Raw genomic sequence first — 576,716 nt, forward strand, 5'->3', positions numbered from 1 at the left:
TCGGCGCGGCCCGGCCCGGCCCGTGTTGATGTTGTGAAGCAGGCTCAGGGGGAAGGGATTTGCCTCGGCCGCTCACTCCCCGGCTCTACATGTTCGCTGCACTGAGGAGGAGACGGAAGAGGAGCCAGCCCCCCTCCCGGCCCGGATTATTGTTGTTATATTATCTCCCCTCCTCCTCCTGCTCCGCGGCGGCGGCGGCGGCCCAGCGGCGGCGGCTCCTCTGAGGAGGGAGGGGGGCGGATTTCTCTCCCCCTCTCTCGGATTCTCGTTGGATTCAGACGCCGATTTGCTCAGGTAATCCCCCCTCCTTGTCTCCCCTTCCCCTCCCTGCCCTCTCCAGCAGCGGGCCGGGCCTCCCGGCCCCGGCGGCCCAGCGCTGCCGGGAGCGGAGGGGATTAGCTGTTATCCGCGGTAGAGGGGAGTGAGTGGCGACCGGAGGTGTTTATTTCGCAGCCCCCCTTCCTGCTCGCTCGGGTTTGGCGGAGGAGGTTGGTTCCTCCCGGGCTGCCGGGAGGCCCAGGCCCGGTGGAGAGCGCAGGCCCGCCGGCCAGCGCCTTTACTCGAGCTCGAGGATTAGAAAGGCGAAGCGGCTTCTCAGTGACAGGCCTCAGCCCGGAGAGGAGCAGGAGGTGGAGGAAACAATACAATTAGCCGCAAATGTGCGCCGATCCTTTGCCGTATTTACAACTTCGCCGGGGTAAGGAAGGAAGGTCCCAGCGCGGACAGCCCTCTGGGAAGGAGTAAGTGGAGGAATAGGGGAAAAGAGACAATGTAAATACCCGGGAACAAAAATACCACCTCTCTTCGCTGTTGCCTGCTGCTTCTGGTGGACTGCGTTCTGAACGTTCGAAAGTTGGAATGCGTGTGGATTTCTGCTGTTGCAGAGGTTTAATCTCTAAATAATACAGCGATTGATTGGTGTGTTAATCACTTAGTGTATTTATAGCATAAAACTAGCGCTTGTGGGATGATTGACACAGCATGGACACCTGCAGACCCAGGAAATACAGATAGGCAAGCGTGTTGTATCACATACTCCACACGATCTCAGCGTCCGTGTGCTGTATGCCTTACGGGAATACGTCCTAAATTGAGAAGAAATACTATTTTGTGGTTTGAACAAACAGAAAACAGGAGAGGGATCGTCTGTAAAGTGCTGCCTTTATGACATTTAAGGGACCCAGGTGAAGATGATATCTTGCCCAAAGTACTTGGGAATCAAACGTAAATTTAATTACGTGAAGAGTGAGGAATGCTTAAAAAGTGTCATCCTTTCTTGTCAGGCCATATCACTTGGAGATCCCGAGGTTGTTATTGGCTGTTTGTGTCCATGGTGTTTGAATATGTAATTAGGTGTCATTTTAACAGGTCAAATGTGTTTTGTAAATGGCTGTTGATTAAGTGTCAGCTCTTTATAAACAAATGGTAGCTGATTTACAGTAAAGCACATCTCGGACTTCCATGTGGTGGAGTTAAGAGTATTACTAGGAACCGAGGTAGTTTGAAAAGAGACACCCAGTGAACTAATAAAAAATACTCTTACAGAAGTTACGTAATTGAGGGAGATTTTAAGATACAAAGTTTCATCTTCGGTATAGAAAGGAGGTTCGTTTGTGGCAAACGAGTGTCAACATTACGTAATTTGTCTATTTTTCAGCAGGTTTTCTAGTCGTTCAGGCAGATGTGTTGTAATAATGAGTGGTTGATGTATCCAACAGAGTAACTTTCTGGCGAATTGTGTTGGGAGTCGTACAATAAAACTGTGCTGTCGTGCCTCCGAGTGCCCGGATAGATGTTTAAAAGGGTGAAGTTAATATAGCTGTCACGTAGAAGGCGTGTTTTTAATGCTGTAAATCCGTGTAGTAGTCAGTAGCGTGTCCGTGATTTGTATTGGTCAGGGAGCAGTTTGAATTTTAAAAAGCTTGAAGATCCTGCTGAGCCCCAATCCCGGCCTCCCTCCCTCCCACTAATCTCCCATTCCTGTCTTTGTGCTGCCTGGTCCTGTTAGGCACTGTTTGCAACAGGGCCTCAGGCCTGCCTGCGCGGAGAGGAACCCTCTGCGCCTCGGAAAAGCAGCCTTTTCTTTTTAAACTCGGAGAACTGCGGAGAGAGCCAGCCAGCCGCCCCTTGTCTCCTGCGGTCCCTGCCTCGGCGTGCCGCGGGAGAGCCGCTGTTTTCCTTCGGTCGGTGGCACGCGCAGAGGCCGAGCGCAGCTCTGCCTGGCAGGAAAGAAAAGGGCTGAGCAGGAGGAGTTGTAGTTCTCGGGTAGTTTTCATCATCAGGAAGCGACGTTACCTCTAGCGTTCCTCTTGTCGGCTGTTTAAAACAGCTCTTGTTTTAACAAAAAATGGGTTTGCTAAGCCATTAGCAAATGTGGTGAACTCCTCCTCTGCCTTGTTTTTACTTAAGGAGGTTTGTGTTAAAAATACCAGATACGAGCAGGAAATGAGCTACTGTAGTTATGTAGTTCCTGTCAAGTTTATCTTGCCAGGGTTGTGTTTACAGCGCTTTTTTTGTGTGTGTGTTAATGAAAAAGTATGCACTTTTCTGGTATGAAAAAATAAACGTATTTATAGAGAGAAATTTAAGACGCTGTCTATTTTTGATTTGTAATGATTTTTTGTTGTTGTTGTTCTTCTGAGCTATATGTGATTAATCCTGAATTAGTAGCTTTACCACAGTTGATGTAGTTGGGAACTTCTTTATCTCAGGAAAATATATTTAGCATACAGAAATACTTAATGTGGAAAAGTTTATAAAATGACTTATTTTTGTTCTAGATTGTATTTTTTAGCATATTTGAGTGCGTGTGTGTGTGTATGTATGTGAAACCAGACTATGTTACTTTCATACTACTTTTTCCCTAATGTTAGGAGTTTATACTGGTCTACTGTTTATCACAAGAGCTAGCTGCCCAAGGAGGATGTAGTTATTTTATTCATGTTATTGAAATATAAAATTAGTTATTCTCAAGATGTTAATTGTAACAATTATTTTAACTGAAAGAGGAAAATACTTCTTTTATTTTGTGTTTTTCATTACCTTGTACATTTTGAATTTGTTTTCTGTGCACAAGTTTTATTTCTTTTTTTTTCCTCTCAAGTTCTTTAATGTTTTACCTGAAATTATTTCAACAAAAAAATCTTACCCTGAAGCCTTTTACTGTATTTTAAAGCTGGTTTTATACTTTTTAAAAATAAAGACAGAGGACCAGACATTCCAGTAGAGTAATTTATTTTTTTTACATTTTAAGTGTTTAAATTTTCATTTAGGAGAAACAGAACAGGATCAGGGAAGCAAAATTGTATCATTAAAACCCTTTGCAGATCTCTGTTCTACATAAGGATACAGGTATTCCTGTGCAACCCTACTGCATGTTTGAGACTCTGTGTGCACTGGTGTTTGTATGAGTGTTCTTGCAGAATCCAGGCAATAGATAGTAATTTTGTTGGGATAGAACCATGGGTTTTTTTGTTGTGTTTGTGTGATGATTGAGGTAATGCAGCCTTAATCCTAAGTGTTTCATGTGTATATTCCTCTACAATATAAATAAACTGTATTTTGAAGGATACTAAATGAAAAATAGTCAAAGTGTGCATTGATTTGAGCCAGGGATTGGTATAACAGGTTTCCTATTGCAAATTTCTGCGTGTTCAGCAGCAAGTGTGGTACTTTTGGTACATACTACTTATGGTAGTACAAAGTGTTAAAAGTCATGATACTGAATTTATATTAATATTTCATAAATACTGTACAAGAAATGTAAAGTTAGTGGGTAATTGCTGTAACTAGGAAAAAAAGATAGACTTCTATTCTGAATATCTAGACCCAGGAAAGAAATTAAATCTTCAAATTCAGAAATTTATGCTTTCTAGAAATTATTCTAGAGGAGTGTGTAATATTAGTGAATGTGTGGTCACCTTGACAATGATTATGGGCGTGTTTAGTTGGAAAAATATGAGTAACAAGTTAGTGTCACAAAATACATCACTAGAAGTATTTAACATTTGAAAAAAAAAATGGCCATTTCATTATGATACTGCTTATTTTCAATCTTGCTTTTCATATGCCTTTATTAGGAGTACAGGTTAGATTAACTTCCGATTTTGAATCATCAGCAGTAGCAAACACCGAGTTGCACAGAGGTACCTACAAGGAAATGCGTGGAATTGGTGATACCTGTGTGTTATTGCTCATAATCCTGTACAATGATGATCCTTTTTAATAATCAAGAAAAGAAGTCTTTTTGAAATGACAACTGTTAAAGGCTTGTGTTCTAAAAACCTTTAATACAATTTGTCTGTATTCGCATTTTTATTTTCTTAGTGTCACAAGCGCACTTCTTAGTAGCTGATCCTGATCCCCAAAGTTCGTGTGAGAGAAATGCTTTGTATTGACATCTGCTGCACCCTAGGAGCGAGGAAATTGTATTTGGGGAGATCGTGCAGGACCTGTGATCTGTGTCTCACTTCCTGTCCCTACTATTCGCTATGCAAAATCTCTCTAGCCAAAGGGGAGGAGAGAAAGGATTTTGGTCCAGCTGTATGTAGAAACTAAAAGGAATTCCAGTCAAATTAAATGTGATTGTCGATACTGTACTTGAGGGTGACTACTTTATTTGTGTAAAAAAAACTCACAAAAATCCACAAAAACTTTAGAAAAATGTAAACATTGAAGACCATTTTTCATGTTAAAGACTTCTAGAAAAGTTCATCTTTATGATCTTTAATATTTGTATCAGTTTTAAGTGGTTTTCCAATCAGATATCTTAGAATTCTTTAGATCAATAGATATTTCAATCTTTCAGATTACTGCTGTGGTTTTTGTAGTAGTGTGTATGTGTAGAGATGCAATGCATTTTAGAGGAACAGTGTCAAAAAATACTAGGCTGCAAAATTAGGAATTTGGATAAGGAAACAGCAGACTAAGATTACAGAAAAAAACCATAATCCAGCCCCGTTCTCCATACACTGGGACTTTAACTACACTATTGTACTCCCCCTCACTCTCACAGCTGCAATGCATGGCCTCATACCGTGCCTGGGAAATGCCAGCTGACTGGTGTACTGTTATAACCCAGTTTATACATTTGTTTTTCTTTGTTGTTCAGCCTGCAGCCCGCTGCCTTATTACCTGCTTTATACATCCCAGTCTTTCATGGATACCGAAGTGTTTTCACCTGTTAATTTGTAGGAATTATCTCAAAATAAATATATGCGCTTTGCAAACCTTAAAGAACTTTTTTTTTTTTTTTTTGCACATCTGTAGAATATTATTTCCATTTTACGGATGGAAGACTGAAACAGTCAAAAATAGTGAGTTTTAAAAGTGCTTACGAATCTTGTGTAACTTGACGTGCTTTATTCTTCAGATTTTCAGAGTTACTTTAGAGTACTTAGGAAGTTCATAACATTGTTTTCTTTGACTTCATTTGTGGTTGTGTGTGCAATGATTTCAACATATCAGGCTCTTTTTTTTTTTCACGTGCTGGATCTCAAACAAGTGTAGAATGGGTTTTTACTGATGGTCTTAAACATTTATTAAGTTTCAGCTGTCTTGACCATGCCAACAGCTGGAAAAGAATAGGTTTTCCTGTCTTGAAAAATTAAAAAGAATTACACTTCATATTGTGAAGAAACCAAAATCTCTTAGTTTATCAGGAAGAGCAGAGACAACAACTAGGTAATAACCCAAATCCCTCAAGTACTTAAATGGCTTGCCTGCAATATTAGAGATGGAGATTCAAAACGTTACTGTGTTGACTTCCAGCAGGAGCTGGCAACCCTGGAGGGTATCTTAAGCATTTGTTGTTGGCTGTTAGGGATAAAACTCCGCCTTGTAAACTGGTAATTGTCGCAGTTGATGTTAACTGTTTGAACAGATGCCTCTGCAACCTAGTGGTCAGATCATTTCATGGTGATGTCAGCCGGTTGTCCAGCTGCTGCACAGCTCTGTCAGGAAAGCAAGACCATTCAGAGGTGTCCTAAGTACATTCCTAGCCAGAACATTGCTTTTGGGATGTAGGAAGTCCAGGTCCAAATGCCTTATCTGTATCGGGCAGAGAAGTTCTTGAGCTTTTTTCTCTCCTTGTAGCTTTTTATGTCACATGCTCTAGACATGGCCCAGACGCTGGGTATATTATGGAACAGGTAGACTAAGTAGTGATCAGTCTTTTTTCCTTCTTTTTCTTTCTATCTTTACCTGTGATGGAAGTTTTCTGTGAAAATAAGTTTGTTTGGTAGTGGTTTTTTTTTGTTTTTTTTTTTTTTTTTGTTTTTTTTTAAAGAAGAGTTGATATTTATAAATGGCAGTTTCCAGCAAAAGGTCTCTTGGATGGGAAACTTTTTAATCAAGTGGATTTAGTAACTATGTTTGATTCAGGTTCCTTAGTAAAAAAGCCTAATGTCCCACAGAAAGTGTATCCTTTTACTCTGTAACTCTTGATTTGTTTCATGGCATATATTGCATGTGCCATATATGAGGCAGAGATCCTATGAATAACAAAAAGCAGTATATGATCATATAATGAATGACTATCATAATGCACCGGGCTAAGTTGTAGGTGTAAGCAGCCATAATTCTGACATTTCTTAATACTTTAATGCTTGGTTTTATAGTACTAACATTCTTTCCTTTTTTTTTTTTTTTTCTGTAACATAATTTGTCAAGCTCCTTGAATGTAAACATCTATTTGTGATAGTGCAACCCCTCTCTCTCATGTTTGAGCTAACAGTTTCTCCTCTGTGGTGACCAGGCACTCAGAAAGGCCGAGGTTACAAATATTCGGTCTCTGAAATTTTGTTTTCAATCTCAGGTTTTAATAGACACTGTGCCCCTTTCTTGCATGTTGTTTTCCATTCAGATATGTTACTTTCTCTTTTTCTTCAGGTATACTTGCTGGATATTAAGGATGGGGAAAAAAACTTGGGGAGCCCTCATCAGGTGCTATGTACAGCAGCCACCTTAATGCCTGTAGAAAAAATAATCTGGAACCCCCTTTTTGTAGTCTAAAAGCTGGGAAAATTTTGATAAGACTCTAATTGTGGTGACAACTCATGGAGAGTGCTTTGTGGAGATCTAAAATCTGTTTAACTTCTCCCTGCCCCATCTTCCCCCTGAAGAGAACATTAAAAATCTACCTGATTATTTGTTTGTTAAATTTCTAGTTCAAACCAAGGAGATACGGTTGCTTTTTACTGTGTGGATGCTAGGTTTTCCTTTTTTTTTTTTAAATTTAATAAATAATGGGAAATGGATTTTCTTCTGCTAGCATGCTCAGGATGATTGGGTCTTTTAGAATCATAGAATGGTTAAGAGTTGAAAGGGACCTTAAAGATCATCTAGTTCCAACCCCCCTGCCATGGGCAGGGACACCCTTCACTACACCAGGTTGCCCAAAGCCTCATCCAACCTGGCTTTGAACACTTCCAGGGTTGGGGCATCTACAACTTCTCTGGGCAACCTGTTCCACTGCCTCACCACCCTCTGAGTGAAAAATTTCTTCCTTATATCCAATCTAAATCTGTCCTCTTTCAGTTCAAATCCATTGCCCCTCGCCTTATCACTATATTCTCTTGTAAATATATATATCTATCACTATATACCCTTGTATATAACCTTCCTGACAGTTTCCTTAAAGTGTCATGTTGAGGCATAACGTGTATCACGGAAAAACTTCAGTGTGTTTTACTAAACTTTGACAGTTGCAAGGAATTGAAACATTGCTTAACTGTTACTAGTTGACTTGAAGGATGCATGTTGCTCCTTGCTTTTTTTTTTTTTTTTTTTTTTTTTTTTGTAGATAGGGCTGGTAGGGTCTTCTGACAGTTTTCCTGGTGCTTTCCATTTAAAGGCACTGATTTTACTTCTGACTTTGCTAAACTTCAGTCATTTGGGCTGAAGTCGTCCATGCTGGGTGACTGGCCTTTATTGGCTGATTCTTTTAGTAAAACTTAAAGCTAAAATAATTCACTGTCTCCTAAGGGTCATGCTAGAGTAAAAAAGGTTTAAAAATTATTTCTGAGCTTTTCTTCAAGTAATTGGAACACTCTCATTCTTTGGGAAAGGAATTTAAAATTTGAGTGAGGTGACTTTTTGCGTTAAGGATGTGCACTTGGTTGCCATTTCAAAACCTGTCAAAAAATTTGGCAAGTTATTAGTATCTGAAACATTAGCTGACTTCTCTGATTGTAGTCATTAATGTTGAAAAATTTTGTACGCACAACAGGACTTTCCTGATAAGTGCGGTTCTAAGCAGTGAGATGTGGTACAGGCTCTTAGTTTTCTGGTGTCTGTTCCCTGCTTACCCACAGTGCTGATTCGTTTGGATGTGGACAAGACAAGAAGAGGTTGCAGGTGGATGGAAGGGTGAACACATGGAGAAGAGCGATGGAGGGGAACCAGGCTTACACAGGATGGGAGGTGAATGGGAGTTTGAAGCACAGGAATTGTGAGGAGGGTAGGAGCTTGGACTTCCTAAGGAAGTAATGACTGAACTGTGAGAACTGGACAAAGGAGATGGTGGGACAGATACAAGTGTCTTTAGTAATGGAACAGGAAGAGCTGTGAAACAGCCTTAGCAAGAAGGCCAGGCAGAATGGTACTTTGCAATTGGGTGTACAGTCAGGAAAGCAGTTCAGGGATGGGAATGAGTGGGAAGTATGTACTGAGAGAGGCCAGAGAGGGGAAGAAGAACAAATTGTCTGAGAAGCCAGAAGTACAAAACAAGGATTGGCTGCGCAAAGAAGCATTATTTCACACACAGGAATTCATTGTTTGAATTATCGTTTTCTTTCTTTCTTTTTTTTTTTTTTTTAAACTGAAGAAATCACATAGTGGGAAAAAAGCTCAGAAATGTGGAGTACTTCTTGTAAGAGCAAACAGTAGGGAATTCTGTAGTTACCTGTGTAGTCTGCATTTGGGATCTTTGTGAATGTATTATGGTAGTCTTTAAGTCTATCATCACTTCCATTTTCTTGGAACAGGATGCCTGTTTCACTGACTGTATGGAATGAATATAGCCTCCTTAATGGATTTTTTAAAAAAAAAACAACCCAAAAAAACCCCCAACAAACCCAAACAGGTTATATTAGTGTCTCCTAGGATTAGCCTTAGATATTGTTAGTTCTGCCTTGGGGAAAGGGATAGCCTCTTGAAATTGCTTCCAATCTTGTCTTTTATGATTAAGTATTTTGATTTCGCTTTGGTGTTCAATATGCAGTCCTTTGCCTTAATCACTTAACATCATTAAGCCCTGATGCAGAGATAGAGTTCTTAATTTCCTCATGGGATTTTCTGTGACTAGTTTTGTGATATTGAAATGCTTCACAAATACTTACTTTTAAAATGTTTTTGAGGCGAGTACGTAATCATGCAAGTTGAGAACTGAGATGCAAAACCTGGTCTTTATAACTTCGGAAGTCTAACTGGAGCAACTGTAGGAAGTGACTTTTAAATTAACTTGATTTTTTTTTTGCATCATAACGTGTGTGATAATATTAGAACAGATTTGTTAATTTTGGTTACAAATATGACTAATCAGTGCTTCTTCAAATTAGGCTTCAGAGCATGCAGGAAAGAAGGAACACAGAAATATTTACCATTAATAATAGAAATAGAATGAGATTCCCAAGACTGGCATTTTTCTGTTTCCTGCTATCTGATCTGCACCTCTTTCCCTTCATACTTCTCTTTCATTTTTAGTTGAAGTTGGCAAGTCATGTATACAACAAACCTTAGAGCCTTACGAATAGCCTCTGATTCATTTCCAGAGCAGATTCCTCCTGTAAGCTGAATGAAGATTGGGCCTGGGGTGGGAGGGCAATGTTGCACAATTACATAATCCAAGGACTGTGTCAGAATTCTTGAGTGCAAGGGGCATTTATTAACTTTTGATTGACTTCGCAAATATGATCTTTCAGCCTGGGGGTGTGGGATTTCCTGGTAGAAGTCTAGAAAGCTTTGAGTTGATACACAGAAAAAAGTAATGTGTGAGTTATTTGTTGATGTCAATGTTTCTATGTTGAGTGTTCTGTTTTAAAGGGTTTTTTAAAGTCAGATCTTCAAAATTTTTAATAATATGAATTTTAACATGCGAAAATGCATTTAGTATAATATCTTTTTAAACATTGCCTTGTACACCAGCTGTTGCAGTGCAGTAAGTAAAAATTTTTAATCTCGATTTGTACGTCATAAAAAGGAATTGGAGTGAGATCAAAAGGAAGGCTTTTGTGATACTGCTGTTCAACAGGTCAGCCCTTGAGTGTCAATCAAAAACTTGAGACGTACGAGCATGCAAAATGGAACTTGAAGCTCCTGTGGTGCTGAGTAAGGGATCCATGTTGGTTAGTCAATAGAAAACATTGGAGAGACTTTTACCTCCTGAAAGAGAGTTTAAATCAATTTATTTGATAATTATATTCTCTCTTTTAGGCTTTTCCCCTGTTCCAATAAATTTTCTTTTGCACTGTGATATGGTTCTCCATTGACTAGAGGAGAAGGGTGTGCTTGCTACCCCATAAAATCTGTGACTCAGTTGAAGACTGTGATGGATAATGGCAAATGCGTATTCGAACCTCCTGCTACTGAGGAGAATTTTAGAATCTGTGCGTCTGATGCCCTTACCAAATTTGCCCTGATCAAATGCTCTTCCTCTGTCCTGCTGAGATTTTGAGTGAAGGGTTGGAGGTGGTGTCTGGTGCACAGTGTGAAGTAATCCGTTTTGAGTGTTAGGCATGTTCAAAGCGTGTATTTGACTGGACTTTCCTACTCTAAAGATGTGGCCCAGGCTTCCGTGTAAAACAAATGTTGGGCTGCTTAGTTCTGCAAAAATAGTGGCGGTTCTGACATACACTGAAGTGAAACTGCAGGTGAACTTTCATGGTGATAACTCAGGTGACTAATGGCTTAGAGACTTGTAGGAGCACACTGTGCACTCTGGGGTCACGATTATAACACATTGTTTAGAGTTATAGCTCTGCATATTTACTCACTGGAGTAATTCCCTCTGGTTCTATCTAGCATGATGTAAAGTTTAGTCATGTTATTTGCAGAAATAGATCATATATTTTTACTGTGGAAAATTTAATTAAAATATTTGAGGAATTGCAATAACAAAATTGTATGGTTTAAAAACTGTTTTGTCTGTAATTCTCTAAATATAATTACATGAACAAGCCAGCATGATACCGGAAGGTAAACATTCTCAGTTTTTTCATCACATTGTAGTCTTAGCCTGCAACCTGCAGAAAGAATATTGAAAGCTACTTATTTAATTTAATACCATGTTAAATGATTGTATTGAATTAGTAGACCTCAGAGTAGGAATTCTCTCTTTTTCTGTAAATGTTTGTGTTTTTTCCTCACAAATCCTTTTTCTAGGCTCAAAGTAGACATAATGCTGTGAGATCAAGCAAATTCTTAATCACGTCACAATAAATAATTAGCCAATGGAGTCTTATAAAAAGCTCTGTAGCTGGACTTCTGAGGATTCAACATAACTTGTGAAGTCCTGATAATTTGAAGTTACCGCATGCTCAGCTGCAGTGAATGTTCAGTTCTGTATATGTAGCCTGTGGCAACTGCACATAACTTGATTTAATTTAACCCTGTTCCATTGCTGGCCAAGGAACGTTGAATTGGTTTGCATTTTTCACGGGCTAAGTGTCTATGCACAATTATTGAAAGTCAACTGATGCACAGTAACTTGAGAGTCTGGGCTAACCAGCTTGCCCAAATGTGGCTGATACTCCGTGTAACCCTTGTTACATTCCCTTGCGAATTTTGGGAGAGAACAGTATTTGCCTGAGACAAAACTGTTCAAGGTCTCCTGCCTGCACCTCATTACTGACACAGGTGTAAATTTGAACAAGTGTTTTGGAAAGGACAGTAAAAATATCTCGTTGTAAAATACACTAATTTTGAAATCCTGTCAGAAGATGTTATAGATATGAGCAGATAACCATTTTAAGCAAGAACAGAAAAACCTCATCAATTTTATGGTGATGAAGCTTACATGTTTATGCTATTTTGTAATGAAAACCAAACAAAAATTAGAATATAAATGTACTTTAGTTTTAAAGGTGACCCTATAGAAATAGCATGTCACTGAAGATGTTAAATTTGCTGTACAGAACTTTGAGGGTTTTTTTAGTGAAATAACATCCACCTTGACAGAAAAAGTTCAGTTTAGTTTCACGTGCATGATTATGATGAATAAAAATTCTGTAAATCAAGTTCCATACAGGTTGATTGTGTTGAGTTGTGTGTCAAATAATGCTTTAAAATTATACTTCTGTGAATGATTTCCTTTCAGTGAATTTACGCAGGTGTAATTACTTGAAATTGATAGATATCAACATCTTTGCTGCCTGAAATAAGTTAGATTTTCAGTTGGGCTTTAAATAGCTTAGTTCCCACATGTTAGGGTATTCAAATACAGTAAAATATTTATTTGTTGAACTACACAATTATAGTAGTAAATAGTATTGCTGCATATAAGACTATTTAAGAAGCGTTTTTGTTTTTCTTTAAATAATGTGTAATCATTTTGTAGATTAGGTTTACCCCATTAAGACCAACAGTAACTTTAATGATTCTGTCATAGCTACTTAGTATTGTTCTGTGGTTAATTTGGATTTTGTCATAATGATTGTTAAGCATTTTATGAATCTTTGTAAGTTAAAGATGTTTGTATTTTAGGAGGATGGGGTGGGTGTGGGTTGTGGCCTGGCATGCTAATTGCTAAGATACAGTGATAGGCCCCCACTTGTTGTGATTTCTTGGCAGTAACTTTCTGAACTCTGAACATAGTTTAATAAATTCAACACTCATGTAGCTTACTAACGTACTCATCAGTGGTATCTTAATGTAGCTGTTACTTAGCTTCAGATACCTCGAAAGATTTTTGTAAAATCACCTGTGTGAAAGGGTTATATATATGATTGGGTAATAACTCAGATACTTGTGCACTGAAAAGCACAGAATCATGTTTGAAAATTTATCTTAACATCTTTCAGAAATAAGAAATACCTACTTGACAGTGAGTGTCTTAAAAGATCTAGAAGAGGATGTTTGATATGAGTAAAACAGTAGAAATAATTAGTAGTGGGGGAGCTCCTGTTCCTTGTAATATGAACGTGGAACATACAAATTTAAATTAATATTGGATTGTGTGAGATAGCAGTTTAGAACTATATAGAATACTACTGTCAGTATAAACTTGTGTCTCAGACATAAATATTGTGATGTGTGCCAAAGCATGCAGACAATGTCAAACATGTGACCTGGAAAGGCCACTTGTGGTTCTGCAAGCTCTGATTTATGGTCTCCCTTAAAGAGAAGAAAGGGTTATGAACTGAGGTGTGTCTCTGGACCATGAGTTTAATATGAACAGTTTAAGTTACTTTTCTGCGGAGGTAAGCAACTGTTTGCCACAGGAACAGATCTTTTCCTTGTTGCTGCTACTTAGCTGCCCTCTTCTCAGTTGTATGTTTTATCATAGAACTTGGTGTAAGTCAGCGATTGCACTGCTGGAAAACAGGACAGGAGCTCAGTAGTTTGACAGCTTGGATGAGAAGCTAGCAAAGCACAGTGTCCATTCCTCTATAGGTGCCTTGGCATCCAATGTAAAAAGGAGAGACTGAGAACTAGCTACTCCTGATTGCTGCTCTAGTGCGTATGTTCGTCTTGGTGCAGACTTAAGGTAGTTGAGGCCTGATCCATTTCAGCTGCTTCTGATTTCTGTTCAAATAGGGTGTGAATGAAACTAGAAGGGTATCATGATTCATTTGTAATGCTTCTGTATTGCCAGAACATTCCCATAAAGATGTGTAGCCTCTGGGTCTCCTTTGTGCTAAAGTAATTTCCAGTTTGGGAAAAAAAGCAAATTGATTCTATTCCTTCTACAATAGCAAAGCTGCAGAGAACTGAAAATCTTCTCCAAAATGAGTCTATGACTTGTGAAATAAAGTTAATGTTTCACACGAGAAAGACTGAGCTACCTCTCTAAAAGGTGAGTGTTATCACCTGCATCTCAGAGAAGACTACAAAGAACAGCTTTAGTTTTCCCTCAAAGATATTCGCCTACAAGTATATATTTATAGCAGTGCTGTGGTTTACATCTTACTTTGTACCTGCTTATTTTCATTCATCACTGAATTATAGTAGGCAAACAGCCATAACTCTCTTTTTTCTCATAACAGAATGACCTGAAATACACAGCACAATTATTTCAGGATATTTTTAAATGCTTTGTTTTGAAGTAATTAAAAGATACAGTGGTGACAATCCAATTTTATTGGTTTTTTTTTTTATTTTTTCAACATAGGTAAAATTCTTCATGACACTTGAGATGTAACTTGTGTCCGTGGCCCAAGACATGCTTCTCTTTTATCTTAGCATATCAGTTTAGAATTTAGAGATCTATTTATAGGATGCACATGAATTTTTATTTAATCAATAAAATTATATCTGCAACTCATAGAAATAAAGTTCACAAATGGGAAAATGCAATTTTTGCTGTTCCAGTCATTAATCGATGACCAACTTTCTCATATTGAAAAGTATTACTTACTTATATAAATAATGAAAAAATACTTGTCATATATTAATGAATAGAGAAGTAGTAGCAGTGTGTTTATCCTCTCTGAGATTTTGCCAGTCACTTTGAAAAAATAATTTCAAGAGCACTTTTTGCTTTTACTAGGTAGGTTTTTTTGCCATCTTTTTGTCAACCTTTCTGTCTCCTTGCTTTTTATAAGTGAGCTTGTATGTTATTACAGGTGAAAGCTTCAGTAATGGAAGTTAGAAACAGGCTTAACTAAACCAAAACAAGACACTCTTACACTGAGACTTAGATTCCTGCATTTCTTCGGAGTTAGTTTAAATACCTCACTTTTAAGAAAACTGTAATCCCTTTTCCTTCATGAAGGCTTGCTCATCTCTCCCCCTTCCCACCCTCCCCATGGTTTTGAAATTGGCTGTTTAATCACCAACTCTCCTAAAACAGTGAAGCCACATAATGAATGACCACTCTGGAGGTGGGGGGGAAATGAAAATCTTTCTTGTCTTGTTTTACTCTGGAGCATTGACAGAACAGGTTGGGTGGGTGGGGAATGAATGAGGCTGGTTTGTGTGTTTGAACAGATTAGCAAATGAGAGCTTTGCAACTGTGTGATGTGAACAGGATGGAAAGGCTTTAGTCCCTTTCTCACCTTGAAAATGTGAACAGATGTGTTTTGGCTTGGGAGTGCTGAGTAGGTTTGTGGGAGAAAACTTATTTCTGAGGGAGCGTGTTTGTTGATTTGCAATAATTTCATCATTTCTTTCACAGTATTGCAATATTTGATTAAAAATGTTTATAGATGATTTAGGAATATTGGCTTTCAAAGTATGTTACTAAAATAGATACTGAGAAATGTTTTGGCTGATTGGAAGATGTTAACAACTTACAAATTTCAGTATAATAGAACAGATAACTCTGTGGATCTGTTTTTTTCCATACACTTCTTATTTCCTTGGCTTTTGGGAAATTTGAATCAACACACATATGTTGTCTTGTTTACTTACTTGTATTTAGTTTTAGCAATAATGTGAACTAGCGTGAGCTAGTGTGAACTTTTTCTTTGTATGGTATGTTGTGTAGTTTTCGATGACACTCTACTCCAAAGCAAAATAAAAATGTTTGACATCTCTGATCAAGTTTCTGGAAAAGTTACGTCAGTAAAAATACTTAAATTGACATTTGAAAACAACATAGTGATATTTGTGGGAAAAGATCAAATCAAAGTATACTAGACTTGCAATTAGAATGTAACTGAAGTGGTTTATTTTATAAATATTGTAATAGTATAAAACTGAACCATCTTAGTTGTTCTTTTAAAATAAGGTTTGTTTAAACAGAAGCATTTGTTAAGCTTTGTCCACTTTGACAAATGACACGTTTTCAGTGAAACATTCTAATTAAAGAAATTCTCGTTCAGTTTAATTGACAGCTGTCTGGGAGAGAGGATCTGCATAAATCCTTTCTCTCTAGCCATTAACAGTGAGGAAAGTGCGATTTTCACCAGTGTCTCTGCCCTGTGCTGTATTTATAGGGGTTTTGTGTGCTGTAACGTAACCTGAATAGTGTTCTTAAACTTCTGGCTATCAAATGATTTCTTGTTTTGTACGTATATAAGACAGTAACTGTAAGATCTTTTCTGGATCTTGTGTGTGCTTCTTGCTTTTCCTGTTATTCTCTAGATCATATCACATCACAGTCCACTTCAGAGAGCCTTAGACAGCTTTGATCTCATGGATTATTTTAAATTTTGCTAAATAGACAGGTTTACTGAGAGGTTGCAGGAGATAGGTAGGACTCTTGGAGGAGGTTCAGTTGTCTTGGCGCTAATGTGGATGTTTTTGGTATTCCTTAAGCAAGCAAAAGCTCTGTGCTTACCAGATGTGAATTTACGAAATACGAGACACAGAGGGTTAAGGTGCCTATAGTTCAGTTTGTCAGCTCTCATCCATAACTCTATCTACTCTATTTTTTCTCTCAGGTTTATATGACGAGACAGTGGTCACGTGGTTGTACAGCTTCCCGTCTTCAAGACTGCTGTATCTAAATTTCCTTAACCTTAAAAACATACTGTATGTGCAGTGATTATTTCAAGGCCAGCTAGGGAAATTATGGTAGCCAATGAAGTGTAACTTTATAGCTGAATTTTCTAATTTCTTGTACTATAAAATTGGCAGTTTAGTTATACAAGTTTGACAGTATAGTCCTTGGGGAGCATAAAGACTGTTAATACGTGCTTTTGTGGATAATACAAAAATTATTATCTCTTTTCCAAGTATGGGAGCTTATTTGGAGTGACCATGCTTAGTCAATGCACACCCTATCTTAAATTATTGAATAGTCACTTTGTTTAGTCAGTTTGTTTACTTGAACAGTAATACTTTCTCCACAATAAGTGGAGCAGGAGTTTTGAAAGTTATTAAAATTAAACTAGTTTTTAAAACTAGTTTATTCAGAACTGTTGAGTTGTAGTGAGAAATAGTTGGTGTACAGGGCCATGATCTTCTGGTGCTGTAGAACTGGAAAAGTGAGGAAAAGTGCTCTTATTCAAAATTGATGAATAAAACCTCTCTATCAAGTTTTATTTACTTTAATGTGGTAAGAACTCTCCCTAACACTGCAGTTTAATTTGCATCTGTGAAAAGGACAGTCTCGGAAAAGTAAATTAAAGATCTATGATAGTGCTGTTGCATGTAGTCATTACATATTGACTGGAAAGTCCATTCTGGATTATGCATTTCCCCTTTCCCTTGTTTTGTGTTTGAGGTGGAAAATGTAGGGTTTCATGTTTGTTTTAAATTGTATTACCAAATAGATTGTTATGTACGAGAGTTTAACTGAGAAAAACACTAATAAAATCTGAAATCCTATAATAATTTTCTAGTTTTACAATGTTTCTTCTCTTAGACCTCACTTTGATATTGCTTGTCCAGCCACGCCTGTAACTACAGCTTTAATTTGCCTAAACTAAAATAGCTGTTAATGTAGGTACTGTTACTGGGGAAGTGTTACTGGCCAGAAATTTTTATGATGGACCTGATAGCATTAATCCTGCTTGTGTTATCTGTCTGAATGTGTGTCTATATATAATTCAGAGAGAACTGACGACTGTATAATTTGAAAAACAATTTGAGTACCAGGCAGGAAAAAAAAAAAACGAACTGGCAGGCAATCAAGCTGTGACTCTTACCAAAAAATGTCCCTTCCCATTCCTGAAAAATAGCCTTCCGGAATGTTTGGTTGTTTCAGTATCATGTCAGTTGCCTTTTAGTCTGTTTTCTGAAACTACAGAGGACATGTCTCATTGTGTTGGAAATGACTTTTTTTTTTTTCTCATACACATTTGTCTGTCCAACTAGATGTATTAAACCAGAGATAGATGCTAAGAAGCCAGACCTTAATATTAACATTAATTGCCTTACTCTTCTCTGTACTTCAAGTTACCTGTGTAGTATAATTTCTTGGCTTTTCAAGTTCCTAGCTTGAAGAGCAAATGAGTAAAACATGATAAGATGAAGTAGAAGGTGCTATTATTATAAAAGGGAAAAAACCCAAAGTTTTGCAACTTTTAAAGTTTCCAGCACCTTATCAGCAGAGAGCATTTCTGCACCCTTTGTCTAGTCAGGTTTCATACACAGCTTACCCGGCTTCTGCCTTATGACTCTTGGAATTGGATGAGTGATACTAAGAAATGCCTTCTTCCACCTACTGCTTGAGAGGTCTTGGTAACATCGTGGCGGAAATCCTGACAATTAAATAGGAAGTTTTTTTTAAAGTTTACCACTAGGATTGCAATACACTATTTTTGTGAAATGACATACAAACTGATATTTTTAAAGAATATGTTCTTTTAGTCGATTGGTTAAGCTTTGCCTTTACCATGTGTTTTGAATTTAACCTTGGATTTGCTGTTGCTTAGTAGATCTTACTAAATTCCCACATAAGGTTATACCTTAGACAAATTATATCTTGATCTCCAAAACAGTTAGTGGTACTTGATTGAGGCAGTCTCAAAGATTTTCTCAGTTTCTACAGCCAAAGACTGACTTACAATGCTTGCTCATAGTCTCTCAGAAGTGCTAGGTGCTGGAACGGGCAGGCTGAAACTGGTAAAAGTGAAGGAAATCTTTCTTAGCTGACCTAGGCATTGAAATTGCTTTTCGGAGGGATTAAAACCACAAAGAAGTGTTGTAAGTTTAAGAATTAACTGGAAAAAAAAATTAATGAAAAGCTTTTGGATAAGAAGGGTGTTTTCCTTTGTGTTGGGCATAAACTAACATGGAATCTATTCTTAATTGCACTCTGTTGCTAGTAGAGCTGTATTTGATCGTGAGTAGTACAAGAATTGTACTCATTTCTTGTGAGTAGTACAAGAACTGACATGGCCTATGATTCTTACTGTTCAGGAAAAAAAAAAAGAGAAAAATAATGCATCTGTGAAAATGTCATAGTGTTAAAAATTGGAAGAGCATTTGGTTACAGCAAAATACTGGAAGCAATTCTTAAAGCAACGTCTTCCTGATCCAATTTTTTTGCTTCTCCTATTTCTGCTATCCTTGTTTTTTAAATCTTTTTTTCAAGTTTACTCCTGGAAAGATCTCCATGTGACGAAGGAATTGCAGAAACCATTCTCTTGCACAGGTATTGCAAAACTTCCAGTGACCTAAATGAATTTCTACAGATCGGTTAATACCTCAGCAGCTTCCATCCCATACAGAAGGCTGAAGTATGCTTCCCCCCATCATCAAAGAGTGATGAAATACCAGTGGTACACTGGTGGGCATCTTTTTTTAAACGATCTCTCTTTTTCACAGAATCATAGAATGGTTAGGGTTGGAAAGGACCTCAAAGATCATCTAGTTCCAACCCCCCTGCCATGGGCAGGGAAACCCTGCACTACACCAGGTTGCCCAAAGCCTCATCCAGCCTGGCCTTGAACACTTCCAGGGATGGGGCATCCACAACTTCTCTGGGCAACCTCTTCCACTGCCTCACCACCCTCACAGTGAAAAATTTCTTCCTTATATCTAATCTAAATCTGCCCTCTTTCAGTTTAAATCCATTGCCCCTTGTCCTATCACTACACACCCTTGTAAAAAGTCCCTCTCCTGCTTTCCAGCATTAGATTTTTTTGCTGAAGGCTGGAAATAAATACCTCGGTTTAATGGACAACTGCCTCTTCCTGTTCACCACATCTTATATTGATCATGCATCTTTGCCTACCACCTTCTAAAACTCAAGCCAACTGCTCCTTGACAGGCCAGTGAACAAGTCTGCAGGACCCGTAAGTATTTCTGAGAAGCATTGCTACTCAAGCCCAGGCGTTACTCGCCTCTTCATAAAAATGCTACTTATTTTCTAGTATTTACTAGTGCTGTTATTTGTGAATCATAAATCATCTTGCGTCATTAAGCTTTTTGAAGAGGATTACCTGACAGTGTTGAAGGCGTTGCCGCAATATTCCTGAAGTTTCACCCAGAAGCTGTTACTGCTTTGAAAGCATGTATGCATAATTTAGAGTTGGAGATCATCCACCCATCCACCGAATAGAATTCAAGTTAGAGAAGAGCTTGCCCTTAACATCTGAAATAGGAACTTGTACGAAATTAGCCGTTTTCAGTTGACAGTGAGGATTAGATTTGAAGTATTGCATATATTCATGAGTGCGGTGTCCACAATGTTATGTAGTTACTATCGACATGTATACAAACGTTTCAGACTGCAGCTGTAAGTTGTTTTCAGTCAGTCTGTTCAGTAGACCAAAACTTCCTTCCAGTGAACTGCTTGGGATTTGTTGGCAAGTTGAACATAGAATCGTAGAATCATAGAATGGTTAGGGTTGGAAGGGATCTCAAAGATCATCTAGTTCCAACCCCCCTGCCATGGGCAGGGAAACCCTGCACTACACCAGGTTGCCCAAAGCCTTATCCAACCTGGCCTTGAACACTTCCAGGGTTGGGGCATCTACAACTTCTCTGGGCAACCTCTTCCACTACCTCACCACCCTCTTGAGTGAAAAATTTCTTCCTTGTATCTGATCTCATCAGGTGGAGTTTGAATTTGTGTGGTTCTCTGGAGACCACCATGGGTGATTCTTGTACAGTATTATAATAGAAATTGTGGTAATTTTGCTGACTTCCCAGGCTGCAGTAGTTGTAACTTGGTTAAGTCTTAGCTGTTTTTCTCTGTGGTAGTACCAGTGAAACTGGCCAGAGCTTGCCAGTGTTGTTATGCTGGTGTGCTGCAGAACAGCGTGAGGTAGAGTTTTGTGGATTCCGCAGAACAGCGTGATAGAAATTCTTTGTGACCTAAGTCCATGCGAATAGTGGATGTTGTAGTGATTGTATGTCTTTATTTTGATGTGGATATAGTATATGGTGTTATCTTAAATCCAACTTATTTTGCACTGTTCTTGCACTTGATTTTTGTTATACTGATGCTTATCATTATACAATTATCCTGCCAGAGGTACAGATAATGCTAGGTTTGTACTAGAGTAGCTGAAGGCTTTTGTCAGGTGTGTGGGACCAGGTAGGGTGGTTTGACAGTGTCCTAAACACTGGGACATGAGTGTTCGAAGTGACCAATTTCCCCATATAGACCAACGCTTGATAAGGTGGTAGCAACAGGTGAAACAAAAAATTATCTGCTTTAGATCACCAGGTAGCCTCTGTAGTACTTGGAGACGACAGCTTTTTAATTAAAGTAATTTTCAACATTGATAATCAAGTTCCCATGACCTTTCTCTGGTCCCTTTTGTTTTTCGTTTTGTTGGTTTGTATATTTCGTTGTAGCTTTTTGCCCATATATATCTGGGGTCAGGTACATAGGTTTAAATTATTACCATGTAATATTTAAAAATTTGGAAATACTGGTAGACTGAACAAGAATTCAGCACATCTGTGCTCTCAAAGATTACATCACTTTCTCACCACTGTTTCTACTAACATGTTGATACGCTGCAGTGTTGGTCTCCTGTTCTGAGGGAGCAAAAGGAGCAGGATTAATCCTGTTTTTTCTTAGCATTTCTGTAGTAACAGTTTCTCTTGATCTTTGCATGAAGCAACGGGGACAGCGTGGAGGGAAGCCTGACTGATGAGTAGAACTGAGAGAAAAGGAAAGCAGTAAGGCAGCGTAGAATAATTAAATTTGAGGAAAGATTTTTGCAAAATAGTATTTTTAAAAAGTTGCTGGTAGCAACAATAGTGGGAAAGGAGGCATATTTGGTGTTGCTTTGGTGGTTGAAAATATGCAGAAGGAGGCAAGGGGAGATGAAGAAATGATTAGTGCCTTTCTCCAGTTTCTCAATCCAGCTCTTAATTGCATTAGAAATTTAAAATATAGATTTCTTCTTGAGTACCCCTTTCAGGATAAGATTAAGTCACCTCATACTTACCTTCCTGTTTATGCACTATATTGTCCTTTCTTGTCGAAATGAATAATGAATCAGAGACAGTGCTGTGAGAGCAGTAGCTTTCAGTGTCAGTAAGCCACTGAAACAGTTCAGCTGTTACCTGGAACTTTATCCTGTGCTTTATGTCAGCACCTTTAGTGCTACTGCTTTCACTCAGCATCTCTGATTCTCAGGTTGTCCTGCATTTATTGTTTTGTATATCAATTTCTATTTACTATTCCTGTTTCCTGATGCGTTACTTTAGAGAAAGTCATGGGACTAACTTTTGTCAACTGGTCATGCTACTTCTTGCTCCAGTTTTTCTGTTTATGTGCACAGTACAGTAAGCTGTTTAATTTATATGGCGAGTGGTCTAAATTAAAAATAGATGAATGAAGGTGATTCAAACTACTGCTTCTATGCCTTTAATCCAAACTTAAAATATGAAACAAATATTTTGATAAAATTACCACGCTAATGGAAAGGTGAATGAAATGGGAACCTTCCTGATGTAGAAAGCGTATGTTTTGTAGGGCCAAACTACCATTGTTGAAGTATGATAGCATAATGTTTTTGTATATTGAGAGAGACATATTTTCACTTTACTATATATCAGTTGCAAAGCTGCAGGAAGTCACATACAGTTGCCGTAGCTCATCTGGTGCACAGTAGCCTGAAGAAGAGCCCTAAGCCAAAATATTGACAATATTTGGATAGAGGAAATCTTGAAGACCACAGTTCTGGTACCGAACTAAATTAAAACTCGTTCAGTGATTCATCAGGAAAATAATAAAATCCTTTCCTGAAATAGACAGTTTTCAAAAGTAGTGATAGAGTAGCTCAGCTATGTGACTACCTTCTAAACCAAAAGTTGTAGTAACCTTTCAGTCTCAGGAAAGGTGGGTTAGTTTGTGGGTGTTAAAAGTAGTTAAATACAGTTATGTTTACAAGTTTATGTAAATAGAGTATACAAGTTGTACCTTGTGTATGGCAATCAGCAAGCGTTCCATGCTTTTCAAGGAGAATATTGTTCAAAAGAGATTTCAGAGTGGAGAACGTGATGGACTTGCCATGAATCTAGAAAAGGTACTTTGTATACAGAAGAGAGAATAAAGCATTTGACTTAGTGTGAAATGGGCAAATAGTAGAGGGAGCTGGCCTTATTGACAGTGTGGAGGAGGTGGAAATAAGCGTGATATGAGACACAGTGTGTGATATGTAACATCAAGTGGGAAAAACTATACAAAGTCTTGCAGCTGTAACATTGTGGGATAGAGATGGAAGCTGGTTGAAGATACAAGATGAAAAAGTGAACTCAAAATGCCCTGAAGACAGTTGTAACAGTGAATTATGCTGTGGGCCATGAAGACAAAATCAGTCTAAAACCAGAATGTAAATGACACTATCAATTAAAAAAAAAAGACATTGACAAACTGGAATGTGACAGAGGGCCACTGAGATGTTTAGGGGGCTGAAGCACGAAAGGTAGGAGACTCTTGAGTAGCTGGGTTTGTTTACCCTGGTGAGGAGAAAACTAAGAGGAATTGAAATACTGCCTTTAACTAGCTCATGAGCATTTATGTAGCAGACAAGACAAGCTCCTCTGAGGTGCACAATAAAAGAAGCAACAGCTGCTATTGCAATAAAGGATATACTGATTGGATTTAAGAGGGAAAAAATTCACAGTGAATCTCAATCTTTGGAAGTGTTCAGAACTTGTCTGAGAAGGCTCTTAGTAGCCTGACGTAACTTGGAAGTTGCTCCTGCTTTAAGCAGAGAGTTGGTCCAGAAGTCCCTCTAAGCCTAAATAGATTTATGATTTTGTGGCAACTTCTGTTTAGAATCATTATCTATACTTGTAGCAAGAGGAGTTATTGAGGGAAAGCATTGTTAAAAGTACTGGGCCAGTTAAATCTTACTTGGATGATATATTTAATATAGTCCAAGCGTGAAGGTAAAGTTTCATTTAAGCACATTACTTGTAAATTATTCTTCTGTCTAAGATGAGGTAGCTCTCATGGATTTGATTAAATTAAATATTTCATAGAATTGTTTAGGTTGGAAAAGACCTATAAGATCAAGTCCAACTGTTAACCTAACAATGCCAAGTCCATTGTTAAACCATGTCCCAAAGCACCACATCTACACGTCTTTTAAAAATGTAAGGGGATGGTGACTCAAGCACTTCCCCAGACAGCCTGTTCCAATGCTTGATAACCCTTCAGTGAAGAGATTTTTTTGTAGTATCCAATCTAAACGTCCCCTGGTGCAACTTGAGGCCATTTCCTCTCATCCTATTGCTTGTTACTTGGGAAAAGAGATTGACACCCATCTGGCTGCAGCCTCCTTTCAGGTATTTGTAAAGAGCGATAAGGTCTTCTCTCAGCCTCCTTTTCTCCAGCCTAAACAACCCTAGTTCCCTCAGCTGCTGCTTCTAAGACTTGTGCTCTAGACCCTTCATCAGCTTCATTGTTCTTCTTTCAACATGCTCTAGCACCTTGTACTGGGTTTATGTGATGGGCATGGGAGGTGTGGTGGAAATGGCCCCTGTAACTAGCTGTGAAAAGCTTCCCCCCTCCGCCCCCTTCCCCCACTCAAAAAACCGATTGGACACAGATCTCTGCTCAGGTCAGACCCCCCATCCCCTCAGGCCGGGGCTGAGCTGATCAGTGCCTCTGTTAATGCCATATTTAAGGTGGAGACAAAGGAGCCCAAACCGGGGCTGGACCTGCACTGGAGAGAGGGGAGGTGGGGGCTGGCTCACCTGTGCTGGGCCACCGCTCCTCGACTGGAGATGGCTGCAGCAGCGTGGCTTGGAGAGCTCCAAAGTGCCCCACTCCCAGATTGCTTACTAGGCAGAGTTTGTCCTGCTGGGACTGCCAAGGTTCATCAGGCTGGCATGGCTGCCGTGGAGAGAGGACTGAGACCTGAGGAAAGCAGCTACACAGACACTGAGATCAGTGAAGATGGAGCCGGTGGAGGTGTGTCGGAGCTGGGATTCTCCTGCAGCCTGTGGCGAATCAGCAGTGGCCCCTCTGCTGCTCGTGAGAGACACGGTGGAGCAGAGACCCACCCACAGCCTGTGGAGAATCCCACACTGGAGCAGAGATGCCTGTGTCTGAAGTAGGTTGTAGAGAGCTGCTGGAGGCTGACGCCGAGGCTGAGAGGCATCTGAAGCCCATGGAGAACCCCACGTCAGAGTGGGTGGCAGCTCCCTAGGAGGCCATGACTCTGTGGGGAAGCAGCCTGCGCCAGAGCAATCTGATGGGGAAGGATTGCATCCTGCAGGAAGGACTCACAATGGAGAAATTCATGGACTGTCCTGTGAAGGAGAGGATCCGTTGGAGCAGGGAAAAGAGTGTAAGGAGTCCTCCTCCTTTAACAAAGGAGCAGCAGAAACAACGTGTGATGAACTGACCTGCAACTCTTCTGTTCCCTGTCCCCCTGTGCCACTGGGGGAGGAAGTGGAGCTGAAAAGAAGGGAGAGGTGGGGGAAGGTGTTTTTAAGATCTGGCTTTGGTTCTTGTTATCCTCTCTGAATGAACCATTACAGAATTAAATTGATTTGTCCCCAAGCTGGCTCTGTCTTTCCTGGGGCCATGGTCGGTGGGTGATCCCTCTCTGTTCTTATCTCAACCCTCAGGCCTTTTGTCATGTTTTTTCCCCTCTCCTCCTCACCGAGGGCAGGAGTGAGCGAGGGGCTGAGTGGTGGCTGAGCTGCCACTGGACTGAACCACGACACACCTCAATGTGTTTCTTGTCATGAGGGGCCCAAAACTGAACACGGTATTTGAGGTGCAGCCTCACCAGTGGCGAGTACAGGTTTAAATGATGAAAGAAAGAGTGGGAATAATTGTATTAAATTATCTTGCATAGAGGTGCTTCCTACAGGGTGTTACTCAAAGCAATCATAATTACAAGTTCAGTTTCTTCCTGATACTTTTATTCTTTGTCTCCTGTTCCTACGGATGGACATTTTTTGTACACGGAGACTGTTGTATAGCTTTAACTCAGTGTTCTTGCACAGTAGTGATTTTTAAAGAATATAATTTGATCTTCTCTGAGGAACGTATTTTATCCTTTTAGCTACTGAAAAGTTTTATGGTAGTACACGCTCTCATTTTGTAGGTGTGTGTGAGAAGGAACGCACTTTTATTGTAAAGCAGTGTTAAACATTAAAAGGTTGTTAATAGTAAATACAAGTTCTGAAGATGGGTCTACAAGCTGTTTAAAATAGCAGATTTGTTAAAAATCCATGAATAAAAAAGTAAGTTAATTGTATCACTTGTGGATTTAAAGTTGCTAACTGTCGTCAGTACAAGGAAGGATGGGAATACCTGTCAGGAAAAATTTCATTACCTTGCGAGCTGCAGAAATAGAAGTAGCATAAAATTTACGTAGCAAGTGTTGGTGCATTTAGAGATTCATTACTACAATTTCTGCTATAAGCAGACAGCTTTTCAGCTGAGTATGACAGAGGAAGCGTAAGATCAGTCTATATTAATATTATTACAAAATACCTAGTCAGTCATCAGTAAAATGAATCTATTAAAAAGCACATGCAGTTGTTTAATCTATCAGGAGAGGCATGTCTGTGTAGAGACATTAAAGTATCAGAGTATGTGCACTGAGATTGCATTCGTGCGTAGTTCCTTTATGTTCAGGAAAAAAATAATCAGATGGTATCAAATGTAGAGGTTAGTAAGAAGATTAGAAAAAGTTATTTCATGTGAAAACTAATTTTGTAAGGGGAGACTCTCAGCATAATTTACAGTGCAGTCTGAACTAGTTTGTTTACATAGTTTCTGGGCTACAGCTGGCTCATGCCCGACTAGCTCAGAGTGTTGACTGAGCGGTGCTCTTAGTATTTCACCTATTCATGCAACAATTCCCAAGTTTTTCTTCTCTGTTGCATTTCTGAGCTTCTGACTGTGCTTTTTTTGGAAGTGATGCTCCTGATGTTATATTTGTCAAATCTGTATACTGCTTGTGTTCTGCAGCTCCATCTTTAGGGGGTTGCTGAGGGGTAGTGCATGTGAGCTCTCTAAATATTCTGGAAGGGTTCAGATCTGGAAAGGAGAGGAGCTACAAGCAAAGATGATGCAAGAAGAGGGAATAGAAGTTGACTCTGAAGAATTCCAGTCTACAAATTTATAGAAAGCTCTAAAATGCAAAAAAATGAGATACTAGAATTATCTTTCAATAAGAATGATGAAGGAAAAATGTTTAACTAGTTAAGGAAGAAAAGTTGATTAAATTGCTAAATGCTTGAAATATATTATGATATAAATGATAAGGGTTTGAACTTCATGGTCAGGGAAATCCTTATTTCTTAACCAAGCAGTGTGATAAATTCTTTAATCATTTTTGATGTATTTAATGTGAAAAGATAAAATCTGTAAATAAGAAAAGTTACAAGAACCCCAAAATTACATTACAGGACTACTGTATTTAGCATTATTCAGTGTCATGTAATTACTGTTACACCTTCAGCTCCTGGCAGTTTTAGACTCTACCTCTCTTTGAATGCAACTGTATATCTAATTTATTCAGATGACTTTCTAAGTGTGTTCTGAACATTATATTTTTTACATTGATAGCTAAGGTTTCTGTTTGTTGTTGTTGTTGTTTTTCTATTGAGAATGTAGAGTTATTCCATACACCTACTACTAGGTGAGATGAATTTGTCCCCTCAGGTTGCTTAGCTGGAAGTTACTATTCACATGTAAATCTATCGGTGCTAATAGGATTAAGATTTCTGGGTATCTTAAGGTGGAAATGAAACAAACATTCGTCATGTTAACCTGTTTTCCTTGAAGGACTTGGACAAGTATAATGCAGAACCTAAGGAAGTGGTGTGTTTGAAAGGAATAACATGATTTGATGCTGCAGTTGTAGGTCAACACTTGAAAAAACAAACCTACTTGCTTTGCGTGGTGCTTTTTGTTTAAAATTAATGCAATAAATAGTGTTGGTGTGTAGTTATATTGCTAGAGGAGCTGCTTGTTCGAGATACGAGAATGGCATTGTGCTACATGATTCACGAAAACGTAGTTAAGACCCTGTTTTGGAAAGCTTGCTTTCTAAATGCATATTGTATTACTTACACTCTTTACCAAAACTATTTCTGTTGCTGAGGTGTGTTGCTTTGTTTCAAAGGAATAGGCTTGACTGTTTCATTTCTACTCCAAAACAGTTTCAGTCTGTCTTCATGACTTTTCAGAGGGAACATCTGTTTGTGAATACTTTTATAAATTACAAGCTTGATAGGTTTTGGAAATGTATGTGGAAGGGATGAGGGAGCCTGAGGAGTTTTGTGTTCTGTCTCTTGTATAGTAGAAGTTCCTAGAGCCTTGAGCAGGTTTACCATTCCATTTCTGTTCAAATTTGAAGAAAAATCGAGGCACCAGGAGGTGAATTTGACTAAATCAAAATCATATAGCAAATGAGTTGATAGCCAAAAAAAAGGAACCGTCTTTCTAACCCGATTTGGAACCTCATTCTTTTGTTATGATTTCAGTCCAAGTGCTGAGAGCTCAGGAATGGGTTGGTTTATGACAGAAAAACATGTATTTTATGAAAATTAGAGAGCACAAGAGTTTTATCACCACCTTAGACTGCAGCCCTAAAACAAAGGCGAAGGATTTGGTGATGAATCTTCCCTTCTTCCTCCCCCAAGGTCAGAGCTCCTCAGCTGAGGAGTGGAAGACAATTCTCCAATTCCTCTATCCCAACTTAGTTAATAGAGTGAAAGGCATCATGATACTTGGCTGTATCATTGTTCTTGCTTCGGTGTTAATATAATGAAAGTTTCAGATAGTATTACTCATGTTGTCTAAACCACTTAGTAGTAATAATAGTCAGTAGTACACAATTTCTGTCCCTGGCAGGAGAAAAATTTTGAAAACTTTCATAGTACTAACTGATTCTGTTGTACTTTTTTCCCATAATTTTTTTATTAGTTGGAAATTATTTGAAACTGCTGTGGAAGACTAACTTTAAAGTTTGGCAGTTACAGAAAGATAAATATTTAAGTTCTTGAAGTTCATAAAATTCATGTGAAACTGGACAAAATGTCTAGGTTTGCAAAATTTACAAGTTCTTATAAGCAGATTCAATTGTATCAGGGAAATAAAGCTACAAATGAATACAGATTGAATAAGACTTGGATTATATCTCTTTAATATTCTAGGTTGGTGTTGGTTATATCACCGTCATTTCATGACTTGCTAAATTGCAACAGCATTTCATCATGAGCCCTCTTCTTTTGAATCAGGGATTTCATAAGTCACCTCTAACTTGCTCACTGTTGTATGTCACTTTCTATATTCCCTATCTACTGATAGATGTTTCTTAATACTGTGAGTGCTGTACAATGCTTTAGCTTGATTTTTTATGGAAAGAAACACAATTTTACCAAATTCTGAACCTTCTTTGCCACAATCAGCTGTATCTGGAAGAGGACTGCAAGTTTTAAATTTTAAGACAATTGTTATTGCAGACTTCATGAAGACTGCCATGTCATCTCAGAATAAAATCAGTCATAACATCACTTTATAGCATTGACCAGCATCCGTGTACCACTAAATTAGGAGTAGGATGTTTTTTATCTGGATATATAGTATGTCTGTAACCTGATAGATAAGGGTTAAACGGCAAGGTTCAAGTTAGCATGAATGTAGCTAGCTTGAAACAAGTTCTCCTTAGTTTTGCTGCACGTGGAACAGCTTGTTTTGCTCTTTCCATCTCCCTGCACGGAGATAGGGAGAGAAACAGAGGAAGTGTTTATGGGTCATATCTAGAGCTTCTGATGATAATGCTTTGCTTCTTTCCATCCCTGGGCAAAATATTTGGACTCTGTCACAATTCTCAGATTATGGGTTTAAACGTTAGTTGTTCTAAACTGTTCTGGCAATGCTGAGACACCACTTTGAGAGGGCGAAAGTTGCAATTTTAGGCTGCTTACTTTGTTACCAAGAGGTACGCTTAAAAATCAAAAGAATTAAAGAATTCTCTGTCCCCTTAATCTGAAACAGTTTTGCAGAGCTGAAATACGGTTTTTAGATTCTCACTTGCTTTGTTCCTAAAACATCCTTTCTAGTCTGTGATAAAATTGAGTTTATAATGGAGAAACATTTCTGACTCAAATTAAGAAGACATTAATTTCCATTATTCTGGTTACTTTTTTACATACAGAGTTCTGCTCAACTTGATAAGTTGAGGTTTTTGTTTTGGTTTGGTTTGGTTTTGTGTTGTTTCTTTGCTTGGTTTTGATTAAATTCTTCAATGGGTGTTAGAATGATTAAAAATTCCATTCTCTTTTACATCTGTGGAAGTAACTACTATGTTTTCATTGGTAGCCAAGGGTAGTTTATAAAGTCAACTGCCTTGACTTGCCTGTATTTCTCTCCTACTCTGTGTGTAGTGTGTGTTGCAAAACTCAAGTGCTTCAGGTTTTCATAATGTTGAAAACACTTCCCAGCATGCAGTTTGAGAAAGAATGAATTTTGTGGCATTTGTAAGGTGCAGACTGAGAGATGTGTTGGCTGTGCAATGGAGAAGTACAATAGCTGACTTTGAGGAGGAGCAGATGACTTAAAAAACTGTGGATTCTCCAACAGTAGTTCTCCTCACATCCAAAATCTTCAAGACTGATTGGTAGATACACATCATTGTCATTATCATCTATGCCATCCATGGTTTAAATGTGATTTAGCTGTCATGTAAGGTGGAACTGGAAATGCGGTATTGTGTTTCCATTGCAGCATGATAATGCTGCACTAAATTCTTGAAATTCCTTTAGTTTTCTTTTTTTTTTTTGAATATTTAAATTGAAACAGTGTTACTATTTTATTGAAGAAAAAATATATTTCTGGATGACATTAATTCGTGTAGGTTGTATGTTTTACTGATATTCTAAATGGTTTTAGTCATATGTATACCTTCCATTAGTTCTTAATCTGTCTGGGATACCCACTGAGGATTTTTAATGCCAATGGCTTTCAATTTTATGGTCAAAGTTTACAAGTTTAGCCTTTACTTTTTTCCACCATAAATTCCTTCCAGCTTCTAAAATCTTGAGCTGCATTAGTTTCCTTGGTTTTGACTTGGAATCAGGCAGCTAGAACTGTGTGAGATAGCATTAGTGTAAACTTCATGATGTGTAAAATACATAGCCTATACATGGTTGTCTTAAAATAGTATGCAAGCAAATGGAAAGTTTTATTTTTAAAATGATGCAAATGAAAAATATAGACTATCATCATCCATGATGGTATATCTTTCGCATCTAGTATGTGTAAGTTTAGATGGTGAGAAGATTACATCTAGTTTACTTTAATTATTGTTTTTAAATGTTACATTAGTTACTATTTTTAAATATTATGTTACTGGTTTACTCAAAGTTCCTATAAAGTTACTAGAATGTTTTTAAAAGAAAGAAGCATGTGCAAACTAAACTGAACATTCTCAAGGTAATGACTGAGTCATTTCATGAAGGAGATTCTACATGGAAACAAAAGTCAGTCCACGCAGATGGAGACGAAAGACAGACCTTTAGAAGGTGCTGCAACAACTGTGGGAACTAAGAGGGATAAACGATGACCTGGTATTATAGGGTCTAAAAGTTCAGCTGTTTTTTGTTTAGTCCTCAGTAATCTGAAAAAAGAGGAAAAACCTAAAATTATCAGTCTGTGCTGATTACTGGTCAGTTCTGTAGTGTCTTATGAATTGTGCAGAGTATTGCTGAACAATGTCAAAAATACAGAATAATTTGTAAAACATTATAGCTGCCTTCCAATACCTGAAGGGAACTTACAGGAAGGCTGGGGAGGGACCTTTTACAAGAGTGTCCGCTGATAGGACAAGGGGAAATTTAAGTTTAAGTTGAAGGAGAACAGATTTAGATTTAATCTTAGGAAGAAATTCTTCAGTACGAGGGTGGTAAGACTTTGCAATAAATTGCCCAGAGACGTTGTGGATGCCCCCTCCCTGGAGGTGTTCAAGGCCAGGTTGGACAGAGCCTTGAGTAGCCTGGTCTAGTTGAGAGGCGTCCCTGTCCATGACAGGGAGGTTGGATTAGATGATCTCTAAGGTCCCTTCCAGCCTGTGCCATTCTATGATTCTGTGATTCAGTTGTGTCCACAGCTAAAAGGAAATGGTAATGTGTCTCAGTGTCTGTACAGGTAGTACAACGCAGCAGTTCAGTAGTTGACAGTGTAATTCTTTGCATCCAGAAACTCTGTGGCTAACATTTAAAACTGAATCTTGGATCACTTAGTAGTTAGATTAAAAAAAAAAAACAAAGCCAAAACAAAACTACACAACCACAGAACTATCATATGCTTCGGTTTTGCAAGGGCCAGTATTTGTTTAGCTTTCTGAGGTAGAACCCCAACTGAAACCAATGGGAAGTGTGTACAATAAGTGTCAGAGGATCATGCATAGCTTTTATCTTGACTGCTTAATACATTTAACTTTTTCCTATTTTTTTAGTGCTGTCATAAGTGATTATCTGAATTAACCCTTTTAAACTATATCTGATGGCTTTACGCATACACAGAGAAAGAGACAATGCTCTGATTTTTAGGATAGGCATTTAAGACAAGATTCCTGAGGATTCTCTTCAGAAGGTGGAAGAATTTAACATTTTCTTAATCTGTAGATAATTGATACCTGAAAGATGTAGAATGAAGCTTACTATTAAATCCATGAGCGTCAAACCTGAGGAGACACTTAACTTCCCTCTTACAAGACATTAGTTATCAAGTGAGATACTGAATCAATTGGTGCTTTGGTGGGAAACTGAACTCAAGTAGATGACAAAAAATTAAAAGATCTATCATCCATTTCATAGAGGTTTTCAAAGGCAAGATTTTAGTTACACAGAAAACCTATGGTAAAAGGTTCAGCATCCAGAAGAAATCTTACATGGAGATCCTGATTGTTCATGGTTGGTACTGGGACCAGTGCTATTTAACATCTTTTTTGGAGACATGGACAGTGGGATTGAGTGCACCCTCAGGAAGTCTGCAGATGACAGCAAGTTGTGTGGTGTTGTGGACATGCTGGAGGGAAGGGATGCCATCCAGACGGACCTTGACAGGCTGGAGAGGTGGGCCTGTGAGAACCTCATGAAGTTCAACAAGGCCAAGTGCAAGGTCCTGCACATGGGTCGGGGCAATCCCATGCACAAGTACAGGCTGGGTGGAGAATGGATTGAGAGCAGCCCTGAGGAAAAGGACTTTTTTTTGTGGTGGATGAGAAGCTCAACATGAGCCGGCAATATGCGCTGGCAGCCCAGAAGGCCAATCGTATCCTGGGCTGTATCAAAAGAAGTGTGGCCAGCAGGTCAAGGGAGGTGATTCTGCCCCTCTACTCAGCTCTTTTGAGACCCCACCTAGAAGACTGTATTCAGCTCTGGAGTCCCCAACATCAGAAGGACATGGAGCTACTGGAACGAGTCCAGAGGAGGGCCACGAAGATGAAGAGAGGGCTGGAGCACCTCTCCTATGAAGACAGGCTGAGAGAGTTGGGGCTGTTCAGCCTGGAGAAGAGAAGGCTCCAGGGTCATCTTGTAGCAGCCTTCCAGTACCTAAAGGGGGCCTACAGGAAAGCTGGAGAGGGACATTTTACAAGGGCGTGTAGTGATAGGACAAGGGGCAATGGATTTAAACTGAAAGAGGGCAGATTCAGATTAGATATAAGGAAGAAATTTTTCACTCAGAGGGTGGTGAGGCACTGGAACAGGTTGCCCAGAGAAGTTGTAGATGCTCCATCCCTGGAAGTGTTCAAGGCCAGGTTGGATGAGGCTTTGGGCAACCTGGTGTAGTGGAAGGTCTCCCTGCCCATGGTAGGGGGGTTGGAACTAGATGATCTTTAAGGTCCCTTCCAACCCAAACCGTTCTATGATTTACCTGCAATTAGAAATTATGTATGTATTACATAACTGCTGACATGAAGCATGAGACAAAATAATTTTGTATTGTGATTTGTAGAAGTAAGTTCTGAGAGATCCTTCATTTTGAAAGGCATGTTATTATATCTGAGTCAATAGCATGATTTTGTTTATCTTTGGTGTATCAAAGCCTGAGATCTTATGCATGTTGCAGAGGTCTTTGCCTTTTTCTACAATGTTTTTGATCTTTGATTTTGTTATTTGCCTATATAACCATATATAGGTTAAAGTGAGCAATTTTATTTTCTAAACTATTGGTGATCAGTGTTTTCATCAAATTGCCGCTTATTGTGGAAAAATATTCCAGTGAATTTCTGTGTTGAGTTTCCCCACCCCCAGAATGATCTTTAAAAAGTTACTGTTACCTCTTTACTTTCAAATTACTGATTAGTTTTTGTTAAATGTGAAGTAGTTTACCAACCAAATATCTGCTCTATCCAAAGAAGCCCACTTTACATGGAGTAAGTAGGGACATTAAAATTGAAAACGGTAGATTTTTTGTTTGTTTGTTTACATATTCCTCCCCCTCTCCTCTTTAAGGCAAGCTTTTGTTGAGAGTTTTTTCAGCTTACTGTATGTTCTTTTTGTATGTGGCTTCACTGTCTTGGTGAAGTTTGTGTTTTTGCTTCCCTGGGTAGGGCAAAGGAAGCATACTGAGCCTGATTATGGCCAGTAATTTTGATGTTGTTCTTCAACAAAAAAATAAATTGTGAGAACTTGCCATGTGCATTTATAGACACCTTAGACTCTATTTAGGAGAGTAATTTCTTTCCTGCGTAATACATACTGCAAATTTTTTGCTTCTCTCTATGCAAGGCAAAGTCTTTCTTTAAAAAATGGTTTGCAGTCAGCAAGCTTTCTGAATAAGTACTGCAGAAGGTATATGTGAATATTTTCATTCAGTCTTGTGCTGGTGTTTTGAATTGCTGTGATGTGCGGTACAGGCATAAGGAGGGAAGGAAGGACATGTACTGGAGGGTGTTACACTGTATGCATGTAGGGACATTTTTGGTAGGCTTACATGTGTGTGTGGGGGGACACGGTAGGGGCTTCTGGAAGGGAGCTCCTTGTTTTTCCGCTGTACTTCTTGGCCAGAAAAAACTTCAGTTGAATATAGTTTAGGTAATGTGTGTTTTGTGTTGTGACCTGCACTTAAGTTTATTCTCATGCGGTTCTGTCAACCAAAGGGTTTCAACACCTTTGAGAGAGCACTGAAATCATGCTACTTCCTTCCTATTAACTTCCAAAGCTAAATAAACAATAATTAAAAGGAAAATATACATCCATAGTGGATGCATGTCTTCCATCTCTATCTCGTTATACTCTTTTCCATTTCTGGGATCAGTGCCTGAAGCCTCCAAACCCATCTTCTTTGGCAGTAAAGATGGGGCAGTTTGAGGCTCTTCATTAGGTGCTGATTTAGAAGGCATAAACTCACCTCATAACAGTATTTGAAACTGTATCTTGCAAGCATTTCCTAAGAAACATTTAGCTGCAAAGAGGTTCTTTATTGCAGATCCTGTTCACACTTTTTTCCTGCTATAGGTTTGTTTTGAATATTTAAAATATTGCCTAACAGTTTAGATTTTTAGTTTTAGTTTACTTTTTTTTTTTCCTCTTGAATCCACAGAAGAAACAAAACTTTTGCAATTTAAGTGAGATACCAAACCCTTTAGTTGGAGGTTAGGCGTGTAAACCTCCGATCAGGTGATACTGGCTGAATTGCTTAGTGTGAAGAGTCATAGCGCTTCCACATCACTAGGAAGGAACTGAGTCTTTTTTTTTTTTAATTTTATTTTTAATTTCTCTTCCTGCAAAGTTTAACCCTTTCGATTGTAGAAAGTATGTGTAAATGAAGCCTCAAGGTGGTGGTATACGCTTGTGTTCTCCTATGTACATTAAGTACAATGAGCCAGATGTTGCAGTTTAAATGCTGCTCTAGATTGTTACTGTAAGGGTAACTTACAGTATTAACTGTAAGTAACTTATTGTTACTTTCACCTCTCCATAAAAAAAATCATCGTGTGCTGGAAGAGAATGTCTAAAACTCTCAACACCTAAGCCTGCAAATACCTTTTAATGATTTAATTTATTCCAGCTGTATTTACTTAGTTTTGTAATTCAGTCCATTTAAATGCATGGTTGAAAAGCTTTTAATTTGAGGGGGAACTGTGCATTTTTCGCATGAAACATAGAAATGCTGAATTTATTACTGCTGTCCTGTAGTGTGCACCACAGCCCCACAGACAGCATCGTGTGCTTTTCTAAACATACCCCAATGCCTGGTACAGCAGTGTTGCCCACAGCCTTTTGTGTTACGTAGTCCTGCCAGACTGCTGTCATTGTTCCAAATCCTTTCCCTATCCCTTATAGATGTTTGGAAAATCTTTATTATACAGTACACAAGTACATTTTGTGCTTGAAGTTTACGGTGCCTCAACAGAGGTGGAAGACAGACATTCCTAAAGTCACCTTTAAGATGTTCAGTTGTATAATGACGGTGTATTTTGGTTTGATAGTCAAGGAAAAGTATCTTTCACTTCCCGAGATTTGCCCAAGAAATCAGGGTGATGTGGGATTGATGAGAGCCACGCAGGTCAGCAAGTTTAGCTCCTGCAGTAGCTGTAGTGATACAGCAGATGTCTACCTCAGAACAAGCGACATAAAACTCATTCCGTATACCATTTAAATTTGTCTCGTAATTTCATTCTGACAGCATTGCCATACAGTATTCCCTGTGCTCTCTCCCCTCCCCTCGCTTTTTTTCTCCTCTTCTCTTCAGGGTTGAGGGGGTATTGGGAAGAATTCTGACACTTCTAAGAGAGGAGTAGACTGGAGAATAGAGTAGTAGTTTCTGCTACTGAAGGAGTCTTGAGACTTGTAGGATTTGATGCCTCTTTACCCTCTTCTAATCAGTCTGTGCTTCCTGTCCTTTTCTTTTTTCTTCTTGCTTTCCTGTGTGAAATAACACCTTGTGCAATACATGTACTGTATGATAATTTCAGTGGGGCTGGGTACACAGAATTTCTGGTTGCAGGAACTGGTGATGACATTTTTCTTGGGAAGTGAGAAGTAAATTTTTCAAACAAGTGATAATTCATTGTGAAGTTTTAAACAAAAAATTCGTAGCACACCACATGAAACACTGGCTTGGAAAGAAAACACTAGAGAGAGCTTATTTAAAAAATAAATCAAACAACCAAAACCAATCAACCCAAAAAAACACCACCCCAAACCTCAACAAAAACCTAACTTATTTTGGTGGAGAAGAGGGAAAGCTTCTATTAATTAATGCTTTTAAAGCAAGGTAGTTTGTTTAAAAGTTAAAGAAATTGTTTTAATTGTTTGGAAGTGTACAGTGTATGTTCCTGCTTTTATGTCTCTTGGAGACAACTTCTACAACATGTATGATGAATTAGCAAGAACTGCTTCTTTTAAAACATGGTTTAAATGTATCTTGATGCTTTCTAGAAAGCGCAGCCATACACGGTTTAGTCCAGGCTGCAACTAAGCACCACACAGCTGCTCGCTCACTCTTTCCCCTCCGGTGGGATGGAGAGAAGAAAATATAATGAAAGACTCAAGAGTTGAGACAGGGACAAGGGAGGGTTTACTCACCAGTTATGGTCACAGGTAAAACAGACTCGACTTGGGGAAAAATCAATTTAATTTGTTACCAATCAAATCAGAGTGGATAATAAGAAACAAAGCCAGATCTTAAAAACACCTTCCCCCACCCCTCCCTTCTTTCCGGGCACAGCTTTGCTCCTGATTTCTCTAGCTCCTTCCCTCAGCAGCGCAGGGGGATGGGGAAGCGGGGTTGTGGTCAGTTCATCACGTATTGTTTCAGCAGCTCCTTCCTCCTCAGGAGAAGGACTCCTCACACTCTTTCCCTGCTCCAGCATGGCATCCCTTCCCATGGGAGACAGTCCTCCTCTGATGTGAGTCCTTCCCACGGGATGCAGTTCTTTTTTGCCTCAGTCTTCAATGGTAAAGCCTCTTGTCTTACCACCCAAGCTGTGGAAAGAACTAGCAGGGACTGTGAGGATGAACCACCGCCCACTGTACTTGAAGACCAGGTTCGAGAACATCTGAGGAACTTGAGGGTGCACAAGTCCATGGGACCTGATGAGATCCATCCGCGGGTCCTGAAGGAACTGGCGGATGAAGTTGCCAAGCCACTGGCTATTGTATTCGAGAAGTCGTGGCGGTCTGGCGAGGTCCCCGATGACTGGAAGAGAGGGAACATAACCCCCATTTTTAAAAAGGGGAACAAGGAGGACCCGGGCAACTACAGACCGGTCAGCCTCACCTCTGTGCCTGGCAAGGTCATGGAGCAGATTCTCCTGGGAACCATGCTAAGGCACATGGAGAGCAAGGAGGTGGTGGGTGACAGCCAACATGGCTTCACCAAAGGCAGATCGTGCCTGACCAACTTGGTGGCCTTTTACGATGGGGTGACAGCATCGGTGGACAAGGGTCGACCAATGGATGTCATCTACCTGGACTTGTGCAAAGCTTTTGACACTGTCCCGCACGACATTCTTCTCTCTAAATTAGAGAGTCATGGGTTTGATGGATGGACCACTCGGTGGATAAGGAATTGGCTCAATGGCCGCACTCAGAGAGTAGTGGTCAACGGCTCAATGTCCAAGTGGAGACCGGTCACAAGTGGCGTCCCTCAGGGGTCCGTGTTGGGCCCGGCCCTCTTCAACATCTTTGTCGGTGACGTGGACAGTGGCATGGAGTGCACCCTCAGCAAGTTCGCCGATGACACCAAGCTGTGTGGTGCCGTCGACACGCTGGAAGGGAGGGATGCCATCCAGAGGGACCTTGACAGGCTGGAGAGGTGGGCCCGTACCAACCTCATGAAGTTTAACCAGGCCAAATGCAAGGTCCTACATCTGGGTCGTGGCAATCCCAGGCATAAATACAGACTGGGTGGTGATTGGATCGAGAGCAGCCCTGGGGAGAAGGACTTGGGAGTACTGGTGGACGAGAAGCTCGATATGAGCCGGCAATGTGCTCTTGCGGCCCAGAAGGCCAACCGCGTCCTGGGCTGCATCAAGAGGAGCGTGGCCAGCAGGTCGAGGGAAGTGATTCTCCCCCTCTACTCTGCCCTCGTGAGACCTCACTTGGAGTACTGCGTCCAGTTCTGGAGTCCCCAACATAAGAAGGACATGGACCAGTTGGAGAGGGTCCAGAGGAGGGCCACGAAGATGATAAGAGGGCTGGAGCACCTTTCCTATGAGGACAGGCTGAAAGAGTTGGGGCTGTTCAGCCTGGAGAAGAGGAGGCTCCGGGGTGACCTTATAGCGGTCTTCCAGTACCTCAAGGGGGCCTACAGGAAAGATGGGGAGAGGCTGTTCAGGAGGGCCAGTTATGATAGGACAAGGGGTAATGGTTTTAAAATAGAGGGAGGTAGGTTCAGGTTGGATATTAGGAAAAAATTTTTTACTATGAGAGTGGTAGAACACTGGAACAGGTTGCCCAGAGAGGTGGTGGATGCTCCATCCCTGGAGACGTTCAAGGCCAGGTTGGACAAGGCCCTGAGCAACCTGATCTAGTTGGAGATATCCCTGTTCCTTGCAGGGGGGTTGGACTAGATGACCTTTGAAGGTCCCTTCCAGCCCTAAACATTCTATGATTCTATGATTCTATGAACTGCTGCAGCATGGGTCCCTCCCAAGGGATGCTGTCCATCAGGAACAGACTGCTCTATCGTAGGCTTCTCACAGAGTCATGGCCTTCTTTGGGTGCAGCCACTTGCTCCGGCATGAGGTCCTCCATGGATGCAGTTCTTCACAGGCTGCTCCACTGTTAATCTCCATGGGCTGCAGGGGGCCAGCCTTCTGTCTCACTGTAGGCTGCAGAGGAATCTCAGCTCCAGCACACCTCCTCCTCTTCCTTCTTCACAGACCTTGGTGTCTGCATAGTTCTTCCATTTGCATCCCACTCCTCTCTCCCCATTGCCATGCCAGGCCCGACCGGCCCGATTAACCTGACAGGACAATCTCCACTCAGCGGGTGCGCTGGGAGCAGGGCGATTCGAAGCGCTCCAAGCAGTGACTGCCGCCCCGCCGCTACCAAAACCGTCACACACGCCCAACACTCAAAGTTCGCCTTTTAAAAACATTGTGTACTTCAGTGAAGCTGCGGTATTGTTTGTATGTTGTAGTGTTAAGCAAGAAAAATCATAATGCCATTCTGTCATTTCAACAAAAATTTAAGAGGAAACTAATTGACTTTTTTGTGTTCTTTCTCTTGCTAAGCTCTTGACTGTAAGGCTAGCAACAGGCATTATGAATTGAACTAAGGACTGTTTTTTATGTGGTGGCTATGCTGTATTTTCTTCACTGGAGACATATCCTGCTATCTATTGAGGATGTTTTGGAAAAGTGGAAAAGTTATGCATGTAACAGAGATGGAAATATTTTTTTCCAGTAAGAATTAGTGTAAGAGAGAGGAGATACGTAGACTTGTGAATTGCAGAATGACTGACCATTACCCATTTTTTCTGTCTTCACCTCTTAGTGATGTGATTTATCTTATTTATCTATCAGATCATGTCATATATATCATATATGTCATGCCGTTAATGATGGCAATGTTTACATACCTGTTCAGAAGGAGGCAAGAAGAGTGCTAAATGTAAAGATATATACCAAGTGTTCAGTTTCAAAGATGAAGACGCGGAGATCTTCTGGATCAATGGTACATTCTCAAAAGCAAACCACTGAGAAATCTGATGGTCCTGCTGGTGCTGCTTCTGCATCTCCATGTCATACATGTCTCCCTCTCTATTTAAACTGTGTGTGTTTCTGAAGTTCCTGCACATTTCTCTCTACCTCTTCCTCCTCTTACTATATGAACTTCTACAGGAAAAATTCCTCACTCTAGTCAAGCTAGCCATTAGAACGATTAGTAGAGCAAGATATTAAAAATTGGTGATACAAGTATAAAACAGTAGATAGAGAGGTGATTGATGGCAGAGTGTTCTTGTGGTTGTTTTTTTTTGTTTGTTTGGGGTTTTTTTTGGCATTTTTTTAAACCATTTTTCCAGCTTCTCTTTGTAAGTGCACTGTCCTTGCCACTTCTTTGCTGCTGAATTGTGTTAGACAGCTATGAAAGATCCTGTGTTTGATGGGTAGTAGTTCCAGTAGCTATACCAAAACTGTTCTGTGGACCAGTAAGTCTGTATTGGCATTGTATAATTCATCTGTGTACCATTGCTCAGCTGAAAGTGAAAACTGCTCATATTGCAGCTGATAGTTCAAGAGAGACTTTCATTACTAGTTTTCAGGGTGTAGGTTTCTGTTTTGGGAGTGGAATATTTCAGTATGTATCTATCCTTTGGGTTTTAAAAATCTGTTGTAGTACATTGCTGTACTGTAACAGTCATTTAATCATGAATTTATAATCTGACAATTCTTACAGTATGTGAAAGAACACTAAAAAATTGCAGATCTAAATGCAACTGTATGACCTTTTCATTTTTAGCTCCTTTACTTCAGCAATGTGTAACATTCGCTTTTCTAACTTAATAATGAATTAAAGTAGCACTATTAGTTTTTAACCCTTTTAATTGATCATTTTACTTGTTATGGAATAAGCATATTGCCATTCCCAGCTGCATTTCACTTTTTTACCTAAATGGTTACCTCTGCAAAGGCTTATCTGCAGATGCCCTCTCTGTAGATACTAAATTTCTCTTCATAGTTATAACTGATTTTATTTTGCCTTTTTATTTCTTTTCTTTGTAAAATTAGATTTGCTGATGGAAAGCAGTATTTCGGATAAGGAGACAATATTAAATCGTCATATAGTTTACTAAGATGGACTACGCACTAGAAACTTCTCTTGACATGTGTGTTATGAATTTATGGGTTTGTGATGTTTTCTTAGTGATCCTAGTAAAGGTGCAGCTTTTGCTGATGGGTAATTTCTGTCAGTGAATTAATACAGAGCATATACAAAATGTGCTCTTAGCAGAAGATGATGAGCTAGAGAATTGTGCTTTTTAATAGTGAAAAGCTTAAATGGAGGCTGGAGCAGTAACCAGAGGAAAACTGGTTGCTTTCTGACTGCCTACCCTTTTTCTTTTTTTGAACGATTTGTAATGATGTATTTCTGTTGTGGTTTAACCCCAGCTGGCAACTAAGCACCGCAGCCACTTGCTCACTCCTCACTGTGGGATGAGGGAGAGAATTGGAAAGGTAAAAGTGAGAAAACTCGTGGGTTGAGATAAAGGCAGTTTAATAGGTAAAGCAAAAGCCACGTGTGCAAACAAAGTGAAACAAGAGGTTCCTTCACTACCATTGACAGGCAGGTGTTTAGCCACCTCCAGGAAAGCAGGGCTCCATCATATGTAACAGTTCCTTGGGAACACGTAACGCCATAGCTCCAAAAGTCCCCCCGCTTCCTCCTTCTTCCCCAGCTGTGTATGCTGAGCATGGTGTCATAGGGTATGGGACACCCCTTTGGTCAGCTGGGATCCGCTGTCCCAGCTGTGTCCCCTCCCAACTCCTTGTGCACCCCTGGCCTACTTGCTGGTGGGGTGGGGTGAGGAGCAGAAAAGGCCTTGACTCTGTGCAAGTGCTGCTCAGCAAGAGCTGAAACATCTCTGCATTATCAACAGTGTTTTCAGCACAAGTCCAAAACATAGCCTCATACTAGCCACTCCGAAAAACAATTACTGTATCCCAGCCAAAACCACCACAATCTTCTGTAGTTTGGATTTATTTGCACTAGTTAAAGACAGACTGGGAAGTTCTGTGCTCTTCAGCAGTGGACTGTGAAAGAGGGCAACTTTGTCAGATTTTAGAAATGAAAGATAGGCCATTTCACCCTCACTTTAACCCTTTAACTATTAGTTTATAGAAATCATAGAATCATAGAATGGTTCCAAGTGCCGATTGATGAGAAGTAAAAATAATTTGTAGTCCTTCTGATTTTTATTCTTTTGTATTGTTCTCCAATGGTTGTTCTGCCGGTTTTCTAGTTTTGGAAAGACATGTAATATTGAATGTTGTGGTTAAAGTGAGATGAAGAAACGATTTGCGGCAGATTTTGATCATGCTTTTGAAAGTATTGCTGAGTTCCTGATAAGTGTTTGTGCTAAGGTCTGATAACTTACTCCTCTTTCTTCAGGTTTTTTGTGCCTTAATCAGCTTTTAATTTATTTAGCTCCCTTTGCTTCGTGACCAGTTTCTGTTACAAAGTGTCTTACAAGTTGTTCTAGAAACCATTTGAAATCAATTGTATGTAATTTACGTGTTCACAAAACCCAAGTGTAGTAATACTTCTCATGCTTACAAAATTCTTGCAGTCAAAATGCCATGACTTGGAATCTTCATGAGATGTAGGGTGTAGTTTCTGAGCATTGTAGTTGCATGTTTGTTAGTTTTATGCTTTAATGAGCATTTAAAGTACTTTTTCTGGTACTGAAAGTAGGACTTGGTGTAAAAATCACAAGGTCATTCAGTGCCTTTTGAAAGGCTATGCAGTTTTGACCACTATGCATCCCTTGAGAGGCTGTTCTTGATCATTTGCATTTTTAAGTTTGTTCTTTGATCTTCAGTCCTTTGAACACTGTCAGATGAATGCCACCAAATCCCTGTTATTAACAGGACTGCTTGAAGCAGCTCCTATATTTTGAATAGACTCCTGTATTTGACAATAAATGTGCTAAGAAGTGGGAAACTGTCTTACAGTTCTTCTCAAGACTCTAACAGTATGAAATTCAGATAGTCATCTGTCATCTGATAGTCACTTCTTCTGTACCTGGACATAATAATTTGTAGTCCTTCTGATTTTTATTCTTTTGTATTGTTCTCCAATGGTTGTTCTGCCGGTTTTCTAGTTTTGGTGGACATGCTTTTGATTTCCTGATATTTCTATATAGGACTTAGCAGTGCTGCTGTTATCTAAAGGCTAAATGTATTTAAATATTTTGTAATATTTACAGAATTGAGAATTTAATGTAACTGCCTACCTCTCCTTGATCACACTTTCTATTACAAAGTCTCTTAAAGGTCGTTCTAGATAAAATTTGAAATCTGTTAGAAGTTATACACTCAAAAGCACCGTCTGTAGTAGTACTTCTCATGTTTACAAAGTTCTTGGATTTAAAAAGTCTGGAAGAAGTCTTTGCAGGCCCTGGTCCACACAGAGGACTTTAATTACTATGATATCTGCTGGTGGAACACCATAGCAGGACACAAAGTATTTCAGGAGGTTTCTAGAGTTTATTGACAATGACTTCCTGACACCAGTGACTGGCTGACAAGGGAGATGCTGTGCTGGACCTCATCCCTGCAAACAAGGAAGAACAGGTTGGGGATACAGGCTAGAGCAGCCTTGGCTGCAGCGGTATGAGAACATGGAGTTCAGAATCCTGAGAGGAGGGAGCAAGGGAGATAGCAGGAGTGTAACCATGGGCTTAAGAAGAGCAGGCTTTGGTGTGTTAAGGGATCTGCTTGGAAGAATCTCTTGATACAGCTCTGGAGACAAAGATCCCAGAAAGCTGACTGATTTTTCAAGGATCACCTCCTCCCAGCTCAAAAATATCCAACGTGACGTACAGGAAATCCAGCAAAGGCAGCAGGAGGACTGCATGGAGGACCAAGGAGGTCCTGACAAAACTTGAATGTAAAAGGAAATGCAGAAGTAATGTAAGCTGGACCAAGTGACACAGGAGCATGCAGGGATGGGGTTGGATAAGGCCCACCCCATCTGGAGCTGAGTGCTGTGAAAATGTGATGGGCAGCAAGAAGGGTTTCTACAGGTGCATCAGCAGCAAAAAGACAACTAGGGAAAATGAGGACCCAGTGCTGAATGGTAATAGGGACCTGGTGACAAAGTACATGAAAAAGGGTGAAGTACTCAATGTTTTCATTGACTTGGTCTTAATTGGTAAGACTGGCCTGCAGGAATCCCAGGCACAGAGGCCAGTGGGAAAGTCTGAAGCAATGAAGACTTACCCTTGGTAGAGGAAGGTCATGCTAGGGAACATTTAAACAAATTGAGTATGCATAATTCTTTGGGGCCTGGTGAGGTGCATCCATGAGTGCTGAGGGAGCTGGCCGGTGTCATTGTGAGACTACTCTCAGTAATCTTTAGATTGAAAGATCATGGTGATCAGGGGAAGCACCAGAGGACTGAAAGAAAGCAAATATCACCCATATCTTCAAGAAAGGCAAGAGTGAGGAATCTGGAAAGTTAAAGGCCAATCAACCTTACCTTGATTCCTGGGGAGGTGATGCAGCAGCTAATCCTGCAAACTACTTCCAAACACGTGAAGGACAGGAGAGTGATCAGGAGTAGTCAGCATAGATTTATGGAGGGGAGATGATGCTTAATAAGCCCAATTACCTTCTGTGATGACATGACTAGCAGCGTGAATGAGAGTGCGTTCATTTTTCACTTCAGTAGGGCTTTCGTCACTGTGTCCCATAATGTCTTTGGTAGACAAATGAAGTACAAACTAGGTAAGTGGACAGTGAGGTAGATTAAAAAACTGGCCAAACTGCTGGGCTCAAAGCATTGTGAACAGCAGCATAAAGTGCAGCTGGAAGCTAGTCATCAATGACATGCTCCAGGGCATGACACTGGGGCTAGTACTGTTTAGCATCTTGGTTAATGACCTGGTTGATGAGACACAGTGCGCACTCAGCTGTTTTGCAGACAAAATGGGGAGGAGTGTTTGATACACCAACTCAGTGTGCTGCAATTCTCCGAACCTCAAGAACTTCAACATACCAGAGAACTGGGCAGACAAAAACATCAATCAGTTCAACAAAGGGAGGTGCCAACTTCTGCACCTGGGTGTGAATAAGCCTGTGCACCAGTACAGGCTGAGGGCCAGCCAGCTGAGAAGCAGGTTGGAAGAAAAGGGCTTGGAGATCCTGGTGGATAGAGTTGAACATGAGACAGTGATGTTCCATGTGGCAAATGAGGGCAAACAGCATCCTGCGCCTCATTAAGAAGGGCATTACCAGAAGGTCCAGAGAAGTGATTCTTCTGCTCTACTCATCAACGGAGACACACGTCTGGAGTGCTGGGTTTGTTTCTGGGCTCCCCAGCAGAAGACAGACAAGTGAGTCTAGTGAAGGCCTATGAAGATAGTTGAGGGCTTGGAGTGTTTGGTATTTGAGGAGAATCTGAGAGAGCTGGGACTGTTCAGCCTGAGGCAAAGAAGGTTCAGGGGAGTGTTATCAATATGCGATGGAGCCAGGCTCATCTCCATAGTGTCCAGTGGCAGGACAGGAGACAATGGGCATAAACTGAAATACAAGAAAGTCCAGTTAGAGGAGATCCTGTTTGACTTAAGGGTGATCAAACATTGGAATATGGGGGTTTGTGGAGTCTCTATCCTTGGAGTAACTCAAAACCTGTCAAAACACAGCCCTGAGCAACCTGCTGTAGCTGAGTGCTCTGAGCCAGGGCATTGGACTAGATGGCTCCTGAGGTCCCTTCCAACCTTAAACATTATAGGATTCTGTGGGTTTTAGAATCATAGAATCGTTAGGGCTGGAAGGGACCTTCAAAGGTCATCTAGTCCAACCCCCCTGCAAGGAACAGGGACATCTCCAACTAGATCAGGTTGCTCAGGGCCTCATCCAACCTGGCCTTGAACGTCTCCAGGGATGGAGCATCCACCACCTCTCTGGGCAACCTGTTCCAGTGTTCTACAACTCTCGTGGTAAAAAATTTTTTCCTAATATCCAACCTGAATCTACCTCCCTCTATTTTAAAACCATTACCCCTTGTCCTATCACAACAGGCCCTCCTGAACAGCCTCTCCCCATCTTTCTTGTAGGCCGCCTTGAGGTACTGGAAGACCGCTATAAGGTCACCCCGGAGCCTCCTCTTCTCCAGGCTGAAGAGCCCCAACTCTTTCAGCCTGTCCTCATAGGAAAGGTGCTCCAGCCCTCTTATCATCTTCGTGGCCCTCCTCTGGACCCTCTCCATCTGGTCCATGTCCTTCTTATGTTGGGGACTCCAGAACTGGATGCAATACTCCAAGTGAGGTCTCACGAGGGCAGAGTAGAGGGGGAGAATCACCTCTCTCGACCTGCTGGCCACGCTCCTCTTGATGCAGCCCAGGACGCGGTTGGCCTTCTGGGCCGCAAGAGCACATTGCCGGCTCATATTGAGCTTCTCGTCCACCAGTACTCCCAAGTCCTTCTCCTCAGGGCTGCTCTCGATCCATTCTCCGCCCAGTCTGTATTTGTGCCTGTGTTTTTTTTCATACATAATTTCCTTGAGACAGAAAAAATGTACTTACGTTGTGCAAATCATCACAGCTGCTAAGTGCCAGCTATCTATCACAAAATTATTTTATACCATTACTTCCTGACTTCAGTAACTTATCTTTCATGTGTATTTTACTGCCAGGAAATGCAAAATCTGCTTCTTGTCCAACATATATTTCAGAAGTGGCAATTTATTGCCTATATACTTTATAACCTTTTTACTTCTTAAGCTTTTGCATAAGCATATATAGGAAGCTTTATGGGATGTGGTGATTTAAAAAAAATATGTCCTTTTGTGTGTGCTAATTTTACTAATTAAAAATATATTTTTCACTCCTCTTATTTTTCTTTGAAAAGCTATGAAGTATTTAGTTACTAGGGAGAGCTTTAAAGTTCTTAGGCATGTTAATGGAAATTGTGATGACGGCTTTCTGCCACAGAGGAAAACCAGTGCTTTGAACTTAAAGGCCACGTCCTGTGGTCCTTACATATGCAGTGTGCGTTGATACTTCATTCTAAGGAAAAAATACGATAACAAGAAACTAGATTTGGATTTGTGCCCAATTTCACTGTAACAGAAGGTGTATTAATTCTAAAAGGAAAACACATGTTTGTAAAAGATAGTACTTATGAAGACTGAGGAAAGATGCTAAGTGTTTCTCATGAAGAATGCTGAAAAAATCATTGCTATTGAGCTGTTGAGACTTATCTTGCATTTTGTTGTATTTGAGCTTAATAACTGATAAAAATTCTGCTTTATAAGTAGCTGTACTCTCTAATTTTTGTGTTTACTGCTGTAGTACGCATAATCATTCTTGATTTGGGAAAGAAAGATCATGGAATCATAGAATAGTTTTGGTTGGAAGGAACATTAAAGATCATTTAGTTCCAGCCCCCCTGCTATGGTCAGGGACACCTTCCACTACACCAGGTTGTTCAAAGCCTCATCCAACCTGGCCTTGAACACCTCCAGGAATGGGGCATCCACAACTTCTCTGGGCAACCTGTTCCAATGTTTCACCACTCTTATTGTAAAAAAAAATCCTTCCTTATATCTAATCTAAATCTACCCTCTTTCAGTTTAAAGACATTTCCCCTTGTCCTATCACTATATGCCCTTGTAAAAAGTCCCTCTCCATCTTTCCTGTAGGTCCCCTTTAAGTACTAGAAGGCTGCTATAAGATCACCCTGGAGCCTTCTCTTCTCCAGGCTGAACAGCCCCAACTCTCTTAGACTGTCTTCATAGGAGAGGTGCTCCAGCCCTTGGATCATCTTTGTGACCCTCCTGTGGACCCGCTTCAACAGCTCCATGTCCTTCTTGTGTTGGAGACTCCAGAGCTGAATGCAGTATTCCAGGTGAGGTCTCATGAGAGCAGAGTAGAGGGGCAGAATCACCTCCCTCGACCTGCACCCCAAGTCCTTCTCCTCAGGGCTATTCTCAACCTATTCTCCACCCAGCCTGTACTTGTGCATGGGATTGCCCTAACCCATGTGCAGGACCTTGCAGTTGGCCTTGTAGAGCTTCATGAGGTTCTCACAGGCCCACCTCTCCAGCCTGTCAAGGTCCCTCTGGATGGCATCCCTTCCCTCCAGCGTGTCAACCACACCACACAGCTTGGTGTCGTCAGCAAACTTGCTGAGGGTGCACTCCATCCCACTGTCCATGTTGCTGACAAAGATGTTCAACAGCACTGGTCCCGATACTGACCCCTGAGGAACACCACTCGTCACTGGCCCCCACTTGGACATTGAACCGTTGACCGCAGCTCTGTAAGTGCGACCATCCAGCCAGTTCCTTATCCTCTGATGAGTGGTCCATCTGTTGAATCCATGTCTCTCCAATTTGGAGACAAGGATGTCATGTGGGACTGTGTGAAATGATTTGGACAAGTCCAGGTAGATGAAGTCAGTTGCTCTTCCCTTATCCATCAATGCTGTAACCCCATCATAGTAGGCCACCAAATTAGTCAGGCAGGATTTGCCCTTAGTGAAGCTCTGTTGGCTTTCACCAATCACCTCCTTATTTTCCTTGTGCCTTGGCATAGTCACCAGGAGGATCTGCTCCATGATCTTGCCGGGCACAGAGGTGACACTGACTGGCCTGTAGTTCCCTGGGTCTTCTTTTTTTCCCTTTTTATAGATGGGAGCTATGTTTCCCCTTTTCCAGTCATTGGGAACTTCACCTGACTGCCACAACTTCTCTAATATGATGGATAATGGTTTAGCAACTTCATCTGCCAGTTCCCTCAGGACCTACAGATGCATCTCATCATGTCCCAGGGACTTGTCCACCTTCAGGTTTTTCAGATGGTCTCGAACCTGATCTTCTCCTACAGTGGACAGTTCTCCATTCTCCCAGTCCCTGCCTTTGCCTTCTGTGGCTTGGGCTGTGCAGCTAGAGTTCATACTGGTGAAGACTGAGGCAAAAAAGTCACTTGAGTACCTGCGCCGTCTCCATATCCTCAATAACCAAGTCTCTCGTTTCCTTCTGGAGAGGGCCCACATTTTCCCTAGTCCTCCTTTTATCACTGATATACCTATAGAAGTTTTTTTTGTTTCCTGTTGATGTCCCTGGCCAGATTCAGTTCTTTAGCTTTCCTAATCTGATCCCTGGTTGCTCAGAAAATTTCTTTTTATTCTTCCCAGGCTACCTGTACTTGCTTTCACTTTCTGTAGGCTTCGTTTTTTGTGTTCGAGTTGGTCCAGGAGCTCCTTGTTCGTCCATGCAGGCCTCCTGATGTTGCAGCCTGACTTCCTCTTTGTTGGGATGCACCACTCCTGAGCTTGGAGGAGGTGATCCTTGCATATTAACCATCTTTCTTTTGCCCCCCTTCCTTCCAGGGCTTTCTGCCATGGTACTCTAGCAAGCAGATCCCTGAAGAGGCCGAAGTCTACTCTCCTGAAGTCCAGGGTAGTGAGCTTGCTGAGCATCCTCTTCAATGCCCTAAGGATCTTGAACTCCACCAGCTGCCCTTGAACACCACTTTCCCCACGAGCCCCTCCTTGTTGGTGAGAATAAGGTCCAGCATAGCACCTGTCCTCATTGGTTCCTCTATCACTTGGAGAAGGAAGTTACCATCAGTGCATTCCAGGTACCTCCTGGATTGCTTCTGCCCTGCTGCGTTGTCCCTCCAAGAGATACCGGAGTGGTTGAATTCCCTCCATGAGGACCATGACTCGTGCACATGAGGCCGTTGCTGTCTATAGAGGGCCTCGTCCCCTTGGTCTTGCTGGTCACATGGCCTGTAGCAGACCCCCACTATAATATCAACTGTTCCTGCCCTCCTTTAATCCTGACTCATAAGCTCTCAGTCAGGCCCTCATCCATTCCCAGGTACAGCTCCACGCACTCCAGCTGATCTTTGACATAGAGAGCAACACCTCCCCCTTGCTTCCCCTGCCTGTCCTTCCTAAAGATCCTGTATCCTTCCATTCCAGCAGCCCAGTTATCATAGGATTCATCCCACCATGTCTCTGTGATGCCTGTAGGCATGCACTCATCTCCAGCTCCTTTTCTTTATTCCCTGTGCTACATGTGTTTGTGCAGAGGCGTTTAAGTTGGGCCCCTTATCAAGCTGACTTCCTGGCTGGAGTGTCTGGAATTCCTTTCTGCTGCTCTTCAGGTGCTCTCAGTTTGTCTTGGTCAAGCCTGACATTATCCCCCTCCCCCTTCAAAGCCCTGTCAGTGAGCCCTGCTAACTGTTGTGTTAGCACCCTTATTTCCCTTTGTGAAAGGTGAATCTCATCTGATTCGAGTAAGCCTGGTGCTGTGTGGGCCTTCCCATTGCTAGAAAACCCCAAAATTGTGGCGATGACTCCAGCCACGAAGCCACGTATTAATAAACTGGACACATCTGCTTTTTTTCAGTGTCACTGCTCGCAACTGGAGGAGGAGAAGAAAAGATAATGTCTGTAGACCTAAGAAAAGATAACCTGTGCTCCAGATCCCCTTACCAACCATCGCAGGGCCCTGAAGTCTCTCTTGATCTCCCTTGGACTTGGTATTGCAGCTTCATCACCACCCACATGGAAAAGCATGGAAGTTTTCTAGCAATGTCCTTAACCCAGGCTTCAGGGAGGCGGGAGACTTCCCTAAGAGGAGGGTCTCCCTGGCATATTGGACACGCTGATCCTCTCAAATGAGAGTTGCTTACAGCTATTACCCATGTTTTCTTCCTTGTGGAGGTGGTCGTGATACGGGGTGGGTAGACCTTTCTGATCCTGGCAACACCTCTGGTCTAGATGGACCTTCATTTAAGCTGGGTCTCCGAAATGTTTTTCAGAGTAGAACTGTACCTTAAATCAGTATGTAGGGAATTGTCACTTTTAGAGACTGGTAGCGTGAGCCTTTCCAGTTCCCTGAAATTATCTCAAATTCATTTCCAGCTAGAATTTGTTCTCCTATGATGTACGGTGGAATTTAGCGTTCCTTTCATATTAGCAACCTTTTTGACCATTATGTATTAATAAGCAATGAGGTCTTTCTTACTAAATTCAAAAAAGGTAGACAAACATAATGGAAATTTTATTGGAGTGATTGACTGCTTACAGCTTTCCAAGATTGCCTGTCTCATGTAATATCCTGGACATTGAAATAGCACTTGTATTAGAGGTTTTGCGTGGTTTGTGAAGGCTAGATACCAAAATTGCCTTCTGAACTGAGAACTTGGAATCGGCACAAGAACTATGGCAATTCCAGTCCTTTTTCCATCTTTTTAAAAATTGTGGTGAGGAGTGATTCTGCAGGATTTTCATTTTTCCAAGAGGAACTGAGATCTAGTAAAGACGTTTGTAAGAACTACTATCTTGAGACGTTGTGTGTTGTTTTTGTTTTTGTTTTTGAGGGGAGGATATTTCTGTGATTTTTTTGTTTGGTTTTTTTTTTTTGGCTTTTGTTTTTAGCCTAGAATGCAATTTTCAGCATCATTCAAGCTTTGCATGATGTACTGTCAAGTTTTGTGTGACAGATAACAATAATTTACCTTGAGAGAAAGTACTCACTTGCAAAGTCCTGCTGGAAGACTGAATTGAATTGAGGGAAGTCGGATAGTCATTACAAGCACCCTTACACATTTCTACAACAGTTGCAAAGGCTGTGATCGTTGCTTTGAAACCAGCAAAAAAGTTTCAGGCATATCACATGTAGTAAAATTTACTTTGCTTGGGAATCCATATGCTGAATGTTAACACTTCAGCAGATCAAAGGCATTCTGTGTAGTGATCTAAGAGAAGGGTTACTGGAAAAGGGGAAATCTTAAGAACAGGTAGATTTTCATCTTTATCCAGTAGTGCATAGAAATAGTTTGAACTTACTGGAGCTCTTCATTTCTCTTACTGATCACAGCAAAATTGCAGGTATTGTAGTTAAGACTTTACCCTTTTTATTATAATTTCATATTTGCAAACTGTATTGCATATTCTTTAAAAGAAGAGAAATGAGAGGCAAGTACAACAGAAGTAGCAGATTAATTAGCTTTAGTTAGATGGTGATGATAACATTGTAATGGTAATGTCATGTCATGTTGAGGCTCAGCTTTGTAGTTTATCATGTACTATTCATAGTTTGTAATCAATAAAACTGTTGGCGTATTAAATGAAAGTTCAACAAAGTAGAATAGATTTAAGTCTAAACTATTGTCATGCAGACCGGCAATTTAGGATAGTACACAACTATTACACGACTTTTTTTTTTTTTTTCGCTAGTTAGAAAGGGCATGACTTTGCTGGTTGGAGGTATCTTCTTTGGAGATGAACATACCTGGTTTTTGTCCTGGTTGAATAACTGTAATCGTTGTACTGAGCTATAGCTACAGTCTGATTGGGAAAGTAGAAAAGGTAGGTCCTTGGATTCCAGTTCATCCACTTCATCTGGTTGCAGAGAGCTTATTTAACCAAAGGTCTTTGTATTTGTCAAAGTGAGAATAGGAAGCCTGTGGCTCATATCAAGTACTAGCACTTAAAGCTGGAGCTGAATCTTTTCCAGTTCTGTGAATCTGTGAATAGAACAGTGAAGACTTCATTACATCCACTGATCACATAGGAAAAAATACCTCTGTCATTATGGATATTTCTAATTTGGTTTTAAAAGACCATTCCAGTTGGAGATGTTGAAATACCCATTTTTTTTTTTTTTTTTTTGCAAGATGCATTCTAAAAGCCTCTGGTGGTTTGTGTTGGGTTTGTTTTTTTTTGTTTATTATTGTTCTTGCAGTAAAAGACATTTTTTTAAATATGACTATTCAGCGTACAAGTCAGCTCTCTTTAAGGAAGTAACTTATTTGGATGGTAGGCAGAGACGTACACACGAATAGGATTAAACACCAAAAGTAAAAACTACAACATGGAATAGCTTTGGGAAACAATCAAACTCAATTGCAGACTTTATTCTTTGCACCATTTAGTGCAGTTTCTGGATTACCGATGCTCTTTTACCTTGTGATGACTTTTTTAGCAGTTTGTACTCTTGGTGTGTGGTTATGTGTTAATTGTAACTTACTTGGTCTAAAGAGGTTAATGTGGTGAACTACAGGGAAAGTTTTTTCTTTGTTACCGTCACCGTCAAGATTAGAAATGTTAGATGCACCTTTTTCTTGGGGCCTTTTTAATCTGAAAGCCTCATAGAATTATAGAATCATAGAATTTCTAGGTTGGAAAAGACCTTAGAGATCATCCAGTCCAGCCGTCCCTAATCCCCCATTAAACCATGTCCCTAAACAGTACATCCACCCTTTTCTTAAACACATCCAGGTATGGGGACTCAACCACCTCCCTGGGCAGCCTCGTTACTTTCCTTCAAAATGAAAATAGAGAAAATGCTTACTTTCAGAGGAGGAATTGAAAAAATAGACTATTCTGCAATTGTCGAAAATATTAATTTTGCTAATATAATGTTCCTCAATGGACTGTTTACACTTTGGTTTTTGAAGTAGGGAGCCTCAGATTTTGAGAAACACTTTTTTGTTCAGTTTAATAAGACATGTAGGCTAACTAGTTGAATTGTCTTTGGATTTGTTTTGATGTAGAGCAAGTCAAGTAGTTACATGTTAAATATAATAAAGATTACTGTTAAAGAAAATAAAACAAATAATCAGTTTGAGTACATCGATTTAAAAAAGAAAAAAAAAATTCTCCCCCTGCCCCCAGTTTCTCGGTAACCTATATCTTGGTGTCCCTGCTTGAGCAGGAGGTTGGACAAGATAGTGACTGTTCTGTGATTTGTGGGAGAAAAGTAGTGAGATACACAAAATCATGAATTCATGAATACGGTTAGTAGTCCTCTGTTCCTTCCTTCTCCCTCAAAAGGTGGGGGGATAGGGGGAGAAGAGAGAAGGGAAAACAAGTATATGCAATATCTTCTGTATTTGTTGTTGTAGCCTATCTACCTCATTGGTGCTAAAAGCCATTGTTTAATGCAGTGTGGGGTAGTGGCAGTGTTAGCTTGATGGTAATTTTTAGTCCTGCCAAATTTGAAGTGGCTTGTTTTCTGCTGTTCTTTGTGTTACATGCTGGAAAGGAAAGCTATACAGAAACGTCTGCATGGGCAACCGTGTTTTATGGAGGAATGGGATTAATACATAACTCATGGATAGAAGGAAAATGATAAGCAGTCGGGGCAGGAGAAAGGCAGTTAGGAAATATTAAGTTTGTGTTGTGCCTTCAGTCAGCCAAAACCTGTGTTAAAAGCTTTGGGAAGTGTAACTGTCTTCCTTTTTACTCGTTTGTCTTTGTGCTGTGCTGAGTCAGCAGAAGCCCTATTCCATAAGAGGATGGGAGTCCCAGCTGTAGTTACTGGTTGCATGTATCTAAACTCATTCTTCCATCTTCTTCCCAGTCCATATACGTGCACATGCATGAATGTATGCCTGCCTGTCTGAGGAATTGAGCTGCAGCTTTCTAACACTGTGACTCAGCTTCATCCTTGGGAATTGTGAAAGACAGCTGTGACCTGAAGGAGCATAGCAAAACCAGACTAGAATACAAAGGCATGAAATTTAAAAAAATAAATCTTGGGTGTGGGAAGAAGGGCAGCAAAGGATAGCTTGTTTGGTTGGTAATCATATATAGTTTCATAAACTGTTCTGTAATGTCTTTGGCTTTCTTTGTCTCCTCTAGCCTTGTGCCTTCTGGAGTTACTGTTGAAGGAGGAGGTAACCGTTGTAGAAGGGCCATGTTCTGTGTTCTTCAAAATAGTCTGCAAATGAAGTGAAGTTTTTAGACCAGTTCCTCAGTGGGAAAGTTTCTCAGCTTTTTATGTCATGGATTATGATCCTGCTTTGCTCTTTAATGTGAAAATGAAATCTACTATTGATTGCCCACAGTCTGATTTGCAGTGTTTTCCCTTGGTCTCCAGTGGTATGCCTTGGCTTTGACACTGTTCTCCCTCTAGATTGACAGTGGTTCAATCTCGAAATGTCATAGCGAATCTTCTATTTCTTCTACCCACTTTGATTCCGATTGGCAAGTTTATACTAGAAGTTATGATAGAAATTTACATTGTGAATCTTGGAATTTTCCCTGTTTATTGGAAAAACAAAATTGAAGCTAGATCACAGATGTGTTATTTGTGTTCAGCTGAACAAGATATGTGACTGACTTTGTCCAAATAATTAGAAATAAAGGGATTACTCAAACCTTGTCTATGTGATGACACTTAAGGCTTTTAATGTACATTAACAGGAGGAGTTAACTTGAAGTGGTTTATTTGAGCTACATTAAACATTTGAGTTTATATTCTCTTTCAGAAATAGTAGCTTAATTTCAGTTGTTTTTAGTTTACTGTAAAATTAAGTTGCATTGAGTGAACTCTACTTAAGTATGAAGAAAATTTCCAAACTGATTTGAGGTAATTAAGTCTGTTAAAAAAAAAAATCAGATGTGTATTTTAGGGGATTTCTATGTGTAAGATTTTCTTCAACGTAGAGTTCTTCATTGTACTTGTTCTATACTAACTGGGTCGTGGTAGTCCTATCCATTCAAATACTTACCTTTTGGTTTGCTCCAAATTATTACTTCTACAAGTACGCTTTCACTGTTGCCAGCTATTCTGTGTTTCTTTGTACTGCTGCAGTACCCAGTGGAGATGAGCTGAGAATGTTTAATGTGGACAGGTCAAACATTTAAAGTCCCCAAGCTTTTTTGTGCATGGCCATCATAATTTTGTGATTCCACCTGATTGTTATTGATGGAATGTTTGTTTATGCTATGACATTGGTAATTTCGGAAAATATGGGAGTTGGGAAGTTTAAGCTTGATTGAAGCTGTAAGCTTGACAAAGCCCGTGAGCAGATTTGCAAATCAGTTGCTGCAATTCCTAGGTAGCTTTGGTTTAGATTTGTAACATCTGCAGGCTATGAAGGGTAGGATATGGAAGATGATCAGTAAGGTGAAAGAGACACTGCTTTAGAAAAATGTTTTTCTTGGAACTGCATCCCTCCTTTCAGCACAGTTTGTGAGCTTAAGAAACTTCTGTTGTGTTTGTTCTGCCAACATAGGAGAGCCAGAAGTTCAGGATGACACAGGACACTTTCCTAGGCAACAGTATGAATCCATTGCCAGACCTACAAAGACCATAGCCCAATATAATGTTTTTCCTATCTGAGAGATACCTGATTGTTACTGTCTAGCCTCAGTTGCTCATGGTGAGCTGGTCATCATTTGAGCTTAGTTGATTAACAGTAATTCCAGCACAATACCTCTAGATGTTGTGTGCTGTATGCTTCAGGGCTTATTAATTACTTTGAATATCTGTGATTTTTCCAGCTGTAGTCTCCATTTGTTTCCTTTGCTATGTCTTTGAGTTCGTTGTGCTCCAAAAGTTTAGCTGACTCTAGTGGTCGTATGACAAAAAGTCTTTAGTGACCAGACTATGTGCGCAACTGGGAAAAAGGAATATCTTGGCTGACTAGTCATACTGTTTTACATACTTTTTGATAATATCTTTATTTATAATTTTAATAAGAATGGTAATTAAATGGGATAGGAAGATAATTTAAAAAAAAAAGTTGTAAGGGAAAGATTCAGAGACTCCTGACACTAATCGTACTTCTGTAGACACAAAGTTTTTAGGATTGCAAGGTTGGATGTTGTATGCCAAAAAGTTTCTGTAATCTTCAATTTTATAATATAAACACTAACCAAAATCAGTTATCAAGAGATAAATTTTCGTATGTTTAAAGTCTCTTACACAGTCATTTTATTTATTGGACACTAACACTACATATATTTATTTATTTATTAGAAGCTACTTTTACTCTCACGTTTAATCTTTCCAAGCAATGTGTTTTTGCAAGATGTTAGTAATCTTAATTAAAATGTTACATTGCATTGATTATTTTGAGGTTTTTAATTTTTAAATGTTAGCATACTTTCCTTAGAGTGTATCTTATCTGTATGTTGCATGAGCAGTATAAACTACCTCTTGTAAAATGAATCAAATGGAACAAATTTTGGCTAGTGAATGCTATGAAGTTAAAAAATAATTGTATTACCAGTAATTGTGCAAATGTGTACAGTAGGACAGTGCAACCAAAGCTGTTTATGTGTTTCTATAGTTGGTCAAAACACTGGTTTATTCAATCATTTTCTGCCTACTGGTCATGGCACTTGATCATCTGTAAGTCCCTCAGTCTAATAATTCAGGAAAGGATTGGCTAATTTCAGTTATATTTTGCAGAAGGTGGAAGTCTCAAGACAGTTTAGCTTGTGAAAATTGGTTGTTGGATAGAGAATTAAGGAAGAGGTTTCAGCATATGCTCTATTCCATCTAGCAGCTGAGAGATGTGGGTGTGGATTTGATGTGAGGGGAGGAAAGTGGTAGAGCCTTTGGATAGAGGAACCACGTTGTTGTGGTGAGAGGATATAGGGAAGTTGTACACCAATCCAGAAGAAAAGCATCTTAACCACCTGTAGCGCTATACAGCGTCTCTCTTAAATGTGCATGGAGCTTAAGTTGAAAAACAGGCAACAAGATGGGTATTAGGACAAAGGGAATAACATATCACAGGTCAATATTAATTCCAGTATAAAAAGACCGTGATGTGTGTTTGAAATGCAACGCCCTAGATCTGTTTGTATAGAATTTTACTTCGGCGTTTACTATGGATCTCTAAACAAATGTTATACTTGTGCATCTGTTTTATTAGTGTGTATTAAAGAAGCTTTGAGGGAGTTTAATTGTTTTTCAGTCAAAAAGGGGTAAAAATTGTGCAACTGGAAGACTGCTGCCTCAACAAGTTTATTTCTTCCCAGATTTTTTTTATAAAGGTTATGAATCATCTGAGAGAGTTCAAGGACAGAAATGCAAGATTAAAATTTAGAAGAGACTTCTGAATTAAATGGATTTTGGTTCAGTTTTTAGTCACTAGGTTTTTAGCCTGGTTAAGATCGAACCTAATTAAAGAATTAAAAGTCCTTAAAATACAAATACATATCAGTACACAACTGTTTTTAGAAAAGGACAGCACTACTACCAGCTAACATAAATGAGATATTCAAGAAAAAGTTAAAAAAACCAAGCTGTTACTTCCTCTTTCGTACTTGTCACAACTCTTTTGTTAACAAAGATGTGTGCTGCAACCTAGCTGACTTAACAAACTCTTGCCCTTCTGCACATCTCTTAGCTATTTTCTTTCAATGAAATGAGCTGTATCTAGTATCAGCCACTGCCTGTGTGCCTGAGCAAGCAAAAGGGCTGTGCTCACCAAAGAGAGCACAATTACCTTGTTGGAATAAAAGTTGCATGTGAAATATGTAATGCAGGTGGGAAATAAATGTATGAAGTACTGAGGTGGCTTGGGGTCTTCCGTTTAGGTTTGAATTTCTCAACTGTGCTTAATATCATCACTGCTGCCAAAGAAAATTAGGTTTTTACAGTTTAATTCTGCATTTGCTTCTGCAGGACAAAATAATTCAGTAGCTCTCAGTAGTGTCAGGATCTTTGACATGAAAGGAGAATCTCATAAAGAGGATATTATCGCTTAAAAAGATGAAAAAGGAACAGTAATAAACTCCCTGAGTAACTGGATTCTCCCTGACAGAAGTTTTAGCTGCTTTATTTTGCAGAACTGGTGAACATAACTACCCTACTAAAGTATTCCATATCTAATAGCTATCAATGTAATGATGCCTGCAAAAACAATGTGTGTTTTGTACAGGTTAACTTTTTAAAGCATATCAGTTCTTTGTTTTAAATTTTGCTACTTTACCAAGTAGGGCTTTATCTTGTGTCACTTTTCTAATGAGAAGGAGCCAGTGGTATCTTATTTTGGAACCAGGTGCAAGATTTGTGTTCTGTTCACTTAAATTTAGTCTCCATGTTTTAAGAAGACAACTGAGCTGCCTAACAGTAAGGCTCTTTAAATACATTTGGTTTTACTTTACTTCTCTAAAGAAATAGCAGGAAATACACTTTCCTGTAGAACAACATTCTTAGTTATTTACATAGCCCCATTGATTCATTGCGTGTTTTCAATGAAAATCAATTCTGAGATTTCATTTTTCTCTTTTGCTGGAATAAGCTATACTTGTTGATTATCACAAGACTTTGTAAATATAATTTGATTTTCTGCTAATTTTTGGGTCATGTTATGTTGCCTGCAAGAGCAGGCTTCTACTTGGTGCATAAAAGTCTGATTTGTGTATGAAGGACTTTATATGGGCTTATTTTAAAGAGTTCTTCATGCTAACGCATCCAAATTAAATATTTGAGATGTTATTTTTAAGTGCAGAACAGTTTTTAAGTGCTTTTTAATCTTTATATGAAATTGCATGAAAAAGGAGAAGTTTCCTGTGCTTGAAAGAAGGAAATGGCTCAGACAGAAAAAGGTCCTAATGCTGCTGGAGACCTAGTCCTTCTTTTCAGGAAACTGTGTTCTGATGAATTTTCATCCTTTATAATTGCAAGGTAGGAAAAAAAGTCAACTTTTCCTGCTAGATGTTAATGTAGTGCAGATCAGGGAAGCTGCTTACTACCTGTAGGTATCTGCTCTCTGCACATGGCTTAGACCGATGGTTTGGTTTGGTTTGGTTTTTTGTTTGTTTGTTTGTGGTGGTCCAGCTGTGTCAATTCCCCTCTTCTCCTCCCCCAGGAAGAGTTTTTGCAGGGTCAAAACACAATTTATGCTCTATGTTAGTTAACTCTGGTTAGAAGTGTGTGCGCTCCTGCATTAGGGGCCATCTTCCCTTGGATCTGCAGACCGCTGTACTGTGTTTGCTTCCACCACCATTACTGGGGTTTGTTGCCCAGAGAAGTTGTAGATGCCCCATCCCTGGAAGTGTTCAATGCCAAGTTGGATGAGGCTTTGGGCAACCTGGTGTAGCGGAGGGTGTCCCTGCCTATGGCAGGGGGGTTGGAACTAGATGGTCTTTGAGGTCCTTTCCAACCCTAACCATTCTATGATTCTCTTGCCATTTACTGTGGTGTCACTGTCACTACTAGCACACAGGCAGCAGAGGCATCAGTGCCATTGTTATCAAACAGAACAGCAGAGGCCAAAGGAAGGTGGCGCTGGCCACAGAGGAAGAAACTGGTTGCTCTAAACTTTTTGTCTTAAACTTGCTTTATATTCAGAAGCAAGTGACAATTGACCCAGTATGGTACTTTTCACTAAGGTTTCTTTTCTTACAGTAGTTTTTGCTTACAGTGGTTTGGGCACTTACTGTTGGAATAGTTTTAGAGAAACCCATTATGCTAATATTGGTCTAGAATTGTACTAGGTAATTTTTATCTAAAACTTTCTAGCTTTTCACTTGCTTTGTCAGCACTACTAAGTCTGCTGGCCGATCACTTTATGAAAACATACAGATTTCACTAGTGCACTGAATTTCATCTGGTGTTTTGCTTCTGAGATTTCTGTATCTGTATTTTCAAACTTAGTATTTTGTTGCTGGTACTGTAGAATGTGAAACTATTCTGTATATGCTGTGAACTTCCTGGTTTTATAAATGCTGATATGTTTTCATGGGCTTTTATTGGTAATAACGAGTCTTCTGGATTTCTGACACCAACAGCACTGACACCCATCTTTCTTTTCACCCCCACCCCCATGCTGCAACCACCACCCCGGTTTGGTTGTTCAAGTTAGATTCATACCAGGTGACTTCATAGTTTCTTGGTTTACTATTTTAACCTTAGTCAACTACATCGGTGACTAATTACTGTTCGTTCCAATACTGTCTTTTTCTGAGATTGAGTTAGTGTTAAGATGTTGTATATTGTGAATCTGTATGCTTTCCTCCTGCCCTGTCCCACGTACTTAAGTGTTAGACTATGTTTTGGCAACCATGTCTCTTTCTTTAGTATTTTTTGAATAATTTTTGAAAACATGTAGATCTGGAAACATACTGTCCTTGTGTCAAACTGTAGCTCTGGTATGGAAACCAGAAATCTGCCCTCTTGTGGGTGAATCTGTGTGATGTACCTCAGTCACGGAATCTTATTTGAATAACTAGAGGATATTCATTCCTTCTCTTTCTGCCTCTCTCCCTCATTCTGTAAGTGATTTCTATTTATTTATTTGTTTATTTATTTTAAAGGACAGCTTATGGACTGATAACTAGCAGAGATTCATGTAGTAACTAACAAGGAAAGTAATTTATTGCAAAATGTGGAATTTTAAAACTGGCTATGAGGAAAGCTTCTTAAATTTCTAGTAGTATGTTTGCTGTTTAAAAAAAAAATGAAAAAGTCCATTGCTCACCTAAATTACGAAATAGCCAATACGTGAGTTGTACTGGTTTACTTTGAGTGTACAGCTGCAGAAATCAACTTTGATCATGGTGCTGCAATTACATCAATATGTAAGGAATGAAAACTGCTTTTTAAAGTATTTTCATTCTAAATAAAGATTTCATAATCTAAACTAAATAAAACATAACTGTATTTAAAGTGTTCTATTTAATAGAACGCTTTTAAAAAAGAAAAATAGAGACCTAATACCTAATGCCTTTCTTTAAAATTTAACTTTATCCCACCCAATTTTGTCTCTAATATTCTTCTCAGAAATATGTCAGTCATATGTAAGTTATTTTTTTAAATCGAGAGAATACCCTGGAGTATGGCAAACAAAACAATTAAACCAACCTGAGGCTGATTACTTATCTTGGTGTTACTACTGATCGTGTGTATTATTGCACATAAATAGATTTTTCGCTTTATTTTGTTTTGACCGTTCTTGTGCATGCACATAGCTAGGCTGTGGAAGAACTGGTGTTTTTGTTAAGGAGACAAGAGCATTTTTCAAACAAGAGGAACGTTTCATAAATCCTTGTTTCATTGATAGTCAGATGCTGCAATAACTGAAAATATACAATTACAGTTTGTTTCTTTTTACTTAAATTTTTGGTAGGGTAATTTTTGTTTGTTTTTGTTTGGTTGGTTGGTTGTTTGCTTGGGGTTGTTTGTTTTTTTTTTTTTTCCCCCTTTCCTGGTTCTAATCTCTATTCTTCTCATCAGATGATAGCTGTCTCTTTACCTAAATTGTTCACAACTTACTTTCATCCTCTCTTCGTCCCTTAATTTTACTCAATCCTGTCCGTTCTCTCTAAAGAGATTTTTTTTTTCCTGTTGGTTTTGCACACTGCCATTAATCTAGTACTATGGTGAGAAATGCAGACTATATAGAGAGATGGGTTGTCGAGAGGAACTATGTGACACAGCCCAAACCTTGTGCTACTGAAGGCAGTCAGTATTTTCCATGTCCGTGTTATGGACTGTTTTACCAACCATATATTTAGTTTCTACTTGAAAAAAACCCAACACAACAAAAGCACCAAAACCCAACAACCCACAACATTTTAAATTTAACATTCTTTGGAATATTAATGTGCATTAAAGGAGAGTATACACAATTGACAAAAAAAAAAAAAAAAGAGATAAGATACAGAAGTAGCACTTTAAATGTGTGCGTGTTATCCGTAGCATAAACTTTTTAAATATTTCTTCTCTTACTGGCTTGGCTTGGCTTCACTTTATTACTGTTCATAATGATAATAGCTTTTTCGTTTATTATTCTCAATAAATGCTGCATTTCGCCGTTTGCCTTTCACTAAGGGGTTCTTTGTATCACTTCCTTTGTACACTGTATTTGTTTCCTCCCTGAAATGTCTTTTACGATATCCATTGTTTCTTATAAAGAAGCCTAAATACATAGATACTGACTATGCAAGACCTTATTTGCATATATGTAAATGTGATCTCTACTTCTCTGTTTGAACTGCTACACTGCACTCTGATACATTGTTTAAACGCTTTCCAGTGCAGCAGTTCTTTGATTTCCTTAATGCAGCTAACACAACTCTTTCATTTTTTCAGTCTAGAGGTAGAAAAGCTGTACTACTGGTAACAGTTACTGTGCAAAGCTGATAATGTAAAATTTTCTAAATATTGAAAAATGTTTCTTCTTCTTGACTAATTATGAGCTGCTACAGTGCAGTATTTTAACTCTTGTAACAGTTGGGGAATGGAAAAAAAAAACCACAAAACTTGTCTGTCAGTCAAGCCATTAATTGTTGTATGCTGTTCTGAGGTTTTGTATGAAATAACCTATCTCATGTTGAGCTGTCAATTTTTTCCCCCTAAGTACTTGATATTTTAAATTCCTTAAGTGAGTGAATTTACTCCTATTCTCAGTGACATTGAATTTGAGTTCTAGTTTCACTGGATCTCGGTCTCTAGTTCTGAATCCCACCTTGTTTGCCAGTTGTGTAACAGATGCAATTTTGCTCTCAACACAGATGTAATATTTGGACTCACATATTCCTGTATGGTTCCTTCATATTGTGTTTGTTATATAAACTAATCCCATCACTTAATCTCATCAGTCTGTCTTTGTCTTTTGCTTACTCTCATCTGTTTACTCATGTCATTGTATTTACGAAAACTTGGTAGTGTAAGAGACAGACTTCTTGAATTTCAGTGCTTAGTTCCCAGCTGGTGCAGGCAACCACATCCTGTCCCTTCTGTAAGATCTGTATGATCCATCTTCAAAGTAACGGTGTTGCTTACCTCTACTACTCCTAAAGGAAGCTGTTCCAGAAAGTGGCAGCTCTGATGGTGAGGAGCTCTGTTCTGATTTTCTTCTTGTTTGCATGCATGCCCCCATTTGTTGTTGTTTTAGCATTGCCCTGTAGCATTATTCATTTGTAACCTTCTTTGACTGCCTTAGGGAGAGCAACTACATCCCCTCTTGACCTTTGTTTGGTTAGCTAAACAAACCAACCCCTTCTACTCTCCTCTTACAAAGAAAGTTTACTCTTCCCTTGACTGTCCTAGCTAGTCCTGCACTTGCTCCACTCTCAGGTCTCAATCTTGCGGGTTCAGGTTTCTTATCAGTTTATCTGTGGAGAAGGTTTCTAATTTAAGTGTCTGGTTTTGAAGGAATTTTTCCCATTGAATGTGTGTATAGTTTAATTATTGTGGCAGTAAAACCAGAAAAGAACTTGAATTAGTAGTGACAGATTCTGATGTTTACAGCTTTCCCAGGTGGTCAGGAAGGGAAAGTGAAAAGATTTTTTTCCTTGTTTTTTCATTGTTTCTGTGTTTCGTACAGTATTTCCAATAATGCTGACTAGTGACGTGGCCATAGATTTGATGCAGCTTCAGTCAGGAGAGAAGAGATTGTCAGACATGACATTTTTATGTGTGAAGAGTGTTGAATTTCTTTAATTACAAACCTTTCAATAAAAACTTAAAATCTGGAAGTGTTAGAGCCCTGTGGGTTTGATGTTGCAGACTCATTGTGGGAAGTTTAAGAAATTTGAGAATTGCTTATTTATGGAACTAAGAAGTGAAGCTGCTAAGTATTGGTATTCTTTTCAGGTAAAAAACCTGGAGTATTGACTAGTATTTGAAACTGCTCTGGGTGTTTGAAGGCTATTTTCTCCTAGATTAAAAAAACCCAAACACAACCGCCCACACAGAATATCTGTCTGTAACACTTTCCTTAGCTAGATTTCTGTACCTATAATTTACTATATTTTTAATAAACAAATGTAATTTAATGGTGAGAATGAGACTGGCAGGTGCAGCAAAGGAAGTCGACTTATTGTCAGTTCTGTTTAACCTCAGTGTTGATATTTTTTTTTTTTCCAAAGAATTCAGTTATGTGTAGATAGGAAGACTTTAAAAAGTTAACTTCAGTGGTTCATGAAAACTTTGAGCAGGAGAAGACTTACGACATTCTGTTTCCTTGTCTTGCTTGGAATCTGTATGTATTTATTAGCAGTGGTGTCCTGTATATTGCTATGAGTGTGGCTTAAGAAAGAATAACTTACTAAGGAAATGACAGTGATCTTTTGGGTTGTATATGGTATATACAATTTTCAAAAATGTTGGCTTGTAAAGTAGGCATGAGCAAATCATTATTTCATTGTCTTCAGTAGATAACACAAATGCTTACAGAAGTCTTTTTACTATTTCCCAAACTGTTAACGCAAGTGCCTGTCTATAATAGGTAATCATATATCTCAAATTCCTTTCCTTTAATTTATTTTGATTTCAGAAAATATCATGTTGAATTTTTGTCATTTCATTAATAGAATAGTGGACTGTAACGTGTGATCTTTGTAAATTTTTGTTGTTTTGGAACTGCAGTTGAAATGATTGTGATGACTTTTGTGGGTTTATTTGTTTTGGTTTTTTTTTTGTGTGTGTGTGGGGGTTTGTTTTTTTTTTAGCGGTGTGGAGTTCGTTACAGTTAGGATCTTTATAGTTAGTGAAAACTGAGTGAACAAATTCCTTTTTTAGTAGTTGAATATAAACTGTGCTGTTTTACAGGAAATGAACGAGCTAGTTCAGTGTTGGCTAAACCTTTTCTTTTTGTGGAGGTGGTGATACAGTTTCTGGTAGTAGATTGACCAGGTAGTGTTTAATATTAAAGAGATATTTACAGATCGATTTTGAAATAGCTACTACTTTTAAAATATACTACAATTTTCTATTTGTCACGTTGTTTACTCTGCGTTTTTTCTATCTTTAAATTTCTCCTTTTGTTTTTGCTGACCTCTACTTATATGGAAAATATCCCCTCCTGCAAAACTGGAAGTGAATATAGCAGCTAATTACTGTAACTGGTTATGTATTAAGTGCTATCCACTGCAGTATAAACTAACAAAAGTTTTGTTACCAATTTATGAGTTGATACTGTATAACCTGAGCAAATTTTCTTTTGATTGCCTTATCTTGCATCTTTTTCGTGAAGGGCACTGCTTGTGAGACCAGAAGCTTGCCTTTTCTTTTAATACCATTTCATATTTAAAATCTGCATTGTTCTACCCACTCTTGATAAAACTTACTTAGTATACAGCAGTGGGTATGATCTATGTTTCATTTATGTTACTGAATTTAAAAATCATTAAAAAGTAAACGGCAAATATTTATTTATTTGTTTGTTTGATTATTTATTTATTTATTTTTTAGTGCTTGGGAGATGGGAAGTAATGATAGCTGGCACCTGAACTGAAATATCTGTGTAGGCACTACTATCCCAGAACTTCAGGATGAATGGGGATATGCCTCATGTTCCCATCACTACTCTTGCAGGGATTGCTAGTCTTACAGACCGTAAGTATTCTTCTTTTTCTTGTCTTGGCTATGCTGCTTTCTACCTTTTCGATAAATACATGCATTTTCAAATTACTAAAAATAGGGGGGTTTTAAAAGTTCTTAAAGGTAAATCTGTTGAAAATCAGATTTGGCGTTAAAAATGTTGATTTTGTTGTTGCTTGATTTTTAAAAATCTATTCAAATAAAACATGCTAATTTAAACATGAAATTAAATGAAATGTAGATTAAAAAACCCTTAAGGAAAACTGAAACAAAATATAGGAACTAATTGGAATATCATTCAGTAGCATATCTGGGTACCCCACAAATAAAATGATAAGGGATAAAATGACATAATACTTCTCTAAAACATACATCTCATCATCTTCACTGAAAAGAGAGAGAGAGGATTATACTGATGCTCAACCAGCTAAAGAGAGTTGTGGAATATGCTCAATATACTTGAAACCTAGTTCATAGAATGATAAAATGGTTTGGGTTGGAAGGGACCTCAAAGGTACAAAAAGTTGCTCTAATTAATAGGTGCAAAGAATGGAAATAAGCAGCTGAACATAGAATTCTTCTTTCTTAGCTGTTCAGCCTACAGAAGGAGCAGATGAGGTGTGTGTACTGTCTTTAAATACGTCAGGCAGACAAAATGCGAGGAAGGGAAAAGAACTATTTACATTAAAAGCTGATACTGGCACAAAGCCAAATGGCCATTATGTGGCAAAAAATACATTTCTAGTGAAAGCTAAGAGGAGATTTACTATTACTATAATGAGGCCCTAGGACAGCCATTGCAATAAGAGCAGTTGGGACAAAGATGCATCGTGTTTATAAAGTGTAAGAAAGTTTATGTCTCAGTTTTCTGTCTGAGAATAGTTGGACTTGGTGACCTAGGTGCTTCTTGTGAGCTCTTAAAAAAGAAGAGCTTTATTGTTATCTTGTTGAAATTTGGAGACTTTCCAAAAGACACTGAAAGTATATACCCAGCAATTAAATTTAAATGCCTACAGTCAAAAAAGGAGATGTATTGGAGGGAAAAAACCCTATTTCTTTATGTTCTTTTGTTATTATGAAGTATTAGTTAGAAGCTGCTGCTTGTGTATTTATATATGTATCGCTATGTATGTCTAATAATGAACCATAAGGATGCAAATAATAAGTTTATGGGCTATGGGCAGTTTTCCAGCATTAAGTATTTGCAGGTAAGCTTCTAAAGAAAGTCAAAATGCCTAACTGGTAGAAGTCACTGGCCAGACTCCCGGTGCAAGAGTTTCTTGAAACACTGAACTGCCTTTGGTGAGATTAGCCCTTGTGTTAAGTTTGTTTGCTCCTTTATCTGTTGTATTTGTCTGATATTTAGAAACTCGGGAGCAGCTCAAAGAGAAGGCTTGTAAATGCTTTGCCTTATTTGTCTCTGTGTGAAAAGATGGAACTGAATGGGCAAGACGTGTTGCCCTAAATACATGGAGGACATGGTGATGAGAGACAATAGAGTAGGGTAGTTAACTAGCTGAATTTGTAATATTTTAATAAATGTGTTTTGCTGATCTTACGAACTTTTGCAAGCACATGAAGATAATCTGATGGAAGTATATGAAAGCTAGCTATTATATTATAAGAAGTGTGGCCAGCAGGTCGAGGGAGGTGATTCTGCCTCTCTGCTCTGCTCTTGTGAGACCCTACCTGGAATACTGCATTCAGCTTTGGAGTCCCCAGCATAAGAAGGACATGGGGCTGCTGGAGCAGGTCCAGAGGAGAGCCACGAGGATCTGAGGGCTGGAGCACCTCTGCTATGAAGACAGGCTGAGAGAGTTGGGGCTGTTCAGCCTGGAGAAGAGAAGGCTCCGGGGTGATCTTATAGCAGCTTTCCAGTACCTAAAGGGGGCCTACAGGAAAGCTGGAGAGGGACTTTTTACAAGGGTGTGTAGTGATAGGACAAGGGGAAATGGCTTTAAATTGAAAGAGGGGAGATTCGGATTAGATATAAAGAAGAAATTTTTCACTGTGAGGATGGTGAGCCACTGGAACAGGTTGCCCAGAGAAGTTGTGGATGCCCCATCCCTGGAAGTGTTCAAAGCCAGTTTGGATGAGTCTTTGGGCAACCTGGTGTAGTGAAGGGTGTCCCTGCCCATGGCAGGGGGGGTTGGAACTAGATGATCTTTGAGGTCCCTTCCAACCCTAACCATACACTTCTATTTGAATTGCGATTTATTTATACAAACAGTAATGATATACATTATCTAGGGGTGAAGATACTGGAATTCCGCCCCATCCTTTTTTAATTAAAGAATTTCAAAATATAAAAGAGCTGAAAGAGTATAAGTTGATTTTTCTGAAGCTATTTCTAATGGTTCAGTTAAAATCTTTATCTCACAGCTGTAATCAACCTGGGGACTTGAAGTTAGTGTCAACTTGTTTTCGTGGACCCATGAAAGTGACTGTTGTGGTTTAGTGCAGCCGGCAACTAAACACCATGCAGCCACTCATTCAGTCACTCCCACCCCTGTGGGGTGGGTAAGAGAATCAAAGGGGAAAAGGGAAGGAGACTTGTGGGTTGAGATAAGAACAATTCAATAATGGAACTAAAATAAAATTAATAATAATAATGGATAATACATAAAATGAGAATAATATGTACAAATGAGTAATGCACAGTGTAATTGCTCACCACCCACTGACCAATGCCCATCCCGTTCCGAGTAGCAATCCTGAAACCATGAACTCCTGAAACCACAATCCCAGAAGAGCGAGAGCCCCGAAAAGAGATCCGAAGAGAAAGAGTGAGAGTGAGACCCAAACTTCCTGGCCAACCCTCATCTATATAATGATGTTGCATGATACGGAATATTGCATGGGCCAATTTAGGCTTCAGTCCTAGGTCTAAACTCAGTCATAAACTAGGAGTTCTGGTTCCATTGTTCTGGTCGTGCGACCCCCAGCCTGCCATGCACTTGCACACTGGCAAAACACGGGAAGCTGAAGAGTCTTTGATGTCTTGGCTAAAACTAAAACCACCAGTATGCTAGCAACATTCCTCTCATAACAAATCCCATACTAAATCCAAAACACAATGCTGTTCTAGCTACTAAAAAGGGACTAACTCTGTCCTAGCTGAAATCAGGACAGTGACTTTTGTTTGTAACTAGTTTTTTGACTTCTGGCATACGGTCTCCTCTTATCTGCGTAGCTCTGCCAGTCATCTGGACAAACCTTCTTATATGGGACGCTTCCTCGTAATGTCAGTAGACCTAAGAAAAGATAACCTGTGCCCCAGATCCCCTTACCAGCTGTCCCAGGGCTCTGAAGTCTCTCTTGATCACTCTTAGACTTAGTGTTGCAACTTCATCACCACCCACATGGAAGAGCAGTAATGGGTCACAGTCTGAGGGCTATACCAGGCTAGCAAGTTTCCTAGCAATGTCCTTAGCCTGGGCCCTAGGGAGGCAGGAGACTTCCCTAAGAGGAGGGTCTCCCTGGCATATTGGACCCTCTGTTCCACTCAGATGGGAGTTGCCTACAACTGTAATCCATCTTTTCTTCTTCATGGAGGTGGTCATGATATGGGGGGTAGGCCTTTCTGACCCTGGCGATATCTCTGATGTAGATGGACCATCAGCCACATCATCCTTTGATGGGCTTTCCACCTCCAGAGCCTCATACCTGTTGTGCAGAGGCACCTGGGGAGGCGAGGTGGGCAAGGAGGGGTTCACTTGCTGCCCCAAGCATGGACTTGCTTCCATTTATCACTGTCCTTTAGGCTACTGCCTTCTGCCTAGTGGGAGGAGGATACAGAATCTCCTTCATCTTGGGTTTTTTTTTTTGTGTCTCCTCCTGTTGCTGTCTCAGGTTGGGCAGAGCATGACACCACCAGTGTCTCTCTCTCTCACAGTCCCTGATTCTCTCTAATCTTTCCACTTCCTCTCTCAGCTCTGTGACCATGATTGTCCACCCCTGCTGTCCCGTACCAGGGAAAGGCTCAGGCACTCCGTGCAGCCCGAGACCCGGACAGCTGTGTGTTTCCGTGGGAGCTCTGTCTGCACTGCCACATCCCTCCAGCTGAGTGCAGGGGACTTGGCCTTCCGCGGGTGGACACCACAGCTGAGCACCCCGAGAGGGTGACAGCCACCAGCTGAGCTCCCCTCTGGAGCAAGGAGGATGACTGCGCCCTTCTCGCGCACCCTTCCTCACAAACCACTATGCTGTGCCCTGGCTGATGCGCCACGCGCTGTTTGCCTGCTCTGCTTGCCGCGCTCCTGGTCGCTAGTGCTCCCTGGGCTGATTTTTGTAGGGGTGGGGGTGACCGCCATTGCTGTGGTGGTTGTCCTGGTTTTGCTGAGATAGAATCATGGAGTTAATTTTCTGTTCAGAAAAGCTACATTTCTAAAGAACGCTGCATTTTTAAGAAGGCTACAGCACCTGGTTCATGGAGAAGAAAGTTGATAAGACACTTAGATTTAGTTTGTAGACAGCCATGGTACGTAGTAATTTTCAACTTGTTTCTAATGACCCAGATGTCCAAGAACCTAGGGGCGGCATGGCTGGTGTGACTGACACCTAAATTGGCAAATGGATATTCCATACCATATAGCATCATACTTAGTATAAATTGTAAAGTTTGTTGGAGACGGTCTCTCTTTCTCAATGGTCACTGTCCCTAGAGAGTCTTGCCTGTTGTTCTGCTCCCAAAGACCACATTCTCTCTCTTCCGGGACTGCGGTTTTGGAACTTCATTCCCCTCCTCAAGAGGGGAGGGCTCAGTGGGTAATAGAACAGCTGGCTATTGTTTAGCCTCAGATATAGCCTAAAGGTAGACACAAGTTCTCTTTCCTAATCACATGAAGGAGCAAGAAAGTGTCCATGTTTGTATGCTTGTGTTTCATGAAATGATTCTGAACTCCTTTCTGTTTTCTGGTAACAGTTTTGAACCAGCTGCCTCTTCCATCACCTTTACCTGCTACAACAACAAAAAGCCTGCTTTTCAATGGACGGATAGCTGAAGAGGTGAACTGCCTTCTGGCTTGCAGGGATGAAAACCTAGTTTCACAGCTTGTCCACAGTCTCAATCAGGTGTCAACAGATCACATGTATGTATTTTGAACTTCAACTATATCAGATCACCATCCTCATTCCTTGAAATAAAAATTAACTGGATTGAGAAGGATGTTTGTGAGAATCTGAAAATTAGAACATGCAAGATTTTGTTAGGCTTGCTTAGCAGAGGACTGCTGTATGAAGTCAAATGTTTCATTCAGAACGTTAATAGTTGTCCAGCATCCCTTATGCATAACTGTGGGGATTATTTTATCAATCTACTGCTTATTACCTTCATGCTATTTAGGAGTGCAGACTTCGTGGTGTTGATTGTGCAATACTCTTTTGTGTTTCACTTTGGTTAGTAAAGTACATAGACGTATTATATACCCAATATTACACTGAAAAATTTTTGAGATACCCATGTAAGACCCATGTCGATTCTGATTAGGTGTGGAACTTAAATATTTTAGTAATTGAACCAGCAACTATGCTAATGTATCCTTTTTTTGTTATTTTTTTCTTTTTTTTTTTTTAATTTTTCTCTGATGTTCTTTGAATTGTCTTATGTTGAGAACTCTGTCTTTTTCTTACATGTCGTAAGTAATTTTGCTCAAATGGAAGAAGCTTTTGAAAGTCCTCAAAGCAAACAATAAGTGAAAGCACAGATGTATTTATAAAAAATCCATTACATTTTTTTATGCTTCAGAGGGAATCCTGTGATGTCAAAGATATGCCAATTTCCCTTTTTAAAATGAAAGATTCTCAAAGCATTGGGTTGCAACCTGAATGTTACATATTCGCGCATATGTTATTTTCACTCCTACAGTAATACTTTCTTGGTGTTATCCCAAACTGTTCTTTTATGTAGAAGGTCACGCTATAAAAGTGGACATAAGAAACTTTTTGTAATAGTCTGAAGCTGACAGCCGCATATATGTAAGTGCTTAGTAACAGAAAATAATTTTGAAGACGGGTAGGAACATCTCTTCTGCCATTCCTTAAAGAAGAGAGGAAAAAAAATAGAGACAGGGAACAGTGCTTTGCAGACTTGGTTTTTTTCCTGTGTATTTTAACAGTAAATTGTCTTTTTTTATTTTGTTGGGTTTTTTTGTTTGTTTGTTTTTTGTTTGGTTTTTACTTGACTCATCATTTTTTATATTTTGAAAATGCATTTGCCTCTTTATTTGCTTACTTCCACAATTCCAGAGAGTTGAAAGATAACCTTGGCAGTGATGATCCAGAGGGAGATATACCAGTCTTGCTGCAGGCTATCCTGGCAAGGAATCCTAATGTTTTCAGGGAGAAAAGCATGCAAAACAGATACGGGGTACAAAGCGGTAAGGATTTTTGATTATTTATTGATTGCATTTTATGTTGTTCTGTAAGTTTAGAGGACTGATACTAACCACAAATATACATGGAGCACAATTGTCATATTTATGCCTTACCTTGTATTTGATAGTGATATAAAGCTATGTACCTTGACATCTTCTAAGAGCAATTTTGTTAGCATAAGCATGGAAGTAAAATATCTACCAGATATTTTTGTAGAAAATTTTTAATTTCACTACAAAGTTTAATCTCTAGGATGAGTGGATTGGATTTTATTTTAAAATAATTTGATTTTAATTTCTTTATGGCTAGCTTCATATATTTGTCTTGGTAAATAATTGAAGTTGGAAAAATATACCTTGATCTTACCAAAAATCTGTATAATTATAGTGTATCATTGTAGTGGTAGTCCTTAATAGTTCTGGAGTAAGGAATAAGGTTGAATGAACCACACGTAACAGCTCCTCCCTGCCATTCATTTCTTGTCTCAGTGATTTGTGATGCCCTACAGATTTTACTGTTTTCACAGCCAATTCTCTTCTGAGGTGTAGTGACATACACTTCTGGATAGCAAAGATGAAGAAGAAGAGAGACCAAGCAAAGGATTAATTGGATAGATACTAGTTGTAGATCTGGAGGCTTGCACCTGCAGTATGTTCTTTAAGTACCAAACTATGAAATGGGTAGGAGAATTTCCAGAGTTTCCACAATATAAGGATGAAGCTTTGCTAGCACTGTAAAGATACAGGTACAAGTGTTACTGGAGTCCACAGGGGACAGGAAGTGTAGGGTGGTTTTGGAGGGAAAAAATAATAAAATCAGGTGATTAGGTTCATTCACCTAGACTAGTGAGTAAAAACCCATACAGTGTTTGAAAAGAACTTGCTAAGTTTCTTGACAGAAGGCAGAGATTTTCTGGAATAAAAATGTGAAAGGCAGTACTAAATATTTGTAAGTTCATTGATGCGTATATCCTGAAATTTAATCTCTGAAAACAGTCTCCAGATCCTGTGTTTAGTGGTAGCTGTGGCAGAATATGACTTCACCAGCTGTGGGAAGAGTTGTGATTGGCAGGGCTGAGTGGTCTCACAAAAGACATACACTGGAATTAGTTTTCCACTATTTTGTAGAGTAAAATAATTTATGGAGGCATCGTTTTTGAAATTATCTGTTCCAGCAGAGGCTTTTGAAAGAAAGAAGGCAAAGCTAGTTAATGTCTTTTTAATTTTCGCTAATTCTGTACTTCACAGGGAGAAACACTTTTGCAGCTTGATCAAATAGGTGAAGAATAATCCTTAATGAAATAAAAGCACCTGTATCTTTAGTGAATGTGCTTTGGCCTATGCTTGAATGAAGGTATTAAAACAGAATGAAAAATAATTCAACATGGAACTTAAAAGAATAGTTGATGTTATTTTAATAAAGTTAACAAAGTAGTTTCAGAGAGCCAGAAGAGATCAGACTTTAAGACTCCCTTGAATATTTAATTATATTTTACATAGTTCTGAATACTTGTACAAGTGCAGGCATTGTGAAAGTAATGTGTGTGTAAGTGTGAAATCTGAAAACTGGAAAGAAGGGGGAAAGAGGAGAAAAGCATAGCGGTAGACAAAGTATTTTGAAAGGATGAAGGAATGAATGATGGGAAAAGCTAGGTGAAGCATGACTTTATTTTCAATGGAAAAAGGCCACATTCTTGCCTGGAAATAGGTGGATCTCTAAGCTAGGCGCTTGCAAATTGTGATAGCCTTATTGGCTGTTACTATGTCCCATTCAGATCTCCCAACACCGAGGGAGGCTATGCTGATGTGTTGGGGCAGAAGCAAAGGTTGGTTTTTTTCTGCTTTCTGAACAGATGCTCTGATCTCTGTAGGGTCATGATTTGTAGAACAATTGGTGGTTTGGTAGAGATCTTACGTAATGCATTTTGCTCTCTAGAAGAATGAAATTTAGGCTATTTTCTAATATTTCAAATTAATCTCTTCTGCTTTCATTACTGTCTTGCTTCTGAATATTGTCCTTCCGTCTTCGTTTGAGTCCAGCATTCAGTGAAGTCAGCGCTGGGTACTGTAACGCAGTATTTATAATACTCACAATTGAGAAGCAACAAAGGCAGCCCGACACTCTATTTACTAAGCCTGGGGTGGGTCTGTGCTCCTTGATCCTTTCAGTGTCAGTTCCAGCATTAGTATGGACAAAGTCCTAGTCTTCATTTCTGATGCAAGAACAGGAGGATCACCTGGCTAAAGAGTTACATTAAACATGGCATAAAATTCTTTGTTGAGCTCAGTTTGTCAGGAAATAAAGGCATCTTCAAAAAGCTAAATACTGTGTTTTGAATTCTTGTGAACATAAGGTAAAGCACAAGCAGAGTTTTGTGCTGGTGTTTTTTCCCAAGTTCACAGTGATCTGTAGTTCAGCACTAAGTTTAGAGCAGGAACTGTTTTTAGTTACTGTGAACAAATAGTGCAAGAAGGACATGTGGACGCTGTGGATACATGGAAGTGTCATGTGGACACTGCTTCGTTTTTGTGTCCTGAGCAGGCATGCCCCACCTTCCCCCCGCCCCCATTGCTGGCATATTTTGTTTCAGGTAACCTAGCAGCAGTGTTTGAACTCTTATTCCCTGTCTTTTGGTAACAGTCCCATTATCGAAACAGTCTTCAAACAGCTTAGATTTTTAGATTAGATTTTTAGTTAGATTTTTCAGACTGTTTTCTGTTACCAGGTTGTCTGAACAGATTTGAGTTACATCACCATGCAGTGTCAGGCCTAGCTTTGTACAGGGGCAAAATGGCAATTTTATTTTAGACCTTTTGCATCTCATGACATAGAAGGTTCTAGGTGCGTTCTTGTGACTACTTCTGTCTTGCATCTTGTAGTGTATGAGTGAAGTGGATTTCTTTATAATTATTTACATGAGATTAAGATATTATTTAGTATCAATTTTTTCCTCTTTTCCCTCTTAACATGTTGTCCTTGTGTTTAAGCAGTTATGTGTTGGAAGATCAGCTAAAATAGTATGTTGCAATATGTTAGTATTCATAGCATCGCTTAAGATTCAGAAAGAACTTAATATTCAATTTAAGCTATTTATCAGAACCTGTACGTTTTAAGGTCTTACTAAGATCTTAAGCATCTTTCCAAAAACATCAATTATTTGGATAATTTTTTAAATTTATACAAGAAGTCAAGTGCACATTTGCCTGTGAAAGGGAAAAAATTTGCAGACGTACACTTTCAATGAGTATGTGTATTTAACTGAGAAATCACCTCTCAGTGAGCAGTCCTAGCTTATGCATGTATGATGCTGTAATATAGTTTAATCATAAAAGACTGGTTCTGTGACCTTGAGCTGCGTTTTTATGTAGTGCATTCTTTGGCATTTAGTAGTTTATGCGTATCTATTTTTTCTAAACAAAAAAAATATAGACAAAACTGAGAGTAAGGAAACTCGTTCTGGTAATGTTACTACTAGGATGATGTTTTCTGAAACCTCAACTTTACTAACATCCAAAATTAAAGTGGCATTTAAAAGAAATTCTTAAATATTTAAGGTGTGGAAGTGCACAGTGGAGCCATAAATCTGCTGCTTAGTGATATCACAACAAAGTAAAAAATGTACAAGGAGGTATTTTAGTGCTAATACCCACGGACTAAGTTCAACTCCATTTTAGACTAAATGTTTGGAGCTTATTTTTACTTCTTTCTCATTACATCATTATCAGGCATACTTGTTATCTGTCTGGAAACTTTGGAGACACTTTTTTTTTTCTGTTGTTGTTTTGTTGTTGTTGTTTTTTGTTTGTTTGGGTTTTATTTGGTCGGTTTGTTTATTTCTTTTGTTATTCTTTTTCCTTTCTATTTTCTTTTAAGTTACCTAGATTGTGCCTCCTATGTCCTGCTCTCCCTTCAATAGAGATAGAGAAGTAAGAGCTATCCATCACAGAATAAGGTTTACGGTTTTTTTAAATGGAGTTAGAAATGGGTTAATTTATGTATTTTCTACCATTCTTTTAAACCAAAAGCTACCACATCTGTGGTTCAAAACGTATTTTAAATTTAGGGAGGAGAAAATAAACAGGTGTATTTTAAAAGTGCAATCTGTGCTTTAAGCATAAAATGAAACTTTGTCTGTATAGTTCGTGCTCGTACGGGCACGTTCTGTCAGCTTTCTATACGTGAATGTTAAGGGTGAGTAGTTTGATAAATTACTGTGCCTCGCTGCATTGAGAGTGGCAGGGAGAGGAGAGCAGGCAGTGGGCGCACTGGGTGCTGCCAGCAGCACAAACCCCCTGTAGTTTCCTCCTCGCTTGCCTCTGTGCAAGGAACCAGTGTCCATTTAAACAAATTTTGCAGGAGTTGAGGAGTCTCCTTCTGTTACTCGAGTCAGTGAAATGTTCTCTGCGTTGAAGTATGGAAGTCTCTGATGCTTTTTCAGCGCAAGGAGACTTTCGATGGGGGACTTTCACTCCTGCTCTGGGCTAGTTTTTGTGTGCTAATGTACGCGGAATGCAGCACTTGACACCTACCCGGAGGTAGTAACGGCTGCATTCCTGGGGGATTATCACATCTCTCCTCTCTGAGGAGAGGGAAGGAGAAAAAACGGTGACAGGAAAGATTTCTGAAACTAGTTTTGTTTGTGCGAACGTTGCAGTAATTGAAATTGGTGATAGCAATTAAAGCTCCCAGACACTCTGGATTGGGGACTTGTGTCCTGTCAGCCTTCTCTCTAACCTTTGGTGTAAAATGTTTGTACTACTGATGTGCTTGTAGCCACGGCTGTGGATCACTTGCTGTGGCTTCCCAAGCTGCAGCATGTATGTGAATTCTGACACTGTTTTCCGGTTACATACTGTTGTTAGGGAATTCTTTATACCCCTATCGAAGAGAGGGGAAAAAAGATTCCTTTAAATTCTCCCCAATAATGATGCGAGTTAGACTAGAATAGAGTATTTCTTTTGGAAATGACCAACAATGATTATTTAGTCCGACTGCCTGACCAATTCAGGGCTAACTGAAAGTTCAAGCAAATTACTAAGAGCATTGTCCAAATGCCTCTTAAATGAATTAGTTTCAAGTACATCGGCACTTGTGGCTTGCCAGCTAGTACAGCTTCTGAATTTCCAGAGCGTGACTGTGAGGATCTACAGGCTGTGGGAGCCTGCAGTTGGATTATTGGTTCTGCTTTGCAATTGAAAGATTTCAGCACCTTCTTTGATAACGTTCCTTATAAGCGTAGTGGAGGTGCAATACAAAGCTTTTGTCCCTGGGTAGAAAGGAACCACTAAGGTATGATGGGAGCAGTGAGAATATGTTGCAGCACTCAGCTTGAGATGATTGTTTGCTGTACTTGCTTTAAAAATGGGAGATAAGTTTTGTGTTCTTCTGACTTGTGAAGTTTCCAAATCTTTTACTTATTGGCTCAGTGAGCACTGTACATACCAGCCTGGACTGTAGAATATATGTCCTGTTATAAAATATTTCTATTTACTGGTAGGTTTTGGCTTGAGATGCTCTAAGGAATAGACGAAGGAACTACCGCAAATATTAATAACTCAAGTACACTGCTTTAGGGAACACTTTTTTATGTCGTGATGTAAAAAGGAAATCTTACATGGAATCGATAATTTCTAATGTTTTCTAACAGTTGTGGATAGATGATGTTAATGTCTTTAGTAAAGTTTATAATCTCTTTTAATGTAGTAATTTCTGAAATGAGAGACTTCATTGAATAAAAGGAAGTATGTGTAAAGTAATGCTGCTATCTTATTTTAATAGGGATGATGATGTCGCAGTTTAATATTTCTCAGAATTCCATGCGTGGTAGTCCTGCATCTTCCAATTATCAACAAACCACTATCTCACATAGCCCTTCCAGGTAACGCTTTCTTAAAAACGGGGTGGGAGGGGCAGCAAACTACAAATTCTTCCTAGAGTGACAGTCAATTCTTGTTGTAAGTATGCGAGTGGAAGGTGATCAGTGTCAAGACAAATTTTGCATTTGTTTGACAGCAAGATGAGTTTCTTCAGCTGGCAAAGAAACATCTTTTGTCAGTGAATTAATCGTTGTACTCTAAGGATTATTTATGATTCTCTGCTCTCTTTCCCTCCCATAATTTTGGCAAACTTTCTTTGCTGCATAAGGAGTCTCCCTGCCTCCTGCCACCCCTATAGCTGTTTGCTGCCTGTGGCAGAGGCTGAGACTGGTGGCAGAAGGATAGGAGAGAAGAGGCTAATGTGTTCCAGTATGTATAACAGTACCAGTGTGACAGAAAACTGGGAAAGAAGGCTTGTAAAAGCATGGAGTACTTCTGTTAACAGTTACACAAAAGGCCACTCAGAGGACGATAGGCCCAGTAGTTTGGCCAGTCTTCCAGCAGCATCCTTGTCAACTTTCTGGTTCTTTGAAATTTGAGTGTTGGCAAGTAGCGTGTACCTATAATCCATGTCTTTTATTGATATAGTAAAGTACCCTGGACTAGAGGAAAGAGTTCTGCATGTAGTTTCTACCCAGTTACTGGGCTTTGACATATTTAATCTTCAGATATTAGATATCATTATTAAAATAAACTTAACTCCCATTTCACTTCAAGTTATTGTAATTGCTTAGGCAAATGAAATGCTCTGTATCTGCACAAAATCCAGTACACTTTGTTACTTTTATATCTAAAAAGTTTTTTGAATTGTGAATATTACAATTAGTATTACAGAGTCTTCTCAAAATCCTTGCAAAGTCTTTCTGTTAAATACTTTGCTATTTCTTCCTATGGAAGCTTACCTTTGTAGAGCTGCTATCTAGAACCGAAGGTTGTGGAAGTATGTAATATACTTTCTGAAGTATTTATTTGGTTTATTTTTATTTTGAAAAGCTCGTATAAGAATGTACATTGTAATGTGCTTGTATTATTGTTGCAAGCCTATTATTTTTGTGGCTTCATATCAGTAGGATTAGTCTAAGATATAGCCAGTGGAAGACTAAGTTCTTCTATTCAGTGGACTTTGGGTCAGATCCTACCTAACTGCCTGTCACATTCATATATCTTTGCAGTATGGTTCTGTTAGATGAAGTTCTTTGAAATCTTACTGGAAAATCATATTTAGAGTAGATGGCTCCTTTTTAATCCTGGTAAGCTAGTTGTTAGTTGAAACTTAGTTGTCACTTTCATTCAGACTTGTAGGACTAACTTTGGGAAATTGCAGATCTTATTTTAGTGTGTATTTGTGTCATTGTTTCGTTTCCCTAGGTGGAGGTTTTACAAATTATTTTTATTCTCTCCTTTACTTTTACTAATGCAGTAGCTCAGCTGTGACTCTTAAGTAATAATTGAAGTTGGGAAGGTATCAATAGCTTAAAATACTGCTTTTGAGGGAGATTCTTGATTGCATTGGAATGTTGTATCTTAAACAAGTTGTAGTGTTCTGAATTTATGATAGTCCAAAAGAAATAATAAATTTGTCTGATTTGCTCTTCCAACTTTTAAAAACTTTTTTTAAATTTTATTTTTAGCCGGTTTGTGCCACCACAGACAAGCTCTGGTAACAGATTTTTGGCACAACAGAACAGTCCAGTGCCTAGTCCATATGCTCCTCAAAGCCCTGCAGGATACATGCCATATTCACATCCTCCAAGTTATACACCACATCCTCAGATGCAGCAAGGTAAGTCTGTGAAGTTTAGTTTACTCTTGTATCTCCTCTTAGCCTTACCTTCATATGCATGGTTCACGGCTTCCTGAATTCTTTAATGCAAATCTTTGAGTTGGCAGGTATGTTTAAGCTTTACCTTCCTGACTTAACAGAGTGATAGTATATACTTTATTTTAAAAAATAAAAGGGAAGAAGAAAGGTAGAACACATGTTTATGTTGCATTTGTCCCCTGCGTGCACGCATTTTGCATAGTTGTCATGTATACATGACAATAGAAACAATCAAAACAAACCAACAACTTTTGTTTGTTAGCTGTGGCCATCATTTATCTGTACTAGCAAAACCCTCTTTTTTTGCAAATGTGACTTAAGTTTTGCTGCCAGCTTATTTTAGCCTTATCAAACCTTTGTAGACTCGGCTAGATTAACTAGGTTGACTAGGATTATGCTCAAGGTAGGCATGTAACTGGCACAGATGACTTGCAGAACAAATGAATATCTTTGTTCTTCCCTTTTCTAAAAACAATCTTGAACAACATGAATACTGTTAAAGATCTGTTTTTTTATTGGTAAGTAGAATTCTTATGGGATTCTTTTAAATCATTTGTGCATAAAGTTTAGCATTACACTTAGAATATATATAGCTGTTCTGTCTGTAACGTTGTGTATCTCAGGAATACATTGGAAGCTACTAAAGGTAGTGAAAGCAAACTATATAGAGGAAAATAAAGTTTTTATAACCAGTAAGAATGTGATACTGACTGTAATTACAATAGATGTGAAGAGAAACTTGGCTAATCTGTACATAGAATCCCGGTTTTAAATCCTCTTGAGAATTAAAGTCTTAGGTATCTAATTTTATTCAAGGTATTTGTGGCAAAAGGACTCAGTCAAAAAGTTGGGTTCTTGTTTAGATTCCAGACCTTTTGAATCCAACTCATTAATATTTTCACCACTATTACAGTGTTTTCTTTGAAACTTTTTGAGAGTTTATGAATGTGTGAATATATGCATATGACCGTTTATATTTTTGTATTTCAGCTTCAGTATCCAGTCCCATTGTCACAGCTGGGATGAGGAATCTCCATGAAAATAAAGTTTCGAGTCAGTTGTCTGGAAATTCTGCTAATCATCATGCTGATAATTCTAGACATGGCTCAAATGAAGACTACCTACAGATGGTGCACAGACTGAGTAGTGATGTATGTTACCTAAATCAGTTTATTATGTTAAAGTATATATTTACTATGATAAAGCAAGTATGTGTTTAGCTGCCGTAGAAGTCAGATATTTTACTATCTTGGTCTTGATATGTAAAACCACTGAAAATATATTTTGATTTCAGATGTGTACGCTCAACCGTGCAACTTTAATGTGTGAGATTAAATTTTTTCCAGATATCTCCTTTGGAACAGTTTGTAACATTCATTCTTGTGAAATTAGGAAAAGTAAAAAGTCTTGACGTGTGAGTTAGTTTTAGAGAAATGATAGAGTGTCTCTACAGTTACTGTAGCAACATGTTTATGCAAACAATACTAGGTTCTAAATAGGTGTGTAGTTAATTTGTCTCTCTGAAGATTCCTGCAACTGTCAATTAGACTTGGTGGCATATTTGAATAACCTACTGGATAATATAGTAGTGTTGTCAAAGGCAGGAATTGCTATGCAGATTTTTTCTTACTGGTCTATTTTGTGCTTTTATGGCCTGATTTATAACAAGTTTTCCCTTACTGACTGTATTTCATGTCGGAGAAATTCCTTCTGAAATGATGAATCTAAAGGAAAAAAAAAAGAAGTTTCTTCCACGTTTTTTTGAACTATTGTTTGATTTTCTTCTTAATGAGCATCTCATCCTCTGCATGAAGCTTGTTGGGATGGTTCTTTAAAAGTTTGGCACACAGTCTCTTCACAGCTCTTGAAAGGAGAGCACTTAAATTTTGATTTTATTTTTTTATCAAAACCTAGTGGCAAGCAGGCTGCTGCTTTTTTGTTTGTTTCTCCCCTTTTTTTGGGGGGGGTGTGTGTGTGATGATCGTGTATGTTTTATTTAGCTTACAAAAACCATGGACTACTCTTGTCTTCCTAAACTAGCTCGTGGAAGCAAAGTGTTGTATTGAACAAGTGTTCTATTAGCACCAGGCACCCTAAATCACTTGTCAGGATTAATACAGTAGAAGTCCGAGAGAGTCATTATTAGTTTTATTAGTTGAAAACAAGTGAGTGTTGTAATGAAGCAATCTGTCATGATACACAATCGTCAGATGTTTTTCTCAGGTTCTAGTTCAGCAATGCAAATTCTTCAAAATAGGAAGCTCTTGGCATTAAATGTGTGCATATCCCCCAACTATGTTAAAGGTACACTATCAAGAGAACTTTGTTTTTTTGTAAGCAGGATTTTTTTTTTTTAAACTTTAATACTAGTATAAGTTACTTCATGATTTTAAAAGAGGAAGTGTTTAAAAATATTCATCTCTAATTTTGTGATCCAAGCAATGCATCCACATCCTAGTTCGTGAAAACTTAGAAATGAAACTCTTTCAAAACAGACAGATTATGAAAATATGAGGTGTACCTCTTTGGTTGGTTTAATAGGAGAAACACTAAACGTAAAAAGTAGTAAACGTTGCAAACTTGCACTTTTATCCATTTGTGCGTTTGCTTAATGGACCATATGTGTTACATTTATTTTATTTGTAATTATACCTTTAAAAGCTGCATTTAGTAACTTTCATGCAGAAAACAGTTTGAAGAATTTGGATTAATTAAAGTTTTGCATCTATGTATGAATAATAAGCTTAATCATAATGTCGCAGCCTTTGTGGAAGCAGTGTGACCTTGGCAAATATTGTTATGATTGAGGATTATTACATAGTAAAACTTAAAAACTACAATAATTTTAAATTCTTTTTCTTAGGTTAGGATTTTATTACTTTAAAAAATGTGAATAGTTATGAGATATTGTTTATTTGCAATATATAAGTCTACAAAATCAGCAAGTACACCGCTGAAGGCTCACTAAACGTACACTCAATTTAAGGATGATTTTTTGGTAAACTTGAGAGCATTCCTATAATACAAGTTTGTGCTTACATATCACCATTTGATGAAGATCTGAACTAGGAAACTCTAAATAAGCACTTCTTAAAATTTGGCTGTTATGGATAGGAATGGCATGTGTCATCTATAGTCATCTACCTAGTTAGTCTGTTTAGTTAATTTTAAAAAAGTCGCTTTTGCCTTTGTTCCTGGCAGTTATGGGTAGAGGACATCTCCTGTACTAAGTGTGTACCAGGACTTGGGAGTACTGGTGGACGAGAAGCTCAATATGAGCCGGCAATGTGCTCTTGCGGCCCAGAAGGCCAACCGCGTCCTGGGCTGCATCAAGAGGAGCGTGGCCAGCAGGTCGAGAGAGGTGATTCTCCCCCTCTACTCTGCCCTCGTGAGACCTCACCTGGAGTATCGCGTCCAGTTCTGGAGTTCCCAACATAAGAAGGACATGGACCAGTTGGAGAGGGTCCAGAGGAGGGCCACGAAGATGATAAGAGGGCTGGAGCACCTTTCCTATGAGGACAGGCTGAAAGAGTTGGGGCTGTTCAGCCTGGAGAAGAGGAGGCTCCGGGGTGACCTTATAGCGGTCTTCCAGTACCTCAAGAGGGCCTACAAGAAAGATGGGGAGAGGCTGTTCAGGAGGGCCAGTTGTGATAGGACAAGGGGTAATGGTTTTAAAATAGAGGGAGGTAGATTCAGGTTGGATATTAGGAAAAAATTTTTTACCACGAGAGTTGTAGAACACTGGAACAGGTTGCCCAGAGAGGTGGTGGATGCTCCATCCCTGGAGACGTTCAAGGCCAGGTTGGATGAGGCCCTGAGCAACCTGATCTAGTTGGAGATATCCCTGTTCCTTGCAGGGGGGTTGGACTAGATGACCTTTGAAGGTCCCTTCCAGCCCTAACGATTCTATGATTCTATGGTAATATAACATATATGCTAAAAAATTACTAAGCTTTTTTTTCCACTATTTTGTTGTTTTTTTTTTTTTTTTTTAAATGTACTACAGGTCAAAAGTAAGTCAGGTTTGAAAAAAGTCAGCTCCATAATTTCAGTGTAGTAGATAAATGAGTAACTCATTAGGAAATTAATTCAGTTTGACTTAAAAAATGTATGATTTTAAGATACAGTTCTTTTTGTTGCATTGGATCTGAATGATAGATTTCTTTGCACATGAGGCAACAACTCTTTCTGCAAGCGCTGTTGCAAAAATAAATGTAATTAATAGCACAGTGTGAGTTCTAAATTCATTGTGCTGTGGGAGGAAAAAAAAGGTCTAGCAGAATTGTTTTCTAAGTGCCCATGGATGGTGAAACTGATGAAATCTGTTTTCTTACAGAGTTATATACTTGACTTGTAAACAGCTTCAGTCCATAAATTTCAAACTCTTTCCTTTTCCCTAAGCAGTGTCAACTACACCTTCACAAGGCGTAACATGTACACTGTCTAGTCGAAAGCTATGGATGTGGAAACTGGCTGTTTGGCTGTTGTCAGAGGCAGTGCGTACTTGCCCATCTGTGCAAGCTTCCATCTGCTTGAAATGCTGATTTAGCTTTCTAACTTACTACTGGCTGCTGATTTTTTTTCATACAGACATGTAAAAATGTAGTTACAGTTGAGCCTTCTAATATTCTATTAATTGCATTGAAATTGGTCAAAAGGATAAGAGGTATTTATCAGACGTAATTCAGGTTTGGGGGAAAAAAAATTGTGTGAAAGAACTGCGTGTATTCCGATACCTTAATAGGAGCCACGTTAGAATATTAGCTACGGAAATGACCGTTTTAAGTAGGAAACGTATTAAAATTTAGCCTTAGAACTTTTTTTGAAGACCTACTTTGTATGACTTCACTCTTTAAAAGAACGGACTTTTTGCAGTTTATTGATAGTTATAGAAACTGCCTCTTCATACATATAAAGGGTTTCAATTTGTTCTTTCCCAAAACATTTCCATAGATGTTGTATAAAAAACGGTGCTAAAATCGGGAAATGCTGTTCTGTAGTAAATCTAGCTAGGGCACTGAGCGAATGAGTGTTCTGATGACCAGCAGAGGGCTCCATGAAAGCAATAAAAAACCCCTGTAGAACATTAAATGGGAATTTGAATAGTGGGTTTCATACTTACTTTTAAGATAGTGTGGGAGTCAAAAGGATAGGATAGAGTGTGGACATCATTACATTGTAATTAATATTCTATTATAAAGTTTGTCAGAAATTATGAATTCCATTGAAGCAGGTTGTTCTGTGGAAAACTGAGAAGAGAGTAGAGCTTGTTTGCCATGTTGGGGAAGTGCTTCATATTGCCATTGAGCAATTTCCTATCTAGCTGCTGAGACAGGCAAATGGCAAGCTGAAATCACTCCAGGTGTGTTTTACACGGACTGTCTCAGCTGCTGCAATGGGAGCACTAGGGATTTTGTTCAGTGTGTATGATGATGTGTGTATGCTGGAGGATATAAATACAAAGTGTTAATTTGTTTAACTGTAAAATTAAGACGTTATTCAGAAGCTTTGAAGGTAGGTTAAGTGAAAAAATGGTGAGTTTGTTTTAAAAATCCACATTTTATGCTCAATTTCTTTCAGCTGGTGTTGTATAGAGGTCATGTATCTGCTTGTCAGCTCTTTACTATAAGTGCTTGTAACAAAAAAGTTCTAAATGGAATCTTAGTGTAAACCAAAAGTGCTTATTTAGCTAGAAGACGTGTACATAGATTTATTTTTATGTGCCTGTTTTGGTTTTAAATTCTTCTTATGGTTGGTTGTGCTTTGGAATATTGTCTATATATAGTAGTCTAATAGTCTAAATTACAAAGACTTCTATGTAAATAGGTGTTTTACTAGTATTTCTCGTATGCTTTTTTGTTCAATCCATTTTATCAGTATATTTCAGTCTTTATTTTATGAAGTGTTCGTGTTCATGATGTTAATTTTTATCATTGTCACTTTAGGATGGCGATCCTTCAATAAGGAATGCTGCATCTTTTTCCTTGAGGTCACCACAGTCAGTCTGCTCTCCAGCTGGAAGTGATGGAACTCTTAAAGGTAGTCTAGCAGTCATATGTATCAATGTATTTTTTTGCCAATTTTAAAAAACAGAGAATTTAAGGAGGTATTTAGTTATTCCTGTATTCGAATAGTACTAGAGAGTACATTGTTACGTTTTGGATACAAAATTATTTTGAGCCCTGATCCAGAAGAAATATCTGATGGTCCGAAAATTGACTAATCATCCTTCAAAACAAAGCTTAAATTCATGGAGGACAGAAGGATTTAAAATCCTTTCCAATATGAGGATTAAATTCTTTCTAAGAATGGTTTCAGTTGCTCTACATAAGAAATGGTTTAAAGGCAGCATTACGAGTATTGAACTCTTAACCAGCTCAGAAGTGTTTTAACATTCAACACTTGTCTTAATTGCAATCATGAAATTTTAAGAACATGAGATTAAAAGTAGTTCAGTGAACTCAATACATGTAGCTTAAATGAAGCCTGAAAACCTTAGCTATGGAGAAGGAATGGAGTATACTGACAGTCAATTGAGAGGGAATAGAAAAAAATCTGCTCAACATAATCCTTTATGCCAAAATCTGGAATGCATTCTGCTGTTTTTAGTATTATCCCTAAGAAGCAATGACTGAGATACATGAGAATTAGCAAGGTGAGAGTTTGGTCATATTCTTGCTAATATACTTTTTCAGTGCTTATATATTTACGTGGTGATAGTAGAAAGATGTAACAGTGCTTTCTTCCCTTTAGAGACGAAACAAAATTAAGTCTTTCTGGATGGTCAGGTTAGGTAGAGAGAGAGAAACAGGAGATGAGGGAGATTCCAGAAAAGGTGAAAATATTCACCTTGTGCAGCCTGGATAAGAGATGTTTTCAGCAGGGGTGGATCTGAGAGCAGCCTTCCCATACCTATGAGGAGATTGTCAGGAAGACTTGAGTCAGGCTTTTCAGTGTTCTGGAGGAAGGATGAGATACAGTGGACTTAAATTGAAATGGGAAGTTCTAAATAGGTCTAATAGACTGTCAGGACAGTCTAGCATTGGAAAAGGTTTGGGAAAGGTTACCTAAACAATCTGTGCATTTTCTATCCTTGGAGATTATTAAGGTCAGGCTGGGTAAAGTCCTGCATAATGTGACCTTACGCACCCTGTTTTGAGCATGAGGATCAACTACAGACCTCCTGAAGTCCCTTCTTAACTGAATTGTTCTATGATCCTGTGACTGCTAGATGATCTCTGTGGTTAGTTTTCTGTAGGTATATACTGTGTTAAAAAGTTACAGAAGTGTGGCTCAAGTGGCAAGTGAGAAGTACATGTATAGCATGCCAGCAGCATCAGTGTTTCAGGAGGTCTTGTGCTAAAGGACTTGTTGCAAGACTTGTGTAAATCGTGAAGACTAAATGTGGTTGTATTTCTCTCTTTGTCGACCTTATCACTTTAACAGTATTGTGAATCTAAGCTGTTTCCACTTAGATTCATGATTACCACTCAGCCAGAAGAATATTTGAATTACTTTTTGGTTAAAGTTGCTGCTGTTTCAATTGACTGTCTCAGAGCCCTGTTTTGAAGGGGTATCTCTTCAGATTATTTCCAAAAACAATCCGATTGTACAGCTCAGATTGTAATGTTTCAGCGTTAGAGGATCTGAAACGTGCAAGAGGAGCTTTTTGATGTATTTACTTTTCCCATTGATAAAGCACATAACTGAAATACTTTTACTCGTGGTGCTACCCTTTTGCCTTCTTAAAGAGATTAAGAAGATTAAGAAACCTGATTGAGAGAACTAGTTCTTGATGCTGCAAGAACCTTACCAGAGATTTACTTCCTCCAATCTCGTATTTTAGTAATGTGTGGAAGAGGTGTGGATAATTACAGTGTTATTTAGAACATGGGATCCCTAACAGGAAGCTTTTGGTCTATGATTTGGAGTGAAAGTTGTGCTAATAAATTTTCCAATGATGAGCAAACAGCAAGTATCTGTGCTGAACTTTTTGTTGCTAGTCTCATTAGCCCTTGAAAGTTTGATTGACAGGTCACAAACTTTGATTAAGAAAATTAGCAAAATAGTGAATTGTTTATTTGGGAGAACAAAAAGAATGGCACTGGACATCGTCAGCACATAGATCTCGGGAAGGATGATGATATCTAAGCTTTCTTATATAACATAGAAACTTGAGGCAACTACTGAAGGTACGGGTACAGATTACATTTCTGTACTTCTGACGTGGAAGTAGCAAGGACTTCTGGAGACTTGGAGAATGTGATTGCACAGTCTTGAATTGCTGTAAGACTGAACATAGCTGTCTGACAGAATCTGAATGAGGAACGAATTTTGTTTGCAACTCAGGCAGATATTTGAGAGATGGCAGAAGTTATATTTGGTATTTTGGTTGGTTATCACTTACTCAGTGGAGTAAAATTTCTCTGTTACAGAAGACTGCTCTGGAACCTCAGAAAAGATTGATTGTTTTCGTTTTTTTTTTTTTTTTTAAGACAACTCCTAAAGCCTTCCCCAACATTTTTAATCCATTGCTTCCAAAGAGAAGAGTTCGTATAGTTTACAGTCCTTTTTCCATATAGTTTCCTAAACTTCTGGGAAAACATCTGTAATGACTAGCAACAACCCTTAAGAAACTACATAATCTTGCACTCTTTTGCAGAAATAAGTTGTATTCCCTCCAGAAGTTGTTAATGGATGTTTGATTATTTTCTGAATAATTTGGAAAGGTTACTTTTATTCTCTCAGGGATTTATAGGACTTCTCCAGAGAGATTCCTCTACATGTGGCTCTGAATTGTGGGTGGCAAGAAGAATTAGGAATTTTCTCAATCCGTAGTACAGACTTCGGTGCTCTCAAAGGTCTTTTGTTAAGTTTATCATCTCACGCTCTCTTCTTCAAAAGAAAGATGGCAGAAATTTATTCAGATTTTTTCTGACAGGGCCAAAATAATAATTCATTCTTCTTTCTTTCTTCAAGTCTTAATTTTTTTTTATGCAAGGATGCTTCTGAGTTCTAAGCTAGAACAGCCAAAGCTGAGTTTTTTGTCGGGCATTAGAAGCTCTGAAGAAAGTGTTGGGACTCTTCCCTGAAAACTATTGAAAGAGTATTTGGAAAGTGAATACAATTGATCCTTAAAAACACCCAAAAGTATGTTCTTCTTTGTCTCATATGTTATCCCTTTAAATTTGAATTTTAAGTTAAGTTATACTCTTTGAAAATGAATGTCAACATCGTCTGTTGATCAAAATAAATAGTAATTTCTTTCTATCTAGTTCAAAACTTGGAAAATTTTCCAGAGGAAGATTCTGCGATTTTAGAAAATACAGCAGGAAAGGACTTGAGGGCTTCTTCTTACCTTCATGTTGGATGAGCTGTACCAGTATCATTCCCAATAACTTCCATGTATTTTTTTTTAAATGTCAATAGTGGAGTTTCCTTACTCTTGCCATGCAACCTGTTCAGATTCTTAGTGCTGGAAAGCTTTTCTCCTAATGCTTAGCCTTAGTCATTTTTGTTGCAGTTAGCATGACACTTCTTGACTTCTTTCCAGTGGGCAAGGAAAAACAATTCATGTTCTTTTTTTATAGCAGTCATTAACATATCAAAGAACGTTATCATGTCTTGCGCTAATCTAATCTTCTGCAGACTGAACAGCGTGATTTCTTTCTATCATCTTTACATAAGTCATAATTTCTGAGCTTCTAATTGTCTTTGGTTTTATCTGAATTCTAATTAGTCTGCATTTGTCTTCACGTTGTACTGTCCTAAGTCATAGATACAACTGTATTTGAAGACTTAGAAGGATGAGTAGTCAGAAAAGTACCGTGGACAACTTTTAGTGATACTTTTGTTGTATATGAGAGTATAGCTGCTCTTTGCTGATAAGTTAGGTTCATATTGCAAGTTATTTTAAACATAGTGTTGTCTTTCTGTAGAGCTTATCCATTTTCCTCTGATATTGTTACAGTTGCTCTTAGATTAATAAAAAGTTTGTGCTTCTCACGGAATTTCTTTTGTTTCAAAAGCTTCCAATTAGTCAGGAAAATTGCGATTTTTGGTTCTGTTTTTAAAAGCGGTTTTGGGCCTCTCAAAGACTCAACACCAAAAACTGTAATGATCTTTAGATTAATAGTTCCGTTACATAAGAAGTTATTAATGACAAATATTTTAAAGTGCTATTCTTAAGACAGTGCTCTAGAAAGCTGCACTTGTTCACCTGTACTCCCTTCATCCATTTTTACCAAGAACAATCTATAGCATATGAACACAGTTTTGCAATAGAATATGCTACAATCTTACAGTATTTTTGTCTAGGTCATGCTTCCTCAACTTGTTAGTGATATTGTTGTGAGAAGCTATGTAGAAAGCCATTCTAAAGTCCAGATACTGCACTCAGTTCTCTTCGATCCACAAGACCTACTGCTTTAGAAAACAAAGTTTTTTGATTTGGTGATTCTTGTTTTTAACAAATTCACTTTGGAAGACTGCGTCTTTGTTATTATCTCAATCCTCATAGAGAAATTGTTCTTCTAGTATATACTTAAATCATACAGACTATGTATAATACTCTGGGAAGTCCTTTACCATCCTTTTGAAGGGACTGTTTTTCTCTTTTTGAGTCTGCTGGAGGCACACATTGCCAAGGTGATTGTTACCCGTTCTGAGATTGGTTTAGCCAGAGTTCCAGGGTGAATTGGTCTGATATCATTTTCTTGAAAACATTCCATTTATGTAGAAGTTGTACATAGAATAAGATTAAATTAAAAAACCTAGACGTTTCCTTTTACACGTTGTAACTGCAGTTCATAAATCTTTTGGCAGTGATGTGTTCCTCAGGCTCTGTCATCACCAGATTCTTTGCTTTTCCAACAAATAAACATCAGTATGAATGCAGTATGGGTACTATGGTTCTTTTCTCCTTCACCAGTTTCTGCCTTTTGGAACTTATTTACAGTATAATTACTCAGATATGAAGTCTAATAATCTATATGTAGCACATATGCATTCTGTAAAGCCTCCCTTTCCAAAGACTTTTCCAGTAAGAAGTCTGGAATGCTGTGTCCAGGTTTGTACAACAATTCAGTACCCACTTAAATAACATTCCTGGAATCTTGAGGATCATTTTGCTATGGATTTAGAAAGGTTGAATTTAGAAAGGCACTTCAATGTCCCTGAAGTTTCTCTCCAATGTGCTATGAAACAAGTATTAGACAGTAGTCTTCCTTTGATCACTAGCAGTTTTTTCCAACTTTCATGCATAGGGAACGATACTTTGGCAAAAGAGTATGTAGGATGGGTGAAAGGCTCTGTCGATATCTGGGAACCTTTATCTGCAAGAGAGTTAAAGGAACATGAACATTCTGTTTTGAGTGACCCTTTGGAAGTTGTTGTTGTGCAAGTGGAAAGATAATAATTCTTTACCATTCTGTAAAATACGTGAATCCTAAGTTCCTGGTAACCTTAATAGTTATTTTTTAACCGTGTGGATCACAACAAAGAATGTGATCGGTGGTGTGACTTTGATGCATAAAGTTTGAAAGGCAAGTTATCTTTTCTCTGAAGATGCGCAGAGGTGATCAGAGAAGGTAACATGAATACTTAAATAAGATGCCAGTACTGTGGTTTGATTAGAAAGTGTGTAGACAAAAACCGTAAGACAGAGATGTCAGCGATGTGTGCAGTCTCCTGGAAAGAAGCTTATTTGTTTGCTACTCAAGTCACTGATGCACAATGAGCAGGTGAAGCCATTCCAGGGGTAAACAAAGGAGAAGTGTTTTTGGGACTTTACATTTTTAAGAAGGCTAAGACACTGTCAATGCAATGCATTTTATAGTTGCTTGCATTATAAAGGATTTGATAAGAAATCAGTCAAAAGTAACAGAAGAAAGATTTACAAACTGCTACAACAGTTCATAAAACTTCTTCCAAACTCAGTGCCATCTACCATTAGGAATCAGTAGGAAAACTAATTAATTTAGAGTACCAGGATTACCATGGGTGATCAGGATGACTGTTACTGGAAGACTATGGAGGTATCATTGATGGGTGTATTTGTTGTCTGTAGAGGCCTTATTTCCTAGTGGTATTTCCTGCTTCTCGGCTACATCTGATGTTATCTGGTTGACCATTAGTATTCGCTGTTCAGTAATGACTTTCCTAAATCAATGGGGAATCTTTTTATCTCACAAGTTTTGTGTATTCCTGCCATGTAAAAAAAAGATTACACAAAGTTCTTTCACTGATACTACGGAAAAGTAACTATAGAAAGTCAGATTTTCTTCTGAGATACCGCACAGCCCTAGATTTAGACACAAAAGCTGCATACGTATTTCTCTGTTCTAAAAGAATATTCTGGAATTTGCTTCATTCCCAAAGATCGTTTCGGAAGATCATCGTATGATTTACTACATTGACAGCATTTTGTAGAACAAACCTTCTCAACCTTGGAATCTCGACTGGTTCAGCAAACAGATCATACCTGTCTGTCTGTGTATTCTTTCCACAAAAACATTTCTTCTGTTATCAACAAGTCTTGCAAGAGCTTTGTTCTCAGACATATAATGGCTCAAGCCTTCTCCCATGGGAAATATTCCAGATTGACTTCAACAGTTGTAGGCACAACTCTCTCTGTATAGCGGATGGCGTTTGCCTGAAGTCTAAGCATCCAACAGAATGTGGTACATGTTCAATGTGTGATACCTGTTCAAAACTGCTAATGTCTGTGGTAGAGTGAAACTGTTCCAGAATGCTTCATCTTTTTCAATTTCTTTTCATCTCAATATGTAGGCATGGTAGCTTCTAAGCTTCCTTGTTGCCAGGGGCTTAACCGTCATTAGACATCTCAGAAATGCATGAAATTATTGCCAGAACACGTACCCTTAACATGCAGCGCATAGGCCTTGCTATCAACACCTTTCAGGAGGAAGACACTTTCAAATATCTATTCGTAGTGCTGCCTAGGAGAGGGAAAACTTAACTTTTGTTTGTTCATTTACTGGATTCTAAGTATGTTCAATGGAATGCACTGAAATCCTTCTGACCTCCTCAAGTCTACCCAAAGATAAAAAGAACTACCTTATCTGTTGCTGCAGTGTTATTTTTCAGCATGACAAATACCAAATTAATACCGAATCAGAACAATCTGTCATATTTACTTAAAAGTTTAGGACAAGAAAGAATCAAATCTCTGTCCTCTGTTTGAAGCATAACCGAAAAGCAGTAGATGTTCCATTGTTGCAACTTCAGAAATATTCATTTAAGAGATAATTCAAGAGTAAGATGTCAATAAGATGTCTTTGAAAAGTTTTGAGCTGCCTCTAATGTTTGTAGAAATAAAAATGCAGCTTGTATTTCCTGAGTGGTAGTGATTACCATAAAAGAAAGCAGTAGCTAATGATTTCTGCTATACATTACACTAAGACAATCTTGTAACTTACCAAAAGAGTCAGTAACTGAGGTCAGGAGCATCACAAGAATAGGAATCTGTGTCAAAAGGCAAGTGAGAGATCTTCACAGTGTGGTAGCTGTGTGTGGTATCCGATTTGATGAGGGGAAGCAGAGTAGTGGAAAGGTCTTGAGAATCAGGATGAGTAGAAAACAGAGCTTTCCAACCCTGTGGATGTTATTGGAAGAATGTGGAGCTGTTGCTGATGGTCAAGAAGGGGTAAGATAAACCCATTTCATACCCTGCTCTCTACATACAAAAGTTGTAGGACTTTTCACACAGTGTAGTAGGGAGAGAAGATAAGCATAGCAGTCTGTGCAAAGAAGTCATCAGTAAAGGCACACCTTTCATGTGAACTGAAGCTTTGCTAAGGGTATCTGTTCTTTTTTTTGTCTACAGGTCAGTACCTTACTTAATGATTCTTAGTATCTCTTAAAATATCTGGTAGAAATTTAAGCTGCAGAATAAAGCTGCTCTCTTGTTTGGTGGTGTTTCTTGGATGAAGCACATGGCAACCTGTATTCCAATTAGTTTTTGGTTATCATTGGAAGTACTGACCTATGATGACCTGAACCAGACTGACTAATAATAATCTCAGTCACTGCTTTCTGAAGATCGGTATTCCCCAGTGAATGAATGGAATCCGATAAATGTTTGCTTTAACAAGAGGAGGCTGACTCTGTTGGTCTGGCCAATATGCTTTTTTTCCGCCTCCCCTCCAGCCTCTCATTCCGTTTTAAGCCAAAAATTATAACTCAGAATTATAATTGAGACAGGTTGAAAGGCTTCTGTGTTTTGCAAAGCCTTTTTCTGTGCTAACAGTTATGGAGAGCTGGTTTAATTTGAGGAACAAAAAATTTAAATGTGATTAATTGGAGAATGTTTTTAATTTAAAACGTCCTCTTTTAAAAATTTCTCTAAATACATGTAAAAATTCATACTTTAGGAAAGAAAAAAAAAGGCAAGATAAGGCAGGGAATGGTAGAAAAAGAACTTAAGACAATTAGTGTTTTCTAGATAGTAATGAATGGGGTACGTTGGAATGAGTTTACTTAAAATTTTAGAAAAGTTGAAAATGAACTGTCTGAATCTAAATTAAGGAAGTTGTGGATGTTTTCATTTTTTAAAATTTTTTTAGTTAAAAATGCGTGGCTGAAATGGCTAATGCCTATTCACTGCTCGTTAAGTCTTCATCGCTGGACCTTATTAAGAATCTTTTTGGTCTTTCCTTTTTCTGTAATCAACTTGCTTTCAGTGACCGTTTCCTAATAGTTTATGTTCTGAACCTGCAGATACTATTTTTATTTATTCTTTTTTGGTGGTGGGTTTTTTTGTTCCATCTTCTCTGAAATGATCCCTTCTCTACCTGCAGTGGACTGCTAAAATTCCTAGGAAATAACACTGCAGCTATCCAGATTACATCTTGATCTAGGAATTATGTACTTCCTACCAATCTTATTTGGACCTTTTGTGAACAGAGATATATGTAGAAATACACATTAAAATTATGTAGGTTATATTTAGTGTGTTTTTATATAAACATGAAACAACATAACTGTTCAGTTTTTCTGAATTATTATTCTAGGATCAAGACAACCTTTAATCCAACAATCTCAGCCTCCACCTTATTCATCACCTAGAGATGTTCCCCCAGACATATTGTTAGATTCTCCAGAAAGAAAGCAAAAGAAACAAAAGAAAATGAAGTTAGGCAAGGATGAAAAAGACCAGACTGAAAAAGCTGCAATGTATGATATCATTAGTTCTCCTTCCAAGGACTCCACTAAGCTTACATTAAGACTCTCTCGTATAAGATCTTCGGATATGGACCAGCAGGATGATATGCTTTCTGGTTTGGAAAACAGCAGTGTGTCAGAGGGTGATATTCCTTTTAATGTGCAGTACCCAGGACAGTCTTCTAAAACACCCGTTACTCCACAGGATGTTAACCGCCCACTAAATGCTGCTCAGTGTTTGCCGCAGCACGAACAGACAGCTTTCCTTCAGGCACAACAAGTGCCTGTTTTACAACAGAACGCTTCAGTTGCTGCAAAACAACCTCACACTCCTGTGGTACAGACACAGCAACAGGTTTCGCAACAAGGAACTATAACGTCATATGATGAAGTAGAATTGGATGCATTGGCTGAAATTGAGCGGATAGAACGTGAATCAGCTATTGAAAGGGAGCGATTTTCAAAAGAAGTGCAAGATAAAGGTAAAAGGATTGTGTGTGTGTATATACACTATATATATATGATAAGTGTATATATATATATATGCATATAAACCCCATATATATATATATATATATAAACTTCCTGTCATTGTCACATAGTTCAATTCTGTTTACTTAGTGTAGGTTCTTCTGCAACATTCATCTCCATTCCCTTCCAACAATTAACTGTAATCTTTCATAAATGCATATTTTTAATATCTGGTATTCTTTATTTGGGGTCTCAATGGGTGGAAAGTGAAGCTCTTATGTTTCAAAATTCTTTTTAAGTTACTCTCATTTTGAACCATGAGACTGAATGAAGTACATTTGATGCTGTTTATAGTTTCTTAAATCCCAGCAGTACCACAAGTCAATATTTGTAATGAGTTTTAGTAGTTGAATTATTAATTAGCTACCTATGCTGCCTAATTTAAGAAAATAAAAGAAAACTCTTTTATCTCATTTCTGTTCATACCCCCATTCAAACCTAATGTGAAGGGAGTATTAGATTAAAATCACATCTATTCTTTTAAAGGCAGTGTAATGATTGGGTAATATATACTACTATGTTGTCTCCAATTTTTGTTCAACTGGGTATTCATTATCATGTAGGCATTACAAGCTTTAGAGAATTACCATATATGTATGTGGTCTCTAGCACAGAACCAGATACACCTCTGAAATGTTCTCTTCACTTCAGTATCTGTACTGGTTGTCTTAACTGGTTTCATTGAATCTATCCTTTTTGGATTTTTTTGGTTTGTTTTGGTTTTTTTTCTGTTGTGAACTGGTTCAAAGGCCTTAGGCTTCAGAAATCTCAAAAGTAGATGCAAAGCCCACATGTAAATCTTGAAGATAAGATGTATTTTATAAATTAGATAGTGATAGGTTAGCGTAAGTATTTTTCAGAAGCTTCCTCTGCACAGTGTTTAACCTCTAAAAAAATCTTTTATGGTATTATGCTAATATATTATTGTATTATATTATTGTAGATTCAGGTTGGATATGTAGATTCAGGTTGGATATGTAGATTCAGGTTAGATATTAGGAAAAAATTTTTTACCATGAGAGTTGTAGAACACTGGAACAGGTTGCCCAGAGAGGTGGTGGATGCTCCATCCCTGGAGATGTTCAAGGCCCGGTTGGATGAGGCCCTGAGCAACCTGATCTAGTTGGAGATATCCCTGTTCCTTGCAGGGGGGTTGGACTAGATGACCTTTGAAGGTCCCTTCCAGCCCTAACGATTCTATGATTCTATGATTCTATGATTAGATACTCCCCAAAAAATTCTTGGAGTGGAAAGCAGCACAAATTCTGATTTTGGAAGTTCATGGGTGAAAACAGTCAATTTTGGACATGCTTGCGTGGACAAAACTGAATTTACATACAGTTTGGGCACAATTTTTCTCCCTATTCGAAGATTTTTTTCTGTTTTAAAGATGCTGGGGCAGGGGCGAAGGGGAGAGAGAGAGTTTATGTGTGTGTGTGTCTTTGTAAATATGGTTGTTGCAATTACTAAAAGGTTTAATTTCATAGATATTTCTTATTTGGTAACTTAATCAAGTCTTTTTAGGAAACATTGTTTATATGGAGAAAATATGTGCTCATCTCAGAAGAGATCTCTACTGTCTTTAATTTTAATTTAATGAAATGGGGAATTTGTTACTTTGTTTAAATCTCTTCTACTAATTTTAGATTTATTGATGGAGAGCTTGCAGTTTGTTTCCTAATACTACCTTTATGTCCACACACTTCAAGTAGAATCTCCAGCATGTTTTAGCTGAGAAACATCTGGAAAAATGCACTGTATTTTTGATGGTGCATGGCAGCCTTCAGTTAAAGCAGGACTAAAACACACTTTCTCTTTTGTTCTGGCTTTCAGGAAATGTTGAGCATTAGTTGTAAAGTTTGTTTACCATAATTACATAGCCATGGGCAGACTCTGATTTGTTTCTTTTGGGGAAAGGAGTGATTTTTTTATAGAATGTGATCTCTCCACTTCACCACTGCTCAATAACCATCTTCCCAAATAAGGATTCCAACCTTTTGCCTCCCCTCTACCTGCATCCTCTGGCAGGTCTTGCTTCTTCCTGAGTTTCTGCAATTGCTATGAATCAGGTGCAAGAGTTGCTGCCTTATATTGGGTCAAATGACCACCATTTATTCACTGGTGGTAAGTTGCCCCAATGCTTGACAGCAGCTCTTTCCGCTTTGGCTGCTAAGGTTTCAGCCATGAATGGATAGTATTGAGTAGAAGGATTTTTAGTAATCCTGGGACAGATTTCCTGAAAAGCTGTTTTCTTGGAGAAATATGGTTCTTATTTTTTGGTAATGCTTTTGCTGTTGCTTCTAAGTTTGTACTATGTCTACAAGTTGATACACTCTGGGATTGTTATAGTTACAGCTGCTTGGTTTGGTGTGACTGCAGAAGGAAGCTTCCTCTGTTGTTCCTACGGGAATATCTCTGTTAGAAATATATCAAATAACTCCTAATATGTCATTCATTTTTGCAAAGCTGCTTACTGTACTTATGTAAAAGTCTAGCATGTGTACATTTTAGTACATATTCTGTAACTTCAGATCACATTATGTCAAGAAACTAGTGTGATTGTATCAAGTACTCGATCCGATTAGAACAGGAATGTGGAGTCCGATCTGATGCTCTACAATAGCAACCGTCCCTCTAGAGAGCTTACTCAAGATGCTAGCACATTCTGAAATCTGCATGAAAACGTCTTTGCTGCTTTTGTAATTGAGACATGGGAATTCATATTACGGTCATACTACACTTTCTGTGTTGGCACGAATCGTTCTGTTCCATAAATTGAGTAGAATTGTACTCACAAGTTTTGATAGAAGATTAATGGTCTCTTCTGTCCTTTTTTTAAGACATGAAATCCCATACTATGCTTCATCAAAGGTTTTCATATGCTTTCTTTTTAACAGTAAGGCATTGGTTGCATATGGCATGTTCTTTCTGAGGCTTGAAACCAGTAGTGTGGTGGAAATGTCTATTCCAGAGGAAAGGCAGAGATTTTGGGGGATGGGAGTTCTTGCTAAAAATATACAACTGTTACACTTGCCTAAGGCAATGCTAAGGTCTTTTTTATTTTTTTTTTTTTTTTTAATGCTGAAGTCCTTTTGTAATGTTTGTACAGGTGGGAAATGGGGATTGTAGCCCATTGGTAATTATAGTACTTTCTGTAATGAATTGTTAATGCTAAGAAAATTGTTAAAATACTTAGCTTCCACCAAATAAAGTCTCTCAAAGTAAGAGGCAGTCTCTGTTTCAGAGGTGGAACTAACACAGAGTTTTGCAGAAGTGCCTTCTTTGAAAAGTGACGTATCTTTCTGGAACCTGATCGTCATGCTTTTGCTTTCTGGAAAAGAAATTCATAGTGCAAAAATCACTAATGCAAAATCTGGCAGATTTGACCTAATATATGTCAGATATACATAAGGAGTGATTTTATAATATAGACCTTTTGCCTCATATGTGAGTGCTTTTCAGAGCTCTGTTTTTGTAATTCTATCCTCTTGGTCTATTTGGATCTTGGATTAAGTGGATTATATGGTCTTTTCATCATGACAGAGGTGCAAAATTTGAAAAATCGGTTTCATCCTTGTCCTCTGTGTGGAAGGACAGGAGTCCATCTCTTCTTCCTACTTTTTCCATCAGGAAAGGCTCTCTGTATTGTTTAATTTTACAAGTAATTTGTCTGTATCTGTTAATGATGGGAATAGTTGGAGATTTTGGCGATCAAAGCAGTTGGCACCAAAAGTTTCATTCTAATACATCTATTAGTCTCAGAACAAGTCAGTCAGTCCATGGAACATGACATACCTCAGGTCTTCTTTTCCTATTGCTCTCCTCACAATGGCCTCTATACCCTCATCAGATACAAGTTGTCCATCAATACTAGGTCATATCTTCTCTTTTGAAAGGATGTGCAGTATTACAGATAGATCCAGCTATTATTTATCAAGACTCAGACTGTCTAAGTTGGAAAAAAAGTGATTCGGAAAGACTAATACAGGAAGGGATTATCTTTTTTCACAACAATCGACAAGTGAACCATCCTCTGCTTAGGTGCATTGTGATATTTTGATGATACAATTTCTTTAGAAAGGTAATGAAACTTCACAAACACTTTCTTCTCTTCTAAACAGCATTAGTAGTCACATTTCCTGTACTACTCGGTGCTGTTGGATACTTTTGAAACAAGTAGAGGTCCATTTTCTGAATGTATTTTGTTCCCTTAACTGGAGTTGTGCTTTGTTCACATTCTGAAGTTGAGTACTCCCAAGAAAATACAGGAAATCCTGTTGAGTTTTATAAAATTATGTCCCAGGAATTTCTGTTCTTCTCAGGAATCTTATTTTCATTGATTGGGGTGGGATGAATGGGAGAATTTTCATTTTTGTAACCTCAGTTCTTTGCATTAAGTCGTGCTTTGCCACTGTTCAGATACAAGTGAACTATTTTTGTATATAGTCAAGTAGTTCAAAGCTAGTCAGTCACGTTCAGTCTAAACCTTTCCCAGAATATTAAGTTCTTCTTGTTTTTCAAGATTTAGACCTGCTACTGAATTAATTTTCAGGTTCAAGGTTTATACCTCAAGATCTTTTATGCTTTTCTAAAAACTCTAAATATTGTGAATCAAAAATATTTAAGATATCAATGTTAAAAGGAGCTCTGAGTCTTCTAGGAAGGGCAAAAAGGAAGTTAAGCTTGAAAATTACTTGAAAAAAACAGAAAGTAGCCCATCTTTTTTCAGAGACTCTTCTTCAAATTGCTTTAGTTTTTTATTTTATTCAGTTTTGCTAGATTTTAATTTGAGCTCTTCCATACATAGTACTGTGTGTTCACTGTTAGATTTTAGGCTACTTCAAAGACGCTTTTGTATAATTCAGCTGTCTTAACAGATTAAGGAGTTCTGCTTTCACTTGTAAAAGACACTGTTCTCTGGAGTTTGTGAGAAGAGTAATGAAATCATTAATCACTAACCATTTAATTGGGACGCTAATATTTTTTTAAAAACTTTAAAGCGTTAGTAGCATTTTTTAAATGAGACAAACCTACTCTTATCTGTGTTTTTTTTGCCTATATATTTTACCTTTGAGGATCCATTTTACCCACTTCTTTGGAATCTTGCTGTGGATTCTTTGAATTAGGAAGAAGTGAAGCTGTAATAACTTTATTTCCAATAATTGGATCAGTTAGGGGGCATTTGGATGCCTGCTGTGGGCCCTTCCTTTTTTAGTTCGTTCCAAGCCCATAGCAGCAGAGACACACATCCCAAGAGTGTGAATCTGCCGGAGCAAAACTCTCAAAACTACAGTTATAGGTAAGTAACCTTTTTCTCTTACCTTTTAAGTTCTTATCCATCTCCTCTCCCTTGCTCCCCATTACCCATCTCCCCCTAAAAGTTCCCCAAAGAGGAAACTAATAGAAGAACACTATTAAGAATCAATAGTTTGTTAAGTCTAATTTTATGTAGCCAATTAATGATATGACAGAATGTGTAATTATAACCACTATATTAGCATTCGTTTCCAAAAATACATGATGGGGATTTTATTTCCTTAAAAATGAAGCTACAAGTGTAGTAATTTGTATAGTAATCCTGCAGAAGATTACAGTTGCTAATACCAGAAGATTAAATGAGACAGTATAAAATAGAAATGATTGTGCATCTATGTAGTAGCACGATGTGAGAATTAGGTGTGGTGTATTTTGTGTGTACCAGCTTTCATTAGGTCCGCATTTCGTAGTGTGACTTAATGGATGAAACCGGCATCTTGTATAGATTTCCCAAGAAAAAGCAGCTTTATAAACTCCAGTACCTATAGATGAGAGATTTTTTTGTGTGTGTTCAGATGTGTTTTAAGGGAAGTAAGGGGAAGAAATTCCTCTTCTACCTAAAAAACTGATAACGGAGTGTCGCAGTGTTTCTGCTATCTATGAAATTTACTTTCTTTTATATTTTTTGTAAAGAGTGAAATACTGATTGAATGAAAAACATTTTTTTTTTAAAAAAAGTAGACCCATATTTTCTAATGACGTTTACTTTATTCTGGTGCTCTCATGTAGCATGAAATCATATTGCCCCATTTATCCCAGGTTGTGCTTTACATAGAGTAGCACAGAAACCTGTTCTTGTAGGCAGGTGTAGAAAATACCTAAAGCCTAGCAGTTTGGTAGGAAGTCTGTTGTTTTTTATCTACAGCTTAAATGAAGACTAGAAAATTAAATATAACTTGCATGTAGCATGTGCCCTTACTTGTACCTGTCAGCTGTATGGAAGAATTTATAATATTACTTACCCAGTAATGACTTTATTTTGTTCTGGGACAGTCACTTCTTCATAATGGATTTAAATCTGGATAAAGAAATTACATGTGTAATTATTAAACCTTAGTAAGTGTTTAAGCTCAGCATTTCTATAGTTCATAGTCACTAAATTTACTCTGGCATTAACCTAAGATGACATAGACTTTTTTTCATTATTGTGCAGATATTTTTGAGTGCAAGGTATGATGTCAGAATAAAATCAACATCTGGAAGGGAGATTTCAAAGTCATTGTTTATTTCTAAAGTTTGCTGTTTATACAAATGAATTAAAAACTAATTGGATGTGTTAATCTGTAAACGATCATAAAATAAGTAGTTTTCATTAAGTCTGCTGTTAGTGTATTGCATTTTTCTTGTGAAATTACATACTGCATTGTGCATTTCAAAGTAATTGCACTTCAGGTTTTGCTCAGATATTTTAACAATTGAGTTTACAAAACTACAATACTTCACAAAGTAATCATGTGGATAAAAGCTAGTATTTGTGTCAGAAAAATCTATCTCATAAATAAATTAAAATCATATTATTTGTGAAAGCAATATTAAATTCGAGGAGGTAAAGTTACAGTTTCCGATCTCTAAACAAGCGTAGATGCTTGAGTATGCTTTTCTATAGTTCAATTCTTGTTATTTTCTAGTGTAACTTTACTTATGCGTTACTATAGTTGACAAGGGAATAATGAGTTACCAGGCATCCTTAAGTAGAAAAATTCATGAGGTTATATTTCATTTTCCAGCTAGCCGATTATGTTATTATTATATTTAAGAAAACAAGCAAAACTTTACCAAAATGAAGATTCTGAAGTCTGCCACACCTTAAGGCGTGTCAGAGACTTCTGTAGCCATTTTGTGTTTTGACCTGGATGAGTTTGGACATCCCTCCTGATGGGCTTTCCTTTTTGCACCTTTTGACCAGAAGTTTGATAAAATCTTTTAATGGATTACTAAAAATGAGCTGTTTCTGTTCAGATTCTCAGAAATCCCTTCCTCTGAACTGCAGGAGCTGGAAGCCCTCTGGTCTCTACTTCACAGACTTTGGAATTTCTGTTAGATAAAGTTTCCTATACCAGGCTCATAAGTGTACTTTCGTAGTTTCTTCTGTAAGGGAGCAAGCAGTGAGAATAAATTTTTTGCCTTGTGTTTGCTGAGTCTCTCCTTCAAGGGGAGGAGCTATTACTGTGCGAATCTCTTCTACTGATGAGAAGAGTTCTCTTTGATTGTTCAATGCTTTGTTTATTGGGATATGGCTCTGGGGGCAGGTCAGGTGATAGCAAACTCTCATGGTCAGCAATGCTGAATGTTCATGAAGGAGCAGAAACATAAGAATGGACATTTGCCCTCACTCCATTAATAGGTCATCCATCAGTATCATTGAAGTAATTTTAAACCTTCCTTGTACTCAGATTAGATTGATTGGTTTCAATTCTTGTCATCTACAGAACACTGTTGGTTGAGGGACAGGGCTCTTGGACAACTTTAAAGAGATCTGTGAAAAATAACTTAGAAAAGAACGGTTGTCAGTAAACATAGATTTTTTTATTTAGACGTATAGATACGTATTAGCTGTTGAAAATTTGATTGTGCTTAATCTTGATTGTGCTTAAATAAAATAAGCTTGTAATAGGCCTCTGGCAGACTTACCTCTGATGTTGTTTAAAAATGGAAGGTTTGACGATAAGTAATAACTGCTTAGGACTGGTATATTTGGTTTAAGTTTATTCATTGTTGATTTAAATAATTCGAATTAGTATTTAAAAGGAGTGGAGGCGTATCCCAGTAATCTCTGAAGAGTGTTAGAGCTTTAAAATATAAAACTCGTAATCGTTGTGCTTTTGAAAAAGAAAGTTTATACTGGAGTCATCAAAATAGTTTGTCCAGAATTCAGCATTAGAGGGACAATCTTCTTTGTGGTTCTGAAGAAGACTACCTTCACATTTAACCATCTTGGATATGAAGTCTCCAACTGAATCCCTTACAAGGTGTAAATGCATAAGTGATAATTTATTCTGTTATGTCTTCAAGATCATTCAAGATAATTCGGAAATCTCTGGATTTTAGAGTCTACCAAACTATTGATATTCAAGTGTTACCGTTCTGCTAAAATGAAGCTTAGCAACCATGCACATCATTGTAATTTAGACTTGTTACCTTTTCACGGATATTTACACAAGTCCCATTTCAGTTTGCTGGGACAATCAGTCCTAGGAGTTTTTAGGCTGTCATCCTAGTATACTGATTTGTTGGTAGAGTTTAACTGGCACTTAAGGCAATCATCAGATTTGCAAGAATGCAGTAACATCAGAGACTTCAGCACTAATGGTGTTGTGGCTGCTGCTTTGGAAAGATTTCAGGTTAAATGAAAGAATGAAGATACTTCTTTAATACAGCTCCCCTCATCCAGCTGCTATCGTTAATGCTTGTGCAGCCTCCAAGCATATCCATTTTCAGGATGCTTCAAGTCATAATTGACTCACGGTTTCAGCAGGAATGTATTTGAAGGTATCTGTGGTTATTCCAGTGCAATATTTTTTTGCACAAAGGTTCCACAGTAATTAATTAGTTTCTAAATCTGAAAGTACTCATTGTTTTGACACACAGATATTTCCAAAGATGAAGGCCACAACCTGTCTCCAGGAAGACTATTCATAAGAGGACAGATGAGAGATAACCATTTGGAATTGCAGCTTATCTTTTTTTTCTGTTTCAGACTTGTGGTTCCTGTAATGTTTTGTTTCTTGCACCGCAATGACCCATTTAATTTGACAATCTAATAGTAGAACATCTCTACTATTTTTTAAAATAAGGTGGATTGTGATCATGCTTTGAGTACCAAAAGTGAGCATGTTGCAATGTAAAGAGAACGTTCATGTGGATTTACCAAGCCAAAACGATGTATGCATGAAACAATAACTGGGGTCAGACTGTTCTCTGAGGTGTCATAAATTTGTTCAAGGAATTAAACAAAATGTAGATATATTTTAGATATATCTACATTCCTTGTTGAGGGGAGAGTGGTGAATAACCTTTCTAAAAAGGAAAGAATCTGAAAACAAAAACTTGGATACCTGATCTCTAATACAGTCAGAAAGCTCTTCTGTGACTCACTACATACTCCTTTTATTATGAAGAACGTTACAAAGGGTGAAGCAAAAAGACCCTGATCACACTTACTGGTCTCAAGATCTTGTGAGCCCCCACATGTTCAGAACTGTGGCAAGCTTTGAATCTAGGTCTGCAGGATATGAAAGAAAAATGTTAGTCTGATATTTTGGCAAAATCCTGGGTGTTGATAATAAAACCAAATTCTACTATCTATGGAATGAAGTGGATGAAGTTTGTATACTGATGCCTTGAAGCATACAAAGTATATTTGAATGCGTATTATAAAAGTTCCTAAGTTCATTTGTTTGTCAAAACCCTAAGGGGTCTGGACTCAGCCTCAAAAAAGTAGATGTATGCAAACTTGCATATATCTGATTGTGAAAGAGAAGGTATGAAGACATCTGTTTTCAGAGGGCAATTGCTCTCTTCTCACCTCTCTGATTTTCTAGTGATTATTGCTATATAGTTCAAAGTGATTTCAAGATTTTGTAAAGCCCTTGAAGCGCAATGGTGTATTTCAGCTTTCGGATTTCTGCAGCTATCATGGCAACTTAAAAAGTTTTTGTGCTCATTCAGTGGAGTTTTTTCATTATGCTCAGTGAAGATAGTGATACTATGTAGTCCTCCTACCTTTTATGCCCTAGTTCAAGCTGATATTTTCATATACTTGGGCCAGCTTTTTTGTCCTAGATCCAGAAGTCTCATAGAGGAAAAACAGTAATGATCAAGTCTAGTTCTGAGGATCTCAATCAAGATGCACTGGAAATATGAAGAAGTCTGTGAGTAATCTGTAACTCCGTCTGCAATCATCTTGCCATTTAGGAAGAGAAAACTTTGAAGGTGTCCCCTTCTTCTCAGATAAGATGCCAACAGCTTGTGGTTATAGTAACTTACTGAAGCATCAATATGCAATTGTCAAGAGAAATCAAGAAGGTGCATCAGAAGAGCTCTGTGTTTAGAGGGAATATTTACCCCAAGTTGTGATGCAATCGTCTACTTACATGTTCCCAACTTACAATTTGACATTTTGGATGATGAAGAGCAGAGAAGTATTTTGAGCCTGGTCAGTTACACAAGTGCAAGCGAGAAAATTTGTCCTACTTGAATTGTTTTGGTTGTTTAATCTTGGAGCCTTCAGCATGAGGGCTCGAAAAGGTGAGTTTTGGTTGATCCAGCTACAGCTGTTTAAGGCATCACAGCTCCTGGCGATCTGCCTTGCTCCTATAGTAGGGGGAGCAGAGGGAAGCATTTCCTTGGCTCTTAATTGGCTTGTTTAGCCTAGTATGTTAATGGAAACCATCTTCACTAGTGCCTTAAGGTGATGCATTGTACAATGAAATGCCCTTGTGGAAATATGAATGCGTGTTCCCTTCTGCTCCAGGTGATAACCTCAGTTAAAGGAATGAGGCAGATAACTGGTAACAGCAATGTCTTAAAGGCCATTGTTAGATCTGCCATCAGAGCTTTACAGGACCTGTTCAGTGTGGCTGACGTTTCTGGGTAAAATGAAAAAGCTGGCTGACTTTTTCTCAAGAACACAAGTTTCTCAATTTATATTTCAAAATCTAAAGAGTTTTAATTGAGAAATAAAATAATGATGTGTGTGGATGTATGTGTATTAACGTATATGAGATTTTTTTTTTTTTTTAATCAAGTTTGAAACCTATTAGTCTGGAGCCTTCTACTTCGTGACCATTCCTAAGACTTTCCATGAAGCTCAGTGAGGTCAAAGCCCTCTTAGTCACAAGGAGAAAAAGACTTTTTCGTCACTGCATGTTGGTTTAAAAAAAAATACTCATTTTAATGAGTAGTGTAGGGAAATTAATCTGTATAAAATTCTCAAATGAATCCATCAGTTGCTGTAGTACAGAAAAAGTAAAAATCTCCATGCTACCAAATTTGATTTGGCAAATTTATTTTGCTTCGCATGTCTATCATAAAGTTGACAGGTGTTCCTACAGGTTTTTGTTGAACTTTGAAAAGTTCCTTATTTACAGTTGACGAGTTTCTGCATGGAGTTTATTGCATCTGTCTTTACTGTCTTCCAGCCATTAAATGTTATACATAATTTTGGAGTGTTAGGAAGTTAGAGATGTACAAATAGATTTGAGAATGAATACGATGGGGAAAAAAGCCTGTTCACATCATTGGAATTGACCATGTTACTACTTGTTATTGTGTTCTAATGTTAATTTTAGAGATGATCCTTGAAAGTTTTAATTATTCTAAAATCTTCTACAAATATAAAAGAAATTAAAGTCATATGTTATAATTCTTGTTTACAATTTGAGAGAGTGGTGGGGTATTTTTTTTCCTTGCAGTTTATTTCCCTATTCCTTGATTGCATTCTCTTTACCATTCACTCTCCTGCTCCCCAAAAGAGAGCTGGCTCATTGCACCTGGTGATAAGGCACCTCAAATCTAGGCACAAAATAAGTTCTTTTTCTTATGTTGCTTTTGTGGTCCAGATGTTTTGACAGTAGATCTACAACAGACTTTCTGACCTATGTTTAGTCATTCCTTAAAGACATATTCCTTGATTACAGAGAAAGTAATTTTTTTTTTGTACGAATTGCACAATAGTTGAGAAATGAGAATGTAAGCTTTAGTGCAGGTAGGGCTTTTGGTTTTCATAGCAGAAATTAATTTTAACTTTTCAGTACCATGTTGGCAATATAAATAGGTTGTAGTTTAAATGAACAGAACATACTCTTTTTGGATACCTCCATGTGCTTCTTATTTCAATGAATTCTACCAAATTACAGGATGTGTGGTTGGCTCACTTTATTTTTCTGTATTCTACTTTTAATGATTTTTTAATATAAACTGAAAGGCTTATTGCAGAGTCAAGCTCTTGACACTACATGAAATTGTCACTGAACTTTTTATTTCATCCATGAAAAGCATTATGGTTACAAAGGGAAAATACTCAAGCTTTTAAGTGTGTAGTGGCCACTCGCCTAATACATGTGTTACGGTATAGGCTCCAACTCTTGGTATACTGCTTTGCTTAAAAGAGAAGCATGGAGTGTTGGAGTTATTTTAATCATTTTTGTTCATTGTTCATGTGTTCCCTGGCTAAAATACATGTGAAGTCCAACTGATGCACTGAACCAAGTAGGGAAAGCCTCTGTCCTAATCATTGCAAATCCTTCCTTAATCTATGTGTAGTGAAGCAGGCTGAATCTGCAGAAGAGAATCTTTTCTAGCAATATTCCTCAAAAAGTAGTTGTGGAGGTGCACCTTAACTTTGTCTTTGCAGCCGTTTGCTTCAGGGGTGATTGATTAGTTTGGGGTTTTTTCACTTTTTTTTTTTTTGTCTTTATGTATTGCAGCTGCTTTATTAGTCAGTTCTCTTGGGCATTATACAGGGTCTTTGAGTTCATGTTTTGAGGGTGGGGTTTTTTAATGATTAATTGGCACCTGACAATGATAGTCTGAATACAGTAAAAAGTATTAGCTAGAGAAGTTGTATTCTAGCTTTTAAATTCAGTCGATTTTGTTGTGTTTGCACATACATCCTGAGGAGGATTAACTGGTGGGAGTGGAGGGGAGTGGACATTCTTGCTTGGACGTTTACAAGTCTACGTATATAATTTGTGATTTTTCTCTTTTGACTTGCAGATAAACCTCTGAAGAAGCGAAAACAAGAAAACAAACCACAGGAGGCTGGAGGTGCTACTGGAGGAAATAGAGCAGCTTCTCAGGAGACAGGTTCTGCAGGAAATGGGGCAAGGCCAGCGTTGATGGTTAGCATTGATCTGCAGCAAGCAGGAAGAGCGGACTCTCAGGCAACAGTAACTCAGGATTTGGACACCATCAGAAAACCTGAAGAAATTAAGCAGTATAATGACGGGTTTGTGTGTGTTCCCCAAGAAGACACTGTTGGAGTTCTTAAATTTAAACCTGAAAACCTTCCTGAGATTTTTAGGAAAAAGTCAGACTTTGAGAGTCAAAAGACTGATATCCAGCAAAATGAAAACAGACAAATGGAATTTCTGCAAAATGAGAGCAGACGATTGGAAAGTAAACACGAGAACAAGCAGTTTGAAGCTAAGCATGAAAGCAGACAAATGGAAGTGAAACAAAATGATAGCAGACAGACAGAATCAAAACAAAATGAGAGCAGGCAAATAGAGATGAGACAAAATGAGGGAAAACACAATAATGGCAAACAGGAAATAAGGCAGAGACCCGAGACGCCGAAACAGAAGAGTGAAGGCAGGCCCGAAACACCAAAACAGAAAAGTGAAGGCAGACCTGAAACTCCAAAACAGAAGAGTGAAGGCAGACCAGAAACACCGAAACAGAAGAGTGAAGGCAGGCCTGAAACACCAAAACATAGACATGATAATAGGAGGGACTCCAGTAAACCGTTATCAGATAAGAAAATTGAAATATCTAGGCATAAACTAGATGTGAAATCTGATCCTTCAAGGGTAAAACCTGACAGTAGATCTGATCCAACAAAGCAAAGGCCTGATGGGCGTTCAGTTTCTGATACACCAAGGCGTGACCATGACAGCCTTAAACAAAGATCTGAGGACAGGGGGGAGTCAGAGAGATACAGGGGAGATCCATCCAAGATTAGAAGGCCTGAATATTTGAGATCCTCAAACAAAAATGAACATGATTCTAAGCATGGTATTAAGTCTGATGGTTCGAAACCTGAGAAATTTGAAAGGAAACATAGGCATGAGTCTGGTGAATCAAGGGAAAGGTTTTCTTCTGGGGATCAGAAACCAAGACCTGACAGCCCTCGTATTAAACAGGAGGGTAGAGGAGATTCTAGTAAATCAAGACTTGATAAACCTGGTTTTAAATCACCCAACAGCAAGGATGAACGAAGGACAGATGGTAATAAGAGTAAAGTAGATAGTAATAAAGCACATGCTGACAATAAAGCAGAGTTTCCCAGTTATTTGTTGGGGGCAAGATCTGGCTCTTTGAAACATTTTGTCATTCCAAAAATCAAGCGTGATAAAGATGGCAATGTTACTCAGGAGTCAAGGAAAATTGAATTTAGAGGTGAACAGAAGGACAAAGTAGAGAAGATTGGGCTAGTTGAAGATCTAAATAAAGGAGCTAAGCCTGTAGTTGTCCTTCAAAAGCTTTCTTTGGATGATGTGCAGAAATTTATTAAAGACAGAGAAGATAAATCAAGGGGCTCTTATTTTAAACCTAACAAGAACAAGTCATCCAAATCTAACAAAGGTAAGATTTTTTTTAGTATTAATTGCATTGTATCTTTTACATTCCTGTTCATTTAGATTTGCTACTTCCGTGGTTAGAAATTAAACGCAAACATTTGATAGTTTATATGCTTGCTTAAATGGTGATTTTGGGGAACAAAGTGAAACTCATCTATGGGTTTGTCGTCACTGGAAGTCTTGCTGTGATGTACCTGAATTATTTATTTAGTCAGTGCAAGTACTTAATATGGAAACACTTAAACAGTCTTAAGCTGTATGTCAGCTACGTTAGTTTAACCTGGTAACTTCTCCAGTGAAACGTAACTGCTGTATGTATGATTTAAACTGGTTTAAGTGTCTATAAGGGATTGGTACTACTGTAACTAAATCATTGTAGCTTGAGTGGTGGGAAATACTATGTATGCAAGCCCTAAGATTCTTTTATACTTATTTGGATCTGAAATGTGGTTTCCAAGGCATGTTTTGACATGATGCAGTAAGAACACAATTACAAAGTCCCATCTACCTCTTTTACACTATAAATACAACTCTGTTGGGGAGCCTTCACACTTGAGGCCGTGTAACAATAAGCTTATGAAAAGGTTCTGTCTTTAGGAGACTTCAGACATTATTGTCTCTAGGGTCCATTGTATACAGATGGAGGAAAGGAAATGGTAAACAATTGACTGACATTTTCAGATTAGTAATATGGACAGGTAATAATTCAGAATAGTTTATAGGTTTGATATCTGGTTGATTGTCTCTTCTGCAGATTTAACACTTTTTTTTGAATAAGATTGCTTTTCTTCTTGGTGCTCTGATTTTGGCTTCTTTGGTTTCAGACTGAAGTAGATTGTTTCACATCATGAAGTCGATATTACTAACTGGTCAGGGTTCCTTTCATTTTTAAGGTTTAGCATTTAAAACATTTAAATTTCTCAGTTACGTTTATAGAGTTGTCATGTCTCAAAATAGTCCAATCAAGTGGCAGGGGAGAGGCTTTCATCTGTATGCAGGACGGTTTATGAATGCAGTTCCAAATGTATCATGAACTTGAGATTAAAATGTTCTCTTACGCACTTGATCTGAGGAGATACTGTGTCGAAGTCATCTTTGTGAATATGCAACTGTTTATGCGCACGTGTACAGAGGTGATATCTGTAAAATGAACTTATTGTGCTATGTCTGTTCTTTATCTACTAACCTGTTTGTATTAACTCTCAAAGACTTAAGAATTCAGGATGTGTGTTGCTTACTTGTAAAATATTAGCCTCCTTGTTAAATATTTTCTCTTTATCCTGGAAGTATGTACATTTCCCCTGTCCCTTTTTGAGGTTCCAAACAGGAAAAATTTCCATTTCTAATAATAGGTATCAAGAGTTAGACATAAAATTATGACATCTTTGTTGTCAGTTTAGATTAAAGATTTCAGATGAAACTTTTATGTACTTGATAGGGAATGCTGGAAACTCTCTGATGGCACTTCGCTCTAATCTCAATAGATTTTGAATTCACACAATTCTATGTGCAAAAAATCAATAATTTTTAGAGCTCTCAGAACCATACACAGTGCATGCATGCTTTCTAAAATGTTTCTGAAGTACTTTTGTGTAGTCCGTTGTATGTGGTTATTTACAGAGAACGGTTTAGTAATGTGTAAAGGTTTTAATGACTCTTGTCTGATTGGCATGACTCTAGTAGCTGTGTCACACATGAGCAGTGCATTAATTTTAAAGTCAGGTTTATAACTCTTTTGCGGTGTTTTTGTGTATTTTTTGTTTTCTGCAGTCATATATTTCTTACATACTCTCAAATAACTTGGGACATATTTTCCAGGTAAAGAAAATGTTTAATCTGATTGAGTCTTTCTGCTGTTGTATTCAGAATAAGGTGCTTACAATGATACTAGAAATAGATTTCATGGAAAGAATAATGTTGTAGCTGTGTTTCTCTTGCAAATCAGATTTTGACTGTTCAGACAGGTAGATTTTGGAGAAAGTGTCTTTGAACTTCAGATTTTTCTTGTATATTTTTAGTTTCACGTTTTTTGCCTGACTTCCTGGTAACTTCTTTCCTAGGATATGTAATGCTAAATAACTAGGTGAACTTCCAATGTTTGAAAAAGTTTGTAATTTAGAAAAATACCTCTTTATAAGCCAAAGTATAAGCCAAAGCCTATTTGTTAACACCTGACTGATACAGAAAATATTCATGCCATTGCCACAATGTCCTCACTCCAGTTGAAAGAAATAGTGTTCACTGTTTTACTTTGTGCCATTTTTAGTTATAAACATCTTAATACTCTAAGAAAGAAATTTTCATAAACATTCTTTATTTCTTGTATCATATATTTCTTAATAGATTGTAGCAAATCTTTTCTAGTGTTGCCTGCTAGCATCATTTTTCCACTTCTCACATCCCTCTTGTTCCATGTAGCTTAGTATATTTTGCTTTATCTTTTCTTATTTTACTTCCTTGTATTTCTTGTCCTTTTTTTTGCTCTCATCCATCCCTTCCCCAAGAAAATGTCTTCTCCTGGCTTTGTCACATTCAATATCATTACTTTGATTTATCTGAAATACAGGTTAAAATAGGATTAGTTCAGCTAGTTCAAAACACCATTTTGATAGTCATTCTATCTTAAGAGACTGATGGCCATTTGTTATAAAACTCAGTAAAATTTACTTGTTTAAAGCTAAAATTAATGCCTTGCAAACTGAAAGTCTATACAACTTTTACATTGTTTCAGTAAATTTCAGATTTGAAAATTGTACATTTATTGTGGATGAATAAACCTTGCATTGTACTGCAAAAAGACAAAGTAACATTTAAATCAAATTTTATAGATATGTTTGAAATTTTGTTATTATATGAATAGGAGGGATAGCTGTAGTAGGCAACATTGAGTCATCCCAACAGTCACTTCTGGCATTTACAATGAAGCAGCAACTTTTCTCTCTCTCCTGACCTTTGAGTATTTTTGTGAAAGATTCAGTCTAACTCAGAAGAAAGTTATGGAAATTTTTATCATAGTGTTTTTGTTAAGGGGTCTTTGGTGAAATTTTGTGGCCTGTTTTGTCCAGGTCAGAATGAATGGTAACACTTTTTTATTCAGGTTTTAACATCTGTGAATGCCTTTTATCCTGGTTTTAATGCAAACATATGTTGTTGAGCAATCCATGAAACTTTTTCCCTTCCAGTTTGTGCCTGCAATGAGGAGGTCATGTTTGCTATCCTTTCTTTTCAGAGCTTCAGCATATACCTTCTCTGCTGCTTCTTAGAGCTATGCTTATCAGCTGTGTTGGGATGGAAGCTGTTAACAGTTTCATGATTACTGCGTTCTGAACAAGACAAATTTTCCTTTGTTAAAGTATGAAACAGATATGAATAAATAAGAAAAACTGTAGCTGTCTCTGTAAGGACATGTCTGAGTTGGTTTCTAATATGTTTGAAGGATTGCCTTTCCAAAACAAGCACTATATATGTAATGCAAGTTTTAGTTCTAGGACAAATGAACGTGTGTTTTTTAAGACTTGTGCAGAAATACCTTTTGGGTCTTCGAATATCACCTAAAAAAGAATTTGTTGTTTAAAAAAACCCACAAACTGTTCTGAATGCTACTCCTTCGTTACACAGATTGTATAGGATTTCTTCATCTATACAACACAGAACTTTAAACACAGGTTTCTGTTGCACACTACAAGCCTTCATAAATATACTGTGTCCTCTTCTGGTATAATCTGAAATTTGAGTGAAGATTTGCCATTTCTTCAAAGGTGCTCTTCATAAATGTTCTTACAGGATCAACTAAAAAATTTATTGCTCAGTCATCTTCCTGTCATAAAGTTAAAACAATGCTTCTAGATTTTTCTGTTGTGTGCTTGTGTGGTTTGTTGGGGATTTTTTTTTTTTTTTTTTAAATTCCAGGTGACTTTTTCAGAGCCTATACTAACTATCATTTGACATTTGTGTAACATGATGGTTCATCTTTGAGTTCTAGCCCTGCTGGAAATAATCTCACTTGTGAAGCAGAGTAATCAGTTAGGTACTTATCTTCTAGGTAGTAGTGACAAGAAAGGAAGCGTTCCGGGATGAAATGCTGTATCCAGATTGTGTTGGCTCAATGAGCCAACTTGTGATGCCTCTCACAGACTTCTAGTTAGCACAGCAGAGCTACTCACGAATACTTTCTGGTACAGCTGAAAACTGGACAAAAAAGGAGTATCAATTTTAAACATTTGTTTAAATCCTTCACGTATAGGACTTCTATAAGGACAAAATTGAAAAACTTGGAGAAATATATCTTATGGATATTAACATATCCCATTTAAGAATGTTAGACTTCACTCAAATTTATTTCCAAAATGACAATCTCTTGATGCTGAAACAGACGCACTGTTGTACTCACTGAAGTCAGTGGGGCAAGCAGCTGTGCTAAAGGAAATAACTGGAGTTAAAACATATTTCCTTTGGAAAGAAAAAGGCTGCAATTCAGCTTGCTTACTACAGATTGTGCTTTTGTAAAGCTTAGCATTGTCAAAGTCTGTAATTCCACAAATCTGAAATTTGAAATCACTGGCTTGGAGTTTCTGGTAGCAACTGCATTTGCATATGGGAAGGCCAGAGTCATAATCCACTGGGCATGTGTGTACACCACCAGGTGAATCAAGCATGTCATAACTTACCTGAAGTTCTACAGAAAATTACACCATGTTTCAGAGAAAAAAAGGATATACTTCATGGTTTAATGCAAGGAGTTTATAACGATTCTTCTCAGCTGAAGTTTTTAAAGCTTCTCTTAAACTCTAAATTTAACTGTAATTTTAGGAAAAAAACCATCACTTTCATAAGAATTCTACAGTCTTCTGGTTTTTCCTTTTTTCTGAGATATTCGTGACTACTACTTTCCAACTTGACTAGACTAGAAGAGGAGCTGGCTGTCACTTGTGGCATTAGAAGGGTTTAAAGATATGTTGGGTTTGCAGATGATTCATTTTAATGTATGCTTTGTCCATTTAGCCCTGATTAATTTTTTTTCTCCTTTCTGGATTGAACAGATTCACAGTTTGAAAAATATTCCAGGCATTCTTTAGTCAAAAGCCGAAACCAAACTATGTATAACCTGTTAAATCCAATAGTCTAGGAGGATCTCTAGCATGCTTTGCACTGGAATGGATCATTGCTACTTGCAGGGACTTTTTTAGGCATGGTATGTCCATCCTATCCCAGAAAGTATATTGGGATTTCTATGAGCGTTGTACATACTCTCAGGGGCCTTCATTTTTGGTGCTGTTTTTTCAGAAGTAGTTGTTGGATAAACTGGTATCAGTAGGCAGCAGGAATTCAGCTGTTGCACACTGGAGTCCTTTCTTGTGTTGGTCTGTTACAAAAGCAATAGGAGTCATTGTCAGCACAGCGCTTTGCCTGGTGACTCCTTTAGTTATTTCTTACTTTAGTCTTTGCCACTAATGTAGCTATTCCAATTCTTGCTCTCATAGTTGTTCTTAAGTTTTCCATGGGTAGTACGAATTGCACATCTAGTTCTTAGCAGCAATAATGAACTTGACCAAACCCATTACTTTCATTGTACTTTGGTTCATCTGAAATATGATGCTTTGTCTGTTTGCAGATCTAGGAGTGCATTGTTTAATCAGTTCATGTTTGATATATTACTTTGGCACATCTAGGTGATAGAAATTTGTTAACCTAACTTGCCAGAACAATTTGTTGAAAGTCTGAAACTGCCTTTGGTTCATGGACATGGATGCTTGATCAGGTTCCTCTTACTTCTGGGAATAGCCAAGGCTATTTTGCGTAAATAATTTTTGGCAAAAATGCATTACAGTATGTGAAAATGTGGGTCAGCCACAATTACGGTATGCAATGCAGACCTGTTCATGTGTCTGATTATCTAAATATGGATATTATTTCTTGGCTTAAATGCAGAGTATGTGCTTAAAATTTTTTGTTTCAATTTTCTTCTAAAAAAAGGGTAAATTTAGCAAAATACAAATGGGGAAAGTCTCACATTTGCTTCTGGTAGATTAATTTCTTTGTTGCTCAACATTTTCAGCTGTTTAAGGTGACTGATTTTATGTAAGAAAATTTAAACTGTTTACTTGAAATTTGGAATTTATTTTTGCTCCATGGAAACATTTCTTTTAAGAGAAGAAAAATTAGGATGTGTGATTTGATTTTATTTAATTAAGGTTTTTTTTCTTAGGTGAGGCCCCATTGCTCAGTTTTTAAATTGATGCATTTTCCCAATCATGTATTTTTATTAATGATAGATTTCAGATTCTAAACATTAATAGTAACAGAAGATTACATTCTGTGTTTTGCAACTGTACAAAACACCTTAAACTTTTTAATACAATAAATTGAGCTGGCTTAAATTTCAGTGCATATGTTCAAAAGCAATGACAGTGAAATCCAAAAACAATCCCCTGACATTGCTTCATTAAAGTGAGGGATTTTCTGCAGCACTGCATTTATTTCAGTTGCCAATCTTGCAGTGTTTTACTCTTAAGTACTGCTCTAATTTTTGTGAAGTATGTTGCAAAACTAGACTGATCTCTAGTTTATCAATTTCAATCAAAAATATCACTAGCCTTTTATCAATTTTTATAAAGACAAAAAGTCCATGATAGCAATACGAAATAAAATAACTTGTGGCTATAGTTGCCACAGCAATCAGATAACTTGAGGAAATCATTGATACTGATGTAAATGTGAGTTCTTTTGGCATCTTCAGAGAGTGCATGTGGGATATATTCCTTGCTCTCTGCCTTGATCTTTCGGAGTGCTCTTTGGAAATCTCTTGCCTCCATCAAAAATATGTTTGTTGCTTCTGAGAGTATTTTGTGCTGTTGTAAAATCCTTTTTGAATCCATGCTACTTAGCTGTGAGCAACGATGACCTCTGCTGTATCATGGATTTATTCCATTGCTGTGTTCAGATTCTTCTCTGACCCACCAGCCTGGCCAGGTCTCATTTTTCAAGGCCAGAGCTAAGGACTGAAGAGTAAGCAGGGAGTCTGAACCTCTTCTTTTGTTTAGCCCAGGGCTGGGAGCCTTCCTTTTGCGCCAGTATTGGGGCAGATGAGGAAAAATTATTTTTAAAGATGTGTTCAAGCAGGTTCTATGGAATGATATAGGACATATCTTCCTAACACTACTTCTCTCCCTCCTGCCAAATCTGTTGCAGCAGAGAATCCTGTGAGCTCAGTCACTTGGGTGGTGGTGAGGGCATCTCAGTCTCCTGCTCTCTTTTGGGTGGGAGGAGAGGGGTTTTTGTGTGTGAGCTGAGCTCAGGAGTTATCCCTTTATGGATGTGGTTGAAAGGTGAGTGTAAGGGGCTCAACAGAGGATTATATCCTGCTGATAGGATGTAGCTGTATATCCTTCCATAAACTTTAGGGCAGAGAATGGGAGAGGAAAGAAGAAAGCCACTGGAGTAAATGCACCATTTCTCAGAGTATTCGTTTAATGGTGTTTTTTTCAGCTGATGAAATGTGCTGAGATAAAAGTGGAACTTCTGTTTTATGAGCAGATGTAGCTTCCTCATATCTTAAATTCCTCTTTGAGAAAAGGATTGCAATTCCCCTGTGTTTCCCATTCTGCACTTGAAACTTTCCAGGGCACAGAATCATTTGGAGGTGTGTAAAGCTGGTGGACAACTGACTCTGATCACCAAGGCCTCAGTGCACCATATAAAGAACATACTGGAGCATTTATTTAATGGATAGCCTGGTGGAAAGGCTATCATTAAATTTGCACACTGAGAGATAGAAAAAATTTTCAGCTTTAACCAACAAGCTGTTCATCAATCACAGATAGTCATGTGGCCCTTTGCACTGTAGTACCCGAGTGCTATACTGTAACAGTCCTTAACAATTTTAAAAGGGTGTTTGTTTTCCAAACATCTTTATAAAGTAGGGAAGTACTTTTATCTCGTCTTTTTTCTTTTAGTTATTTAGATAAGTAGAACCTTATCTGTACGAGTGGTTGTAGCAGAATTACACTCTGAGTCTGTGCCATTGTAGTTACAATGATGTGGCTATCCAACAAGAAGGTGGCACTCTTGTTATGGAGTATGAGTGTATTTTATTTGATTTAGCACAGAGTTTGAAGGTTGTTTGAGCTAACTCAGAAAGAAACTGCTTTCCTTCCTCCTTATATGTCTAACATAGGAGGTTTTATCAATGTGAATATAGCGGTGACCCAAAAATTACTTGAGAAAGTTAGTAAGCTGTTGATACGTAAGGGAAGAACATCGTATATCAAATGCTCAGAGGGGACATGTAAGGAAGGAGAGCTTGGCCGCTATGGAGTAACAGCAAGACTGGATATACTAGTCATCAGCAAAACAAGAAGAGTCCAGTAGCAGGTAATGTCTTCTGTGGCAAAAAAGGGACCAAGAAGAGGGCAAAATTGAGCTGCATCTGTAGGTTTTTATTTTCAGTGCAAAGTTAAGATTCACATCCTCACTCCACACAATTGGCACTGTTCCCTCTTAAACCCTTGTGTGTTCTTTTGTATAACGTCTTGATAGTTGGAAAAAGTTGCATTTTAAAATACAAGATAGAGAGATTACAAATATGAAATTGGATTAACTGCAGTTTTGCTTATTGCAAACTATTGGTACACATAATTGGAAAAGACAAAATTTATGGGAGGTCAATTTATGCAGAAGACTTCATTGACATAAACCTCAGTTTTGAAATGAACTTTGGAGGCAGTTTTTCCTCAAGCACTTGTTCATTTGTCGCAATAGATGTGTGAATAAACAGGCCATTTTGATGTCACAAGTGTTTTAAAACTAACCATATAATAAGCAAACTGGTACAGATTGTTTCCACTGTATTAACTGTCTCTTATAGTTATGGAAGTAGCAATTCAGAGTTTAGGTTTCTGAATGTATTTGAATCTTAATGGCTTGTTAGTTCATAGAAAATTTCACCAAAAAAACTATACATCTGTTTTCCATAGTTTGGAAAGTAAAGATAAAACATTACTGAGAAGACAGCAGTTTATTAGTGTTGATTTTGATTTTGTGACAGGAGTGGCCTCTGTGATCCTGGAAAGCTGACCTAAGCATCAGCAAGTATCATCCCCTTTTCCACAGCTACTAGTTTAAAGTTTTTATGTCAAACCAGGTGAAACTAATACAAGCACACTGATTGTTGTGTCAAAAAATAATTGTGCTGTCCCTATCAAAGGAATCCAGTAAAAGTCCTTAATGATATTGTCTTTTTTTAATGTTCAACCTCTCTTGAAGGCATTCATCTGCCTGAATCAAGGAGATCTACTTGACTTGTGAATTCAAGGCAAAGTGATTTTGGATCTTTCTAAAAATGGGATATGCATAAATATTAGCTAAAGCGAAAGACTGTCACAAACTTGAAGGTACCCAACAAGTTTTGAACAAAAAGTGATGCTGAACTTTGAATCAGATTTGTGCCTTTCCGTTATTTTTTTAAGCCATATGTAAAGAAGGGCAATAGTACATCCACTAGACGTTTATAGAAATCTTTCTACTATACATGGCAAAACCTTTTGAAAAGCTTCCCAAATTAAAATAGAACATGGGAGGAAGCTTACAGACTAATGCACTTTTAGCCAAGATTCTCTGGGTGATCTTTAACTGTATTATATTTTATTAAGAATTGCTTGGTGAGAAAACGAGTATCTTGATGGTCAGTGGATATTCAGTAACAACTGAAGATTCTTGAATACCTTGTCTAAGAAACCTTTTGATAATGACAGTCAAACAAAAACAAGAATGAGTTCTTCCTCCAGTGAGCAACTAGTATGTAAATCATGGACAGCATTGCATACATGTGGAGAAGCACTGAAGAAGTGGCTGTTCGTGTGTGCAGTTCTTTGAGATGCATTGTTCTTAACAGCTGTTCTGTGACTTGCCCTTCAGTTTCATTAATGTGGAGTTTGTTAGCGTGCCATTCGTTACAGTGAGACAAAGATTTTGTTTTGATGGTGCTTTTCTTCTGTTTTTTTTTTTCGTTTTTTTTAACAGTTGCAGCAGCTTTGAGAATATGTGTGAGTGATGTATATTGTGTACACTGATCACACACATTGCTAAAAATGGAGATATTCCATTGATGAGGACAGTTCTTCAGAAAGCTAATTTATTGGGGCATTCTTTATAACTGGTGGAGTAACTTTTTAATAAAGTTACTTTCTCCTTAGGTATTTCTATGCAAACTAGAGGAGAATGTAACTGATTAAAGTGGAAACATGAAAGATACTGAATCTTGGCAAACTTACCAAGAAATTGAAAAACTGAAGGTGATCATATCTGTTTTTGTAGATACTTTCAAAGAGGTTTGTGTTGTATATTCTTTTAATTGTTTTTGAAAACTATCCCATAAACTGAAAGGACGTTGGCATGGATTTTATAACGTAGTGTTTGTTGCCACGGGACTGAATTCTTGTGGTGAACTGGATTCTCTGAAGTATTTCTTTACTACCCTAAACAAATAAAGAGTATCTTCCTTACAAAATATGGAGGTATAAAAGAAGGAATTTACTAAGATGTTTCTAGTGAAGATTGCCCTTAACACAGCAGAAGTAATAAAGTAAAATAAATATTAACAAGCTCTTGCCTGCAGTCCCACACTAGATAATATCCCTGAATTTCTTCAGAAAGAAGGAGGAGTCCTTTTCCATGTATATTAGAGTTGTAGATACATGTGTAGTCATGCCTAACTCCTTTGTACTGCATGACAAAACCTCTTTTTAGATTTGATTCTTACCATTGTCAGCAGCTAAGGAAACTGGGCATGCACCAGACATGGTGAAGGGAGCATTGTGACAGAAACAAAAACTTTAAGTATACCTTGTAGAGAACTTTACAATAATTCTATTTGTTCTCTTTTCTGCTGTTCCTTGCTTGAATAAAGAAAGCTTTACTTATTGTCTAATAAAAGAAAAAGGGGTAAGCTTGTACTGTCATCTGCAATATCTGTTGTAGGAGAGTGTGCAATTAGTTGAATTTAGCACTGGAGAACACAGAAAACGTCAAATATTGAGAAGGTTAGAAAGTTATTTTTCCAAATATTAAAGTAGTTGCATTTTTATTTTTTTCATTGATGTCTAGTTAATACTGTGGTAACTGATTTATTTTAAAAGATTGAGTAGTGTTCTACCCCGGGAACAAAATCAATAAGGAAAGCAAGAGTAGGTATTCCTAAAAGGTAGGAGAGTACTAGCCTGTTATTTTTGTTTGTGGTTTGGAGATTTAATGCAATTTTGTTCCTCTGCTTGTAGCTCACTTTTGCAGTGTCTGTCTTTGGCCCGATTTACTGCAGGCTTTATGCTACATGTGTAGGACTGCTGATTTCAGTGAAATTAAAAGCAGCGCATAAAACTGAGAATATGTGTTAGAGAACCAGGATCTGAGGCCCTCTAGTGATTTCACTTGTGGAAATTGTCTTGAAGCTTGTGTATGTGAATTTTCCTGTAGTCTGGGGCCGAATGTAAGCTAAGTCTCTTCAGGCACTCTATAGGCATACAAAAAGACATGAAGTATTAGTGTGGGGACGCCACAGCTCAAGCACATGGCTATGCAGCATGCAGATTAGACCTCACTCTCATCCAGTCAGCTGGTGGTGCACACAGAGGAACTGACCTGTCCATGCTGGCGTACTTCTGCCTGTCTGCAATCAGGTGCCCAGCCTGCAGAGAATAATCATGTCATGGCAATATGGCCAACCACACTGTGAAATATTTTCTGCCGATTTGGAAAGCAATATTGAGAATTTAGGTAACTTTGGCAGATGGTGATTATCTCAGGGTGGCAACTTAACGCAAATAAATAAGAATGACACGAGTGTGAGGGAAGCAGGGCGAACTTTCGCTGTCAGTTTTACTTCACATATGTTTCCCTACCGCAGTTTGAAACCTGCAATATTTTAAGTTAAATCTTTTCTAGAAAATGCACTGAAATGAGGTAACTTACTGAACATGCTTGAAAGTGATAGAAAATAATTTTCTGATAATTGGTTTAATTGCTTGTAGACAACTTTTGTGGTTGTAGATATAGGTGAAACTGGTAATAAATGAAACTTTTAAAAAGTTTTACTGCTGGAAAATATTTCCTCATATTAAGGCTCTTCTAATCCCAGTTAAAGATCGTTAAAGAAGGAAAGAAAAAAAAAATCTTGGATTCAAAGCTAGGATATTAGCATAAAAATGGAAAAACATTTTAGAAAGATATGTTAGAGATAATAGTGAACGCAATTTTCCAAGGCCAGAGCTAAGGACTGAAGAGTAAGCAGGGAGTCTGAACCTCTTCTTTTGTTTAGCCCAGGGCTGGGAGCCTTCCTTTTGCGCCAGTATTGGGGCAGATGAGGAAAAATTATTTTTAAAGATGTGTTCAAGCAGGTTCTATGGAATGATATAGGACATATCTTCCTAACACTACTTCTCTCCCTCCTGCCAAATCTGTTGCAGCAGAGAATCCTGTGAGCTCAGTCACTTGGGTGGTGGTGAGGGCATCTCAGTCTCCTGCTCTCTTTCGGGTGGGCGGAGGGGGGTTTGTGTGTGAGCTGAGCTCAGGAGTTATCCCTTTATGGATGTGGTTGAAAGGTGAGTGTAAGGGGCTCAACAGAGGATTATATCCTGCTGATAGGATGTAGCTGTATATCCTTCCATAAACTTTAGGGCAGAGAATGGGAGAGGAAAGAAGAAAGCCACTGGAGTAAATGCACCATTTCTCAGAGTATTCATTTAATGGTGGTGTTTTCAGCTGATGAAATGTGCTGAGATAAAAGTGGAACTTCTGTTTTATGAGCAGATGTAGCTTCCTCATATCTTACATTCTCTTAAAAGTGAATTATCATCCAGAAAATGATTTTTTTGGAGGAGTGAGAGTGTGTGTGTGTGCATCTATGTAGCAACTGACAGGTGATTTCATCTCTAAATAATATTGTATGCCTTGGGAAGGAGAGAGACATGCTTATGACAAAGATGTTTGTTTTGTTGTTTTTGCAAATAGGTTAACAGTTTAGTCTGATAATCTTCCAATCTGTGCAATAGGTTCTTTGATAAATAAATATAAGACATAAAATAAACAAAACCCCAAGAAGTACTTTTGAATTAAATTGGTTTCCTTGTGTCAGTTGTAAACATTTTGAGTGCAAATCTCCTTCATTCTGACTGCCTATGGGTCTAATTGTAGTTTCGAAATGTGACGAGAATGGTGTGATGTTGTCTACCTACTTAAACCTGATGTGATCCAGCTAGGTGTTTGTTTATATTAAATAAAAATCTTTCAGCTTTGCTTTGTAAAAAAAAAGTCAGTCAAAAATTTGGGTTGCATTATATAACTACTGGTAGGAGGTAAGAAAAAATCTGAAGCAGAGGTTTGGTTGTCAATGGTTTGTCCTGTGTTTAGGGATAAGACCCCAGAGGTTCTGCCACAGATTGTCCGTGCTTACTGGAAAAGGGAAGATTAGTGTCATGTACACTAAATAATATGAATGAAACTAAACAGAATTGTTAATGAAGCACAAAGAATCCTGAATTTACCTACACTGTTAGAAAACCTGTTCAATTCAGAGGATGAACTGAAATAAGACTAAATTTTGTGGAAGCAGAGCAACAATATGTTTTTACAAAGGATATTCACCTTTTTGAATTTGTTTATATGTCTGACAAAATATTTTATTGAAGGAGATATGTATACAATTTATTATGTTGATTTGTAATTGTAGTGTGAACAATAAATGCAACTTTAAAAAGGGCTGTCAAATACATCGAGGTATATCTAACTGTGGTGTTATTAGTGGGTATGCTGGAAGCAGTTCCTGAGAAAAGCGCTGTAGTGTTGGGCCCTTATTGCTATCTTCAGGTTTACATTTGCTCTTCTTACTCTCCATTAATAGGTAGCATAGATCAGTCAGTGTTAAAGGAGTTGCCTCCTGAGCTCCTGGCAGAAATTGAATCCACCATGCCACTTTGTGAACGTGTGAAAATGAACAAGCGCAAACGTAGCACAGTTAATGAGAAACCAAAATATGCTGAAATCAGTTCTGATGAAGACAATGACAGTGAAGAAGCTTTTGAATGTAAGTAGTACGTCGTTCTGTTCCTACTGCTAAAGAAAGATACTATTTTGCTTTTACAAAAAGATAGACATTTAATTTTTTCAAGTTGGCTGCCCTGAAACACGTGAAAACAAATTTGCTGTCCTGACAACTACTTAGCCAAGAGCTCTTTTTTTTCCTTTTAAAATAAGAATTACTTGATATCAATTTGTCACTCAAAATGAAAAGCTGCCAGTTGTTAAATTTATTTTCCTAATTAACTTATGGGAAGCTACTGCCTAGGGTTTTTTTGTTTTTTATTTTTATTACGAAACATTTTTAGCCCGTCAGATTAACGAAAATATCCTCTATAGGAGCACAGAAAACTTGCATACAAAGGTATACAAAGAAAAGTTTCAGTAAATGAATTTTAAGTTATTCTTAGATTTATTGATAAGAAGAATGATGAATCCTATCATGAATTTTTCTGATATGACAAATTCAGAATCTTACTGCCCAGAACTTTCTAAGAATATTTCTTCTTCTATTATTTCTCTGGCATATTGCCTGAAAAACTGGAGTTGCTTTTGGTGGGTTCTCAAAATACCATTTGCTGATTATACTATTCTTGAATTAATTGTTTTCAAAGGAAGAGAGGAAGCTTGTAGTTAGAATTTTGCTGTGCAATCAGATGAAGTTCCTAAGTGTCAAAAAAATTGTTACATGTCTCTAAGTTAGGAAGGGATTTCCTGTTTGCTGATGAGAATTATGGTTAGTTTATGTCTATGGTAGTTCAGTTAGCCGACACTGAAAAGAACTCTGTTCACATGGAGGTGACCAGTTCAGTCTGAGTTAACATCTTAGCTGTGTTACCCGTTCAGGGCTACAGAAGTGCCTATTACTGTTAACCTGAGAAGGCATCTTGCTTATGAAGATTTTTTCCCAAGTTTAGACTCTTTCCACCTTTGCTTGTATAAACATCTTACTGAACTTTTGTGAAACAGAATGTTTTGATTTTTAGTTTTTCTTAGGATCCAAAAGAAAAAGATTTGCTTACTCCTCTTTTTAATGTTTCGTGTTCTTGTCCAGCAGATACACAGTGCTTATGCACACATACGTGTAAAAAATAAAATAGTGATACCGCTGATCTTTTTCAAAGAAGCAGAAAAGAATGTCCGTTTATTTGTTTGTTTTTCCTTTTAATTATAACTGAATTATGCTGCTTTGAGTGTCAGTATGAGGTCTTGAGGTAATTTGTAGTCAGTCTTGATTATGGCAAAGGATTAATCTTTATTTGCTTCATTCAGGATTCTGTGTTCTCTCTTTACTGTATCATACCACCTGTTCGTGATGTTAATAATCTGGAACAGTTAATTAAAAAAATAAATAAGTAAAGCAAAATTACTTGAGTTGGTTGGGAATGGAGAGAATTGTCAAGAATTTCAGATACCTTAATCTAATTATTAGCCACAGTGGCTGTTGAAATTCTGAAATACGAAGTAAAGCAAATTAGGGAAAACTTTCACAGTAATTATATGCCTTAAGGGATTCTAGGCTCATTATATGCACTCAAGAGATGTGGCCATCATTCTAAACAATTCAGTGAGGACATCTGGTTTAAAAAGAAATTCTGTTTCTCTAAGGATACTGTAGAACTGAATTGAATTAAAATGAGACAAAATGATCAAGAGAATGAAAGATTTGTGATGAGTACACTGAATAGATTTGTGTTGTTACAAATATGTATTTCAGAATTCTTTTGGTTCTCTAAAATTGAACTTTAAAAAATATGAAATAGTGATTGTTATAAAAGAATATAATTCTCTTTGAGTTTCAGTTATTAAAGGCACGTTCCATTAAATTAAATGATGGGAAATTAAAAATTGATTAAATCATTCACATACAATAGGTGCTAAATATGTTATTGCAAAAATATTTGGCAGAATTCAGAAGGAAATCGGATATTTATATTCTGAATAGTCTTTAAGTATAAAATCAATAATAACTGTTGAAATGTTATTAATATTTAAATTTTTAGTCAATTTTATCTACTTCAAAATAAATTTTTTAGAGCAGTGATAGCAAATAGCTGTTCCCATGTTCATCTTCTTTGTCATGCAGAGCCAGCACAACTGTCATTCGGTTTTGTCGTGCAGCATTGATAAACTGGTCAATTTAAAATTCTACTGGAAAGACATATTGGAAGTTACTTTTCTCATGGAGATGTGGCTGGGGTCAGAATTCGTGCTACAGAGTTTAAATGGATAGTGATGATTTGTAAACTGTGGAGACAGATGTCATCTGCCTCCACAAAACACTGTCTCGTGGGAGAAGAATCAGTCAAGATTTTTGAAGTATTTTCCCATAAAACACTTAATTTTTTCTCCAGTACACTTACTCCAGGTATCCAAGATGGCCCTCCGTTTCTTCAGTCACAGTTAACTCTGAACCATTTCAGACAGCATTAGTAGCTCAGGTGTCATAAACGTGACGGTACTGTCTCTAGAAGCAAGTCTGATTTAGAAGCAGTACAGCTCAGAGCCTGAACTGAGTTACTGCCTTAAACACTTGGACCACCTCTGTGCAGAAGTTTTGTACTACATTTTCAGAAGTGGGAGCCCTCTAGGATGCAGTGCAGAGCATTAGTATTGCCTCAGGTTTAATGGTTATTTTTAATTAATTCTGAGCCTGGGCTGACTATTGACTATATCCTGGTACATATAGCAGTTGTGACTATATCCTGATACGTTTCCTGTGCTTCTTAATGAACTGGGATTGTGGGAAGAACTTGTCAGTTCAGTTTCAGTTCTGTATAAATACTTGGAGCCATTTTGCTCAGAAACAACCCTATATACAGTGATACGTCTTTAAACTTCACGAGACTTTGGTAGAGACACATAGGTGTCAGGGCTGTTATATGCAGGTTCAGAAGCATAAACACTGCTAGTACAGTGTGTGACATTTTGGAGCTGGTTTGATCTTCACAGCACAGTCTGTGTTAGACATGTCTTTGCTAGCTCAGTTATCCTGTTACATTAGATAACGGAGAGTTGACTGATTTCATGGATGAAGCTACCTCCTTCTCCATATGCTTTGCCTATTACACTTCAGCATCTTCTCCCCTTCAAGACACAAAAGATTTTCTTTGAAAATAACAGAGAACTCTCCATTCTGCGCCCCCACCTTATTTTCTCCAAATTTCTGTTTCTGTATAGAACATTGATCCCAGTTTCTTCAACATTTGTTTCTGCTGGGCTTTTGGGTCCGGGCTGAAAACTGTTTGTAATAACCTTACACGGTACTGACTTGCTGTCTGGCCCAGAATTGTGACTCCAGCTTTCTCCTTTACACTGAATTTCCTGCAATATATATCAAGACAAAATTTTAGTTGTCTTGGTGAAATAGAGTATCTTTAAGCAACTAGATTGCCAAGTCTCATTGAAATTTACTATATCATATGGGCAAAACAATCACTGAATTGGAACACAGACACCCAGTAATAGTCACAATTTAGATAACTAAAGAAATTATCTCAGCGTTCTCTTATGAAAGTTTGAAACTTAACTCAATTTGTTCTACTTTCCTTACTTTGCTTTAAAAGGACAAATGCCCTGTAAATTTGTATTTCTAAATACTTGCTATTGTCTTTGACAGTTTCAGGCATAGTTTTCCTGCAATTCAAAAGAAATAATTTAGAAGAGTGCCGTAACAGAATTTCGTATAATAGGTTTAGAACGTTCACTTGTTTTATAGAACAGCTGTACAGTAGCATTTGACTTGCAAATCATAGAATCATTTAGGTTGGAAAAGGCCTTTAAGATCATCAAGTCACATTGTAAACCTTACACTGCCAAGTCGACCAATGAACCACGTCCCTAAGTACCACATCTACACGTCTTTTAAATGTTTAAAAATGTTTAATTTTGAGGTATTAAAAGTGGTATTTTTGTACTTATAATGAAAATACATTTCATTTCTAGCTTCTCGTAAAAGACATAAAAAGGATAGAGATGAAGCTTGGGAGTATGAGGAACATGACAGAAGAGGTTCTGGTGACCATAGGAGAAGTGGTCATTATCACGAAGGAAGGAGGACTTCTGGTAGTGGCCGTTACCGTAATCGCAGTCCTGATGACTCTGATATGGATGATTATTCTCCTCCCCCTAGCCTCAGTGAGGGTAACTGACCATTTCAAAAATATAATTTTACCCTACAATACTTGTGCCTTTTTAATGTAAATGTTAAACATTTAAAAATAAACATATTTACGTGCAGTATTGAATACAAGTGTAAGAAATATACTAATAATCCTTTCTTTCATTTTTGAGAAAGTATTTGTTTCACTCTTTATTCTCTTAATTAGTGGCTAGAAAAATGAAGAAAAAAGAAAAACAAAAGAAGAGGAAAGCTTATGAACCTAAACTAACACCTGAAGGTAGTTTTAGAATATTTATTTACTGCAGTTTGTATTTTCTGTTTTGTATATAAAATAATTATATATGAATTTCTTTTTTCACTAGAAATGATGGATTCTTCAACATTCAAAAGGTTTACTGCTTCAATAGAGAATATTTTGGAAAATTTGGAAGACATGGACTTTACAGCTTTTGGTAATGTGTCAGAAATAATGCTTTCCCCAATTAGAAACACAAGAAACACCAAAAAAATTGTACCTCAGTATTTTCAAACTCTCTCCTTGGTGATTTCATTGCCTGTGATACATGCTAGGGCATACTGCATTTATATGGTTTCCACCTTGAACAGTGGCCTTTACCTTTCTAATTTCACTTGCCACTGCAGGAAGTTGATCCTCCTTCCTGCTCCCTGCAGACTCCAAAAGGGGCATAAATCATAAAGAGACAAATGGTAGTCCTCCAGAGTGGAAAGGATACCTCTTTGGGATGTCATTAGGGTGTTACCTTCTGCCAAACATGCGTTTGTAAACAACACTAATATAAGTTGGTTCTCTTGCCAGTAATGTCTGAGAAACATAATTTTACATCTGTTGTGGCCTTTGACCCAACAGAACATGATTATTCAATTCAGTTGGCAGAGTCCTTATGCATTTATGGCTAAGGCACTGAATCCTGCATGCTTCTTATTCATTTCAGTGGAAAACCAGCTGGCTTAGTGTGTCTGAGGAAGTAGTTCAGGTTGACCAAGGTGACTTTCTGTTGAAATAGATAATAGACTATTCTTTAATTTTTTTTTCCTACCATCTTTGTCACAGGATTAGAACAAGGAGGGGAATGTAGTAAACAAATTACTACAGTTTTTAAAGCAATAGTGTATACAACCTTGGACTTAAAAGTGAGGTCATTGTTTCTTTCTGTGTCTAGTAACGTTATGGGGTTTTGTAAGGGTGAATACGATTAAGACACAGTGTATCCCAAGGTACTTAATTTCATACATGTTTTTCATCTATTGCTTTTTCCCCGGTTTGAACTTTAGAATTGGGACTACAATAATTTAAGATTGTTTTACTGAAATGAGGATGGTGGAACAATAGCTGCAATAAATGAGTTTTGCTAGATTACAGATTTTTACTTTGTGAATTTTAGAAATGGATGCCTAATGTTAGGCTGTTTAATGATATTTCAGAACCAGACATATTTAGTTGTGTTTTAACATAAACAAAAGTTGTCATCATCAGTCTTCATTATATGGAACGATAAGATGCTAGCTGTTTGGAAAATCTTAGATGCTAGCTGTTTGGAAAATCAGTTCTTTTTCTTCAGTTAGGTTCTTTATATTGGCTGTAAATACTGATTTCCTTGAGTCAAATTAGAAATATAATTGTTAATTTTTTAATTTTTTTTAAAGGCGATGATGATGAGATTCCACAGGAATTGCTACTGGGAAAACATCAGCTTAGTGAGTTGGGTAGTGAATCTGCAAAAATCAAAGCAATGGGCATTATGGACAAGGTACATCTTCATAGTCTAACTGTTTTTGAACATATAATTTTGATAAATGTACAAAACCTTATGTCCCCTGTAAAAACATTCTACCTCTTCAGATGTGTATGTAACAGATACTGGGAACAGTTCTGCTTCTGCTGACTTAGCTGAAGTGCTTGAAAAGTTACCATATCTTCACTCTCATGTCTCTGAAGCGGACACTTTTTTGTTGAATGGTCCGTCTTTGTGTCAATGCTGACTGTATGCCAATATGTAATACCCATACCTGAGCAGTAAAATCTGAAATAATAATCTACTTTCACAAAAGCACGTCAACCTATAGGCTTTGCTCCTTGCAGCTGGTGTTGAGCAACCACAGTAAATCAAAACCTGCTGGCAAAATAAAAAAATCCGCCCTTTCTGATACATACCGTCAGTGCAATGTAAATGTATGATGTCCAGCAAGCATCACACTGAATTGCCTGCTTCCTCTGTCTCTCCAAAAAGGCCTTTCAAACTTAGAAAATTTAACACCCCAGGTGATAGTAAGATTCATTTTCTGTAGACTGCATATTGTGATTTCTTTGCCATACCCTTCCTGACTTCAGTTCAAGGGAACTTTTTGCTGGTGCGGACTGTTGGTATCGCACCTCTAGAAGCAATGTTCTTGCTTTCCTTATCTTCCTGGAACTCTTGTCTTTGGGCAGTCTTATATTACACTCTTGCTCTGCCTGCTTATGACGACTTATGTTTATGAAGTGTCTGTGAAGCCACTTATTATAAAAGTCACTCTGAAGGGTTTTCTTTAATCTAAAATTTAGATACTCTTCCTAGACTTTCTTCAATCTCCCTGCCTTCCTCTGTAGTGTGTTGTCAACCTGAGTGTTCCTCTTAGCTGATAGTTCTCACCCTTAACCTCTGTTCCCTATTTTTCACACATACGTACATACATACATGTATGCATAAAATCAGAATTTTGTTGCTTCTAAAGGCAGTGCCAATAGTACCTAGATGGGTGAAACTGTCTCTCCTCGAGTTTAGCATATTCTACAAATTATATAATCATAATTCTGTAGAAGGATCAGTGAGTTTGAGTTACTTTTTTCAACATGCTAGTTCTTCGAAGTTAACACTAATATTAAGAGTATGTTTCCTTTTTATTACCACTCAAGTATCAGGGAATTTTATTTCTGCTAGTTCATGGAATTTGGATTTTCTCCTCATAAAGCTGTATATGGTCAGTTAGAATTTGTGATTGATACTTGGATTTGGTAAATTTCTGGTTCTGAAAGGAAAAGTGTGTAACTATACAACATTAATGACAGATACGCAATTCTAAATCTATTTCTATGGATTTTATGGGTTGAAAATGCAGTTTGATTGCAGTCTTAGAATATGTTTCACCTGGTTCAGTTATATATTATCAGCATTCTCAATTGTGCTGTGTCAGAAACCACAGAAGTCAAGATCCAATCCTTATCTCAAATTGCTTACAATTAATTGTTTCAGATTATATAACAAGTTCTATCCTTCATCCAGGGACATTCTTTTCTGCAATTTGGAAGCCTTTATGTTCCTGCAGTTGTTTGATGTGTTTCTTTTCTTGTTTTAGCTCTCAACAGAGAAGACAGTAAAAGTCCTTAATATTTTGGAGAAGAATATTCAAGATGGATCAAAGCTTTCTACATTACTTAACCATGTGAGTTTCAAATTACATGATTTCACAACATTGTGTAGCATAGTTTTCTTCTCTTGAGTCCTATTTAGTGATAGGTTCAAATATGCTGTATGTGTGTGAAAGGAATTTCTGAGAAAATATGTGTGATTGAGATTGCCAAATTTTAAGATGTAAAATTCAATTGATTATATTTTTTCAAGACTAAACATGTTTTACTATACTATACTATAAACTTTACTATACTATACTATATACACCCTAGTAACTAATGGGTGTATTGGGAGCAACTGAGTTTTCTTTTGTTTCAATTTTAAATATTTGTGGAAGGAACAAATGGCTTAAAGCCATTCTATGCAAGAAATTTCAGGGATCTCCTGATTTGCAGATTTCTGTTGATTTTACAGATATCTGTATATCACATATATAATGCACTGTGGTAGTATTTTAGATTCTCTTACTCCAAAGAGAAAAAAATGATGTGGTTTCACCAGCACCTTATTTTTACAAGGAAAGCCAACAATCTTGAACTATGGTGTCAGACAGGCAGGAAAGATTCATTCTCTCTATAGGCTATATCTATACCAGAGAAGCTGTGAAAAATTCTGCCTGGTTTTGCTATAAATAATGTTATTACAATATTTAAGTAGTGCTGGGTGGTCATAATTAACCTCAGGTGTGTTTGTTTTTATAACTTGTGCAAATACAGCAATACAGAGATTCTGTACCCTGTGCTAAATCTAAACAGACATTATTTTTGTTAAGAATTCCCTCTAGTACCAAAAATTAGACTGCTCAAAGTAGCTACTGGTGTGCACAGGCCACTGAAGAAAACACTGGATGAGTGAGGTTAGATTTTGCTTAAGGTACCTCAGTCTCAAGTAGAGTATGTGGCAATCTTCCCTGATAGCACTTCCCAATTAAGTGCAGAAAGCTTCTTTGTGTTCTACCAGAAGAGTACAGTGAGACTTGGAAGACTTGTAACTTATGGAGACGTATTACAAATGTGTTACTAGTAAAACAAACATTAGTTGATTTCTAAAACAAACTATTTTTGTTTTAAAAAGGAAACACAACATTATGTACATGTGTGCATATATTAAGGTAACGTTATTATGTTTTGCTTGGTAAGGATGAAAATTTTACTTCTTGTTCACACTATCCTGTTGTTGTTTTTTTTTTTTTGCCTGTTACAGAACAATGACACTGAAGATGAGGAGAGATTATGGAGAGATCTTATTATGGAAAGAGTGACAAAATCTGCTGATGCTTGTCTTACTGCTATCAATATTATGACATCACCAAATATGCCTAAAGCTGTATATATTGAAGATGTAATAGAAAGAGTTATTCAATACACAAAATTTCATTTGCAGAACACTCTCTATCCTCAGTATGATCCTGTGTATAGAGTGGATCCTCATGGTGGTTAGTATGCTAAGGATTTTTAAACAAATCTTTCTATATTAAAAAATGTCAAAACATAATCTACTGTCTGAAGATGCAAGTGATAACAACTTTCTGGAATAGAATTTTTATATGCTGTTCTTATACTGAAAGTTCTTCCATATCGCATGCAGCATCCTGTTTTGATGCTTTGTGTTAGTCTGAGGATGATGAAATGTAGAGTAAAAAAAAACAATGAATGAAATGTGTCCTCTGAATACCGTAGTTGTACAAATCTTGATTTAGTGCAATAATGTCAATGTAGCCAAAGTATTTCGGCTAAAGGATTTAGAAGTTTGTCCGAAGTTCAGCTTCTGTGTCTAGTTGTTACGTATAAGAGTAAGTTGGTTTATAGTCATAATCTCTGTGTATATAAGGATTTATTTAGTGAAATATGCTAATAGTGAAAACTATTTAGCATTGAGCATTTGTTGTCACGTGCATACCATTAGATGTGTGCGTCCAACTTCGAAGAACCTTTTTAAAAATCTTGGATCCAGAATTTGGAGCAGTTATGAAAAATGAGTGTCGTGTGAAATTTTTGCTTTCCAGCTGATGCTACTAAATAGTTTTTCTTCTGTAAGCAGTTGCTTTTACAAAGCTGTAGTCATGGAGTTGTTCTGGGGACACTTTTTGAGAAAAATCATCTTTCTAATATTTGATGTGAAACACTGAAAAAATTAATGAGATAATTTTTATTTTCTAGGTGGTGTTTTAAGTTCAAAAGCAAAACGTGCCAAGTGTTCCACCCACAAGCAAAGAGTTATAGTGATGTTGTATAACAAAGTTTGTGACATTGTCAGCAGCTTGTCAGAGTTGCTAGAGATACAGCTTCTTACTGATACAACTATCCTTCAGGTAAGTTTTATCAGAAGAATTTCTGTCCAAGAATGTTGGTTTTTCTTTTCCCAGAGAGAATATAAAGTATCATCATCGCAGTGACATGAAGCATGAAGTCAGTACAAACTTACGAATTATTAACATCGAAGTAACTAGTTTGTTGTGTAGTAGGTAATCTGCAGGAGAAGAGCATTTGATGTTCAAATCTTTAATGGCTCTTCTTGTATACTTAAGAAAGGTTTAACCTGATTGCATTCAAATGTAGTCAGAGAATCATTTAGATTGGAAAAGACCCTTAAAGTCGTCAAGTCCAACCATAAACCTAACGCTGCCAAGTCCACCACTAAACCATTTCTGCAAGTGCCTACACATCTTTTAAGTACTTCCAGGGATGGTAACTCAAGCACTTCCCTGGGCAGCCTGTTCCAGTGCTTGACAACCCTTTTGGTGAAGAAATTTTTCACAATATCCGATCTAAACCTTCCATGTCACAAGTTGAGGCCGTTTCTTCTTGTCCTATCGCTTGTTATCTGGGAAATGAGATTGACACCCACCTCACTACAGCCTCCTTTCAGGTAGCTGCAGAGAGCAGTAAGGTCTCCCCTCAGCCTCCTTTTCTCTAGCCTAAACAATGCCCGTTTCCTCAGCCACTCCTCACAGGACTTGTTCTCTAATATCCTTCAATAACTTTATTTGCGCATAATATAAAAGTAATGCATCTTGTTGAATACCTTACCTGCTGAATGAATAACTTATGAAATCGCATAAATATAAGTTCATTAGTCAAATATACTTAGAATAATTTATTTCCATTGATAGGTATCGTCTATGGGAATAACACCTTTCTTTGTAGAAAATGTCAGTGAACTACAGTTATGTGCCATCAAGTTAGTGACTGCAGTAAGTACTTCTTCGTTTGCTGTTTCATGGTCCTGTACTTCTTAGAGTTATTAGGACATGTACATAGGCCATATTTTGTCTCTGGTAGACAATTGGTGTTTAGAACTAATTTTATTCTTGCATGTTTTTACAGTTTGATGTCATAATCTAGCAACAGTATTAGATCTACCTGAGCTGCCCCTATTTGCAGTGCTCTATGGGAAGAATTATCCTACTTAAGCAAGGAACTTCTTAATTTTGGTTATGTCATTTAAAGTGTAAACACAAACCCCTTCCTCTTACTTGTCCTTCCTTTTCTTAAGAAATCTTAGCAGTATGGTTTTCCTTATTTCCTATGGTAAGACTTGAATTTTTTGCAATGAGATGAGGTATAGAACTAGTAGGATATTTCTATGTAATAGAATAAATTCTTTTCCTCAGAAGAGGTGACAATGTGAAAAATTCATGGGGCAGATAAAATACCATTTCAAGAAAAATGCCACGCAACACAGATGTGCTTGTTCAAGTAGGAGTTTTCCATCTTCATAAGGATGATATACTCCAGTATTCTGCCTAAACAAAAGGAGAAGCAAACTGTACAGTCCTGACACTGTAAACTGAATATGTCATGTCAGGCAAACATTAAAGCTTAAGATATGAAGTAAAACTTGTTTTTCAAATGTGCTGCACAACTATACATGTGTTCACGTAATTTATGTTACCACAAAGTTTTGCTCTACTGGAGTCTGAAAGCTTAGTGTTACACTGTTTGACCATACTGTATACAATGTATTCTATCATTGACAAAAATTTGTAAAACATAAGATATTTTTAAGAGCTATTACACATTTTAGAAATCTGTATTTGAAAAAGTTTTAATGTATTTTATAAAGAAATGCTTCCTTTGAAAAAAACAAAGTAATACATTAAAACCAATGTATGTATAGTTTGTGTCATGTAAACTGTATGTTTCTCTATAACTTTTAGCAATATACGTAGCAATAAATAATTTTCTAACAATCATGTAACTGCTAAATAGGTGTTCTCCAGGTATGAAAAGCATAGACAGTTAATACTAGAAGAAATTTTCACTTCCCTTGCGAGACTGCCAACTAGCAAGAGGAGTTTGAGAAACTTCAGGTAACTTCTGACATAGATTAATAACTTGTAGACAGTAGCATTTACAGTTTTGTAGATGTAGGATTTTAGGATTCAGTGAAAAAATCTGCAACTCCACAGCCGTGCTTTATTAGAGGTTGATATTTCAAAACAGAGAGCAGAATTGCCTGACAAACGTCACTGAAATAATCACTGTTTCTTCTGCCATCATATTTGTGCCTGCTTACTAAAATAATTGAAATATCTTATTATTTGTCTCACTAAAGACGTAAATGAGTGCAATATTAGTGTGTATTCAGAGTTTTTTATTGGAAAATTACTTGGTTCTGTTTGTATGGAGTTACATAATTTCAACATTGTTAAAGCTTAATAGGAAAATTCTGGCTGAATTTCTTTGAGGGCACACTCAGAGCACTCTTTCCAGGAATGAGATCAATCTAATATACCTTTGAATGAGTTTCATTTAGGAGCTGCTCTGTTTACTTTAACTGTCTCTTAAGCATCTGCAACTTTCAGTGCATCTTCAGAATAATAGTATAGGTCCAGGTTCAGTCTGAGAAAGAATCTGACTTGAACTAGATTTCAGTTAAAATTGAAGTTAGGACACTTTAAATGATTTGTTCTTGGTGTTGATTTTGTTCCTTGCTTGCAAACATCTTGCCTCCACAGACAGACAAATTGTCAATTAAATGTTAAGGGGCATTCTCTAACTGTGGCTACAGTCATGAAAAGGGTACAGCTTACACAAAATTTGTTATGGAAAGTTTTTCCTTCTAAAAGTAGTCAAAGATAACTTCATAAAGATAATAATTACAATCTGGTTTGTAGCCAATTAGTATTCTGATAATTTGGGGGCAATGATGTCAGGGATTATTTCTCAGGTTGTATCATGGGAGAAATGTGGAGTGTATTCATACCGGTCTTACCTACTTAAAGACACACTTAAGACAAACTTAAAAACACTAGCATGCTGAAGTTCAGTGTCTGTCATGCTATCTCAGGTTACCGTAGGTGTAACTCTTGTAGAAGTCAGCTCAGGTCATGGTCACTGTTTTCTCTTGTAAGTCCTGCACATTTCACATTCATTAAATAATATATAAGTAGTAAATTACTAGGGCAACAGTGCGGTGTACCTTTTTTTTGGTACGGTGTTAGAAATGAATATGGTATTATACATAATAAGTCTATTAGTAAGTGCCTTAGCATGTAGGTGTTTGATTTATTAAATATTCCTGTAGATTTTTCGACTGCCGGACTTCACAGATACTCCGATAGCCCGTCTGTGGGCTGTTTCAGTTCGTCTCTTGTACCTGAAAATAATATTTGATGGTTTTGTTAGAAAATCTTATACTGCGTAAGAGAGAAGGAAATAACTAGATAAGAGTTTAGAACACAGATTTCTAGCTGTGGTAACAAATTTTGAAAGGTGTTATTTAGGACCAAAAATTTTTGATTTGTTTTGTCTTTTTTGTTTAGTTTTAGTGTTAATGCTGTCTTTTCTTCCTAACAGGTTAAACAGCAGTGACACTGATGGAGAGCCTATGTATATTCAGATGGTAACGGCCCTAGTTCTGCAGCTTATTCAGTGCGTGGTACACTTACCATCAGCAGAAAAAGATTCTAATTCAGAAGAGGAATCAAACAAGAAAGTAAGATTTTCAAAAAGCCATAGGTCTGGGTTTTTTTTTTGAGCAGGAATGACTTTGTCTGTTTGTAGGTATAATATTTTATTGTGGAACTCTAGGAATCAGACACTGTAATTTTATGTCTGCAGTAATTATTTGATACATGAGAAATGATCTGGAAATCATATTTCTGTATATGCTAAAATAATAGGCAAATATATCTTGTTATTTTTAGGTGGACCAAGATGTGCTTATTACTAACTCCTATGAAACAGCCATGAGAACAGCACAAAACTTCCTTTCTATTTTCCTTAAGAAGTAAGTACTATAGCGTTCTTTGTGTATTGAAGAAAGCAACTCCAAACAAAGTCTGTCATACCTTAAGACAAACCTAACCACTTCACAATGCTAAATACCTACTTATAAAGTTATTCATAGCAATATACTTTATAGATGCCTAAGACAGCTGCCTGTCTGGACAAAAATTTTTATGGAACAGAAATTCTGCAGAGAGTTTTTTATACCTTTAAGAATCTGATAGTTCATGTAGGATCTTTTTATTAGGGGTCTGTTACTCATCTGAAGCCTGGAAGAGAAGGCCGAATAAATATTTAAGCAGTGAAACCATATTCAGTCATCAGAATGACAAAGATGTAAAAACCCTAAAAATTACTTTCATTTAGCTAACATTAAGAATGTCAATAACTCAACAGGGAAAATAAAAAAAGTATACCTGAATAACTGAAGGATTTCTAAGAGTAACTCCTGAGGTTTTTATTGTGTTAATTTCCACTCATAAGCTGAAAGGCTATTTAATAGACTTCTAGCAGCCTCTCTGCATACTTCTGGTATCATTAAAGTTAGGGATGCCACATATAAGTGAAACACTGTCAGGTATGTTATCTTTTGAGTTTTTTGCATTCTGATTTTAACCTTTGTGGAGCATAATACTGTGAGATAAATCAAATCAAGCTTAAGGAATATAGACAGACCACCTCCTGAATACCCCACTCCAGCTTGAGCTTCACAATTTTACCCACTTTGTCCATCCAAATTAATGCAGACTTTAACTCAGAGCAAAAGAAAATTTAGGAAAAAGATTCTACTATCGTGGATTAGCTGCTTTACTTGCAGTGAAACTGCAGTGGAACTTGGAGTGATAACTGTTTAAACTATTTCTCCATAAATGAATAAAACAAATTTCCTGCTAGTATTTCAGATATTTATTTTAGAATTGCATAAAACTGTTTTTCTAATTAAACACAAGATTACTTCTGTTTACATCAGAAGACAGGTTTAAATAGCTCTTAAATCTGCTTACAAAATGCATTTTCTTTTAAACAGGTGTGGCAGTAAACAAGGGGAAGAAGATTACAGGCCACTGTTTGAGAACTTCATTCAAGATCTTCTTTCCACAGTCAATAAACCAGAATGGCCAGCTGCAGAGTTGCTACTTAGCTTATTAGGAAGGCTATTGGTAAGGGATTCTTGTTTTTAACCATTATATTAATTTATTTCTTATTGCAATGAAGACTTGTTTATTTCAGCTGAAACTACTACAGAAGTGCTTTCTGATTGTTGACACACATGCAGCATTTAAGGATTTTCTTAAGTGTATCATTACTGTGTAATACATACGTGATAAAATCTGAGTTGGAGGATCATTGATATGGAACTTATTAAAGATCATATGTATACAGTTTCTCACAGACGTCCTCTTCCACTATTCATTTTTAACATGAAAAAATGCCATTGCATAGCATCTAATAAATGTAGATATTAATTTGGAGTAAAGTCAGACTAATAGTTGTCATTATTAGTGTGAAATATCTTCTCTTAACTGTTCTTGTAGCACAGGACCTGAAAACTATTAAGTGGTTTGGTTTTTTTACCAAAAATAGCATTTACTTATGATATTTTACAGAATGTGAATATTTTTGTTGTTGTGTTTTTTGAGAGTTGTTCTTCAGTATTACCATGTAGTTAATACAGTAATTTGATCTGTTTCTTGGAAAAATATGTTATGGGCCAGTTCCTGATAAAAAGTAGCTTTCTTGTGTGAATAATGATGAAGTTGCATTATGGTGCTTAAGATCTATGCTATTGCAAAGGATATCTATCTAGTAGTACAGTTTATTTTATGAAGATACGTATTGTAAAAAACTCTTAGCAGGCATATTTGGGGGGAGCAGGGGGGAGAGAAAGAGACAGACCGAGACCCAATAAAGGAAAAAACATTAGTGTAAAGTAGTGTATCTGTGATGTAATAGTAAATTATGTGATTTCATGCAAATGGAAGTTAAGTGGAATTTCCAAAAAGGACAAGCAATCTCTTGTGAGAAGAATCTCAGTTACGTAAATAAATGTGTTGTTAACAGTTTGTTCTGTTTTTCTTAGGTTCACCAGTTCAGTAACAAATCTACAGAAATGGCGTTAAGAGTTGCATCACTTGACTATCTTGGAACTGTAGCTGCAAGACTGAGGAAGGATGCAGTCACTAGCAAAATGGATCAAGGATCTATAGCCAGAATCCTCAAACAGGTGTGTGAGAGACCCCGTGCCAGTTGGATTGAGATTCAAATACTTCAGAATTTTAAAAATGTTTGAAAAGCTGGCACTGGGGAGAATCAGTCTTCATTGTTCAGAGTTCTGAATCAAATCTATTCAGTTTTTAAGTACCACATTTGTTAGCTCATGTCTTCCTTGCACCATCTCTGTAGAGATAATATGAAGTGGTTAATTACGGTGGTTAAGCCAGTTTTCTTGTGACAATACAGAGGAAATAATGGAGCAACAGTTGGATTCTATCTTGAGGGGCCTTAAAAATACATTTGTGTGTGCATTCGCTGTCGCAAAGTGGTAACAGGTTCTAGCACTCGTATACAGGCTTTAGAGAGTTCAACTGTTAGACTTGTAAGGTTAGTTTTGATGTGATGTAGCTGGTATTGGTCACACTTTTTTTTTTTTAAACTGGACTTGCATATATCTTTCATTAGAGAGTGCATATTTGCATTTCTGCTAATGCTGCTCCAAATCTGCAAGGATGGCTACAATTATCAAAGCATTGTATGCATTTAGGCTCTATACAGTACATAGTATGATGAAAAAAAACTCAGATCTTTTGTATTCTTTTAAAAATGTGGACTTGCACGTTTCTTACGGATGCTACCTGTTTCGTCTGGAACTACTAGCTGTTCTTAGCATGATCCGAAGTTGAGTGTCATATGAAGTTCATTTCCCTTTCAGTTACCTGAAAACACTACAGATCTATTACATGTACTTTATAATGACTGTTACAGTTTTATGTGGAAAGAAAAACTTCTGCACTTTACAGACATTCAAATAAAGAATCAAAATTCGTCTACTCATTTATGAGGCTGATACTTCCCATAACTTTTGTCAGTTAGAATATTCTGCGACATATAGTGTCCAATCTACAGGGCTTTAAACTAGATGTGAAGGGGGTGGGGGGTATTGTCAGACTTAGAGGATTAACAATCGAGGACGGCCCTCCATTGTCTGATGAAGGGAGTGTAGGCAGGTGCCTTCGGCCTGCTGCCTCAGTGATAGTAGGGGGTGATATGTGTAGTCAGGAGCAACACACAAGTTGCCCAGAGGTGAAAGAGAATCCCAAAAATAACAGCTCAGGTAATAAAACTTCCCCCCCTAGGGGTGCAGTGGGGTCGAAAGCCCAACTTACGTGCTTCTATACGAACGCACGCAGTATGGGCAATAAACAAGAGGAACTGGAAGCTCTTGTTATCCGGGGAAACTATGACATAGTTGCCATCACTGAAACATGGTGGGATGACTCGTATAACTGGAGTGCTACCATGGATGGCTACAAACTCTTCAGGAGGGATAGGAGAGGTAGAAGGGGTGGTGGGGTTGCCCTGTATGTAAGGGAAGGTCTAAACTGTTTAGAGTTAAATGTTGGGGATGACCTAGTAGAATGTCTGTGGGTGAAAATCAAAGGGGGGCCTATGAAGGCGGATATTGTAGTGGGAATCTGCTACAGGCCACCCTGTCAGGACAGTGAAACTGATGAGCTATTCTTTAAACAACTGGGGGAAGTCTCGCGCTCACTAGCCCTTGTCCTTATGGGTGACTTTAACCTGCCTGATGTCTGTTGGAAGTATAACATGGCAGTCAGGAAACAGTCTAGGTGGTTTCTGCAGAGTGTGGAGGACAACTTCCTATCGCAACTGGTCAGTGAACCGACTGGAGAAGGTGCTCCCCTAGACCTGCTGTTTGTGAACAGAGAAGGTCTTGTGGGAGATGTGAAGGTTGGAGGACGCCTGGGGCATAGTGACCACGAGATAATAGAATTCTCAATTCTAGGGGAAGTTAGAAGGGGGAACACTAAAACGGCCAAGCTGGACTTTGGGAGAGCTGACTTTGGGCTGTTTAGAAGTCTGATTAACAAAGTCCAATGGGAGGCCGCACCTGGAATATTGTGTCCAGTTTTGGGCCCCTCGCTTTAAGAGAGATATTGAGCTCCTGGAGCGAGTCCAAAGAAGGGCGACTAAACTGGTCAAGGGGCTGGAAAATAAAACTTATGAGGAGAGGCTGAGGGAGTTGGGGCTGTTTAGCCTGGAGAAGAGGAGGCTGAGGGGAGCCCTGATTACGGCCTATAAATACTTGAGAAAAGATGGTGGGGAGGTAGGGGAAGGACTCTTTACATTAGTGATGGGTGATAGAACAAGAGAAAATGGACATAAGCTTAGTCAGGGGAGATTCAGGTTGGATGTTAGGAAGTATTTCTTCTCTGAAAGGGTTGTCAGCCACTGGAATAGGCTGCCCAGGGAGGTGGTTGAGTCCCCATCCCTGGATGTGTTTAAGAATAGGGTGGATGATCTACTTGAGAATATGGTTTAATGGGGATTAGGGATGGTTGGACTCGATGATCTCTAAGGTCTTTTCCAACCTAGAAATCTACGAATCTATGAATCTTTATGTCCTTGGCTTAATATAATTTATACTTCTATGTGCTAAGGGTTATAATTCTCCTCTGTTGGCAGTGATTCTGACAATTCTACATAGGATTTAATCAAGAAATACTTTAGAAGAATCCAGTTTTGTTTTCTTATCTCAAGAAGTTATAATAATATTGAAAGATATTCTAAAAAGACAAATACCTGAGCAGCGACCCGAGTTTTTCTGTTTGTTTTGGAGTTTTTACAGGATCAAGCAGTAACTAGGCATTGACGTCTGCAGAAAATAAAATTGCTGTGGGCAATTGAGTGCTGAAATAATTTTTTCAGTTACTCAGGAAGCTTACCATCAGTGATAGTAGACAGTACTATCCATGCAGTGTGGAAGGTGTGTACTAAACAGTACCATCAGTCAGGGTAGACAGTGTGTTGTGATAAATTTTTTGTAACAGAAGAACAAATACTTGGAAATGTGCATATGACAGGTAAGCTTCACTTTTTTGTTTAAATGGCAAGAAAAAACAAAGATCTATTGATGGACATACTCAGCTGCTGTCATCAGAAACTTAAATTATTATTTCCATTCAGAAATGAACTTATACTTCTACAGATTTTTGTTTCCTGCCGTAATGAATACTTAGACTCTGTTGGATATTTCCTTCCACGCTCTGATAACATGACCAGGATATTCCCCAATGATTGATGAATGCTAATAACTGTCTTTACTGTGGTTTGGACTCATGACATGTACAATTAGATTTAAGAGAAAATCTGTTCTGACATTTTTGAACAGTAGATTATTTTGTACAAATCTGGCATAGGTTATCTAGTTGATTTGAACACTTGTGCATGCTTTTAATGAGTTTATCTCTTGATACACTGATGTTCTGGACTGGTAGTTCTACCTTTCTCCACTTGCTGATGTTTGCAAGCTATATTATGTGCTGTATTTGTTACAAAATTCTCAATCTGTGCTGTTACTACAGAAGTTAACGATGGCTTTAAGTTATGAGTTGTATTGCTGGAGGTGAAAAATATTTTCTAGCTGAAGAATTTAAAGCCAAAAATTATTCTTTTATTACTTTTATTATCAATATTGAATAAGATTTGTTGTGGGCTTCACAGTTTTGGGTTTTTTACTTGTTTGTAAATAGTTGGGCAGTTAAGGTCCATCAAGAAACCCTTCTATTCAGCCAGTTACCCACAGAATTTAACACTTTCTTCGAATCACAATCTGCACATTTATTAGGGTACCAAATGTATATATAAACCCATATCAGTATTATGTACATTATAGACATGTTTTGAACTCATGAACTCATTCATTTTGAAAAAAATAATCCTTTTGTCTGCTGTAACATCAGCAACTGCAAGGACCTGCGCATTTCAGTATAATACTAATGAAAAAAGGGTGGTTTATAGGTTTGGTTTTTATACTGTTTTGTAAAAGTTAAGAAAGTTTGTTTCTGACTAACTGAGAAGTTACTCAGTCAGAAATTCGGACTGAGAAGGAAATTGTCTTATGGTCATATACAAGATTGTTGTTTGATTTGCATAGGCTAGAAATATTTAAGACAGCAGGATATACATAGACTCATAGAATGGTTTGGGTTGGAAGGGACCTTTTAAAGGTCATCTAATCTAACCCCCTTGCAATAAGAAGGGACATCTTCAACTAGATGAGGTTGTTCATAGCCCTGTACAAACTGACTTGGAACGTTCTCCAGGAATGGGGCATCTACCACCTCTCTGGGCAACCTGTTCCAGTGTTTCACCACCCTCATCCCAAAAAAATGTCTTCCGTATATCTAGTCTGAATCTACCCTCTTTTAGTTTAAAACCATTACCCCTTGTCCTGTCACTAAAGGCCCTATTAAAAGTCTGTCCCCATCTTTCTTCTATACCCCCCTGAGGTACTGAAAGGCTGCAGGAAGGTCTCCCCAGAGCCTTCTCTTCTGCAGGCTGAACAACCCCAACTCTCTCACCTTTCCTTCGTAGGAGAGGTGTTCCATCCTTCTGATCAGTGCTCCTTCCAGAGCACTCCTCTGGACCCGCTCCAACAGGCCCATATCTTTCCTGTGCTGAGGACTCCATAGCTGGATGCAGTACCCCAGGTGGGGTCTTATGAGAGCAGAGTAGAGGGGCAGAATCACCTCCCTCGACCTACTGGCCACGCTTCTTTTGATGCAGCCCAGGATACAGTTGGCTTTCTGGGCTGCCAGTGCACATTGCTGGCTCATGTTGAGCTTCTCATCCCCTCTCCTGCCACCAGAACCCCTTTACACAAACCCAGCACAGGCCCCAAGTCCTTCTCGTCAGAGCTGCCCTCAATCCCTTCATCCCCTAGCCTGTATTGATACTGAAGGCATTGCCCCAGCCCATGTGCAGGAAATTGCACTTGTCCTTGATCTTCATGTGGTTCACATGGGCCCACTTCTTAAGCTTGCTCAGGTCCGTCTCGATGGAATCCCATCGCTTAGGTGTGTCAAATGCACCACGAAGCTTGGCATTTTCTGTAAATTTGCTGAGAGTGCACTTTATCCCGCTGTGTCACTGATGAAGATATTAAACAGTACTGGTCCCAGTACAGACCCCTGAGGATCACCACTCATCACTGATCTCCATCCGGACATTGAGCCATTGACCACTACCCTCTGGATGTGACCATCCAGCCAATTCCTTATATACCAAACAGTCCATACATCACATTCATATCTTTGCAGTGTAGAGAGAGGGATGTTGTGGGGGACCGTGTCAGAGGCCTTACAGAAGTCCAGATAGATGACATCTGTAGCTCTTGTCCACTGATGTAGTCACTCCATCATAGAAGGCCACCAGGTCAGTCAGGCAGGACTTACCCTTGGTGAACCCATGCTGGCTGTCTGCTATCACCTCTCTGTCCTACATGTGCCTTAGTGCCTTACATACATATAGGAAATATAAATATGTCTTATTAAATATCCTCTTGGGAAAAATACATTCTGTTTTTAACTTTCATACAGTTTAGATATTGCAGATCTGATACATAGTCTCCAGCACTAGTTTTCAGATGATTATTTTGTATGTAATGATTTTTTGTGCATCTTAAAAGTGCTTCACAGGAAAACTAATATTACCGTATTCTGTAGATGGGCTTTATGCAGTAGGTGACGTGTTTGTTCTCAAGCTTGTTGGCTGATAGAAACTTAGTTGAGTCTCAGAGAACATGATTCTTCAGCGCTGGGGCTCAGAGGTGTTTGGGAACAACCTCTGTAAGTTCTTTCCTAGTTTGAGCATACTTGCTGCGCTTTCTCTATGTGAACGCTTTATCCCTGAAAACAGTTACACCAAATACTTTTACAAAGAGATAAGTTATTTTTATTTCTTTGATGATTCCCATACCTTTTTACTGTTATCTGCTTCATATTTCTATTTTTAATTTTTTGCCTTTTGTCCCTTGTTCACCTCAGAAGTCACTATTTTGGTATTTAGTGCTGGTGAGATCACTAACAGTGACTTTTATAGGTTTAACCTATAAAAAATCAATCAGCCTGTTTTCAAACCAATATTATTATTCTCTTAATCTTTTTTAGACTTTAGAGCCACAGTCTAATTTGTCTCAGTTTATAATTAGTTAAAAAATTGTTAATGTTCTGCAGTCATCAAAACTGGCTTCAGCATGTTTTATATGTGGATGTGCAGATTTTCAGGTGATAATTACCACTGTGCCATATTCTGTTTTATAATTATCTTTTTACTTCTGTCAGGTTTCAGGAGGAGAAGATGAAATTCAGCAGCTGCAAAAGGCTTTGCTAGATTATCTGGATGAGAACACAGAAACGGATGCATCATTAGTGGTAAATTTCAGCTTTTTGGTGTCAAGTGTATATAAAATTAATTTCAGTATCATGTACTGACCAAAATGATTTTTGGTTATACATATTAGTGCTTCAGTTAAATTGTGACCCTAACATATACTGTTGATTGTGTTTTCCAAAATATTGTTGATGCCTTAGATTCACTTAATCTCATTATAAATATGTTAATTTTCCTTTTCTGTATCTTTTTTCTATCTGTTTCCTGCTCTATTTGTCCAGTTTTCTCGGAAGTTTTATATAGCTCAGTGGTTCCGTGATACAACTATGGAGACAGAGAAAGCAATTAAATCTCAGAAGGATGAGGATTCATCTGAAGGATCTCATCATGCAAAAGATGTTGAGACCACAGGACAAATCATGCATAGAGCAGAAAGTCGCAAAAAGTTTCTTCGCAGCATCATTAAAACTGCTCCATCTCAGTTCAGTACATTAAAGTATGTTTCAGTACCACTGATTTCCTTATCAGCCATGCATTTGATGTTTTAAATTGTTTTTCGTAAACATGTCCTAATTGACACATGGAATGTGTTGCAGGATGAATTCTGATACTGTGGACTACGAAGATGCATGTTTGATTGTTCGCTACTTGGCCTCTATGAGGCCGTTTGCCCAGAGCTTCGATATTTATTTGACACAGGTAAACTGTGCTGGAAGTCTTAGAACAGTGAGACACACTTGGTTTCTGATTCCAGACACTTTTGTGGCAGTGAGACACATCTGTTCATTGTTGAGCACAGGTGTCTGACAGGCCATGGTAGCGCTATGGGCTTTCATATTCTGTATTGATGACATAAGTGATTACGTTTCTTTTTCTTGCATGTGTTTCGTGTGTCGTGTTGTACATACATTGCTTTGTTTGTCCCTGTGTGTATATGGCAAAGTCATTACAAGTAGATGTACACAATAAGAGCATAATTACAAAATGTCGAAATCATTTTCAGAGTTTCTGTTAAGATGTGTGCTCATTTGGTAATATTAACTCATGAAATTGAGCTTTATTTGGTTCGAAAATACAAGCCAGCTTGCTCAGTTGCCTGCAGTGCATCTGACTGTCCCTTTGGAAGCTGTTGTTTGACCAGGAGTGTCATTTCTTTGCTTTTTGTGGGAGCAGAGCACTAACATGGTGACACGTTTGAACTGCAGTGCTGGTGTAGATGGCCTTACTTACATGGATCTGCATGCAGAGTCCTTCTTGAAATTATAGTGCCCAAATGCAGCAACATTGCAGTGTTTACAAATGTTTCAAGCATGTAACCAATGTTACAATGTTTCAATCACGGTGAAGCCACAACCTAATCACCTAAGTGGAATTTAAAATGAAGGGACTTAAAGTGAACATACAGAGCCTCTGGAAATCTTGTTTGAACCAGTCTTAGAGATGTAGCAAATCTAGTAAATATCCATACGCGAGTTATCAGTACCATGGAAAGGTGTGCTTTCGTGCACCTTTTTACTGTCTGAGAAGGTATATTCAATTTTCAGTGGGCAGATACTCTTATTTTAATTGTTTGCATGTTATTCTGCTGCATTTTTGCCTGTTAAACATTGTTTGCTACCTTCCCAAAGCAATTAAATCTTTTTTTTGTTGTTGTTCTCTTACTAGATTCTGCGTGTACTTGGTGAAAATGCAATTGCTGTTCGAACAAAAGCCATGAAGTGTTTGTCTGAGGTTGTTGCCGTAGACCCCAGTATTCTAGCCAGGGTAAAAAAGGAAATATCCATCATGCACATATGTTCTTCTGTCATGCTTAAAATAAATCTTCATTTCTTATTCTGAATCTGTGATTCATTTGGCTTTTCAGCTGGATATGCAACGTGGTGTTCATGGACGGCTAATGGATAACTCCACTAGTGTGCGAGAAGCAGCCGTGGAGCTGCTTGGCCGATTTGTGCTCTGTCGTCCTCAGCTTGCTGAGCAGTATTATGACATGCTGATTGAAAGAATATTGGTATGGTGAATTGCGATATTTTTGATAAAAAAAACGTAGCATTGGGAAATTTATTTTTAACTGAGTTCGTATGTTTAATAATATGTAATGATGATCCCAAGAGTAAATTATATTTTATTGTTTTAATGGAAGGCATCATTCTTTTAAGACCAACCTTGTAGAATGCATCACTTTTCTCTGGCAAGGCTTTGTTAGATCAAAAGGTAAACATATATAGAAAATAATATTGCATCAGAACCAGGATTATGTTCCTTTTGATGCCATTATTAAGACACAAATTTGGTGGAATGAGGAATTTTGCCCAATGTCTGAAGTCTGAGATATGGTTCATTGAGTGCAGTTGTAGGTGATGCAGAAAGACCCACAATACAGTGATCTAAAGATGCCATTTGTAATCCAAAAGAAAAAAAAAAAGATAAATTTTCTTTTCTTTTCCAGGCTGTTTTTAGTGTTTTAAAAGGCTTCTTACTATAGTTTTTATACAAAAAGTGTTTTTTGTCTGGGAGTTCAGATAAGATACAATGTTAGTTTAGCGGTAAGATATCACTAGGTGTTAGCACCCATGTCAAATACTACTCATTTCATGTAGTTACATGATAAAACATGTTTGTGAAGGGTTTCGGAGGTAAGTAGCTTGATGTCTATACAAGCATGCATGAAGCAGTTCATCCTGACATTTAGATTCAACAAGTTTTGAATAAGTGAAGTGAAGCTCCTCATCCATCTCCTTAGTAGGAAAATGGAAAAGATTGCTGCATGTATCTTGTCCATAACCTTTATCCAAAGGCTTGAAGTGTTACAGTCCAGATCTACAAAGAATCTTGTGCGTTCCAACAAAGTAGCTAAAACATCATCGAGTCTAGCTTGTGAACTCTTGAATTAAGAAGTGGAATTACACATTTACAACATCATGAACTCTTAGACGGGAGGGTATAAATGGAGGAAGCATTTCAGCATTCTGGAGACTCAGACAGAACCTGTAGAACTGTTGCGAATAAAGTGGTACAAGTTATGCTGAACTTTTGTATAAATGCACTCCAGAATATTTTAGCTATGTTTTCTAAATAAATTTTGCAAGTCAGATTGCAAATAATAATCTTCAAATATTAATTCATGTAACACATAAAGTAATTCATGTTTCTGATTTACTTTCAAAAGTGTAATGCTTTTCTCTTCACAGGATACTGGTATCAGTGTCAGAAAAAGAGTCATAAAGATACTTAGGGATATCTGCATTGAACAACCGACATTTCCCAAAATCACAGAGATGTGTGTGAAAATGATTCGGAGAGTCAATGATGAAGAAGGCATTAAGGTGACAAGAAACCTACCCTTCAGGGTTTTAATTATCTTTATTTTAGTGTTTCTATATTTTCACAAAAAAAAAAAACCACCCAAAAAGTACTGCATGGCTCCTTTGTAATATTTATGACTTTTATTCACTTTCGATTTTTGAGATCAAATATCTTAGCTTTATAAAATGCTAACTTGTTTTTTCTCTTTTCTCTTTCCTTGAAGTTCTTGCTGACAATCAAAAAGATTTTAAAAAGTTTTTTCTACATTTTTTTTCTTTTTTCTTCTTTTTTCTAACAAGTAAAATTGGCATACAAAACTTCTTTCTGCAAATAAAATAAACTTTAAGTCAAAATTAAGTAGCTGACATTGATATATGCCAGAATTTTAAGTTCTGCATATAAAAATTATAAATATTCATCTGTGCTAATCTTGCATTAATTCTGAATATTCAATAAATACGTTATTCCCCCTAAAATATTACTTCTGTGATCATATATTTCCCTTTGTGCAATGTGTGTGCAGAAAGGCACTAAACTAAGATGATATACTAAATCATAAACCTGGCAATGATGGTTTTGTTTGATTTGACAAAATAATTTTTAAATTGTTGGGTAATTAAGAAGACACCTGTAATAATTTTGTATCCCAGTTTCAGTAGGATTTGAAATCTGCAACTTTAAAGCTGCAGTCTATATTAATGCCCAGTAGCTTTCTGAGAAGACTGTTAATCAAGAAGTAGATGAACAGCTGGATCCAAGGTGCTGCTTGGAAAGGAGGATGACCTTAATCTCTCTCCTCCATCCCCTTCACTTTCTAACAACATCAGAAAAAATGAGGCATTATTTTCAATGTACTTTTTTCCATGAATGATGAGAGCTTCTTACAACCACATGCCTTATAAGTAATTTGGGAATAATTTTGTTTGCTTTCATGCGATTCTGTTTTTCCCTTCATCCAAAAACTTTAGAAGGGAACATACTTCCTCTATTTGGGTAGAGAGACTTGGCTTCTCTCTCTTTCCCAAACTCCTAAAGTAACCTACCATTGCTGCTAGTTCTGTAGAAATCATAATGTTGTGTTGAGTTGTCAGCTTCCCAGAGTAATTCTCCCGAGGAATGTAAATTAACGCAGGAAGGTGGTAGCTCCATTTTCTATAGCATCAGTTCCCACTGATCATTTTGCTGAAGCTTGCTTAGAGGGCAGTGTAAGTCCTGTAACAGTAGATCTGGGTCTGTCTCAGATAACATTTCCTACAACAGTCTCACTTAGGTCGAATAATTCCTTATGTAATGGCACGCATCATCAATAGATCTATTGTATGGATGTGTTAGAAATAATACCTGTGTGCCAAGATAAGTTTATTTATTTATTCTAATATTTTTTTGCCATCAGAAATTAGTAAATGAGACATTCCAGAAGCTCTGGTTTACTCCAACTCCACACCATGACAAAGAAGCAATGACAAGGAAAATACTAAACATCACTGATGTGGTATGTTAAACAAATTTGAGTTAAGTTGCGTGCAAAATTTGATTTTGTTTTTAGTATCTTTGAAATATTGTCTGTAATTTTTTTGAATACAGTAATTTAATTGGCAGCTAGTTTTTCTTTTATATCTCCTGGCATTGAATATATGCCAAAATTATTCATCTGATGGAACAGGCTGTAGGAAACTTGAAATGCTCACTAATCTGCTGGCAATGATAACTGGGACCACACTATATTCAGGTTGTGTAAAATACTTGTACAGTTAAAAGACAACAAATTTATATTGTATTTAACATTTTCAAGGAATTGCTGGTAGCAGCATATAGTTGAGCCTAACTAAGAAGTTGTCTCTTCAAAGAAAATTTTTCTCAAACAATTGATAACATTTATTTTAAAAGGTTAATAAGCTGTTTGAACAAACACAAGGTCACATTCTCACTCAGGGTGAACTAATATCTGCATAATTGCATCTGCTTTTTAGGAGCAGCAAATTAAATAATGTATCTCCAAAATACAAAATCTCTTTCAAGGAAATGCTTTAATTTATAGTGAAAATGTGTTGTGTAAAACCACTGTGCTGTGAAGGTGTTTTAATACCAGTTATGCCAAGATGTAAATATCAAAAATACTTGTTTCATTACTTACAATTAGGGGTTTAAACTTCATCCTGCTTTTCAGTACTTTTGCAAAATGTGTTTTTCCAGACTGAGAACTCAGTCAGTTTGACTTCAGCTTAACTCTCAGTTCTTCTGCCTATTCTACTTTGGAGAATGTGAGCTGTTCCTAACATACGATACCAGTGAAGGCTTGGTTTGTTTATGTAAAAGTGTGTATGTATATAGATATAGACATGCATGTTGATTTTTTAATAGAATCATAGAATCATAGAATGGTTAGGGTTGGAAGGGACCTCAAAGATCATCTAGTTCCAACCCCTCTGCCATGGCCAGGGACACCCTCCACTACACCAGGTTGCTCAAAGCCTCATCCAACCTGGCCTTGAACACCTCCAGGGATGGGGCATCCACAACTTCTCTGGGCAACCTGTTCCAGTACCTCACCACCCTCAATGTAAAGAATTTCTTTCTTATATCTAACCTAAATCTGCCCTCTTTCAGCTTAAATCCATTGCCCCTTGTCCTATCACTACATGCCCTTGTAAAAAGTCCCTCTCCAACTTTCCTGTAGGCCCCCTTTAGGTACTGGAAAGCTGCTATAAGGTCACCCCAGAGCCTTCTCTTCTCCAGGCTGAACAGCCCCAACACTCTCAGCCTGTCTTCATAGCAGAGGTGCTCCAGCCCTCGGATCATCTTTGTGGCCCTCCTCTGGACTCGTTCCAGTAGCTCCATGTCCTTCTTGTGTTGGGGACTCCAGAGCTGAACACAGTATTCCAGGTGGGGTCTCACGAGAGCTGAGCAGAGGGGCAGAATCACTTCCCTCGATCTGCTGGCCACGTTCGTTTTGATACAGCCCAGGATACGGTTGGGTTTCTGGGCTGCCAGTGCACATTGCCAGCTCATGTTGAGCTTCTCATGCACCAGCACTCCCAGGTCCTTTTCCTCAGGGCTGCTCTCAATCCATTCTCCGTCCAGCCTGTATTTGTGCATGGGATTGCCCCGACCCATGTGCAGGACCTTGCACTTGGCCTTGTTGAACTTCATGAGGTTCTCACAGGCCCACCTCTCCAACATGTCAAGGTCCCTCTGGATGGCATCCCTTCCCTCCAGCGTGTCCACAACACCACACAACTTGGTGTCATCTGCAAACTTGCTGAGGGTGCACTCAATCCCACTGTCCATGTCTCCAACAAAGATTCATTCATAGATTTCTAGGTTGGAAAAGACCTTAGAGATCATCGAGTCCAACCATCCCTAATCCCCATTAAACCATATCGCTAAGTAGATCATCCACCCTATTCTTAAACACGTCCAGGGATGGGGACTCAACCACCTCCCTGGGCAGCCTATTCCAGTGGCTGACAATCCTTTCAGAGAAGAAATACTTCCTAACATCCAACCTGAATCTCCCCTGACTAAGCTTATACCCATTTCCTCTTGTTCTGTCACCCAACACTAATGTAAAGAGCCCTTCCCCTACCTCCCCACCATCCCTTCTCAAGTATTTGTAGGCCGTAATCAGGTCTCCCCTCAGCCTCCTCTTCTCCAGGCTAAACAGCCCCAACTCCCTCAGCCTCTCCTCATAAGTTTTATTTTCCAGCCCCTTGACCAGTTTAGTCGCCCTTCTTTGGACTCACTCCAGGAGCTCAATATCTCTCTTAAAGCGAAGGGCCCAAAACTGGACACAATATTCCAGGTGCGGCCTCACCAGTGCCGAGTACAGGGGCAGGATCACTTCCCTGCTCCTGCTGGTCACACTATTCTTGATACACGCCAGTATCCCATTGGCCTTTTTGGCCACCTGGGCACACTGCTGGCTCATATCAAGCCGGTAGTCAACCAACACCCCCAGGTCCTTCTCCGCCAGGCAGCTCTCCAGCCTCTCTTCCCCGAGCCTATAGCGATGCTTGGGGTTTTTGTACCTCAAGTGAAGGACTCTGCACTTGGCCTTATTAAAGCTCATGCCATTGGCCTCAGCCCAACGATCCAGTCTGTTCAAATCCCTCTGAAGAGCCTCCCTTCCCTCTAGCAGATCAACACAGCCTCCCAGCTTGGTGTCGTCCACAAACTTACTGAGGGTACATTCAATCCCCTCATCCAGGTCATTGATAAAGATGTTAAACAGAACCGGACCCAGCACTGAGCCCTGGGGAACCCCACTGGTGACCGGCCTCCAGCCGGATTTGGCCCCATTTACCACCACTCTTTGGGCCCGGCCATCCAGCCAGTTTTTAACCCAAAGGAGGGTGTGCCTATCCAGGCCAGCAGTTACCAGTTTCTCAACCAGAACACTATGAGAAACTGTATCAAAGGCTTTACTGAGGTCTAGGAAAACTACATCCACAGCCCTTCCCTCGTCAACCAGGCGGGTCACCCTGTCATAGAAGGTGATCAGGTTTGATTGGCAAGACCTGCCTTTCATAAACCCATGTTGACTGGGCCTGATCACCCGGTATCAGAGAGATATGTCAGGCTTGTATTTCTACTTTGATCTGTTCAAAATGTTCTACAAAACCAAAGCTTGGTTTACATCAGAGCCAGCAATCCCCAGTAAAATGTGTAGGCTTTGTGTTGAATGGAATATGAAATCTGGAGTCACTTAAATGGTGAGAACTATTTTTCAAACGCAGAAAACAGTTTCTGATCTGCAAAGATATCAAATCATTGTACTGAATACATATGAAAGCGTCTCTATGCATGTTTACTGGTCTTTTAAGATTACATCTGTATTGAAGTAATTTTGCCTCAGATACATTTTTTTTTATTAACCAGTTTATTCTCAAAAATACTTCTAGGTTGCGGCTTGTAGAGATACAGGGTATGATTGGTTTGAACAGCTTCTTCAAAATGTAAGTAATGAATTTTGAATGTATGGTACAGTCATTGTTAGAAATTTAACATTTCCTTTGGTGCTAAAACACAGAGAAGGGGGACTGTAAGACCAGTCCTTTACAGTAGACAAATTCAATTCATGCCCTTAAATATCTGACCTTACCTTTAAATATCCTTTAAATATCTTGGTTTTTTTTATCTTCATTGGTGCGATTTTCTCTGTCTCTGGCATTAGTTTCTGTCTTTCCATATCTTCTGTTTTAAAAGTACAATCACTTCTTGGTTTTGGGAGGGGTTTTCTTTGTTTGTTTGTTTTTAATTTCATAGTCTCTTCAGTAATGAGTGGCATAACGTGAAGTCCACAGCTAAGCTACCTAATTCTGAAATGAAGCAACTAGTGTAATGTGGGGGTTTTTTTTAAATGGTAGATAAGTGAATTTTCACATACAGTGTATTTGTTACACAGTGTATAGAAGCAGTGAATCTTTTGAATTCAGGTTGTTTCTACATTATATTTTACTCGTATTTTTCTAAGAATTGAGCTTGCTTTGTTTATATCTCTTAAGCTCTGTTACCATTCTCCTCTACATCTTTTATGCATTGGTTCATTTTCAAGCGAAAAAACACTTTTGATTTTACTTTATCCTGGAGTGCCATGAAAATAGTTAGCCGAGTAAACCAGAGCCTCTTAATGCCTGCACTGAGGAAAAGGCTATAGTGTGATCTCAGTCCTTCTTAGACAGTGAAGGATCTTCATGGACACAATCTCAGTACCTGAAATCATATGGGAGGAGGCTAACTGATTAAAATGTTCATAAAACTATGTTTCGTCTTCGTTTGGTATTTTTGCTTAGTGTCAAAACCAACATTCCTTTTGAATTTGCTCTTTTGTTTTTCCCTGTTTTAAAAGCCTTCTAACTCCTAGTAGTTACTGCTGGCAATTATGACTACATTATTGTTCTCTGCATTAATTCATTAAGCACAAAGTTAGCTTTCATCCCAATGCAGAAATGAGTAGATCTTTCCTCTTCTGTTTTCTTTATTCCAGTTAATTTTTCTTTGCTTCTCTTGCATTTTGATTTTTTATTTCCCTTAATTTTTTCTTCACTACGTAACTTTTATGTAGAAGTTAAATAAATACTTTTGTAGTGTAAAATCCTTGTGTATCTGTTGTAATTGTTATTAAACCAGCATGTATCCAATGTAAATGAACGCACGCTTAATACTAAATCATTATCTGTTTCATCTGCTACAGCTGTTGAAGTCAGAAGAGGATGCCTCATATAAACCTGTGAAGAAAGCCTGTACTCAACTTGTTGACAATTTGGTTGAGCACATTCTTAAATATGAGGAATCTTTATCAGGTAATATTATTTACCACCCGGTAGCTAAAGTCCTCTGAATTTCAGATGATACTGTAACGGTTGTTCAAATTACTATTGCAAAAAGTTGCCATTACAGAATTCCTGTTACAAAACTGATGGTAGCGAATTATTGCTTTGAAGTTCAATATGAATTTTTGAGCATTGTATAATAATATAGTCTCCCTAATTTTCGCTAGCTAATCATAATAACAGAACTGCTTTTAAAATGGCTTGTTCAAACTTTTAGATCACCAAAACCGAAAGAAACGTGTCAAGTTTTATTAGCATTAGTGTGTTCTACAGTTGTGATAAGAATCATTGGCTAGTCCAGTGTTCTGTGTACAGTCAGTAGGTTAAAACCCAGCCATGTCTTTGAACCATCTTTGCTTCGTTTTTTTTGTGATCACATCCAAACGTTAACACATAATGTTCTCGTCTCTAATCTAATGAGAATATTCTGTATTGATCTTGAAAGAAATTTAATGAAATAGATATTCAAGATGTTTAAGCTATATCTTTTTCATTGTTCAAACATTACTTGGACTTAATATGTTTTTTGTATTTTCTAACCTTTTGCAGATTCTGACAACAAAGGTGTGAATTCTGGTCGCTTGGTTGCTTGCATAACCACTTTGTTCTTATTCAGCAAAATCAGGCCCCAGCTAATGGTCAAACATGCCATGACCATGCAGCCATACCTGACCACTAAATGTAGTGTAAGTAGAGAAAATCAGTCTTTATTTTCCCCAGATAATTAAGCATTGAAATGAATGAGTGTCTTATATACTTGATAAAATTTAAGATAGGAAAAGAAAAATTGAAATTGCGGTTTTATTTCATGAGCATCATAGCTTCTGAACAGACTAGATCCTTTTGGTGATCTGGGTAGCTTCTAAGATGCTGTTCTTCACCCTCCACCACCATGTTTTACAGTCAAATGAAACTGAAACCTGTGCTGCCTCTTTCCTTTGAAATCTAAGTCCTAGTTTTTCACATGCTATGAAATAATTTCTTGAAATTGTTTTGGTTTATAGTCACAGTCTTAAAAGTAGTTACTATTTAAATTGAGAATCTTAAGGCTAAAGATATATTTCTATAAGATAGAGTGATCTAATGAATAGCAGATGTATCAGAAGGAAAATCATAGAATCATTTAGGTTGGAAAAAGACCTTTAAGATCGTCAAGTCCAACCCTTAACCTAGCACTGCCATGTCCACCACTAAATCATGTCCCAAAGTGCCACATCTACATGTCTTTTAAATACCTCCAGTCTTTGTGACTCAATCTCCTGCACAGCCTGTTCCAATGCTTGGTCAACCCTTTTGGTGAAGAAGTTTTTGCAATATCCGATCTAAAACTCCCCTGGCGCAATTTAAGGCCATTTCCTCTTGTGCTGTCACTTGTTACGTGGGAGAAGAGACCTACCCCCACCTCGCTACAGCCTCCTTTCAGGCAGTTGTAGTGAGCAATAAGGTCTCCCCTCAGCCTCTTTTTCTCCAGGCTAAACAATCCCAGTTCCCTCAGCCATTCCTCAGAAGACTTGTGCTGTAGACCCTTCACCAGCTTTATTGCGCTTCTTTGGACACGCTCCAGCACCCCAATGTCTTTCTTATTGTGAGGGGCCCAAAACTGAACACAGTATTTGAGGTGCAGCCTCACCATTGCTAAGTACAGGGAGACAATCACTTCCCTAATCCTGCTGGCCACACTAATTCTGATACAAGCCAGGATGCTCTTGGCTTTCTTGGCCACCTGGGCACACTGCTGCCTCATATTCAACTGGCTATCAGCCAACACCTCCAGGTCATTTTCTGCTGGGCAGCTTTCCAGCCACATCTCCCCATGCCGGTAGTATTGCCTGGGCTTGTGGTGACCCAAGTGCAGGACTTGACACTTGGACTTGTTGAACCTCATACAATTGTCCTCAGCCCATCAATGCAGCCTGTCCAGATCCCTCTGTAGGGCCTTTCTACCCTCAAGCAGATCAACACTCCCACCCAGCTTGGAGTTGTCTGCAAACTTACTGAGGGTGCACTTGATACCCTCATCTAGATCATTGGGAAAGGTATTAAACAGAACTGGCCCCAGTGCTGAGCCCTACCGAGCATCATGTGTGACCAGCCGCCAACTGGATTGAACTCCATTCACCACCACTCTTGGGGCCCGGCCATCCAGCCAGCAGTTTTTTACCCAGCAAAGTGTACGCCCGTCCAAGCTGTGAGCTGCCAGTTTCTCCAGGAGAAATCTGTGGGAAACAGTGTTAAAGGCTTTACTAGAATCCAGGTAGACAACACCCACAGCCTTTCCCTCATCCACTAAGTGGATCATCTTGTCATAGAAAGAGATTGGGTTAGTCAGGCAGGACCTGCCTTTCATAAACCCATGCTACTGGGCCTGATCACCTGGTTATCCTGTACATACCGCGTGACGACACTCAAGATGATCTGCTCCATAATTTTCCCAAGCACCAAGGTCAGACTGACAGGCCTATAGTTCCCCAGATCCTCCTTCCAGCTGTTCTTGTAGATGGGCATCACATTTTCTAAGTTCCCCTCAACCGAGACCACCCGCGTTAGCCAGGACTGCTGATAAATGCTGGAAAGTGGATTGATGAGCACTTCCACCAGCTCCCTCAGTACCCTCAGGTGGATCCCATCCAGCCCCATAGACCTGTGTGTGTCTAAGTGGTGTAGCAGGTTGCTAACCATTTCCCCTTGGATTAAGGGGGCAATGTCCCGCTCCTCTTCCATACATCGCCTCTCACTTCCATAGCTCTACTGTTTTTGTATTCCCCTGGAAGACAATTTAGTTCACAATAGTGGTAGAGCGCTATAATGGTGAAATCCCCCAATCTGGTAAAATGACCCCCCGGTCTGAAACATTATGGCACATTCCTGCCGTTTTGATTAGCACAGTTGCCTCAGGGCATGTTGTGATGAACCCTTGATCTGGCAGAAGCAGGGCTGCATCATGCAGCCATTGCTCAAGGAGGAGCATGGGTGGGTGGCAGCAATCCATTGCATTAGGTCAGCTGCCCAGGGCAGTCTTGAGAATAATTGTTGTCAGCTTAGATTGTAGGTATAACATAGCATTTTCCAGGTTCAGCCCTGGAGCATTCTCTAGGCACATGTACAACAGACTTTTAGAGCTGCTCCTGATGAAACAGTATAGGAAGGGGTTGTCTGATGATTCAGTTGCTGCAACCCATTCAGTGGGTTACATTGGGTTTGTACTTAGGTAGGTTGAGATTAATTGTATAATCACTGCTGTCAGCTTGAGTATGTTAAATAGCTTGATAATAGCATTCGGGAATTATCCTATCCTGGTTAGTGAGCTTGACTTGTCAAAAAAAGTCAGTTCCTAGAAAGAATGTATCTTTAATAGATAAATGTTTTCTATGGATTCCTCACAATACATATACAGTCATGATAATGCAAACCAGTAATAATTTGAATTGTAATTTCTACATTTGTACACGTATTACCCATTTTGTTTAAGGCACATTGAGTTACAGCACAACTTAGCAGATGTGAACTATATAAATATTCTTTTAGATCTGTACCAAATACCTTGCTTGAGCTGGGATTTTTGACTATCAGTGCATCCTAATAATACTTAGCTTATAGGTAACATGGCCAGAACTGTTAAACGTTATAAATACTGTTGTTTCAGACCCAGAATGATTTCATGGTGATCTGTAATGTCGCGAAAATCTTAGAGCTTGTAGTGCCTCTCATGGAGCACCCAAGTGAGACCTTTCTTGCCACTATTGAGGAAGACCTCATGAAACTCATCATCAAATATGGCATGACGGTAAGCTTTTAATTGCTTATCAAAATTAGATAATTATAATTGCTTATTGAAATTTTAATTTTCAATAGCAGTTGATTCCATTGAAGTACATGGTTTTGATTTAAAGAAAGTCTGTTTTCATTATAAAGATAACTTTTGAGCTGTGAAAAATCAGTGTGCTTGGTTTACTAGAGTTTGTATGTGGTGTTGCTTTATTTAGCAAGTTAGAGCAGGTTTTCAGAGCGGTCTAGGAGATGGACATTACGTCCATTAGATTGTTAGTTTTAGTTCCTCATGGTTTTTTCCTACATAAGTTCACAAAAACCTCAATTTTAACTTCTAAACGTGTAATTTATTTGTTCTTCCTTGCTCTTAGGTTGTTCAGCATTGTGTGAGCTGTCTCGGGGCTGTTGTGAACAAGGTCACCCAGAATTATAAATTTGTGTGGGCCTGTTTTAATAGATACTATGGTAAGTAAAACCACAACATGCAATTGTCACTTTTCAGTTTTGGTTACGAGTCTTATCTTTGGGATACATCATGATTCGATGTATCAAACACTTTGATCAAAACTTTTATCTTACTGTAGGTGCACTTTCAAAATTAAAAAGTCAACACCAAGAAGACCCCAACAGTACAATACTTACTGCCAATAAACCAGCACTCCTTAGATCGCTTTTCACTGTTGGAGCACTGTGTCGGCATTTTGATTTTGATCAGGAAGATTTTAAGGGCAACAGTAAGGTAAAATAACTTGTATTTACTCTCCATGTCTGACATACATTGAATGCTCCACTTTTAATTTGAAAGCACATTATTCCTAGTCCCTCAAAGCTATGTATTTTTTCATAATGCATATGGTATAGCTTTTTGGTTTTTAAATGCGTGGTTTTGCAAAGACCATGCAATAAGGTTGTGTTTTTCATTTTCTTTTTTATATTTATGGTTTCTATAAGAGATTAAAAACATCTGTTTCATCTTCAAATAGCTATTATTTTTGTTTCAATTTGCTCAGGTTAACATTAAGGATAAAGTACTTGAACTGCTGATGTATTTTACAAAGCATTCAGATGAAGAAGTACAGACAAAAGCCATTATTGGCCTTGGTAAGAAATACTAATAGTTTTTATTGTTCTGCTATAGTAAAAATCCATGTGTATCAGTAGGAATTAATGTATTTGTGTAGTGGCAAGGGAGTTTGTTTAGAATAAAAAGTTACTGCTTGTTTTATTTGAGAACTGGCAATAGAAAAGTTGTCAAAGGGTTGCTAGTTGCATACTTCTGCAGCAGAGTGGATGCATTTGACAGTGAATACCTTTTGATGTGTGACCAAGTCTTAAAATACAGCAGATTTCCAAAGTAATGGAGATGTTATTTTTTTCTCCACATGCAAGTATGTTGTAACTCCAAATCTTGTTTTTCAGTCCACAAAGTATGGTTGAAAAACAAATAGGAAAAGTGCTGGAAAAACTTCTAACATTTCAAGTGTATAGGGTCAGATATTCTGCAGGATTCAAGGGAACTCTGGCAGTTTATATGAACTGGATGGTGCTCTGTGAGATTTTGCAAGGCAATGAGATGATCTCATAGTCTGCATATTTCAGTGACTTGCAGTAGTACATGAGCTGCCATTGAGTGGTTTGTGTCATGTTCATCCTCTGCTTAAGGACAAAAACTGTACATGTGAGAGAATCGAGTTTGGGCAGAGAGGCCTTGGTTTTTGGAAGAGTTCACTTCATGGTTGTGGCTTAGTCTAAAGAAAGCTGTCCCCCAGGCATATAAGCTCGCATTGTATAGTTTAATCATGGACAAGAATTTGCATCTTCATGTTGCTGTTTAGGGGACTTTTCAGCTATCCTGCTTCAGTTCAGGATAGGGAGGGCTCCAAGGATAAAGACCTGACTGAATCTTGATTTCATATTATAGGAGAAACCATTTCAGACATCTGAGCAGGATTAATGGCTGGCTTTACTGTTGCCTCTGTTGCAGGAGCAATGTTTTGGTTTTCTGGACTTCTTGAGAGTTTTTCTAGGCATTACATCAAGGTGCACAACACTTACTGTAGTCCAGTCTAATTTAATTTTTTCTACACAATGCTGCATGTGAGATATGAACTGCGGTCTAAACCATAGACATAATTAATTGCTTTGTTCGTGGATGTAGAGAATGTTGCATTAGCCAAAAATATTTCTAAAATATAGACTGAATTGTGATCAGTTTGAGGGAAGAGGGTGAAGTGGGGGTGGCTGTCTGCAGGCGTTCTTCAGGTTTGTTTTTTTTTCTCTGACTGTAAGCATATCAGTCTTTATTTTACCTAAACCCCAGGCAACTGTTTTTCAGTGATTTATTGATCTCATTTAAGTATAGTTTGTTTTGAGGGTAGCTGTTGGATGTATGGAGATGTGGTAGATGGAAAAAAAGTTCCACCTTACAGGCCGGTAATTGAGCAAAGTTGTCAAAGCCATTCAATCTTTGTGTGCAGCAATAAGGTGGAAAAGGACCAGCAAGTTAATTCAACATTTATACACAGTGAAAGCATCGTGTGAAGCATGTGTACTTTCTTATGGACAATTGTTAGTTTGTTACTTCAGTAAGGACACCAAATGGTTGTAGCCTTTGCTTTGGGATCTGTCACTGCTGTTGAGGAATTAAGCTTAACCATAAGCTTAATGATTATGGTGATGATTCTCTTCCAGATGTGTACTTGCAAGCAGGTTGAAGATATAAAATTTTGTTAGTAAATTTAGCTAAACCTATAAGTATCTAACAGGTAGTGTCTTACTCAGCCAAGTTCAGTGCTGACTCTTATAGTGAAAACAAGGGTATAAAGAGAAGTAGTGTGAGGGCAGCCCTGAGATGTGAAGTCAGTCTTAAAAGAACACAGCAGGTGCCCTTTTTCATCTCCTATGACAAATTCTTAAGGCAAGTAAGATTTCTTCCCGGCTTACAGGGTATGGAAACATAAGAATTTCCTTAAGAATACTGATGGTTTAGACTCCTTCAAGTGAATGAAAGAAAAAAAAAAAAGTGTTATGGGTTGTTACACATACATGGATGTGCTTTTCATTTTTAATATTAAGAAATGGGTTGGACTTGCTCAAAAGTGATCCAAGTTAAAACATCGGTCTACACCTGTAGAGAGTGCACAATACTACCACATGCTCCAAAGACCATTGTCATTTCTTTTTCTCCTCTTTCCCCTCCACCTCACCTGCTTCTCTCTGCTTCTTGTTTTGAGACCGAAACGAGATCTCAAACACACTGAGGTCTTGCCCTGGCCATAGCCTTTACCTACACTGTCTTCTCTGTGTGTTTGGAGCCAGTTTTAAAAACGTGACTCTGCCTTCCCCTTGTTACAGCTATTTTTATACATTATTTTTCCATAATTTTATTTGCTTTCATTTTTTTTCTCCCCATTCTTCTTTTATATTCATGTGTTTTCTGTGTATTCATTCAGAATCTTAGTTTCCTGTGGTCATTAAAAATACATTTAATGTCTGCTTTTCTTGAACAGTCTTATAAATAAATAAATAAAGTAGTTAACAGTAATATAAATTGGGATGTTATTTTCCTATTACTGTTTTTTTATGAGAGCTGTAAGAGTTGGTCAGCAGCACTTCTAAATATACATATGTGATCTAAAATATTATATAGTGTCACTAATTTAGAAAAGTTTTTATGAAATGTAGACTAAGAATAATCAGTTCCTTGATAAGAGTAAGGCTGCAGCTAAAAGCAATTGTATAGTTTGTATCTTCCAACATATGTAGTCTTGGGAACGCCTCAAATAGTTTTCAAGAGAAGACTTAATAGGTACATGATTAATGACAATGAAAGGTATAAATTTTACTAGGTTCACTGTTCTTTTTCTTTTAAGATTATATTTTTAAATACTTGAGATAATTATGATTTTTTCCACATTTACTCTGCCTCCATATGAATAACTCTTCACAGTTTCAACAGAATGTTTTTCTCCAAATGTGTTAGAAAAACAATGAGTAATTTTTGGTAATGTTCCTCCCTTGTTCTTTTAAGAGCTCCTAATCATTCAGATGCAGGCTGCTACACTGCACATGCTTCCAGACCTGTGTAACTCTTCTTAATACAGCTGCCTGGGGTCAACACCTCATCTTTATCCATCAAACAGAGTCATGGCTAATAGAACTGTCATGGCTAACAGAACTCCTTGTAAGCTATGGATGGTGTCCATGTGGAAAAGCAATACTGTTTGGACTAGAAAACGCTATGCTGTTGGAAGGAGATAAATTTCATACCTCTATTTTGAAGAAAGACTTAGATGATAATAATGTGGAATATTTCCTTTTTTTTCCACCCTTAGGATTTGCATTTATACAACACCCAAGTTTAATGTTCGAACAGGAGGTAAAGACTCTGTACAACAGCATTCTTTCAGATAAGAACTGTTCAGTAAACTTAAAAATCCAGGTGTTAAAAAACCTCCAGACCTACTTGCAGGAGGAGGATACACGGATGCAGCAGGCAGACAGAGACTGTAAGTGCTGAGTTCTTCTGTGCTAATGAGGCATGCAAAACCCAGCTTTCTTGCATACAGTTACTATATGTGTGAACTGAGTCACTTAAGATTGTTATCAGATAAGTGATATTGTACCCAAAGTATTGTAGAATACTTTTCAAAAATTCATTATGTGTATAGGTGTATACACATAATAGCTACATTATTTACTTTCAAGATGCGTAAATCCTGGAAACAATCCAAAATGCATAATTGCTGTAATGATATTACTTGCTGTAATGATATTACTACTTTCTTTTGATAAAAAGTAGTAATACTTTTTATCAAAATCTCCTATAAGGTTAATTTGCAGATAAGAAATAATAAATACAAGGTAAGAAATGTTTTAGATGAAGAACTTTTGTTAAGGAACAAGGCTTTAATTAAAGTCACATCTCTCTAGCTTTTTGGTGTATATTTACCACCAGACTGTTCTATGTTTCATGAGATCATAAACACATTTTAAGACAGCTGAAATGTGTATGTATTGTAAAGCTTAAAGATCAGCAAGCCTGAAGTGTTGGCGAACTAAATTATTATACTGTGGTGAGTGTGCTATTGCTTTTGTCCTTTTCACAGGGAAAAAAGTAGCAAAACAGGAAGACCTGAAAGAAATGGGTGATATTTCCTCAGGGATGAGTAGTTCCATCATGCAGCTGTATCTCAAACAGGTCCTTGAGGCTTTCTTTCATACCCAGTCCAGTGTACGCCACTTTGCTCTAAATGTCATTGCACTGACGTTAAACCAGGGTCTCATCCATCCTGTTCAGGTATGGTAGGCTTTTATGATGGGAGACATTGTTATTCAGGTTTTCAGAGGTTTTCACTCTTGCTACTTGAGTTTCCAGTTTTTCTTTTCCAAATATCTCACAGTAATTTCTTATTGTAGCAAGGGGCCTTTACAGAAAGCGTATTTTGAAATCTGTTTTATGTTGTTTAGCCAGCGAGATTCCAAATGCTCTATTTTCCTCTTTTGGATCAAGGTGTAAAAGCCCAGCCAGTGCCTAAAAAACACGTACAAACATACATTGGAGCATATTTCTGTTATAAATTTCAGGTCTATGCCAAGTTATTTTCTTTATTTGATTCTTTATCCTGGCAAACGTGTCAGCTTGGCTCCACCTGAATCCCGATGTCCTCCAAACACTATGGAATTTCACAGACAATGTCAGAACTTCAGTCATCATCTCCATTATTCTTTGCTTACATAATGTTTTTGTAATGATTTTTTTTTTTTATACTGCAGCCATTGTGCATGTTCAGTCGTGGTGGTTTGGTTTTTTAAATGGCATTTTTTGTAGTATAAATTGGCTTTAGAGTTTGAGAGAAAGGGAGGTGCTACCTGAAAGCTCACACAACTTCTATAATTTATAATGCTGGTCTCTCATGTATTTTGTACTATTTGCTTGCAAAAAGTAGGCAGGTAGTATGTTGCACAGAGCATTGTATTCTAGTTTCTGCCATAGAGTATAAGAAGAACAATAGTGTAATAGAAGAACAAAGACTGAGAAAGAGGAGGTACAATGACTTTGAATAATTGTTTTGTTTGTTTTTCAAGTGTGTGCCGTACTTAATTGCTATGGGCACAGATCCAGAGCCCTCTATGCGAAATAAAGCTGACCAGCAGTTGGTGGAAATAGACAAAAAATATGCTGGGTTCATTCATGTAAGTAATTCTCATTTAACATTTTACGAAATACTGTTATGTTCTCTAGTGGTTTAACACCTGAATATGTCTCAGCTGCAGAAAAAGAATGTAAAGTAACAAATAAACAGTAACTATTAGCAGTTGTAAAGCTGATCTCAACTCTTCTTCCTGTTTGGAGATTCCTTATTCTTAGAAAGAGAGGGTATAAGAACTTGAAGTGTCTCTTCCAGTCCAAAATTTCCTTTAATTTATAATTCACAGTTCTGTTTTCCTCACTGAGTAGTTCTTAAGAGCATTTATTGGATAAGAGTTAAGGACAGCTTTTTCATCATGTTTAGCAATGATTTTCTTGTATCAGTGGACTAGGGAAGAGAACACCTTGTAAAAGTAGAAGTCCTTAGTGTATGTGTGTTAGAACATTAAGGCATCAAGGCTTCATAAGTTGTAATCTAAGCATGAAGGAGCATAGGAAGCTGTCTAGATATGAGGGATCGTGCTGAAAGGAGAATCTGAGGGCTAAGTGAGGACTTTGGGAGTTGTGGCATAATGCCAACAATTCTGCTTAAGATCTGAAACTGAGCTGCAGCACCCTCTCCTTAATTCAGAAGGCCCCAGTCTAGGATCAGTGTGTGTACTTCAGTGTGGGACTTCTCCTGTCTGCTGTCTGTATTCTACTGTGACTGGGGCATTGCACCATTGGCAGCATCCAAACAGATATCTGAGTAGGTGACGGCGAGCAGATGAAATTTGCTGTGTAGGCAGCTGGGATCTAAGGCAATGTATGGATGAAGAGACAATTTCGCTAAACAGCAGCAGAGGTGGTATGAGGAGAGTTGGATATGCAGCCTTACCAGGGATTCAGTTTGTTCTGAAACTAGAGGAGGAGCTTTGAAGTAAGTAAAATCATCTGGAAATTACAGGATATATGCAAAAAACCCTTCATTTTCTGTTTGTTAGTCCTGTTCTGCTAAGACGGACTCAGTTGTTGGTTTCACTACAAGTGACATCAAGCATACGCATTTGGTAAAATACTCTGTTCATGTATGAAAACGTGTCGGTGTTCTTAAAAACTTCAAATTGGAATACCTGGCTGTAGTAGGTAAACAGATTAGCTGTATGTTTCTAACAGGATTTACATTGAAAGCAGTTCACAAGGCATTCTGACCTTTGCCACAAGTTTTGTTTTAATCTGTTTGCCAATGCAAAAGGTAGTATCATCTCAGTGCGTGTTTGGAAGTTAAACTTCAGATAAGCATCCACTTAAAAGGAGTAAGATTTACTGCTTTGAAGGCAATGGTTTAAATAAATACGTTTCCGTTTCAGATGAAAGCAGTGGCTGGTATGAAGATGTCCTACCAGGTACAACAGGCGATTAATACCTGCCCAAAAGATCCTGTAAGAGGTTTTAGACATGATGAATCATCCAGTGCATTGTGTTCACACCTATACTCCATGATCCGAGGGAACCGTCAACACAGACGAGCGTTTCTAATTTCTTTACTCAACCTCTTTGACGATACTGCAGTAAGCATCACATCTTCTTTACTTAAAAAGAAATTAAAATGCAGCATTACAACCTTAAATTCTCCTTTTATGGTGTGTTTTTATGACATAATGATTGACATATTTGTTCTCCTTTGTAATATAAGGTATTTAGCTATGTAATATTACCTATATAATAGAATGCATTTATTACTTCTGCAACATTCTGTACCGTTTTATACCTAGTTTGGACTAATCAGAAATAGTGTATCTTCAGGTATGACTAAATTTTGCATATATATATGTTGTTTAAAGTGGGTTTGGGGGAGTATGTAAAATAAAATTTGTGATACGTTTTTGCTCTGGACTGTTAGGAACACAGAATAAGTGTATAAATCTAAGATATCTGTATGTGTATTCATATGTACTTTTTTTTTAACTTCCAGAAAACAGAGGTGAATATGCTCTTGTACATAGCAGACAATCTAGCCTGTTTTCCTTATCAAACACAGGAAGAGCCACTGTTTATAATGCATCATATAGACATTACACTATCAGTTTCTGGTAGCAACTTACTACAGTCATTTAAAGAGGTATGTACATTTACATTTTAGTGTATTTGTTATGGTGGCAACATAAGCTTCCCTATAATTGTTCGATTTTTCAGTGAATACAGTACCATTACTATGATATGGACCAGTAGCTTTGCTTCGTAACCAGTAGTTAAAAACAAGCAACTCTCTCTGTTCTGGCCTGCATCCGGTAAACACCAGTTAAAATCTTTCCTTACATTGCTGCTTACATTATTAAAAAAGAATGATGAATGTTGAGATCTTAATATCAAATCTATATCGTTCCCTGATATTGCTGAATAATAATTAATTGCATGTATCTGGAAGCACATGAACCCAGAATCATCGTGAAATACAGGTTTATTGTGGTTTCTATGATTTTAATAATAAAATCCAGTTGCTGGCTCGTGTTGAGCTTCTCATCCACCAGCACTCCCAAGTCCTTTTCCTCAGGGCTCCTCTCAATCCATTCTCCGCCCAGCCTGTACTTGTGCTTGGGATTGCCCCGACCCATGTGCAGCACCTTGCACTTGGCCTTGTTGAACTTCATGAGGTTCTCACAGGCCCATCTCTCCAGCCTGTCAAGGTCCCTCTGGATGGCATCCCTTCCCTTCAGCCTGTCCACAACGCCACACATCTTGGTGTCATCTGCAAACTTGCTGAGGGTGCACTCGATCCCACTGTCCATGTCACCAACAAAGATTTTAAACAGCATCAGTCACAATACTGACCCCTGAGGAACACCACTCGTCACTGGCTTCCACTTGGACATTGAACCGTTGACCGCAACTCTGACTACAACCACCCAGCCAATTCCTTATCCATCGAATGGTCCATCGTCAAATCCATGTCTCTCCAATTTAGAGACAAGGATGTCATGTGGGACAGTATCAAATGCTTTGGGCAAGTCCAGGTAGACGATGTCAGTTGCTCTTCCCTTATCCACCAATGCTGTAACCCCATCATAGAAGGCCACCAAATTAGTCAGGCAGGATTTTCTCTTAGTGAAGCCACGTTGGCTGTCACCAGTCACCTTGTTTTCAGAAGGTGCAATCTTTCAGGAAGCACACCTGTTTCTAGAATATCCAATCCAACTAGTAAGTACAAGTCAGTGTTGATGCCTGGGAAGTACACTGCTTTCAATTCTCACCCGATCAAAGCCGATTTTTAATCTGCTAAAAAGAGACAGTGCCTTCTTCAGACTGGGGACCAAGGTGTAGCGCCCAGCACAGAAAGGATGAGATCCTTCTTAGGACATCTTAGGTTCTGTGTTATCAAAAATCACACTATGTGCAGCCGTAGTGCATGTGTGAAATTCTGTAGCTCTACAAGTAGTGGAACTGATTATTATTAATACTGTGTATGATCACTTGAGGGTTTCTCTGGTCAGCAGTGTAATTAGTATCATAGAATTTTAAGAGAGAAGGATTGAAACCAGCTTGGACTAGTCTCTACCAAAATACGTATAGAAATCCACATGACACACAGAAATGTTATCCAGGTGAAAGAAAAAGAGTTTTCTTCCTAATTTAGAGTATTTGGCCTTCTACTGCATACTACTGTCCCTGCTAACAAGCTTGAGCAGTCTGTTAAGAATAATATGCCAGTGCAGTACTTGTTGCTTCAGTTCTGTACCCATTTTGCAAAAAATGTGAGCTTTAAATAAATTTTTCAGCATCTTTTTGCCATAAGTAATTTTTATTTTGAATACTGAGTTGTAAGTTATAGAATCATATAATGGTTTGGGTTGGAAGCCCCATCCAATCTGGTCTTGAACACTTCCAGGGATGGGGCATTCACAGCTTCTCTGGGCAGCCTGTTCCGGGGTCTCTCCACCCTCAGAGTGAAGAGTTTCTTCCTTGTATTTAATTGAAATCTACCCTCTTTCAGTTTAAAGCCATTAGTAAAAATTATTAATATTGTTCAGGAAATTCTTGCTAATTTAAGCCAGTAATGATTTTGGAAAGCATTTTAGAAATGTACATTATGCTACTTACTCTAATTCTGAATGTGTCTTCACTTCTCTGTCTTCCAGTCTATGGTGAAAGACAAAAAAAAGGAAAGAAAACCTTCATCAGATGAGGAGACTGAAAGTGACAGTAACAGTGGTAGTGGGAGCGAAAGTGAGGAGGAAGCTTCTAAGCCTCGGAGGTTACGGAAACGAGTAGACTCTGATTCAGATTCTGATGAAGAAAATGATATAAATGCTGTGATGAAATGTTTACCAGAAAATTCAGCTCCTTTAATTGAATTTGCAAATGTCTCCCAAGGCATATTATTACTTTTGATGCTGAAACAGCATTTAAAGAACCTCTGTGGATTCTCAGATAGGTAAGGATATTTAGATAATAGGCCATCTTGTCATCTAGTGAATTCTTTGTAAGGATTAAGTTTGGAAGTTTTTTAAAAAAGTTGATTGAAACTAATTGTTTAAGCGTTAGATTTGTGTTAAGAGAAAAAACATAAACATGATAAATTGAATGTGATGAAACTTTGGCTTAGGAAAAGCAATGATTTCATTTCTTACCAGAATGTCTATAGTATATGGAATCATTAAAATATAACAACTTATACTGAAGATTTTAATGACTTTTCCTCAAAATTACTTTGGACTTTCCTTAAAAGCTCTTCCCTTTTGTTTTCTTTAAACAGTAAAATTCAGAAATATTCTCCATCTGAATCTGCAAAAGTTTATGACAAAGCGATAAATAGGAAAACAGGAGTGCATTTCCATCCAAAACAAACTCTGGATTTTCTGCGGAGTGATATGGCTAATTCCAAGATCACTGAAGAAGTGAAGAGGAGTATAGTAAAACAGTACTTAGATGTAAGTAAAGTTGCTTTGCAGAAAACCTAAAGTTCTTTCAAACTAGGTAACTCAGTATAAACTTAAAGTAGATGCTGATGTACTGGATGAACGTTTCAAAATGTTGATTTCCTGATAATCTTATGCCATATACTGATAACTCACCACTTCCTTTCAGGATGTTTAGCAGGACTGTCTTTCAAAGACTTCTAATAAGTTTAAAAACAATGAAAATTAATTTCATCTAAAGGATGTTAATCTTTATGGAGTATTTTTCTTATTTCTTGTATACATCCCCCATATAACTTGTTCACTTTATCCCTGACTGTTTCCATCATAGGAACAGAGACTAGATCTAGTAATTACTTCCCCCCTGCAATCTTTAAATACCAATTAGAGAAGAATTGGAAACTTAGAATTTTGGAAACATAGGAAGAAAGCTTTTTCATATCTACTAAAAAAAAAGAGGACAGTAAAAAGTTTGTAGAACAAAGCATAAGCTGTTCAAGTTTGAAGTTGCCTGCCGTTTGTTTTACCTTGCTGTTTGTTTTTTTTTATTTAATGTAGTATGATATAAACGTCTATTTTTAAAGTTACAATGTGGACTAATCTTTTTTTTTTAATAGTTCAAGCTCCTTATGGAACATTTGGATCCTGATGAAGAGGAAGAAGATGGAGAGGTGTCAGCTAGCACAAATGCTCGGAACAAAGCAATTACCTCGCTGCTTGGAGGAGGCAGCCCTAAAAACAATGCAGCTGAGACAGAGGACGATGAAAGTGATGGGGAGGATAGAGGAGGAGGCACTTCAGGGGTGAGGCGGAGGAGGAGTCAACGTATTTCGCAGCGTATTACGTAAAATGATTTTTATGTGCTTATAAATGTCAGTCTATTATATTAAATGTACACCAAGTAATGTAATCCACATGAAAGAAAGCATTTTGTAGATAGAGATTCTCTACTTAACCGTTTATACAACTTTTGTAGAAAGTTTAACAGAAAAGACAATAAAAAAAAAAAAAAACCAACGAAAAAAAACCAACAACCTAGAAAATGAGATTTATCCCGTATAAAAAGTTATTAATTTTCCTTTGGAATGTACTGTGTGTTATCCTTTTTATTGTTGCCAAGTTTTTATGTAGCTTTATGATTCATGTGTATATATAATTTTATATATCAATAAGAGATAAAGACACGGGTACAAATTAAGAGTATGTGGTTTTACAAGGATATGTTAACCCCTTGGCGCTGGCGGTCGCGGTGCGTCTCATTGCCGGCAATGGAATGTGTGCCGGGAAATCCCAACTCCCGGCGTCAAGGGATTAAAAGCAATAAAAGCAATAATTTCACTAAAGTTCTTTTGTGTAACACTTGGTCTTTTTTCCCCCCAATGTTTTAGTCATTGAGAAGGTCAAAACGAAATTCAGACTCTACGGAGTTGGCAGCACAGATGAATGAAAGTGTTGATGTCATGGATGTCATCGCTATTTGCTGTCCAAAGTACAAAGACCGACCACAAATTGCAAGAGTAGTACAGAAAACCAGCAATGGCTTCAGTGTTCAGTGGATGGCAGGCTCCTACAGTGGCTCCTGGACTGAGGCTAAGCGCCGTGATGGCCGCAAACTGGTGCCTTGGGTAGACACTATTAAAGAGTCAGACATTATTTACAAAAAAATTGCTCTAACGAGTGCTAATAAGCTGACTAATAAAGTTGTGCAGACTTTACGATCGCTGTATGCCGCCAAGGATGGAACTTCCAGCTAATGAATTTGTACATGCAGCCAAATTTACAGGAATTGAAATGACAGAAAAACTTGAAGTATCAACTTTCTGGCAAAAAAAAAAAAAAAAAAAAATCAGTTAAATGAAGAGTAAGAATGGAACCTGGGACGCGGGAAAAAAGGAGATGTTTGGTAAACATTTTTGTGGGAGCTTCCTTCGCTGTTGTGCAGCAGAAACTTCTCAGTTCATTTTTACTCCCACTGTATTATAGTTTAACAAAAAAATTGTTTATATCTTGGAAAAAAAACCTTTCTGTTTAAAAAAAATAAACAAGTGAATGTTGGAAATTAGTCTGTTAATGTTCTTAATAAAGTGTTCTTGGAGTTTAACCTAGCAGCGGATGGCTTTCTTTAGCTTAGCCCAGTTTCCAGGGAAGCATTGTTTTTCCAGGCTGTAAAATGGCAGAATCTCCTGGATATATAATTTATTCTGTTGAAGAAAAAAAAAAAAAGGAAAGAAAAAAAAAAAAGCATGCAGTATCTATGACCTATCTGCAGGAGGAGTTTTTGTAAATGTAGATTTTGATGTATTAGGTCACCCTGAAATAATACAAGAAAAGGGATCCCCAGCAAATCTGGTGGAACGAATACTGCAATAAATTTTTTTACTTCTCTTTGGTACTTGTCTGTTTCCATTTGAATTTCTTATTGTAAAGATCTGTTTAAATCCATTTATATTATTTTGCAGTCTTTTATGTAAAATTTACTATACCAGTGGTTTTCAAAACAAGACATAAAATATTGTTTATACAGTTTGTATAGGCTGACTTCTGAATAATTGGTATCTTTTTATTTTTATCCCTTAAAGGGTGTAAACACAAGTTAACTCCAGGGTTTTATTGTATCCTGCAATATTTAGTATTAACTATATGATTTAGCACTGTGCCAAACACATTTTCAAGAGTACATTTTGATATAAAAAGAAACTATAGTTTATTCCTTGTATGCTTCGGTTTCTTTCTAATGCTGTCCAAATGGTAATTTATGGTAGTTTAAATTTGGGGAAAGCTGAATGACTATTCTGCTTGGGCTAACGGGCCATGTGTGCATTTCTCTGGGTTCATATAAGGAAGCTTGTGTCAAGAGGAGGTGGCTACCAGTATCTGAGGAGTGAATGGGTATGAGTCTGGGTAATGACGCTACATTCCTTCACAAATGAATTTTTAAAAAAATGTTTGTATATTAGAATTATTTTTTTTTACCAATTGAAAGACGTTTTCACGTTTTGTAAATTGAAAAAAATGCTATTGAAAGCTTGCAGAAACATTTGCTTCAACTGCGTTGCCTCAGCCTTTCATGAGCAGTTCGCCTTCCTAGAGAGTCAGAAAAGCAGCACATCTGCAAACAGAAAAAAATCTTAAATGGCTGAACTTTTTAGGGAACTATTAAACCCTACTGTGTTTTCAGTTGTGTTTGTCTAAATCAAGTGTTCCTCAATACGTAAGTCTTTCTTTCAATTACATTTCTTTTCTCTTACGAATCTAATTTATGAAATTAGCTCGCAGAGTTCTAATACGTTATTCGATTTGTGAGGAATAGTAACAGTGTTCCAAAATATTCTTGTGTACAAAAAAACCCCAACATTAAACTGAAATGGTTAATAACTCCTCAGAATGTAGTTGGTAGTTGTTCCTATGGGAAAAGCCTTTTTGCTGTTTCGCCACTGGAATTTTGCTGAACAGAAATATGTTAGCACCTTTTCGTTGTCACTGTTGGCGGTGTTTCCTTCACTGTACAAAAAGCCACCTCTCAGGCTAAGGTCGGTGGTGTTGCAGTAGTGAGAAGTAGAAAAAGCAGAAGTCACTCCTTTGCAGCTCTGGATGCGGGACGTTTCTGTAACAAACAATGGAAGAGTGCGTTTCTCAGGGCCATAAGCAACTGTTACAGTGGGAGATTCATAACTTTAGGAATAGCAGGGTTGTATGGCATGTCACGTGTTGCTACTAGAAAGAGCTGAAAATGCTTCACAAGGAAACTCCCAAATGATGAAAACAAGAATTTCATACAGATACAGTCTAAAATCAAGTTGTCTGTTAGCCATTTCTGATGCTATTTATATTAAAGTTTCTTATTTTTAATAGGTAATACAAATACTTCCTTGTTCATAAACAAATTGTTTACTGGTCGTGTGGCTTTCCCGATAGCAAAGATGGTTTTTTATTTCAATTTGCTTGGTATTTATTGGAATGAAATTATCAGAAAGAACTTATAATTAAACAATAGAAACCTGAAGTCTACAGTTGTCTTAGTTGAGAGGATTTGGGCCGTTGCTATACTGTGCGATATGCCAAAGGGGATAGATGCTCCTTGACGGAATCTGTTGGCTATAATGCAATATGCACTTAAAAAATTGATTAGAGACTATTGAATTAAATTGAATAAATTCTCACTAGTTAAGAGCTGAATTTTCCCCTTCTCTACCACACAGAGTAAAACCTAGTTTCGTTTCGCCTGTCACAAACAATCAGAGTACCTGCTGTGAAAGAAAAATAGAGTAGTGTACATTTTGGGGAAAAAAATTCCTTAGCCCTGTATAACACAGGCTGGTGATGTTCAGCGGTGTGAAGTGGAAAGCCTGAGGTTGCAGCTGTGGTCAGTGCAGCGCTCAGCCTCTGAGCATCAGTCGCAGTTTTACTGACAGGAACGACATCATTGACAACAGCACATACCAAGATAAAGATTTTTATACATTAAAAAAAAAAAAGTGTGATTTTTTTTTTTTTTTTAAGAAAAAAAAAAAGAGTGCTGCAGTGCAGTAATTGATACCGCGACGGAATTTTACTTCTTTGTGTTGGCATAGCTTAGTAGTATTTTTTCACTGTATGGCTATAGATTTTTACATTACAGAACTATAATGATTATTGAATTTTTTTATTCTTACTGCTTTCTCCCTTTGCATACAGGTTCTGTACGTGAAAACTTGTTGCAGTAGCTTACCTAACGAAGGGATATTGTCAAGCTTTTAGGATTAACACTAGCCATATTGTACTTTTTAGAAAAAAACACAGACACTTCCACAATCTAAATAAATGAGAAATAAATTATTATTTTTAATCTTCCACTTCAGTACTGTAAAAATGCAGAATTCTTGAGTATTTTCATTACCTGCAGCTGTAAAAGATCACAATAGTTTTTGACAAAACTTTAATTATAAATAAGTATTTTTTTAAATGATTCAGTAACACCCTTTTGTATTTTTTTGAGGTTCTTTATTTCTTATATTAACAACTCTAACATGTATAAAGGTAGGCATGGGCAATGTTCAGCATAAGTCTGTTAGTGAGGTGTGGCCATTAAAAAAGCTGTTTAAAGTTTTAAAATTTCAGTCAAACTTAAGCCTTTGTTTTGCTGTTGTGGTGTCACTAGTGAGAATATTGTTGCTGTGGAATAACGTGCTGCGCGTTAGCTGTAACGGCAAATACCTTGTAGAACTGAAATAGTTCTTAAATGTGTTTCTGGCTCATGAAAAACAAAAAGTTTGCAATTGAGTCTGACGCATCTGGTGCTAGCTGAACAGCAGGTCCTTCTGCCCACACACAGGTGTTAGTAGTGTTCCAGGGCAATGGTCGGGCCAGTTCAAGGGGTCCTTACTGTAAAGCTGACGCAGTTTAACTCCGAGCCCCAGACAGGTGCTCATGGAGCTGAGTTCAAACAAACACCTAATGCTCGGTGTGGTGTGCCCGATGCTCTGGAAGACTCACGCCCTAGGAGTGGCGAGAGCCCGAGGCACAAGTCCTATATCCTAGTTTTCTTCCACTCGCCAAAGAGATGCAACATAGTCATACAAGCGTTTCCATGTCCCTCAGAGAATTTGTCATCTTATTAAAGTACTGAGTTGTAATGGGTGAGTTCTTAATGTAAGTAGTGAGTTTTTAGATTTCATGGTTCCTTGACTAAATATTAAAGTGTTACTGTTATATACAAAAAAAAATCATAGTATTTTCCTATCTCATTTATTTAAAATAAATGTTTTGAGAGTTCAGTTTGGACCCTTCCGAGATGAAATTTGCAAGTTTTTATCCTAGGATGCGCATACACTTTTGCCGGTGGCTTTCTTATTGTGGTCACAATGCTCGAATTGTGCCTGGGGCACCTGTAAGGGCATCCATTTGTGGATTATTCTGAGAGAATTCTTACCACTCTGTGTTCAACCCATCAGACTTAACCACATCATTTCTAGCTTCTACATGATTCAGATGCCATTTCCCACCTAATTTTGGAGTCCCCTGTGTTAGGAAGGCAGAGTTTTCATTGGCATGAGTTCATAAGTGTCTCCTCCAAGTATCCTCCTCAAAAAAAGTCCTTAGCCTTGAGGGTTGGTTTGGGGAGGAACCGAGGGGGTGGGAGGGGAGAGTTCCTCCCGTGTGAAGCAGCAGTATCTCAGGCACCCAGCGTGGTGCACTGCACCGCCGTGAAGGTTGTACCAGTGCGTGGCGGGTGCATCAGCAATCATCCGTCCAGGCAAGGCAGGCAGCTGCACTGCAGTGGGAAAAATACGTCATCCAATAACCGACTGTCCCAGTTACACTTTGTGACACAGAGTGGCAAGTATTTCTCATCATTTCAGTGACTATTTAAGGAAGCTTCTTTTGACTTCCAAAGAGCTTTTCTCCACCACTGTACTTGGTGCAGCTGTGTTGAAAGGCTCGTTTTTCTGTTTTGAAAACAAGCATCCTGCTTCCTAAAAGCTGGAATGGAGATGTAGCTGATTTCCACCTCACCTCCCCAGGGGATTCATTAAATATTTGGCAGAATGCTACCTCTGTGTTTGTAATGTAGCCTCTGACTTTTGGAAGCTGTGGTTAACAACACTAAACCATGTAACACGGAGCATCGCTTCAACCACTTGCTTTGGCTTAAACCCATCCCGCAACACCATTTTTTGTCAATCAGCTCATTTTCACTGCATTTCCTCCCTACCCTTCTCTCAAAATAGCTTCTGAATTTGTCTATCCCTTATTTGCAGTTCTCTTCCCAAACAGAGGGCTACAAAATTTGTTGGAAACAGCCCAAGTCTGTCACTAGAGTTAAATTTATTTTTGAGAAACATACAGGAGATCATCTGGTTCTCCTTTTGACTTCATGAGCACAGACTGAAGACTTCTGTTGCGCAACAGCCTTCTTTCTGTCTCTTGTCTGACTTGGTCAGCTCTCTTGCTAGAGTTTATGCTTGTACAGAAATAATGCATGACCTGAACTGGACTTAAATTCCTGTAAGCCAGAAATACATGAGGAGAAATTAAATGGGTTTGTGCTCCCTCCTTAGACTAAACGCGCTCTGTGAGCACACATAAACAAAATGTAATGAATCCTTGAGAAAATCCATTCATTTCAGGTTCATGAGAACTTTTTTGATTCTCAGCAGTCCCGTGTGGAGATGGATTCTCAGATTCACAATCAGCCTTGAACATCTAACCATTCTATGCTTCTATCTCCTGTCTGATGCACCCCTGCGGTTCTGAAGAGTACCACTTCATCTCCACATACAAATCTGCAGGTCAGATTTATGTAGTAACAAGTGATTTGGATCACTCCTCAAATTCTTTTTATTTACCGTCCCAAAGTACTGGTTGGAAAAAAAATGATGATGCACATAGTGGGGTTTTCTGAAAAAATCCAACAGCTGTTACACATGGTACCTCATTGTAACCTGCTCAGTAGCAGGTCAGAAAACTCAGAATTTTAACAAAAAATTATTTTAGTACTCAATTTGTCAAAATCAGCATCTGTGATGTCTTGATTAAACTTGTGTCCAGTTGTTAGAGATTTCTGGAAAGGAAGAAACTTATTCCTTAAATAATTTATTCCTCCAGTGGCTCTATCTTCTGTGCCCTCAAAGTATCAGTGGTATTTTAAAACCAAAACACCACAAGGAAGGGGAAAGATTATGTTTTGAACTAGGAAACATTTCTTTTGAAGATATTGCTGTACTTGAGGGAGAGAGGATTCCTTTCCTTCCCTTCATATTGAAATCCATGTGAAATAATTGAGATAGAAGTTGTCACTGAGTCCGTGTTCAGCCTTCAAGTTGTCCAGACTAAACTTTCCCCACCAGCCACGTACAGCTTTCTACACACCTGCTCTTTGGGCAAGTCTGATTAGTACTGGATATTTCATGGTTAGTGGAATTTTTTCCTGCTTTCAATTTTAAATGGTGGCTGAGAGAACCATTCAAACATGCCACTTCCTTAAATGACACATGAAATGTTTTTAGGAGGATGCACATTGTTGGACATCACAAAGTGTGTGTTTTCTCTTAGCAGGCCCTTTTCAACTTTGAGTACTTTCTGAACTTACCTTCCTTCTATTTGTTGTGTCTTTATATATCAGAAAAATAAAAATGCTTCCATTATTTAGCTTATTTGAAAATATTCCAGTTGAGGATCAGAGTAGTCTGTTGATACCTTACCTCTTTTCTTCTGCCTTACATAAAGCTATGCAATGTGATTTCAAAAGCAGGTTTCAGGGTTGCATTTGTTGTGTGAGTAGCAAGTATTAAGATTTGTTTCTTTTTCTTAAAAATTTTACAAATTGTAGTGCAGATTTAGCTTACGTACCTGTTTCTTGAAGCCTATGTAGGATGGCAGGGGGGTTGGAACTAGATGATCTTTGAGGTCCCTTCCAACCCTAACCATTCTATGATTCTATCATTGAAGAAGCTTGTTCCACAGCTGAGCACACTCTCTTCTGTCTTCAGAAGGTGTGAGTGTGACTTTGAGGAGCTAGGAAGCTCAAAATGCACCTACTTTTCCTCATATGTGCTCTGTGAAATACACCTATTTCTCTTTCTTCTTCTGAGGCAGTATTTTGGAAATAAAACATTGATGCCAGCCCTGTGTATCTTAAGCTGTGTTTTCGCATTGTTTGGTATCTCTTTAGAAGTCCCTTAGTGTAAATATCTCAGCCAGAGCTCTGACAGACACAGACTTCTCCTGAAGATGTGTAGCTAAAGGCAGCCAAGGACAGGTAAATACTATTTTCCTTGTTACTCTCCTAGTCCCTTAACAATAAAGATTTCACATTAAAGAATAAAGATTGTCAAAGTAGTATCATCTTACTTTTGTCTTTTTCCTCTTCCTATTTTGGTTATTTCCTTGTGGTTTTTTGGTAGGTGTTGTTTTCAATCATCTCTCTTTTTGGTTTGTGGGTCTTTTTTTGTTTGTTCTGCTTTTGGCTCAGTTTTGCTTTTCTTTCCAGGAAGAAAGTTTTTTTCCTGGAAGAAGTTAGTTTTGTTTTTTCTAAGCATTTTGACTGAAGCTACCAAAGAAACCAAGGATAAAAACATATATTAAGATGTAAAATTCGTGAAAACGAAGTACAAAACAGATAAAAAAACTTCTTTCGAACAGTCATTCGTATAAAAAGGATATCTAAATTCAAGTTTCTAAGTCTGTATATATGATTTAAGCCAATGAAATAATCTTATGCTTAAAGCTCTGAAACCTCAGTATCTTTGAGTCAGATGGAAATGTCTCACTGCTAGACTGCTAAAGGAATTTAGTTTTCTTTGGGTGGGACTCCAAAAAAAGAGTTACAAGTGTTACTGTGCCTTAGGAAAATGAAAATTGCTGTAGCTTGTACTACTTGAGCTGTTCTAAAAATTCAACTCTTCTTTTTAAAATATTTTTCCTACATTTCTCATTTTTCTATTAGGTTGTTCTAACTAAGTATGCATGAGATTTTATTTGTATATGTATAGATATTCTGTTTCCCACATTTTTCTCCTCTGTATTTCCATATGTATTTTCTTAACTATTTGATGTGTCCATCTTTCTGCAGCTGATCTGTTTCACAACATACTCTATTTGGCTTCTGTGCAGAGCCTTTTGGTTAACAAGCAAACAGATAACTCGGAAGTTCTCTCATGAAAATGGGACCATGTGCCGGTGTTCATTTTTCTCTCCCTCCCTCTACATCTGTCTCCAGCAGACACTTGGCCAACGGACGGATGCCACTTTCATGGAGTACAGTACAGATGAATTCGGAGTTGACCCTTCAGTCCAAGACTCAGCCAACTGCAAGCTGCCAGGCGGCGCGCTCTGCTCATCTTCGCGCAGATGGACAATGTCTCTGGCGACTTTTCTGGTAGGACCAACGGTATGCTTGCTTTCACAGAGGATTGGACTGTTGCTGTAGGTGGCTTTGCCAGAAGTGCGTGCTTCTGTTTTGCTTTCATCTTGTAGTCGGAGCCAGTACACAACCTCAGCCAAGCCTTTCAGAGATCTTCCAAAACTTATTTGCTAGTTTACCTGCTGTAAGCCAGAAGAGGAAGAGGTGTTCCCCTTCATCCTAGCATCTGTCCTGGGTTTGGCTGGGAAGGAGTTAACTTTTTCGCGGGAAGCTGAAAGAGGACACGTGGAAGGCATCTGACCCAGCCTGGCCAGTAGACTGTTTGATAGGATGTGACTGTCATGCTCAGAGTATGTATTCAGGGAGCTGGTGGGGAGCACGCTGAGTTCAGGGTGACGCGTGGTTAGCAGTTGTAGCACTCGTTTTGTATTGTTCTTGTAATGGCATTATTGTAGTTATTATCCCTTCTGATTTTTCCTGTATCATCCTATTAAATTGCCCTTGTCCTAAACCACCAGTTTTGCCCTTTCCTCCCAATTTCTCCTCCCCACCCCCCCGAGAGGGAGGACCGAGCGAGCAGCAGTGCGGCAGCTTTGCTGGGCTGAACCACGGCAGCATCCCACTGTGTTGCCACTAATTCTGCACCTCCCTTTGTTCATGAGATATCAGAGGGAAATCCAATTACATCATAGAGTTCATAGATTTCATAGATTTCTAGGTTGGAAAAGACCTTAGAGATCATCCAGTCAGCATTGCTCAAAAAAAAGGAATAACCTTAACTGGTTCACCAGACAATATTTTTACAGATAAGGATTTTTAATCCAGAGGAGCACTTTTTGCTCCCTAAGACATTAGAATCTCTTTTTGAAGAGATTTTTTTTTTTTTCCCCTGCCTCCTTTGAAATAATCACCTATTGTTCCTTCTCAACTGTTATGTTTTCAGAGGAGAATGATGAGCAGGACATGGCGATACTCCAACTAACACAGTATCCAGCCTGTTGCTATGTGTTAAAAGTGCTCCTCTTGAACTCAGAAGGATGCCTTGGACTTGCATCACTCTGCTGTGTCTGTGTTGAGGTGGAATCCGTTCTCAGGATAGGCAGAAGTCATCTCAATCATCGGGAAGACCAGTGTAGCCACCTACCCTCAGTTAAGGATTTTAAGGCAATTCTGAACTTTCTTGTCAGCAGAGCGTTGCTGAGGTAGCTGCATCCTGCTTTTCTAAGTAGAAACCACCCATCTCCATCACATGTGCTTCTGCATGCAATTATTTGCTGCTGATGCAGTTCTTGAGACATTGAAGAAATGTTTAGGAATTGAGAATCATAGAATCATAGAATCATAGAATGGTTAGGGCCGGAAGGGACCTTCAAAGGCCATCTAGTCCAACCCCCCTGCAAGGAACAGGGATATCTCCAACTAGATCAGGTTGCTCAGGGCCTCATCCAGCCTGGCCTTGAACGTCTCCAGGGATGGAGCATCCACCACCTCTCTGGGCAACCTGTTCCAGTGTTCTACAACTCTCATGGTAAAAAATTTTTTCCTAATATCCAATCTGAATCTACCTCCCTCTATTTTAAAACCATTACCCCTTGTCCTATCACAACTGGTCCTCCTGAACAGCCTCTCCCCATCTTTCTTGTAGGCCTCCTTGAGGTACTGGAAGATCGCTATAAGGTCACCCCGGAGCCTCCTCTTCTCCAGACTGAACAGCCCCAACTCTTTCAGCCTGTCCTCATATGAAAGGTGCTCCAGCCCTCTTACCATCTTCGTGGCCCTTCTCTGGACCCTCTCCAACTGGTCCATGTCCTTCTTATGCTGGGGGCTCCAGAACTGGACGCAGTACTCCAGGTGAGGTCTCACGAGGGCAGAGTAGAGGGGGAGAATCACCTCCCTCGACCTGCTGGCCACGCTCCTCTTGATGCAGCCCAGGATGTGGTTGGCCTTCTGGGCCGCAAGAGCACATTGCCGACTCATATTGAGCTTCTCGTCCACCAGTACTCCCAAGTCCTTCTCCTCAGGGCTGCTCTCGATCCATTCACCACCCAGTCTGTATTTGTGCCTGGGATTGCCACGACCCAGATGTAGGACCTTGCACTTGGCCTGGTTGAACTTCATGAGGTTGGCACGGGCCCGAATGCCAATATGGTTAAAATAAATACTGTGTTTTAAAACAAACAATCGTTGCTGTCAACAGCCTGGACAACGGGAGGAAGCGTTCCACACTTTTCAAGACTCTGATGTTACAGCAACATGCTCTAGTCTAATGAGCGAACAACACGAGATGGCCATTTACATCGCTCTCTGTCCACATATCACTGGGACATTTTTCTTCTCTCAAAGCTCCTCCGTGAACTGTGGAAACTCATAGCTGGGGAAGTTTGCATGAGCTGCATTTTGCAGAAAAGAGCTTCTGTTCACAGCAGCACAACGTTGGATTGTTTTGCATTTCACCAAATAGAGGTGACACGTCACTATTATGGAAATGCAACAATAAAACCAATGCTACGCTCTCCAGCCCTTTTGGGAGAGATAGGTGCCTTATAGCACAAGAGATAAATCCATACATCTTCTTTCATCAAATCCCAGTCACGAAAGGGCCTTTTGCTGCAGAAGATAAAATACCAGGCTGTTTTCTCCCTCAACTGGGAGGGAGACTCAACTCCTTGGCTGGCAGTTCACTGTTAAGAACACAACGTGTGGAGATATCATCATAGTCTTTCATTTACAGCTTATTTCAGGTGCGGGCCATGAACCAATACACGTTACCTGGACAGCTGCTGTGGGAGAGATTGCTGTTCCACGGGCATTAAAACTTTTGGTTTTATCTTCAGAGTAATTTATGGGGAGGGGAGAAATAATTTCTTAGAGAAATAATGCAAGGAATTTGAAAATCTGTTGACTTTTTTCTGATAGTAAGATCGCTTTGAAAAAAGTAATCACAGAAGCAACAATACAAAGACTGACTGGTATGGAATCACCTCACCTCGGGGTCTACCTGGTGAGTGGAAGTCTGGCCATGGACCTTGTGGCATGTTACAGCACAACCTGTAGAGAAGTCTTTGTTCAAGGGTGGTTGTGTTGGAAACTGCTTTCGGCTTAGCTGGAAGATGTTCCATTTGAAGCTCTTCATTCTAAGTGGTCCTGAAATTGTTCTTACCATCAGCTGTTGCATAAGCAAAACTTTTTGCTTTAGGTTGGAGCTAATGAAAGACAGGCCATTTATTTTCTTGCTAGAACAGAACCTTTCACTACTTGAAAGGAACAGCTCTGTTTCCCTCCCATTTGAAAAACAAACAAACAAAATCTCATTTATTTTGTGCAACATACAATGAATGACATGGCCATACAACTTCTGAAGCACTGCTTTCGTGACTATGTAGCAGCAAATTTTAACACAGGGCTCACCTGGGGTATATTGTGGCTTTCTCTTGGATGAAGAGGCATGTGATGGTTTTGAACAGAATGCAATGCTATCTATCTACACGCTCATGAAAGGTAGATGTTAGCACAATGGATTAATCTGGGTTTCGTTCTTCCATCCACTTTGGTTCTGCAGTGCTTAGGAATTACATGACAGAGTGGATGGGTCAGGCGGTGCTTCTCCCCCTCCTAACTGGATTCACTGATGTTTATCTAAAGCTTGTTAGATATGGGTTAAGAAATGCAGTATTTCTGTGCAGGAATTTCCAAACATGGGCCTAGTTTTTGCTGATCATGGTCATGAGGTTTAATATTTAACATAGGGAAGGTGATAAATGCTTACTTTCTACTTCCCAGGAGCACTAGCAAACGAGGAAATTGCAGCTACAAGGAAACTTCCTTCGTATTTCGAGTCTCTGTCCGCTCCTGCGTGGCAAGAGCATTTCTGTAATTGATATACAACAGAGAAATACTGTAAACAAAAGCAAGAAACAGGTAGCTTCTAAATCTTGTAACAGGCACATGTAGTGCTGTTGCCAAGTTTTTGGCAAAAATCTAGGAGGTGGGGAAGAACATGACCATTTCATGAACAAGTACAATATATGGTTTATTTGCTCTTTTGTGCTCTGATAAATTGCATTTTGCCAGTTTTTCACTCCTACTTTTGCTCTTTATTATTTCCTGCCCTTAGAACTTAGTCTTGCTGGTATCATTATGGGCCAGAGAATCCTTGGCCCCAAAGAATCATCAGATGGTTGGAAAAATAACAAGTGGAAGTCACATTTGCATAAGAATCTGATGAAGAAAGAATTGCTGTTTTGTTGGCTGGCAGAAGAACGGAGAGGTATTTTGTGAGTCAAGATATGCAATGACAGAATTCACTGAAAGACAGCAGCAAAAGGGAGAAATCAACTTCTTTGCTGCCCCTCTGGAGAAAGACAGTTTGAGGCTTTGAGTGTCACAGTTTAGTGCTTTGGACTGGCACTTTGAAGCTACTTGCCCTTTTCATTCGGAGATGATCACTCCCAGTACTACGTTTTGCACTCCTGTGGGAGAAGATGATGAAGATTCTGGGGACTGCTAAAAATACACAGCTGGTTTTGATCTCTGAGCCTACAGAAACTGTCGATTCTAGCCCTGCTATGTGCGTAATCCCATAGCAGGCTTTCTTTGAACCATATTTCTTTCTGTTTGCCAAGGTGCCAGCTTCACTCAGAAACATAGAAAATGTTTGGTGTTTTTTTTTGTGAACTATTACAGTATTGGGCAAGAGTAACTAACCACTGGAAATAAACACACTTTTGACTTCCATGAAAAATTCATATTTTTTCACTACAAAAATAAAAACTACTGCTGTTGGGTGTAAGAGTCACCACAGCTGCATCTGTTCAGGCTACCATAACTAGTTGATGGCCACTGAACATAAGGGAAATTTTTCTACAAACATCTGGGGGCTTCTAGAAGAGCTCTAACACAACAGCATTATATAAATGAACGAACAGTGACATTTTTCTTAACCTCAGTAAGTACCTGTTCTTACACTAGTGCCTGATTTTTCTAAAAAAGGTCTTTCACTTATTGCTGCCTGACTATTTGTATCTCTTTCCATCAACCATTCAAACTCTTTTAAGATTTCTCTAAACTAGGTTTAAAATACTAGGGTAGTGCATGTGCACATGTACAGTCGTAGAGGTACACGGCAGTAACAGCGCTCTGTGTGTGAATCGCTGCACGGCAGAAACGAATAAACTCACTTTTATTACATCAGTTAATCACAACTGCTAAGTTACAAAAATAACTTTATCCACACTGATGTTAAATATTAAATACAAAGGTAAAACAGTTGTGCCATGCTCTTAAAATAGAATAAAACTTTTAATGTATTTGAGGGGGCAAAGTAGCTGACCCAGAAATTCTTGTTTAAGACTGTTGGTGTGCATTTACCAACTACGTTTAGTTCTTGTTGACTTGAAGACATATGGAATGCAAACTACATGTTAAGGAATGGAATTTCATCTAGGCAAGGCTGAAAGCAGTAAGAGTTTCTGTGCTGCTTAAGAAGAAAACCAATGCAAGCCTCAATCCATTTTAATTAGAACAATGATTATTATGAAAAATGGAACCAAACACCAGCAACCGTTTGGAAGTGCACAGCAGCTGACAGACTTTGTTCACTAGTCTTCCATATCTGCTACCATAGCCTCAACTGCATTCCAGTCCAGTTTGCTGAGGATACTTCCTGTGCTTTCAGAAACACCATCAGTGTCCATAGTGCCGAGAGGTGAGGAACTCACAGGACGCAGTGCAGAGGCCTATTGGAGGAAAAGAAGACGAGCTGAGCGACTGCATACCATTCATAGACAAGACCTCTGTGCCGCCAGTAGAAATGATCCCACTCTCTTCAAACATGTCCTCATCAAGTTATGTATCTGATTATTCTGCCATGAATGTAATTTATTTCCCTGTTTATGCACTCACACCAGCCTCTGTTGCCTACATGCCTACACAGGTGTTACAAAGAACGTTCCTTTTCAAGGCTCACGAGAATGACTTTGCTTGTAAAGACAAAATGTAGTTCTGTTGAATCACCATCATTTATGTCCCTCTGCATCTATCCCACCCACACATTTTGAACACGGAATCATGTTTTAAATAAAGCAGAAGTAAACAAAGTGTTAAATGGCAGGTATCAAATAATTCCTAAAATAAGTAGACATCCTACCTGAAACAAGGAGTCATGAGTATCTTGAAGTATTCTTTGGATATCATCAGGCACAGTCCAAGGACTTACTACTTCTCGATCAGTTTCTTGATCAACATCTTCTGTTTGAACTGCAGTGGCAACATAATGAGGCTTTTCTTCTGATGTTCTGCTGACTCTGTACTCATCAGCTGAGGAGAAAACAAGCCAACCATAGTACTGTAACTTTTTTTTTTTTTTAATGTCTTGAAACTTCTCCAACAACAGAAGCTCCAAGTTCTAAGAATTGAAGTTGTGTGTAAACACATGTGAAAACGCATGCCCTGTTCTCTTGAACTGATGCGGGGTTATGGCAAGAAAATGCTGCTGGTCCCTTCCAGCCTCATGCTCTGAACCATCTTCCCAAGGCAGAAGGTGAAATAGGACTATGCATGGTGCCTACCGGATCCAGATGCTGTACTGCAGTTCCCAAAAAGGGATGTTGCTACATTATTTGATAGAGGAATGAAACTATATAAATCCTGGATTTGTGCCTCTTAGAAGACATGGAACTCTAGTGAAACCCTTAGCAGCGATGGGATATACTAGGGAAACAGGTACAATAAGGTGATGTGAAATCAGAGAAAGATCAACCTGTATTTAGAGTTTAAAAAGAGAATGTATGGAAAGGAGGACGAGAATGAATTCCACATGTGTAGAGGTGAGCGCCTGACTGAGGAAAACACCTATCTGCTTACTATTGCTTCTCTCCCTTTCCTGCATTGCCAACTCAGATAAATTGACATGTGACTAGCCAAACAGCATCTCTCATGCCACTAGTATAACTCCGGTGTAATGGAGAATGGAAACAACCAACAGCGTTTCCTAACTTTCAGATTGATTCTCTCCTCTATCGTTTTCTTTTTTCTGTCTGATCAGAAATTCTACTCTTGTAATCAAGTCCTGCATCTGTTAAAGAATTTGATTAGGAGGAAACACTTATGTGAGGAAGCTTTTGTGGATGCAGACCTTCACAGATAGGTAGAGGGCAAAAGCCAAAGTGTTTTTTTTTTAAAAAAAAGTGCAGTCATAATTTTTTCCACTCTAACATTATGACAAAATATTATCAGAAATAAATACTGTACAGAGGGATGACAAAGACAATTCCTACTTTAAGAGCTCAGAAAGTAAGCAGCAAAGAAAAGCGACGAGAGGCACAATACTTTTGTACTGTACCACGAACCAGTTCTCTCTCTGTGAGTTCAGCTGAAAGCAAGACTCAAGTCCTCTGTCCTTCATTCCATTTTGACTCCCCAGGGGTGGCGGAGGGTGAGCGAGTGCCTATGTGGCGTTCAGTTGCTGGCTGGCTAAAGGCAACAGTCCATTTCTGGAAATCACTGAAATCTAGCACATTTGCATCAGTAATCTTGGAGCTGTCATCTGTCTGAAACCATTCAGGAGGTTAACAGAGGCAACTGATTAAAATGTTTCACAAGTTTCTAATGAAAAGAATTTTTATGTGGGGGAAAATCATGATTTTTAGTATTCTAAATTAATGTTGTATCTGAGGCCTGTGTTGCATAAATTCTGCCCAGGAAGTATTCTGAAATGTGTTCTCTGTGTCTTGTTTTTCCCCTGTATTATATAGCTGAACAGCACTATGTCATTGCTCTTGTAACTTACAGTGCTTAGAATTAACAGGATAGTTTGCAGTGTTTCTCATTCTTCCTCTGGAAATACTTTTGTCTAGGAGCATACAGGCATTTCCTGGAAAGACAAAGAAAGCATTTCCTCTGTTAAGTGCAGTAGACCAAGACGACTCAAAAGATGCTTGAAATTTTCATCTATGAGCATGCTTCCTGGATTACACAGTACTATTGCTATGGTAAATTAGGCTACTTTGGATTTAGAAAGAGAAGATAAGGAAATGTAACTATCACTTAACAGAGCAATGACAGCACAGTTGGAAAAGCCTCAGGACAAGAAATCTCCAGGATTATAAATCTGACTTTCTCTGCAGGTATTAAAGCTCCTCCCTCCCAAAATCTGGTAGTAACTTCAAGATAATGTTCAGTATGTGCCTTCATTAATAAAGTTCTGTTCTTACCCCTGGACTGTGTTAAACCAAGAGCTGGGGTGAAACGGTGTACTTTTTGACCAAAGCTGGGCTTGGCAGCAATTCTGCTCCTTTCTGACTGAACAGGACTGTTTGGATGCCTTCTACAACAAGAAAAAAAAAACACAACAAAGCCAAAATACTTAATCATAGAATGGATCATGTAGTTCCAACCCCCCTGCCATGGGCAGGGACACCTTCCACTAGATCAGGTTGCCCAAAGCCTCATCCAACCTGGCCTTGAGGCATCCACAACTTTTCTGGGCAACCTGTTCCAGTGTTTTATCACCCTCGGAGTGAAGAATTTCTTCCTAATATCTAATAAAAATCAACCCTCTTTCAGTTTAAAGCCATTGCCCCTTGTCCTATCACTACATGCCCTTGTAAAAAGTCCCTCTCCAGCTTTCCTGTAGGCACCCTTTAAGTACTGGAAGGCTGCGATAAGATCTCCCCAGAGCCTTCTCTTCTCCAGGCTAAACAGCCCCAACTCTCTCAGCCTGTCTTCATAGGAGAGGTGCTTCAGCCCTACTTACCACTGTCTACCACATACCATTCCTCCACACAACATGGATCTAACAGGGCTTATTCAGACAAGGCAAAAAGACCACAGAAATCATATTCAGCCCACTTAGCTGAGGATCACCATCACACACTGCTTATGGGGTGAATAAGTCTCACCAGAACGAGAACTGCTGACCATCACAGTGAAGACATATCAAATTGTCTTTACAAAGAGCCAGCTTAGGTCCAACAAAATTTATTAGTTAGAAGTTACTGCCACTCCTAAGGTGGCTTCCTGCACGACATTTGTTAGCACTTCTGATTCTGGCAGTGCTGATGTACTTAAACTGCCCTTGGACCCCAGCAGCAGGCCCTGTACAGCACTAACTACATTCAGTTTAATGTTTTATCCTGGAACTTTACCTATTAAAAAGAAATGCAGAAATACTTAATTCTGGAGTTACAGGATTATCTGCAGTACGCAATTCCTCTCACTAGTCTAGAAAACAAAATTGTATGTAGAAGAAGAAAAGGTATACTGCAATATACATCTGGATTACATATATGCACATGTGACAGTAATGCCATCAAGTAGCATAAATTTACCTATCTATAACACTCAAACACCGTCATCTCCTCAAAAAGCAATAAGCACCAAAGTGCAAAAGAAAGAACAAGTAAAACTTAGGTAATTAAAAAAAATTAGAAAGTAAATCTCCAGTTTGCTGAACTCTAATTTAAGTAGTCTATATGCACACATAGTAGTATTTTTATTTGCTTTTTGCGTGTTAATAGATGCTCTTCAGATCACTAACCATGTTGCTGTCTCTTGTTCAGTGGAATTGCTGTTGAGTGGAATGGCTTAGGACATCAATTACAACACCAACTATACGGCTGGCTTATTCTGTGCTCTGAAAGGCATTTTTAACTCTTCCTCCAAGCTCTGCACTACTGGTGGTAAGAAGACTGGGACAGAAACTTGAGACTCCTCTGGTCCACACAAAGTGTACCTTTGATTCTGTCAGAATATAAAGCTTCTCTCAAGCCAATCCTATACCAACTAGCAGACAAATCTGAAGTGTGGTAAAGACACCAATACATCAGAGCAGGACTAATGCTTCAGTTGTTACCCTTTAGTAGATGCCATACACCTTTTTCTGTACTCTTGAGGTGATCTTGTCCTGGTCAATGGTCTACCTTCATTTGCAGGTAACATCACTGTTTCAGATAACATTTCATTCATCAGAGAAAGCGCTTGTGATATTCTCGTACTGTGATGTTCAGATAACAGGGCTCTATGGAGAAATAATATTACATATTAACGCAGGCTGTCACTCATTTAATTGCAGCTGGCCTGTGAGTCTTGCAAAGCTTCATGGTAACAAGAATAGAAGAACGTATTTTTGCAACTTCAAAGAAGATATACTAACTCTTTTAAGATCATTAGCAAAAAGCTAAAACATTTATTAACAATGAGTTTGACAGAATGAATGAGTCAATGTTGGGGAAAAAAAAAATTCTATTTGGAAAGTGAAAAATACTGTCAAAGGATGAAACATGTTCAGAATTGTCCTAATTGGTAAAGCAAACACGAATTATTTATGCTTTTGATTGAAATGCCATACATACCTGAAGTTTTATAGACAAGACAGTTAAAACAACCTCTTGCTTAAGACTAGAAGATTCTCATATATAAATAAGAATATCACAAGTTACATTTACAGCAACTTACTTGTCTCTTTCTTCTTTCTTCTTCTGGAATAATTTAATATCCTTTGAAGTAAGACTACAACGCTGTGCAAGAAAGTATAATAATCATTAACTTGCCCTGTATTGTGGTCTCGATCTAATCTCTCACTCTCAAAATACAGACCTACTTGACTTTTAAAGTTACTGTTTAAGACACTCTCCAGAATGAAAAACGGTATGAAAGTATTCAGCTCTACCAGGATATTCAGATAAGATTGTCTCCATAAACTTCCAAACTCTAAAGACATACTAAAAGCCTGCAGTCACACCTTCCAAAGCTCATATGTCTAAAATATTAACATTTCTAATAAGATGTTTTCACTGTCAAGTTCAGAGTTTCAAATGGCCTCACCTTCAGTTTCCTAAAAATCTGTGGCGTTCCTAACTATAACTAATTCAAAAAACAGGGCAAGGCTGCACTTTGGCCTGTGTTTGCTAGAGCACAATTTGATTTTTAAAATGCTTTCTTCTAAAAATAACCCACAAAAACACACCAAAAGCTGAGAATCTGTCCATCTAATGATTTCAGGAGAAAAGCCTGTAACAAAAGCCTCAAGTATATATTTATAGGTTGGCAACACAAAGAGAGAGAGAGAAGTAGGACCCATTTTACCTGAATCACTTCCCTCTACACACGTACAAAAGAATACATGTTCAACTCCGAAAGACTTTAAATCTTTAAATCCAGGGGAAATACTGTATTTCATAGATGAGATCTGTTACTCTTTCTAAAAGTGAATGCAATATATTTGGTGTTGCTAGGTCTCATCTCCTGTAACCCTGGAGCTTCCCCTGACTCAGCAGTGTCTTTTTAGGTCCTGAAGGAATCCAGGTGATAAATGCACATTTTAAGGCTTCATACTGATTGGGAAATTGTTTCTGAACTACTTTTGTACTTTTTTCCCCCCTTCAGTTAATTCTAGCACAGTGCAGAACAGAAGAGATATATTAGGCCATAAACACGTTTTTACTAATTAAAATTAAAAAATTTCTAGGAGGTTTATATGTATAATTTTATTTTAAACTATGGCCAATTTCAATAAAATAAAATTATACATATAAAAAAAGAACTTAAAAATAGGAAAAAAAAAAATCACCAACAGCCTTTACATTATCTAACCTGAACAATCAACACTTGTATAATACATAACAGTTACTCTTCAAGATCCTTGTTATTCTTACCATATTCTTTCTTAGGCTGAATGGATTACGCTCTTTCTGTCTTAGTTCATCCAGTTTCTTCACATATTCTCTCATTCTTTCCTTTTGCTTTCTTTTCATCCATTCTTGTATCTCCTTCTTCTCTTTTTCTCTTTTTTGAGAATGTCCAGAGGAAGAATCATGAACCCTGAGAGCAGATGTGAATGAGACATAACCCAGCACATCCTTTAAATGGCAAACAATGGCAGCTACACATGATATAATAAAAATACTGCAATCCCTTTAAAATTCTAACTCAGCTGAAAGTATAAGTAACAAACAATGGTGAAATTTTCTTCTCCAAAATTTTACTTTATAAAATAATGTTGGCACACAAGTAATTTCCAAGATGTTTCCTAAAATTTCTTCTATTTGTCAACTACATTCAGATAATAGGATGAAAGATTTAAATGTGGACCATCTGTTATTGTCTTTATAGGATAACCAGCACAGAAAAAACTCAAGTCATATTGCTTTGATATTTCATTTTTAAGTGTGTGTGGTATAAGTATCTAAAAAAGAAAAAAAGACTAAGGGGATTCTGTCATCCTTTTTGTTCTCTCCCCTCAATCTATGAGCTCCTTCACAAGTTTGTCAGTACAAAGTAATTTTAAAAACACTAACTCGGAATACTAACAGCAAAAAACCACGGCCAATAAGAAATGCTAATGTAACTTCATCCTCAGAGTTCTTCAGAAATATTTACTAACTTACCTTGCAACAGTCTTTAAAGCAAGCAGCTCAGTAATAAATATTTTATTCACTGTAGACTAAAAGCACTGACCTAGAAATTAAATACGAGATTTTTCCAAGAGAAGTGTTTCAATTTTAAATATCTCGTTTTTTTCAGCCCATTAAAACTTTTCTCATTTTCAAGACTCATTTCAGAATCAACAGAAGATAGGAGTGCAACAAAACAAGAAATCTCTAGTAGCTGCAGTTCAACTGAGAGCTTACGGACTGAAGCACTGAAGTGCACAAGAGATTAGAAGAACTTTGACATGTTTTAAAGTGATTTACTTTATGGCAAAGGGAAGTATCATTATGAGAAGTATTCACAGTCATGTGTGAAAATAAATATGTGAAACTGAGTTGGTATTAGGTTTTTAGTCAGGTTTGATTAAATACTACTTGAATACATTTCTGAAATGCAGACTAATTTTGAAAATATTCACATAGCTGCACAAAATAGTCCAACTAGCAACATCTACATGTTCATGTAGTCATTATCAATGTGTCTGGAATTCTCAAAGGATTGGAAGGATGTTATGATCGGTGCACAGATTTAGATTTGAAGCTCTTGAGCTTTTACAGTTCGAATAAATATTAGAACAAATAAACCAGAGCACTACACTCAAATGAATCACTAGAACATTCTAAAACAGGTACTTAAACTGGTGTGAACTGTTGCATCAACGCAACAGATTAGCTTCCTGAACAGCTGTATTTTTGCCTTGTAAGCAACCAGTATCATGAACAGCATTAGGAAACAGCTGTAATTTCAACCTGTCTCGGGAAAGAGCACAGCTGATTTTATAACTGACAGTCTGGAAGGCACAGAAATCTCCAGCAGGGAGGAGAGCATAGCAAGTTAGAGTCTGGGGCTGGAATTTTCTGAAGCTGCTTTGCCACTGACAGGAAATTTCTGTTCAGACTTTCAGAACAGCTTTAGAAGGCTCCAGACCCCTTGGCTGAACTGAATCTGCTGTACATACAGGGTTGTGCTCCAGTCTGTACCTGATAGAAGAAGGAACAAGCAAGAAGGAAGGAAATAATTTTTAAACCCAAAATAGTAAAAAATAATCTGCACATTGGACAATAATGGCCAGTAAAATAGTGGCTATTAAACAGTTCTAATACTAGTCTCATTAACATCAACTCAAATCAGATGCTCGCTTCCATTGTTTACAGGATGTGAGCTATAAAAAGAACAATCAGGGTTAAAATGATTTAACTAACATGTAATAAAAAACAGCCATGGTATTACCTAGAGATTTTCTTAGCTTGTATTTTTGTAAAGCCCAGCTCCGATGGAGAGATGTCACCTTCTACTACAAGATCTCTAATGATGTCAGTAACACCACTCAGACCAGTAATTTGCAGGGGATCTTCTAAAGAGCTTAAAGTTAGGCAGAGGAAAGAAAAATTAGTTAAAGTAGAACATGCCTGTAAGAACAATAAATCTTTCTTTTTATGCTTAAAATGAAAATATTCAGGTTGTTTTACCAGAAGCCTTTGGACTGAATTTTCTGTCCTCTACATCTCACTGTGTTAGTGCACATAAGCAATAATAATAATAATAATAATGTGCCTGTCTTAAAAAAATTACCAGCCATCACCTTAGTTTCACTGTCAACACGCACACTTTAGCCAACTATGTAGCACCACAGTGTGAATGGGATAGAATGAGTGAGATCTGACTAATATCGGGGTCTTGCAGCAAAAAGGACTTTGAATAAACAACACAGAAACATGGCCCCATCCAGAGCTGAACTGCCTGAGCTCCGCAGGGGTGAGTGAACACAGCTGGCCCAGAGGAGGAGGCTCAGCCTGGCAGCCCAGAAGACCAGGAGCACCCACAGGGTTTGTACTGCTGCGCAGGCTGAGATAAGGCTGTGGGATGCTACCAGTTTCAGGAACCCCAACTTGCTATGACCTTCTGAGCAAGAACCAGTGTGAGTGAGAGAACGGTTTTACCTAAGTTCTGCCAATTTCTTTCTTCTCTTTTAATCAGCTGCTCTCAATAAAAAACAAACCTCATGTAGCTTATGATTACAAGCTGCAGTTGCTTCAAGTTACTCCTTTGGGTAGAAATTACCATCTGCTAAATTTTATTGCCTCACACCCATCCTCACTCCCCAAGCTACTTCAGTCACAACAAGCAGTTTCACTTAAAATACTTTAAAAATAAACTAAACCATTCAGTTTACTGCTATGCTTCAAGCAAAACAATAAAGGTAGGTAACTGAGCAGAATGATCAGGAAGAAAGGGAAGCCAGTTACTGTTCCCTACTGCACAACTGGGTCCACAAGACTAACAGCAGTTAACAGCAAAAAATATGTATGCCAGACCATTTTATTTAATGCATAAGATCATTCCAGTTTTGAAATCTTCAGTCTGTTGCTTTACACTGTTCATACGGAAACACTTCAAAAACTTCCTGGTGATAGCTGGCCTCAGTAGACAACTATTAGCAGCAGTTAAATTACTTGTTAAAAACCAATGTTTTGCAAGTAGGAGGACTAACAAATACACATGGACAATACTAGCATCTACATTAACAGCTCTGTTACTTGTAACTAGAAAGCAACTTTAAACACTTCTGCAGCTTTTGCATAAAGTAAATCTAACAGGCACTACCGCAGTCAGAGTAAATGCCTGAAATTAACGAATAAAAAGACTTTCCTTCAGTTTGAAGACAAATGCCTAGATTTTCATATAAGTGATAGCTCCACCTTGACAGTCACCTTTTTGGTAGGAGTTTAAAGTAAACAAATTTTCAACAAAACCAAGGTCAAAATACATACCTTTCACAGACATCTCTGCATACGTTAAAGCCTGAAACAGAAACAGTGGTTGTTAATAAAAGCCTTGCACTTGTACGCAAACTAGTAATGTGTATGTTAAACAGCCTGTGGAACAAAACACAGAAATACATCAACCTGAATATGTTGGCATTAAAAATAAATGAATACTGTATATAGGCTTAATGAACTGTGCGAAAGCATGTCATCGACTGCCAGGTTAAAGAGTCTTCAGAGAACGTTAATTACAGCTCCCTGACTGACATGGATAGTTTTGCTAGGAAGATGAGATTACTGTTGTCAGTTTTCTGCCATAATCAAACTAAATGTATCCATTCCAAATTACTAGAAATTATCAGTTCCAATTAACTGTAAAGCTTTTTATGGAAAATTAACAATTGCCACTTACTTGAAGAAGCCAGGCCATGAACTCCTGGAATTCAGGAAACATGGCTGAAGAACAATATGGATGTCTTGGAAGGAAGAGCACTATCACCCTTCCTAAGCGAAACAGTACTCAAAAAATTATAGTTACAACTCAGTATCACCCACAGTTTTCTTAGCTTGCAAGTAACATGTTTATACTTAAAGAGAAAACTGTAAGTGTACTACTGTTTATAAAATTTATCTGGGTGTGCATGCCATTCGAGATTCACTCTTGCTTTATGCAGTTTTAACACCTTTTCAGACAGATTGCTGCAAATGTGTCTGTCAAATGCATATTCACCTGTACAAAGTATGCATCATTTTTAGAAGCCTGAATGCAAGCAATGTATGCAATATGCAGACAAAATAAGAAACTCTACATTTTTAAACACAGGCAATAGGTTGCTTGCACAGTGATTCCTCCTCCTTTTAATGCTACTGCAGTTTTCGTAATTGCAAAATCAATTTACTGTCAGTTTGCAAAACGAAATGAGACCTCATAAAATAATGGTTTAGGACACAGCCAGCAGTTACTGTATAGCAATATAAATGAAATTGTTTTGCTGATGTGGGTTGGATTTAACTGAGATCTTGCCTCTCTAGAACACAGGAGGATGAGCTTTGGGAGGAAGCTATGAGTGTTGTGTGACACTATGCCTGATTATATTCACGTACAGTTGAGTAAATAATTACAAATCAGCAGTGTGACGGGTTTCAGAAAAAGATCCAAAGTTACTAATTTTCCTTCAATAATGGTGAATTTGACTGCAAGTATAATTCATTGCTGAACTGTTTTCGAAGCTTACTGATACTGTCCCGTCATGTAACATATAAACTCACTATCAGTGTGCATCCATTAAGCCACCCTAAGGCAATCTAGAAAGATTGACAATCGACTTTTATGAGCACACTAGCATTACATAACATTCTGTATAACAGCAATAAGGAATTATTGCATCAGGAAAAAAAAGTTTACTACTTCTTTTAAAAGGAGAAAAAGGGAAAAATAAACATTAAAGATTATACCTGAAGATGACTTTATGCCACTGGGAAAGTTAGAAGCAGAGGCTGCAGAGGCAGGAGAGCGTACTTCTAATGCAGTATAACTGGGTACAGGATATTCCAGGTTTAAGCTCGCCTTTTCATCATCTGTAACATCTTCAAAGATCATGCCCCTTGAATAATGTTCTGATTCCATGAAAATACAATAAACACAGCAATTAGGGTAGACCAGTGAAAAGACAAACCCACAACGCAAAAACTATCATTCATATATATTTGTTAGTGGCGTATTTAGTTTACCTGTCAAATCTAGAACGATCTGAACCTAGGTCAGTTGTGCCTCCTTATGAAAGTGCACTACCAGAGTTGGGATGTATGTACCAGTCTGGTACATATGAACAAAAAGACTAAACTATCAGTTGCTCTGTGTGAGACTAATGGACATCTTAAATATTGTCTTATGTATAAATACAGATATAGTCATGATTTGGTTCTACCACTTGGCTTGGTATTAACTTCATAAGTAGATTAGTCTATGTTTTGGTATGAATGTAAAACAGATCTGAAGTTTGCACCCCTAGCATGCTCCTTCTTGGCACAGTACAGTAGCTGTAAGTAAACAGGTACTATATAGTCAATTGTTATATAAACAGTAAATTATTCAGTACATCAGCTCTAGCAAACAGTTAAGGTGATATAAGCTTTTATTAAAATTGGTAGATACTACAACGTCCTAGCCACCAAAGATGCATTGAAAAAGTTTCTTTATGTACACAGAGAAAGCTGAGGACAAATTTCATACCCTTTTATATCAGCAAGCAAAGCACTCATAAGCACCATGCTTTGATTTTCTGATACAACAGAAATACATATTATCATCTTTAAAATCCTACACCTAAGTCCTGCATTACGGTTTTGGAAAAGATCAAAGTATACAGATATTTTCAAATGGATTTTTGTTGAAGCAGTACCTTTAATATTCACATTTTCTACCTTTGATTTTGTTTCTCTCTCTCTCTCATATTTTCAATTTTTTTGGTGTACATTTCAGTAACACCTTTTGGGACTGCATTAAACTTCAGCAGTAATTAAAAGTTAGTCAAGTTTAATATTCAATTGCAAGTTTACTATCCTTCTGTTAACTGAACACATACCACCATCAATGATTCCAGCATCTTCAGCGAATGAAGGACGAGCACCAAGGTCTGAATTGGCAGTGATTTCAAAATCTTCTATTATTTTCACTAGCTACAAATGAAACGCAAAACCTAAGTAACGATACATTCCTCAAGGTATTTCTGAGATTTACTTACACTGCAGATATTTATGCAAAGTTTGCTTTAAATAATTTTTTTTCCCCCCCGAATCTTATAAACATTGTAACAGAGTATCCTGATTCAAAACAAAGAACATAGTCCAGGAATCCATGTAGCTCAAGTAGATTCATTTGATCTAAAGAGTTTGATCTTCTGGACCCTTACTCTGAGAAAAATACATATGAACTGTATTATTCTTGTGAACAGTTTTACTCCTGTTGATCACATTATTCTTATTTTTAAAATAGCTTTAGTTTTCCAACATATTGTATCTAAAACCCATAGAAATAAAAATATTTCCATATTCTTCATAAGTCCAGAGTTTCCTGAAGGTTAAAACTATAAAGTGAAAACCAAAACTGACTTAGATTCAGACATTTTACTGTACATTATTCATATAAAGAACAAAAAAAATCAAAACTGATTTCTAATACATAAGAAATTGTTATAAAAGGAATGACCAACTGGTGTGTACTGAAATAAGAGCAAAAAGAAAATGGATTTATCTTCAGGATTTGGCTAGACATCCAGAAGAAGTTTCAAAACCCAAATGCAGTGAAATGCTGAAACAAAGAAAGGATATCTGAAGGGTTTTTTTTTTTCACTACAGGTTTTTAAAAATCTGGCTAGATAATCACCTTGATGAAGGATATAAGTGATTAAATAATCCACCTTAGTATAATAACTGTGTGTACATGACATAATAGGGTCCTTACCTTTCGGTAAATATATGGAAGGACAGGCAATGGACACTATCAGTTTGAACAATTACACAAAATGTAAATGCTGTGGAATTACACAGTGCTGCTGAATTAATTCTGTATCAAGCCAGGTCTACAGGAACGGCATAGTTCTCTTGATGGGTGAAGGTTTTTTTTATCATCTCAAGCATATGTATACAAACACATGCAGCCTGGAGAAAAAACATAAGGAACTGGAGCTCTGTGCTTAGTCAAAAAGTTATGATATCCTAGGAATAACTGAAACATGGTGGGACAACTCACGTGGCTTGAGGATCACAATGGATGGCTATAGGCTGTTTAGTAAAGACAGGCAGGGAGGAAGAGGAGTCACGCTCTATGTTAAGAACCACCTTGAATGTATAGGAGTCAACTACAGCGATTGTGGAAGTCCTATCAAATGCCTCTGGGTCAAGATCAGAGCATCATCTCCAAAGGGGATCTTAGAGTAGGCATCTACTGATCTCCAAAGCAAGACGATAAGGCCCATGAAGCAACATTTGGGTCACTTAAGCAAGCTTCAGGTCAACAGAACCTGGTTCTTATAGGTGACTTCAACTAATCAGACATTTGTTGGAAGAACAATACAGCAGCTCACATGTCATCCATAAAGTTCCTGGAATGTGTAGGGGACTGCCTTCTCATACAAATGGAGGTAGGAATGAGGCATTGCTGGACTGGCTGCTCATAAACCAAGAAAACATGCTTTGTAGTATCTTGTTTAATGATAGCCTTGGCTGCAGTGACCATAATATTGTGCAGTGTGGGATCCTGCTGAGCAAGCTGAAGTTACTACTAAGACAAAAGTTCTGGATTTCAGAAGAGTAAACCTCAGCTCATGCAGACGTCAGATGGGAGGGATTCCATGAGAAGCTTCCATGGAGGATAAAGGAGCTAGCAAGTGCTGAGAGTTTCTCAAGAAGGATCTCCTGGAAACACAAAACCAGTTCATCCCCTTTAAAGGTAAGGGAAGTAGGTGGAGAAAGAGACCTCCTTGGCTTAACTGCAAGCTTCTGAGTCTGTTGAAAACCAAAAGAGAAGTGGAAAAAAAAGATGGAAAAGCAGACAAATAAATCTTGAGAACTATGAAGGGCATTGACAGGGTGTGCAGAGATGCAGTTAGAAAAGCAAAAGCTCAGCTCTAATTGCAATTGGCCAGAGATGTCAAAAACGACAAGAAAGGGTTCTTCAGGTACCTAAACAACAAGCAGAAACAGAAGAAAACTGTTGGTCCTGTGTTAAACATGAGAGGTGAATTAGTCACCAACAACACTGAAAAGGCAGAGGTTCTCACCACTTTCCTCACCTCTGCCTTTACAGCACTGTTGGGCCCCAGGCCTTGGGGACAAAATCCCAGGTTGATGCAAACACAGACCCACAGTCAGTGAAGGAGGAGTTGGTATGTGGATTATTACAGGAGCTTGACCGCTACGAATCCTGGGGCCCTGATGATATCCATCCATGTGCATTAAGAGAGCTGGCTGATGTGCTTGAGAGGCCACTCTCCATAATCTTTGAGAAGCCATCTTGATCAGGGATGTCCCAGAAGACTGGAAGACGGCTAATGTCAACCTCATCTAAGAGAAAGGCCTAAAGGAAGATCCAGGAAATTACAGGCCCATCAGTCTTACTTCAGTCCCTGGGCAAGTTATGGAACAAATCCTCCTGAGGGATATCACAAGTGAAATGAAGCACATGATTGGGAAAAGCCAGCATGGATTCAGCTGGGCAAAGCTCAATATAAGTGGGCAAAGAAAGCCAACATGATGCTGGTTTGCATCAACAAGGCCATCACCAGCAGAGACAAAGAAGTTGTTATTCCACTCTACTCAGTGCTTGTCAGGCCACACCTGGAATACTGTGTTCAGTTTTGGTCCCCGCTGTGCAAAAAAGATGTGGACAGGCTGGAGAGGATCCAGAGAGGGGCCACAAATCTGATCAAAGGACTGGGAAGCCTGCCACATGAGGAAAGGCTGAGAGAACAGGGTTTGTTCAGCCTTGAGAAGAGAAGGCTTAGGGGAGACCTTATCGCCATGTTCCAGTATTGAAAAGGTGGCTACAAAGAAGATAGACACTCCCTTTTTACAAGGGGTCACATGGAAAAGACACGGAGTAATGGGTACAAGTTAATCCCGGGGAGATTCTGTTCGGATACAAGAGGAATATTTTTCACAATGAGAACAATCAGCCATTGGAACAATCTCTCCAGGTGCATTCCTCAACATTGGATGCTTCTAAGGTTTGGCTGGACACAATGCTGGGCCATCTTGTCTAGATGGTGCTTTTGCCAAGAAAGGTTGGACCAGATGATCCTTGAGGTCCCTTCCAACCTGGTATTCTATGATTCTTAGATTAGTCACTCACATTTTGCTCTACACTTAGTAAAAAAGTCAAAGTAATGTGAAGAAATAATTTCCAGCATTCTCTATTTCACATTCACCTAAAGCCGGCCACACCTGAAGTTCTAAGCAAATTAAACTAGATATAGTATTAAGAGTTCAATCTGTCAAAAATTTTTAACCTTTTATCATTACATCTATCATCACAGAATCATAGAACGGCATAGGCTGGAAGGGACCTTAGAGATCATCTAATCCAACCTCCCTGTCGTGGGCAGGGACGCCTCTCAACTATATCAGGCTACTCAAGGCTCTGTCCAATCTGGCCTTGAACACCTCCAGGGAGGGGGCATCCACAACTTCTCTGGGCAATTTATTCCACCTATAAAATACTAATTCCTTAATTATATATAAGATCATCTGAATGCACTGAGTCCAAAATGCATTTATTTTACTTATATATTCAGATTTATAAAGATGTTAAAAATGCAAGTATTTTATGAAATAAATAGGAACAGGTTCCAGAAACAGTCATATAATATTCTGCAGAGGCACAAATGCAGAAACGTTTGCCAAAAGGGTCTTCTTCTCAGCCTCAACTTTCGTGCTATTCTATTTTTCCAGTTACAGAGAACTTAAATATATTCTGCCCTTTCACCAAGAACATCACCATTCTGGCCAGCATTTAGTCCATTGTAGCTGACCATGTCAGGAAACAGATGCAGCACTAAACATGAAAGAACTGTGTATTATTCTCGATCTCTCAACATATACTAAGCAGACTTGAAAATACCTCATTTCAAAATGTAAATTTTTGTCTTTAGCTGAAAGAAGTTACAAAATAAACTGTTTCAGACACAAAAGTTATCAGTCAGAACTCACCAGTTTGGTATTTCTGAAATCCTCCTCCATATTTTCTGTTATGTTCTGTAGTGTCTGTAATTGCATATCCATTTCCTGCTGCTTTGTGGAAAAGTATTCTTTACCAATTACTTTGGATGGAAGCACTGAAGAAGGGAAAGTTCTGTCATCTTCAGGCACTCTGTTCCAAGTTACACTATCTCTAGCAGAATCTGACTTCTCATCTTCCTTTTGTACTTGACTTGACAGGTTTTTCAGATGATTGTCTTGAAATAAAAAACACCAGAGTGCACCAACAATAAACTGCAAACATTTAAGTACTGCAAGTAATTAGGCACAGCTGTACTATACCTAATAGCATGTTTTAGGAGGTAGGAATCGTCACAAAAGAAGTCAAATGTGTAAATGTTTTGATGTACAAGACTAAGAAAGCAGGAGGTGAATTGGGGAAAGGCTGGCGGTTTTCTGTGGGAGGTAGGAGCATTACGACAAAAGTGTATAGCTTTTCTTTCTGATTTAAAACCAAAATGGTTTACCTTTCTTCTGAAGTGCCTCTTGTGGAATTGCATTAGTAACAGAAGCTGCCATGTGATGAAGTTTTGCAGTAGATGGAATTTCAAACTTCTCATTTTGCTGTGCAGTAGCTACCTCTTCTGCAGACTCAGGTATCATAGGCAACTTGTTAAGGATGTCACTGTCTTCAATGTCAATCACACTGATATATTCATGTTCACTCTAAACAAGATTATGAGGAATAATACAGTATGTGTTTTGCATAAATTGTTTGCAGTACATTGTTAACAATTTCCTGTGTTTACCTCTTAATGCTTTGAGTTGAAAGGCTTTTTGTTTTGGAGACAAAATAATTACAATCTTCCCTACGGTATTATAGAACCGACTCATCCAGATATAAAGAATCCAAATTCACCAGGTAAGACAAATAGTATACTGAAAATTTATTTTAACCATATGTACATTGGACCACTAACCAAATCAGGTGCATCTGACAGAAAGGATGGTAAAGGTCTCTCATTCGCTTCAGTGGGGAGTCTCAGGTTTAAATACATGTCTGGTGGACGTATCTCAGGGGTGCTAGATGATTCTATGAGAAAAGAATAAATAGTCAGTATTATATTTACAGTAAAAGCTACGAAACTTCAGACAAACTATGTGGAAACAGGTCTGCATTCTCTAAATTATAAGAAAAGCTTTGATTATCATTTCTTTTAAAAAATAAAGATGGACAATGTAGCTTAATACGTTACTTTAATGTTTGCTTCTAACAATAAACTAATGAATTATTTTTTATTTTGGTGATAAATTAGCAGAAAAATACTCAGAAGATTAAAATCAAAGCAACACATTGCAGTATAAATTACCCTTCGTTTCTAATTCCCTCCTGAATAGGTTAAAAAAAATTAAAATCCGCATCTCACTTGATCCAAATAAATGATACTACTCAGCTAGAAAGACTTCTGATAAACTATCTGCAAAGAAGTCATGCAATGTAGTAAAATAGTCTTCCAAATGGAACAACACTATTGAATTTTAAAAGAAAGGAAAAATTAATATGCTTACTTGGTACTATAGGGAAAATATTTAGGGACTGAATTCTACATAGTACAATTTATCAAGGATTTATAAAATGGGGAGAGAAAACCTAAAGCAAAATAAATATTCTTTAGCCCAAAATCAAAGCTATCTTCTATTTCTTGCTCTACAAGCTGACCCAAAAGATGGCTGATTGGGAATAGAATTCCTACTTGAGACTGAAACATTGTTAATTGGCATATAGCTACCTACACAACTTAGCAGATGCATGGAGCAACTGTGCAATTAACTGAGTTACTACAGCTCGATTTTATGTGGAGCTGTAATCTGTCTTAACATCCCACTGGTCAATTCATTTGGTCTTCGCAACTCCAACTCCCCAACATTAAGTGGCACTAAAATCAAGCTAAAATCCACAAACTTATCTCCTCATACAGGAACCAAAGGTACACTGCACCATGAAAAATTCCAATGAAACTTTTCATAAACAGTATTGTAATTATTTCACATTTAGTTTCAAGAAACTGAATAAATTAGCATTTTCTTATGTATATCCTGCATTAAGCTCATGTACAAAAACCATGTTAAAGTTGTAATGTTTTTATAGACTTTCCAAACAACAAACGAAGCAGAGAAAGACCGAAGCCGTACCTGACACAGGAACAGACATGACTGACTCATTTTTTTGAACTTCAGGAACCTCACTTCCAGCACTGATTCCAACATCCTGATATGATCTGAGCACTTGATAGGAAAAAAAACCAAAACCAAAACGCACAATGATGGCATTATCTGAACACCTGTTTCTGATCTCCTGACTCACAATCAAAGTGAAGTTGGGGGGCAAGAGGCAGGGAAACGATTTCAGTCAATGCAAAACATTGTCTAAAACGCATTTAAAGTCAAGCTAAGTTAAAAGGAGCTTTCAGAAGAAGTAACAGCACGACTGACTTACAGAAAGCACGAGAAAACTCTTACATAATTGCATCTGTAATATTTTTATTCATAATTATTTTAACTAACATTTTGTAATTTATATTCCAATATCTTCTGGTTTAATACTTTTTCAAAAAGTTATAGCACAAAAACCTGTTTTCCCTTTAAAAACTTACCCCATTTCGGAAACTGACCAAATATCAAAATCTACAAAAAGCAAAACCAGAAATAGTTGGTTGCTGTAGGTCACATAGGTCACACTTACTTGGGTGAGTATTTGTGCTTGCATCTTGAGTTTCTGCTGGTTTTTTTCCTGTAGAAGCCATGTAATGTAGATCTGCTGAAGTGGTATTTGCTTCCCCCACTGTGTCTAAAATGTGATAATACACAACAGCTGTCTACAAATAATGCAAGAAGTAGAAATCTATGAAAGCAATGATATTAACTCAAAACTAAGGGCTCCAACAGATTTTTCTTTGTGTTTCCGACATTTAACCTTTCTCTAAGCCTACTTCACGGATGACTTTAAGAAAAGTTTGTACTACCTGCCTTATGTGAATATGCAACTGTACTGAAACTTAAAGTGTTACATTGAATTAAAATCAAGGCTCAGTTTGGATGTGTAATTTTTAAATTAAGTATTTTAGTACACTGTACAATAAAGGGGGGAAATATTTACGACATGTATAACTTCTTTATTGATGTTTCTACAGAGCTTTGCAAGCCAGTATTTCTCTAAGATGAAATTCCACAGAACGGACTGCATTTTGTCCTCTGACAGGACTAACTACTCTGCTGAACTAATGTACTAGAAAGAAGTAAATCTTTTTATAGGTACGGTCTTCATTTTGCAAGCTGGAAATGTTTTAAACATTCAGTTTCTTGTAAAAAAGCCTAAAATTTTGTGTAATTAGAATATGCAGGCAAATAAAAATGGAATATCTTTTGAAAAAGCAAATAAACTGATTTAGAATTCTGAAGCATTGTTTACAGTGTTATTCTGATGAATCACATCAGAAATCACTGTGAATCACAACAGAAATCACTGTGATCCATAGTTATTGAATTGACTCAACATACTGTTACTATTTCATGAAGTCCTTTGTTTATAAACATAAATATAAGATTATAACTTATTTTTAAGAAAACTTGAAATATTTCTATGATTTTCAGAATTATTCTGAGTTCAGAGATAATTGATATGAGATCTTATATTTGCCTGCATCTCTCTCCACATCAATCCCCTAAAAACTGACTATCCTAAAAAAGGAGTTAATATCTGTTGTACATCCTGAAAGGTTTTCCTAATTTTCTGGGGAAAGATCCCATAAGCCATTATGCTGTGTTGCCCACAGACTACACAATTTGAGTTTTTAACATCTTGATGACTATAGAGTTTTCCTTTGAAATCTAATAAACTTCTGTTCTTTTGATTTATTTTATCTAAGCACTCAAAGCGTTGAAAAGACTTGTACTTGCCTGGAAATACTGCAGCGCAGCAGCTGTCTGGAGACAAATCAAGTCTTGTACTTTTTTTCACTGAAGTGAAAAAAACATCTTGAAGGTAAGATGTAGATTTTGCTTGTTGATCCTAATGTAAGGAGAAAAAGAATTATCTTTAAAAATAGTTCCAATGCCAATTACAGGCTTTCTTGATGCTGTTAACTTTTTGAAGTAATGATTTTGAAAAAAAAATACAAAAATTCATTGTAACATACTCTTCTTACCCCCTTTTCTAATTCTTCTGATCCACTCCAATTTAGCAGAAATACTATGTAACACCCTTTCCCATGTGTACCCTGGGGTGACCCGCGGTAACAAATTCCTCATTCTTCTTCACGTATATGCTATCTCTGCTGTACCATAATAAACATCTCCCAGGTCTGGTGAGGCGCTCTAGCTGCTGTGCTGGACAGGGAAGTCTCAAATAAGGTACAGTATGGACTAGAGATAGAGCCTGCAGCTCTAGGTAGCAATCTAGCTTTAGATCTGGTAGTGTTCTAGCTTGACATCTGGTACATACAAGGATAACCACCAAATATGTTAAAAGATACCAAAAAGGCCTAGGCAAATAAACAGTAGAAGTGCATAAATCAAAACTCAGCTTGAAGACGACTTTCTCTTCTCAGTTTCTTGGCTGAGACAGAACTGAGACCTCGTGCTTGCCATCCTCACTCTTATATTGTCATCATCTCGTGTCATGTGAACAGAGTAATGCCTGGGTCATTTGTCCTAGCATGGATGCTAGGCTAAACATTTTTTTTTTTTTTTTTTTAAGCTATTAGTGTTTGCATATATATTTACTTTAAAAGTACATACAGATAAATATCCTATCAAAACAGACAAATTCATATCCCAGGAAAAACAAGAGCAACCTTGGAATACTTTGTAAGAATAAACCTCTAGTTTACGGGAAATGCAAGTGTATGAATGAAAGATGTATACTGTTTCTAAGCTGGAGCCTGGAATAGATTTACATAATTGTTTTGGTTTAGAGTTTCCTCCTTCCTTCTTTCTTGTTAATACTTGAATGGAACAAGGCAAAGAAAAAAAAAAATTTTCTGTACCCCAGTCGCTGATTCAACAACCATCACTGTATCACTTACACTGATGATGGAGTCATCTGGGCAGAAGGACACACTTGGTTTCTTCTTCTCTTCCTTCTCTTTCATTTGTTTCTTATCACGTCTCTTTTGTCTGTTAACATATTTATTATAAATAAAAAAACAAGAACTGCACTGAAATAATAAAAATGCCAGAATTGTTTCTAAGAAATATTACTATTAAGAAACATACACTGAAACAAAGGTGGAAAAGTCAAACACAACTGTTTAGTACACAGATCAGTTCAAAGCACTACTTTTGCCCACCAGAAATCTACATAAAATTGTTGTTAAGAACTCATAAAAATACTTACTAGTCATACCAAAATCTGTTAATTCTCTAATAAGCTATTTATCTCAAATATTAAAACCCGCATAAAATTCCATATCTGTGTTTTGTGTAAAATGAAATAACCATTACTACATACAATGCCTGTAAGGAATCTGTAAGAAATACTTCAGAAAGAAACAAACCTCTGTTATCATTGAAACTTTCTAACTTAGGTATTTATTAAAACAGTTTCAAATTTTCTTTAATATCTGATAAGTAGTTTACAAGACAACAATTGTAGCTTCAAGCATTTCAGCTGATAATATCAAAACAGGTATTCTAAACTCTGGCTGCAGTTACTTGTATATCAGTCATTTTTCACCTTAAGAGTGAAGAACTCATCTTGGAATCTGCGTTTCCAACTGCCAGAGTTAAAAGCCTCATAATCGGAAGCAATTGTTCTCTTCCAGATGCAATATTATTAACTCTTCCATGGAAAACACAGATCTGTGAAATGTCAGCAATCTATCCGCATTGTATCAGAACTGAACAAAGATATGCATGCAGCCTAAAGAAAATGCTTTAACTGCTTGTGTAATCAATTAACAAAGAATAAATCAAACTTCAAAAGTAACGAATTAGCAAAACAAAATAAAATACCCCGTTAGCAGGAATTTTCCTAATCACTGTACGGATTCAGAAACAGAGCCCGTATCTTGAATTATGTTGAAAGAACACAACCCTTTCCTTCTGAAAGATTACTACTAACAGTGACGATACGCAGTGCGGACAGGAGCCTGTGAAGGTTCACTGTGTAAGCAGCAGAGCATTTCATAAACAGTATATAGCAAACAGCCAGGTGACACTGTCCCTTGAATCTTCCTCCTATCAGTCTGGTCACAGCAACACCCCCTTCATGTCCTAATTCTGTACTTCTCCTGCTGTGTCTTTACTCATATCTGCTACTCTATTCTCCTCCAAGAGAATTACATCCAATCCTACTTTATTTGAAGCTGCTGTAAGAATTCCCACTGATTCCAAAGCCAGAAGGTATCAGTTACCAGACAGTCTTTCAAAATGAATATCCACTTTAAAAGTTTGGCTTGCCTTTTTCTATTATTCTGCACATCTCTTAGTTCAAATGGTTCAACATCAGTTTTCAGTAACTGGATAGGTTCTGTTTGATCTTGTCCAAAGGAAGTACTAGGCACAGCAGGATGCTGGCACTGGCGCTCAAATGCAATGAGATCTTGAAGTGGAATGAGTTTAGGTACCTGAAAATGTTCAGAGAGAGAAAGAAGCAAAAATGAAACGACGATACAGGAAACAGAGAGGGGAATCCCAGTCGACTTGGATGAAAAGAGCAGCTACAGTTTGGATCTCAGTTATATAAACACAACTCTTGTATCAATTAGTAGAGAAAGTGAAAACGTAAACTAACAGCATCAGACCTGCATCTCAGCTAATGCGTATATGCATGAACTATCTTCTGAAAGTAAACTAAAATACATGAACTTTCTCCACAGAATATATTGCACAAATATTTGCATTTCTAATGTAGTTGAGGATGATGGTAGAAACCGTGGAACGTAGACAAGGACTAAAGAAGCAACTTTCTAGGAAACAGACTTCCATTGTTTTCAGCTGGAATGCATACACATATGAGAGCCTATTAGAATATTTTTCAAAACATAAGTTCTCAACAATCACAAGACAAAGTTTTCTTAACCATTTCTGGCCTTACGAAAGAGGATTTCTTATAGCACTCTTTGCATTTCTGTAAATAATTCTATTCAAATTTATACAAAAACAGAACTATTTTTTACCACATAAATATTATCCAGTATTTTAGACAGTAAATTCCATACACTCACTACTAATGGGCTGAATGTTGATGAACTTTGGAATGTGGAATCAATTTAATGTCGTTAAAACATATGCTAGCTTGCAGCCTGCCTCATGTTGAAATGCCAATAAGAAGGTACCTTAGCTCCAGAACCCTTCTGATAGCTGTGCTGAACACTTCCAAATTCCATAGCCTGAAAATATTAACTTATTTTTGATGAATAAGAAACCATGAAACCGAAAAAACTCTACAACTTAGAAAAATATGCTATAAAATCCAGTACCTTGTTTTTTTGAGATAAATTAGCATGGAGTAGTGATATTCCTGTGTGCTGTAGTATTTTTCTGCAGCCCGTCTCCTCTGTTTTAAGTTTAACAGGTATTACAGTTGTAGTGATTGGCTGCCTTGCAACCGGTGGAAGTCCAGGTAGTGGGTCAAGTTGCAAGTGCAATAGTGGAATGCCAGCCAAGTTCTGACTGATGAGTGCTTTGTCCATATTCACATTTGCAGAGAACTGCTGCTGAAGTGAAACTTCTTGGTGTCCTTCATACTGATCTATATTCAGGTGTTTTGGAGGTCCTTTACGCACTGTTTCTGCCCATCTTTTCTCTTCCTCATACATCTGCCGTGGGATCTCAGGGTCGTATCTACCCATCTTCCAATCTTCTTTTGACTTACTCTTTCTTGGTGTGTATGACTCATGGTTCCATAAGGAATCTGATGAACTCCAAGCTACTCGCGGTACTGGGGGTGGTCTAGCAAAAGCTGATGACATTTCTATTGGATGTAAAAATGCTGGTTTGAAATGATAATCTGATTCAAGCTTAAGCAAAGGAAATCCATTTGAGTAAGTCTGGGTTTTTTGAATAGGGATAAGCTTCGGTGTTTTCTGGATGTCCGAGGAAGGAGCTAAGAGATGAAGTGGTTTAGTAGGTGCTGAAGAATGAAAATCTTGAGACAGTGGCATAAATCCTGTTTCTTTGCTGCAGCTTTCTAACGGGCTTAAAGAAACATTCACATCCATTTGATTCTAAATCAGAAAAGCAAACAAAACAGCATTTACAATTACCTTGAAATAGCAACCATGCACGAAATATGTACAACATGGTATAAATCTCTTTCGTCTACAGCAATCGCTACAAAAACATTTCCTATTTTAACAGGACAGATAATGTATCTGATATACAGAACACTCTTCATAAATGACACCTTGATATACCTACTTTTATATGGCCATTGTTGCTTTCATCTCTTAAACTATTCCTTGGTTGAAAATCAGAGCTCTTTTGACCAGGTTGTCCTTTATCTTCTTGAGTGGGCAGTTCTGTTTTCAGAGAGCCATTGTCTTTGGCAGCGTGTACAGGCTGGCTTCCTTCCAAGTGTACAGATTGATGCTGCTGCAAAACTTGTTGCACATTTGGCAGGTTGCCAAAGGATGTTTGCACTATTTGCATTAAACTCATGAAGTTGATCTGCTGCAGCTGGATTCATGCGCACAAAGTTAACACTGTAAACAACTTTACAGGAATCTTGGCAAAAATTCTATGTCTAGGTTGTTATATAGTAACTGTTCATTATTCTGTTAAGATAGGTCACAAAACAAACAACATCCCAAAGTTTCAATAATGATTAATTTGTATGATTGGTTATTGAACTGGACTTAATCTTTTAAGACACATTAAATACCTGCCACAGACAGGTTATGCTAAAGCAAGGCAAATTCCTTCATTTTTTGATGAAGTTTGAGTAAATGTAAGATCACATAAAATTGTCTCAATCTACTAAAAAAACTAAATCCTGCTATAGCTGCAGTTGTTACAGCTTCAGAATTTTTCCTAATCTATACTATTAGAGCACACTAAAACACACTCAAACTTTTATTATTATATTACTAATTTTCTTGAGTCAAAAGCAAGAGTAAGTCTAAAATAAGTTTTAACAGCAGTTTACATGGAACTTGAAATCTCTTTCAAAAACCACACATAGAATACCTTTGAAACAGTAATTGTCTCCATTGGTTTAAATAACACAGTTTGTACTGTGAACACTATTTTCAATAACGAGATGCTCTCACCTGAACTAACTTAAACATTTCATCTTGGAGCATCTGCCTGACAGTTTCTGATGTGTTTATTTTCTCTTCTGTAGGGACTTCTGCCTTGACTTCTTGCTTCTTTGCACAAGTAGAAGTATTGGAGGTAACACTTGACATAGTTGACACAACAATCTGAGAAGGCTGACCATCACTTAGAGAAATCTCTGTATTACTTAAGAACAAAAAGAACAAAGCTATGAAAAACATTCATAGTTCAGAACACCTACATGAGGTTGTCTTAAATCAATCAAGAAAATTTTAAAGATATCTTCATCTTTCTAAAGTAAAATTAATTTTTAGGAACAATTTAATAATTAACACTGCACAGTCTTCATTGGAAAGTATAGAATCATAGAATCATAGAATGGTTAGGGCTGGAAGGGACCTTCAAAGGTCATCTAGTCCAACCCCCCTGCAAGGAACAGGGATATCTCCAACTAGATCAGGTTGCTCAGGGCCTTGTACGTCTCCAGGGATGGAGCATCCACCACCTCTCTGGGCAACCTGTTCCAGTGTTCTACCACTCTCATAGTAAAAAATTTTTTCCTAATATCCAACCTGAACCTACCTCCCTCTATTTTAAAACCATTACCCCTTGTCCTATCATAACTGGCCCTCCTGAACAGCCTCTCCCCATCTTTCCTGTAGGCCCCCTTGAGGTACTGGAAGACCGCTATAAGGTCACCCCGGAGCCTCCTCTTCTCCAGGCTGAACAGCCCCAACTCTTTCAGCCTGTCCTCATAGGAAAGGTGCTCCAGCCCTCTTATCATCTTCGTGGCCCTCCTCTGGACCCTCTCCAACTGGTCCATGTCCTTCTTATGTTGGGGGCTCCAGAACTGGACGCAGTACTCCAAGTGAGGTCTCACAAGGGCAGAGTAGAGGGGGAGAATCACCTCCCTCGACCTGCTGGCCACACTCCTCTTGATGCAGCCCAGGACGCGGTTGGCCTTCTGGGCCGCAAGAGCACATTGCCGGCTCATATCGAGCTTCTCGTCCACCAGTACTCCCAAGTCCTTCTCCTCAGGGCTGCTCTCGATCCAATCACCACCCAGTCTGTATTTATGCCTGGGATTGCCACGACCCAGATGTAGGACCTTGCATTTGGCCTGGTTAAACTTCATGAGGTTGGTACGGGCCCACCTCTCCAGCCTGTCAAGGTCCCTCTGGATGGCATCCCTCCCTTCCAGCGTGTCGACGGCACCACACAGCTTGGTGTCATCGGCGAACTTGCTGAGGGTGCACTCCATGCCACTGTCCACGTCACCGACAAAGATGTTGAAGAGGGCCGGGCCCAACACGGACCCCTGAGGGACGCCACTCGTGACCGGTCTCCACTTGGACATTGAGCCGTTGACCACTACTCTCTGAGTGCGGCCATTGAGCCAATTCCTTATCCACCGAGTGGTCCATCCATCAAACCCATGACTCTCTAATTTAGAGAGAAGAATGTCGTGCGGGACAGTGTCAAAAGCTTTGCACAAGTCCAGGTAGATGACATCCATTGGTTGACCCTTGTCCACCGATGCTGTCACCCCATCGTAAAAGGCCACCAAGTTGGTCAGGCACGATCTGCCTTTGGTGAAGCCATGTTGGCTGTCACCCACCACCTCCTTGCTCTCCATGTGCCTTAGCATGGTTCCCAGGAGAATCTGCTCCATGACCTTGCCAGGCACAGAGGTGAGGCTGACCGGTCTGTAGTTGCCCGGGTCCTCCTTGTTCCCCTTTTTAAAAATGGGGGTTATGTTCCCTCTCTTCCAGTCATCGGGGACCTCGCCAGACCGCCACGACTTCTCGAATACAATAGCCAGTGGCTTGGCAACTTCATCCGCCGGTTCCTTCAGGACCCGCGGATGGATCTCATCAGGTCCCATGGACTTGTGCACCTTCAAGTTCCTCAGATGTTCTCGAACCTGGTCTTCAAGTACAGTGGGCGGTGGTTCATCCTCACAGTCCCTGCTAGTTCTTTCCACAGCTTGGGTGGTAAGACAAGAGGCTTTACCATTGAAGACTGAGGCAAAAAATTCATTAAGTACCTCAGCCTTCTCTATGTCCCGGGTAACCAGAGCACCAGTATCCTTCCGGAGGGGGCCTACATTCTCTTTGGACTTCCTTTTGTCCCCTACATACCTATAGAAGCATTTCTTGTTGCTTTTTATATCCCTTGCCAAATTCAATTCCTTCAGGGCTTTAGCCTTCCTCACTTGATCCCTGGTCACTCTTACAGCTTCTCTGTATTCCTCCCAGGCTATCTGTCTCCGCTTCCACCCTCTGTAGGCTAACCTCTTCATTTTCATCTTTTTCCCAAAGCTTCCTAAAATACTGAATGAAAACAGCAGTAAAGACCTAAGTTCCATCCGATCTTTCAGTCACAAAGGTATCTGAAATGTTATCTTCACTAGATATACAGGTAGCAAACAATGATTTGAGAGAAAGCAGGACTCGTTAGTCATAAAACCAAACAGCTGACAGAAAATGGAGGACATTATGAGCTGAAGTAAGAGTGATGGCAGGTTAACTTTCACTTATATAATGAAATGTGCCTTTATTATTATATTTGGAATTAAAAATCAACAATGAAATTTTGATCAGAAAACAAAATTAAAATAACATGTACCAGATGATACAATATATTGAATTTTCTCACAGAGATAATTATATCTTTCAGTAGCTAAAGACTATTAAGTAGACGAAGTCCTTACATGAAGAAGAGAGGGTTAGGATTTACATTAAGTTATAAAGAAACTGAAGGATTTTACCTACATCAACAGAAATTGACCCAAAAGACATTTTTCTATTCAAGAAAAACACTGACACTGCTACAGGTACAGAAAATGTTTCAAGGATTTTTCACAATTTAACAAGATGGCCTCCAAGTATGTGAAGAAATGGAAGCATAAAGCAGCAGCTAATGAGTAACACTGAAAAGGTTTTGGATATGTAATTGGTGTGAAAAGGTACAAGAAATCTTTTGGAAGACAACTAGAATGTGTAAGAATGGCCCGAAACCCTAAAAGTTTGAGAATAGCTTTTTTTAAAAGACCTGGTATGAGAAACTCAAGAAGGAAATGAGATTTAGAGATACATGAAAATGGAATCCGAAGGGATGTGTAGTTCAGATCATCTTCTAAACAGAATAAACTCATAGAAGATTGTTCTAAAAGTGAAAACCTGAGATTGATTTCTGACTCCTTTTCCCAATTCCAACATTCTCCCTCTTTATAGAAGTACTAAATATATACTTATGTGTATCTAGCAGTTGCTGTAGGACATAATAGTTTTAATAATTTTATAAAAATATTAAGTTTATAATGTTATTGTTTAGGTGTTTCATGTAACAATATATCTTCTATAGTAATATATAATTATAATGATACTGTCTGCAACAAAAAAAATAAAAATATTGCTCATCTTGAAATGCGGTAGCTCTGAATTAACATGTTTGATTCATGTGATATTCTGGACAACATGCAACAGTATATGACGCTCAAGGATTACACTATAAAAAGGTTACAGGAAAGGCTACTTAGTACTACAGTTTGCAGGTACAATATACTATACCTGCACATATTCTGTAACAAAATCTACACATCAAGTTACTTCATACCGAAAATTTCATAGGAATAGTTCATTTTTTATTATATAAAACATTATAGGTTTATCTTACCTGAGAGCATCTGCATCTTGTTCTAAGCAGAATGAGTGAGAAACAGTGCTAGTAATAACCTCAGTCATGCTATAAAGAAAGAAAAAGAAAGAGTATTGTAAATACTACAATAACTTGATACATGGTTTATTTTCATTTTATATACATTTATGAACATATATGTGTGTGTACATATAACCTCGTGGAAAAGTATTTTAATTAGTATGAGATAAAATATCTGAAAGCCACCAGATCAGAGCTATACTGATCTGCTCAGCTTCAATTATGGCACTACATTGCAATTTGAGCTGGCAAATATTTACATTAGTGCTTTGTCTCCCTAGCAATCAGAAACTCACTCAAACAGAAGCACTGAAAAGGTTCTGGCTATTCAACACAAACAGAAAGCAATAAAGAAGCTGATCTGAATTAACAAAAGAAGAGAAAATCCAGTTTAAGCAATACTGTTAATATCATTACAATCTGCATTCCTGAAAAAGAAAAGCCAGTAACATAAGAAATCCTTGAGGGGTATGTTATGTGCAGTTATTTTTGTTTCTTTCAACACAAAAATGTATCAGTTGAAAACAGTAGAGGAATCTAAGTCTTTTCAGAATAAAGCCATTAAAAGTTTTTTCACAAACATTATATATACACAGGAGTACCTATTTATATGCTATGACTATTAATCAGATTTTCTAAATATTAATACATTCAGGCACTGTTTACCTCCCTCCCTCTTTCAGGAGCTACCAAGCTTATCACCCATATCCATCTTTATCTCACCTTCTGCTTCCTAGACACCAATCTCTCTTTCGTCGATGTTGTGTAACAAATTATCAGTTATAATTTTTTAGAGTAACAGCTCTCCACCTGTATTTAGCCTAAAGATCCTGCTCCTATTTTAGCTTTGGAGAAGGGACTGTGTATCTGAAAGCTTTTCCAGTTATTTTCTATCCTTTCCCAGATATATAATACATCTTTCCACAAACCATGCCTCTTGTATTTGATAATTACTAAAATAACCACTCATCCACCTAGCACTTTGTATATGTGAAATGCCTGTACCTGTGAAAGAGGTGACTGAAATTTTGTTGCAACTATGAGTCTGTTGCTACAAACAATAGCAAGAACCCACTGAGACTTCACTGGATACCATAATTAACACAACTACTTTACATTTTTACACAAAGTTGAAAGAGAAGTTAAAACAACAACAAAAAAAGGCCTCTCACGCATTCTGTTCAGCCTTTCCTTCCTTTTTTTTCCCCTCCTTTTGATCTTCCTGATGACTATTGACATCTGAAACGGAGACCTGCTAGAATATAAAAGGATGCATGTGAACGTGTAGATTTTTATAATCCCCTTTTGATTCAATAAAGCATTCTTTTATTAGCCTAAGGCAAACTTGCTTTTGATTAATCAGCCACTTGAAAAAATCCGACTGAAAAATAATTAAAATTACATACTTATCAGAGGACAGCTACAGATAAGAAATAAGGAGATATCCTAATGATTCATCCAAGCATCTTTCTTTTTAAGTCATGAGTTTTTATTTTCAAATTCATACCCATATAGTACCCTGGAAATAATCTGTGCTAATCTCGCACCCACTAGGTGAAGATGGAAACAACCCTATTATACACAAACCATCTACAAACTAAGAAACTAAAACAAACACAGGATTTTACACATGCCACAGATTCACTGCAGCAAAATGCATGGCAGAATTGAAGACCATAATACATTTATAGTTTCTAATCCCATTAATAGCACTGAATCTAGAGTACTATAGACAAGTAAACCAATGGCACTGCAATTCACATTTCAGCATAATAGCCCTTAGCCAGTTTCCAAGAAAAGAGACTTATAACTAAAGATGATGCACGAAAAAAAACAAAGCTCATTTACAGACATAGATTTAGTTTTCAGACAGGATCAAAACAAACATCTTTATACACTTAATTTAAAAACGTGCACGTGTGCAAAGAAGTGGTAGAGTCTTTACTTAATCACCCTTTGACAGCTTCAGAGACAGCATACATTTTTAAAGCAAAAAAGTTGTTAATACAGCTTCTAGTATAACAAATTACACATAGAAATCTGATTTATTGACCAGGAGACCATCTGTTTCTTTTTATAATTTACATGCTTTTGTATATACATATGCATACATATATTTACATATTTATATGTTGTGATATATATTTTATAGATTTAATGTAATTTATATCTATAATCATATAAACGCATACCCACATTTAGTTTTGCAATTAATCAGTTTTCAAAAGTCCTCACAGCAGATCTCACTTTACTACTGTTTAATCACTCATGACTTTTACTATTGATTTAAGCAGGGAAAAAAATTTCACCAATCCTAAGCACTTCAAGTCCTCAATTTCTTAAGGATATTTTGAAAAGAGTATTCATAATAATTTGATGCTTCTGTGCAAGATGGTAACTTGCCTTTCCTCTTTGATGTTCTACAGGTTTGATCTTGACAGAGCTATTGGAACTCTTTGGAGTTTCATATGGCACTTCGAAGGACTCTACGAAATAAACACAATTACTCTAAATAAAAAACCTACATGACATACAGCACTCTTACATGATTTCTGTCAGCTGGTCACATTAGTCCACTTTTCCCCTAGCAAGAAAGGAGTTGAGAGATGTCTCAGCAAATTTAAAATTTGCTTTATTACTAGGGATGATACATGCACCAGAGGAAAAAAAAGCAGCTTATTTTCATGGTAGGAACATGATAAACTTAACCTATGCATGCTCAGCTCTTAACGTTTTCACATAACATTTTACACAGTGGCATGAACTTTTTTGGAAAGTAAATGCGAGAATGAAATATATTAATATAAATTGTCCTATCTCTATAGCAAAAAGAAATTATATACATACAAAACTTATTAGAAAGTCTTGAGAAAGCAATCGTATAAAACTTAGTTATAATATAAAGTGGATACAATAATAATTTCAATAGAACAATGAAACTTATTTATGCTTTTTTATTAAATAAACACAGGGACATATACCATCCTATTCAGACAAAACTCCTACTGTTTTATATGTCAGACTATGGCAAAAAGATAGACCATAAAACCAAACCTTCTCTTTCTGGTGTCACATCTAACTCCTCCTGAACAAATGGTACCACTTCATTAAGATCTTCAGTTACATGAGGTACAGAATCATTCCCATGATTAATTTCCTTCTTATCAAAATATTTTGACTTTGTAGCCATTCTGGTAATTGAAATTACAGAAGTAGAAATAATATGTAAGTATGTGACTTAGTTTAAGCATGCTGTTCCTCTCAGATTGCAGGCTAGTGCCTAACTGTAAAAGAAACGCTGCTGTGATATAATCAATGTTCATGTAGGTTTTCTCTCTGAATTTCACTTAAACCAAGAATAATATTTTTTGCTATAGCAGTGATATTTTACTGACATTAATGGTACAGTCTTTCAGAAAGGCAGTTTCCAGAAACATGTAACCAACACACCATGACTTCAAAATCATCTCTTTAAGGTTACATTTATCTCCCTCTCAGAAACTTCCTTTATTAAAAATAAAAAATTCTTGTCAGACAAGACACGCAATAATGTCTCAGAATACTAACACCAATCATCTTTTCTTTAGTGCAGCACAAGATGAAGAGAAGTGTCACAAAGGACTTAAAGTTAAGGAATCTCCATCTTCAAAATTGTGTAAGATATTAATAAATAAAATTAAAGTTAAAAAAAAAAATACCCAAAACCAGTTTCACAAAGATCATCATAGGCTTGTACACTCTGGACATCAAGAGGAGGACTGGCCAGTATGGAAGAGTCTTCATCCATACTACTTTCTTTCTCTGTTGTAGACTGGGCTTCTGATAGAGATGCAAATTCTTTCAGATGCTGATTATCTGGACTCTTAATAATGATAATGAAAATTTATTAGTTTAAAAAAAGTTACCCAATACTTTAAAAAAAGAACACCAATGATTTCATATAGTATGTTTATGCTTAACTTTGTATCCTTTTCTCTATTATAGAGCTGAGAAATTCTGGACTTACAGTTGCCTGTGGAACCTGAGTTTTGCCCCTTTTTGCATTAAGTGAAGCAATGATCTGAGTTATCCAAAGGAAACATTAATAAAGAGATTTGTCAGCATCAATTGAGTCTCAATTGTCAACTATAATATGTAATAATTACATATACTCTATACAAAGATATACAATAAGACTTGTCCTTCATCACACGCAATACAAAATTCTAAAATTATCACTGAAGACAGTATGGGGCAAAAAGGCCACACACAATCGTGTACTCAGATGCATGTATAAAATTTTGGCAGTAAGCTCTAAGTAAAATACAAGTGGTACTTCTCAGAAAACACAAACCAAAACCAAGACAAAATCTCTTTTGATATGGGAGAAAAATCTTCTCAAAAAAAAAATCCTACCACTCTCTCCCTTCATGTAGACATAAAGAACACAAGTGACCCAGTTGTCTCTAAATACAGAATAAAGCAATACTCATCAGGTTCTTCTGGCAATTCTCTTCTTTTATTATTAACATACATTCTCCAACTCTGTGTAACAGTGCTAGATAGAAAATTCAAAATCCAGTTTTCACTAATCTGTAATTAGTTGAAATACCCCAGTCAGACTGTATTTGCACTGTCTTCAAAGACAAATGACTCTAAATTTGAGTCTCTCTAGAGAAACTATTTTGTTATTATTTGTCTTGTTTTTCCAATACTAGGTTTCTTCAGAGATCATGTCTAAAACCAGACACAGTGGCCGAACTTGTAGGAATTTGCACAAATAATGTGGTATTTAGATAAATTCTATCTAGACTTTAAACAGGACTTCCAAAGAGAACTTTAATCTCCAACCAAAGTCTTCCTACAAATAGAAGTCTTGAATTCCTAGAATGTTTCTCTTTTCCTAGCAACCCTTACAGGAAAGGCTATTAATCAGTATTCCAGTTTTTACTGAGAATAAAACTATGAGGTAAAAGATGTGTGTGATTTTCTTTACTGGCATAACTAACTCAAACATTTCATTGACACCTACCCCATCCCTGTTCTTACCTTAAATTTTATGCTCTTTGCTTGAGATCCGTCTCTGTATAACTGTTCCAGCAGCCACAAAGATGTAAGAACAGCACCTGCTGAAGTTTTCACATGTATCATTGGGAGAACCTCTTCTATGGAATCTTGTTCGTTGGAACCACAGAGCAGTCTTTTATCAGACCATCTGATCATCCACTCAAGCAATTTTGCAATATTGTTCAACCTACCTACCAATTCTATAGCTGGATCTTCTCCTGGTACAGTATCAACTGTATCAACAGTTTTATAAATGTATTTCGAAGTTGCCTGAGTTTGCAGGCTAGATGAAGTATGGTTAGGAAAGGTCTGGCTTGCTGGTGCAACAGTGACTCCTTGATTGTCACTCTGAGCTCTGTAAATTGACTTATGTTTTAAACCAAATAATCCTTCACTAAGTCCTTTCATTAGGTTATGCAGAGAAGGTTCTGTTGTCTGTACAATGGACTGTACAACAGTTGGATTTTCCAAAATATTTTCGTTTTCATTATAGGCAGACACTGTTTGAGGACTGCAAGATGCCAGGGTGACAGTATAGCAAGACCCTGCTCTAAACACACTTTGGCTTCTAGTTTTGCTTTGTCGACGTTTTAGTGTTGTATGAACATGAAAAAAGAGAGAGTTTAATTCATGCTCTTGAAGAAGTCCAGAAAAGCTAGTAAGAAATGGAATTCCAACGTCACTGTGCTTTATCAGGTCTCTCTCGAGAACATAACTCAAAAAGAGTTCTAAAAAAATGACATATTCATCATCATCACGTTCAAATTCCCATGTACCAACTACAGGCAAATTACATTGATTATGCAAGTCTTTTCCACACACTTTCTCTTTATGTTTTGTTTTCCAGTTAGGAGCTTTTATCTTGTGTGCAGTATTTTCGCTACCTATTTCTCCTTGACTCTGATGTTTGTTATCTCTGTAAGACAACAGACATAAGTACCATTAATGCCAAACCCATTTTAAGAAGAAATACATGACCAAAAAAGTAAATGCAACGTTAGTTCCTTTTCTTCTTCTGTTGTTGAAAATGGAAACTAACAATCCCAAATTTACATTAATACAATGCTAAGGTGGCAAATTATTCAAATGCCAAGTCCATAGTTTCTACATAGGCAGCAGCTCAGCAGTATCATACATGAATGTGGTCATAGCTGATAATAACTTACACTTCAAAAAAATATTAGTCACATAATAACTGATATAACATTGGCAGTTCTAAGATTTAGTAAATTTATAATTCTTGATTTGATAAATTACCCAAAGTGACAATTATTCTGTTTGGTGAAAAGATTACTTGAACAGTAAGAGAAAACTTTTTCTTCTTTTTTTTATTTTTTTATTTAAATAGAAAGCTTTCTGCTGCAATTTTTTTCATACCTTTGGAGCGAAGGTGCTTGAGCTTTTTTTTCTTCAGTAAACAAAGCATCAGAAAGCGTATCTGCTGTGTCAGCATCGCTATATACCTGAGGACTCCCAAGATCAGTAAGTGTGCTTCTGCTTAGACTAGTGCCTAATGATAATCTGTCATAATAGTGTTCCTCCTCATCTGCTGCTCCCTCTTCTGTTGGCTCCCAAATATTAATTTCTATGGGGCCTATGTTCCTTATTACACGTCTCAAGGCCTTCGTTCTCACTTTTTCTGTAGCCTGGATAACAACAGACATCATTTCTTCATTTTCAGAACCTACCGAAAGAAAGAAAATCAAGAGATTTTAAAAGCAAACTTCTCAGTTTTCAACTGTTCCCTCCAACTTTGAATCATCAGAAATTATAGTTATTTACAAATATAGATGGAAACAGTGATAAGGTGAGGAAATACCATTAACTTGGAAGTCATGATACTCTGTTATTGGTACAGATGTATCAAAGAAAATTTGCCACAATCTCTAAGTTATCTAACTGAAAACTATAATAACTATAAATAAACCAAACTATAATATACATATAAACTAAACTATAATAATATAATTTTACATGTAGCATAAAAGAACGTATCATCACAAGTTAATTAGTAGAGAAAGAAATTAAGTTTGCTTAATATTTCCTGAAGAAGGATGCACATTACCTTTAACAATACTGTGTCTTAGTCGCTGCTGAAGTCCATGATATTTATCTCTTAGTGGAACTCTTATATCTTCAGGATTAGGAAATGCTTTTATGAAAATCTCTGCCACCTGCACAAAATAAAGTATCCTTTCAAGTAGCTAACATACAAGTAAGGTATACTTTCCAACAGAACTTACACCACTAGAAAGTCTAACCAGTAGCTTTTACAAGGAGGAGAACCATTTGTGATAATCTCTATTGCTTTTGTTCTAGCTTTAACATCTTTTACCTTTTTCAGTGGCGGCAATTCTCCAAGCAGACTCAAAATTACATCTTGAACTAATTCTTCAACATTCATGAATCTACAGAAAGGAAGCATTCGACAAGCCCACTCCACTGCATTCAGACAATGCTCAACTGTGGAGGCATCATATTCATTCTTCTTCAGATCCTAAAAAAAACACCTTGCTATAGAAATATTAATTGATATGAACAACATATTTCAGTTAAAATTATTCATACATTGCAAACTGTAATGATTCTTCCCTAGCCAACAGAAAATAGAGATCTCTAACTTAATTGCCAAACACAGAAGCATATGAAGCCAGGAGACAGATGAAAGAATGGATAAAAACTAAAATGGATAAAAAAAAAAAAAAAGGATATTGTAATGGATAGTTGTAATGGATAAAAAAATAAAATGGATAAAAATTTTGAAATAGTCAGTGGTTTCTATCTCATTTGTCACTGTCGCACAAAGCACAGAAAAATCAGAATATTCTACTACTTGAGACAGAGCCATCCAGTTTATCTGAAGCTTGATTTTTATGGTGAAGAGACATTTTGGACTTATTTTAAAAAGAAAGCAACGTTTCCTAAGGACAGCTGCATTGCTAGGCTAGATAAGACAAAAATAAACAACTGTATTGTTACAGAATATATGACAAATATCATGCTAGTAGTTTATTTTTCTTCCTTGACTCTCAAGTGGTAAGGTTGTAAGTAGAGAAAATACGATTAAACTGTAATATTTTTCATTATTCTTTTTGAGAACCACGTGTATTTAGCACACTTTTTTTATGTGTTAAATACACATTGGTCAGGAAACACACAAAATAACTTAATGGAAAAAAAAAGTAGTAAACACTTGATCTAGACAACAAGTGTAGAAACCATCGAAGAGATACTGCCAAAAGAGCAATTATCCAAGTTAAATACCAAGCAAAAGCCCAACAGAAACATTATTGAAAATATGTAGTTCACATGGACAGCACAATTCTGTAGCATCAAATAGTCACTTACAGCACTGTGCTAATTTTGTCCTACTAAGCAAAGAAGAGCTCTCACAGAAATATATAACAGACTGTTAGAATTCTCCTCACAGCTTTATGCAATGAAAATGTATCTTTACTACATTAGTAAATTAATTACCTTGTTAATACTTTCCCTTGCAGTTTGGTACCGCCTACAGTTGTCAGATAATCTTTCACGAACATGAAACATCCAACATAACGCGCACAGATCTCTGAAACAACCTGCAACACAAACATGCAATACGGTGAGATTCCATTTAGATAAATGAAATAAACCAGCTAGAACTCTTCAGTCCTACTTAGTGTTCATGTTCTTTCACGTGTCAGATCTCTAATATACACAACAATCCAGAAAAGCAACTTTCAGATTAAGAGTTTTGATAGCCAACATAAAAGTTGGAAAGAGAATGTGTTTCTGCACACATTGCAGTACACTATTTCAAGCTAATAAGAGTTTCTGTGCACTTGTGGATTTTCACTTGTGTTCTTTTTACAGCTCTAAATTATTCTATTTTATTGCATACAGACCTAAAGTTTTACAAGTAATATCATCAAACTGATGGTCTCCGGAAGAGGTAGAGCTACAGAAAACTGTACGGAAATTTGAGTAACGACGCAAAGTCTCTGGGAACGGACTCAGTGAAGGAAGAGATCCTTTCGTTCGAATCTATAGATAGCAAAAATAAATAAATAATCACTTATTTAAATATTATTTGCCAATTTATACATGTATCAATAAAATTTTTTTGTTTATCAAAATAGAAATAAAAATAACTAAATGTTTTGTATGCATCACTACTAAATGCAGAGCCTGTCCAGCAGGTTGAGGGAGGTGATCCTCCCCCTCTACTCTGCTGTCATGAGACCCCACCTGGAGTAGAGACTTCAGCTCTGGGGTCGTCAACGCAAAAAGGACATGGAGCTGTTGGAGTGAGTCCAGAGGAGGGCCACGAAGATGATCCGAGGGCTGGAACACCTCTGCTGTGAAGACAGGCTGAGAGAGTTGGGGCTGTTCAGCCTGGAGAAGAGAAGGCTCCGGGGTGATCTTATTGCAGCCTTCCAATGATAGCAATGATTCAAACAGCATCCAATGATAGGACAAGGGGAAATGGATATAAGCTGGAATATAGGAGGTTCCGCTTAAACATGAGGAAGAACTTCTTCACAGTAAGGGTAATAGAACACTGGAACTGGCTGCCCAGAGAGGTTGTGGAGTCTCCTTCTCTGGAGATGTTCAAAATCCGCCTGGACGCTTCTTGCGTGATCTGATCTAGGTGCTCCTGCTCAGGCAGGGGGATTGGACTAGATGATCCTTTGAGGTCCCTTCCAATCCCTAACATCCTGTGATTCTGTGATTCCAGTACTTAAAGAGGGCCTACAGGAAAGCTGGAGAGGGACTTTTTACAAGGGCGTGTAGTGATAGGACACCAGGCGATGTCTGTAAACTGAAAGAGCAGAGATTTCCAGTAGATCTAAGGAAGAAATTCTTGACTGTGAGGGTGGTGAGGCACCGGCACAGGTTGCCCAGAGAAGTTGTGGATGCCCCATTCCTGGAAGTGTTCAAGGCCAGGTTGGAAGAGGCTTTGAGCAATCTGATCTAGTGGACAGCGTCCCTGCCCATGGCAGGGGGATTGGAACTAGATGATCTTGAAGGTCCCTTCCAACCCACATCATTCTACGATTCTATGATTCTATTAGAAGAACACTGCCAAGATAAGTAAAATTACTTTGATCTTGTTTTCCATTTTGTTCAAATCAGTATCCTGAAAATTCATATTAAGTAGCATGTTTAGTATGAGCTATGGCACAAAAAAATGCTTTTGTTTGCATGTTACTTGTGACACTCATGACTACCATGAAATAAAAGAGCAACAAAGTTGAAGAACTAAGATCACAATTAACAAATCAGTTTAATACAGCCCAGGCTGCTGTCAACCAAGGCAGACTAATTTTCCCTCCTGTTTCAGTTGCTACTTCTGATCACCTCCTGTGTGACTATGCAAAAAGGAATATTTATTTGTCAGTCACACCACTTCCAGATCAGGATCGTTGCATGAATGCTGGTGTAGTGGGGGTTGGGGAAGGCAGACAGTCACACACACCCGCTTCTGTAGAAAGCCAGCCTTCTGTAAGTTGCTGTGTAACAATGACCTAAGAAAAACCTAAGGTTACACAAAACTTTTTTATCAACATGTTTTGAGCTTGGCTCTGTGCAAATACAATGCACAAGCAGAATGAGATCTTATAAGCCCTGTGCTTTGTCCACTAAGAGGACCACGTGAAGTGAGCATCACGTTACTTATTATGTAATCAACCCAAAGTGATCCAGAACACACTTCCAGTTAGTCCTTTAACTCCCAATTACAATCAGCTTTTTTCTTTCAAATAGAGAAGGCAATGAGTGAGTTTGTTGCCAAGTAGGTCATACAGAAGGAGACACCTGTATGAAGCAGATACCTTGTATCTTGAAGTTCTGGTTTCCTAAAAGACCTGAACATGGAATGTAAAACTGGAAGATGACATGTAAAAAATACGACATCATCAAAGTCCAGATGAGACTGAATGCTTCTGCAATGCAACTGCAAGCTTGTCAGTAATATTTACTACTGATAACCAAGTTACAAAAAAACAAGTTAAATGCTTACTTTTTGCATAACTTTTCTTGCCCACTTCAGCTGTGTAATATACCACTGTGCTGCAGGACAGGAACAACGAGCAGCCTGGAAGAGCAAGATAATTCGCTGAAGGACTCCTGACACTTTCTGACGACTTTCTCTCTCAATTTTTAAAAGAATGTCATTGCAGTCTTCCTGAAAAACGCAAATTCAAAGACAAAAACAAGCCTCAAAATTAGAAAGGACGTACACAATAAGGAATCTGACCTAAAAGTTTCTGCTCCTAATAATATTTCCCTTCTTTAGAGCATGGAACCTTCATGGGAAAAACACAGAGGCATACATACTTTCTTATCACTATGGTGCTACTTAAGTAAACAAATGGACATGGATAAAACAGACAGAAAAATGAACTGAAAGGAACTAAAATATAGATCATGATTATTTCATATATCTATTCAAATAAAGACCCAAGAAACTTCTATCATGCACACTTACTTCACTGAGAGAAGCTGGCTGAGGACAGTATAATGGTGGTGCTGGAAGATAAAGCCCATCTGGAACTAAACCATACAATTTTCTGCTAAGATCCTTGGCAGAATCCATCAAAAGCTGAAATGTTTCTGAGAGAATATCAGCATCTGCCATAACAGCTGCTTTCAGTAGTTCCTGTATTGAGCTATAAAGAACATTTGCATCTTCCTCTTCAATGGGATCTATAATATATTAAGCACAGAAACTGATAAATTAATTAACTCAATTAATACAAAGCCTTCATTCTGAAATTATGAGGCTACGTTCTCAGAATCTGCATTCATCTATTACAGTGTACACATGATATCTACTCACCTCTCACACTTCAAAATGGCATGAAATTATTAATTTTAGGTTTTGTCACATTAAAAGGGAAGCTATTGCCTTTCTAGATATAGAATCAAACTTTTTGGCCATGCATTTGCTTGGCATAAAATTCTGGCAAATCATAGAACGGTTAGGATTGGAAGGGACCTTAAAGATCATCGAGTTCCAACCCCCCTGTCACAGGCAGGGACACCTCCCACTACACCAGGTTGTTCAAAGCCCCATCCAACCTGGCCCCTCCAGGGATGGGGCATCCACAACTGCTCTGGACAATCATTCTCACCAATCAGGCATAAACTAGCTATTCTATTAATAATAACTATTGCAGCTCTTTTTTCAGTGAGCATGATGATCAAGGAAAGGGAAATATATTTGTTTGATCTCTTTTACATATTCCTACATGTTTTCTCATCTCTTAGTAGTAGCAGGACCTTTAACATACATCATTAATAAGTTCCTGAAATTCACATAATACTATACTGCTCTACTTCCATTTCCACTCCTCCTGCTTGTCTTGAAATATGTGCTGCCAAATCTTTCCACTTGTTACATACAGCATCTCTATGTGTGTGTGTGTCTGTTTGAAATGAAATCCTTGGAAATGAGTACAAAAGAAGAATCTACAGTGTTTGGGATATGGCTTACACAAATAATTAACATCCATTTGCTGGCGCGATCTTGAAATATGGTTTCTAACACACAAAAAGAGAGTAAGGAATAGGCAACATGCTGGTAAGCTTTCTGTAAAATGTAAATAAGGACAGGCTGATCTAGCTAAATGGAGGAATTTCAGCAGTAAAGTGTTAAGTTAGGTTATTTGATTAAAAGCTTGTATACACACATACAAAGGAACTCAGAGACAAGAGCAGATGAGGGAATCTGAATAATACTTAGACCTATCTACTCACAGCAGAAAAACTGACCCATGAAAGCCTCATCTCCACAAGCCTACAGATGTACAACAGCAAATTATGTACTCAGAGAAACAGACACCCTGTCCAGGCTCTTCCCAGGACTGTCCCAGCCATCAGCCCCAGCGTCCAGGCATGAAACCCATCAAGATGAGCCAATGGGAGCGGCTCTCTTCAGTATCTTTTGGCCTGAGAGGAGTTACTGTCAAGGACAGGACGCACTATAGGAGGCAAAGTTTTTTGGGACTGCACAAGGATCGTTACGGGATCTTTAGGAAAGAAATCAAAGGTATGGCATGGAGTTATGGCAGCCTCACCTCTTTTGGACCCTGTCAGCATATGTCTATTTTCCTGGGTGAGGGACTCTCTATTCCATGTGCCTGTGTGTAGGATTCAAAGTGCCAGCAACTGGAGTAGGACCATAGGTCAGAGTGCCCATGTGTCCATAGCACCAGCAACTGGAACAAGTGAGGCTATGTAAGTGAATGTGTGAGTGCTAGCATGTGTTAAGTCAGACCAACTGACAAGTAAGCGAACTGCCCTAGGAGTCTGAGGTGTGTGCATCTTGCTCTTGCAAGAGTGAGACCACAGGAGTTGGCATCTACTGGAGAGATTGGTGAAGACCTGGCCAAATGCCACAGAGACAACTGTCCTGTCTGCAGGTCTTTAGGGGCAAGACAAGGGGGATCTGGATACTGGAAGGACCAAGGACGTTGTGACCACCTGCCAGAAAGTGAGTATGCACACAGCTGTGTGTATCTCTACAGGTGAGGCACCTGGGAATACATTCTTGGCCTCACTAGTTGTTGGACCTGGGGCCATGGAGCTGTCAGGCTGTGAGATTCCACAACACATCCCCTTCTTTAACATAAAGGAAAGGCAAAAATTAACCACCATGCAACTGATTTTAATTTAAGTATGATGGTACTTTCTATACTGTTAATACATTCGCATTTGCTTCAGGGCTTTTTTTTGTTTGTTTGTTTTAATGAAGCTTCAGATTTCTTCCAAATTGCAGCTAATATCTGCAGATTTCTTCCAAATTGCAGCTAATGGGTATCTGCTACAGGCCACCCTATCAGGACAGTGAGACTGATGAGCTATTCTTTAAACAACTGGGGGAAGTCTCGCGCTCACTAGCCCTTGTCCTTATGGGTGACTTTAACCTGCCTGATGTCTGTTGGAAGTATAACATGGCAGTCAGGAAACAGTCTAGGCGGTTCCTGCAGAGTGTGGAGGACAACTTCCTCTCACAACTGGTTAGTGAACCGACTAGAGAAGGAGCTCCCCTAGACCTGCTGTTTGTGAACAGAGAAGGTCTTGTGGGAGATGTGAAGGTTGGAGGACGCCTGGGGCTTAGTGACCACGAGATAATAGAATTCTCAATTCTAGGGGAAGTTAGGTGGGGGAACACTAAAACGGCCAAGCTGGACTTTGGGAGAGCTGACTTTGGGCTGTTTAGAAGTCTGGTTAACAAAGTCCAATGGGAGACAGCTCTCAAGAGTAAGGGGGCGCAGGAGGGATGGTTACTATTCAAAAAGGAAATTCTGGAGGCACAGGAGCGAGCTGTCCCTGTGTGCCAGAAGTCGAGCCGCCGGGGTAGAAAACCAGCTTGGATAACAAAGGAGATTTGGGAACATCTCAAAAGAAAAAGGGATGTCTACAAGTCTTGGAAGAATGGGCAGGCATCCAGGAATCAATACAGGGAGGAAGTTAGGGCATGTAGGGAGATAATCAGGGAGGCAAAAGCCCAATTGGAACTTAGACTAGCCAGCTCCGTAAGGGACAACAAAAAGTCTTTCTATAAATATATTAATAACAAAAGGAGGGCTAAAGATCACCTCCAGCCCCTACTGGACTCAGGGGGTACGTTAGTCACTAGGGATGAAGACAAGGCTGAGGTCCTTAATGCCTTCTTTGCCTCAGTCTTTAATAATAAGGTCAGCAGTTCCCAGGTGAGCTGGCCTATGGTGTCTGAGTGCAGGGAGGGAGAGCAGATCAAAGCTCCTGTGATCCAAGAGGAACGGGTCAAGGATCTGCTCCTTCGGCTGGATGCCCACAAGTCTATGGAGCCTGATGGTATCCACCCGAGAGTCCTGAGAGAGCTGGCGGATGTCATTGCCAAACCCCTGTCCATTATCTTTGGGCAGTCTTGGCTCACTGGGGAAGTTCCGCTGGACTGGAGGCTGGCGGATGTTACCCCCATTTACAAAAAAGGGCGGAAGGAGGATCCGGGGAACTACAGGCCTGTCAGTCTGACCTCGGTGACGGGCAAAGTCATGGAACAGGTTATCTTGAGTGCTATTAATGAGCACATACAGGTTAACCGGGTGATCAGGCCCAGTCAACATGGGTTTATGAAAGGCAGGTCTTGCCAATCAAACCTGATCACCTTCTATGACAGGGTGACCCGCCTGGTTGACGAGGGAAGGGCTGTGGATGTAGTTTTCCTGGACCTCAGTAAAGCCTTTGATACAGTTTCTCATAGTGTTCTGGTGGAGAAACTGGTAACTGCTGGCCTGGATAGGTACACCCTCCTTTGGGTTAAAAACTGGCTGGATGGCCGGGCCCAAAGAGTGGTGGTAAATGGGGCTAAATCCGACTGGAGGCCGGTCACCAGTGGGGTTCCCCAGGGCTCAGTGCTGGGTCCAGTTCTGTTTAACATCTTTATGAATGACCTGGATGAGGGGATTGAATGTACCCTCAGTAAATTTGCGGACGACACCAAGCTGGGAGGCTGTGTCGATCTGCTCGAGGGTAGGGAGGCTCTTCAGAGGGATTTGAACAGACTGGATCGTTGGGCTGAGGCCAATGGCATGAGCTTTAATAAGGCCAAGTGCAGAGTCCTTCACTTGGGGTATAAAAACCCCAAGCATCACTATAGGCTCGGGGAGGAGTGGCTGGAGAGCTGCCTGGCGGAGAAGGACCTGGGGGTGTTGGTTGACTACTGGCTTGATATGAGCCAGCAGTGTGCCCAGGTGGCCAAAAAGGCCAATGGGATACTGGCGTGTATCAAGAATAGTGTGACCAGCAGGAGCAGGGAAGTGATCCTGCCCCTGTACTCGGCACTGGTGAGGCCGCACCTGGAATATTGTGTCCAGTTTTGGGCCCCTCGCTTTAAGAGAGATATTGAGCTCCTGGAGCGAGTCCAAAGAAGGGCGACTAAACTGGTCAAGGGGCTGGAAAATAAAACTTATGAGGAGCGGCTGAGGGAGTTGGGGCTGTTTAGCCTGGAGAAGAGGAGGCTGAGGGGAGACCTGATTACGGCCTATAAATACTTGAGAAAAGATGGTGGGGAGGTAGGGGAAGGGCTCTTTACATTAGTGATGGGTGATAGAACAAGAGGAAATGGGCATAAGCTTAGTCAGGGGAGATTCAGGTTGGATGTTAGGAAGTATTTCTTCTCTGAAAGGGTTGTCAGCCACTGGAATAAGCTGCCCAGGGAGGTGGTTGAGTCCCCATCCCTGGATGTGTTTAAGAATAGGGTGGATGAGCTACTTGAGGATATGGTTTAATGGGGATTAGGGATGGTTGGACTCGATGATCTCTAAGGTCTTTTCCAACCTAGAAATCTATGAATCTATGAATCAAATATGGTCAAATAAGATTTTAGCCGATACACATGAAGATGAGATTGATAATAGGACCTATTTTTAGAACTATCAAAGCGAAAACTCAAACCCTTATACAATAAAAGTATTTGAATATATTATAACAGTAATCTCCAAATTGGAGAAGATGAGGTAACTGTTTCTTTTTAAGGCAGCGTGTGACACAGCATATGCTGTAAAACAACATGAAAAATAAACACAATTATTCATAATTTTACGTACCTGTAAACTGCTTGCATTTAATGCATCCTGATGTTTCAGAAGTTACTGGTCGTCCTAACAAAGATTGTAACTTTTCCTGAAAAGTCTGCATTGGTGATAAGCTTAACGGCATATAATGCTCTGTGTTTTTCAGTCTGAAAGTGTAACAAGAAACTATTCATTACTAACAAAGTAAAACCCACAGATAATCTAATGAAGCTCTGTTAAATGTGTATCTAAGACAAAATAACTAATCTTAACATGTTAAGTCCTATGCTTACACTAGGAGTCTGGCAATATGAATTTTTGAGGCAAAGGGTATGTCTTGTTACAATCAACTTCAAGCAAATAACATTAAATAACCAGATTTAGCATACTAATTTCAAGCTCAAATTTACCTTGAGTATTCATCAGAGTTCTGACAATACAGCTGGTAGGCCATACCAATTGAAACAGACAGTTTCCAGTCCCCAAGTCTGTGTGTCAACCACACAGCCTCTGGAATGAGTCCACCAATAAAGAACAAGTCAAGAGCATACTCAGCAGTCCACACAGATGAAAGGTTCTGGTCCCTTACAGCTCTGGCAACCAAAGAGTGTTGCAGCAGAATAATACGAGGAGTTAAGTCTGTGACACAAAAACCACGCATTAAAGCTTAAATAAATCTGATGCTCTCAGATGAATAATCTAGAATTCCTATGTTCACATGTCTTTTGGAATCATTTCAGTACACAATTGCTCTTTATTAGAGGCACACCATGGGGTTTACCTGTAGCAGGCAGATGCACCCCATGCTATGACATAATAGTGAGGTCAGAGCAGGCTATTTTTTTTGCTTAATAGTGTGGGATATGCAAGCATGTGCAAAACTTGTGGGTTATTCTTAAAGATTTAATCACACTGATGGAACATTTGCAAGTTGCGACATATGCTTAGGATATTCCAGGGGGTCCACCTGAGATAAATGGAAATTCTGAGAGTTTTCTTAGTGTACCCATGTTGTTTGTACTCACTGTGCTGCTTACTGCAGACGACAGAAAGCTACAATGCATTTTTGGGAAAGAATGGTACATTATTTTAAGAAAGTCTATTGAACAAACTGAACACAGATTTAGTATCTCTTTGTTTCTTAAGGTCTAGATTTGTTTTCCAAGGTTTGACTTCCTGGTTTTCCTGGAGAGGTGCTGATCAACATTAACTCTTTTAATGAGTTATTTGCTTCTCTCACAGTTTCTGTTTATTGCTGAGGCAATGACATTATTTAGGGAAATACTCACACTAATTCAGCTTATGCAACACAATTTTTCCAAGATTGTCTCACCAGGTACATAGATCCTTGACTAACGCAAGTATTAAAATCAAGGCCTTATTTTGTAGGTTTTATCTGGAAAGTTGTCCAATTAAAACATCAAAGAGATGATGAAGAAATATATACCAGTGCATGACGTAGTACAGAAACATTAAAAAATAATCAGTCTATTCAAATACGCTGCAAAAAATCTAATCAATCAAAATAAGTTAATGTTGTAGAGAAATAGCTGGCATTATAATATCAACTTACTCGCAGAGTACTCACAATACTTCCAAATAACTCTTCATTCCTGTGGATATTAAATCACTTTGAAAAATTAGCTCTGAAGCCAGAAATTTCCTAACAAGGGAAGTCTTCAAACAGATTCTCTTGCAGAAAATAGATAAGCCACCCCCTGTGATAAATACCAATTCTCAGAAAAATGCTGAAAAGCAGGACTTAAACTAACAAGTACTAATTGGGTTCAACAACAAGACAACTTGACATTCCCGTTTGTTCAGATGACACGGTTTCCGAAGCATTTTGGCTTCCAAGAGCTCAACTGTCAAATAATCAAAAAATGTTTTCCTCTGGATTTTCAGTTTGGGTCACACCATATCACAGATATTTTGTTTGGAGCACTTTTGTGAAGCACTGCTTTTCTCTCACTTTTGGGAAGATCAAAGTCAGTCAGAGCCACATCCTTAGGCAAAAGAAGAGCAAGAACCACAAAATTCTAATGTTGCTTAGTTTAGGGGAAAAAAAATACTGCATCCTGTTACCTGAATATCAGGTTTAGATCACTCACCTCAAAGCATGGGAAAAATAAAACAAAAAAATCTTGAGAAAAAAAACAAAAATCAATATACTGAGAGGCAGTCCTGAAGGGCAAAGGAGTCCAGGAAGGCTGGACACTCTTCAAGAAGGAAATCCTAAAGCTGCAGGAGCAAGCTGTCCCTATGTGCCAAAAGATGGGCCAGCCTGGTTGAACAGAGAGATCTGGCTGGAACTCAGTCAAAAAAAGAGAGTTTATGACCTCTGGAAAAAGGGCAGGCTACTCAGGAGGACTACAAGAATGTCGTGAGGTCATGGAGGGAAAAAATTAGAAGGGCCAAAGCTCCACTAGAACTCGATCAGGCTACTGCTGTAAAAGATGATAAAAAATATTTCTATAAATACATTAACAACAAAAGGAGAGCTAAGGAGAATCTCCATCTTTCATTGGATGCAGAGGGACACATAGCGACAAAGGCTGAGGAAAAGCCTGAGGTACTTAATGCCTTCTTTGCCTAAGTAAGACCAGTTGTTCTCGGGGTACCCAGCCCCCTGAGTTGAAAGACAGGGAAGGGGAGCAGAATGAAGTTCCCATAATCCAAGGGGAAATGGTTAGCAACCCACAACATCACTTAGACACACACAAGTCTGTGGGGCTAGAGGCACTCAGGGGTACTGAGGGAGCTGTGGAAGCAGTCACCAAGCCACTTTCCAGCGTTTATCAATAAAGTCCTGGCTAACCAGAGAGGTCCCAGTTGACTGGAGGTTAGCAAATGTGACACCCATCTACAACAATGGCTGGAAGGAGGATCATGGGAACTACAGGCCTGTCAGTCTGACGTTGGTGCCAGGGAAGGTTATGGAGCATATCGTCTTGAGTGCCATCATGTGGTACGTACAGGACAAGGATGCTGACTGGGCCTCATTGCCTGGGTTTATGAAAGGCAGGTCCTGCCTGACTACTATCTCCTTCTACGTCAAGGTGACCCACTTAGTGGATGAAGGAAAGGTTGTGGATGTTGTCTAGCTGGACTTTTAGTAAAGTGTTTAACATTGTTGCCCACAGCTTTCTCCTGGAAAAACTGGATGCTCACGGCTTGGACAGGCATATGCTTTGCTGGGTAAAAAACTGCTGGCTGGATGGCCGGGCCCCAAGAGTGGTGGTGAATGGAGTTCAATCCAGTTGATGGCTGGTCACACGTGATGCTCCCCAGGGCTCTGTATTGACGCCAGTTTTGTTTAATACCTTGACCAACAATATGGACAAGGGGATCAGAGTGCAACCTCACTGAGTTCACAGACAACGTCAAGTTGAGCAGGAGTATTGATCTGATTGAGGGTAGGGAGGCTTGACAGTGGGATTTGCACAGGCTGGATTGATGGGCCAAGGCCAACTGTATGAGGTTTGACAAAGTTAAGTGTTGGCCCATCACAACCCCAGACATTGCTACAGGCTTGGGAAAGAGAGAGCTGGAAGGCTGCCCAGCAGAAAAGGACCTGGTCAGCTGAATATGGGGCAGCAGTGTGCCCAGGTGGCCAAGAAAGCCAAGAGCATCCTGGCTTGTATCAGGAATGGTGTGGCCAGCAGGACAAGGGAAGAGATTGTCCCTCTGTACTCGGCACTGGTGAGGCCACACCTCAAATACTGTGTTCAGTTTTAGACCCCTCATGACAAGAAAGACATTGGGGTGCTGGAGCGTGTCCAAGGAAGGGCAACAAAGCTGGTGAAGGGTCTGGAGCACAAGTCTTCTAAGGAGTGGCTGAGGGAACTGGAGTGGTTTAGGCTGGAGAAAAGGAGGCTGATGGGAGACCTTATTGCTCTCTACAACTACCTGAAAGGAGGCCGTAGTGAGGTGGGTGTTAGTTTCTTCTCCCAAATAACAAGACAAGAGGAAATGGACTCAAATTGTGCCAGAGGAGGTTTACGTTGGATATTACAAAAAATTTCTTCACAAAAAGGATTTCAAAGCATTGCAACAGGCTCCCCAGGGGAGTGGTTGAGTCACCATCCCTGGAGGGATTTAAAAGATGTACAGACGTGGTGTTTAGGGACGCAGTTTAGTGGTGGACTTGGCAGTGTTAGGTTAATGGTTGGAGCTTATTTATCTTAAAGGTCTTTTCCAATTTAAATGAATCTATGATTCTATTCTATGGATGACATAATTCAATTGCGCACATCAAACTATTAATTTTAAATACCAAAAATATTTTCAATAATCAAGAGATGCACATTAATTCCAGACACACACACTCCTCAACAAAAATATCTTGAAAAACTAAGTTATTTTATCTTTACAGTCCATGATACTGAAACTACTGATCATCAAATTAAAGCATAACAGACAGCACTGATACACCTGTAAAGAAATAAGAGTTAAGCATAGCAAATTAAACTGCTTTGAGAGAAAATACCTTGTTTGATGTGTAATGGATGCAGGATGTTAACATTGTGCGGGGGAAAGATATAGAGCAGCTGGTTAGTGAAATAAGCAGCCATGAATCGTGCCATTGATCGAATAACAGCCATAGCAGTTTCAGTATGGACATCTGTTAACATCCATAGTTCATGCTGAAAATACTTGGTATCTAAAAAACCAGATATCAGATTAAACCATTATGAGGAAAATGATTTTAAATTAGTATGGTAAAATTGTTTAGTCACAGCTTCTAAAACATTTTTTAAAACAAGCAAACTATGGTATTACTTAATTTCTTGACAAGGTTTCAGGACTTACAGAGCTTTATCTTTTACACTAATTACAGACTATATAACAGTAAAAGACTTTTATACTAGGTTTTTAATGACTAGAGATGGACCTCTAGTATCTAAATTTAGATCAGCAGTGAGTTAAAACAAATAGTTTCAGTTTGGAAATTTAGATTTCATACTCTGACTTAATAGGAAAAAAGTTACAAGCATCTGCAAAAAAATCCCGCTGTCAATTTAGGACTGGTGACCAATCTAAAATCCACTATTTTATCATGTTGTATCTTAAAAAAAATGTTAAACCAATATAAAATGAAAACACATCATTTACCCTTATTTTTCTTATCCAAAACCTTTCCTTGAGCAGATTTTAATCTAATAACATTTAACAGGCCATGCTTTCACTATTAATCATACAATGAAAGCTGTCTAAACATTTACTCCAAAAACTGCAACTGGAAGAACATCCGAGCATTAGAAAAAGATCTTTAAAGTCACTGAAAACAGACTCTAGTTCAGTGTAATGAGAAAAGCATGCTGTCAAGTGTGTCTGACAGCACAGAAAATTAGAAACTAGGTTATTCAAACAGCATCAAAATACCTTATCACAGTTTTACGCAATATAAACATACCAGAAAATTTTTCCGTCTGATTCACTGAGAGCTGTGATCGCCTCAGAATTTCTCCTACCAGATGATCACAGAGTCCCTGAGCCTCACACAAGTTATACTGATACAGGTGGCAAAATAATATTGCAAGATAATATCTACTCTGAAGAAAACATGATCTCTTTCCTCCTGCATTAAAAGAGAAAAAAAAGACAGAAGTCCAGTTGGAAAAAAAAAACAATAAACACAAAAACAGACACAGAAGGTTTCAAAGTACTAGTTCCTCCCTCTCCAAAAATATATCTCCATAAACGCATATTCTGAGAAGGAGAACAACTCAGGAGCTGCTATTTTAGGAGATATGATCCTCCTACAACCTCAAAGTTACTAGTGAATTAATGCTCATCCACAACAGTTTTACTTCTAGAGATCTGTTAGTTTTCAAAACAATACAGTGTATAATTGATAAGACACAAAGACAAGAGAGCTCAAGGGAGCCTAGCCTTCTAAGACGGGATGCCTAAATCACAATGAAATTGCTGAGACAATCCACCAAGCCTCCATAATCCTGAATTCTTTCTGCATGAGGTATTCTTCATCAGAATAACCAGCAAAAAATTTTTCTCATGATGCCTGGGAATAGACTCTGGAATATCTGTTCCACATCAACTTTATAAACTCCTGCCACAAATTCTTTTATTTTGTTACTCCTCCTGGTTTCGGCTGGGATGGAGTTAGTTTTTCTTTTTAGCAGCTAGAAGAGCTCTGTGTTTTGGTTTTAGCCTGGGATTCTTTATCAGAAGAACATTGATAGCACACTGAGACCTCAAGGACTTTTCAGCTTGCTATGTTTTTGCCAGTGTGCAAGAGCACAACAGGCCAGGGGGAGCACAGCCAGGACAATGGGCCCACAACTCCCCTTACGATTCGAACTTGGACTTCGGATTGAGGGCTAAAGTGGCCAATGAAGTATTCCATACCATGCAGCATCATGCCCAGTATAGAGGTGAGGGCTGACCAGAAAGAAGGGCTTTTGGTCTTCCAGGGGCTGTCACTCTCAGAGTGCTGTTGCTCTCCAGCTCTCTTTTCAGGCCTCTCGCTTGTCTGGGATTGCAGTGTTGGGACTTATCTGTTTCGGAATCGTTTACTGGGACAGGACGGGCGTTGGTCACCGGGTGGTGAGCAATGACACTGTGCATCACTTGGTGGTGTATATTATTACACTTTTTTTTATATATATATATATAATATTCATATATTACTATTAAACTGTTGTTATCTCAACCCATGGGTCTCCTTCCCTTTTATTTTTTTTCCCCTTTAATGCTCTTCCCCACCCCCTGGGAGTGTGGGAGGGTGAGCAAGCAACTGTGTGGCATCTAGTTGCCAGCCAGGCTAAACCACAACATCCTCAAACAGTTTTTGGGGGATTTTATTGAAGGAACTGATTTTTGTTCATCTGTTTTTCATTATAACTTTCTTGCTCAGAAATACTTAGAGCTTTTCTGTGTCAAGTACTTTATAATCACAAGAAAAGTCTGATATTAAAATAGAAATGCATGGAATTTTCTCAGAGAGCAATCAGACTAACTTTTGACTGGTTCCTGTTCACATCCCAGCTTAATTTCAAATATGCATCCTTTATGAGTCTTGCTCCCATTTTTTGAAGGGCAAACAGAGACTTTGAAAATAAACTGATTATACAACTTACCCTCTGTCTCCAAAAAAGACTTTATCCCTTACCTTTTGCCTTGATTTCACAGAGAGATCTTTTCCAAATGTCCACAGATTCTCTGTATGAGCCTAAAAGGAACTTCTCCTCACCTATAAAAGTCACATATGTAACAAATTAGAAGCTCTACATATTTAGTTTTACATGTGCAAACACACATGCACTTACTTCAGTATTACAGGTTTATGAAAAGCAGAGTAAAGTATGTGAGTCTGCAGCAAATTTCTATTCTCTGAGCTAAATCTAAGTTTTGAGCATCTGAGAGAAGATGACTCTGAATACTCCTCCCTGCCTTTTTTATTAATAGCTAAATCACTATTAAATCAAAAAAACACACTTCAGGTTATAATCACTCCTACAAGACTTTCAGTAATTAGGTTATTTTATTAGATTACACAAGGTTATAAATGTTAACTATAGTTAGAAATATCAGTATCCAAAACCCCCAATAGTTTATTAATGGGCAAAACCATTTTTCTCTTATCTGTTTTCATATTTCCTATGATGCGTAAGATGTTTTTCATTGTAAAAAGTAGTTGTAAAATTATTTAGCAAGTTGAACATAGTCTAAAAACCCTTTCAAACAATAGGTCTATGGACTGCTACACATTTCATCACTCTAAATGTCACCTCTCCACCTCTATTCCCATTGCAAATTTTAATCCACTGGTCAATTCAGAAAAACTTTGACAGAAAAGTATTTTTAAAAGAGCACACCTACTGGGAAAAGAGGAAGGAGTAAAAAAATAGATAAATAAAAAAACAGTGCTACCATAGGAGAAAAGACCAGGACAAATTTGCCACTCTATCTTGCTTATCAGCAGCTAGCCAGTTCAGCTACTGTCTGGCCCATCAGCATATATGTTACCCTAGCTCACTCAAACTGTGTCTATCTATTTGGCAAACTGAATGTAGATAAGGAACATAAGGAACGGGTGGAAAGGAAGGGTAGGAAGTTGCATGTATTGTTAGGAGATTGAAAGAGACATGAAGGAGCTAATATATTGTACAGAGTGACGCAGGAAGAGAAGCTAGAAGTATCATTTAAGGGATGGAGATCAAAAATATGGAGAGGAAACAGAACTGTGGTGGGAGACATAAACGTGAAGCTGGGCTTATTATAGCGTGGAAGAGGAAAGGAAGACAGAGCATAGGACAGTAATGCGTAGGAGATTAGGCTACAACCATATGCTGTTTGCAAAATAAACATGCCAGATTAAGTCTACTACACTAAGTTACACGAAGTTAGATGCTTAGTTGAGGCTGACTACATTCATGTATACAACATGCTCATGCCCACAGCAATCACCTGGAGTGAACAGGACTTCTACATAGAAATCCAGTAAGAGACATTGTGATGCCCATCTACCTCAGAGGAAATAACACAGTACAAATGAGATCAGAATTCAGGTCCTGCATACAGATTCCCTAGGACATAGAATCATAGAATGGTTAGGGTTGGAAGGGATCTCAAAGATCATCCAGTTCCAACACCCCTGCCATGGGCAGAGAAATCCTCCACTACACTAGGTTGCCCAAAGCCTCATCCAACCTGGCCTTGAACACTTCCAGGGATGGGGCAGCCGAAACTTCTCTGGGCAACCTGTTCCACTGCCTCACCACCCTCAATGTAAAAAATTTCTTCCTTCTATCTAATCGAAATCTCCCCTCTTTCAGTTTAAATCCATTGCCCCTTATCCTATCACTACATGCCCTTGTAAAAAGTCCCTCTCCAGCTTTCCTGTAGGTCCCTTTAGGTACTGGAAAGCTGCTATAAGATCACCCCGGAGCCTTCTCTTCTCCAGGCTGAACAGCCCCAACTCTCTCAGCCTGTCTTCACAGCAGAGGTGCTCCAGCCCTCGGATCATCTTCGCGGCCCTCCTTTGGACTCATTCCAGTAACTCTATGTCCTTCTTGTGTTGGGGACTCATTACTGAAGTCAATATAGTCTTTTTACAAAGCTCAACAAGCCTTAATTATAATACAATCTGCAGGTGTACTGGGACATGAACTATTTAAGAGAGAGTTCTGCTCTTAATTTTAAGACAAGTTCCACTATTAACTTTTTTTAAATCTGGTGATCAGTTACTGATTGTCATTAAGTTGGACCTAATTTTCCTAGTATTCAGTTAATTGTGCAACTACCTAACATCTGTAGTTCTATCCAAAGTACTAACCAGATACAGAATTAATCTTCAAATGTTGCTCTAAGGTCACTCCTGAAGACTGGAGGGTCACTTGTATATTACTTAAAAGCGATGAGACAACAGACTCTTCTTCTGCATTCTTGTTCTCTTTTCTGTTCAGCTGCATCTGATACCAAACTACTTTCTTATACAGTAATCGCCATAGTACAATCAACCTGTAGTTCAAGAAGTATAATGTTATGCAAATCATCAAAAGTTACTTATGTCAATTCCTTATTTTCTTATATTTTGCATTATGCATCTGAAAACTACATTATATTTTAACAACTATTTTCTTGACTTCAATGAGGAGAAAAAAAATGAAACACTATTTGCCTTGTCTGTCTTTTTTTTTTACCAACAAACATTCATTCCTCCAAATTTGTGTAAATGCAGCAACCTACTTCAGGCACCCAAATGCACCCAAAATGAATCCCTTGCTATTTAAACAATGGGGAAATGAAATAACTTAGATAAACCTCAAAGCAGGTATCAGTGTCTTTAAAAACAAGACTGGTTAAAAACACCATAAAAGTATAACACAGAAAAGCAACGACAGGGAAACGAAAGGCTGCAGAGCATGTGTTCAGTGCTGGTAAGCCCCTGCTGCCCAGCACTATGCCATCAGATGTACAGCTCAGATATGCAATAAGCTTGCCAATACAAGCAAATACACATTGGTAAGGACTTGAAAAAGCTTGCACAGAACTGCAACACATCTGTATCTTCTCCTCTAGCACTACTGCTTCCATTATTAATACATACAGAGTCAGTCCTATGCACAGTGCTCAGCACCTGGAACACAATTAATCAAAAACGTGGTTTATCTTCTCAAAGATAACTGAAATTTGCCTATCAAATTTGCAATGAGCAACGTAGTGTTTCATTTTAAGCTTATTGAAGAAATATACGTTACAGTAGTAAGATTAAATTTGTGAGTTATCATTCTTCTTAGGTCCAAAACCTCTGGAAAGGAACAGGTTGTTTGATTAACACACTTGGATTCATTGATAGTAATACACTTTCCCAACAGTTGCACAGCACACTTCAGTTTAAGATGCTTTCACGTTTATGTGTTTATCTTCAAAGAAGAAATAGCTCTGATAGTTTAATTAAAAGTTTCCACACACTGGGGGTTTTCTTTTTGCTTCAGAACACCACATCCACCATCTAGTGCAAATTTTGCAGACTAAATTGACATTGTAGATATATTGCATATGAGCAGCCTCTTGGCTCCACAGAGTTTGGAACTTCTGCATAGGAATGAGTGGAATAGGCAAGAGGCAGCAAAAGCTTCTTAAGTTGCAATACCTGGACTGATACTACACTACCAGACCTGGTGTGAGCTGCTAATAGCCACCAATAATCTCTGAATTGATTAGCAGTAACTACTTATAGTCTCGACTACACTCAACTGTAGGTCTGGGCTCTAACCTGCATGCTTTAATAGATTATTATGCTTTTCCATCGAGTATGACACAGAAAAGAAACACAAAGATGTTGTAATTGCTGTATAACTGAAAACTAACATTGTTGTTCCAACATACAGAATCATGGGATCATTTAGGTTGGAAAAGATGTTTAAGATCATCAACTCCAACCACTAACCTAACACTGCCAAGTTCACCACTAAACCATGAACCTAAGCACCACGTCTACATGGCTTTTAAGCACCTCCAGAGATGGTGATTCAACCATTTCCCTGGGCACCAGTTCCAACGCTTGACAACCCTTCTGGTGAAGAAATTTTTCCAAGTATCCAATCTAAACCTCCTCTGGCGCAACTTGAGTACATTTCCTCTTGTCTTGTTATTTGGGAGAAGAAATTGACACCCACTTCACTACAGCCTCCTTTCAGGTAGTTGTAGAGAGCAATAAGGTCTCCCCTCAGCCTCCTTTTCTCCAGCCTAAACAATCCCAGTTCCCTCAGCCACTCCTCAGAAGACTTCTGCTGTAGACCCTTCACCAGCTTCATTGCGCTTCTTTGGACACACTCCAGCACCTCAATGTCTTTCTTGTCGCAAGGGGCCCAAAATTGAACACAGTATTTGAGGTGCAGCCTCACCAGTGCCAAGTACAGAGGGACAATCTCTTCCCTTGTCCTGCTGGCCAAACCATTACTGATACAAGTCAGATGCTCTTGGTTTTCTTGGCCACCTGGGCACACTGCTGCCCCATATTCAGCCGACTGTTGACCAACACCCTCATGTCCTTTTCTGCTGGGCAGCTTTCCAGCCTCTCTTTCCCAAGCCTGGGGTTATGATGGGCCAACACTTAGCTTTGTTGAACCTCATCGTGGTAAAATAACCAAAAATGGAGAGAATGGAGGAACACTGTTCCCCAAAGTTCAGCTCACAAGCTGTGATATTAAACCAGCTTTCAAACAAGGCATTTGCTGCTCCCAGGCATGGAATGCAGTTGGCATAGACAAGGTCTGCCCTGGCCGAACAGAACATACAATATCCTTGAAATGGGGAGCAGAGTGGTACGAAAGTACCATGGCTCGTCCCTGTTACCAGGGACAGAGAGTGACTGGCAAAGGTAACTGCACAGCTGTTAAGAAGAGACGGATCACAACTGTTGCCTCAACAAAGGTGGTGAATGGAGTTAGGATGCTAAAATATAGTCAGGCACTTACATAGGCAATTTGGGTATGTTAATGTTTAACAGGCTGCAAAATTCTTGTCCTTTAGGTGAACTTTGCTCATTATAACACCAAAACACACCTTCATAGAAACACAGAATGGTTAGGGTTGGAAGGGACCTCAAAGATCATTTAGTTCCAACCCCCCTGCCATGGGCAGGGAAATCCTCCACTACATCAGGTTGCTCAAAGCCTCATCCAACCTGGCCTTGAACACCTCCAGGGATGGGGCATCCACAACTTCTCTGGGCAACCTGTTCCAGTACCTCACCACCCTCAATGTAAAGAATTTCTTTCTTATATCTAACCTAAATCTGCTCTCTTTCAGTTTAAAGCCATCGCCTGGTGTCCTATCACTACACACCCTTGTAAAAAGTCCCTCTCCAGCTTTCCTGTAGGCCTCCTTTAGGTACTGGAAAGCTGCTATAAGATCACCCTGGAGCCTTCTCTTCTCCAGGCTGAACAGCCCCAACTCTCTCAGCCTGTCTTCATAGCAGAGGTGCTCCAGCCCTCGGATCATCTTCGTGGCCCTCCTCTGGACTCGTTCCAGTAGCTCCATGTCCTTCTTGTGCTGGGGACTCCAGAGCTGAACACAGTATTCCAGGTGGGGTCTCACGAGAGCTGAGTAGAGGGGCAGAATCACTTCCCTCGATCTGCTGGCCACATTCCTTTTGATACAGCCCAGGATACGGTTGGCTTTCTGGGCTGCCAGCGCACATTGCCGGCTCATGTTGACCTTCTCATCCACCAGCACTTCCAAGTCCTTTTCCTCAGGGCTGCTCTCAATCCATTCTCCGCCCAGCCTGTACTTGTGCTTGGGATTGCCCCGACACGTGTGCAGGACCTCGCACTTGGCCTTGTTGCACTTCATGAGGTTCTCACAGGCCCACCTCTCCAGCCTGTCAAGGTCCCTCTGGATGCCATCGCTTCCCTCCAGCGTGTTCACAACACCACACAACTTGGTGTCATCTGCAAACTTGCTGAGGGTGCACTCGATCCCACTGTCCATGTCACCAACAAAGATGTTAAATAGCACTGGTCCCAGTACTGACCCCTGAGGAACACCACTCGTCACTGGCCTCCAAGTGGACATTGAACTGTTCACCACAACTCTTTGAGAGCGACCATCCAGCTAATTCCTTATCCACCGAGTGGTCCATCCATCAAAACCACGTCTTTCCAGTTTAGAGATAAGGATGTCGTGTGGGACAGTATCAAATGCTTTGGATAAGTCCAGGTAGACAATGTCAGTTGCTCTTCCCCTATCCATCAATGCCGTAACCTCATCATAGAAGGCCACCAAATTAGTCAGGCAGGATTTGCCCTTAGTGAAGCCACGTTGGCTGTCACCAATCACCTCCTTGTTTTCTATGTGCCTTAGCACAGTCGCCAGGAGGATCTGCTCCATGATCTTGCCAGGCACAGAGGTGAGACTGAGTGGCCTGCATCTTCTTTTTTTCCATTTTTAAAGATGGGGGCTATGTTTCCCTTTTTCCAGTCATTGAGAACTTCACCGGATTGCCACGACTTCTGAAATATGATGGATAGCGGTTTAGCAACTTCATCTGCCAGTTCTCTCAGGACCCGCGGATGCACCTCATCAGGTCCCATGATGATTTCATCCCAAAAGCTAACCCGCCTCTGGGCTGGGACCATCCCTGACTGAGCATGTGCCCTAAAATTCTTCTAGTCTATACTTTAAATCAAAGTGAGGAAAATTTACACCAATCCTGCCAATGATACACATGACTAGAGTCACTCAAGCTCCACTGTAAGGTATAAAAAAGACTTAAGGAAAGGGGGTGTTGGGGAAAGACCTCCATTGGAATGCCTGGGACCAGCTGATGGGCTGGACGTCTCTTCTACCCACCACAAGGACGCCTACTGGGTAAGAGCTCTGTGTTACCTGCGCTTTGTTACTAACATCTTGCTATCTAGTTAGAATTATCACTTCTCAGATGAGTTTTGTTTTCACAGTCAGTACCTATCACCAGCCATCTTCGACTCTGTATCCTGTCATGAGCATATGTTTATAGATGACAAATTTTATTACATAAGTTTCCAGAAACTTCACCAATTGATACAGGGGATATAGGGGATTTGGCCTGGTGTTGCTACCTGTGAGGGTCTCTCAATCAATCACCCTCCAACTTAGCGGGGTGTCCAGAGGGATTTGTCAGCGTAAGCTTGACAGACTGGTCAAATTGTAAAGGGTTTGAGGTAACCCCCCTTCTCCTTAAACAGAGTGTGGCAGGTGGGTCGGCTACAAGGGTGTCATCTTTCTTGGGAAGCTGGTAGACTGGTCAAATTGAAAGGGGCTCAGGGTAGTCCCCCCTCTGTCCCTCTATGGACCTAACATTGGGTCTTAACATGACACTCATACAGTTGGCCTCGGCCCATCGATCCAGCCTGTGCAAATATCTCTGTCATAGAATCATAGAATGGTTAGGGCTGGAAGGGACCTTCAAAGGTCATCTAGTCCAACCTCCCTGCAAGGAACAGGGACATCTCCAACTAGATCAGGTTGCTGTGGGCAACAATGTTAAACACTTTACTAAAAGTCCAGCTAGACAACATCCACAACCTTTCCTTCATCCATTAAGTGGGTCACCTTGACTTAGAAGGAGATTAGGTCAGTTGAGCAGGACCTGCCTTTCATAAACCCATGATGACTGGGCCTCATCACTTGATGGTACTGTACGTTTTTTCTTCCCATGTAAAGATCATTCATACCTTTTCTCTGTTTTTGCGTCGTGGTTTACTGCTTGAGGGGGCTCTCTGAGCAGAGATTTCAGTGAGCTGAATCGCTGAGTATTAGTCTCATGAAGAACTAGGAAAACAGGCACAGTGAGGGAGTCAAGTTCCACAAGACCATCACCATGAGGAGATGCAAAAAAATTCTCATACTGTAGTAAGCACATGCTACTTAGAGAGTGAGAAACCATTTTCAAAAGACAGAAACAGGCCAAAAGGTTTTTTGAAAACAACTGATCTTGTTGCTGTGTAAGCATCAGCTTTAAAGTTTGTAATGTCAGCTTTGCCACGTGCCCAGTCAGACTGGCTCCTGAATGCCAGTACAAGACAGTTAAACACTGCTGAAAATATTTCAGGACACAATGTACCCAGTCAGTATTCTTCACAGACTTGTTTGAAGATGCGTCTTTGTTCAGCAAAGAATGTTTCACAAACTGAAGAATGTTGAAAAAATGGATAATGCAGTTCACTGTGTAGCTCAGCAACGTATCTTTCTCTTCTATGTTTTTTGAAAACCCTATCTGCCATGCAGCAAGGAGGTTCTTCTGAATGGAATGTAGTTCCACTGATGATTTATCTTTCTCTTCAGAATTATCTTTTGCATGGATAGTATCAAACATGGATGCAAATTCTAAGTGGCCTTGATCATCTTTAGCAAGAAATGAATGGATTCTTTGGCTACAGAAGCTGGAAGGGCTATTGCAAAACTTCTTTTCATCATCTGATTCTTCTTCACAATCCTAAATCAGACAAACAAAACAAAACAAAAAGCACCAGTTTAAGTCAAGTCTATTGAAAGAGAACATAGTCTGCAAGGAATCACCATTTAGTTAGTCTCACAAATGAAATCTTCATGCTTCATTAACTTGCTTAATTGCTAGTAAGTTTAATTCACAACAGTTTCATCTAGATCTCAAACTAAATGAGGCTATTTGGAATAGTTGTGCAGATAGAAATTAAATTACCTAGCAACAATGAAAAAATTACACTGTAAACACAGCAGTAGTTTTTACACAACAAAGTGAAACTCCATCCTTTATTAAGCCCAGAGTATGAGGAAGAGTTTTTGCCAGATAACTACAAGATATAAAAGTCATTCAACAAAAGCTCAAAAACTTCAAAGAACAAATCAAAACCCAAAAGCACGAAACAGAGTTGGGAAAGGCTGCACAGTAACTTTGATCACAGAGCCATTCTTCCAAAAGACATGCAAAAATTTTGGCATTGATGGAAGAATTCTCTAAAACTGAGGATGAATATCTTATTCACCAAGGATATTGTACTTCTTATTGTAATATTGTACTACTACTTAACATACTTTATAGCTCCAGTATAATTAATACTATTTTACACAGCAAATACATATTTTACACAGCAAATACATATTTTACATAGCAAATACATATTTTACATAGCAAATACATATTTTACATAGCAAATACATATTTTACATAGCAAATACATATTACAAAATAAATACGTATTTTACTATGAAGTGAAGCTCAAGTATTAAACTACAACAAACTGATGTGTATGTAGATTAGTACATATTTTCAAAAAAGTTAATGCACTGCTGAAAAAAATAAGATGTTTGAAAATAAAAATCAAGTACCAGTTGAGAAAAATAAACATATTCCTCATATTTAGAAAGAAAATGAGAATTTTGCCAATACTGAACTACTTTAAATATACCTAGTAAGAGCAAATATATCTATATTATTAAAAACCCCCAATTCTTTATAGTCAGAATACCTTAAAATTAAATCATTTGCATAAATGGAAGTGGAAAAATGCTACTAAGTACCAGTAAATCCATGGTTTTCTCACTCATTTCTGTTGTGTCCTCTTCCAGGAATTTCGGAATGGTGGAAAAGATGAAACTTTGGTTTTGAGTATGTTTTAAAAGACTAGCTTTTAAAGACAACAGTGATCGTATACACAGAGGTCTCCCTTTAGACTGAAAGAAACAACAAGAAGGCAAAACATATTATCTGTCTCTTGTATGAACAAACCAGATATTTTCTGAAAAAAAAAACCCGCAAAACAACCAAGGAAATTAGTTCTTTGTGTAAAAAGCTTTGACTTTAAAAGTCCCAGACAGAGAGGGAGAACAGGCCAGCAGGCACACGTTGCACAGAAACAACAAATATTATTTGACTATGCTTCATGAAGACAGAATTTTCTCAGTACCAGACAACTTTACTTTGCTTCATACTGAAAGAACCTGCTTTCTTGATCCCTGAAATGGTCCTACCAGTTTGCCAGTACGTAGGGCTTTCTTGCATTCTTACTAGTAACATCTCTTTAAATCTTCAAATCCTTGCCCACTCTTCTAGGTTACACATGAATACCATCATAACTCCTCCAAAAATCCAAAATACAAACTGAATCGGAAGAGAAGTTATATTCCATCAGCAAACACAAAAATTCTGAACTTAGTATCTATTTTATCTTACATGGTTGGCATCAGTTGCAGAACCTCTTCCTTCGAAGGTTTCCCTTCTCCCAGACTTAGCCCAATTTAGAAGTGACAGAAAAAGAAACAAAAACGCTTTAAGCAAGCTTTAATTGACAACCTCAATCGAGGACCTACTGGGCACATGCACACAGCATCATTGGGACTGATGCTGACTGCTCTAAAATTGCAGCAGCCTAAGATGGAGAGGTTTTACAGAATCCTTCCTGCATCATTCTGAAAGGATGAGTTGGTCAAAGTAGTGTAATACCTGTCAACCAACTCCGTAGTATAGAAATGCCAACTTCCAGAAGGAATACATAGTGACAGCTAAGACTGTTCACTTTATTACATTTTACTGAAATGTTACCCAGACATCAAAGGAATAAAATTTCAGAGAAAACTGTATTCATTGTTTTCCAGATCAACAATATTCTCAAAACAACTTTATAATTCAAGGGAATTTATAAAAATATCACAATAAACTAAATTGAGGCACTCAGTTTAAAAATTACACGTTTTTATAGACATGAAGTTTTTTCACTCAAAGCCTACAAAATAATTAACAACCTTACCTTGGATTTCAGCAAATTCTGACGGATATTTTCAAGCCGCTGGGTTGAATCAAGCAAAAGGGATCTTATAAATCCTGATGGCGAAAGGTTGTTAGGAAATCTGAGCACTGTTATCATGTACCCATCAGAGACAATGAGGTAGGGTAATCTTGAATGTGAAGCAACAGAGAATCTCTGCCTCATAAGGTCACTTTCAGAAGCTGAAGAACCAAGAGACTGACTAGAGTCTCGACAAAAAGAGTGCTGCTGTCTAAAATAAAGATACATCAAAAAATAAGAAGCCACTATTGTATGTAATAATGAATAACACAAGAGAGAAGAAATAACTTATGAACATTTACTACCACTCACACTAACGTCCCAATAGGTCCGTTCAGAATTCTAAGCAAGTGTCTAAATCTTTGGAGGACGAGCACTCTGGATAACATTATTTATGCTTGCAAGATGCCACTAGTTGCTGCAGTTGCAACTTTTTTTAATTTAAAGAAAAATAGAAACAGCTTTCAATATTCTTATTACTTCATTATTATTACATATCTTTTTTTCACAATTTGACTTTAAATTTCTCTATCACGCTTTCTTATCTAACTCTTGTGTATGACAAGTGCTTGAAGATTAAATTCTAAGTAGCTTCTAATCAAACCATGTATGAAAACCAAAAAATTCCTCAAGATCTGAATTTTACTATTTCAGAATCAGTTCAGAAATCAACAGAAATATTTTATAACAACACAGAAGTCTTCTCCTACAAAAGAGGTCTTACAAAGTCTTTTTCTGAGTTCCAGGAAGCTGTGTTGTGCATGTATTGTAATATTAGCCCGATAATACTTTGAAATAATGTGTACAATTATTGTGGGTATTTTTTTAATTTCTTAATAGTCTGAAAGCTAATGGATTATTTGAAAACAGAGTAGCTGCATACATTCTATAAAAAACCACATTAAAGTATTTTAATATACTTTACGATCTGATTGTGGGAAAATGACTGAAATTGGAGGGGAATGGGAGAATATCATTCCCCAGAATTCAGCTAATATTAGAGCAGCTCTGACATGAGGCACAGCTGCTGCTCTCAGGAACAAACAAGGCCTCAATATCCTTGAAATGGGGAGTAGAGTGATACGAAGGTATCATGGCTCAGCCCTGTTATCGGGGACAAGAAGCAACGAACAAGGCCTACGCAATACCCTTGAAACGGGGAGTAGAGTGGTACGGAGGTATCACGGCTCATCCCTGTTATCAGGGATGAGAGGCGCCTGGTAAAGATAACCATAAAAATGCCATTGAGGGAAGTGAATCACAACCGCTGTCTCAGCAGTGATGGCGAAATTGTGTCCTTCAGCTACTAAGTCACACCTCCACCCGCCTCCGAGCTGCGACCACCCCTCAAACGAGCAATTTACACCAATCCTAATTTGTGAACACCCCTCACGAGAGAAATTTTCACCAATCCTAATAAAAGTTATGTATGACTAGAGTCACTCAAGCTCCACCTAAAAGATATGAAAAAAGTATAAAATAGCGGCAAACAAAGGGGATGTTAGGGAGAAGCCCCCCCATCGGAATGTCTGGGATCAGTCGACAGGCTGAACCTCTCTTCTCCCCCCCATAGGGACGCCTATTGGGTAAGAACTCTGGGTTATGTGCACTTACTTAATTACTTACTAACATCTTGCTAGCTATTTAGTATTATCACTGATCAGTAATCGTTTTATATTATCACTGCAGTATTTCAATTAAAGTTGTTTTTGTAGTCAGTCACTATCACCGGCTATCCTCAAACCTGTATTCTGTCACAAATAAAATATATATGCATGTTTCCGGAAACTTTTGAACTATTATAAGGAGTGGGCCCATAGTACTACTAGTGACGATCCCTTAATAAGTGGGCAAATCACCCTCCGACCTACTGAGCTGCCAAGAGAAGGCAGGGGGAGTCGGACCCAAGGGTCTCGTCTAACTTGGGAGCTGGTATACTGGCCAAATTACCTCCTGTTTGTCTATTAGTGACGGATCCCACGATAAGTCAGACGAATCACCCTCCGACCTACTGAGCTGCCAAGGGAAGGCAGGGGGAGTCGGACCCAAGGGTCTCGCCTGACTTGGGAGCTGATAGACTGGTCTTTTGACCTCAAAACGTTGACACTGATTTTTCAACCAGACAGTGTAAGAAGGTATCATAATGCTTTCAATGTTTTCATGAGATGTTACATTTACACACTATCTGGCTTTAGTCACTCAGAACTAATAGGATTTTTTTTAAAAATTAAAGTTTAGATTCTATTTTGTTATTCAGACTATGTCAATTTTTTTAACTTTCAATTTATGCTAAAAAGTGTATCAGAGATCCTTCTACTCCCCCATGCACACAGCATCAGAACTTCAAAAATTAGATTTGGAGTACCCCCAAAAAAACACTTAAAAAGCTAACTAGTTTTTGTCCATGCAAACATGTTACTTACAAGATCTGGTACGGAAACGTGATACAAACTTCTACAGGTTAAATTAAATAGTAAGCAGAGAAATACCACTGGATTAAAAAAAATAATCTGCACTTTTAGTACTTCTGTAAGTTTAATTTCTTCTTTCATCATAAAACCATGCTATTTTTCATTACTACTAAACTCCAACACTTTTAAAAAAACAAATCACTTACTGTGTACTTACAGTGTCACAATGTCAATTACTGTAACAACAAACCCATTATAAGAAATAAGACTATGAATGAGAAACAGATATTGAGAAGACACATGAAAAACAAAAGAGTGTATTTGAAAGATTAAGTTCATGTAAAATTGTAAAAAATATGTTAGAAAGTAAGATATGATAGTATGATGAAAACATACAAATGTTGCCAAACCCATTTACCTGTAAGTTATCAGTGGATGAAATGGAATAAACTCTGCTGGTCCAAATTCCACAGAGCAGCCAGAAGTAACCAAGGTCAGCAACTCACCCATACATGTCAATAAAATCAAAGAACCACGTTTTAACATGCAAGCCAAGAAAAGGCTATCAGGAGTCCAACTCATATCACCAACCCAGTAAGATCTAAATTGTGCAGAGAGATATATTTTTGTCTGTCAAATTTCTGTATCAAAAGGTTAGGATAGTTAACAAAAAAAACACCCCAAACCTACAAAAAAACCACCACAACACAAAACCAAAAAATGTAGCAGAAACAACATCAATTACTGACCTGATAAACTTGGATGGGACCTTGCTATTCTTGCTACTACAACTTTTAAGGCTACCCGAAACAGTTACAAAATTCAATGTGTTTAAAAACAAAATCTGAGTTGCCTAGAAAGAAAAAGTAAATGTAAATAAAACATAAATGTTTGTATCAAAACGTCATTACTGTTAATAGAAATTGTTTCTACAAGTTACGCACTACATTTGATGTACTGGAAACATTATTATACACGGAAGTGACATTGCACTTAAATGGTTATTACTATTTAGACTATTTATTAATGTCTATACCTGTTTCTACATTTGAAAAATGATTAAAGATTATTATATACTCAATATATAATTCGATATTCTCTTTAACATAACTTTTTCTAAACCCAAAAAAATAACTTCAGATCAGTCTTTTCCAGTCTTGTTGGTAACTAACCACTGCAGCTTTGAAGGACTGCATCACACCATCCTGGTACAGTAAATAAGCTGGTCCATATTCCCTGTCATCATCAGCACAAAAAAACTACAAGGAGATTTTGCCTCCGAGTTGTCAGAAGTAATAACATCACGAAGTGGGTACATAATCTCCAATACACGGTAGGCTGAGGTCTGACTGACAGTCTTCCAGAATTCTTACAGATACAATGCAGTGACTGAAATTAAGTTTCTTTATTATTGTATTTCTTGGAAATCAGAAGCGACAGAGGAGCTTACATCGATTTCTTAACTGAACAACAGCATCTAAAAAAATTACAAGTTGTAGCAGAATTTTTTACCTTTGGATATTAATGTGAATATAATCACATGTATCACTAAGAATGCTGAAAAAAAAGTTATTATATCCTCGCTACCACTTCATTCAAACTGCACTATTAGCTTAAATGACGTGCTGTCTGTCATTCATACCTTTGGATCAGTCTGATTAACAGCTACTGCAAGTAGAAGTCCATCTCTTGCAAACGTACATAGTAAAGCTCCTCTTGACTTTACAGACACACACTGAGGAACTAAATTAGCAAGAGAACAAGTCTGCTGCAGCCAGTGGATCTGGTATGGCAAAGAACTGAATACCAAAAAGAAGACAATAACACCATGAGGTTACTCAGTTATGCTGAATGGGACGATTCACACACAGTAAAAAACTATGCAAGATAAAAACACAGAAAGCATCAACAATTAAAAAAAATAAATCTATTTTTCTTCAAAAACTTTACAAATGAAAAATATTTCGTATTAAACGAGTTAATAATTATGTCTGAGCAGTGAGAATTATTTTTATGGGACAGGAACTTGGGCTATGTATACAGAGCATGCACATAAACACAGACGCACGCCATAGAATTAAGCACATGCATTCTAGCCAGGAACAGCTTCCTCAGGCAGTGTAATGTCACCCAACACAGGAACACTCAGAACTCAAAAATTAAAATCAACAGTATGCTGCTCTGAACAAAGAAGTTGTGGATGTCCCATCACTGGAAGTGTTCAAAGTAAGGTTGAGTTGGGCTTCCAGCAACCTGATCTGGGGAAAGTTGTTCCTGTCAGGACATATCCATTTAAACTCATATATACATGTATCTCAGCTAGGAAAAGGAACAGAATGTACATGTACTCAGGATTATTATTCATTTGCATTTTTAAGTGGTTATATCAGTTTAACTATTTCAGTATATGGTCCCAGCCCAGATAAAGAAACGCATACACACTCTCTTACGTAGTCTCGGCATAAGAGATGAAAAGGCAATCAGAAAACAAATAGAATATACAAACATGCATAATAAAAAAGAGAAAGAGGTATTCAGGGCATTCGTGGCTGCACAGTATGCATGAGTAATGTAATAAGAAAAGGAAACTCTATTAGCATGATGCAAAAAATCCCTGTGACACACACATTTGTGTAGGCATTAGTGATAAATACACTCAGTTTTAGTCAGGAGTAAGTTAATAACGAAGCATGGAATACATACACGAATGCCGTTCCGTTAACTGCATTTAAACACTTGAAAATGACCATACATATATCCATACACGGATGATATATATGCATACATTGCCCATATATGGATACATAACGCAGCACGCTATGAACATACAAATGCAAACGTAAGTAGGTGCCTGTAACCATCGGCTAATTAGACATCAATGTAAACGTGTTCAATCACAGCTCTCAATCCCAGCTCTAAAGCACTTCATAATAAACACCACCTTCCTAAGCTAATGTGCCTTCAAATACTTTTGGACTTACCTAACATATTTAAAGCTATTTTCTTGCCATCGAACAATCAAAAATGTGAGCAACAAACATTCTCCAGAGTAGAACACAAAAGAACACAAACAGCAATCGCCCAGTATCTGTGGGGGAAAAAAATCAAAATCAAAACCAGAACAAACCCCAAAACCTGGCTACACACAATTGCTTCTTAAATTATTTCAGATTAAATAACTTAAGGTTGTAATTCAGGAATGTAAATGCTGGCAAGAACATTACTGGGCCAGTTAAACTTTGATCTGATCCAGTATAGCTGTTCTTGTCATTAAATCAAATACAAACCGAATGATTGAGCCTACTCACAACACCCAAGAGCCAGACACAGCTCTCAAAATTCACTGTAGCCTCTGTGGCTCTAATTTACTTAAGAGACTAAACGGTTGCTTTAGGGCTTACTTTCTTACCTCATTTTGTATGAAAGTAGCATGCACTCCAATTTCTTTTTCCTCAATAGAAGGCAACATGACCGATTCATCAGGCAAAATTTGCATCCAACGCCCCGAAGAATTTTTGCAAGAGGATGTATTTTCAAGTTCTGTGCTCTCCCACAAAAAGACACATGCTGTAGGAGTAGTTAATAGTGCCTTTCTGCCATCTCCGGATACATACAAGTACAATCGCATTAAACACTCTGGGAAAAGAAAACAAAAAACACAACAATGTGCCAGAATAGGTTCTGCTCCTCTGTTAGAGAAGAAAAGTAATTTCCTTTCTCTTTTCTTTTTAAATCTGTCACTAGAAATCCAAGCTGCAATGTTAAGTATCTTTTATTTCCAGCTTCATCACTGTTAGTAGACCTTAGACAGCAGTAATGTCAGATGGGACACTCATTTTTATGCATTTTATGAATTATCTTTCCCACAAGACTCAGCAATAACTCAAAACTCAATAACTCTCAGGATTTATTCCCTGAGATCGTCTTTCTTGAAATCCATCTTTCATGAAAATTATTAATAAATGCTTAAATGCTCTACTATCTATTACCTTCAGCACCTAAATATACTGTCTTTAAAACGAATTACTATTTACAGGGGATTACTAAACGCAAAAAACCTGTATCATTCAAGTGACAAAAAGGCCTTCTGTCAAAGCTTAGCTAGCATGCAAATTACACAAATGCAAAACAACGTGAGAACATGGCTTTTATTTGTGCAATAACACTTGAAAAAAAGAAAACCACTTTTGCACTATTCCATTTTTCAAAAGACTAATTGAAAAAACCTACCTTGTGCTGCTGCGACTACTTTCCTAGACTCTTCAATTGCTGGCACTATCTTCAAGCAGTCCTGGTCTTTATTCCAAAGAAATAACTCTCCTGTTGTAAGTATTCCTGCCAACCAAGCACCTGTGTTCATCGAGGGAAAGATGTTTTGAAGGATATTACTGTGAAGTACTTAAAATTACTTGCCTTCTATCTTAGCCACAGTTCTAAAGCTGACAGTAAACGAGCAGATCCTTTAGATATTCTACCTTTCTAAACTGTTACAACTACAAATAAAATGAGTTTATAAGACATGAGACATTATACTTAACCATTTCTTGATGTTGTTACAACAACTACATTTTTCAACAATGACTGCAGCTGAGGGATTTTTTTCTTTGTCTTCCCTGACACCAGATTAATTTCATTTATGCGTTTATCATCTAGAAGAAAAACAGCTTCTTTTTCCTGTTGAAAGAAAAAAAGAGCATTTCATTTCTTAAAACATTATTTTTTATGTAAGCCTTCAAAATAATGCAGAGATAAAAAATGCTAGGGAAAAGTAATTAAAAAAAAGAAAAGATGTTACAGGTGTAATTACCATTATTAACTTAATTCTTTGGTATACTTGCTTTACAGTACAACATCATATCCAGCATCAACCTACACTGATGATGAATTTTGTTCACAGGTTTCAAACTATCAAACTACCATTTTTGCCAGTGTGTACAATAGAAGAAGGAATTGGCCTTAAATGGTTACCTACTTAAACTCGACAGTATTAGAAGAGAAGAAAAAAAAATTAGATTTTTAGATGCAGGATGGCATGGGAAAAAAAAAATTGTTTACAATTTCTGATGAAATTCCAATGAATTTTTCTGCAAAAAAGTTATGAAAAACTAGAACCATCAAAACAACAATCTCATATAAGGGATAGGTCTTTTGGAAAAAAAAAAAAACTACCAACCATTCTCCCTTGTTTATATGAGAAATTTTGGATGTCCAGCCTCAAGTCAGTAAGATTGAAAACCAAGCCATTTATTTCAATAACTGTTAAGTGGGGTACATTAAAATCACTTCCTGGGGCTTTTCTTACCCCATCCCCCCCATAAATGGAAGTGCAAAGTATTATGTAACTAAAAACCTTTACTCTTTTACACACTTTATTCAAATAAAAGTTTCTTACGCTTACCTGTCCAATCCATGAGATGCGAGGCCACGGTTTTCTTTGCTTGATACATGTAGAGATGAGAACATCTAGCTTAATCTCCATTCTTAACAAACCTCTAGGTAACCATTATAGAGAAAAACAAACGGTGGCTTTTTCATGTAACTACAGAGAATTTGAAGAAAGAAAGAAAAAAAAACCAAGAAGTTTTACTATTTGGGGACCGGGAATAGAACATGGGAATCTGGACACAAACTCTTACCTATAGCAGCGTCCTGCTGAACACAAACGGCACTAACTGACCATGACCTTTCACTGCCAAACTAAGCAGCTATTTCCGTTCACGCAGCTCACGGGCTATCTGCAGTCCAGCCGTGCAGATCACACGCTTGCTCCAGAAGGAGCGGACAGAACGGAGCCAGCAGACAAAGCACCGTGACCACAAGCTTTAGTAAGAACGCAGAAGCGGAGAAAACTGCAGCCTCCCAAGCGCAGGAGACGCGAAACAGGCACAGCGCCAGCCGGGCTGCTGGAGCACCGAGGGCCGGCGGCGTTTCCGACCCCAGTCCGGGCAGCGGGCACCCCGCCTCGGGGCCACCTCAGGCCGCGGGGTGACGAGGCGGTACTCTGCTCCGCGGAAGGGCCGCCAGAGACGGCTGCCAGGCTGCTGCCTCACGTTTCGGGGAGATCTGCTCGGGGGGCGGCAGAGCCGCCGAAGCGAAGCCGAACACGGGCAAGTCGCTTCCTCCTGCGCGGGGAGGGGATGAGGAGGGAACAGACTTTCCCTCCGTCCTCCGCGCGCCATCCACACGAATCCCACCGCCGCTCGTGCCCGGGCTAGGGCAGACCGCGTTCCTCAGGCTGGCTCCGGCGCTCAGGACACACACCACGGTGGGTGACGCGTGTCCACACCGCCGCCGACCGCAGGCGGGAGGCCGAACCCAAAGCCCGAACCCGAACCGCGCCGCCCAGGCCGCACTCACCCGCCCCGCACGGCCGCCGCCAACGGCCGCCACTCCGCGGCCGCGGGCGGGGCACAGGCGCCGCAGTGCGCATGCGCGGAGGCGAGCCCCGCCCAGCGCTCCGCCGCCGCCCGCCTGGGGGTGTCCGCGCACGGAGATCCCGCACCGCGGGCGCGGGTCTCCCTCTCTCTCCCCGAGTGAGGGAGGCTTCCCTTCGCCTCCTCGCCTCTGAACCTGCCGCCGTGGCGAGCTGTGTGGGACCGCCATGCCTTTCGAGGGAAACGCTGATCGCCTCACGCTGAGCGGGGAAGGCCGATGGCGGCAGCCGCGCAGTGCAGGGCGCGCTGCTGAGTGAGGGTCCGCCGGGGAGAGCGTGCACCACCAGTAGCTGGGGATGGGGGCAGGCAGCCACGGGACACCAACGCTCCCCACCGAACACGGGGAGTTGGGTGAAACAGCAGCCGGTCTGTTTCCTCGCCGTGAAGAAGCGGCTCTCATTGCCCTGAAGCAACTTTTCCCGCCAAGCGGCTCTGGTTCCCCAGACCGCGTTAGATCAGCCCGTTTCTGCCTTCCCTTCACCACTATCTCGATGGAGAATGAGAACCATTGGGACAGAAGAATTAAAAAAACCCACCCAACCAACAAAAGTGATCATTCAGTGGTTGATAATTTTGTTAATGCAAAGTGGTTGACTTTCACGTTAGTCAGTTACTTCCCTGGCCTTGCCACCACCTGTTTCACCTACAGCATTAATCCAACCACCCCTCACCTCCGATCTCAGGCTTCCTCGTTCCTCCAAATTTAAATTGGGAAACAGAACCTAACCCTTCTCCATCTCGGAGCAGAGCAAGTGCTATGAAAACTAAAGGCAATGTCTGCGGTGTAATTACTTAGCTGAAAAATATCCAGGATGACTCTTGATACACTTTTGAAATACTCTTTGAAAAACTTGTAATATTGCCAGAAGCATTCTTATTCTATTAATCGGCAAAAAAAAATAAAAAAGAGCTGAAACTTAAGTCTGTGACTTGTGCCTGTTTGCAACTCATTATTTTTCCAGATCCGAAAACAGAAATCTGCTTACCTAGATTATAAAATATGGCTCAACACAACATACTTTCATGAAAATTTTAAAACGTAGAAATAAAAGTTAAATACATCAGGCAAGACTTGGGACATCACTCATATGAAACGAACTGCAAGAACAAGACTAGGGTAAATGTGCAAGACATCCTTGGTGTGAAACACAATTATCATCAGAAAATAACTTGTAATAGCTAAAGAGAGTACACTTTGTATGGAAAGATGCAATTTTTTTTTCCCAGGACATACAGTAATGCCTCTATGTAAATAGTTTGTGAGGAAATTCCAAAACTGACAAAAGAGAAAAGTCAGTAGTAAGATTTCAGCTCTATTTTGATCTAACAAGAGGTAAAAAACAAGATGTGTTTTAATTTCCGTATTACGTCACTGGTTGCATTCTCTGGCAAAAGAACCTGGCAGTTCATAGGGAAATAAATTTAATGGCTGTACTTTAAAAAAAAAAAACACTTTAGAGCATAGTAATCAGATCTGGTAGTAAAGATTTTAAGTAGATAACTGGCATGTAAATAAATGTCACAATCCATACTTTCTTTGTTCTGTTTTTTTGAACACCTGTGATGTGTATCAACTACTCATTCTCCTGGAAAAAAACCCCAAACATTAATCTACTCTGTAGGCATAAAGATATTTGCTTCTTTCCCCATGAAAACAATCTCTCCAAACTCTGATCTTTTACTTACATGAAGAAGTCATTTGATAAAGGCAAAAGACCAGCACGAACCAGTAATTTCTCGTGCATTTTCTATACAAGTTTACGTTGCTGAATGCGTTCACAATGCATAGCAGTAAAACAGAAACAAAACAAATTTCCTTGTTGAGGAATGAGGATTTAAAATTTCCTTGTTAAGGATGAGACTTTAAAATCTTAGGAAGCATGCACACAGGATGGTGCATAGGCTTTGCTTGTTTTAAGGAATATACACAATTTGGTGCTTGTGTGCATGTAACGGAAATAGAAGTCACTTCTTGACTTCTTTATTTGATTTTAAACAGATACAGCATCTTTATTAAAATGGAATAGGGAAAATAATTTGATGGGCTTCTAATACTGTTCTTTCAATGGCTATACAAACTATATTCTGCAATTCCATCCCAACATTCTACTTACAGGGACAGGGGGTGTTTAAAGTGAGTTACGAAACAATGATTATCTTTGTTATTGAAAGATCTGCCAATAACTCATGCAGAGAGTTATGATTGCATCTCTACTCTCTGATACACCCACATTTACATGCGCTTTTAACTTCATCTTGCCCTCCCCAGGTTCGACACTTGTAAAACAGCTATCAAGTAGATTTTACATCCTACTTTTCTCCATTACTTTAAGTAAAGAAAAAAATCTTTTCCAAATTTTTTTAAACCTCAAGAGAAAGATCACAGAATGTATTTTATTTCAACAGTATAAAAAAAAGCCTTCTGTTGTTAAAAAATTTGGTAGTAGTAAACGGAACATCATTTGTCACATTTACATTCTACAATTCGTAGATACCTTTAGAATAGCACAAATACAGGCCACAAAATTGGTAACTGCAGCAGGAGCCACAACATTCTCAGAATTCCTTTCTGAGGATTTGTTCTTCCAGAGATTCAGTGCAGACATCTGACTTTTATTTCACAGTTCATTTTACATGAGCTAATGATTCTGCTATTGTATTAGTCAATCAGTGAAGTCGTTCTAATTTAGCCTGTAGTGATTTAAAATTCCCAATAGTAGTCTGCACCGTTAGCGTGGGACTCATAGACTGAAGTTCAACCAGGTAGCAACTAACAGCATCCAGGCAAAAATTCGTGAATCGTCGCCTGCAAAGGAAACACAGAACAATGAGCTCCTTTGCGTTTCTGTGTATTAGAATTCAGCTGAACTAGAAAGTGAGCATTCTGTGAATTTTAAAGGAATAAAATATCAGTAAGACATCTGTTAGCTACTTTTAAGTATTTATTTACTAGAAAAATTGGCTTTTGAGATCTAATGCTTGTGACTAAGGCATCATGGGAAAACAAATGAATCACTACTATTCATCTGATATTAAATCTAAACAATAAAACACGATACAGTTAACAGCAATGTGAAATATTTAATATTTATGATTAGATATGAATACGATCACTGTATGTTATTAATGTAGATAGCACTTTAAGTATCTAAATTTAGTATCAAATCACAACAATTTAGGTATTAATACCTAAGTAAGTAAAAAAAACTAGACAACATTCACTAAAGTTCTAAAAAGTTATTACATTCTAATGAGTATTTAAATCAGCTAACCACAAAAGACCAAAAAAGTGAGAAAAGATAGATGTACCCTCTGTATGTGAACAGGGGATATTTACACATGTATTTTCAAGAGAATCAGAAAAATCTATGGTTAGAAGAGTTATCAAGACTTGGCCTAGTTCTGCTTGTTGTTTCTGAGACAAGATGATTCTGACTGAAGTTTGTCCCACTGCTAGGAAAGAAATACTAAATTCACTCAAAAGAGAAGAAGAAAAGCTTTAGGAATTGCTGAAGTGCAGTGCTTTAGAATATTTTGTATCTTTCACTATTTATTGGGATACAGTTGCCTTTCTTACCTCAGAAGAACTCTGCTTGGTTCTTGTACGTATCCTGATAATAATACATGAATACTCTCCAAAAGGTGTAAAGGTTTTTTCATTCTATTCCAATATGGGTCCTAAAAAATATTCCAAAATATTAAAGAGACAAACATTAAGGAGACAAGAGGAAAAAAAGTTCCCAGCTGTGGAAATTATTTATTCATTGCAACAAAAATGTAAGAAAAATGGGAATTCTATCTTCATCTATATTAAGTCTGTATTTAAGTACTATTTTGACGTTTGAGTACTCAAATGCACATGAATTTAACTCAGTTTGTCATTACCTAACAGTCTGTAAAGTAATAGATTTTAGGAAGTTCTGAATTCCTCACACTGTAAGGAATCTGGGTAAAAAGAAGCAAGTCAATTCTCTTTCTTTTAATTCTGTTTAAGCCTGTTCTACAAACTAAAAGTTAAAAATATGATTTCTTATTCTTCATGTCTATTGTATCAATAGATTAGATAAGATGCAGTAATATAGCAAATTTTAATCATGAATAGGAAACAAATAAAATGAATATATTAAAGACCTGCTGTTCCTTCTGCAACATAATTCCAATCCTATTTAATCCTAAATCAGCTTTAGGTGAAGTAAAAGGATTAACATTTTCCTCATAATTTAGGACTGAAGCGAATAAAATGAACAGAGGAAAAAAAAAAGCAACATTCAGAGCCTTTGAGTAAGGAAAAAAAAAAGAGAGCAAAAGCTATGAAGTTGTTATTTTGATATATCATACCTCTACATTATTTTATGTTTCCTGCTAAAGACAAACCTTGACAGTAGTTGAAAAAAAAATTTATTTTGTGGCTATTTTCCTTACCCGTGCTTTAAACAACTGGTCATACACTTCAAGCAGCCGTGGCAGTGGCACTCCAATTTCCCGCATGGTGTATGTTACAAAACCTACATCCCAGTTCAAAGTGCAGACCTGTTGCTCCAGAAACTGCACTAAAAAATCTGAAGAACAAAAACAATGTAATGTTTAGATTCCAACTTGTTAATGGGAGTCTAGCAAAGAAAGGCATTTGAAAGTTATTTACTCCAAGTTTAATCTTCCGTCTTCCACACGGTTGGTACCTTTCTCCTGTGAAGCACAGGTAACAGTTCCCCCTGGTCTGCACTGAGGGAAGGACATGCCAGATGTCATTACCCACAAGGATGGTATTAAGCTGTAAGCAACGCAGGACAGGGATTGCTCATGCTAAGTACCTGATTACTCCCCGTTTTGCCAGGGGACTACGCTGCTGACAAAAGCGCGTTAACTTTTGTTTCAGCGCAGAAGAACACATCACCATTTCATTTGGTAGAATAGCCAGCAATACTACTGCATCTTTCATCGTGTTTAACTATCAATAATAATTAATAATGTATCGTTTGGCACTAAATGTTCTGTTACAATATTAAAAATATATTGTTCAGCACTAAATGTTCTTTTACAATCATTTGGTATATATTTTTTGAGGTTTTTATGTAATACCAAGTTGACAAAATATATGAGCATCTCAAAAGCAGAAAGAAGCACCAAAAAGGATCCAGAAATCTCCTGAATTCTGTTTTCAGAATCTGCTCCTGCAGATAGCAGTAGATACTTCAAAAGACAGCAGCTAAACGTGGTTGCCTAAAATCTATTAAATGTATAAATACACATTTTTAATTTGTACTTTGATATAAATGAACTTTACTACTTTCTAAAATGGGATCTGCACAGCCATCCAAAAATAACTGTTGCTGCCTTCTAAGCTTCATTTACTTCCCACTCAGGGTGAAAAACTGTAAATTCTGGTTAAATCTCTAGAAAAACTCTAGGAGAAACTGCACCTGTAGAAACTGTAACAGTTTTGTAATCACACAATTTTACTGTGTTTACAAAATCAGAGGCCAATAGAAATTCTATTTCTACTTTTTGTCTAACCTCCCTCTCCTCAATCTCTTGTCAAAGTCATTGTAATAATGAGGAAGTATTACAATGCCTTTGTTCCTAATTTCCTGGACAAAACTAAAAAACACTTCCCAGCTACCCTCAAGATCAACTCCATCACTACTGGTAGTTGAAATGATTTGTTGCTTCAGCTACAGCAAAAAAATTCACAAATAACTACAGTAATTAGGTATCACAAGCATGTAATTATGTATCCCAAAATTGTCAGTATTCTTTCTTTTTAGATTTTAAGAAAAGAGACATTTCTTAGGTTAAAACTTTTTTTAAAGAAGGTAAAAAGAAGGCTGAGGCCCATTCATGTAATGTGTGTGTTTATTTACTAAATTTATTTATGGGCTAAACAACTTACCTAAAGGAAAGTAACGAGGGGTGCCAACATATATCTTTCCAAGCAGTACCATCTTCAGACTAAGTGCTTGCATTCTGTCAGCGGGGCTCAGAGACACACTATCGCTCAATTCTGAAAGTGAAAAGAAATCATTTAGACAGAACTTTTTTTCTAAAAAAGTTCCACATTTTTACGCAAATACACTGAGGTGTTTAAATTTACTACTAACACATCAAAATCTTATGATGCATTTTTGTCAATGCAAAATCCACATGTGGAAGTGAAAACGTAACTTCTTTTGGTATGCATATGTATTCACAGATTTTTATGTTCCCATGAGGTTCCATGCAAACCCATTTAAAAAAAAAAAAAAAAAGTTAAACCCCACCACCAAACCCCAAGAACAACCACATAGCTTTTCCCTCAAATCACTGTCAGTGTTGTTTGTGCAATGGCAACCTGAAGCACAAAACACAAGGGAAAAAAACAAACAGGGAGAGGGAATTACCAACTCCTGGTAAAGGCTGACACAGATTCTCACAGCTGAGTGGCTAGGCTTGCAGAGCTTGCAGAAGCTCTGCTTCTCTATAAATGGACAAAACCTTTACACTTCCACTCCTGTCAGCACCATAAAAATGCAGAACTCCCCTAAGATTCTTTATTCTTTGTCATGACAAATTTAACATTTTTATCATGATTTCCTAATAGTGAAACCTCCAGACAAAATTTGACAGGTATTCTGAAGTCAATACATAATGGCATCTAAGAACAAGAAGGGATTAAATGATTTCTTAAAAGTTACCTGAAGTGTGATTATTCAAGCCATATGTGCAATATGCTCCAATATATATTTAAAAACATGATTTTTCCGTCCTTTAGGCACACAAGCCAAAGGTAATAACATTAGTGAATTACTAGTTAACTGTGCTTACCACATATATTACAGAGTAGTTCAGAAAAGATGCATCTCACTTGGACAGCATATCAGTAGCAGCACATAGTCCGTCTTAAAACCTTTAATCGTACTGTTTTCCTACAGTTGTAGCTCGTACCACTCCTAGTCCATTAAGACTTACCTTTCTCAATGATTTCTTGCCAGAGAGTTTGCACCAAGATAGTATCAGAATGACCCGCACAATGTATAATTGCAAGCTTACACTCCGAGAGCTTAAAAGGGTCGGCAAATTCTCCATACAGCTGAAAGAAAAATTACCAGGCTTTACATTTAAAGTAGGATAAAAAGGAATTTTTAAAATCAGTTTTTCCTTACTTTGTATGGTAGACATCAGACTAGTAAAGGTGCAACTTATGTAACTGTTGTTAAACACTAAATGATTTTTTTTTACTACGTTTACTTTCACTTCTTAAATACAATCTCCAATTTTATATGAAGTTTTAATTAATACTGCTATTTTTTAAACAATTTTCCCAGTAAATGAAGAAATCTAAGAGAATAAAGAAGATAAACACATAGAACACATTAAAGACTGAAGACCGTCTAGGATAACAAACATTCTGAGACCAGGAGTGCCAAACTATCTCTCTATTGCTTTCCCTAGTCAGCATAGGATCATTCTTTGCAAAACAGTTTTTCTTCCCCCAAAATGTGAAAAATTGACTTTTAATACAGAGAAATTTTAATCACCTTAGTTATATCCATTAGTTCAGCATCAAGCCGGGAGATTGCGTCTTGCACTGAAGAATGATGGGAATACTGCCGCTGTAAAGCTTCTTGTATTTGAAGCTGGATCCTTGCGACCTTGTTTAAAAAGAAAAATAAAATAGTTGAAGATTGGATTAATCTAATCAACGCTTAAGAACACACCCAGAATTACTTGAACTTATTTAAATGTAGAAACATTACTGTCTTACACCTCAGAGTCGCCTATCAACTGAGCAACTTTGCCATGTTGGGAAGAAAGCAAATAAATCGTTTGTACAGAACTGGTAATAAAAATGTCATGTGCCAATAAGATAAAGTGAAATAATGCATTTACAGTGTAGCTGAGATAAATTTTTATTTTTCTTACTTCCATTTTCTCTTCTAGTTCATGTAGGAATTCACCATCTGCAGCTATAGAGGATATGGCAGTGGAACTTTTGGCACTCAAAATGGCACGTGCAATGTATTCAAGACGCTGCTGAAGAGAAATTTCTGTGCTGCAAAAAAAATATTCACAATAAAATTTGTACTTAATATAATTATTTGAGGGTTAGTTATATTCTAACCACACTCTTGGAATTAGCATGTGACTTCTCCTGATTTTACTAAATCACAGAGGACATGATCCAACCATGTAACCCTATCTTTGTTGCAGGCTCAGGTCTAGTGTACTTCTCAATCCACTGCTCCACGGTTACACTACTGCACTATAAAATTCTGTGTAAGAAATGACCACTCAATATACGGTACTTACAACAGGAAACACATTGCAAGCTAATGTATAATACATAAAATAAACATATAATTTCTTTCCAGTAACAGTCTGGATTAAAAGCTAGTATATTCCATTCATTTAATATTTTTTTAAACATCCTTGGGCATTGGCATTCTCTTCTCCATGTCCTTTTCGTAAAACACCTAAACATAAAGTTTTGATTTTAGTTTGTTTGGTTTTTCCCCAATTCTCTTAACATACACAAAAGATCACACGTAATCCATACCTATGTAGGTCAGCCAGCTTAGCCAAGACTCTGCCTGCATTACTAAAATTTCTGTTCTTTTCAAAGTATCTCCACAGTAAATCCATATAACGGACTTTGTTTTGGTCAATCTTGGTCATCCGCACAAGGTAGGGTTCCAAAAAGGGGGCAGTAATCTGCAAAAGTCATAAAGATAACATCTGTGTTCTTGCCTTCTCCTCTTTTTTAAAGCATCAGCATTAGGACAATTAACTCTTCCAGTGCAGAGGAATCCTCTAATAAATCATTTTGTTGTATAGAGATGAGCTCACCTGCAACAGTTTGTCTGCCAAGTCAGCCTGTATCAACCAGTTGTAAAGTGCAATACTGAAGAGTTCATCTGTTGAACGCTGAGCCAGCTTTAGCATTTGTTCAAACTAAGGGAAGAAAAGGCCAAAGCTGTTATTCCACAAGTGGTGACATTACATCAAGCACTGAATATATATGTGACCATACTTAGGTTCATGTTATTTGCATGTCATCATTTCTATGAACGCTCTGTACATAAAGAAGCCAATTCATGACAAATCTTGACCTTTATCGACTTCGCTGAAGTATTCCATAATTCTTAAAAAACAATAAATTCTACACCTCTTCAAATCACAGTATTTTCTGGAGTGCAGTCATTACTTTTTTTGTGAGTTTCTTACATGGTGCCCTGCTTCTTCATTGCTTAGCATGTTGGGGTCAGATGACAGCACTGGAGGACCTGGCTTTTTAGGTACACTGGGAGACTGAGGAGCAGCTTTACTCTGATTCACTAACTCTTGAAGGGTGTCAGTGATACACTTGTAGCTGTTCAATCTGCAAATAGAGCAAAAGACAACAGAAGCCTCACAATTTTCATTGCAACTATATGCAAAATACCCTTCTCAAATATTGTTATTGTATGTTATTAAAATTAAAAAAAGGTCACAGATTATTGTCAGCTAGTTGCCACAATCTTTTGTTTTCGATCATCTTTCTAACAAGTATTTCTGTAATGTTCCGTTCACAATCTTCTGCATCTATCAGTGCACCCTCTGTTCCAGGTTAAGTTGGTGCCATTATTCATGATAATTAAGGAGAGCAAGCTAGGCAAAAACATCTATACTGTATCCCTCATGGTAAAATGCTTGCTTGTCATTACCCTGCGTAACTTCCCAAGAAAGGTTACTTTTTCAGTCACTTGAAATGAAGCACCCCATGCAATGGCAACAAGGTATCTTGAAAACTTGCCTCTCTTGAAAAGCTTGAAGTCCAACAACATCCTCTTCTGGTTCTCCATTTTTATAGAAATGAAGGCCAAGACCTTGGGGATCTTTCTTCTCGGCAGCTGTAAGAGAGAGTTCTACCACTCCCTCATAGAAACGCACTAGGAAAGAAAGAATACCACCATTCATTATTGTATTAAATCTATGACAAAACGGTAAGTGACATCAAACATTTCCCATGTTAGCAAGCAAGTAAAAATAAACCTCATTCACTCTGGTCTGTATTGTATAAAGTTTTACACCTGTACCTAACGCGTGGGATTATATACAAATTTGAAGTTACATATTTGTACAGAGGCTGAAACCTTGACTGCTACAACAGTTACATTTGCGTTTAAATTACGTACTAGCTTCCATCGCACAAAACAGGATCAAGAAACCATCTTTCAAAGAGCTTATTTGGTATAAAACCTTACCTGCAAAAGTACAGTTACTTATTTATCCTCTGCTTACATACAGCCCAACAATTTTGCTAAAAACACTTTCACCATATATGAAACAAATGGACACTGCAATGTGAAACAGGTGGACAGGAATATTTTTATATAGAAGTGGGTTTTTTGTTTGGTTGGTGAAATCTAGAAAGGCTTTAAACACAAACAGGTTGACGTAACTTAATTGTAAGAGCTATTAAGAAACTGTTTATGGTAACACGCTACAAAATGAGTCGAAAGTTAGCAAACAAAACAAGCAAAAAAGAAGATGGCACAAAAGGATATCACAGAAACTACTGGAATAAAACCAGTGATTGCCTCTTACCTTGTCTGTATTGTGCACAAACATTAGCAAGGTCTACTTGATTGCTGATCTTCTGGTACTCTTTCAGTGACTCTCTTAGCATCTTCTCTTTTTCCAGCTTGCTCTGAGCCTGTCGAGACCGCTGAAGGAGTTCATTTGCCTAAAGAAAAATGATGGGAAATTGAAATTATTCTCATGAACGCACCATGAACAGATCAGGGATATTGTTGCAAGTCAATGAGTTACTATCCCAAACTCCAAAGCTGAAACAGTAGAAACATCATCCTCCCGAAAGCACTCTCTTGTCACTTGATAACACTAGGTTTCCAGCAGAAAGACTGTCCAACAGCAGCAGAGAGAAAGGCTTAACACTTAAACAACCAACTGGTTCCCCATTCTCCCATCACCAGTTAATTTTTTCAAATTCATTTGAAAAGCTTCAAAGACGGAAGTTCTTTAACATCATTAGCTTTCCACAAATTCCATGAAAATAGGCAATAGATAGAAAACAAAAGACTATGCTGAGGAAAGGCTACAGTAGGAACAGTAAGATTTTGCCAACATCAAGAAGATAGTTTTATTAGACATCCCATTTGAGGCAGAGACCCTATGAACACTACAAACAACTGCAAATGCTTCAAACCTGCGCTCGCATAATTTTCAGCATTAATCAACAACTAGACACAAATATGCACCCAACCTGCCTTCATTAGTTCTTGTGCTCCTGAAATTACTCAAGCATATTGAATTACAAGCTGCCCGACCTATCTCATGTGAGCATGTTCTGAAGTTGTGGTTTGGTGCTGTAAAATCTGGAAGTGCGCTTACCTTGGAACACACAGCATCGTCAGTGCTATAAAGAAGAGGACAGATGTCTTGCAGATGGGCAATGATGCCATCCACAGCAGCGTTATCTCTGATGTAACAGTTTACGAGAGAAGCAATGAGTGCTCCAGTCAACTCTCTGTCTCTAATTACCAAGTCTTTGAAGGCAGTGATCTTTAGATGTTCTTGAAGTTCCTGAAATAGACAGGATTTCATTAGTTTACCAAAGTTTTTAATTTATTCTGTTTAGAAACATCACAACGTTACAGTAACAAAATTAATGTTTCTAGTAAACAAAACCAGACAAAACTCCAATGACAGAAGTGCGCAGCACAGAAATGCATTCATTAAAATATACATTATACAGCACAATGGAAATAATAAAGAAAGCCTTATCGATGAAGGCCCTAGACCATTGGATACTACAGGACAGTAAGAACTCTTCTTAGCAGACTTCCTCTGCCATCTTCACTATGTATCACTTTAGTTTCAGACCTCTGCAAATAAGAATGGAATTAGCAGTTCCTCTTACTTCACAGGGCGGTCAGAACGCACACCCTATGAAATGAGAATGCCAGCTTTTAATAATGTGAACCATGTCAGTACAGTCATAGATGAAAAAAATGACAGATGCATAAAAAGGAGGAAATGAAAAAGTTTGAGATCTGTACCCTTTATGTTTTTTCTTATTAAATTACATTGAAGGTTATTAAGTTTTTTTAATTATTAAGGAATATTTGTTCACATAGAGTTGCCAGTAGTGTATATAGTGTCTATGGATGATCACCAACAGCATGAAAATACTATTACAAAATCTCTAAAACTACTCAAGACAGAGGAAAAGCTTCTATTTGTAAAACAATTAGTTAACTCTTTGTCCAACACAAAAGTTGCCTGTTCTAGAAATCATGCTAACTCCCCAAAGCAACACTGTGAAGAGCTCCAGCTTCTGTGCATATAGAAAAGACAATTTTTAAACTTTACATAGACAAAGAACACAACTTCTCAAATAATCTATTTTCCTATCAAGTGCTAGGCCAAAATGCCTAGTATTCAAATTAACAGCTTCTTCAAGGGCTGGATGCAAATGGGTAGACAGCAATAGCACCCATGGTTTTATAAGTTTCTTTCTTTACAAACAAGGAGAGGCTGAAAGAACTGGGATTGTTTAGCCTGCAGAAGGCTCAGGGGGCAGTGTGTGTGATCTTAATAATATTTATGGTAAGGTGTGAAGAAGGCAAAGTCAGACTTTTCTCAGTGGTGCCCAGTGACAGGACATGACACAATGGCCTTCTGGCTGAAGTAAAGGAAACTGCACCTGAACATAAGCAAAATCTCTCACTCTAAAGGTGGTTGAACACTGGAACAGGTTGCCCGTAGAGGCTATGAAGTCTTCATCTTTGGATATTAAAAACCCTACTGGACATGGTCCTGGGCACCCTGCAATAGTCGACCTTGCTTTGAGTAGAAGGGGCAGATAACCTCCAGAGGTCCCTTCCAAACTCAGATGTTCTGTAACACATTCTGGACCCCTACTGACACAAAAGTGCAAGGGTTTGAGACTCTACAACTCTACTCGCCTCTGCAGTTAAACCTCTACCAACACTAAGGCAAAGAGTAAACTCCTCTCAGCTGGACACCATCGGTCTATTCTTTTCTGCACATTTTACAGAATCTGCTTAAAGTGAAATCACAGTAATTTTTAAACCAGAAGAAATACGGATGTCAAAAATAAACAAATTAAAATCATATGATTCCAATTGTACCTTCTGAAGCTCTCCCACAACAACACTGAATTGATGCTCACACAGCAACTTCCATAAAGCCAATGCCTGGCAGGTTTTGCGAACAAGTTGCTGGATGCCTTGAAGGGAGGTCTTCTCAGTTAGCTGTGCCTCAGCTGAAAAAGCAAAGTGATTAAGTAACTGTTCTACATGTTTCAAATTAGCATGTAAATTTTTGAGGTTTTACAGTAACAATCTCCTTGAAATTCTATTTTATTTTTTTCCTCTTCCATTCTTCATTAATGCTGTCTAGCTCTCTTCAGAGGAAAGTGCCATGTTAACATTTCCCCAAAACAAATGCCACCTATTAACCTTTATTTCAAACTATGCAACACAGGAGGAGTACTTCTGAAAAAGAAGTACAGCTTCACGTGAGTGCACTGGATTTACATAATCAGTCCAAATATTTGCTCGGGATTTTTTTTCCACAAATAGTTATTATAAATGTATTTATGATAAACATTAAAGAAATAAAAATAAGACCACCATACACATTCCATTTTTGTTTCATTACCTTTATTTGCTTTTAGAAAGAACAATTACAATCACAACTTTGGTCAACACTGCCTACACTATCTTTTTAAAGGAACAACAGCAACTACTCTGAAAACCAGTAACATTTAAATCTGGTAATATGTATTATTACATATTACAGATTTGTAATATTCTGAAAGAATAATATGAACATATTACATGGGTGGAACAAAATTGCAACAACTTATGTCTTTACATTTCAGTGCTTACAGTTCAGAAATGAGGCAGCAATAATTATCACAGAATCACAGAATGGTTAGGATTGGAAGGGACCTCAAAGATCATCTAGTTCCAACCCCCCTGACATGGGCAGGGACACCCTCCACGACACTGGGTTGCTCAAAGCCTCATCCAGCCTGACCTTGAACACTTCCAGCGATGGGGCAGCCACAGATACTCTGGGCAATCTGTTCCAGTGCCTCACCACCCCAAGTGAAAAATGTCTTCCTTATATCCAATCTAAATCTGCCCTCTTTCAGTTTAAATCCATTGCCCCTTGTCCTGTCACTACACGCCCTTGTAAAAAGTCCCTCTCCAGCTTTCCTGTAGCCCCCTTTAATTATTGGAAAGCTACAATAAGATCACCTCGGAGCCTTCTCTTCTCCAGGCTGAACAGCCCCAACTCTCTCAGCCTGTCTTCATAGCAGAGGTGCTCCAGCCCTCAGATCATCTTCGTGGCCCTCCTCTGGACCCACTCCAGTAGCTCCATGTCCTTCTTGTGTTGGGGACTCCAGAGCTGAACGCAGTATTCCAGGTGGGGTCTCACGAGAGCAGAGTAGAGGGGCAGAATCACCTCCCTCGACCTGCTGGCCATGCTTCTTTTGATACAGCCCAGGATACGGTTGTCTTTCTGGGCTGCCAGTGCACATTGCCGGCTCATGTTGACCTTCTCATCCACCAGCACTCCCAAGTCCTTTTCCTCAGGGCTGCTCTCAATCCATTCTCCGCCCAGCCTGTACTTGTGCTTGGGATTGCCCCGACACGTGTGCAGGACGTTGCACTTGGCCTTGTTGAACTTCATGAGGTTCTCACAGGCCCACCTCTCCAGCCTGTCAAGGTCCCTCTGGATGGCATCCCTTCCCTCCAGTGTGTCCACAACACCACATGGCTTGATGTCATCTGCAAACTTGCTGAGGGTGCACTCAATCCCACTGTCCATGTCTCCAACAAAGATGTTTAATAGCACTGGTCCCAGTACTGACCCCTGAGAAACAACACTCGTCACTGGCCTCCACTTGGACACTGAACCGTTGACCACAACCCTTTTAGTGCGACCCTCCAGCCAATTCCTTATCCACTGAGTGGTCCATCCGTCAAATCCATGTCTCTCCTGTTTAGAGACAAGGATGTCCTGTAGGACAGTGTCAAATGCTTTGGACAAGTCCAGGTAGATGACGTCAGTTGCTCTTCCCTTATCTACCAACACTGTAACTCCATCATAGAAGGCCACCAAATTAGTCAGGCACAATTTGCCCTTAGTGAAGCCATGTTGGCTGTCACCAATCACCTCCTTATTTTCCATGTGCCTTAGCATAGTGCCAGAAGGATCTGCTCCATGATCTTGCCAGGCACAGAGGTGAGACTGACTGGCCTGTAGTTCCCTGGGTCTTCTTTTTTCTCCTTTTTAAAGATGAGGGCTATGTTTCCCCTTTTCCATTTGGCAGAATCTTCACCAGACTGCCATGACTTCTCAAATAAGATGGATAGCAGCTTAGTAACTTCATCTGTCAGTTCCCTCAGGACCTGGGGATGCACTTCATTAGGTCCCATGGACTCATGCACCTTCAGGTTCCTTAGATGGTTTCAAACCTGATCTTCTCCTACAGTGGGCAGTTCTTCATTCTCCCAGTCCCTGCATTTGCCTTCTGTGACTCCGCTGTGCCACTGGAGCACTTGTCAGTGAAGACTGAGGCAAAGAAGTCATTGAATATCTCAGCCTTCTCCATATCGTGGGTAGCCAGGTCCCCTGTTTCCTTCCGGAGAGGGCCCACATTTTCCCTAGATCTCTTTTTATCACTGACATATCTATAGAAGTTTTTCTTGTTGCCCTTGATGTCCCTGGCCAGATTTAACTCTTATCAGGGCTTTAGCTTTCCTAACCTGATCTCTGGTTGCTCGGAAAATTGCTTTGTATTTTTCCAAGGCTACCTGTCCTTGCTTCCACCCTCTGTAGGCTTCCTTTTTGTGTTTGAGTAGGTCCAGGAGCTCTTGTTCACCCATGCAGGCCTCCTGGTGTTCCTGCCTTATTTCCTCTTTATTGGGATCCACTGCTCCTGAGCTTGGAGGAGGTGATCCTTGAATATTAACCAGCTTTCTTGGGCCCCTCTTCCCTCCAGGACTTTTTCCCATTGTACTCTACCAAGCAGATCCCTGAAGAAGTCAAAGTCTGCTCTCCTGAAATCCAGGGTAGTGAGCTTGCTGACCACTGTCCTTGCCTCCCTAAGAATCTTGAACTCCACCATTTCATGGTCACTGCAGCCAAGGCTGTCCTTGAGTGTCACGTTCCCCACCCGCCCCTCCTTGTTGGTGAGAACAAGGTCCAGCAAAGCACCTCTCCTTGTTGGTTCCTCTACCACTTGGAGAAGAAAGTTATCATCCATGCATTCCAGGAACCTCCTGGATTGCTTGTGCCCTGCTGTGTTGTCCCTCCAATATATATTGGAGTGGTTGAAATCCCCCATGAGGACCAGGGCTCATGAAGGTGAGGCTGTTCTTATCTGTCTGTAGAGTGCCTCATCCCTTTGGTCTTCCTGGTCAGGTGGCCTGTAGCAGACCCCCACCACTACGTCCCCTGTCCCTGTCCGCCCTTTAAGCCTGACCCATAAGCTCTCGGTTGGCTCCTCATCCATCCCCAGGTGCAGCTCCATGCACTCCAGCTGGTCTTTGAGATAGAGAGCAACACCTCCTCCTCTTCTCCCCTGCCTATCCTTCCTAAATAGCCTGAAACCTTCCATTCTGACACTCCAACCATAGGATTCATCCTACCACGTCTCCATGATGCCAATAAGATCATATTCCTGCAGGCAATTATACTGTGTCATTTAGCAATCCAAAAGGATTTATGGGCTTAGGAATGCATAAAAATGAAAAATAACAAAATGTCTACAAAATTCTACATAATGACTTCTCAAAAAAAAATTACATTCACACTATTGAAAGTTAGCAGTACTGGAAAAAGAAGTAGAAATTAAACCCCAGGACTACACCCACATAGACAACAACCATCTTCAATTTTGCATGCACATCAGCAACACTTCCCAGCTTGCGTGAAAGCGTTGGGCAAAAGCTACACTACAGTAGGACATGGGTTTGGACGGGCCGCGTGACCTGTCTCTTATCCCTAAACAAAGTTTTGTAGACATTTCAGTGACTGTAACTTTGGCAACTTGCATTTACAGTATTTCTTTTCAATAGTACAACCTGTCTCAAACTATTGCTTAATTGAAAATATTAATTGCTTTTTTGAAAATATAAACGGGTAGGCAGCTACTACGTAGTGTAGTGAGGAGATGAAACAATCTTATGAAACATGAAGAACATTAGGAAGAAAAAAAAAGCAGACAGGTAAGTGTGCAAAGAAACCTCTAGTTTTGTACGTCAAGAGTGTCTGAGTGGGGAAAATAGGATAAAGAGGGCACATACCCACACAGAATTTAAATTTAAACTTCTCTCTCATACAAAAAATTAAGTGTTTTAAAGTTTAAGCACTTTTATTTTAGCTTAATAAATTCAAAGATACAACTTGTGTTTTGCAGTGGCTCAAGATTGCCAGATGTTACTGTGCTGAACACCAGACTCTTGTCAGAGGGATATTCTCCTTTGTGGGCTACTTTAATCAGTTGCAACATTAAAGCTTTAAATACCAAACTGAAAGGTAACATCTGCAGCATGTAACAAACAAAGTCTCTTGCCACAGTCAACCTAAAGGCTGGAATGTTTCTCTACCTAGATTTAATTTTTCATTCTGGGTGTGTATCTCTGATACAGTCAATCATATGTAAATGATTTTTTCACATCAACATCACTGCAGAAGCACTGCATGATACGATATGGAAGCAAAAGCAAGGTGCTAGTAAAGCTAGTTTTCAAATTACAATGGTTTTTCTGAAGAACTTATTACTGAGCATGGCATATTGATTAATGTCAAATTTTTTCGGAAAAAAGGCATTTTTATTCACAGGTTTTAACAAGAAAAGTGAGAAAGGGAACATCCAAATGCAACATTCCGTGATGCTTCCTGTTCAAAAGTAATTACCTACCGTGATACTTTCTCTGGAGTTCTTGCTGGACTTGCTGAGAGCTTCCACCATCTGGTCGCATGAAACCCAGCAGCCGCTGTTGCAGATTGGCTGGTGTGCTAAAACTGCAATTCCAAAACAAAAAGGTATGCTGATGTGATTACAAATACTGAATCTTTTAAAGATGAAAACTAACAACTCATTTTTAGCATCTGGATAGCTGAAGCTGGGAACCATACATACATACACACACTTCAACTCAACACAGATACACATGGTATAGTTTTTCCAGAGCTGGACACTAAATACCAGTAGCAAATTTAACACAACGAATAATACCTTGGGTTTCCAAGGGCTCCTACTGTAGCAAACTGTGAATTTCTATCCAGAAATTCTTGTAAACCTTTCATTTCTTGTAGCACACATTCCAACACATGCGATGGGACACTGCTTTCTACCTGCAAAAATAACGCAGACTTCTTTACAGAAAGCTTAGTTTCCAACCTTTTTTTCTAAAAATTTACACTTTTAAGCTAAAGCCACTAAAAAGACATACGCAAAGAGGGTACCAAAAATAAATAGCATAACAGTAACGGTATTACTAGAACACAACATTATTATACCACAGTCATTGAGGAGAGGGCACACAAGTGAATAGTCCCCTGAAGATATACAGTGTTCAAGATGCTACTTTCTTTGCTTCTCTCATCACCAAATCAGCTGTGTTTTACTATTTCCAACTCTGAACTAAAACAATGATTGAACATTGTGAGGACAGAGAGTATAACTGCCAAGGTCTTCCAGAGTCTCCCAGTTACCTTGTAACTGGAGGAAGAAAGCTCACGTAGCAGTCAATTTCCATGGCCGAAATTACTCGGTTATTCTATTAACATGCACAGTCAGAAAAGATTTTGTTATTTTGATCACGGGCAAAAAGTGAAACACCATGATGTTTGTCAGGAAGATGCTGGAAACTTTTTAATGTCCTTATGTAATTGCAATGTTTATCCTAACCCACTAAAGTATTTAATTTTTGAGCTTTGTCTGGAGCAGGTATGCAGAAATGAAGGAAGTGCAATCACTAAACATGGAGAAAATTTGCCATTGCCAGTTAACAACAGAGATCAAATTACAGTTTTTTAAAAAGTAACATTCAAAGTAGTAGCTTAAAAAGATTTTAAACCTGCAATTACTCCTCAATTAAAAGTGCAGCACTTATGAAAACATTCGAATGACAAAGATGTTTTTTTTTCCTTATCAGTTTCTAATTGGGAACTGATGAATAATAGGGCTTACGACATACACCACAGGGAACTTTTAAAAATACAAAATAATCTTTTACATACTGCAACAACTTCTCGATTGCCACTTTTGAAAACTCTCTCCACAACTATACTGCCATCCCAAATATTTCTGCAACACAAAATAGTACTGAGTTAAAAGTCATGTAATTTAAGCAAGTATTTTTGCAAGGCTTCTATGTATAATTAAGAAAGAAATTATAATGCTTTTTACTTTAAGGTTTAAAATAAGAATTTAAATTGGACGAAAATTGAACATTCAAAAAAGTTACCATTATACATTTCTTAATGATACAGATACAGGTAATTAACAAAATTTCAAATTTAAAATCTTTACTGAAATTAAGTTTGATGCTCTCAAATACTTTAAATATAGGCCAATATTACTCCCTGGAAATATAGCGTAGGGAAACAAGTCTCATAACAAAAATTTCTTTTCCAAGCAGCATGCAGAGAGACAACAAACATATGAAGAGCTCTGTTCTTGCTTGAGGTGTTCAGTAACACTGGACTCAACATTTAAGTAACAGAATTCTCTTTAGTCTTGCTTTACTGCTGTTTTAAGCTTCTTAACTGAAAAGACTTCAAGCCATGACTTTGATCGTGTAAGTCCTTCTGCGCTTCTGTTTCATCCTTTAGGAGGACTTTGAAATGTACAGCTCATGTTTGAAAAATAAAAACCACAGTTTTCAGAGTTGTGCATATACACTTGATTGCAGGATCAAGATCTATGCAACTTTCCTGTCCTAGCCATTCACCAAACGTATTATTATATTAATAGAGCTGTAAAGAGAACATATTATATCATAAAAATGCACTTCACTAATTTCAAATTTACATGCTATTAAGGTAGAATTCTCCACTTAAAAGCATGAGAGGAAAGAAAAACTATGAACCAAACTGCATGACAGAATCTCTTTTTACACAAACCCCTCACCCTATAATCCGAGCAAAGTATATGCAGATGCCATTGTGTCTTCCAGAAAATACTATCTCAGGACCCATCATGCCACTAATGGATGCGCCAGGGTGAGACACGGAATTCCCAGAAGAAAATACGGGAGTTGATGCACAAACAGGTTGTAAACCTAGGGTAAAAGCAGGTAAATATTACTTATTTGAATGTAAAGAAAAAAGCAGAGTTGAAAAAAAACCTCTCCATTTCTCCAGCAAAGGAAAAGGCATTACCTTGCCCAGGTGTTGTCACAAAGCTAAAATTAGTATACGGAGTATCAGTAGTCAAGGGGGTCACTAAAAGGGAAAAGCAGTAAAGGCAGATTTGTTAAACGCAAACGAGCAAATAAAAAAAACCCTGTGCAAAAGCAGCAAAGTTGTTAAATCAAGTACTTTAAAGTTATAACCATTCCAACAGCTTTTAATTATAGTTAAATACCAAATTGCACTCCTTTATTATCAACTCAACACTCCGTAAGTGAACCAAATGGATATGCTTGTTTCTTGAGCAGTTAAGCATTTTTATTTCCAGCATTCATGTCTTATTTATTGCAAACTATCTGTTCCCTGCCTTGAATATACTTGAATACTGTTCAAATACTTTTTCTTGTTCTTCACCTTCTGACTGCTCTTGTTCCTGATATGGCCACCTATTCTCAAAGCACTCACTTTCAGTCATTTAGGTATCTTTAAACAATATCAATTTTACCTTCAAAGCACTCAACTGAAGAAAAATTATGTTCTTACTCTTAATTTTTATATAAGGCAGTTGGACAAACACTACAGCAACACTGTTAACCTGGAACATTCAGTTTCAGGCTGTCCACAGCCTCAGATTTGGCTGTGAACACTCAACCCTTCTGCAAATTAAGTCTGAATACTTAAGACCCCAAAATACGAGTAACACGTGGTCATCTACAAAATTGTCCATGTACCATCAGCATGTACGATGATTTATCACAGAAAGGGCAAGAAAACCGGCACTCTGAAAATGTGGCTTTTATCAAAGAGCCAGTCCTTCTTGCCTTATTCACTACAGTTCTCTCAACTTGGCAACACACAACAGCATCAAGGGTAAAAAAGTCCTTCACTAAACAGCGCCAACGCATTCTCAGAACACATTCTTCTGTGTGCCAAGCAAAGCACAAACTTGCAGAAAAGCAGCACGCAAATGCATGACTAGACTTTCAACAGTGAGAAAAAGAAGGAACTACATCAAAGGTGTCTGGCCTTCTAATGCTAACATTATCGTAATGTAGTTTCACATGCAAAATTTCAAGGCGTTTTAAACAATTTCTGTCGGCACTGTCTGACCCGCCACATGGGACATGGGACATCCACAATACCAGAATCTTAATTTCACATGTCAGTTTTCTACCCTTTGGGCAAATGGAGTAAGTAGCAGCAGCAGAACGGTGCCATCTTCCACCTGGACCTGTCACTGAAGCAAAACGGAAACACGTGCTTTGATACCAAGTTTCAAAGATGTATGTATGACAGCAAAAGGTAAAAATATCCAGGTATTTCGACGGGGGAAAAATACATTTACTTCTAAACGGAGTCACCTTATCCATTAGAGCTTCCTATCGTTTCCCTCCCACTTTTCTTTCATTCTCAGTCTGCTCCTAGCACCTGTTTTCCCCGTAGCTGTTGTCCTCTCTATTTAATTTTACATTCTTATGCCTTGCCTCAGCTCCCATCTGCGTTGCTTTTGTTCCATACCATCAGGCTTGGAAAGCAATGCCATTGATGCATTAAAAATAGCCATTCTTAGTGCTTTAATACTAAACAAGAATTCTGAAAAAGGGGGTCAACTGTTTTTCCAAAACTTCATCTCAGTTCAGCATATCTTCCTCCAACACTTATGAATTTGGATATATGTCAAATATGGTACTGAAATGGAATTTCTTTGCATTCCAAGCAATCAAGTTTTTTCCCCAATGACAAGTCCGATGAGTAAGATTGAATGCCACATGTCAGATAAGGGTAAACCAAGATCCTGGAAACTAACAAGTTCCTGATTAAAAAAAAAATAAATTAATTTAATTCAGTAATTCAGAGTTCCAAACTCATCATTATGAATTCCTCTTTTAAAAACACTTAAGATCAGGAATTGACTAAAACATATTAAGGGACAACTTCCTGAAGCAACTGTAGAAATTTAAGTCAATCTGAGTAACACAGAAAGGCCTCCACTGCAATAAGCACCAAGTTCTGAGGAGAAAGAATGAGCAGTATTCTCATTTGTAGGTGGCACTGATGACATAAGCAGAAATCAAATGTTGAAGCTAGAGCTTTTACACAGAGGAAACACTCCAAATGACTAACTCATTTCTTAATCAGCATTTTTCTTTTTCTCTTACAAGCAATATCTGCAAAGGCATGACAATGACACTGTAAGAAGATACTCTGCTATAGCCACACAACAACCCACTAATCTTGTAGTTCCACAAGTTGGAACTACAGTATTCATAAATTGTTCTCTGACTGATGAACTGTCTCTGGCAGCAACAAATGTATTTACCTTCTTCACATAACCTTAACAGATTATATGCAACATACAGACATTGTTTGAGATCACGTCATCCTCTCAGTAAACCCAAAACTTGCTCAAGAGAAATGGAAGAAACTCTGGAACTAATAAACCAGTGAGTGAAAAAATCAAGGACTATTTCAGACAAAAAGAAGATGAGTACTTGTGAGAAGACAGACATTATTTAAGGAAAAAAGCCCCCAAAACCATGAAATGCTTGCTACTTACCACTAGAAAGAGGAGAACCCAAAATAGGTCCAATATTGCCTGGAGGAGGCAGAGCTGACGGAAATCTCATTTGTGCTTCTCCACCATACCTAAAGTTTACATGTAAAGACAAAAATTCCTCACACTTCATACACAATCCATTTAATGTTCATGTCTTTGAGAATTAACAGCAATTTTCAGGTTCTTTTAAAATAAGGAATAAAAAAACCAGCGTAACTTTTCAGAAATATTTGTGACTGTATGATACTTTTGGCAGAAGAAAACAAAACTAACAGAATAGATGTTGCATGAGAAGCATTAACACACGCAATAGCAAAGATAACTTAGACAAACAACTAAGTAATTTTTTTGGTGGATGTTCTAAGTTCTGTGGTGATATGACTTGATCAGGCTTTAAAGATTAATTTACCAATTCTCAAAATCAGGATGATGCTTGAGTATCTTTTTAAGGTTTGCCTCTACAGGAAAGGAGGACACAGTTGAGATGATCCACGCTTATCCTTCTATCATCCACAAGTAATGTCTACCCATCTCTCCCCTATAGTGCTACATGAGCACTTCGCTTATGTCTTCCCTTGCTAACAGGCATCCTTCCAGAGTTATCCACATTCACTCTCAGATCTGATAATGTAATTGAGTTTCACAAAGAGCAACTCCTCACAGCCTAATGAGAACAGCTAACTCGATCTAACATCTGCACAAGTTTTGGAAAAGAACAAGCAAGCTTCTGGGAACATAACACTCAAACTCTAAGGCAAGCATACAGTCAAAGGTGCACATTTTATCATCACTCTCAACAACTGTATCTTACCAAACCCCTTTTTTCCTCCAGGCTACATGCCCTGTGAGGACAGCCAACAGACCCACCACATACCAACCCGTTTAAGGCAGCTAATTAAAATGTACATATCTGCACCATATCATGGATATGCAGTATATAAGATACATGCATGACATTAATCCTCCAGTGTGGAAGCCCATATTTCATCATTCAATTTGCAGTGGAAAAAGCCAAACCAACCAAACAAAAAAAATCAACATCTATGACCAAGAGCCATCAGGCCCTGAACAGGGCAAGTCCATTTCCTTGGCATAATGGTGAACAACATAAAAAACTACAATATATTAAGAAAAAAAATCCAAACTAAACAAGAAAAAAAACCCACAAACCCCGAAATCCCACAAAAATTAAAAAATTGTCTGTTCTTTTTCCAGCTGTCTGAGTTGGTCCCACTAAAGATATTACAACACACTGCATTCAATCAACTGGGATATTGTGAAGTATCGATAAGTGCATTTCAAGCAGATTAAACCACATTTTCAATAGCCTCCTCTTCATGTGGAATACAAGCATTCAAGAAGGGAACTAACCAGAAATCACCGTTACTGGAAGCTTCCTTTGTTGATGAGCTTTAAATTAGCGCAAAACCCTATTCCACCAGGTTTAACAGTGTATCCTCATTTTAGAACAACGTTTGCTCAGGCGGCAGGCTAAACAGCCCGTAAAATTACTTCGCATCTGTAGTGATTCTCAGCATAACATTCAGAACAATGTACAGAACTGAAACTTACCTGAAGAATGCTCGAGTAGCCCAGGCAGATACTTCTCTATCACACGCAGCGTTAGAGCACGCCAAGATAAGGCAAGTGGCACAGGCCTGGTCCTCCTAGAGCATATTAGGCTGTTAATGTGGCAGCTTATATCAAGTTGATAAGAAAGGTACAGAAGTTATAAGTAAATACTTTTTGCATCGTTTTATTTAGAAGGCAAGGACATGAGCTCTTCCCACTTATAGACAGGAAGTGAATCATAGTGAGGCATCCCACTGTAGCAAGCAAGTTTCTATTATACACACTTTTTGCACACTCAGTATGATTACTGGTAGGAAACAATCTCCATGTCTGTCACCTAATTATGGCTAAGATTCATGCAATTTCTACAGAAATGTAAATTAAGATACAGGCTGAAAGAGTTGGGGCTGTTCAGCCTGGAGAAGAGGAGGCTCCGGGGTGACCTTATAGCGGTCTTCCAGTACCTCAAGGGGGCCTACAAGAAAGATGGGGAGAGGCTGTTCAGGAGGGCCAGTTGTGATAGGACAAGGGGTAATGGTTTTAAAATAGAGGGAGGTAGATTCAGATTGGATATTAGGAAAAAATTTTTTACCATGAGAGTTGTAGAACACTGGAACAGGTTGCCCAGAGAGGTGGTGGATGCTCCATCCCTGGAGACGTTCAAGGCCAGGTTGGACGAGGCCCTGAGCAACCTGATCTAGTTGGAGATAACCCTGTTCCTTGCAGGGGGGTTGGACTAGATGACCTTTGAAGGTCCCTTCCAGCCCTAACCATTCTATGATTCTATGATTCTAAGATTGTGTTGAAAAAAAAAATCTCTACAAATAATGGTTTGCATAATCTAATGGCATGTTAAAATATCACTTAGTATGTCCTATCAAAGCACAAGAGAACAAATTACAATGAACATTCGCTACAGACACTGATCAGTACTAGTCAAATTAAAATTGTAATCCACAATAGCTTCCCTCCTGCTTGTTCTTTATCTTAAACAAAAGAAATAGATCAGTTATAAACATTTCTACTGGCCTTCAAAATGTAAAAATCTCTTGTAGTGGTAGGAATTTAACTTTTTTAGAAACTTCTCCTCCCTTGCTCTTAGACGAACTCCTATCCTAAAGTAAGAACTGCATTATAATTCTGCATATAAGACATATAAGAATTTCAAGGAAAACACATTAGAATTCCATTTTTGGATACGATAAAATGAGAAGTTATTTCTCACTATAAAATCTTGGTTTATGTAAACAATACAGGAGGAAAAGTTAACACTTTAATCAATAAATTATAGCAGTAACAAAAAGATGCTAAAGAAAATTAGTAGATTTATATATTATAAATCTTCCATTTTTCATAACAGGTCACAAGTTCTCACCTGATGCAACTTGAAAAATCTTTCAATCTCTTCTCCATCTCCACCTATATTGCTAACAAGCAGATGCCGCAACTGATCAACAGGTCTGAGTTTATGAAACATAAAACTCCCCTAAAAGTAAAACCAAAATACATTAGAATAAAGTTGTCTTTACTCTGGCCATCCTGACACCCCCTCCCCACCATGCTTATCTTTAGCACTCTGAGTTTTCCTTTATGGCACTATTGGATCAAAGTATAACGTGAATGGTGACTAAAGCCCACATGCAGAAAATTTTTTAGTGAGTGTTGGAAAAGCAGGAAAAATACTGCAACGGCTATAAACTGAGGCAGTTTTGCTGTTCTTAGCCTAACATGAAGCACACAAGACAAACACATATCAAGTATACATAAAAAAGAAAGTCTTCATGTATCTTAGATACTAAGTGCCCTGAAATACTACTAAATGTAAACGGAAAAGAGAAGGAGGGAAGTTAACTTCTTTCTTCTTTTTCTGGGTTTTGTTTTTTAAAACTCTTTCAAAAAACCCTTTTAGGACTTCTATGACAAAAAAGAAACTATATTTTATTCAAATGTCAATTGCTAACAATATTTACTCAAACTATGTTTTCTGGGCAGCCAGGGTTTCTCAATTTCATATATAATCATGACTATAACCAAGGTTAAAAGATCTTCTCAGATGATCTGTACCTATAATGATCTCTGGAGACAAATGAAAACTATTAATACACTGTACGAGAAAAGCTGGCCCAAGAGCTTTGAGTAAATTTAAAAAAGCTACAGATGGTTTCAGCAATCTTCTTCCTTATTCTTTTTTATGTTCAGAGTATAATTCTTAAAACATATCCAAAAATGAATAAACATTTATAGGTTTAGATCAGTCTTCCAACTACTTTTCTGATTTCCTATATTAAGAAAAGTAACACTGTCCTGGTTTTGACCGGGACAGAGTTAGTTGGGTTTTTTAGCAGCAAAAAGAGCTCTGTGTTTTGCTTTTGGTCTGAGATTCCTTATGAGAAGAATATTGATAGTGCAGTGATGAGATAGCAAAGACTTTTCAGCTTGCCGTGTTTTTGCCAGTGTGGAGGAGCACAACAGGCATGGCCGGACAAAGGGTCCACAACTGCCCTTATAATTTGAATTTAGACTCTGGATTGAGGGCTAAATCGTCCAACGAAGTATTCTGTATCATGCAAGGTCATGCTCAGTATATAGATGATGGCTAATTGGGAAGAAGAGCTCTTGCTCTTCCAGAGAGTCTCTTCCAAAGGCTCTCTCAGACTCTTGGAGACCTCTCTCTCTCCCTCTCTCATTCTGCTTTGTTTTTGCGTCTTTCACTCACCCGGGATTGTAGTGTTGGGACTTATCTGTTCTGGGACCGTTTGCTGGTACAGGACACCAGGACATTGATCGCCAGGTGCTGAGCAATTACACTGTGCATCACTTGTTCGTATATATTGTTATACATATGTATGTATGCATATACTATTACCAAATTGTGCTTATCTCAACCCATGAGTCTTCTTCCCTTTTCCCCTTGAATTCTCTTCCTCATTCTCTAGGGTGGGGGAGGATGAGCAAGTGGCTGTATGGCATTCAGCTGCCAGCTGGGCTAAACCACAACAAATACTCACCTGAGCTGAAAGCAGAACAAACTTCTTAGGTGGCAGCATGTGTTGCTGCACAACAACAGGTGAATCAGTGACTGGAATAGTATCTTTATTTAGCGGTGTTACAATCTTCTGAACTTTAAACTCATCGATAGCAGAAAGAGCCCAGGAATGGCCATCAACACGGGTGGTCATCTAAACAACAGACAGATATTATCCAAACTTTCGTAACAGACCTGGATTTTGTACATCCATGGTCATATTTTACTACTTACCATTTAAAATTACACAATACAGAAGCTACTCTTCACACAAGAAAACCCAAAGAAAATAAGCAAGTTCTTATATTGTCTAACAGAAAGTTACTACCAAATTAACAGCTATATATATACTGCTTCTTTTGGGAGACAGGGAATAACATATTGCTTCTTTTGGGGACAGGGATAGTGTTCTGTATTTAAATGTAAAACAACTTACAAAGTGAAATCCTTTAATGTTGCTACAATATAAAAAGCAACAATCTGCTAACCATATCAGAACTAAGTACCAAAGGTATAACGAATTTAAATTATTTATTAAAGAATGAAAAAATGCTCCAACTGGTTTACTAGACTTTCACAGTTGGCAGCACTACTTCAAACATAACTCCAGAAGAGACATATAGTAGTGAAGACATTCCAGAAAACTATGTATGCTAACAAGGAAGAAATGCTGCTTCAGAGCAGGCTGCAGTTTTCTTCAGGAAACCTAACTGTCTGTTACTGTCAAATCATAGAATCATAGAATGGCATAGGCTGGAAGGGACCTCAGAGATCATCTAAACCAACCTCCCTGTCATGGGCAGGGACGCCTCTCAACTAGACCAGGCTACTCAAGGCTCCGTCCAACCTGGCCTTGAACGCCTCCAGAGAGGGGACATCCACAACTTCTCTGGGCAATTTATTCCAAAGTCTTGCCACCCTCGTACTGAAGAATTTCTTCCTAAGATCTAATCTAAACCTGTTCTCCTTCAACTTCAACCCATTTCCCCTTGTCCTATCAGTGGACACTCTTGTAAAAAGTCCCTCCCCAACCTTCCTGTAAGTTCCGTTCAGCTATTGGAAGGCAGCTATTAGGTCCCCCCAAAGTCTTCTCTTTTCAAGGCTGAACAATCCCAGCTCCCGCAACCTGGCCTCGTAGCAGAGGTGCTCCAGCCCCTGGACCATCTTTGTGGCCCTCCTCTGAACACACTCCAACAAATCTGTGTCTCTCTTATGGTGGGGACACCAGAACTGGACGCAGTATTCGAGGTGGGGTCTCACAAGAGCAGAGTAGAGGGGGAGAATCACCTCTCTCGACCTGCTGACCACGCTTCTCTTGATACATCCCAGGACATGGTTGGCCTTCTGGGCTGCATAAGCGCACTGCCGGCTCATGTTGAGCTTCTCATCTATAAACACACCCAAATCCTTCTCTTCAGGGCTACTCTGTGCCCAGTTTGTATTTGTGCCTAGGATTGGCCTGACCCAGGTGAAGGACCTTGCATTTTGACTTGTTGAAGCTCATGCAGTTTGCACTGGCCCAATTCTCAAGCCTATCAAGGTCCCTCTGGATGGCATCTCTTCCCTCAAGTGAGTCCACGGCACCACACAACTTGGTGTCATCGGCAAACTTACTGAGGGTACACTCAATGCCATCATCCATGTCGCTGACAAGGATGTTGAATAGCACTGGACCCAGAACAGACCCCTGAGGGACACCGCTTGACACTGGTCTCCATGTAGACATCGCACCATTGACCACAACTCTTTGAGTGCGACCATCCAGCCGATTCTTTATCCACCGGGTGGTCCATCTGTCAAATCCATGTCTCTCCATTTTAGAGACAAGGATGTCATGTGGGACAGTGTCAAACGCCTTGTACAAGTCCAGGAAAACGACATCCGTTGCTTTACCCATGTCAACCAGCGCTGTAGCTTTGCTGTAGAAGGCCACTAAATTAGTCAGGCACGACTTGCCCCTAGTGAAGCCGTGTTGGCTGTCACCAACCACTTGGTTATTTGTTATGTGCCTTAGTACAGCTGCCAGGAGAATCTGTTCCATGATTTTACCTGGCACAGGGGTAAGGCTGACTGGTCTGTAGTTTCCCGGGTTGTCCTTGGTCCTTTTTTTAAAGATAGGGGTTACGTTTGCCCTTTTCCAATCTGTAGGAACCTCACCAGACTGCCAGGACCTCTCAAATATGATGGCTAGTGGCCTAGCAACTTCAGCCGCCAGTTCCTTCAGGACCCGTGGATGTATCTCATCAGGTCCCACGGACCTGTGCACCTTCAGGTTCTCTAGGTGTTCCCGGACCTCATCTACTCCTACCCTGGGCGGTTCTTCACTCTCCCAGACCCAGCCAACATCCTCTGTGATTTGGCTGGTGTGGTTCGAGTGGTTGCCAGTGAAGACTGAGGCAAAAAAGTTGCTGAAAATTTCAACCTTCTCCATGTCCTCAGCAACCAGGTCACCTGTATCTTTCCGGAGGGGCCCCACATTCTCTCTCATTTTCCTTTTTTCTCTCACATACCTATAAAATCCTTTTCTGTTATTTCTAATATCGCTGGCCAGATTTGACTCTGTCAGGGCCTTAGCTTTTCTAACCTGGTCTCTGAGTACATGAGCAACTTCCTTGTACTCATCCCAGGTTACCAGTCCCTGCTTCCATGCTTTGTGTAATCCCCTTTTGTATTTGATTTTAGCCAGGAGTTCTTTGTTTATCCCTATAGGTCTCCTGGTGGTTTTGCCTGATTTCTTCCTTTTAGGGATGCAATGCCTTTGAACTTGGACAAGATGATCCTTGAAAGTCAACCAGCAATCTTGGGCTCCCAGTCCTTCCAGGACTTTATCCCATGGCACACTACCAAGGAGGTTCCTGAAGCGGCGAAAGTCAGCTCTTCTGAAATCGAGGGTTTCAAGCTTGCTGAGCTTCCCCCTCTTAGCTGCCCTTAGGATCTCAAACTCCACCATCTCATGGTCACTGCAGCCAAGGCTACCCATGAGTTCAACATTACCTACCAGTCCTTCCCTATTGACAAAAACAAGGTCTAACATGGCACCTCTCCTCATTGGTTCCTCTATCACTTGGATAAGGAAGTTATCGTTAATGCATTCCAGGAATCTCCTGGATTGCTTGTTCCCTGCCATGTTGTTTTTCCAACTGATATAAGGGTGGTTAAAATCCCCCAGGAGGACCAGGGCTTGTGAACGAGCAGCAGCTCCTATCTGCCTATGTAGGGCCTCATCCACTTGGTCCTCCTGATTGGGTGGTCTGTAGCACACTCCCACTGTAAAGTCTCCTACCCTTCCTTTCACCCTGGCCCACAGGCACTCGGTTCTTTCATCATCACTTGCCAGGTGGAGCTCCATGCATTCTAGCTTTTCGTTGACATAGAGGGCAACACCCCTCCTCGTCTCCCCCGCCTGTCCTTCCTGAACAGTTTATACCTCTCTAGTCCAACACACCAATCGCAGGAGTCATTCCACCATGACTCTGATGCCAATCAGGTCATAGCGCTGCAGGCTCACAAGCATCTCCAGCTCCTCTTGTTTATTGCCCAAGCTGCAGGCATTCATAAAGACGCATTTGAGTTGGGTCCCTGATGAGGTACCCGGAGCCCCCTGATGATGCTCAGATGTTTCCACAGTAACCAACCCCTCAGCAACCCCTGTGCTCTGTCTGCAACCTGGCATGACACCTTGATCCCTTGCTAATTCACAAGACTGCGCGATCTTGCTAGTGCATTCCTCCCCCACAAGCACTGGCATACTGCATTCCGGCTCCCTTCCAGTGATCCTGATTTCACCCCCACCCCCTTTCATACCTAGTTTAAAGCTCCGTCTACGAGCCCTGCCAATTCCCTTCCCAAAACTCTTCTGCCTCTGTGGGACAGGCTATTACCATGCCTTTCTAACAGACCTGGCCTCTTGCAGATCCAGCCGCTGTCAAAAAACCCAAACTCCTGCTGGACACACCAGGCTCAGAGCCAGGTATTAATCTGTTGGCACTTCCTGCCTAATCCCTCATCTTTGCCCACAGCTGGAAGTCTGTCTTGGGGAAAAGAGACATCAGCACCTGGGATATTTATGCGTAAGTTTTTGCAAGGAAGGCATCTTGAGTAATCATAAAGCTCCTTTGTATATTATTAAAACAGCCGATAAATCAAAACCTGACTGTGAAACTTTTAACTTATATAGTCTCTCTGTTCATTCCAACTCTACCACTGCTCCTCCAATAATACCATTTTTGACATGTCACTCCTCTACTTCGGCAGACTTCAGACTTCCTTCAGAGCTAGAATGCATGCAATGTTCTCCCTGAACTGACGCATAAAGCAACTAAGCCCCTCCAAATCCCTCTTACAAACTCACTTACATAACAATCAAGTAAAAAAAAAACGAAAAAAATTGTGAAATAATTAAGAGATTAATCATGTCTGCAATTTAATGAAGACGCAGCATATAAGTTTAAATAAAGAAACTCCAAGTCTCTAGCACCTACATTTTAAACAATCTTTGCCAAATTTTACTCTCATCAGCAAACACCACTATGGACTGTGGACCATGTCTTCCTGTGCTTGGGCACAACGTGCATCACGCTATAGACAACAATATTTTCAAATATGTTAATTAGAACCCAAGTCTTAGAAGCCAAAGTAATTGCTTTTGATACACAGCTTGCATCAAGCTAGGAAGTATTGCTGAACTAGGAATTCCTACTAAGAGATGAGTTCCCATTCATTGACAAAACTGCCTACTGATTTTTTTTTTGTTTGAAGCATGTTGATTAGTAGCTTTGTAAGCATTTCCAAACTCCTTGTGGAAGCTTTCTGTGAACTAACTGTTTCTTGCAGACACTATTATTCAATTATTTGTTATCAGAAAGGAAAAATTAGTATGTAGATCCCATCAAAGTTGTGTAAAAGTTTGCCTTAGTACCTGTGTTTCCATCATCGGCTTTTGAAAAGGGAAGGAATCATGATTGATACACCACAGGATGTCATTATCTTCATTTTCTGAAGCTGTCATCAGCAGGACTCCTAGCAAGAACAGCAACATTAAGTTTGTATTAGAAGCAATAACCATGCATCAGACACAAATTCATTAATTAATTATTTATTTAGTAAAAATCAACCTTTAAGTTCTAATCATACAACTTGAACAGCAAATATATCCTGAGTTTGCATGTCACGGGGTTCTTTAGAAGGTCACTTTAAACACCATTTGCCATCTAGTCAAAAAGGTACAAACAAAACAAGCCTAAAATAGGTAGAACATGTCTCAAAAATGAGATGTTTAAACAGGTCATGGATGAAAAAATATCGAAGGTAAAAATCAGTATGTATGGCTAAAAGAGTCAGCAACGGAGACACTCTGCCTCCGCATTTTTGCAGCACTTTTAAACACGTAGCCTACAATCAGAAGTCGCATAAAGCTGGAACCATGTGTCACATGTTTGGTATCTTATACGGCATCAGTAGCTAAATGAGCTAAAAAATAAACAACGGTCAGCACATGCTAAACTCAGTGTGAGAGGCACAAAAGAGGCAAGAAAACTACTCTATCCTCTGCTTTCAAGAACTAATCACAAGTGGCTAAAGACATGCAGGCGAATTTGAACACATTAAATCTATTTCATGGAGAGATTAGAAGAAGAAAAAGGTTGATCAACACATGAACAGAGCTCTCTGTGCAAACACTGCACCCTGCAGAAGAACTGAATTCTGAAAAATTTCACAACCTTCCACTTCCAGAACCTCTCTCATTAATACACAGAAGCTATGCTTAGTTATTCCCACGGCTTCAAACTCCACAAAGCAAAAACTGTGATAGTGACTATCACGCATACACACAAAAAAATCATCAGTGTCATCTGAGCCACGTTCCACCGCTTACCTTTGCTATAAAGAGCTCTGTGAACCTTTGCGGGCTTCTCCACATTGGAAGAAGCTGAAAATCCAGGTGGCAAACGGACATGAACCAAAGTTAACATGGAGGGACGAGCTGTTGGATGCTTAAATTGCGAAGTACTAAAATACAGTCGGACACCTGAAGGAAAGATAAAAAAAGGTCACAATGTTGCTAAACTGTGTAGATGCCATTTGTCAGTTTAAAAGGCAAGGGAATTAGCATTGCTTTCTTACCTGTGTGTGTGATTGCGAGTAGCTGACAGTCTATGGATTCAGACTTTTCAATCACTGCTATTTCAACAATAGGCTTAAATACAGAACGATCTATGGTTCTAAAAAGCAGAACAAAAAAAACCCACACTCCGTCAATCCAAAGAAACAAGCAAACAACATTCTTCTAAAATATAGCTTGAAACTATTGGCCCTAAAGAAAGCTTCTTACATTATAATTGTTATAAACATACCTGGCAATGCTCGCAGCAGCAGAAACTATAGCATTTTGTGAAAGAGAAGTAACCCTGGTCATTCCTTGACCATCTTGTCCCAAATCGTAAACCTGCAATTCAATAACTTGCTTTAGCGATTTACAATTGAACTAATTCATACAGCCTTATCTATCAAGCAGCAACCCAAACTCTTATTTTTACTTCATCCTCATGTTTCCATATAGCTGAGGGGAAGATCAAAAGGCTACTCTTTCCTCAGAAGAAAGTATTTTAGGTCTTCGGCACACACTTTGCTACAAAAAGATAAGCTGGAATAATATCCTATCATAGCTACTGAGAATTTCAAGGTACTGAGGAAAAGTTAAAAAGTTATAAACACACTAGTAACATAGCCAACAGTCACAAGAAGAAGTCACATACTTGCAGCACTCCTTTTTCTGAACGAGTGTATAAGATATTTCGAGAGTTGTCAATGGCGATTTGAACTACAGGATCTGAGGAGTGGGGGGAAAAAGAGGGAGAACCAGCAAATCAAAACTGGATTTGGCAAAAACAAGTTTAAGACAGAATATGCATGTAATAATTAATTGTAAGTTAACAAAAACTGCAGGAGTGGCATTAAGGACTCCTACAGGAAGTCCTTTAAAGCAACAATCAATTTCACACAATTATTACTGAACTAAAAAAAAGGGCAAAAAACGGTATAATAATTTCAAATTATTTTTTTCACTCAACAGTTAAACAGGGTCAAATTATTTACTTAAAGATGCTACTGTTGGCAGTGATCACATTAAGCACATATTAATTTTGTACTACAGAACGCTAGCTTTAGACACAAACATTAAACTTTGGTTTGGCTTCGGTATCTACATCCTGAAGTAAACACACAAAGAAGTGACCTGATTTTTATAATCATCAAACACTGCAAGTTTCATTAACAATAACTAAATGCTCTGAATGAGCAAATTATTCAGCCTGACCTCTTGCTAGTATTATTTAAAAGGTTACATTAAATTATCAGGTAAGTCTTTGACATCAGTACTTACCATCCTCTGAGAACGTGAACTGTAGCAATGAAGGAATAAGGAAAGACAGCGCACTCTTTGAATGATTAATTTTTCTACAGCGCTGGCTGAACCAGCCTGCTTCAGCCTACAATTTAAAACAAATACAGTGTTGAAAGAAAAAACAAAACAAAAACCAAACTAGTAGTTATATTCAAAAAGTCGTTAGCAGAAGTATAAAACCAAGTAAAAATCTAACTATACAAAATTTATTTAACCGAAAAAGTACATAGAGTTGAAAGAAGTAAGTGCTCATTAAAAGGAAAATTTTACATTAGAAAGGGTGCAGGCTGCCACAATTTTCATTTCATTTTTTTACTACTTCTTCAAGGAAATTGCATCTAGTCTAAGATGTCAGAGCTGTTGTGAAACTAAGCCACGCAGTGTAACTATGGAAGAAAAAAGATGGCAATCCTGACATGTTTTAGAACTCTTAGTACCTAGATTCCACAACCATGAAATAATGAAAAATGCCTGTGTGTAAAACCTATAGTCACCTGGTAAGCTACTTCATATAAGCAGCCGTCTTTTCCAGCCAAAAAGATACGTCCGTTATCAGTGGAAGTTATTGCCAGAATGTAAGTATTGTCAGTAGGGAGCGAATAGAGAGGGTCTGGGAGCAGCTGCATTCCACCAGACATACTGTCATTGAGCGATCCAGTACCTTAAACAAATAAATAAATCAGTAAATCCTCTTTAGTTTTTAAGCTGTTCTCATAAGTATTCTAATAAGGTCTGTTATAACAAGCATTTCAGAATACAGCAAAAATTACAGCATATTTCATAATTCCTAAACACGTTCTGGAATAGCTGTTCTCCGAAGTGAACTGCAGAGTAATAAATATTCCGTTTTTTTAAAAAAATAAATTCTCTGTATGTTTCCAAGTAAGGAACGCAATGTTTTTCGTTTTTATACATCGTCATCTCCTCAAAATCGTGACAAGTCTAAACATGGATTTCTACTTTTTTTACTCTCTTACATCAGGATAGTATAAAAAGAGCAAAAGACTGTAATCCTCTCACTTTCTCCAAACAATTCTGTATTTTCACTATTAATATATATGGCATAAAAAAACAGCATCAGGTTCTCAGTTTCTGTGGTTGGAAAACAAATGCCAACTAAGTTAATGAACTGTATTCACCAGCTCCAAGATTCACGCTATCTCTTCTCTCCCTCTCCAACATGCCATTTCAGTAATAGGAGTACCTGTTTCAAATGCTCTTTTTATGTTAAACAGGTGAATAACACAACTCAACGCTCCTATTGTAGTCTACGATCCAGCAAGTGCACACCTCACAAACACTATTTCCCCTTGTCCACTTTAAAAGCTAGCAAGGTGCTTAGCATATGGTCTTGTTTTTCTTTGCTTTGATTTTTTAGACAGCTACCAATAAAACAGCCATGTAGACTTGTTAATGCACAACTGAGAACGAGGGGAGAGGAGAGAATTACCTGCTTGTATGTTAGCACAACTGAGCCCTAAAATCACAATATCCACGGGGGTAGCCAGAACAAGTAAGTGTCGTATATGAGGCTGGAAGATACCTAAAGATGGGGAGAAAATAAAATTTTAGTTTGCAGATAACCTCTCAGATCACAGCAATACACCAAATGTATCCATCAAAAAGACTGATTAGAGGGAAGTCATATTTAAGACCTAATGATCTGTGAACTTCTGGAATTAGAAAGTAGAATCTGTCAGCAGCTCATTTTCTAGTTCATGAAATACAAGATCTTCAAAATAACATTTTTCTCATAAAAGTGCTTCTTTTAAATTCAACCCTATTGACAATTCAACTTTGACTTTGATGTTACCTAAGCAGTAGCTACCAAAAGAACTGGGAGCGCTAGAAACCAGGATCTCAGGGAAGTTATCACATGGATGTGTAAATTTATGAACAGTACAAATGTTAAGAGTAAAATGTGGCAAAAATGTGAAGCTTGTCAGTGTAAATGATTGTCAAATTATGTACTATTTTTGGCCTGTGATTAATTCCATACTATTTCTAAAAATGAAACAAACCCATGAATCTTGTGTATACATATACACACACAGGACATAGATTTAAACATATGCATATACAAAAAAAGATATACAGAAGGTTCAGTAACTGCCTAATTCTAGTCACTGTCAGATATTCCTTACCTCCTTTTGGCTTCACAAGACCCACTGCAAGAATAGTTTCACTAAGGCCATCAAAATAAGCCAGATCTCCACTGACAACAACAAAGAAAAAAAAAACAAAACACCTGCATAAAACTTGTCACACAGTATCACATAATAACAAAATACATAAAATCAGATTTTGTATATTTAAAAATTACTAATACTTATTGTAACACTGCAGCCATTTATATCTTTTGATTTGGGTGAAGCAGGTCCAGCAGAATGGAATGACAGGGAATTTTCACAGCAAAACTGGACAGGCAATCATTTGAGCTGCTTGGAGCCCCTATAGCTCAGTTTCAAACCTGAAACCCAACTGCAGTATTTTATATTTTTGGATTTGGTTAATTCATACAGCCTACTCTGAATCACACAATGTTGATCCATATCAAGAGGGAGGAACTTACATGAATTTTTTTTTTCCCCATGAAAATTATCTACAGCAAGAATTCCCAGCCTCCTCCCCAGCACTTTGTGATTAACAACCACGCATTTAATACACTGCGACACAACATGAATGTGTAGATACAAGCTATGGGAGCCACTGGACTTTAATCTTCTTCGGAAATGCAACAATACGTATGTTGCTATGCAGCAATTTGCTAACTCTTAAAAATCCTTTAACATTTATTATTCAAAAGTTTCAGTAAAACCTAAAAGGAACGAATGTAAGTTGAACTGAACAGCACACCTCTGTGCTGCCAGTAAAAATCTCACACTAGTGCAATTGCTTAATTCTGGTATACCACCAACAAAGTATCATCAGGAACGTGCACTCTACATACCCGTCTTCGTAGTTCCACATAAAAATGTCGCTGTCGATGGTCAGCCAAGCTCTGTTGATTTCTGGAAATACTCCCATCATACAATTGCATTGCATATCTGAAGCATTGCTGATGTAAGGACTGAATGCATTTTGACTAGCAAAGGCAAAATCCTCTTTGCAGCATTTAAAAAAAATGATATTACTTTAGATACAACAGTACATAAATTTTGTACCATAAAGACTGAAAGTTCTTCATACAGAAACTAATTCCACCGGCAACTCTACACAAATTGACCTTTCTACCACTTGGAGCCTTATGAGGGGAATGTAAACAATAGTAAAGTTCACTACCTGGTGTCTGACAGAAAGACCAGGGAAGAGGATCATGGAAGAAAGAAGCTTGTTCCTAATATTACGACATATAGAAACTAACACTTCATTTTTCATAAGGATACGCCCAAACTGCTCCACTAGCTCTGGTGGAAGTGGGACTCTGCGGACAGAGCTGATCTCTGGAAGATTTGGTATTGATAGCAAGCCTGGTCCTTGCAAAGGATAATCCATATCTGACATACCAGAAACAGTAGGGCTACCTGCAATTAAGAACAACAAAAGATTAGACTTCTTCTAAAGAATTTTACAAAAACAGAGTTTATATTCTCTTTCTCTATCTTTACCTCATTGTTTCCTAATCTGCGAAATCTTAATGAGACTAATCACATTTCCCATTTTACTTCATAAGAATAATGCAGGCCTTCAGACTGCAGAAAAAAAACGCCCTGATACTGCAGAAATTTTAAGCATATAAATGCCACTACTCAAAAGTTATGTGTGAACAAAGGTTTCTGTAGGAGCAGGAGCTTAAACAATACCTCTCAGTCTGAAAACAGACATAAGCAAACATTCAGCCTTGAAAAGAGAAGACTTCGGGGGAACCTAATAGCTGCCTTCCAATACCTGAAGGGAACCTACAGGAAGGCTGGGGAGGGACTTTTTACAAGAGTGTCCACTAATGGGACAAGGGGAAATGGGTTTAAGGAGAACAGATTTAGATTAGATCTTAGGAAGAAATTCTTCAGTATAAGGGTGGTAAGACTTTGGAATAAATTGCACAGAGAAGTTGTGGATGCCCCCTCTCTGGAGGTGTTCAAGGCCAGGCTGGACGGAGCCTTGAGTAGCCTGATCTAGCTGAGAGGCGTCCCTGCCCATGACAGGGAGGTTGGATTAGATGATCTCTGAGGTCCCTCCCAGCCTATGCCATTCTATGATTCGCCAACAAACTCTTACAATAACTCATTTGGACCCCAGCCTACTGTTTACCCCATTTTTACTGGGATACTCTCCAGCCCTTTTTCATCATATGGTCAGACATTAAATATGCCACATTGTCATAGTTTTGACTGGGATAGAATCAGTTTTTCTTTTTAGCAGCTAGAAGAGCTCTGTGTTTTGGTTTTAGTCTGGGACTCCTTAAGAGAAGAATGTTGATAGTGCACTGATGTTTATATTTGGCACTGAGTCAGCAAGGACTTTTCAGCTGCCGTGTTCTTGCCCGTGTGCAGGCACACAACAGGCTAAGGGGGAAGCACAGCTGTGACAAAGGGTCCAGAAATCCCCTTATTCCAATTTAGGATTGAGGGCTAAATTGGCCAATGAAGTATTACACATCGTGCAACGTCATGTCTAGCATATAGATGAGGGTTGACCAGAAAGAAGGGCTTTTGCTCTTCTGGGATCTTGCTCTTGTGGGGGCTCTCACTCTCAGTCTTTCAGAGTGCTATCTCCCTCTCACTCTCTTTTTGGGCCTCTCACTCGTCCAGCATTGTGGTGTCAGGACTCATTTGTTTCAGAAGCGTTTGCTGGGACGGGACATGCACGGGTCACCGGGAAGTGAGCAATTACACGGTGCATCACTTGTTTGTGTATATTATTATAATTATGCACACATATATTTTCATATATTATCATAATTACTTTCATATTATTACTATTAAATTTTACTTATCTCAACCCACAAATTTGCTTCCCTTTTCCCCTTTAATTCTCTTCCCCACTCCCCAGGGGTGGGGGGAGGATGAGCATGTGTCATTTAGTTGCCAGTTGGGCTAAACCACGACACGTGAACAAGCCAGAAGCATATTCCTTCACCTAGAAAAGCTGATCTGTGCTCCTAGTATGATGTTAAAATATCCATATATACCCATTATTTTATGTTACATGCATCCATGATGATGCTACAGCAGTTACACTTTGACCATGCATATCACATTGTATCTTAACAGAAAACAAAATATTGTTTGCTTGTATCATGACATTCGCTAGGTATATTTTCATCAGGTCACCTATAGCTCTAGAGAGCCTCTTCACAGCCCACTTTGCCAGAGAGCTGGCATCACTGAATTAGGAAATGTTGTCTTTGTGTTTTAAGGAGAACAAAGCAAACGTTTGAGAAAAGGTGTATCTTACATCATAACCGCATGTGACATACAACTATAGACAAATGAAAGTCACTCAAAGAGGCTTAAAAGATATTTTCAAGCTGCTTGTAACTCAGGGATGGCGCTGGGCACTTAGTGACCCCAAGCGCATTCTGCAAAAGATCTCCCGGTAGGCAGAGCGGAAAACGAGTCCCGTTTTCTCCACCTCCTGGAGGGAGATGGGGCCGAGGAGCCAACCCAAGCCCGTCGCTCCCGCAGCGGGGAGATCCCACACCCACAACCTTCCCCCATGCACCGAAGCGCCCACCACACCACCCCCGCCGCCCCTCAAGCCCAAGAAGCGGTCAGACTCAGCCCCGTCGCCGTCCCTGCCAAGGCAGGGCCCACGGCCGCGGTCCTCGACGCCTCGCCAGAGGAGGGGGGTCGTGCCCGGCTGGCGCTCCGCTGAGGGCCCCTACACGTGGCCGGCCATGCCGCCTGGCAGCGGGGCGCGCTGGGGGCACCGGGGCGGCCAGGAGGGTCTTCCGTCGCGCGCTACGCACCAGGCGCCGGCACGGCCAGCAGCTCGGACAGATCCGGGTAGCAGCGATCGTCCTGGATCTGCCGGTCGATGATGCGGCCCGCGATCTCCAGCGCCTCCTGCGCGGTGGGCGCCGCGGGGCTGACGGCAGCCGGCATGGCGGCGGTGGCGCACGGGCCGCCCAGCCGCTTCGCGAACAATCAGAGGGCGCGCGCCCGTCAACCGCCGCTTCGCCGCCCGCCAAATCCCGGCGGGCCCTGCGCGCGCGACGCACTTCCGCCGCGCCGGTTACCGCTTCCGCTGTCGGGAAGGGCGGGCAGGGCGTGCCGCGGATGGCGGATGTGGCGGCCCTGCGGGCGGTGCCCGGGCGGCTTCGCTGAGAGGCAGGTTCCGGGAGGAGGCGCCGGACGACTGGGGCTTCCGGGGGTCGCTGCTGGAGGAGAGCCGCCGAAGCGGGGCGGGCTGCGGCGCCTCACCGAGCGCCCCCGTGTCCCGGCGGGCCGCGCCATCTCCCGCGAGCCACCGAGGGCCGGGCGCGGGCTGCTGTGGCGGCTCCCGAAGGCTCGGGACGGTCTCGAGGGGAGCAGGGGGAAGCGGTCCTGCCGGTGATGAGCCCCGGGCCGTTCCCTGCCTGCTCGGCGGTCACTGTGGCTCTAGGGGGGCCCCCCGTGACAGCCCAGTCAAACATATGTTATACTGGGAGCCTTCTTGGGATACTGCGTGCATCAGAGTTACTCAAACGTACGCAGATTTTGTGTGTAGTGACGTAACCCCACAGCAGCGAGGAGACTCCCCTTCAAAGGCACGCAGAGCACCTCTGTTCGGAGCCAAGGTGTGGAACTGGGGTCGCCATGCCACCTCTGCACTGCACTGACCTGGTGTGGCTGCTGTTCTTCCGAAATTTAGGGCGACACAGCAATATCGCTGTAGCAGGTTGTTAACTTGCTGTCCTGGTTTCAGCTGGGGCAGAGTTGGTTCTTCTTTTTAGCGGCTAGAAGAGCTCTGTGTTTTGGTTTTAGTCTGGGACTTGCTCTGAGAAGAACATTGATAGCGCACTGATGTTTATAGTTGGCACTGAGGTCTCAAGGACTTTTCAGATGCTGTGTTCTTGCCAGTGTGCAGGAGCACAACAGGATAGGGGGGAGCATGGCTGGGACAGAGGGTCCACAACTCCTCTTATGATTTGTGCTTAGACTTAGGATTGAGGGCCAAATTGGCCAATTAGTATTCCATGTCGTGCAGCGTCACGCCCAGTATAAAATGAGGATCAGCTGGAAAGAAGTGGTTTTGCTCTTCCAGGGCTCTTGCTTTTGGACTCTCAGAGTGCTCTCTCTGTCTCGCTCTCTATTTTTAGGCCTCTTGCTCATCCAGGATTGCAGTATCAGGACTTAGCTCTTTCGGGATCATTAATTCGGGACGAGATGGGCGTCAGTCAAGGGATAGTGAGCAATTACACCCTACATCACTTGTTTGTATTTGTATTGTACATATATGTGTATATTCATATAATAGTAGTACTAGTAGTGGTACTAAATTGTTCTTATCTCAACCCACAGGTCTCTTTTCCTTTTCTACTTTAATTCCCTTCCTCATTCCCGGGGGGTGGGGGAGGGTGAGTGAGCAGCTGTTTGGAGTTTAGTTGCCGGAGCGGCCTAAACTACAATGCTTACCAAAGTTGGGCCTCTGTTAAGATATGCATCTGCTCTGAACAGCATAGGCATTCCCAACCAGGCATAGGAAATCTTGGGGCTGAGTGAAACTTGTGCTGCAGGGAATAGGTTGGGTTTGTAAACCATGTTTACTGCCCTGACTGCACTGACTCTCTGTGCCTGAATCAGGCCAGCACCCATTGTGGAAAGCTTTGTCTATGGGAGAGGCAGCTGGTGTGAGAAAGGAAACGCCCTAGCTCTGCTTTTCAAATGGAGAACTTGACGTTAAGCCTCAAACCTTGTAGAGGTTGCATGGCAAAGTGGGAAATTCTCCCTGTCTCTTCCCAAAATTGAAAAGCTAATGGCCAGTCACCAGTGGGGTTCCCCAGGGCTCAATTTTAGAGTCAGTGTTGTCTCATGTTTCTATAAATGACCTGAATGCAGGAATCTAACGTACCTTAAGTAAGTTTGCCGATGATGCTGAGCTAGGAGGAACTGTTCACTTTCTCAAGGGTAGAGAGGCCTTACAGAGAGGTCTGGGTAGACTGGAGAGCTGGCCACTCACCAATGGTGTGAAATTTCACTAGAGCAAGTGCTGAATTCTGCATCTGGGATGGGGTAATCCTGGCTATATGTACAATTTGGGCAATGAGAGGCTGGAGAGCAGCCCCATGGTAAGAGATCTGGGGGTCTGGGTTGATGGCAAGTTGACCATGAGTCAACAGTGTGCCCTGGCAGCCAAAAGGGCCAGCTGTATCCTGGGGCGCATCAGGCACAGCATGGCCAGTGGGTCAAGCGAGGTAATTGTCCCACTCTGCACTGCACTGGTGTGGCCCGACCTCCAGTACTGCATGCAGTTTTGGGCATGGCGATGTAAGAAGGACATCAAACTATCCGAGTGTGTCCAGAGGAGGGTGACCAAGATGGTGGAATGCCTGCACCGCAAGACTTAAGAGGAGCAGCTGAGGCCACTTGGCTTGTTCAGCTTGGAGAAGAGAAAGCTGAGGGGTGCCCCCATGGCAGCCTGCAGCTGTGTCCTGGTTTTAGCTGGGACAGTGTTAGCTCTTCTTTTTAACAGCTAGAAGAGCTCCGTGTTTTGGTTTTACTCAGAGGCTCGCTCTGAGAAGAATGCTGATAGCAAGTTGATGTTTGTGGTTGGACGTGAGACTCCAAGGACTTTTCAGTGTGCCGGAGTGCAGAAACACGGCGGGATAAGAGGGGAGCATAGCTGGGACAAGGGGGACACGATTCCCCTTGTGATTTGTGGTGGAACTTAAGATTGAGGGCCAAACTGGCCAATTAGTATTCCATATCATGCAGCGTCATGCCCAGTATAAAAGTGAGGGACAGCCAGACAGAAGGGCTTTTGCGCTTTGGCTTTTTTGCCGCTTTTGCTCTTTTGCGCTTGCTGCGCTTTTGCTCTATTGCCTTTTTTTCCCCTCTCTCTCCCAGTACTCCCACTCTCAGAGTACTCTCTCTGCCCCTATTTCGGGGCCTCGCGTTCGTCCAGGATCGCAGCTTCGGGACGAGATATGCTGTGGAATAGAGGGGGTGGTGAGCATCTACACTGTGTATTAAATCATCTGTATTAAATTGTTCTTATCTCAGCCCACGGGTTTCCCTTTTCTCCTTTATTCCCTTTTCTCCTTTATTTATTCCCTTTTCTCCTTTATTTATTCCCTTTTCTCCTTTATTTATTCCCTTTTCTCCTTTATTTATTCCCTTTTCTCCTTTATTTATTCCTTTTTCTCCTTTATTCCCTTTTCTCCTTTATTCCCTTTTCTCCTTTATTCCCTTTTCTCTCCTTCATTCCTGGGGGTGGGGGAGGGTGAGTGACCGGCTGTATGGGTTCGGTTGCTGGAGCGGCAAGCTGCCTCACGGGGTGGGGAGGTGTTGATCTCCTCTCTCTGGTGACCAGCGACAGGACACGAAGAAATGGAGTGAAGCTGCATCAAGGGAAGTTCAGGTTGGACATGAGGAAAAGGTTCTTCACTGGGTGTTCGGTCCATGGAACAGGCTGCCCAGGGAAGTGGTCACGGCACCAAACCTGTCAGAGCTCAAGGACTGTCTGGACTATGCTCTTGGTGTTGTGGTTTAGTGTTAGGCGGTCCCGCGAGGACCAGGGAGTTGGGCTCGTCGACCCTCATGGGTCCCTTCCGAGCCGAGAGGTTCCGTGATCTCGCGAGGATCCGGCCGAGCCCGTGAGGCGCGGCGGGGTGGGCGGCGCCGCGGGCCGCGCCTTCCGCTTCCTGCCGCCGCTGTTGTGATTCCGGGGCTGCGGCGGCATGGAGCTGGCGGCGGACACTGGTGAGCCCCGCGGCGCGGCGCCGCGGGTCGGGGCGGGCTCGGCTCCCTCCAGCCCGGCCCGCGTCCCCGCTGATTCCCGTGGTTTTGTTTCCCATCTCTTTGCAGACGCCGAGATGCTGGGGAGACCCGACGCGGAGCTGGCGGCCACCATGGGCTTCTCCGGCTTCGGTGCGTTACGGGGCGGGCCGGGGCCGGGGCGGGCGCGGGCGGCCGGCGGAGGGGCCGGCGGTCCCTGGTGGGGAGGCTCGGCTCGGGGCAGGCGGGCGGTTGGAGGTAGACACGGAGCGGTGGTATTTGCCGCTCTCCCCCCTCCGCCCTGGAGCTGCCGGAGTGCTTGTGGCCCGGGTGCGTCTGTGTTCTAGTTTCTTTTCCCTTCATTTGCAGGGAAAAAGGCTCGAACTTTCGACCTCGAAGCCATGTTTGAGCAGACGAGAAGAACTGCGGTGGAGAGAAGCAGGAAGGTCTTAGGTAAGAAGTGCGAGTGTGGTCAGTATTGCAGTTTACAGCGTGTGTTGTTCTTCCGTCTTGGGGTGGTGTTTAAAGTGTCTCAGACTGGCTGCCTTCAGAACAAAAAACAAATGGACTCTTGTTCGAGGAAGACAGTCCTAAGCAGCCCGGGACTTGTTAATTTATGAATATGGCCTGAGTATACAAGAGCAGTGTGCATAGGCAAGGTTCCTGTTGTGAGGCATAGCTTACAGATACAGGAAAGAGGTGAGTTTGAAATCAAGACTTTTTTCTTTTTTTCTGTTACTTAGCTGTGTATTTATTTTGGAAGGGAAATTGGTACAAAGAACAAATGCATGTTTTATAGTAAACAGCAGGTTATATGGCAGCCCACAAATTTGTCACTGATCAGTGTCCTCATATGATCAACTTATGTTTGATAGTGTGTACAGACTAAGAGCATGAAGGCGTTTGTGTTTTCCTTGTGATGTTTTGTTTTTCTGAGTGATCATGACAGAAGCAATGGAAACTTAGTTTTTATGGAAAAGGAGTCATTTTCAGGTGAAATCCTTTGTTTGCTGTTATCTTTTCAAATGTTTTATGTAGGTCTGAAAATGAAGAGAATTGTTTTACTGTCCTCAGCAAGCCTCTAGTTTTATTATTTTCTAAAAGTCTTGCTTATTTGCTGTTTATGTGCTGTCCGTATTCAGAGGCTCGTGAAAGAGAGAAGGAAGACCAGGCTGAAAAAGATTTCAGAAGTCCGTGCACTGATTCATCAGCTTCAGCATCCAGTGCAACAGGAGCTGGGTCCACATTAACCAAAAGGTACTTAGAAATAGCGGGAGATTCTATGTAACAGCTTTTTTGTATGAAGAGGGTTTTCGGGGTTTTTTTTGAGAGCATGAGTGTCATTTAACTTAAATGGACATGTCTATGTTATCTGAAGTATTTCAGGGGAAATACTGATTTTTTTAAATTTTTTTTCCTAATCTGTGCTTTCTTAAAGATGTGTCAATACTTGTAAAATATTCACATAATGTATATTTAATAGTTAATTTTGCAGTCTTCTCCCTAATCCTATTCTGCATACTTTTTGAAAAAATAACAACAATGTTGTTATCCGTGTTTTTTTAAAAAATATTAGGGCAAACGGGATGGCTACATATGCTAACTTAATGAGCAGCTATTTTTCCCACCTGTAGATAGAATATACCTGTTTATGCCTGCTGAAAAAAAAAAAACAAAGTAGGTGGAAGGCCTCTGTGTACACATTGTATAGAGTAGTCAGAATCATAGAATGGCATAGGCTGGAAGGGACCTCAGAGATCATCTAATCCAACCTCCCTGTCATGGGCAGGGACGCCTCTCAACTAGATCAGGCTACTCAAGGCTCTGTCCAACTTGGCCTTGAACACCTCCAGAGAGGGGGCATCCACAACTTCTCTGGACAATTTATTCCAAAGTCTTACCACCCTCGTAGTGAAGAATTTCTTCCTAAAATCTAATCTAAATCTGTTCTCCTTCAACTTAAATCCATTTCCCCTTGTCCTATCAGTGGACACTCTTGTAAAAAGTCCCTCCCCAGCCTTCCTGTAAATTCTCTTCAGGTATTGGAAGGCAGCAAGGACACTTGGGGGGGCGGAGGAGTTGCCAGGCAGTTGCAGTTGCCATGCCGAGGAGGGACCTTGTGCCATTGTCCCTTGTCCCCTAATTCCTCACATTCCCTGATCCCCTTTAACCTCTCCACTTCTTTCAGATCTGCCACAACCAGATTATGGAAGCTGTCAATTTCCCTCTCGCTTTCCCTAATTTTTTTTAACCTATTCACCTCCTCCCTGAGCTCCATCACTTCATCCTGGAGCTGCGCCACCTGGCTTAGCAGGTCATCGACCTGCTCGCACCTCACACAGCCATCCTCAGGATTGCTCCCAGCTACCAGGGGAAAGCTATGACATTCCTCACAGCCTGTGACCTGAACACCAATATCCCTCTGAGTGGGTGCAGAAAGCACAATTCTCCTCCTCCCAGACGCCACCATGCCTCCTCGATAAGGTGAAGCACTTCAAATCCCGTCCAACGAGCTGTAAACAGCAGCAGTTGCCCCCTCGTTAGGCCGGAACAATAGGCTTGATTGCCTCGTGCTCGGTGGGAAATGACTAGTCGTTACTAGTCGGCTAAAGCCTCCCTGATAGCCTCCCTGAGGCTATTTATAGCCCAGTGAGCCGCGGGTGTGCTGGCTCCTCCCGGCTCTCCCACCGACCCGCCTATGCCGGCACCGCCCCCAACACCGGCAGATCTGGTCCCGGCTAGAAAACGCTTCCAGAAAGCCCCAGAAAAGAGCTTTTCTTCGGCTTTTTTCTGCAGCAGCTCTCCCCAGTCGCGGTCTTACGTGCTCTGAAGTGGGTCTCCACAGAAATGGCCATTTTTAAGTTTTTTATAATCTCTAAGAAAAACATTCTTGCAACAATAGACGTCCACTATTTCCTATCCTGTTCCCAGCAGCCATGGAAGTCAGTTTATGACGTTTCCCTTTACAGCAGCTTTTTATTATGTTTGAATCTTGTTATCTTCTCCTGTCTCCTCTTATTCTTTCAGTTTTATGGCTTATGTTTTCTGGCGTATGGTCATTAGTTTGCTTTTCTCTGCCTCGTTCTGATCGCGACATTTCCACAATGTACTCAGTGTTTCAGATTAAGCTACTTTTTTAGCATTACTGAGTAAACAGGAAAAATGTTTTCACGTATCGTTATGGTCACTTTGGTCTCTGCAGTTTGGCATTACAGATTTGTCTACAAGTCCTAATCCCCCTCAAACTCCAGAACCTCCACTGCAAAGTTGCTGCCCAGCCAGTTCACTGACTACTGGTTTTGTATTATTGTTAGTACTGGATTTTGTCCTTTGTACTGAATTTCATTGCATTTTCTCTAAATGTGTCAGGATTTTGCTGAGATTATTTTGAATTTTCTTGGCTCCAAAGTGCCTACAGCTTTTTACAGCTTCTAGTTGTCAGTGAATGTATTCTTTGTTCATTCAGCTAAGCCACTGTTGTATCATAGAGTCATAAAATCATATGTCATGGGGTTAAGAAAGTGTTTTGCTTTTACTTCAGTCATCAATTTAGCCTCAAATTTGCCTACTTCTGTTTGTTACTGACAAACAATTGTCATGGTTTAGCCCAGCTGGCAACTGAATGCCACACAGCGGCTTTCTCACCCTCCTCCACCTCTGGGCAGTGGGGAAGACAATTAAAGGGGAGAAGGGAAGGAGACTCATGGGTTGATATAAGTACAATTTAATAATAACAATTATAATATAGGTATGTATTCATGTATAAAATGATAATATATGCAAACAAGTGATGCACAGTTTAATTGCTCAGCCGGTGACCAATGCCTGTCCCATCCTGGCTAATGGTCCCAAAACAGATAAGTCCTGACACCACAATCTCGGTCGAGTGAGAGGCCCATAAAGAGAGCAAGAGAGAGAGGGCACTCTGAGAGTCAGATTGAGAGCCCACTCAAGAGCCTGAGCACTTCTTCCTGGTCAGCCCTCATCTATGTACTGATGACGTTGCATAATATGGAATACTTCATTGGCCAATTTGGTCCTCGATCCTAAGTGTAAGTTAAAATCATAAGGAGAGTTGTGGACCCTGTGTCCTGTTTCTGCTCCCCTCTCAGCCTCTTGTGCTCCTGCACACTGGCGAAAACACAGCAAGCTGAGAAGTCCTTGCTGTCTCGGTACCAACTGTAAATGTCAGTGCGCTGTCAACATTGTTCTCATACGAAATCCCAGACTAAAACCAAAACACTGAGCTCTTCTAGTAGCTAAAAGGAGAAATGAACTCTGTCCCAGTCAGAACCACGACAACAGTAAATGCCACTGCCTTGACAGTTTGTATTCTGAAATGTTGGGAGATCAAGAGTAGCTGAAGGTAATGGAGGCCACACAACTCCATTTCATGGCATTGTGGATTGTGGAGATCAAAGCACTGTAAATTTTTAGGTTTATGTATCTATGGGAGTCTAATAACCCATACAAGAATGATATAGATCTGCTAGAGTCTCTGTTTTATGGGCTGATATAGTCTGTATGTGGTAGGTTATTATAGACAAACTTGCAGTGTTTCAGACTGCGAACAAATCTTTGTTGCAAAATCTGTTTTTTGCCTGTTGCTCTATGGAAAGCTCAAATGAGCTGTGCACTCTTACTGAAGTAACTGGTCACACAATGTATTCTGCCTTGTAGATCCTGTGCTGTGTCTTGTGCATGAGGCAAAATACTGTGTGCTGTCATTTGCTTTTGGTGGTCTTAGATACTTACCTGGTGAGATAATGAAGGATCACAAGAATTTAAACGTAATGTGGTTGTGTACTGTATATGCATGACTTTACTGTAAAGAATCAGTTAAATGCTAAGGTGGAAAGCAGTCAGATGGTACAGAGCCTTTCCCTATTCATCTCATGTCGCTGATGGACTTCACAGAAGAGGACTTGTATACCTCCTTGTATAAAGGAAGGTAATGCATACCTTTCAGTATTCTGAGTTATTAGGTAGGCTCCGGTGTTGCACCAGAGTTCTGCTGATACTGTTTGTTTTTCTTTTTTCGTTTCTAGCAAGCATTGAGAAGTGAGGGCATGACATAAAGAGCTCTCGTGGAAGTTGTACAGTTCCTTGTAAAATATGATGTGTGGTTTAGTACTAAAACGAGGAACCTAGTCAGGGAGACATGCCATTGTAACTCAGCCTTAATTCAGAGGAACAATCCTGCAACTGACAACTTAAGTCTGAAATATGGGATTGTCAGTAGTGCTTTTTATAATGTAGGTTTTAGTTACTATAAACTGATCTGATATATATAGCTTGTTCTCTTATCTGAAAGTGGCAACACTTTCCTAAATATTACTTTTTTAAAATTCCAAGTGCTTTCAGTTAACATAGTAGCTCTCATACTATTTTTTTTTTATTTTTTAAAAAGGAGTTTGTCACTCCAAAAAGATGTGAAGAACAGCTACTGATTCTTTTTGCTTTTGTACAGAACTTCACTCTACATAAACTTTAATAATAGTTATAGTATTTATGCATAAGTATAATAATAATAGCTATGATTTGTGAAATAAAAGCATCTGCTAGTATATAAAAAGAAAAAACCTGAGAAAATAGAGTGGATGATGTGAGGAAGTGAACACATGGGAGTGGTGTTCCCACATACCTGCACAACTCTCAAGATGTTTTTGTTTTTTCCCCTGTCTGTGTGCCGTCTGTGCTCCAATGCAGCTTTCTTTTTTCCCCTCTTACAGTTTGTTTCACTTACTGAGGAGGTAATGGGGGAAAGCGAAAACCACTTCTTTACACTTCTGGGAAAGGGGCTGGCAAGCTGGTTCTAACCTCTGGTAGAATAAGACTGTAAGGCTGAAAGTTGAAGGAAACACCCCTTGTTTTGTCCTTCTGTGAGCACCACTCCCAGTTCCTGTCAGAAGAGTGATGGGCTTTTGGTCTGGCTACATTGGGATGTTCTCACATTCGACTTTCTTCCAGTCAGGACAGAGGATACTAGTGGCTGTAGCTGGAATACTTGGCTGTCCCCGCCAAGCCTGGAGTGTGGTGAAAAACAGCACTGCAATTCTGGCCATTTCGCATGCAGAGTGATTACACTGCCTCTCAAAATACTGAAGTGTTTGATTTGATCGATTTATACTTCCTAGCAAATCAGGGAATGGTAAGGATAGGTAATAGAGAAGGAAGCTAGGTATTATTCTTGGGTGTTTATGGAAAGATCTGAAAATCTGGGACTCCAGAATTGGAAGGGCCTGCTTGGATTGCGATGTTGTGTACATTCTTCTCACTGGCAGATACAGTGTATATTTAGTTCCATTCCAAACTCATTAAATATTTCAGCTTTTGGGGAAAAGGTACGTGGTTTGCTAGTCTGGGAATGCATATTGACTCTTAAAGCACAACTCCTCTGCCTGTAGTATTGTAAAGTTGTTAATTTTTGGGATACCTAACTTGAAGAATTCTGAAGGTCCTAACCCATTCCTCACATGCTGGAAAAGCTTTCTTTTGGTAAAAGGATATTGATTGCCCCATTGCTGTAGAGTAAGCTTTTTTGTTTGAGTTAGATTTATTAGATAATCATACACCTGATCTAGGTCTTTAAATGGCTCTCATCACTACACAAAACAAAGTTTGTGTGTAGAGGTAATATCTTTTATTAGGCTCGTAAACGTATTTAGAAAATTAGACAAAATTTCAGGCAAGCAAACCCTTCTTATCACTGTAATATGTGAGGACCTAATTCGTGTTGGTTTTAGTTTGTTTTGGTTTCTTGCTAAAAAAGGTGTCAATTGAATATTCGACACAAATATTTGCTATGTAACCTACTACCTGCTTTGCATACAGCTGGTTTAAGGGGTGGAGTGGGACTGCATTCTCTGTCACAAGTACATAGTTTGGAACATGTTTTCTTAATCCTTTATTACGTTCTTAGTCTTGTGTGTTTTTATTATAGTTTTAAAGTGATAAACTTCAGAAAAAAACCAATACTTCTGTAGTCTTCTTTTTTTCATTTTCTTTGTTGAACTATCTTTTGCAGTCTGCTCACTTAAACACTCACCTACATGCTCTTAAAATGTAAGCTGCCAAACCAAGCCTCGCAGTTTGAGTCTATCTTGCTCGATCTGAGGGGAACATCTGATTTCCCCTGCAAGGCGGCACTGTAATGATACGCTGTGTCTTGTCCAAAGGCAAAGTTTTCTACACGGCTTTCAGACCTTCTGCCAGTTAGAATGCCGCCTACTTGACAGCTACCAGCAGAGGGAGCGCATTTGTTTTGAATAAACTGAATGAACGTGAGCTGAATAGCTCTGCTGCCTTTTCAGAAATTTTCCAACGCCAAAGATAATGTGTTCACGTAACTGATTTGGACAACTGCAAAATGATAGTTTAATGCAACTTTTAGAATCTAGGTTTGTGACGGTATCAAATATTTGGTGAAAAACACCTCATTCTCTGTTACTTTTTACCAGCATTTTAAAGCACGTGCCGTGCTTCGTGTTCGTGTTCTGGTTGTGAGCCTGGGCCATTACTGTTTTGACTTCCACCCAGACAACAGAGGTGCAGCCCGTCTACACATTCTGCAACTTGAAGCACAATCTTGAAAACGCTCTGTAACGTTATATTGTGTTGGTTACTGAGCAATATCGAAATCCATATACCAGTGACGTGATACTGTTGTCTTTACAATCCGTCTAAGTTTCCTTCTTTATTTTGTCCAGTTTTTTGAACTATCTGTTGCTATAGTATTTCTTTTTTTTTAAACCTTTGTTTATGCTTTCAAGATGTTGGTGGGCCTGCACTGTTTATAAAAAACAGTTTACGTTTTGCTGCTAATTTCTATGTTTACAAATTTACAACTGTGCCCAATATCTTTTATCTGAAAATTCCTAGGGAAGTGCTGATGTTCTTGAAATAGTAATTTTTTAAATTTTCCATGCAGAGAGACAACCCGTAGTGAGAGTGAAGACAGCTCAGATGAAGAGTTAACTGGTCCTTCCATGCAATCGCAGACTTCTGCTCAAGGTCCAGCTGAGGATACTGATGATGATGATGATGAATTCATTGGGCCACCACTTCCACCTGGGTTCAAGGATAGTGATGACGATAATGATGATACAGAGGAGGAAGATAATGTAAGTATTTTGTTCCTCTTTAATGTTTTGATGCTTTGAGTAGACTCTAATTTGTAAGTGAGCTCTTCCTTTATGATTGAAGTTGCAGGTGAAGTATGACTGTTGTTTGAAATGCATTTTTTTTTTGTGCTTTTCCTAATGATTATTCAACAAATGCAAATAGTTGTTTTCATTTAAAAATTCCAGGATTTTTGAAAAAGGTATGCATTTGAATCTCAAGGGAAATTAATCATGAATTAGTATACATTGTTAACTCTTTTTTTGTTCTCACATCATGAAAGAACTATATAAACAAATACTTTATATGGCTTGTTTCCCAATGCATGTGTAGAATTTTTTACAAGAAAGAGGAGGTAGAGGTGGGCTTGAATCTAGGGAGAACAATTGTGCCAAAATTGTTCTGAGAAAATGAACTGTTGTAACTGAAGGCTTTTTTATTTTTGTTTGTTTTTTTTTTTCTAGGTCTAAATAAGTGCCAGGCTGATTTGTTAGAGTGAATATAGATTGTCTTTTCTATGTTAAAAGCATGAAAACCCCTGACAGCATAACTTGAGTATCACAGATACTCAGTTGACAAATCTCTCTCTGTTTAGTTAAAAGTGTAGTGGTTTGATGTTCATTCTGCAAGACTTCGTGGATTTAATAATTTGTGGCCATAGATTTTGTGTGATGGTTTCCATGTTGTTTTGAAGTCCTGTGAAAACAGCCTTACATGTGCTGTTTTGAACCATTCGGTAGCGAAAATGGTAAAAGTTCTTCAAGGTGCTTCAAGGACTTCAGTGTGTATGACACTAAAATAAAACTAGCATAAACTTGAAATCATGTTACATCTGGCAGCTAAACCCAAGGTTAAGTCTCATGTCTGCTAATATTTCATTGAGGTATTGCACAAAGCTTTGCGTCAGAATTCTCTTGTAGCTATTCATCCTGATCTTTTCTGCACAGATTTTATTGCTCTTTGCTTTGTTTCTATGTTACACCTTTACTTATTTTCTTAAACAATGGAGATTTGAAGACACCAGAACTATAGGCAGCATTTGTCTTGGCAGAAGGTGGTGGTGGAAGGGAAGTTATGTTTCTGTGGAATGCCTTCTTGTCAGGGTCTTAAGGAATTAAGTTGATTTCTAAACAGAATATTTCCAGATTTTTCTTCCTAATTATTAAGAGGATTCTGCATGTGGAAAGTCATAGAGAATTTTGCTTAAAAACCGTACTTACCAGGTTAACTAAGTAATGGTGATTCACCCTTCTATACCTAAATTTTTCTTGAAACTGATGCCAGAAGTGACTTGGGTTTTCTTTTTCAAATGAGAATTGATAGAAGTAGCTTGTGGTTTGATCATAGTTTTGTTGTGAGACTGGATTAAAATTTGGTAAAAGGTTTCCCCTGGTTCCATGGTCTGTTAGAGACGTCACTTTCTGTGGTTAGCAAAAAACATTTTGTACTTAGCCTTCTGTAATGACGTTCTGAAGTAAAAGATATATACCTTTCAGTTAAATGTGTTTTCAGTGGTCTTGCGTGCTTCATACTGAGTTAGTGAAATAATTCAGTTGTGTCAAAGAATGTTTCATGGCGTTGGTCAGGTAAGCTGTAATGGAAGTACACTAAACATACAATACCTGTTCTGTTGCATCATCAGTGAAAGGCTGGCATCTTTTGACGTCTCCCTTTCGTTGAGTAACTTCTGTTAGGTTCACATGAATCAAGGGTCCTATACATACTACTGTTTCAGTTTATGGTGTAATCATCTCTTTTGTCTCAGTAGCGAGGGTTTTTTGGATTCCTAAATGTAATCCTGTTCAAACTATAGATTAGTGCCAAGTTGTGGCAAACTCGTTCATTTATTCACATTTATGGAATAAATGAGGTCCTGTGGGAGAAAGTAAATGAATGCTGACTGCTCATTTACGTAGCACAGTAGTGTGGGAGAACAGTATTACTTAATAATTGAGAAATTGCAAGAAGACGGGTAGCATCTCTGAAGTGGTAAAACTATGTATGTTTTTGGAGGCAACACGTGTTCCACAGAACAGGGTAAGGCTTTTAGTAGCAGATGCAGCTTACCAAGAGAAGAGAGCGTTATCAGCAATATAATAGAAAATGTCTATTTCTTTTTAATCCCTCTGTGCTATAGCATGCTGTGTACCTATTTTCTGTTGTCCTCCATCAAAGATGGCTGCACCTTAGTAGGGCTTCATGCAGTGAAGTCTCTAAAATGCAGTCTATTACGCATATAAATAATTTTGGAAAAAACAAGTGGATCATTACTTTAACTTGATGTCTGTCATGTGCCAATGAGAGATGGATTTTTTAAAAATGTTTATAAAATTGCTTATATGCCTGTCAGATTAATGGATTCTGAGCACTGAATATGATTTATTTTCATTATCTCTCTCCAAAGGGCGGTGGGCATCTTGTTTAGGGAAACTCTTGGTGTATTTCTGTATACTTCTCTAGAATGCCAAAGGGAAAACAATGTGTGGAAGCAGCTGATTTTACTTCAACCTGTCTTTTGCAGTAGTTTCTTTGTTCGTTGGTTGACTGTTCTAATTTCTAGCAAGATTGTGGTGTTACATTTTTATTTATATATATTTGAATAATGCTACAATTGGCTCAATAAGGTGGAGTTATTGGAAACTGGAGTTAGAAGACCCCAATGAAAAGTTTCAGACAGAAAGGTAACTTGCAGACTGGTGTGATTTAAGTTTGTCTGAACTTAAGACAATAGTTACAAAACAGTCTAGAATAGATTTGGTTGAGAATAAGCAGAGCAGCAGAAATATGAGACTTGTGGGTTTTCAGTCTAAACAGTTAATTTATAACTGGGAAGATTTTGTGTCAGCGTGGATGCCAGAGGCCTTTGGGGTCTAGAGCCTCCACTTACTGCTGCTCATGAACTCCGTTTTTCTTTCGTGTGAAGGGAATCAGGAAGCAGCTGTGCTTTCCTGATTTCCTGTTGATCGATTGGTGATCACAGTATGATCCTGTGAGCCCCAAGGAAGGCAGGTGTTGCTGTTATGAGAACTCCATACTTCCTTTGTCTTACTCATACGTCAGGCTGTGGTTGGTACACATGAAGGCAGAACTGGGAGAGGAGACACAGAAAGCTCCACTGACGGATTCTTTTGTTTTGTTTCCAGTTGTACTGTGAAACTGTCTCTTTGTTACCATGTTTTGCTGCTGAAGTAACTTCTTTAAAACACAAGTATCTGTATTTTTCACCCTGAAGGAGACAATTTTTTCTTTAGTAGTTAAATGAGTTGCAGTTCTGTAATCTGAAGTCTTGTGGACTTTGTGTAACAGGTAAAATGCAGCAAAATCCTAGCTTCACCCTGGTAGCTTGCCACTATCTCTCAAGCCTGACTTTAGATGTGTTTTTTATTATAGAAATATTGCTTTTCCACCGTTGCTTGTTCAGTTGTTTTTGCTCTTGTATGACAGACTGTCAATATATTGAGACATTTGTCAAAATTGGTTGCTATGAGGTTAGCATCTTTTGAGTCTAGGGTTGGCCCAGGACTGTCCTGCTCACATTGGGTATTTTGCCAAATAAGGTGGAAGGAGTGGCTGGTGGTTGTTATCTTTGGGAATTTTTCATACCTTATTGGTGTTTTTATAGGAAAATTAGTAACAGCAGCTAATTACTGAATGTTTTGAATCAGCACTGTTAGTTTTTAAATATTACACATTTCTGTAACTTACATGTGATACAAACTGCAGGTAAATTTTTGAAGAGACCCATAGAAATTGTATTACATGTGTAAATTCTGACGTGGGTTACTTTTTTCTCTGAATTTATGTAAGTTCGTTTTATATACTCCAGTCTCTGTGGTAGCTGTTGTAAAGCATTTTTCTGTGTTTGATTAAATTCTGTATTAATACTGATGTAGTTACATTTAACAAATAAATATTTAGATTTAATGACTTATTTATAGTAATTCACCTCCATGTGTGCCAGAAGTGATGATTCTGAACAAGGCACAATAAGCTTGTAAGTATTTATACAAAAATTTTACAGTGCTTGTTTTCGAGTAGCGTAAGGAATACTGCTGTATCAAGTATATTTCAAGGACAACAGTAGGTACGCTTGATAACAATTCCCTCTGGTATTTTCCTTTTGTTATAGTTTTCCTTTGAATCTGAAAGACTTGATTAATTGGAGGAGTGAGGAAAATGAGAAGAAGAGTTGTCTATTTGAATTGTAATCAGTGCTTTTCTGTATTGCTTTTTATCTCTTATGGTTTAAAAACCTGGTTGGATTGTCAGTGCCAGTTTTTCACATGGTCTTAAGCTGAGAGGGGAAGGAAGGAAGCAGGGTGTCTGCTGTAATCTGAAGCTTTTCAGGTTTGGTTTCTATCCTGAAAAGTTTGCCTTTCTGGAAAACTCAAAAAAAAATCTTTTTCAAGATGGGATGTTTTAAAAGAGAAAATGGCTTGCTTTTCAGAGGGTGATTTTTCATGTGGTGAATTTTCAGGTTGAGAGATACAGTAGAGTTTTTGCCCTGGCAAGGAGCACTGGGAGTGTATCTAGCGTTTGTGCCATCAGAGTGAAATCTGGCTGGAGGGTGACAGGAGCCTAGCCAAAGCAGTCGTGTCAGGGTTGGTGGGTGGACAGCTTTAATTCTAGGACATAAGCATTTTTCAAGGTAATGGATGTCACCTATTGAAAGACCTTAGTAAGAAGTAAGAAAGTGTGTATTTATCACTGTTCTCTTCAACATGTCACTAGAAAACACGCTGAGACTTTTAACAGAGCTTAATGGAGTGCTAGTATTTTGTGACACTTTTCCTCACTTGAAGTAACAGGTATGGAGGTGGTTGTTGGAATAATTTGCCATATGGATTTGCGAGGCTTTATCTTCCGTCTGGAGCTTAGTTACAGTTGATTCTTCTTTGGAATGAAGAACTACTTCTCCCTGCAGTACCAAAGGGATACTAATCATGTTGTAATTACGTCCCTGAAACAAGTACAGCCTTGGGCCTCTCCAAGGCTGTGCTCTGATTTGGGCATGTTTCCAAGATGATAGTGTAGCTGTATTCCAAGTTTTAAAATTGTTTTGAGACACTTAAATTTTTTCAGAGGTTTAACAGGACATACCAGTAATGCTCATTTATTCGGAGTGGAAGAAAGCCATTTCCTGCTGATTTAGATAGAGAATTTAAGTAGACTCTAATTGCTCCAATTAGAATTTGGCTATGGTACCAGGCTAAAAATCATGGTGTTGTAAAAATAAATAAATGTTATGGGAATTTTTGGTCGTCAAAGGAGTTGTAACATTTCAGCTGAGGATTGTCTGTCCTGGTAACTGTTGAATCTTATTTAACTAGTCATGTTTCATCTTGTCTAAAGCAGAAGAAGTGAAGCAAGCTGAACAAAGCAATTTTTATGTGTGCAATAGAGACAGAAAAATGTAGTTTTGAGGATGAGAGGCATTATTTTTCAACTACTTCTAGTCATTTATATGTTGATGAAAAAAATTTTACAATTGCCATTGCTTTCAATTTCCTTTTATGTTACCTTCCTGTATAATCAGGAGGAAAATACTTTTGTCATATGCATTCTTAAGTCTTGACAGTATTTCTGCTGTGAAAATCAGGAAAGTGTATTTTCTTTATATTAAACTTGGAACGAGTTGTGGAATTTCTGTTAAGGATTGTTGATGTGGTTACTGGTGTTGCAAAGAATGAGAAAGATTATCTCAAAAGTGAGTTAGAAAGGATTTGCAAGCCTCACAAAATTAAAAAGAAAAAAAAAATCAACCCCCTAAATTTCGTATAGTGAAGTTCAGTGTAAGAATGTGAGAGAATCAGTCAGAAGCTGGAAGGGAAGGAATACTTAACCTAAGAACTGAGAACATCATATGGGAAATGCACAAGAGAACGCTAACAGGGTAGTTCCTTTAGGGAATGTTTGTCTTTCATAAAAAGACACGAGGTACTTGCTGCCCTCCTCTCCAACCCAGTGCCCCAGAATTCATGATTATCAGTTGTCCCCAGAGAAAACGAATGTACTTAAAAGATCTCTATTTATCATTTCTGCAGAGCATAGTAAGGCCAAGACTTCCCTACTGTGTATCATGCCATGCCTTTGGTGGTATGATAATGGTTGTAATGAATTAGTAATATGACTGTATACGAGAATTTTTAGAATGTTTCCTCTACAGATAGATACTTAGTCCAATGAGTTTATTTCTAGAAATATTTTGTGAGGAAATTAATAGGTACGTATTTGTTGACTTCAAGGTACTTAAAAATTAGAGAGAGGTGACTTTAGTAGTAGTAAATAAAATGTGATATAGAACATAATTATTCAGATTGGATATTAGGAAAAAATTTTTTACCATGAGAGTTGTAGAACGCTGGAACAGGTTGCCCAGAGAGGTGGTGGATGCTCCATCCCTGGAGACGTTCAAGGCCAGGCTGGATGAGGCCCTGAGCAACCTGATCTAGTTGGAGATATCCCTGTTCCTTGCAGGGGGCTTGGACTAGTTGACCTTTGAAGGTCCCTTCCAGCCCTAACGATTCTATGATTCTATGACTACTGGCCTTTTTAACAAAGTTTAGAGATAATCTTAAATCCTGTTGGTACTCTTTGCCAGCTCCTTTAGAGACCCTTTATCAGGTCAACCTGACCTGATGGAGCCTGTAGAAAGCTTCTTCAGGAGCTGCTGGTACCACTCCTGTATTTGGAAAGGGAATTGCTAAGAGTGATGCAAAGTGTCTTCATCTCTCGGACAGATGCACTGTGGCTGCAGAGCTCCCATTCTTGAAATATGAGATCCTCTTGCTCATCTTTCCTGAGACCCTGTTTTTTTAATAGAAGATTTTGTGGAAGCTAATGTCCTCTACTGTCCTCAGAGGGAGAGTAGAAATGTTTGGGTTTTTTCTGCCAGGGGTGTTTGAGGCATGGGTAACCTTGAAGCTGTACAATTCTGTGACCTGCCTCCTAAGGAAGAAGAATTCCAAGTCTTTCTGAGCACGTACTCCACATCCTCTACATCTCAGTCACAAGACTGTACTTTTGGTATAGTATTATTTAAGCAGAATATATAGCTGGAAATGCTGGGAAATTCTGTTCATGCAATGGTGTATGAACATCTGATCCTAAACATTACTTTCTTTACTTCCAGTAGAAGTTGGGATATTTGGAGGTGAAGAGACGGAAATGAATTTATTCTTTGAGAGCCTAAAACGCTTACACTGTCAAAAGAAAGTAGTAACTACCTTCTTACGTGATGCTTTTGTTGGCAACTGCACAAATTTTCGCTGTATTTTCATAAAGAAGTACAAATAGCATATTGTTTCTATCACTGTTGGAATATATAAAATATTTCTAAATTTGGAAAGTGAGCTAACAGTGGTACTAACACAGTATTGGACACTTGGTATCAGTGTGGAATACGTAAACAGAAGATAGCAGCTTTTCTTTGTATTTGACATGTGAATGTTATCTTTTTGAAAAAGTTGTTTATGCTCTAAACAGAATAATGAGAAATACAGGTATCAAAAACTTGCTTGAATGAGGAGGAGAGTAAGTGGACGATAACAAGTATTTGAAATATTTATGGTGGAGATGATTAAATAATTTAGAAGGGCTATATTTGAAGGAAGAGTATAAGTGACATGCGGTTACATTTCCTTTCCAAAACAAGTCTTCACAGGATTTTCGATTAACAAAGGATTTATGTTAAACTGTTGGAACTGTAGACTGCTCCAGGGGTATCCTTGGAGAGCAATTTTGTTGACTCTTGGAATGTCTGCTGTTTGTTTAAAAGATGGCTTTGGATTTTTATGAACGTGAGACAACCACATGTGATGTTTTACAACTGCTGCAATGGCATCTCTGATGTGCAGGTGGGCACTTAGCAGTATAAAGGGACCATACATACTTGATGCTAACACTATCCAGATCGCACAACAAGCATGCTGAACTTCCTTTCTTTACTCTTGCTTATCTTTTTTTTTTTGTATTTTAGTACCAAATACAATTCTTTTCAGATTACTAGGATCTTGAATATTATTATGCCGAGTTATCTTGTCTGCTATTTATAAATGTTTATTTGATGCATCATTGTAACTAAGGATTGATAAATATATAAGCAAATGTTATGGGGATACATTACAAAATTTTTCTTGTTTCCTTTCATAAACTAAAATAATTACTTTCTCCAAAGGAAGTGAAGAGTCATAAAGAATCACTCATTTGAATTTTTATTAACCATCCCCTTTCATGGTCCAGTCCTGAGGCTTTTGAAATGTGTTTAAAGCTCGTAGTTGCATACCAGAGAGTGCAATTGTTGCTTTTCTGTAAACTACTTCCAGTACTTAAAGGGAGCCTACAGGAAAGCTGGAGAGGGACTTTTTACAAGGGCGTGTAGTGATAGGACAAGGGGCAATGGCTTTAAACGGAAAGAAGGTAGATTTCCATTGGATATAAGGAAGAAATTCTTTGCAGTGAGAGTAGTGAAACACTGGAACAGATTGCCCAGGATGTTGTGGATGCCCCATCCCTGGAGGTGTCAAAGCTAGGTTGGATGAAGCTTTGAACAACTTGGCGTAGTGGAAGGTGTCCCCTGCCCATGTCGGGGGTTGGAACTTGATGACCTTTAAGATTCCTTCCAATCCAAAGCCTTCTGTGATTCTATGATCCTATAGCTATTTCATGTGGCTCAGGTTCATTATTTAAGTTCAGAGGATTAGATCTTTTTCCATGTAAATACTTGATCTTGACTTCAGTGGGACTACAGACACGGACTTGCAGTTTTGTAAGTGGGAATGCATATGCATAAGCAGTGGAACTACCAGCATTGTACCTTTGCTTTTACACTGTTGATGAGAGAGAAGATACAGACAATACAGTTTGCTGCTAACAGACAGAAGCTGATTTGTGACTTCTGGTTTTATTTCCAGATTTAACCAATTTACCAATGTTTAGTAAACAACAATATATAGTATTTTGCAGCAAAGTGTGCTCTCAAAGTGCAAATGGGAGCTCGTGGGACTAAACAACCTTCTACGTGCCTGTGCGATAGCAGTGATGGGATTCTCAAAATAACCACTCTGCGTTCTGGGCGGCTTGGGACAGCACTGAGCTCTGCACAGCCTAGCTACGGAGGGAGCACACTGCAGGGGCATGGGCAGGTTGTTCTTTTTTTGCTGTTGCATCTGAATTGCAGTTCGTACGTTAATTAGTTAGCTACACAGGTTTGAGTTTGTCTACATGAGATGCAGTAAACGTTTGACTTAAAAACATTTCCTATCTCTTTGATACATCTTAACCCAAATATTGCCAGCTAACATCATTTTTTTAAAAAAAAAAAAAAAAAAGAAAGCACTAGGGGGCAGTGAAAACATTTTAGATGTATACCAGCCTTCTGAAACTTCTATTTGTCCGCACAGTTTCTGCAGCCCTTTTCAGCAAGTAGCTTCGAGCCAGTTTTTGGAGTAAATAGAACTATGTAAAGATTTTGGTTGGGATTATTTAGATGCATGGAATTCATTGCAGTAAGCACATGTACTTTTTTGTATGGTGAAACACAAGGTCTTAAATAAGGGTTGGACTCAGTCATGGTGACCCTTTTACGGTTCAAAGGCCTCGTGGCTGATCTTTCATATAACAATGAGTGTGAATGCAGGAAATAAATCCTGGAAGTGATGTAGAAATTAGGGATAGAACTTACTTTTCTAAGCATGACCAAAACTTTTGTCGTGGAAAAACCAGTTTTGAAGCGATAAAATATTCAATTAATTAATTAAAATTATACGTAGGGAAATTATACGAGAGCAAAAGATAGAGTTCTCACTAATACGTCAGTTATTTGCATGGAAATGATAGAAAGCTTTGCTTGTTTTTTTAAGTCAAGTATTTCACAAATACTACAATGTAAGTGATATTTCCCTATCACTTACTGTGTGATATGGTGTGTATTTTTGGATTAGTTCAGGTGTCAGAAAGAGCTGAGAACCTTTATTAAGAGTTGCAATGTCCTATGAATTATGACAGTTTTTATAGTAATGTCTGCCTGTGTGTCTCAGTTTGAGAAGACAGGGGTCTGCTAAGGAAGGCTGGAGCATCCCTTGAAATGGAAAATGTAAACCCCCTCCCTCCGAATTACTAAAATTTTGAAATTAAGGGGCTCTCAGGCAAAGATATGGGAGTAGGAGTAACAGTTCTTTACTAGGAAAATTAAAGAGAAGGGAAAACAACAACAACAAACCCAAATGCAATAGTACACAAAAGAAAAAAAAGGCACTGACAGAGTCAGAATACGACCTGACACCCTGCTGGTCAGGGTGCTGGCAGCAGCCCGATCCAGTGGTGGCTGCAGCCCTCCTGGCGCGGCAGCCGTGGCTCCGCGGAAGCAGCGATCGTGCCGAAGGGCGCGGGCCGCCGCCGAAGGGCCGGCGGTGCCGCGGGTGGGCCCGGCCTTCCTCCGCCAACGCGGCGGAGAAGAAAAAAACCCGCTCCTCTGCAGTGTCAACGCCGGCCGACCCAGGCCCCCCCGGTCTGGGAGGAAGGCACGCAGGAAACCTCGAGTGGCTGCTCTGTCCCAACCAGGCACCCAGCAGCGAGCAGTGCCCGTCTGCCCCCGGTGCCTGCCAGAGCCCGGCCGCCGCCGCCGCTTTCCCGCGCGCGGGTGCAGTCGCGAGGCGCCCCCTCCTCCCCTCCCGGCTGGAGCATCTCACATGGGGCCGATGTTGTTCTGTGAGTCTGGCGGTGGATCCTTGATTGCCCATCAAACAGAGATGGCTCCTGGAGGGAGTGATCCGTGAGTCATGCGGGAAGGCGTTGATGGGCCCATTAACAGAAGATAGTCTGGGAGGAGGCAAGGAAAACATTGCCCTGCCTGGTCTCAACAGCTCATGAAGATGGTGATAGAAGACAAACTTTTGGGCACATCTTACATCGTAACCTAGGACACTGTGCTAGCTTGTGTGAATTAGCTGTTCTCTTCCTATCATGTAGTACAGGCAAGCTGAAGGAATTAATACTTTTTGGTTTTAATTTAAAAAGGATAATAAAATTTAAAGTATTTCTTCGTTATACATATGGCCTATTTCCCCCCCCCCCCCCCCCCCCCGTTAAAAAATGGAATTGTCAACTTTGGAAGATTAGTTGGAGGATAGAGAAGTTACTTAGGATATATGCAGCAGCTTACATCTTCAAAAGGAGTGGGAAAACAGCTGAATTTTTAACAGAGGCTTCCCATGTCCAATTTATTTTTATTTCTATTTATTAAACACAGCATGAAAGATCTTTTGATTGAGTTTGACCATATAGCTTTTTTATATTGGAGTACTCGATTCTTTAGGCCTTTCCTTGTATAGGAGGAAAAATGTGTCCTGTGGCCAAAACGTATTTAGTCTCTGTGCTACCAAGTATGTATATAATGTGGTGTGTGTGACACGTAAGGAGGGTCAGGACCACAGACTGCATCTTATCCAGTGCTACGCTGGAAAACAGAGGGATGCGAGCCAAAACAGGACACCCTTCTTTTCCAAGTTTAACCAGGTGACTAAGACTTAGTCACCATGTTCACTGTTTATTTGTTGGATCTTGTGAAAGCAATGATGTTGCTAAATACCAGGAGTTTCAGAGGAAACAAAATCTTGTGGCAGCACAAATGCAAGCACAGTAAAAAGGGGTCTGTAAGTAGTGCGCTTTTGCTGCTGTATCCTGTGACTTGGCATTTTCTTATTAGTCCGGGTTAATTAGAGGGACTTTAAGCCTCTTTGACCCCTTAGTGTGCAACCATGCTAATTCATGCCTGTTTTGAAATACTAGAAATGAAAATAATAAAATACTTCAGTTTTCTCAGAATATGCAGGGATTGCCTGCTTGTTTTGCTGTTAGACATCCTCTCCAAAAGACAACTACCAAAACTGGGTGACATATGCTGCATGTTATTGAGCCTTCGTCTCTGGGCCTACTCTGATGCCTGCCGTTGTATTTACTGCAGTTTGAGTAAATGTCTTGCAAATACTGTGGTTGTGCTATACACGTGCAGGCACAAAGCAAATTTTGTAAAAAAGCTGGGTTGACAGAACTGAAAGAGCTGAATTAGGAGTAAAAGATCCAATTTCATTCAAAAAAATAAACTATCCATAAACGTGATGGGTGATGCAGATGGTTCAATTGAAAAGGTAAATCATGTCAGCATTAGATTTCAAGATGAATTTGCAATTCTTTGAAATAGGTGAACTCTGATACTTCATATTAGGAATATTCTAAGCAGAAGGGGAAAGCAGTGGTTAATTCTTAAACTTTTGAACTACGTCCGATTGGCAACAGTTATGGCACTTGAAATGATTCTTTTGCCTTTCAGAATTTTAGTGCGCAATTTTCAAAGTAGAATCTTTCAATGTGTTGCTTAAGATGTATTATAACAGATCTATATCTATCAAAAATTTGCTAGGCTTTACTTAAAATATAAACTGGGGTGCGAAGAGTCATAGCTCATAGAATAATTACAAGTAGGAAATCTTCATGCATCACCTGGATTTATAGAGATTTATCTGCCTTTTTCTGACCAGCCTGTTACTTCAGGTGTCTTGGAACATGCTGCTCTCTGCAAAGAAAGCAAATTTACATATCAAGCTATAACCAAATCTACAGGGATTAGCTGGTTTACAGTACTACCAGACTTGTAAACTTTTTTAGTACAAATAGTGTATGTCTCCTGCAAAGTAAATATCAGGATGTAACTGCTCTTGTCTTAAATAGAAGAATGGAAATATTTCTCAGTGACATTCTTTCTTTAAGCACTTTAATTGTATTAATACCTTTTCTATTGAGTACCAAAAATATCAGGAATGGAAATTCAAAAGAAAAAATAATAGCTTAAACATCCTCAGTGTCTACTAATTGCACAAACTTATTTTACAAGACCACTGTGACATAGAGTGCTGAATCATTTTGAAGACAACCCCTTCTTGTACTACAGTTCTAAGTCTTGGTCTTTGTGAGCATTCTGTGCCTTAAGGCTATCTGAAAAAATAAATTGTTTTTTAACTCCATTAGCGTTTCCTGTGGAAAATATTAAAATTCTGAGAAAGACTAAACTCCGACATGCTAGTTGCTTTTTTACATCACTGATGTATTCCTGATATGTTTACTTTTCCTCAGGTTTTCAATGCCTTATTTATATGACTATATAGATGTGCAAGCACACGAGATTAAATATTGAGTCACAAAGAAACGTGTGATAATTTTGTGACTGACTTCAGTGGATAGAAGTATGTGTGTCATCCAGCATTACATCCTAGAAATAATGATGCCAGGGTAAACCTCACAGTGTATGTTGATAGAAAATAGTTTAAAAATTCTGACATGGATCTCTCTTCTTCCAATGATAGAGTAACTTGTTTTAATGACTTCATTTGGTTTGACTTGGAATTTTTTATCTTTCTTGTCACAGAGTCCTTCAGAGTTGTTCCTCTGTTCTGTGATTAAATGCTGCCTTATCTAGCAGTTTCTTTGGTGAGGGCAGCCATTTGTTTTGAGGCTTTTGTTTTGTTTAATTACTGCAACAGACCAATATTATGTTGTAATTGGTACTTCTTCCTAAAGGTGCCTTGTAGGGATCAGGCATTATGTTCATCCTCTGTGTCCCATTCCTGCTTGTATCCCTGTCTCTGGTGACTCCATGTCATATTTTTCTTCTTTCTAAAAAGAATCTTTGAAAAATAGGTTTTTAAAATAAATGTTTATATTTGTGTTGTGATAGTGCAAGCCTGTAAGTATTAAAGTAATAAGGGAAGTTTCTGCATTTAACAGCTGCAATTTTAAGGGCAGATCCTTTCAATTATCTCTAAATTAATGGTATAATTAGTACCAGACTTAGTCCAGTTGCTGTCCATAAAGTACTTTTCTTAGGGAAGGCAATTACGATATGTTGAACTGACAGTGAATTTGTGAGAAGGCTCAATGGTAGTTTTCTGTGATTTCCCGAAGTCTTGTAGTCCAAATAAGAAACTGCAATCAGTTTTTGAATGCAGAATAAGCAGTAGTCAACTAATTCACTGCATTTTCAGCAACAATTTTAACTCCCAAGAGTAAGATGAATGTCACTAAATCTGAATTACTTGTAACTGTGCTATTTATAATGCTATTTTAAATGAGCATCTCCCCAAATCACGATAGTTATGAGAACTAGTTCTATGCTGTCAAAAAATAATAGTTGTCAGCTGTAGCTTAATTCTATGTAGTTTGATGCAATTTGCATTCGTTTACCTCTTGGGGGTTGTCTCATAGTGTAGGAACTAAGAGAAGCTGTCTCATACTTTTAGGGAGTAACCTCATGATGGACTCTGCAAGAAGTGGCAGAATATCACAGAAATTACCCAACTGCTTTGGCTGATCAGGAGAAGATTTTTGTGTCTACCTGCATATGTCGTGAAGTGCTGTGTACAGTCACATTTATGATAGTAGACCTTTTGCAATGGATCATTGCAACAGTTACAGAATCATGGAATCACAGAATCATAGAATGTTAGAGATTGGAAGGGACCTCAAAAGATCATCTAGTCCAATCCCCCTGCTGGAGCAGGACCACCTAGATCAGATAACACAAGATCACGTCCAGGCGGGTTTGGAACATCTCCATAGAAGGAGACTCCATAACCTCTCTGGACAGCCTGTTCCAGTGTTCTGTTACCCTTACTGGGAAGAAGTTCTTCCTCATGTTTAAGCGGAACCTCCTAGGTTCCAGCTTATATCCATTTCCCCTTGTCCTATCATTGAATGCCACTGAGACGAGCCTGGCTCCATCCTCATGACAGTCACCCTTTACATATTTATAAACATTAATGAGGTCCCCCCTCAGTGTCCTCTTCTCCAAGCTAAAGAGACCCAGCTCCCTCAGCCTTTCCTCATAAGGGAGATGCTCCACTCCCTTCATCATCTTTGTGGCCCTGCGCTGGACTCTCTCAAGCAGTTCCCTGTCCTTCTTGAACTGAGGGGCCCAGAACTGGACACAATATTCCAGATGCGGCCTCACCAGGGAAGAGTAGAGGGGGAGAAGAACCTCTCTCGACCTACTAACCACATCCCTTCTAATACACCCCAGGATGCCATTGGCCTTCTTGGCCACAAGGGCGCATTGCTGGCTCATGGTTATCCTGCTGTCCGCCAAGACCCCCAGGTCCCTTTCCCCTGTGCTGTTCCCCAACAGTTCAGTCCCCAACTTGTACTGGTTCATGGGGTTGTTCTTATCCAAATGCAAGACTCTACACTTGCCCTTTTTGTATTTCACTAAATTTTTCCCCGCCCAACTCTCCAGGCTGTCCAGGTCTTTCTGAATGGCAGCACAGCCTTCAGGTGTGTCAGCCACTCCTCCCAGTTTAGTGTCATCAGCAAGCTTGCTGACCATGCACTCTATCCCCTCATCCAAGTCATTGATGAATATGTTGAACAATACTGGTCCCAGTACTGACCCTTGAGGGACTCCACTGGATACAGGCCTCCAACTGGACTCTGTCCCATTGACCACTACTCTCTGGCTTCTATCCTTCAGCCAGTTCACAATCCACCTCACTACCCGATCATCCAGACCACACTTCCTCAGTTTAGCTGTGAGAATGCCATGGGAGACTGTGTCAAATGCTTTACTGAAGTCAAGATAGACCACATCCACTGCTCTACCATCATCCACCCACTGGGTGATGTCCCCATAAAAGGCTATCAGATTTGTCAAGCATGACTTCCCCTTAGTGAAGCCATGTTGACTGCCCCTAATGAGCCTCTTATCCTTGATATGCCTAGAGACAGCACCAAGGATAAGTTGTTCCATCATCTTTCCCGGGATGGAGGTGAGGCTGACCGGTCTATAGTTACGTGGGTCTTCCTTCTTGCCCTTTTTGAAGACTGGAGTGACATTTGCTTTCCTCCAGTCCTCAGGCACCTCTCCCGTTCCCCACGATTTAGCGAAGATGATGGCGAGTGGCCTGGCAATGACATCCACCAGCTCCCTCAGCACCCGCGGGTGCATCCCATCAGGACCCGTGGACTTATGGCTGGCCAGGTTGCTTAACTGGTCCCTAACCAAGTCCTCATCAACCAGGGTAGGCTCCTTCTCTATCCTGACTTCTTCAGGAGCCTCAGGGTTCCAGGGCTCATCAGGATAGCCTCCAGCAGTATAGATGGAGGCAAAGAAGGCATTCAGTAACTCTGCCTTCTTATCCTCTGTCACCAGGGCACCCTCCTCATTCACCAGTGGGCCTACATTGCCTCTAGTGTTAGTTTGATCTGCAATGTATTTGAAGAAGCCCCTTCTGTTGTCCTTGACCTTTCTTGCAAGGTTTAATTCCAAGGAGGTCTTAGCTTTCCTAGTTGCCTCCCTACATCCTCTGACAGCAGACCTAGATTCCTCCCAAGTGGCCTGCCCCTCCTTCCATGATCTGTACACTCTCTTTTTCCGCTTGAGTTTGCCCAACAGTTCCCCATTTAACCATGCAGGTCTCTTGGTGCCCTTTCTTGACTTCCTACCTGTTGGGATGCACCGGTCTTGAGCTCAGAAGAAGAGGTCCTTGAAGGCTAACCAACTATCTTGGGCCCCTTTACCTTCCAGTACTTTGTCCCATGGGATTTCTCTTAGCAATTGTTTGAAAAGATCAAAGTTTGGCCCTACTGAAGTCCAGGGTTCTAGTTCTGCTAGGTATTGTCTTCCTGCCACCTGAGATCCTGAACTCCGCCATTTCATGGTCACTGTTAAATGATACAGAGGTGAATTAGGCAAATAAGAATTGTAATATGAGGAAACAACAGCACAGTAGGTCAGTGGGGTAAGAACAGGGTGTGATCCTCTGCTGTTTGTGAGGGAGGGAAGTGTCAGAAGAGTTAGTATTACTGTAAATATTACTCTGAAAAGTATGGGGGGAGGGAAAAAAGTAATGAAAACAAAAACATAGGATTGCAAAGATTCATGTTTCTTTCTGGCAGTTATGTATGTATCTAACCTACTTCTGTTCTAAGTACAGTAAGAACTTTTTTTTTCTTTTTTTTTTTTCTCCCGGAGCCAACCTTGGCAATTCCTGTTTGTTCACCTTTTCGAAATAACGGCTAGTGATGTAACTTTTCTTTAGAGTATTTTAAACCTAATTTATATGTAGGCAAGAAAGTATCTTTAAGCTATATTTTCTCTGATGAGAAATTTTCATAACCACTAATGTAATTGGCTTACTTTCAGAGCTAAGTTGAGGAGGACTTCCTAATAACTGATTTAGGTAAAAGCTATTTGTACATATTATAGTTTTTACAGATAAAAAAATTAAATCAGGAGTGATTGAGGCACAGATAGTCTAAAATAAAGATTATTGGTGGTTTTAGGCTTGCTTTATTAGGAAATATGAATTGCAGGCCAGGGGCTGATACAACAATCAAAACACACATGCAGAATGTTTGTATTTGAAATAAGGCGAATAAATAATATTTAATTTATTTTTAATCTGTAACCACTCATCTCTCATCAAAGAAAATAACCCAGCTTTAGATTTCAGAGTTTTTTTTTGAAAACACTGCCTGACTTTGCTTTTGCCATTGTTCTTGCTGAAAAGGCATGGAGGAGGAGCTCTGAGGTGCACTGACAATAATCTCTCAGCTTGGTGCTTTTACAGTGAGAAGGGTTTATGTGTCAATGTTAGGCTTAACATATCATACCTTGTTGTAATTACAAGTTCTGAGGAGATCATTTCAGGTCCTTCATCCATTGGAGTAGACAGGTTAAATTGCATGCAGTTCACAGTATAGCTTATGGGTTATTTGGGTTATTTAAGAGCAAGTTTGTAAACAATCCCATCACTTGAACAATAGTTATCATCTCAGAGCAAATATCTAAGTTTATGAAAAATTCCGGTGTCTCCCAGAACTCCCCCACTCCCTTTACTGGGCAAAATTATGATATTGCAACATGTATCTACCCTCTGTCTGTCAGTATTAATAGGTACTTGTAACTTCTCGTTGCCCACAACCAGCTGCAAAAATCTATTTATGTGTTCGCTCACTCTTGCTAGTTTGTTCCCTCACCTATGTTCTACGCTACTGGAGTTGTTCACTGTCATAGTGACTGTGAGGATTTGAGAATGCATGAGCGTTTTATGGTGGATTTTAATAGTTTTTGTACGTGTTTGTGTCAAATTAATGATTGCGTTTCAAAAGCAGATTTCTTTTGCTTTCTCTATTTTCTAATTTCTGTACTACACTGAAATTCCAAGGTCAGGTGGTTCACAGATAGGAACAGGTTACCATCAGTGTCAGGGTTTTCCCATTTTAATAGATTGCCCTATACAGTGATTTCTGAAGTAATTGGTTTATGAAGGGAGATTTCACCTAAGTAAAGTGTCCTGGGAGGAGTTTCTCCCTGTCTGTAGAGATTTATCAGGATCTTGTGAGAGAAACCTGAAGACAAGAGAATGCCATAATTCTCTACTTAGAGGTCCATTTTTGCTACCTCAGACTGGATGTTACCTGTGGTAGCCAGATGAAGTGAGCATCTGGAGAATCTGAGTGTGTGATACAGAAGGAAAAGCAAGTACATGAAGAGAAGTGCCTTCAAGTGATCTGTACTTTGCACTTTATCTGTAAATAGAATAATGGCATTGAAAAACTCAAGGCAAAATAATTTGTTTGGTAAGCTTATCTACTGTCTGTTTTGTGTGGCTCCCAAGAGGTGCAACGTAACTTTTTAAAAGGCCTGGGAAACAATCAAGCCCAAGACAATAGTGGGTGTTATATGACATAGCATTAGTTTCAGAATTAAACCATATTGCTTCGTGGATCACATGTCCAAAGGTCCAAGGATATCAAACATGAGGTTAATTGGAAGAATTCAGGCCTACAGAACAAACTCCAGGAAAGGGAGTTAAATTCTGCCCAAGCCCAGCAAACTGAAAAATTGGGAATCCTTGTTTTGGCTTCCGTATTAGCTCTCTGGAGAATGTCCATAGCAGGGAATTTGAACAAATCTGAGGAAAAATTCTTGGACTGTGTTTGATTCAGGTTATTTTATGGGTTATGCATTCCTTCCCACCGCTTCAACTTTTCCTGTGGAAAGCCAGCATTTGTGAGCTCTTTCTTCTTGCACACTCATTTTTATCTTATTTTACACTTTAATTTCTCTTCTGATGGAATAACAATAACTACTGGAGAGTTTTTTTAGCTTGCCTATTTATGGAAACAGTAGTTACGGAATTATGCATTCCCTGGTAACTTCACCAACCAGTCAGCCAAGAGGTATGAAATACCACATATCTATTTTCCCAGCAATTGCAAGATTTCACTTGTAATAGGGGCATTATACACAGAGCTCTTTTTTTTTTTTTTCCCCACTAATGCATTTTTTTGTTTGTTTCTTTTTACTTTATTTTGTAAATGAGCTTGTAAGTGACTTAGGATACCTGAAAGTATGACATATCTGAGGGATGGGATGCCATTAAGAGAGACCTGGAAAGGCCTGAGAAGAGGGTCCATGTGAACCTCATGAGGTTCATTAAGGCCAAGTGCGAGGTCCTACACCTGGGTCAGGTTATCAGTACAGGCTGGGGGGGATGAAAGGATTGCTGAGAAGGACTTGAGGCTACTGCTGGATGAAAAGCTGGACATGAGCCAGCAATGTGCGCTTGTAGCCCAGAATGCCAACAGTGTCGTAGGCTGAATAAACGGAAGTGCAGCCAGTAGGTCTAGAGAGGTTATTCTGCCCCTCTACTCCGCTCTCGTGAGACCTCACCTGCAGTACTGCATCCAGCTATGAAGTCCTCAGCACAGGAAAGATGTGGACCTGGTGGAGCAGGTCCAGAGGAGGGCCACAAAACTGATCAGAGTGGTGGAACACCTCTCCTATGAAGACAGGCTGAGAGAGTTGGATTTGTTCAGCCTGGAGAAGAGAAGGCTCCAGGGAGATCTTATTGCAGCCCTTCATTACTTAAAGGGGGCTTATAAGAAAGATGGGGACAGACTTTTTAATAGGGCAAGAGGTAATGTTTTTAAGCTAACAGAGGGTGGATTCAGACTAGATCTAAGGAAGACATTTTTTACAATGAGGATGGTGAAACACTGGAACAGGTTGTCCAGAGAAGTGGCAGGTATAAATGCCTGGAGGCATTTAAGGCCAGGTTGGATGAGGCATTGAGCAATGTGATCTAGTTGAAGATACCTCTGCTCATTGCAAGGGGTTTGAAACTAGATGACCATTAAAGGTCCTTTCCAACAAAAACTATTCTGTGATTCTATGTTAATAATGGTTTCTGGTAGAATCCGAGCAGCTCAAATGCGTGAATGAACCTATCATGCTCATCAATCTATCATTGTAGCTCCCCTGCAAGATGAGACTTTTTATCCCGTTTAAGACACGATACTTAGACACACAGGCAGTTGTCTTATTGGAAATCTCACAGCAGATATGTAGTAGATATGCAGTCTGAAATCTGGAATTCTGTATATCTATGGACTATGCTTTTCTTTCCTGACTCAGAAAGTAATTGTAGGACTTCATCTGAAATTGTCATCTTTGGACTCTGTAAGTGAGAGGTAAAAATAGATTGTTAACTGTCTGTTATGAACAAGTTGAAGATGCATGTCAGTATTAATCCATCTCAGCTAGATTAACAAGGTTATTATGTACATGATTAATAGTGATGTAATTTGATTCGTATAATCCAAACTTGAATTTTAGATTGTAAAAGGAAGAAGACTTTTTGGGTAACTCAAGGAATCTTTGTATAGAATGGAGCATCTGCAGCAACTCCTTATGGAGAAGATAAGAAGCTTATTGAATAATTTAAGAAAAGATCTTATAGGATATACCTAATATTCTACATTTTCTGACAGTTATGGAGGAAGAAAAATAAATGAGGTCTTAATGTCACTAAAAGTCTGTGAAATGAAACATTTCAGTATGGTATGACATTCTTGAATTTTTGCCTTCTTTCTGCAAGCACACAGCTAAAATTTTGTGTGTTGTCTAGACAATGGATCTTTATCTTTGTCTTGGTTTAACTCCAGCCAGCACAAAGCATCACACAACCACTCACTCTCTCCCCCCTGGTGGGATGGAGGAGAGAATCAGAACAGTAAAAGTGAGAAAAGAAATGGGTTGAAATAAAGACAGTTTAACAAAACTGTCAAATCAAAAGCTGCATATTGCAAGAAAAACAAAACAAGAAATTCGTTCATTACTTTCCATGGGCAGGCAGGTGTTCATCCATCTCCAGGAAAGCAGGGCTCCATGATGCATAATGGTTCTTGGGGAAGACAAACGCCACAACTCTGAAGGTCTCCCCTTCCTTCTTCTTTCCCTGCCTTTTATGCTGAGCATGATGTTGTATGTAAGATCCTGCGGGAGATGAGTGAGGACACCTGACACGATCAATGTGATCAAACAAGTGAACCTTTATTTGCATACACTCAGCGTGCTTTATAGCTTTCTAAACGAGACTTGGCAATCTATGGTTGGTTACAATACAAACAATAGCCCACCCCTGAGTATGATTGGTTGCATCCCGGAAGCAACGTCATCATGGTGTCGAATTCCCTTTCTGCATCCAGGCACGTGCTCCCAGGAAAGGCTGGATTGTTCACATGTCTCAGGTATCCTTCCACAAGATCCCTTCTGTCAGTTGGGGTCAGCTGTCCCAGCTGTGTCCCCTCCCAGCTTCTTGTGCACCCCCAGCCTGCTCACTAGTGGATGGGATGAGGAGCAGAAAAGGCCTCAACTCTGTGTGAGCACTGCTCAACAAGAGCGGAAACATCTCTGCATTATCAACAGTGGTTTCAGCACAGATCCAGATCATAGCCCTGAACTCACTGCTACAAAGAAATTAACTGTACCTGCCAACACCAGCACAATCTAGTCTGGGTTAAAAAGTGAAAGCACTGCTTCTGTAGGTTTTTATACCCCAAGTTCCTTGACTATAATGAGTGTTGGATTTGATGTGTGGGCATCATTCCGCTGGAAAACATGTTGGGGTCTTTACTGTGTTCCTGTGCAATCTGCAACTGAGCAATACTGAATAATGGTTGTTTAATTGCTGTGTAGAAATCAGTGACTCTCTATTTAATTGTCAGTTTTAATTGTAATCATTTGGCATTTTCAGACTGCATTATGTGTATAGAAATCAGTATTTTCGATACGATGTGCCGAAGGTGTCTCTTCTATATACTATAGTAAGATACATCATATAAACGCATGGAAGAAAAGCATATTTTATATTTCTTGGGGACAAATTTTAAAAATGATGAGTTTTAGAAAGCCAACCGTATCCTGGGCTACATCCAAAGAAGTGTGACCAGTAGGTCAAGGGAGGGGATTCTGCCCCTCTGCTCTCGTGAGACCCCACCTGGAATACTGCGTTCAGCTCAGGGTCCTCCAACACAAGAAGGACATGGAGCTACTGGAACGAGTCCAGAGGAGGGCAACAAAGATGATCAGAGGGCTGGAGCACTTCTGCTATGAAGACAGGCTGAGAGAGTTGGGGCTGTTCAGCCTGGAGAAGAGAAGGCTCCGGGATGATCTTATAGCAGCTTTCCAGTACCTAAAGGGGGGGCCTATAGGAAAGCTGGAGAGGGACTTTTTACAAGGGCATGTAGTGATAGGACAAGGGGCAATGTCTTTAAACTGGAGCAGGATAGACTTTGATTAGATCTAAGGAAGAAATTTTTTACATTGAGGGTGGTGAAGCACTGGAACAGGTTGCCCAGAGAAGTTGTAGCTGCCTCATCCCTGGAAGTGTTCAAGGCCAGGTTGGATGAGGCTTTGGGCAACCTGGTGTAGTGGAGGGTGTCCCAGCCCATGTCAGGGGGGTTGGAACTAGATGATCTTTGAGATCCTTTCCAACCCAAACCATTCTATGATTATATAAAAATAAAAGCAAGATATTCACACTTGCTGTGATTTTTAACCTAGTGCTTAGTATTTGCCATGAACATTTTAAAAATTACATGTAGTGTCATTGAGTGTTACAATGGTTTTAACAGTATGAGCTACATCATCTGGCCATAATGCACTACCTTCTTCGGACCTAAGGTTTTGTTAAAGGACTATATCTTAGTGAAGCGTGGAGAAATGTGTGTTCTTCCAAGCATGGACCTCACATGTGTACAATAAAAATGTGTCTTTTTTTCTTTTCAGATGCATAGTTAAAGTCACTTAGCAATTTATTCTCATGTCACATTACATAAAATTGTGCTGCTTTAAGACAGCTTAAATGTTAATGTTTTGAAGGTAATTTATGGGTGGCATGGGAGAATTAGAATCGAAACAGTAATAGAATTGGAACCAGCTGTGGGAGCTAGATAGGAAATTGTCCTTCCTTCCTGCAGGAACTTAGACGGAACTTAGACAAGCTGTAATTTCTAACCCCCACCCCCTTACACTCACCTTGTGGTTGTAGATCTTTGGACTAGCTGAGGACTCCCCCCTGCCCTGTTTTAATTCTGTACCCTAATTCATTAGTAAGTTCATAGACAACGGGAATATTTGTCACTAAATGGGATGGTATGCATAAATTTGTGTAAACATTTGACTGAACACCTTTTTGTAATCACAGTTGGAGAACTGTTGAAAAGTATAGTCTGTGGACAGATCTCTCTGTTGAGATGTGATTGTTTAGTTTTGCTGACTGTAGCGTGTTTGCAAAGAATAACAGAATCCCTGAGGAATTTGAAGAACTTCACCAACATTGCTGAATAAAACCTTGTACCAGATTCCTTATGATAGTTATTATTTATTCAGATTTTTCAGAAGAGGAAACTGGGGTGTTCAGGAACAAAATAAATTGCATAAAGTTAATGGTCAAGGATTCGTGTATACCAACAGTGTATTGTTTTAATTTTGGTCATTAAAATGTATAATTGAAAAGAGGCGGGTCACTAATGAGGTCACTATTATACTGGTATAGAGGTTCTTGTTTGTATCACCTTGATGCTTATGAAATCCTATGCTAACATGATCACCAGAAGTCTTAAAGTGAACATCAGACTTTTTATGATAAGAGGAAAAAAGCATTTAATTTCAATTGTAGTAATCTTTATGTCTCTTTTACACAGCAGTGTCAGATATTGAACATCTATTGGCTGTGTTGGGTTTTAAAGTTTTGATGAGTCTGAAATTTAAATTTACACCGTAGTGCTGCTGATGAATGTAATTCGACTGCTTATGAAACTTGCAAAAGAAACAGTAACACTTATTCTACTGCATATATTATTTTAATGTACTTCTGTAGAAGCACATATAACTAAAATTACCTTTTACTGCATGAATTACAAAGTCTTAGTAGTATCGCTGACTTTTAAAATATATAGAGGGGAGGCTTTTTTTTTTTTTTTTTTCCCCCAAAAAGTTGAACTTTTTAGAATCATAGAATGGTTAGGGTTGGAAGGGACCTTAAAGGTCATCTAGTTCCAACCCCCCTGCCATGCGCAGGGACAGCTTACCCTAGATCATGTTGCTCAGAGCCACATACAGCCTGGCCTTGAACACCTCCAGGGATGGGGCATCCACAACTTCTCTGGACCACCTGTTACAGTGTTTCACCACTGTTACAATGAAAGATTTTCTTTCTTAGATCTAATTGAAATCTGCTCTCTTTCAGTTTAAAGCCATTGCCCCTTGTCCTCTCCACCTTTCCTGTAGGCCCCCTTCAGCCTGGAAGGCTGCTATAAAATCTCCCCAGAGCCTTCACTTCTCCAGGCTGAACAATCCCAACTCTCTCAGCCTGTCTTCATAGCAGAGGTGCTCTAGCCCTTGGATCATCTTCATGGCCCTCCTCTGGACTCGCTTCAGCAGCACCATGTCCTTCTTGTGTTGGAGGACCCTGAGCTGAACGCAGTATTCCAGGTGGGGTCTCACGAGAGCAGAGTAGAGGGACAGAATCACCTCCCTTGACCTCCTGGCCAAGCTTCTTTGGATGCAGCCCAGGATACAGTTGGCTTTCTGGGCTGGAAGTGCACATTGCCGGCTCATGTTGAGCTTCTCATCCACCAGCACTCCCAAGTCCTTTTCCTCAGGGCTGCTTTCAGTCGATTCTCTGCCCAGCCTGTACTTGCACTTGGGATTGCCCCGACCCACGTGCAGGACCTTGCACTTGGCCTTGTTGAACTTCATGAGGTTCTCACAGGCCCACCTCTCCAGCCTGTCGAGGTCCCTCTGGATGGCATTCCTTCTCTCCAGAGTGTCCACAGCACCACACAACTTGGTGTCATCTGCAAACTTGCTGAGGGTGCACTCGATCCCACTGTCCATGTCGCCAACAAAGATGTTAAATAGCACCGGCCCCAGTACTTACCGTGAGGAACACCACTTATCGCCACTGGCCTCCACTTGGACATTGAGCTGTTGAGTGCAACTCTTTGAGTGCGACCATCCAGCCAGTTCCTTATCCTCTGATGAGTGGTCCATCTGTTGAATCCATGTCTCTCCAATTTGGAGACAAGGATGTCATGTGGGACTGCGTGAAATGATTTGGACAAGTCCAGGTAGATGAAGTCAGTTGCTCTTCCCCTATCCATCAATGCTGTAATCCCATCGTAGAAGGCCACCAAATTAGTCAGGCAGGATTTGCCCTTAGTGAAGCCATGCTGGCTGTCACTAATCACCCCTTATTTTCTTTATGCCTTACCATAGTGGCCAGGAGGATCTGCTCCATGATCTTACCAGGCACAGAGCTGAGACTGACTGGCCTGTAGTTCCCTGGGTCTTCCTTTTTTCTCCTTTTTAAAAATGGATGCTATGTTTCCCCTTTTCCAGTCATCGGGAACTTCACTGGACTGCCACGAGTTCTCAAATATGATGCATAGTGGCTTAGCAACTTCATCTGCCAGTTTCCTCAGGACCCGTGGATGCATCTCATCAGGTCCCATGGGCTTGTGCACCTTCAGGTTCTTTAGATGGTCTCGAACCTGATCTTCTCCTGCAGTGGGCGGTTCTACATTCTCCCAGTCCCTGCCTTTGCCTTCTGTGGCTTGGGCTGTGCCACTGGAGCTCTTGCCAGTGAAGACTGAGGCAAAAAAAGTCATTGGGGTACCTCAGCCTTAACCATATCCTGCGTAGCCAGGTCTCCTGTTTCCTTCTGGAGAGGGCTCACATTTTCCCTAGATCTCTTTTTATCACTGACATATCTATAGAAGTTTTTCTTGTTGCCCTTGATGTCCCTGGCCAGATTTAACTCTTATCAGGGCTTTAGCGTTCCTAACCTGATCCCTGGCTGCTCAGACAATTTTTCTGTATTCTTCCCAGGCTACCTGTCCTTGCTTCCACCCTCCGTAGGCTTCCTTTTTGTTTCTGAGTTGGTTCAGGAGCTCCTTGTTTATCCTGGCAGGCCTCCTGGTGTTCCTGCCTTATTTCCTCTTTGATGAGATGCACCACTCCTGATCTGGGAGGAGGTGATCCTTGAATATTAATTTTCCAGCTTTCTTGGTCCCTCTTCCCTCCAGGGCTTTTTCCAATGGTACTCTACCAAGCAGATCCCTGAAGAGGCCGAAGTCTGCTCTCCTGAAATCCAGGGTAGTGAGCTTGCTGACCACTGTCCTTGCCTTCCTAAGAATCTTGGACTCCACCATCTCATGATGACTGCAGCCAAGGCTGTCCTTGAGCGTCACGTTCGCCACCAGCCCTTCTTTGTTGGTGAGATCAAGGTCCAAGCATGGCAACTCTCCTCATTGCTTGCTCTGTCACTTGGAGAAGGAAGTTATCATCCATGCATTCCAGGAACCTGCTGGATAGCTTATGCCCTGCTGTGTTGTCCTTCCAACAGATATTGGGGTGGCTGAAGTCTCCCATGAGCACCAGGGCTTGTGAACGTGAGGCAGCTCCTAGCTATCTATAGAGAGCATCATCCTCTGTTTCTTCCTGGTCAGGTGGACTGTAGCAGACCCCCACTATAATGTCGTCTGTCCCTGCCCTGCCTTTAATCCTGACCCATAAGCTCTCGGTTGGCTCCTCATCCATCCCCAGGCAGAGGTCCATGCACTCCAGCTGATCACTGAGAGGGAGAGTGACATCTCCTCCTCATCTCCCCAGTTTCATACATGTATGGTTTCTAATTTCTGAAATGCTTCATAGCTGATTTTATTTTAAGACTGAATGAAAATCTGGCGAATAGTAAAGCTATTTTAATGACTGAAAAACATGTAAAAGTGTTCTAATTATTGAAAGGCAAGATACTGCCTCTAGAATTTGTAGCGTAACCTTGGTTTTCATGATTTCTCTTGGTGACTGAAGTGAAAGAACTTCACACTTTCTTTTTCCCTAAAGTTTGCCAAAAGGTGATAATGATTAAGTGTCTGTATGGTTTAGATAAAGGATGTTTTAGAGTGAGTTTAATGTAAATAATTAAGTGAACTGGCTAGCGAGCTGAAAAATGTTATGCATTATTGACAGTTAGGTTTGGTCTGGTCCTCTGTCCTATGTTGTGTTCCTGGATTCTTTCCTGTGTGCCTTTTAGGGCATATTCACTGTGGTAGAAATCCCACATGGAATCTGTGTGGTACAGAAATTCTTATCAAGCTGGATGTGAAATCTTTGAATATGTAAGTGAGGCCTGTTTGCATCTCGACTAAGCATTTGGCACTTAAACTCCGAAGAGTTGAAAGTTCACAAGTATTTGTCCTTCTGATTTCAGAATTAACTTGTTCTTTGATTACCTGCCAGGCTGAGCAGAGCGAAGATGTTAGTTGTGTCTTTGTTTTGTTTCTCCTCATTGTCAGCTTATCTCTGGTTGTGTGTGGTATTTTACTGTTTTGAAGTAAATAGAAATATTCCTTTCTGTCAAAACAAAATAATCTATTCACCACTAAAGAATAATCCTGATAAAGGATGTGTCTGACTGAAATTGCTAGTGATTTTTTAAATTCTGAACATGGTGGGTAGTAGTTATTTTGTGTATCTTATTGCAGTAGTAAAACTGTGTCTTGACTGAACGTGGGTGCTTTTCTGGTGGTATGTGGCAGTTGTGCATGCTGTTTTAGCAAATATGAAGTATTTCTATTTATACACATTTGAAACTGAGATGATAAAGATGAAATAGGTAGGTGGTTATATGGGTAGCGTATTGCATATCTGAAACATCACCCTAACACTCAGTTTAAGTAAATCGGTTTCCAAGAAACTGCAAAGGAAACTTGAATGACCGCAGGCAATTTTAGATTTAAATCAGTTTTATCAGTGGTTACAACTTACTTTAGAAAAGACTCCAGAGAATTTCTCTGGTGTACATTGTGAGAGCAATTCCCAGGTCATAAATATTAATATAAACTGTGACTTCATAATTCAAGGGCTTGTTATAAATTTAGAAATTATTTGAATGAGATTCTAGAATCTAGGTGAAAAATAGTAACCTCCTGAAATCTAAAACTATCTCCCACGAGACAGATAAGGCAGGCTTTTTGCTGTACTTCAGAAGTAGGATGTTTATATCTAAAAAAATATATTTGCAAACGATGCTGAGATTGTAATTGGAATACTTTTTCTAAATTGTTAAGCCGTTGGAGATTTTTCAGAACGGAACATGTCAGTAAGTGGCATGAAACGGAAAAGGAGATTTAATTCATGTTACCTGTTGTGTCTGGGAACAGTCTCTGAATTACTGTTTGACCCATCATCTAATAAAATATGTTGTATCTGACCTATAATAACATTACAAATACATTATTTTTAGGCAGTCATGTGTTGGAATGAAGATTTAATCTAAGGTCTTTTCCCTTGCTGGTTAAACCTGACAAAACACTCTGGTTCAGATCATAAGAAAAAAATTCTTGAGGCTGTGAATTAGATGATGTTGAGAGAAGCTAACCACAGTACTGTTTCCATATTGAATAAATAAATTTACTTCCCGTAGGCATTCTAAAGGAAGTTCTTCTACTTAAGCACCACGTTAATTTTTGAATGCACCCTGGAGTAATGCATGTTAGCTCACTAAAGAAAAGAATAGACCCTCCTTAGTCTTTCAGTTCTTAAAGTTCAAGACATAAGTTCTCTGCTGCTTTGAGTGTTACCTGAATTACAGGATAAATGGGAGAGATAGCATTTCATAGGGCTCTTCTAGTATTTCTGTTAATTTTGAAGATTTTCTGCATTTGTCATGGAGTTCTGAGTTACCTATTTTTTTCTATGAGTAACAGATATTGTGGATGTTTCATGGGAGTATCAGCCAAGATGATTCATACTAGTGTTTGCATGTATCCTTCTGTTTTCCATAATATTTTTTTTTATCTTTTTGAGGCCAAAATTTTAGATAATACACACATGTAGGCCCTGATTCATCCGAGGTAATCAAGGCACCTATGTTAGGAATTTAGTTGCCTTGCACTCCCTGAATAATTCATGAAGAGGAGGGGTCTCCAGATGATTCAGTTTTTGATACACTGATTATTCTTCTGGAGTTATCTGTCTTTTTGAAGGCTGTATAGGAAGTCTGATGTAAGTGTTTTCCATATTTAGATGCATCACATTCAGAAACTCAGATTGCATGAATCTGGGCCAAACTGAGTTTAATAACATGCAAGTTTGCCTCAGAATACATCTGTCAACTCTAACGTCTAAAAGAGAGGAAATTAACAGCTGTGGAAACATGGTTTCAAATCTGGATGCTTTGTTCTGCGTGCAAGTTTTTGTGTATAATGCGCTCCTGTAAGCCCAAATACGTATCTGTTTTTCTGTTGTAAACCAGCATCTTGCCCATCTCTCACTTTGTGGTTTTTCATACTGCAACTTTCTCTTCAGTGTACGCTTGTGCAACCTTAGTGTATGTTTTAGACATTTATTTTCAGTTTAAGTTATGGAGAAAAATAATGAAAAATTTTGACTTGGAAGACCTGCCCATTTTACAAGTAATATGGGTTTAAACAGTGCACAAGGAGTAATTTGTGGAACAAAACATAAACATCAGTGTGTGTGTGTGTGTTTGCAAAACAATTTTGAAAAAGAACAGGAAAAAAAAATCAATTTTAACTCTTATTACTGTCTTCAGCTTTCCCTGCTGTCACAGAAAATTCAGTGCCTAATTCAGCTTAAAACATTTTTCTAGTCTGAAAAGAGGAGTGAGACATGTTTTCTTCCTGATCTGTGAAATACTCCTCTCCACACTGTTTTATCGTTCTTCTAATGGGGTTTCAGACTCAATATTGAAGAATGGAGCCAGATTATATTCTCTCTGTTCATCATCACTAGAATAGTCTCTTGATTTCGTTCACTTACACAGATGTAGTATAGATCAAAGCTGGATGTGAGGTGGAAAGGAAAAACTTCATGTTTGTGGCTCTGAACTTACCTGCAATAGAGGGAGATTGTGCAAGTGGTCCCCTATGAAGTCTGATGGACTTCTTTCCACTGAAAAGAGAAGCATTTGAGTTGTATTTTAGCTGATGAATAAATAAATAATTGTATAATAAATAAATAAATAATTGTATTTTAGCTGATGAAGGGAGAATTTTTTCTCCACGCCGAACCATAGTACAGCTCCCACAAATGAGAAATTTCTTCAAGTTTCCATCAAGTCGGCATTTCGGGAGACCTTTAAGAACACAGGAGCTATTCAGAAAGGGAAAGTCATGTTTTCTTCCAGGGCAACATGTAATGTTTAAATCCTCAAAGGAGGCAAGATCCTCTATACTGGAATCTAAGGACAATTGCAAACACAAGAGGGGAAAAAAAAAAGCGTTGTTTCCTCTGTTAAACCATAGTTTTGGAGGTGCCCAGAAAAATTCCCGTGTAAGAGCCTGGTGTGTGAAAGGTTGCTTTTAGCTTGCAAATCTCTTTCACGCTGGATTGTTCCCATTTAGTGAAATACAGACCTCTGCAAACAGAGCAGTAGAGGTAAATAAATGCATCATTCTGCCCTTCTCTGACTGGGCCATGAAAAGGTGGGTCATTTGAGGACCTGTATTCTCACTTGTAGGTGTGTTTTTAGGGGGGAAGGATTGGATTCTAGTGGATGGGTTTACTTTTCATGAACTGCAGTTTACAGTTACTGTGTAAGATCAGCAGAATATATCATTGTGGAATTTACACTTTGTTCTTCATAGTCTTTGCTTTTATCCATTTAAGCCTGTGAACATAATCTAATGGTCATTCTAAAGTCATTCCAAAATAGCTTTTGGATGGTCAATCAGTTAGAAAGGCTAACAGATGGTAAAAGCCGAGGTATTTTTCAATTGTAAATTCCTCTTGCTGTTTAGTGGATTTTTTGTTACTTCGGTAGGACCTAACTTTCTCCCCGAGCCCAGTGTTTAGTTTATCATAAAGATACCAGCCTATTCTTTTCAAACTTCCTGTATCCCTGTCTTCTGCCAAGTTGCAATGATTATTATTGCCCATGTTCACAATCCTGAGGATACTGAAGGATATCTTGTAGGAGTAGAATCTAGATTTTAACTAATTTTTTTCGTTTTTGTGTGTAGTCTCTCACTTGTCCAGTTTGACTTACATCATTAGTTTATTTTATTTTTTTGGTTTTGTCGATTTTTCTCAAGAGATCTTGGAGACTCTGACCTAGTTTCAGCCTGTGGTTTCTAGTGGCATATTTTCTGAGTATTGCTTGAGGATAAGGAAGCTCCCAAAAGGAACAAGAAAAAAAAAATTCCACAGTATTTAGGGACAACGGCACAGGGAATAGAAGAGTGTTGTCAGGCACAGGAGCTTAACAGTCAGCTAAGATGGAATTCTCTGAAAAAATGTAGCTGCAAACTGGAAATGTGATGCCTGACTTGCAGTGTCCGTTTGATTTAGAAGGTAAGACTTTTCGTTTTTGAGAAAAACCTGAGAAGTCCTAGAATACACTATTTCACAGATTTAAGATATATTTATCTTATGTAAGGCAGGGAATTGAGAATTTTTGTAAAAATATTAGGAGATATGTCAACACCAAAACTGTTGGCCTTTTTTTCTGCTGAAAGAAAAATTTATCATACAGTCTTTTCCTGATACGATTTTAAAAAAAAGAGAAAACTAACAAAAAAACTCCTGTAAAGATTTAATTTTGTCTAGTTTTAATTACAGTACAAATTTTCCAGAAACAGCATTACTGAAATACTGAAATCAATCTGTGTAAACTTAACACCTGAATGCCAAGCAACAACTGGAAGATGTGGAAGTGCAGGTACACTTTGGGCAAACTATACCTGTTTGTTTTTTTTTCAGACTAACAGTAATATCCCAGTATAGGATCCTGATGTTCAAACCGGCATAAAATGTATTAACTATATTTTCCTTTGAGAGTGTGAAAAAGGATTTTATGGCATTCCTTACTCTTTGGAATGCAGTAATTGGAAAAGTGGTAGTTACATCTGATTTTTATATGCGCATATAGGCATTTGTTGTAGCACGTTAGAGATATTTATAGCGTTCTCAGTCATTTATCAAGTTAATGGTTACTAAAATAGAATAAGCCACCTTGGTTTTTTGTAAATGTTTGACTGATTTCATTAGAAGATATTATGCCAGGATACGTTCCTGGGTGCTGTTATCTTAATTTTTTGTTTTGAATAGTCTAAACAGTTACTTTGACTGTCAGGCATCCCTTGGACACTGCAGAGCATAGCTCGCCAAATGTCTGACTTTCAGGCTCATGCTGTTTGATTTATCAGGTGGCAGAATGTATTCCTATCTGTTGCTCTCCGTTAAAGATAAGTAGCCAGGACAGTGTTCAACATGAGTGGACTGTAAAGCAAAAATGTTTTTATGTGAGGTTCACTCTTCTCATTAACAGAGAGATTTAATGGTTGCCACATGGAGAAGCTAGCAATTAAATTTAAGTAAGTTCGTTCTAGCACATTTTGTTTATTAATAATCTAATTTTTTTTTTGTTTGAATTGTTGAAAGAACTCTTAAAGTAGCTAAGATACCGTCTCAAAATTAAATTCAGTGCTGATGCAATGTGGACATACAATACTTACCTTTGTGTTGAGGAATATGAAATGAGCAGCCTTAGAGTATTCTCATAAGTGGACTGGAATACAGAAGAAGCAACCTTGCAGGGATTAAGACGAGAATGACCAAAATGCTGTTTCTTCTTCCAGCAATGGATGGTTTCTGTGAAAGCCTTTGATTCACAGAAGTAGTGCATCTTTTTTTGTGGATGATGACTGTATGAATCTTGGAAGCTGTTTGTTTCTTTTTCACACTTCCCTTTTCGTGGAATGTGCTTAGATGGCAAATACAGGCAGTGGCTATTGAGTTGTTTTTTCATCCTGAGAACAGCAAATACCAATTTATATTGCAGGGAATCGTGGGACACAGAAAACTTAATTTGTATTATAATTATACCTTTGTCTGAGTGCTTTATAGTGTCAATTGAACAATAAACTCATTTTCATAATCACAGCTTCACTTTGGAATTTTGAGTTAACTTGCTTCTCAACTTGTAAACCACTGAGTCTGTCAAGGTGTCTCTTAATGCCATGTGGGCTATACCTTTCACAACATCATGTGTAGCTGTTTGTAAACCTTTACTGATACCTTTCCAGGCTTAGCAAAGACCAGTCTCATTAATTTTGCTCAGATGCATATATGATTTCCAGGCTAATACTCAAGTTCCCCTTCGAACCCTTGTAACTGTTGAAGTTGCACATATGCCGGGAACGTGAAAACAGAGGGCATGAGTCTTCTGCTGGCTTATCTCTGTATACATGTGTGTGAAAAGGGAAAGAAATTACACAGTTATTTTGGGAATCGAAGTTGTTGTTAGTGGCAAGAAGTAAAGTTAGAAGAAGAGTAGTTTTGGCTAAACCAAAGGTAATGAAAGTTTCAGTTTTATCAGAGAAATAAAGCTGATGGAACTGCACTGCATGATAAAACGAGTATAAAGGCAATCAGGTTGATGATGCTATAGAGACTTTCTGTGGGAAGCATGGAAAAAAGGGAAGAAATTGGCAGAGACGAATAAGGAAAGAGATATGTATAGTATAAAAGTGCTTTAAAATTATTTTAAAATCAGACGTCAGCAACAGAAAATTATAACAAAGATATCGGGCATCAAAATGATAGATTGTGTCCATTTTAGGAAACTTAAGTGGTACCAGACAAATGAGCATTTTGAGATAATGATTCAAATGACCTTTGTAGAACCTTGCAGTCGGTTGAGTACTTTCAGTACATTTCTTTCTGTGTAAATTAACTATTTTCATATTTGTGTTACGGATGTTTGTGTGATGTTAGATGTTTTAAACTGTAATTGACTTTGATCTGTATATTGCCGTTAAATGAAATTCCCTGAATTACATTGACTATGTTATGGCTGCCATGGTGGAGACCCATGAGAGCTGGGGATAATGGCACAAAGGGAAGTGGGAAGCCAGTCCATGATCTTAATAAACGACATAGGTAACTTAGCTCCTGTAATGAATTTCTAGTTTTTTTTCATTAATTTGTTAAATTCATAGAGTCCTTTTGTTTGAAAAGAAATTGTATAATAATGATGGATTGACTAAATCACAGTTCAAGATAGTTTGATATTGGTGATTGAGAACCAGAGATAATTTTAAAGTTCTGTCACGAGGAAAAACAGGAAATCTTTTGCTGTTTTTGTCTTTTATTAAGGTAGTCTCATTTTTTTAACAACTGTTACTCATAATTTTAGGGATATAGCCGTGAAAATAAAAATCTGGAAGCAGTCTCTGGTGTAAGGGTAACTTTTCTTACTTTTATATGTATTGCAGGATTACTTTTTTTGTTTAGTTGTTTGGATTTTTTTTTGCCGTAGCGCTTTTCTCACAGGTGGATTTTCTTTTTTTTCCAGAATCCTGTCAAGAAAATTCCAGATTCTCATGAAATTACACTCCAACATGGGACAAAAACAGTAAGTGATAACACATTTTCAACACTTCTTGTTTTTCTAGAACTGAACATGTCTATGAAATAAACTAACAAATACCTACTGTCATAGCTAAAGTTCAAGAGGCTAATTCTTTTTCTTAATATGTTATTTCACTCTAGCTCTTTTATTTTTGCAATTGAAAGTGTGTTTTAGGACTACCTTTTCACTTTCTTGTAATAACCCAAATGTGACTCCATTTGACTCCATTGTAATCTCATTTTCTTCTTTCTTTTTGTCAAATATACTCTGCAATTGTTAGAGTTTCGCTTCTAGGCTAGATCTTCCTAAACAAGCCATAGGTCTAATCTGAAATTTTCTTCAACTGTTCATGTATTTCAAAGAGAATGTTATTGCTGAAGTTTCCAAGGCTTCTTTGTAGCTGAATGCAGTTCTCTTTCATTCTTCTTGAATCTTTTAAGTGCCTTTTATACACCATTCTCAATTTCTTGAAACCTTTTTCTGCTCCGCGTTTACATCTTTTCTAGGTTTCACCTCCCATATTGCTCCTTCCCATTCTTTTGAAGAACCACTGTCTGTCTTGGAACTATCATTTCTTTGTTGTCAATATTTTATCTCTGTGTAATCTCATTTTACAATACAAATTCAACTGCTTTTATGTGCTGATTGATCAAGGATCTATTTCTATAAAATGGAATTTGTGTTCTGGCCATGAATAGCCCTATTCCTAAATCCTTTATCCATATTCTTCTTCGGTCATTAAAAAAGATGCTGTCGTTTTCAGTTTGGGCCATGACTTAGGCTGCAATGAGAAAATAATACTAGAATTTCCGTTATTGTTAGAATTTCCGTTATTGTTAATATTTCCCCGTGGAAGTGCTGTCAATTAGTTAATAGAATTCTCACTCATGGCATTCCTGAGAATGCCTTCAGAGAGAGTGGGAAAAAAGAAAGGAAAGAAAAATAATAGAAAAAATTATTTGAGATAAAATACTTTTTAAACAGTCTAAGGAAATCTATAATTTTTGTTTATTGGATTTTAAAGAAAACTCATGGATTAATGTTATGTTTATGTAATTAATATAATGACACACTTAATTTAACATTCAACAATATTAAATAATTGTTTTAAACAATAGACTTATTAAATTAATATACAAAATATGAACATTAAAATGTAAATGCATAATTGTTTTAATTATCCATAATTTAATATCAGACATTTTAAAGGAATTTTCTTGGCGTTTAAACTTAACAGTGTAGATCATAAATGATTTTTGTAAGCTTTCTGAAATAGTTATTTTCAGAAGTGTATTCATTAGTCTGGCATTGAACTTTGTGGTCTGTCTTGGACTGTGGAGAAGTGATAAGTCTTACTCATTTGTTTCATTGTACTGCTAGACATACAAGCATAGAGGGAAGAGAGAAAAGTAAAAAGTGTGTTATAAATGACAATGGCTTCTTAGAGCATAAGCTTGTGTTATTTCTAGCTAAAATGCTTTGTAAAGTAGAAGTTACAGTTTTGGAAGGCTTCTGAGGTATTTTGACTGCATGAGAATGCAGCTGTCATCGCCTAGAGGAGAGGTGAATTGTAATGTGGGTATATATAGCACAGTCGGATTAGACTGGATGCAGTGACTGAAACATTATCATTGAAAAAAGCAGCTCTTCTGTGGAAGGGCTATCTTCTTGATTTATTTATTTGTTTTAGAATAATGAAACCACTTGTGTCATTACACACATATAAGGATGGGGGCAACTTCGTATCTTGATATCAGTCTTCACCCCAACATTTAAAAAGCAGTCTTCTCATTATGTTCATACAATGTACTGTACTTCACCTAAACTTACATATCCCATCTGTACCTCTTCAATCTTATGAACGTGGGTTTGATGATGGCTGCATTCCTGTGCAGCTGAAAAGTCTCAGAAAAGATTTCCCAAGCTGGAGAGTCTTTGCAGAAACCTGATAAATTTCCTGGTTGCCTTGCTTGTTCAGTGTAGTAAGAGTTACGGTTCCCAATGAAACTTCAGAGATTTTTTTTTTTTTTTTTTTTTTAATTTTTCCTGCTGGCACTTTTGATACATAGGTGGGTATGAGAGAATACATAATCAGAAATATTCTGAACAGTGTGCTTTCTAACATCTCATATAACAGCTGCTCCTTCCTATTGTAGTTATTGTAGAATAGAACACTTGAGTCTATTAATTGAATGCATGATAATCTGGAGATGTCCAGTTTTCCTGCATGTTAGAAATCATGAATGAAATGAACGGGGTTCACAATTTCCATTAAATAGTAAAAGGGGCATTTTTTTTAGAAACACAAAAGAGGTTACATTTTTTTCATTTGAAAATCAAGTATGTCACAGCGACTTAATTACTAAGTGGAGTTTAATTCATTCTTAGGGATAGCACAAAGCAGTACATTTAAACATTTGATTCAGGGAGGTAAAAAGAAAAGTGTTGAATATAGTTGTAACTCTGTAAATTAGATTTTTTTGGGAACACTGGATTAGAACATGTGATGATCCTTTGCATTCTTTAGAAGAATGAGGTTTTAGACCTTATCTAAAAGGTAAGATTTCTGTAAGTGAATGCCTCTAATTTTAGACTAAGGAGGAGTCAGTTGCCTGGTGAACAGCACTATCAGTTCTGCAACATCTTAGTTTTCTTGAAAGGACTGTGTGTTTGAAATATAGTGAGGTACCAGCATGAGGAGCAGCATGAGCCGGAAGGAGGAGATGACTAGAAATGAGTCTTTGATAAAATAAAGAATCATCTAATCATAGAATGGTTAGGGTTGGAAGGGACCTGAAAGATCATCTAGTTCCAGCCCCCCTTCCAGGGATAGGGCATCTACAGCTTCTCTGGACAACCTGTTCCAGTGCTTCACCACCCTCATAGTGAATAATTTCTTCCTAATATGTAATCTAAATTTACCCAAACACCTAAGTGAACTTTTTCTACATGAAACTGGACAAAGAAAACTCAGAAGAAACCCATACTCTTTCATATAAGGAGACCTTAATTTCAGGAAAACAAATTGTCTATCTTAAAGAATAAATTCCATTCATAATTGGTGTCTTTGTAGGGTATTTTTTCAACTGGGCGTGGAAAAGGGAATATCTCATGCTAAATCCCATTTTTTAAACAGTGTTTTGTGTGGGAACTATTCAACAGTTTATATATTTTAAAAGTCTCCATAACACAGTGTATATACTAAAGCTTTAAAAAAAAAGTACACTGGTAGGCTGATATATATTTGAGACAAGGGTTTTTTTGTGGTACTTCTATGTGTCTGCTTTAAATCGTAATGACTGTCGGTATTTTTCATGTACGCATTTAAAGAAACATACAGACGATCATCCTTATATGCAAATTATTGTAATTTTTGTACATCAGTACATGGAAGTTTCAATACAGATATAGGCATCTGAAAGTAATTAGCCTGATTTCCCACATTCTCCCCCCTACCCCACCCTGAACAAGTTCAGCATCGATAGCCTATAGCCATGAGACTATTCTCAGATGTTATTTTTCAGAAATTAAAGCTTTTCCTTATTTTATGGTGTATATGTGTTTTTTTTTTCATAGAATCGTATCATAGAATGGTTAGGGTTGGAAGGGACCTCAAAGAAGATCTATCTCCAACCCCCCTGCCATGGGCAGGGAAACCCTCCACTACACCAGGCTGCTCAAAGCCTCATCCAACCTGGCCTTGAACACTTCCAGGGATGGGGCATCCACAGCTTCTCTGGGCAACTTGTTCCAGTGCCTCACCACCCTCTGAGCGAAAAATTTCTTCCTTATATCTAGTCTAAATCTCCTGTCTTTCAGTTTAAAGCCATTGCCCCTTGTCTTGTCTGCCCTTGTCATCACTACATGCCCTTGTAAAAAGTCCCTCTCCAGCTTTCCTGTAGGCCCCCTTGAAGTACTGGAAGGCTGTGATAAGATCACCCCGGAGCCTTCTCTTCTGTCATGTAGATGACTTAATTTTGAAGAATTAATATCTCTACTTGATTTACAAATTAATTTGGCACATTGTCTAGCTAATCTTATATTAATACTTGAAATCATAGTAGTAGGTAATTTCACAAATGAGAAAAGAGAAGAAAACATTTTGAAAGTAAACGAAAGGATGTTTAATCAATTAGATGCTTTCTGTTACTCTCACTTTTCCGTGTGGTGATTTGAACACTACAATAATAAAGTTCTTCATATATTGAAAATTCTATTTTAATTCTCTAAAAATCCCATTTTAATCATCCTTTGATTTCAGGATAACAATTGAGAGTAATGAGCATTAAGCCTTCGTTCCTCAAAGTTGTGGATGACTTTAAGGAGCTAGTTTTGTATTGAAAACAAATGGGTTTTGATAAGTTTCTCTGAACTTCTTCAGTTAACATAGTATCTTTTTAAATTTTGTTTTTATTTTTGTTTTAAATCAAGTTTATTCTGTATTTTTTCTTCTCTTTTTTTTTCAGAAGAGAAATTTAACCAAACAACATTTGTATGCAGATGAACTGTCTTGAATAAAGTAGCGCAAAATCTTAAAACTGATGGATGTTAAATGCCATTTCAGTATCTTGCTAGAAGTAGTGTTTGTATTTTTGAGAACGTTTAGAGTACGGTTTTCTTCATAGAAGTGAAAAGTATCCAAATTCTGCAATGAGGTGATTAGAAAGTAAACACTAAACTAACTTTTCTCATCTGTCTTCAGTGGTTTATTCAGATTATGTCATTTCCATATCTGCTTTCCCTACCACTTCCAAAGTAATCAGACATTATACAAGGTAGTGAAAATTCAAAAACAAAGTATGGCTGACATATGTTAAGAAGAAGCTAGCACACTGAATTTTTTTTTACTGCATTAGTATTTTATATTTTGATGACATATGTCATCATTTTTTACTGTATTAGTATTTTATATTTTGATGAAGAACTATAGGGGGAAAAAAGTAAAAAGCTTGAATAATCTTTAATTTATAATTTTTTTTTTTTTTCTTCTGTATAGGTTTCTGCTTTGGCGTTGGATCCTTCAGGTGCCCGTTTGATAACTGGTGGATATGACTATGATGTTAAATTTTGGGATTTTGCTGGAATGGACGCCTCTCTCCAAGCTTTTCGGTCACTGCAGCCTTGTGAATGGTAGGCATGAAGACTTCCTTTTTCATCTAAGACTGTGCCTATGTTAAGCTCCTAATAGAATGCACAAAATTGTTAAGATAGCTGTTCAAAAGGCTTTTGTATCCGTTTATACATTTTGTGGTAAATGGAATGTGAACCTAAGAACTTGTCTGCTTATGTCTTTTCCTGCTTTTTTCAACAACTTCCATGTTTTCCCCTTTTAGAAAGCTACAGGTGAATTTGCAGATGAAATTCTTAATAGAGTATCAGCAAATAAATTAAGAACCTTTCAAAGAGGCAGGTCGACTTTCATAATTGAAGTTAGTAGAATACACTTTCCATATGTACTCTGCTTAGATGAAATTAATGAAGAAGAGAAGAAAGTTAAAACAGTTGACTCCTTTGTGAAGAGCCTCTGTTGTTGCTGCCAGTATTTCTGAGGAGGAGCGTATCTGATTGTCATTTTCATTACGTTTCTAGAAGCAGTGGTCCTTTGCATTTCACTGACAGTTGAATAGCTACACAGTGTGCATTAAAAAAAGTGTAAGCCTATTGTCTTTTTTTAAAGAAAAAAGCTATATGTTTATTTAGATTTATATATATATTTGTATATATGGAAATCAAAAAAATACAGGAAGCATTTTTTGGAGAGGGATTTCCATACTATCCGTACTGTTTACTGTTAATTTAGCAACTAAATGAAATGAGTTCTTTTACTTATTCCCACAAATTGGAATATGCAACTCCTTCAAAAGTAGTGCATGTCTCCTGCACAGCAAACTTTCAGACAAACACATTCACAAATTAATATTTATGTATTAGCAAGGTACTTTCTGATGTCTGACTAATGTGGTGCAATTTATAAGATACTTTGGTATGCTTAAAAAAGGGATTGAAATTTAATATCTGCAGTAAGTAGTCCTTAGAATGTCTATTTTTAATCATTATTGTCTTAAGCTACAGCTGAATTTTGGTCCATTGTAAGGTTAGAATGTGTGTGACTAATTATAGATGTGCCAAGAATCTAGATATCTCTTCTGCAGGTCCTGGCAGAAAGTACTGTGCACACTTGGCAGCTTTAAACCAAAATTACTTAGGTTAATGTTATTAAAGGGAACTGGTTTTGTACTTTTAACATTAATAAGAGCCAAAAGTGTTTTCTTTAAGAACTGCCTCTGTAGAGCCTCACTCTTGGTCATAATCCAGTAAAGATGCTAAAAGTGGTTTCTGAGACTTTGCAAATACCCTGCTTGTAGAACCAATTTTTGGACATGATTTTTAAAGTTGCATTGCACAGTCGTGAAGGTGTGGGTTTTTGGTTGGTTTTTTTTTTTTTTTCTTTAGATAAAGGTTGTGGAAATTTTTTCTCAGACCAATTTTTTCATGTGGCTGATTTGATGAATTATTGTATGTTCCCATTGTGCTAGGCACTGTAAAATCAGATGCTCTTCCTTGTTAGAAAAACTTTAAATCTAAGATGAAAACGAAGTTTATTCAAACATGCTTATATAGAACTACAAAGAAGCAATGAGATCATATTGGTCAAATTATGAACAATGCCATGTTAACAGTGTTCATGTGTGTAGTTCTAATTTCAGTACTTCAATATCTGAAAAACAGTTTTCTCAGAAGGCCCTGTGGGCCTTTGCATATTGTGAGTTCTCTCAGAAATCAGATTTTACTTCTGGGCAAGCTGTTTGATCATATCTAGTGGCCAAATCCTCTTCGTGCATGAGGCATATGTCAAGCAAAAATAATGGCTTTGTGTAATTTTTAAATATTTATTTTTAGTTCTTGCATTTCAACAATGGAAAGTGCAAAACATGAAACTATGCTTTAGAGATGTGTTGGGTATTTTCTTTTGACAATTTCAGCATTATCGTGAGAAATACTAGATAAGTACTTCATTCCGAATGCAGTGCTCAAGTGGGGCTCAGGAATATTTTGAGCTTTGTATGAATCCTGTGATACGGCAAGAGTGCTCGGAAGGGAAAATTTTTAATTCCTAAGATATGCTTGTTGCTCTAAAGCTGAATCCGATGGATTCTTTAGTCTAGGTTTATCAGCTGTCTGCAGAGAATGTTCTAGACTTTAGATACTGTTTCTCTTAGGTATTTATTTTTAATTTTTTCACTGTTTCCTTGAGTTTAATGCAGCTGGCCTTCATTCTCCTCTTCTGAGCAAGTATCCATTTTTGCTCTTGAGGCTCAGGATGCTTTTTCAGACATCGCCTGTGATATATTTTGGAAATTCCCAGATTTGAGTGTCTTCTTTCTACTAAAAATCAGAGTTTATAATACTTTGGCCAATTTGGCTGCATGTTTGTATTACATAATAGGGTGCTTGAAGCAATTTTTGGCTTTTGAATCATAATGTAGACAGTTTTGCCAAACATTTTTTGAATGAGAAACTTATGCTGAGTTTACATTACTGTGATCAGTGCAGGACTTTTAAAATATGTATGACAATGTTTTATGTGTTTTGTGTAGTAACTCACAGTTTGAGGACAGATTTAAACAGATGATAGCTACTGCTGAGTCAGTCATGAAGTCACTACCATATAAAATGTGAAATGTTAGATTATTAAGTTACAAGTTGCATAGTCAGTTTTGTTGATTATCTGAGTGTTAATTTTAGTGAGGTGAAATTGTGTGACAAAGTAGTTTCCTCAAAGCTAGTGGGATTTGAATGCACGTGGTTATTTTCTTCACCAAAAGGAAGACACTCCTTTGAGGATAGTTTCGGTGCCATGGGAAACCAAATCTAGCTGGCGGATGCATTCCAGTCCTTAATTTGGGGCTAATTTAGGTGCAGAGCTGAAGCATTAATATAAAGTAATGTTATTGTGCACATTCTGTTAATGTGCCAGGGTAGAAATTCTGACAGGTGTGGAGTGGATAGCCTGCTTTGCATTCCTTGCCATCCTTGTAGTGGAGTATAGCCAGGTAGGGGATCAGAGACATCTGCTTCAGATACAGCAACTGCATCGAACTTTGTTCTTAAAGCAGATGCTGAGAGAATATGCTGGAGCTGGAAATGGACTTCTCACTCATCAACCATCGTCCCACTTTCAGTTAATTTTTGTTGTCTTTGCATTATTCCATTGTTTCTGACCCAGGTTTTCTCAATCGATAGAAGACATATGTAAGGAAACCTTTATGAGCAAATGAGCAATCATCTAAGACATAATAGACTAGGCAAATTGTTATCTACTGTCATGTTTCCAGGGTTGACAGTATATTTAACTTTATCTAAGATTCTGATGAAACTGTAGCCGCTGATCATAGAAAAAGATGCAAGAATGCTGACATATGATGAATTTCCTGGTGTACGATGCACAGTGGAGTTTCATGTAGGACTACTACCTCCTTTTATAGTAATTTATAGGTTACTGTAAATCCACATCTTGCTTTTGAGAAGATGAAAAGGATTTTCGGTCCTGAAGAGCTGAATCTGAACCATACTATTTTTCACTTGGAGTTTTAAGAGCATTCTTTAATTTAAATATATTTGCCAGAACTTAACATTTTAGGTGCCAGCTTTGTAAATAATACTGTTCAATGTGCTGTGTGGTTGGAGAAGGAAATGTGACATGCACACACAGAAAGAGGAATAAAAAGTTTTAATCCATTAATCTCAGGTATTTTTTTCCCCCACCTTTTTGGTATAGGAATGTATGTGGGTCTGTTTCTGCAATACGTTTTCTTGCCATTGATACTTTTGTTTTAGTGTACACTTACAGGAACTGGAATTAATTGAAACATTTTCTTTCCTTTTTTTTTTTTTTTTTTTTCCTTTTTAGTCACCAAATCAAGTCTTTACAGTATAGCAGCACAGGAGATGTCATTCTTGTTGTCTCTGGTAACTCTCAGGCAAAAGTTATTGACAGAGATGGCTTCCCAGTAATGGAATGCATAAAAGGAGACCAGTACATTGTGGATATGACAAACACAAAGGTAAGGGCAGAAATTAATTAAATGCCACAAAACTTACAATACAGTGTATTTTTGCTGTTAACGAGAAACCTGATGAAGTTCAGTAAGGAAGAATGCAAAGCCCTGTCTCTGGGATGCAGTAGTCCAATGTTCTGATACATGGTGGAAGTTGTGGGACACTCATCCATGGAGATTTTCAAGACCCTGCTAGACAAAGCCATGACTGACCTGATCTGGTGTTGGCTATAATCTGGCTTTAAGCAGGAGGTTGACTTACGTGAACCCAAGAGATCTCTTCCAACTAATATTTCTATGATGCTACAACAAATCCATCTATTTAAAATTGTATCTTGTAAAAATTGTCAACTTTCCCCTATACCCTTGTTCAACCAACCACAAAAAATACGAGAAACTATTGATCTCTTGCTTTCCTCTACCCTCCATTCTTTCGCTGATACAATCTACCTCTTTCAAGGCATGGGTTGGAGGTTATTACTGTTGTTAGTTGCATGCAATGAGTGTAGGACTAATAAGCAACAATTTTTACATTTTCAATGGTGATTAAAAATGCAAATGGAGAAAGGCTGATTCATAGTTTTGAAGTATTTTGACAACAGTTGATTAGGTTTTGACCACTTTGCCTTTGTATTTCTACAAACTATATGAGACAAGGATTCTGTTTACATAGATGATTTAAATTCAGGTCAATTTTTAAAATAGCTTAAGCCTAAAAAGTAATGATAAAATCTACTGCTCAAACTGATGATAAAGTTGATTTATTTGTTGCTTGTAAATTGCTTGTAAAGTATATTGCCAAATAACTAGACTAAATGCTGTTTTGCCTTAAGCTGTTCTTGTCAGATGACTATTTCTTTTGGCTAGTGATATGTATATAAAACCATCAGATAGTAACATCTGCTTTAGTTCTTGTTTACTTAAAAATAATTCAAATTTTCTTTCTCTTGTAAACTTCTAGAATTCCAGTGTGTTGTAGTCCAACAATCAAAATGCTAAAACATTTGTTACATCGCCCCATTAACTTCTCAGTATTTCTTTCCATATTTGTACTTAAAGCACACTGAAATAATTCCAGCGTTACAGTAGTAGTTTCCAAATTTCTCTTTGAATGTAGTCAATAAGCATGTGCCTGTGCTTCAAAGAAGCAAAGCCAACTGGACAAAGACATTTTATATTCACAGTCACCATAATGGTGGTTGCTTACTTTGGATAAAATCCTTACCTTCTGTTTTTTTCTACACTAAAGAAACAGGACTTACTCCTCAATTTGCAAGTTCTAATCTTTTATGAAAACACCTCACCCGAGGTTCGACCCATCTTGACTCTCAAATTCTGTTTCCTCAGTTTTCTCCAACAAAGTCTTTGGCTAGTGCAGTTCGGCACTCAGTATCTGTATTGTGTCACCCTGGTAATTCTTGTTATTCCCGTTATTTTTGTGTGGCTTGGAACAATTTGCATGACACCATATTGATGCCTGTTGTTTCATCCTTTCTCTGCATTACAGTTCTCCCAAGAGAAAAAGGGGAAGTATGATTCTGTGCCATCTTCTGAAAGAAGAATGTCAGGGTTTTTATAATTCAAAAATGAAAACAAGTAAGGATGAAATGGGTTAGAGTACATAAAATCTGTTAAATCATTATGATATGAGATAGCCATTGCTGTGGCCAAAAAGGCCTGATTTAGCCCTCAGCTTTGATGTGATTCCACTCAAAGGATTTGAAATATTTATAAAATGATTTATTAAACCTTGTAAGACGTCTTACAAAACCTCATAAGACCTCTTCGTATTTATTTCCTCAGGGTCACATAGCAATGCTCAATTCAGGCTGTTGGCATCCAAAAATAAAGGAAGAATTTTTGACATGTTCTAATGATGGGTAAGTACTGAATTCTATCTTTGTCAGTCTTTTTTGAGAGGCTTGTTTGGCTTTTGTGTTTTAATATTGTGCCCTAATTTGCTAAATTATCCTTCTAAATCTGAGCAAGTGCTCAGGACAATGTTAGATGAGATCTGGAAGCAAAAATTTGATTTATTTTGTCTCTAGATAATTAATGTATTTTGTCTGTATTATTTTAGTTTTGTAATTTAAAATTGCTTTTAGTGATACTTTGTGAAAGTTGTTGGTTAAATATGTTTTTACAAAAATTCTTGGACAAAATTTAACTTAACCCAATATATATTCAGAGTAGAATAATACCTTTGTAGAGACTCAAATGTAACTGGATTTGCTGGGAAGATAGAGTGTTTCAATTGGAAGTTGAAAGTTTTATGTTGTGTAACTGAATATTGATGGATGTTGTCTGACAACCATCAAAGAGACTTAGGAATTATTTTGTGGCTGCAGTCTTGATCTTTGTGGTTAGAATCAAACTGCAAAATGTCACTATGGAATTGCATTAATTAATAAAGTTACTGCACCTGTCAGTAGCAAGATCACGAATGATTTTTGAACTGAGGTTTCAAATATGCCAACTCCTTTACTGCAGAGTGATAGTGAGTGGGAAGACTGAATTACCCCACTCATGTATGTGTAGTGTGGACCATGGTAAACAGAAGACTGCAGTTATAAATTACTTGAAATGACATGGATTTTTTTTTTCCCAAAAGGGACCGATTTATTGGTTTAACACACAGGTACATGAAAAAATAATTCTAATAGGAAAATTGGCAGTTTCTGATAAGACTGTGACAGAAGAAAAAAATCTTAAATACTACAGTGTACTATATGGAGCAGTACAATTGTAAAAATACATGCAATTCAAACCAACTATGTATTTTTTGCAGCTTGTAGACACAAAGGTTTTACTTCCATGGTAGAAATATGTATTAAATGGTAGAAGACATACTTGAAAAAGTTTATTGCTCTTTTGAATGTAGTTAGACATCAGTACAGTTTCTTAATTAGGTTAAATAGTTTGTTGATAGTGAAAAACAAACGAAGGCATTATAAATTATCAAGATTGTCTCATTTTCTCCTGTCTAAGCAAGTGCCTAACTAATATACCAAATACGGATTTGATGCATCCCTGGTGCTTGAATTGCTGTGAATTGAAATGGTCTGGTCAAGAAAGTAAAATCCAGATAAACACTACTATAAATGGATGCATAATTGCATTTTCAGAGACACTACAAGGCTGACATTACAGGAAAAGTATTTTAAACCATTTCATTTTGTTTCATGCTAGTGACGGGTCTTTCCAGGATTTGGACACGTCGTGTGAAAAGAAACAATTCGGATGGCTTAATTTGCAACACAGGACTTAAAGACAGTATTCCATCTGTGAAATTTAATAATAACAGAAACTATAAAGCCTCCAAAGTTTAGTCAGTAATTCATCTTAAGACTGAAGCTGTAAAGTGGAATAGAATAGTTAATAGTTGGAAGGGGCCTACAATGATCATTGATTCGACTGCCTGACCACTTCAGGGCTGCCTTAAAAGTTAAAGCATGTTAAGGGCATTGTCCAGAAGCCCCTTAAACACTGACAGGCTTAGGGCATCGACCATCTTTCTAGGAAGCCTGTTCCAGGGTTTGATGACCCTCTCTGTAAAGAAATGCTTCCTAATGTCCAGCCTAAACCACCCTGGTGCAGCTTTGAACCACTCTGTGTCCTGTCTCTGGATACCAGGGTAAAGAGCTCAGCACCTCCCTCCCCATGTCCCCTCCTCAGGAAGCTGGAGAGAGCCATGAGGTCGTCCCTCAGCCTCTTTTTCTCCCAAAGTCCTCAGCTGCTCCTCACAGGACATGCCTTCCAGCCCTTTCACCAGCTTTGTTGCCCTCCTCAGGATGTATTCAGGTGCTTTCACATGCTTCTTAAATTGTGGGGCCCAGAACTGCACACCGTGCTCCAGGTGAGGCCGTACCAATGCTGAACGCAGCAGGACAGTCCCCTCTTTTGACCAGCTGGTTACTCTGTGTTTGATGCACCCCAGCGTGCAGTTTGCCCTTTTGGCTGCCAGGGCACACTGCTGACTCACGTTGAGCCTGCTGAACTAAGAAAGGAGAAATCTGAGTAGGGAAAGACATCTCATGATGCCAGTGTCTAAAGAGCTTGGAAAACTTAATTAATTCAAAGAGATAAATAAAAGTGGGGTTTTTTCATTAATTATGTTGTGTAAAGGTTTGTTAGCAAGTAGCACACCTTTGAAAATGTGTATTTGTCATGGTTTAGCCCAGCCAGCAACTCAACACCACACAGCTGCTTGCTCACCCTTCCCCACCCCTGGAGAATGGGGAAAAGAATTAAAGGGGAAAAGGGAAGGAAACCTGTGGGTTGAGACAAGAACAATTTAATAATAATAATATAAAATTAAAAGTAATAATGATTAATAATATATGAGTATATATATGTATAGTGATAGTAATATATACAAACAAGTGATGCACAGTGTAATTTAATTGCTCACCACCTGGTGACCAACGCCTGTCCTACCCGAATAGCAATCCCGAAACAGATAAATCAAGACACCACAATCCCAGACAAGTGAGAGGCCCAAAAAGAGTGCAAGAGAGAGACAGAACTCTGAGAGACCGAGAGTCCAAGAGCCCTCAGAAGAGAGTTGCCAGAAGAGCGAGAACTCTTCTTCCCAGTCAGCCCTCGTCTATACACTGGGCATGACACTGCATGATATGGAATACTCCATTGGCCAATTTGCCCTCAATCCTGTCTAAGTTCAAACCATAAGGGGTGTTGTGGACCCTTTGTCCCCAGCTGTGCTCCACCCTCAGCCTGTTGTGCTCCTGCACACTGACAAAAACACAGCAAGCTGAAAAGTCCTTGGTGTCTCGGTGCCAGCTATAAACATCAGTGTGCCATCAACATTCTTTTGTAAGGAATCGCAGACTAAAACCAAAACACAGAGCTCTTCTAGCTGCTAAAGAGAGAAACTAACTCTGTCCCAGTTGAAACCAGGACAATGTTTCCTTAGTAAATGACAGCAGTTGGAGGTGTTATACAGTATCGGGTGAATTTCTGACTTCTTTTTGGTGGTGGGTCCTGCCATTGTTTTTTTAGTGTTGAAAAACGCTCAAGTGGAAGTGTCACTCTAAATAAATGAAGGTACTGCCTAGTGATTTTTTGAATGAGGAAAAATAACTGCAGTAGGATTGGTTTATTACGGTAATTTCAGACAGTATTTTGCCTAGCAAGGTAACATTAGAATACTTAGGTTTCTGAGCAGAGATGTTTAAAGCTAAAGAAAGAAATGAGCTGTACCGGTGAAAGATAATTGAGATCTGATATTGATTTGTGCTTGAAGGAAACAGGTTTTCTGAATTTCAGGTGAAAGCAATTCAAAAATTCCATTTATACCAAGTATTCCAGAAACCAGAAATTTTTTATTTTGTGCTGAAGAACTGTACTTTTTTGATTTGTAAAGATGACTTTTTATGTTTGAGTCAATAGATTTGCACTTAGTGAAACGCTTGCAAAAATATGAAACTATTTTAAGAGTCTGTGTGAAAACTTGGTTTGTTGCATGCAAAGCAAGCAAAAGAACTATAACAGAACTTGAACTTTGGAGATGGCGGCCTTATCAGGTCAGACCAAAAGACTGGCAGTCTTTAGTCTGGAGAGAAGAGGTCTGAATAGGGGTACGATGTGACCGAAGTTTGAAAAATGTTCAAGGTGGTTGATGAGCTGCATGTGAAACTGTCGTTCACCAAAACCTCTTGTACCAGGAGGTGTTTGTTGAAAGTGGCTAGAGTTAAGTATAAAACTAGTAAAGAAAAAAAAAATATTTTTGAATACTGTCCAAATATATTCTGGAATGTGTTGTCATAGAAGGTCGTTGAGGCCGGTTTAAAAAGGGATGAGAAAAATTTGTCTTTAGAACGGCTCATAAACAGATAGGAAACGTCTCTTATATGACAGTTGTGGATAGTGAGGGGGAATGAAGGGAATAAACTACAATGGCCAGACTTGGTCAGTGTTGTTATTGCTGTGATCAAAGATGGAATACAGGGCTGAATGAATCTACGGTGAGATTTAATGGGATGTTTCTTTTATTTTTATATGTTCTTCAGTGACAGTTAATAATTAAGATGGAATTTCATGCCATACTGCTGTTGGAAATGTAGCGTCTGGATTGTTCTCAAGATACAGTGCTTTTGCAGTGGTTTTCTAGAGTTGGTGTGATTTTCATGCAAATAGGTGAACTGTTGGTAAGGTCTTCTCTCTTAAGGAAGATGTTGAGACAAAGCCTGGTATATCTTTATGTGGCTTTGGTACCCAGAGATTTCAGGCACAAATGTTTCATCTGTTTTTTGTTTTGTTTTGTTTTGTTTTGTTTTAAAGTCTCCCAGTCCTGAATCAGTCTTTCTATAGTACGGGAGACCTACCTATATCCAATTTTGACATTCCTGACGTTATACAGGGATTTCACAGTCCTTGACATGTTCTGTCATACTTTATAAAAAACATCTATATCTGTAAGGAGAACTGAAAAGCTTTACAGTATTGCATATCAGAGGAAAAGGTGAAACCAAACACCTACTCATCTCAAATTTTTTATCCTGATGATGCACTGCTGCCCTTGTATGCAGTGAAGGTTAGCTCTGGAAGTTTTGCAGTAGGTTTCTGTTAGTTTTGTTCTAAAATTTGTGCTAGACATTGATGTAAGATCAAATTACTTGAATTATGGTGACTGCTCTGGAACTTTTGAAAGAGAATGTGATGCTATCTGCATCTCTAGATGTTGAGATTTAATTCTCACATTGCAAAAGAAACTGCTGCAACTGGCACGTGTGAACAAGGGCCACCTAACACTGAACACCAAAATGGGACCCTTTGAATGGTCAGCCCTGAGTCTATGGTTGTAGGAGAATGAAACCAGTGTTGCCTTTAATACGCATGAAGGAACATTGAATATTTTACAGTTTTGCTGGCTTTAGTCTCTGTTGGACATCACAGGGAACACTAAAGCAAGGCAGTATTAGCTCTTTAATAGAGACTTCTCCACTCACTTCATCATTATTTCTGTGTGGAGAACTTCTGTGTACTCCAAACCTGGTTGCCAGAACCACCACCTATTTTTAAAGATAATTGCAAGAAGAAGTGTAAGGAATTTTCAGTTTATCATCCAGGAGTCTGGAAGCTGCTGAAAGTAGCAGTTGAAGCACATGTGTTCTGCTCCTTGAGGCATGCTGAAAGGCAGTGTCTGAGGTTGAGAAGTGAACACAGGTGAGCACCTGAGGGATATTAGTGTACTTTTAAACCCAAATCTGTATATTCTGTGCTTCTAGATAACATTTGCACCACCGCTAGAGAAAGCAGTCATTCATAAACTGAATGTTAGAACTATTTAGAAATTGTGGACTATATTTTATCTCACTACTGTAGCATTTGAATTGTCTGTCTGTTTAGTTGAGTGGTTGCCACTTGCATACAATTTGAAAATAAAGTAAGGAAAGAAGATTGCATTTTCTGGTTCATAATGTTGAAAGCAGGAGTTTTCATGATGCGTAAAGAAGTTAACAAGCCAACTTTGCAAGTAAAGTTGTGGTACCAAAGGAAAATAATATTTTAAATATGTTCTGATAAATGCTTTTAATATATTTTAAATACGTATTTCTTTTTTATGTTAACGTGCTATAACCCTAATTGTTACTTACGGACAGCCTTTATATGCACTCGACAGTTTCTTTTGATTCTACGTGACTGAGTCTGCAGTAGTATCCTGAACTAAAAAGTAATTCAAATGAAGATTCTTAGAATTGCTATTGTAAAAGAAAAATTTTGAGATGATCTGTTTCTTGTGATTTTCTAATGGGATTCAAATTTTCTCTACATTTAAGAAAAATAAATCCTGTAAGTAGGTTTTGACTATAATGTATTCCAATCTGTGATTATTAGGCTATTTGTAAATTTACTGCTTCAGACTGCAGGTATATGGGTTACCAGCAGGGAGTGTCAGTGCATTTTGTATGACTGGTCAAGGACACAATGTTGAACTCGGAAAAGACTACATAAGAAAAAGACACAGTTCCTTCTGGCTCGAAATGAGAGAAACAGAAGCTGGTCAGCTTGCACACTGGAATGAGCCAAGTCCTAGATGCGGCAGTTGTAGAAGAGGTCTGAAGACTTCTCTTGTTACCTTGTATAAGTTCCTGTCCATTTATGTTATTGTTAGTGAATATATAAAATAGTTCACTTCATTTTGTTTTCCTTGAAAACATTCTAGATGATGGCTCGTTAAAACGTGCAATACCATAATAATTTTGTTGAGCTTTTATGGATTGTTCAGAGTTTGTTAGCTTTTAGTTATATAAGGAAGTAAGAAATTTGTCAGTTCTGTAAGTAATCTGATGATTAACCTTGAGTGTGTGAATGAGTAACGCGAACCTAGAGATTTAGCTAAGGAGTTTTTTATTTTAATTTTTTTAACTAGGTTAAATCTTGTGCACGTATTCTCAGAACTGTGTAGTGTTGCTTTTAGCTTTCCAACATTTCAAGTTATTAGAATAAAGTTGTATCAAGAGAAAAGACAGACATATCAATTGTCTTCTCCATGGAACTGCAGTAATTCTGTCTTCCCTTTCTCATCCTGTGTAAATTAAGTTAATGTGCATACTCTTTAAAAAGATATCTTGGAGAGTACTGACTCCCATCACCAAGTGACTTCTGTAATAAGTTGTTTAGGGATAAGTTATGCTTCAATGTAGATCTGTCTCCAAGTAAATAGATGGGGTTATTTCAGCAAAGTAGCTTCAAAGCTTTAGGAATTAAAAAAATGCATTTAAGGTGCAAGATAATCCTTAGACAGGAAGTTGCTCTGCTCCATGGCATACACTGTTAAATGTTTGGTTTTTTAAAAATTATATACTGTTGCTTAGTAAATATTCTCTGTGTCTTACTGAAAAAGAAGGAGACAGGTTTCTGCCACTTGTGTGAGTTAGAGTAAGTGATGACCATAGAGAGTGTTTAGCAAGGAAAGGTAAACACATTCTTAAAATCCTTCTTTTCAGGTTTAAAACTATTAACTGTTTGACAATGGTAGCTCAACTGCCTTTTTTAATGAAACCTTTTTTAAAGTTCACAATTCATTAAATTTGCAAATATGATTTGTAGTTTCATGCATGCAAAACAATTTGTGAGTGATGAATTGTGTATGTAGTAGTTTTGCGTAACTTCCATATAATGGTTGCATGCATTGCTTTTTAGAAGAGTTTTCTCTCCTGTAGGACATCTGCTATGTCCTAGATACTACTACTTGTGAGGGCTTTTGAAATTTGATACATCTTAGTGAACAGTGCTGTTCCAAGACCATTTTCATCTCAGCTACCTTTCACTTTTTATATGGTAACCAATTCCATCCTGTTAACCGGGTTTGCATCTAGAATAGCTGCTCTCTCGTCTTCCTCACATTAACTGCCTTGTTTCTGTGTCTGTGTAGGTGGCAGCTGTCAATATATGACTTCTCCTTCATGACCATTGTTTTCTGGCGAGTGTTCCTTTAGTTAGGCCCAGAACTGCAGAAAGGCTTGATAGCTTGACAGAAAAGAGATTTGTAAAAGGTGTGGAATAGTATTGCTGAAGAGGGCCAGTAGTCAGTTTTCCTGCCTACAGAGCAATCAGTTGCTTTTCCTCCCACGTTTCCATTCTGCTTGTCTTGAACTGAGAAGCTCCCTTCAGCCCATATAAGAATTAGAGCCAAGTCACTTACGACAGTTCACATACTTGCTGCTTAGATTTTTTTTTTCCATGGTAGTATGTTCCTATGAGAGTGTGAGATTCGGCATCTCCAGCCTACTTGGCCGTGCACTGTGAAGGACAGGTCCACTGGCTGTGAAACTGGGACTACTTGGCATTTCTGGATTTATACAATCTAATCTTCAGCTTACATACTGTCTGCTCTCTCTAGGTTGATAGCCTCTCAGCCTAAGCTGATTAGAATTTAAGTGAATACAACCGTGGAGTTTGTCTGAACTCTAAGCCCTGGAATAGCTTGGTTGACAAGGGAAGAACTGAAGCTATAATTTTACTTTTCTTGAATATTTTAAGTATCAGTAATACTGTGCATATGAAAACATAGATGAGAGCAGAATCGGGACTTGTGCAGTTCAGTGGAAGAGTAGTTATATTGGCTTGCTGTTATACAGAATTTGTAGATGTTGTGAATAATATATTTGAAGATATATGACAATTAAACTTGTTACCTATATGAACCTTTTTTCGTTTAAAAGCACCAAAAAAAAATACAACACTGAAGAAAGCTTTTGGATAAATATTATTAATCTTATCACCTTCAGTTTGTTAAACATTTTATGTGTAATAAATACAGTTAACACTCATCAGTCTGTGGCTTTGAAAACTGCTGAAAGCATTGATATAGGAATGCCAAGGTTACTACCAAGATGTTTGTACAAACTTACGTTAGAACCTAAGCTTCAACACTGCGTCCGTCTTCACAAATTTGAAGACTGGTTGGCAAAGCATACTTTTTTAATTACTAATGTTTTGCCTTTATCTGGAGGGTGGTTTAAAAATCTTTGTTTAATTGCAAAGGCTTAGGCTTGTGCTTTTGTACAGTTCCCAGATGTACTTTTTAGAACAAGCTGCATGCTACAAAGGGTATGACCTGCTTTGGGGTCCAAAGTTATTGCTCCCCAAAATGGTCCCTCTGAATTTTATCTAGTTGCATCATACTGTTTTATATAAAACAGTATATAAACAGGTGAAACAACCAAATTTGCCGGTGGTGTAGTATAGTTTGGACTTCCATTCTAGGAAAAAATATTATAATTCTTCCCAAGATGTTTGGGAAGAATTATACATACACACTCACTTCATGTGAAATATTCCATATGAAGATGAAATTCGGAAGTTAGAAAAAATTGTTTAAATATTTTTATGAATTACTTTTTTTCCCAGGACAATATTACGGTTTAGGCGAATTTTCAGAATTAATTTAGAACATAAAAATACAATTCCATTCAATTATTTATTTTTAATCATACCAAGGTAAGGTTGTTTTTTATTACAGCAAGGAGCTTGAAAGGGGTGTTTTTTGTGTGTCAGATGAAAATATATTTAAAAAAAATTGGTTGGTTTATCTGGCAAGTACAAAATTTAAATATTCAGTGTGCCGGGGCTTTGTGAACAATTTACTCCTTTTAGAACTGTGCAGTGAGTGGAGCAAGAAGGAACAGCCTTTTCAAAGGAAGTTGGCTTTTGCTAGTCAATCACTATGTTCTTAGCTTAGCATGGGAAGGCAGCAGTTTTGGTACATATATTTGCTTCTCTTGTCCCAGAACACTTAGTATTTCACTTCTCACTGGTATTGTGCACAACTTTGGTTATATGGATAGCGTTTCATCGGAGCTTGTTCCCTAACCCCTGTCTGTAAAAATGAGACAGATTAGAAAAACTATTTAATTATTACAGCTTTCCTGGTCTTGTCTCACTATGATTGAAATGGGTTAGATAGTACTTTTGAGCAGCTCATCTGAGGAGTAAGTAACTTCTGGCAGGACAGAAATGATAGAAGACTGAAAATTTTAATATTTCCGTCAGCTCAGGTTGATATCAGATAGAGAAAAAGACAGGAATTTGCACTTTTTAAAACTGATAGGAAACTTCCCGTGTTTTTGGGTCAAATACAGGTTGTTGAGCAAATGCTTCCATTGTAATGACTGTGTTCCATAAGTATCTTGCACTGGCAATTTCCTTCCCTGTCTTCTCCCATGAAGAATTGAATGTCTTTTATTATATGAAGATGAAATCCTTTCCTCTCAAATATTCACTGCTTCTTTTAGCCTATAACTCAATCTAAAGGACTACTTTCTCATGAGATATGCATCTTGTTTGAATGACCAGAATTCTGTGATTATTCTAGTAATAATGGGAAGTACAATAGACTTAGTAAACTAAACACAAATGTTTTTGTTTGATAATAAGAAAGTAGAGTAGGGCAGACAAAAATTTATTTTGGCACGTTTGCTTACAAAGATAAAATATATATTCTGTCTGAGAAAATAAAATTAGTTTGCCATGATTAATGTTCAAATCTGATTCTGTATTGAAGTTCTGCAGTAATGACTACTGATAGTTAATATCCTATGGATCAAAGTTCTGCAAAAATATTTGCTTTGGGTTTTTTGACATTTGGAATTGCAGGTAATTTCATTGTTTGTATAATGAAATGTAAAACTGTTTCTCTTATCAGGGTCCTTACGTTATATAAATACATATTTTAGTGAAAATCCTGCTCATAAGTTGCTTGTTTAGTACCTAAGAGATAGATGTCAGGTGAGTTTTGTTTTTTGTGAAATGAATTGGAAGTTACTTTTCTCAATTCTGTAGTCTTTTTGACTAGTAGTTTCACTGGATGGTGGTTGTTCTGCATGTGCTTTCAGTTCAGAAAATTCTATTTAAGGCTGATAAATCTCATTTCACAAGTGGGATAGAATAGAATATCATGGAAATTCTGTATGGGTTTTTGTGAGAGAAACTTCTCTTACTTATTTAATCAAACATTTAACAATTTTTTTATATTAGCCATTAGTAAATTACAAGCAGTAAATTACAATCCAAAATATGTTGAATTTTTTTCTGTTAATTCCACTGAGTTTTGTTTGTGACTTTTAAAGGATTGGTCTTGTAAATACACGTGAGATGTTTTTCATACACCAGCTCGACTGGCTAGTAGAAAGAGATCTTAAAATAAGTAATCTGAAGTAATCGAAACAACGTATTTCTAATGCAGTTTTCATAAGATTGGACTATTGCCTCAAACCTTTTATGTTTTTTATAAATTATTTTAATTAAAATACATTTTATCAGAGAAAGTGTGAATCCTGTTTCTCCTAAAACCTGAACACTAGGTATTAGTCAGTGATAATGAAAGCAGATTGGTTAGTGAACTCGGTGAAGACAACAGAATGTGAGGTCATACATGGAGAAGAATATTTTAAAAATTAGACCCTTTTCGTGAAAGTTATGTAGTGTTAATTGCATATGAAGGTATGGAAGAGCAGATACACATCTTTTAAAAATCCGTACACAGAGAATTAACTTTTGCGAATGTCATTGGTAAAGAATACGATGTTAATGTTTTGTTTCAGCAATTACCATTGAGACTGCAGTTGAGTTCTGTGTCTAGTTGCAATGACAGCAGCCTAAAAATGATGATGAAAGACAGTGAAAAGGGAAAACATCAGAGGCGAATCCTGAAGCTTCTTTAGTCCACTAACTTCTTTAGTGGAGCTCAATATACTTGAGTTTATTGAATAGGGTCTTAAGACACTAGGCAAGAGTAAAGAAATACTGAAATGGAGGTGACACATCTGACAGTTGAAATTTTTGTTAAAGTTATAACTAGATCCAGTGATTGCAAGTTAGCAAGGTTTGAATAGAGGAGGAAAAGTATTTCTTTGTCAACAGAGGGATCATGACTGGGGAACTGATTAGTAAGGGAGGAATGCAGTAAATTCGTTACCATTTGTGGCCTTTATATAGAGATTGGTGGATGAATTTTCTCTTTTAATCATCAAACAAACCAAGAGCTCAAAAAGCACCAGTTAATAAGCCTGAGATAGGAATGGACGTGTAGATTTCTTGGTGATAAAAACTCTGATCAACTCATACATGTGACTTAGTTACTTATAGATAAGGGTTTGAGGTTTGAGGTGTGAATGTCTGTTAAAGTTACTCAACTTTTTGAGTCTAGGAACGAGTCCATACGTAGTCCTTCTGAAGATGGCAGAACTGTTGATGTGGAACTTATGGTAGGAAATGGATCTAGTAGTTACTTCTGTAACACGTTAATTACAAGATTTTTTTTTTCTTTTTTCATTGTGTGTTATCTCTTCGAAATTAATCTGTCTTCATAGCGTTATCAACCAATTCCTCATTGACTTTTTATCTTACTTTTTCCTCCCATGCTGTCTCCAAATCATTCCCCAGCAGATTGTTTTACAGACCCTTTATGGCAATAACGTTAATTTTTTAAGCTAATTTTATCATTCAAGTATTTGCTAATAAGGCTTTATATTAAACGTGTTGCTCTTGAGAGGGATTAGTTTGGTTTTGGAAACCTTTCATCTCCTTGAAATGATTCCAGACCTCTGATACGTGAAATTTTCTGTTTGCTAGGACAGAAAACATCTGATCGATATTCTTCAATTTGGCTCATTAATGATAGTGGAAACTTCTGGTCAGCTAATCTCTACAATTAAGATCTGCATTCATTGGTGCCTGTGTGATTTAGAACCTGCTGGCAAACGTTTCAGTCTCCTGAGGTTGAACTTTTGGTTAGATAAGATGCAGATCTTCTTTTGTCATCATAAACTTACTAGACCATATACATTCCTCCCTTCAAAATAAATAATTTACTTATACTCATTTGTAACTTCCTTCTGTTGTGTAATTCACAGTGAATTAAATGGATAGCAGAATAACAGGTACTAAAGAGTTTCAGAGGAAAAAATAAATATTATCTTCCCTTTTTTGGTGATACACACAGAAATATTCTATCAGCATGTTTATTGTAAATCCTAGCAGATAATTTAACTTTAAACAGGGTTGATTTGAGTTAAAATTTGGCTTTAGAAGTTTTTCAGGGAGTTTTTTTTTTTAAAAAAAAAACTTTATTTTTTTCATCTAAGTTATAATAATTCTAAAAATAGATTTAATTACTTGTCTTACTTACTACTTAAGTTGATGTTTTATCCCAGGATGTGTCTGTCTGCATGCAGCATGAACTACTTTCCTTTGGATTTTTTTTTGTTAATTTTTTAAGGACATTGAGTGAGTATAGTGCTAATATAAAAATATGATTTTGTAGTTGTCTTTTTGGACCATTAAATCAAAATTGCTATTGAAATACAGTGTGGATTATACGTTTCCAGTTCTTTCATGCAGAGAGACTACCTCATAGGACCAGAGTGTACTCATAAAGTCTATGGCCAGTGCTTGTTTGCTCTAGAAATTTTTTCAAGTAGACAAAAGGTGTCTAGTATATTTTACATAGCTCGCATTTGTTTACGTGAAGTTTAGCCATTGAATAACAACTCTCTCAATGACTCTAGAATGGCTAATTTTTAAACCCAGGACCCATGTTTGGAAAGATCTGGATCACCTTAGTAGTCTCCTGAGCACTTTACATGAAAAATAGTAGCATTATAGTTTAGCTTCACAGGTTCTGATATTTTGAGGAACCGTCCATGCAGCTGTAAAGTAACTGTTCCACATGCAAACTCCTATTTTTTTAATCCTCCACTGAAGGTTAGTGCCCTTATAACAGAATTGGTGGAATAAGTGATGTGAACATTACTCATCTGCTTTGATGGAAAGTTAGTGGCTTGGTTTAAAGAGCAGGTTACATTCAGATGAATGATTTAGCAATGAAACAGCCAGATGATAACATCTTAGACAATGCCAAGCAGATTTTCAAGTACGTTTTTTCAAAATACAAATAAATTAAATATTTAACAGGTTACTTATTTGTTTCCTTATTTCTGGGCCTTTAGTCTGAACTTGAATATATAAATATTTCAAGTTCTTTGTGGTTCTTTCAAGTGAAAGCTGAAGTACTCATGCAGCCTACCAATTTAAAGAGTTTAAGGTCTTGGGAAAGTACAAAATATTGCAAGGCTTCCAAAAACAGTAGAGATGTGGTAGATCTGCCCACCTTGTTTGGAAATGCAAATAATTATATAGACTAGAACTTAAAGTATTCCATGCATATTCAGTGCCATAGTGTAGGAAGACTTTAAGGTAGTGAGCCTTACACACTTTATTTCTTGTAATGGCTATTCATGAATCGGAAGTTAAGTTAAACAAGCCACTTTCAAACTGTTGCAGATAATATTATTTAGAATTAAATATCAAATGTATGTGACCAGTGCTACATTCATAAAATTCAAAGTGGAAGGAAAGTTAGAGGTTCGTGAAGTAACAAGATTTCAAAGAAACCTGGTGTTTGTATGCATGCACGCGAGTAAACACAATGAGTAAGGAACTGATAGTCTAGTTCCTGGTCTCAAGATATTTTATTTTTTTTTAATAATTTATTTCTATTCCTCTGTCAGTTATAGAGATTTTAGGTCTCAGTTTTTACCTGTGTAAAATATAATATTTTCTGCTTCCACACAAACCTGGTTTTACCAGTATGTTATATTTTCTGTATACTACAGAGCTATTGCTTAAATACCTACATTGAAGTACCATGCAGATTACTTAAAAACCTATTCTCAAGAGTTACATGAGGTAAAAATACAGCAAAATTGGCATTTATTAAAATCAAATTACATAGGAGGATTTTGATATCCGCCTTATCTATCCTCATGTAGTTGATGTTTTGTTTTTATTTCAGCCATAGCAATTCAGCTGTTTCCAATAATGACGCTTAGAATTACACGTGTCAATTATGTTAAGTTCTGGTGACTCTTTTTCTTTGTCCTGTCTCTGGAACAATGTGAGTTCTCATCCTTTGGCATAGGAGCATAGTATTTTGCAGGAAGAGGAAACATCGTGATTGTGTAGGGGTAAAGTTCTGTTGCTCTTGTGAAAATCTACCCTGATTAGTCTAAATTAAGTCTTTGGTATAATTGCCTCTAGAGACTTGTTTGTGATACAAGAGCACTTTCATCAAGAAATAGTGAATGCTATCTCACATGTGTGTAGTGATTTGCACTGCCCTGGCATAGTAGTTTGCTTTTTGTCTCAACGTGTAAAGGTGTGAAGTCCACTCTAGGTATGTGAGGATGGCTTTTCCGAGATTAACTTATCTATTTATAGATATATATGCAGTGCAGAGCTGATTAGGAGAGCACAGCAAATGAGGAGGCCTGGTTAAGAGGAGTTTGAATAATGACTGTGCTGGTCCTTGCTGAAAGCTGTGTGTTTACAAAAGGGTTAGTAAAGCTATTTTCGTCTTTATAAACTATGTACGTTTATATTAGTATTTTTCTGAAGTTATTCTTGATTAAAATGTTAGCTGATGCAATAAAAAATGCAGTCAGTTGCAAGAGCTTGCAATTGAGAGCCTTTTCAACTGACATTTTTACCGCATAACTTCATTTTTAAAAGTTTCATACAGTTTCAGGTGGATTATCTTAACCAAAAATTTATAACAAAAGAAAAGCTTGCTGCAGAGCAGAGAAAATGGGAGAACAAAGCATGCTAAATTGTGCCAATTCTTTTTCTTCATTTATTTAAGCAAGTCTTGCTATGATATTGTCCATGGCTCTGTGGAAGCGAGTATGGCTTGTACTTTGTCCATAGACCCTATGGAATGGTTTTAATTTTAAAATCCAGATGCATTTACTCATATGGCAGGAGCAAAATTCTACTTTCCACATAGCATGGTTGAAGTGAAATTGAATAATCAAGTGGTTTTTACCTTGCAGGTCATGTAAACACAAACTTTTGCTCAAGACTAGGTTTTTAGTTAAACATTGTGCTTTGATCTTCGCATTTAGTTTCGAGATTTTGCTTCTTATCTCATATATTGATTCCAAGACAAGATCAGTTTGTTTTTCTGAAATAAGTTTAGAATTTCATGTTATCCACAGCTCCCAAGTTTATCATATATGAAATAGAGGAGGCTCATTCTGTTTGTCAGTGTGAGACAGAGAAACTCACACAGGAAGAGCTAAGGAATCCCCTCAGTGGTGGTGGATCATAAATTAAGATTTTGTAGTTCCTTCACAGTAGTTTGAAATACACATGCGTCCACATATATCCAGTGTGTGTATAAATGCAGTGACTTTAGTAAGCACGTGAAGTTGTTCATCTGCAAACAGCAAATACACTTTTTTTTCCCTCTATTTGGAAATGGAACTAGTTTTGTAAACTTAGTTTACAACTTGACATGATATCACCAAAGGCTGAAAGTATCTGGTAAACTTACACTTCTGACACTGACTTCTCTGCAGCTACTGTAGATACCTTCAAACAAGATGGTTCAACTTTTTCTAAGGTAGGAACTGAATGACAGCTTAAGGATGTCTGTCCTGCATAAAATGAGCAGTAGCTTGTGGATCTAAACAACTAGTCATAGGTATGTGCAAGAAGAGGTTTTGACATCTCATGCACTTCTAAAAGCTGTGTTATCTTCCCACAAAATTGAGAGTGCCAGGCGTGATTAAATTATGTAAGGGGCCGATTTCAACCTGGGACCACCAGTCTGGCCTGTTCGCATCTCTTATTGATGGCTGTCTTGCTTCAAGGGAAAACATGTTTGGATTTTAAACATAAAAGTATACAAAAATTAAAAACCTGTATTTCAGAAATGGCTAATTTTTTAAGAGCTTTCTTAGCTATATTTTGCCATAGTAAGAAAACTAAACATACAAAGTGTCCTGGACTTGCTTTTCACTGATAGCTTCCAGTTGAGTAGAAGCTGGCAAATTTTCAAGAAAAGTGAGACGGAAAACCCACGTAATTACAGGCCTGTCAATCTCTCTTCAGTGCCTGGTAAAATTATGGAGGTTATTCTGGGAATTACTGAAAAACACTTGAGAGACAGCACAGTCGTTGGTCACAGCCAGCATGAGTTCACGAGGGGAAAGTCCTGCTTAGCCAAATTAATTTCCTTTTACGACAAGGTCACCAATCTAGTTGACCAAGAGAAGCCAGTAGATGTGGTGGTTTTGGATTTTAGCAAAGCTTTTGATATTTTCTGTCACAGTATCCTTGTGGACAAAATGTCCAGCGCACAGCTAGACAGCTCTGTAATACATAGGGTGAGCAATTGGCTGATGGGTCGAGCTCAAAGAGTTATAGTAAGTGGGGTTATGTTAGGCTGGTGGCCAGTCACTAGTGGGGTTCCTCAGGGCTCAATTTTAGAGTCAGTGTTGTCTCATGTTTCTATAAATGACCTGGGTGCAGGAATCTAACGTACATTAAGTAAGTTTGCCGATGATGCTGAGCTAGGAGGAACTGTCTACTCTCTTAAGGGTAGAGAGGCCTTACAGAGAGGTCTGGGTAGAATGGAGAGCTGGCCACTCACCAATGGTGTGAAATTCCATTAGACCAAGTGCTGAATTCTGCATCTAGGATGGGATAATCTTGGCTATATGTACAAATTGGGCAATAAGAAGCTGGAGAGCAGCCCCGTGGTAAGAGATCTGGGGGTCTGAGTTGATGGCAAGTTGACTATGAGTCAACAGTGTGCCCTGGCAGCCAAAAGGGCCAGCTGTATCCTGGGGCGCATCAGGCACAGCATGGCCAGTGGGTCGAGCAAGGTGATTGTCCCACTCTGCACTGCACTGTTGTGGCTCCATCTTGAGTATTGTGTGCAGTTTTGGGCACCTCAATGTAAGAAGGACATCAAACTATCCGAGTGTGTCCAGAGGAGGGTGACCAAGCAGGAGGACTGAGGTCACTTGGCTTGTTCAGCTTGGAGAAGAGAAGGCTGAGGGGTGCCCCCATGGCAGTCTGCAGCTGCCTCACGGGGTGGGGAGGTGCTAATCTCTTCTCTCTGGTGACCAGGGACAGGACAGGAGGAAATGGAATGAAGCTGCATCAGGGAAAGTTCAGGTTGGACACGAGGAAAAGGTTCTTCACTGAGAGGGTGGTCAGTCCCTGGAACAGGCTCCTTGGGTCACGGCACCAAACCTGTCAGAGCTCAAGGAGCATCTGGATGATGCGTTTAGTCTTAGTTTAGTGTTATGCGGTCCTCTGAGGAGCAGGGAGTTGGACTCGATCCTGATGGGTCCCTTCCAACTTGAGTTACTCTGTGATTCTATTCTGTGATTCTAAGAAAAAAGAAATTACAGATTTTACTGATTCCCCAGGTAAAAGTGAAGGGTAGAGCTGGGCATTTACACTTATTTAAGGAATGGCTGAATTATTGAGGAGGCATCTGTGAGTTCTAGCTGGAAAAAAAAGTTGAGAATTTTCCTGCTACTTGACTGACCTATGTAGGAGTGCTTTCAGCTGCAAATTTAACCTTGATTGCTTTGGAGTATCCAAATAGGTGTGAGGATAGCTGCTTGTTAGCTACTTATGAGTGCAGAAGGGAGTGGAGAAGTAAGAAATGCCATTTACAACATGTCGGAGTAATGGACATGAGTTGCCAACTGGAGCTTCTGCAGTTTTCTCAATATTCTTCTCCCAGTAGCTCTTAAAGTCAGTGATATTGATGCTATTTCTATGTCTTTTGTGATTTTGGACTTAGTTCTAGTCGTACTAGCTTTTGAACAGATTTATGTTGGTTTGTAGAATTTTAGGTACAAGAAGTGTGGGTCCCTGCCAAGAATATTCATATGCTCTAGATACATTGTAAAGCACCCTTTCAAGTTGTCTGGAGTCACAGAATAATTTCATCTGAAGAGAACATCTGGAGGTCATCCGTTTCAATCCCCTCCTTGGTGCAAGGCCAATTTAGATGAGGTTCCTCAGGTAGCAGCAGGCAGTGCAGTGAACTAAAAGGTGAATTTCTGAACAGACTGAAATTTCAGGGCTCAAGGCAAACAGAGGACTAGAGCACCACAAAGTAATGTGTTCAACCCTACAGATATTTGATTTTTTTTATTACATTGGGCTATGAAACAAGTCACTTCTGTGGTCCTTTTTGTTTGAAAGGAAAAAAAGATTATGTTAAAAATCTTTTCTTAGTTGGTTATGTCCTGCTGTTACTATTTTTAAATCTATACATTTTCAATTCCAGTAAAACAATAACCATTCTCCCCAGGTGGAGAACATAACTGATAAGGGAGTGTAAGTCCCTTAGTTTTCATCTTCAGAAATAATGAAATTTACTACTACTTTTTCCACTAGCTTTTTGCTTTAGACTTTTAACCTTATACAAAAGTCAGAAAGGAATATGGGGGTTCTTCAGTAGCAGCAATATTATGAGGTGAGCAGACCATGGTGATGAGTAAATGAAAAAATGATGCTCTGCATGGCTATCCAGACAAAAACACGTCTGTCTTATGACTCTTTGGAGACCTGAGGCTAAGAACCATATTTCTTCTCTACAAAAGATGCTGTCTTCCATTCTGAATATTTCGGAGGAGGAAGGAAGCGTCTTACACTTTGGCGTGTATTCCAGAAAATATGATAAATACATTAATTTGTGTTTACTTACACTTTATGTGCTGCAGCTTGGCCTGGTCTTTATAAACCTTTTGTAAGATTTTACAGAGATTGTACTACAACATACAAAATTTGTTACTTCATACATAAATACAAAGTAAAACTCACTTTTAAAATTTTCTATGGTCCAAAGTGCATAGTTAATCTGTACAGCTGAGTCAAACTTTGTTTTGTTTAGAATAGATTCTGTAACTTTAAAAATCAAAATACATTTAAGACTTAGAATTTACCTTTTTTTTTGTTACATTTATCTGTTAGGTTGGGGTTCATTGCTAATGGAACTGCAAAAGAGTGGCTGTGAGTAAAATCTAAGATGTTAAAAACAGTTAAAACTAATTGTCATGCATATAGGATCAGCTGAGGTGTTGCTTCAGAGAGCTTTTAATTGCTTAACTGCTTTAATTTAATTTCAGTTGATTTTTCAATGGTTTAATGGAGAGTTCTGCTCAGTGTTAGATCCAAATGAGCCTTCACCATTTTATAGCCATGACTAATCAGCTTTTTAGAAAGCATCCTGTTTTCCTAGTGATTTACTCTTCCTGCTTGTGCAGTATCATGCAAGACTGCTCTTGAGTCATTTCAGTTCATGCAGGTGACAGTAACTTGAACTGTCAAGATGTTCTTTACTGGAAGTCTTCCCCTTTGATCTTAATCAGATGTACCCCATAGGGAGATTGATTACATCCCACTCTTATCTTTACTAAGTGGGAGATGAGATCTTGGTTCGTTACCTTCTTGCCTCATTTGGAAAATGAGAGGAGATTGTACCTCCTTTTAATGTCGCAGCTATCAGAAGTCAATCACATATTATCCGTAATTCATCTGATGTTCTGTATAGAAATAACAATATTGAAGTTAGGTGTTGGTGCAATAGTAAATGAAGGACTTCTTGTGTGCAAAGTGCTACATAGTCACAGGAAAATACCAGTGCTTTGGTTTTTTAAGTAGCACGAGTTTTTCAATGTGCTGAAAGTAAAATGTGAAGCATTTAAGACTAGAAAGTGGTCAGTGCCAGTGAGAAAGTCATTCAAAACTAACAAGCTTTTTTTTTCTTTTACTGCAGTCTAGTTGCCTAAACGCTCATCACTGATGCAATCAAGCATATTCAGTGTTTTAGGGAAATACAAAAGGAAATACTTCAAAATTTAAGAAAACACAAAGAGAGAAAGGCTTATAGGCATTCGAGCACAGTGAGCATGTTCAGTTTTTGCCTGTGCATTGGCCTCCTGAAGGGGTTTTGTCAAATAGACTGAATCTGTTGTAACCACCTTGAGTTAAACTTTAAAAAAATTTCTTCAAGGAGGAAACCATCACAACCACACAGTTGGAAACAGATACATGAATTATTTTTTATTAACCTGTGATCCCTGCAACTGCTGTTTTCAGTACAGTATATGTCTTTAATTTGAAGACCATTTTCTTAGTCTGAAGAGGCGTTTTTCTGTATCACTCTTTTGGGAATCTAAAAAGCGTTCTGGAGCATGTTTGTGTGTTTTTTTTTTTTTTTTTTTTTTTTTAATGCCTCAGTGATTTACCTTCCAATTTATGTTCTACAGAATTTGAATGTATTTAAGGTAGTGCTCAGTGCAGTGCATTCTCCTCTCAGTAATATCTAAGGCTTTACTTAACATCATTTTCCTTTTATGTAATTTATTCTTGTGCATTGTGTCTTGAAGCTGTTTGTTTGATTTAGTGGCATTTTTTTGTTCGTTGTTCCCTGCACTACCCACCCCCGACACCCCCTGATAGTTATCCTGTCTTCAGAGTATAATCGCTGTTTTTTGGATTTCTTCTTTTTTTTCCATATTCTGAGCAGCACTGAATATACCATGTATGTGGAATCTTAATTCTCCTTCCTTAGAAGTATGGACTCTTACTGGCATAATAATTGCATGCCTGCATACCCTCTGCTACTGCTTTCTGTCTAGCAGTTAGCTCGGTTAACATTTTTTGGTTTTCCACCATTAATCCATTCTTCACTTCCAGACTACTACCTAGGGTTTTTTTCCCTACTTGTGTGTTCGTTCTCATAATATTTCTTTTCATATCTTTTCTTCTGAGCTTGTAAACTTTCTCCCACCAAGCCTTTTGTTTTACTTATGTGCAGACTGTTTGTTTTGATGGTGAGGAAAATTCTGCTGCACATTAGTAACTACATTGGAACTAGCTTATCTTTCCAATAACTGTTAATGGAAAAGATATGTAGTAATGTTATTCTTTTGTTTTTAACCAAAATTTTCTGTCATTTACTTTCCTCTTGATCTTTACCTTTCTCTGTATGATTTATATTTTAATATTGTTTTGGGTTTGGGCTTTTTTTTGTGGCATTTTATTTTTTTAAATTTTATTTTATTTTTTTTAAATGCCTCAGTGATTTACCTTCCAATTTATATTCTACAGAATTTGAATGTATTTAAGATAGTACTCAGTACACTGTCTTCCAGGATAGTGATTACATTCCAAGCAGATTGCTGGTATCCTCATCTGTTAGTAACAATGATGTGTTATTTGTAATGTGTTTTCTAGCTGATTTTAATTATGTAAGAACTCTCAATTCACATATAACTCTTTCAAGATCTATATATTTAGCAAAACAAATCAGATATAAGAAAACAAATGTATTCTTCAGATATATTGAGAAGGGTAGTTTCAAGTTTGAGGGTCTCTTGAAAATTTATGAAGAAGATATAAACAAAAACCTTTTCAGAAAGGAAAAAATGTCTTATAAAACTTCTGGTTCCCAGGTGAAATTTACTGGTTTGAATTAAAGCATTCAGAATCTTTGAAGTTAAAGACTGGAGATAGCACGATATTTATCTGAATTTTGCATTACGCAGTATAGTGCAGTGGGAATTCACGAGGGGAAAAAAGTCAGAAGCAGAATCTTGGAGTTTCTTTTATGGTCCATTCTGAAATCCTCCCATTTGTGTGACTGGATGCTCTTTCTTGTGCTTTGAGTTAACAGCTGCTGTTGATAGTTGATAAATGTCAACATTTATAAAGTAGGATTATTTTTTTTTCTGTGCTATGTTTTGTCATTCCTTTGCTCTGCCAATGTGATGTGTGAAATATGACTGCTATAATCTTTGAAAATGATGGAATTTTGGAGTTGGTCATTTTGATGAGCTGATCTGCAAAGACTTTGGGGGAATTTTCAGGTTTTGAAAGAAAAAACAATGTACTTAAAGAAATTTTGTGCAAAATTCCACAGAGTATTTTTTCTATCACTTTGGGCAGACTCTTAGAATAACTGAAATAGATGTGTAATTCACATACAAATACAATATAACTTTATGTACAGGATCTACTAATTCAAAAAATTATTGAGAAAACATAGTCTTTTCACATTGGCTTGCTTTGTACATTAGTTGTTTCTCCAGCTCTGCTTATATTCTGCATGGGTACTCTTCCTGGAATGCAAAAACTGGAAGCAAGGAAGAGTTGCATAGATGATTTCCCTGTGTTCATCACTGCATGGTCAAGGGCCTAATTAACTGTACAGACTGAAGAGATTCTTTTCTCCTGGTCATAACCTTGAGGAAGGGACTGGATGGCTGAATCACTTAAGCATGTCATATCTAAATCTGAGTTCTGCTTGGATGATATGTGTCCATACTAAATGGGTAAGATTTCTAGTGTGTTAATTACTAGCTTATTTCTAGGAAGTTTTTTGCTGATTTTAAATTTTTACTCTTTTGAAGAATGCCTTTTTGTATTGTTAGTCTGACCAGTAGTTTGATCTAGGAAAACACAAAAATTACTCACAAAGCTGTGAGCTTTGCATTTCAATAAAAACAGACTTCTTGTGCCATAAGTAGGAGGTTCTGTTGTTAAGAATTCTACTGTGTCTTTACAACTGTGTGTTCATTATAACCTAAAAAGGAGTTATATATACATATAGGAGGATAATTCTTTGTATCTGAATGCATCTCTTGGCCAGTTCCTCAGCCAGAAGTGATCATATGTCATAACTTGCTAGAATTTGCTGCTGCTGTTTTCTTCTTGTGAACATGCCACACAGCTGACTTGAAAGCAGTTATGCCAACTCTAGCATGATATTATAACTGTTATATTGTGTTCCTTGCTTTTATTCTCCTTACCTTGTCTGTCTCTTTCCATCTCTACTCTTCTCCCTGACCTCCGTTAGGAGTTCTGATTCCTTAGCCCGGTTTAATGCTTATTTATAATCAGTTCTTCTCCGTTTCCTTTTCTGATTTAGTTTTCCTTAAATCTTGCGTATATTGGCCAGCAGCAAGATTTTTGCTTGATAGTTCAGAATATCTACTCTCCATGGTCACTCAGACATGCTTATGCATAATTTCAATTTTGTGTTGGTTGCTTTTTAATTATTTGTACTGGATAATGGGATTAGTTCCCACTTGTCGTTATTAGATTTTAATCTATTTTTTTCCCCAAAAAATAGAAATAATAATTCAGATCTAGTTACCCAAATGGTAGTAATTTCTCCTATCAAAAAAGAGCTGCCAGTTTTATCTGGAAATATGGAAAAAGTGGTATCAATATTGCTTCAACCCATTTGGTGCTTATCACATTGATGTTTTTCTTTGTTTCTTGCTCTGGTAAAATGTTTTATCTGTTAAAGTTTCTACTTATTTTTTACATGTAGGGATTATTTAAGTAACAGAGAAGCCGAAGAATTGTTATAAATTAAGTTGTGTCAATTTTTTTGGCAATTCCTTCTATAGTTATGATTTTACTTATGTTGGATGTGAATTTCCTTGTGTTCTGGTTTAAATTATTTTAACGCTCTTCAGATGCTGGGAGTAGGTAGCTTATTTAGAAGTTTTTCTGCCAAACAAGTATGGAAAGTTTCTGTGGATTTCTCCATCTGTTTGCGTGTACAAATTTTTTCACTATCTGGCAGGTGATTCAGCTTTCATTGGGTCCAATGTGCTTAACAGAAGAAGACTTTGACTTATTTCTGCTGAAAGAGGGCAGAGAGAATACAATAATGAAAGTTTTCTTGCTGACATAGTCTTGTACCGCCATATGCATGAAGTGCATCTTAACAGAACTTTTCAGCTATTTCTTACTGATCTATTTGCTCTACATATTCTGCTTTAGGTAATTTTTCACTCTGTTATATAAGCATCTGAATTTCATTCCTGTGTAGGTAAGGTTGTTTTATGTCATATAAAAGATTAAAAAAAAAAAAAACACAACAAAAAAAACCTTGCTTCAAGATCAGTTACTTTTTTTATAAAATTATTTAGTTTAACACTTTTGAAAATGTGTTTTCTGTCACTGATAAAGTGACCTGGAATCTGTCCTCTGCTGATAAATTCCGTTGCAGCAGAATTTGTGTGATGATTTTAAAATATGTTATAGCTTTCCAAGGTAGCCCTTTTGGGCAACCTTATATTGCCTACAAAGGTAGACATTATAATATATTACAAAGATAAGCATTATAATATAGTTACTAGATATGCAACATTAAGCCCGATCTGTACTTTTAGCAATAATGTATTCTGTTGCTTTTTTTTCTATTTTAAGTGTGATAAACATAGACTTAATAATATATTAAGAGTAGGCTTAATACAAGACTTTCATTAAATGTGAAAACATTCAGTATTGCGCAAGAGAGTTTTACGGTCCAGTAGAGAAGTGTGAGTCTCCGGAGGAGACGGGACAGGCAAAGAAGCTTAGTGGAATTTGACAGGTCAGGCTTTTAGTGTTTGAATTGGTTCACTTTTTGAATTTCAGCAGATCGTATTAGAATAGTATTAGAATGGGCAGTGGCTTGTTGAATCAGAACTTAGGGAATTTTTCCATGCTTGCCAGCTGGGAAATGCAGCTACATAAATACCTTTAATGATTTGTCAGCATCAATTTTGACAGCATTAATTTTGACAGCATTGTCAATAATTAATTTTATCAGAAATTTTGACCTGGTAGTAACATCGTAAGAACATTAGAAAAAAGGGGAAAAAAAGAGAATAACCCTTTGTGGGAGGGGGAAAAAAAACAAACCACAAAACCAAATGCAAATCCCAGTAATTAAATTAGTTGTTTATTATGGGTCATTTAACTTCTCAGTGGTCAGGAAAATATCCATGTTACCTTTCCAAAAGAACATTCCCATCCTTTTCTAAGTTACTTTGAATTGCTTTTGGCAAATACAAGAACTTTACAAAATCTGTTTTGCAGATGTGGAATCCACCATTTAAAAAGTTAAATTTAAAGTTGTGTATGTAGGGCCTGTTTCATGGAAGTTTTATTTGAAAAGAAATTTATGAAAGAGAAACAAAAATATTTATGTGGCTATGCGTATCATTCAGTATATTAAAATCTGATGTGAGGAAAGAACGATGTTATGTGTTGGAGAGAGAGGTTTTTAAAAAAATCTCTGTGTGTTGCTTTTACTGAAGAACAAACTTTCATTAAACATATTTTGTTTTCAAGTGGAAAAAAAAGCCTTGTTCAGGAAATGTTTTCCTTTTGTTTTCAGTGGAGTTCAAAAATACCTTAGTTATACCTATCAACAGATAAATATTAGTATTATACTTCTGTTAAATGCTGCAACATAGAGTATAAAACAATGTTGTTAGTTCGTCCCATGCTTATTTAGGCCTAGGGAGATACTCTTAATAAGAGGCTTTTTTGACCAAAATGAGTCTCCTGAAACCGATCTGATTGATCCAGGGGTAAAATTTTTTATTAATTTCAACGCAAACAACATTAGATTGGATCCAGAGTAGGTCAGGAAGTGAAAATAGGACTTCTAAAATGCAATCTCAATTATTTTTTCATTATGTCTGAGGAAGAGGAAGAATCATTAAGGTACAAAATATTGTGTAAAAAAATAGCAGTCTAATTCCAATTTATGCGCTCTGAGTTGACCGTGCTATGGTACGGTGACAATGAGTCGGTAGCAGAAGGGGAGAGAAAATACCAAAGCAGCCTTAGTTAGCATTTGTTTGCCATATTGCCAGTTTAAAGACCCATTCCCTGAATAAACTGTTTGGGTTTCTGTGCTTCCTTTCTTGTTTATCCCCTTTCCTTCTGAATAGAGTGGGAGGAGTTCAATATTAAGAAGTATTAGATGTTGTGAGGGAAAGGGATTGCAAAAAGGTTTTCAAACTTAAACAGTAGATGGAGGGAAAGCATCAAAGTACCTGCTGAAAGAAGAGACAAAGTGCTCGGGAAGTTATTCACAGAGCATGAAGGGTAAAAGGGGAATGTCAGAACAAATTAGTCTATGTCAGACTGCGTAAGAAAGGCCCTTAGAATGGGGTAGTGAAAGTATATCTCTGAGGTACTTCAGCGATCCCTGTCTTTCTAGTCCATCATGAGTCTGAAGGAAAATATAAAACATATATAGTTTATAAATAACTCCTAATGTTTTGTTTGATGGTGATTCAGTCAGAAACTGTGGGCCAGTTGAGTTGTGTGGTAAATTGAAATTTTGTCCATGGTGTTATGAGATGTGTTTGAAATATGATGTCCAGTTTTTAATAAAAATTAGAAATGTTTCCATAAAGAATAAAAGTACTTAAAAGATGTGACATGAAAGAAGAGATTAAAGAGCTCAGTCTTAGCTCAAGAGTTAAGGGCTCTCTGGGAATGATTGATCAGTTTGTAGGCAATATATAGATCATATTTTATAAAATACTTATTTATTTTTGTAGAAAAGTTTTATAGGTAGATCCAATAGCAGCAAGGCAATAGTAAACACACATTTGGTGTGGGAACATTAAGAAAGCAATGAGGGGATGTGAAACAGGTACTGTCGACTGTGTGGGCATTTTTAACAGAGCATGTAACTCATATGTGAGGGAGTGTGGCCAACTGTCTGCAGCAGAAGCAGCAGCTCAGAGAACTTGGACTTTTCATCTGACCTGCTGATATTACAGTTGATTTAGGGCTCACATTTTTTTTCATTTGTGTTATAAGAGATAGAACTATACAAGTGTTACTTCTTTCTTTACAGTTGAAAGGTAAAATGAGTAAGAAGGTTTGAATACGCTCTATAGTGTTGTGAAGTGATAGAGGTTTTGACAGGACATTGAGCCCTAAAAGAGGAGATTGAAGACTTTAAAAAAGTCTGTCTGTGCCAGCAGAAATGAAGAATTCGAATGGTGAAGGATTCTCAGAGATTGTTTTTGGCATTGCAGCTGAGGTGCTTGTGAGGCATCTTAGATAAAAGGCAAATAGAGGTAGGGAGGCATTGATCTTCTCTGAACATAACCATGTTTCTGATTACACCGTCGGAGAAGTGGGTAGGCCAAGGCAGTCCTGGAAAACTTGCACTATAAGAGAGGACGTAGTGATAGGAAGAGAAGACGGTCATCACAAGAGGAGGAAGAGAAGCTGGAGGGTACAGGATATTCAGATGAGATTCTGGAAAGATTAACTGTTATGAGAGAAAGGGACTGAAAAAAGACTCCAGTCCTGAGTAAGTATCAGAATGAGATAAAGTGCCTGTTGAAAGATAGGAGACTGAGATGGCTATTTGACAACACACAGAGATGAGAAGGGAAATCTCAGAATCACATAATGATTGAGGATGGAAGTGACCTCTGAAGATCCTCTAATCCAACTGTCCTGTTCCAAGAAGGATCATCTAAACACCTAGCATATGGCAATGTCCAGAAAGGTTTTTAATAACTCCAAGAAAGGCAACTCCATAACCTTGCTGGGCAACCTGTTCTATATAGCAGCATGGATTTATTTATGTGACCTTAGAAAATGCACCGTAATCTAGTGTTTCATTTGAAATTAGAAAAAATAAACAAACAAACCCACAAAACTCAAACAAACAATAACAACAACAACAACAAAAAACAACAAAAAAAACACCAAACCAACCATGAGAACACTTTAATGTCTTATGCTAGAGTTCCAAATAGAGCAATGAAGTGATGCCTTAGAGATATGAGATTTGAAGACTTTTGAAAATGAGACTAATCTTGACTTTATTATGGACAACTGGAGATTAATTATACTCCTGTTACTGATTTCTCATTGCTGTCATTAAGTGTGCTATTAAATATAACTTCTATGAGCTATATCCAACTCATTTTTTTATCTGTTTTATTTTAGAATTACATGCATGTAGTCTATCTAGCCTTGTAGTTGTGATGGAAGTTCTTAATGTTATACTGCAGTGTCTTTTCCTGTTCTAGAGAAATGGCAGCTAAAGCGGTGTTTGCTTTGCTAGAGACCAATGAATTACGTGCTGTTGGATCATAGGCAATGTTTGTATAGTCTAAACAAATGAGGTTGTCTTGAGAACTTGGTGATTTTTTTCTTTCTAAATTAATGATCTTCCTTCCTTTGCCAAATCCTAAAACTCTTCTCCACATTAAATGCCGGAAGAGTTTTGAATTTTTATCTGGAAAGAACTCAACATGTTAAATAGACAGAAAACATTTGTGTCTACGACAGTTTAAAGAGTCCACCTGTATCTCAGTGTTTTAGTTCTCTCTCATTTGGATGTTTTTGTGTATCTAAGTAACATTAAAGATCCAGGCAGATAATCTTTTTCCATCAAAAAGAAAAAGGATGTATTTGTTTTGCTAATAATGTGAGAAAAACTCAACTTGAAAAAACAACATTACATAAATGAGTCCTACTAAAGTATTTGAGGGGCACTTTTACACAGAATTCAGAAGACCTTCAGGTAGTGGAAGAGAACTATGATAACATTGCAATTAATTGTTCAAAATGCCTTTTAAAATAAAGAAAAGTCTGAAGAATAACCAGCCATTCTGCAATACTTCCAGTTAAAAGCAGGTTTGTCGGTTATTGTCATGTCAGAATAATAAAGGCAATCTGTTTAGTTAAGGAATTTGAATTCTTCATTCTTGTAAAGGACCAATACTTTCATCTTCCTGGTTTCCAGTGACAGTGGAAACTGTGTAGTACCTGCATATTAACATTTGGTCATTTGTCCAGTTGTAAATAATTTTATGTATTTACATGAGAGTTTGGGAATAACTGATTTTTTTTGTATTTATTTTTAACCTTCATATATATCTTAATGAATATGATGTTTCTTTCTTGGAAAGCTGTTGCATTAGTTTCATGCATGACATACTGTATATTAAATGCTGTTTTGCCATTACAAAGTTATTTGAACAGTATTATATGCCATTTATGCTGAAAAGGTGTTTGATTATATAATTAAAAAAATATTTCATCTATTATAACTTTATCTGAAACAACTCTTTATTTAAACCTTTTTCCAGAACTGTGAGGACATGGGATGTTAACAATGAAAAAAAGCACAAAAGCGTATTTAAACCACGATCAGTTCAAGGTAAACGAGTGATTCCTACAACTTGCACATACAGCAGAGATGGTAAACTTATTGCAGCCGGCTGTCAAGATGGCTCCATCCAGATCTGGGACAGGAATATGAGTGTAAGTCAAATATTTGATAACAGTATATGATTCAGATGTATCAAATGCTGAATATTGAAGCTGATAAAATAAATTTTGGTAATTTTATACTTATATTTTATTTCTTCTCCCCCTGAAAACTGCATAACTCATAGGAAAAATTTAATATTTCTTCTGCTTCTTTACAACTGATCATTCCATGCGCTGCTGTTCAGTTCAAAACACTGAGGAAACTCTTGGCAGTCTTTTTTTTTAAAAACAAAAAGTTGGACATGTATGTGTATTTTAGAATATTATTCATTTAAGATACGATGCTTGTGGAAAAATCTGTAATTTGTTGTTGGTTCTTAGGTAAGGAAAAATCTATTCTTCCATATTTTATCTGAGATAATCAATACTTTAAGCAGTAATTCATAAAACTTTATAGTGAAATCAGTTATTCATTCAGATAATAGGCAGAGGAGAATAGCATCCAAGTGGGTGAGAGTAAGGGTAGTGCTGCAGTTAATTAAATGCCAAATGTTGTTACAGTGTCCAACGTTTCAAAATTAACACGAGGCAAATGTGAACAATTTATGTAAATGCAATATGGTCAGAAGGAGTCATGATGGGAACTATTTCAAATTCTTTAAAATTATGAAATACACTCTGTAATTTCTTCTGTTCATATTGAACTTAACTTCCAGTAGTAATGAGTCTTAACTGACAAAGAATACATACAATTCTTACTACTACTCTGTAGTTCGAAGCTTAGAGCAGTTGGTGCTCCGTGTGTAGTATCATTTACAAACCAGTCCAGTTTCAGGAGTTTAATTTTGCAGTGTTGAGCGCAAATTCACCAGGCAAAGCTTTACTGCTTTTAAAATTAATCATCCTAATAATAATCCATGCTGCCTTTATGCCATCATACACGAAGAATTAATGCCCAGTCCCTTTCACTTGAATGGGATAAGTACTTATGGCATGCATAGGAGGAGAAAATAGGATTAGGATCATTTTTTTTTTGAAAGCCAAAGTAAGATTACAGAGGAAATGAGGCGGGAATGTCAGGATCCTTTGAATGAAAGTAACATCATAAGTCTTGGGGAAATAATACTGAACTAATACAAGTTACATTAATCTGTTCAAATTCATCTTTCACAACGTTTGATTTTAAAAAGGAAAACAGGCAATTTAGTGAAGTGTTCATGAAGATTGAATAAAATTTATTGCTGGAGGTAAGAGGCAATGTATAGAAGTAAAAGAAAAAGAAAGCCCGTTGATGATATTCAAAGTACAGCCTGTATTTTGGGACTGTCATCTATTTTTATTTCTGTTTTTATTTCCACTATAAACCCAGTAAAACTTCCTAATGGCATGAAGCTTGAGAATTCATCCTAAGTGTAAACTTGTTCTAACAGAATAATAAATTTTTCAGAGGCTGGCTTTCATCACCTATGTATGTTGTTTATTTTAATATATACAGTATTGAAATATTAAGCTTTCTGGTGTAGTTTTAGCAATAGTGCTCTTGGTAGTCTGCTTTTTCATGCGCTTTTCCTTTTGAACTTTTCTGTGTCTATAAGATGACATATTGCAATGCTGATTGAGTGCAGTTTAAGGTGATTATGAATAATTTAAAGATATATCCTGTGCATCTTGTGCAATTTCCAACTGGTGACCCCTGTATAACAATGCAAGACTAAAGTGATTTCCTAGTGGAAATGAAGTCAGTAGTGTCCTTGGATTTGTGTTTTTAAAGCCTGAAGAATTTTTTTCTTGTGCAAGATTTTTGTGAAAATTGTTTTTTTAGGGACATTCTTATCGAAAACTGCTGGTACCCTCTGGAAATCTCTTTGTATAGAATCATAGAATGGTTAGGGTTGGAAGGGACCTTAAAGATCATCTAGTTCCAACCCCCCTGCCATGGACAGAGAAATCCTCCACTACACCAGATTGCCCAAAGCCTCATCCAGCCTGGCCTTGAACACTTCCAGCGATGGGGCATCCACAACTTCTCTGGGCAACCTGTTCCAGTGCCTCACCACCCTCAATGTAAAGAATTTCTTCCTTACATCTAATCTAAATCTCCCCTCTTTCAGTTTAAAGCCATTGCCCCTTGTCCTATCACTACACGCCCTTGTAAAATGTCCCTCTCCCGCTTTCCTGTAGGCTCCCTTTAGGTACTGGAAGGCTGCAATAAGATCACTCCAGAGCCTTCTCTTCTCCAGGCTGAACAGCCCCAACTCTCTCAGCCTGTCTTCATAGCAGAGGTGCTTCAGCCCTCTGATCATCTTCGTGGACCTCCTCTGGACTCGTTTTAACTCGTATGGTTAAAAGCAGGTGTTTCAAAAGGCATCTTGATGAAAAATTTTAAAAAAGCCTTCATCTTACATTTGAGGGATGCGAGAGGGATAAGAAAAAAAAAAAACAAACTAGAAAGGAACTTGCGTTCAAAGTATAGTTTAGAAAGAGGAGGATGGGATTGACTCCTGCACTTCAATGATGAAAGCACTTGCTCGCCTGACAGGATGCAGAGATGCTTGCAAAGGCAAACAAGAAAATGTTAAATCATGACAAAGTGGTGCAGTTTTGGGGATATGAACTGTAGGTGACAGAGGAAAATAGGTAAAGCTATAGAGAGTCAAGATGTGAGGGTTAAGCTGCTTGAAGAAATACGTAGTAGAAATATTAACTTCTGATTTTTGAAGAAGGAATTTTTAAATTCCCATCCAGCAAATATTATTTGACTTTGTTGAAAAAAGTGTAGAGCTGTATACACAGATTTTACTGTACTACAGTACAACTGTGTTTCAAGTCAAAACTAAGACAGCATTTCTGTTTAACTGTTGAGAAAGCTCTGTTTTATCTGTAACAAAACTCACTAGTGCTTGAAAGCAGAAAATAGTTGCTTCAATTTCTTAAACTTGATTAGGAATGATTTTGGCATTGTTATTTTAAATGATGGATTTGGCACATGTGCAGCAGGAAAAACAGATTCAGGAAGGTGTTTAAAGTTACAGGTAACTTAGTTGACCATACCGTCATGCAAAAGACCTATTTTGACAGTCTGAATTCATTTTTGTATTTAAGCAAAAATATAAATGACATTTCCGCCCTGCTGTTGAATGCCCATACCACTGTTCCCGCATATGACAGTTAACAGCACAAACTAAATCCAGGAAAGCGTTCCTACCAGGTATTATGACTCACACTATCCATAGTGCCTGTTATCCTGGTGTCTGTGAAGGATTTTAGGTTTATTTTTGACAGGAGTGAAAACTCCTCAAACACACAGCCTGCTTCAGAGGGACGCAAGTTTCTCTTTGCTTCAGTGAAAACATAGAGCCACTGCTTTCCCACAGGAGAAGGGTCATGAAAACAGCAGTACCAAGGGCAGAAGTGGATACCCTGATAGGAAGAAGAGTCTAATAATGCCCTTCTTTAGGGCAAAAGGGGCACTCATCAGAGGCAGACACACTGCTGCAGTGCTGGTAGGAAGCCACTCTTCCTCTAGAGATTCCCAAAGATGCTTTACAAGGTGGCAGAAGCTCCCTGATGAAGCTCCCAGAAATATTCCTTGCCACAGTAGCCATAGTTTCTGACTGCGGGTTATAGGCTTGTTATCCTCTGCTCCAATGGTGTGATTAAATAATTCTTTGAATATTTTTTTTTACTTAGAAAGAAACAAGATATTTTCTATCCCGTGTTTTATCATCACTGCTGAAGTCAAACTAGCTGTTTGTTGGAAGTTAAGGTCATGAGTTAGTTGTTTTTTCCAAGCCGCTTAGAGCCACCTCAGTATGTGATTTTGGTATGTGATCACCTCCCTTCTTTAGTTCTGACTAGTAATGCACACCATGAGTGTTTCATTCAGCTTTCTGTTTCCACTCTTTTTTTGGTGCAATTCCAAATCTCCCAGCTGTATGAAGGGAGAGTAAAAACACTTTTGGAACTTTTGGAAGAAGACTTTTTTGTCTTCATGACACTGACATTGGTAACTTCCTAATGCTGAAGTTATCCAAATGCATTCCGACTCTGCCGTGCCTTTCTCCAGACTTCCTCAACATGGTCATGATCCATTATAATCAGCTGCCTCAGAGGATTTTTTCGTTTTGTCATAAATCTGTGTTATTTTCTCACGTACGTTGTTTTGTCAGTGCACGGTTTTTCTTTAAGGTTCGCATACATGTGCATTTACAGTGCACATTAGCAGAACGATCTGTCAGCTTGTTTGAAATATTATGAACACTGTCAACTTGGCTTAAAATAACAGCTTCAAAGGACATAAAAAATAACTTCCTTCAAACTTCCAATGAATAGTGGAAAAAGCAGTGTGAAATAGTCAATCATAACACATTAGAACTCTCTCAATTTAAATGTTCTGAGACATGGAAAAGCGTCTGGCAAATATGGAGAGTTGGAGAACATTAGTGGTCAAAATGAGACAGGACCTTCAAAATTACTGATTCACAGGGCAGTGTGGTAAAAACACTAGATTTACCTGGAGTTCAAATAAGTTCAGATTCCTCATCTTGCCTGTGCTTACCCATTCCGAGCTTTTCGCAAGACCAACAGTAATACATGTTGCGTAACAAGCTGATCCATGGAGCCAGTGTTTATTGTCAAGAAGGAAGTGTGTCTTCCAGTCAGTAAACCTCTGTGTGCCCAGGTTTCCCATGTAGAAGTGGGAGTCTCTCGTTCATAGAGATAAAGGAAAGACTGAAGTAATTTTTGTAGAGACTATTAGTACCCTTGGTGGGTGGGTTAAAAATGCGATGAGAGTTAAAATTGATAGAAATCTCTCTAATGAACAAAAGAGCTCCCCTCATTTTCCACAGAAAAATGAGATGTTTTTCATCGATTACAAATAGCATTTATTAGGGCAAGAAAGCTAAAGTTCTTAGTTAGCCTTTAGTCTTTTAGACTACCTGATGAGGCTACTTGTCACGTGAATTTTCCCTGCAGCTTCTCCTGAGCGCATTCAGCCCAAAACTGCATAAACAACTTATTTGCATATGGCAGCCTGCATCATGTTTCTCAGTTTCACACATCACGTATGTTATGGTATATCAATGCAGCTGTGATGCAAAAATATTGAAAAGGATTTAGAGGACACAGAGTTTGTAAGGAGTGGTCAGGTCTTTTAAATGCCTTTAAGAAAACAGTGTGTACACCCAAAATCTTGTCTGTTTTCTTTTTTTTTTTCTAGCTATATTAAATTGGGTCTGTTTAGAAACCGTGAGTAATTTTTGTAAGCTTTTAGCTATCTAATGGCTCCACTGTAAGTAGTAAAGAAGTAACTTTGTCAGATATATCTTTGATAGATTTATCTTTTTGTGTGGTGTAGGTCAGAACAGGAAAGATGAAAAGTTTTATGATTTTCAACATAATTTAATTCTCATTAAACACAAATTGATTCAGTACTCGGGGAAAGATTTTTATGGCTTGTGATTAACTTCTATTTTTTTACTTTCTTATTTCATAAAAGAACTAGTGGTATGTTTACCTCCGTTCTTCAGTTCTTTCTTGCTGAAAAGTGAGCATCTACTACAGCATTGCTGAAGTACTGCTTTGCGAGCATTTTCTTTCTTCCTCATTTTAAAACGTTGCTTCGGTTTTAAATTGCTAGAATAATTTATGTGTTTTAATCATTTTTAAATTACTTAGTTAAAGCTCAAAGTGATTTTACAGAACTTAAAATACACAATAATAATCAAATCCAACATTACACTAATATACTGTCCACACGAATATCTTTAAAAGTGGTGTCATCGAGTGGTAATCTCAATAGTCTGTTTTCCACACGCCCTTAAGCCACCCTATCCTCAAAATATAAGGGGAAGAGAAGTGGAATGTCACAGTATGCACTGAAGTTAAGCAGATCTAAGCTCTGTACATTTTAATTACAAATACTCATGTTAAAAGTATTTTCCAAATAATTGCATGATTTATAGGTGTAAGATAAATACATTTCTATATTTAGTGATTGTTTGCTTTGAAAGGGTTTTTGTAAGCTTTACTTTTGCAAAGTGCAGTATGAAGTTTTAAGGTAGAGTTTTCAGAGAGAGAAGTTTTGCAAGTATTGGAGCCATTTTGAAGAAATACTGTGCATCTAAGGACGCAGATTTAGATAATGCAAAAAGATCATGTAAAACACTTTTTTTCCCCTCTTTTTTTTTGGCCTAAATAGAGTGACCCTTTTTTTTTTTGGAACAGGAATCAGAGCCCACATCTTATTTGGAATTTTTTTTTGTACACTTTATTTTGCTGTTCTTGATGGATTTTACAGCTGATGCTACCAAGACAGAGTAATGAAAACTAGTAGTAAGATTTGAGACGTGCTGTAAATATTTTCTTCGTTAATTGGAGGGTCCTTTGAGGGGATTTATTCCCATGCTTTGGGAAGATGAGACTGTTGGATCTTTGGAGTTACAGGATGCGTTTTGCATATGCCGACATGCGAAAGACATAGCTCTCATTACTAAATTGTTGAAATGTATGTCTTGTACCTGTCTACTCGAAAGCTTTACTAATGTGCGTATGCCTTTTTAGATACAGTTTCTACCAGGCAGAGATCATAGTGTGTCTTTAGTATCTGGTCTATCACAGCATTCCAGGATTGTGCCCTTTTCACACCAGCTAGATTTTATTCATTGTTTTCGCCATGGAATATTCACTTGTGTATTTGGATATTTTGTTTTGGTTTTGCATACATAGAATTTGCGGTTCATATTGATATCTTTACAGGATTGAAATTATTCCAGTGAAACATTAATATTTCATAGAAACAATTTACAGTGACTGTTCTTTAATTTGCTGAATATCACTACTACAGCTAAACAGCAGACAAATCTTTCAGTTTCCCCCAAGTATGTAACATGCTTCATGCTTTGAAGAGGGCAGTCTGGCTACATCTGGAAATTTCTTGTGTAAATAAAAGATGAAAGATATCCAAATATACTATATTCCCCTTTCAAACTTGAGGTAAGTTTTCCATATCCATAATATCCCACCCTTTCATTCCATATGTATATGTGCCAGACCTCTGCTCCAGAAACTGAAAATCACACACGAGCTTGCCAGCAGCAAATATTAACAGATACATATATTATTCCCTTTTGTATACGTCTGGTTTAGCCAGTACATCACTAGCTATACCCTGAAGCTAGCTGCAGTAGAGAGTCTGACAGTCATGTGCTAAGATAAAGTGTGCCCTGCTGTATTTATTTCTAAGTGCATTTCTCTCTTATGTAATAAACAGTTTATAGTTAAGAACTATCTAAATGTTTGGACTATCTAATATAGTGATGAAAGGCGTTTCTAAATCTTGAAGTCTGTCACACCCCAATGAAAATAGCATAAAGGATTTTACTTTGGATTCTTGTATGGTTAAAGAAAAAAGGCTTATCCAACAAGGATTTGATTTACCATTTAGAAAAATAACAGTGAATCTTACAGAAGTAATTTAAAAATGATAATTTGAGAAGAAAAGAGTAGGCATTATAGCAATATGATTTGCTTTAATAATATTGTAGTGTTATTAATGTAACACAAAATACATAAAATAATGAAAAATATCTATTTCTACAGAAATAGATAATGAAAAATAAGGAAACAGAAGTAGAAGAGTCTTCTTAAACTATCTTGTTTATTTTAGAGAAAATTTTCCTTTTATGCAGAGGCAAAAAGTTAAAAGTACAGATGCGACATTTTGTTCTAACAAGAAATGAGCTCCAGAGTGGTCTGACTTATCAGAAAAAAGGCTTTTAGATAACTGTAGTATATGCACTGCTGAAGCAAGCTGAACACCTCATTGGTCTGGAGCCTGATAGAGTTTGTAAATTATGAGAAGAATTTTGTGCTTGATGTGTATATTAGGAAGCTAGTTTTGTGTCCAAATGTTTCTCATTGTGGTTCATAGTATGTCACAATTTCTTGAAGCTAGTGAAGAGATGAACAGCAGGTTTATACGGTGAATTTCATAAGAGCGATGAAAAGTATTTCTGTACAACCCTTAGTCATTAAGTTTGTTTTATTAGAGAAGCCTTAACCTCCCATGTTTAAAAATACTTACGAAAGGAAAGCTGTTACAGCTTGAGCAAGTGGATTTATTTAAGAACAAAAAAGGTAGGAAATAATGACTTCTGATCTGTGGAGCATATTGAGTGAAGGTTTAGGTACTTTCTGTCTGCATATGCGTGCTTTATCTCTTGGGTTAATTTATGGGCCCTTCATCACCTTCCAGCTTCATATTTGGATGTATCTCACGCAGGCTTCACTTTTCTCATCAATTCATAGCTTATAGAAAGCTTTCTATTTTAGGATGTTCATAAACGAAATGTGATGTGAATTTTAGAAAATAGTATACTAAGCACTAGCTGTGTCAGGGTTTTAGGTTTGAGTTTATTAATAGAAAAACAGATTAGAAATAGGAGTTTTTTTAAATGAAATTTTAATTTCAGACGATACAAAAATCTCAGAATTAGAATAATAATTTAGAATTTTTAAACTTTTGAAATGTATTTTAGATTTCCCTTCTCAATTCTCCTCATTAGTAAACTTCTCTTTTACTGCTTATTTTTTGCTGCTGTCACTTTAAGTATTACCAAATTTCTAATTTTTCCAAAGGTCAATGCAAAAGATGGATAAAAAAATCCTTCCCATTTAAGAGTTATGGGATTTTCATGTATTCCGGTGTCACTGGCCACTATCGGAAAGTGGATACTGGCCTAAGAAACCAATAATTTAACATTGTGCTGGTTGTGCATGACGTTTTTCATAACTCTTTAATTTAGAAAAAATAAACTTACCAAAGAGAAACAGACACAAAAGTATTTTAATTTTTTTTTTTAGTTCAATTGAATAACAGTTTGTTTTGAAATATGTTCAGTTTTATGACATAAAGGAATATATTTTTAATGCAAACGTTAAAAAATCTGTTGGAAATTGAGAAGCTAAAAAAAAAAGATAAATTATAGCAAAGCATAGCTGTTGTATGTAACATTAGGTTACATACACTTGACTTAGAGGAAGTCTGATAAAGAACGAACTATTTCTACATAGAGAATGGTTGTTTCATGGCTGCATCCATTAAAGGGTGCACTTCTGTGAGGAAACACTTTTAAATGTGCTTAAATAATTGGCCATAGTACCCTACAAACCACCCTCAGTTTCTAAAGAACGTCTCATAAGTCTAGTTAACTTTAATTAAAAAAAGTTTGCATGGCATTTGTAGAAAATTCATAAGATTATAAACCAAAGTTATTTTTATGTCCATGATTATTGATGAGAAGATAAACTGCACAACTGCACCGTCTCTTGGCATGAGGTACAGAACTGAATGAATCATATGAAATTAAAAGTTTTTGTAATAATACTACATTTTTGCAAGACAGCCTTCAGTGAGCAAGTTTCTTTCAACTCTAAGTATAAATCTCATAATTAAAACCTGTGTGAGGCGTTCTTTACAAATAAGTAAAGATTCTTCCAGTGCAAAATATTTTAAAATAAAGAGATTTTTTCATGATCAAGCTTTCCTAAAGTTTGTTGTCAACAGATGTTAGTGCTAAACAGTTAGCAGAGAGGGTGGTGAAATAGGTGGAGCGTTGTCCAGCTGTGTTTTATTTAATGTATGACTGCAGTGATACTACACAGACTGAAATCAGATACATCCGTGGAACAGCTGCTTTCCTCAAACCAAGTACTAAATTTCTCATGAGATAGAGAACTAGATTTGAAGTTGGGTAGGATTTGGATATGACCACCTATATATTTCACACATTATGCATAAATACGTACACAGTGTGTCTCTCTGTGTCTTAAGTATGCTCACAAACTGACGAAATTCTAGTTTAATAGAATCTCTGAATGTGTATAATCATTCAAAGCTCTAGTAATTTAAGCAAGATACTCTTAGATAATTCGGTGTATGTATTTTTCATTCAGATTAAGCAATATTAAAAATTTAAAAAAATATATGCCTTTATGGTTACTATTTCACTTTTTAGCATGTATATGTATCACTTCCAGATTTGGCTTGTGACTGACTCAAAGCAGTCACCTGTAATCAGCGCTTAAACTTAATTTGTATTTAATTTTGGTGTAACGCATTTTAAGGTTTGGATAGGATGACCAAATTCAAAAGTAGTGTGCTAGTTCACATAAGAGTGAAATATTCTGAAAAAATCCAGTTCACGGACCGTGCTTTTTATGGACACTAAGACCTCCTGATAAATGTAGCTGCTGTGATCAGCACATATGCTGAGCATATAAATGGCACTGTCTCCTAGCTCCCTGACCTGTTTCATTGTCCTCACCAGTATGCAGGTCTGTGATCTTGTCTGGAGAGCAGATTGAGCCCGAGACTTATAAGCAAACGTCATCTTCTTGAGGTCTTCAGAGTACACTGCTGTGACCTTTATAGAGGCAGTTTTGCCAGGGCTTGCAAAAGCACAACCATTATATGTAGTGTGTTCCTGCCCTTGTGACGGGAGGACTGGCTTATATTCAAGACCATCTTCAAGAGCCTGAGTGGTTTTTCAGAAGTAGGGACACCTGTTTTAGTCAGCAGAAAGCATTGCATTGCCAGCCATTGGCTTGTCGCTTGTCACAAGTGTGCTAACACCTGGTTGATTTTGATACTTGGTGTGTGAAACCGTGGTGCCAAACTGGGCAGGAGTGTAGAGGAGTGTAGGAATGTTTTCTGTACTCCAGACAGGTCACTGTTGTTTCTTGGCTGTTGCATTGAGGTAGGAGAGCAAGGCAGGGATGCGCTCACTTGTGTGTGTCCACATGTGTAAAACAGACTTCAGTTTTGCTTGTTCTCGTTCTGAAACATGTGGTAATGTCAGAAAATGCATCCTTTGGTGTCTAGTTGGTAAGGGATTTATACCGACAAACAAAAGCAAGACAGTGTGCAAACTTAATTGCTACTTGTATCTTCTTTTTTTTTTGTCTTTTTTTTTTAAAAATGATAGTATACTGCATGTCCGTATGTGTTATGGAAAAGGGAGTAATGGTTTTGTTGCTTTTGTTTTTCTTTATGTGAGAAAAACACAGATGTACTTGAGGATTGAGTGATCTGTAGTGGCTATTATTGGAAGAATATATGTGTATGTCATTGGTAAACAGCAGTTTAAGAAGACGAAATGAGGTGACAGTGGACCCTAAAAGTAAAGAACCCTTATCAAGGGAACAAAGAGGGAAAAGATGTCAAAGTAATAATATTGGCAATGGGTTATTGATTGGATTTATTCCAGTGTGTTTTACAATATGATGTAATGTTTTACATTTTTTTCTTATGATGAAAGCTTAAAAGAGGTTAGATATTCCAGGTACATTCCGGAGGTACGATATCCAGATAAGAAAATCAGGATCAGCTTTCATCGTGTTGAGTTTAAGTTCCCAGTTAAACATTCACAGATTGATGTCAAGATGAACTAAGTTGTTCAGCAGACACAGAATGATGTACCTTTTCTTGGGAGGTAGTTTAACGGCATGAGAATATTGGTAGTCATGATTGTGAATAAGGCTTTTAAAAATACTTTGTAGAGTGAGTTCAGTGTCCAAGGGGATTGAGTAGTGGTGAATAACCGGTGAAACTGAGAGAATCATGCACCAGAGGGAACAGTGAAGAAGGGAGCCAATGAGTAGAATATGTGCAGGAGATACTGGACCTCATAAAGCAATGAAGAAAGGGAATAGAAAATAAGCACTTTTTCCAAGGCTGATGAGAGTGAGGATGGGGTAGCATTGTTGGATTTGTCAGGGATAAATCTGTTGAGACTCAGGAAGGAATTTAAGTGGGATTGACAAGGAATGAGAATGGAGGAGAAGATGGTATTGGATGAAAAAGCCAAAGTGTGAAAAAGAGCAATGGAGAGAGAGAGAGAAAGAAAGAAACAAACATGGAGATATGTGGTGAAAAGTGAATTATACAAATGAGGTTTCCGAGGTGTGACTTTCACAAACAGCAATTCATGTATCTCCCTATGCTCCTAAGATGCCGCTGCTGATGGAGAAATGTGAAGTTGCCAGGCATGAGTGTGAAATACTGTGCTGAAATAAAACCGGAAGGCTAGGATGAGAAAATGGAAGGAATCTGTTGGATGGAGAAGAATTTTAAGGATGCTAGTGGTGAAAGAGAATTGTAGCCAGAAGAGGTAGTACAGAGATCGTAAAAAAAATGGAAATAGGAAAAGGCGAGAAAAGAGACATTTGAAGCAACATCAACAGTAGAGAAGGCTGATTGCAGAACTAAAAATTCTGTAGCGGTTCAGTACTCTTCAGAGACAAATTGGTGTGGAGATACTGCAGCCTGTTTGAGAGAGTCTTGGATATTGATTAGGACGTTTTTAAATTACCATAGCTTTAATAATCAGATTATTAGTCATATAAAATGAGACAGAACGGATTAATTGATTTACAGACATTAGTTCCAAATAAAGGAATTATATCCTTTCACATTTAAACAGTAATCTGTTTTTAATATCTGTTAAAAAGGAAAACTAATTTTGAAAATGATCCATGTTTGAAATATATTCAGGAATTTCACTGTAGAACAGGAAGCCACATTTTTCTAAAAGATACTTGAAGTTTTTTCACTCTACCTAATGCTTAGGTACTTGATTTCTCCTCTGTAGCAGCAAGCTTGGAAGCTTGCTACGACAGAGTGTTCTGCCATATAGATGGATAAATATACAGTGTGTTTTAAAATGGAAACATTCATTTTCAAGTAATTTCAATATTGTCAGAAATCAAATCCAAGTATACCAGAGTCTCATCTTGCAGAAACAGTGACATCTTGGTTTTAAATTAGACTTATTTTATCAAGTGTCTTTAATCATGAAAGATTTAAGGGGTTTTTTGAGTTGAAATTGATGCTACAACAAAATTTGAAGAGTTATTTAAGACAGTATGTAATTTCTGAGCTAAATGTCAGATGAATTCAAATGCACTATTGTATTTGAAAACATTTGAACCACATTTTGTCAAAAGAGCTTTCAGCAATGCAAGGAAACAGTGATTAACACTGTAATATTTTACTTGTAAAACCAGTAAATTTGTTATCTGTAACTTTGGGTTTACAGATTCTGAAGCAAAGTGGTAATTTATTTCTTTTCCCTGTGGAACACTGTTCAGTTAGTATAAACTACTGGCAGAAAACAATTTTTGAAATTTTTTTCCACTTTGCCAGTTTTTTGCTTACAAATGTGTAGAGTTTTTCATTTGTTTGCTTATTTAGCTATTCAGTTATATAAAATTATTGTGAGAAAGCAATGTCAAAGAAGTAATCATGAAACTGAGATAGGAACACTGCTTGGAAAGAAAATAGTTTACTTGAGTTACTCCCCCCCACCCCCTCAGCCCTAGCTTCTTACTTTTGCATTTTACTCATACATAACTCTGGAGCCTAATGCTGAAGTTACTGAACTCTTCAGGTAAAATTCCTAGTGAAAAGTGACTGAAATTGAGGGCATTTAGCAACTCAGTGTCTTACAGATAATTAGCAAACTATCTTTTCTTATTAAAAAAATACATATCCCCCACCATCCACAAGTGCCCGACAGACCTGTAACAGAATAAAAGGAGTTTCTTTTAACTTCTTAAAAACAACTTCTCTTAACAACTTACTTTACTGAATGATGATGATGTTTTTTGTTTTCTATAGGCTTTTAAATAAACTTTTCAAATATGTATGGTCCTTGAAAATCAGTGTTAAGTATATTGAGCTAATAATCTCAGCCACCTTATACAACATTATTTGTAAACCACTGAGGCTCTGAGTTGAGAATGCTCATTTTATCACTGAAGTACTTCATATGGCAAAATACCACTTACGCTTTTAACTGAGGCTTTCTTCCTTCTTCACCTTTCCACCTGAATAAATAAAACCAAATCCGTGTTTTAAAAATTTTATGTTATTTTAATTAATAAGCAGAGAAAATTAAATTTTTACAGGATAATGTTGATCAGATTTGATTCTTTTCTGGAAGGCAAAGGAACCTTCAACAGCTGTGCAAGTCTAAGAGTGTTTAATTTATTTTTGAAAGAGGGAAAAGGAGGGAGTCTTTTTGTTTGTTTACAGAAGCCATATTTATGATAGTAAAAAGGAGGAAAATTGTCAATTTGCTAGGATAACATGGGATAGGTTATATAAGTTATGAAAAGATACAAAGGAACGTTTCTTTTACATCCTTGTAAGTTTATCTCATGCTGTGTAAAAAATCCCCAAAGGAAGCCAATTGAATAGTTTCCAAAAGCTATTTTTATTAGCAATATTTATCCGTTTTGTGGCCAAGATAGATTATTTTCTGAAATGCAAAGTTTGACAGTGCAACCAAATATTCAGCTGGGGTTTCATTTTCAAACCATTTGGCAAATATTTACCGATGCTGTTAAGAAGCCATCTTTCTAAAATGGTTTCCTAAAATCTTTCTTCATGCATTAACATAAGAAGAAATTGTTTCTGTGGTCAGCAATATTCTTAGAAATGGAATGCTTTAAGTGGTGTAGGAAGCATGGGCAGATAGGAAGGACTTTCTCGTCATCCTGCAGTCGTTCAGAGGCATCTCTAAGGCAAGCCAGCCTGCCCGCTGCCTTGTTTTGTCTAAAATTAAATGTAGTCAAATGTATCCGGTGCCTTGCCTCTGTGTAAATGTTTGAGAATTTTTTTTTTTTCCCTATAAAGATCAACTTTTTGTATGAATTGCAATTCAGAAAATGCTAAATCATTTTTCATCTTGACTGGCTACACGGCTCTATGGCTTCTCTTCTAAGAATGCTGTTTTCCATAACAGCCCAGCATTTTCTGACTAAGCATTTTACACTCGTGTGTTTTTATTTTCATTCATAGTTCCATGATATAATGCATGTTTCATTGTAAGAGATCGAAGATCTTACAAACTTTAAAAATAGTTATAGACCTATTATCTTTATTTGTGGGTTTTTTTTCTGGTTATGTAGGTTTTTCATTGCAATCCAGTTAGTCAAGAAAAACTGCAGGATATTAAAAAAAAAAAAAAAGAGCCAGGTCTCTTATCTGTTTAGTAATTACACATACCTAGGAAAACTTCTGTATGAAATACATGTGAAAGATTATTGGAGAGTGTTGAACCACTGCTGAGAGTGAGAGAGAAAGAAATACCAAATACTTACGTCCCCTAGTATATTATCCCTCCACCCAGAAAACAGCCTTAGTTGCAACAGATGAGAATATAATGGACATACAGGACAGTTAAATACAATTGGCAGTCAGATGTCCTGCTTATGGCAAATAAAGTTGCGTTACTGTAGTCATAATTGGTTAATTAGGATTGAGAGACAGGAAGGTTTCAGGTCTGCTAATGATACATGTAGATGTCACTGAGTTAGAAAATCACAGAGAATAGCAAATCATGTAACAGCGTAATCATGTAAACACTAAAATCTCAAATTTCACAAGTTAATCTTGTTTTGCATCAGTATGGTCATTACTGAAACAGCATCCATTTCTATCCCAAGGGAACTGGTATTGAAGAGCTGTCACATAAATTGAAAGACCAGGGATCATGTTTACAGAGACTTAAGGAAAGCATCTGATACAGTCTGCAACTGCCTAGTCAGGAAGAAAATTGAGAAATTCCTGAATTCAACTGGCGTATGTAGACCTGATAATTTGTAAGTGATATACTAAACCCAGAAAGTACAGTTACATTTCTTTTCTGGATTATGACTGAGAGCAAAGCAAACATAATTCCTTCAGTAGAGGTGACTGAAGCAGGGGACGGGGAAATAGCCATTTGGAGAGTGTAACTCACGCCCTGGGAACCTGTCTGTCTTGTCAGCTGTGATCACAGCTCTGAGATTGCTGGCTGTCTCTGATGGGATTGCTTTCAACAAAGGTTTGGACAGCTTTCCTCTGATGTGACTAAAAAGAAGGTTTCTGGTTTGTTTGTTTGTTTTCTTCTTGCAGCTTTATAGCTTCTGCCTTTGTCACCTGGAGACTAGCCCATGATAATATGTTATCTTTTTGTTGTTGGCTTTTATGTTTATTAAAAGTAATCATTTCTGCAGCTGAATATTGTCATTGTCAGCTAATTTATTTTGCTGGAAGTATCTTAGTCAGGTGAAATTACCTGTTTAAATCTGAAACAGCCATATGTGACTTGGGACTTAGCTATCTGGCATCTCTACCCAACTGGTCCTGCCCTTCTGCCTCACATTTGAAACCAGTGTAAATCCTGATTTCCAGCTATCTCGAGGAGCATTAGAAGCATTCCTTGATGGGAAAGAGGGGGGACAGCTGGTAGGTGAGCATGGGAGGGCATCTCTAGAGATAAGCTTCACTGTTCAGAGCACACCTTCCTTGTGCTAGAGCAAACTGGAGCGGACTAAAAGATTGAAGGATATTCATTACTGATGCTCCAGTCATGTATCTACTGGCACCGCACCGCTCCTCCCCACACCCTCCATGCTCTTCCCCCTTCCCCAATCCTTTCTCTGGCTTACTTTTGATCTTCTGGTTCTCATCCTCTCTATGAGGACAGTGGCGATATTGCAAACCCTATCATCCTAGTTATTTTTGATACATGCAACTGATTCTTTTTTTTCACATGTGCTTCGTGTTTTCTGCCTGTCATTTCATGTCACACACAAGTCCAGTCAGCTGTAATGGCTTAACAAAAATACATGTGCTAAAACAAAGCTATAAAGTGCTTACATTGCTGGAGTTATTTGCTAGAAAGACTTCAAACAAGTTGCAGGAGATAGTGTGTTACTGCAGACTTTGCCAAAATAACTAAACCTTTAAAAAATTTTAAGGACTGATGAAGTTGTCAAATTTTGTATGGCACATGGCTAGTACTCCATAATAGCAGGCACCTCTGCAAAAGGAGAGGGGTAATGAGGGAGAAATGTAGATAGACTTCATCCTCATTGTCTTTGCATCTTTATCTAGTGTTTCAATGCTCTCTCCTTCTCTTCCCAAATCAGACTTTTGGATTGTGTACATTAGTTTGTACATTTGTTTCGTGGCTTTCCAGCAAGAAAATTTCTGATTACAATTTTTTTTTTGCTAATGATTTGTTAGCGCGATTAGACATCTGTTAAATATGTTAAGAGGCCAGAGGCCAAAACATTATTTTCTTTGAAAACTGCAACGAACTTTTGTCAGTATATGTAAAAACTTCTTGTTCAACCTTCTATCATTTTTAGAGCAACCTTCAATCATTTTAGAATATTTGATTTAGTATTACAGTTCAGGGTTATATTCCTTTGCAGAATAATATATGGAGGGCAAGCTTGCAGAAAGTTAGGAAAACAGTGTTTTTAATAGTAAGCTGAGCAAGTTTCTTTTTAAAGACAGAAGATTGCTGGTGCAAGCTTACTGTCCCTTTCAGACAAGTCTCGTTTTAAATGAAATCCTAAGGCATGGAGGCTGGATGGAGTTGGGCTAAATTTATTCAGTTGTTTTCGTTTTTGTGATTAAGGCACAAATAATGTCTGAGTCTTGGATATCTGTGTGTTACTATTTTTCTATCGGACAGTTGAAAAAGGGTAAGAACTGGTTGAAGTATAGGTACTTCATTGAGAAGGCTCCATACTGAGTGACTTCTTTAATGCGAGCCATTTAATTCCTGAAAAGTACAGTTTAAGTTTGATCCAGAAATTCATGCTAAATGAAATCAGTATCTTTGATCACAGGAAAATAGCAGAACTCCTGAAACATTATGTAATTCGCTCTCTACTCCCCTGCACCCCCCCCACCCCAGATATATGTATGTGTGTATATATGTATGTATGTATGTACGTACGTACATTTGGGTTTCTAACTAGTAAAACATAAAAGAAAAGGTATTGGTTGGACCCCAAACATTTTTCTTTATTTTAATTTGTATCTAAAACAAAATGAAAGGAAGGATTTCAGGTTGACTGAGGATGAAATGAAAGAAAACCAAAACACCCTTGCATTAAGTTCCGCAGCAAAATGAGAAAACTGTTATTTTAATACATGTATGCCAGTGTGACATTGCCAGGGAGGGATGGGAGTGTTGAGTAGACAAGTGTGGAACCCAAATGAAATTTTTCCAATTTATTTGAAATAGTTAAATACCATATTGTGATCTTTCTATCATTTTTTTGGTGTGATTATTAACCATTTATGATGTTTTTGCAAGCTTCCATGGTATTTCTTACACAGAAAATATGTAATTTTAATTATTTCTTAATGTTTAACAACTATTACAGGAAAAATATTTTCTGATAGCCAATTCACAGTTTATCCTTTATGTGTTACCACATACTTGGAAAATTTTATGTAATTGGATGCATAAAATATGTTTATTTGTATTTATAAACACCCCCACCAAAGACATACAGTTGTAAATGGCAGTCAGTTCATAGAGTTTCTCCAGGATATGCACAATTGGCTAGAAGCGACAGTAATTTCAAAACAAGTACTATGGCTAAACGTAGGCAATTACATTCTGTCTCCAAATACTGTGAGAAGCATTTACTTAGTGTTTGAAGACCTCCCTTGTTTGTTGAAGAGTCATTTGTGGAGAGAATGACTTATGTGACTCCTCTCAAAACTTGACTAAAACTGCACACCAAAATAAGCTTGCAATCGTTAATGTCATCACATGAAGATTCTCTAGCTTTTGGAGGAAATTTAGGACAAATATTTGAAAGGGTAAACAACATTAGTTACTAGCTTGAGTCTTGTGCGTACAAAATAGCCCATGAAAAGAGTCTTAGTTAGGTGCATAGTCAAAAATTAGAAGATACAGTAACTGAGGATTCCTGTGCAAGCTTAAATAAGTCCATGTGTTTGCATTTTGTGATCACATCTTCCTTTTTTATTCTATAGAACTGTCGCTCTTTAAATGTATAGATTGGATAGTAATAACTAAGCAGCTGCTTAGTATTTTGTCCTCTTTCTGTTCAGAGTGTGATTCTCAATCTGACTTACTCCATGCTGTTCAAACCCTCCTCTGAAATACATGGTTCTATGAATGTTTTTCTGGTTTGCTCATCACTATGGTAAATAAAGGACTTCAAGGTCACTAATTTGTCTTCTTTCCCTCGGTGTGAGGAAGGGCATGTTTTAAACCTTGTCTTACGAATGGGAAGCTGAGATACAGTTGCACAGGCAACTTTTAATTCTCTGATACTGTATTTTACAACTATATGAATTAGTTTTATGTTAGGAAAAGAGGGCAAATGGGAAGTGTAATTTACTAGGTGTTAAAAAAAGGAGTCAACCTGTCTTAAATTCCTTCTTCTGTGTTTCTGTCTTTTCCCTTTTCTTCCCTTTTCCCTTCCTGTGCATGAGGCATCTTGGCATCTTAGTTGAGACCTTTGGTTGTGGTTGGGAAGTAGGAAAGAAAGTGCTGAATTTAATTTGAGGTTCTTCCCTTTTTAATAGAATTTTTAGGGATTTTACTAAACAATGTCTTAATAAATAAGAAGTCAGCTCTATACAAGAACAAAACACCAACTTGAAGGTAATTTCTACCTCCCTCCAGGATTATCGGCAAAGTAGAAATAATTAAAAATAAACATACATCATCCCCAGACTTGAATTTTGTTGCAGCTAAATGGAAAACAAACCTCAGAATATCTGAGCTTTGTTCTGTTATATAAGCCATGAATTTTGGCAGGGATTAAATTTGGCAAAAATAAATTCTTCCAATCCTTCTTTTAAGTCCTTTCCAAAGCAGGTATATTGTGTTTTGGTATTTTTTGTAACTATAAACCTGCTTAAGGGAGTGTTGAGAACTGTATTAAAAAGTATTTTTATCTTAACCTGGCATAACTACCTTTATTCTGTGCTAGTGGGAGTTTTCCAAGAGTGCTGATACTATGTAAATGCGAACTGTGTAATTAAACCTATGAAAAAGTCAAATTTTGCATTCAAGCTGTTACTATGAAAGCCTATTCTGAAACATATATGACATTTTTAAAAGGTTATAGAAATATTGAGCTATGGTACCTGCTAAAAATGCAGGGTTTTCCGTTTAAATTTAGGAATAGCAACAGAGTACACAAAATACTGTAAAGACATGTTTGTCTCTTCTTGAAAAAAGCAAATTTTCTAATGTTTTGTTTGTGTTACAAACAGGTACACACAAAATTCCACTGCAGGCAAGCCCATGCTTCAGGCACTGACACTTCATGCTTGACATTTTCCTATGATGGTACTGTCCTTGCCAGCCGGGGAGGTAAGTGACTGAAAGAACCCTTTGATGTGTTGAATGTAAAACGATTTTAAATTTGCTTAAGTTAAATGGTTCGGTAAACAAACCATTTAAATCCTGTGATCGTTAAATGTAATTGTTTATGTTGGAGTTAAGATAGTGAAATCGGATACTGGTGATTTAAACCTGAAGTATTTCACAATTTACATCTTTTATTTCGATACACCATGCAGTACTGTGTTCCTGAATACACATTTTACAGCAGTTCAGGAATATTTTAAGAGAACTTGGCTGTTTATATTGCATAGTTCCTGGTCTGTCTTCTTGTCTAGCATTAATAATACACCAAAAGGAAATTATTAGCTTAATTAAAAATAAAATGAGACCAGTTTTGTTACTTAGTTCTTTCCATGAAAATTTCTGCCTCTCAATAACAGTTTCTCTGTTATTAATAACTGTTTCTGGGGTTATTAATTCCTGAAGCAGCTTTCTTATGCAATATCCTTTTCTGTTCTAATTACAGTTTTTATCTAATTTATATTACAAACATCAAGAGGTGATGACTGGTAGTGAGTGGCCAAGACGTACTTGAATGGCAAAAAAATTGGAGATGTCTAAAGGACAGAAACAAAACAATCTTTTTTTATACTTGGGTTAAAACTTTTATTAAAAAAAAAAAGTCTTAGATAATAGAACAAGTCTTGAGAAGGGAAAGATATATTTGAAGACTCATTAGAAGTAGTGCATCAGATGGTGTCTGCCTAAGACAGCTTTTTATACAGAGATTTGTCTACCCGGTATTTTCGGGCAGGTGCAAGGATACCGTCTGAGCTGTCTGGATGGAAACCAGCTGTAACCAGAAGCTCTGTGTATGCATTAGCATGGCCCCAAGGCCAAATAAACAGGCCTAGGGAGAGGCAGTATATGTTAATGTCGGCTAACATTGTGCCTAACATATGTACAGGACATCTGGTCAGTTTGGTACGTAGACAGAACGAGATTACGTATACAAAATACCAGGATAGAAGTATTCATAGACGGCAGAAGCTCTGAGGCAGGGCATGTGCTTCCAAGCCAAGGGCTGTAGCTTGCAATTGCTTTGTGTCCTCCCTCTCCGTCTGTCCCTGATGGCATTGGTGGCTTTTACAACGATGTGTAGCTGCTCTTGGATGCTACCTCGCTTACTTCTTTGTGTATCCTACCATGTCTCTAAGATTCCAAACATTATGTTCCCCAGATCACGTCTTTCAGAGTAAGATGATGGTAGTCTTGTCCTTGACAGCCCTAGGCTTACTAGAGCATGCTAATGGCGCTTGGATTGTTTCTTAATTGCTGTTCAGGCTCCTGGATCCGGAGTTCTACTGTCACTGTACTCATCATGAATGAATCCTAAGTGGTTAAGGTAAAAACTCTCAACCTTACTGGTCCTTACTGAACCAGACACTTACTATGTGAGAACCTTCTCCTTGGAAAATAGATGAACCATCTGTCTCTGTGTTCTGGGCTAAGTGAAATGCTACATCTATCTGCTAGTGGTGTTGCCCCTGAAAAATTCACACAGACATACTTTGTAAGATTTAAAGAGAAACCTCAGTGTACTTTTAAATACTAACAGCAAATGAGGTTAATACTTATGTGAGGAATATTCACCAGTGCTGTCTTGAAACCTCCATTTATGTAAATTCTCTTATGTTTCACATTTATGAATGTAGATCACGTAAATGACCTTTGCTTATTTTTATTACATGTGACACTTTTGGTTGCCTGCTGTTCCTCATCTGTCTTCAGATTTTGTGTCGTGTTAAACAGACTTTCGCTTACTTATGTTTTATCTACCATTCTCTGCTCTAACCTATATAAAATGTTGATTGATCTCTTGCAGAATGTAAGACTGTACATAAATTTGGCCCCTCAGTGTGGATAAAAGTGCTACCTTTGTCTAGTGTATTCGGGAAAAAAAAAAAAAAGCTCTGTGTGCACTATGCTAGAGAATAAGAAGGAATCATACCTTATTTTGACTTGTTTGGTTAGTGCTTTAATATGAGTATTGCTTTGGATCTGTACCAACAAAAGCAGATGTGGATCCAGCATTCATAGATTAACACACCTGCCAAGTGCTGAGGATCAAAGAAAGGATAGTTGTTTGGGGAATGGGGACTTTCGTTGAAAGCCTGATTGACTCTCCTGCATCTGATGTAGATTCTGTGTTGGATATGAGAGAGATGAGGTAGGGCTCAGCTGCAAGCACAAGGGAAAATGAAAAGCTTAGGAGCTGCTTATGAGAGTTCCCAGTCTTACTCTTGTTGGATATTAGGTAGTAACTTGACAGAAACTTAAGAAAGTGATAGTTTTGCACACTTGTAACCATGAAAGTAATTTTCTCTAAATACAGTGGAGGTAGGCTTTGAGGAATGTTTTCTTTGTTTAGCAATGAAGAATAAGCATTAGGACTGGACTTGGGGTTCTATTATGACAATTTAAAAAAACTTTTTTTGACTGCTGGTATATACAGAATTTATAGAGTTTGGTTTTGTCATAATATGAAGCAATGATTAATTCCATCAATTCATTCTGAATTCATTAATCATAATTAATTAATTAATTAAGTCCATGAATCTCATGATAGCTATTAGTTCGATGGTTTGTTTATTTTCTTTGATAGGAGCACTGTGCAGAATCAGTGCCGTCTTAATCAGTAAACTTACATAGAAAATAAAGTTCACTGTAGTTAAACCCAAGAAAAAATATTCACATCTAAGCCTATCATATTTCTTATGCAGATACATATTTTCTTTTCAGCTGAAATTTTTTTTTGTTTGTTTCCTTTTGATGTTTTGGGGTTGGTGGTTTTTTTTTTTTAGCTTTAGCTGTATTTCTCTTTCCGCAATGTTCTTGAGGAAAAAATTAAACATTTAATTTTGAAGTTGATTTAAAAAGTAGAAACACCTTGAATACAGCTACCTGTATACGCAAGGATTATGCAGCACCATGTATAGTGACTTTCTATTTTGCGTAGAGCAATAATATATTGCTCTTTGTGGTAAATACAGACATTAGCATTTTAAAATCAAATGGTTTTACATCAAGTAGTATTTCTCAGGAGCTGAGCACTGATGTTCATTTCAAACAATGCCAAAAACGCATTCGTTAGCTTTAATAGGCATAGTCAAATATTTGTAATGCTTGGAGCTAAAATGAGTTTCTCAAAGTCTTCATTATCCTTCGCTTCCATATGTTTAGAGAGAATGATGCACTTATGTATTTGGCCAGGCTAGTATGGATGCAGGTGATGGTGAGAGCTATTCCAAGTGTAAGTGCAGAATCCCCACTTTGTGATTTCTCTCACAAGGCCTTTGGCTCGATGTAAGTGTGGTCCTGACCTGTGGTACCTCCAAAGGTCATTCTTTACTGTTGCAGCTCCTCTTGCAGAACCAGTGCAGAATGCAGAAGCATATACCTTGTTCAGTAAGGTGCCTCTCCTTTTTCTTAGAATGACAGAATAGAATCACAGAATATCTCGAGTTGGAATGGACCCATGCGGATCATCGAGTCCAACTCCCTGCTCCTCGCAGGACCACCTAACACTAAACCATATGACTAAAAGCATTGTCCAGATGCTCCTTGAGCTCTCACAGGCTTGGTGCCATGACCACTTCCCTGGGGAGCCTGTACCAGGGGCTGACCACCATCTCAGTGAAGAACCCTTTCCTCATGTCCAGCCTGAACTTCCCCTAACACAGCTTCATTCCATTTCCTCCTGTACTGTCGCTGGTCACCAGAGAGAGGAGATCAGCACCTCCACCTCTGCTGCCCCCCATGAGGAAGTTGTAGACTACCATGAGGGCACCTCTCAACCTTCTCTCCTCACATGTGTAGCATAAGCCTTCACAGAAAGGTTCAGAGTTTATAAACGCAATATATTCTGGTGCTCCCTCATGGTAAGCTTTGTTATGCTGTGCCTTATGCTGTATTTCTTTTTTAAATTCTCATATCCTATGTTTCTTTGCTTTCACCAATGATCTTTGTGAATTTCTGTCCTTGAGCTTTACTTCCAACACAGATCTCCCTCTTTAAAATAGGAGTGAAGGATGTTGCTGACTTCAGACTTTTTGTGTTTCTGGCAGCACGTTTGCTTTTTTTGGGCCTATTTGCATTCATGTACTTGTCTGGTCAGTATCTTCTAAAAAGAAAAAAAAAAAGAATCAGACAAAATCTTTGTAGTATCAGTGCATTGGCCTTATTTTGACTAAAATTTTTTCTGGGACCTAGTTGTTACCACTTGATAAATCCAGTGCTCAATATCATTGACATAATGGTGTTTGACCTGATTGTATCAGACTAGAGGCTGTTTATTGGTATCTTTCTTATTAAAATGGTAAAGAATAGAGTTTGAAATGCTACTAAAAATGCTATAAAACCTTTAAATAATCCTGACAGGCTTTGGAGAAGTCTGAAAAATGAAAAAGACATCAAGTAAAATACTGAATGATCTGAGTGGACTATTTTGAGTGCTTCATACTGAACTGCACAACTTCTGTTTATTTGTTTTTATTTAAGGGTGACTATTTTTGTCCATACATGAAGTAATTAAAAATAGGTCAGTATTGCTACAACTCTTGTGAAGAAGACCCTTAAGCATCGGTGGTAGGGTTCTACTGGAAAAAAATCCTTGGTGTTATGGAAAGTTATTATGTCTGTTTTCTTAGTGGTGTTGGTTTCAACTCCAAATGCAGATTAGATTCAGGAACCAATGTTGTCTTTGGAACACAGAAAATTTTAATTGGAAAAAGTTAATTTGGGCAAATTCTTAACAATGGTAAGAGTTTCACAGCATTGCCCAAGTCATTCTACTAGCATTTCTCCCTTTCCAGATACTTAATTACCTATTTCTGCACAATGTAAGACAGTGTTGATTTGAAATCAACCATGAGTTTTTGAGTCCTATAATCTTCTAATTTTTTAAACCAGCAGATTACATTTTCTTGTTAGCAGAAGAGCTATAGCTGAATGTCTGACTGCATCTTTCCTGCTAAAGCCTGGCAAGACTACAGCTTGAAGATCATGTCAAGGCTCATTCCTCTGGGAACAAAGCAGCCTTGGCTGCTAGCCTTAGATCTGTCCCTATCCAGGAGTTTTGCAGAGTGTCCAAATGGTATCCTTTGCATACATTTGTAAAGTGCTAGTGCTTTAGATACAAGACCTTGCTGAGAAGTGTTTTTTTGTTGGGGTGGGAGGGAAAAGGGAAGGTGCATATTACAAGACCTTTACTTTGAAGTGCTTGGGATGGATACTACTGGGAAACAATAAGAAAACAGATATTCCAAAAATACAAACTCAACATTTTTCTTTCTTGTCATTTTTCAACTTCCCGGTGAACAGAAATATACTCTGCTCTAGACATCATTTATTTAAGTTGTCCACTTCTTAAAAATATTTTGTAGTAAGGAGTTATCCTAGTCTTTAATATAAACACACGATGTGCGAGGCCACACATAACTGCTTTCCTGTAATGGGTACTGCTGGCCTTGATTTCTTTTGTTACAGAATGTTACTTGAAAAAAAACCAAAACCACACATTTTATTTCCAAGGCCTTCTTTAAGCTCTTGATTTCAAAAACTGTGAATCCACAAAATAGTTTGACAACCAAATTACTTCCCTGCAAGGTTTGTGCTTTGGAAGGAAGCAGATCTGTGGATTACCAGTCACTTGCCTTCTTTTCCTCATAGGTCAGGAAGATTTTGTCAGTTCTTGTCTAAAATTAGTCTCTGGATATGTTTGAAGACACTTGTTGTTTCAAAGTCCTTCTTTTGACTCTTGGAAGTGCTAAGACACTGATGTCAAATTCAAGGAGATGTTGAGGTGCCTGAGCGAGGTCCCTCAAAGCTCAAATTCTGTAGCTCATCTCATGCTGGAAATATGTATCCCAGAGGGATGACTAGTAGAGATGTAGATCTCTCTGAGAATAACTAACTAATCTCTTTTTTTTTTCTTTTCACTTTCTCACTTTGTTAATAAGTCATAACTTTTCAAAAACGAATAAACAGCCTGACTTACTAGCCTACCGTCACACCATGTTTATCAAACACAGACCAGAATTGCTGTAAATGTCTTGCTGTAACCTCAATTTTGGCTTTTATGGCCAAAGGTAGTGTGGAGAGCTGTGAAAAGGTTTCATTGTAGTAAGTGTGGGTTCACTTGCTTCTCTTCTTCCCCTTCCCCAAAGATCTCTGACTTATTCCAGGGCCTATTCTCCATACTGAGATTGCAGTTTGTTGCTCTTTACCTGCTAAAGAAGGAAGATGACTTCATGTGCTTTCCATTCTTCCTGATCATTTTTTCAGGGCAGGTAGAAACCAAACATGTAAAACTTCTTCAGTTTTTGATCTAGACTTTCCGTGGTAATATTTTAATTTCTTAATATCTTAAAAGTTAAATTTACCACTAGTAGCAGAGCACCAATGCTCACAAACACATCATAAATTAGTGTTTGGGCAGTCTGATTCCACTGTGGATAATGGTTCTTTGTAGGAGAGATTGCCATGAGGAGATATTTCTGATCTGCTGGAGTGCAGCAGGTGGAACTTCCCATCCTTGCACTTTCATAGTCATTTAGGGACAAAAAACTTCAAAACGATCCCCGTTTTGAATGCTTCTACTGTATCATTCTGTTCTTTTTATGTCTGTGTTAGCGGATAAAATTTTCTGCACATCTAAAATTCCTGACTTAAATTCTTTATTACTAACCTTTGTCCCTTTTGTTTCATAGGAGATGATACTTTAAAGATATGGGATATTAGACAATTTAAAAAGCCTCTTAATTCAGCGGAAAGGCTGCCCAGCTTCTTTCCAATGTAAGTATATTCTAATTTATTCCAGCTAGTAGAAACAGCAGTAGTTGTGCTGCACAGGAGGGAGTCTACTGGAGTTCTCCTCCTCAGTTCCCACTAGGTCTGGAACTGTGCAGAAGGGACTGCAGAGAGAGGACTGTGAAATGAGGATTCTTGGCTATTTTAGGACTTCACGTTACTTTAAAAGATCTCATATTTTTTTGTGATAATTCATAGCTAGCTTTGCTTGTTTTATGCCAGTTTTCAGTCTCATATGTCTTATTGTCTAATTACGTTAGCAACTTTTCAGGAGGAGACCAGTTTCTTGCCTTATGTTTGTGTAATGAGATATATAAGTAATCCTCATTCTTATTTGGTCTATGATTAATAAAAAAAAGAGCTGGATTGAAAAGTAGACATAACATAAAGGTGCATGGTAAGAATTCGCATTATGATGTTAGAAGTGCTGATGCCTTTGTTCTTTGGTACTAAAATACTATATTGTACTGCATGGTGCTAAGTATTGTATTTAATATTTTTATTGGTATTACCTGCATTTCTGTAACTGTAGCGCAGCCAAATCCAACTCTCAGAACAATTTATACTTTTGAAATAAAATCTTAGAAAGGCAGATTGTGGACAGCTCAATCTTGACTGCAATTTGTAGCACAGAGGGAAAGTAAACAGGCAAACGTTTTTGGCCACTGTGTAAACATACTGCCTTGTATCGTTGAAGAATGTATCATCAGCAAAAAGAGATTCCATAATTTATTTATTTTTTTATTTACTGATGATAACCAGACTTGAAAATGCATCTTTTTGTTTGTTTCTCATGTTGAAAAGTTTAGAAGAGTTTTGAGCAGAGGAGAATTTTCTTAGGAGGAGGATTTTTATTGGATCTGCCAGTTTTGCACATTCTGTACTCATCTGTAATTGTACGTGTGAACTGTGTCTGATAACTATAGTAATAGATAACAGCTGACAAAATATTTTAAGGCCTTGTCTTGAAAGGATTAACAAATAGAAAGGATTATTTTAAAGGAGAGCAATTTATAGATATGTTCTCTATACATTAATTATTGATTTACCCAGTACGATGATTTGTTTTCTTCAACAGGACAGATTGTTGTTTCAGCCCAGATGATAAAATACTCGTCACAGGCACCTCTGTTAAGAAAGGTGGTGGCAGTGGGAAGCTTTTTTTCTTTGATCGGGAGACATTCCAGAAGTTGTATGAGATAGAAGTTACAGATGCGGTATGTATTTTAGTTTTCTTTTGTCAGCTATTCAAAATATGAACAAAATCATATGAACATATGATATGATTCAGTGATTGTTACCTTGGAGAAGAGTAACATATTCTATGATTCTAACATATGCTTTTTTACCCTTATACATGTAATGACCTACTAAGGTAATTTTTCTACTCCATTTTTAAGAGTTAGAGGTAGAGTGGTCTGAATAGGTGCTATTCTCCTTTCAATTAAAAAAAAAAAAAGTTAGTATTGAGACAAGGTGTTAAAGCAGTAGGAGATCCCTGCTGTGGTGTTACCATTGCATTTCTGAAGGATTTCTGTGAACCTTTCTAGATGTGTGAAGTCAGGCATGAATCCTAGAATTCTTACACGTTTATGCTGCTTACTTGCCACCAGTCACCATGATGAAATGCCGTATTGTGACAAAACTGCTTACCCTTGAAACTAGACTTGTGGTTACTATAGAATGTATTCTAGTGGACTCTAGCTTGTGTAAATGCAACAGTTTCACTTTTCTCTGTTTAAAAAACTGGCTGGATGGCCAGACCCAAAGAGTGGTAGTGAATGCAGTTCAATCCAGTTGGCAGACGGTCACAAGTGGTGTTCCCCAGGGCTCAGTATTGGGGCCAGTTCTGTTTAATACCTTTATCAACAATCTGGATGAGGGGATCAAGTGCACCCTCAGTAAGTTTGCAGACAACACGAAGTTGGGTGGAAATGTTGGTCTCCTTGCGGGTAGGAAGGCCCTACAGAGGGATCTGGACAGGCTGGATCAATGGGCTGAAGCCAGTTGGTTCAACAAGTCCAAGTGTCAGGTCCTGCACTTGGGTCACCACAAGCCCATGCAACACTACAGGCTTGGAGAAGAGCAGCTGGAAAGCTGCCCAGCAGAAAAGGACCTGGAGGTGTTGGTCAACAGCTGGCTGAATATGAGCCAGCAGTGTGCCCAGATGGCCAAGAAGGCCAAGAGCATCCTGGCTTATATGAAAAACGGTGTGGCCAGCAGGACTAGGGCAGTGATTGTCTCCCTGTACTCGGCACTGGTGAGGCCGCACCTCGAAACTCTTCAGTTTTGGGCCCCTCGCTGCAAGAAAGACATTGAGGTGCTGGAGCTTGTCCAAAGAAGGGCAATGAAGCTGGTGAAGGATCTAGAGCACAAGTCTACTGAGGAGTGTCTGAGGGAACTGGGGTTGTTTAGTCTGGAAAAAAAGGAGGCCGAGGGGAGACCTTATTGCTCTCTACAACTACCTGAAAGGAGGTTGTAGCGAGGTGGGTGTCTGTCTCTTCTCCCAGGTAACAAGCAACAGGACAAGAGGAAATGGCTTCAAATTGTGCCAGAGGTTTAGACTGGATATTAGGAAAAATTTCTTCACTGAAAGGATTGTCAAGTGTTAGAACAGGCTGGGGAAGTGATTGAGTCACCATCCCTGGAGGTATTCAGAAGATACATAGATGCAGTGCTTCGGGATATGGTTTAGTGATGAACTTGGCAGTGCTAGGTTAACGGTTGGACTTGATGTACAGTCTTTTCCATACAATGCTATGAATTTCGTGGCAAATGGATGGAATCATTAGGAATCCCTCCATCAAAAAGTCATTCTTACCAGTAATGTAAAAAATCTAAAACTGTGAATCCATAATGCAGAAGAGTCTGCATATGGCTTGAAATTACCTATTCGCCTGTACAAAAGGAAAAAAAAGCTTAATATCATAGTTGAAAAAAAAGTCCTTTTACTCTTGTGGTGTACACAAGTAAGCTTATAGATAAAAGGGAAGATGAGTGGGAGAAACTCAAACATAATTGCCATTGCTTATGTATTGCAATGTATTCTTAAGTCATATTAGTTGTCGCAGATTGTCAGATAGCAACTTTGTCACTTTGTTTCAGGATATTTTTTCCTCCTCTGCACTTTTCTTAACCCAGCACAGCAGTCTTTCCTAGCGCAGCAGACCAAAACGCCTTGTGCTAGAGATCATTTATACAGAATTTACATTTGTATTTACTTTTTTTTTTTCAAATTCCATTTTCTCTTCTAATTAATCCTAAAGCAAAATCTGCTTACAGATGATTTTGTTATATGCATCATTTATATGGCAGCAGTCTTGCAAATTAAAAATGCCAAGTTCATGTCAAAGCAGAAAACATGTTTTTTCTGTAGAGGAAAAAAGCCTGGTTTTACTTTAAACATATATTCTAAATACGTTTTTTATATGCCATAGATAGCTCTCCTGATTTCAGCTGGGACAGAGTTAGCTCTTCTTTTTAGCAGCTAGAAGAGCTCCGTGTTTTGGTGTTAGGCTGGGACTAATCATGAGAAGAACGTTGACAGCGCACTGATGTTTATAGTTGGCACTGAGGCCTCAAGGACTTTTCAACTTCTCATGTTTTGCTGGTGTGCAGGTGAATGGCAGGCCAGGTGGGAGCATAGCTGGGATGAAGCATCCACAACTCTGCTTATGATTTGAACTTAGACCTAGGATTGAGGGCTAGATTGGCCAATGAAGTGTTCTGTATCATGCAGCGTCATGCCCAGTATAGAGATGAGATTTGAGCAGCAAGAAGGACTTTTGCTCTTCTGGGAGCTCTCACTCTCGGCCTCTCAGAATGTGCTCTCGCGCTCTCTCTCTCTCGCTCTCTCTCTCTATCTGGGCCTCTCACTTATCTGGGATTGCGGTGTTGGGACTTATGTGTTTCGAGATCCTTAGTCCAGGATGGGACGGGCCTTGGTCAAGGGGTGGTGAGCAATTACACTAGGCATCACTTGTTTGTATATATTATTATCATTATACATATATATATATATATATAAAAATGTATGATTATTGCTAGTATTAAGTTGTTTGTATCTCAACCCACGATCTCTTTCCCTGTTTCCCTTTAATTCTCTTCTCCGTCCCCTGGGGATGGGGGAGGATGAGCAAGCGGCTGTGTGGTGGTTAGTTGCCGTCTGGGCTAAACCTTGACAATAGCGTAAATTGGGTTTAAAATTTTTCTCCTGTGGAGCATACCAAACCTCAGCTTAACCCAGAGGATTTCTAGTGGATTTTTATTTTCTGATAAAAGTATTATAACCAAGTATTTATAGCTTTTTTTCTGAGACAAAACATGAATGCCTCAGTATTCCCTCTGAAACTTCATGACAGAGAAAAAGAAGGCAACTACATAAGATAAAGTGCAAGATGTTGTAGGAGCCCTTCTGTCCTTGGACACAGAAAACAAAATAGTTTAGCAATTCCATTCACAGTGAGTTTGGACTCCTTAGAGCTAAGTATCTGGATGTGATCATGATGACATCTCCATTTACTGGTGGTGAAGTCAGTAACAGTGCACAGAAACTTCACTTGAGCTTTAAGACTGCAAGAATGAGAAATTTATTAATGGTAGGTCCTGTATCTCCGAAAGAAATTAAATAGTAAGAATTATTGCCCACCAGCCTACCTGTTTTACATTCAAAGGAAACACAATTTTTGTTTGCTAACTTTGTTCCCAAAAAAGTGGTTCTTTAGTTCTCTGAAATAGAAGGTCTGCTTACTCGCTGAAATAGATAACGCTACCAGATAGTCCAGAATAGTTTTGTTTTGCTATCAGGTTTTCCAGAATTGAGAGGTAAATTTCTGTTGTTCTGCTTCAAAATGCAAGAGAGACATGGAGCTGAGAACCAACGGTAGGAAGTTGTTGGAAAAACAAAATTATGGGTCAGTGACTTCACTGGGGCCACTCACATAGTAAAATTTTAAGTATGTGTACAAATCTCGGCAAGTTCATAATATTATACAATAAATTTAAATAGGTGCTGATATTTATATGGTACTTTTTAAGACTGTAGTAAATTACTTTTGTCTATAGAGTTTAAGTGCTGCTGTTTTTCTTCATTTGTAGTTCTAGAATTTGAAACTATCATTCTCCTACATTGAATAGAATGGATCATATGAAAATAATGGAAATAATAGGTGAAGAATTGAGAGTTATAAATGCCAAACTTGTGACATAATTTGCAGTGAATCAGCACTAATACCTCTACAATCAGTCTAGCTTCCAGCTTCAGTGCTACACATCCAAGAAAAACACAGTTAAGCATATCAACCTAAATTTAAAAGAAGAAAAATTACTATAAGTGGTGATATAACATAAAAGCAGTCTACTTTTTCAAGATCTTTCTAGTGTTTGTATCTTTTGGCTTTTCATTAGTGTTCTTTTCTTGTTCTTCTAAAATTGCAGTATTTGTTGAAATATAAAACATATAGGCTTGCTAAAAACTAATTAATTTTCAAGAAGCTGGCTGTTGTACTTTGTAAGTAGTACATGCTGTTTGTTGGAAAGATCATTGGCCTGTAAATTGGTAGATTAATATATTGTGTGTAGTTTACCAAAGCATTTTTTTCAGCAGTTCTGTATTTACTTGCTTTCTATGGATTACTTTCCTAGTTTCAATTTTTTGCCTTATACTCTCTCAAAAGTGTGAATAACAGTATAATTAAAGATAAACACATAATGTTGTCTGTAACTAAATATCATATTTCTTTAACTTTTGTATGTTATCTGGTTAAATATGTAATTTCAATGTTTCTATTTTGGGATTTTTTTTAGGCATTGCATAGATGAATTTATACTATGCCAATAAGTGTAGTAAAAGTACAAGTACACCAATATCTCTCTGCAAAGAGCTTGATCTGCTCTCATTCCGCATGAAATTAATTTCAGTGATTTCAGTTGGATTTAGTCAAATTGCTAAAGAAAAAGGACATAATCAGTCATTTATTTCAAGTAAAAAAATAAGATTTTTTGAGAGCAGTTTTATACCAATTTAGTGGTAGAATGTTTAAAACAGAAAATCTACTGTGAAGAAAAAACATACACTCTTAATGTGTTACTTTTTTAATTTCACAAGGACTTTTTAAAGGAAGTGCCAGTAAGCTTAGAAAATTGAAAAACACTGAAGAGCAGTAAACATTATCTTAAACCTCCTTGGTAAATAGCCAGTGCAATTGGCCTGTGAATGAACCTAGGGGGTAATGGGAAAATATTTAATGGGAATGTTTGACCAAAGCTGTGTCTGGCATTCCTTTCCATCATACCACACAAACCTTTTTTCACCTTTTCTTTCAAGTTTTCATGGGAAAACCCATTACTGTTTCAGAACTGCTGGAGTGTAACCTTGTGGTTTTACTAATGGACTAATAATCTGATTAGTTTCTGCTGTTGGAACTGGTTATAGAATATTAATTTTCGTTTCATGTATTAGTCTTTTTTTTTTCCTTTTTTTGGTCACCATCTCACCATGTAGGCAGTGGGATTTCTGTAGAACTCAAGCTTCTTGGATAAATAGCATTTCTTGTTGAGGAAAATCTAAATACATGTCAGAAGTAGTGCAGACGATGAGCTCTGTCTCTGGCCAGTCGCAGTGTGCTGACAGGAGGAGGGGTGGACAGTGCAAATACACAGTGGTGCTCCTCTGACTGTCCTGTTCTGCCTTTGGTGATCTGTGGCTTGGAGATGTCTTGATGCAGACATAGGAACTTTACAATAAATAGCACTCCATGGATTTTTCTTCCATGAGTTTATCAAGGAGTGGAGTTACCCACATTGGAGGTTACTGGCAAGGTCATTTAGTTAGCGCAGATTAGATCAAAACTCAGGAGTTGGAGCTCCTGCCTCTCCCATGCTCTTAAGGAAGCCGATGCTCCTTGTGCAGTACTTCAGCCTTACTCTGGCTCAGTGGCTACAAGTGTGATTGGAAATTATGAAGGCTTTGTACTGCGACGATAGTTACATATGCTAAACTGTACAGAATTCCTCTCTTTTTAACAATAACTGGACTTCAAAAAATCCTGTTGTGCATGTGCATCTTTTTCATAGATTTTCTGTCTCTGTTTCTTCTATCTTGACAGTATTATCTGTGAACGGTTCATTTGCTCTCATCTCAAATACCAATTAGAAAATATTTATATTAAACTTGTCAGGAAATATGACTGCCAGAAGTGTGTGCACAGAAACTCGGAGGCCATTTCCCTCATGTTTCCTCAGATAGCATGAGACAAAGGAAGGAGATGCGGTCTCATCTTTTGGGATGTCTATAACTGCACTCTCGTTCTGGAATGGAAGGGACATTTCATTGTCAGATGCAAGTCAGGGAGGGTTTGTTCCTAATTTTTGGTTTGGTTATGCAAGTATGAGAACCAGTTATAAATACCTGGTGTATGGGAAACAGAGTTGGGTACACAACATTTCCCTCAATGTCAAGTTAATTTAAAATAGCTGTGGATAGCCACTTGAATCACTCTCACATGTCTATCATTCATTTGGCTAGTTCAAACAGATCACCCAGTAGTTATCCTTATTACAGACAAGATTGATTTTGGCAGCAGTAGAACAGTCATTTTCCCCATATGGAAAGGAGAAGTAGTACACCCCGTTACTGCCAAGCAAGAGTGGGCACTGAAAAAGGAAAAAAAAAAAGTTGTACAATTACAGCAATTTGTATTTTTAAATTAAAATATAAGTAATAATCTAATTTAAAAATGAGCCAAGATGGGGAGATTGTGTATATTAAAAAATGAGATGTGCAAGTTTTTAAAATATCCTGCAGGTTTTTGTAGATAAACAACATTCCAAAAACATGGATTTATGGTTGTTTTGGGAAACCTGTTTCTTCTGTTAGGAGGATTCGTCAATATTTTCTTAGTTTCTCAAATATAACAAAAGTTAAATTATTAAATACTTCTGAAAATACCTCTAAGGGATGTTTCAGGAAGGTCTTCTGAGACAAACTATAAATAAAGCTTCTTTCTAGATTAAAGAGTGAAAAGGAAAGAAGGAATAAGGAATATGAAACTTCCAGCATCCTTTATGCACAGTTGATATAGGATTGCAGTATTTCTTTCCTTGACCTCAAAGGATATCATTTACTATTTATAAGGTGCAGTAATATAGTAAAGAGCTTTTCCACTGTGGCCCATTTCACTAAGATTTAAAGCTTTTGAATTTAAGAAAAATAAATGATTTTAACTTCTGGAAGATATCATCATGCTACTTCTGAGGGTTTTTTTAAAGCCATTTATTTTATTTGAAAGGAAAATCCACATTTTCCACAATAAGGAAGTAAATACAATATTTAAGGTCCAGTAAATTTTTTTGCTGATTAAAGTTAAAATAATTAAGATAATGCAGTATAAAAGATGAATCACAGTAACGCGTTTTCTTTTATAAGGAGGCAACTTGTCAGTTTTTGTTCTCTGCTTTCATATATGGAAAGACAACGTGGTCCTTCCCTTCATATATCCTGCAGCAGCGTGTACTTTGTTTTAGGGGAGCTGTCAGTAGAGGTTTGAGGTATGTGAGAGAAATAAACTGCAGGTTTCCTCACTGTAATGCTGAGTGAGGGGTGTGTGTGAAGGTTGTCTGCCTTAGTTTTGCGGTATACTGTGATATACCTTGCAATTACAAGGAAAGCAGTTTGCCACCTTGAAGTAACTTTTTTTGTCTTCATCGAAAAAGGAAAGTCTTGTTCGGTGGCTCAATTCACTTCTAAGAGTGTATTTTATAGCTGTACCTTGAAAGGTAAGCGATACGGCATTGCTATCCATATGTTCTATATTGAGATCCTTCTTTGAATTATTGGCCTCTGAAAATGCTTTTGGATATTTCTGGTTTTTACATAGAAAATTGTAAATTTTGTACGTTTCTGGTCCCTTTTCTATTGAATGTTTCGACACATTTTCTAAGTCATGTTTCACAAGGGAAAAACATTAGTGTTCTTTCCTCTACTACTGCATTCTCATGAGTATTTTAAATCTAATGATAGCAGGTCACTGCATTCTAGATATTCCCTAACCTCCCACCTTATTTATTGTAGTTGGCTCTTTTCCTTGGAAGAGCTCCAGGGGAATCTCAAACCTAAAGGTTTTTGCATTTGGGGTTTAAAGTAGATTTTTAATATAATATTAGTATATTTTTTTATTGTGTGAGCAGCCTTTTATTTTTATCAAAGCATGCATAGTGTCAAGATGTGAGTGTTAACCATCTTTTTGCTCAAAAGAAGAAACAAGGTGGAAGAAAACTGGTAGCATCTGTCGTGCAGCTTCACAGATATTTGGAAATGGCAAAGTTCTGAATCTGTTATTTAATCTTTTTTTTTTTTTTTAATTAAAAATACAGCAGTTTTCTAAGAGTTGCTCAGGCTATGTTTTTTCTCCTCCTCTGGTCAGTGGGTGCTTCCAGGAGGTAGACCAGGCTTTCCCAGATAGAGCAGCATGGCAAGCCAAGTTGTTGGCTTTTGAATCACCACTATGCTCTTAGGCAGCAGTGAAGAGAGATTACAGAATGTGCAGTGGGAATTCATGTTGCCTCTGGGCAACATTATCTTTCTATGATTTTTAAGACAGAACTTGTTGTTCTTAGGGGGGAGCAGACAGTTGATGTAACTGATATTTCATGCAGATCTTCTGCAGAGAAATCAAGGTGACTGTAGAAGAAAGAGCTATCTATACTGACTTTATCTGTTGATTTTACTTTCCATTCTGCATGTCAACCATCGTTGTTAATGATCCTTGATTATTATGTGGACGTGATGATATTTCTGCAGGTAGGATTGCCATTAGCTTCAGATTAGAAGACTGAGTTTCTGATTTTATTTTCTTTTTTAATTTTGCCTTTAAACCCTAGTTGCATAGAACTGGAGAGAAAATATATTTTTGTATATTTGGGGAAAATGTGCTGAAACATTTGCTTAAAACTCTTTTAGGCCTGTTTCTGAACTTTATGAGGGCATGAGAGGGAGGAAATAAGTGTTTCCTTTTGAAGCTCTGAGATCTTGAAGATAGGTAGGAGTCATTCTGCTGCCTGTAAGTTAGAATGCTTATGCACCTTTCCTGCAGCCCAGCATCATGAGATTTTTATCACATTCTCGGGCATTTTCCTCTTTTCTAGCAAGTAGTGTATGCATTCTCACTGAGATGTATTTCATAAGCAGTTGCAGAGAAGTTTTGAGTCTATGAAAACTGTGGGCCGCTTCAAACATGTCCATGAAGATTTGTACAAAGATTAGATTTTTATCCCCTATACAGTAGTCTTAAGTATCTGAAGTTTCTAAATGGTTCCTCACCTTGGTTATAAAATGGAAACCTGGAAAGCCACTGATTTAATATCTTTCCAAATTACAGAAGTTACTTAAAAGCAGTGGTAGCCAAATAGGGATGGGGAACAATTGTTGAAAGATATTGTGACAGTGGGAAGCTGTCCTTAACTCTTAGCATCCAAATATTTTAGTATTTTGCTTAAAGTCATAGAAATCCTTTGAAATAAGTACTTTTTTTGTACATTTCCCTTCTCTTCTGGGAAGATGTATTACTAAAGTCAGATGGACTTAATTTTGTACAAGTTCCAGAACTGAGATTTGATCCCTCACTCCAGCAGAAGCTTGAAATTTTTACCCCTGTCAGATACAAACTTAATGTAGTACAGCTATAGGCTTAGGTAATGGATAATGTTAATTTGAAAGGTAATTACTGTTTCTTAAAAAAAACCCAAACAATTAATAAGCAGTTAGGTTTCCTAAGTAGTATTGCTTAATAATGTTTTAAGCTTCTACGAGTTTAAAAGGTACCGCATTGGTCAAGCAATTCTTCACCATGAATATGTAAGGTTTTACAGGAGAAAAGACAGAATAGATGTGCTGAATAAACTAGTTGCACACATATTTGCACTGATTTTGACAGACTGGGCATTTTCTCAGCAGTGTTGGAATTTGAAAAAAAAATTGCAGTTAAGATGAATATTCAGTTCAGTCAGAAAAACCCCATTTGGCCACTGCTGTGGTGACCTGTCCTTACAGAGTGGACAACCATGGTCAGAATATCATTTTACACGTTTACTATCTTCCCTGCTGACATGCTGCTTATCTGGCTGTCTGGGCAGCCAAGTGCAGCAGATCTGAGCAGCACTGTTCAAACAGAACCCATCACATACCGTCATGGCCACTGAAGCAAAGCTTGCACGTAGGAAAGAGAGAAGGTTTGTTTAAGTTTTTCTTTTCCTAAACAAAAATATTTTCTTAGAGCAGCTTTCTTATTGTATAGCTTCAGAACAGATTCTGAAGGAATTATTTATTAGACTGTAGGTTAGGAAAGGGGTAAGCAAGAAGGGCAAACATAGGCTGTGTTTGTTTCTGTTTTATCCCCATTAGGTTTTTAAGTATCTCCAGAGCTAGATCTGGTCTTTCAAGCTAAGATTCTAAAGATTTGTTGAACAATTTTAGGAGTTTGTATCTGCCGTATTCTTTCTGCACTAGGAGTATTTAATTTGGCTTCCAGGGTCCTTTATCCTTGAACTGGAGAGTTTTATGTAAGTAGCACAACATGCTGTAATACAGATCCTCGTTAGTTTTCTGTTTTTCTTATATAGTTATTTTGGCCATTGTAGGCTGCAGGGATTCATCTGACCAAATATAGATGTCTACAGCTGATCCAGTCACCCTAGTCTCCTTTTCTAATCAACAGAGAAAAATAAACACATCCAGACTGTGATTTTATCTCATCCTAAAATAGAAATCTAAAATAGGTTAGGTGAAGGCCACTGTAAAATGCTTATTTCTCTCTGTTAACTATAAAGGGAGGTGAAAGTTTGTAGGCATTTAAAGAGTAGACCTCTAAAGATTAGAGGTGTAGACATCTTAAGTTTGGTAAGTCTCACCTAAGATTTTCAGTTCCCTCCACTAGTGTTTATTCTCTCCTGCTAAAGCACTGCAACATTTCATCTCTTGTGCTGTCACCTTGCTCATAGCAAAGTAGGAGACGATGGGTTACTTTTGCACTCATTTCTATTGATTTAAGGATTTTTGACTGTAAGCAATTTACAGGAGAAATCTTGCCACTCTATGAAAGAATTGTGCTAGCTGAGAGTCAAGTCTACGCTCTCTGACTTGCTCCTGATTTCCAAACATAACTGTCAAGACATCAGCAACTTCACCTTAAGATTACAAAACTTTATCTAAATTTTAAAAAACTCTTTTATTTAAACTAATGGAAATGTCATGTGAAGGAAACATCAAAACCCCATGAATTCTTGCTTCGACAGTTAGAGATGTGTGAAAGCCTAGGATTAGCATGATACCTTTCCATTTTCAGTACATATTTGGAATTAGCAGGTTTTTTTTCTACTGGTAATTTCCAAGGAAATCACTTTTGCTTTTTCCAGTTTAAAAGTGGGATGTTGGCTGCACACTCACCACAGAGAGAGTAAAAATATTAGCTGTATGTCAGCATAATTCAGTAGAGATTTCCACCCTCTCAGTGTAGTTCTCTTAAGCGTAGAAGTAGGTAGATGCATCTTTACCACACTTGTTTGCCTGTATTTTCATTTAAACAGTTTCCACCAATAGCCATGGGATCAGACATTAATTTCATGAACGTAGCCTAGAAGTCTGATAGCTGCAGATAACTGAATAATCATTTCTGGCATTTTGGAGCAAATGTATAAGGAGACTGAGAGTCAAGAACTATCAGAGAAGAGTGAAAACCTGTGCCTGAAATTAAGAGAAAGAAAAATTGAAAAGATTTATTCTAACAATGCTTAACTGATACAGAAACATGTTTTTCTTTCCTCTTCCCTGCATGGCAGGAGGAGTTTTACTAATGAACAAAAGATACATTATCATTCATTATGTCATAATGCAAGGTCCTTCACCTGGGTCGGGCCAATCCTAGGCACAAACTGAGCACAGAGTGGGTTGAGAGTAGCCCTGAAGAGAAGGATTTGGGGCTGTTTATAGATGAGAAGCTCAACATGAGCCGGCAGTGCGCTCATGCAGCCCAGAAGGCCAACCGCATCCTGGGATGTATCAAGAGAAGCGTGGTCAGCAGGTCAAGAGAGGTGATTCTCCCCCTCTACTCTGCTCTTGTGAGACCCCACCTCGAATACTGCGTCCAGTTCTGGTGTCCCCACCATGAGAGAGACATAGATTTGTTGGAGCGTGTTCAGAGGAGGGCCACAAAGATGATCCAGGGGCTGGAGCACCTCTGCTGCGAGGACAGGTTGCGGGAGCTGGGATTGTTCAGCCTTGAAAAGAGAAGACTTCGGGGGGACCTAATAGCTGCCTTCCAATACCTGAAGGGAACCTACAGGAAGGCTGGGGAGGGACTTTTTACAAGAGTGTCCACTGATAGGACAAGGGGAAATGGGTTTAGGTTGAAGGAGAACAGATTTAGATTAGATTTTAGTAAGAAATTCTTCAGTACGAAGGTGGCAAGACTTTGGAATAAATTGCCCAGAGAAGTTCTGGATGCCCCCTCCCTGGAGATGTTCAAGGCCAAGTTGGACGGAGCCTTGAGTAGGCTGATCTAGTTGAGAGGCGGCCCTGCCCATGACAGGGAGGTTGGATTAGATGGTCTCTGAGGTCCCTTCCAGCCTATGGCATTCTATGATTCTATGAAAACAATGCCTGATTGTGAAGCAGTAAGACGTCCTGAAGGAGGGAGAAGAAATTAAAACATCATTGTAAAATATGGCCCCTATAATTTACTTTTGATTTTGCAGTAGCAAGGAAAGAATATAGCCCCATTGACCTAACTGCTGCAGAATTCTATGGTGATTCCTATTTATGTAAAAAATATAGAAGTCCTTGGAATTTTTGGAAAATGGTGAAACTTGATATCATGCTAGTCTTGCAGCAAATTATGACCTCCGTATTCATAGAATCATAGAATGGTTTGGGGTGGAATGGACCTCCAAGATCATCTAGATCCAACCCTCCTGCCATGGGCAGGGACATCCTCCACTACACCAGGTTGCCCAGAGCCTCATCCCTTTGGATCAGTATACGTATACACACATATGTATCTGCTTAATAAAATTTTGCCAACAACAAAAGAGTAGCTATTATCTTGGGGTTTGTGTACATATAAAGGTAGTTGCATTTTGCTGTCTGTCAGTTAAAGTTTCAACTGAAATGCAAAAAATAAGAAATCAGTGATTTTGTACAGCTTCAGCTCACAGATGTGTGAAATGTTAGTATAGAAATACAAGAAGACAGTGATGGAGGGAAGGCTTAATTTTCCCTAGCGCTCTCGCAGTAGAGTGAAAGAGGATAGAGGTGAGTAATGTTTTCAAGAGACATTCTTTATATACGCTCTCCTTATTTTGTAACATAATGGGCAACCTTACATTTTCATAGATTCCAAAGGAAATTAGTGAGATTAAGTGACTTCTAAGGCTCTGGAACGCAGTAGAGAAATATTTCAGGCATACACTATAACATGTAGTAACTAGGAACACTTGCTATATTTGCTCATACTTTTGTCCTAATATGCTTTGTCTATGTTTTCCACAGTGCATCCCCTCCGAAGCTTCTCACAACCTCCATGATCTCTGCCAGTCCCTGTGGCAGTGAAACATCTCTAACCCTTCCTAGCCCCTCTTACTAGTATTAACCTTTCCTCGCCTTCCTGCCTCCAACCTGTACTGATTCCCCTGAGACTGCTCTTCGCATTCTGGATCCGCTCTATCCATGGTGTAAAATTGAGATTTTTAAGCTGAAGTGTGGGCCAGGGGACTGAATTTTGCCTTTGCTGATGCAGTCTTGAACCGTCTTTATAAGCAAAGATCCAGGAGAATTCTTTCAAGCCTTGACATCAGTCTGTAGTTTTATGACCTTACCAGCTTCATGGTTTCATCTTAGGGGTAAATTTTCCATTCCTATGCCACAAATCATTTTTATCTTTTCGTGCTGACCTTGTAAAATGCCCTCTCTGCGTTGTTTACTCCTGTTGGGGTGTTACCCAAGTGCTCTGGACAGTTTCAGTTGAGGTAATTAGCTTTTGCTTGCTCAGAAATCTGCTTCAGTTATTCTTCACTTTGCCTGTTAAACACAGGGGTATATTTCTAGGCCAGAATAAATGTCCCATTCTGTGTTAACAGAAAATTATGTTTCAGGCTTCAGTGTCTCATTTAGAGGCACTGATGTTAAATCCTGTCAAAGCACTGTTAGCATGCATAGTACCAGCAAAGTCATGTGTGTGGTTGCCCAGTGAGCTAACCCAGGTGGAGAGTAACCTAACAGAAAAGTTACTTGGTGTAGTTTATTGTTTACTTGCAGCAACAGCTCTCCTTATATGATACAAAGGGAAACACACAGGTGAGAACAGGCTGTTAGGGGTGAGATTATTTATGAACCACCACAGAATTGCACATGAGCTGGAACTGCACATGTCTTAGAAGAAATGCAGGTGGAATAGCACATGAGGGAATAGTGATATCATCACTTTTGCCTGTCACCTTTCTACGTATTTGAGTTGTATGGTTTAAGATTACCACATATTATTAAGCTTTTAAGTTTGAGAAGTAAAATTTTCGAAAACTGAAATTTATTTTAAAAGAACTAGGAGTCTTAAGTGGGTATAGTGCTTAGTTTAAAAATAAAGTAAAAATTATGTATTGTTCAGGTAATTAATATTTTCTATTAGTATAGCAACTTTAGAAAAAGGTACGGCTAGTTTCAAGAACAATCAGTAATATGTTCTTATTTTATTAGGCAGTTGTTTAAGAAGGTAAACATTTTCATCCAGATTGGAAAAAAAAAAAAGTGTTTGAAATGGTGTAGGTATATTACAAGACAACCTGTTACCTGAAAATAATTACAAAGGCCTACTGTCAGTAACACCTACTGAATCTATTCTAACCTCTTTCACAGTGACAACGAGGAAGGTAAATTTGGAGTGTTTCTCTTTAATATTTTCTCTGCCTGACTTCACAAAAATATTTTCACAATCTTTTCCCAGTATTTCCCAATGCAGTCCACTGTGTTTGTATATGCAATAGACATTGCCAAAGGCTTTTCAGATTGATTTCATTTGAAGAACTTAATGCCTTTGCAACAGCAAAAGTACCAAACAGCTTTTAAGTCATTATTAGTAATTGTCTTGTTTAAAGTGCTGTATTTTCAGATCTTACAGTAACAAAGCTGGCCACATCAGTTCGATGGATAAAATTATTTTCAGGATTTTTATAACAGGCTTCCAGGACCTCATGCTCCAAATATACACTGTCCAAAACATCCAGCCATTACAGAAATCTTTTTTCAAATGCTGAAGTTGTTTCTGTGATGATAAATTCTGCATTTTATCATTCTTACTTGTTGTAATAAGACATTATTTTCCATTTGCAAAGCTGATATATGACCTGGCATTTCTTTTATTTCAAAAAGTACATAGGTTTGTCTTGTTTCAGCTTTAAATGTTATAAGAAATATGTTAAATCTTTCTGTGTTGAATGTTTGAATCTAGAATTAGTTAACTGAAGTTTTTTGTTGTTGTTCTGGTGTTCGTATTTTCTGAGTCTCGAAGCTGTCATCCACAAGACTTTTTACAAGGGTATATGGTGATAAGGCAAGAGGCAAAGGGTTTAAACTGAAAGAGGATAAATTTTGATTAGATAAAAGGAAGAAATTCTTCACTCTGAGGGTGATGAGGCAGTGGAACAGGTTGCCCAGAGAAGTTGTGTCTGCCCCATCCCCGAAAGTGTTCATTCAAGGCCAGGTTGGATGAGGCTTTGAGCAACCTAGTGTAGTGGAAGGTGTCCCTGCTCATGGCAGGGGGGTTGGAACTAGGTGATCTTTAAGGTCCCTTCCAACCCAAACCATTCTATGATTCTTTACAACCAGTACTTACGGTTAGTCAAGTCTTTTGTGCTAGGTTTCCATAAAGCAATTTTAGGCAATTCAATTCCCTGCTCTTTTACCTCTCTTTCTAAGCATGAAACCACCTTGGTAAGTGGAGTGAGAGCTTGCAGCTTGCTCTTAACTGCTGAGATTATTGCTTCCAGCCTAAGCTCCTGTGTCAGGGACAGTTAAAACTGAAGTACCACCTTGTTTGTGTTGGGTTCCATTGCAGAGCACGACCTTAAAATGTAACAAGTTATTCTCAAAAAGTGATTGTGGAATGGCAAATCCCCTTTCCATCTCAGAGAAACAGCAAGTGGCAGCAGGAAGCTCATGAGCATTTGCATTGAGCCAAAGGGCGTTGCCAGCAGGTCGGGGGAAGCTGTTATTGCCGTCTACACAGCCCTAGTGAGATACATCTGTAGTGCTGGGTCCAGCTCTGAGCTGGAGAGAAATGAACATATTCGAGTGAGTCCAGTGAAGGATGGGAAAGACGATTGAAGGCTTGGAGTATCTGGCACAGAAGACTGAGAGAGCTAGGACTGCTCAGCCTGGAGAAGAAGAGTCTCATGAAGGATCTGATGTATAAATATTCGAAGCAGGACAGGAGGGTGAAGCAGACAAAGCAAAGCTCAGTGGTGCCCAGTGACAGGACAAGAGACAATAAGCACAAATCTAATTACAGCACATTCCACTTCAACATAAGAAAACGGTTCAAAGTTTGGGTTTCATTTTTTTTTAATGGCGGAGGTGGTCATACATTGAAACAGGTTGCCCAGAGAGGCTGTAGAGTCTCGATCCTTGGAAATACTCAAAACCAAACTGGACAATGTCCTGAGCTACCTGTAATAGTTGACCATGCTTGGAGCAGGGGAGGTGAATTAGGTGATCTCCAGAGCTCTCTTCCAACCACAACTATTCTGTAATTGTGTAAAATTCGATGTCTGTAAGAGGGTATCTACCTATGTGCATAGCTAGGCCAAGCCAGGAAAAGAAAACACTTCTTTTTCCCGCTGTTAACATACTTACTTGCCTGGAGAGCTGGGAGGTAGGACCTTCTTTGAGCTGGAATTTGATTTTTAGCATTTCCGGTGATAAAGCTGTCTACCTGAGTTATGCTAAATGTAAACAGTAGGACAGTTAGAGGCATCAAAGGATAAATGCTCTTCAAGAGTTAATTGGTTTTGTATGATAAAGATTCCCCTTTTCTCCTCATTCCCAATGTTAAGGCCTAGTCTACAATGATCCCTTTGTTCTATAGTTATTTTGAATTTTTACTTCTTTAGGATTGTATGATCAGGAAAAAATACTAGGATTTAGTTCAGAAATTCAGTATTTTGATCTTTTTAAAGTATTCCCCATTTCTAAATAATCTGAAAATCTGCATAAGTGGGTTTTACTATTTCTTACAAGGTAGGTTTATATGCCAGTGGATTAATGAAATTACTTGCATGTTCAGAGCTTGTATTTGTTTAGTTTTTAACAAATTATATTCTGGGGACTTTTTACAGTCTTCAGGAGATTTATAGAGCTGCATTTAGTGACAGTTTCTTTTGCCTGCTCTGGAGCACGTGCTGTGGTGGTTTTAAGTGTGCTGTGTATGTTTGACAAGTTAGAAACCTAGCAATCCCCATCAGTGCTGAGCCACACTGTCTCAGGCTTTGTTTTTGTTGGCTAGTATCCAGTACCATGCTATAAAATACATTTACTTGACAGTAGAAAGTGGAGAACCACATTAACTACAAAGTTTAAAAAGGCTGGCTAAACACATGCAATAAATATTAATAAAAGAAAAGACCACCCACCTTTGACCTTCAGTACTTCTTACTGGCTCTGTGTGTTTTAGGGTTTACATAGCGTTTTCAGCGTTACATACAGTGTGTAAGTATCTTTTATTTAAATCAAACCACTTATTAGCAACCCTGTGCTGGTTAATTTGGTCGCGTGTGGCAGGGATCATGGGCGTAATGCATTATCAGAATTCTACTTTGTACTTCAGAGTTACCTGTAAAAAGATTGTTGTCCTTAAATTGTCTTGTAGTAGGCAAGCCAGGTTTATTTGTACCTCTAGGTAAATGGGAAGGTGTAATGTTGTATGTATATCTGTGTGGAAGGAGGTTATTTTACAGAGGAACCTTGTAAAGAATGGTCAGTTGATTCATGTAAACTCATCTTGTTCAATTTTTCATCTGACACAAGAACACAGAGCAGGAAAACAGCTCAGAAGGGAGTCATCCATCATCTTGTAGTAAAATGAAGTTCTGATTCATGATGGCTGAATGAGCTTCAGAATTTTTCTAATATTTTTTATGTCATGTGCCTCGTAACATTGAAAAAAATGAGATCTGGATCAAACCAGAAATAGTATGGAACATGAAATGGGAAGTGTGATTCAGGAGTCACTAGTGTTCATACATAACCATTCTCTTCCAGATTAGATAGTTCTTATCTCTCAAGTTATAGATCTGTGTTACACCCCTAATTGTATTTTAGCTTTGCTGTATTTATCTTATTATGACATTAGTGGTTCCCATTTTGTGAGTTTTATGTACTGTATTATGTAAAAAAAAAAAGTGTGTGTGTATACATATATATAGATACTTTAATGGCAGATGGATGATAGCTGTTGAATATTGAATTATTAATTCACTTTGAGAAGAGTCTTCCTGGTTTTGAGAAAGAAAAGTAAGCTTGGCAGAAAAAGGGCTAGAAAAATTAGCATTGTTCAGTGAAATACTAGCAGGATGATACATCCTCCTGGGTCTGGATACATTTATTAGGTAGGTAACACAAACACTGTTAAGACCTGTCTTCAGGTCTTGAGCTGTATTGCTTTGAAGAGTTACTGTCTCTCAAGAATAGATACTTCTTCCCCCGCAGTTAGTTAGATGCACCTACAGGTTTTGTGTTTGTGTTAAGATGTGTTGTCCTCCGTGGCAGATTATGCCTGCTGCTTTGGCTCGCTCGAGTCTTGCAGGGTTTCTGTGCTGGCCTGCTGAATCAGGCTGAATGGAGAAATCACATGGAGATTCAAAGTCACACGGGGAACCACGCCGTGTGTATAAAAGGACAATGCTTTTAATGTCTGAAAATGAATGTCTCTGCTGACCAGAAGGGTGACAGAGCTGTGAGACATTGGCTCAAATACCAAGTTGTTCTGGGTGTTGTGGGGAAGAAAGAACGAAGAGTGAAAATCAGCTGCTCTTCTGTTTCTGCAGTCAGCGAGTGAAAGGTCAGCACTGTGCGAGAAGAAGGGAAAACCAGATAAAGAACAGGGTGGAAGAATTAAGAATTAAAAATAAAAAATAAAAATGCAGAAGTCATGAAGGCCTGCATTGCTGTTTCTGAAGCACTTCGTTGTTCTTCTTCAAATCCCCCTTGAACTTTCTGTTTCCGTTATGCCCACAAAGATCCTGTAACAGTTCATCTGTGGAAACCACTGGTTATCACACTGCCACCAATTTGTATTCGTTCTCCGTCTACATCCGTGTGTTGTCACTCCTTGTACATTGTGTTCTTCCCTGGAGAGGAACTTTTATTCATTCCTATATTCGTTCATATGCTTAAGCCTGTTACTCCTACAGTGTGACTTTGATCTGCTATTTGACAGTATGTATATTAATTCTAAGATCTAGATGAAGGACCAACTAACTACCAATACGTTGCTTTATTTCAGAGTGTTGTGCGTTGCCTTTGGCATCCCAAGCTGAACCAGATCATGGTTGGTACAGGAAATGGTTTGGCCAAAGTGTACTATGATCCTGTCAAAAGCCAGAGGTACGTAGTCATGATTAATGATTAAGAATATTATATATTTCTCAAATTTAGCCTAATTGTATTTTTCTATGATTATACTAAGAATGAGAAAAACTGGTTTAGTAACATTTGTTTTGCAGAGTTTTACTTAATCAGTAACAGTAGAAAGAAAAAAAAAAAAAGTTTGTTTCTGAAAAGCAGTGCATTTTCCTCTGGGCTCATGGTGCAGTATGTACCTCTCCAGAGGGCAGCCTGAGTCTCCTAGGCCCAGACCACAAGAGCCCTAGTTCAATTTTGTGCCCGTTTTGTTTCCTGGTACTTACCATGCAGAGGAAGATAGCGCTAGTCTAAATCAGTATTACTGCAGCCAGGCTTGTGCGGTCTTTCCTGCTGCAGCGCTACAGGCACCTATGGTTAGATAGCTGCCACCTCTGCTCCTTCGGAAAAGTACTAGGAGCAAATCATTGCCCTCTTTGGAGAGGAGCACTTTCGGTGTGCATGCTAGAAGTACTGTGGACAAATGAAGTGTGAAATGAATCTTCCACTCTTATTTCCACATGTCATATAAACTGCTCTATAACAGAAATACTAATCTCTCTACTCTCCTTCTCGTGTGCGTGGACAGGCAAAGATACACACATTCATGAATATTTGAAGTGCTATATAATTTTGTTAAGACTGTGTCTTGAATTAAAAATAGTTTCTGTTTGATACAAACAGACCAACTGAACTGCTGTATGTTTCCTCCTAGGGGAGCAAAATTATGCGTGGTCAAAACAAAACGAAAAGAGAGACAAGCAGAGACTCTTACACAGGATTACATTATAACACGTAAGGAATTTAAACATATCTTTGTAGCGGCATCTGTATTTCTTTCTCAGGTTTGAAATTGTCTGCATATCATTTGGCTTTATATTTTCCTCTCCTGAAAGTTGCAGCCTTTCATTAAGTTGTGGTCGTTGGCGTGAGATACTAGTGCTTCACCGAATTTTTTGTAGCCTTGCACAATGCAGAAGGTGTATGATCTGTATGCTCTGTAAAGTTGATAATAATGGTTGATTTCTAGATTCTGATGCACCTGAGAGCCTGAAAGTACAACTGCCTTAAAAACAAACAAACAAAAAACACCACCAGCACCCCACCCCAACCAAAAAAAAAACAAACAACAAACCACCAACGCCCAAAAAACCCCAAAACACCTCCAAAGTTTAGAAGCCTTCTTAAATCTTCAGTTTTTCATAACTAAATTGGTTTAGGAAGTGTTTTGCCACTTGGCAAAACAGTACCAGTGGCAAAATCAGAGACATGAGAGATAGGTCTCAAACAAATTCGAAGTGATTTTTCAAAATGTAGAACTTGCCCAGAGTTAAATGGAGTTTTAAATAGCTTAAATATCTCTCTAGCCTCAGGGTTATACTTGTATAAGACCTTATGTTCATATTAAGACTCACTGATGCATAAGAAATAGTTATCATTGTTCCTCTAAAATGTTTAGTGATCTGCCTTTTCCCAAGGGTAAATTTTACAAAGGGCTGAGGGGTTCAACAGAGAGATTTTGGCCCTCCCTGTTAGCGTTGCCCTATGTAGTGTTTCCTCGTGTGAAATGAGAACAATCACGTGGTTGTACTGTCCTGCTTCTCTGTGTCCTCTTCAGTTCCACGCTGCCTGGATTCAGCTCTGTTTTCTAGTAGTTTTGGTCTTAGAAATAGCTAAAACCATTTCTGTAGAACAAAGTAGTTGTTTGGCAGTGTAATAAACAGAAGAAAAGGTTTAGCATGAGAAGTCTGGGCAGTCTTGGCAACCAGGCCCATATCAAGGCGCTTTGGTTCTTTGTTCCCATCTGAGGTACTCTCCAGCCACAGCTGTCGAGCTCCAGTTTTTGCGTAGCAGCTGGGAAAGATCAGGGATATTTATCTCCTTAGAGTGCTCTTCACGATCCATCCTTGCTACAGCCTTGACTATATTGGCACATGGTCTATTCCCTAAATACTTGTGTGTGCACTGTTGTTAATACTGTAAAGAGCTTTTGTGATTTTAAAAAAAACTTTCTGCTTGAAATCCAATGAAACTTGTGTATTCAGTGGCATCTATGAATGCCATTCAAAGATTTAGGTCACAACTATGCGAAGTTTTGGAACTTCATCACTGAGTTTTAGCTGTTTAACTGTTTCTTCCACATCATTTTGAAACTAAATAAGGATACTTCCATATAAAGCAATGCAGAAAAATGTTGTAAGGATGGCAAAAGCTTGAATCTGTGCATTAGTCACCTCAGATGCTCTATGCAAACTGATCGAGCTCAGTGCTTGCCAGCAAATTGTCCCAGGCATTTCATACTTCAGAAATCTGCAAAAATAAAACATAAACATTTATTTCCAAAGATCTACTACTGTGTCACCTGACTGCCTTCACTCACTAAGTAATTCACTACTAATAGGTTGAGCAGGCTTCCAGAAATAAGCTGAAAAATCTAACTGATAGGTCTCTGGGTGCTGCCTTCCATTTTTTACTCAATATAGAGCCAGTGCCCCCAAACTTGAGATTTGGTTGGTTGGTTTTTGTCTTCGTTGAGTCTTTTGACTCTAACAAAATTATCTGCATTTTGGGAAACAGCAGCAATCAGCACACCTAAAAGTGAGAGCTAAGCATCACCACAAGAAAACCATGTCCTTTAACATGGTGTTTCCTTGTTGCTAACAAATGCGTTTCTTGCCTGAATAGACCAAAACCATGACTGTGATTGAAGATACTGTAGCAGGTTTATGAGGAAATAGAAGTTTTAAATCCCGATAATTTAGCCAGATTGTCTCAGTTACAGATATTCTTCCAACCTCGATTAATCTAATAATTTAAGAAAGAACATGATTGTGACTTCGTAAGCAGAAACATTACATTTTGGATCATTGAGGAGATTCCGCCCCTCTCTGTTTCAGATCCGAGAGTGCATCTAGGGTTTTGTCATGCTCCTAGAGTATTGGAAAGCTGTAGAAACATGGAAAGTTCAGAAAAGAGCAGCCGGTTAGTCACAGTGCTATTGAGAACTGAATGACAGAGGAATAAGTTAAATATGCATAAACTGTGCAAACAATATTTCAGATGAAAGGCTTCTGCCTGAAGAAACCCTGGAAATCTGGCTGCTTTCATCTTTGAAAAATTCAGGAGAAAAACCCTTTAAAATACACCTCAGTAAACCACTGTTTGGATACAGAATAACTGAGAGGGTGTTTCTGCCACCTTTTCCATTGCAAGGAAGAATCCCAGTCTTTGTCTTGGTAGTTTAAAAAGGTAATGGAATTTCTAACATTTCTTTTTCTCCAAACTGTGACCCTTCAGCCCATGCACTTCCGATGTTCCGTGAACCACGACAGCGAAGCACCAGGAAACAGCTGGAGAAGGATCGTCTGGACCCCATGAAGTCTCACAAACCTGAGCCTCCAGTAGCAGGACCAGGTAATTGAGGCATGATCATTTCAGACTGTTGTATGCCAAAGGGGTTGTCATGCTCGTTCAGGTTTGCATGCAAAACTTCTTTTGAATGGTGTCTCTACTCTATATGTATGGACAGTGTCCAGCACTCTAAGACGTTGTTCTTTGATTGGGGCCTTGCCTGGAATAATTAACAGTCACAATGACTTTAATCACATAATCAGTAAAACACTTACATGAATGCAGCTCTAAATCAGACTCTTCCTATAGTATTAAATAACTTCTTTGTGTCAGATCACTGTTACAGACACAGTACAACCTTTCTTTGTTTATTTCTTAAAATATTTTTCTCTAAAATACTCTTTTTTTTTTTTTTCTTTCCATCCTGCAGGTCGCGGTGGGCGTGTTGGAACTCATGGAGGTACCTTGTCATCATATATAGTCAAGAATATTGCACTGGATAAGACAGATGATAGCAACCCTCGAGAGGCTATTTTACGTCACGCAAAGGAAGCAGAGGAGAATCCGTACTGGGTTGCTCCAGCATATGCTAAGTAAGGAAACAATTAAAAATACAAGTAATATTTCTGGAGACCAGTGGGAGTTTGGTAAAAGTAGAAGACACGTTTTTAATGATATAGTTTGCCTTTTCTGGATTGCTACCACAAATATGTAAACCAAAAATATGCCATGCTCATTTATGAAGATAAGGGCTTCCAAGAGGTTAAATTGTTGAAATTTGACATTTCCATTCTTAAAATACGCACATCAGAGGTAGAAAATAGTTTTAAAGCTTTCTAAGTTGATTAGAATTTATAGTCTTCTACAAATCAATGTCTGAAATTCCAATATACCTTTTAATAAGGTACTGTCCCATTGACAGACTGGGATGGTAAATTTTCCAATATGCCCTCTAGCTCTGACTGATTCTTGCGTTAAACATTCCAAATATTTACTTAGTATTATTATAGCATATTTTAGATGATTTCTCAAATGTCGTAAGTTCTTAGTTGAATTTTTCTTAAAGACCTGAGTACTTGCTTGAATTAACTTGGTGTTAAAGGTGCAACAACAATATTGAAAATTGCACCAATAAAATCTCCTACCAAAAATTCAACATAAAGAAATTAATGTTCAGTTGTCGTTACATAAATTAAAAAGCCTTATCAAGATTATAGTATTAAAATCTCTGTAATCCCACAGATGGTAATTTAATTTACTCCGTTTAAATTGAATGTGTGTGTGGTATTTGCGTATATATGTTATACTGAAAATTATGCAATGTGCTTCTAGAATGCTTTCTACTAAAGATTTTTCTTTTATAAAAAGAAATACAATTAAAGCCATTAAATAAATACATAGTACTAAAATAAATACTAAATAAAAGCATTTCATACTAATGAACAGAAACTACCACTTTAAAAATTACTAAAATTTTTGCATTTTGTTATTATCATTGATGTTTTTGTTGCACAAAACAATCTGTCTAATATAAGTAGTATTTTAAAAATGCATAAGGAAAAAGTTTTGAAAAGATGAAGTAGTCTGCACAGAACAGTCTGCCAATAACACACTATTCTTGTTGTTTGCGGTCCAGTGTTTTATCGCCTGGGCACTATGTTCGTTAGTACTTTACTGACTGTACTTTCTTTGTTAGTGTTTACCTCTTTAGTGAAACAATCACCACCTCTTTCCAGAAACTCAGAATATATTAAGAATCATAGTTGTTCCTAGTGGTGACACGTGTTTTCTGGCTTGACCCACATGTTCACAAAGATAACTGAATAGCTGTTCCAAAGCAGCTTGAGAATGTTAGTGACCCAGCCTGGCTTTCACTGGGTGATTAATAAGTATAGCATACTGGTAATTAATAACTGTAGGATTTAATGTTGCACATCAAATCAATGCATTATACAGTATCACCCTTGGTACCAAAGAAGGAATACTTGAAAACCTGATTCTGTAACAGTTGTTGTAATGAATATGCTAAATATTGATTTGTAATTGTTTGAGAGTTCATGTTTGCTAGAGGTGAAATTTACTTTGAATGTGTAGGCACCTGGTTTTATATGAGATATGCAACTATCCGTTCTCAAAAGTAAATACAGTCACACATTCCATCAGATAGATAGATTCCTCAGTATATTTTTGGCTCGGTAACTACATTCATTGTGTATTAAGTTTCGTCCCTGACACCTGCAAGGTAGTAGACATGTAAGTTTTAAAACATAGCTGTATTACAGAAGGCTTACTGTGTCAGGTGGGCAGATCTCATTACAGTTCCTTGTTAAAGATGTAGCTGCAAGGGAAGAAGAGAGCTGGCTGAGAAGTGGGGAGGATGCAAGTCCAGACTGCTATTAACTTACACACCAGACGGTGATATGTATGTGGGGGAACTGGGCTGCAGCCAACAGCATGCTGCCTTGATGGTTTTGTCAGCTGATAAATCTCACGCCAGTGAAACTGCCGTTATCCCTGCTTTAAAAGCTTGGCTTTTAAGATGTACTCTATGCAAAGAGCATTTTAAAAAGTATTATTATGATTATTATTATTGGCTGAGACACTGAAATGCAAAAACTTTCTTTATAATTGTGTTGTATTCTTAGTTTTCAGAAATGGATGTCTGTTTTATCAGCTGCAGACCGATGGCAGTCATAGGCTTCATTAGCTGCTTGCCTGCACATACAGATAGTAGAGAAAGCTGTGTTAATTATACCCCATATCTGACTTTACAGGGCATGTATGTTTACGGTGTATGTAAAGCATCTCAGAGATGCATATTTAATAAAATATGCAAATTACAAGTAATTGATGTAAATTATCACATAATACTGGATTGTAAGAGTGGCTCCAGTGGCCCTATTAAAATCAGGAGTTCATAATAACTAGCAGTATACAAACCTATGGAAACTGGCTGCTTTAGCTGTAGCATAAGATATACTATAGAGTCATTCTGAGTGATATTCTGATACGTACTTAAAATTACATAGTCTTCAGACATAAAAAACATGCATCCAGTGCATTTCAATTTTTTTAAATAATGTTTATTCTTTTTACTACTTTTATTTCTCTGCTATCAGTTTTTCCACATTTCTTGTAGTAAATTTTCATTTAAATATAGCATAAAACTATCCTCTTGATATATCTCTTGTTTGACAAGGCTTTCGTTTTTGTGTTGTGTGACAGAAGGTTATTCACTTACAGTTTTTCATTCTCTTTTTGAAGAAAATGTTTAAGGAAACTGTAGTTACTTTACTTTCTTCAGTGGTGATTATTAAATAATTTTAGACTGAGAAGACTAAGAAACACTTTTTCTGGTTGATGGGAGTTTTCATAGCTCTGATTGTGATGTCTGGGTTAGAGTTCGTCTGGTCCTGGTTCATACTGATTAGGTCATTCTACATCACATAACTGATTTCATGCTTTTTAAATGATATTTTTACTTTAATAATGCTTATAAGAAATACCTGCAACCATGCCTTTCGCTGTTAGTTTATACACTGTATGTGCAAATATTTCCTTTTCATTGGAGTTAAAGGTACCTAATTTATTCTTGAAGCCAAATAGTCACTTGCATTATTTACCACTTGAAAATTTTTTCAAGCTTGTTATCATTAGCCTGACCTTTCTGTTTTTCCTAAAATTTGAGCCAGAAAAAGAAGGGGAAGTATGTAAGAGGCAAAAGGGTGGGTGAAAAAACAGATGCTACTGAAAATGATACTGGGAATGATAAGAAGTAAATGCTGAATCAGGAGATGACATGTCAAGAAGCCCAGTGTGAATAAAGTGTCGAAAAAGATGTGATGAACACAGCAGAAAAGTCATAATGGATGAGGATAAAGAAAAGATCTTGAGACTTTTCAGGAAAAAGCTTGTTAGAGACCTTGGCAAGAGCCATCACAGTGGCGTGAAAGGAAAGGAAGGACAGATTGAAGATTTCAACTAAAGAACTACAGGAAAGGAACTTGAGGCATCACTTGTAAATGTTTGAAAATTACATTCTTTGTGAGCTGTTTGTTTTAACACAGCTGTACAGAGATACTATAATGACTTCAGATGTCCCTCTGAAGGATCAGCAGGAATTACTAAGCATTGTAGCCGAGGGCCTAATCAGGCCCAGATGTAGCTCTCTTCTGTACCACAGGGAAGATCAGGGCGAAATTTCCCTCCCCGAGATAGACCAGACTTCTTAGAAAATACCTTCCAGTTCAGTGATGTTGCCCCTGTTTTGCTGTCTTTGTCATTGTTGCTGTCACAGGCAAACGGGAACAACTTGAAGCAACAGCCTGTAGCTGTTGGGTGTTCACTGGACTTTTTCTCAATGGCAGGACCAGTGTGTGAAGCGTTAGTCATGCAGTGGTTCGAGTGTCTTTCGTTGGAGAAACAGGACTGAACAGCATGATTTGTGACAGTGGTTTTGTTGGCACATGTTGGTATATTTAAGCTAAATCTTTTCTGGAAATCAGTAATTTTGAGAAGGAAGACCCTGAGATTTAAGAGAAGGTGAGGTAAGGAATACAGAGGGGCCTGATGCTGAAAACCTTTACTTTTCCGTCTGGAATTAGTCTTTATGACATTATTCGGATTTCATACATGCTTAAGTCTTCTTTTTTCTTTGTTTCAGTGCAGTATAAACACGAATTTCAAAAGTTAGTGTGACATGAGTCACATGCTATGATATGCTATTGTCATCTCCAGCTGGTTTAGCTGTAGCAGTATATTTGTAGCGGCTAGTCTATGAACCTCAGATGTCAATGAGCTACTTTTATTGGATCCTGAAAGGTAATTAAGAAAAACGACCCATAAACAGAGGGATTATGGTGACTCTAAAGCAGTCTGCGTGGCCTCTGGAAATTCTTCAGGGGCCTGCATGTCTGAATATGTTGAAAACCACTGAAGTAGAGAAGCATGCAGAATGGATGGATCATGTTAGTTTGTTTTCCTGTTTTTGTTAGCAGACCGTTAGTGTAACCCACAGCAGGAATGCATTTGTCAGTGTATGAGATATTAGTTTCAGCTGATAGTCTTGTGGAAACACAGGATCTTAGAATAATTTAGGTAGGAAGGGACCTCTAGAGCTCATCTAGTCAAAACCTCCTGCTTAAAGCATATTCGCTTAGATCAAGTTGCTCAGGTCCAATTAGATTCAGGTTGGTCAGGGACTTGCCCAGCCAAGTTTGAATATCCTCAAGGATGGAGATTCCACAACACCTTTCTGAGCAGCCTGTTCCAGCAGTCTGACTGGCAGGCGTATTACACTCTTGCTAAATCCATGTTGGCTGTTCCATATCACCTTCTAGTCCTTATTATGGATTTGTTCCATAGCCTTCCCAGGGACTGAGGTTAGGTAGTCCATCCTATAGGTCCCCAAATCCTGCTTTTACCCTTCATATAGACGATGGTGTTTTGCCTTTTCTAGCTATTGAGAACCTCTCCCAATCACCATGACCTGTCAAAGATGATAGAGTGCCCTTAGAGTGACATTGGCCAGGTTGCGTGTTGCCTTTCACATTTCTTTCAAGTTTCAACTCCAGCTGAGCTTTGGCTTTCCTAACTCTGTTCCTGCGTGTTCACCTAACGCCTCTGTTCCTCTTGGCTAAGGCTGTCCCTGCTTCCTCTGTGTTGCTCCTTTTTGAGGTTTGGGGTTTATCTCAGTCAGGAGATCCCTGTGCATCCATACTAGGCTTCTGCCAGACTTCACATCCTGCACATGAGATGGAATGTGTTTTGAGGAGGTTGTCATCAAAGCTCGACCAGCTATCCTGGGCCCCTTTGCCCTCCATGACAGTTTCCCATGAGATTTGCCAAGCAGATCCATAACAAACTGAAATCAAACCCTAAAGTAAAGGATAAATGAAATTGAGAAAGTTGATGGGGATAAAGAGCACAGCTTTCTACATATATTATTTAGCCCTCCGAATAAAAATATTTTGAAGTAGTAAACCTGTTTTGATAATTTTTGTATAAATATTAATCATGCATCAAACTGCTGCTACACTCGCCATTTCTAGTGCAGTTGCTAAGCAGAACAATTTGTATTTAAATTAAATGATCGCTGCTGATAATGCTGTAAGTCTTTAAAATGGTCAGGCATCTGAATCACCCTAGGTGCCCCAGTTACTGCTATGTAGCTTGTGGAGGTGGAACAGTTTACATTTCAGCTGAGCTGAGGCTACAGCCATTTCATGCTAATTTTGGAAAAAGAGATAGCAAGCAAACTTGATTTCCTCGGTATGTTTTGGCTTTAGCTGGTTACTGCTAGATTATGCTACAGTTTCTTTTTTTTTTTTCTCCCCCCACCTGACCACTGGCTTTATTGGACTCAGTAGCATACTTTCATTAGCTGAAGCCTGTAACATTTTTCTGTGCCACTGCTATCCTGGAAAATATGTAGGTTCTGCTGCTCGTTTCATAAATTAAATCATTCTTCTTTGTTGGAAGTTTCTAATCAAAATTATGACAGTTGCAGGTTTTGTGATCATAAATGATAGGTTTACACTTGATTAGCTGCACTTCACTAAGAAGCATTTCAATGCTGACCTGATATGATCTGATACGGCATTTAAATACTTTCATCTATTGTGATGAAAGGAAGGTACACTGTTAAAATGGGCTAAATAAACTCCCATTGATATGTTTTGAAAAAAGAGAAGAATATTCCATACATTCCACCTTTTCAGCAGCTAACAAAATTCAGTATTTCAGCCAATAAATCCTTCATCCCTGGTGTCGGTTTTGGATTGATGTTGATTATTTCTTAGAATGCTCCTTCAGTGATTGGTTAAGTAGAGTTTATGTTAAATTCTTAAATTGGCATATTTTTGTAAATCTTAGTTCTGCTTTCCGTGGAGAGCAGAATGACTCATCTGACTTCCAGTAATGTAGGTCCTCACCTGGGTACAAGGTCTGCTTAGGTGTAATGTAAGGAGAGTCCTGCTTTTTAAGAGCTGATGGCTTGCTGTTACTCTTTGAAGCCAGTGATAATATTGAATTATGCCTATTGTGTTAAGTAAGGCAGACGCAGTTTTATTAAGACTTATGCATTTTGTAGAGTCTGCCAAATAACAGTTGTTATAATAGTGCTTCACATGCTTCGACTGCCGTAAAAGCATTAGTTAATAAACTAATGAGATGATGACTGCCTTGGCTGCATTGTATACTTCATCATGTCTGTTGTAACGACAAGTCGAGCACAGCCAGCATCAGAAATCTAGTAGTTTCAGCTCTGCAGTGATTGTGCTGAGAATTAGCTTGGAAAAGAGGACCGTGCAGTGATTAAAGTCTGAAACAGGGGAACTGAATGTCCAAACAGTTTATTGAATTGCTACTTGGTGCTGTGTTCTTTTAAAAAGTAATCAATAATTATTTTTATAAAGTTGTAAGTGTTATTTAAAATACAAGTAAACAGTGGAGGAATAGACACCATCAAGCTTGACTGTAGGATACACTGTGTTCTCATGCGAAGATCATTGGGGTTTTTTATGTTAAGGTAGTGCTGGATAAAGTGACTGGAGGAGAAGCTGGTTTTGTCATGCACAGGCTAAGCCAGAAACCTGGCTTGGCTGTTCTGTTTTCACTTACAGACTGCTGTCACACTACAGTGTATCAAAATGGAGGTTTCTTTTTTTAAAACCACGGAATGAGAAGGCCTGTGGCTCTGTTTTTCTAACATTGTATTAAATTGGTTTGTTCCTCTCTTCTGTCTTAATTTTTTTGATGGAATACTCAAATAATGATTGCAAGCTGGTGAGGAAATAACACTTGCAAAATATGTACGTTTGTTATGCTCGTTCTTTGCCTGAGTGCTGCAAGTTTCTTCAGTTCTTAGAAGGTTAGTTAACAGGTTTATGTTGAAAATAAAAAATGGGCAAGTCTGGGATGCTCCTTTTTGAAGTAGAGAAGGGATGTCATTTGTGTCTAATGCATGTCTGATATAATTTCTGATAAAGAATTGTAGTCTGACCATTATTTTAATCTTTTCAATGTTTTCCAGAACGCAGCCAAAAACAGTTTTTGCAGAAGTGGAAACAGAAGATGATGAAACAGACAAGCCAGAGTGGAAAAAACGTAAAATTTGAAAAATTTGATTTAAATAATAATTCTAGAATATTTGAAACCATGTGCAGCATTTATTTCTTTATTTTGTGTAGTGGATCAAAATTTGAAAGCAAAAATTACTTCATAAAACTTGCAGTAGTGTAAAAAGAGATGGTTGTATTACACTGGATTGTAATCTCACATCTGAACTTTGTAATAATTAATTATATTGTGCGAAGAACTTCTCTCTGTATCCGTTATTTAGTGTTGTGATTAAAGTGAAAAATATTTCTTTATAAACAGAACTTTGGTGAATTCATTACATCGCCAAATGTTTTTTTTTAATTATTGCCCACTTGACAAATGCTGTGTCATGACAGTGCATGTGTAAATGCTGCTGCGGAGCGGCAGATCTCGGCACACAGGGGCTTTTCCTGAAAAAGCCAGGAAACGCCAGGGGAGCGAAGAGACTCCCCAGGAGCCAGCAGCTCTCGTGGGAGATGCTGACATGGCCTGGCCAGTGCCAGAGTGCCAGTGGTCACTCCCACCCCTACAAAAATCAGCCCAGGGAGCGCAAGCGACCAGGAGCATGGCGAGCAGAGTGGGCAAACGGTGCGCGGCGCGTCAGCCAGGGCGTGATGTGGCGGTTCACGAGGAAGGGCACCGGAGAAGGGCGCAGTCATCCTCCCTGCTCCAGAGGGGAGCTCAGCTGGTGCCTGTCACCCTCTCAGGAGGTGCTCAGCTGTGGTGTCCACCCGGTGAAACGCCAAATCCTCTGCACTCAGCTGGAGGCATGTGGCAGTGCAGACAGAGCTCCCACGGAAACACACGGCTGTCCGGGTCTCGGGCTGTATGGAGTGCCTGAGCCTTTCCCTGGTACCAGACGGCAGTGGTGAGAACAGCTGTGGGAGGTGTGACCGGGTGGATGAACTGCTCATCATAGTTGGAGAGTTGAGTAAGTGGAAACGTTAAGGAGAATCGGGGAGTGTGAAAAAGAGAGACACTGGTGGTGTCATGCTCTGCCCAACCTGAGACAGCAACAGGAGGAGACACAAAAAGAACCCCAAGACAAAGGAGATTGTGTCCTCCTCCCACCAGGCAGAAGACAGTAGCCTAAAGGAAAGCAATAAATGGAAGCAAGTCCATGCTTGGGGCCGCAGATGAACCCCTCCTTGCCCACCTCGTCTCCCCAGGTGCCTCTGCACAACAGGTATGAGGCTCTGGAGGTGGAAGGCCCATCGATGGATGATGTGGCTGAGGGTCCATCTGCACTGGTGGTGTCACCAGGGTCAGAAAGGACTACCCTGTGTATCACGACCTCCTCCACAAAGAAGAATAGATGAGTAATAGTTATAGGTGACTCCCATCTGAGGGGAACAGGAGGACCGATATGCCATAGAGACCCTTCTCTTAGGGAAGTCTACTGCCTCCCTGGAGCCCGGGTTAAGGACATCTTTAGGAAACTTCCCAGCCTGGTACAGCCCTGGGATTACTACCCGTTATTGTTTTTCCATGTGGGTGGTGATGAAGCTTCTACAGGAGGTCCAAGGGTGATCAAGAGAGAGTTCAGGGCCCTGGGAAGCTGATAAGGGGATCTGGGGCACAGATGGTATTTTCTTCTATCCTTCCATTTCAGAGCAGTGACGCTGGAAGAAGCAGATGTGTCCAGTCCATTAATACGTGGCTCCATGGCTGGTGTCATCACCACAATTTTAGGTTTTTTGACAATGGGATGGGCCAAATGGCACCAGGCCTACTGGCACCAGATGGGACTTGCCTTTCTCAGAGGGGAACGAGGGTCTTGGCACAACAGCTAGTGGGGCTCATTGACTCCTGGTCAACGGTTCAATGTCCACGTGTAGGCCAGTGATGAGTGGTGTTCCTCAAGGATCAGTACTGGGGCCACTGCTATTTAACATCTTTGTTGGAGACATGGACAGTGGGATCGAGTGCACCCTCAGCAAGTTTACAGATGACATCAAGCTGTGTGGTGTTGTGGACATGCTGGAGGGAAGAGATGCCATCCAGAGGGACCTTGCCAGGCTGGAGAGGTGGGCCTGTGAGAACATCATGAAGTTCAACAAGGCCAAGTGTAAGGTCCTGCACGTGGGTCGGGGCAATCCCAAGCACAAGTACAGGCTGGGCGGAGAATGGATTGAGAGCAGTCCTGAGGAAAAGGACTCGGGAGTGCTGGTGGATGAGAAGCTCAACATGAGCCAGCAATGTGTGCTGGCAGCCCAGAAAGCCAACCATATCCTGGTCTGCACTCAAAGAAGTGTGGCCAGGAGGTCGAGGGAGGTGCCCCTCTATCTCTGTCTCTCATGAGACCCCACCTGGAATACTGCGATCGTTCAGCTCTGGAGCCCCCAACAGAAGAAGGACATGGAGCTGTTGGAGCGAGTCCAGAGAAGGGTCACGAAGATGATCCGAGAGCTGGAGCACCTCTGCTATGAAGACAGGCTGAGAGAGTTGGGGCTGTTCAGCCTACAGAAGAGAAGGCTGCGGGATGATCTTCTTGCAGCCTTCCAGTACTTAAAGGTTGCCTACCGGAAAGCTGGAGAGGGACATTTACAAGGGCGTGTAGTGATAGGACAAGGGACAATGGCTTTAAGCTGAAGGTAGATTTAGATTAGATCTAAGGAAGAAATTCTTTACATTGAGGGTGGTGAGGCACTGGAACAGGTTGCCCAGAGAAGTTGTGGATGCCCCATCCGTGGAAGTGTTGAAGGCCAGGTTGGATGAGTCTTTGAGCAACCTGGTGTAGTGGAGGGTTTCCCTGCCCATGGCAGGGGGGTTGCAATGAGATGATCTTTGAGATCCCTTCCAACACAAGCCATTCTATGATTCTATGATTCTATGATTTGGAGTATTTAAATAAAATACTAGAGTTTCTCAGACTCCTTTTTATTTTTTCTAGTTAAGATCTAACAAATTATCCTCGTCGCAACAAGTGGAACAAAGTCTGCACTTTTATTTAGGTTAAATAATGTGGAATAATCCAGTTTAGTTCATTTGTGTGTTCACACAAGTTGCAGTGTAGTTCATACTTCTGTGTGAATTTTAGAAAACATATTTAGCATCTATCCTTATCTGAATGGTGTTCCTTTTAAGTGTGTGTAGTATAGAATCATAGATTCATAGAATGGTTAGGGTTGGAAGGAACCTCAAAGATCATCTAGTTCCAACCTCTGCCATGGTCAGGGACACCCTCCACTAGACCAGGTTGCTCAAACCCTCATCCAGCCTGGCCTTGAATGCTTCCAGGGATGGGGTATCTTCAACTTCTCTGGGCAACCTGTTCCACTGTCTCACCACCCTCTGAGTAAAAAATTTCTTCCTTGTATCTAATCAAAATCTGCCCTCTTTCAGTTTAAATCCATTGCCCCTTGTCCTATCACTACATGCCCATGTAAAAAGTCCCTCTCCAGCTTTCCTGTAGGCCTCCTTTAGGTACTGGAAAGCTGCTATAAGATCACCCCAGAGTCTTCTCTTCTCCAGGCTGAACAGCCCCAACTGTCTCAGCCTGTCTTAATAGTGGAGGTGCTCCAGCCCTCGAATCATCTTTGTGGCCCTCCTCTGGACCCGCTCCAGCAGCTCCATGTCCTTCTTCTGTTGGAGACTCCAGAGCTGAACGCAGTATTCCAGGTGGGGTCTCACGAGAGCAGAGTAGAGGGGCAGAATCACCTCCCTCGACCTGCTGGCCATGCTTCTTTGGATGCAGCCCAGGATACAGTTGGCTTTATGGGCTGCCAGCGCACATTGCCGGCTCGCGTTGAGCTTCTCATCCACCAGCACTCCTGAGTCCTTTTCCTCAGGGCTCCTCTCAATCCATTCTCCACCCAGCCTGTACTTGTGCTTGGGATTGCCCCGACCCACGTGCAGGACCTTGCACTTGGCCTTGTTGAACTTCATGATGTTCTCACAGGCCCACCTCTCCAGCCTGGCAAGGTCCCTCTGGATGGCATCCCTTCCCTCCAGCATGTCCACAACACCACACAGCTTGATGTCATCTGCAAACTTGCTGAGGGTGCACTCGATCCCACTGTCCATGTCACCAACAAAGATGTTAAATAGCACTGGTCCCAGTACTGACCCCTGAGGAACACCACTCATCACAGGCCTCCACGTGGACATTGAACCGTTGACCACAACTCTTTGAGTGCGACCATCCAGCCAATTCCTTATCCACCGAGTGGTCCATCCATCAAAACCATGTCTCTCCAGTTTAGAGACAAGGATGAGGTGTGGGTTATTGTCAAATGCTTTGGATAAGTCCAGGTAGACGATGTCAGTTGCTCTTCCCCTATCCATCAATGCTGTAACCTCATCATAGAAGGTCACCAAATTAGTCAGGCAGGATTTGCCCTTAGTGAAGCCCTGTTGGCTGTCACCAATCACCTCCTTATTTTCTATATGCCTTAGCATAGTCTCCAGGAGGATCTGCTCCATGATCTTGCTGGGCACAGAGGTGAGACTGACTGGCCTGTAGTTTCCTGGGTCTTCTTTTTTTCCCCTTTTAAAGATGGGAGCTATGTTTCCCCTTTTCTGGTCATTGGGAATTTCACCAGATTGACAGAACTTCTGAAATATGATGGTTAGCGGCTTAGCAACTTCATCTGCCAGTTCTCTTAGGACCCATGGATGCACCTCATCAGGTCCCATGGATTTGTCCTTTAGGTTCTTTAGATGGTCTCGAACCTGATCTTCTCCTACAGTGGGCAGTTCTACATTCTCCCAGTCCCTGCCTTTGCCTTCTGTGACTTGGGCTGTGCAGCTGGAGCTCTTGCCAGTGAAGACTGAGGCAAAGAAGTCATTGAGAACCTCAGCCTTAACCATATCCTTGGTAGCCAGGTCCCCCGTTTCCTTCCAGAGAGGGCCTACATTTTCCCTAGATCTCTTTTTACCACTGACATATCTATAGAAGTTTTTCTTGTTGCCCTTGATGCCCCTGGCCAGATTTAACTCTATCAGGGCTTTAGCTTTCCTAACCTGATCTCTGGTTGCTCGGACAATTTCTCTGTATTCTTCCCAGGCTACCTGTCCTTGCTTCCACCCTCTATAGGCCTTCTTTTTGTGTCTGAGTTGGTCCAGGAGCTCCTTGTTCATCCATGCAGGCCTCCTGGTGTTTTTGCCCAATTTCCTCTTTGTTGGGATGCACCACTCCTGAGCTTGGAGGAGGTGATCCTTGTATATTAACCAGCTTTCTTGTCCCCCTCTTCCTTCCAGGGCTTCATCTCATTGTACTCCAGCGAGGAGATCACTGAAGAGGCCAAAGTCTGCTCTCCTGGAATCCAGGGTAGTGAGCCTTCTGTGCACCCTCCTTGCTGCGCTAAGAATCTTGAATTCCACCATGTCATGATCACTGCAGCCAAGGCTCTCCTTGAGTGTCACGTGTATTTATTACCAGGTCTTTGTATCTATTGACTTTATTGTATGCCTGAATTATGTATATCCTGCCTCACACTCTCTGAAGACTGATACTATCCTTTATAAAGTGGTTTCTTAAATATTGAAAGTTTTCAATGTCTAACACGAAATTGCAATTCTGAATGTCATAAAATGAAGGACAGAATTAAAACTAACACCCTTTAGAGAAGGAGAAAGGAACCTAGGTTAGTTTTAGGCATTTATATTGTGATTATAATAAGACACAATATGCTAAGTATTGTGATTATAATAATATACAGTATAGCAAGCGCTCTGCATTTCCACTAAAAGTAGAGAGTAATAGACATCATAAACAATCAAGCTTTCTTAATTATGAATAGATTCTGAAGGCATATTTTAAGGCTATATTTAGCAAAGCACTTAATCACCTTCCTAACCTCAAGCATGTGGTCCTGATAAATCTCAGAGTTCAGATTTATTTTTTTTTTTAAGCATTGTTCTGCATCACTATTTCCGTGTAGGACTTCTTCTTCCAAGCGTATCTTTCTTTTTCAGTTACTATTTTTATACTTTACAGAAAAGTAAACCTGGCTTCAAAAGGTGTAATGAGCATGGGCATTACATTCCCACAACAAAATGTTTCCACTGCTTTCACTCAGTGTAGTCTTTTGATAAGAGTGGAACCTCACAAAATAATCCACAACATGTCTTTGTCCATTGTAAATATATAATAGTACATAGAATCATAGAATCATAGAATCGTTAGGGCTGGAAGGGACCTTCAAAGGCCATCTAGTCCAACCCCCCTGCAAGGAACAGGGATATCTCCAACTAGATCAGGTTGCTCAGGGCCTCATCCAACCGGGCCTTGAACGTCTCCAGGGATGGAGCATCCACCACCTCTCTGGGCAACCTGTTCCAGTGTTCTACAACTCTCATGGTAAAAAAATTTTTTCCTAATATCCAATCTGAATCTACCTCCCTCTATTTTAAAACCATTACCCCTTGTCCTATCACAACTGGCCCTCCTGAACAGCCTCTCCCCATCTTTCTTGTAGGCCCCCTTGAGGTACTGGAAGACCGCTATAAGGTCACCCCGGAGCCTCCTCTTCTCCAGGCTGAACAGCCCCAACTCTTTCAGCCTGTCCTCATAGGAAAGGTGCTCCAGCCCTCTTATCATCTTTGTGGCCCTCCTCTGGACCCTCTCCAACTGGTCCATGTCCTTCTTATGTTGGGGACTCCAGAACTGGACGCAGTACTCCAAGTGAGGTCTTACGAGGGCAGAGTAGAGGGGGAGAATCACCTCCCTCGACCTGCTGGCCACGCTCCTCTTGATGCAGCCCAGGACGCGGTTGGCCTTCTGGGCCGCAAGAGCACATTGCCGGCTCATATTGAGCTTCTCGTCCACCAGTACTACATACTCGTGTAGAATATCAAATCAATGCTTAATTTACAATTGCAGCTGTAATATGTAGAATGAAGGACTTAATGCCCAGGTGGACTGTAACTGGAGGAGAAAAAAGAAGTACCAGATGAAGAGCTGTGATTGTTAACAAGACCTGCTAAAGACCTTCCTATGCAACGCCCCCCTCAGCAAATAAACATTAAATGGCATTGTTTCATTTAAGGCTATTTTTTTTTTAATCCAGGCGAGTCCAGAGAAGGGCCACGAAGATGATCTGAGGGCTGGAGCACCTCTGCTATGAAGACAGTCTAAGAGAGTTGGGGTTGTTCAGCCTGGAGAGGAGATGCTCTTGGGAGACCTTCTAGCAGTCTTCCAGTACCTAAAGGGGACCTGCAAGAAAGCTGGAGAGGGACTTTTTGCAATGTCATGTAGTGATAGAACAAGTGGCAATGGCTTTAATCTGAAAGAGGGCAGATTTAGATTAGATCTAAGGAAGAAATTATTCACTCTGAGAATGGTGAAGCACTGGAACAGGTTGCCCAGAGAACCTATGGATGCCCCATCCGTGGAAGTGTTGAAGGCCAGGTTGGATGGGACTTTGAGCAACCTGGTCTAGTGGCAGGTGTCCCTGCCCATGGCAGAGGGGTTGGAACTAGATGATCTTTGAGATCCCTTCCAACCCAAATAATTTTTGTGATGCTATGATTTTAGTTTTTAAGTCTTCTGCAACAGGTGAGAAGATTGCTAAGGCTTTGAGTCCTGGCAAGTTTCCTCTGTCTGTTTGCAACTGTTTTATGATTAAATTCCTCTCTGCTCTACTTCTTATGACCTAAAATTTACTGTAGATGATGCTTTCACCTCTGGATTTTGTGACTGATAGCAAGATCTGCGAATTTGTTCCCAGAAGCCTCCAGTCAATGGCTCCTTGCTTATATTTTTGATGTTTTTTGTCATCCCTGCCTTTTCTCTCTTAGGCTATAGAAAAATATGTTTTATAGGAAGAGAAACCATGAATCTTTATCCTGTCAGTTCCATCTCTGCTGGACCCTGAGGGGTGTTTTGCAATGAGTGGCATTGCTGAGCCAAAGTGTCCTGGTCTTGGTTAGATCTTTATCTACTAGTTTCTTTGACCTCCAGTGCTTTAGGGGGTGTCCAGCTTGAGACATTTGTAGGTCACATTCTCCTTTAATACTGAATCTTTTGAATTTTGATGTGGCCTGTTAGTCACAACAGTATTGCAAAATCCCTCATCTGTTTCCTGGTCATATTAAATGCCTGTATGTCCTCCTAGCCTGCCTCTCAGTAATGGGAACTTACTGAAAGCCCTACAGCCACCCTCATTAAAAGTAAGCAGGCTTTTTCTGACTTTTTACCATGGATAGGCTAGGATTTTGTGCAGCACTGTCCCATGTTGTTGATCCCTGAGCTCTTCTCATGTGTTTAACTGTTTCATGCATAGATGTAAGTGAAGAGTTGGTTAGCTGGCTAGCAGAGATGTCCTTATGCTTGTCTGGTGTTGAAGCATAGATGCATCTTATTACATCAGTTTTTAAATCTGCTAGGGTTTTTGGCTAATCTCATTTAAACACAATTTTGTATACAATATGCACTTCATCCATCCTCTGGGACTCCAGCATCTAATTGCTTCATGCAGTCTGGACAGCTCTGAAACACAAGATATTTCTCTGTCTGTAGCATATCACCCTGGTTGAAGTTTGCTTTGGTTGTCAAAGCTTCCCATCCTACATGCAAAGGTATTGGAGCATGCTGACAGTCTCCCACTTTGGCAGCAGTGTCTTATACTCAGATGAGCTTGTTGGAATCTCCATAACCTATGTGTTGCTTGAGTGCCTTGGCAATAGTTTATGATTTTTTTTAATGACTGATGATCTGACAGTATGTTCATCTTGTGCTCTGAGAGATGACTCAAAAGAAGGCTGATTCAGAAAGCATAGCCAGTAAGTCTCTTTTTATTCTTTTTTTCTTTTTTTTCTTGCATTAGCTATCATGCAGGGCTGTTGTATGTCAGGGCTAGTACTTGCTATTTTTCTTACTCTTTCAAAGAAGTATTCCTGCGGGCTCTGGCCTTTCTCCTTGTTGTATCATGAAATCATAGATGCAACAGATGAATGCCTGTAGTAGATAAACCAGACTAGATGGGTCCGTGAGAATTTACATAGTCCATCCTTGACTCAAGTTACAGCTACACCTGAACCAGTTCTGGCATGTTTCTTGGATCAGCAATTTAAACGCTCCCATGGTAGACACTGCACAATCTGCCTAAACAATCTGTTCCAGTGCTTCATTCTTACAGTAGAAAGTTTTTCATAATCTCTAAGAAAAACATTCTTGCAACAATATAAGTCCACTATTTCCTATCCTGTTCCCAGCAGCCATGGAAGTCAGTTTATGGCATTTCCCTTTGCAGCAGCCTTTTATTATGTTTGAATCTTGTTATCTTCTCCTGTCTCCTCTTATTCTTTCAGTTTTTCTTTATGGCTTATGTTTTCTGGTGTATGGTCATTAATTTGCTTTTCTCTGCCTCTTTCTGATCACCACATTTCCACAATGTACTCAGTGTTTCAGATTAAGCTACTTTTTTAGCATTACTGAGTAAACAGGAAAAATGTTTTCACGTATCGTTACAGTCACTTTGGTCTCTGCAGTTTGGCATCACAGATGTGTCTTCAAGTCCTAAACCCCCTCGAACTCCAGAACCTCCACTGCAAAGTTGCTGCCCAGCCAGTTCACTGACTACTGGTTTTGTATTATTGTTAGTACTGGATTTTGTCCTTTGTACTGAATTTCATTGCATTTTCTCTAAATGTGTCAGGATTTTGCTGAGATTATTTTGAATTTTCTTGGCTCCAAAGTGCCTGCAGCTTTTTACAGCTTCTAGTTGTCAGTGAGTGTAACGAATGTATTCTTTGTTCATTCAGCTAAGCCACTATTGTAGTTGGTGGTTAGTGGCAAATCCATAAGGTTTCCCATATGTGTGGAAGGGAAATGTTTCATACAGTGTTAATTTTCTTAAGGGTTCATAAGCTTCTAGATAATGCACTCAGAAATTTTTAGAAAAAATAGTTGGCTTTCCTAGAAATTACTGGATTCCCTTCATGTCCTTGGGTTTCAAGATTCTTTTGATGGCTCTGTCCCTTTGTGTCCAGCAGGATTCTTTTTGATGTTAACAGTGTTAGATGTGGGAGACCTCAAGACCTCCATGTGTTCAGCATTTCAATACTCCACATTCTGAACATATTTCCAGCCTGTCCTAGTTAGGTGTTTTGAGCCTGAATTCCCACTTACTTTAATTCTCCTTCTATGATAAAAAATGTCATCTGCTGTAATCTTGCATAATCTGTGAATGAGCAGCAGGGCTAGCCACACACATCAGGTCTGATCTATGTTGACCAAATTACTGCATTCACACTCACCGAGAGCTGTAATAATACAGTCGGATCTGTGGTTACCTTGCTTGTCGTGATTGTGTTGTCCACACATTGACTCCCCAAAACTCCAAGCATGATGGAAGCAGCGATGTTTCTTGTTCCATGGCTTTCCTGTTCACTATCTGCTCTTCCTGTGGCCTCGGAAGCATTTTACTGAAAATCATCATCTTAGGCTTTTTTTCTAGCCCATTACTAATGGTTGTTGAGATCACTGGGACTGCATTGCAGGTGGTTTAGGAACATAGGGGTGTGCATGACACTTCGCTTGCAGGTGTTAGGTGACAGTGTGCAGGTCTCTGTAATGCTCAAATGCTGAGGAAGTGGAGCTTGTTAGAGATCTTCTCTGGAAGTCTCTGTGTTCAGGTACTGTCTGTACTTCTGTTCTTGCATGCCACTGACCACCCACTATCTCTGTTTCTCACATTCTCAGGGACACCATTGTTTCTAGACTGAAAATCGTCTCTTGCTGTTTCTCCTTGACTTCTGCAGAGTGCACACGTGACTGTGAAACCTGTGTTTCTGGTCCATCCCTGCCCTATGTTACTTTGCTTGATTTGGTGGATCTGCTGTGCAGACTGGGATGCCCTTTAATATGGAGTTGCCATTGCCAGTAACTGGCCAAGATCTTGTATTAAGCTAAGATCCCTTAGGACTTGCCTGATTTAGACCTGTCTTGGGCTGCCTGCAGCTTTGTCTGAGCTTCTTTAGCTGTTATCTATCAACCAGGTGACCACTGCTTCATTTGATTAAGGTTTTGCTTAGCTTTGTACAACGATGGGGAAACTCATGTTACCATTCATGGCTTTGTAACTGGTAAGTAGTAATTCCATGTGATTGTTCAGTGTTGAATGAATTATTGATGACCCTGGTATTAAAATGCAGCGTAGAGGAGTACAGCTGGGGGGGAAGGTGACAGCAGAGGCTTTAAAGGTGTGGACACAGGACTATACCAGCAGCCATGGGGCTGATTGGAACTCACCAGTGGTAATTACCATTCTGAGAACACAGCTTTGGAGTTGGATAAGCTGTTTCTAGGGACAGCAAAAAGGAAAAATAATCAAGTATCTAGTAAATATAAAGCAGGCCATGTGTGGTAAATCTGACCATAACATGGAATTACAGAGCAGCAAAGAAAGAGCAAGGGGTTAGTATGTCCTGGAAAACACATGAAAATAATCCCATGCAGATTCTCGAGTGAGGAGGAAGTACACCAACCCCACACACACCCTCCCCACACCCCTCACCCCCACATCGACGTCAATCTCCTGTCAAAGAGCTCAGGATGCTAACAACTTGTCACAACACCCATCAGCCCCTCAGACATGAGCCATCAGCTTAGGACGCAGAGGGATGGCAGATGGAGGAGAAGCGGTGCCTATTAGGGACTCTGTGTGTAACAGCTTTAGCTGTATTGTTATGCAGACTCTTTCTGTAGTAGCAGTATTTATTTTTGTGATGTTGTATATAGACACAGTTCTTCATTCCACATAAACTGCACAAGTTGTAGTGCAGTTGTTCTGTGCCATTTGGGGACTATCCTTTTCCTGTATTTCTCACTTCCCTTGTCACTTAGTGGCATCCCTCTAGCTCAGTGAAACCCAAATTTGCAGTGGTTATGCAAGCAAAGGACTCTGAAACTTAGACGTCTTCATTTACTTCTGATAAAACACACCTCTTAGCAAACAAACTTCAGATTTTCTAACACTACGACATCAGCAAGGGAGCCACTCTGATGAAGAGTTTGTATAGTGTATTGTTTGTAGTTACCTCTTCATTTAAAATTAACTGACTAAGCAAAGGCAAACATCAGGAATATTCCAAATAGAGAGGTCAGCATCTTCAAAAGGGCCTTTGCAAGCAATGTTATCAACGATGGCTCTAAGTTTTCATGGCATTTTCCAGTAAGACCTCCTTGATTATTCATAGAATGATTTCAATATGTCTTGATATATTTTTTTAATTAAGTGACTGAGTTAATAGTAAAAGCATACCTTTATTATAACATTTTTGGGAGAATATGAAGTTTCCAGTTTGTTACAGTAATACTGACATAATTTGCAACAATAAAGTGCCTATAGCCATGTCCTTATAGATTGCTAATGCATCACAGAATCGGGGCAAAACTGTGTTGTTATTGTAACGATGCAGGGAAACTTAATTCAATCCTTAAAGGCACAATGTAGCAGTCAAAGAAAAACCAGAAACAATCCCGGACTAAGAAGTTAAGGCCCAATGACTCAGGAATTTTCACCTGAAAATGACATGTCATACAAACACAGCGTGAGCTCTTGCAGAAGACGAGGAAATAGGTCATGATAAATAACAGGGCACAGAGATGAGTGGGAGGTGATCAGTGGGATACTGCAGGAATAGAGAGTTTATGTCCGGTTTTACGTAACATCATTTTAAACTACCCCCTTCGAGATCATTAAATAAGATGTTAATGAAATTAACAGATGATGCAGATGAATACTGCAAACGCCATTGAAAAAAGAGAAGCAGGAAATAACAAGGAGTCACCCTGACAAATGCAAGATAATACATCTGGAAAACAATAATTTAAAATGCAGATTATTTTTTCCTCTGCGGTGGGACGACTCTCAGCTACACCAGAGTCGGTGGATGACAGTTTGTGTTTTTATGTTTCCTATGACAAGGCAGAGAGAAAAATGCATGTGGAGCTTTTGCCAAAAGGATTGCTCCTGACTGACCAGCTTGAGTGACATCCGGGCTGGGAACGTAGCACATTCTGTCTCGCAGCCTCCGAGGAGTACAAAAGTGGTTGGAGTGGCTTTGGTATGAAATTTAGCTTGGTGAATACAGCACGGAGTGGTCTCCTTTTGCAAGCACCAGATGCTGATGCCATGTGTACTACAAGTTAAAAGTGATCCTTTCTGTTTGCAGTCTTGCAAGTTTAGTTGGCTCTCTTTTTGGAGGCAAACTCTTGTCTTCTACTAGCTTTAAAAATCTGCTTTCTCTCTCCTGCTTGTAATTGCAGCTCTTTGCGTCCTTAAAATCTTAGAGTTTTCAAGGGAAGTTGCAGGAAGATAGGAGGCTTCCTCTTTCTCTCTCTCTCTAGTTTGGAAATTTTCACATTTCAGAAAGCAAGTCTGCTGATCTCTTCCCAGTCACGCTGTTATCCATAGGGATGTAGTCCAGGTGCTCTGTTTTGGAGTTTCTCATGAATGCCGAGTTATTGGGACAGACATATTTCCCTTGTAAAAACAACCTTTAAACATCTCGGGGTTCACCCTTCCCACATTTATACAGTATCTAAAGATTTCAAGGAAATGTATGTCAAGGAAATACGATAATGAAGAAATAAGCCTGATATTGAACTTGCCAGCCCATTATAAATTGTCCATATGTAGTAAAATGGAAAACACTTTCTGGTTTGTTAATTTACTGAACAGCCCATGCTTAGCTTCCAGATCCATGATCCTTGTAAAATTTGGTGATTGAACAACGCCAGCACAGCAGGATCCTAATTCACAGGAGGATCTTCCTCATCCTGCAGTGACACCACCATTGGTGGCTACCTCAAGGCAGATTATCCTTGGATGCTAAGGATTGCCTAGAAAATTATTCTGAAAGAAGTCTTCTGTGTTACACTAACAAAAAATGTATTACAAAACCTGATGGTTCAAACTCTAATCTTCTTGGTCACATGGTCAGGTCACATGCTAAAGCAACTGAGATCAGCTTTGCCTTTAATGTGACAACCATTTGTATACATATATATATGTGCATATATTGTTTATTTTGTTGATGGGGACATGCCATGCAGGGAATTATGCCCAAGAAGTCACTCACTAAGTATCCTAAGCAGTGCATTAATGCTGTGGACGAGCAGTTATCTTGGGGGATATTTACTTTAATTAAGGCAGTATCTTGTATGAAACGTAGAGGACCAGAGAAACTGAAGCTAGTCATGTAATTAGTGAGAGGCACAGCCAATGAAGGAACAAATGGAAGAATCTACGTTAAGTATTTTAATCTGAGACGCATGAGTCTCCCTCACCCCAATTGTGGTACCTTTAGGCAAAACATGGATATTAACCGTTTGCAGAATGGAACAATGCACTGGAGTAACCCAGAGAGCCACAAAACAGAAAAAGAAAAATAATTAAAAAGGAGGAGAGAGCTAGACTGACTCAGTGCTGAAAATTATCTTTTTAGTGGGATTTTCCCCAGTGCTGAGGCAACCCTTTTTAATGATCCTCAGCTCTGAAGTTTGGGCTTGTGGGATCTGACTGCACTGACGCTTTTTTAGGAAACCTTTCCAGAAGTGGTGGGGCTGGCAGATGGGCACCCTAGGCTGGTTTTAGGATGAAGGTGAGGGATGAAGATGATGCACACCCATGCATCACAGCCCATGGTCATAAAAAAATTGAGTTTCAAAGGTTCCATAATTTTTCCCAAAAACATTGTAAAATCATTCTGTAATGCAAGAAAGATTACAAAAGAAGGTTTCATTGAAGATGACAGCTGTCACATTCCCAAACGCAGTGAGAGATTTTGCTGTTCACAAAGGGATAATCTTTTTGGTCAAGGCTCTATAAAACATCCATTTGAAGGATTCTTTTGTTAATTTTTACTAGCTCTTAACTCATGTTTATATAAAAAAATTAAAGGAAAGCTTTAGTTCTGGAAATGAGATAAGTATCACAGTGGTATATATTCTTTCTGTTTCTTTTAACCACTTGTTTTACTGTCCAGGATACTGTCCTACTCTGGCACACAACAGAGTTTAAACAGTTCTGTAAGAGAAGCTGTTAAATGTTTTTCTTTTTCTTTGCAGGGAGTGGGGGAGGGGAAGTAACTGTCAAATTCCAGAGCGCATACCTGTTTCTCACCTTTCTTTTTTGCTGTGCTACAAGAATCCTTGTTCAAATTCAGGCCTTTATTCTGTTAGGTCCTTCTCTAACTTATCATCAGATATGGTATCATCTGCTCTAGGAAGCTAAACGGGAAAAACAACTATTATTGCAGGATTGAAGAACCAGAAATACAAGACGAGGAGAGTTAATCAAAGTCAGATTAGGGACAGATCTAGGAATATAGTTCAACTGCTTCAGTGTCCCTTTAGTGCTCTTCACCAGCATCTCTCTGCTGTGGGGAGGTCTGTAAGACATCTTTTCAAACCAGGGAAATACTCTTATCTTGTGGTAGTGATCTAAGTTTTGTGGGTTTGTGCCTGCAACTGAGTTACAAATAGCGCTGTGTAACTGCACCAGCACATTGGCTTGTCATGAGGAACCGAATCCTTCAGGTTGAGGGCATATCGCACCGGCAATGCAGGTTGAAGTGGCTCCCTAGGAAATATACCCCGACTGACACGTCGCTTGATTCTACTTCGTGCTCATCTGCCTTTGCTCTGCTCCTTTACTGACTCCGTTCCTGGCACACCACTTCCGTGGGGAAGTGAGGGTGCAGCGCTGGCTCTCCACAGCCCAGGCTCGGCGTTGATGATGTTTGTTAATGAATCACTGCGCTGTGTGGGATCCAGGTTCCATCACAGAATCTCAAACGTAGGGCCCTCTGCCTGCAGGAATGAATGCAGGGGCTGCAGTCCAACGGTTCTGGGCAGAATCAAACCTTCCTGTTTCACTTACGCTGTTTAAAAACGCCTAGACAGAGAGGACCCCAGTGGGACAGCTAGACTGTCTTCCTTGTTCCACGGCATGACCAGCATTCCTGTTTGCTTTGCTCAGCGTTCATGTGCAGTTGGCCTTTGGTTTCGTTTTTAATCTGTTGATTAAATGTGATTCTTTTACAGGGAACTTTACAGTCAGTTTTTACCACATGGAGAATTTTTATTGTTAATTACCACAGTATCATTAGACATAGAGTAGATGCTTGTAGGGGAAAGCTGTGCACAGCCAGCTGCCCTCTGCAGCACAAACATTCAGCTCCCAGCATTAGCGTGATTTGTTTGACTCCTGCTAACACCACAATCAAAAATACTGTGCCAGTAGCGCAGAGCAAACTGGAGTTCAAGAGCCAGCACCTCTGCTAATGGAAACGAGCGCGAAGGAGCTGCTGTTACTTAAGCCAGCAGAGGATGTTGCCTCGGTTTTTAACATGTTTGTTTTTCCATAAATTGTCACAAAGGCACTGGTTTTGTTTTAACTAGACAGAAAGCCGGGCCAGAGCTCTGTCTGCAGAACGTAGTGCTGGAAAGTGGAAGAAGTGAGCTTGCGCCAGCACAATGTGAGCATATCTGCGAGGTGAGCTAGTTGATTACACAAGGGACTAGGACCAGCTGCCAGCTCTCCCGGCTGGAGAGCAGCTCTGGGCAGCAGCAAGGGAGAGCATGCCAGGAGAGAAAGTCAGATGTCCACTATGGAGATGAGGGAATTAGCAGGACTGTGGTTTTGAGGATCATAACATGGGAGTCAGTTTTTACATGTAATCTCTTTCTGCAGGCTCCACAATAAAGTGCCTTGATACAGGTACTGGAGATAGTCTGGTGCCTTTCCTCTCCTGTAATTGCAGAGAGATCTGCCAACCTCTTGTCAATAAGTTTCTACAGGCACAGGAACTTCTGAGCAATTATCAGTTAGAACTTCTGAGGTTTCGTGTGTTGAGTCAGTTGGATGAAAACCACTATAGAAATAGTTTTGTAAAGCTATGATTCTCATTGCTAGAGCACAGTTATGCAAAAAATCAGACAAAAAGTTGAAGAAAGATAAATTAGATCAAACAGGATCATTGGATTGGTTTTGTAGGTGGTGCAATCTGTGCAACTTACTTGGGCACGCACTGCACCCGGGTGAAAATTGCATGTGGGACTCCTGCAGTGAAAGCCCTGCTTTCGCACCTCTTTTTCAAAAGTGAAACATCCATCTGAGGGATTTCTAACGGTAGCACATCTAAGCTACCACATTTAATTTATATCTGGAGTTTGTACCTATAAATGGCATCAAATGTGTATGTGTCTGCTAGTAATCGATTACTGGGAATAGGGCTTGCAAATGCTGCTGTTGTAGCTCGTAGCATAAAAAAGAAGTCCTTGCCCAAAAATATTTCTTGTTTAAGAAGTATATCCAAAGATATTTTGTAAAACTGCAAGAAACAGCTGCTTTTAGCAAACCAGGTGCCTTTTGCTTGAGCATATGTGTGTCTGGTGCTTGAATTAAAGCTTGTATCACCTTGCTGTTTTCTTTGGGCTGTTCTCATCAACAGTTATTGTAAAACCCTAAGGTCCTATGCCATATATGAGTGCCACGAGCGCCATTACAACCGTCATGACCAGCTAATGATGTGTCAAGATGACCAGGAGCAGCAGAAGCCTTTAACATGTTTTGAAGAGAGGGTTTGCTTAAGGGAAAAAAACACCTTGAAATTTGTGTAGGGAAATAATTTTAAACCAGGAAAATAAAATAACCTTGGAAAAAGTATCTGAATATTAGGCAGTTATTCAGAGATTGTAATACACTGTGGTACTGTATGTGGTTCACTCAGTAGCTAAAATTAGGTGATTATGTAAGGAGACCACAGCGTACATCTGAATAGCTACTGTATTGGGTTAATGATGTCACTCATCTTTATTGAGTCTTTAGCTATTCTATGGCTTGGCCGGGGGGCAGCGTGAATTCAGGAGTCATGAAATCATAGCCAAGTTAAACTTCAGTGAAGTAAACACAACAGAGCTTTTACAAGGGAAAGCAAAACAACTCCCAACCAAAGGTCTCCCATCGTGACTAGACCCAGGTGACGTTGCCGCCAGCTGTTATTCCCTGTAAAGCTTCAGGAAAGCATGGCTATAGCTTTTAAACCATTGATAATAGAAATGTTATGATGAATCTATTGAGTTTTGGGTGGTTTGGAGAGATCAGATCAGCTATTGATTTTAGCATTTTCTATGTTGACTATGAAATTGGTTGTGTTTGCATAGAGGTCCTATCACTAAAACAATTTATGAACTCTGTGCTGTATACACTGCTTACATGTATAAATAAATACATGTATGCTTAGGGTAAAATGAGAATTAGATTTTATCCATGTATAGTGATATGCCTTAACTTTCACACCGGATACAATCCAAAACGAAGGTCCTATCGTATTTTTCATAAAAGTGGTATATTTGCTCATCTATGCTACACACTGTAGCTTTTTCACACTTGGCAGTGCAACCTATGCCCTACATTTCTCCACCTGATTGCTGAGCCTTTTTCTGAATGGTTGCCAATTTTGCATAGAATCATAGAATCATAGAATGGTTAGGGTTGGAAGGGACTTCAAAGATCATCTAGTTCCAACCCCGCTGCCATGGGCAGGGAAACTCTCCACTACACCAAGTTGCCCAAAGCCTCATCCAACCTGGCCTTGAACACTTGCAGAGATGGGAAAGAGAGAAGACTGAGGAGGATCACCAAGTAAAAGCATGGATGCAGACACAGCCATGTTGCTTTCCTCAAATTTTGCGTGGCTAAACAGCTCTGAGCCATGTCAGCATACACTTACTGTCATGGCTCTGGTGCTTTCACCTGGAACATAACATCCCTGCTTAGATGAACTTTGGTGCAGCCCTCTAAACTTTCTCCAAGGATTGGCTCTTCCAGTGGCCTTGAGTGCTGATATCACAGGCTCTGGCAGACAAAGCCTGTACAGGGAAGAAACTGGAAGTAAATGAAAGCCTGTTTATTTCTCAAAAGGTGCCCAGACCAGTAGTCACAAGGCTTTTAAATGCCAGAAGTTATTGTTTTGAGGATAACTTGGAGATGATCGATGAAGGTCCGTGCTAGGAACAGGGCGTTGATGGCGGCCACAGTTTGCAGCCCTGGCAGTGCGTGTGTGAGTGGCCACAGGCAGAGCTCTGGTCTTCCAGAGCAGAAAGCAAAGGCTGCATTTGGGAACTTGCTCTCTTCCTCGGATATCTGCTCCCTTCTTTGAAGTAACCGTTCCCACGCGTTTTCTGTCAGGGGTCCCCCTGGGCCCCCACGCTCTCTTTTCACTCCCTTCCTTTTTAATCCAGAAAGCTGCCTGCTTTGGGAAAGTTTGCCTGGGATTGCACTGTACCCATTTGTTTGCAATGAATGAGAAGCATTTTTCATTTTCTCTGAATTATTGTTGCCAGATACCATGTGTACACATGTTGCAGGCCATCTTGCAGAGGGAGCTGGCAAATCTGCAAAGCTGATGTGCACAGCTTCAGCAACTGAAAAGGGCTCCTCTCAGCCAGACCCCTGCTGAGGTCAGGAAACACACACTTATTGCTCTGTGTAAGATTTCAGAGAGAGGATTTTCTTCAGCTGGATTGAAATAGTGATATTGCAGCCTGGCTCCCAGCTCCAAGCACCTTTCTGCTTTCTCGCTGTGCTCTCATCCACCGTTTGCTGAGCAGTTTCAGGAATTCTCAGCAGCACAGGCAGCCTGGAGGAAGAGTCAGGCTTTCTGGGAACTCTTAGCACATGGACAATGAAGTTAAAACTGTGCGCCTTATTGCAGTATTAGAACTCTCTTTTCAAGTTATTTTGTTCTGCTTAAACTGATGATGTGAAAGTTGTTATCTTCCATTATCTTCAGCAGGAGAGTTCTGTAGTAGCTCGCTATGAGAAAGGAGCAGCTTTTTTCTGCTTTGTGTTTTGTTTCACCATGTCTCGGAAAGTGTGAATATGTGTGCTCTGATTAGCATGCCATCAGTTGGCTGATCACAGGACTTGCCAGGATGGACACAGCCTACTTGCAGACCAGTGTTGGAAGTGAAGTGCCAGGAGCAGGTAGCCACGGATTTCTTTCAAAACTTGGTGGGATATTTCCTCTCTGCATGCCAGAACACTTTGTTTCAGCTCTGCTATACGGCCTGATGCGCTGTGTGAGATCCATGGGAGAGGTGAGCTGAGCTCCCTTTATCGCTTGCCATAGGAAGCGTTGGCTGAATGGATGAGTTGTCACAAAAGGGTTCCATTTTGCTGAGTTGCCTTTTTCTGATGGACAAACAAACTGCTGAGTTTGAAAAAATATAGTAAAAACAGTCCATCTTTACTGTTCTTCTTAAAATATTTGTACGTGGAAATGCATAAAAGTCCAAGGAGCATATTATTTGCCTGATTCCTCTTGCTAAACAGTTGTCTGTGTGAGTCCCTGTAGATCTAAATGAGGCTGGTAACCACTGAAGCAGCATCTCTCCCCCCAGTCTTTGTGTGCTGTTCTTTGGATGAGGCTCAGACATACGGACACAGACAGCCCCACGGCATCGGTAAATCTTGTAGACAATGGAGACCACTACATATTTACATACCACCGGTTTGCAGTGTCGTGTCAGTGGTAGGGTCTGTCACATTCCCATGAGAATTAGACTTCTGTTGGATGTGAATGAGGGCAAATGTTTGTATTTCTCCGTTGCAATGGCCTTGTTGCCCACAGTCTCAGCGTCCATGCTCAGGGAGGGGTGGCAGAGGCCAGGCGTGGAGAGGAGCTGCCCGGTGCCGTGGAGGGGCAGCACATGTGGCTTCTGCGTTTGTGTTACTGAGTGAGCAGGAAAGGGACTTTCCATGGGGCCTCCTGAAGAAAGGCAAAATCAGTACTTGCAGTGAGTTTTCACTGCTGCTTGTGGCTCTTGGATGGGTATGGATCAACACATCAGCTGGGCCATTTCTAGCGTGTGAGAAATTATTGCACCAAAGCACTAAAAAGTGAAAAAGAGGCCCTGTTTTAAAAATATGCTATTTCTTGGGAAAAAACAGTCATAAATGTCATCAATAGCCTAGAGAAAAGAAAGGCAATAGTACCAAATGATGAGTGGGACCAGGGGGGATGTGTGTTACAGAAAGCAGGTCTCTCTCTCATAAGGAACTACGCTTGACAGTTTGAGAAGAGCTGACAATAAAACACATGATTAAATGAGCGCTAGAGAGCAGACTCAGCCATAAAACGATACATTTAGTGGCTGTCCTAGCTAAGCCACAGCAGTATTTATTGAGTTATAACACTGGAAGAGATGAATAAACATGGCTGAGACCATGTGGGCTCAGAGGGATTACCTTTGTTTTTAAGAGAGGCTTTACCATATTTGCTCAAAAATCTTCACACGGTGTAATTTTAAAGCACACTTTTGAGTCTGTAGCTAGACAGAGTCAAAGACAGTAGAGGAGATTTATGATTTATCATGAGATGGGTAAATGAAACCAATACACGAAACTTGTAATGAACTTTCTTGTCCTGAATACAACAGCATCCATGTGGCCTTTGATTCTGGGCACTCCTGTTTTCATCCTTCAGATGATGGGTAAGGGGAAACAATTTTAGGCCGTACATTATTTCACCTTGTGCAAAAAAACATGTCATGTAGGGAAATGTCATTGGAAAATGACATTGGAAAATGACTAAGGGCAAATCCTGCCTGACTAATTTGTTGGCCTTCTATGATGAGGTTACAGCATTGATGGATAGGGGAAGAGCAACTGACATCATCTACCTGGACTTATCCAAAGCATTTGATACTGTCCCGTACGACATCCTTGTCTCTAAACTGGAAAGACATGGTTTTGATGGATGGACCACTCAGTGGATAAGGAATTGGCTGGATGGTCGCACTCAAAGAGTTGTGGTCAATGGTTCAACGTCCACGTGGAGGCCTGTGACGAGTGGTGTTCCTCAGGGGTCAGTACTGGGACCAGTGCTATTTAACATCTTTGTTGGAGGCATGGACAGTGGGATCGAGCGCACCCTCAGCAAGTTTGCAGATGACACCAAGTTGTGTGGTGTTGTGGACATGCTGGAGGGAAGGGATGCCATCCAGAGGGACCTTGCCAGGCTGGAGAGGTGGGCCTGTGAGAACATCATGAAGTTCAACAAGGCCAAGTGCAAGGTCCTGCACGTGGGTCGTGGCAATCCCAAGCGCAAGTACAGGCTGGGCGGAGAATGGATTGAGAGCAGCCCTGAGGAAAAGGACTCAGGAGTGCTGGTGGATAAGAAGCTCAACATGAGCTGGCAATGTGCGCTGGCAGCCCAGAAAGCAAATCGTATCCTGGGCTGCACTCAAAGAAGTGTGGCCAGGAGGTCGAGGGAGGTGATTCTGCCCCTCTACTCTGCTCTCGTGAGACCCCACCTGGAATACTGCGCTCAGCTCTGGAGTCTCCAACATAAGAAGGACATGGAGCTACTGGAATGAGTCCAGAGGAGGGCCACGAAGATGATTCGAGGGCTGGAGAACCTCTGCTATGAAGACAGGCTGAGACAGTTGGGGCTGTTCAGCCTGGAGAAGAGAAGGCTCCGGGGTGATCTTATAGCAGCTTTCCAGTACTTCAAGGGGGCCTACAGGAAAGCTGGAGAGGGACTTGTTACAAGGGCGTGGAGTGATAGGACAAGGGGCAATGGATTTAAACTGAAAGAGGGGAGATTTAGATTAGATCTAAGGAAGAAATTTTTCACTCAGAGGGTGGTGAGGCAGTGGAACAAGTTGCCCAGAGAAGTTGTGGATGCCCCATCCCTGGAGGTGTTCAAGGCCAGGTTAGATGAGGCTTTGGGCAACCTGGTGTAGTGGAGGATTTCTCTGCCCATGGCACAGGGGTTGGAACTAGATGATCTTTAAGGTTCCTTCCCACCCTAACCATTCTATGATTCTATGAAAAAAAGGAAAATGAGGCGTTTATTTCCCTTAAATATGGCTCATATCACATCTCTTCTAAAAGAATGGACAAAGACTTAAAGACATTTAAATTCAACTCCCCAGAGCAGCTAGGCAAAGAGATATCGTGACACAGAGGTGCTTCATTGGCTCATATAGCACATAATACACAGACTCACTCACAGTCAAATACAAACCACAGTCTACTGCTGAGACTTACTTGTATTATCCTATAGTAGTCACTTATTACTGACACTAAGAAATCAGCATACTGTGTTGTCAATTCTTTCTTAGTAGATTAATGAAACAAATTCAAAAGTTTTGCAGACTGTTTTTAACTATTCCAGATTTTGTTCCACTAGTGGTCAGAGTCAAAAAGGGAGGTTTCTATATTCCTTGCAAAAATGCCTCACTATCACTGACATGCTCTGGGTTTTTAAATGAGATTCCTGCTTGTAGCTGAAATGAAACCAGAGATCCTCGACAGGAAAAGATTTGCTGTTAGCAGAATTCGAGCTTGTACATAAACACCAGAAAAAAAAAAACCTGCTGTGGGGCTTTCTTCAGCTCCTCCTAAACATCTGCCTCTTTGGTCATCTTTGTTTCTTCATCATGGTAGGCACCTGGTCCATGTGGGAGCCACAGAAACTCTGTCTTTTGGATTTCCACACCTGACAGAAACACTTTTCCACTGATCATCACAGCTTGTGGGGGTGGCTGGTGCCACATTTTGGGGCTCCCTGAACCCCTTGTTTGCAGCAGCACTAGGTCACCATTGCTTGTCCTTGGGCTACTGCAATATCCCTTCCTCCAGTAATTACTGTTTCAAGGATGGCCAACTCATTGTCTATGATGCTTTTTGATTCAAGGGAGCCCTCTGGGTAGCTCCTAGAAGACAAGATCCCTTTAATTAACTTTCCATGAGCAACGAGACACAAGATTTGTTCCTAAGTCAGATGGCTGCCTCAAACTTGGAGACTTGAGGTCTCGATACATTGACAGCTCTGGGAGATGGGTGTCTACTGGTACTGCACAGTGACACAGCCCTGGGGTGATGCTTTCTGGCTCCACAGCTACTGTGCACAATGGTTTCACATCAGTAAGAGGAAAACTTACTTTGTTTGTCAGATGATATCCTGTGTAGACTGATGCAATTAGAGTTAGTTGGGTTCAGACATGATATTTGGCAAAAAATCTGGTGTTAAAGGTAGGGGATTCCCAAAAGGATGCAACATGTTGCCTCTGAAGTCATGTCTCTGATGACTTCCCCATCCAGCACCTGAAAGGAATTATTAGAAAAAGAACAGAAAACTGAATAGGAATTATCAGTGTGCCTCTGTGGAAAGCCAGGGTTTGCTTCCATCCAGCATTGTGATGGGAGCATCTTCCCCTCAAGAGGAGTGTGGTCCAATTAGAAGAGAGAGGAGACATGGATGGTGAGAGATATGAAGGCTTCTCAAGCTGAAGAGACCCATTTGGGCTATGAAGGTGGAGGAGGACTGGCAACTCATCAGGGTATAAGAATGAGTGGGCAATCAATGAAATGGAGGTTTAGTGCCAGCAGAGCCATGCTTGCCTGCATTACACGGAATTAGACCGGCCCAGAGCGCAGGAGAGGCTGAAAGGATAAATTCACAGAGGAGGGTGTGGGGTGCCACCCCAGGGAAGCAGACCTGCCGAGGGCTGTTAGACACCTCTAAACATCTGGCTCTGGAAGTTCCTGAACTGCATATTGTTGGAGCTGGTGTAAGGTTTCTAGGGGAAATATCACTCCTAATTTGCCTCTTTATTCTACTCTTTCCTTTCCCATCTGAGGGCCACTGCCAGAGATAGGATATTGGGAGATCTCAGTCCTTGCCCTGGCTATGCAGCCACTTTCACCCCCAGAGGATCTGTCTACTCCTACAGGAACAGAATCTCTGTATCTTTCAAAATTCAGTTATCCAAAGCTAAACTCTAAACTGTGATGTTTTTTTTAAGCAAATGTTTAATCTCCAAACCAAAACTCCTATTAAAAATAATACCAAAAGCTAACAAGGACTGCCTGTTGACCCGTTTGTACCTCAGAGGGGAACGATTTTAACCTGAAATAAGGGAATATTTGAACATATTTACAGAATCTGTGATGCCAGAGATCATATGGGAGTGATGAGACAGTCAAGGAAGAGAAAGCTGGGGGACAGCAGCATTGGAGACAGAGAAAAGAAGGGGGGAATTAGCAACACGGTAAGAGCACTGTGAAAGGTCTTGAAGCTCTGGAAATCCCAGGACATGTGAAATAACTAAGAGCAACTTGAAAGGAACAGAAACACAAAGACCAGGGGGATTGTACAAAGATTCAGTCTTTGTATTTGTATGTGAATACTGTCAAAGAAATCAACAGCTTTGATATATTCATTTACATTCTTGTGAAACTGGATTAATTCCACGGCAGTCAATGGAGCAGCTCAGGTGAGGATGTTGGTGGCTTTAGACCTGCTAAGACCACTTGGGGATAAGGTGTGCAGCTCCAGGCCAGGGACCAATGTTTGTATCTTCCCTGGGGTGACAAAGAAGGAAGCGTTCCTTGTTCAGTGTGCTGGCACACAAGAAACCAAAGATTTGGGGCAGCAGAAGGACACCTGCACCTGTGGCCCAGGGCCGGGATTGCTGCCAAAAAGCTATAGAAGTTGCCCACAAAAGTTCAGCCCTGTGGGTAATTACAGCAGCCATTTGCAGTCTCCAAAAGCCCATCGTGTTCTTTGCCATTTCTTCAGTTGCAAAGCAGAAAGGTTTCCACACTTGTGAGTGACCCTTTTGGAGAAAAGTGAACAAAATGCCACAGTTTTGAAGTGAAAAAGCCAATGGTGATTGAAGATGTCTCAGCACTGACCTCCAGTACTGGCACCTGGTGCCTGTCCAAGGAAACTTCCCGGCATCAGGCAGAGATGAGCACCGTGTTTCTCTCGCTGACTGCCACTGCAGCTTGTCTGAAAGCCTCTGGAATTAATACTGCTAGAATATATGGTTTGTTTAGCTATTTTTATTGATCCGTGAATAGACCTACTGTATAATTTATTGTAACAGCGGTTACAGTCCTGTTCAGTAGTTGAACAGTAGTTCAGTCCTGTGATGTTTCTGTAGAAAATCTTCACTTCAAGCCAGTGGGAAATTTTGCTAGGGTGAGGAGTGCAGGCCTGGCCTCTGCTTCGCGTTTTTTCTTTTCCATTGCAACACAATTAACCTTTACATTAGAAGAGCTCTGTTCCAAATAAGCAAACTTCTCAATGTGTATTACTGAGCCATTTCAAGCTGTCTCTTGCTTTGGAACAAAACATCTTTGTTCCAGCCATGCGTGACATTTGAAGACCTATTTATACAATGTGTCAGCTCCATTTGTTTTCTTCATCCCGATATTTTCCTCTGTATTTTCGGTTAGCCATCCAGATTGCAAGGAGCGAGGCTGCTGCTGGTTTCCGCCTGTGCTGTTCCAGACTGAGGCACTGGCTGCCTTTGGCCTTTCTCCCCTTTCGGGGGCAGAGGTGAAACAACCCAAAATCAAACAGTTTTGCCTACTTCATCCTCTCTGCACTGAGACCAGCACCACCAGACAGCTGTGGGATGGAGTGCATGGAGAGCTAGTAGAAGGACCTGGTATTATTAGGATTTCTCTCTTGACACCCTGCCTGTGGGTGACACTGCCTGTGGGATGTACACAGCCTCAATTCCTTCCGCTGGGGGGAACTCTCTGAGGGTCAAATTTCCAGGTTGCATCATTAAATCTGCCCTCCTGCAAAATACTTGCATTTTCCTTAGACATGTTCATAGTGTCTCTAAAAAGCCCTTCTTGTCTGACAGCACAGCACTAACTAATGCAAAAATCCCCAAAACAAAACAAAAACCCCCCACCTTATTGAGATGTTGAGTAATAAAACTTAGTGTCCTCCTGATTTTAGGATCAAACGAGTGAGACTAGTTATGGAGATTTTTTTCCATCCTCTCCCTTGTAAATAGTTTATCTAACTGGAGACCTGCCTTCTCCATCCCAAAGGGACCCAGGGTAGTGCTGTCTGAAGCAATGACATAACGTCTGTCCCAGCACTGGCACTACCTAGTGACAAATGAAAGTTTAAGTCCTTTTTGTAATCTTTCACACAACCTGCCAGCTGAAGGTTTCAAGATGCTTTATTGTGTGCAGGTTGACAGGGGAATACTGCAATCCTCACTTTAACCAGAAAAATGAGACTGGAGGTGCCAGCTCAGCAGTGGTGAGCCTGGGATTGCAATGGCAAAACCCTGTCTGGTGTCTGCAGTATTATCTGCAGCAGGAAGGTTGGGGAAGGAAGGTAAAATAGCTCTGTGCAAGCAAACCTGCTCCTGCCAGCTATTACATGGCCCACTCAAAGCCTTTGATAAGGCCAAGTGAGACTTCAGCGTTGGACTTCTCCCCTATCCATGTAAGAGGAGACAGAAGATTTGGTCTATAAGATCAGAGATTAATCTTCAGAGCACCTCGCAGCTGCGTTTTCTGTAGACACTCCGTCCAACTCTTGGGAAAGTGCACGATCGCTGAACGTGGAGCTGCAGGTCATTTGCATGCCAGACACTTAAATGTGTGCCATATTCAACCAGACTGCCATCAGCAGCTCTTGTGCATGGCGCATGGGCTTCTGCTGCAAGGAGCGGAGGCGGTGGCACGCGAGGAAGAATGCCTTCAATACCATGCGCTTCAAAAGCGGCGCTCGCGAGCTTTGCTTCGCGTTCCGGTGGCTGGGCTAGAGCTGCGTGCGTGGCCTCGCTCAGCACAAATGAAACCAAGGCATCCATATGCTACACATTAAGAGAAGGAGTGTTTGATCTCCTGCTCGCTGACTCACTGCTCAGATGCTCCTGCTTCCTCTCCGTAGCAGTTCCTAGGAGTACAGAGCCTGGTGTAAAAACCTGTAAGTCTGCGTGCGTTTATCGGCTCTGTGATAGGAATTGCAGCACTTAACACAAAACAGTTGAAAGATGTTGCTGGCCGCAGTCACAAAACCTGCCCTCATCTTTTCCATAATGGTGGCGGGAATGAAAATTCCTCAAGTTGTATTTTCCTATTCAAAGACGAGGCAAAATGGACTGCCAAAGCAGATGGAAATTAGTCCGACTGATATGACGCCTGGGTTAGCAAAGCAAAATGCAAATCTCCTCTGAGTGCAGGAATTGTGGCCCTGCATAGCCAAGGCCACCACGAAGCCACTGCAGCACCACATGGGCAAGGGACAGCTTGGGAAACACCAGGCTTGTTGATTACCATGTCACTGCTTACCATGCATTTTTGAGTCATTTAACGCAGTGGCCCACTACTGTTACGTTCTGCTAAGAAGCTAGACATCTCTGATCCACATTAAAGATGCTGGTGAAACAGAAGCGGAAAGCTCCACTGTGTAGAGGACTTGCTGGCTCTTTAGCATTGCCCCATGCAGACTGGGAACCGGTTCAATACTGTAACTTGGAAGTGGTACAATGGGGAAGAAGCACAAGCAGCAAGCAGGTAGCAATAGAAATGAGTTTTATTTTGTAAAAAGTTATAAAATGAATATTGTACAAAAATAAAGTCTGTAGAGAACTTTGGTTGATTAACACAAATAAATGACTGAGACATAAATCGCAGGCGAAGTAAAAAACTCCAGAGAAGCACACTCCTGTCTTCAGTAAGGTCTAAAAAATAAAAAAAAAAATCACAAACTTTACCCTTTTGTATTTTGAACATAGCGATTTGCTTTGGTTGCAGCCTCTTCAAGCTGCACAGAAAATGCTTTGGGGCAAGTTTTCAGCAACCAGGGCGAATGAAAGCAGCCTCTGAGCACTGTGCCTGGTCAGCTGCCTAGCAGCGCAGCTGACCCTCGGCTTAGCAGACTTCTACTGCCCAAATCATGCCAATACTGGTAGTAGTATTGGCTGTACCACCCATGCCCAGCATGGAGGGTACAATATCCCCGTGGCAGTATAAGAATGGATCCCCATGGGTGGGCTCTGAGGCTGCCCTCCGTCTGCCCAGGAAAGCAGTGGAGGTCGGGGCTGAATTACATTTCAGACACCTGGTACATCTTTCTATGCCTGTTCTGGAATTTTTTGACCTCTAGATCCTTCTTCTGTGGCACCCTGAGGGGCCCAGGGCAAAATGAGTATGGAGAGCCATTGCATGCATGAGATAAAAGGTCAGACCATCGTTTTTCAGTTTTCAGGAGAGATTTTTTTTCTTCCTGTTGTTTTTGTGGGAGTTGATGCTTCACTGGTTGTCAGGTATGTCTAGTGACCTGCATTGCTGCTCCTTTGGGAAAAAAAGTCTCCAGAATGAGAGCTTGCATTAGTGGTCATGTAAGAACACCTTTTCTGTACAACCTCCCTCATCCTAAGGAAACTCAGACTGTTCTGCTGCGTGGGTATGATCCTGTAACGTTTCAGCAAATTACACAAAAACACTTTAACACAATTGTTTACCTGCGGCTATAATAAATCCAGGGCTAACTAGTAAGAGGGATTCAACCTCTTCTATACGGTAATACGGAAGGAAAAGCTTAAATAAATATAAGAAGAAATTATAAGGCTAAATGTGATTATTCTCCCATTGTCAATAGTTATATGAGGTCAGTTGCCAAAAAGTGTGAGAAAAAAATGTGGCTACATTTAAAATATGACTAGAATTAGTTTTTCTAACAAATTGCTAATGTCGAGCCAAGTCCTCTGATCCTCACTTGCGCAGAGCCATTGCTGCTCCTGTGCATGTATGACTGCAGTAATTTTCAAAAGTATTAATGAACAGGAGGAAGGACTGCAGGCTTCGGCACTACATTTTGTGAACATAATCAGGATTTTGTTTAAAAGAAAAAAAGGTAAAGTAAGTGATTTTTTGCATTCAAGTTAACACTTTCAATCAAAAGCACGGACCGTTGCTCCCAACTTCTCCCGTCTCTCTGTATCTTCCAAGCACTTTCTACTTTGGCACCTCTGAAAAAAAACTTTAATAAATAAGGAAAGGAGACTCATTACTGAACTGCAATAAATAACAATAACTTAATCTCAATAAATATCTTCTGTATATTTATGTCTCTGAACGGATGCATTGCATCAAGTAGTCTCTGCTCACTCACAATGACCAAATAGAAATGTAGTTACGCAAGTGACGTTAGTCCTTTGTAAACCAAAAGAAACACGTTTTGTGTAGGCCGGGCTTCTTGTTTCTTTTACTATACTAGGAAGAAGTGCTTAAAAACTCAACTTATTTTCATAGGTAGCAGAAGAATGAAATCCTACACTCGTTTTGAAGAAACATGAGATGGAAATAACCAAACTTAACCAGTAAGTGGAACTGTTTTGCTTCATACTCAGACTGGCCCTAGAGAACTTGAGCCTGGGAATTTTGATGTTTGCCCGTTATCATCTAACTTACGAGGTTAATCTTATTATAGCTTAGAAATTGTCCTAAGTGCTCAGGAACTGCCCTTCAATGAGCAGCAGCACAATGTCTCTTTCAGTAAAGCTGAGTGCACAGGGGATGAGTAAGGTACTCCTAAGCTACTTCTCAGCTAAGTTTCCTGGCATGGATGGTGCAGCTACAACACAGCGTGGTATGGCAGGGTTGTGTTTTTAAGCACATTCCTCATGGATCCGAGTCTCACTGATGATGGACTGTGTCAAACAGGAAAGGGAGCGCGCATGCCATCCAGCCGTCGGCATCTCCACCTGAGCTTTTCTTTATTTTCCTGCAGGATGTCAAAAGCCTTCATCCTCCTCCTACGCCACCTGGCCGCCTGCCCCCCGCCCCAAGCTCTCACGACCCCTCGTTCTGCATTCTTGGTCCTCTTTTCTCCACTCTGAGCAGACGCTTCCCCGGGAACCTTGGTCCCTCTCTTTGCATCGTAGCAGGAATGCAAAACTGGCGTCGTCGCTGGCGCGCAGCCGTCAGACACATCCACACCTTTTTGCGGAATGTTTTTTCAGTATGTGGTAAACCAGGTTATCGTCCAAAAAGGACAGGTCATCATCAAAGGCTGTGGGTCTGCAACAAGCTTGCCTCACTTTGTCAGTGACTAGTTTTTTCTTTCTGGTTAAGTTTTTTAAAATTTTGTCATAGGTAGTCTCAGCTGCATCACAAGATCCACTGCAATACCGGAAAATTAGCTCTTCTTTGGTTTCGTATCCCAAATCCAAGTCAGTCACGTTTAAATGTATTTCTGTTAAGACACATCCTCGATTTTTGCCCTTTTGATTCCTCCTTCCCTTTCTGCTGGAATTCTCTACGTTCGTGGCTGCGTTTTGCCGGTTTCTCTCCCGCCTAGAAAAAATGGGAGCCTGTTTATCCGGTGACCTCCTCAGTCTTTTAATAGTGGCTTGAATAAAGTCCACTACCTCATCAAACTGATCTGGATAATCCTCCGGCATATTAGCTGTTTGGGAAAGAAAGAAAAGGCTTTGTCACACATCAGTTGTCATTCAGTTCGTCCATTCATGACTCAAAAATGTTAGACACATGCAACCTGCTCTGCCCATCGCCTCAGAGCGCATGCCCAGGATCCTAAAAAATCAGGGAGAATTTGGAATGGTTTAGATCATCATGGAAACTCATTTGGGGAAAAATAAATGAGGTACGTATGTATCTCTGTAGGTGTCTGCTGATGCTTAGCAGCACGCCAGCACATCTTTCAATATTGAATGAGTGCTGTCAACATCGAGTGAAAGAAAAGCATGTCATGATACAGTTATCAGTTAATGGGTGGATGAAGCTACTGTAGAGAGGTTATACAAGCTCTTCCCAGCAAAGCAGCAAAAGGATGAGGTTTCTTCAAAGCACTTTTGTGACTACAATTGTTAATCGTTGTCTTTTCACACCAGCAGTGGTTAGTATTGCCAAAGCAACCTATCGATAAGGTTTCTGGGCAGGACAGAAAGAGGAATTTCCTGGAGTACCAGGCTGAGCTATTATTATTCCTGGCTGAATGCCTGCTTTTTCACTGCTTCTAGGAGATAATGATTATCAGAGCTTTTGAAAAATTTCTCGTGGAAGTATTTTGTATCACAAGATGCTGATTAGACTGAGTAGAAGTAAGTCAGAATAGAAGTATTATGTTAATTTTCAAGAGATATGTTATTAATGCATTTTCTTTATATGAAGTTAAAATGCCTCGTTCATTTTTCACTTTATACATACTCTACCAGTGATAAATTATTCAAGTAAATTAAATGTTGAAGTCAATGAAATGTTCTGATACTAGCAGAATGAACCTCTTCAAGGAGGGTGAAATTGAACGTCTTATGAAATATTCTCAGATTTCAGCTTTTCAGCATGATTTGGGAAAAAATTGCATTTTGAAATCTTCAAAGTTTTCATGGACTAAGTACCTCCACGTGATCTACTTTAGTGAAAACAGTGATTTAATGCAGGGTCAGGCTGTCAGGAACCTGTGTGTAGGTGCCCTTATGTTGTGTTATGAATTATTGTCTCTTAAACACATGAACTACATCACAGCATTGAGATTTTTTTTTTTTTCTCATTCATTGTGCCAAAAATAAAGACTTGGAGGACTTGCTTCCTTTGCATTAAGACCTAAAAAGATGTTTCTTTCTGTACTTAACTCCTAAGTACCCAGCCATGTAATAGACCAGTGTCATGCACCCAGCCCTGCATGCATGGGAGCTCCATCTCCAGAAGGACCCCCACAAATACCGCAGGAACTGAAAACATTGGGAAAGGTGGTACTCAGCGCAGTGCAGCTGGCCGGAGGTTGGTACCTCCACTGAGCCATGATGGCTCTCACCTGGTCAGATGCTGAGACAGGAACAGCTCCTTAGGCAAAGGCTCAGTGCCGCGTTTCCCTAATGAGCACTGTAACAGACAGGAGCCCTGATGAGAGACCAGGCAGCGCATGTGCCCAGCCCGCACGTGGTGGCATGGACTTTGTTAACAAGCGAGAGAAAGACATGAGGCTGCCTCCCATTGCCTAGGGAAGGTGCACCTTCGTAGCCTCAATAGAAGCACCAAATACAGAGGAAATGGGGGCAGCAGTATCTTAACTGTTAGTGTAAAAACCTGCTGAAACACAGTGCATCTGCACGTAAAGAGGAACATGGATGCCCTCCTCCAGGGGCAGCTACATCCTTAGAGGCTCCCCTCCATGACAAAACGGTGACGGATCAGAAGTATATGGTTTTTCATGGACAGCTTCAGCACAACAGTACAGACTGGTAAAAGAGTAATGACGGCAGGCAATCTTGCACCTTCACATAATGAGGGCGGCACATGGGAAGCAGGATTCTATAAACTGTAGAGTTTGGGACTAGGAAAAGTGAATTACACTTTGTTTTCCAGATATCCATGCTGAAGTGCACAATCTCGCAGATCAGTGACTGTCAAAAGACATGAAGGCGGGGTGGCTGCTATCTATACAACTATATGGGACCTGAACAAGGCAGAACCACGCACCAAGACCCATATTCCTGTGACACCAATGGTAAGCACACCCTTCTTGCACCCCTCTGTCATTACCCCTGTAGCAGGTACTAAAATACCCACTATGAGCCATACCTACTAGAGGACAGTAGCTTGGATAGATGTGTCCATTGGATGCACCACCCAGCTCTTCTGCAAGACAGCTGGTCTGCCTACACCATATGAATACTGCCCTACTGAGCAAGGTCCAGGTCACGGCGATGGGTGGGCTACATTCCTTAAAAGCAAGAAGGGATAGACACCTTGCAAGACTCAGTCAAGCAAGATGACCCACATGGAGCTGGCATAGCCTCCATTGCTGAAGTACAAGCTTGGCCATGGCACAGATAACAGATGGAGAGCGGTTTGGCAGGAGGCACTTGTTGTGGGACTGGATGGTTTTGAGGTTTCTTGGACAGGAACTAGGTTTCTTAGTTTACAACCCAATACGGGAAGGATGTGGCTCCGAGAAGATGGTTCTAGCTGTGCCACTCTTCACTCTCACCTTCAAATTACTCCTCTCGTACTACTGTGACTACCGCAGCTCACAGCTCTGTCACATACTTCGGGCCCAGCCCTGGAAGCAACAGTATGATGCAAAGAGATGTTGGCTATGGAGAGTAAAATTCAACTGTCAGGGAAGCATACTAGAGCTCACTGAAATTCATGCAATGGTCAACCTTCAGGAAGGGGACAGCAGATTGCTGCAGGAAAACTCAACATATATATGGAGATTCTTGTTTGCCACTTTCAGCTTCATACTTGTCCCAAGCCTGGGACACTGCCAGTGCAGCGAGGGGAGTAAGTGCTCCCCACTTAAGAAGGAAGAAACAAAACTGTGGATTATCTGAAGAGGTAACAACTCAACTAGGCACATCATTTTTAAAATGCTTGCAATTCAGGTGAAAAAGTATCACCTACCCCTGAGACAGTGCTATATGCAGGAATGTATGTTGGTTAAACACGAATCAGACAGTTACAGGGTTTGAGCACTGCCCTGCCCAAGCCAATCCAAGTATGCTCTGGAGGGCAGATGAAAAGGAAAGGCCCATGTTGTGGACAGCGTCACTGCTCAGAACCCACACTGTGGACCTAGCTGCACCGCCCAAGTCACAGAAGGCAAAGGCAGGGACTGGGAGAATGTAGAACCGCCCACTGCAGGAGAAGATCAGGTTCGAGACCATCTAAAGAACCTGAAGGTGCACAAGTCCATGGGACCTGATGAGGTGCATCCGCGGGTACTGAGGGAACTGGCGGATGAAGTTGCCAAGCCACTATCCATCATATTAGAGAAGTTGTGGCAGTCCAGTGAAGTTCCAACTGACAGGAAAAGGGGAAACATAGCCCCCATCTTTAAAAGGGAAAAAAGGAAGACCCAGGGAACTACAGGCCAGTCAGTCTCACCTCTGTGCCTGGCAAGATCATGGAGCAGATCCTTCTGGCAACTGTGCTAAGGCATATAGAAAAAAAGGAGGTGATTGGTGACAGCCAACATGACTTCACTAAGGGCAAATCAATTGTGCCTGACACATTTGGTGACCTTCTACAACAGGGTTACAGCGTTGGTGGATAGGGGAAGAGCAACTGACATCATCTACCTGGACTTATCCAAAGCATTTGACACTGTCTCGCATGACATCCTTGTCTGTAAATTGGAGAGACAAGGATTTGATGGATGGACCACTCGGTGGATAAGGAACTGCTTTGCTGGTCACACTCAAAGAGTTGCAGTCACTGGCTTGATGTCCAAGTGGAGGCCAGTGATAAGTGGTGTTCCTCAGGGGTCGGTATTAGGACCGGTGCTGTTTAACATCTTTGTCGGTGACACGGACAGTGGGACCAAGTGCACTCTCAGCAAGTTTGCAGATCACACCAAGCTGTGTGGTGTTGTGGACACACTGGAGGGAAGGGATGCCATCCAGAGGGACCTTGCCAGGCTGGAGAGGTGGGCCTGTGAGAACCTCATGAAGTTCAACAAGGCCAGTGCAAAGTCCTGCACGTGGGTTGGGGCAATCCCAAGCACAAGTACAGGCTGGGCAGAGAATGCATTGAGAGCAGCACGGAGGAGAAGGACTTGGGGGTGCTGGTTGATGAGAAGCTCAACATGAGCCAGTAATGTGTGCTGGCAGCCCAGAAAGCCAACTGTACTCTGGGCTGCATCCAAAAAAGCGTGACCAGCAGGTCAAGGGAGGGGATTCTGCCCCTCTACTCTGCTCTCGTGAGACCCCACCTGGAGTATTGCATTCAGCTCTGAGTCCCCAACATAAGAATGATATTGACCTGTTTGGAGCAAGTCCAGAGGGGGGTCACAAAGGTGATGATCTAAGGGATGGAACACTTCCCTGATGAAGACAGCATGAGAGAGGTGGGGTTTTTCAGCCTGGAGAAGAGAAGGCTCTGGGAAGACCTTCTAGCAGCCTTCCAGTAATTAAAGACATCCTACAAGAAAGCTGGAGAGGGTCTTTTTACAAAGGCGTGTAGTGATAGGACAAGAGGCAATGGCATTAAACTGAAAGAGGGCAGATTTAGATTAGATATAAGGAAGGAATTTTTTACAATGATTGTGGTGAGGCACTGGAACAGGTTGTCCAGCGAAGCTGTGGATGCTTCGTCCCTGGCAGTGTTCAAGGTCAGGTTGGATAAGGCATTGAGCAACCTGGTCTAGTAGAAGGCACCCCTGCCCATGTCAGAAGGGTTGGAACTAGATGATGTTTAAGGTCATAGAATCATAGAATGGTTTGGGTTGGTAGGGATCTTAAAGATCCTCTAGGTCCAACCCTTCCTAGGTTCCTTCCAACCCAAACCATTCTGTGATTCTAGGACCACTACAACTGCTACAAGGGAGCTAACGTTGCCAACAGGCTTCTGCACTGCAAGTAGCCTATGATATTTAAGGTGGAAGAAACACACCGTAGGATACCCTATGTGACACTGCTAACGTAGGCATGGGGTGTCAATGTTACAGAAGGACGAAATAGTAGGGTGAAAAGTAGACCAAGTAATCAAGCCAATGGTGTATCAAACTAGGGAAGCCCTAACTACACACATAGACCTGCTGCAACCAGAAAATGGGGTAACTGGCAGCACAACTGATCCTGCTAATCTCACTGAAGTTCTAACACAAACCATGCAAGAAGTGCTCCAACCCGTATCCTGGGATGAGGTGTGCATGGCCAATACATTTAATGGAGCTGGAGATCCCTGCTCAGCTCATCCCCTATTGCAACATCAGGCCACTTGGGAGATTCACTGGGAGTAATGCCAGCACTATGAGTAAGATGAATGCCAATTTTCTGTCTCTAGTGTCGACTTCCCCTTCAGCCTAGGGGATTGGAAAATATCCCATGCAGATATCCAAATCCATCGAGAGGACTCCTGCCGTGACCCCCAGTAGCTGGAGATTACATCACTGGAAGAGACACAAGGCACGTGGGTGATATTAGGGAACTGGTGGGAAGAGTGGGCACAAAGCCCCCTTGAGAAGAACGTGCTGGACCTGTTGACTCTGGTCAGTGTCTGCTCACCTACAACCGCACACGCTGTTAGGCGGCCATGTGGGTACGCCATGTCAACACCATGGCAGCTGTGTCACCGGGCGACTCAGTCAGTCCCTGTCAAGTTGCTATAAGCAACACCACGCTCTGCCTGTCATGATCAATGCAATGATGCTCTTTTTGGCAGCTTCCAACTCGACTGCCAGCGTACCCCAAGTTTGCTTCCACAGTTTAGCACTGTTCAAGGAACACCTTCAATTCCCCAGCCAGCCAGCCTCTGGCTGGTACAACTCTGAATGATTATACAATCATGATTATACAAGCCAAGTTTCCACACACACTCGGCAGCATGGACCTGTGCTCTCAGTACTGCGTCTAGCGTGGCTGGACCCAGTAACCACTGAACCATGGACCCGAGCAATGGGGCTCATACGGATTGGACGTGGCTTGGAGCTGATTTTCTGCTGCTTAACAAAGCATACTCATCAGCGTGACTACAAATAGTCACTAGGAGTGGCTCATGGGGGTTTGAAGGAAACCTTGACAGCCAGGAATGAAGTGACAGTTGACTTAGCAGCCTATGCCAAGGTGTCGGCCACGACTCAGCAGGGATATTCAGCTGTCCCACACGTATGGGTGCAAAGCCTTGAAACGAAATGCTGTAAAAAAGTGCTGAAGTAGGACCCTGGGCAGCAAGTGGAAACACCAGCATCAACACCGGGCATGACGGGTTGAAACAAGGCGCTAGAGGTAAGTGCTAAGGAAGCTACCACGAGACATCGTACATGAATAAGCAATAACCACTGACCAAGGACTAAAGACTGTAAAAGGCTAATGGACAGAAGGGAAGGTGGAGAAGACTGACAGCAGGACCACCCCATCCTGATGGGCACTTGGTAGATGTTCTCCAGGGATGCCGAGACCTCTCAGCACCACAGCCACCACATGTGGAGCATTTTTTGGTCTCTGCACTGTGGTAAGTGCAGCTGAGGGCAATGGGGGTGCTGAGCCCAGCTGCGTGGCCAGGGAACACCATCAGACTCACAGGGGCTGCCTTGGCATCGAGTGATGGTTTGTAACCTGAATAAAGCCACTTGACTGAGGGGTACTTAGTCACCCCTCTGTCTCCAACACTGCTTAGTTAACGTTCATAGTTTGAGAACGAAGGTCAACACCCAGCAGCTTTGCTTCTCTAATACCGCATGGACTGCACTGACTAGACTGTGCAGCAGAGAGAGCTCTCCATGGGGATTTCACACTCCTGGCAGAAGGACATATTATTATCCCTTCCTGTCACATACACAGTTTGCATGTGTGTATATGTGTGCTGTATTTACACATACAAATATATCTAATTACACACACACATATTTTTTCAAAACAAACTAGTTTACTGACAACACTTGCCTTCTGGTGGAAAAGCTGAGAGAACAAACACTTGACAGACGCCTGTCACACTGTAAAAACTGCCAGCAGAAAATGCTTAGATACTACAGCAACAAAAGCAGTACAGATCTCTGAGCAGTAGTCCCTGGTCCCAGGCTCCAGGGCGCGAAGGGATTAGAGTTTAAAAATACAAAGCTACCTAGGATAGGACAGGATGGGATGGGATGAGACAGCATGGGACAAGATGGCATAGCCCACAACAGCATGTGCTCAATACAGGTTAGCAAAGGTTGGCTCTCGCATGTGATGGACCTCAGGTGTTTCCTGAGGAAAAGGACCATATATCCTTGGAAATGTAAATTCCTCCCTCAGGGAACACAGTGCCTCTGTGTATCTTGTTCATAGCATGGGAAAAAGGCTCACAGGTCCCAGGACAGTGTGACAGGCCGAGCCCCACTCAGGCTGTGATGCCATGAACGCACACAAGACTGGTGCAAAGTCTTCTGGTTTCGTTTGGGTTCTATGTCATGTTTCTGAAAGCTGCTTCCTGACTGTCCAGCTCCCTGAGGAAAGCCCTCGCAGGCAGCACACGCATTTTCGCATCGTCCATGCCTAGCAACCCACCAGCAGAAGCTTGGGGCAGGCAGCGGTGTCTGCACGAGCTGCGGCTGGCACATGTGTCCTGCTCCCACTCATCACGCACTCCTGCAGCAACCTTTCACGCTCCCTCTTTCAGTGTCATGCCAAGGACCTGACCACCCAAGTGGCAACCAGGGCATCAGTCTGCTTTCTAGGGCTGGAGTATCGAGAGTTGGGGGTACGGATGGCAGCCTGCCTCTGGGCACCTTCTCCGTCTCCCGTGTCCAGCTTAATCAAGGCTCTTGATCTGCCAGGAGTTTCTCACATGACCAGAAAATGGATAAAAAAGCAAAGAAGGAAGGTATGAAACATCACAGGACTGGTGCACATGGGAATCTAGAAGAGTGACCAGGCTGGGGGCAGAGCTGGTGAACATGAAATGTTTACTACTCCAGGAGTCAAATGAAAAAAAGAAGAAATGAGACTCATTTAAAATACCAATTAAAAAATCAAGAATATTTGCATCTTCTGCTTACTGTTTGCAAGCTGCCTGGTTGCTTTCTGAACCTTTAGGGCACGCTCAGATCATAGTCTTGACCCAGCCTCTTGGGTTAGGAACGTCCCTCTTGAACGCAAATGGAAATTCTCACCTCACTGCTGCTCTCTGGAACCTGAGGTTTTGACCTGCCTGTTCCTGAGCACAGTCCCTATCCCCTGTCCACTGCAAGAGCTGGCAGTGTGTACCAGCGCAGGATTCTGCAGCCAAACACCACGGTGCACCCCACTGGCCTCTGCAGAAAGCCATGCCAGAGCTCTGCTTTGGGCACGCAGGAAAATGTGCCTTCCTCCGGCATCTTCCTTGCTGCAAGCCCCCCTAGAGCCTGCCTTTGCATTTCCATTAATTAGAGACACCGCGTGCCAGCAGGACCAGGATCTGATGCCTGCGCTTTTTAGAGTAATAAATTGTACAGTGTGCAGATAAGCTTCTACACAAAATAGGCCTAAATGAACATCCAGACCAAACTTACCATATTCTAAAGAAAATGCGTCCATTAAGGAAAAACAGACAATTTATTTCTGTCTGTTCAAATGTGATGACAATTGAATTTTGTAAAACTACTCCTTTGATTTCACTAGCAACAGATTTATTTTAAAGCCAAATACGCCCCCGCAGTGGCAGTGACCCAGCATGGTAGAGCAAGAAACCCTCAGTTTGTACCTGACCACAAATTGATTTCAGTGGGAACAGATGGATCTTCAGCTTTTGAGAAAAAAATCCAGTTACTCGTTTTGGTGCCTGGTTATGGATTTAAAAGGCCAACTACGGTGTCTTCTGACCATGCTGTCTATTATGGATTACAAGAAAAGCTTAAATGCTATTAATTGCAAAATAATAGTTTATATAAGTGAGGTTTCCTGGCGTTTTTGTTTTGTTTGTTTTTGTGTTTTTTTAATCTCATAAATCTTGATGTTTTAAATTATTTGAACTTTATAGAAGAGTTTTCCATACTGATCTTGGGAAAATGTAATCACATCACTGCACTTTACAGATCCTGAGTTAAAATGATGTAATAGAAGTCACACAAGGTATACTAAAAATGATAAAAATAGATCTTTGTTTTACACTGTAGCTTTTATGCCTATATTTGTGGCAGTGTATAGCTACTAGATCAAAATGTCACGCCAAACATTTAATAACATTACCAGGATATTTCACTTAGGCACAGCTGTCTTTCAATTAGAGAAGTTCAAACAGCAGCATTCAGACTCTAGTTTAAAATACGATTTCAAAGTTCAAGGGAGCAAGCATTATTTAGAAAATTCAGATCCAGATCTGTGTTAGGATCAAATGGCCCTTCTTCAAAACCAGTTCTGGTACTTTAATCTGGGCCCTTGATAACTAAAATATTTTAATTTCCTTGCTTTCCTGGTTATTTTTCAAGTTTCGTCCAAAGTTATACTCACAACAATGTTTCTTCTTAGATCACTTGCTAGTGAGAAATAGATAATTAATATGCCTCTAACAGTGACTGCAATGAATCATTCTCATTTTTTTGCTGCTTATGAAGATTACTCGGGTATACTATTTAGTCATTATTTTTCTATTTAGCTTGCTTTGCAGTACTGTTTTCAAGTACTTATTACAGTGGACATGTCCTGTCTGAACACAGAATTCCTCCACCTCCCACCACAAAGATGTACTTTAGGTGACCTTCGGAATAATCTGTTTGTGGAAGTGCGACATTAGTGAAGTTAAAATTACTAATGTGATGATCGTTCGGCTTTGCAAAGTAAAAAAGTGTCAACTGCGGTGGAGATAAGCCATTTATGTTACTGAAGTATTTTTCTTGAAAAACAAAGCCTATCATACAGGCATCAAAGCAATGGCAGGTGTTAAAAATAGTTATGCTGAAAGGTTTTCAGGATTTTAAAAATTAAAATATCACCTCTCTGAGGCACAACTTTGCTTTCATGTTTTGCATGAAAATCTGTGGGGCTAAGAGCAAAATGGAAACTAGTTGGTTGTGTCCATTAGGAAATAGAGCATCAAACACACCAGGGTCAGCTCATCTTTAAATGTTTAATACAATTCTGGTTCACCACCTCAATCCCTGCCTTGCCAGTCATGCTGCGTCCTCTCCTCCTACCAAGGTAAAGTGCTAGGTAACCTGGAGCATGACTCCGGGACTGCTCACACCAGCCAGGTACGACAAGTTGGCACTGGAACGAGGTACAGGGTTAACCTCCGTGGTGTGCTTGCTCCCAACAATGGAGCAGCCAAGTTTTGCATTTGCAGCTCACTAGCTAACCCTGCTGCTTCCCATGTGTTGGTTATAATGGCAAATCTGCAGAGTTCTTCGTATTTTCACCCTGCCATGCTGGGCAGTGCCTCCCCTTGTGTCCTCTGCCTGCCTTCTCGCAGGTATAAAATGCTGGTTCCCACCAGGAGAAAGGGGAGAAACAACAGGACTGTCGTAATTGCTGAGAGCTGGGGGATTCCCTGGGAGCAGGGGGAGACAGCGAGGTCAGATGAACTGGGCGAAGTCAAGGACGCTGTCTTGCAAGCTGACCTGTTCCAAAGAGTCTCTTTTCTTCACCCGGTCCAGGTGAGGCTGTTCACAAGAACCTGCCTGACTTTGGGCTGACACCCAGCGCCGAGCCCCTCCTCTGGCCTCTGTGGTGGGCAAAGGAGTGTCTCATCTGGTGGTCAAGCAGCAAAGGAGCAGCAGGAGGGTGTATTCTTGCCTCTGATTCAGAGCTTTGAAAGCTTCACAGTAAAACTTGGGTTTACGCTTAATATTTGGCTCTGTCCCAATCCTGTGACAGCCTCAAACGAGTATATACGAGTGGGACCCGAAACCTGGGACCTCTATTACCAAGAATGCATGCAGCCAGCTAACAGGCACGGCACTGAGACTTTAATGGAGGAAATATTGTCTGTAATAAAAATAAATTCTCTTTAGCATCCCTGGCACAGCAGTGATCCAGCCCAGCCCTCGCATGACATTCAGTAAAACCCCACATCAGTCACCCAGCCCCGGTTTAGTGCCAGCTCGCTGAACGGGAACAGCATTCCTAAACAAATAACAGCAATTGTTCCTGGGCTGCCTGTGCTCTTACACTGTATCTCCCGTTAGGTTTTAGGGGTGCTCCCAAGGAACAAGCACAGGCAGCAAAGCAGCAGGAAGGGACCCTACCCTGGTCTCTTCCCTGAGAGCAGTAAAGCAGAGCCATCTGGGCAAAACCACGGCTGATACCCCTCCTGTGGCAATCTCTGCTGCTCCGATCAGATTTTGATCTGATCTATAAATAATACATGTTCTTCCATTGTCGCCTTTCACTACCTGCATTTCAATGTGTTTACAACAGGAATGATATGAAAAGTTTTAATCGTGCAGTTTGCAAATGTTATTATTACAATAATTGGTGTCTGGCTCTAGGGCAGCTGCTACGTGCTCTGCTGCAGAAGGTCTTACGTTGGGATGAGTGGACTATGGCCTGCCAGACGGTGCTGGCATGTGCTCAGAAGAGCAAGCTCCTTCCCAGCCTCTCCGCTGGGATCCACACCTCGCTGTCAGAAATTTCCTGAGTAATAGCTAGTTTTGTCAAAGAAATCTTACACACTCGGGATGGGAGCCGAGGTAGTCCAAATGTTTGTATGTGGCTTGTCAGTTAAAGGGGATATGACCAGCTCTAAAAACATAGCCACCTGAGAAGTTTAGGCATATTGCTATAACACTGCCTGGCCTTGATGCAGGAAAACAAGATTTTAATTTCAGTGTTTGCTTGTTTAGAAGACTATTCCTGTTTAAGAATCATTAAAGCATTTACACAAGTCCCACTGACTGCAAAGAAAGGTATCCGCACGTTTCAGTTTAAGTGTTGTACTGATACATACAGCCTAAATATCTGCTAAGTCACACAACATGGCTTTACTCCTTAAAAAGAACGCTGATATTTGAAATGTCTCACATAATTAATTTCCTGTCCTTCACCTTAAGAACAGACATACTCTTATGTATATTTTGTGTCTTAATGCTTTGTTTGTACCTGTCTCAAACAAATCTTTTTGATTCTGTTTTCTTTTTTCTCTTTTGTAATCAGGACTGGATTTTCAAGAATCATGGAAATCTTTCCTTTGGTTCCCTTTACCAAATATGACTTGATCAGAAACTACAGCTTGTTTTGTCAAACAAGACCATCCTGCAGTGTCAGCCACTCTACCAGCACTAATGTGACAGTGGCCTATTTAGATGTCTGATGATCCTGAACATGGTTATATTGCAGTATTTAGTGTTCCTCATTTATTACTTGTCATTAGCCTATTACCTCAGGAGTATGAGAATCCACAACAAGTGTAGTTATGCGGGGTTTGGCCTATGTACTACAGGTTTTAAGTTGCAGTTGCTCGATAGTGTGCGTGGGAGATGAAGACTGGATATTTGCACTAGATGTCCACCCGTGATCATTTGCAGTTGTGAGGGATGGAACTCGATGACCCCAATGGCTTCTCTCAGCCTCTGTAATTTTAAATATTCTAAACCTACTTTATGCAGTCCTAACCAGGAACAGTATGATTTACAAAGACATTACAACCTGTCAATCTGAGGATCCTCTTCTAGTGGACAAATAATTTCTCCCCCATCAATTCGTCAACAGTCACTACACAGCTGAATTCTTCAGCCTTTCAAGAAGGGTTTTTCAGCTTGTTATCTGCAGACCCTGAACATGTGGATTTCTAAAACATATAGAAGAATTTCATGAAAGGTGACCAAGAAAAGCATGTTCAGGTATGTTCTCTAGCAACCCACACCTGCAAAACATCTGAAAGGATCCACGCTTCCACTGAGAAATTTTTAGGTCCCTAAACTGAAAAGCAGCAAAGAAATAAAACTTTAAACAAAGGATAACTCTTAAAATGAGAATAAAACCATACTGTCTTGCATTTCAATCCTTTCTTTCCTAAGTCTCAGAATACCCTTCACTGGAGTATATTCAGTATTTACACCTGAGACTGCGGGGAAATCAGCTTCTAGGGCTACATGCATCTAGATTTAACCAGATGTGTTCTGTTGTTTCTTTTTCTAGAATTTTGCTCCTGAATAGGCAAACTGGAGTGCTTGAGGTTTCTAAACACCTAGATAACCTAGATGTGCCCATGCAAACAGACTTTACTATATACAGACTGGCTCAGGGACACCAGGCACACTCGGTGTGACACTGGCTGGATGCACTGGCTGTACTGGATACATACGGATCAAATGACGCAGCGTGGCACCTGCTCAGTGTGGCAGGTACCTCTCAGATGCATTGGAGTTACTCTGCACGGGCAGGTTACCTCTGTAGCTTCGGGGCATCTTAGACTAAAGCGCATATGCCACACCGTAGGTGTGTTGAGCAGGAAAGCCTGGATAGAAACATGAGAGTTCTGTTCCGTAACACTGAAAGTGCCTCATAAATATTGTAGGGAAGGAAATGTATTCAGCTGGAAGTATAATTTAATACTATTCTTGCCTTAAAGAGCCCTACAATATCACTGTTTATTCTAGATACTTTCTACATTAGTTGATAATGTTGCAGCTAAATGCAGTAACTTAACATTATACACCCCTTAGCAGGATACAAAGAATTTTTAACAGAGGTGTAATGCACACATACCACAGTGTATTACAGCATAACACACCAAAGGAGCTTCAACAACAAATGGCCATCCAGCGGCCATAGAGTAACTCAGATGTTACAACACAAAAACCCCATCTTTTCCTCCTATTAGGAGAGAAAAGCCTGTAGTGAGATTTTTCATTTAATTCTACATAATTACCACCAGTTCTTACCAAAAATGCTCGCGTGCTCAAGAGACTATATATCACATCCTGGATCTTGGGATACTCCAGTTCTCACATACATGCTGATTATGGCCATGCAGCAGCAAGCAGTTACAAAACACGTTTGCTGGGAACATTTGCTGGAGCGTTTGGCTCCCTCTGCACTGTCATGCTTCTGAAGCTGCTGACTTAGTGTTTAGTTTATAATAATTTGGTTTATATTTGTTCTGTTCACAGTTGCTATTTAATTTGTGTCCTTCCCCCAGCAGACTGTAGCATGAGGGAAATAAAGAAAGGGTTTTCTAACCCTACAAACTCTACAGCTACTCTTCTTCGTGTGAAATAAGCTATCTCACAAACACTGATGCCTAGAACACCTAGGAGCACTGCATTCATCTCCAATGCACTTCACTTATGGAGGCTACTCTCACTCCAGCCTCCAGTGTATTAAAAAATGCAGAAGACTGCAATTGCCAACACCCTCTGCCATCTCTAATTACTGGCCTGAACAGCCAAGGTCAGCACATTACACCTGATCAGCCCAGAAGGTTAGGACCTTGCCTGTAGGCTGGAACGACAAAACATTTTGAGCCAATCTGAAAGGGATGGGGTAACATCAGGTGACCTCAGAGCACTTTGCAGAGAAAGCAATCTCATCGAATGAGAACACAAAAAAGGTGTCAAGGGCCTGGGAAAACAGATTTGTGATCCAGCAAGGTGTGTGGACTGCCCTTAGGAGTGGGACTTGATCTCACAACCCTACTAACCCCTGCTGTAAGCAGCACATGGGAGACTCAACCTCCCTGGAGTAAAAGCAATGCACACCTTGGAGCACAACTGCTACTTCTCACCTAGCCTGCATGGGGATCGCTTTAAGGGAGAGCAGTGCACCCCTCTTTGAACACACATGGCACCCAGTCCTCCTCAGTGCCCACACACTGCCCTATGCAGATGGGCAACATGGGCGATGATGACACCTCCACCGCTTTGAGAGCTGCCTCGTGCAAAGGTGCTCAGCAAAGCAGCTGACCAACAATATCTACAGAGATACTAATACACGGCAGGTCCACCAGCAGACGCACTGGGGAGCTGCAAGCACAGCTGCATGCTCATGGCACACTGCCCTCTACTTGTAGGAGAAACCTCAAAGAGGAGAGGGAAGTCTATGTGGTGTAGACGTGACTCCTCTTGTGTACATTGTTATATGTGTTCTGTGTGTTGAAGAGTGCGTGCCACCAAATGGTAAGTGGAGAGAAAAAATATGCCAAAGACACTGGTGGTGGTGAATTGAAGAAAGCCCTGCTGCGGTGGGAAGGCAGCGATGTGCCTGGGTAGGATCAGTCTGCTGGGCTGCGTTTGCAGACTGCTCTCCAAACACCACACACTTTCACATCAACAGAAAACGGTGCAAAAGTGGATCAAAGCATTTCACTGCTCTCTTACAGCCGCCTTTCTGCACGTCTCTCCTGACTCATCCAACTTGGCAATGTAGTGGAGAGAAGAGTTTCTGGCTTTCAGGCACAGGTGCTGCATAAACCGCTGCTATGCAAAGACGACAGGAACTCCTTAGGTTTTCCCCGGTTTCTGTTGTGAAGAACAGTACTGCTTACTTTCCCCTTGCAGCCAGACTCATCTATTTGTGATCTCCAGGGTTAAGAGATTGAGACCCAACTATCAGCCCTTTCTCAAATGACTATTCTGGGCAATAACGTGCCACCCAGCTCTGCCTGGCAAAATCTACATCTGTACCTTGGAAAACGAGATATCTGGAAGAAGGTGTCTATTGATACTACCATAGCTCAGGTAAAACACAGGTTGTGTTTCCTCCCACTTCTTGTTTACCTCATCCACAGGAAAAAAGAGGCAATCATGAGAAGTTTTGGACACTGGGAACTACTGCTCCCTGTCCCCTTGAGCTGCTGCAGAGAAAACAGCTCACCAGGAACCATATTCCCAGAAGTAAGTTTCAAGATAGAAGCAGGCATGGTACAAACACTATCACTCTGGGAAGATGGAGCACTAACGCTCTCCCACTCTGCAGCTTCTGCCAGAGCTACAAACTGACTGGCACCGCTTTCCTCCCAACGCTCTTCTTGCCCTCACACTGCAACAAAGCCTGTGCAGAGGGGACCAGCACAGTGGCCTGAAAAGCTGATCACTGCCTTTTGTAGGACAGTACCTATCTCGCCACGCAGCTCGCCGTGGAGAAGAAGATCACCATGTGTGACGGCCCCGCAGCCCTGGCAGGCTGGAGGCCTGGGAGGAAGCACTTCTGGCCGACCTCCCTGCGTGGAGGGGCTGAAAGGACGTCCGGGGCTGCTGGTCTGCAAGTAGCAGGAGCCTGGGCTGGGACGCGGAGGCGGCAGCCTAGGCAAGACTCCAGCAGCGGGGAAACACGAGTAAGAAAAGGAAAGAGGGAAGACTGACTGGGGAAGGACACAAATGCGTGTGTGGAAGAGGAGACGGGTGTTGGGGAGAGGGGATGAAAGCGGAGTCACGGCACACGATTCCCCGGCCGGTGCCTCCACACTGCATTAGCCTGGCTGCCCCCGGAGAAACCGGAGCGGGATTGCCTGTGGCTGGAGCAGGGAAAGGACATGCCTCCAGATAAGGAGATAAAAATGAATCCCAGTTACTGGATGTTGTCTGCATCCTTCAATGAGCTAAACAGAGAGGGCTGAGCAAGGGCAAAGGGAGCGAGCAACCTCCGAGCTGCATCTGTGCCTTTGCTAAGTGAACATCTCCACAATTTATGTATTTTGCCGCTTCTTACTGAGTCGTATTAACTCTCCCTTTAAAAATCCACCAGAGTTAGCATAACACTTACATACCACTGCGAAAATCCTGTATCTCCTATTGTAGGAGACCTATTATTAGTGAGGCATTATTATTATCTGTCATTGGATTGTAAGCTGTCTTACTGTGAGCCGGTTCATGTGGATTGCTCCACATCAAGCTCCTAACCCTGCCACCGCTACTCTTCTGTAAATTTCCATGCGGACACACTCATTTCGGGATCGGGATCCAAGAAGGATTTAATGAAACTCAGCAGCACTCCAGGATGTGTACAGTGCCTCCCACCATGGAGCCAAATCTCCATCAGGACTTGCGCCCACTACAGACAGTGAATAATTGCATTGGCAGGTCGATGCAGGGAGAGCAGGTTGAAGCAGTGGGGAAAGAGTTTCAGCGCCTGCCCTGTGAGATGTATGTATCTGATCCTCCTTCCGGCTCCTCTGCATACAACTAACTTTCCCATCTCTCCAGGTTTTTCAACCAAAGAGATCTTATGACTGCCAGGAAGGTAGGGCTGGAGGTGGGGAGAAGGGGACACATTGCCATGGCAATTGCCAACCCCACGCTTTGAAGGATGACCCAGTTCGGAGCTGCTGAAGCCAGACCAGAGCCAGCAACCCTGCCAGGGGGAGAAATGGGGGCAGAAAGTGGGGGGGTCCTTTCGTCACTCTGATGCCTGAGCAAAGGGGAGCAGGTTTAGCAAGACAGACAGCAGTGGCTACAAAGGGGAATGTTTCTTACAGTCACTGTGCACAGCATAGGGAGGCAGCAGGCTGATGGGGGAGAGATCGTCTTCGGGCCCCTCTACCACTGAAGGGAGCCCCTTGGGAGGCGTCTTACCGGTGGGCAGGGGCAAGGTGGAAACCGTGTTGAGCAGCACCACACAGACAGCCACAACATCCCATAACTTCATCTTAGAGCTCCTTCCAACACGGGCCCCTGGCAGAGAGGAGAGGCAGCCGTTAGCCCCTATCTGCTGTGGTCCCCCAGTCCTGCCCCCTCCCTGCCAGCCCTGAGACAAAGCTGGGCAGCCTCTCACCCCACGTCAGCCTGGTCCACCCTGGCCCAGCGGGAAACAACCTGTGTCCAGCTCAGTCTCCCATCCCTACCACGTCCCAGAGTGAGGGAGGTGGGCTCTCCCCAGTGAGAGGTGTGGAAGAGGGAGGCGCAGGATTGCCTCCAGCCCTGCTATACCCAAGCAGGCTGCTTTGGGGGGATGCGGGCAGGCACACCACAGAAGCCTGCACCCAGGGGCAGGGGGGTGTGACCACGTCCCTGCCCTAGCAGGAAGGTCACCTTGTGCTTGTCCTCCTCCAGCACCCAGGCAGTGCCAGGGCACCTGTCCTCAGGCTGGGCCAGGGCAGATGGGGCTCATCTGAGGTGCGGGGCTGCGCAGGTTTGTTGTGCTACAGGTGAACCTTTCTCTCTCTTCTCCCTCTTCTCTCCTTTTCCTTTTCTCTCTCCTTTTCCCTTTCCTCTTTTTTTTCCCTCTTTCCCAGTGCTCCTTCTCTTTCCTTCTTTTTCATCCTTCTCTCCTTTTCTCTTTCCTTTCCTTTTCACTTGTCACCTCTCCCTATCCTCTTCCTTTTTCCCTTCCTTTCCCCTTCTCTTCCTGTTTCCCTTTCTCCTTTTTTCAATATTTCATTTTTCCTTCCCTTTTCTCTTTCCCCTTTCCTATTCCCTTTCCTCTTTGTTTCCATCTCCCTTTCCTTTAATTTTCCTCTCCTCTTACCCTCCCGTTCCTTCTAATTTCCCTCGTTTCCCTCTCCTCTCCATCTCCCACTCCTCGTTTCCTTCTCCTCCTCTACTTTTCCTTTTCTTTCTTTTCCAGTTCCTCTTTCTTTTCCATTCTCCTTCTCCTGTCCTTCTCTCTTCTCTCCTTTCCCTTCTCTTCTCCCTTTCCCTTTTTCTTCTCTCCTCCTCGCTTCCCCATCGCCCCGTCCGCAGTCAGCCACACGCACCCGATGCCCGCCGCCCGGGGATGACAGCTGCCCCCAGCCCGATTCGGCCCGGCCCGGCCCGGCCGGCGGCCCAAGGCAGTCTCCGGCCCGGGAGGCGCAGCCCCGCCGGGGGGACCCGCGGCGATCCCGGCTCCCACTGCGGGGCTCGGGGCGCGGCTGCCGCCCGGGGCCCGCCGCCGCCCCCCCCCTCCCCGGTGCGTACTCTGCCCGCCGGCCGCTGCCGTCGCATCTCGCCGGGTCCGGAGGGCTGCGAGGTGGCCCTGTGGCCCCGTGGAGGGTGCCCGCCCCGGCCCGCCCGCCCGCCGCGGCCCCCGCCTCACCCTCACCTCTTAGCTGGTCTCGTCGGACCCGAGATGGACATTAACGCCGGGGAGTCGAGCGGCCGGACGAGCGATGCATGTGCGCCAGGTCGGGGTCCGGCTGCTGGGACCCTCTTTGCGCGGAGAGGGGGGACGTTTTGGGGGGGGGGGGGGCAAGGTCGCAAGTCTGGATGGAGGCTGAGGGGAATCGCCAGCACAAGCCCCGGCGGCCTCCCCCGCCGCCGCTGCCGCCGCAGGTGCTGTGGCCGCGGCAGGAGCGGCGCCGCGGGGGTCTCTTCCCGCTCCGACCCCGGAGCCGCGCTCAGCAGCGGCGGGAGCGGCCCGAGCCGCGGGGAGCGCCGCCTGGCAGCGGGAGCTGGCTCTGGGTGCTGCTCTTGGGACCCTGCCTGGAAATCTGAGAAAGACACTCCATCAACAACTGCGGGGAGTCAGATGAAGACATCAGGGCTCCTGTAACGCCAGCTGGTCCAGCACCGCGGGAGCCGCGCACCGCTCGGACACGCACGCAACGGCGGGAAAAAAAAAAAAAAAAGAAGGAAAAAAAAAGGGAAAAAACCCCACCCCAGCTGAGGGAGGGAAAAAAAAATAATAATAAAAAAATCAAACTACCCCCCTCAGCCTGCTGGGAGAATCAGAGACGGGCGCCGGGATTTGTAGAGCCGGTAGCAGCAGCAGCAGCAGCAGCGAGGCTTCCTCCTCCAGATCGGGGGTCCCGTCGCGGCGAAAGCTTAGATCCAAGCGGGGAGCGCGGCGGGAGGCCGGGCCGGTGCCGGGGAGCGCCCGCTCTGGCTGCCCGGCGGGGCCTTGGGCGCGCCCGGCTCCCCGGGCGCCGGCGGGGCTGTGCGGGCGGGGGCGCGGGGCTGGGCGAGGCACGGGGGGCGCCGCACCCGCGGGCGGAGGGGAGCGCGGAGCCGGACGCGGGGGCTTTGCCAGGGCGACTCGGCGCAGCAGATGGATTTATAGGGCCCTTTGGCAGTGACGCGCCCTCCGCTGATTCGCTTTCAGACCCAAACACACGCTGGCCCCCCGCACCGGACCCCGCGGAGCCTCCAAATATCTCCCGGCTGAAGTCACCGGCCCGACATACCGTGGGCTGCGCGGCCGCCGGCGCAGCCCCGCGGCACCCGCTGGCCCCGCGGCGGCGGCAGGGCCGGGCCGGGCCGGGGTAACCCAACACCGCGTCCCCTCCCCAGCGCCGCTCCTCCGCGGTCCCGCCGCCGGCCGCCCGCCGCCGCGGACGGACGGACGGACGGACGGACCGACGGTCGGCGGCGGGGAGGCTGTCACCTCCTCGACCCTCGCCAGCCGCAGGTGCCGCTGGCGCGGCTCCCTCCGCCGGCAGCCGCGCAGGGCTCCGCGGCCCTCCGCGCAGCCCGGCCCCTGCGCGGGGGGCGACGGTTTCACTCGCCGGAGGCCGCTGCAAAGTCTCTGTAAACAGTCTCGGCTTTCAGCCCTGCGCCGTGTATTTATGACTCACCCAGTTGTCCGGAGGTATGAGGTCCTCATGTCGCCGGTGCTATGAAATTAACGCGGCTCAGCCGCGGCGACCGGCGGGGCAGCGCGCAGAGCTGGCACGGCGGCCCACACACCTCTCCGTCCGCCCTGCTGCTTTTTTAAAAATCTGTTTTTTTCGATTTTGGATAATTTCTTTGGGGGGGGGCGGGGGGAAGACACTGGGGTATGGGATGGAGCAGCGAAACCCCCAAGAGACCAGCTCGAGGGCCGGTCCCGCGCCAAGCCCCGGGGCTGCGGGGAGCTGGGACCCGCGCTGGGCACGGCCGGGCCGGCGGCCGGGCTGCCCCGAAAGCTGTAACCTGGCAGCGGGTTTGTTTCCATCCTCCCCCCGGGTGTGCGTATGTGTGCGGTTATGGTTGTGCATTCACACGTGCGCGCACTGGCTCGTCCCTCTCCCGGGACAGGCGCGCAGTCCCCGGGCAGCCCCGCCGGTGGCCGCGGCCCGGTCCCGGCCCCCTCGCGAAGGCGGCTGCCTGCTGCGGCGGGGGCGGGCACGCCTGCTGCCCATGGGTCCGGCAGGGCGGAGGGGGTGGGGGCCGCGCCGGTAGTCTTCCCGCCCGGGCACTGCCACCGCCAGCGGCAGCGTGGGCCGCCTTTCCCCGATTGCCTCTCGTGGGCCAACCTCGCCTCCTGTATACCTCTCCCTCTCCCTCTCCCTTTCTCTCTCCCTCTCCCTCTCCCTCTCCCTTTCTCAACTCTTCCCTTCTCTCCCTCTCTGCTCCATTCCCCTGAGTGTGTCCCAGCCAGCCCAGGCCCCACAGTGAGAGATACAGGAGGCAGGCAGGACCAGCTCTGACTGCCCGTCCTGGGCTTTCTGCACAGTCCTTGCACCCCTCGCACCCTTCTCTGCACCCCTTGGCTAGGAGGTAGGATGAGGACCTCAGGCAGAGACTCCAGAGCCAGGCGTGTGCACGCCAACAGCGTTTGTTTGCTCTTCTTCATCAGCATGAAACATGCAAAATCCTCCAAGCACCCGGTTCTGGAGATCTCAGGCCAGTGGCTGTAGGTCTGTAGATGGGGTCATGGTCGCCTCGCTGGGTGTCATGGAAGTGAGGTGCAATCCCTGTGCCCTCCGCAGTCAGAACAGTGAAGGTTTTTAAGACATGTTTATTGGAAATTTGGAGGGGTCTGTTAATGTAATCTGGATAGGCTGACAGAACAAATATGTCTGCAGGAGGCATCTTCTAAATTTCCATCGGATGACAAGACAGAAAGACAAACACGAACCTCCTTGCGAAGCCCATTGGGCAGCATGGCTTTTCCATTGCCACAGTCATCCGCCTGCTGAGGGGCAATTTTGCAACTGTCTTCCACTAAATGGGGTGTTCGTGATGAAGAGGATAGCCTTCCTTTGGAACGTGTGCCCCTCTCTACAGGAGCAATAGATTTGCAACTCAGAGATAATGTCTGAAATGAATTACTTTATCAGATTTTTAAAAATTTCAGGCTATTTATTTTCATATCTGTGCCATTTGGACAAAAACTAGTTTGCACAAAAGAGATTTCTCATAAGAACAGCAGGGTAAAATACTCCCCCAAAGTTATCTCCTGTTATAAATTTTAAACAGCGTTATACATCAGTAATCACTTAAAAGTCATCTGAACTTTTTTTCAGTACAGACAGTCCAGTGATAGGCACCTGGAATAAAAGTTTCTGAAGTGCAGCCTCGTTACAGACAGCAACAAATGGATGGAACAATGAGAGAACAATCTGTTGAAAAGAAGAAGGGTATATGGTATCCGTACAATACAGACACATGCATTTGACAAATGCATCTGTTTATATATATATGCATGCCAGAAGGGGAGAGGAGAAGGCATTTTAAGAAGCAGTGGTTGGACTGGCTCAGTGATACCGCTCAGGTTGTGCTGCCTCTGCCACGAAGTGATGTATGCATAGTTGTGATGTGGGTGATGGGTGCAAGTGCTGTGTACACCGAGTGCCGTATACACCTGTGTATAAGTGCCGTATGCCCAGAAGCCATTCCCAGCTCCCAGTCTGAACTGAGTAGGCAAAAGGTTAGAGGAACGGGTGCAACATGGTGCCTCTATTCAGGGTCAGGGACTGAGACATGTTGAAATGAATGTCTTGGTTACTCCATTAACATGCCGTGAGATGGAGTCCTGGTACGTTAAGCAAAAGACCATAACTGAACCTTTACTGCACGTACTGGATAAAATGAGCTCAATTCGTTATTCCTTTACATGGGTTTTGTCAGGGCAAAGCCACTAATTTTCTTTAAATAACATCAGGTGATGAAGCCGGGCAGAGACTGTGTATCTGTAATATTGCAGGAGTTTATTTTTTCTTGCTATTAAAAGCTGCTGAAAGCCCGGTTTTTAACATACGCATTATTTAGCTCATGTGAACCATAGCAAAAGGAAATGTTATGCAGATGTCTTAGCTGCACTTGTAGGATGGTCGAAATAAATGGAGAGTAAACCTGCCGGTTCTTAATCACAAAATTAATGTACCTATCTCTCCCTGCACTGCTGTCACAAGTCTCTTGGTGAGGAGAGTTACTCAGAGCACTGCACACTCTTGCTTTGCGGAAACTAAAGTAGCTGCTGGAAAGTTTCTATAGTTCTAATAAAAGCTAACAAAAAGAACAAAAACTCAAGAATTGATTATATTTTCTGTAGAGATCATAAAGTTTTAGCACAAGCGTTTAGGAGCTGCTTGAGATAAAACTTTTGTTTTTGTGAAATAAAAAAAGAATTTCTGCTGTCAGGAGAAAAATCAAAGAGAAAAATGACCCATTCTGACCTAAATAATGTGTGTCTTTACGTTGTAAAGGTTGCCTCTTTTGAAACAAGCTAAAAAGCTGCTTGACATTATGGAGCATGGTCCCATTTTTTTGTTTATACGTGTCAACATGATGTATAGATCATCTTAAGATGTTGAGCGGTCCATGTTGTAATTTCTAAGTTACCTTTGAAATATGAAGCATGATTTCCTAGTCACAGTATGACTGCTCAGGCAATAAGCATTGTTCCTTTGGTATTAGTAACAGAGGAGATTGTGCTGTTGATGAAGTGAGTGCCCTTGGAAGTCATTTGAGTACCAGCGAAATGCACGGAGAGACTGCACACCGGGGGAAGCAGTTGTCTTTTGGGCTACAGCTGCCTGATCCTGTGTCATGACGAACACCCTTGGTCATCCTTGGACCTGCAGGAGGTCCCTATAAGATTGGGCCATTGCAAGAAAGTCAGCTTTGAGCATTCATTCCCTTTCTTTGGTTTAAGATGATTAAGGTTTGTATGAATTCATGTGGTTTGGGGACATGGGTGACCGTTCTGCTCTGCGCTGGGATCCAACGCTGGACCTGTCCTTCCTGTATCCCATGGTACCTGTATTATGGTGACTCAACTGGTGGGCAAGGGGTGAGACCTTAATTTAGATAAGTACTAGATTGAAAATGGTGGCAGCATAGATGTCCCCCTGAGAAGTGCAGGTCTGTTTGGGCCCATGAGGGATTGCTCAGGTGCCCAGCCTGTGCTGAAGCCCAGAATATCTGCATCGCTCAAGAAATCTAGTTAAAGCTGGCTCGAATTGCTGTGTTTATTAGAAGTATTGTGAGCCACTGCCAAGGTCTGTTCTTTAGCCTGGGGGCCAACTGCTGCTGTTTGACCACATCCTTCCCACTCCCTCACAGAGAGGGTGGCTGCACGCACGTAGCCTTGAGGGTGGCTCCTGGTCTCTGTGGACTCCTGCACCCGTGTGGGGATGGGATTGCCTGGGATGGCATGGGCCCCAGCACGCCAGCGACTGTTCTCCCAGTGCGATAATATCGATGGTTGGGTCTGGCAGCATCCTTGGCAGTGTTTATTTTCCCAGGATAGGTGCAGCCAGCGTGTCTCCACGTGCTTCAGGGAGATCTCCCTGCACAATGGAAACAAGTCCTAAGCAGGGGCTTTTCTCTTGCTGGGGTGTGAGAAGGAGAGAAGACACCCTGTTTCTAAAATTGGTCTGCGATGTGGCAAATGGGACTTAAAAGCAACCTTAACTTTTCCTCTCTTTTGGTAGATATTTGCAGACCTTTATTGTAGAGACCTGCTTGTATTGTTTAACTTGTATATTCTTAGGCAGTTTAACGTGTGATAGGGAACACTGTAGGCAAATTGTGTTTAACAGTTCATCTGGGCAGTGCCCCATGCCCAAATTCTCCTCATGGCTGAAGTTCCTTTATCCTTTAGGAGGCATTTTTCAGGGAAATACTAGCAGATCATGCAAAGCTTTTCTGCCAAAGCCTTTCATGCAGTAGTTCTCTAGCAGAGGGCTACTCAAAGGACTAAAGAATCATGAGCTCAGGACCTATTCTAGTTGCGTATTCAAAGAGGAGCCTGATAACAGTGTTTAAAACTTGCTAATTAAAAGTAATTGTAAACAGCTGTCACATGCTGCTACTGTTTTAATTGGCATTCATCACAGCTGCATCTGTATTATGCTGCTGCTGGAATCCTGGTGTATTTACTCTAATCTCAGAATGTGTCACCTTCTGAGAGATTAGGAGATCATAAAAGCATGAGGGTAACATATTTGTCAGGGTTGAAGGTCACTAATCTGTGCCGAAAGCAGCCAAGAGGTGCGAGCCATGCAGAGGGACAACTGGAACAAGCAGTGACATTTTGCAAAAGTGGTGAGCTTTTCCATTTGGACACTCTCTCTCTCTCTGGCTTTTTCCATATTTCTGAATTTGTATTCTGTCAGATGTTGGTGTAAGACATAAGAAGGGTAATTGAGAAGTACTCATTAGCTTTTTAAACTTAAATTCTGCCAGGCCAAGTTGGTAAAAAAAATAAAGCATCAAAACATTGAATGTTGTGAGATAGGTAGCAGAAGCTGCTCTTTCAGATGAATATTCCTCTTATCCTGTTACTAAGGACAGGAAGAATCACCTCAGCAGTCTGAATGACTGTGATATGTTCAACAGAGTGTTCAGCTGTTTACTTATGGCAGGCTTGCAGCTGTAACTGCATTGTCCTTGTAAACCACTGGAATGTCAGATAGCAGTGGTTATCCCTAGCCTGGGCAGTGAGGCAGATGTTTCTGTTAGGGGGAGCAGAGACACATCATAATCGGAACTGGTTATGAGAACAACTGGTCTATAAATCTTCTGTTCCTTGTTTATGTGTGCTTCATCATGCAGAGACAATTAAATGATACCTCTTCTCTCCTTGTGAATGTGGAATTATGGCAGTATTTGTTGAATTTTTTTTTGCATAAAACACTTATGTTTGCTGACCATCGGCTTGTAATGCTTCAACGTGCTGACTTACAACGGGAAAACTTTGCTATTACTGAAACTAGAAACATTTACATGGTTTGTGTGTTCAGAAAGAGACATTCATGAATATGCTTTCACAGAGCAGAAGACTTGTGACTTGTTCCAAATTCAGTGGAAATAGCTCACATGCAAAATAGGTATAACAATGATTAATAGAGCTATGAACTTACCCATCTGAAAATCTTCAGCAGTTAGGAAAAAAGCTCTGGAAACTTGAGGCTGTAATCAGGGACAAAAATACAAATTGACATGTTTTACTTATGCCGGACTCCTTTTAAAGTCATTCAGTAGAAGCCAGTCACTTTTGCTTTGATTTTTGTGGAGTCTTTGGATGGATTATGCATAGATCTCTGTCTCCTTTAGCAAGCAAAAGCGTGGGGTACTGTACTGTGCTCTTGCCTACATCACTGAGCTCTCCGTAGTTAGTAAGACTGAAGTGCAATGATGTGTGTGATCTTCAAGGAAGTTCTTCTGAAGATGACGTTTAGCATCTCAATTCAGCAAAACAGTGAAACATTGACTTTGAGCCAGGATGCTTTGATTAGCATACTTAGACATACACAAGCTTCTTGCCGAATTGGTTCCTGGATCTTTAAATGTCTCAGCATGGAGTTATGTTCATACTGCTTTTGTGCAGGCGAAGTGAAAAAAATAGACAGGATTAATCAGCAAACTGAAATAGAGTGCAGCCATTTAGGAATGTAAAGGTGAGTAAGTGAGGGAATGTGTGAAAGAATCCCAAATTCACAGGAAAGATACAATCAGTCATTTTTAGTCTCGAAAGAAATGTCATAACTTGCAACACAGCTTCTTAAAAAATTTTTGAAAAAACCATATTTTATATCCTGGGGTGGTAGGATGCTACAAGGCTTCATGGATAACCGTGGGTAAATTTGCTACAAAGGTTTCCAGGTATCTGCTGTCTTAGGTCCATGAAAGTCAATACAAAATCAATACTGGGAACAGTGTCTGCTGTTCTTACTCCAGCAATATTTCCATTGGCTTCACTGTGGTGATTTCCCAAGGGACTGGCTACTTCCAAAGTCAATGTGGTGCTGCTGGATGAGTGATATTTCCAGGAGGCTTGTGCAAAAGCTATTTCCCATGCAAAATTATTGTTGCCTTGGGTCAAGTCACCCCCTAATTCCCACTCCCTCTCTTTTCAGATCCTTTCCCAACGTCACTCAGTAAAATCTCACCTGCACTCTCTGAGCTACTGTATCTGTTTTTTTGAGAACTTCTGGTTTTGCTGAGGGAATGTAAATGAGAAATGTAAACAAGAAGACATTATTTTTGCAAGAAGAAATTCACTCTTGTGCAGGACTTAAGATTATATCATTATTAGCTAAGATCCCAAGGAATTCGCTTTTCTGGAAATGGGTAGAAGGGGAGTTTCCCCACAGCCTTCCTTCATTATGTTTCCCTTTGTGTTTTTCTTCTGTGACAGAAAGGAGCCAGTGAAAAACTGGCAGGTCTCCTTAGGAAGAGCATGTGATATCATGGTAGGGAGCTGTTAAAGGTTCTTGGTTCAAGGAGTCAATTATTTTCCGCTTACCATGTTTACAGCTAAACTTGCATTTTTGGAGGGTGGATGAACCTATATTGCAAGACACTTCTTCTGTCTGTTCAGGAAAAAAAACCAAACAGTCCTTTGCTACAGGAATGGGGTTAAGATGTCAGAACAGTACAACATGTAAGAAAAAAATCCAGGGAGGCTTTAATCAAGGTAGCTTTTAACGTGAAGTCTGCTTATGCTAAAATATCAACAGATTGCTTAATTCAGAGACATTCCCAAGATACCAAACTATCTATCTGTTCTTAAAATCAAGGAGTCTTCACTTTCTGAAAACCCAGGACACAAGCCCAATTCTGGCCCCTGTCTCAGTCAAAATTTCAGTGACGTTTGGTTCCTTTGATGCTCCTTCACACTTGTCTGACTTTTCATGTCAGGATGGCCACAGCAGCTCTAGCCTTTCCGTACTGCAGCCTTCCCTGCCTCACTCTCTCCAGGTGCTGCAAGCATCACCTCTCACCTTCTATTAGGGACCCTGATATTGCTTCTCACCCCTCCCTTTGTAGGCTCTCTTGTGGGACTAAAACCTGTTATCCCCTCCTCTGCCACCCAGTCTTTGCTCTTTGGTGATGCTCTCTCCAGAGCCATGGGGGGCCTGTGCCTGGGTGCTGGCAGCCAGTAGGTGTGCAGCTGGGGGCACCCGCTCCTAGGATCACAGGAGCGCAGGGCACAGGTGATTTCCCAAGGGATTTCCCAGGGATGGTTTCCCAGCCACTGGTCCTCTCTGCTCATGGCTCCAGCTCTTTACCTCTCTGCAGGCAGTATAAGAGGAAGCAATCATTTAAAAAAAAAAAAACACTCAAAACAATAACAAAAAACAACCCACAAAACCCCTGCCCCCCTCCCCCCAAAACAAAGAAAAAGACGCTCCAAACCAACAGAACTGTTTGGTACTTAATCCTCTGAAAACACCCTTTCATCTCTGTTCTCTTTACAGGAATCCCACCAGTCCTTATCACATTCCCCACTTTATACCTATGGCATCCAATCATTATTACCCAGCTGGACTGAATTAAATTGAATATAATTAACTAATTAACCCAAGGTACAGACCCTGCCTGCAAAAGGTGGGCCATTTCCTCCTGGCTGTGGAAGATGCAACAGTGTCCTTGGAGCTGCAGCCCAGGCTGGTGAGCAACAATACCAAGGTTGCTACTGCTTCTAATGAGTTTTTGATGTTTTTTTTGGGGGGAAGGAGGGACTAGGGGAATGGAAGTAGAGTCAACACACAGACCGCTGACAATGATGTTCTTAGACCATCTTCTGCCCCTTTGATGTTGCCTTACTTTGGAAAAAGCTCACTGAAAGAGCTCAAGAGAGAGGTACTGTGGGTTAGTCCCCCTCCACCTAACTTTTGGCAGACAGCTTGGGTGCCCAAGTGCCCAAAGTCAGTTTGCCATAGGCTTTTTCAGTAGTTCATGGAGGGCCCAGCCTCTGCAGAGGGTAATTCAGTCCGCCGAAGAGACATGCAGCAGCAATGTGTCTCTTCATTGGTGTTAGAGGAAACAAGTGGTGACCGCTCTCATAAAAGAGGCATCTCTGCAAAATGAGCTCGGATGAGAACAGGTCTATAGGATGGGAGCAGAGGAGAGAGGACCTGCTTTCCAATGCTCGGATATGCACTGTCAGGACCACTCAGAGGCGTGTTTTTCACAAACATCATTTTTTCTGTGTCCTGGCCTGGCTGATATAAACGCTTGCACATGTATGTAAACGCAAACACTTAACCTGCAGTGCCCTTGAAAGTCCTTCACTCCCCTGCCTCCCTCTCCACAACCTCTGCTGACAGAGTGGCTTGCACACCTAATTTCTGTGATATTTCTGGCCTAACTTTTCCACTCCACTCTCCCTGAGCAGCGCCCTGGGATGAGAACTCCTCTTGTCCAGCCCTTGCTGTGTGCATACGCTGCACATACGTACACAACATAAAGATATTCCTTCCTCCATAATTCCCCAGACCACAATGGCCAGAGGAGACTAAGCTGTGCTTCTTATGGCCTTGATTCTTCCAGGTTTTCTTGGCAGAAAGTTTGCAGGCAGCTTCTCACAGAAGAAGATGTAGCCTAAGGAGAAGCACGGATCATGGCTTGTTCCCTGGCACTGTGGAAAATGCAGCACAGGTGCATGGGAAAATGCAAGGGCATAGGCACTGAGCACAGCAGAAAATATTTAAGAATCACTAAGTTTAATGAATTCTTGCTAGGCTGATGATGCCTTAGAAGACAATTGCTAACAGTAGTGTTACGAGTGTGCAGTCTCTCAGGTAAGATTCCCTGGGATGTCAGCGCCTGTCTGATGGGCAAGGGGAAGCGAAGTGCCTTCAGCTTTCAACAGCTGCATTCCCAATAACTGGCTGTACAACCATCAAAGCTGAAACAAGCTTTGCATAATTTCTCTGTCTGCTCTCAGTGTATCTGCTGCAGCTTATGCTGACTAGGAAATGTGAAACACATGGGAGTATCCCACCCCTTTGGCTTCATCACAGCCATATCAGTTTTCCTGCAAGACTTGGAGTTAACTTGGAACAAGCAATTTTAGCAGACTTCAGTACAATCCATGCAAGGTTTTTTTTGTGTGTCACTGCCAGTCTGTGAAGAGAGACAATGACTACAAAGGTAACGACCTGTCTGAAATGGCTGATTAGTTTTTGGAAAGTATCTGAAAGGTTGGTTAATAGACAGGTTTTTACTGTCATCTGTGGTAACTGATGATAATATTAAATCCTACTGTAAAACATGGTGAACAGCTGTATTCCTAGTGTTTTACTCAGGAAGAGACCTAACCCCAAACTTCGGCATGGAGAATAACTCTGTAATGAAGCCTCTGAGATGTGGAAAATCGTAAAGTCTCTAAGGGCTGATTTTGGACTGACAGCCTGAAGAGCCTGGGACAGTGTTCAGAGGAGCTGGCTGCTATTTGCTGTGAGTGCTACGTTTATTTCCCTGTGGTCTAGGGCTTCCTGCGTGTTGGGAAGGTGGTTCGTTTGCTGCCCTGCCCATGGGGATCCCCAGAGGCTTGCAGCCTCTTGGCTGTTTGTCCTTGCTCACCTGAGCCCTTTCATCCCCCCTGAGGGCTCTCGGTCTCCTTTGGGGTCACTTCTCAGGCTGTTGTGTCTTCTTGGCTTCTGCTCTTAGGTCTGTATATGCTTCACCTGGGAAAATTTTGTGTTTCAATGCAGTATTAGATGTTATTCATAAGCCTTTGTGCTATGGTGTTGTTTTAAAATTCTTATTCTTTCTCTACACTGTATCAGGGACTAGATAATCTGGAAACTTACCCTGGGTTACCTCTCCAGCAGTTGCCTGGGGATTTGCACTCCTTTTCCCCCTGTCCTGTCTGTATGGTGCTGTTTCTTAAGGACCTTTATTGGAGAAGCATGGTTGCAGGAGGAAGACTTAATGTTTGAGTTATTGTTTTTTCCTGGAATGAACTCTGACTTTAACCTTTTTAGAAATATCAGCACTCTCTCTCCTAGATCTGCGGCTCTCCCATTTGAAATGTTTAACTGTGTATTTGTCTCATCTGGATATGTTGCAATAAAATGAGCTGGCTGAAGCTCCTTCCTTACAATATAATAGCAACTTCTTTGATTAGATGTCTTTAAATTATATTCAGTATCTCACAATTTTAAAAAGTAAGCATTACATCTCCTAGCCATTGCGTTAGGAGATTTAAGTAGTAGTTTGTGCATAAAAACATGACAATAAAAAATAAATATCAAAGGAAGTAAAATAAATATCGAAGAAAATAAAATTCAAAGCAAAATACAAGTGTTCTCTCAGCTGTTGATAAAAAGTATGTTTAGAGTTTTTAATGAGGATTTTCCTGAGACTGATATGAGTTAACGAAAAGCTTTATTTTGCCAGCACACCTTTCTCTGACAAAAACCTGTTTGTTTCTAACCCCTTTTAACTGTGATGCCTCTCATGCTGGTTTCTTGTACACAAAAAAATTGCCATAATTTGTTTTGCACATGCTTCCAGGGCTCCACTAGCCACTAGTGAATACTATCCTACTTTTTTGCTTACATCCAGTTTTAGTACTTCTTTTGAGGTAATTTGCTTTCTACTGACTCTATGAAGCCCTTCAGGGTTTGAACCTGAGCTCTTTCTCTCTGTGTGATCTGGTCACACCCTTCACCCTCCAAAGGGCCAGCAGATCGCAGCCTGCTTGTCTCACCAGTTCATAAATTTATGCAGACTGGGCGGCTCTTACTTCACCCATGAAAGTCCCTGCCCAAAGATGCCAGAGATACTGCTGCCCTTTCACTCTTTAAATCAAAACTTAAAGCTTTTTTTCCCCACAGAACTCTCATCTGTCAGCTGGCTGCTGCATGCCGAGCTATTTTATTGTGCATCATTTGGAAAGCATCTCTTAGCCCTAACCCTCAGAGGGGCCGAGAACCCCCCTGGTCCATGAACTTTGGTGGAGAGTGAAATGGCTTTGCAGGATAGAACCCTGTGCACGTCGCAGGCTGAGGTGCCCTGTGCCGAAACGGGTGGCAGGTTTCCCACTGACCTGAAGAGAAACAGAAGACTGAACTGTTCCATTGTGTTCTGCTTAAAAACCAAAGGTCACTTATGATCAGGATGTTTTAAGAAACATATCTATTAAAGGAAAAAAGTGTTCCATTGCTGGGCACAGGTGACAAGATAAAGCAGTCCAGCAGCTTGATTAAAATAGCTTTTCTATTTTTAAGGGCAATTCCATTAAAAGAATGTTTGGCTTCTTTTGTGTGGGTGATAAAATCCTGAAAACCTCTCAGGATAGTACTTGGATTTTGGTTTTCTTGATTATAGGACAGTAACTGTTGTGCTTATAGGCTTTCAAAGCATTACTACTCTGAAATAAACCTACCGGACTAAGTACGTTCATTTGGACGAGACGTATTTTGGAGCACTTAACGTTTTGTAGTTAATGAGTAAAACTTATACAAACTGACCTTTAGCTCTCAATTGAGTCCAGACTATTAGAAATTCAACAGTTGTGTTTCCAGTAACAATATTAATTACTGAATGTTCCATATTTAAGTGCCAGAATAACACATGCTCTCACATACGTGTGCCCCCCACTCCCAAGAACACACAGGAGTGCTGATGGGAGCCTGGCTAATGCCATAGAAGATACAGGATGGATTTTGTTAAGAGGAGAGGTATAGGGCTGGTCTCAATCCAGTGAGCTTGTTTATTCATTCCGTAACAAGATCAAAACAGTTTTAGTAACACTGTCAGCATGCCACTGCTGCTGTTGACAGGAGGAATAAACACCACCTGAAGGGCATGGGAGAGGCTGCTGTGCCCCACTGCTGTGGGAGGCAGGATCACCTCAGTTCTCCATGCAGGGTGTACACAGCAGATCTCATCATGGGCCAGGCTTCTCTTACGCTAGGCACTACGAAGAGAGAGAAAAAAGATGAACTAGACAATCTGGCTGCTCTTAGGATGTTGTCTGCTTGTTAGTACTTAGCATAAATTTTGTGTGTGTGTTTTGAGAGAGAACGCATTGGCTTTTAGGAGTTACCAGTCAGATCTTGAATGCTGGCCCTGGAAAGCATGCTGGAGAAGCTGCATTTCTTGATATTGGCTGTGGTGGTTAACCATTGGTTCATGTCAAGTTTTTCTGCCAGAAAAAACTCTATTTTAAAAATTCATTAGCTGAGATTCTTCTATGAGCAGAAGTCTTAACGTCTGGTAGGTTTGAAATATTACACCACTAGCAATCATAATATCATAATCAATCATTTTACATTGTGATGAAAACGAACAGAAGGGAAGGAGAAACAAAAAGTAGAAAGAAGCTCTGTTTAGATATAAGCAGTGTTCACATCTGCACTTTGATCAACTCCATATACTAGAAAGAACCCTTCTGCAGACAAGCAATGACATGTATTAACGACTCTAGATGCTGAAAAGAGCTGTTTTCTGCATGCAAAGAATAATTATTTCATATAAATGACTAATCTTTTCCAAGTTCACCAAAGGTCCAGTCATCAGTATACATAGACATTGAATTACTGGGACCAAACTTTTAGCCTGACTAGATCAGGCATGGCACTTCTGCCATACAGAACTTTGGAGTTAGTTTAGCAGTGAGTAATTTGCACCTTCATCTGCAATTATCTTGGAGTAAATCCCTATCTGCTGCTAAAAGTTGAGGTGCTTAGACACTATGCTGCATGTGTACACAGTGGATTGTGTGCTTGGTTTGCTCCCCATGACAGCGGGATTGTTGCCTGAAAATTTGTCTCTTAACTAAATGCAGGTGCAACTTCAATTTTGTCTTTTCAAGCTGTTCCCATGGTGAGGGAGGAAGATATTTTTTCACTTTCATAAGTTAAAAGCACCAAAAAATATGAAAGTTAACTGCAGAGTTTTGAAACATAGCCCAAATGCTGTGCATGGACACAAGTAGAGAGAAAACAGGTGAAAGGACGAGCAGGCAGAGAAAAGCCCACCATGGCTGCAAACACCATGTTCATTTTGTGTCAGCCCCCTTGGCATGGGGAAAGGCAGGCTAGGAGCGGCTTGGCTGGAAGGGGAGAAGAGAGATGGCTGAGAGGATGTGCAGTGCAGAGGGGTGAAGGGACACATGGGCAGTGCAGCTGGAACAGATGTGGGGTGGGACTGGAGCACAGGATCAATCCATGTTGGGCAGAGGTTGTCCAGCCTGGTTACAGAAATGTTACCGGGGCTCATGGATTCTTTCTACTACAGTTTCTGAGAGTTGGGAGTGGTTTTGCTCCTGAGTATTTGGAATTACACTTGAATGCTTCCTCCTGGACCCCGGGAGATGTCCTCTGCATCACTGAGGGAGATGGAGGGCGATAGTTTGATCAGCCACTTCAACATTTTTTTCTTTCTCTTCTGATGTGCCCAACCTTGGTGCTTCTGAGAGTCCGGCTAGAGTGGAAAACAGTCCAGGACAGCCCCTAAAGAGGGAAGTGTCAGGGCAGACTGGTAATGGGCAGGGGGAAGTGCGCTGGTGAGCAGACAGTGTGGTTTTCACCGCCCTGGAGGCTGTGAAATGAAGCTCTGCGAGGTGAGTGATCTTGGCCAAGGTTGCAACATCTCTGTACCGGAGGATATTAATCTAAACTCTGCTTTGCCTTCATGTAAACTATTCCCCTCTGGAGCAGCCTGCACTGCTGCAGCTACGCATTTGCTTTCACAGACCCCAGACTGTCAAGCAACCTCGCACAAGCATGCGTTGAGCTCATATGATCGAGCTGCATGTGTTTACTTTGTTATAGGTCAACCACTTGAGCCTACCCTCAAGATGAACTTAATGTTTGCGGAGGAAGGGCAGCAGCTATGTAATACTGGAACAGGCAGAAAACAGAATCACAGCTTTGAACAATAGATGGACAGCATTTTTGCTTTAACTAGGTATATTATTGCTTACGAGTATATACACCTACAGAAAAAGTTATCTCACTCTCCTGCGGTGTTTGACCAGAACATGGGAATCTGGTAGGTGAGATAGGAATTTCTTAGTGTCAGTATCATAAAACTGGAAAAAAGATCTCTGCAAAGAAGCATGTATCTGGTAAATACTACAGAAAGGGAGCAAAACACAGCCATAAATAAGTGGGGGTTTTGGCCCATTGAATATGGCTTAGCTTTGCATATGCTTAACTTCTTTACCCACAGTGGCTGATTGCGGTTATGAGCCAGGGACAGGAGAGTGAGTTATGCGGTGGCAAACCTTCCTTGATGATAAGCCTGACTGAAAATACAAATAAAACTTACAACGGATCTAAATTACGATTAACCTGAATTTACAACCTTTTTCTTATGCCACAAGAACAATAGTGAGGGCTTTGGTATGACTTATTAAGTTACACAGAAAAAACTTAATATAAGTTCTTGTCTCAATAACAGAAATCCATTTGTTCTAAAATGTTGCCATTTTAACTTGCGGAGAAAAGCTTAGTTAAACAGACAATTTCTGCTTCTTTTAATCTCCTGAGATTTTAAATGGAAGAGCCGAACTGACCCATAGGCTTTCTCGTAATTAAACTCACAAAACTTACTATGACTCTTTCTATGAAAACCAACACAAAGATAAAAGCTACGAGAGGGAGCAGTGTTTATTATTTGCATCCTAGCTTTACAAGTAAAGTGAGGATTAGAGAAACAAACATTGAAGACTGAAGAGAGCTCATTCAAGCAGCCCTAAGAAACTAGTATAAATGAAAAATTTCCCTCCTCCTAGGCCTTGGGCTGTCTTGGAGAGAAAAGAAAATCCAGCGTAAGAGATTAGGAACAGACTTGTGATATTTTCTGTGCAAGCTGCTTCATGGACTTTCCATCCTTTGCTAGTCCTGAACCCTTTAAAGTGATTTCCTAGGTGACCCAACATGGTATGCTTCTAGTTCCTTTTATTGAGTGGCCAGAGTGGTGTGGTGACCCTCCAGAGCTGCGGTGAGGGATACGTGGCGCTCCCTGTGCAGCTTCTGCTGGGTTTTGCAGAGGGCAGCTCTTCCCCTGACGCGTGTGGGAAAGCGGCCCTGGTGCTGGTGGGACCTCCTGCTCCAAAGCACTGCAGGGATAAGGCCGGCATTGTGTCTTTGCTTGCTGGATGGAGGAGTGCAGCCTATGTGTAACTTTTAGTCAACACAGGCACACACATATAATAGACTATTTCAGCCTCTGGGGAGCTTCTGTTATAATCTGCCAGAAGATTCTTTCTGTGGTTTAAACTTTGGCATATGAGGAACGCCAATACTTTATATATACGAAATGTCAGTTATGTGCCCTCGGGCAGCAAGCTAAAAATGATATTACCCTGTTGATGGATCTGAGTTTAGATAGTTTCAGCTACAGTAAGCTTCTTGATTTAAACTCTGAAGATGGCTGTGCCAGTCAGCTAAAGTATAAATTGCAGGGTGTCACTGGTTTTCCACTGATTTCAAAGTGCTTTGAGTAAATTACTGGGGAGAAAAGTAATTTTCTTACAGGCAGTATCACCCAGTGCACCAGTAATTGGCAGCTACCATGCCTTACATCATGCAACAGGATGAACGAGCTGCTACCCAAACTCTGCTGACCTAAAGCCCCATGGTGCTCCAGCTGGCTTCAGTGGCATTCGATTGTGCAGTGTTACTGATTCTGCTATGGTGAGTGATCCGTTACACGAAAGCGCTTGATGTCTGAGGTCATTGCTGCGGGGAAATTGCTGCTGCCCTGGGGGAAATCGTGGATGACAATGAAGCGCAGGGCAAGGCTGGTGGTGTGTACCTCTGGTGCTGCTGCCAAGAGTGGCATGCCCTGAGACAGGCAGAGTCAACAAAGGACGAAAGTCTCAACAGCAGAAGCAACAACCATACGTGTCTTTTCTATGCGATGAAATCACTGCAGTGCAGAGAATTGCTGACAATAAACAGCAAAAAGAAATGCTAAACATAAAATGCCCAATTCTTATTTACAGCCAAGACATTTTATATCCCTTTGGAGTGTGTAAGTGGTCCTCAAAGAGGACACTGTGATAATTTACAGCCAGTGTATAGCTGTGTTAGTTTACAAATGAGAATTGGAGTCCAAACAAGTAGTAGTTTGCTGATTTCGAAGTTTCTCATGCATTTAGAACTTGTTAAAAAAATCTGACAACACTTTAGTAGAAGGTTTAAATTACTAATTGGAATTTAGGCTAGAGGTTTAAATTGCTTCAGTCAACAGAAGTTTCCTGGGATGGATACCTGATGTTCCATGGAAAAGACCATGGGGTGCCAGCCTCTGTGAAAAAGCCTGTCTCTGGTTTTAGTCAAACTATTAGTATCCAGGGTCGTATGTCTGGTGAAGTCTGAAGTGAGTGAGGAAATAGAAATGCTGGGCCAGATTTTTATCTTACTCATACCGATGTAAATCCAGGCAAATTCTCCTCAAATCAGTGGAGTTACTCCAGGCTTACATAAGCTTAGCCAATATCAGAGTCTGATCCTTTTATTTTGGGCTACTGGAATTTCCTAAGTAAATAGTGTGGACAATTGTGCAAATTTCCATCGTGGAATGAAGAAGTTTTCTAGTAATAACCACATCGGTCAGATCAGAAAGAAAAAGGAGACGAGACAGATGGTAGATAATCATAGAATGGCATAGGCTGGAAGGAACCTTAGAGATCATCTAATCCAACCTCCCTGTCATGGGCAGGGATGTGTCTCAACTAGATCAGGCTACTGAAGGCTCTGTCCAACCTGGCCTTGAACACCTCCAGGGAGGGGGCATCCACAACTTCTCTGGGCAATTTGTTCCAAAGTCTTGCCACCCTCGTACTGAAGAATTTCTTCCTAAGATCTAATCTAACTCTGTTCTCCTTCAACTTAAACCCATTTCCCCTTGTCCTATCAGTGGACACTCTTGTAAAAGGTCCCTTCCTAGCCTTCCTGTAGGTTCCCTTCAGGTATTGGAAGGCAGCTATTAGGTCCCCCTGAAGTCTTCTCTTTTCAAGGCTGAACCTGTCCTCGTAGCAGAGGTGCTCCAGCCCCTGGACCATCTTTGTGGCCCTCCTCTGAACACGCTCAAACAAATCTGTGTCTCTTTTACAGTGGGGACACCAGAACTGGACACAGTATTCGAGGTGGGTCTCACAAGAGCAGAGTAAAGGGAGAGAATCACCTCTCTCGACCTGCTGACCACGTTTCTCTTGATACATCCCAGGATGCGGCTGGCCGCCTGGGCTGCATGAGCGCACTGCCGGCTCATGTTGAGCTTCTCATTTATAAACACCGGAAAATCCTGAGCTGGGAAACAAAGACAACTCCATGAAGTCTACAATCACATAAATGAATTCCTTAAGACCCAAGTATAGATTGGGAAGCAAAGATACAGGTAAGACCTGTGTGAGCTGAGTAAGTCATTCTCTTGTGGTGTCCCCTGTCTGGGCACTCTGTGCTTGCAAGTATGGCGCTACTGAAGATTTTGTTACCTTAACTGCTCTAGCTGCTGACTGCTGTGTCATTTCTTAGGACTGGATGACTGCAAAGATCTGACAGGGCCTGCATCCACTCCTTCCTTATATCTAGCTGTAAAGAAATGTAAGATCTGCTGGCCCAAACAGCACAGTCATCCAGTTACTGGGCAGCCAGGGGCAGCTGGAGTTGTGCCCCTAAACTCTTAACTATGGACATACAGCAAATGTAACTCTTTGATAATTCCTGGAAAAGTCCTGAAAGTCTTGTTGTCTTCTACAGATCAATATGAATTTGTCTGTCTGCTTCTCTTTTCACTAAAAATCACATTTCTGAAGTTTGTCACTCATCTGTGAATCAAGAAAATGATATAAATATGCAGAACTGTATGTTCTAATATATGCTGAGCACAAGGCCTGAAATTACATCTTCAAATAGTCAGTTACATTTTGGTTATATATGTGGTAGTGTAGGAAGTATTTGCGTACCATTTTATTTAATTTATGCAGAAAGATGTAAGTAAAACAGTGTTTCTAAGAAAGTACGTGCTAAATGGCTTCATGGAAGAGTCCTTCCTGCACTGGTAAAGCGGACACCTCTCTCTGGCTTACTGACAGATAAGCTGGATATTTTCCCCTCGCCCTCAACAGATAGAGAGGGTAGAACTAAAGCTGGCCAGAGTAGATGCCTTCACGCTGTGGGATCAATACTGCAGCCTCCCCATGAAGTCCTATACCAGGATCTCCTCCAGAGCGGAGTGCTTTGCCTCTGCGTGCATCCGCTTTGGGGAGGTTGGAAGTGAGCACTGACTGATGTGGTAGTAGTAATTTCATTGATGCTTTTCCAGCACCAGTTACCACAGAAGATGATTATTTTCTGAATCACTTCCCTCTGTACGCAAAACTCAATGGAATGGAGCAAGAGTTGGAGAAGAGGGACGCTAGCAGGCTGTACTACCTTTTAAGAGTGATTTCACTTTTCTGAAATAATCTGCATACAGTAATGAAATTCTAGGCCTGCTCAAAACCCCCCTAAAAATCTCAGTGGCCTGTTGAAATGTGTGTGTGGAATGCAGTTCATTTAAAATGGGTAGAGCTTGTTGAATCTTCACAACTTGCAGCTTTTCGACAAGCTGGAGGGAGAGGTCTCAGTTACCAGTGGATTTCCTGCATGACTAATTCAGGATACTGTCTATTTTGCCTTGAGAATGATAAATTTTCTCTGATTTGACAAGTGATAGAAAATCCCGGTGCAGCTGGCTGCGTGGGACTGATAATAGAAAGCCAGTGTTACAAGGCAGGCGATGGACCGTAACGGCTGTGCGCACCTTTTAGTGGAGCCATAGATGGTTGAGGAACTGACCAATGAATTTTAGCATCTGTTTCCCACTTGGTGCTTATTTTTGCCAAACTATTTTTCCTATGAAGCAGCCCTACTGAAGTGAATGTCATTCAGCCTTAAAAGCTCTTCCACAGTGGCTATCGTTTCTCAAAGTCCGGCAGGGATACCATTTAAAAAAACACGGGATAGCAGAACCTTTTTTCACAGCCTGAAGACAAACAGGCTTCCCATGGCAAGCATGCCCAGACATTTTTAAAGGAGCCCCTGGGAAAAGATATGAATCACAGCTTGGATGGCTTTTGGGATGGTGCATGAGCAGGACAGGACATACGTAGTCATATCTACGCAGGAGAGGAGTTGCGGTTAGGAGAGTAATAATCATTTCAATATAACCTAACGGCCATGTAGCTGGGGGCAAAACTGGAGTAGCCAAGTGGCTTTTCAGCCAGCACAGGGAGCTTATAAGAAAGATGGAGGCTTTTTACCAGGGTCTGTAGTGACAGGACGAGGGCTGACAGTTTTAAATTGAAAGAGGGTATATGGCACTAATCATTCTTATCCAGCTGGACTGAGTTGAGCTAATGAACTACTAATTAACCACTCAACTCAGGGTACCTATCCTGCCCACAAGAGGCAGGCCATTTCCTCCTGGCTGCGGAGGATGCAACAGTGTCCCTGGTGCCGCAGCCCAGGCTGGTGAGCAACAACTGGTGACCCCGATGTGATACATCGATGAGACCCTGGAAAGCCCTGGGAAGCCCCGACTCCCTCGCCGAGCCGAGAGCCCTGGCTGCAAAGGAGCCCGAGCCAAAAGAGCCGGAGCCAGAGCCGGGAGCTCGAGCGAGAGTCCTTCAGAGAAGAAGGTAAAGCCGCAAGCCCCGACGTGGTATTCGCGGGAGGGAAGCGTGCTGGAGTTGGATGAATGGGCCGGGTCTCTGCTCACCCATAAAGCCTTTGCGAAAACAAAAAACGGTAAAACAAAAAGGGGGAATTATGGCACTAATCATTCTTATCCAGCTGGACTGAGTTGAGCTAATGAACTACTAATTAACCACTCAACTCAGGGTACCTATCCTGCCCACAAGAGGCAGGCCATTTCCTCCTGGCTGCGGAGGATGCAACAGCGTCCCTGGTGCCGCAGCCCAGGCTGGTGAGCAACAAGGGTAGGCTTAGATTGGACTTAAGGAGGAATTTTTTTTTACAATGAGGGTGGTGAGACACTGGAACAGGCTGCCTGGAGAGGTTGTAGATGCCCCATCCCTGGGAGTGTTCAAGGTCAGGCTGGATGGGGCTTTGAGCAACCTAATCTAGTGAAAGATGTCCCTGTCTGTGGCAGGAGGTTTGGACTAGATGATCTTCAAAGATCCCTTCCAACCCAAACCATTCTGTGATTCTATAATCAAGGTGTCACTGAAAACTCCCCTGACTTCTTTCTCATCCTCCTTCCTGGATATTAACTTTTTTCTGGGACATGTTTTTCAGGCGAGTTAGGAAGTAAACAAAAGAATGAAATGTGAGGTCAAACATGCAGATGTTTTATACACCTTCACATTTAATGCCTATTGATGATTATACAACTAGTTATCCAGATCCCTTCTGTGAAAGAGAAACAGTAAAATGCTGGGGATGAGAACTTCTCTTTTAAATCCTCCTGAGAAGCTTGAGAGCAGGGTATGGGAGCAATTGTCTGTTGCTGGTTTCCCTATGCTAAGGAGGTAGAGGGTCCAGGCAGGCAGTGCCAGATTGCAAAGACCCAAGCGTGTTCTGATCCAGTCTTGCTGTTATACCTCTGTGCTCTGCTCACCTTCAGAGGGCTTTTTGCTCTTTATGGCTTTTCAGAAACTCTACCAGATATTGGTAATACCAAAGGTATGCTCTCATCGCCTGTTCCAGAGAGGAGTCTTCAGAGATGGCCTCACACGTTCCTTTCTATTGCTATGATTATATTTATTGTAATCACAGGTACTATTTTAAGGAAACTTCTGGCACAGCAGCATATACCGAACTTCCTGGCTTGTGTGCTTCTTGTCCAAATCCAAGGCATGCTTCATACGGCCTGGAGCCTCCAGAAGAGATGCTGCGGGAATGCCAGCTGAGGGACAAGGAGTGGAGCGAAGGTCTGATCTTTCGGGACTGCAAATTGTCCTGGGAAGGCTGATAAAGCTAATTGGCTTGATGCTGCCCTGTGCCTATGAATTCCTGCAAAAACCTTACCCGAGAACCCAGATTAATCTCTTAAATTTCTATAGCCTAAGTCTCAGACTGAAATATTTGTGTCCCATTTCGTGAAGGGTTCCAGAGAAATTAAGCTGTCAGCTATATATATGTGTATATATATATGTTTCTCTATACATATACACATACATCTGGGAGAGCAAGCTGCTAGACATTTCCCTCAAAGATTGCCCTGTTGAAGTTTGTAGTTTCTGTGGGGAGGTAGAAGGAAATAGATTAGCCTTCATACAACACAAATATAGGGAGGAAGCCTTCACCAGCCTTGAGATTGTGATCTAGACATAAATAGTAATTTGGTTGCAGCACTAAAATGTACACCCAGTTGAAATTTGATTTTACTGCTGCAGGCAAAAATTTGCTCATATGATTTGTAACTACCTAAATAACTACCTCTTTCAACTTCCTGTTTAAGGATTTATGAAGATTTATTCCCTGCCATCTCAGTTTGACAATCTAACCAAAATGGCCATTTAATTTCAATGTTCCTGCTAATTTGTCTATTTACTGTGGTTTTAACCTTGGTTTGACTGGTTTTTGGGGCTCAGTTAGATTAATAATATTAATAGCTATGTAGTCTTAGTGTCACTGTAACTCAGAGCTCACTAAGAATTACCTCTACTTCAAGTCTTATGAATAGGATATTAAGACTGATTAAAATAATTAAGGCTAGTGGAAATAACACTGGTAGGGCGGTTAAAAAGTCTGCTAGGCAAAACCAAATGTTGATAGAAAATTCTAACTCTATTTCAACCTCTTTTTGCGTATGAAATAGAACTAAAAAACCCCAAACCCTCTAAATTCTTAAAGCCATATACGAAATTGGGAACTGCATCCCTTTTGTTATATTAAGAACACAGGAGACACCTGCTTGGGAACATAGTGCGTGGATCTCTTTTGGAAGGACACATCTCTTCCTTGCTAGGTAAGGCTGGATATACACCAGGAGCCATTGTATATAATCCAGGATGGAAATTATAAGTGTAATTCCTTACTAGCTCCTACATGAACAGTGGTGCTTGTCAGAAGGTTAGTTTAACCCACCTCAAGGCAGGCTGCACCAGTGGAATGAGGCAGCTCCTCTGTCTGCTCCCAAAGGCCACTGCATCCTTCAGCTACCCCAGCTACTGCCAGTCCAGCTGTGTCCTCTCCATCTCCTCGCCTTCTCCATAGTCTGGGCTTGGTCTTTACCTCCTGCGGCTCTCTAGGACAGCTCATTGTAAGGTGAAGTCTATTCCATCTTGTAGTACCAATGAATCTCATAATGTGCCTGAACTCTTAGGTTCTTTTATGTTTTCTTTACTCTTTGCTTTATGAGAAACAATTTCTGTAAAATATCTTATTTTAGCAACGAGGGTTTTTTTCCTTTTTTTTTTTTTTTAAACTGTGAATATTTTGATGTGTTTAAGTAAGGGGAGGATAAGACCAGAGAAAGAGCCTTATGTGTAGAGTAGTGAGTACTGAGGTACCTAGGGTTTTACTCCTTGTCTTTGAAGAAATTTCTCCTACCTACCCTTAGCTCATAGCTTTTTCTATATCTTGGATATACAAAAAAGAATGCCTCAAAGATAATGACGAAGACTTTGGAGTTGGTTTAAGCCAATTTATAGCACAGATAGGCTTGATATCATCCTAACATCTTGTGCAACTTTGGTATTTGGACAGTTTGACGTCTCTTAGAAGCTGAAGTTCCCATCTGAAAGTATGGAAAGCTTTTTGTACCTAACCAGGGATACAGAAAGCGTTATTCATGAATACTGCTTTTGGAGCACATGGTGAATCCAGGACAGTGGAGGCAGCTACTTGGAAATCTTCAGACAAAGATAATAATTTTATGCCTGCAAATCATTCAGGATAGATAAAACTACCTTCAAGCATTGTTACTGGGTTATAAACATTATTCACTTTCAAGCTAGTTTTGTCCAAGCGCTAGACAGCCATGGTGGCAGCATGTGGTGCTATTTTGTAGTGATACTTGGTGTTGACAGTCATCCAGTGTTAGAGTTCAACTTCTGTATTGAATTTGTTATTCAATGCAGTATAATAAAAAGACGTAGGAAAAAAAAAGAGAAAATACTGATACAAGGGAGGTGTTATGAGGACGTGCTCTTTGCCATTATTATTTAGTTCACTGAATTTCTCCTGTTGGGAAAGACTGAAACTATCTTAGCATAGTTCTCAGGACTTTCACCACCTGTACAGTGAAAGTATTGCGAAAGCTTACTGTGAAAACACAATAACATGTCAGGTGCTGCAGGGAGGTACCAAAGAAGAGCAGTAGGGTGAGGAGGTTGGATATCTTTCCCTCTCATCATGTTTGTAAAGGTGGCTTTAGCTGTGTGTCCTGCCTTAAGCCGAGGCTGAGAAAGCCTAGAATGTTTTTTTTCTAGACTTTCTGCAGAATGGGAGATTTCATGCTGGGAATATAGTTGGGTAGGACCAGTGCATCTGGGATGGGTGTCTGATCTTTAAAGGAAGAAGAGCTGGGTCCTCTGAATGATGCATTGGCTATTTCGGTCTGAAATTTCACCAGTTGCTCATGACCCTTCTCAAAGGCCAGGAAGGGTATGGGTTATATTCGCAAGTCTTGGTTTAAGACTCGTGGATATGCAGTAGGTCTGACATAAGCTGCTCTGCCATGCCTCAGATTTCATAATCGCAGGACAGTTGGATTCCTGACTGGCTGCACTAGGCAGGAATTTTGGGTTCCAGTTTATGCCGGACGTGTCAGAGACACGCTGGCACTTTCAGCTGCCGACTTTATGACTGTTTCATATAAGGATTTCTGGTTCAGTTATTGTGTTTTGTAAGTGATCTATATGGCACAGGATTAACTTTAATACCCACTAGAGTAATTATCAAAGCATGTGGTATCCTGATGACATGCTTACAGCTTCACATGAACTGGTAGATGCTCTGCTGACTGTAAGCCAGAAAGTTAAAATCCTCAGCCAGTCAGCTGGAAAGAAACTCCCTATGTCTCCTTTCTTCAGGCATATGCATAATTTTCAAGTTTGTAGAATGACTTGTTGGGGAAAGCTTGGAAGCATCAAAATTTGAGGTTTTGGTAATGGAGCAGGCATGTAACGCAAGCCCTGCGTCTTTCCACCAGCCCAGTCAGGAGGATTCAAATCCCTCAAGCAGGTAGCAGGCTTCAGTGTTGCTTTCACAGAATTCAAACACGAAAACCCAGACTGCAGTGACAGCAGCTGCTGTGCGTGGGGAAAGAGCAGCCCTGCAAGGAAGGGTGTGCGGGAGCAGGAGGCAGCCTTGCAGTGCTGGTTAGGGCCAGCGCTGTGGTGGGGACCATGCTTCATCAAGGCGCCAAGGTATCTAGGAGAAACCAGCATCTTCAGGAGCTTCCTGCTGAGTAAAACAAGTATGCATGCTGCATAAGCTCCTCTGTGTACACACCAGGAGATATGAGAAAGGTATATAAACATGTAACCTCCGTACGTCTTCCACCACCTCACCACCTTCACCTTTGTATTGCTGTCTTGACGGGCTCCTTCCACCAGCTGCTTTCCAATAATTTGTACTGTGCTCTGTTGAAACAAAAGTGTTTTGTCATTAACTTTTCAGCATACAAAGAGGATCATTGAGCTCCTCATCTGAACACTGGACCTTCTTACAGGGCTTACAGCAAGATAGAAATTTTCTTGTGTCTCAGATCTCCTTCAAATGTGGTGAGGGGAGACTTCATCCTGATTGTACCGTGGCCTGTGCATATAAACCTGTTTCTTAGCAGGAAAGTGTCCGAAAAGGTGGCCTGTGAGGGCATGGCGTACAGCTGGCACACACAGCCACACTTTCCTAGGAGTTCGGCTAAATGTTTGACAGTAATGGTGATTGATGGCGTGTAAGTAATGCTGAGAGTTGACAGTGGGGCAAGGTCCAAAACAATTTGGAAACCATTGCCTTGGAACGTGTCCTGAAAAACGAGGGCTGTGATTTATCATTTCCTTCAGAGAAAAACATTTCAGGCAATTGGAATTAAATCTGGCCAGGGACATCAAGGGCAACAAGAAAAACTTCTATAGGTATGTCAGTGATAAAAGGAGGACTAGGAAGAATGTGGGCCCTCTCCAGAAGGAAATAGGAGAACTGGTTACCCAGGATATGGAGAAGGCTGCGGTACTCAACATTTTTGCCTCAGTCTTCATTGGCAAGTGCTCTAGCCACACTGCTCGAGTTGCAGAAGCCAAAGGCAGGGACTAGGAGAATGAAGAACCATCCACTGTAGGAAAAGATCAGGTTTGAGACCATCTAAGGAACTTGCAGGTGCACAAGTCCATGGGACTTGATGCATCTGAGAGTGTGAGGGAACGGAAGTTGCTAAGACACTATCCATCATATTTCAGAAGTCATGGCAGTTGGGTGAAGTTCTCACAGACTGGAAAAGGGGAAGCATGGCTCTCATTTTTCAAAAGGGAACTACAGGCCAGTCAGTCTCACCTCTGTGCCCGGCAAGATTATGGAACAGATCCTGCAGGCAACTGTGCTAAGGCATATAGAAAACAAGAAGGTGATTGGTGACAGCCAACATGGCTTCACTAAGGGCAAACTGTGCCTGACACATTTGGTGACCTTCTATGATGGGGTTACAGCATTGGTGGATAAGGAAAGAGCAACTGACATCATCTACCTGGACTTATCCAAAGCATTTCACACCGTTCCACATGACATCCTTGTCTCTAAATTGGAGAGACAGAGATTTGACAAGTGGACTACATTCTGCTGGATGGTCACACTCAAAGAGTTGTGGTCAATGGCTCGATGTCCAAGTGGAGACCAGTGACATTCCTCAGGAGTCAGTATTGTGACTGATGCTGTTTAACGTCTTTGTCGGTGACATGGACAGTGGGATCGAGTGCACCCTCAGCAAGTTTGCAGATGACACCAAGTTGTGTGGTGTTGTGGACACGCTGGAGGGAAGGGATGCCATCCAGAGGGACCTTGCCAGGCTGGAGAGGTGGGCCTGTGAGAACATCATGAAGTTCAACAAGGCCAAGTGCAAGGTCCTGCACGTGGGTCGGGGCAATCCCAAGTGCAAGTACAGGCTGGGCGGAGAATGGATTGAGAGCAGCCCTGAGGAAAAGGACTTGGGAGGGCTGCTGGATGAGAAGCTCAACATGAGCTGGCAATGTGCGCTGGCAGCCCAGAAAGCAAATCGTATCCTGGGCTGCATCCAAAGAAGCGTGGCCAGCAGGTCGAGGGAGGTGATTCTGCCCCTCTACTCAGCTCTCGTGAGACCCCACCTAGAATACTGTGTTCAGCTCTGGAGTCCCCAAAACAAGAAGGACATGGAGCTACTGGAGCGAGTCCAGAGGAGGGCCACGAAGATGATTCGAGGGCTGGAACACGTTTGCTATGAAGACAGGCTGAGAGAGATGAGGCTGTTCAGCCTGAAGAAGAGAAGTCTCCAGGGTGATCTTATAGCAGCTTTCCAGTACCTAAAGGGGGCCTGCAGGAAAGCTGGAGAGGGACTTGTTACAAGGGCGTGGAGTGATAGGAGAAGGGGCAATGGATTTAAACTGAAAGAGGGGAGATTTCGATTAGATATAAAGAAGAAATTTTCTACATTGAGGGTGGTGAGACAGTGGAACAGGTTGCCCAGAGAAGTTGTGGATGCCCCATCCCTGGAAGTGTTTAAGGCCAGGTTAGATGAGGCTTTTGGCAACCTGGTGTAGTGGAGGGTTTCCCTGCCCATGGCACGGGGGTTGGAACTAGATGATCTTTGAGGTCCCTTCCAACCCTAACCGTTCTATGATTCTATGATTCTATGATCTTATAGCAGCCTTCCAGTACTTAAAGGGGGCCTACAGGAAAGCTGGAGAGGAACTTTTTGCAAGGGCATGTAGTGATAGGACGATGGGCAATGGCTTTAAACTGAAAGAGGGGAGATTTAGATTAGATCTAAGGAAGAAATTTTTCACTCTAAGGGTGATGAGGCAGTGGAACAGGATGCCCAGAGAAGTTGTGTATGCCTTATCCCTGGAAGTGTTTAAGGCCAAGTTAGATGAGGATTTGGAGGTATCCTTGTCCATGTCAGGGGAGTTGGAACTAGATGATCTTTAAGGTCCCTTCCAATCCTAACCATTCTATGACTCTATGAATTCTGTCATGAAACAGTTAGCTGTATCAGATACTGGTGAAGACAATTTGGTGTTTGTTATCGTATCTCTCTTCAGCAGATGGTAAAGGCCAGGTACTAATTAAGAAGAAGTAGAAAAAAAAAAAAAAGAAAACCTTTAGGTTTACAAAATGCTGCATCATGTAATAAATAGCATCTTATTTATTATTTCTGCTAACAATTATGGACTGGAATGAGACCTATCTGAAGGATTAGATCATGCCTCCATCTGTCTAGTGCTGGGTTATTCCCCTTGCATTTGCCGCAACTAGTTCTGGGCTTGTTTAAGGCAGATCAGGGAACAGTTGGATAATTAAGACCAACTTCAAAAGCAGTTTCTTTCCTGTTTTTACTCATGAAGGTAATGGCTGTTCATGGGGCTGAGACAAGCTAGTCATCCATTGCAGCTTTTCTAGGTCTTCTTTAGAAAGAGTACTGTTTTGTTCCTGGATAAACTTCTGCAGACCTGAACCAGGATTAAAATATGAAGGCTAAAATGAACCTTATGAATTAACAGGTCAGAGATATGGATTCTTTGCCAGAGAATATCTAAAAAATGAGCACATGAAGGACGAATGTAAGTTGATAATGAATAATCAAATATTTTTCAGCTGAGGGTTTGATTCAGTCCTGTGAAGTTTCTCAATACAAAGATGTTAAACTAGTGTTGACTAGCTTTTCACTGCCCTTCTTCCTTGTAAAGGGCAGACTAGAATGAGGGCATGGATACAGACCTGAGACTGCTTTGAGGTGTGGAGATATAGTGGTTCTGAAGTGCTGCGAAGCCCTTGGGCAGCCCTTTGAGTCAAGCTCCAAGAACCAGGGCAGTGCAAAATTAGGTTTGAATACTCTGGGCTGCATTATCAAGTTGCACCAATAAAGATCATACAGCTGAAGCTGGAAGAATACTGCTAAGCTGCAAGTACAAAACAACCTGTTTCCATGAGCTTGAAAAATGAAGAGATGCTAAAATCAGAAAAGGAAGGAAAAGACCAGCCAATCTCGTACAGCAAATAGTGTAAAATGAGACAGTTAAAGTGAGAGAAATTCTCTGGTCTTGTGCAACAGTTTAAACCATTGAAATCCATCAATGAGGGCATTGCTACACTCAAAGCTGCAAAGTTTTATCTGATAAGGGCTGAACAAAGCAACTTAATTCCTGACGTATGGTGGCTGGTGTTACACCAGAGAGAGATTTGGCTCTTTCAGTTAAAAAAACAGAAAAACAATACAAGAAGAAAAGAAAGAAAGAAAAAAAAATTAAAAAAAAAGAACTTGGCTCAGAAGAGAAACAGAAATGGAATAATCTGCTGAAAGTTTCTCCGAATTTGTACTGAAAAGAATTTTTTTTTCCCAAGGGGACAATTAAGAAGTGCTCTAAAAATAGAGTCAAAAACACTTTTCAGTGCTTCTATTGGTCTACCTAACAGACACTTCTATTTTGAAAGGTTTAGAAGCAAATTTTATTTTTTCTCAATAAAACGCAAGCAGTTTTGCCTTGTCATTAAATATGTTTTCAATTAGTTATATCATAGAATGGTTTGGGTTGGAAGGGACCTCAAAGATCATCTAGTCCCAACTCCCCTGACATGGGCAGCGACACCTTCCACTACACCAGGTTGCTCAACGCCTCATCCAACCTGGCCTTAAACACTTCCAGGGATAAGGCATACACAACTTCTCTGGGCAACCTGTTCCACTGCCTCATCACTCTCAGAGTGAAAAATATCTTCCTTAAATCTAATCTAAATCCACCCTATTTCAGTTTAAAGCCATTATCCCTTGTCTTATCACTATATACCCTTGTAAAAAGTCCCTTTCCATCTTTCCTGTAGGCCCCTTTTAAGTACTGGAAGCCTGCTATAAGATCCATGATTTAAATAGGTTACTCTTCTCTTTAGAAAGGACTGCTTCCCCCCCCCCCCCCCCCCCCCCCCCTTCCCTTCTGGCTTCCAGAAACAAATCTGGTTGGGTTTTTGGTATTTATGTGCATTATTAACATTGCATGTAAGTGGTTGACTCATTTGGGAAAAACTTGGTGTACCAAGAAATATCAGATGTGATGTAGATCTTCATCAAATAAATATTTCTTCCTTGTATAGTAAATTGGTTTTGTTAGTATAGAATATGTGCCTTTATCGCATGCAGCTGGCCCCCTTCTAGTTGCCCATATCTGTGGGCAGTCTTGGTAGACCCTTCCATGTGTTTTTGGTAGTTTCAACATGGAACATTTGTATTTTTTTAAATATTACAGTTATTAGATTATTTTGTGTGGCTTAACTAAGTCATTGAAAGAAAATACCATGCAGTCTGTATTTATTAACAAAACACCTGATCCGTTAGCTTCCAGTAGATCTTAATTTATTTGTCACAAAATATTGGGAAAGCACACAAGTTGTAATTGTAATTTCCTCTGAGTAGCAGTTAGCTTAGACACAGAAATCTTGATTCAGAGTAGCTAGCAATACTAGCTCTGCAAGGAATTCCTAGCTGGCCATGGTCCTCATGCCCTGCTAGTCTCCTCACAGGCTTTAAAGGTATAAATAGAGATACACTGGCATATCTTTCCTCCTGCCCTTCCAAGCTTCCAGAAGGGATGACTCCTACTGTGCTTTGTTGCTATAGAAAGGTCTGGCTAAAGGTTTGGCAGCTCAGGAGACTGTATAGGAAAACATGTCTTTGGTGGGGATTAAAAATGACTATCAGTCTCTCTTGCCAAAAGAGAACAGAGAAACCTATTGACATTGATGGACAAGCCCTCAGTATCACAAGTGACTTTGGCTGGAGGTCTTACAGAATCTCCAAACAATGGATAATTTGAGAAAAGACACGCCCTTTCTTCCGTGTTGTTACTGGCAATTTCCTCCTTCCTGCGCTGTTAATGAGTATGGGATAAAATGCCACATTTCTGAAGTGTTAGTAATGCCACAGGATGACAAAAATTTAAACCTATCAGACTGGAAATTCAGAGGAAAACCACTTCTATTTAGAGTCCTACTTGAAATTCTGCATTTTCTTCAGTGCAATTTTTCTTTTTCATAATTCTCCATCATCTTTCCATGAGGCACTGCAGAGCTGGAATCTGTTTCTAGCCAGCAAGGACTTTAATAAAGAGGAAGATGTTTACAAGGGAAAAAATCCTTAATTCTGCAGTGTGTAAGGATCCTTTTGAACATTCTCTCTCTACTACTCCCTTTGAATTATTTTTAGACTTTTCTCTGGCTTATTTTTGTAATTTCCCATTCTCTTCCTGCCAAAAATTCTCTTCTGCAGCTTCAGGGGCAAGTAATTCCTGGTGAAACCACTAAATTTTTCTTATTTATTTGATGAGAAGGAATAGTATTCTAGTATTAAATCCAATGAACTTTCTGTGATACGAAGCTCTGGGGATTTAGTGCATCCACTTTTTGGTACTCTGTTTAGCATATTGGAAAGCTGTGGAGTTTTGGTCTTATTCCCCTCATCCCTGTATGAGAAATCTCTTCCCTAATGTAGAGATTTGAAGGGCTTTTGTACTCAGGGAGGTTTGTGAGATCGTAGAAGACATTGTCAGGCTATTGTGTTTTAATGAAGCCCTTCAATATTGTGTGAAGTGGAATGGATATTGTGAAAGAAAGAGCTATCCTCATTTCTCGGTTCTGCTGACCATCGAGGTAAGCCCTTGTATCTTAAGAAGCTTAGCGTAAAAGTACAGGAGAGAAAATCAGGCTGCAACTGGACAGGGAAGAAGAGGGCTAAGCCACAGTCTCAGTGCTTTGCCATTGTCAGCTCTTGGTGGACATCACCACAAAAGTAAATTTTGAGGAGGAATCTGAAGGAGGACAGTGAAGCAGCTTTGTGATTGCTTGCAGGGGGCTGCCCCCAAGTGCAAGGACCAACACGTTGAAAAAAAGAAGGTACTCGTTGGAAAATTCAGCAATAGATTATGGCAGTTTGAAACGCGGCCGTTAGAAAGAGCCCATCTCCTGTGTTTCATCTGGCCTCTCAAAACCGGGCGGGGGCTGCAAGGCAAGCTGGAATAGGCAGTGTCTGGCCTTGCAAGTGCAAATAGAAATCATGATATGCTGATCATATAGAGAACAACATGCAGGAGATGTAATCTATAAAGATTACAGGAAGGAAGCAGAAGAAACTTCGCCAACAATCATGGCTGTCTCCCATTTACTTATTTCTGCTTCTATTTTTCCTTCTTGTCTATGTGTCTTCTAAGGGTGATTCCAGGAAATAGTGGGGATGATGGAGGTTTTCCTTGGAAAACAGTGATGCACTCACTGTAATTGCATTAGTGTTTTTGATAGGTACAGGTGTTGAGGACTTATTGCTTCCTTTTTTTTGGTCAACATATTTAGCATATGCGTTATCCTGTAGAAGTAATTTTCCATGTCAGGGTTTTCTTTTCCTTATGTGAATGTGATAGAGTAGCTGTGGTTTCCTGAGGCTTCTTTTCTGCCTTAAGGATTAGAGCTAGTTCAGATCAGCACCCAGATGCTCAGCTGGCAACCTTTTTTCTATCACATTGCATGGATGATATGAAAAAAATCTGTAATTGATAAAAGCCACATTGTAACCTTACTTCTTAGTCTTTCAGCGTAGATAGCCCTGAAGAGAAGAATACAAATAGAAACTAATAGAGAAAGTGGAAAACATCACCACTTGTGAAACTGAAAAAGGGGAAAAAAGTGACTTTACAACATATTTACATCACTATGAATGAAGCAGTTCATCTTAACTAGTCTAAGTTTCCTTCAACCAAATCTGAGTTCTTCTGGGAGTATATAGATGCCCAAACAAAGTTCCTTACTGGGTCAATGAAATGCTTCCAGGTAACATGATAAAAGTAGTTGCAAATTCCTAGCAGTTTGGTGACCCCAGCAAGTGACTTCCCTGTGTTGCTAACAGTAAAACTGCTGACTGGAAACATGCCAGCTTACTACTGTGCATGGGAACAACTTCTTTCTCTTTAATGTTGTTTGATAAACATGTATTCCGTTGTTGCCATAATAAAATGTTATAGAAGTCCTAGCTGTAGGATCTGCTTAATGCAGTCTGTCCTGTGCCACCTGCTGTGTTTGCCTGATGGATGCCATGCTTCATTCAGGACTTCTCCCTCGTAACTACAAATGTGTGAACAGAAAAGCTTTTCCAAGTGCTCTTATTTACAGTCCTGGAAAATGGACTGAGATCAACACACAAGGTCATGAAGTGCCTAGGGAAAACAGTAGTGCTTATTTCCAGAGACATCATAGTGGCATAGCTTCTTACTCACTCACAAGCTGCATGTGACATTGTCATTTAAAATGCATTCTCTGGTCTATCCAGAGCTGGTTAGCAATTCAAAGTATGTGCCTTTCATGGAGCTGAGTTGTTCATACGCTCTGTAAAGCATTAGGATCATAGAATCGTTTAGGCATTGATTTTAATTGGCTTGAAACAACAGAGCATTTGGTAGTTGGTTTGTATTACATAAAAAGATACACATGCGTAAAAGAGTTGGCTAATTGTGTGGTTGAATGGAACAAGAAGAGTAAATAAATGTTTTTCCCAGCATGGGCTATCCCACTGAAGGAAAAAATAGCAGAAAACTAAGGGTCTGGGTTTTGCGGCTTTAGAAGAAAAAATCTTACCCAGAAGAATAATCATACTGACTTCAATGGGAGTAGCAACACATGTGACTGGACTACTCTTAAAGGAGTAACAGAATCAGATCCAAAGCCTATCTCTGCTGCGTGTTACCTAAAGAGGTGTTGTCTAAAGCAGCCACAGCAGAGGAAAAACAAACTCTGCTTACTGGAAAAAAAAAGAAAAGAGAATGCTTTATTCCTCATTTAAAATGTATCAGTCCACAGTCCTGGACCTGAGAGACCATATTCTTGCAGGATTCAGCTCGTTCAGACGAGCTATGTTGATCACTGGCCATGGTTATGTCTCCATGTGATAGATGCTACATTAAAACTTGCAATGGGTCATACACAGACTATATCAAGCTTTGAGTGCATATAAATGATACACGGATTGGACAAAATCGGTGTCCTCCTAACATGGGAAGAATTTCTTATTGTCAGGGGAGTACCGTAGCACCAAATTCAGTTTGAACAGAGCTATGTTAAGCTCAATAGTGCTGTAGTATGGACCTGTTGGCATCCCTGAAATGCTGTTGTGGAGGTGTCAGGGCAAGGCTGGCTCAGTTCTTGGCTGCTGCTGCTGCAGGAAGGTTGTTCCCACCAAAGGCAGATGCAGATGTTTCTGGTCTGCAGCTCGGGTTGCTGTGGGAGTGATGTGCGGGTGCCTGGTGTGAGGGGAGAGGATTGGCACTCATCGGTGGCTGCCCCTCCTGCTTTCACCTCTCCCTTCGCCCTGGCTGCAGTTACAGACCAAAGGAGCAAAAGGGGCACACTTGTTCTGCTGCTGCTGGAGGTTGCCACAGTTAGTTGTCCACTCTGCCTGTAGCTGGGTCTGATCCCGCTCACTGCTGCTACAGGTGTGTGAAATGGGTGGTTAACGGACAGAGTATTTCATACATCCCCTTCTCTAACCAGCGCAGCATAAGCCCCTTCTGCTGGAGAAAGGCTGCAGCCCTGGCTCTGCAGCAGGCTTATTCATCTGTCTAGATCTCAGTTAGACAGATGCTTATGTGCTAGATGGACAAATTCCCTGTCTGTAAAACTCGGCATGAAAGATGTTGTGAAGAAAACAACCTGCCACCATTCTCTTCTATACTGGTATTTCAATGACTAATGCTTCCTCAGCTTGTCTTGTGCTCAGCGATCCTTTCCCCTATGCTATGTGCATTCCTGTTGCTTAGTATCATTTGTTTTTATTTTGGTCTTTCTAGGAGAGCCTGTGTAGAGATCGGGCCCAATCTGGCTTCCTCTAAAGTCTGAGAAAATATTGGCCTTGAACCAGCAAAGCACTTACGGTCCGATAATGCTCCTATAAAATTCAATGGCAAGACTCCCACTCACTTCAGCAGTTCAGCCCAAAGCACTGGGACTACTCAGTTGCTTGAAATTATACGTGTGCCTGAGTATTTTGCTGTTTGGAACCCTAACCAATAAAAGCAAGTCTGGAAAAAGGACTTCCGTGAGGAAGGCCACTGAATATTGATCATCAAATACTTTCTCCATCGAAGCTAAAAATCAGAACAGCAATGACCTTTTCTGCCCTGGCAACGTTGGTACCTGGCACGAAGACTCAGACTTTTTGATCTGCCTTGGGCAGAGTTCCAAGTTGCCATGGTGTTATTCAATGGTTTTGATATCCAAAAGAAATGAATTGTGGGATGCTTCAGGAACTGAATAGAAACAGAAACTGGAAATTCTTTCCTGAACCTGAAATTCAAAATGAAATTGAGTTCTGCAAGGAGAAATCAGTGGAAATACTTGCAGAGTTCCAGAGACACAGCACAGCCACAGAGTCCCATCTGCTTTACCTGACAGTATTCAGCTCCTTTGGCTCCAGTGGTACCAAAGTCTGTAAAGAAAAGTAATTTTCAGCACTGTTTTCTGTTATTTTGACATATTCTCCCTTCTCTTTGTTCCACAGAGCAGGTGCTTGTTTGGTGTGTTTATCAAAGTGTCAGCCCAGCCTTGCACTTTGCCACAGCTCCCATGGAAGGCCATGCAGAAACACAGACATGAGCATTGAAGGGCTTGGTGCAAAAGCTGCTACACTCTGTGGGAAGGGGAAACATAATAGGCTTTGGACAGGCCTATATCAGTGTCATTTAAACAAAAGCACTGTATATCATAGCTAGAAGTCGACTGTTTCATTCCACTGTTATTTAAACCCTGCTTAATAACACATTCACGGTAAGAAATGTGTGCGCTGGTGTCAACGGAAGTTTTGCCACTGAATTCATCTGAGCCACGGTTTTGCCCACAATATATAAGGCTTCTTGGTAGCCTTACTTCCAGATGATCTAGTTTCCAGGTATTTTGCATCATAGTGTGACCAGACTTATTAAAGAACTCTGTATTAAATTCTGATTTTGCATAAGCTAATAAACAAAATTGCATGCATACATAACTGTCTAGTTCCCATACACACTCACTATAACAAATTGAAAGTTTGGACAGTGATACAATTATTGCATATAACTGTAGTACCTCCTACTCCACATCTAATGAATGACTGCAGCTACACTTGAAGCGAGGCCCTTGACTCCTGAGCTGTGGAAAACTGTGCCTGTAAAATCTGAGGCTACCAAAATGTGGTGCTTCAAAGAAAGTGCGGGATGTTCTGATAGTCATCAGATCTCTTTCAGCAACTGTTCCGCTTTGCATTCTGCCCACAGAAAATGTGTATTTATAAAAAAGGAGTGAAAAAGATCAGCATAAACAAATACGCCTAATCCCTAATAAAAGGACTGCCAAAAATAAAAATCTACCAATAAAAGTAAAGAAAAAAAAAGTTTCAGGGTTGATGCCATCATTTGCTTGCATAACACCATCACTACAAATCTGCATATATACCTTGCTTTTTCAATGGAAATGCTGAACTGCAGCCCTTGGAAATGTAGTTTCACGTGAGCTAGGATGTAATAGACCCCACCGGGCTGGCAGGTAGCCGCCGAACAGGAACTTGTGGCTTCAGGTCCTAGCTGTGTTTCTGTTTTGCTGTCTGACCCTGGGTAGGTTTGTTAAAAGGAGAGGCGGTGGGTTTTACTGCACCAGCTCTTCTGGGTTTGCTTCCATTGTATCTCCTTGTCTGTTAAGGGATAACAGAGCTCAGGGGAACCCACGGGACTTCCCCATCGCAGGGGCTGCATTCTTAAGGGCAAAGAAAGCCCCGTACATAAATAATGTGTACTAATATACTGTTCATCCCACACTCCCCATGACATCCATAATCACCCAGCAGGACTCAGCGTGTGTTTCAAGTGAACATGAGCCACCCTAGTTTAAATCAACGTGTCCAGTCACTTTGCACTGTCTCGGTATTGACACTCACCCCATGGTGCTGCATGACAGTGAGCAGCTGACAGAATAAATCAGGGATCCTGGACATGACAAGAACTCACTTGACCTTGCTTGACTTGACCTATAATATCTTGTTGGCACAGGAGAAGAGTAGGCTTTCTCTAGTAAAGTAATCATATCCTCACTAATTTTTCTTCGTCCTATTCAGAGCACGCTGTTGTGTGTGCATGGAGTGAGGGGATTTGTGAGGGAGGAAATACCTTTTCCTTCTTGAAGATTATTCTAGGAAACCGCAATATAAATCTTTATTCAGTACAGAATTATTTGTCCTGTGAAAAATGTTAATAGAAAAAAATCTTGTATAAACGGAATTGGAGGCAGAGTGAGAAAGGTCCAGCACTTTATTCCTGAGCCTGATGATTATTTTGCACTGGAGAGAATGAGGAAGTGTAAATTTTAGTAAATATGTTTCTACAAATTATCACAGGGTCTTAAATTTGCATGCTAATCAGAAAATAGTAACAATAGTCTACTGCAAGAGGACTAGAAAACAAATTTCTCAAACTCGCACACTCCAGCTCTTCTTCTATGCATTGGAAATCTGACTCGACCAACCATGTGAACGGAGGCAAGCGTTCAAAACCCAAAAGCACATGAGGTCTTTGCTCATGTAAACTTCCCTGTGCCAGAATGGAGGTTATTGGAAGACTTAGTGAGCTAGACCACCAGGCATCTATTTGTGCATCTTCAACGGGCAGATATCAGATAGATGAAAGGGATGCTAATGAATGCTGCTCGGATAGTATTACAGTAGATGAAAAAAATGGTATTAAGTGTATTACAGATTGATTTGTATTTTCCCACACTGTTTTGCACTGTTTTAAGTAAAGTTATTACAATTGCAATAGTGGCAACAATTTATACTAAGTATTGCTTTGGGTAATAAGGCATCTTCAGTGTGCTGGGCCCTAGGCAAACTAAAACCTTACAGGAATATAAAATATATTTCAGTTCAGCTGCAGCAATTCTTACAAGTCCATTCAGACTGAGACGTTGCACATTTAATTTCGTATGCTGTGTTCATTGTTCTGTCAAAATAGCTTTTCATGGAAGCACTTGTGATATCTGAAAGAATTTAGTAATAATATAACCAGAAATATAATTTTCCAACCCTGATTCCCAGTGAATTATTAAATAATGCATACTATTAATTCTTATATAGAAATTTCTTACTGAGGTTCATGACTTGCTGGACTTAGCTCCCAAATGTTTGAAATGATGGTATTTATATGTTTTATATAGAAAACTTTGGCATGGATTCTTCCCTTTGTTTCTAAGCTTTGTATGCTCATGGTCATGCAACAGGTTTTTCCTTTATATTATGGGTGTATTTATATTTACCTATTTGCTCTTCAATAATCTTGCTAACATATATGAGTGTTTGACGTGTGATATTTGAGTCACACAAGTGCCTATAGTTTCTGGAAATAAGAAGCAGGTGTCAAAGTACTCTGACACAAGATCAGTTCTCATGTATCTGAAGTGAGTCACAACCATGCAAGAGTGATTTTAGTTTACTGCAGATAAATTAGCCATGCCATCTGAGAAATTCATCCCTACTTTTGAAGAATCAGTTGTGTAGTTTCATCCAGGGTGAGAGAAGTATTGCAGCCTTGACAACAGACATGTACACAGAGAACATCACCTGTTACCTTGTCTAAAACTTCCAGGGGTAAAGGCAATATTCATTAAACAGATTATATCAAGGTAACACCAAGAGCTTACAATTTCAGGACACTGAGTTTCTTTCAGACACTTATTCATCCAATACCTTTGGGGTTTTTTTCCTTTTTTTTTTTTTTTTTTTTGTTTTGTTTTGTTTTGTTGTTGTTTTTTTTTTTGTCTTGAGGAATTCAAGTTTTACACTAGGATATCAGCTTGGTACTGCAGTAAAGAGAATGATAGACTCTTAGTGAGTTTTCTACTGGCAGGCCTTCATCAGCTTCATTGAAGTTTATGCTTGTTTACATGCACTGAAAATTTGGCTCACTGCCTGGATGTGTGATAAAAGTTATCTACCTGCTCCTACTTTTTCAGATAGAGACATCCTGTGCATATCTTGGCTTTCTTCTTTCATTCAATTTAAGGCAGAGGCAGCCTGCAGATAAGGAAAGCCTAGCAGATACGAATAGTGGAAAGCATTAAACTGATAAAACTTTAGCATGAAGCTGCTTTAAAAAGGAGGACTTTAATGGCATAAGGATTGAACAGTAACAAAAGTGGCTCTTCTACCCTAGAACAGATGCTGAGGTCGTTAGTTGTAACCATTTAATTTGCCCAACTGTCGTAAGCTTGTTTTGGAAAGACACACTTTCACATTTATACTATTTTATGGAAACATACAAACCCTTTGTCTCCTGGAAAAATCATCTCTTTCCCCTACTGTAGTGCCGATCGTCAGTGGCAGGGAGCACTCTCTAGATGGCAGGTCTGCCTAAAAGCTTCTTGTGTCCGTGCCCCAGCTCTTTAACAGTCTGTTTTTCTAGTATGGACCTAAGTTTTCAGCAATATGCCAGCATTTTCCATTTAGGCTTGGTATTGCAAATTAAACAAGGACCTCTTCCTTCTTCACATTCTGCTACTGTTTTCATTTCATTTATTTATTTATTTTAATAGCCAGAGGTTGTGGTCCCTCTCTCTGGGAAGTAAGAACCCCGACTTGAGACCATTCTGGAGTTGAGAGGTGTGTGTCCTGCGCTCTCCAGCTACATGTCAGGGAACGTATTTTGCTAAATTCCACTTCAGTGCAACTTATTTTGGAATTATGTGTTTGAGGTTTCTGTGGAGCTTCTTGAATTACTCGTTTATAGCAATGCTGCAGGGTGCAAATCATAACTCGTTTTCCAGAATTTTTTTCCAATGAGGCAACACTTACAAATTTGAAGTAGTATTTTGAGATACAAAAAAGGTCTCTCGGTAATCTGGTTCCATGCTTTAGGACTTTAAAAGATAACTTTTATTTTGAATGATTTGGGTCTAATGGGAGTTCTTATTTTCTGCCCTGTAATCTGAATCTCGGTGTTTTCCTTCTGAGCTGAAATATAATTATCTGTTATATTATACCAACTTTAACTGATTTTACGATAGGGAATTCAGGTGCAGGTGCTCAAAGCAAAGCAAAAAACCAGAAATATGATATCACCATAGATACATGCTATAGTTACATTTCAGAGCAGTATTTTACCACCAATGTGTACGGACATCAATTCTGATAGACATGAAATTCACATTTTTCAAAAAGATCACCATGCCCTTTTAGTATTTATTTCAGGTCCAGGGACAATATTGACCAAAATTAATTTCATTGCTAAAAGAATTATTTTTCACAAGAAGTGATATGTTTTAAGGACTTGTGTTTAATGTCAAACATCACTGCTAAATGTATGTTTCTTTTTAGCTTGGAGCTTATGACAGGTTAGCTTTAACTTAACCCTGTTTCATGTCATAAAATATATTCCTGTGTGAAAGCAATGGCAATTACAGTACAGGTGTGTGTGTTGCGGCCAAAAGAGAAGACTGTAAAATCAGCAAGAGACAACTGAAAAAGTCCACTGTGTGTTTGGGTGGATTGTCCCAAATCATCAATAAATATTATCGTTTTATACAACAGGACAAAATCCAGAGAGAGTCATTTGGTTTCTAGCGGGTGAAACTTGAGTTACAGGTAGAAAGATCTTTGCAAGGATGGTTTATCTGATGTTTGCAAGAGGTAAATGAAAGCTCATAGTGGTCTAGGATGATAGAAGGGGATGGGTGTCCATAGGAAGTCAGTTGTTGTGAAGCACTGAAACTCCGTTCAGTTTCATTGTACACACTCAAAGTGCTGAGACCTGCTGCTAGAGTCATCATTGAGGTTGGGATTTCCAGGGGAAGCTATGGAAATCCAATTGACATCATCCACGATGTCTGCAGTGCGGCAGCTCTGCTGGGATGCAGGAGATGGTCCACAAGCTGACATGGGAGCCTGTGCACCCATGTGCCTCTCCCCGGGCGGGCGCCATCGGCATCAGGGCATGATATATGCACGAATGCCGACACTGTTTAAGCATCCTGGCTGGGTTTTAGAAAGAAAACAGAAGCCTGATGATGGCTGCCTGCCGGCGGGAGGGAGCAGGGTCAGGCTCTATTTGGGGCTCTGACACGGGCGGATGCCATGGCTCTGGACAGAGGACAAGAATTCAGCCACAGTCCTGCAATTAGCATTTCCAGCTCCAAGTGGCTCCCACCCTACATGTGCTTTCTTGGATGGCCCTTCTGAGAGGTCTAACTTTGCATGTGCTCAATGGGGGAGGCTTAGCACCCAGCTCTGGGTTTTGAATTTCGCAGAAGGAGCCAGATGCTTAGAGGCCAGGTATTCAGTGCCTAATCTGTGGAGGTTAACTCTCTTATTGGATCTACCTGCAAGAATTTGACCTCGCGGATCGCAGCTCCAATTAGACGTCGTAGGAAATGGAATACCCTGCCCCTGCACGTGCTTTTAAATAGTTACATATATAGGTCCGTGGCAATTCTTTGTGCAGGCATGCATAGGGATTCCAACGATAAATCCCCTGCAAGCTGTATGCATTGAGCGAGAGGTTCCGCTTTGGAATGCCATGGGCAAATTTAATGGCATGCTTCAACCTCCTCTTCCCCACTGAAAATATGTTCTTCATTTGCCCCTGATTTCAAATCGACTAAGAACTGTGTTGCGGAGCAGAGAGGTAAATGCTGCTTAAATTAGTTCCTTTTTTAAACTTTGCTAATGAGTTTCATGTTGTGATTATCTACTCCTTTATATTCTGAAAACGAAATTAATGAGACTTTCTTGTGAGAGCTGAGGGATTGGGCTGACAGAATGTGACTTTAATAGGAGGGGAAAGAACAGCAAAGACTTCACATCACCACATGGCTTTCTGCTCATCCACCTACACGTGGAGACAACGGTAGAAACGACAGTCAGTCAAATTGCTCCTAATTTCTGCACTTGACACAGTGTTGTTTTCTACCTGCCACCGGGGCTTTTAATGCTGGGCTTTCTGTAAGGCCCATCCTGGACTGGCCAAAATGGAGGGGGAGTGCTGCCTGCGGCCTTTTCCAAGGTTGAGAGCCAACAGAAACAAAACTAATGTCCCATTTCTGGGAGGAAAAGAGCCAGGCTCTGCTGCAGGAAACCCACATGAACGATAGTGACAAAGTCCCGCTCCCAGTAGGCAGCCAAGCAGCCGTGTGGTGGCTTTTTAACACACTCCAAGGTGATAAAAAAATGTTCCACTGACCCTGCACCATGCAAGAATCCCCCAGCCCCTCACGAGGGCGTGACACTGGCTGTGGGGACACTGCCTGAGACTCCTCCTTGGGATGCTCCCCGGGACCTAGAGCCTGCCCTTCTTTCCCCCTTCCCGGTTTGTGCTGTGCTCACTTGTGGTGGTAAGGGTACGTCTTGCTTGGGCACATCATGCTCAACATAAAGCCTGCTGCCCAGGTTGGATCAGGCAGTTCAGCTGGTGCTCTCAGGCTGGACCTCATCTTTTGTAGGCTTTTGGGAGTCCAGAGATGCAAGAGGGAACTTGAGTTCCTGAGAGCGGGTGGTAGACAGGATCTTCACTGCTGTTTCAGCAGGGAACACAGAGAACTCTTGACTTAGAGATTAGACTTGTTGAATGTAATGCTGTCGTTGTCATTTCCACTTCCAAACTGAGAAACACTGTCAATTTGCAGCATGTATTTTTCAGGGCAAGATGTTATAAAATGACTAAAGGGAGTCACAGATTAAGCTTAATGTAAAGCAGTGTTTAATTAAATGTTTTGAAACAGTACTGGGATCAACATTTTCTAGAAACTATTTTAAGGCTTGTAGATGTGATATAATGGATAGCACAGGAGTTTCAGTCAGAGACCTTCCAACCCCAAACAGGGAAGGAGCATGTGAGGATACGTCAGTCTTGAGGGCAATGAACTGTCTGACTTGTTTTGTTAGCCAGGTCACCTGCGTCTCATTAGCTGTAGTCTATGGCTATAAAAGGCTTGGGTGTCTTTTTGAGCCAAAGAGGTAGTCTGTGAGACAGTACTCCAGGTGGGAGCATGTCATACCAAAATGTAACAACATTAGAATGTACTTGGTATTATTTTCCACCCCTCTTTTTATGCCTCCTAATATTTTCTTCAATTGGGTGAATGCTATTTGTGAAGCTCAGCACACTGATTTTCAGGTTATTGCTGCACTGGACAATGCAATGGGTATTCAGATGTACTCAGGCTGCTGTGATTTCTAAGGTGCTGTAAAGCTGCACCAGCACAGGATTTTTATAAGTCTAATAAACTCTGCTAATTTACTAGGGCTAATTATTCAGAATGGGTTTTGCACCGTCAGGATCTGCTTTGCACCATAGCTTTTGGGCTTTTTTGGTACTATTTTCATTGCATTTAAGTCTTTCCCCCGTTTTGCATTACATTGCATTTGCCATCATGGATTTTACTCTGGCACTCTCTTCTTTGGTTGCCGGCTTCCTTGTAAGCTTTCTCAGGCTTGGTGGACCAGAAGGACCTTTTTTTGACATTCCTGTCTTGCCACCTTGGTGTTGCTCTTCTTTGATACTTTCAACGTTAGGACCTCAGAGCAGGTTTTCAGAATAAACTGTGCACCTATTTATGCCTCTGTAAATATTAAAATTCATGGTGTATCCACTGGTAATCCTTTTCTGTGTCACTCCTTGTACTCTGACTTCAAGCTGGTTTTTAATCGAAATTAGAGATTCCTTTCCATCCAGTGAGTAATTAACCTTGAAGAAGAAGTAGGAAATGGGGTGGAAACTGTTTTTTCACTGCCTTATACCTTTGGTGTCTTTACTTTTCCAAACAAAGACATATAAGAAACAAATGTAGAAGAAAGTAGTAGTATCTTCCCTGGTTTTGCTATCCTCTGACAATTCCCCTTTCCTTCCCTGTCTGGTGTGCTGTAGCAAACTTGAAGCTGATGAATAAATTGGGGACTTACAGAGGGAGCCATGTTTCCTTAGTAATTTGTAAAAAAGTATTAGGAAAAAGCCTGGGAGGAGCTTATGCACCCTGAACAGAAGCTTGTTTGCTTGACTCAGTGCTGATTTACTCTGGTTGCTTCTGAGGTGCCCTCAACACTCTCCCTTCCCAGAAGCTGGGCCTATCGGTGAAGGTGCTCCACAGAGTGAACTTCCTCAACTTCACATGCTCTCCCTTCACAATCTCTTAGCATGTGGAGCAATAGCTCTAAGGGATACATCCTTGGGGGTTTCATTTCAGTACTGCCCTACCCCACTTCAGTAGAACTGTGAAATTAAAGATTTTCTTTACTTGAATGACATTGTTTGACCGTAATGAAGCCAGCATATAATATAGTCTTTCATTATCCTCAGGCACAGGAGCATGCGAATGCAGGATGGACAAAAGAGAGTGGTTGCGTTATTTGAGTCCTGTCTTCAGCAGGGTTGGGGAACCACATCCGAGGTGGTTAGTCCAGAAGAACTTTTACTTCATGTGCCTCAATCTATCAGAGACCACAAAGCACACACCCTGTGCTGAATTTAGATCTGGTAAGAGAATAACACCAGTACTGCCATTATGTTCAAATGCCTTGGTCTGTATTATTTTTGTGACTGATCTCCAATATTTGGAGGAATGAAAGGAAAAGAATATAGATGTCAAATTTTGTAATAAAGGGGAAAGTAGTTCTTTCCTGACCACTTCAGGCAGCCAGCAGAAGCCCCACATGCATGCTAGGGTATAAATATACAGCATAAAACAAAGATGATCAAGAAGTGAAGGTGGTGTCTTCAGCTTGCTCTCCTCACTGCCAGCATACCAACAAAGTAACCACATAAGGACGCATTGCTAAAACTTAAAATGATTCTGCTGTTTTCCAAAATGAGTATATGTATCTTTTCTGTTGGTCTTTCTGTCTCTGCTACAACGGTGAGTCCAACAGTTGTAACACAGATGATAGAAAATAGAGAACAGAAGGATGATTTTTTTTTTTCAGCCATTTTGAGGGATGTTACAGAAATTCCTGTGAGTTTTGCTGAACTTTTTCTTTAAAATGCATTACTAATCAAGTAACTATTTTTTTCAGATTGCACAATGTGGATACTTGTCTCTGTCATATTCAGTGCAGCGCCTGAAATCTTCACTCACTCATCCATCTCCCATGTTAGACCAGTTACTCTTTATGTAACATCTGGAGGATTATTTATTTAGAGATGCTCTTACTTATTCATGTGTAAAGCATCAGTGGAATGCTTTCCATTCAAAAACAAAACTTCTGAGAGCTTAGAGTTTATGGTACAACTCATAACATGATATATTTATTGATTTGCCGTTTAGATTTATTTCCTAAAGTTGCACAGCGCTATCTAAACCTTGCTTCAGTAGGTTGAAGTGCATCACAGAAACAGTTGCATAAACTGTTTTGCTAATGTTTTTTCTAGAACTGTAGTTTCCCTTGATTGTTTTATTTTTAAAAGATGTAAGATTTATAAGTTTGGAAAATGTGGATCTCACAAGTTTGTGGAAACTCAACCTGACCAACAAATATATTTGCTGACACACTAGCATCACACATTCAGTGGTTACTGTGATGTTAAGGAATGTTTTAAATCTGTGATGCCAACATAAAATCGTGAGAATTGTACTCATTTGCAGCAGATTTGATGTTGGCCTATTGTGCAAAGATGAAATCTTAGCATAAAAGCCTCAGTAATGACACTGCTCCAGAAATACTGCAGAATAGGAAAGAATCTCATTAACTTCAGTGAGGTTTCGATTAGGATCTGTATCCATTCCAGTCTTTGGAAACAAACATAAAACCATCAGTAATAACCTCTGGACTACTGATCTATGGCAGTAGATGATATCTTTTGGAGAGAAATTCAAGAGATAACTTGACTATAACATTTATACCTTATTTCTATGGAAGATATATGTAATAAAGCAATACACTCATTTACAAAGATGTTTTTGTATATTAACTTTCAGCCCTGGTTGTCAGAAAGTGCAGAGTTTTAACATGGAGCCAGTATATGTGACAGCAAAAAGTCACTTGTATTAGAGAATACTGAAAGCCAGAGGTTTGAGTTGTGCTGTAGTTTTGAGGTACTAACTCTGAGGCATGTTTTGGTTTAGCCCCAGCCTTCAACTAAGCACCATGTGGCCGCTCGCTCACTCCTCCTGCCCCTTGGTGGGATGCGGAGGAGAAAATACAACAAAAGGCTTGAGGATCGAGAGAAGGACAGGGAGGGATCACCCACCAACTCTGGTCATGAGAAAAACAGACTCCAATTGGGGAAAAATCAATTTAATTTGTAACCAGTTACATCAGAAAGGATAATGAGAAACAAAACCTAATCTTAAAAAAACCTTCCCCCACCTCCTCCTTTCTTCCTGGGCTCAGCTCTGCTCCCGATTTCTCTACTTCCTGCCCCTCAGCGGCACAGGGTGACGGGGAATGAGGGTTGCACTCAGTTCATCACATATTTTTTATGCCACCTCTGCTTCCTCAAGGCGAGGATCCCTCCTGCCAGGTGCAATCGTTCAGGAACAGACTGCTCCAGCGCAGGCTTCCCATGGAGTCAGGCCTTCTTCAGATGCAGCCACCTGCTCTGATGTGGCGTCCCCCATGACTGCAGGTCTTCACAGGCTGCTCCACCATTAGCCTCCATGGGCTGCAGGGGGACGGCTTGCCATCTCACCACAGGCTGCAGGGGAATGTCAGCTGCACCGTCACTGACCTGAGTGTCTGCAGAGTTGTTTCTCTCAGATCTCATTCCTCGTTCTGCCACGACCATCCCAGGCCCAACCTTTCTGAGGAACCTTGGTGGTCCTGGCAAGATGAGTTCTGCCCAGCAAGTGCCCTGGGATCAGGGTGCTTTGGAGCGCTCCAAGCTGCACTGCTGTGGCTGCTACCCACCCACTTTCCCACTCCAGGCAAGGGGCAGTGGCCCAGTGCAGACGACCTCCCATGCCTTCCTCCTCTTTCCACTGCAGGTCCCGCATGGTGCATTTCTTTTTTCCCTTCTTAAATATGTTATTCAGAGAGGTGCTGATTGCTCAGCCCAGGCCAGAGGCAGGTCCCACTTGGAGTCAGGGAAGCTTCTGGCAGCTTCTCACAGAGGCCACCCCTGCAGAAAAACCCCACCACATATACCCAACACAGGCCTAATTCCAGATGTTTTTGGGGTATGTAGAGGGGAAGCCTTTTGATTTTATTTTTTTAATGATACTGGCAAAGAAGATGGCAGAGCAGTAAAACTGAAAACTTCTGTTGTTCTAATAGTCAGAAATCAATGAATGCTTTGAAATACAATTTTATAATAAAACGAAGATAAGGATTGTGCACTCTACCTCTCTGAGCAGTTACCTTCATCAGAGGGGCTAAAACCACCACAAAAGAATCAGAACTAAAGGGTAACATAAAATGAGAACAGCCTGAGAGATGCAGTTTTTCATTGCAAAAAATTCCAGCTTATTCACAGAAGAGGCATAGCGGAACTGAGCCTTATTTGTAGAAATCATGATGATCCACTCAGTAAACACCCACATTTTTCTCCTCTCTTGGTGTTTAGAAAGGATAAGATTTTTTCTCAGTATGATTTCAGTTGGCTCGGGATAATACCAGGTATGTGCAAGAGCCTTGTGCATTTTCTTCATACTGTCCTGCGGAGGTCTGCAGCTACTGCAGAGGCACCCAAGAGCCAACCCTAGGACAGTAGCAGATGGAGCATAATTGCTGAGATACAGCAGTGGGTTGACGCGAAGCAGCTCTAGCATGTCAGTGTGGTGCTGCTGAAAGCAGGGTCTGGTTAGCTCAGCAGCGATACCATCCTGGGGTGACTGTGAGCTAGCACAACTGATGCTGCACTTCACTGCGGGCCGTATCAGTGTGGATCAACGGCAGTTTTGTATTGCTGAGAGTGGGGATGCCTGAAGTCCATGATGCCTTGGCCTGAGGATGCTATCCCTTAGTATAGGGTGCTCAGCTGAGTAAGTACATTAGTAGAAAGCTATTGTAAATACTTAAGACCAAACTAGGAACTTGTTAATAACCTGTTCAATTGCTCATTGCAGTGTGTTATGCTTCGTTAGTTCTGAGGGAACCAATAGACCGGGAGATGCCCAAGTGATTGCCCTGGTGCTGTACATAGTGTTCTGAAGGCTTTGATTACAGAGATTTCTATTTGCTTAGAACCTCTCAAAATCTTTTTAATTTGAAAAGATAAAAGAGAAAAAGGAGGCATCTAGATCATTGGAAGGTAAAAGAAAGCTTTGTTTCAATTAGATTCTTTTTGCTTTAAACTGTACAGGGTTTAATTTATCCAAGGAAAGCTCCTGTTGAATTGTCTTTCAAATATTTGACCTTTGCATTTTGGGAAGAATGAGACATTAGTTGAGTTCTGTGCCTGTACCTGATGTTGTTGCTGTTGTTAAAATCTGATCTTCTTTCTGAAAGTAAAGCAAGATAAGCAGACCAAAGATGCAGAAAAGAGCAGTAGAAATAGCAAACACAGACACTGAGTTTCTGACTTTCAGAGAAACAAAGCTACAGTCTCTACAAAACTTGGAGAACTTACTAGTATCAGCCTGTTCTCTGAACAGTGCTTTTAGCTTCCTCTGAAGACATTTGATCACACCAGTGCTTCGTAAGACACGCTGTGGGCTATCTAAGCTGGACTTTCCTGAGGCAAGGGGCTAAAAAGGAAGGCGTAGCCAAGGAAGACAAGATGTGAAGGAGGTGGTAGGCAAGAGGAGGGTAGGCAGGGGATAAGTGGCAGCAGGAAAGAAAGAGTTGCATCTAAGGTGGAGTTTGCAGTTCTCCTGTCACTAATGGAAGCTGTAATGGCCAGAGGTCCCTCTTCCTGCTGTTCAAAGCATGTTTGAGGAAGTTGTTTGTTCTGGCATAGTTTCAGTTGTTCTTTGATCCCAAAGACTCTTCTTTTGGAAAGTTTCTAAAGAGGTGTGGTTTGAATAGTCCATAATTTTGTTTATCGGCTGAGTATTAATTACTTCCAGTACTTCCTTTTGGGCTTACTGATTTCTACTCCCACTGTCATATTTTTTTAGCAAACTTAATCTTGGTGCACCCCTTGGATGGCATTCGCAGATCATTACACTGGGTTAATTCAGTCTTTCTCACTCTTGCTGGCACTTATAAACAGTGTCCTGTAACAGGCTTATGTAAGTTCTTATGGGATTTGATTGAAGCTTGCATGTATGCAAGGAGCTGGTGCCTACACTAGGGTTTCAAAACCAAGGAGTTAATTTGTCAGAGTTATTTTGTATCCTGAGTCGGTCTTGTCTCTAGTGACCCATGTTCTGCCTGTCTAACATCTTCTTGGACAAAACAAGAGTCTTGGTGCTTTCTTTCTTTGAAGATGTGAGCAGCATATTGCCTAATCTTTAGTGCAATGCTTGTCTGGTCTGGAAAACCATAAACGCTGGTGAGGCTATGTTGCTTGTTAATGACCTTGTTTTCTATCATGGCAAAGCCCAGGCATTCCTATCTAACTTGATGTGCAGCCTCTGCTCAGCTGGTCTTCGATTGTCCATCATGTCTATTGTACAATAGCCATGTCCATCTCATTTCCAAGTGAATGGTTTTGTTCACATTGATTTGTTAAGAGTTGTTTTTCAAATGTTTCAATTATCTATCTACCAGAGTTTTTGACTTTGATCCTAGTGACAATCTGGTTTGTGTTATGGACCCATCTTGTTATCCTTTCTTCTCTTGATTTGTCTTTTTGAGGAATTTGTTCTTCAGGTTTACATCACCCCCAAACTCTCTATAGGTTTGCCTTCTTTTTACACTCTGTTTAAGCAGATATCTTTCATATGTTTCATTTTTATGCATCATGCAGAACTGTTCCCATTTCCTAAGCACAGTTTCCTAGTTAGCCTTCTCTGCCAGAAATAAATGAGAATTAATGAACACAACAAGTGCTTCAGAAGCTGCTGCTCTCTGAAGTCTGTCTTCTGCTGGACCCCTCTACTGGCAGTCACAGAATGAAACACTAGAAATGATTTCCAAGAGTTTCTCATTTTGTAGAGACTTTTAACTTGGTGGTGGTCATAATGGGAGGAGAGAGGAGCTGGAGGTGTGTTTAATTGTAGTCTTATTTTTCCCCACATAGGATATTTGATGTGTAAAGGGGGATGTCTTTTTTCCCCCTACTGTTATGGGATGCTCAGTTACCCACCAACAAGAGCTTCGCTGCTTGTGTTCCAGACTGGAGTGCGGCATAGAGATACAGAGGTAGCTTTGCACATGCTAGTTCAGGTACTGAAAGAGACGAAAAGATGGAAGACTGCATCACGTTAATTAACCCACTTCTTGTTGGCTTGGACAGAAGAAAGAAATCTCATACATTTTATTTCTCACCCACTGATGTCCTTAAATACTACAGTCACAGAAACCAGAGGGAAATCTTAGCAGAGGAAAATAAGACAATGAAGAGAAGGTAATGTGGGTTTGTTACGTGTGACTCATGACAAGCTAAATTATATGTTTTGTGGTTATCTTAATGAAGGAAAGAAATGCAGTGCCCATACTGTTTTTTTTTACTTGTGTGAAGTTTTCCTCTGAAAAGCTCAGGAATGTGGTAGAGGTGTAGCTGCCATAGGGAGACTCTAGTCTTTTCCAACTAAGGTTAGTTTAAACAAATATAATTGGTAGTTGCTATTTATTCATTACCAGGACATGCTGATGTATGAGGAGCCTGTACTCGAGGGGAATTCAGTATTTCTCAGAACCTTCATTATTAACTTTTCAAAAAAGTAGTCTGAGAAGAGTCATAAATGTTTTGGAGAATAGAGCTTAAAAATACTGTATGAGTGAGAACTGTAGAAAAAGACTGAAGTCAATCAAGTGAAGTTTCAAATGCAAACATTGCATGTTTCACAGAGGAAAGAATAAATACAGAATGTGGGAAATCTTTTAGGACATGTATTTAAACCATGGAGAAGTATCTGGGGATTATTATCGATGGTGATTTGAATATGAGTTGGTAAACAGTTCAGAGCTAGTAAGAAAAATAGCTACTGTTGTATTTTGTTGCACTACTAATGGTGTTATGTGTGAGGCAAGTGTTCTTAGCTTGCTGTAGTCAACACATGATTTGTAGTACTGTGTTCAGTTCTGGGCAACGTGTTTTAAAAAAGACCCAGACAAGCTGGAGAGAGATCAGAGAAGAGCAGCTAATGTGATAGATATTTTGGAAACAAAGACCTATGTGGAAAGAAAGGAGAATATGTTATGCAGAGCTGACTGATGAGAACATACAACCTGACTATCTCACATCAAAACAGTCTTACAAGAAGAAGCAGCGTCATTGTTCATGTTAATCCAGGAGTATGGTAGAAGCAGTTATGGATGGAGTGGGAATGAAAATGTAAATTGAGCAGGTAGGGTTTGTTAAACGAGTGGAACAAAACAGACAGCTGCCAAGGGAGGGTATGAAACTGCTGTTGCAGGATGCATTTTCAGCTAGAATAATTGTCCATCCATCGAGGACAGCTTCTGGCCTTAAAAGATATTTCTCCAAAGGTGCAGGTGGCTGAGTTACACACTCCTGAATTCCTATCAGATCCTAAAACCGACCTGGCTTTCCCCTTTTTTTCTGGCATCTTCCATCCTTACCGCTAATTCTTACCTCAGGCATGGCCCCAACTGTTTTGCATCATCAAAACACTTGGCTATTGGAGTGACTTAAATTCAGGGAGTGGCATTAGTGGAGGCCTTGGAACTATTCCTGGGTTAGAATGTGGGTACGTCAATCTGCTTAGAGATGTTGTAAAGCATTTGTAGAAACTTTTGAGCGCCTCAGGTGGTGAAAGAAGTGTTCAGTGACTAAGGAAGCTCTGCAATCAGAAGCAACATGGCTGCCCTGATACAGTGTCTTTTGCTAATTAGTACCAGTCTTGTGCTGTGCTGAGATGTCTGGTGTGAGGGTGGGTACATGCGAGTATGTTTGGCTCTAACTTGGAGCTCTCTACCTCACTCTCTGTTGCTCCATGTAGACATAATCCCCATTTTCCCTATATGACTGAGAATTAACTGCTTAACTCTGTGCAGAATCTGTCTGTCCTCAAGCTGTTCTGTTACAGCCTGGTCTCCATCAAACAGGACTCCAGGTGGTTTATAACAAGGTATCGCCATCATACTACAGGGCTTGCTGATGTGCAGTCACCTAAGATTGCAGAGCCCCTCTGTTAGACTATTTACGTAATGTAACCTAAAGAATAAAAGCTACAGGCCCAGGAACGGGATTTCTGCAGGACTGTAATCTGTATGGAACTTGTCCTTTTGAAAAGACCTAGAATACTGATAGATTAATCCTTGCATCAGCTCAGTCAAACAGGGAAGAATTTTATCCCAAGTCTCCCAAGGGGAGACAGTGTGATGAAATGGTTTAAGGAACTGCCAGCTCTCCAGAGCTTTCACACATTGCATTTATCCCTCAAACATTCTGAACACTTGGATAAAAAAGAAAATATTTCGTAGGAAAAAAACCTGGAAGACAAATGCTCGTCTCATGCAAATCAGCACTGTGAAGGAACAATACTGCTGTTCTCTGTTCAGTATCTAGCTCTTTCTTTTTAGCATTGTCCCTCAGAAACGTGTTATTTTTCCCTTTTACAAGATTAAAACCTTTCTGTATCAGTGTACCCTAACCGTATATTTCTGACTTTTATCTAATTTTAATGGAACTGTAAAAGTTTTTTTTTTTTGATAAAACTTGGCCATCAGCAGCTGAGTGCAGGAAACATAAGGAAGTCTCAAGATATCCGAAAAAGGCAATTTGATGATTTTTAAGATAAAAGAGTACAAACAATAATAAAAGTTGAAGGCATTTTATGAGCACTTTTCATTGACATCTACAACTTCAAAGCATTTTGAGGCATTTTATTATTTAAATTTCCAGGTCAGTGGTCAGGATAGTGACCTATTCTATGTATGAAATATTGGAAAGGAAAGAAAGGAATTACAATAAAACATTCATAGTCATTCATGTGCATGTGCAGACATATTTAAATTTACTCAAAAGTTTTGAGTGGTTTTTTGGCCTGCTCAGAGTATTTGTCACTGCCAGTACTGGTGTAGTCTAAACACTATAAATTGTCTTCTGTTCAGCTGCATTAAAGTCACTTTACTACAGCTTTAACCAGTGAGCTCTGTTTGTTACTGCCAATAATACATTACTTTCTCTTGCTGGATTTCACTTATGCATTTAGGGATATGTTCTTTTTCCAGTCAATTGTGCTAAGTATATGGACTCCCTAAGACTAAAACAGACTTCACATTTTACTCCCTTTTCCCACTGACGATATGGCAAGTGCAAGTAATTACTGGGATCACTGCTGTCATTTATTTTGCTAGATTGCCAGGCTACTATCAGAGACAAGATACAGAACTGGAAGAATTTTTGTCTTGAGTCATAGCCATTCTTTTTTTTCAGAAAAATAAAATTAAAGAACAATAAGGAACCAAGGAGAAATGTGGCATGTCCTGCACCTGTGCTGTCTGTGTAAATCGAGGCTTTCCTTACTGTTCCCAGAATTTATCATGTGTGGACTGCTGTGGGTTTTTTCAGATGGCTTTTGTCACTGGGTGTGCTCCACACAGCTAGAAGTTCCATTTGCACTGGGAAGAAGTGTGTTGTTGGGCGCTTTTTTGTTACCTCAGCAGAGAGTGTCATCTTCTGTGGTAACAGCAATGACATGCAGTCTGCTCTGATCACATCCAGTTTGCTTTGTTACTTGCTGACTGGTACTGTAGCCAGGCTAATCATGAGGTGAATTGGAATGCCAGAAATTTGTCTTCCCCTGCTGCCATGGAAGAGCTGCTCTGTTTTCTCTCAGCCCAGTTGTGCAATATGAAGCATGGTCTGCTCATAAGTTTGTTGTTTTGTTTTAATCTTGTGTTGCTCTTTTTCCTCGTTGTCTTTCATCAGCTTGCTATTTCCTTAGTAAAGCTTTTGGATCTGCTTTTGACTTCGGTGCTGTGGTTGACGGGTTCCTAGGTAAAGCCCAGAGCAGCAGGTTGCTGTAACTTAAAGAAGTGTTGAAGATCTGCAATTGCTCGAATGGCTCCTTGTGGCCATAAGGACATAGGTGGTAACTTGGACACTTTTACACCTGGTTTCAAAGGGAAGCTGTTTATACCGCCTGAGTTTGTGGTAGGCCGTCAAGGTATCTTACATTCTCCATGCTGTAACTCCTGAGCTTTTTTCGTTTGTACTTCAGGCCCGGGAGACATCACCTCAGGATGATTTTGTGCTTACCTGTTTGGGAGATATCTTACTGTATTCTCATATATGAAGCTGAGACAGATGCCCAAGACTTTAGATTTTAAGGGTCTTTCTTAGAACAGCCTCATTTGTTTCAAGCCATCGTATTAGATACAGTGGGAAAAATCCTATTGCACACACTGATTCAGTTGCCCTGCAGGCATCGCAAAATCTTTTGTAGGTGGCTTAAATCAAGAAGTTTGAATGAGCCACATTTACTCTATGAAGAAAGTTATCCACACAAAAATGAAATGCTAATAATAACTGTTTGTATGCAGGGTTTTATTTTTCATTGTAGTCACTGGCTGGCTAAACTGAGCTATCTCTGCTTCCCAAGAAACATTTTATTCATTTTCTGGTTGCATTTTTGTCAGCATCCCAGTTCAGCTTGGAGATTTTGTACTGATGGTAATTAGTTTCAGCGCATACTTACTGGCAGGCATTTCTCCAAATCAGTGAAAATAAACAGAAGTATAATAGCATTTTTAAAAGCGTGCAGTGTTTTTCTTTTTAGCAGGCCAGAAAACAAAACACAAATGCAAAAATACAGCAAGGCATCAAATGTGTAGATTCAATACTGTAAAGAAGACAACAGGAAAATACTGTAGTGTTTTCAACCTCAGCTAGCTGACTGCTAAGGATTATATCTTTTGTATGAATATCTTTTGATGGGTAAAAAAAAAATCCTTCCATAACAGGGACTGTAGCTGACAGCTTAAAGCTTTTGCAGTGAGAACTGAGAAAAGTTCTGGATGTTAATAGAAGCTTTTGCTGATAATGGCTTGAAGTTCATGAATACTAGAAGTATGTTATTTCTGGTGTAAGGTTAAAAAGAGCATAATATGGTATTCATTAAACTGTACAGCCAAAAATAACATCTGCCTCTCATGAATAAGGAATAAGGTCTCATTTTATATCTCTTCATATTTGAAAACAGTATTTTTGCTAGAAAATCAGAGGTTTTGTATCCTTTAAAAACCCAACAACATTAAATATCAGAGTAACATGATCACACCATTTTAGCACAAAGTGATAAAAATATACGCATGTTGGCTGAACTTGGTTTTAATAACTTTGGAAACTCCAGTCGTGATTCTCACTGCCCAAGTGAGACTGTTTGATTTTTCCAGTAGGCCACATGGGTATTTGTCACATATGCCAGAGACGGAACTGGATCTTTTAATCACAGATCTCTTGATGCTCTGTAACACGGTTCATCCACAAGGACATAGTGTTCAGGCTGCCACTGTAAGGGCCTGAGTCTGTACAGATCCAAATGCCTTTTGGGAGGTTCTCAACACCTTTAGGTTCCTCCAGTTTAGTGCATGGGGTATGTCTACTATCACTGGTATTTGTTTGTCAGATTCACAGAGTTCGGTTACCCTGGAAATTATTTATAAATTCATCTAGAATTCAGCAATTTGTTTCATACAGAAAAAGAAGTATTTTAGGAAAGCATTGAAATGCTGCAGTCTGATATCCTTGAAGAATAAAATTTCAGCAGTTGGCTGTATTCTGTTCAGTAATGTGCATGGATTTACTGCTACTGAAAAACCTCCTAAAGTTAGCTTTCCCTCCCCTTGGAAATGAAAGGCATCACCTGGAAAACATTTTTTGCTTGTTTTGCTGGATAGAAGTAGGAGGTTTTGTCTCAGGATGGTGGGTTTTTTGCTTTACCCAGCTGTCCTAAATCAGTTATTCACTCTGATCTACTCACCAGCACAAAATTTTCATGGGCTCAGGCCCTTCTACTGCTTTCTGGTGAAGGCAAATGGACTCTCGTGCACATCTGCATTCAGTCCCTACTGCAGTAACGTGGCACTGGGTGTGTGTAGATGTCCCTGTGACATTTGTCCTTGTAGGAACAAGCATCATGCCATTGTGTTTTCACGACAAAGATTGTCTTTCACTAAGGTGTTCTAGATTAATTTTTGCAGGGTAGCTGTAGCTGTTTTCAAGATCAAACTGAGAGCAAGTGAAAGCAAACTCTGTAAGGCAGATGTGTCTTGGAAATGTCCTCTGGAAAATGCCAGATCCTGTGGGTGACTTGGGTGCTAGCTACCCTCCGACAGGTGGCTTGCAGGCAGCCTGTAGACCAACTGTGGGTCTGTATGTGGATGGAAGTCCATGGCTCAGACCCTGCACTAGCCTCATGCTCCCCAGCTGATCTTTAAAAGTGGGTGTAGAGGCAGCGACTGTGGTTGTACAGTGCCTGGTCTGCCGAGTGTGTGTGAAACAATGTGCAATAAAAATGATGGATAGCAAATGTCATATTGCGTTATAAATATGCATTTTTCATGGTTCAGGGCAAAAATGCATCAATCAATAGTAAACACATTTTTTTATTTGGAACACCTGTTACAATTAATTCTGAATAATTAGTTATTTTTTTTTTAATTAAAAACAACAGCAGCATGAGCATTACTTACCTTCAGTCTGATTTTCATTTTGATATCACACAAATCCTTTTGGTTTTGATTAAGGGTTTGTAAGCTCTCTAACAGGTCCATGACATAGGTCACAGAATTTGGCTGACACAGGAAAGAGATGACTGTTAAAGAACAAGTTATCTTGATTTGTTAGTCTGGTTTTTATTCCCCCCCCTCCCCCCCTTTTTTTTTTCCCAGTAGAAATTTAATAGCTAGAGGTGGTTTAGAATCAAATATTGGAAAATAATGTTATGAGTGAATAGTAATTCTGTAATCTCAGTGTCCATTTGCTAATAATGTATTGTTATCTAAAAATGCTTAGCAAAAATGGAGCATTGTAGCTACATATTACTATTATTCAATCTTACAAATTTAGCTTTGTCAGTATGAGTGTCAAATATATCTGGAAGTAGTTGAAGTTTTCTCACTCATGCAGTGCACTCCTTATAACCCAAATAAAATATGTTCAGAAATTTGCACTGCTAGGGAGCCTCTGAGGGCAATGTTGAGCTTTTTGGGTTCATGCTGTGGTGTTCATCTTTTAACCATTGTCCTGAACAGCAGAATTTGCAGTCCTAACCTAGGCAGCTAGGGATGTCTGCCCGATGTGCGAGAAGAGGACAGGAACATTAACCTAGGACACTAAACAAGGGGCTGATCAGAGATGCTGAGGATGTAGGAAACCTTTCATCCTACTCTTTCTCAAAGAGACTTAGGCAGTAACTCTGAAGGAAGGTGCCTCTGTCTCTTCTTGGCATTCGCAGCCATGAGTCCTTTCCTGTGAGTAGGTGGGTGGCCAGGCCTTTCTCACATAAAGTGCAGCTGGAATAGGAGGAGGGGAAGGAGTGTACTTCTGGCAAACAGCTCAGTCAGCAGAGATCTGTCTGAAATAAAGAAGGGTTATGTTCAAGCTCCTGCTCCAGTGAATATTTAATTATCTATGCAAAAATAGGTAATTATCTAACTTTAGTCTGGTGGTCTTTCAGTTCAGCAAACCATCCCAAATCAGTTATTCACAGAGTTCTCATTTGCTCCAGTATCACAAGAGCTTCAACGGGAGAGACATAATTCCTTCAAATGCTCAATAGCCTGGTGTTTAAAGCGTTTTCTTGGAAGTTGTCTTTAGATCTCTGCTCGAGTTTGTACCTTATATCGCCTTGAATTCAATTCATTTACCTCCCAGTGCTTTGGTACTTTAATTATAGAGCACCTTGGTCTACCCCACAGCTTTAGGCTTCTAAATAAAAACAAGAAGGTGGTTCTGGCATCAAGTCTGCCATTTTGTGAGTGATGAAGTGTGCTTACAATACACGTTCTTTCTTATTATGCAGAGAGTGTGAAATCTTAAACCGTGGTTTAAATCTGAGGCAGGAACTGAGCTGCACAGTAAAGTCACACTCTCTGCAGCTATGTGTATGGGCAACAGCAAAACCAGACTTACTTAAAAGATGTTTCGGTGAAAAATTTAGCCTTAAGCATTCACAGGCCAGTAAAGACATGCATCCCTCCTGCACTCTGATACGGTAATTGATATGCCTTGTGCTATGGCACAGTGTAGTTGCAGCAGCATGGTGCTCAGCTTGGGCAAAAAGGAAGGACTTGTGGAGGTAAGCAGAGCACTGAAGACTTAAGTTTTGCATTTACGTACCCATCTCTTAGTCCTTCCAGTGTAGATATGAATGTGTTGTATTGTGATGTGTCCTGATGGTTCTGAGCAATTTCTCAGAGGATGTCAGAGTAGGATTTGGTGTTATTAAGCTTCAAGATCTAGAATGCATAGTTGAGCAATAGGACCTTACCTCATTACACGCTGCAGAAGCAGAAAAAAAACTCTCTGCATGAAAGAAAATTGAAATTTAAATACAGAATGAAGACCAAGAAATAGTTGGTAATTATGGTCCTAGCACATTTCTTAACCTAAGTCCTATTTTGGTAGAACACGTGAAGCATGTAGTGAACTGAGACAGGAATAGGGGTTGTTTGTCTGGTACTTACAGTGTGTGTGAGATGTTCTAACGGGGAAAGCCCAGAAACGTTGGAAATGTTAACAAGCAAGCCATGCTGGCTGACAATCTGGGTGATCTGGAAATAGATACTGATGTCTTGATACTGAAGGAGATGGTACCTAAATGGTATTTTCAGTATATGTTTCCCTTCTTCTTGCTCTGTTTGTCTCAATATTTAAACATGCAAAACAAATAAAATCAGAACAGACCGCATCTTATCTAAGGTGATTGTGGAATACATATTAAGTTACTACCTTAGTACTGTATTAACTTCTGAGACTTAAGATAGGATTCATTAAAGACAGCATATTGTGCAAGGAGCTAATAAGAAATACCATAATGTAGAGTATGCCTTGCTCCCAAAGGGATTAAAACTCCCAGATCTGGAGGAAAGGGCCTGTGTTTCCCACCACTTTATTAATACCCTAAATCACAGTCCCCTAATCTAATCCATATCAGCTGTGCTCTGAACAGGCGAAGACTGTCCTTCTGATAAGACTCATGGATGTAATCTGTAGTCCAAATTGTATGGAAAGAAATAAGGAGTTGTTCTCACTGCATGTTTTAGGTCTCAGTTCACCCAGACACCTGGAAATCTGCTTTTCATTGAAATCAAAGAATAATTTCCTAGGAGAATGAGGTATTGAAAAGTACTGAGGAGAAAATGTCAGCATTAACTTAATATTTTCTTGAATTTCTCTGGTTGTCACAGATTTAGTATTATCCAGGGATAGCTTTTGTGTTGAATATGTCAGGAAAACTACTTTTATTCTTGGTGCCAGGATGCGGAATTACACTATGTTCAGCTAACTTACACTGTATGGTTTGGTTTTTATTTCAAATTTAATTTAATAAAGATGGGTCAATTGCAGTAGCTAATACATAGTTGAAGATGCACAGGAAAATATTTGAGGATATAATCTTTGAAATACTCAGCATGGAACATGAACCTGTTTTCAATCTACCTCAAGACTGGTTTTCATGTAGTTTTTAAAACTTGAAGTGGAGAAGCATTAATTTTTAAGAGAAAAATAGTCAGTGCAACATATTTTCCATTTAATTAAATGAACCTTGATACACATACAATGTGGATTCCAGATTCCTTAAATTTTACATTACTGAAATCTGGTAAGATGCCAGATACAGTTAATTGAGAAAGACCTACATCCCTAGAAAATGCACAATATGATATCTGTGCTTTAAAATACAAACCCATTTCTGGTCCCTATCTTACACAAATTCAACAGATTCCACAGGATGAAATCAAAGCCTTTCATGACAAGACTGCAGCAAAAATACATAAAACCAAGATTGGGCTGAGAAAAGGAAATAGGCATTAAAAACCACAATAACTATACTCTCCTACGCAAGCAACTGTGGGATGACATCAAAATACTTGTCCAGCATAAAAAAGGCCTCCCGACAACTTCATGAAGTTACTTATTGCATTCATTTTACAGACGGGTTAAACTGAGAAAGCATGAAATTTAAATGGCTAGGTCCCATGAGGAAACACTGGCAGAGCTGAGAACAGAAGCTTTCCTCCTCAGCTGCTTCCCAGTATTGACAAGATCAACTATTTTAAAATGAAAACTTTGAACTTGGCTTACAAAATCATAACTTTAAAAAAATACTGAGATAAAAATTGAAATAAAATTCTCAACATGTCTTAATTAAAAAAACCAAACAACTGGTTTACATGTCTAGAAAAACGGAGAGAGGGTACCACCAGCTGAAAGGAAGCAGGATTTCTCAGAAACTATTAGAAGGGATTTGTTTTGAAGCTATTTCTAACCTTTATGTTAGAATTTCTGGTTTTACTGAAAAGACTAACTTTTTCCCATAAACTGGAGTATTGGTACATCTGAATTTGTACAAAGGAAAAGATGGGAAATAGAAGGTCAGCCTACCCTTGGATTCAGAGAATACCAGCAAAGCCACAGTGTTGGTGTGGTGCCAATGTAAGCAGTTTTACACTAAATAGCCTATCAGGAGTGTTCACAACAAGTTGTTCACTGAACAGAGGAAATGAGGATTCCTACGGGTTCCAGATCTGTCGCCTGTACAATGCAGGCCCTCCTGCAAAACCTCTGATTACCTCTCCCTGCCTGTGCCACAGCTGTCTCTCTCTTTTGTACAGCATTACTGGTGCGCTCTCAGTTTTGCTTGGTTGCCCACTCTCTCTCCTCCCTTAATACCCACAGGTCTGGCCCATCACAAGCCCTCAGAACCCTATCACAACCCAATGTCCTCAGCACCTTCTCCCACCTCCACCCTGCTGGCCTGGCAGCAGGCAGCACGTGCAGTGACAGGTCGGGGACCTCGTGTGCTGGTCAGTTGCCCAGCCTGCCCTGCTCAGCAGGACTAAGTGGATGAGGGTTGAGAGCATTTTGTCTTCCTGTCAGCAGAGGCAGTAGTAGCAAATCTTTCTCTCTCTCTTCATGGCATGTGCTGATCCTCCTGTTAAATTCAGCTTAAATTGGTAAATGGATTTGAGTGCTATTAGGGGAGACGTGGAAGACAGATGAATAGGGTCATGTTCATGCTTGTATAGATATCATGGCCACATAAACATCATTTCCCTATGCAGAAAATAAAGCACTATTTTACAAGCTACGTTATTCAGACACCTACTTGATTAGCATTATAAACTACTTGAGTCAGTAACAATAATCATAATCTACTGAACTTGTAACAACAGGGCAATGTGCAGAAATACAAATCACAGAATCACAGAATCACAGAATCACAGAATGTTAGGGATTGGAAGGGACCTCAAAGGATCATCTAGTCCAATCCCCCTGCCTGAGCAGGACCACCTAGATCAGATCACACAAGAACACATCCAAGGTTTTGAACATCTCCAGAGAAGGAGACTCCACAACCTCTCTGGGCAGCCTGTTCCAGTGTTCTGTTATCCTTACTGGGAAGAAGTTCTTCCTCATGTTTAAGCGGAACCTCCTATGTTCCAGCTTATATCCATTTCCCCTTGTCCTATCATTGGATGCCACTGAGAAGAGCCTGGCTCCATCCTCATGACAGTCACCCTTTACATATTTATAAACATTAATGAGGTTATGGCATAAATGGGGAGTGAACGCACCCATGCTAACAAAATTCAATGATGTCCTTAATATAAAGATAGGTGAAAGGGACCTCTCAGAGAAACTTTGAAGCCCCCTGTGATGCTGCTGGTAGAGAAATAGAGGTATTCATTTACTGTACAACAAATCAATGTCTATGATACAGCAGAAGTATGATGTACTTCTGTGGAAGAACACCCTCTTCTCATCGGGGTTACACAGAAGTTTCAGGGATACAGGAGAAAACTCCCAGTCATCTCAGCAGGCTTTGAAAAAGTACAAAAAACCTCCTCTTACCTTCCTGAGGACTGATGTCAGTATTCCCAATGATTTTGCTGCAGTGACAAACTCTGGATGGAGAAGGAGCTAAAGTTAAAATGAAAACTGAACCCCACTAGCACTATTTTTAAAGCAAAACTCTGCTGCCATGGATTTTTTCCAAGAAATTTTTGCCCATCTGTCCATAAAACAATTTACCCTGGCAATATTTCCATCCTTTGCATAAAAGACATTTCACGTCCAGCGAGCGTCATTAGCTGCCCTTACTGCACCCGAAGTTCTGATGTTTTCTCACCTCCCACGCTTGGGACAGAAAAAGACCCCATCAAAAACATTCAGTGACTTTACTGCCTCCCCTGCTTCCTTCCTTTTTATGTTACACAATTATACAGGCAATGAAGCACAGCTGTAACTAAAAAGCAGAATAATTATACCACCATTGCTTAGTGATTTGACTGCTAAGGGAAATAGTCGTTTCAGGACCGTGAGATCACTATAGGCTTCAGTGAGGTTTTTTTTCATGTTTTTCCATCATTTCCTATTGGGAATATTTCAGTGTATGTCTTCATATAGCTTTCTGGCTTGCAGATTACAATGTCACTGCCGAAAAAGATTTAAACCTAAAAACCATGTTTAATCTATTGTGCCTATATTCTGACACAGTTTTATTTGATCTTGGCAGGTCAAATGTCTTTGGGGAACAGTTGAAAATGTCTTTCTAAACTCATTATTGTCAGTCTAAAACAGGTCTCAAAAACTAAGTAACTGCAAGCTTCGGTATAAGACAGCTGTACATTTATTAGACATAACATTACACAGCAGAAGTGCTGTGTCTGAGATTAGCCAGGCTGATAACGTTTTATGCTGCTCTGATATAAGTGAGATAATGTGATGTCTGCTAACAAGGCAATGAAATGTTTAAATGCATTTCTGTAATAGCACTAGTACGTGCTGGTGGAAAAGAACAGGGCTATGAGAGAGATCAAGTAGGGGCCAAAGGAAGGCAGAGAATCAGTTGTGTCAGTTCTCTCTCTAATCAGTAACAGAAAATAACTGTACTGAATATGAAGGTTAACATGAAAGAAATAAGCTTAACCATTGAAGTTAAGCTTATGGAATTGGAGGGTAAGTCGTACTGGAAGTGAACAACATGATGATGTGACTGTGGTGAGTCCCACATATCTGTGAGATCCAGAGCAGTGAGAGACTGAGTACTCCAGTTAACCAAGTGTTCAAACACACTCACGTTCAGCCTGCGTTGCCGTTAATATTTCTGGACTCAATGTATACAGAACAGGCACTCCTAAAGATAATCATAGAAAATCTGGGCTTTGTAACCTAAAGAAACTTTAAAGGTTACAAAGAACTGTAAAGCCTAGGCGTGACCCAGCTGTGGGGTACAAGGAGGCCTGGATTAAGCAGGAGGCTGAAATGCCAAGTCTTGTGCTCAAACAGATCTCACAGGGGTTAGCAAAGCAGCAGTCTTTCCTCTGCCCCCTCAGGTGGTGTACACACCATACATCATCCTGGGATATCAGGAGTGGTCAGGCTGTGCACTCAGGGCCATCCTTGTCCAGGGAATGTCTGCAGTTGGGGGCACACAGTGTCACTGCACTGCTTGCAAGATGTTAACCCTGCCCATGATGTTAGCTCCCTTCCCTGGCAACTCTGGCTGTGCTGACACTCACTGGATCCCTCAGCGTCCTTGGCTTACTGACGAGCTAGTTCTGAGACACCAAGGATGCTCATGCATGGTGCAGACAGCTGCATGCCTGCTCTTGGAAAGGCAGGATTTATAGCCCGGACTCGGCATTACACTGGTGCAGTCACATGGCATCTGATGGCAGCTGGTTGTGGAGCAAGCTGGACGTCTGAGGGACTGTTCACAGGACTCTAGATGTGTTCTGGTTCTGCATGTGAGGATGATTTTAAGGAGTTCTTCCACAGGAAAGATAAGGGTGTAAAAATTCTCCGAAAGAAAGAAAGAGTAACAAATACCAGTTATCTGTTTGCTTTGTTGTTGACACTCCCAGAAGGCCAAAGTGCTACTATTCTATCTGCATATTTCTTCCATGTCACCTGGACAAAAATGAAGCACCGTAAATTAATTACACTCAAAGAAGCTCCTGGGGTTGGGCAAGTTGCTTCATTTCATGTAAACTCCTGGGCTCCTTACTACTAGCACTGTCCTCTGACAAATTCAGGAAACTCTTGTACACGTCATGTATAGCTAACAAAACCCTCAAAGTAGAGCTGGTCATTGAAAATAAGTTTTCTTTTCCATTTTGAGTTGTAAACTTTCTTTTAAAATTCTGAGATTTAAAGAGGCGTCCCTGCCCATGACAGGGAGGTTGGATTAGATTATCTCTAAGGTCCCTTCCAGCCTATGCCATTCTATGATTCTATGATTATATGATTACTTACAGAAATTGTTCTTATAATCCAGTATTTAATTTTATTTATTTTATTAAAGAACACATTTGTAACTTAAAAAAAAAAAACCTCTTTCCAAATGTTACATTATTTTTTAGTATGTACTTTAATATTGTATTGCAGGTCTTTTGGTAATTGCATCTTCAAGTAACTGCATCATGGATTTATGATATGATTTGTATGGTGTTTGTTCCTACAACAACCTCTTCAACTAGGATTCATTTTATGCTCCTGTGATTGCATAACAATAAGGTTTGGTACAAAGTCCTTCCTCAACCAGTCCTGGAGAATACAAAACTTTCACTTTGATTTTGTGCAGTTTGCAAACTAGTTTAGTACATACACTAATACAAAGGCTTAGTGTATTGAGTATTGCATGCATCTTGTTTTTCTGTATTTTACTGTAATGATTTGAACTCATGGGGTTATTCTAGAAATCTATTCCATTAAGTGCCATTCTGCAGCCATTAAAATTTCTTTTTTAAAATAAGGTTTCTTTCTGAACTGAACCTATCATTGACTAAGAGGTTTTTTCTTTTAAATTAAATAAAGAAATACAGTGAGGCTGTAACACTGAAATAGATCCGACCAGCCTCTGTGGCCTCATGCTGCTTAGAATTTGCAGTTCTTTTCATTCCTGTTATTTGTAAAACACCCTTATGCCTAAGCATCCTCTAAAAATGCGCCCAGTGATAATAGTATAATCCCTGGGTTATGGTTTGCGCACAAATGCAGCTGACATATCAGCTTGCTATCCGTGAAGTCTGCTATTGCTTGATAGCACACATGGGGAAATACATAAAGTAATATGCATACACACCACTTGCCTTATCACAAACACAGACAAGCATTAATACTTTGACCCTCCTATTGTTTAGAGTGATTGTATTGAGCTGGGATCAGTTGCTTGGAAGGCAAAGGCAAATGAAATGTGTGAGTGATCCCAAAGACGTTACTACTTACTTGCTCAGAAATAGACATTTACTAAAATACCTTCATGGAGATTTCCACATATATTTCTTGATTTTATGTATGTAAAAGTTGAGCAATATTTAATAATACAGAATGTAGAATCTAATGCAGAGGTGGCATACGAAGCTTCCTGTTTCCTAAAATAAGAGCTTTGAAACCACAGGAGAAAAAAATCATAGGTGAAATCATAGGAGAGCTACTTGAAATGTCAGACATGCAGAGTGGGACACAGCAAGAAAAAAGAAGTGACTGTTATTGTCTGAAGATAAAATCCTGATGCTGCATTTGTATTTGCGGAGGGTAACAGATTATTTTAGAGTAAAAATTGAAGCCTTGATCTGCACTGAAAGTGACCGTAAAGCACAGTACACTTACTTTTATGGGCTTAGGGCTTGGCTCTGTTTTCCAAGGGCAAACCTGTGTCCTGGCTGAAGCTGTCTGCGATATCTCCTGTATCAGCAATGAGAGCAAAAATTCCTGCTCCCTGACAGCGAGCTGGTCTGAGGGTGGGGGGGCTGTTCCACTGGGTAACTCTGCTTGTTACAAAGTGAAGGGAGAAGAAGTGGCGGAGGACTGGAAAGTGGAAATACATCCACTGCCCAGAGTCTTGTTCCTGGGTCAGCTACAGTCCTGGGCATTTTACAGAGGAGGCATGGCAATGACGGATGTGTGTAGGAAGACGATTTAAAGTATGAGACTGGTGGGAGCTTTCAGGGAAAGGAGGCTATATCAAGTAACGTAGAGACTCTGAGCTTGGCATGATGTTCTTCCACATACAGTAAGGTCTGGAGTATGTACAAAGTGAGTCTCAAACATCCACACTGGCTTTCCTGCATACTGCTTGATCAGTGTCCTTTGAGCATGGGCCTGAATGTCCCATGGGTCCATGCAGTAAAATGACACTGAGAAAGGGTGCTAAAGGGAGGAGGGAAGTCTTCTTCCATGTTATGACTGTTCTTGTAATTTGTGTTTGCCTCTTGAACCTCTGGAGGTGTTCATTCTTGAAGAGAAATAATCTTTATCATCAGCTGCATTACCATGGGCTGGAAGGAAATCCTGCACTGTCATTGCAGCTGGTTGCAGAGAACTGCGGTCAGTTAACTTCAGTCTGGCTGCTGTCACCAGCACTGGATTTCACATTAATTCCAGTGACTTTGCTGGCATTCCACTGATAGGATTTTAATATACTGTCATGGATATGAATTCCGTGTGCACACAGTCTGGACAGAGTTGGTTTGTTTGTTTCTGTTTTGATGGTTTGTTTGTCTTGGAGATTATTTTAGGGCAGGGCTGACATCCTCACCCTGTCCAAAGCAAAGGCAGACCATAGCCTCATTGCCGCAGTGCAAGGATCCCATTTGAAACTTTCTCCTCTGTCAGAACAGGCAGCCAAATTCTAGCATGGAATCTGACACCAGAAATTTCCTCAATTTTGTTTGTTTGGTTGGTTGGTTGGTTGGGTTTTTTTGTTTGTTTGTGTTTCTTTTGTTTTTGGTTTTGTTTTTGCGTTTTTTTTTAATATATGTATTTTTTTTATTAAGCCAGCTTGAAAACATGCGTGTCCTAACATATGCATTCAATGGAGAATTAATTTCACTGTTGTGCATTCAGGTTTGTGCAACCTACATGTGTAGCCTGAATCATGATTTGAGTAATGAAGTTTTCTACTTTTTCTATTGAAAGAGTCTGTACAAACATAGCAGCAACTAGACTAAGTGAATTATTCTTTTTTTTTTTTTTTAATATATACAGTGCTTTGGATGTGCAAAACACTGAAGTATTAGAAGTGCTACAGTTTTTTCTTCCATCTCCATGGCAGCTCTGTACGTGTAACTTGGCAGTTCTCTACAGATTTGCAATTGTAGAATTAGAAACCAAAGTGGAAGTGAATCTTTCTGAGAGTTAGCAAGAAGGGAGTCCTTGGAAGGCCTCCTCAGGGAACTTCAACCATGAGAATTAGGAGGCCTGCAAGCAGAAATAAGCAGGCTTTGTTGCTGTCTCCTTACCAAGGCTGGGGAGCTGATGTGAAGGCCATGATACTTTGCTTCTCTGCTTTCTGTGCAGAGGAAATTCTTCCATGGTTGCATCTGCTGCTTTTAAACAGTTGCTTTCTCACTCAGTGTCTTTTTCTGTTGAACGTGTTGGTTTTGCTCTTAGGAGCGTGCACTTCTCTACCTCAGCCTGCAATGCTGCAGTAGTTCGACTCTATGTTCTCTTTATGATAGAGTGCTGATATCTGGATATTTGAGAACAAGATTGTTTTTCAGGACTTTCAACAACACAAATTCATCCAGCAATATGTCTGACTGTTTTCTAATGTAATTGAAAGCAAATCCAAAATATTTTGTTGCTGTTGTGAATCATACTAGACACAATTTGACTGATATTTTTCTTAAATAAAAACAGGCTTATGAGTTTACTCTGTCAATGAAACACTTTCTGTCCAACAATTCCATCTGCTACAACAATGCTATGTACACCATTTGTTTGACCATTCCTATTAGCTCTGTTGACTAAAAAAATTTTAAGACCTTCAATCCTTTTCCACTCTTGGAAAAGAAAAAGGTTCAATGATAAAACATATTATTTTCAATTATTGTCACATAGTTTAGTGGTTTATGCGTACAGTACGTAACTTTTTCATTGGAGAAAATTCACATGTGATGAGTTCCAAAGCCTGCCATCAAAATGTCATGATTCTGTGCTGTAGAAGTCAAGCCATAATTAACTTTACATCATTTTGATTTTTGATTCTGACCTTGAAGCATAGTATTGACTTTTGGTCTTCTGTCTCTTTGATTACAGCTTCAGTCTTGGTATTTAAGCAGACATGAAGAGCAACAGGGATTCAGAAGGCATTTAAGACAGCCAGAAGGATGTAGACATTTCTGGAAATGGATGCAAGTGAAGCATGAGGCTAGACTGTAAAACCCTACTGACCTTGTTACCACATACTGTCTCTCTCTTTTCCATTCAAGCAGACTGTAATAGATTAACAGAAGCCAAGAACTTAATTCTGTGTATCCAAATTTATTTTAATTTGTAGATAGGATCAAAATCGAAGCATTTCTAAACATATATTGAGTTTTGGTTTTGAAGAGAGGGGCAATGACTCTATCTTTCTACCTACAGTAAAAGGTCGTTTTCTAATACTGTTCGATACAGCTTAACTTGATGTTGTGCCTGTTTGCTTTCACAAGGCATTTTCTGATGTGAAGCACAGCCTGGTGAAATATAGGTCAAACACAGCCTGAAATGTTGAGAAGCAAACTCCATTATTTATTGTTAATTCGAATTGCGCTATGCCCTGAGTAAGCAGAGCAGGAGGCAAACACAAACAGCTTACTGCCTAAAATCCTGGGATGAGAACTCGCAAAAAGCAGAACAGCAGAGCAGTGGCTGTAAGCATTATCTTAGTTACTTGTATTTTTAGTCTTTTAATTTTGGATGGATTTTTTTTTTCTGTAACTTTAAAATCTGGTCAGAGAGGACTAGGCAGTGATTATAACAGAAGACTGAGAATCTCAATTTGAAAATGTCACTTGCTTTGAAGTGCTGTTTTTCAACATGATGCTCTAAAAATTATCTATTACTGAAATGCAAATATTTGAAAGGTCCAAATATACATTACCTTTTCTTTTTATTTGTTTTCTTTCTTCATTGTTCACTTCTGCTGCCTGATAGCAATGAACTGAATGTAGCTTTCTATTCACAAGGTTCTTTAGAAACCTCTGTCCCTTGTAGTGCAGTAGCCTTATTCATCAGTTATGCCTGCTGCAACATGATATCTTGAAACTCAGTGGAAGTCTCAGATAATGTTTTTGTCCTGCGGAGTCCCATTTTTTTAAATCAAGACACATTCTCCCTGTGATTTGTTTTCAATTATTTACAGGTTGAAATGTGAGGAACCACATTTAATACTCTAATTGCATCTTTGTTGCCCTGGTCACAAAAGATAGCAAATAGCCACCATGGTGACAAAGTAGATCTCTTATTTCACACCTTCTGTCAAACTTGCACATGTCTTGGTTAGAGAGAAGGGTTCCTCCCAAAGAAGACAGCTGAACATCCACACAGCATTAGCCAGCTGCATTTGAAGATGGAATTAGGAATAGAATGAACTTCTGAAAGAACAATGTTAGAATCAAAGAGAGCCATAAAAGGATTTAAACTGGTGAAATAACAAAAGGGAGGCTCTGTGGGTTTGCTATGACAACTAATGCATTGTGTCTTCCTCCAACTCATAGTGTCTTGTAAATTTTTACCGTTTTTCTTTCCAAAGCATGTGAAAGGATACAATAGACTGAACTTCTGTGATCAAAATGCTGTGTTAAGAGTAAGGAGGGTTTTTTTTGACTTAAAAGCTGCAATTCTCATTGGTTCGTATTCTCAGGAATAACTCAGTAATGTGCTAAAATCAGTGTCAATTTCTCCATCATCTCTAGATCTCACCAGTCCAAATCACCATCTTTCCTGGCTCTTCAGAAACAAAACCGGAACAACTGAACTGCAGAAAAATTGCTGTCAACAGTGCTGCTCCTTTTTTCTCAAGACAATAGCTTGTGAGATGAAGACTGTTTTGGTGGTAGAATTATTGCTCATTGCCTAAAGTGAAATAGGGAATAGAAGATGGGGAAAATCCTGACTGCTATCAAAACCTGTGGAGTGACATGAATATACAACATTTTGGGCCCCATCCTTATGGGTCCTCCCAGAATTGCAGCCCTCCACATACAAGTCTTAGCTTCTTTTTTGATTGCTAAAGATTCTGTCATTGTTGCTTCTGCCTGAAGGGTTGAAGAGGGCTCAGCGTTTGAAGAGTTGTACACTATGTACTAAGTTGGATCAAGTGCTGTAAAAGTGCAACATTCAGGGCCTTTCACTCACCAGTGGCTTCGGCACTAGGGCTTCTACCTTTGTACTTCCATCTTGCTTGGATCATAACGTAGGGCTCTGGTTTGAACAACCATACTTTGGTCTGGAGAGTACAATCAAGCAGGCAAATGAAGACAGTATTTGGAGGATGAATCCACAAGAATACAGTTAGCTAGTTGGAGTAAAAGCATTACACTCTACTAACCCTTGAGTTTACCAGTGCTGAGACTTTGGTGCATTAGGATGTCACCAGCCTTGGTTGTAGTGCAGGTGATCACCACATAAGGAAGCATTAGTTCCTCAAGCAGATTTTCAGTAATGACAGAAAATCCAAGATACGCTGGGAGGTTTGGAGCTTGAATATGGCCTGACATAGTATCTCTGGGCTTTTTCCCACTCAAGTTGAGACCCAGTTTGGAGGAAGAGTGTCAGGAGTGAATCAATCATTATTAGTAAATATAAGATACGATCCTGGTGGTTTATATTTCTATCACTAGTTGTCTTTCAAATACAAGGAAATGACTCCAGCTGCATTATATTCCTGTTGATAATGGCTTGATTCTGATTTCAAGAGGACTTTTGTCAGTAGTCAAATGTAGTTTAGTGCAGTAAGTGCTGCCTCTGCAGTGCAAGTATTGCATTTGTGCTCTTCTGAAACTACTGAAAGATGCCTTTTCTGTTCATATGGCACAGCACTGTCAGGCTGCTGAAATGGTTAAAGGTGTTGCAGGTGCCTTAAAACCCTGTTGCACTGGCAAGGAAGTCTCTTCGATTTTACTGCAACATTTTGAAAAGCAAAGATATACCTAGTTATGAAATGTTTTTTTATCTATTTGTATAATCTACTGTGTTTAGGAACTGTTTGCAGTTAAGGAAATATATTTAGCTTTCTAGTATGTGCCAAAAAATCCACAGTATTTAATTTTCTCAGGAAGTTAATGTTCCTGGGATGCATTTGTTTGTGATGAATGGATTGCTCCTGCCTTCTGGGGTCTTTTTTGTTCATGGACTGTGTTTGGAAAGCTTTTGCTTACTTCTGCTCCTCCAGAGCCTGCAGCTGATTGCATCTCTGGTTTGCTTGTGGAAACAGATTCAAATACTCATTGCTCATTGCTACAGGCAGCACAATTTTGTATTGTAGTGCTCATAGTCCAGTATCTGGGGCCTGTTACACAGATCTCTCAAGTCTTTTCTGTAAAGGGTAGGCGCCACCGTGCACTCATCCCCTGGTGCACGGCAGCGTAGTACGTTGCCCAGCGCTGATGGGGAAAACCAGTTACATCTGCACCTCCTCGCAAGAGCTACGACATTTCTTGGTGGTGACAGCTTCCTCGCTCTGGAGCTTTGTACTGCTGTCACACCAGGACAGAAAGCCCATTCTCAGGCGTCCTGTAGCTGACCTGGGCTGTGCATCTGATGTGCACAGTTAGTAGCTACCTCGAGGCTCTGGTTACACGGCTACACATGCAGGCCAAGATCAGCAGCCTGACTGTGTGATCTCAGATGTTGTTCGGGTCCCACTATCCAGCATCATGCCTCTCCAAAGAACGGCCAGCCAGTGAAAGACTCTCAGAAAGTTTGTCTGCCTGCATCCCTCTACCAATTTTTCTCCATGAAAAGGAACTGTAATTATTTGTGTAAGAACTGGAGGGCAATGAAGAATAGAAATTCTGGTGTCCCTTGTAGTCAGACAGAAGCAAGGATAGAGCCTGCCAGCATCATTCATGGGACCTGGACTGTTTCTTATTCATAGTTCATCACACTTGGGTATTTTTGCTTCAGCTGGAATTTGTCAATGTTCTGACTATAAAACTGTGGTTAGAGACTCACTGCATCTGAATGCCCAAAAGGGAAAACGGAACTGTACAAGATAGGTGTTGGGATGTATACCTCAGCCAAGGTGTATGGGTGGTGGGTTCTGATTTGGCCTGGGTGACAAGCAGAGGGCAGAAGTCTCCATTACAGAAATCAGAAGCCTTTCTTTTGTGAATAGGGTTAGAGTCCAGGGGGTCCTGCTTTGCTTTGGGTGTTCACCCGGGTTGAAACTGCAGAGCTTGGTTAGTGGGGCTGCATGAAAGACCTCAGGCCATGGACTGCACCGGTGGCGGGGGTACAGAAATTCACAGTGTGATCTTATTATGGCAATCAAACCAGAGTAGTGACAATGAAGAGCTGATTTTGCTACAGAAGCTCAATTAGCAGATTGGCAGTGGTGTAGAGCTGACTTTCCTGTGAGAACTTCTGGCTATTGTCTATGTAGTATATTAAACAGTGCTGGGCACCAGACCCTCATCTTCTATGTTGTTAAGTTGTTAGAATGGCCCCAGGCGTGAATTTTATCTGGGCTAGCTCTCCTAAACTCTGTGAGTGGCTTAGGAGTTTGTAGAAGAGCAGGCTAACTCCTGTGGGCAGTTTAGTAGCAGTGATGTGTGTAATTTCATGCCAGCTGGTCTCAGCTTAGAGAGTAGAGCATTTAATTGCTATTACAGATGTAGCCCATCGGTCCAGCCATGGCACATCAGAGGCAGTTCTGGTGGAGCTGTTGTCTCAGGCCTGAAACAGGCGTGCAGAGGAGTTACGAATACCTGGGGCTTGGTGATGAGAAAGCTTTCAAGTGTCTGGGCCTTCGGTTTATTGTGAATTTTGTTAGTTTAGATAGATAGGTAGACCAACCAATATGTAATATAAAGTATATAAAAAGTTACTTTAAATGTCACATGTATCTATATATCTATGAAAAATTTTAAATAATGTTTTTCTCCTTTTTTTCATTTGCAGTCCCTGTAATTCCCAAATGCTTGAGAAAGTGGAAGAACGACAGTTAACATTTATTTTTATTGCAATTGTCCAAAGCCAAAACTAACTGAGCGGAGGAAAGCTTAATGGCCCTTTAGGGAGTCCTAGAGTATTGTTTTATTTATATTAGAAAATAATCTTTGCTGCAGCCATGGAGTTTGCAGGCTGTGCTGCACAAACATGGGTAGCCCTGTGTGGTCACGAATACATTCAGTGCAGCAAGGCAGTGAAGTTTCATAGATGATCTCTGGGGGATCTTGAAGCTGGAAATTCCAAGGGGTCAGGGACCTAATTATCTTTTATCTTAATGCTTCTGCCCATTATTGGGAAACTGGCTGCTCTCTTCTTGATTTTAAGAGAAGACGACACACTAAAACTCTTTTGCACCACTCAGCCATTCTAAGCTGAGTTCATAGTCAGCCAGACACAGAGATGGTGTGTAGGATGAGTGCCTCAGAAGTGTGACCCTACAGCAGTACAGTTGGAAATGGTAACAGTCTGCTTGTGATCAGCAGTCATGCAGTGGTTGGGATGCAGCTGTTCAACAAGGAATGTCCGTCTCTTGGAGATGTTATGCATCCCTTGCATCTCCTTTTATTCCGATTTGCCTGTGTTGCCTGAGCTGCGCCAGGAATCTGCAAGACACCATTAGCTGCTATGATGCAGATAAGAATTTTGTTTGATCTCACTTTTGCATTAGGAAGGCATCACCCAGACCCCAAACTGTGTTTTGGCACATTGTAATCCAGGACCTTTATCTGCAGCACAACCTATACGAATGCCTAATCCTAATCCTTCATGAGATGATCATAAATCAGAAATGCATTAGTCACTACAGTTTTAGAAAGTCCGTTTACATAGTTATTTGGTGTCAGACTAAAAATCCAGATCCTCTCACTCACATAAACTCCTACATTCAGAGATACTTTAATAGCTGTCTCCCACTGATTCCCATCATCTGCTATGAATGTGCCCCTGATCCTTTTGTTGAAAGGAAGAGTCTTGTGATGTGAAAGACTTTCTCTGCCTGAATATCAGGGTGTGTCTTGGTCTACGGTTTACTGCCGGTTATTACTGGCTTCAGGACCTTTCACAACAGCTGTATGGCAGATTGCTTGGACACCACTCAGCTAAAGCAGCATTGGCGGCGAATTCTTACATTCCCCTTATCTGTGTCACTTTATTTTGCTGAAAATCATCAAGATCTCTCTATATATGACCTATCCTCTGTTTTCAACCTCTCCAATTTAAGCTGTGCAGTTCACTGTGTTTAAGTACTATGAGTGGGTTTCATGTCCTCACCTATCTTGGCTACATAGGAATGAGGCATCCAGGCTTAGGTAGTAGTTAGGCTCCCTCTATAGTCAATATTAGATACTTACCTTAGAAGGAGAAAATTTTCTTTTGGATGTACCTAGATGACATGCCTATATGACTACTATAGATTTAACTGAGGAGAAGAGGCATCTAACTCTTAACCTACTAACTCTAGTAGCTCCAAAACATACAATAGTAAGATATCAACCATAAGTTACAGCTGGCTGAATCCTAAGAGATGCTTGATCCTCTTGACTTCTTCAGGAAAGGAGGCAAAAATGCATTTCTCTGTTGTATGTCACCTCCATTACTGAACTCCTTAGAGAATTCTGAAAAGAAGCTTTTTTTTTTCGTCCTTAGGTTTGTTTTCATTTTCCAGATGGCATCATTGATATTCAGGCACAGAAGAACTGTCGGTTGGCTAAAATCTGACTGCAAGTTTGTAAAGAGTCAAGTTATGGCCCAGATCTCCCTCCAACTTCCTTGGTCAGTAGCACAGTCACCCCTGTCTACAGGCAGATGCTGGAAAGCTGTGACCACATCACAAGCTGATGTACCATATGCCAGAGCAGGCAGTGGGAATAGGAAGGAGAGTTTGTAGACCCTCAGACATGAGTTGAGAACAGAAGAATTCAAGGGACTGATTTCAGAAAAACAAAGTATTCCAAGGAACTGGTTTTATAAGACCTTTACTGAAATTACTGATTTCTGCGAATGATTTTAACTGACACAATGCAAATACTTCAGGAAATAAATACCTAAGCAATACAATTGTTTGAAATAAACAGAAAAAATACGCTTGATATTCCTGGATACATTATAGTGCTAAAAAATATGCAAATTCCTACTGGAGGGCTTTAAATATGAAATTGATGAGAAGAGAGGGTTTATTGCATCTCCAGGTGGTAAGCTAAGTGTGAACATCAAACAGGAAGATATCACCTTTTATTATCTCATCTCTAATGCAAGGTTTCTTCTATAAAATATGGCAAGTCCATGTACTTAATTTATCAAACTCTTTATAGGCCTACTTGGTCAAGCCTTTAGCTTTATGTTTTTTTTTTTTATTTTGGGCTACCTTAGCAGGTCTGATCTTGTTCTTCGGGTCAGTTCTAGTTGTGTAAGTAGTGAATTCATTCCTTCCCTCATTTCTGATTTCTTCCTGTTCCTTCTGAATCTTCTTCCTTTGGCGTCTCTTTTTTGGCCTTAGAGTAAAAGCCTTAATTTATACAGCATTCAACAAAACATTTCCGGAAGTCTGTTAGCGTTATTATCTTCCCCTCCAGTAAATTCAGTACTTGTTTGTACAGAATACAAAGGCTGCTTGGCTTCTACAACAAATTTGTGTCAACGTATCTGATCAGAGCTGTCGTTCTTACTCCAGGCTGGTAAAAACTGAATTGCCATAGAGCTCAGTGAAGACCAGTTGTTTTTGAGGGTGCATCTTTTGAAGCTGCACTTCTAAATCTGGCTTCTGGATTGTTTGGAAGACAGTCTCAAGTATCTCCAAGGAAGGAAAACATTATGAAGAGCAGAGATGAATACAAATATTAATGTTCCCATTGACTGTTTAGAAGCCATCGTATTTGATAGTATTTGGCAGAAGTTTCGTGTGTGTCTATACAGTACAAACTGCAGGTTTAAAATGGAATTTTTGTGAAAGCTGAAGGAAGTTGCTGCAATCTTTTGAAGTATTTTGAGAATATAATATTGGGATCTAATTTGTGCCTTCTCAGAATGAGACTATATTTAATTCTGGCTGCGCCAAAATGTTTATGAAAATGTTCTCTTGTTAATCTAGCTCTTCCAGTTCACATCAGCATTGGGTACACTGCGGTGTTTGACACACCTGCACCAATTTTAAACCTGTCCAAGGAGCTAGGTAAATACAGAGACTATTTGGCCAGACGCAGCTTTGCCACTGAGATTTTGTTGCCAGCTATAGCTGACAGATAAATTCAAGTCCAGCTCAAGGACAATTTCATAAGATGCAGTCAGTTCAGCAAAGGCTACCTGGGAGCAGGGCAGAGCTTGCTGTTTAAGGAACAGAGCTGACACAACAACTGTAATACACTCCCTAGTAACCCAACTGGAAGTGCTGTCCTCTACTTTGAGGATTTATGAAAGGTTAATCTGCCTTGCCCTGATAATCCTTTTGACTAGCATGGTTAATCTATTCAGTTTCCACAGCCAACTGAAGACTGTGTGGCATGAACCATACAGTGCCTTTGACCCTTCTACCTGCGTGACCAGTTGCCATTGACTAGGGGATTACTTTTATCCAAGTTCAATCCTATTCCTGTAGGCCTTGTAGGTCCTGTAGCAAGCTTGACTGTGAACATATGTGTAAACACATATGTATATACGCATCTGCTTTTAGTGAAGACATCCTTTAAATTCCCTGAAGAACTGGAAGTCAGCCTTGGTTTTAAATACTGTGAGGTTAAGCCCTTTTCCCTCTCTCCCATCCTCTCCTCCCTGAAAAAACCTATACATTCCTACATTACATCAACATTTAGGATTCCTAGAATAATGAATAACAATTGTATCAGATTGTCTGAGTGCAGTTCATGCCAGATTTGTGCAACAATTAGAAATGTGAAAGCAAATATTTTCACATTTTTAGTTCGAAAACAATGCAGAATGATGGGAGAAAAGCGCCCACTTTGACCTTTGCTTTGCAAAACACTCTCAAAAACCCAAATCCCAAACAGCTGATCCTGCAGAATTATTAAGCACTTACTTAAGCCCAGGTATGTGACTAAACCGATTGGTATTGGAAAATTAGCAAACGGACTTTAAGGATTTGCTTAAATGTTTTGCTGGAGGTATAATCAGGGATCTGCAAGACAGACCCCTTTCTAGTTCTCTGTGAGGTCTCTCAATGATGTTTTTAAGAGCATCTTACTAAAATCTCGTGTCAAGGCCCATGCAAAACAAACACAAATTTGCAGAGATTTTCAGTAGGAGGATGTATGGTGAGTGTGCACAGAAATCTCTTAGTTTCCTGAGATATACTATCCTTTCAAAGCATCGAAACAAAACTGTTTGATGGATGTAGGGGTAATTTATTTAAAACATGGTAGTCTGGCCAATCCAGAGATGTAGATATCCTTGAATAACCTTCAACAGCACTCCCAACTGTTCTTTGAACAAGCAGAGAAGTATGTCAGAGGCCTTAGTTTTGCTCATATTGGGCCTCCTCCAAGATACCACTTATGGGCTTTTGAGTCAGTGGGGCCCCTGCTCCCTACAGGGTATCGTGAGAGTACGGTGCACTCAGGCCTCCAAAGTCACTCTCCCAGGGAGGAACTTCATTTGTTGCAATCAGAGTAGGGGAGGAAAAGACAAATTAAGTGGCCTAAGGAATTCATCTGTATGAAAACTCACAGTTTAGGCTTTCTTTATGGCCAGGGAAAAGGAAGGAAACAATGTAAACATCCAAAGAGGTGGGCATAGGATGTGTCAAATATGCTGAGCCCTGATGTAGGAAGCAGTCTTAATTCGCTGATAAAACTCCACTACATTAATTTCTATCAGAACACTGACTAGGATAAAATTGTAACACATAGATTCCTTAGTTGTTTTTTTTTGCTGTGTCCTTCAACCAGTACAAGGGGTCCAGTCCCTGGAGTCAACTGACATGTCAAATTCACAAGAATAATCCATGACATTCCAAGAAATGTTGCAAGGTTAACTCACTTTTTATTGCTTTGAAGAGAGACAGACACTACAGAAAAAAAAAAGAAGAAAAAAGTGGCAAATAATAGACAGACACAGATTTGCTTTACAAAGACTAGTGCCGCCAGTTTAAAAAAAAACAACCAACCAAACAGTAAATCATACCACTCTACTCTGTCATCCCTCCAAATAGGATAAAGGGGGAGTACAATCAATTTATTTGCTGAAGGTTTTTAATGCTCTTTGTTTTCAATAAGGACTCTGATTTTTGTCATGCAGTACATTTTCTAGCAACAGCAAAAGGGAAAGAAGAAATACTGTGCTTAACCCAGGCTGGTACTGTGCCAACCCCAATCGCATGCCTTTCTTTCCTTATACATGTTTTATAGGAATCTATCTGGGCCATACAGTCATACTGACCACGTGGTCATGGGTCTGAC

General features: G+C 39.6%; 5 protein-coding genes across 14 annotated transcripts; 2 read left to right on the top strand and 3 right to left on the bottom strand.

Moving 5' to 3' along the window:
* Window positions 1-238: 238 nt before the first annotated feature.
* NIPBL (NIPBL cohesin loading factor) lies at window positions 239-174,002 on the top strand. Of its 6 annotated transcripts, none has more exons than XM_086629989.1 (47): window positions 239-294; window positions 66,580-66,723; window positions 71,633-71,798; window positions 72,955-73,085; window positions 78,862-78,961; window positions 80,591-80,742; window positions 81,772-81,932; window positions 86,727-86,820; window positions 95,814-96,446; window positions 109,528-111,117; window positions 125,002-125,184; window positions 129,123-129,320; window positions 129,506-129,577; window positions 129,663-129,752; window positions 130,966-131,069; window positions 132,655-132,741; window positions 133,914-134,145; window positions 134,870-135,021; window positions 135,823-135,903; window positions 136,922-137,022; window positions 138,512-138,650; window positions 138,862-138,944; window positions 139,971-140,103; window positions 141,024-141,167; window positions 147,307-147,396; window positions 147,637-147,851; window positions 147,952-148,054; window positions 149,021-149,119; window positions 149,220-149,366; window positions 150,547-150,681; window positions 152,055-152,153; window positions 155,563-155,616; window positions 156,855-156,963; window positions 157,543-157,679; window positions 160,637-160,777; window positions 161,133-161,226; window positions 161,346-161,500; window positions 161,772-161,862; window positions 165,096-165,269; window positions 165,870-166,060; window positions 166,849-166,956; window positions 168,262-168,462; window positions 168,867-169,013; window positions 171,028-171,323; window positions 171,645-171,819; window positions 172,425-172,610; window positions 173,196-174,002. In XM_086629989.1, the coding sequence occupies exons 2-47, from the start codon at window positions 66,660-66,662 to the stop codon at window positions 173,559-173,561; spliced, it is 8,403 nt and encodes a 2,800-aa protein (XP_086486115.1). In that variant the 5' UTR covers window positions 239-294; window positions 66,580-66,659; the 3' UTR covers window positions 173,562-174,002. The 6 variants fall into 6 exon arrangements, with proteins under 6 accessions (XP_086486115.1, XP_086486117.1, XP_086486116.1 ...); XM_086629991.1 differs by having other exon boundaries at window positions 172,425-172,651; window positions 173,196-173,238; XM_086629990.1 differs by lacking the exon at window positions 129,123-129,320.
* A 12,879-nt stretch (window positions 174,003-186,881) lies between these two features.
* On the bottom strand, window positions 186,882-258,846 carry CPLANE1 (ciliogenesis and planar polarity effector complex subunit 1). Its single transcript, XM_086628766.1, has 52 exons — window positions 258,713-258,846; window positions 257,853-257,988; window positions 257,545-257,664; window positions 256,724-256,950; window positions 256,296-256,402; window positions 254,957-255,113; window positions 254,064-254,167; window positions 253,733-253,915; window positions 250,865-251,114; window positions 249,639-249,791; window positions 247,814-248,574; window positions 242,428-242,612; window positions 240,262-240,342; window positions 238,543-238,707; window positions 237,616-237,789; window positions 233,537-233,765; window positions 233,160-233,293; window positions 228,053-228,270; window positions 227,585-227,749; window positions 225,468-225,606; window positions 225,058-225,161; window positions 223,916-224,077; window positions 223,646-223,754; window positions 222,958-223,264; window positions 221,563-222,496; window positions 220,233-220,396; window positions 219,589-219,725; window positions 218,938-219,020; window positions 217,707-217,786; window positions 216,493-216,561; window positions 212,808-213,000; window positions 211,957-212,214; window positions 211,017-211,763; window positions 209,995-210,161; window positions 208,581-208,710; window positions 207,544-207,604; window positions 206,279-206,377; window positions 205,729-205,821; window positions 204,516-204,628; window positions 204,063-204,261; window positions 203,548-203,792; window positions 199,425-199,518; window positions 198,295-198,456; window positions 196,846-196,876; window positions 195,305-195,436; window positions 193,300-193,465; window positions 192,101-192,162; window positions 191,499-191,663; window positions 189,859-189,971; window positions 189,435-189,518; window positions 187,794-187,963; window positions 186,882-187,383 (listed from the first exon to the last, which is right to left on the bottom strand). The coding sequence occupies exons 1-52, from the start codon at window positions 258,791-258,793 to the stop codon at window positions 187,246-187,248; spliced, it is 9,540 nt and encodes a 3,179-aa protein (XP_086484892.1). The 5' UTR covers window positions 258,794-258,846; the 3' UTR covers window positions 186,882-187,245.
* Window positions 258,847-262,176: 3,330 nt separating this feature from the next.
* NUP155 (nucleoporin 155) lies at window positions 262,177-300,733 on the bottom strand. Of its 3 annotated transcripts, XM_086628700.1 has the most exons (36): window positions 300,598-300,733; window positions 298,073-298,210; window positions 297,637-297,733; window positions 296,831-296,901; window positions 296,137-296,229; window positions 295,181-295,347; window positions 294,666-294,771; window positions 294,040-294,113; window positions 293,638-293,729; window positions 293,408-293,505; window positions 293,160-293,312; window positions 292,203-292,303; window positions 287,268-287,438; window positions 285,635-285,745; window positions 284,260-284,354; window positions 282,688-282,776; window positions 281,305-281,367; window positions 280,161-280,223; window positions 279,910-280,060; window positions 279,018-279,084; window positions 278,011-278,129; window positions 277,693-277,796; window positions 272,882-273,015; window positions 271,119-271,310; window positions 270,312-270,450; window positions 269,518-269,653; window positions 268,950-269,103; window positions 268,572-268,676; window positions 268,282-268,436; window positions 267,648-267,777; window positions 267,263-267,376; window positions 266,694-266,814; window positions 265,639-265,749; window positions 264,171-264,307; window positions 263,326-263,426; window positions 262,177-262,554 (listed from the first exon to the last, which is right to left on the bottom strand). In XM_086628700.1, exons 1-36 carry the CDS (start codon window positions 300,731-300,733, stop codon window positions 262,416-262,418), a joined length of 4,227 nt encoding a protein of 1,408 aa, XP_086484826.1. In that variant the 3' UTR covers window positions 262,177-262,415. The 3 variants fall into 3 exon arrangements, with proteins under 3 accessions (XP_086484826.1, XP_086484827.1, XP_086484828.1); XM_086628701.1 differs by lacking the exon at window positions 281,305-281,367; XM_086628702.1 differs by lacking the exons at window positions 280,161-280,223; window positions 281,305-281,367; window positions 300,598-300,733 and having other exon boundaries at window positions 298,073-298,205.
* A 3,498-nt stretch (window positions 300,734-304,231) lies between these two features.
* Window positions 304,232-447,330, top strand: WDR70 (WD repeat domain 70). 2 transcript variants are annotated; one of them, XM_086629167.1, is made up of 18 exons: window positions 304,232-304,253; window positions 304,637-304,699; window positions 304,916-304,999; window positions 305,689-305,803; window positions 312,477-312,669; window positions 347,389-347,448; window positions 352,442-352,575; window positions 356,357-356,510; window positions 358,308-358,384; window positions 387,764-387,938; window positions 408,001-408,100; window positions 414,844-414,928; window positions 416,022-416,160; window positions 435,484-435,584; window positions 436,315-436,394; window positions 438,897-439,013; window positions 439,381-439,543; window positions 446,983-447,330. In XM_086629167.1, the coding sequence occupies exons 1-18, from the start codon at window positions 304,232-304,234 to the stop codon at window positions 447,065-447,067; spliced, it is 1,947 nt and encodes a 648-aa protein (XP_086485293.1). In that variant the 3' UTR covers window positions 447,068-447,330. The 2 variants fall into 2 exon arrangements, with proteins under 2 accessions (XP_086485293.1, XP_086485292.1); XM_086629166.1 differs by lacking the exon at window positions 304,232-304,253 and adding an exon at window positions 304,509-304,531.
* A 30,435-nt stretch (window positions 447,331-477,765) lies between these two features.
* GDNF (glial cell derived neurotrophic factor) lies at window positions 477,766-495,783 on the bottom strand. Of its 2 annotated transcripts, none has more exons than XM_009989063.1 (2): window positions 495,711-495,783; window positions 477,766-478,250 (listed from the first exon to the last, which is right to left on the bottom strand). In XM_009989063.1, the coding sequence occupies exons 1-2, from the start codon at window positions 495,781-495,783 to the stop codon at window positions 477,766-477,768; spliced, it is 558 nt and encodes a 185-aa protein (XP_009987365.1). The 2 variants fall into 2 exon arrangements, with proteins under 2 accessions (XP_009987365.1, XP_009987364.1); XM_009989062.1 differs by having other exon boundaries at window positions 495,612-495,783.
* Between the last annotated feature and the right edge of the window lie 80,933 nt (window positions 495,784-576,716).

The sequence above is a fragment of the Tauraco erythrolophus genome, chromosome Z (genome assembly GCF_009769465.1).
Source record: "Tauraco erythrolophus isolate bTauEry1 chromosome Z, bTauEry1.pri, whole genome shotgun sequence".
Lineage (NCBI taxonomy): Eukaryota > Metazoa > Chordata > Aves > Musophagiformes > Musophagidae > Tauraco > Tauraco erythrolophus.

What these genes read in the sequence shown, in the direction of transcription:
- GDNF (XM_009989062.1), bottom strand. Translation starts at nt 495,783, where the DNA reads ATGAAGTTATGGGATGTTGTGGCTGTCTGTGTGGTGCTGCTCAACACG. An exon ending in CTATGCTGTGCACAGTGACT is followed by an intron (nt 478,251 to 495,611) that starts GTAAGAAACATT and finishes TTTCCCAAACAG; the next exon opens with CTAATATGCCGGAGGATTAT.
- NIPBL (XM_086629989.1), top strand. Translation starts at nt 66,660, where the DNA reads ATGAATGGGGATATGCCTCATGTTCCCATCACTACTCTTGCAGGGATT. An exon ending in GTCATCCAAATCTAACAAAG is followed by an intron (nt 111,118 to 125,001) that starts GTAAGATTTTTT and finishes CTCCATTAATAG; the next exon opens with GTAGCATAGATCAGTCAGTG. An exon ending in TAGAGTGGATCCTCATGGTG is followed by an intron (nt 134,146 to 134,869) that starts GTTAGTATGCTA and finishes TTTATTTTCTAG; the next exon opens with GTGGTGTTTTAAGTTCAAAA.
- NUP155 (XM_086628700.1), bottom strand. Translation starts at nt 300,733, where the DNA reads ATGCCGGCTGCCGTCAGCCCCGCGGCGCCCACCGCGCAGGAGGCGCTG. An exon ending in GCTAGTGGAGCAGTTTGGGC is followed by an intron (nt 297,734 to 298,072) that starts GTATCCTTATGA and finishes GCAATGCTTCAG; the next exon opens with ATATGCAATGCAATTGTATG. An exon ending in AGCCGATGATGGAAACACAG is followed by an intron (nt 287,439 to 292,202) that starts GTACTAAGGCAA and finishes TCTGTTGTTTAG; the next exon opens with ATGACCACCCGTGTTGATGG.
- WDR70 (XM_086629167.1), top strand. Translation starts at nt 304,232, where the DNA reads ATGGAACAGGCTGCCCAGGGAA. An exon ending in GGAACAGGCTGCCCAGGGAA is followed by an intron (nt 304,254 to 304,636) that starts GTGGTCACGGCA and finishes ATCTCTTTGCAG; the next exon opens with ACGCCGAGATGCTGGGGAGA. An exon ending in TGTCCTTGCCAGCCGGGGAG is followed by an intron (nt 408,101 to 414,843) that starts GTAAGTGACTGA and finishes TTTGTTTCATAG; the next exon opens with GAGATGATACTTTAAAGATA.
- CPLANE1 (XM_086628766.1), bottom strand. Translation starts at nt 258,793, where the DNA reads ATGGAGATTAAGCTAGATGTTCTCATCTCTACATGTATCAAGCAAAGA. An exon ending in TATTACTTGTAAAACTTTAG is followed by an intron (nt 225,162 to 225,467) that starts GTCTGTATGCAA and finishes TTTGTGTTGCAG; the next exon opens with GTTGTTTCAGAGATCTGTGC. An exon ending in TGGCATAAAGTCATCTTCAG is followed by an intron (nt 196,877 to 198,294) that starts GTATAATCTTTA and finishes TTTCTGTTTCAG; the next exon opens with GCTTTAACGTATGCAGAGAT.